The sequence below is a fragment of the Pristiophorus japonicus genome, chromosome 10, assembly GCF_044704955.1.
Source record: "Pristiophorus japonicus isolate sPriJap1 chromosome 10, sPriJap1.hap1, whole genome shotgun sequence".
Classification (NCBI taxonomy): Eukaryota; Metazoa; Chordata; class Chondrichthyes; family Pristiophoridae; genus Pristiophorus; species Pristiophorus japonicus.
The window spans coordinates 280759-800652 of NC_091986.1; the positions used below are offsets into that span (position 1 = coordinate 280759).

General features: G+C 47.0%; 1 protein-coding gene across 1 annotated transcript; it reads left to right on the forward strand.

Moving 5' to 3' along the window:
* Positions 1–8456: 8456 nt before the first annotated feature.
* LOC139274682 (cilium assembly protein DZIP1-like) lies at positions 8457–463649 on the forward strand. The gene is made up of 17 exons (XM_070891361.1): positions 8457–8525; positions 76251–76797; positions 130434–130518; positions 136192–136313; positions 158162–158323; positions 176438–176581; positions 209114–209176; positions 220055–220195; positions 234971–235016; positions 242872–242904; positions 333104–333246; positions 345547–345715; positions 369279–369405; positions 387625–387791; positions 399996–400099; positions 441119–441293; positions 463297–463649. The coding sequence occupies exons 2-16, from the start codon at positions 76258–76260 to the stop codon at positions 441290–441292; spliced, it is 2220 nt and encodes a 739-aa protein (XP_070747462.1). The 5' UTR covers positions 8457–8525; positions 76251–76257; the 3' UTR covers position 441293; positions 463297–463649.
* The last annotated feature ends 56245 nt before the right edge of the window (positions 463650–519894 follow it).

The window sequence follows — 519894 nt, forward strand, 5'->3', positions numbered from 1 at the left end:
TCACCCTTGATGGTGGACTCTGAGACATCTGTGGACGTGTAGCTGCAGGTATGTGTGAACTGCCCTGTACGTCATGATTCGAAAACAACATCACTTGTTCACAGTACTTTTAGCAGCACTTGTGTGCTGAGAGATTTGCTTAGTATTGTCACTGGTGGCAATGAATGCCTGGGCTATCGCTATTGCATTACTCAAGGTTGGGGTCTCTACAGTCAAAAGCTTGTGAAGTATGGATTCGTGGCCAATGCCAAGTACGAAAAAGTCTCTGAGCATGTGCTCCAAATGTCCTTCAAATTCGCAATGTCCTGCAAGGCGTCTCAGCTCGGCAACATAATTCACCACTTCCTGGCCTTCAGACCTTTTGTAGGTGTAGAACCGGTACCTCACCATCAGAACGCTTTCCCTTCAGGTTCAAATGTTCTCGGACCAGTGTGCACAAATCGTCGTACGATTTCTCCGCGGTTTTCGCTGGAGTGAGCAGATTCTTCATGAGGCCATACGTTGGTGCCCCACAGACGGTGAGGAGGATCACTCTACCTTTGGCAGCGCTCTCTTCCCCATCTAGCTCGTTGGCAATGAAGTATTGGTCGAGTCGCTCCACAAAAGTTTCCAAATCATCTCCCTCTGAAAATTTCTCCAGGATACCCCACTGTTCTCTGCATCTTTGGGTTCGCTAAATGCCAGTTGTGTATGGAAAAAGAGTCAGACTGAACACTGTGAGCTCAAAGTAAAGTGTGACTTGTAGTCTTTTATTGTAGGTCTCCAGAGTCCCTCTCCAACCTGTGAAGCCTTCTTAAATACCTGTGCTCCCAAGGGATTATGGGATCCCTTGGGACTCCGGGGAATGAGCCCTCTGGTGGCTGTACAGAGTAAATACAAGTCCACATATATAACAACTATTGCTTTCCCAATTTCCCTCCTCACACCCCCTCTCCTGCACAACTGAGCCACCTGTGGTGCCATGGACTTGGCTCTAGCTGTACTTCCCAGAGGAACCATTGCCCTCACCAGGTTGGAGAGAAAGATGCACTCAGGGGACTCCTGCACTACATGAATGGTCCTCCTTTTCTTTCTGGTGGTCTCACATTCCCTCTCTGCCTGCACACTCTTAAGCTGCGGTGTGACCACCTCCTGAAACATGCTATCCGCGTAGCTTTCAGCCTCACGGATGCACTGCAGTGATGCCAGCTGCTGCTTAAGCTCCGAAACCCTGAGCTCGATCTTCTCCAGCTGACGACACTTTCTGCACATGTGGTTGTCCAGGACAGTGGAAGCGTCCTGGATTTACTACATGGCACAAAAAGTGCATTCCATAGGACTGAGGTGCCCTCCCATGCCTCTTTTAATAGACTATAAATTAACTTAGCAGAAATAAACTTTGAACTTAATAAACTCAACAGGTACTCACCAATCGGCTCCTTCCCTTGTGCTGACATCACTTCAGGTATTTGACTCTGACATCACTCTTTCAAATTCTGCCTGTGTTGAGATGTTCCCAGCTCAGCTCCGCCACCTCTGCACTCTTTATCTTTGCTCTTGCTCCCAACTCCGGTCCCTCTGAGGTCTCTTGCCTCTGCTCTTTGCTTTTGCAATCACCTTGCAACACTGGGCAAGGACCCTTAAGAGATTGATATATATAAGCCTCTATCTCAGGGATTATCTATGTATCTACAAATTATAGTTTGAAGATGTGCTTCATTTCATAAGAAATAGGACCAAGAGTAGGCCCTTTGGCCCAATGAGCCTGCTCCACCATTTAATAAGATCATGGCTGATCTGATCATGGACTCAGCTCCACTTCCTTGCCCGCTCCCCATAACCCTTTATTCCTCTATCGCTCAAAAATCTGTCTATCTCCACCTTAAATATATTCAATGACCCAGCCTCCACAGCTCTCTGGGGCAGAGAATTCCACAGATTTACAACCCTCTGAGAGAAGAAATTCCTCCTCATCTCAGTTTTAATGGGCGACCCCTTATTCTGAGACTATGCCCCCTAATTCTAGTTTCCCCCAATGAGTGGCAATATCCTCTCTACATCCACCTTGTCGAGACCCCTCGTTATCTTATTTGTTTCGATAAGATCACCTCTCATCCTTCTGAGCGGCAGGAAAAAAGAATGATTGATTTATCGATTGTGGCCTTCTTGTGGTGGATCACGGGATCCATGCTGTAATCTTGCAGCCCGGCACTCCGCTTGTGTGCCGGGCTGCTGCCATGGCACCTCACTCTTTGGTGGCTCAGCAATGGCCCCATTTCCTGCCTGCAGAGTCGGCAGGTTAGCTATCCCCTTTAATGAAGGGGAAGGCACTGTCTGCGTGCCAGTGCTATGCGCCCCACCGCATAGCGCTGTGAACTTCGTGTGGCTTTGCGCCCTGCTCCCACCCCCGAGAGGCAATTCAGCGCGATATTTTGCGCTGCGCTTCCTTTTGGGGCGGAAACCCGAATGTAGGTCGCGAGGCGGGACTTCCGCTCCTGGCGCAGGAACTCCTGCCTCGCTGCTGTTACAGGCGGTACCAAATTTCGTAACCATAGAGTTCCCTAGCCTAGTTTCTGTACTAATTTAGCGTAACTTCATTTTTATGTAGAGATCGAACAAATGTTTCAGATCGATGATCTTCAGCAGAACTGGTATCTCCTGATGTGGCACGGTGTCAAATTTTGTTTATCATCATAGGCAGTCCCTTGAAATCAAGGAAGACTTGCTTCCATTCTAAAAGTGACTGTACGGTCCAATACGGGAATTACAGTCTCTGTCACAGGTGGGACAGACAGTGGTTGAAGGAAAGGGTGGGTGTTGGGGAGTCTGGTTTACCGCATGCTCCTTCCGCTGCCTGCGTTTGCTTTCTGCATGCTCTCGACAACGATACTCGAGGTGCTCAGCGCCCTCCCGGATGCTCTTTCTCCACTTAGGGCGGTCTTTGGCCAGGGACTACCAGGTGTCGGTGGGAATGTTGCATTTTATCAAAGAGAATTTTAGGGTTTCCTTGAAATATTTCCTCTGCCCACCTGGGGCTCGCTTGCCGTGTAGGAGTTCCAAGTAGAGCGCTTGCTTTGGGAGTCTTGTGTCAGGCATGCGAACAATGTAGCCTGCCTAACGGAGCTGATCAAGTGTGGTCAGTGCTTCGATGCTGGAGATGTTGGCCTGATCGAGGACACTTACTGTTTTGCTTGTAATTATCATCGAATAACTCCACGAGGCCTTGTACTGTGAGTAAGAGCTGTGTGACTTCAGTCCATTCAATACGACTGTAAAGTGAGGGGCAGCATGGCTGAGCGCCTTTTATATGCCCGTGCACACCTGGGCAGGTAACCCTTGGGGCCTCCAACAGCAGTGCCCTCAGGTGGTACATCATACATAGTTACACAGTGAATACAAAGAGTTTGCATACATGACACTAACGCTGGTGTGTCTGACCTCCCAGGGGATTTGCAGGATCTTGCGGAGACATCGTTGGTGGTATTTCTCCAGCGATCTGAGGTTTCTACTGTATATGGTCCACGTCTCTGAGCCATACAGGAGGGCAGTTTGTTAACACTCCTGTTAAGTACCTTGGGATGTTTTACTATCTTAAAGGCACTATATAAATGCAAGTTGTTGTTGTTGATGCCAGACTCCATGAATATCTTAATCAGAAAGCTTTATATCTTTCGATATCAGGGTACCCAAAATTGCATGTAATAGCTCGACTGCAGCCTAAGGTTGTGTAAAAGTTCAACATTACTACCTTTTGTGTTTTAAAATTCGAGCTAAAAGATGAAGGATTCTGTTTGCCCTTTTTATGGCCTTATCTACCTGTGCTATCTTTAAAGCCCTGTGTATCAGCACATGAAGGTCACTCTGCTTCAATTTAAATTTGACTACCTAAGATATACTTTCTTCCCCTATTTTTACTTATAAAAATGTATTATTTTCTACTTACTCTTCATTGTCCACCTATCGCCCATCCTGTTAGTTTATCCCTGTACCCGTTTTTTTTAAACACATTGTTCTAATTTGCCTCCCAATTTGGTGTTTACTGGAAATATGGATTTTGTTCTGAGTTCCCAGATCCAGATGATTTATAACTAAAGATACCAAATACAATGCATCCATAGAACACTGAACATCACAGAACTTTTTTTCCCACTTTCATCAAAGGGAATGGTCTTCAAGTTTGTTTTTGTTAAGGAAAAATAGGAGTAATACAAGTAACACGGCAAGGTTCCAATATAAACATTTATCTGACACAAGTGAAGTATCTAAATCTTATTTTGTTGAATTTTGCCAAATATCATAGAATCATAGATATTTACTGCATGGAAGGAGGCCATTTCGGCCCATCGTATCCATGCCAGCCTAATCCCACTTTCCAGCTTTAGGTCCATAGCCCAGTACGTTACAGCACTTCAAGTGAACCTCCAAGTACTTTTTAAATGTGGTGAGGGTTTCTGCCTCTACCCCACCCTTTCAGACAGTGAGTTCCAGACCCCCACCACCCTTGGGGTGAAGACATTTCCCTTCAAATCCCCACTAAACCTTCCCCAATTACTTTGAATCTATGTCCCCTGGTTGTTGACCTCTCTGCCAAGGGAAATAGGTCCTTTCTATCCACTATATCTAGGCCCCTCGTAATTGTATACATCTCAATGAGGTCTCCCCTCAGCCTCCTCTGTTCCAAGGAAAACAAACCCAGCCTATCCAATCTATCCTCATAGCTAAGATTTAAGATTCTCCACTCCCAGCAACATCCTCATAAATCTCCTCTGTATCCTCTCCACATCCTTCCTGTAATACGGTGACTAGAACTTCACACAGTACTCTAGCTGTGGCCTAACTAGTGATTTATACAGTTGAAGCACACCCCTGCTCTTGTATTTTATGCCTCGGCTAATAAAGGCAAGCATTCTGTATGCCTTCTTAACCACCTTATCTATCTGGCCTGCTACCTTCGGGGATATGTGGACCTGCATTCCAAGGTTCCTTTGTTTCTCTACACTTCAGTGTCCTACCATTTAATGTGTATTCCCTTTCCTTGTTAGCCCTCCCCAAATGCATTACCTCACACTTCTCCGGATTGAATTCCATCTGCCACTGTTCTGCCCACCTGAGCCGTTCATTGATATCTTCCTACAGTCTACAGCTTTCTTCTTCAGTATCAACCACACAGCCAATTTTATTATCATCTGCAAACTTCTTAATCAGACTCCCTATATTCAAGTTTAGATCATTGATGTATACCACAGAAAACAAGGGAGCTAGTACTGAGCCCTGCGGAACCCCACTGGAAACAGCCTTCCAGTCACAAAAACACCCATAAACCATTACCCTCTGCTTCCTGCGTTTGAACCAATTTTGGGTCCAACTTGCCACTTTGCCCTGGATCCATGGGCTTTTACTTTCGTGACCAGTCTGCCATGTGTGACCTTATCAAAAGCCTTGCTAAAATCCATATGCACTACATCAAATGCACTACCCTCATCGACCCTCCTTATTATCTTCTCATAAAATTCAATTAAGTTAGTCAGACACGATCTTCCCTGAACAAATCCATGCTGACTGTCCTTGATTAATCCGTGTCTTTCTAAATTAAGATTTATCCTGTCCCTCAGAATTTTTCCAATAATTTTCCCACCACTGAGGTTAAGCTGACTGGCCTGTAATTACTCGGTCTATCCCTTTCTCCCTTCTGAAACAAAGGTACCACATTAGCAGTCCTCCAGTGTTCTGGCACCACACCTGAAGCCAGAGAGGTTTGGAAAATGATGCTATTTCCTCTTTTGCTTCACTTAACAGCCTGGGATATATTTTATCTGGGCCTGGGGATTTAACCACTTTCAAAGCTGCTAAACCCCTTAATACCTCCTCTCTCACTATGTTTATTTCATTTAATATTTCACACTCCTCGTCCCTGATAGCAGTGTCTGCATCGCCCCTCTCTTTTGTGAAAACAGACGCAAAATATTCATTAAGTACCATACCCATGTCTCCCGCCTCCACACACACATTACCCTCATGGTCTGTAATAGGCCCTACCCTTTCTTTAGTTATCTTCTTGCTCTTAATATATTTATGAAACATATTGGGGTTTTCCTTGATTTTACTTGCCAAGAATTTTTCATACTCTCTTTGCTTTCCTAATATCCTTTTTAATTTTACCCCTGTACTTTCTATACTCCTCTAGAGATTCTGCTGTATTTAGACCTCAGTATCTGTCATAAACCTCCCTTTTTTTCTTTATCCTACCCTGTGTATCCCTAGACATCCAGAGGGCTCTAGATTTGTTAGTCCCACCCTTTTTCTTTAAGGGCACATATTTGGTCTGAACCCTCTGAATGCCTCCCACTGCTCTGACACTGATTAACCTTCAAGTAGCTGTTTCCAGTCCACTATGGCTAAATCACCTCTCAGCTTAGCAAAATTGGCTTTTCCTCAATTTAGAACTTTCATTCCTGGTCTATCCTTGTCGTTTTCCATAACTATTATCAAAGAGCTAATAAGCATTTACTAAGAATGGAAGAACCTAGACTATATTAGTTTGTGTTGCAGGATTAGCAACTTGCACTTTTTGAAGTTCTTTGCCATCGCAGTTCTACTGCATGGCTCATCCATAGATGCAGGTTAGACGCGTCCAGTAGGGGTGGTCGCTCTGATTGCCTGCCTCTCTTCCGCAGCTTTGGGGCTGGAGTGCATTGTGGACACCCGTAACTACTTATGATTTAATGTGATAAATTTCCTTTGTTTTTATTTTATAATTTGCAATTTTATTGTTAGTGCCCGTTTAAAAAGGAGCCAAAACAAAAGCAAAATACTGCAGATGCTGGAAGTCTGAAATAAAAACAGAAAATGTTGGAAATACTCAGCAGGTCAGGCAGCATCTGTGGAGAGGGAAAGAGTTAGTATCTTAGGTCAATGACCCTCTGTCAGAACTGAAAAAAGTTAGAGATGTAACAGGTTTTTAAGCATGTGTAGGGGCAGGAAAGGGGGGATTGGAGGAAAGAACAAAAGGGAAGGTCTGTGATAGCGTGGAAGGCAGGAGAGATTGAGACACAAGGGATGATGGTGCGAGGATAAAGGAGATGGTAATAGGGAAAATTAAGAAACAAAAGATGAGTCCAGATAGGGTGTAAATGGAGATTGCAGAATCATCAACAGTGGGAGAGAGAGAAAGAAAAAACAGAAAAAAAGAAAAAGATAATAGGGGCAGAGTTTATGGTGTGAAATTGTTGAACTCGATGTTGAGTCCAGAAGGCTGTAAAGGACCCAAACGAAAGATGAGATGCTGCTCCTCGAACTTACGTTACGCTCCATTGGAACAGTGCAGGAGACCGAGGTCAGAGTGCGTGTGGAGCGGGTAATTAAAGTGACAGGCGACCGGAAGCTCGGGTCATGCTTACGGACCGAGGTCACACACTCGACACGCGGTCTCCCCAATGTAGAGGTGTCTGCACCGCCAGCAGCGCAAAGGGGCACTTTTGTTCATGTGATTGGTGAGTCATCTTTCCCTGACCAATCAGAAGAGAGCAGCGGCTGGGTTGCTGGGTAACGGAATGGATGCAGAAGTGAGCAGGGGTTACGGGCGGGAGATGGAGTGAGCCCTGTGCCCCCTGGGGAGCGGCTGCTGCTCCTCCTCCATTCCCGCTCCGAGACATGCACAATGGCGCGGTGCCCGTGTTTTGAAATCTTTGTTATGCTTTAACCTTTTGTTTTCTACCCCGTGCACGTTACCTGCTGTTTGGTTGCAGGACTCCGTTGTATTTGAATTGCGGCGAGAGGTGGCAAGGCGCGCGATGGACGGCGCGGGGCGGTGGCGATTGGTTGTGTGGGCGGGGCGGGGCAGTTAGTGCTGTCCGAGCGCGAGCCCTCCCGCGGGCGGTGGTGATTGGTCGATTGGTTGTGTGGGCGGGACGGGGCAGTTAGTGCTGTCCGAGCGCGAGCCCTCCCGCGGGCGGTGGTGATTGGTCGATTGGTTGTGTGGGCGGGACGGGGCAGGTGTTGTCCGAGCGCGAGCCCCCCCCGCGGGCGGTGATGATTGGTCGATTGGTTGTGTGGGCGGGACGGGGCAGGTGCTGTCCGAGCGCGAGCCCGAGCCCTCCCGCGGGCGGTGGTGATTGGTCGATTGGTTGTGTGGGCAGGACGGGGCAGTTGGTGCTGTCCGAGCGCGAGCCCTCCCGCGGGCGGTGGTGATTGGTCGATTGGTTGTGTGGGCGGGACGGGGCAGGTGCTGTCCGAGCGCGAGCCCGAGCCCCCCCGCGGGCGGTGGTGATTGGTCGATTGGTTGTGTGGGCGGGACGGGGCAGGTGCTGTCCGAGCGCGAGCCCCCCCGCGGGCGGTGGCGATTGGTCAATTGGTTGTGTGGGCGGGACGGGGCAGGTGCTGTCCGAGCGCGAGCCCCCCCGCGGGCGGTGGTGATTGGTCGATTGGTTGTGTGGGCAGGACGGGGCAGTTGGTGCTGTCCGAGCGCGGGCGCCCCGGCAGCGGCTGGTTTGTTGGGCGGGAGGTTCGGCGCCGCTTGGGCGATGCGGGAGTTTGCGCGGACCAAAATGGTGAGAATGGTGAAACGGGTTTTGTTTCTGGCAACGAGCACATTATCAGTCGCCCTTCTGTCTCACTGACTTCACAACTGGGCTCCGGGATAGAAATAAATCTTCCAACATGCCCATTTTGTAAGCTCCGTTAAAAATGTAAAACCCTAATGCGGAGCCACTTTCAAAGTCGGATACTGTGTGTCAAACTGCATGGAATTGCCTTCCAGATATAATGTCTGCTTTGAGAAATAGTGGGACATCTAGATAGGAATAGTGCCATCAAGCAGACGCAACATGGATTCATGAAGGGGAAATCATGTTTAACTAATTTACTGGAATTCTTTGAGGATATAATGAGCATGGTGGATAGAGGTGTACCGATGGATGTGGTGTATTTAGATTTCCAAAAGGCATTCGATAAGGTGCCACACAAAAGGTTACTGCAGAAGATAGAGGTACGCGGAGTCAGAGGAAATGTATTAGCATGGATAGAGAATTGGCTGGCGAACAGAAAGCAGAGAGTCGGGATAAATGGGTCCTTTTCGGGTTGGAAATCAGTGGTTAGTGGTGTGCCACAGGGATCGGTGCTGGGACCACAACTGTTTACAATATACATAGATGACCTGGAAGAGGGGACAGAGTGTAGTGTAACAAAATTTGCAGATGACACAAAGATTAGTGGGAAAGCGGGTTGTGGAGAGGACACGGAGAGGCAGTTGGTGAGGCGCGAGTCCGGGGTCGGAGGCCTATAAAAGGCCCAGTGGCAGCGAGAGACTTGTGCAGCTACAGGGAAAAGGCAAAAAAGAAGTAGAAAGAAACAGAAAGGTGCTGTCACAGCCAAGGGGGTAAGTGATTGGCTGGTGATTGGTGAGTAGTTTTTCTTTTTTCTCTTCTATAACAGTGAGTAAACTTTAACATTGTTGTTGCCTATCTAAGGGTTAAGTCATGGCAGGAGAGCTCGGTCGCGTGTTATGCTCCTCCTGTACCATGTGGGAACTCGGGGACACTTCCGGTGTCTCTGACGACTACGTGTGCGGGAAGTGTATCCGCCTCCAGCTCCTGACGGACCGCGTTGCGGAGTTGGAGCTGAGGGTGGATTCACTCTGGAGCATCCACAATGATGAGAATGACGTGAGTAGCACGTGTAGCGAGTTGGTCTTACCGCAGGTGAAGGGTCCACAGCCAGATAGGGAATGGAAGACCAGCAGGAGGAACAGTGCAAGGAAGGTAGTGCAGGGGTCCCCTGCGGTCATTCACCCTGCAAAACAGACACACTGCTTTGGGTACTGTTGAAGGGGATGACTCATCAGGGGAGGGCAGCAGCAGCTAAGTTCATGGCACCGTGGCTGGCTCTGCTGCACAGGAGGGCAGGAAAAAGAGTGGGAAAGCAATTGTGATAGGGGATTCAATTGTAAGGGGAATAGATAGGCGTTTCTGCGGCCGCAACCGAGACTCCAGGATGGTATGTTGCCTCCCTGGTGCAAGGGTCAAGGATGTCTCGGAGCGGGTGCAGGACATTCTAAAAAAGGAGGGAGAACAGCCAGTTGTGGTGCACATTGGTACCAACGACATAGGTTTAAAAAAAGGGATGAGGTCCTACGAAACAAATTTAAGGAGCTAGGAGCTAAATTTAAAAAGTAGGACCTCAAAAGTAGTAATCTCGGGATTACTACCAGTGCCACGTGCTAGTCAGAGTAGGAACCGCAGGATAGCGCAAATGAATACATGGCTTGAGCAGTGGTGCAGCAGGGAGGGATTCAAATTCCTGGGGCATTGGAACCGGGGAGGTGGGACCAGTACAAAGCGGACGGTCTGCACCTGAGCAGGACCGGAACCAATGTCCTAGGGGGAGTGTTTGCTCGTGCTGTTGGGGAGGAGTTAAACTAATATGGCAGGGGGATGGAAATCAATGCAGGGAGACAGAGGGAAACAAAAAGGAGACAAAAGCAAAAGACAGAAAGGAGATGAGGAAAAGTGGAGGGCAGAGAAACCCAAGACAAAAAACAAAAAGGGCCACTGTACAGCAAAATTCTAAAAGGAAAAAGGGTGTTAAAAAAACAAGCCTGAAGGCTTTGTGTCTTAATGCAAGGAGTATCCGTAATAAGGTGGATGAATTAACTGTGCAAATGGATGTTAACAAATATGATGTGATTGGGATTATGGAGACATGGCTCCAGGATGATGAGGGCTGGGAACTCAAGGGGTATTCAACATTCAGGAAGGATAGAATAAAAGGAAAAGGAGGTGGGGTAGCATTGCTGGTTAAAGAAGAGATTAATGCAATATTTAGAATGGACATTAGCTTGGATGATGTGGAATCTATATGGGTAGAACTGCAGAACACCAAAGGGCAAAAAACGTTAGTGGGAGTTGTGTACAGACCTCCAAACAGTAGTAGTAATGTTGGGGAGGGCATCAAACAGGAAATTAGGGGTGCATGCAATAAGGGTGCAGCAGTTATAATGGGTGACTTTAATATGCACATAGATTGGGCTAACCAAACTGGAAGCAATACGGTGGAGGAGGATTTCCTGGAGTGCATAAGGGATGGTTTTCTAGACCAATATGTCGAGGAACCAACTAGAGGGGAGGCCATCTTAGACTGGGTGTTTGTAATGAGAGAGGATTAATTAGCAATACCGTTGTGCGAGGCCCTTTGGGGAAGAGTGACCATAATATGGTGGAATTCTGCATTAGAATGGAGAATGAAACAGTTAATTCAGAGACCATGGTCCAGAACTTAAAGAAGGGTAACTTTGAAGGTATGAGGCTTGAATTAGCTAGGATTGATTGGCGAATGATACTTAAGGGGTTGACTGTGGATGGGCAATGGCAGACATTTAGAGACCGCATGGATGAACTACAACAATTGTACATTCCTGTCTGTCGTAAAAATAAAAAAGGGAAGGTGGATCAACCATGGCTATCAAGGGAAATCAGGGATAGTATTAAAGCCAAGGAAGTGGCATACAAATTGGCCAGAAATAGCAGTGAACCCGGAGACTGGGAGAAATTTAGAACTCAGCAAAGGAGGACAAAGGGTTTGATTAGGGCAGGGAAAATGGAGTACGAGAAGAAGCTTGCAGGGAACATTAAGACGGATTGCAAAAGTTTCTATAGATATGTAAAAAGAAAAAGGTTAGTAAAGACAAATGTAGGTCCCCTGCATTCAGAATCAGGGGAAGTCATAACGGGGAACAAAGAAATGGCGGACCAATTGAACAAGTACTTTGGTTCGGTATTCACTAAGGAGGACACTAACAACCTTCCGGATATAAGAGGGGTCAGAGGGTCTAGTAAGGAGGAGGAACTGAGGGAAATCCTTATTAGTCGGGAAATTGTGTTGGGGAAATTGATGGGATTGAATGCCAATAAATCCCCAGGGCCTGATGGACTGCATCCCAGAGTACTTAAGGAGGTGGCCTTGGAAATAGCGGATGCATTGACAGTCATTTTTCAACATTCCATTGACTCTGGATCAGTTCCTATTGAGTGGAGGGTAGCCAATGTAACCCCACTTTTTAAAAAAGGAGGGAGAGAGAAAACAGCCTGACATCGGTCGTGGGTAAGATGATGAAATCAATTATTAAGGATGTCATAGCAGCGCATTTGGAAAGAGGTGACATGATAGGTCCAAGTCAACATGGATTTGTGAAAGGGAAATCATGCTTGACAAATCTTCTCGAATATTTTGAGGATGTTTCCAGTCGAGTGGACAAGGGAGAACCAGTTGATGTGGTATATTTGGACTTTCAGAAGGCTTTCGACAAGGTCCCACACAAAAGATTAATGTGCAAAGTTAAAGCACATGGGATTGGGGGTAGTGTGCTGACATGGATTGAGAACTGGTTGTCAGACAGGAAGCAAAGAGTAGGAGTAAATGGGTACTTTTCAGAATGGCAGGCGGTGACTAGTGGGGTACCGCAAGGTTCTGTGCTGGGGCCCCAGCTGTTTACACTGTACATTAATGATTTAGACGAGGGGATTAAATGTAGTATCTCCAAATTTGCGGATGGCACTAAGTTAGGTGGCAGTGTGAGCTGCAAGGAGGATGCTATGAGGCTGCAGAGCGACTTGGATAGGTTAGGCGAGTGGGCAAATGCATAGCAGATGAAGTATAATGTGGATAAATGTGAGGTTATCCACTTTGGTGGTAAAAACAGAGAGACGGACTATTATCTGAATGGTGACAGATTAGGAAAAGGGGAGGTGCAACGAGACCTGGGTGTCATGGTACATCAGTCATTGAAGGTTGGCATGCAGGTACAGCAGGCGGTTAAGAAAGCAAATGGCATGTTGGCCTTCATAGCGAGGGGATTTGAGTACAGGGGCAGGGAGGTGTTGCTACAGTTGTACAGGGCATTGGTGAGGCCACACCTGGAGTATTGTGTACAGTTTTGGTCTCCTAACCTGAGGAAGGACATTCTTGCCATTGAGGGAGTGCAGCGAAGGTTCACCAGACTTGATTCCCGGGATGGCGGGACTGACCTATCAAGAAAGACTGGATCAACTGGGCTTGTATTCACTGGAGTTCAGAAGAATAAGAGGGGACCTCATAGAAACGTTTAAAATTCTGATGGGTTTAGACAGGTTAGATGCAGGAAGAATGTTCCCAATGTTGGGGAAGTCCAGAACCAGGGGTCACAGTCTAAGGATAAGGGGTAAGCCATTTAGGACCGAGATGAGGAGGAACTTCTTCACCCAGAGAGTGGAGAACCTGTGGAATTCTCTACCACAGAAAGTTGTTGAGGCCAATTCACTAAATATATTCAAAAAAGAGTTCGATGAAGTCCTTACGACTAAGGGGATCAAGGGGTATGGTGAGAAAGCAGGAATGGGGTACTGAAGTTGCATGTTCAGTCATGAACTCATTGAATGGCGGTGCAGGCTAGAAGGGCCGAATGGCCTACTCCTGCACCTATTTTCTATGTTTCTATGACACAGAGAGGCTGCAAAGAGATTTAGATAGGTTAAGCGAATGGGCTAAGATTTGGCAGATGGAATACAATGTCGGAAAATGTGAGGTCATCCACCTTGGAAAAAAAACAGTAAAAGGGAATATTATTTGAATGGGGAGAAATTACAACATGCTGCGGTGCAGAGGGACCTGGGGGTCCTTGTGCATGAATCCCAAAAAGTTAGTTTGCAGGTGCAGCAGGTAATCAGGAAGGCGAATGGAATGTTGGCCTTCATTGCAAGAGGGATGGAGTACAAAAGCAGGGTATTGGTGAGGCCACACCTGGAGTACTGTGTGCAGTTTTGGTCACCTTACTTAAGGAAGGATATATAGCTTTGGAGGGGGTACAGAGACGATTCACAAGGCTGATTCCGGAGATGAGGGGGTTACCTTATGATGATAGATTGAGTCGACTGGGTCTTTACTTATTGGAGTTCAAAAGAATGAGGGGGTGATCTTATAGAAACATTTAAAATAATGAAAGGGATAGACAAGATAGAGGCAGAGAGGTTGTTTCCACTGGTCGGGGAGACTAGAACTAGGGGGCACAGCCTCAAAATACGGGGGAGCCAATTTAAAACCGAGTTGAGAAGGAATTTCTTCTCCTCTGCCCAGGGAAGCAGTTGAGGCTAGCTCATTGAATGTATTCAAATCACAAATAGATAGATTTTTAACCAATAAGGGAATTAAGGGTTATGGGGAGCAGGCGGGTAAGTGGAGCTGAGTCCACGGCCAGATCAGCCATGATCTTGTTGAATGGCGGAGCAGGTTTGAGGGGCTAGATGGCCTACTCCTGTTCCTAATTCTTATGTTGTCTGAACTCCATTTGCAATAGATAGATGGCGTGGCTATTCACTTGGAATGGGGACTCTATGTAATTGGCAGTCAATAGTGAATGAAATATTTGCTGTGCAATATAATGGCCTGTAATTTGGTGAAACCAAGGCATTCACCTGACTTGTAAATCGAACTTGCCTAATTTGATCCTCACGTAAAATTTTATCCAAAAGGCTGCATAGTTGAGCACAGCATTTGCTCCCAGGAGCGTTGTTTAACACAAATGCGAACCTTGTAACACTTTTGGTTGGCAGACTGTAACGAGTGGGGTGCCGCAAGGATCGATACTCGGATCCCAGCTATTCACAATTTATATCAATGAATTGGATGAGGGGACAAAATGTAATACAGGTTGAACCTCCCTTCTCCAGAACTCCCTTATCCGGAACCACCCCTCGTCCAGAACTATTCCTGGTCAACGGGTGGCGCATGCATAGAGCTCCGACATGAACAAATTGAAGTCCTTCCTCGCTGCCGACTCCCGCAATCGCTGGCCTGACTCCGCGATCCACATCCCTACCCCCCCTCCCCTCGCCATGATCTCTGCTGCACTCCCAGCCCAAGCAAGCTAGCCAGCCCCGATATCCCCTTGCTCAGTACCTGTACCATCCAATTTATCGTGACCACCCCTCATCCGGAAAAATCGCTTATCCAGAACAGGCCAGATCGCAAAGGTTCCGGATAAGGGAGGTTCAACCTGTATATCCAAGTTTGCTGATGATACAAAGCTAGGTGGGAATGTAAGTTGTGAGGAGGATGCTAAGAGGCTTCAAGGGGATATAGACCGGCTAAGTGAGTGGGCAAGGACATGGCTAATGGAATATAATGTGGAGATATGTGAAGTTATGCACTTTGGTAGAAAAAATAGAGAAACAAGAGTATTTTTTAAATGGTGTGAGATTGGGAGATGTTGGTGTTCAGAGGGACCTGGGCGGCCTTGCACATGAATCACTGAAAGTTAACATGCAGGTACAGCAAGCAATTGGGAAAGCAAATGGTGTGTTGACCTTTATTACAAGAGGATTTGAGTATAAGAGTAAAGATGTCTTACTGCAATTATATAGGGCTCTGGTGAGACCGCACCGGGAGTATTGTGTACAGTTTTGGCCTCTTTGCCTAAGGAAGGATATACTTGCCATTGAGGGAGTGCAATGAAGGTTCACCAGACTGATTCTTGGGATGGGGGGGGAGGGGAGGTGGGTGGAGGGAGGGGGGGCGTTGTCCTATGAGCAGAGCTTGAGTCGACTAGGCCTATATTCTCTGGAGTTTAGAAGAATCAGAAGTGATCTCATTGAAACATACTAAATTCTTACAGGGCTTGACCCCTGTCCCCTAGATGCAGGGAGGATGTTTTCCCTGGCTGGGGAGACTAGAACCAGGAGTCACAGTCTTGGGATAAGGGGTTGGCCATTTAGGACTGAGATGAGAAATGTCTTCACTCACAGGGTGGTGAATCTTTCGAATTCTCTACCCCAGAAGGCTGTGGAGGCTAAGTCGTGAATATATTCAATCAATAGATTTTTGGATATCAAGGCATATAGGAATAGTGCAGGAAAGTGGAGTTGAGGTAGAAGATCTGCCGTGATCTTATTAAATGGCAGAGCAGGCTCGAGCGGCTGAATGGTCTGCTCTTATTTTTTTATGTTCTTATCACGTGGGGCGCCAAACAAGACATACCCACAAAACTGACAAAAGGATAAGCCATGACCACAAAATCAGTTTGGACTTTATAAAGAGGTGAGTGCTCTTGAAATTACCTTTAACTTAATTGTAACTGCAGTGGAAATTTTATAAAAACTTTTAATTTAATGGCAAAGTAAAATGGAAGCTTTGTAAAAAGCTGAGCAATGTAAAATATGAAGGTGTGCACTCACAGAAACTATATGGCAGCACAAAAGATAGATGAAAGGAAGAGATGTCACAACTTCAGTGAAGATGACCTTAATACACATATCAATGAGACAGAGGTAAGGTGTAGATGTCTTATCGGGAACGATAAGTGTAGAGAGTCACAAAAAGTTAGCATGTTGGTGTGGAAGGAGGTTTCACAGGCTGTGAGTGCTAACTTCACTATGCCATGGAGCGTGGAACAGTGTCATAAAAAGCTGAATGATTTAATGCGATCTGCTAAGGTTTGTACAGTTATTTAAAATTTTAAAAGTAAGGTTTCTTAATGTTACTAATGCAAAATGGAGAAGTGCTTGTTTTTGGGTGGGGTGGTCTGCATTCATTGTGAAGTCTACTAGTCGTAAAATGTAATTGACATTGAAGATGCGCCTCGCTAAGTGATTGTAAAGATCTCGGATCTGTAGAGTACAGATAAAAGGTGTGAAATTGCAATTTGTGAATTATACTGTGTCTCCAAAGCACCCACTTTTAACCAACAATGAAGCAAGAACTGAAATTTATTTTCCATGTCTGTGTAGAGTAAGATGGCACATAATGCCAGAGAGTGTTCCTTGACAGGTGGTAGTGTGGCCATTCTTCTGAGCAGGAAGATGGGCATCGGTGTCTAGTGCCCAATCCGACATTGGAGGGAGGAAAGGTGAGTGTTGCTTTGTTGCTTTGTCCTGTGACACGTTTAAAACGTGTTGACTGGCTGTGAGATCTGAAGAGATCAAATGATTGTACGTGCAGCATATGAGCTTCTGTGATGTGCCGGATGAACATGCTTCACCATTGTAAATGTTTTTGTTTGCTCCCACAGGTGGACAGCTGACTTTGGACACATGGGCTCTAAATGGCTGTGAGTCAGCAGCTGCAGAGGATGTTCACATGGGGCCTGGAGAGGGCATACTACTCCAGGGAGCAGCGCAAGCTGGTGCAGGAGGGCGACGGCAGCGAAGAGTGATGTCATCAAGGTCCAGATCGGTGATTGGAACATGGGCAGATACAGCAGGAGCGGCGAGAGACTGGAGGAATGTGATTGGGGCCCAGGGGCAGCATGGGCCAGTCCACACTGCGATATGTGTGCGCACTGGGTCCATTCAGCAGAGTTGGTCTCCAGTCGTCTTGGTTAATCCTTGCCAATGGACCAAGACCTAGCTCTGTCAAGCCCGTTTGGTGGCTAGTGTGCAACGGCCACCACACGTTTAAAAAAAAATCCACGCACAGGCATCTTCCACCCTTGAGGATATAGTTTGGGTCCTTCATTCGAAACACCTGTGAACTCATCCTTTTTTGGCATGGAAGCAAGTCATCCTCGTTTCGAGGGGCCGCCTATGATGGAGAGGGCGTTTAGGAAGGGGTTGCAGAGCCTGTTGAGATGATAAATGAGGCGGAGGAGGCAGATCAGGGGTTGCATCCAGAGAAAAAGGAAGGTGGACCCTGGGTGTGAAGGCAGGTGAAGTGGCATCATCACTCCTGCCACCACATTTCAGCTGCAGATCACCGCCTCTTTATTACCTGGCTTTGTGCAAGACACAGGTGACCGCCCTCTCACAGGCAGTTGCCAAGCCGACGCTGCGGGGCAAGTGGGAAGAAGTGTCTGATCTGTCGGGGGTTGAAAGACCTACAATAGTTGCAGATAATGCACCCCTGTAAGCCAGGAAACACATCAACCTCAACGATACAGAAGTGGAAGAAGACTTAATTATTGAAGGAGTGAGGTAAACATTGTTCACACAGCAGAGCAAGCAACTTGCCTCTCTCCTCCATGAAACAAGAGATGATGTAATTTGGAAATAATCTCTGTGATCAGTTGGCCATAAATACACAAACCATTATTAATCATTCGCCCCTTAATAATAAAATGTGTATTTCACCCTTTTTATAAAGAGCATTTCTGATTAACTGGCCCTTATTCATCAGGCAGGTTTAAATTCTTTTGCCCATATGGAGGTTCATTTATGCCACCTTAGCCAGTCTCGTGTACAACTATCTGAGTGTATACTAGAGGTTCGGCTGTCATACATATGATGCCCATTAAAAAAAACAGGCACAGTATAAGCTCACGAGCCAGCACCTGTGCCGATGATTGATGTACCTTCTAATGTCGCCTTTGAGCAGCAGTAACCCAGCGACGAGTTACCGAGGTTATGCACTTGTCATGAGGGGTTCGGGCATAAGGAGGGGCGAGGCAGTAGGATGGCACCTCCTATTACACACCTTTTGTCACAGCGATCCTCAGGTATGGATGTTAGAGGGCATGGCTATTTTTATGATGTTTTCTATTATATATGTGGATTTGTTATATATTTATATATATATATTTACTCTGTATAGCCACCAGAGGGCTCATTCCCCGGAGTCCCAAGGGATCCCATATATTTAAGAAGGCTTCACAGGTTGGAGAGGCACTCTGGAGATCTGCAATAAAAGACCAAGGTCACACTTTACTTTGAGCTCAGTGTTCAGTCTGACTCTTTCTCCATATACAACATTTTCTATTCTTGAAATGTTGGTGTTATTTATTGAAGTTTTTATTTGATTGTTATTATAACTGATTTTGTTTCTGATGTATAGTCAAGTCAGTTTAAACTGTTCAATTATTTTTATTAACAACAACCATTTTAACATTGCAACTGTTTACACAGTAGCAAATAGCTAGTTAACTATATTTGTATTTTAAGTCTGCACTACGCACCTCAAATAACTAGTTCAAAAGTCTTGCAATAAGTATTTGCTGCTACAATAAAAATTCACTGTTTTACTTTCAATTTTGTCTGTTCTTTTGTGTGTCTTCCTGGGGAGGGGGTGGGGGTGCGGGTAGGGAGGGAAGAGGGATGTTCTCATACTGCTCCAAATGTAATTAGCCACCAGTTGTTCTCTCTGCTCTGCCTGTTGCAGCAGGGGCTTCCTTGGGTGGGCCAAAAAGTATGGTCCCAGTGATGTCCATGTTGGGATCCTCCACTCCATCCATTTCCACAGTAATCTCCACAGTCGTCTGCGGGGTTAAAGGCCAGTCCTTCCCGCAAGGTAAAGTTGTGCAATGCGCAATAGGTCACCACAATCCTCGACACTTTCATCAGAGGTAAGTACTGCAAAGTTGCCCCCTGACCTGTCCTGGCACCTGAAGCATGATTTCAGCACCCCGATTGTTCCTCTCCACCGTTTAGCATATGGACACTTGTGCGCGGTTGTATCTTTCCTGTGCTTCACTATTGGTCCTGTGGTAGGGTGTCATCAACCACTGTTTCAGCAGGTATCCCTTGTCGCTTAGTATCCATCCAAATCCTAAATGCAATCTACAGAGTGTGTCATGTACGTCTGAGTGCTGGAGGACAAAGGCATCATGAGAACTTCTCCAGTGATTTACATTCAGGATCTACAGTTTGGCATCACAGACGATCATCACATTTAATGAATGAAACCCTTTCCTGTTTATGTAACAGGTGTATCATTTAGAGCATTCAATGCCATATGGGTTCTACCAATGCCCCAAGCACTTTGTGGAAGCCAGAAATCCTATGGAATGCGATGGACCTCTCCCACTGCTGTGCTACAGACAGGTCAAAGTTAATGAATATGGCATCTGTGACCTGGTGAATACAAGCCCTTGCAAAAGTGATGTTGCAAATCTCACCGGTGCTTGACTGAAATGACCCGCATGCATAAAATCTGAGCGCTGTGGTTACCTTCCTCCCCACTGTCGAGGCAGTGCGGCTCTGGGAACGTGGCTGAAGGTTCTGCTTTAACATCACAGAGGCAGTCAATTGCCTCTTTACTGAAGCGTAGTCTCCTTACACACAACTCATCCGACAGCATCTCGACAGCCTCTCCCTTTAACATCTCGAGTAGGAAAAAAGTTCCGCCTGATCAGCCTGCGGGCATGGTTTCTGACTTCATTCTTTCCTGCATCGGACTCTTATTATTCACAAAGCATACATCATTGGGTCAAAGAATGGAAAAGGCATGCTTTTCCCTCACAAGCTTTCTCTTTAAGTCGTTGTAGTACATTTGGGGGCGGGGTGAATTGAAAAAGTTGTGAAAGTCATAAAGTGAAGAGAGAATTTTTGCAAAATCATATGGATGTGACCAAAATTTTTCAAAATTAATACAAGCCATTTAAGATTTCAAAAGTGAAATAAAATTGATATCGGTGTCTTGCAGCCATGTCGGGTAGGGGTTTTTTTACCTGCAAGAATATCCTGCAGGTGTATTCACGATGGGCAAACAAGCTACTTGCGCCTATTTACATAAGACTTAAAATTTTACAGCGAGAGAAATTCGTTTCAAGTGGGCAGTTAGACCAAGATCACAACAGTCTGTTGTTTTATGTGTAAATTTGAATGTCGGAGACCTCGTTACTAAAGTCTATGGGGAAAGGTAAAATGCCTGACCGCAGCCTCAGGATTTCCATGTTTCGATGCGCATGCGCTACATCCCTGAAGTTGCGGTCAGTTTCAAAGGGGTAATGATGGCGATCGCTGACCATTCGCCGTCATTACCCACCACTAGTTCCGGGCTCTTGTAAATTACGGCAGCGCGTACAAAACAAATTTGACGAAACAACAAAAGGAGCAAGAAACTTCCGAGGGAGAAAACATTGTCCCATCAAGCCTGCTCCATCCAGAGCCTGTGTATGGTCATTTTGTATCATAGATGTAACTCTAACATTGCCATTGATCCCTGACTTTAGAGAACAGCAGGTTCCCCAGAAAAAGAATCCTCCCAAAACCCCATAGCAACTGATTTTAGAAATCTAACCTCTGACATTCACAAAATTAATGATTTATATTATATGTATGATATTTTAAAATGCTATATTTATATCACTAGCAGTGTTGGGGCATATAAGGATTTATTAGTGTTTTCAAGGTTGAATTATTAGTGAATGCTGCTTTATTTAATTTATAATTGTTACCATCTAGATTTTCATTAGAAGGTATTGTTAATGTTTTGAAGCAAATTCCATCACATATTTGTCTTGTTTTGACAGTGAAATGTTTTGCTTAATGTTGCATATAAACATTACAATTGAGTCTTAACTTGAGGGTTGTTGGCATTCCTGCAATTATCTGTCCATGTGACTCTCTTTTACTTTGTAGATCTTTTGCATATTAACAGCATGATTTTTATTAATACCATTTCAAAAATATACTTTTTCATAGCATTAATTTTCCAAACATAATTTGAAGATTAGTAGTGATGAAAGTTGCATTATAAAATTTTACCCCATTGGTTTCTCTTATTTATTTCCATTATAGATACATATGTCATACAGTGCATTATAATTCAGAAGACAAAAGTTTTCCCTTTCTACCTTACAAAAACCTATGGGGTTTTTAAAACTTGATCTCAGCTGATCTAAATTGTGACTGATGAAAGGCAAAGCTCAGATTCAAAGTGGACAATCAACGGATTTGAAAATTCGTTTGATTTGCCCCTAATAATTTGACTAAATTGATGGGTTTTGATGCTGTGTCATTCAGATGGATATGAAAAGTTGTAATTTAATATATTGCCTTAAATGTAAGAAAACGTCCCAAGGTGCTTCACAGGAGCGTAATAGTGCTAAAATTGACACTGAGCCAAAAAACTAGATTTTAGGACAGATGACTACAAGTTTGGTCAAAGAGGTAAATTTTAAGCAGGTCTTGAAGGAGGAAAGAGAGGTGAAGAGACAGAATTTTAGAGAGTGAAATCTATCAGATAGGGCCTAGATTGCTGAAGGCATGGCTGCCAATGGTGAGGCCAAGGGAGTGGGGGTTACTCAAGAGTCCAGAGTTGGGCCAGGAAGTGGTTAAAGATATGGAGAGATTTGTACATGAAGATGTAAATTTTAAAATTAAGGGATTGTTGGACTGGGTGCCAATGTCGAGCACAGGGGAAATGGATGAGTGAGTTAGAATATGGGCAGCAGAGTTTTGGATGAGCTTAAGTTTATGGAGGGTGGAAGATGTGAGGCCAGCCAACAGAGCATTGAAATAATCGAGTTTGGAGGTAACAAAAGCATGGACGAGGGTTTTGGTAGCAGATGGACTGCAAGAGCAGAGATGGGCGATGTTATTGAAGTGGAAATAGGCGGTCTTTGTGATGAAGAGGATATGGGTCAGAAGCTCAGATCAGGGTCATATAGGAAGTTGAGGTTTTGAGACCAGTGAGAATGGAACTGGTGGCAAAGGAACAGTTTGTAGGGGAGACTGAGGACAATGGCTTCGGTCTTTCCAATGTATAACTGCAGGAAATGGCAGCTCATCCAGTACTGGCTGTCGAACAAGAAGTCTGACAACACAGAAGCAGTAAGGTCGAGCTGGGTGTTGTCATGACTTCAGATGATGTTGCCAAACCTTTCAGAATTTTAAAGACCTTTATTGGGTTTACCCCCTCAGTCTTCTTTTTTCAAAAGAGAACCTGTTCATCCTTTCCTGATGGGTATAACCTCACAGTTCTGGTATTTTCCTTGTAAATCTTTTTTGCACTCTCCATTACCTTTTATCCTTTTTATAATATGGCGAACAGAACGGAACTCCAAGTATGGTCTAACCGAGGTTCGCTACCAGTTTAGCCTAACAACTTTACTTTTCAATTCTATCCCTCTAGAAATAAACCCGAGTGCTTTTTGGTTTGCTTTTTTTAATGGCTTTATTAATCTACATAGCTACTTTTAGGAATGTTGTAGCTTTTACTGGCTGTCCTTGGGATAACCGGGCTTGCTGAACCTCGCCAGTGAAAGTAAGGTGAGAGCACAGCAGCAGATGGCAGTTTAAAAAAAAAGTCATAAATGCTCACATCTCACACCTCCTTTGCCTAAGGGAAAGGCTCTTGCTGACATCACTTGTGCTGAGAGTTTCCTTTCAGGAGTTTGCAGGTGATTTCTACAATTTTGGAAGTCATTTTCACTACATTGGAGGGTTGTGCCTCTGATCTCCACTTTACCTGGCATCTATCAGATCAGTATGCATGCCGCTTATGCTGTTTCACCTTGGACCTCCGAGGAGGATCCAGATGAGTCACAGCAGCAACACCAGCAGCAGCCTTCTCCTCACCAACCAGTTGGTCCACAGGAGCGAGAGGATGAGCACAGGGGTGCACTCACAGGAGGCAATACCTCAACACGGTATATAGGCAGAGGATCAGATTCCTGGACATGACTGAACACCAGTGCCTCAGGAGGCTCAGGCTATTGTGTTAGGTGTGACAAACATTTGTACCCTGCGGGAAGAAAACCTGTGCTAAGTGGACCTGGTGTTACCAGTGGTTGTCAGATTCACCACCACCCTCAACTTCTTCACCTCAGGCTCCTACCTTGATCTGCATGAGACATTTGTAGGATCTCGTAGTTGGCTGCACACATGTGGCCAACAAGGCACACCCAAAATCACCCAGGAGGGTTCGTGAACTCCCATCAATGTGCCGCTCATCTACAACCACAAAAAGATCATCATGCATGTGTATGCCAGATTCTCAGTGAGCTGTCATGATTCATTCATCCTGTGCCAGTCCACCCTCCCTCATCTCTTTGCAAAAGTGGGTGGCCGGTAATATTTTTTCCTGCCGTTAATCACATTGGGAAAATAACGCTCGACGATAAGTCTCCTTAAAAAAAAAAGCTTGTCAGTTTCCATTTTGTGCCAAAACTGGCGATATTTGGGCGTTATACGTCAATTCAGCGATAAAGTGGGCGTTAAGCATGTAAAAAAAAAAGTGGAGGTTCTAGCCCCATGTTCCCTAGTTTTAGTTTCCCCTATGAGTGGAAATATCCTCTGCATCCACCTTGTCGAACCCCCTCATTATCTTATACGTTTCGATAAGATCACCTCTCATTTTTCTGAACTCCAATGTATATAGGTCCAACCTACTCAACCTATCCTCATAATCAACCTCCTCATCTCCGGAATCAACCTAGTGAACCTTCTCTGAACAGCCTCCAATACAAGTATATCCTTCCTTAAATGCGGAGACCAAAACTGTATGCAGTACTCCAGGCGTGGCCTCACCAATACCCTGTACTGTTATAGCATGACTTCTCTGCTTTTATACTCTGTCCCCGTTGCAATAAAGGCCAACATTCCATGTGCCTTCCTGATTACTTGCTCTACCTGCATACTATTTTTTTGTGTTTCATGCACAAGGACCCAGGTCTCTCTATACTGCAGCACTTTGCAATTCTTCTCCATGGAGTGGAGTGAATGGAATTGTTTGAAGGCTGGCATCTGGTGGGATTCTCCAAAGGCCCTACCAGGTCCATGGCATTTCTTTTGATGGGCAAATCGGATTGGTTGAAGACTGGCTTCTGTGACGATGCGGACCTCAGAAGGAATCATAGAATCAATGAAATTTACAGCACGGAAGGAGGCCATTTCGGTCCAGTGTGTCCGCACCGGCCAACAAAGAGCTTTCCAGCCTAATCCCACTATCCAGCACTTGATCCATAGCCGTGTAGCTTACTTCAGTTAAAGTGCACATCTAAATACTTTTAAAATGCGGTGAGGGTTTCTGCCACTACCACCCTGACAGGCAGTGAATTCCAGACCCCACCACCCTCTGAAGAAATTTCTCAAATTTCCTCTAAACCTGCTATAAATCTATGCCTCCTGGTTGTGATCCCTCTGCTAAGGGAAATAGGTCTGTCCTAGCCACTCTATCTAGGCTCCTCATAATGTTATACACCTCAATGTGGTCTCCCCTCCGCCTCCTATGTTCCAAAGAAAACAAACCTAGCCTATCCAATCTATCCTCATAGCTAAAATTCGCCCGAGGAGGCTGATATGGATCATCCACTCGGCACTTATGGCTGAAGATGGTTGCAAACACTTCAGACTTGTCTTTTGCACTTGCGTGCTGGGCACCACCATCATTGAGGATGCAGCTATTCATGGAGCCACCTCCTCCTGTTAGTTGTTTAATTGTCCACTACTGTTCACAACTGGATGTGGCAGGACTGCAGAGCTTTGATCTGATCCGTTGGTTGTGGGATCGCTTAGCTCTGTCTATTGCATGTTGCTTCCGCTGTTTAGCATGCAAGTAGTCCTGTGTTGCAGCTTATGCAGGTTGGCACCTCATTTTTAGGTCATCATCATCATAGGCAGTATCTCAGAATTGAGGAAGACTTGCTTCTACTCTTAAAATGAGTCCTTAGGTGGCTCAACAATCCATGGCGGCAGCCAAGTCCATGGCACCAGGAGTGGCTCTGCTGCACAGGAGGGCATGAAAAAGAATGGGAGAGCTACAGTGATAGGGGATTCTATTGTAAGGGGAATAGATCGACGTTTTGCGGCCGCAAACGAGACTCCACGATGATATGTTGCCTCCCTGGTGCAAGGGTCAAGGATGTCTCTGAGTGGCTGCAGCGTATTCTGGAGGGGGAGGGTGAACAGCCAGCTGTCGTGCATATAGATAACAACGATATAGGTAAAAAATGGGATGAGTTTAGGGAGCTAGGAGTTAAATTAAAAAGTAGGACCTCAAAGGTAGTAATCTCAGGATTGCTACCAGTGCTACGTGCTACTCAGAGTAGGAATGGCAGGATAGCTAAGATAAATAACAGGCTTCAGGAGTGCTGCAGGAGGGCGGGATTCAAATTCCTGGGACATTGGAACCGGTTCTGTGGCAGGTGGGGCCAGTACAAACCGAGCAGTCTGCACCTGGGCAGGACTGGAACCAATGTCCGAGGGAGGAGTGTTTGCTAGTGCTGTTGGGGAGGGGTTAAACTAATATGGCAGGGAGACAGAGGGAAGTAAAATGGTGGCAGAAGCAAAAGATAGAAAGAAGAAAAGTAAAAGTGGAGGGCAGAGAAACCCAAGGCAAAAATCAAAAAGGGCCACATTACAGCAAAATTCTAAAGGGACAAAGTGTATTAAAAAGACAAGCCTGAAGGCTCTGTGCCTCAATGCGAGGAGTATTCATAATAAGTGGATGAATTCATTGTGCAGGCAGCTATTAAGAATATGATATAATTGGGATTACGGAGACATGGCTCCAGGGTGACCAAGGCTGGGAACTCAACACCTAGGGGTATTCAACATTCAGGAAGGATAGACAGAAACGAAAAGAAGGTGGGGTAGCATTGCTGGTTAAAGAGGAAATTAACGCAATAGTAAGGAAGGACATTAGCTTGGATGATGTGGAATCTGTATGGGTAGAAAACGCTAGTGGGAGTTATGTACAGACCACCAAACAGTAGTAATGAGGTTGGGGACAGCATCAAACAAGAAATTAGGGATGCGTGCAATAAAGGTACAGCAGTTATCATGGGCGACTTTAATCTACATATAGATTGGGCTAACCAAACTGGTAGCAATACGGTGGAGGAGGATTTCCTGGAGTGTATTGGGAATGGTTTTCAAGACCAATATGCCAAGGAACCAACTAGAGGGCTGGCCATCCTAGACTGGGTGATGTCAGAAAGGACTAATTAGCAATTTTGTTATGCGAGGCCCCTTGGGGAAGAGTGACCATAATATGGTAGAATTCTTAAGATGGAGAGTGACACAGTTAATTCAGAGTCTAGGGTCCTGTTCTTAAGGAAAGGTAACTTCGATGGTATGAGACGTGAATTGGCTAAATTAGACTGGCGAATGATACTTAAAAGGTTGACGGTGGATAGGCAATGGCAAACATTTAAAGATCACATGGATGAACTTTAACAATTGTACATCACTGTCTGGAGTAAAAACAAAACGGGGAAGGTTGCCGAACCGTGGCTAACAAGGGAAATTAGGGATAGTGTTAAATCCAAGGAAGAGGCATATAAATTGGCCAGAAAAAGCAGCAAACTTGAGGACTGGGAGAAATTTAGAATTCAGCAGAGGTGGACAAAGGGTTTAATTAGGAAGGGGAAAATAGGGTATGAGAGGAAGCTTGCTGGGAACATAAAAACTGACTGCAAAAGCTTCTATAGATATGTGAAGAGAAAAAGATTAGTGAAGACAAACGTAGGTCCCTTGCAGTCAGAATCAGGTGAATTTATAATGGGGAAAGAAAAAATGGCAGACCAATTGAACAAATACTTTGCTTCTGTCTTCACAAAGGAAGTCACATATAACCTTCCGGAAATACTAGGGGACCGAGGGTCTAGCAAGAAGGAGGAACTGAAGGAAATCCTTATTAGTCAGGAAATTGTGTTAGGGAAATTGATGGGATTGAAGGCCGATAAATCCCCAGGGCCTGATAGTCTGTATCCCAGAGTACTTAAGGAAGTGGCCCTAGAAATAGTGGATGCATTGATGATTATTTTCCAACAGTCTATCGACTCTGGATCAGTTCCTATGGACTGGAGGGTAGCTAATGTAACCCCACTGTTTAAAAAAGGAGGGAGAAAGAAAATGAGGGAATTATCGACCGGTTAGCCTGATATCAGTAGTGGGAAAAATGTTGGAATCAGTTATTAAAGATGAAATAGCAGCGCATTTGGAAAGCAGTGACAGGATCGGTCCAAGTCAGCATGGATTTATGAAGGGGAAATCATGCTTGACAAATTTTCGATAATTTTTTGAGGATGTAACTAGTAGAGTGGACAATTTAGGACCAGTGGATGTGGTGTATTTGGACTTTTCAAAGGCTTTTGACAAGGTCCCACACAAGAGATTGCTGTGCAAAATTAAAACGTATGGTATTGGGGGTAATGTATTGACGTGGATAGAGAACTGATTGGCAGACAGGAAGCAGAGAGCAAGGATAAACGGGTCCTTCTCAGAATGGCAGGCAGTGACTATTGGGATGCCACAGGGCTCAGTGCTGGGACCCCAGCTATTTACAATATACATCAATGATTTAGATGAAGGAATTGAGTATAATAGCTCCAAGTTTGCAGACGACACTAAGCTGGGTGGCGGTGTGAGCTGTGAGGAGGATGCTAAGAGGCTGCAGGATGACTTGGACAGGTTAGGTGAGTGGGCAAATGCATGGCAGATGCAGTATAATGTGGATAATTGTGAGGTTATCCACTTTGGTGGCAAAAACATGAAGGCAGAATATTATCTGATGGTGGCAGATTAGGAAAAGGAGAGATGCAACGAGACCTGGGTGTCATGGTACATCAGTCATTGAAAGTTGGCATGCAGGTACAGCAGGCGGTGACGAAGGCAATTGGCATGTTGGCCTTCATAGCTAGGGGATTTGAGTATAGGAGCTGAGAGGTCTTAATGCAGTTGTATAGGGCCTTAGTAAGGCCACACCTGGAATATTGTATTCAGTTTTGGTCTCCTAATCTGAGGAAGGACGTTCTTGCTATTGAGGGAGTACAGCGAAGGTTCCCCAGACTGATTCCCGGTATGGCGGGACTGACATATGAGGAGAGACTGGATCGACTGGGCCGGTATTCACTGGAGTTTAGAAGAATGAGACGGAATCTCATAGAAACATATAAAATTCTGACAGGACTGTACAGGTTAGATGCAGGAAGACTATTCCCGATGTTGGGGAAGTCCAGAACCACGGGTCACAGTCTAAGGATAAGGGGTAAGCCATTTAGGACTGTGATGAGGAGAAACATCTTCACTCAGAGTTGTTAACCTGTGCAATTCTCTACCTCAGAGAGTTGTTGATTCCAGTTCGTTAGATATTTTCAAGAGGGAGTTAGATATGGCGCTTACGGCTAAAGAGATCAAGGGATTTGGAAAGAAAGCAGGAAAGGGGTACTGAGGTGAATGATCAGCCATGATCTTATTGAATGGTGGTGCAGGCTCGAAGTGCCGAATGGCCTACTCCTGCACCTATTCTCTATGTTTCCATGTTTCTAATACGAGAGCCACAGTCCCTGTCACAGGTGGGACAGATAGTCATTGACGGTAAGGGAGGGTGGAACAGATTTGCCGCACGCTCTTTCCGCTGCCTGCGCTTGATTTCTGCATGTTCTCGGTGATGAGACTCGAGGAGCTCAGTGCCCTTCCGGATGCACTTTCTCCACTTAGGGCACTCTTTGGCCAGGAACTCTCAGATGTCGGTGGGGATGTTGCACTTTATCAGGGAGGCTTTGAGGGTGTCCTTGCAACGTTTCCTCTGCCCACCTTTGGCTCGTTTGCCGTGAAGGAGTTCCGAGTAGAGTGCTTGCTTTGGGAGTCTTTGGGCATGCGGCATGCCTGCCCAGCGGAACTGATCAAGTGGTCAGTGCTTCAGTGCAGGGGATGTTGACCTGGTCAAGGACGCTAATGTTGATGCATCTGCCTCCCAGTGGATTTGTCTGATCTTGCGGAGACATCGTTGGTGGTAGTTCTCTCGCGACTTGAGGTGTCCACTGTACATGGTCCATGTCTCTGAGCTCTACAGGAGGGCAGGTATTTCTACTGCCCTGTAGACCGTGAGCTTGGTGGCGGGTTTGTGGGCCTGCTCTTTGAATACTCTTTTCCTCAGGCGGCCGAAGGCTGCACTGATGCACTGGAGGTGGTGTTGAATCTCGTCATCAATGTCTACTCTTGTTGATAATAGACTCCCGATGTATGGGAAATGGTCCACGTTGTCCAGGGTTGCGCAGTGGATCTTTATGACTGGGGGGCATTGCTGTGCAGCGAGGACATGCTGGTGGAGGACCTTTGTCTTACGGATGTTTAGCGTAAGGCAAATGCTTTCGTACGCCTCAGTAAATATGTCGACTATTTCCTGGAGTTCAGCCTCTGTATGTGCGCAGACGCAGGCATCACCCGCGTACTGTGGCTCGACGACAGAGGTTGGGGTGGTCTTGGATCTGGCCTGGAGACAGCGAAGGTTGAACAGGTTCCCACTGGTTCTGTAGTTTAGTTCCACTCCAGCGGGGAGCTTGTTGACCGTGAGGTGGAGCATGGCAGCGAGGAAGATTGAGAAGTGGTTGGGGCGATGACGCAGCCTTGTTTGACCCCGGTCAGGACGTGGATTGGGTCTGTAATGGATCTGTTGGTAAAGATCACAGCCTGCATGTTGTGGAGCAGGCAGAGGTTGTTGACGAACCTTTGGCCAATCCGAAATGGAGGAGGACGCTCCATCGACCCTCGCGGTTTACAGTGTCAAAGAAGGTCATGTATAAGGGCTGGCGTCCGCTGCATTTTTCCTGTCGTGCTGCAAAATCATGTTTATTGTGCCCCGTAGGGGACGAAATCCGCACTGTGACTCCGGGAGGAGCTTCTCGGCCATGGAGAAGATGGTTGAGGAGGACTCTAGTGACAAATTTCCCAGTGGCTGATAGGGAGATTCCTCTGTAGTTCCTGCAGTCGGAATTGTCCTCTTTTTTAAAGATGGTCACGATCACTGCATCTCTGAGATCTCCTGGAATGCTCTCCTCCCTCCAGATGAGAGAGATGAGGTCATGTATTCACGGCAACAGTGCCTCTCCAACATACTTTAGCGCCTCAGCAGGGATTCCATCCGCTCCCGTAGACTTGTTCTTAAGCTATCTCATGGCTTTTTCTACCTCGTGCAGTGTTGGGGTTTTACGGTGGTGGGTTGCATGCTGCGGCATGGAGTCGAGAACATTCGAGTCAAAGTCAGAGTCGATTGAAGAGATCTTCGAACTGCTCCTTCCAGTGGGTCCTGACTGCCTCGGTGTCCTTGATGAGTGTTTCCCCTCTCTTGGCCAGCAGTGGGGTGGGGCCTAGGGACTTTGGACCATAGGTGGCCTTGACCTCGATGAATCCTCGCACATCGTGGCTGTCGGCCAGCTGCTGTATCTCCTGTGCTTTCTCCATACATCACCTGTTCTTTAGGTCCCGGGTTTTTTGTTGGACCTCAGCCTTGAGCCATCTGTAATGCTGCTTTGCTGCTCCCGAATTGGGTTGTTTAAGGCTCAGAAATGCCCTGCGCTTGCGCTCTTGGATCTCCTGATCATTCTTGGTACACTCATAATAAAGGATGAAACTGAGTACTGTGTACAAAGAGCAAGTGCGACCTTAGCTCCTTTAATAAGACTCCAGTGTGCAGGTACCTCGTGGGTGGCCTGTTTATATACTGTACTCCCAAGTGATTTTGGGATCCCTTGGGACTCCCAACAGGTGGGCCGTCTGGTGGTGAGCTGTCATGCAGGTTACACAGGGTTAAATACATTACATCACTCCCCCATGAAGTCAACAGTACACTTATTTACAAGGTGAGACAGTCTGGGGCTTTACGCTCCCTTGTCGATCGTATCAGTACAAATGCGAATGTGGGTGGGTTGACCAGTTCTTCACTGGGCTGTTGGGCGGCCGGCCTTGCCGGGTTGCTGGGGATGATGAGTTCGGCATCGTGGTCAACCATGATGTCAGTTGCCAATTTGTGTGTGTGTGTGTTGGAGGGTCAAAGTTGATGGTGTCCTGTTCGGGTTGTACGTAGCTGTTGGTGAACCGCAATTTGATTTGGTCCAAATGTTTTCTGTGCGTTTGTCCATTGGCCAATATGACCTGAAACACCCTACTCCCCTCTTTGGCTGTGACCGTGCCAGCGAGCCATTTGGGACCATGTCCATAATTGAGCACAAACACGGGATCATTGATCTCAATATCGCGTGACAAATTTGCGCGGTCCTGGTCCTGGTACACACTTTGTTGATGCTGCTTGCTCTCCACGTGATCATGGAGATAAGGGTGGACAAGAGAGAGCCTTGCTTTGAGCGCCCTTTTCATGAGCAGCTCAGCCGGGGGAACCCCGGTGAGTGAGTGGGACCTGGTGCGGTTGCTGAGCAGCACTTGGGACAGCCGGGTCTGCAGGGAGCCTTCCGACACACGTTTCAAGCTTTGCTTGATGGTCTGAACTGCCCGTTCTGCCTGGTTGTTGGATGCGAGCTTGAACAGAGCAGATGTGATGTCTTTGATCCTGTTGTGGGTCATGAATTCCTTGAATTCAGCACTGGTGAAGCACGGCCCATTGTCGCTGACTAGGACATCAGACAAGCCGTGCGTGGCAAACATGGTTCGTAGGCTTTCAATAGTGGCCGTGGACGTGCTTAATGACATTATTGCACATTCAATCCATTTTGAGTAAGCGTCCACGACAACCAAAAACATTTTGCCCAGAAATGGGCCCGCATAGTGCACATGGATCCTCGACCACGGTTTGGAGGGCCACGACGACAAACTTAGCGGTGCCTCTCTGGATGCAGTGCTCAGCTTAGAGCAAGTGTTGCACTGAGTCGATGCTGGGCCACCATACATGGAATCTGGCTATGGCTTTCATCATTAAGGTGCCTGGGTGGGTGCTGTGCAGTTCACATATAAACGTATCTCTGCCTTTCTTGGGCAAGACCACACGATTATCCCACAATAGACAGTCCACCTGCAGGGACAACTCGTCTTTGCGTCTGTGGAACGGCTTAATCACCTCCTGCATCTCCACTGGGATACCGGACCAGCTCCCATGGAGGACACAGGTTTTTTACCAAAAAGAGTAAAGGATCCTGGCTGGTCCAGGTTCTGATCTGGCGGGCCATAATGGGGGAATTCTTGTTCTCGAATGCCTCCATGACCATGAACAAGTCCGCTGGTTGTGCCATTTCCACCCCAGTGGTGGGCAATGGCAGCCGACTGAGAGCATCCGCGCAGTTCTCTGTGCCCGGTCTGTGGCGGATTACATAGTTGTATGCCGACAGCATGAGTGCCCATCTTTGAATGTGGGCAGAGTCATTGGTCTTAATCCTTTTGCTCTCAGAGAACAGCGATATGAGTGGCTTGTGGTCAGTTTCGAGCTCAAATTTGAGGCCAAATAAGTACTGGTGCATTTTTTTCACCCCATAGACGCACGCCAGAGCCTCTTTTTCAATCATGCTGTAGGCCCTTTCGGCCTTGGACAAACTCCTGGATGCATAAGTGACGGTTGCAAAATCCTCGATTCATTAGCCTGTTGTAACACACACCCGACCCCGTATGGCGACGCATCGCAAGCTAGCACTAATCGTTTACAAGGGTTATACAGGACAAGCAGTTTGTTTGAACACAACAGATTTCTGGCTTTCTCAAAGGCAGCCTCTTGTGAATTCCCCCATACCCAGTCGTCTCCCTTGCGCAGTAGCGCATATAGGGTTTCAAGCAGGGTGCTTAACCCAGATAGGACATTTCCGAAATAGTTAAGGAGTCCCAGGAACGACTGCAGTTCCATCACGGTTTGTGGTCGCGGCGCGTTCTTGATCACCCCCGTCTTGACGTCGGTGGGTCTGATGCCGTCCGCTGCGATTCTTCTTCCCAAGAACTCGAAGTCCTGTGCCCCAGGAAACACACACTTCGAGCGTTTCAACCTGAGTTCCACGCGATCCAACCGACTAAGAATCTCCTCAGATTCTTCAAGTGCTCCATGGTGTCCCGACCTGTAACCAATATGTCGTCCTGGAAAACCACTGTTCAAGGAACTGACTTTAGCAGGATCTCCATGTTCCGCTGGAAGATTGCCGCAGCCGACCGAACCCCGAACGGGCACCGGTTGTAGATAAACTGACCTTTGTGCGTGTTGATGCAGGTGAGGCCTTTCGAAGACTCCTCCAGCTCCTGCGTCATGTAGGCCGAGGTCAGGTCCAGCTTGGCGAATGTCTTCCCTCTAGCCAGGGTTGCAAATAGATCGTCTGCCTTGGGTAGCGGGTACTGGTCCTGCAGCGAAAAACTGTTAATCATTACTTTATAGTCCCCGCAAATTCTAACCGTGCCGTCCTCCTTAAGTACTGGGACAATTGGACTGGCCTAGTTGTTGAATTACACCGGCGCGATGATGCCTTCGCGTTGCAGCCTGTCGAGCTCAATTTCCACTTTTTTGCGCATCATGTACGGTACCGCCTGTGCCTTGTGGTGGATGGGTCATTTGCCGGGAACCAAATGGATCTGCACTTTCGCCCCCGAGAAGCTTCCAATGCCTGGCTCGAACAACGATGGGAACTTGCTCAGAACCTGGGTACATGAGGCGTTGTCCCAGCCAGCTTCTGCGAAACAACGTGGGGCCATTCCCCGGCACAATCCACAGCGGGAGTTCATGTACTGCTCCATCATAGGAGACTTTGACTTCAGCACTGCCAATTACAGGGATTAGTTCCTTGGTGTAAGTTCTTAGTTTGGTGTGAATGGGGCTGAGCTTGGGCCTGTGTGCCTTTTTGCCCCACAGCCTGTCGAAGGCCTTTTTACTCATTATGGACTGACTTGCCCCCACGTCCAGTTCCATAGATACTGGAATACCGTTCAGTTCAACTTTCAACATTATTGATGGATATTTCGTAGTGAACGTGTGTACCCCGTACTCTTCTGCCTCCTTGGTATGAGTCTCCAATTCAGCCTGATCCACAGTGGATCGATCTTCCTCTGCAAGGTGGTGGTTTGCAGGGTTTGCAGCTTGTCTGCACATTCGTTGGATGTGTCGCATTGTTCTGCAATCATTGCACGCATAGTGCTTAAAGTGGCATTGATGGGGCCGATGATCACTTCTGTAGCGCCAACAAGGTGTTAACTGCCTCGCATTAATGATTGATGGCGGACTCTGGGTCAATTGAGGTCGGGCCACAGCAGCCAGCATGTACGTTCTGCCATGAATATTTCTGCTCGAGACCGATGTTACTTTATGCACAGTACTGGTCGAAACTTCTTTACTCTGCGAAATCTGTTTAGTGTGTTGTCGCTGGCGGGCTATTGTTATGGCTTTACTTAGATTCGGAGTTTCTACAGTCAACAGTTTGCGAAGGATTGTCTCCTGTCCAATGCCCAGTACAAAAAGTCTCTGAGCATTTGTTCTAGGAATCCCTCAAACTCACAATGTTCTGCGAGGCGCCTTAGTTCGGCGACATACCTCGCCACTTCCTGGCCCTCCGATCGTTGACATGTGTAGTGTTATATATGTGGACTTGTATTTACTCTATACAGCCACCAGAGGGCTCATTCCCTGGAGTCCCAAGGGATCCCATGATCTCTTGGGAGCACAGGTATTTAAGAAGGCTTCACAGGTTGGAGAGACCCGCAATAAAAGACTAAGGTCACACTTTACTTTGAGCTCACAGTGTTCAGTCTGACTCTTTCTCCATACACAACAACTGGTGACGAGATACAGATAGCGAACCCAAAGATGCACAGAACAGTGGGGCATCCTGGAGAAATTTTCGGAGGGAGTTGATTAGGAAATTTTTGTGGAGCGACTCGACCAATACTTCGTGGCCAGTGAGCTAGGTGGGGAAGAGAGTGCTGCCAAACGTAAAGCAATCCTCCTCACCGTCTGTGGGGCACCAACGTATGGCCTCATGAAGAATCTGCTCACTCCATCGAAACCCACAGAGAAATCGTAGGTCGATTTGTGCACACTGGTCTGAGAGCATTTGAACCCAAAGGAAAGTGTTCTGGTGGTGAGGTACCGGTTCTACATCTACAAAAGGTCTGAAGGCCAGGAAGTGACGAGTTATGTCGCCGAGCTAAGACGCCTTGAAGGACATTTGGAGCACATGCTCAGAGACTTTTTCGTACTTGGCATTGGTCACGAAACCATACTTCGCAAGCTTTTGACTGTCGAGACCCCAACCTTGAGTAAGGCTATAAGGATAGCACAGGCATTCATTGCTACCAATGACAATACTAAGCAAATCTCTGAGAACACAAGTGCTGCTACAAGTACTGTGAACAAAATGATGTTGTTTTCGAATCGTAACATGCAGGGCAGGTCACATATACCTGCAGCTACACGTCCGGAGATGTCTGAGTCCACCATCAAGGGTGATGAATGCAAAGCAATTAACACCTTGTTGGCACTGCGGGGGTGATCATCGTTTCCATTCATGCTGATTCAAAGGATACGTTTGCAAGGGCTGTGGAACAATGGGACACCTCCAATGAGTGTGCAGGCGAGCTGCTATGCCTGTTAAGCCTGCAAACCACCACGTTGCAGAGGAGGACAAATCCACAGAGGAGGACAGATCCAAGGAGAATCACTACGAACCAGAGCCTCAGATAGAGGAGGCAGAGGTACATGGGGTGCACACATTCACCACGAGTTGTCCCCCGATAATGCTGAATGTTGAACTAAATGGACTCCTAGTGTCAATTGAGCTGGACACGGGCGCGAGCCAGTCCATCAAGGGCAAAATTGACTTTTGAAAGGTTGTGGTGCAACAAGGCTTCAAGGCAAGTCTTAACTCCAGTTTGCACGAGACTAAGAACTTACACTAAAGAACTGATTCCTGTAATCGGCAGTGCTACCGTAAAGGTCTCCTACGATGGAGCGGTGCAGAAACTACCACTCTGGGTGTTACCGGATGATGGTCCTATGCTGCTCGGCAGGAGCTGGGATGACATCCGAGCGCTATCGCCCGCTGACAACACTTCCTGTGCCCAGGTCTCAAACAGATTTCCTTCGCTGTTTGAACCAGGCATCGGGAAATTCTATGGAGCAAAAGTGCAGATCAACCTAATTCCGGGGCGCGACCCATTCATCACAAGGCGAGAGCAGTACCGTACATGATGAGAGAAAGAGTAGAGATCGAGCTAGACCGGCTGCAACGAGAGTGCATTATTTCACCGATTGAGTTCAGCGAGTGGGTCAGTCCTATTGTCCCAGTCCTCAAGGGAGACGGTACCATCAGAATCTGTGGCGATTACAAAGTAACTATCAATCGTTTCTTCCTGCAGGACCAATACCCACGACCAAAGGCCGATGACCTCTTTGCAACGCTGGCGGGAGCAAAGATGTTCACAAAGCTGGATCTGACTTCAGCCTACATGACGCAGGAACTGGAGGAATCGTCGAAGGCCCCCACCTGCATCAACACACACAAAGGTCTTTTTGTTTATAACAGATGCCCGTTTGGAACCTGATCAGTGGTGGCGATATTCCAGAGAAACATGGAAAGTTTACTGAAGTCGGTCCCACACACCGTGGTCTTCCAGGACGACATCTTGGTCATAGGTTGGAACACAGTCGAGCACCTGCAGAACATGGAGGAGGTTCTTAGTCAACCGAACCGCGTGAGGCTCAGGTTAAAACGTTCGAAGTGTGTTTTCCTGGCACCTGAAGTGGAGTTCCTGGGAAGGAGGATGGCGGCGGACGGCATCAGGCCCACCAACGCGAAGATGGAGGCAATCGAGAAAGCACCGAGACCACAGAACGTGACGGAGCTACGGTAGTTTCTGGGATTCTTGACCTACTTTGCTAACTTCTTACCAGGTCTCAGCACCCTGCTAGAACCACTACATGTCTCACTATGAAAAGTGGGTGAATGGGTTTGGGGCAAAAGCCAAGAAAATGCCTTTGTAAAAGCGAGAAAATTGTTATGCTCAAACAAATTGCTTGTGTTGTATAATCCATGTAAGCGTTTGGTACTAGCATGTGATGCGTTGTCATATGACGTCGGGTGTGTATTGCAACAAGCTAATGATTTCGGGAAAGTGCAACCAGTTGCTTATGCATCCAGGAGTCTGTGTAAGGCTGAGAGGGCCTACAGCATGATTGAAAAAGAAGCATTAGCATGTGTCTATGGGGTAAAGAAAATGCATCAATACCTGTTTGGGCTAAAATTCGAATTGGAAACTGATCATAAGCCACTTATATGCCTGTTTTCCGAGAGTAAAGGGATAAATACCAACGCATCGGCCCGCATCCAGAGATGGGCGCTCACATTGTCCGCATACACATACTCCATCCACCACAGGCCAGGCACAGAAAACTGCGCCGATGCTCTCAGTAGGCTGTCATTGCCCACCACAGGGGTGGAAATGGCGTAGCCCGCAGATCCGGCCATGGTTATGGAAGCATTTGAGAGTGAGCAATCAACCGCCACTGCCCGGCAGATGAAAACCTGGACAAGCCAAGACCCCTTATTATCTCTAGTCAAAAGCTGTGTGCTTCACGAGAGCTGGTCCAGTGTCCCAGTGGAAATGCAGGAAGAGATAAAGCTGTTCCAGCAGCGCAAAGATGAAATGTCTATACAGGCAGACTGCCTTTTGTGGGGCAATCGAGTAATGGTCCCCAAGAAGGGCAGAGACACCTTCATCAATGACCTCCACAGTACCCACTCAGGCATCGTGATGATGAAAGCGATAGCCAGATCCCACGTGTGGTGGCCCGGTATCGATGCGGACTTAAGAGTCCTGCATTCATAGATGTAATACATGCTTGCAGTTAAGCAATGCACCCAAGGAGGCGCCGCTAAGTTTATGGTCTTGGCCCTCCAAACCGTGGGCTAGGGTACACGTCGACTATGCAGGCCCTTTCTTGGGTAAAATGTTCCTTGTGGTTGTCGATGCGCACTCCAAGTGGATTGAATGTGAGATAATGTCGGCTAGCACGTCCGCTGCCACCACTGAAAGCCTGCGGGCCATGTTTGCCACACACGGCTTACATGATGTCCTGGTGAGCAACAACGGGCCATGTTTTACCAGTGCTGAGTTCAAAGAGTTTATGACCCGTAACGGGATCAAACATGTCACATCTGCCCCGTTTAAACCAGTGTCCAATGGTCAGGCAGAGAGAGCAGTGCAAACCATCAAGCAAGGCTTGAAGAGGGCAACTGAAGGCCCACTGCAGACTCGCTTATCCCGAATCCTGCTTAGCTACCGCACGAGATCACATTCTCACTGGGATCCCACCTGCTGAACTGCTCATGAAAAGAGCACTTAAGACAAGGCTCTCGTTAGTTCACCCTGATCTACATGAACAAGTGGAGAGCAGGCGGCTTCAACAAAGTGCATACCACGATAGTGCAAATGTGTCATGCGAGATTGAAGTCAATCATCCTATATTTGTGTTAAATTATGGACAAGGTCCAAGTGGCTTCCCGGCACTGTCATGACCAAAGAGGGGAGCAGGGTGTTTTGGGTCAAACTTTCAAATGGACTCATTCACCAGAAACACTTGGACCAAATCAAACTCAGATTCACGGACTACCCTGAGCAACCCACCTTGGACCCTTCCTTTTTTGATCCCCCAACACACACACCAGTGTCAACAGACACCATGGTTGACCACGAAGCAGAACCCATCATCCACAGCAGCCCTGCAGGGCCCAACACACCAGGCAGCCCAGCAAAGCCAGCTGCACAGCAGCCCAGCGAGGGCCCAAAAAATGATTCAACAACACCAGCTTTCACACCGAGACGATCAACCAGGGCAAGAAGGGCCCCAGATCAACTCACATTGTAAATAGTTACACTATTGACTTTGGGGGGAATGTTGTTATATATGTGGACTTGTATTTACTCTGTACAGCCACTAGAGGGCTCATTCCCCGGAGTCCCAAGGGATCCCATAATCCCTTGCTATCCCTTGGGAGCACAGGTATTTAAGAAGGCTTCACAGGTTGGAGAGGCATTCTGGAGACCTGCAAAAAAAAAACTACGGTCACACTTGACTTTGAGCTGACAGTGTTCAGTCTGACTCTTTCTCCATACACAACATGTAGAATCGATACCTCGCCATCAAAATGCTTTACTTAGGATTGAGGTGCTCCCGGACCAGCGTACTCAATTCTTCATAGGATTTCTCTGTCGGTTTTACCGGGGCCAGGAGATTCTTCACGAGGCCATAGCTTGTTGCCCCACAGACAGGAGGATCTTCCTTCGTTTAATAGCATTCTCGTCCCCTTCTCGCTGGTTGGCCACGAAGTATTGGTCGAGTCTCTCCACAAAGGCCGCCCAATCGGCCCCTTCTGAGAACTTCTCCAGGATACCGACTGTTTTTTGCATTTACGCGTGGTTGTTTGTTACCTCGTCGCCAATTGGTACACTCATAATAAAGGATGAAACTGAGTGCTGTGTACAATGAGCAAGTGTGACCTTAGCTCCTTTAATAAGATTCCAGAGTGCAGGTACCTCGTGGGTGGCCTGCTTATATACTGTGCTCCCAAGGGATGCTGGGATCCCTTGGGACTCCAACAGGTGGGCCTTCTGGTGGTCAGGTGTCATGCAGTTTACACAGGGTTAAATACATTACAATTCTCATCAAACCAGTCCTGGTGTTTCTTGGTTGAGTGACCAAGTGTCTCTTCACAGGTGCTGGTTATGGAGGCCTGGAGGGCAGACCACTGTGGGCATGCTGCATCTCAGAGTCATCAAGCCACGCCACGTTAGATGTGAGGGGCTGACTGTTTAGGGCTCTCTTAGCTTGGTCTTTAAATGCCCTGGTATTTACCTTTTTGCAGCACTGCTTCTGCTGCCCCCTCCGCTTTGGGGCTATGTTTATGTCAATGATGGATCGGATTAGGCAGTGGTCCATCCACCAGTCGTCAGCTCCTGTCATGGCGCGGGTGATGCGTACATCCTTGCAATCTCTGGCTCGGCCGATGACATAGTTGAGTAGGTGCCAGTGTTTGGAGTGAGGGTGTTGCCACCATGTCTTGTATTTGTCCCTCTGGCGGAACAAAGTGTTGGTGATGAAAAGTTCATGTTCTGGACATTTTGTCAGGAGTAGGGTACCACTGGAGTTGACTTTCCCTACCCCTTCTCTGCCAATCATGGCTCCCCTAAGGGCTGTGTCTTTGCCGGCCCTGGCGTTCAAGTCACCGAGGAGGATCAGTATGTCGTCCGTGGAGACGCAGGACAGGGCTTGTTCGAGTCTGGATTAAAAACCCTCTTTGGCCTTTTTATGTATTTAACCCCTTGCAACCTGTATCACACTACCACCAGAGGGCCTTGGGAGTACTGTATATAAGCGGGCCACCCACGAGGTACCTGCACTCTGGAGTCTTATTAAAGGAGCTAAGGTCACACTTGCTCATTGTTCATAGTACTCAGTTTCATCCTTTATTATGAGTGTATCGGGCCTCATCTGTTGCATCAAGTGTTAGGGCATACGCATTGATGACTGTGGTGCATTGATTCCGGGATAGGTGAGTCGAAGAGTCATGAGGCGTTCGTTAACCCTGCAGGGGGAGTATTTGAGGCGGTCGACCAGCTCATTTTTGATGGCGAAGCCGATTCCGTGAAGTCGGCGTTCTTCCTCTGGTTTCCCTTTCCAGAAGGTGTAACCTCCATCTTGTTCAATGAGCTGGCCTTCCCCTGCCCGCTTAGGGCGGCAATGTCGATATCAAAGCGTCTAAGTTCCTGGTCTGTTGCTGTTGGAGTTGTCAATGAGGGTCCTGACGTTCCAGGTCCCGAACTTCATGTCAACGGAGTGGAAGATGCCTGTGCGTGCGTTCTTTTAACATGGGTGGCCGTTGCACCACTCGGGCTTAGCTTAGCAAGGTCCTGGTCCAGTGGCAAGGGGGTCCAAGATGACTTAAGACCAGGCATTGCTGTATGAGCCTAATTGCCTACGGTGAGATGTTGGCTGCAAGCTCAGCGCTAAGCAGCGCCCTTGATGGTAGGTGGTCCAAGGCTTGGTTGGGGGCAGGCATTGGGAGATTCAGTGGCCCACTGGAGTTCTGAGTGGAAGGTCACAGCCATGATGCTCACCAGTCAGAAGAGGCCAGGTCACCAGTGGGGAAGTAGAGGCCTAGCCGTCTCTGAAGGAGGGGGAAAGGCCAGCCGCTGTCGTGGAAGAGAAGGAGGCCCAAACGCCATAGTGGGGGAGATGCACAGCTGTCGCCGCTGGAGTGGATCTAGTCACTGCTGGGGAGAGGCCTGGTCGCCGCTGGGGTCCCGAACGCCTGGTCACCGCTAAGGGCCCGAACGTCTAGTCGCCGCTGGAGGCCCGATCACCTGGTTGGATGATCACCTAGCTCGCCGGGCATCGTTGAGGGTTAGGTATGCCTGGTGCTGCTCCTGGCATGCTCTTCTGCACTCCTCATTGGACCAGGTTTGATTCCCTGGCTTGATGGTAATTGTAGAATGATGAATATGCTGGGCCATGAGGTCGCAGATTGTGGTAGAATACAATTCTGCTATTGCTGATGGGCCACAGTGCCTCATGGATACTCAGTTTTTAGCTGCTAGGTCTGTTCTGAATTAGCATGGTAGTAGTGCCACACAACATGCTGGAAGATGTTCTTAATGTGAAGACAGGATTCCTCTGCACTAGGACTGTGCGGTGATCACTGCTACCAATGCTGTCATGGACAGATGCATTGGCGACAGGTAGATTGGTGAGGATGTGGTCAAGGAGGTTTTGCCACGTGTTGGTTCTCTCACCACCTGCTGCAGTCATAGTCTGGCAGCTACGTCCTTCGGGGCTCGGTCAGTGGTTGTGCTACCGAGCCACTCTTGGTGATGAGCATTGAAGTCCCCCAGCCAGATTATATTCTGTGCCCTTGCTTCCCTCAGTGCTTCTTCTGTTATGTATGCAAACCTCACCAATGTGTAAGACTTGCTACCAGGGGCACACCTGTGGGATATCGAAGGGTCACCTGTCCACCCTGGGCAAGCAGGTATAAAAGGCAATCCACCATGCTGCTTCCTTACTGTGGAGTTACATTAAAGAGACCAAGGTCACAATGGTTTGAGCTTGCAACACAGTCTTGTGGAGTTATTATAAACATAACAATTGGCGATGAGTTACAGTTCACGGACTTTCACGTGGTAATGGTTGCCATTGGTATTCTTGAGAGATTTGTTGAGAAGGTGATGATTGGGAAGCCTTCGTTGAGCGTCTCGACCAGTACTTCGTGGCCAACAAGCTGGACACGGCTGAGACGGCGGTCAAGCGCAGGGCCATTCTCCTCACCATATGTGAGTCTTCAATATATGGCCTCGTCAAAAATCTGCTGGCACCGGTCAAACTAATGGACAAGGCTGGTTCGGGAACACCTCAAGCCAAAGGAAAGCATCCTAATGGCCAGGTATCGCTTCTACATGCATCATCGCTCCGAGAGCCAGAACGTGGTGAGCTTTCTCGCCAACCTAAGACACCTTGTGGGACAATACGAATTTGCCGGATCTTTAGGGGAAATGTTGCAGGACTTTTTCGTGCTTGGAATCGGCCACAAGGTCATTCTTTGCAAACTGCTGTCTGCCGAATCCCTAGATCTGAACAAGGCCATCACGATAGCCCAAGCTTTCATATCCACGAGCGACAATATGAAACAGATATCTTACCGGCATCGAAGCCTGGCAAGTACTGTGCATAAAGTAATGCCTTCAGCAGGCAGAACTGTACACGGCAGGGCCTACACGACCGCAGAGGCCAGGCCTAGGCTGACTCAGAGGCCGCTGTGAGATGTGAATGCGTATCCATTAACACCATGTTGGCGCTGCGGGGGCAGTCATAGAGCCCATCAATGTCGATTCAAGCACTATGTGTGCAAGGACTATGGAACAATGGGGCACTTCCAGCGAATGTGCAAACGACCTCTGACTCGCCATGTGGCAGAGTCAGCAGAAGATGACCGATCCAGCGCGGATCACGCTGAATGAGCAGGAGAGGCTACTCAACCTGAGGATGAAGAGGAAGTGTATGGGGTACAAACCTTCACCACCAAAAGCCCTCCGATAATGTTAAAAGTTAAACTTAACGGCATTCCAGTCTCCATGGAATTGGACACGGGGACGAATCAATCAATCATGAGCCAGAAGGCTTTTGAGAAACTGTGGGGCAACAAGGCACAGAGGCTAAAACTGAGCCTGATACACACAACGCTGCGCACTTACACCAAAGAACTCATATCTGTTATCAGCAGTGCGGCAGTGAAAGTATCGTTCAATGGAATGGTGCATGATTTACCACTATGGATTGTGCCAGGTGATGGTCCAACGCTGTTCGGCAGAAGCTGGCTCGGAAAGATCCGATGGAACTGGGACATCAAAGCCAAGTCTTCGGTGATGATGCCTAATGCGCTCAGGTGCTAAACAAATTCCCGGCGTTATTTGAGCCAGGCATCGGCAACTTAACAGGCGCGAAGGTGCAGATCCATCTTGCTCCGGGGGCACGGCCCGTTCATCACAAGGCCCGAGCAGTCCCATATATGATGCGAGAGAAAGTCGAGATTTCGAGATTGAGCTGGACAGACTTCAACGAGAGGGAATCATATCGCCAGTCAAGTTCAATGAGTGGGCCAGTCCAATCGTGCTGGTGCTAAAGAGCAATGGTACAGTCAGAATCTGCGGGAACTACAAGGTAACGATCAACCGAGTCTTGTTACAGGACCAGTACCCACTACCTAAAGGGGAGGACCTATTCCCAATGCTAGCAGGGGGAAAGTCATTCACCAAGCTAGATCTAACCTCTGCTGACATGACACAGGAAGGAGCTGGCTGAACCGTCAAAGAAATTGATGTCCATCAACACTCACAAAGGACTGTTCGTGTACCACAGATGCCCTTTTGGGATTTGCTCGGCTGCTGCCATCTTCCGGAGGAACATGGAGAGTCTGCTGAAATCGGTTCCATGCACCGTGGTGTTCCAAGACGACATCTTGATCACTGGTCGCAACACTACCGAACACTTGCACAACCTGGACGAGGTTCTAAAGCGACTGGACAAAGTGGGACTCAGGCTGAAACGCTCCAAGTGTGTTTTCCTGGCACCAGAGATAAAATTTCTGGGGAGAAAGATTGCGGCAGACGGCAACAGACCCACGGACTCCAAGACGGAGTCCATCAAGAATGCACCCAGACTATGAATGTGACGGAGCTGCGTTCGTTCCTGGGACTCCTCAACTATTTTGGTAACTTTCTACCGGGGTTGAGCACTTTTCTGGAACGCTTGCATTTATTGCTACACAAGAGTGACGACTGGATTTGGGGTAAATCTCAAGAGACAGCCTTTAATAAGGCCAGAAACCTGCTATGCTCTAAAAAGTTACTTGTATTGTATGACCCATGTAAGCATTTAGTACTAGCTTGTGATGCGTCATCATCCGGGGTCGGTTGTGTGTTACAGCAAGCCAATGTGTCAGGTAAACTGCAACCAGTTGCATATGCGTCCAGAGGTTTATCTAAGACTAAAAGAACCTATAATGTGGTTGAGAAAGAAGTGTTAGCATGTGTATACGGAGTTAAGAAAATGCACCAATACCTATTTGGTCTCCGGTTCGAGCTCGAAACCGATCACAAACCGCTTGCTTCACTACTCACAGAAAGCAAAGATATCAACACTAATGCTTCATCCCGCATCCAAAGATGGGCAGTAACATTGTGTGCGTGTGACTATGTAATCCGCCACAGACCAGGCACTGAGAACTGCGCTGACGCCCTAATCAGCTACCATTGCCCACCACCGGGGTGGAAATGGCACAACCCGCAGACTTGCTTCTGGTAATGAATGCTTTTGAGAGCGAGGGGTCACCTGTCACGGCTTGCCAGATCAGGTCCTGGACTAGCCAAGACTCTGTGCTATCACTAGTAAAAAGCTGCATCCTTAATGGGAGTTGGTCAGTGGTTCCCGGGGGAAATGCAAGATGAAATTAAGCCATTCCACCGACGTAAGGTTGAATTGTCCATCCAATCGGATTGTCTCCTATGGGGGAAATCGCGTGGTTTTGCCCAAAAAAGGCAGGGAAACGTTTATACGCGACCTACACAGTACCCACCCAGGCATAGTCATGATGAAGGCTATCGCCAGGCCGCACATTTGGTGGCCCGGCATTGACTCGGAATTGGAGTCATGCATACACCAATGCAACACTTGCTCACGATTCAGCAACGCACCCAGGGAGGCCCCACTGAGCCTGTGGTCATGGCCCTCCAAACCATGGTCCAGGATCCACATAGATTTTGCTGGCCCCTTTTTAGGAAAGATGTTTCTAGTAGCAGTGGACGCTTACTCTAAATGGATTCAATGTATAATAATGTCATTTTGTATGTCCACTGCCACCATTGAAAGTCTCCGGGCCATGTTCGCCACCCATGGTTTGCCCGACGTACTTGTTAGTGACAATGGACTGTGTTTCACCAGTTCGGAATTCAACGAGTTCATGACCCACAATGGCATTAAGCATGTCAGGTCTGCCCCATTAAACCCCGCATCCAATGGTCAAGCGGAACGGGCAGTCCAAACCATCAAACAGAGCTTGAAATGCGTAACGAACAGCTCCTTGCAGACCTGGTTACCTCGGGTCTTGTTCAGTTACCGGCCTGCCCCCACTCGCTCACCGGGGTTCCCCCTGCAGAATTGTTATAGAGACATAGAAAATGAAGAGAGCACTCAAAACCAGGCTCTCCTTAGTCCACCCGGATCTCAATGATCACGTAGAAACCCAGTGGCACCAGCATAACACATACTACGATCGCGCGGCGGTATCGCGTGACATTGAGGCCAATGATCCTGTGTTTGTTCTCAATTACGGTCATGGTCCCAAATGGGTTGCTGGCACTGTTTTATCCAAGGAGGGGAATAGAGTGTTAAACTGTTGAATGGGCAAGCGTGCAGAAAGCACTTGGATCAGACCAAATTGCGATTCACTGACAACCAAGAACAGTTTGAAGAAGACTTTACCATCTATGATCCACCAACACACATCCAACCAGCAATCGACCTCGCTGTCAACCACGAGGATGAGCCCACCATGCCCGACAGTACAATCAGACCAGCCACATTGCCGCGCAGCAATGATCCGACCATGCCAGGACTTCAACTCAGGCGATCGACCCAGGAATGCAGAGCGCCAGATCGCCTCAACCTGTAAATAACTTGTACATAAGAATTTGGGGGGGGGGAGTGATGTTATGCATGAAAACCTCACCAATGTGTAAGACTTGCCACCAGGGGGCACACCTGTGGGAGACCCAAGGGTCACCTGTGCACCCTGGGGCAAGCAGGTATAAAAGGCAATCTGCCATGCTGTTTCCTCATTTTGGAATTACATTAGAGACCAAGGTCACAATGGTTTGAGCTTACAACACAGTCTTGAGGAGTTATTCTGAACATAACATCTTCCATGTGGTGTTGAACATGGAGGAGTACTGATTCCAAGCCATCGTCAAGTGAGGCATATAAGAGCATGCGCCTAACACTAAACATCCGTAAGATAAAGATCCTCTACCAATCTGTCCCCACCGCACCGCAGCCCCCCCCCCCCCCGGGTTATCAAAATCCACGATGAGTCCTTGGACAACGTGGACCATTTTCCACACTTCTGGAGCCTACTATCTGCAAGGGCAGACATCGCCGACGAAGTCCAACACCGCCTTCAGTATGCTATCACAGCCTTCGGTCGCCTGAGGAAGAGAGTGCCTGAAGACTAGGTCCTCGAACCTGGCACCAAGCTCATGGTCTACAGAGCAGTGGTGATACCCGCCCTCCTATATGGCTGAGACATGGACTATATACAGCAGGTACCTCAAAACACTGGAGAAGTACCACCAACACTGCCTCCGCCAGATCCTGCAAATCCACTTGCATGATAGGCGCACCAGCGTCTGTGTTCTCGCTCAGGCCTACATCCCCAGCATCGAAGTATTGACCACGTTTGATCAGCTCCGCTGGATGGGCCACATCGTCCACGTGACACGAGACTCCCAAAACACCCGCTCCTACTTGAGTTCCGACATGGCAAGCAAGCCCCAGGTGGACAGAGGAATCATTTCAAGGACACCCTCAAAGCCTCCTTGAAAAAATGTAACATCCCCACCGACACCTGGGAATCCCTGGCCCAAGACTGCCAAAAGTGGAGGAAAAGCATCCAGGAAGGCGCTGAACACCTCGAGTCTCTTCGCCGAGAGCAAGCTGAAGCCAAGCGTAGACTGCGGAAGGAGCATGCGGAAACCCAGGCCCCCTACCCACCCGTTCCTTCAACCACCGTGACGGAGACTGTAGGTCCCGCATTGGACTTCAGTCACCTGAGAACTCATTGATTAGTGTGGAAGCAAGTCATCCCCGACTCCGAAGGACTGCCTATGATGAGTACTGATTCATCAGCTGAGGGAGGGCAGTAGGTGGTAATGAGTAGGAGGTTTCGACTCGAGGTAATGACTCAAAGCCATGAGCCTTCATGGGGTTTGGAGTCAATGTTGATGGTGATGGAGGATTCTGGGACATTGGCTGAAAGATATGATTCTGTGAGTTTGACAATATCGGGCTGTTTCTTGATTAGTCTGTGGGGCAGCTCTCCCAATTTTGGCACAAATCCCTAGATGTTAGTGAGGAGGACTTTGCAGGGTCGACTTGGCTGAGTGTGCCATTGTTGTGTCTGAAGCCGGTGCCGAGGTCAATGCCAGGTGGTCTGTCTGGTTTTTATATTCTTACTTTTCGTAGCGGTTTTGTACAACTGAGTGGCTTGCTAGGCCATTTCAGAGGGCAGTTAAGAGTTGACCTCATTGCTGTGGATCAGAGTCACATATAGGCCAGTCCAAGTAAGGATGGCATATTTAATTCCCTAAAGGACATTTGTTAAGAAGATGGGTTTTTACGACAATCCGATAGTTTCATAGTTACCATTACTGATGCTAGCTTTTTATTCCAGATTTATTTAATTAACTGAATTTAAATTTTGTGGGATTTGAACTCACTTCTCTGGATTATTAGTCCAAGCCTCCAATAACATGAGCACTATTCTACCGTTAAGAACATAAGAACTAGGAGCAGGAGTAGGCCATTTGGCCCTCGGGCCTTCTTCGCCATTCAATACGATCATGGCTGATCTGATCTTGAGCTCAGCTCCACTTCCCTGCTTGTTCCCCATAACCCTTCACTTCCTTATTGCTCAAAAATCTGTCTATCTCCACATATCTCCACAAGGATAGACCAGAAATAAAAGTTTTAAATTGTGGAAAAGCCAACTTTGCTAAGCTGAGAAATTATTTGGCCATAGTCAACTGGAAACATTTACTTGAAGGTAAATCAGTGTCAGATCCGTAGAGTTAATGCCAAATATGTGCCCTTAAAGAAAAAGGGAGGGACTAACAAATCTAGAGCCCTCTGGATGTCGAGGGACATACAGGGTAGGATAAAGAAAAAAAAGGAGGCTTATGGCAGATACCGAGGGCTAAATACTGCAGAATCTGTAGAGGAGTATAAAAAGTCCAGGGGTGAAATTATAAAAGATATTAGGAAAGCAAAGAGAGAGCATGAAAACATTTTTGGCAAGTAAAATCAAGGAAAATCCAAAGATGTTTTATAAATATATTAAGAGTAAGAGGATAACTAAAGCAAGGGTAGGGCCTATTGGAGACCATGAAGGTAAGACCATGGAGGTGGAAGATGTGGGTATGAATACTTTGTGTCAGTTTTCACAAAAGAGAGAGGTGATGCAGACACTGCTATCGAGGAGAAGTGTGAAATATTAGATGAAAGAAACATAGTGAGAGAGGAGATATTAAGGGGTTTAGCAGCTTTGAAAATGGATAAATCCCCAGGCCCGGATGAAATGTATCCCATGCTGTTAAGTGAAGCAAAAGAGGAAATAGCAGAGGCTTTGACAATCATTTTCCAATCCACTCTGGCTTCAGGTGCGATGCCAGAGGACTGGAGGACTGCTAATGTGGTATCTTTGTTTCAGAAGGGAGATAGACTGAGTAATTACAGGCCAGTCACACTAACTTCAGTGGTGGGAAAATTATTGGAAAAAATCCTGAATGACAGGATAAATCTTCACTGAGAAAAACACTGATTAATCAAGGACAGTCGGCACGGATTTGTTAAGGGAAGGTCGTGTCTGATTAACTTGATTGAATTTTTTGAGTAGGTACCCAGGATTTTAGCAAAGCTTTTGATAAGGTCCCACATGGCAGATTGGTCACAAAAGTAAAAGCCCATGGGATCCAGGGCAAAGTGGCAAGTTGGATCCAAAATTGGCTCAGAGGCAGGAAGCAAAGGGTAATGGTTGATGGATGTTTTTGTGACTGGAAGGATGTTTCCAGTGGGGTTCCGCAGGGCTCAGTGCTGGGTCCCTTGCTTTTTGTGATATACATCAACGATCTAGACTTGAATATATGGGGTATGATTAAGAAGTTTTCAGATGATATAAAAATTGGCTGTGTGGTTGATAATGAAGAAGAAAGTTGTAGACTGCAGGAAGATATCAATGAACTGGTCAAGTGGGCAGAACAGTGGCAAATGGAATTTAATCCAGAGATGTGTGAGGTAATGCATTTTGGGAGGGCTAACTAGGAAAGAGAATACACATTAAATGGTAGGATACTGAGAAGTGTAGAGGAACAAAGGAACCTTGGAGTGCATGTCCACAATCCCTGAAAGTAGCAGGCCAGGTAGATAAGGTAGTTAAGAAGGCATACGGAATGCTTGCCTTTAGTAGCTGAGGCATAGAATACAAGAGCAGGGATGTTATGCTTGAACTGTATACAACACTGGTTAGACTACAGCTGGAGTACTGGGTGCAGTTCCGATCACCGCATTATAGGAAGGACGTAATTCCACTGGAGAGGGTACAGAGGAGATTTACGAGGATGTTGCCGGGAGTGGAGAATCTAAGCTATGAGGACAGATTAGATAAACTGGATTTGTCTTCATTGGAACAGAGGAGGCTGAGGGAAGACCTCATGAGGTGTATAAAATTATGAGGGGCCTAGATATAGTGGATAGAAAGGGCCTATTTCCCTTAGCAAGAGGGGTCAACAACCAGGGGGCATAAATTTAAAGTAATTGGTAGAAAGTTTAGAGGGGATTTGAGGGGAAATTTCTTCATGCAGAGAGCTGTGGGGGTCTGAAACACTCTGCCTGAAATGGTGGCAGAGGCAGAAACCCTCACCAAATTTAAAAAGTACTTGGATGTGCACCTGAAGTGCCATAACCTGCAGGGTTATGGATCTAGAGCTGGAAAGTGGGATTAGGCTGGATAGTCTCTTGTTGGTCAGCGTCGACACGATGGACTGAATTGGCCTCCTTCCGTGCTGTAAACTTCTATGATTAAATATGTTCAAGCCTTCATAGCTCTCTGGGGCAGAGAATTCCACAGATTTACAACCTTCTGAGAAAAGAAATTCCTCCTCATCTCAGTTTTAAATGGGCGACCCCTTATTCTGAAACTATGCTCCCTAGTTCTAGATTCCCCCACGAGGGGAAACATCCTCTCTGCATCTACCTTGTCAAGCCCCCTCACTATCTATATGTTTCAATAAGATCACCTCTCATTCTTCTGAACTCCAATGAGTATAGGCCCAACCTGCTCAACCTATCTTAATAAGTCAACCCCTTATCTCCGGAATCAACCAGTGAACCATCTCTGAACAGCCTCCAATGCAAGTATATCCTTCCTTAAATACGGAAAGTAAAACTGTACTCATTATTTTAGGTGTGGCCTCACCAATACCCTGAACTGTTGTAGCAGGACTTCCCTGCTTTTATACTCTATCCTCCTTGCAATAAGGGCCAATATTCCATTTGCCTTCCTGATTACTTGCTCTACCTGCATACTACCTTTTTGTGTTTCATGCAGAAGGACCCCCAGGTCCCTCTGTACTGCAGCACTTTGCAATTTGTCTCCATTTAAATTATAATTAGCTTTTCTATTATTTCTGCCAAAGTGGATAACCTCCCAACGACAGATGTTAGGCTAACTGGTCTCTAGTTTCCTGCTTTCTGTCTGCCTCCTTTTTTAAATATGAGCATTACATTTGTGGTTTTCCAATCCGCTGGGACTCCCAGAATCCAGGGAATTTTGGTAGGTTACCACCAATGCATCCACTATCTCTGCAGCCACTTTTAAGAATCTAGGATGTAAGCCATAAGGTCCAGGGGACTTGTCGTCTTTTGTCCCATTTTTTTACCGAGTACTACTTCTTTAGTGATAGTGATTGTATTAAATTCCTCCCTCCGTAGAGTCCCTTGATTATCCATTATTGGGATGTTTTTAGTGTCGTCTACCATGGAGACCGATACAAAATATTTGTTCAAAATCTCTCATTATTAATTCCCCAGTCTCATCCTTCAAGAGACCTACATGTACATTAACCACTCTCTTCCTTTTTATATACCTGTAGAAAATTATTATCTGTTTTTAGAGTTCTTGCTAGCTTGCTCTTATCATATATCTTCCCTCTGGTATTTTTTTAGTCGTCCTTTGCTGTTGTTTAATAGTTTCCCAATCCTCCGGCTTCTCACTAATCTTGGCCACTTTGTATGCCATTGTTTTCAATTTGATATTGTTATGTATGTAATAACTTGATGGACTGAATACTGTAAACTAACACAAGTACAAACCTGGCTCTGCATTATTAGGGACCAAAGTGATTACATTACATGATGGCTTGCCTTTTATACCAGGACCGCGCACACGTGCATACAGCCCAATGACCTTCGACAGTGTTCCGAAAACAAATGAAACGAGTGGCTTGTGATCTGTTTCCAGTTCAAACCGAAGACCAAACAAGTACTGATGCATCTTTTTAACCCCATACACACAGGCTAATGCTTCTTTTTCTACCATGCTGCAGGCTCTTGCCGCCTTTGACAAACTTTTAGAAGCATACGCAACAGGTTGTGGTTTACCCGACTCATTAGCTTGTTGGAGCTTGCAACCAACTCCATATGACGAAGCATCACAGGCCAATACTAGATGCTTACACGGATCATAATGTACCAGCAGCTTGTTAGAGTAAAGCAGATTAGTAGCTTTCTCAAAAGCTCTACCTTGAGAAGCACCCCAAACCCAGTTGTCGCCTTTTCTTAGCAGCATATTCAGTGGTTCTAATAAAGTGCTCAATCTAGGTAGGAAATTACCAAAGTAGTTGAGTAGACCAAGGAACGACCGCAGCTCCGTCACATTCTGAGGCTTGGGTGCATTTCTGATGCCTTGGTTTTTGGGTCCGAAGGCCTCATGCCATCAGTATCAATTTTCCTCCCCAGGAATTCGACTTCCGGTGCGATGAAGATGCACTTCGAACGTTTCAGTCTGAGTCCCACTTTGTCCAGACGATGTAGAACCTCTTCCAGGTTGTTCAGATGTTCGGCGGGGTCACGACCTGTGACCAGAATGTCATCTTGGAATACGATGGTTCTTGGGACGGACTTCAGTAGACTCTCCGTGTTCCTCTGAAATATGGCTGCGGCCGAGTGAATTCCGAAAGGACACCTGTTGTAGATAATCAGTCCTTTGAGTGTTGATGCACGTAAGTTTCTTTGACATCTCGACCAGCTCCTGTGGCATGTAGGCCGACATCAGATCCATTTTAGTGAACAACTTCCTCCCGCCTAGCATTGCAAAAAGGTCATCAGCCTTCAGTAATGGGTATTGATCCTGTTTCGAAACTCTGTTAATCGTAACCTTGTAGTCTCCACAAATCCTGACAGTGCCATCACTCTTCAACACAGGAACAATGGGGCTTGCCCACTAAAGTCGACCGGTGATATGACCCCTTCACGCTGGAGTCTGTCCAGTTCGATTTCGACCATCTCCCTCATCATGTACGGAACCGCCCGAGCTTTATGATAGACGGGTTTTGCATCTGAGTCCACATGGATCTGCACCTTGGCTCCCGTGAAATTGCTGATGCCTGGTTCAAACAGTGAGAGAAACTTGCTCAGTACTTGAGCACATGGAGTATCATCCTCCGACGACAACACTTTGATATCGTTCCAATTCCATTTGATTTTTGCTAGCTAATTCCTGCCGAACAGCATTGGACTATTGCCTGGAACAATCCATAATGGTAAGTCATGAACCGTACCATCATACGACACCTTGACTACTGCACTGCCAATCACCGTTATGAGTTCTTTAGTGTACGTGCGCAACTTGGCATTGACTGGACTCAGCTTAGGCCTCACAGCCTTAGTATCTCACAGTTTATCGAATGTCCTCTGGCTCATTATTGATTGACTCGCACGCGTATCCAATTCCATCGGTACCAGCACACCGTTAAGTTTCACATTAATCATTATCGGTTGGCTCTTTGTTAGGAATGAATACAGTCCATACACTTCCTCCTCTGGTATCTTGGATTGCAATATCCAGATCTGCGCTATACCTGTCATCGTCCTTCACATGGTGTGTCGCAGCACGTTTGCTCAGTTGTGGACACATGTGCTGGAGATGGCCCAGTCTCGAACAGCCTTTACAAACGTACTGTTTAAACCGACACTGATGAGGCCAATGATTGCCCCCACATCGCCAACACTGTGAAATCAGATTCATTCCCGTTGGCAGACTGGGTAGCCACAGGTTTTGCATACGTAGTTGAGTAGGCCCTGCCATATGCAGCTCTGCCAAACGACTATACAATCTTGTTTACAGTACATGCCGAGTTCCGATTTTTCGATGGTATCTGCTTTAAGTTTTTGTCCGTCATCATGCATGCTCAAATCCAGCTGGACGTCTTAGGTCGGCAATGAATTCTGACACATCCTGGCCCTCAGAACGAATGTGCTTGTAGAATCGATATCGTGAGCTGAAGATGCCTTCTTCTGGTTTGAGATGGTCACGTACCAGAGCACACAATTCCTCATAGTCCTTGTCCGTTGGACGTGCAGGCGAGAGAAGAATTTTTGAATCCATAGATTTTTGGATCGCAAACTGTGAGGAAGAACGCCCTGCGCCTAACTGCGTCAGTGGGTTTCTCCATTTTGTTGGCCATGAAGTATTGGTCCAGGCGAGCTACAAAATCTGTTCAGTCCTCTCCCTCCACGAATCTTTCCAGAGTTGCAATTGTGCTCAGTTTTGCACGCGTAGGTTCTTAAGTTACTTCGTCGCCAAATGTTATGTATGTAATAACTCGATAGTCTGAACTGTAAACTAACACAGGTACAAACCTGGCTCTGCTTTATTAGGGCCCAAAGTGATTACATTACATGATGGCTTGCCTTTTATACCTGGGCCGCACACACGTGCATACAGCCCAATGACCTCCGACAGTGGCCCCACCTGGTGGCTAGTAACCCCAAGCATACATACATTACAGATACCATCCTTTATTTCCGTAGTGAGCCATGGATGGTTCTCCCTTCTCTTAAAGCCTTTCCTTCTCACTGGAATATATTTTTGTTGAGTTATGAAATATCTCCTTAAATGTCCATTCCCATACATATAAGTGGAATGCTGACCCCATGTTTTCAGATAATGTTGCCAAGTGGCAGCATATAGATAGAAACATAGAAATATACAGCACAGAAGGAGGTCATTTCGGCCCATCGTGTTTGCGCCGGCCGACAAAGACCCGCACGGCCCTTGGTCAGCAGCCCTAAAGGTTACATATAAACCTATGAACAATAACGGTGAGGAAAAGGAGTGGGCCAAGGATAGATCTTTGAGGGATTTCCGATGGTAACGGTACAGGTGCAGGAAGACAAACCATTGTTGGAGATGAACTGACTATGATTGGTTTGGTACGAGAGGAACCAAGTGAGAGTAGTCCCAATGGGGAGAGCCCTTGAAGGAAGGTGGAATGGTCGACCATGTTAAAGGCTGCAGAGAGGAGGAGGAGGGTGGATGATGTACCATGGTCATAATTCAGAGGATGTAATTTGTGACTTTGGTTAGGGTTGTTTTGATGTTGCAGGGATGTAAACTTGATTAGAGAGATTCAAAAATGGATTCAAAATTTGATAGGTTGAGTGAGTGGGCAAACACATGGCAGATGCAGTATATAATGTGGATAAATGTGAAGTTATCCACTTTGGTAGGAAAAACATAAGGACAAAGTATTATTTAAATGGTGATGGTTTGGGAAGTGTTGATGTACAGAGGGACCGGGTGTCCTTGTATACCAGTCATTCAAAGCAAACATGCAGGTGCAGCAAACAGTTAGGAAGGCAAATGGTATGTTGGCCTTCATTGCAAGAGGATTTGAGTGCAGGAGCAAGGATGTCTTAGTACAGTTATACAGGGCCTTGGTGAGATCGCACCTGGAGTATTGTGTGCAGTTTTGGTCTCCTTACCTAAGAACGGATATACTTGCCATAGAGGGAGTGCAGCGAAGGTTCATCAGACTGATTCTTGGGATGGCAGGACTGTTGTAGGAGGAGAGATTGGGTCGACTAGGCCTGTATTCACTAGAGTTTAGAAGAATGAGAGGGGATCTCATTGAAACGTATAAAATTATGACTGGATTGGATAGACTGGGTGCAGGGAGGATGTTTCCCCTGGCTGAGACATCTAGAACAAGGGGTCACAGTCTCAGGATATGGGGTACGAAATTTAGGACCGAGATGAGGAGAAATATTTTCACTCAGAGGGTGGTGAACCTGCGAAATTCTCGACCACAGAAGGCTGTGGAGGGCAAGTCACTGAATATATTTTAGAGGGAGATAGATAGATTTCTAGAAACAAAAGGCATCAAGGGGTATGGGGAAAAAGCGGGAATATGGTGTTGAGATAGAGGGATTAGCCAGGATCATGTTGAATGGCGGTGCAGACTCGAAGGGCCGAATAGCCTACTACTGCTCCTATTTTCTGTTTCTATGGAGTTGTGGGAAATACAAACATGCATTTTTAGGCGACAGGGCATTCTAGAACTATCGAAGAAAAGGTTGGAGATGGGATTGTAGTTAGCAAGGACAGAGGGAACGAGGGTGGGTTTTAGAGGAAGGGTGATGATGGCGGTCTTGAAAAGGAGGAAGAAAGTACCTGAGGTGAGGGAACCATTTGCAATGTCAGCTAGCATGGGGGCTAGGAAAATAAGTTTTGTGGTATTGGAGCAGGAGTTAGGTTTCATTGATAAGATGAGCTCGGAGAGGGCATGAAGAAAGATAGGAGAGATACTATAGAAAGACTTGGGTTTAGGGCTACAACGGGGGAGGTTTGGATAGGTGTGCGAGGGGCAGTGTGGGGGGGGGGAGCAGTAAGGACAGCTAAGGACAGCCGCACAGATCATCTCAATGTTAGCGATGGAGAAGTCTGAGCTCATTGCACTTATTGTTGAAAATTAAGGTGAAGGGCAGGGTTTAAGGAGATGGTTGATGTTGAAGAAAAACAGAGGTATTATGTTTGGTCTGTCGGATGATCCTGGAGTAATGGGTGTGTCATGTATCTAACCACAATGTAACACCATTGTATTACTGTATACACTCAACCTAGATGCACACCGTGACCACAAGGGGTGAACTTGACCACAAGGGGTGAACTTGTGGGAGACACTCCTTACCTGATCACACAGGTATAAAAAGGGAGGTCCCACGCAGGGTCATCACTTGGAGTCCTGTGAATAAAGAGTTAAGGCCACAGAGTGACCTTGTTCCCAGAATGTGCCTCGTGTGGTTTCATGCTGTAGAGTAAGGACTTTACATTGGCGACGAGAAACGGAAATTGACGACCCACGAGAATGGCCACCGGTAGCACAGAGGAATGGTACTGTGTTGGGGAAGACTGGGCTGATTTTGTCAAGAGGCTTCAGCAAAGTTTCGTTGCAAAAGAATGGCTGGGGGATGCAGCGGCCGACAAGCGAAGGGCTCCTCTTTTGACCAGCTGCGGACCAAAGACTTATGCACTCATGAAGGACTTACTAGCACCCGAAAAGCCGGTGGACAAAACCTTTGAAGAACTTAGCAAATTGATCGGGGAGTACCTCAAACCGGCGAGTAGCAAACATATGGCCCGACACAGATTCTACACCCACCGACGTCGTGAAGGACAGAGCATACCGGACTTCGTAGTGGACCTCCGGCGTTTGGCCAGCCTCTGTAAGTTCACAGACGCCTGCAGGGGGGAGATGCTAAGGGACTTCTTTATCAAGGGCATCGGTCATGCGGGGATTTTCCGCAAGTTAATTGAGACCAAGGATTTGACCTTGGAAGCGGCGGCGTTGCTAGCTCAAACTTTCATGGGTGGGGGGGAAGGAAGAGACGAAAATAATATACGCACGCAATTCTGCTTCTAACACGGCGAGGGATCAGGGAGTCAACATCATCAATGCGGCTCAGAGCCCCGCAGGCAGGCTGGGGCAGTTCGACACCCCCCAGGCAGCAATAGACTCCAGAGTAGGACTTCAACAGAGACAATGGCAGGCTGAACGGACATTCACGCCATCACAGCAGACAATGCGGCCCGGGATGGGGCCATTGACACCCACTAATAGGGTACTTAAGAGCAGACCAAGGAACAGTCAGCGCGGAATGCCTAGCCATAGTCCCTTTGTTCCCAACAATGGAAGCTTTAACTCATGCTGGAGGTGTGGGGGAAAACACCCAGCCAGATCTTGCAGATTTCAACAGTTTGACTGCAGGAACTGCAATCTCAGTGGCCATTTAGCTCGAATGTGCAGGAAGCCTGCAACCAGACTAATATATGAGGCGGATGGACCAGAAGAGGGTCCACTGAGGCAGGATGATTTTTGGGCGAATCGATGTATGCCGAGGTACAGCGGGTCCATGTGGCGAATATTCACAGTTCATACACCAAAACGCCACCCATGATGATGAAGGTTTTGTTAAATGGTATCCCTGTACACATGGAGCTGGACACTGGGGCCAGCCAGTCACTCATGGGTGTTCAGCAACTTGAGAAGCTATGGCCATTTAAAGCCAGGAGACCAAAATTAGCACGTGTTGAGACACAATTGCGGCCTTACACTAAAGAAATCATTCCGGTGCTAGGCAGTGCAATGTTGGCTGTCACACACAATGGGTTAGTGAATCGGCTGCCGCTCTGGATTGTCCCGGGCAATGGTCCCGCACTGTTGGGGAGGAGCTGGTTAGCCGAGATGAACTGGAAATGGGGGGATGTTCACGCAATGTCATCTGTGGAGCGAAGTTCGTGCTCACAAGTTCTGCAACAATTCGATTCATTATTCAAACCTGGCGTCGGGACTTTCAAAGGCACTAAAGTAGTGATACACATCACCCCGGACGCCAAGCCAGTGCACCACAAAGCCAGAGCGGTGCCTTATGTAATGTGGGAAAAGATCGAGAGCGAATTGGACCGGCTGTTGAGAGCAGGCATCATCTCGCCTGTTGAATTCAGTGAATGGGCGAGCCCCATCGTTCCCGTCCTAAAAACGGATGGCTCTGTCAGGATCTGTGACGACTACAAGGCCACCATCAATCGGGTATCCTTACACGATCAATACCCGCTCCGGAGAGCGGAGGACCTTTTCGCCACACTGGCAGGCGGCAAGCTGATCACCAAGTTGGACCTCACTTCAGCCTATATGACCCAGGAACTGGCCGACGAATCCAAATTACTGACCACCATCACCACGCACAAGGGACTGTTAGTTTATAACAAGTGCCCATTTGGCATTCGATCAGCGGCCGCGATTTTTCAACAAAACATGGAAAGCCTGCTTAAATCCATTCCTGGAACGATTGTATTCCAGGACGACATCCTCATCACGGGTCGAGAAACCGAGGAACACCTCCATAACCTGGAGGGGGTGCTACGCCGATTGGACCGGGTAGGCCTGCGACTCAAGAAGTCTAAATGTGTGTTTTTAGCCCCTGAGGTTGAGTTTCTGGGCAGGAGGGTTGCTGCAGATCGGATTCGGCCCACCGAATCCAAAACAGAGGCGATTCGACGAGCGCCCAGGCCCTGCAACACATCGGAGTTGCATTCATTCCTGGGACTGTTGAATTATTTCGGGAACTTTCTGCCGAACTTGAGCATGTTGTTAGAGCCGCAAGACATGCTCCTGCGTAAGGGTTGCGATTGGTTTTGGGGGGACTGTCAGGAACGGGCTTTTGATCGGGCGCGAAACCTACTTTATTCAAACAAGTTGTTGACCCTGTACGACCCTTGTAAAAAATTGTTTCTTACGTGTGATGCATCGTCCTATGGGGTTGGGTGCGTGTTGCAGCAGGGCAATGCTGAGGGTCAACTACAACCTGTGGCTTATGCCTGCAGGTCGCGCTCTCAAGCAGAACGGGGAAGGAAGCACTTGCATGTGTCTATGGTGTAAAAAAAATGCATCAGTACCTCTTTGGTAGGAAGTTTGAGTTATAGACGGATCACAAGCCATTAACATCCCTGTTATCTGACAACAAGGTTATCAATGCCAATGCATCAGCTCACATACAGCGATGGGCCCTCACGCTGGCTGCTTATGATTACTCCATCCGCACCGGCCCGGCACTGAAAATTGCGCTGACGCGCTCAGCAGGCTTTCGCTGGCCACCACTGAGAGGGCAGCAGAGCAAAGCGCCGAGATGGTCATGGCCGTCGATGCCTTTGTTAGCGCAGGCTCCCCCATCACAGCCCACCAGATCAAAATCTGGACAAACAGAGATCCCCTCCTATCCCTGATTAAGAAATGTGTCCTGACTGGAGATTGGGCACCCGCACACGGAGCATGCCCTGAGGAGGTCAGACCGTTCCACAGATGGATGGATGTGCTCTCCGTCCAAGCCGACTGCCTACTATGGGGCAGCCGGGTAGTTATGCCCCAAAAGGGCAGGGAGGCATTCATCCGGGAACTCCACAGCGAGCACCCAGGCATGTGCTGATGAAGGCCTTTGCCCGGTCACATGTTTGGTGGCCTGGAATTGATTCAGACCTGGAACACTGTATTCGCAGGTGCACGACGTGTGCCCAGCTGAGTAATGCCCCCAGGGAGGCCCCGCTCAGCCCATGGCCCTTTCATGTTGACTACGCGGGCCCGTTCATGGGTAATTTGTTCCTTATTGTGGTAGATGCGTACTCTAAATGGATCGAGTGCATCATTCTGAACTCGTGCACGTCATCCACCACTGTGGAAAGCCTCCGTGAGGTCTTTGCAACCCATGGCCGCCGGACATCCTGGTTAGTGATAATGGCCCATGTTTCGCAAGCCACGAATTCCGAGAGTCTATGTTGGGCAATGGCATCAACCATGTCAGGACTGCGCCATTCAAGCCAGCCTCCAATGGCCAGGCGGAACGTGCGGTCCAAATCATTAAGCAAGGCATGCTCAGGATTCAAGAAACCTCCCTACAATGCCACCTATCGTGCCTCCTGCTGGCCTACAGATCCCGACCGCACTCGCTCACGAGGGTCCCACCCGCAGAGCTACTAATGAAACGGAAACTCAAAACTCGGTTGTCCTTCATTCACCTAGTCCTGACCGACATAGTTGAGGGCAAGTGCAAGTCACAAAACAAGTACCATGACCGTAATGCGAGGGGGAGATGTATAGAAATAAATGATCCTGTATTCGTCCTCAATCACGCCATGGGGCCCAAATGGCTTGAGGGTACTGTAATTGACAAAGAGAGGAATAGGGTCATTGTGGTAAAACTCAACAATGGTCAGATATGCCGTAAGCATCTGGACTAAGTAAAAAAAAAAAGGTTCAGCATTGACACGGAGGAACCTGAAGAAGACCATGAGATGGAGCTCACAACACAGCCAGTGAACGAGCAACAAGAGCATTCAGAAGAATGTACAGTCCCTGCGGTCAGCCCGGACAGGCCAGAATCACCACAGGTGACAGACACTCACGTCAGTGTCCAACAACCAGAGCCCCAACTGCGGCGCTCCACGAGGGAGCATAGACCACCTGACAGACTAAACCTATGATCCCAATAAGACTTTGGGGGGGGGGGGGGAAGGTGATGTCATGTATGTAACCACAATGTAATACCACTGTATTACTGTGTACACTCAACCTAGATGCACGCCGTGACCACAAGGGGTGAACTTGTGGGAGACACTCCTTACCTGATCACACAGGTGTAAAAAGGGAGGTCCCACGCAGGGTCATCACTTGGAGTCCTGTGAATAAAGAGTTAAGGTCACAAGTGACCTTGTTCCCAGAATGTGCTTAGTATGGTTTCATGCTGTAGAGTAAGGACTTTACAGGGTGGTTTTGGCAGTAGATACTGAGGACTAATGGTGTATGATGTTGTATTGAAAATTCATCTGATGCAATTAAGACCTGCTACTAAATCGGATCCAGCATGTCTGAAGGCAAAGGACTCTTAAAAAGTCAGATTGTAAAAGACCACACACCAGAGGATAGATCACCATGTCAACAAGAATGAGTCCAGGCCAGCTCGAGGTTACTTTCAACACGTTAGGTTGTGGATACTGAGAAAAGAAGTGAAATGTTAATTAATCGTGGGTTATATTTGTAAGAACCTATTGTTGATAAGCCACCGCCCCAGGCATGTGCTAAATTAAAAATGTATTTTAAAGGTTTGTCAGAATTTGCTTCAATCTTGCTTTTTATTTCCTGGCGGCACCCTACTAAACTCCCTACTTAACGACCCGATCACAGCAAAACTTCAGCGGGGTTGCATTCCTGCACTGACTGGAATACCTCGCAGGAGTACTGCTGGGAAAAATCCAACCTTTTTATCACTGAATTTCGCTGTCCTGGCTGCTTTTCAATGGCCTGCATGGTGCTGTAAACCTTCCTTTACTGCGGCTTCACCCCGCCGTTTTTGGCAGAAATACACACCGCTCCAATCCCCCCCACCCCCCTGAGCTGAATATGACTCGGGGAGAAAAACCCCTAACTGTGCCGGCCAATTGAAGCTGGGGGTGGTGAATTTTGGCCTCATTGTGTATTAATAAATTTATGTTTTCTTTATAAAGGCATGTTGTTTGTACCTGAAGTTTCTTCAGGAAACAGAGCCCATTAAGTTAAAATAAAATTAAATCATTTATAAATAAAAAGGCAATTCCCAGATTAAAGTGTAAAACCTCTTTGTATCTTTTTGCTCCTACAATGTGGTGATTGGCTAAACCAAGTTGTGTGCCAGATACCCTCAAGTTTGAGTCCCTTGTACTGTGGGAGCAAAGATAGAGGCCATTATGGAGGAAAACAACTGGGATGAGAGTGAGTAAAGGAAAGATTGATTATACATGGAGCTGAATCAGCATGAAAGGAGATAATGATCGGGATGCCCCTGGGGTCGGTATTGGGGCTGTTTACAATATACAGAAATTACTTGGAAGTGGAGACAGAAACGAAACTAAATTTGCAGATTATACCAAATTGGGAAGAGCCATAAACAATCGGGAACAGGTTTATCAAATACAGAAGGAACTGGATAGATTGGGAAACTAGTCTCATGAGTGGCAGATACCACTTAATATAGACAAATGTAAAGTCATGAGAATGGGGGAAAAAATAATGAAAAGCATTATTCTACAGGGAATGCACAGGAAAGGGATTTGGGGATACTGGTGGAAAGCACTCAGGTGGCAGTTATATAAACTATGCTAGAATATTATGTCCAATTCTGGGCACCACACTTTAGGAAGAACATGAAGGCTTTGCAGAAGGTACAGAATGGTTTCAGGGATAAGGGAATATAGTTGTTTGGATAGATCAGAGCAGGTTGTTGTTCTCCTTGGAGTAGACAAAGCTAAGAGGAGATTTGATAGAGGTGTTTAAAATCTTAAAGGATTTAGATAGAGTAAATAAAGAGTATAAAAAATTTCAACAGGTTTGCGACCGTTTTTCCGCCAGGGTGAAGTGGAATTTTTTTTTTGCGCTAAACGAGTCGCACAACATTTTTCACCCGGGTGGAAATTTTGGCATTGGTTTTACGCTGGCGCTAAAACTTATCGCCCGCCCGATTTTTTTTTTAAGCATTTTGATGACAACGTGGTGTTGCACTCCGATTGACATCACCCCAGGCGCAAAATTTGCGATATCACCCATTTTAGCATCCGGCCAGAAACCCGCCCGGAAAAACCAGTCAGACCCAGAGCGCACCCGGTGCTAACGGCACCATTTTGAAAGCAGAGCAGTTCAATGCATAAAAGGATTTGGAGAAGGAAGGCTGCGTTTTACACACACAAGTTTTATGTGAGTTTATAGTTTCTTTTAAAGGATATTTAAGGACATTTTTTTTAAAAATGGAGGCTATATTATGTCAGCCATTATTCCTGGCTGCTTTTTCTATGCAGCATCGAGCTGGAAGAAGGGCTTATTGATGAGCATTTTGAGCGTAATCGAATAGCTCGCAGACGTATGGGGAGGAGGCCTTACCCCCCCACGAATTTACAGGCAACAGCACTCATACCTGCAGCTCTCTCAGACACAATGCATTAGAATGCTGCGCTTCCAAAAAGAGGTGGTCACAGAGATATGCCAGCTCATAAAGGCAGACCTACAGCCTACCAGCGCCAACAGGACTGCACTGCCCGTCGAGGTGACGGTGACTGCTGCACTTGCCTTCTATGCCCCCGGCTCCTTTCAGATATCAGCAGGGGACATGTTCCATCTCGCAGTACGCTACACATTGCTGCATTCGCCAGGTGACTACTGCACTGCATGCACGCAGGATGGACTTCATAAAGTTCCCAATGACTAAGGAAGCACAGTATTGTGTTCCTAACACAGATGAGGCTGCACACAGGGAGGTTACAGTAACAGTGACCTCAGTCTTGAATAAGACACTCCAGAGTGAGGAACAGGCCTTAGAGGCCGGCTTATATACAGTGCTCCCAAGGGATGCTGGATCACTTGGGACTTCAGGAGTTGAGCTCCCTGGTGGCGGAACATGGGAGTGCATGCTTTACAGATACACAACATCACTGCCACCGCCCCCCGCCCAAAGTCAAAGTGAAAACTATTTATAAGGTGAGGAAGTCGGGAGCCTTTCTTTCCCTGGTGGACTGCCTTGGTACAAATGTCTGTTCTGGTGTGTTGGCTGTGCCCTCGCTGGGCTGGCGTGTTGTTGGCCCTACAGGGCTGCTAGGTGAGCCTGGCCTTGCTGTGCTGTTGGGCGTGCTGGGTTCGATTTCCTGGTCCGACGTGGAGTCGTTGATCCTTTGGGTGTGTGTTGTGGGCTCGAAAAAGGTGGTGTCCGCTGTGGGTTATTCAGGGCAGTCTGTGAACCGCAGCCTTATTTGGTCCAGGTGCTTTCTGCAAATTTGTCCATTGTCTAGTTTGACGACAAACACCCTATTCCTTTCTTTAGCTATCACCGTGCCCACGATCCACTTGGGACCATGTCCATAGATTAGCACATACACAGGGTCATTCAGGTCAATTTCCCGGGACACAGTGGCGCGACCATCGTTTACATTTTGTTGCTGCCGCCTGCTCTCTACCTGATCATGCAGGTTGGGATGAACCAGCAAGAGTCTGGTTTTAAGTGTCCTTTTCATGTGTAGCTCAGCCGGAGGCACCCCTGTGAGTGAGTGGGGTCTCGTGCGATAGCTGAGCAGTACTCGGGACAGGCGGGTTTGGAGTGAGCCTTCTGTGATCGTTTAAGGCTCTGTTTGATGGTTTGTACTGCCCGCTCTCCCTGCCCATTGGAGGCTGGTTTAAACGGGGCCGAGGTGACATGTTTGATCCCATTGCGGGTCATGAATTCTTTAAATTTGGCAATGGTGAAACATGGCCCGTTGTCACTGACCAGTATGTCAGGCAGGCCGTGGGTGGCAAACATGGCCCTCAGTCTTTCAATGGTGGCAGTGGCATTACTTCACATTCAATCCATTTTGAAAAAGCATCCACCACCACCAGGAACATTTTACTGAGAAACGGGCCTGCATAGTCGACATGGATCCTCAACCATGGTCTGCAGGGCCAGGACCACAAACTTAGTGGTGCCTTTCTGGGCGCGTTGTTCAACTGAGCACATACGCTGCATTGCCTTACACAGGACTCTAAGTGAGAGTCGATACCGGGCCACCACACGTGGCATCTGGCTATTGCTTTCATCATTACTATACCCAGGTGTGTGCTGTGGAGATCCGAGATGAATGTCTCCCTGCCCCTTTTTGGTAGCATTACGTGGATACCCCACAACAGGCAGTCTGCCTGAATGGACAGCTCGTCCTTTCGCCGCTGGAACAGCTTGATTGGCTCTTGCATTTCAACGGGATGCTGGCCCAGCTCCCATGCAGTACACAGTTTTTTACTAGGGACAGCAGAAGATCTTGGCTGGTCTAAGTCCTAATCTGACGGGCCGTGACAGGTGATTTATCATTTTCAAATGCTTCCATGACCATCAACAAGTCTGCGGGCTGCGCCACCATCAACAAGTTTGCAGGCTGCGCCATTTCCACCCTCGTGGTGGGCAATGGTAGCCAACTGAGAGCATCCGCACAGTTCTCGGTGCCTGGCCTGTGGCGGATGACATAGTTATACGCTGATAGTGCGAGTGCCCACCTTTGTATGCGGGCTGAGGCATTAATATTTATCCCCTTGTTTTCAGCGAACAGGGATGTGAGGGGCTTGTGATCGGTTTCCAGCTCAAATTTGAGGCCAAACAGGTACTGATGCATTTTCTTTACCCCGAACACACACGCTAATGCCTCTTAATCATGCTGCAGGCTCTCTCGGCCTTAGACAAGCTCCTGGAAGTATAGGCGACAGGTTGCAAATTCCCCGCAACGTTAGCTTGTTGTAATACACACCCGACTCCGTACGATGACGCGTCACATGCTAGCACAAGTCTTTTACACGGGTTATACATTACAAGCCATAACATTTTTCTGGCTTTCTCAAAAGCAATTACTTGTTTTTTTCCCCATACCCAGTTCTCACCTTTGCACAATAACACATGTAGGGGCTCTAAAAGGGTGCTTAATCCCATTAGAAGTTACCAAAATAGTTGAGGAGTCCCAGGAATGACCGCAGCTCCGTGACATTCTGTGGCCTGGGCGCGATCCTGATAGCCTCTGTCTTGGTGTCTGTGGGCTGAATGCCATCCGCCGTGATCTTTCTCCTCAAAAACTCCACTTCTGTTGCCATGAAGACGCATTTCGACCTCTTCAGCTGCAGCCCTACGTGATTCAGTCGCTGGAGGACCTCCAGGTTTTGTAGGTGCTCGGCGGTGTCCCGACCCGTGACCAATATGTCGTCCTTAAAGACCACCATGTGTGGTAGCGACTTGAGTAGGCTCTCCATGTTTCTCTGGAAGATCGCTGCAGCCGACCGAATTCCAAACCGGCATCTGTTGTAGATGAACAGTCCCTTGTGTGTGTTGATGCAGGTGAGGCCCTTCGAAGACTCCTCCAGCTCCTGCATCATGAACGCAGAAGTCAGGTCGAGCTTCGTGAACATCTTGCCTCCTGCGAGCATCATAAATAGGTCGTCTGCCTTAGGTAGCGGGTATTGGTCCTGTAGCGATAAATGATTAATATTTACTTTATAATCGCCGCAAATCCTGACCGTGCCATCACTTTTTTGAGTACTGGAACAATCGGGCTAGCCCAGTCACTGAATTCCACTGGGGAGATGATGCCCTCGCGTTACAACCTGTCCAGCTCGATTTCCACTCTCTCCCTCATCTTGTGAGGTACCTCTCGCACCTTGTGGTGAATGGGCCATGCCTCTGGGACCAAGTGGATCCGCACCTTCGCCCCGGAAAAGTTTCCAATGCCTGGCTCAAAAAGGGAAGGAAATTTGTTAAGAACCTGGGTACATGAGGCCTCATCGACATGTGACAGCGCTCGGATGTCATCCCAGTTCCAGCGGATTTTGCCCAGTCAGCTCCTTCCAAGCAGTGTGGGGCCATCGCCCGGGACAATCCAGAGTGGCAGTTCATGCACCGTGCCCTCGTAGGTGACCTTGACCAAGCGCTGCCCAGGACAGTGATAAGCTCTTTGGTGTACATTCTCAGTTTCGTTTGGATGGGGCTCAGGGCTGGTCTGAATGTCTTGTTGCACCACAGTCTCTCAAACATCTTTTTACTCATGCTGGATTGGCTACCGCCAGTGTCCGGTTCCATGGCTACGGGTAAGCCATTCAATTTTACGTACCGATCTTCCTCTGCCACGTGGTGGTTAGCAGGTTTTGCAGAGCTTGCAGCTCGTTTGCAAGCTCATTGGAGGTGCCCCATTGTTCCACAGCTCTTGCAGACATACCCTTTGAAGCGACATGAATAGACTGAATGGAAGTCCCCATAACTCCAACAAGATGTGAATTGCCTTGCATTCATCCTTTGTTGGGGACTCTGAGTCATCTGAGTCACCTGAGGCCTGCTGGCAGTTGCAGACTCATGGGTTCTGCCCTGTACATTTCTGCTCACAAACACAGTTCCAGTTAATTTATGAACATTGCTAGCACTTGTGTGCTGAGAGATTTGTTTGGTGTTATCACTGGTGGACATAAACGCCTGTGCTATTGCAATGGCCTACTGAGGGTCGGTGTCTCTACGGTGAAAAGTTTTTGAAGGATGGTCTTGTGCCCAGTACAAAAAAGTCTCTGAGCATTTGCTCCAGGTAGCCATCAAACTCACATTGTCCTGCAAGTCGCCTTAGTTCGGCGACGTAGCTCGCCACTTCCTGACCTTCAGATCGCTGGCACGTGTAGAACCGATACCTCGCCATCAGCACGCTCTCCCTCGGGTTAAGATGCTCCCGAACCAGTATACACAGCTCCTCATATGACTTATCTGTGGGTTTCACTGGAGCCAGAAGATTCCTCGTGGGGCTGTAGGTCGGTGCCCCGCAGATCGTGAATAGGACCGCTCTCTTTTTTGCAGCGCTTCCTTCTCCGTCCAGCTCGTTGGCTACAAAATGCTGGTCTAGCCGTTCGACATAGGCTTCCCAGTCCTCACCCTCCGAGAACTTCTCCAGAATGCCCACAGTTTGCTGCATCTTTGCGTTGGATTTGTATTCTTGTCGCGAGTTATTGTGTTCCTAACACAGATGAGACTGCACACAAAGAGGTTACAGTAACAGTGACCTCAGTCTTTAATAAGAAACTCCAGAGTGAGGAACAGGCCTTAGGAGCTGGCTTATATACAGTGCTCCCAAGGAATGCTGGGATCCCTTGGGACTTCAGGGGATGAACGCCCTGGTGGCGGAACATGGGAGTGCATGCTTTACAGATACACAACACACAGAATGAGAGAGCTGTAGATTTTGGATGAATTGCTGACTTCCCCAAGGTTCAGGGAGCCATTGACTGTATGCACATCGCCATGTGAGCACCTTTACTCAATCCAAAGGTTGACCGAAACTGAAAGGGATTCCACTTGCTGAATGTACAGATAGTGTGCCACCATACTCAGCAGAAAGTTGTTGAGGTCAATTCACTAAATATATTCAAAAAGGAGTTAGATGTAGTCCTTACTACTAGGGGGATCAAGGGGTATGGCGAGAAAGCAGGAATGGGACACTGAAGTTGCATGTTCAGCCATGAACTCATTGAATGGCGGTGCAGGCTCGAAGGGCCGAATGGCCTACTCCTGCACCTATTTTCTATGTTTCACATCAGGTTGTAAATGCCCAATAGCCAGGGAGCATCCTTGATGCTTTCATCTTGCATGAGAGCACTGTCTCATGTCTGTTCGAGCGTCAGCCACAAGGCCAGAGCTAGATGCTGGGGGACAAAGGTTACGGCCTCGCCACCTGGCTCATGACACCCCCCTCCCCCTTATCCCCCTCCACAATCCTCAGACAGAAGCCGAGCATCGCTATAATAAGAGCCATATAGCCACACGCAACATCGCCGAAAAGACAATTGGAGTGCTCCAGCATCACTTCCGATGCTGGACTATGGAGACTGCCTGCAGTACTCCCCTCATCAGAGCTCTGAGTTTATTGTGGTGTGCTGCATGCTAGACAACTTACCCAAGTCTTGGGTAATCCTTGCCACTGGACCAAGACCTAACTCTGTCAAGCCCGTGTGGTGGCTGGTGTGCAACGGCCGCCACACGTTAAAAAAATCCACGCACAGGCATCTTCCACCATTCACGATGTAGTTCTGTATCTGGAATATTCAGTCCTTCATTGAAACACCTGTGAGCTCATCCCTTTTTGGCGTGGAAGCAAGTCATCCTCGCTTCGAGGGACTGCCTATGATGATGATGATGTTGACGACACAACTTAGCCATCATAAGGGCACAGGATTTGCCACTGGAGACTGCAGGACCACCTCAGGAAAGAGGAGGAGAAGCCAATGGGAACCAATGCCACCACAACCACAGGGGAGGCCTCGTGAAGCTTTCGCCACTGCAAAAACCTTACGTTAGCAGCTGATAATTCAACACTTTGCTTGAAGATTGAACGGCACGTTTGATTGTTGCCTGGCCACTCTATCCCACCATGTTGATTATTCCCCCTCTTCTGCAAATGAAACACTACACGGGAATGGTTAAGTTGAACAAAATAACTTATTAAACATACAGTAACTTGAACAACATGTATTAAACATTTCAAAACTGGAATAAAATTTATTAAACATCATTGCGAATTGGGAAACTTTAAAAACTTTTATAAAATAGGAACAGCAACAAAACAACAACCCCTGCACCGAATACCTTTTACCTCCAGCCCCTCTTTCCCCCTCCCCCCCCCACCCCCCCGGCCCCTTTCACTCTAATCCCCCTTCCTCGCATCATGACCCTACCCAAGGCGGCATTAAAATGTCGTGCAGCAAGGCAGCCAGAGTCCTGCTGTATTAGGGGGAGAGACAATGGAGACACCATGTGTGGATCCCCTGGAGAAGCTCGGGTATGGAAGGCTTGGCTTGTGAGTGGTGAGCCTCTTGCTCACCAGGTGATGTCGGTCTGGGTGTGATACTGGGGACTGTAGTGCTATGGGGAGCGGGCAGGGAAGTGGAGCTGAGTCCATGATCAGATCAGCCATTATCTTATTGAATGACAGAGCAGGCTCGAGAGGCCAAATGGCCTTCTCCTGCTCCTATTTGTTACGTTCTTATGCAAGTAAAGGGACACTATACAGATCACTTAATTAAATGCACACAGTATGGTATAAGTGCTTTGATGATTATCTTTGTGATATAAGTGCTTTGATGACTATCGCCACACAGCACTGCCCCCCCGGTTATCAAAATCCACGGCACAGCCTTGGCCAACGTGGATCATTTTCTATACCTCGGGAGCCTACTATCAGCAAGGGCAGACATCGATGACTAGATCCAAACCCGCCTCCAGTGTGCCAGCACAACCTTTGGTCACCTGAGCAAGAGTGTTTGAAGACCAGGACCTCAAATCTGGCACCAAGCTTATGGTCTACAGGGCAGTCGTGATACCCACACTCCTATATGGCTCGGAGACGTGGACTATATACAGCAGACTCCTCAAATTGCTGGAGGAGTACCACTAGCACTGCCTCTGCAAAATTCTGAAAATCCACTGGGAGGATGAAGTCTTCCCAGTTCCAATGAATCTTCCCCATCCATCTTCTTCCAAGTAGCGATGGTCCATCACCTGAAACAATCCACAATGGTAAATTGTGGACCATGTCATCATGGGATACATTTACATCTGCACTACCAACAACTGATAGCAGTTCCTTGGTGTAGGTGCGCAGCTTTGCCTAAATCGGGACCAGCTTGGGTCGTTCAGCTTGATCATTCCATAGCCTCTCAAAGACTTTCTGACTCATTACTGACTGACTCGCCCCCGTGTCCACTTCCATGAAGACTGGAACGCCATTTATCTTGACTTCCATTATCACTGGAGGACAATCTGTGGTGCAGGTATATACTCCATACACTTCATCCTGGGACTGAGCTGCCTCTCTAGTCATCACCTCGTAATCTGCGCTGGATTCACAGCCATCTGCTGACTCCTCTTCCGCGTGGTGAGTCACAGCTCTTTTGCACATTCGCTGGAGGTGGCCCTTTGTGCTGCAGCCTTTGCATACATAGTCTCTGAACCGACACTGATGAGCCCTGTGATTACCTCTGTAACGCCAGCATGGTGCTACTCGACTTCCGTTTGCACCCCATGGCGGATTCTGAGTTAAAGGACTTGGGGGGCCTGTACGCTCTGCCTTGGGCAGATTCACGTTCAACAGTTCTGCCTGTGAAAGGCGCCATTCTATTTAAAGTACTTGCTGGGTTTGAGTCCTGAGAGTGTCATCATCTGCTTGGAGCTGTAGCTTGAGGTCATGAACGCCTGGCCGATGCTGACGGCCTTCTGCAGAGTGACGGTGGTTTCGGCAGACAGTAGCCTGTGAAGAAGGGCCTCATGACTGATGCCAATTACAAAGACGTCTCGCAACGTATCAGCGAGGGATGCACCGAATTCACACGGTCCTGCCAGTCTCCTGAGGTTGGCAGCGTACTTCGCGATTTCCTGGCCCTTAGGGCGACGGTGTGTATAAAATCGATGCCTAGCCGTGAGGATGCTCTCCTTCAGTTTGAGTTGGTCCCGAATTAGCACTTTCAGCTCCTCGTTTGACTTGATCATTGTTTTCTCTGGTGCAAGCAAGTCCCTTACGAGGCCGCAGACCGCGGGCCCTCAACTGGTCAACAGGATAGCTCTGCGCTTATTTGCCAGTGTGGCCGGATCATCGTCTACAATCTCATCTGCTATGAAATATTGGTTGAGCCGCTCCGTAAAGGCTTCCCAATCTTCACCCTCTGAGAAGTTTTCTAATGCACCAACGTTAGTCATTTTTGCGCGAAAGTTCGTAATATCGTCGCCAGTTGTTATGTCTTTAATATTCTTATGAATGACGCCACGAGGTCTAGTATTGTACTTGAGCTGTTGTGACCTTAGTCCCATTTATTGTGACTACAGAGTGAGTCACAAGCATGGTGGACAGCCTTTTATACTGGGCCCTGCACACCTATGCAGGTGGCCCTCAGGTCTCCCATCGCAGTGCCCTCTGGTGGCACACCTTATGTGACTATACAGTTAATATACATGGTCTACATACATGACTCAGTGGACTGTACAGCCACCTGAAAACTCACTTTTAGAGTGGAAACAAGTTTTCCTTGATTTCGAGGGACTGCCTATGATGATGCTATGTGTGCCACGACAGCAGAAGGCCCCTCTCTTAAAAATATCTATTGCCATCTTTGCAGATAAAGTTGTCCGAGAACCTGTGACAGCAACGGAAAACTGGTGGGGGTCCGACAAGACTGCTCCCACTGACAGCCCTGGAAAGTCAGATTGCAGGTCTGATTGGTGCGTTACCCAGATCGACCACCTGTGCGGATGCTGAGCCCACTTTCCAGAGATAGGGCATGTCCTGCAAAATCCACAGTTGGGTTGGTGCAATGTGTGGGCTAGGATTCAGTTTATGCGATGTACTATCATTCATCGTGGTCCTTCAAATGAGCCTGCGCTATCTGAGCCTACTCATTTCACCCTGCCCCCTCCCCTGCTGCTAACCAGTCGTCTGTTCTTTTATATTTTGCGGATGTTTCCGATAGATCCAATGATGGAGAAGACTCCAGCAGCTCCCCAGAAGCGGAAGTGCGTGACACCCAACTCAGCCATCCTGCTAAACCTCTACAAGAGGAGGAGGAGGACGACGATGCTTCAATTGATGTTTTGGGGAGGTGGGGCGGGGGGAGGATGATCAATCAGTGGTATTTAATTTGGAGGAGGTCGACGCCACGGAGGTAGAAAGAGTTTTAGCCTGCCCTACGCAGGAGGAGGACATATGTCGGTTATGCACCATCTGACGTCCCGGGTCCCAGTGGATTGCAGGACTCCACACCCAGGGCAGCAGCAGGCCCATCTGTACGGAGGCGGAGACTTGAAGTGCGCTCTCCCAAGACACAGGGCTCCACGGGAGATGATAGAGCTGATAGGAATAAGTGGGAGAGCATCCAACTCACCAAATCGCTCCTTGAGGCCATGGGCGAGATCTCGGCAAGCATAACAGCACTATCTGCTGACATCAGGGAGGGCAAGTCTGAGATAGTCGCTGCAATGCGGGAAAACACCAAGGCTGCCATTGCCCTGCGGCAATTCAGTCTTCAGTGATGCCACTCCAATCCCCAGATCAACCTCAACAGCCAGTGTGCAGGTTGATCCACAGGCTTAAGAGTCCAAAGCCGGGGCTTCCACAGCCAGAGATTTTCAAGGACTTCTATTGGCTTCTCCTTTGTCTGTCCCCCAACAACCATACCCAAGAAACTGATAAGAAGCTTGGGCTCACCAGGAGTTGGGCTAAGCCTGTGGTAACGGGCAAGGCTGATGGCAAGTGTAAGGGGAGCTTGGGGTGTGGGTTCGAATCCACACTCCCTTGAGGGTCTGTACGATTTATGAGGATGGGTGAGTAACGAGGCACCAGACACAGTGGGTAAGAGTGCAAATGGCTAATGTTGTTTATTTAGAATAGTAAACACAAAGATAGAGGGCATAGGAAGAGGTCGTAAATAGCATTAATGACACAATCTCGCTCAACAACACAAAAAATTCTCACAACAGGGAAGGGGAAGATATGAGGTTGAAACATTCCACCCACACACAACCCCACCTCCCACTTCCACCCTTCTTACCAATTGCTATCCTAAATTGAGTCTGTGAGGGAGTTTGGGCTATACTCACAATCCTATCAACTCTGGCGTTCTGGGGCACTTATTTCAGCTCGGGGTCCCTCTGGGGTGGGTTTTACGTTATTGGTCGGTTCGGTTTTCCTCCTCGATGTTGCGTCGGTTTCTTCTATTTGCCTCTCGGTTGGCTCCTAAGCAAAAAGCTGCTGGAGTTAAACACACCTTCCCCAGAGCGAGGGCCCTGTGAAGAGCTGACTCAACTCCCCTTTAACTCAACTCAACCACAACGAAAACTGACTCCCACCTTCTTAACTCAACTCTACAACTCAATGCAAAAAGCTGACTCCAACCCCCACCCTCCAAAACCTCCAACCTCCAATACCTTGTGTGTTTTTCTGCAGCCTTTTCTTATAGTCCGTTCATCTTCGCACCAAAACTGCATGCCATTGTCTTGGGTCTTCCTTGAATAAAATGGAGTGTGAATGGCAGTTTGATGTGTATTGATCTGTCTGGAATGGGAGATTAGCCATACCTCCTGCATCCTGTCGCTCGCTGATGGTGTGAATTGTTCACTATCTCGACAGAGGTGCCACTCTGTCTGGGCTGGCCAAAATGATTGCATCAGACCTGTGGGTCTTTGTTTAATTATTCAAACTGACACCCTTTGTGTTGCCTTGTGTATTACCTGGACATGTTGCCTCTTCTGTGAGGGTTTTACACGAAAAGCTGAAGAAATGTCCTTTTAAAATATAAAGTTGCCTTGTATTCATTTTCCTGGAAGAACCGAATGTACACTCTTCCCCCTTAGGATAGCTGGCTCATCCCCCGTCCGGTTCCGTGCCCCTGCAACACTGTGTGTTACTGTACAGGGTGGCCAGAGTCCCATCATCCTCCGCGGTTTTCAGGCTTTTGGCTGCAGTTGGTCATTTTAAGCATGGCATCTTCCCATTCTCCCTGCCACATGTCTCCGTGGTTGGTTTTGCAGAGCCTTACACAAGGGTAAGAAGAGCGGGCGGTGCAGCGTGTTTAAATAAGGGGGTTGGGGGGAGAGGGGGCTGCAGCTGAAGTTTGCTGTTGTTTTGCTGTTTTGTTCTTCTATTGTTGTTGTGGTTGGTTGTTTGCATTATTGTTATTTAAGTGATGTTAATTTAAAAGTTTAATATAATACCAAAAGCTTTTATTAAAGTTAAGTACAATTGTATAAATGTTTAATAAAGTTCAAATTATTTTTTCAACTAAACCAAACTTATGCAGTGTCTCATTCGCAGAATAACAGGGTTAAATAGTCAACAAGGTGGGATACAGTGGGCAGTCAATGATGAAACGTTCAGCCTTCATGCAACGCGATTAAGTATCAGCTGCTGATGCAAGGCGCTTGCAATGGTGTAAGGTCCACGAGGCCTCCTCCCGTGTCCTCCGAGGAGTGGTAGTGGTGGCAGGGGTTCCTCGTCCTCGTCCTCCTCCTCCTCCTGTTCCCTGCTGATGCCTGAAAGGAGCCGGAGGCCTAGAAGGCAAGTGCTGCAGCCACCTCGGCCTAGACGTTCAGTGCAGTCCTCCTCACACTTGTAGGCTGTAGGTCTGCCTTTATGAGCTGGCATATCTCTGTGACCACCTCTTTTCAAAAGCGCAGCCTTCTAACGCACTGTGCAGGTATTTCACTATTATTGCAGAGCTGTTATTTATTTTGGTAGTATGCTGGTTTCATTTTGTGCTATGTAGTGTTTCTGCCTTTGTTGAGCTGATTTGATTCAATCTGTACTACTATGATTATAGCACACTTAAATTCTGATCTAATTGAATTTTGTCTCTATTAGTTACTTCAAAGTGATGATTAATATTGGATGCTTTGTTTTCTCCCTTGTTATGATTATTATTTTTGTATTGCTCTGTGTTGTGTCTGGATTGTAATTTTCTTCTATTTAATTGGTACGGTTCCTTTATTGTTGCAATGGTTTGTAACTGATCGTGCCCTTTTTGGTTACCATGACGATGGGAAGGAAGTCTTGCCAGCTCAAAGGAGAGAGAAGAGTATCAGATGAAGATAGCTGCAGCAGCAACAGATCTCAGTAATCTTGGCAGTCTCATCTGTAATTGCCACAAAAGAGGATTTTCATAACAGCATGGGAAGGAAATTCAGATCTGTAAATCACGAGGAAATGTGCCGTTAACTAGGTTGTGTGTGATAAGTGAGTGGTAATTAGCATATTTCAGTTTCATATTACATCTGTTTGATAGGTTTCGGGTTTCATTTTTAGCAGTAATCTTAAAAGTACTTAATTGAATTTATATTCATTGCAAGATCAAAATGTAAAGGTCAAAAACAATGTTGGTTTTATTTTTAATCTATTAATTGTTTAACCATTTCATATATCTTTTTCTCATTTCAAGTTCTAGGATGTGGTTGAATGGGACATCGGCAGTGCATTTTTCTCACAATCCACTTTCAGACAACACTCCATTGCAGTCAGCATTAACAGCAGATGTGTGCAGAGGTCAGGTTCCTCGCTTTAAATTCAAAACTCGTCATGAAAATGTCGACTGGAGGCGAATTAGTGCCATTGATGTGGACAGAGTGGCCAATGAACTGGATTTTGTCACTTTGCAGGAAAATATAATGAATATCACCTTTTGCAACATGGATGCTGAAAAATGTCCTTATTGCCAAAATCCACTGGATCCTGCTCTGCTGAAAATGTTTAGGTTAGCACAGCTCACCATAGAATATCTTCTTCATTCTCAGGAATATCTTGCATCTAATTTGCAGATATATGAAGAAAAATTGCAAGTATCAGAATGTGGAAAAGAGCAAATAAAAAAGGAACTTTGCAAATTAGCTGATGAGATGAAGTGTCAGAAAGAGGAATGTAAACGCAGAAAGCAGATCATTTCTACCCAACAGATGATGATGCAGTCTGGTGCTAATAATTACTACAAGGTATGCATTGTGTAAGAAACTGAATTGAGTTCCTTTAAAATGATGAAGATTTTCATATTTACAAGCTGGGAACAATTATGTTGATGAGGTTCTGAAATTTACAGTGTGATACACAAAAATAGCTTAAAATGCAAAAGATTAATCTTCAGTTTGAAAAATAATCATCTTTTAACATAGCTCTGCAATTGTAACTGCTGCATAAGTATACTAGCATCAATTCTGTTGACCAGATAGATGGTGTCTGAATATCTCCTTACCCCTCCATTATAAATCCAGATTTAAATGATAACAATGACTAGCATTTAGGCCTATGCTAATCCTTTCTGTCTGTTTGCTTTATATACTATTAATTACACTATCTTGTGCATTTTCTTTCTTGTAGTGCAGTGGCTATACAAATACCAGCATTTTTGTACTGGTGGATTTACTGAAATGTGTTATTATTACATTGCATGTACACACACTTCTCACTTAAAAGATGATTTTGTTTTACCATTCAGTAGGATAAATAAAAGTGAATTGAGTAGTAGATACTTTTTTCACCTATGGGATCCAGACAAGGTTAAATAGATGCAAGTCTCTGCTGTCAGATCTGTTCCTAAGTACTGCAGGTCCACAGCATAGAACTTTTCACAATTTGGCCCCTCCCTCACAGGAACAATAGATTGTTGACATGGAACTAGAAATGTTAAAATGATATCTTCTAAGTTTGGCATTATGGCACATTAGTAGTGCAGAATGGAAGGCATCATCTTTCATAACTTGCAATGTGTCGTTAATTAATGAATCGGGATTGAAATCTTCCATTTACTATGGAAGAGTGAATTGTAAACCTGAGAGGAGAATTATCAGAAGGACCCAAGGGAATATAAAGCTATTTTATCCGATATGAATTCCTCCCATATGATTGCTATATAGATGGAGCTGGACATACAACGAGAGCTCTGCAATTGGAATTGATAGAATGCATTCTTGTTCTGTAATTGTTCCAAGTATGACCCTTCGAGGTATGTTGCTGCTCATCAATGGAGTGCATTTGAACTGTTTAGGAATAAGAGTCGAGAAATGAGAAGCTGTACATTCTGTAGGAAATTATAGATGCCCAAACCTAATCCGGGTTAATAACAAGAAAAACTATAAATGCTGTATATCAGAAATTAAAACAGAAAATGCCACAAAAGTATAGTAGATCGATCAATAGTCCCCCAAAAAAGATCTGGGAGTGTTTGCCAAACCACAGAAATTAACATAATCAAGATTTTTAAAAGTAGCCAGTGGTATCCTCATCAGGCTGAGGGATGACAGTCATTTCTAAAATACTGGCTCCTCTCTTGGTCAGTTGAAATACTTTCTCAAACTTATAAATTACAACATGGAAGCTCTTAAATTCCTGATTGATCTCTGTCAGATCAAAAGCACGAGTACTCTGAAGTGCAACACTGAAATAGCCCTCTGTCCCTGTCTCTTCTACAACACATAAGCCACAAAACAGCTGCATTGTCTCCTATGCTCCTAATTCAAATCAGTGTCTATAATTCTGGCAAGAAGACGTTCTGTGATGTATGTGGCACTCAAATCACTGACTCCACACAGTCTGGTGTTGAAGTAACTGCTGTGACCGTAGTCCTTTATTGTGCAACTCCAGAGTGCCTCTCAGGTGTGGTGGGCAGCCTTTTATACTCTGTCTTGCAGGTACTTTCAAGTCTCCCACCACAGCTCCCTCTGTGGCGCACCATTGTACTTATACATTTAATGTACCTGGACAATACATAACATCTCACTGCCCCCCCCCCAGTTCCAAAAGCCATTGCCGGTAACCTCGGCCTTGTTCGTCCTGGTTAGAAACATAGAAACATAGAAAATAGGTGCAGGAGTAGGCCATTTGGCCCTTCTAGCCTGCACCGCCATTCAATGAGTTCATAGCTGAACATGCAACTTCAGTACCCCATTCCTGCTTTCTCGCCATACCCCTTGATCCCCCTAGTAGTAAGGACTTCATCGAACTCCTTTTTGAATATATTTAGTGAATTGGCCTCAACAACTTTCTGTGGTAGAGAATTCCACAGGTTCACCACTCTCTGGGTGAAGAAGTTTCTCCTCATCTCGGTCCTAAATGGCTTACCCCATATGCTTAGGCTGTGACCCCTGGTTCTGGACTTCCCAACATTGGGAACATTCTTCCTGCATCTACCCTGTCCAGTTCCGCCAGAATTGTATATGTTTCTATGAGATCCCCTCTCATCCTTCTAAACTCCAGTGAATAAAGGCCCAGTCGATCCAGTCTCTCCTCATACGTCAGTCCTGCCAACCCGGGAATCAGTCTGGTGAACCTTCGCTGCACTCCCTCAATAGCAAGAACGTCCCTCCTTAGATTAGGAGACCAAAACTGAACACAATATTCCAGGTGAGGCCTCACCAAGGCCCTGTACAACTGCAGTAAGACCTCCCTGCTCCTATACTCAAATCCCCTAGCTATGAAGGCCAATATACTATTTGCTTTCTTCACCACCTGCTGTACCTGCATGCCAACTTTCAATGACTGATGTACCATGACACCCAGGTCTCGTTGCACCTCCCCTTTTCCTAATCTGTCGGCATTCAGATAATCTGCCTTTGTGTTTTTGCCACCAAAGTGGATAACCTCACATTTATCCACATTATACTGCATCTGCCATGCATTTGCCCACTCACCTAACCTGTCCAAGTCACCCTGCAGCCTCTTAGCGTCCTCCTCACAGCTCACACCGCCACCCAGCTTAGTGTTATCTGCAAACTTGGAGATATTACACTCAATTCCTTTTGCTGGGCCTTTTAATTAGATCATGGCTCATCTGTATCTTAACTCCATCGACCCCTCTTGGTTCCATAGTCCTTAAAACCGTTGTCTAACAAAAATAGACAATCTCATAATAGCATAAGAAATAGGAACAGGAGTAGGCCATATGGCCTCTTGATCCTGCTTTCAATCAGATCATGGCTGATCTTCTACCTCAATTCCACTTTCCCGCCCATTCCCAACATCCCTTGATTACCTTAGTGTCCAAAAATCTATCGCTCTCCGGCTTGAATATACTCAACGACTGAACATTTACAGCCCTCAGCGGTAGAGAATTTCAAAGATTCATAACACTCTGAAAAAATGTCTCTTCATCTTACTGGCCAACCCCTCATCCTGAGACTATGGCCCTTAGTTCTAAACTCCCCAGCCAGAGGAAACAACCTCTCAGCATCTACCTTGTCAAGCCCTCTAAGAATTTTATATGTTTCACTGAGATACAGACAGACTTGCACTTATTTAGCGCCTTTCATGACCACTGGATGTCTCAAAGTGCTTTCCAGCCAATGAAGTATTTTTGGAATGTAGTAACTGTTGTAATGTGGGAAACACGGCAACCAATTTGCACACAGCAAGCTCCCACAAACAGCAATGTGATAATGACCAGATAATCTGTTTTAGTGATGTTGATTGAAATCAGCCTTCATTCTTAACTCCAGTGAATATAGGCCCATTCTACTCCTCGTAAGACAAAACTCTCATCCCAGGAATCAATCTAGTGAATCTTTGTTGCACCCCCTCCAAGGCAAGTATATCCTTCCTTAGGTAAGGAGACTAAAACTGCACAGTACTCGAGGTGCGGTCTCACCAAAGTCTCATATAATTGCAGCAAGACCTCCTTTACTCTTGTTCTCCAACCTACTTGCAATAAAGGCCAATATGCCATTTGCCTTCTATTTGTTTGCTTGCGTAACACTGTGCTCCGCTCCCTCCGGGTCCGCCCTGCTAGCGCCCTAGAAAGGAAGTGAAGCGTGTTATTTTGCGCTCCACTTCCTTCTCTGGGAGCGGTATCCCAAAGTTAGCGAGTGAGGCGGCACTTCCGCGCCTGGTGCAAACTGTCCTGCCCTTAAATGGGGCGCAACAGAATTTTCCCCCTATCTATACCTCTGCAATTCTTAACACAAAATTTTTAACTTAAGACTAATAGGGCTTTCACCACTTCCTAGGCAACTGTCTTCTCCAATCCGCTCATATGGAGCTGACCATTGTATCATCACAGCTTTGAAGTTGTCTGGCTAATATGTGGATCCCCCATTAATCTTTTTAATTCCATTTTTATCTATCGAGACATAGGGCTCAAATTTCTTCTTTGTCGATTTTTGGCGCTCAGGAGGATGAAAGGTTGATTTTTTTTTGTGCCCGATTGCAGCAAAATAAAGTTCCAACTTTCACCAAAGTAAAATTTAATTTTGGTGCTGCGGTACCTGAAGTTAAGTCTGGGGATGGAGCTTCAAGTCTGCGCCAAAAAGTCTCTGAGCATGCGCCGGGAAAAAAAATCACTTTTTCCACGTGACTGGTGTGCCCATGCATCCACAATAAACTTCCTGGTCTGGATCAAGAGCTTGTGAGAACTCATTCGGATCGGAGCTGGATCTGGATATTTAAATTTTAGCTGCAAAAGATGGATCAAGGGGAAGGGCCAAGAAATTTCTAGCAGAAGAAAGTGAGCCCCTGGTAGACATAATTGAGAGGAGCTGGGATGTGCTTGAGAACAAAGGAAGAATGGGCCAAAAGAAACTGAAACCCTCTCTACTAGCAAAACTTTGGGAACAAGTTGCAGAAGAGTTCAATGCAGTGGCTATGACATAAGAACATAAGAATTAGGAACAGAAGTAGGCCATTTGCCCCTCGAGCCTGCTCCGCCACTCAACAAGATCAAGGCTGATCTGGCCGTGGACTCAGCTCCACTTACCCGCCCGCTCCCCATGACCCTTAATTCCCTTATTGGTTAAAAATCTATCTATCTGTGATTTGAATACATTCAATGAGCTAGCCTCAACTGCTTCCCTGGGCAGAGAATTCCACAGATTCACAACCCTCTGGGAGAAGAAATTCCTTCTCAACTCGGTTTTAAATTGGCTCCCCCGTATTTTGAGGCTGTGCCCCCTAGTTCTAGTCTCCCCGACCAGTGGAAACAACCTCTCTGCCTCTGTCTTGTCTATCCCTTTCATTATTTTAAATGTTTCTATAAGATCACCCCTCATCCTTCTGAACTCCAACGATTAAAGACCCAGTCTACTCAATCTATCATCATAAGGTAACCCCCTCATCTCCGGAATCAGCCTAGTGAATCGTCTCTGTACCCCCTCCAAAGCTAGTATATCCTTCCTTAAGTAAGGTGACCAAAACTGCACGCAGTACTCCAGGTGCGGCCTCACCAATACCCTGTACAGTTGCAGCAGGACCTCCCTGCTTTTGTACTACATCCCACTCGCAATGAAGGCCAACATTCCGTTCGCCTTCCTGATTACTTGTTGCACCTGCAAACTAACTTTTTGGGATTCATGCACAAGGAGTTTCATGCACAAGGACCCCCAGGTCCCTCTGCACCGCAGCATGTTGTAATTTCTCCCCATTCAAATAATATTCCCTTTTACTGTTTTTTTTCCAAGGTGGATGACCTCACATTTTCCGACATTGTATTCCATCTGCCAAACCTTAGCCCATTCGCTTAACCTATCTAAATCTCTTTGCAGCCTCTCTGTGTCCTCTACACAACCCGCTTTCCCACTAATCTTTGTGTCATCTGCAAATTTTGTTACACTACACTCTGTCCCCTCCTCTAGGTCATCTATGTATATTGTAAACAGTTGTGGTCCCAGCACCGATCCCTGTGACACACCACTAACCACCGATTTCCAACCCGAAAAGGACCCATTTATCCCGACTCTCTGCTTTCTGTTAGCCAGCCAATTCTCTATCCATGCTAATACATTTCCTCTGACTCCGCGTACCTTTACCTTCTGCAGTAACCTTTTGTGTGGCACCTTATCGAATGCCTTTTGGAAATCTAAATACACCATCGGTACACCTCTATCCACCATGCTCATTATATCCTCAAAGAATTCCAGTAAATTAGTTAAACATGATTTCCCCTTCCTGAATCCATGTTGTGTCTGCTTGATTGCACTATTCCTATCTAGATGTCCCGCTATTTCTTCCTTAATGATAGCTTCAAGCATTTTCCCCACTACAGATGTTAAACTAACCGGCCTATAGTTACCTGCCTTTTGTCTGCCCCCTTTTTTAAACAGAAGTGTTACATTAGCTGCTTTCCAATCCGCTGGTACCTCCCCAGAGTCCAGAGAATTTTGGTAGATTATAACGAATGCATCTGCTATAACTTCCGCCATCTCTTTTATTACCCAGGGATGCATTTCATCAGGACCAGGGGACTTGTCTACCTTGAGATCCATTAGCCTGTCCAGCAGTACCCCCCTAGGTGATAGTGATTGTCTTAAGGTCCTCCCTTCCCACATTCCCGTGACCAGCAATTTTTGGCATGGTTTTTGTGTCTTCCACTGTGAAGACCGAAGCAAAATAATTGTTTACGGTCTCAGCCATTTCCACATTTCCCATTATTAAATCCCCCTTCTCATCTTCTAAGGGACCAACATTTACTTTAGTCACTCTTTTCCGTTTTCTATATCGGTAAAAGCTTTTACTATCTGTTTTTATGTTTTGCGCAAGTTTACTTTTGCAATCTATCTTTCCTTTCTTTATTGCTTTCTTAGTCATTCTTTGCTGTTGTTTAAAATTTTCCCAATCTTCTAGTTCCCCACTAACCTTGGCCACCTTATACACATTGGTTTTTAATTTGATACTCTCCTTTATTTCCTTGGTTATCCACGGCTGGTTATCCCTTCTCTTACCGCCCTTCTTTTTCACTGGAATATATTTTTGTTGCGCACTATGAAAGAGCTCCTTAAAAGTCCTCCACTGTTCCTCAATTGTGCCACCGTTTAGTCTGTGTTCCCAGATTACTTTAGCCAACTCTGCCTTCATCCCACTGTAGTCCCCTTTGTTTAAGCATAGTACGCTCGTTTGAGACACTACTTCCTCACCCTGAATCTGTATTACAAATTCAACCATACTGTGATCACTCATTCCGAGGCTGACCCCAAGAAGTGGCACACAAGTCAAAAAGAAGTAGCAAGACCTTGGCCAAGCATTTACTGTAAGTAATATTTTTATTTATGCACTGCAATTACATTCATAAATGTGACTAATATGTGTGTGTGTGTGTGTGTGTGTGTGTGTGTGTGTGCGGCCACCACAGCAGAAGGACCCTCTCTTAAAAATTTCTATTTTCATCTTTGCAGGGGAAGGTGTCACACATCAACCAAGAAAGGTCAAAAACTGGAGGAGGTGCGCCAAGTAGGCTGCAACTAACAGCCGTGGAACAGAGGATCGCTGATATGATTAAATCTCGCAAGAGAAGATCAACCACCAATGTGGACGCTGGGCCCAGGTTACCAAGAGAGGGTAAACCCTGGAAATTGCACAGTCTGGGTTGGCATAATTTGAAAAGAGCCTGCTATGTGTGACCCGCATACTCATGTCACCCTGCCCCCTTCACTGCTGTTAACCAAACATCTGCTCTGTTATGTTTTGCAGATGTTGCGCATCAGGAAGAGACAGAAGCTGAAGCAGAGCATGATCAGGAAACCATCAGTCCAGATATTTTTCATCAACATCAGGATGAGGATGAGCTGGAGAATGTGGGGCAGCAGGAAGATCCCAATACTGAGGTGTTTACATTGGAATTGGAGCTGGTGAACCCCCTGAGGGCGCCAAGCCCTTTGCTGAGCGATACAACCGGCGCAACATTTCATGGTGTACAGTCTGAGGCTGCGGGTTCTAGTGGGTTGCAGCAAGCAACGGCTGAGGAGAGTGGGAAGGAGAGCTCAACCCGAAATGCAAGATGCAGGGGACATAGGACAGCTCATGGGAATGAGTGGGGAGAGCATTGAGCTAACACGATCACTCCTGGATACCTTGGGTGTGGGGTGATGGTAGAATTAGCGGGGCTGTCAGTAGAAGTCGCAACACTGTCTGGAGGAATGGGAGCACTGTTGGGACAGATGAGGAAGGAAATGTCGGAGATGGGTGCTGCAATAAGTGGACACACCCAGGCAGTCATTGCCCAACAGCAATTGGCAGCATCAACTGCTGACACTCACTTTCCAATCCCCAGATCAACCTCAGGCAGTGTGCCGTGGGTTGATCCACAGGCTGAAGAAGAGTCTGAAGAGGAACCAGGGCCTTCCACAATGCTGTCTGCTAGGTCTCTCCCTGTCCAACCCCACCAACAACAAATGCACCTTCGTGCAGAAAACAGAGAAAACTTGGGGTCGGGGAGGAAGCAGAGGTCTGCGACAATGGGCATGGTCGGGGTAGAGGCAACAACAGGGGCAAGAGGGGTGCACAGCTTCTTTGAATAAGGGGGAGGAGAGTTGGCTGCAGCTAGAGTTTGTTTGTTTGTCTGTTTGTTGCTGCTACTTGTTTTCTTCATTGAAAAGTTTGAAGTTTGATAGAAATTTTTAAATTTAAATTACGTACAACTATACAAATATTTAATAAACCTAATTATTTAAAAAATGTAACCAGAATCCTGCACATTTTTTGAATTAAAGCAACATAAACCAACACAACATTACGTACATGATTATGAACTGGTCCTTTTTGGCATACAGTGCAGCAGTCACCTGTTGAATGCAACAATGTGTGATGGGCTGCGAGATGTAGCATATGTCCCCAGTTGCCACTTGAAATGAGCCAGAAGCATAGAAGTCAAGTGCTGCAGTGACCTTCACTTCCACAGGTAGGGCAGTCCTCCTGCCACCACTTGGATGTGTGTCTGCCCTGATTAGCTGGCAGATCTCTGTGATGACCTCCTTTCTAAATTGCAGCCTACGAATGCAGTTTGCCTCAGGTGTAGGTATGAGCACTGTCATGTATCCTACATGGTTACCGCTTGTACTATTACAAGGTGTGCTACCAGAGGGCACTGCAGTAGGTTACCTGTACAGGTGTGCCTAGTATAAAAGGCAGGCCACCATGTGTGATCCTCACTCTGGAGTTACATTAAATGGACTAAGATCACTACAGTTCAAGCACAACACATTGTCTCGTGGAGTCATTATTAGAGCATCTGAAGACATAACAATTGGCGACGAGATTATGGACCTTCACGCGAAAATGGCAAACCTTGGTACGTTGCAGCAGTTCGCCAATGGTGATGATTGGGAAGCCTTTGTGGAGAGGCTCGACCATTTCTTCACAGCAAACGACCAGGCAGGCAACAATCCGGCCACATTGGCTGATAAGCGCAGAGCTATCCTGCTAACCAGTTGTAGGCCCACCGTCTATGGCCTCGTCAGGGACTTGCTGGCACCAGCGAAGACAACGAGAAGCTTGTAACACTTATCCAAGAACAACTCAAACCCAAAGAGAGCATCCTCACAGCCAGACACCGGTTTTATACACACCGTAGGCCCGAAGGCCAGGAGATCGTGAAATATGCTGCAGACCTCAGGAGGCTGGCGGCACCGTGTGATTTCGGCGACCACCTCACTGAACCGCTGTGGGATATCTTTGTCATGGAATTGGTCATGATAGCCTTCTTCATAAGCTACTATCTGAGGATACCACAGACACACTGCAGAAGGTCATCTCAGGAAGCCAAGCATTCATGACCTCGACTTGTGGCTCTAGGCGGAGGACTCAAACCCGGCAAGTGCTGTGCATAGAATGGCACCTTTTCGAGGCTGGACTATAGAACTTGAATCCTCTCTGGAGAGAGAAGAGGCCCCTGAGTCCCTTAACTCTTGAGTCCGCCGACGGGGGCTAATCGAGTAGCACCATGCTGGCATTGCAGAGGGAATCACAGAGCTCATCAGTGCCATTTTAAAGACTGTGTAAAGGTTGCAGCACAAAGGACCACCTCCAGCGAATGTGTAAAAGAAATATGACTCACTGTGTTGATGAAGAGTCTGCAGGTGGCCATGAATCCAGCACGGATTATGAAGCGATAGTCAAGAGAGGCAGCTCAGCCCCACGATGTTTACCTGCACCACCGAATGTTCTCCATTGAGGATGGAAGTCGAGATAAATGGCGTTCCAGTCTTCATGGAAGTGGACACGGGGCAAGTCAGTCAGTAATGAATCAAGAAGCCTTTGAGAGGCTAAGGGACAATCAGGCTGAACGACCCAAGTTGGTCCCGGTTCAGGCAAAGCTGCGCACCTACACCAATAAACTTATCCCAGTCGTTGCTAGTGCGGATGTATAGGTACTCCATGACAGCGTGGTGCACAAGTTACCCCTATGGATTGTTGCAGGTGATGGACCAACGCTACTCAGAAGAAGGTGGATGAAGAAAATTCATTGGAGCTGATAAGATTTCAGCCCTCCAGCGATCGACGTCCCCCACGCTCAGAGGCAAAACAAGCCCTAACCTGAGGTTGGATCCGGCATCAGAGAACAGACCAGCACAGCACCCAAGGCACAGACCGCCCAGCATGACTGCATGGAGATGATCCAGCTGAGACGACCCGAATGCACCTTCCAGGCTCCAGTGGCAGGACTCCGGTGGAAGAAAATCAGATCCAGAGGCGACTTCCCAGCCTCGGTGGCAGAACACGGGGAGAAGAGGATCACAGCAGTCGACATCGTGGATGAAAGAAAGATGGCGCCCAAACCACGAGGTGAGGCGCTGAAGAAAAAGATGGCGGCGGCCAGACCACGATGTGCAGCGCTGATGGAGCAACACGTGGCACCAAGTGAAGAAGAGGATTGGGGTAAAGATAGCAAGGCTCTCTTAAAGGAGATCTGCAACTCACCACACTTAAAGGGACAGTTCCACACCCTCAGTCAATGTAACAGCAACTGTGAGTTAGGTGTAAAATGTGTAATTGATGATCAGAGTTGTGTACATGCAATAAGCAAGGAAAAATCACGTGATTGCGATTGGAGCTACAGGTTATTCACAATGAGTAATGAAACGTTGTGCAATGTAGGATTTCAACTGCTTACAGCCAATGCAACGGGCAAGCACCCATCAGGAGCACACAGGTCCAGCGAGCTACCCAACACTGTAGCCTGCATCCCTGCGACCAGAGTGATGCACCACAGAGTGTGACCACGAGCAGCTAATATATACAAGCTGCGGAGCAAGCGATCTCAGGAGAGCAATGGCAACGGTATCGATACCTTGCGCCCAATCGGCTCCACTTCTCAGGCACCCGATGGCATTAACCGCCACGAGCCTGAAAGAGCAAACTGCACTAAGGCGCAGCCCCCAGACTCTATCGCCACCAAGGCTACACCCGGGAACAAAGGGTCACCCGCAACAGTTCTCCCAAATGGGATTGGAACCAGCCAGGATCCCAAACCAAATGACGCCCAGGCAAGCGAGTCAGCAGTTCCCTGTGCACTGCCAGACGACTGCTCCTCAGGGAGCAGCAGCGACCTGGGGCGCAAGGAGAGGACAGGGAGGTCACAGGCATCTGTGAACCTGCCCGACGCTAGGAGCAACGGCAAAAGCCCTGAGAGCAGGCAACTTGAGCCAACCGGGTTCCCACTGCCAGCACTTGGCAGCGCGCCGCCACAAAGCTATCTGGACACCATCCAGCAGTTCTGGTACTAGTTTGTCCTCATGCACCAGTGCTGACCCCAGCACTGACTCCAACTATGTATCTCACCATTCAAATGTACTTATCTCACCATGGTACCATGAATGCAACACAGTAATGCAAATTTTTTTGGGGACATGAATGTATATGAATGTAATGAGCTAACGGCACAATCTGTATGTGGGGGGTGGGGGGGTGGTGGAGAGAATGGAGTGGTCATGGACGCACAAACAGAAACCACCAGTAACTCTACGGCCAACGAAACACCACCTACTCACCCAAGATGGAAACAACCCTCCAAGGGTCAACCAGATAGAGCTAAGCCCAGAGCACAGTCAATGCAAAGGTGATTTGCACTAAAGATTTGGAAGAGAGTGATGTCATGTATCTTAAATGGTTACTGCTTGTACTATTACAAGGTGTGCCACCTGAGGGCACTGCAGTGGGAGACTTGTAGGTTACCTGTACGGATGTGCCAGGCCTAGTATAAAAGGCAGGCCACCATGTGTGATCCTCACTCTGGAGTTACATTAAATGGACTAAGGGCACTACAGTTCAAGCACAACACATTGACTCTTATAAAGTCATTAGTAGAGCATCTGAAGACATAACAAGCTCCTGTCCCTGTAGATTCGATCAGAGCATGGCCTGCTCCCCATCAATCCCCAAGCGATCTGGTTTCTGCGATGGTGGCATCGTATTATCCGTCGCCTCTGCATGGCATGCATGCAAATTAACCTTATGACATGAGGTATAGTAACAGTTGCACCCATAATTATTATTAATTTTGTTATTCTTGTTATTGTGAGACAGTACTTACTGAAGCACTCACACCTTTGCTGGGTGACGCCCTATAGAACGGACCACACCCTGGGCTGCGCATGCGCAACACTAGACTCTGTCTCTGTGGAGATGCGATGCACAGTGGTGTATATGGCACTATTTATAGCTTTTGCCAAAATGTGTATGTTTGCTGCTGTGCAGTCTCTGATGCATAGTTCGGAGTGCATGCTGGCAGGATTGCTCCCTCGGCCGGCCAGAAATACAGGAGATCGGTGCTCAGCTCGGAAAGAAGCCCGGGGGGAGAGGGGTGTTGGTTGGTGGAATCCAACGCCGAGCTCCTGTGTTATTGGCCTAGAATTTCTGACGTCCCAGGTCCGTACGAAGTTTCTACGGACCCGGGAAGGCATCGGAAATGCCGGTTTTCAGCGTGCAAACTGGAGCTTGACAGATCTGCAGATCGGGTATGAGGACATTTGTACGTGGAAGTTTGGACTATTTACCCATATCTTGCAAATGTCCTCAAAACTTGCGCCTGAAAAAGCAGGTGCATAGCCTACTTTTACAGGTGTAAGAGTTTAAAAACATAGAAAAAAATGATTAAAATAAAAATTAAAAAAACACATTTATGTTAAAACCCTGCCCACTCAGATAATGTTATTTTAAACCCTAACCCTAACTTTTTTTAAAAATCAGGAATTTTTTTCTTTTAAAAAGCATGTGTAACATTTTTAATTTCTATTAATTTATTGTGTGAGGTGTTTTTAAATGTTTTATGTAGCGGTTTAGGGTTTTTCTCATTCATAGTAATAGGAGATTCGTAACTAACAAATCTCCTATTACTATGAATGAGAAAATACTTACCTGTGATTGGGTGTCCAGGCCCATGATTGTGACTCCTGCGGACGTCCCAACGTGCACACGTTGGGAGAGGAGGCCTGTGGATCGGGAGTTCCAGCGTGCAGCAGCTTCAAGTAAGTGCGCATTTTATTTCTATTTTTCTTGATTTGCCCGTGGGAAGCCCTGCTCAGAATTTCTGCTCCTGTGTCCGGCCAAAGGAGCGATCCTGCCGCCGGCTGATCGACACTCTTCCGACCCGTGCCTGGAGCAGAGATTCGTGGTGGGGTGGAGTCGCAATTTGCTCATTCTCAAAAACGTTCTGTGGGAAAAATTAACGTTCAGAGTTCCCTCTGCAAACATCATCATGAATTTGTGTTTAAATTGTCTTCTTCACTCACTCCAAAAACTCAGAAATATACTCAGCGCCGATTTCCTTAAGTTAATGTAGGGTTTTTCTGATCGATACTTAAGGCCACCATGCGCCGTCCTGAAAAAAAATAGGTGTTGCCGAAAATCGGTTAAATGTGCCAAAAGCGGCGTGGAAATCAGTTTTCAACCAGACCTGCAGCAAAAAATCTGGCGTACAAAAAATCTGGCGCTGATGGTCACCGCCGGCGTACAAACTTTGAGGAAAGTTGCAAAATCAAGATTGCTCAAAAAAAATCAGCGGACGCCAAAAAAACAGCGCCCAATGGCGGCCAAAATAAAGCCCATAGCCTCACCTGCAATGGCTTCTTTTCCTGCTCCCGCACTACTACCTCTGGAGTCCCCCAGATCTATCCACACAGGCGTAATAAAGCAAAATGGACATGAGCCAAAGAATATATTGGGAATGGTGACTGAAAACTTGGTTAAAGTGTTGTTTTTTAAGAAGGATCTTAAAGGAGAAGAGGGAAATGGGTGCAGAAACTTTTATGCGGGGGCGTGGTGGGGGGGAGGGGCGGTGGGGAGGAGTGCAGTCTGAGAGGCTGTGTGCCTAGGTGGCTGAAGGCATAGTGGCCAATGGTGGAGTGAAGAAGGGGGGTAACATAAGGGGCCTGAATTTGCTGTCAAAATAACGGTGAGGCTAATCACGTCACCGTTATTTATGTGGAAATGGTACGGCAATGTCAGGTGAGGGGTAGATGCACAGTTAAATGCAAATATCCAAAAGTTACTGTCCGTGTTGTGCTGTTCCAATGTTAACTTTGCGAAAACAGCATCTCCCTGTCTACCTCACCATTGAAATGTATTGAATGGCTTGAAGTTGCTGTATTTGTGTGGTAGATACGAACTAAATCGCCATAGAAAGTTAAGTGTTATCATTTCAAGTCTAAGTAATCTTTTAACAATGTGATAAGTCTTAATTACTGCCAATCAATCTTTCTGGCACTGAAAATTAACTATTACATATGTGGAGCCTCATTGTTCAGGTAGTAATTGTAGGAGATGAAACAAAAGTAAAATTTAATTTTTACTTTTTTTTTACTTGTCCTTTCTGTCTCTTTTTTCTCTTTTAATCAAATTTTTCTTTCTCGTTCCATACTTGATTTAACATTGAATTCACCCATTCTAATTTACACTTCCTTCTCAGTCCGTGTGCTGTTTATTTCACTATACTTCAATCTGATTGGTTAAGGAGATACACAGTTGCTTGTCCTATTCACTCAAGGTCCCAGATGCCCTGTTTCCCTCGTTCTGCTGTTACCAGCTCGTGCTTTCAGCAACTTGCCATGCAAAAAATGTAAAAACTTAAACGTGCAAAGACATGTCTAACTAATGGCAGCCGTTGCTAGATGCCACGCTGCTGCAAATAATGGCACAAGAAGTCAGAGACAGAACAACAGAGAGTTTGGGAGCGGGTTTTAGAACCAGAGGAGGTTACAGAGGTAGAAAGCGACAAGGCTATGAAGGGATTTAAATAAGAGAATGAGAATTTTAAATTGGAAGCGTTGGGAACCGGGAGTCAACATAGATCTGCAACAGGGTCTGTGGCTCTCGTGTTGGACTGTTCAGCCACCAAAGAACTCACTTTAGGAGTGGAAGCAAGTCTTCCTTGATTTTGAGGACTGCCTATGATGATGATGGCAAAGGAAGGGACAATGGGTGAGTGGGACTTGGTGCAGATTAGGCGTATCCAATGTACTAGAGTGTTTGGATGAGTTGAAGTTTACGGATGGTGGAGAATAGGAGACCAGTCCAGATAGCATTCTAATGGTCTAATCTGGAGGTGATGATAGTTTCAGCAACAGGTGGGCTGAGCTGGGAGTGAAGGCAAGTGATGTTACTTCGAATTACTTGATTTGGTGATGGAGAGGATATTGGGTAAGGAGCTCAGCTTGGGGTCAAATAGGACACCGAGGTTATGAGCAGTCTGATTCAGCCTGAGATAATAGTGGCCAGGGAAGGGGATGGAGTCAGTGGCAAGGGTATGTAGTGTGTGGTGGGGGGCAAAAACGATGGTTTTGATCTTAAAGTTTAGCTGGGAGAATTTTTTGCTCATCCAAGACTGAATGTCAAACAACTAGTATGACAACACAGACAGTGGAAGGGTTAAGCGAGGTGGTTAAGAGATACAGCTATGTGTTGTGAGTATACATGTGGAAGCTGACCCTATGATTTCAGGTAATGTTGCCAAGTGGCAACATAAAGATGATGACAAGGAGAGGGCCAAGGATAGATGTTAGGGGGACCTCCCAAAGTGCAGGAGGTGGAAGAGGACCACCCCCTGCACTATCTCCGGGGTTCCCCTAATATCTATGCATGTCTAACTAACTAACAATTGATATGGACTAGCTACAATTAGATAGGTAAAAGTGGAACGAAGCAAAGGCAGTCCAACTGAATGGAAGAGAGGCATTGGAGGAGTATGGGGTGATTGACGATGTCAAAGGTTGCAGAGAGGACAAGGAGTGATAATGTAGTATGGTCATAGTGGTGGTGAGCCATCTTGAATCGCTGCATTCTGTGTAGTAAAGGTACTTCTACAGTGCTATTAGGTAGGGAGTTCTGGGATTTTGACCCAGTGATGATAAAGAAATGGCGATATATTTCCAAGCTTGGTTGGTGTGTGAATTGGAAAGGAGCTTGGACGTGGTGGTGTTCCCAGATGCCTGCTGCCCTTGCACTTCCAGGTGGTACAGGTCATGGGTTTGGGAGGTGCTTTTGAAGAAGACTTGGTGAGTTGCTGCAGTGCATCTTGCAGGTAGTACACACTACAGCCACGTTGTGCCGGTGTGGAGGGAGAGAATGTTTAAGGTAATGGATGAGGTGCCGATTAAGCAGGCTGCTTTGTCCTGAATGGCGTCAAGCTTCTTGAGTTAGAGCTTCACTCATCCATGCAAGTGGAGAGTAATCCATCACAATCCTGACTTGTACCATGTAGGTGGTGGAAAGGCTTTGGGGAGTCAGGAGGTGAGTCTCTTGCTGCAGAATACCCAGCCTCTGACCTGCTTTTATAGCCACAGTATTTATGTGGCTGGTCCGATTAAGTGTCTGATCAATGGTAACCCCAGGATGTTGATGGTGCAAAATTTGATGATGGTAATGCCGTTAAATGTCATGGAGAGGTGGTTAGACTCTCTTGTTGGAGATGGTCTTTGCCTGCCACTTGTGCGGAATGAATATTACTTGGCATTTATCAGCTGAAGCATGGGTGTTGTCCAAGTCTTGCTTCATTATCTGAGGAATTGTGAATGGAACCGAACACTGCAATCATTAGCGAACATCCCCACTTCTGACCTTATGATGAAGGGAATGTCATTGATGAAGCAGCTGAAGATGGTTGGGCCTAAGACACTACCCTGATTAACTCCTACAGCAATGCCTTGGGGCTGAGATGATTGACCTTCCCCTGATTCCCATTGACTTCAATTTTACTAGGGTGCTTTGATGTGCCATACTTGGTCAAATGCTTCCTTGATGTCGAGGGCAGTCACTCTTACCTCATCTCTGGAACTCAGCTCTTTTGTTAATGTTTGGACCAAGGCTGTAATGAAGTCTGGAGCTAGGTTTTCCTGGTGAAACCCAAGCTTGGCATTAGTGAGCAGGTTATTGGCCAATTGATCGCACTGTTGATGACACCTTCCATCACTTTGCCAATGATTCAGAGTAGGTTGAAGGGTCTGTAATTGGCCAGGTTGGATTTGACCTATTTTTTTTTCGACAGGAAATACCTGGGCAGTTTGCCACATTGTTGGATAGATGCAAGTGTTGTAGCTGTACTGGAACAGCTTGGCTAGAAGTGCAGCTAGATCGGGAGCACAAGTCTTTAGCACTACAGCCGGGATTTTGTCGGGGCCTATAGCCTTTGCCGTATTCATTGCGCTCATCTGTTTCTTGATATCATGTGGAATTGGATGAAGACTGGCATCCGTGATGGTGAGGACCTTCGGAAGAGGCCGAGAGAGACCATCCACTTGCCACTTCTGGCTGAAGATGGTTGCGAATACTTCAATCTCGTCTTTTGAACTCGCATGCTGGGCTCCGCCATCGTTGAGAGTGGGGATGTTCATGGAACCGCCTCCTCCTGTTAATTGTTTAATTTAACCACTACCATTCACGACTGGATAGGGCAGGACTGCAGAGTTTTGATCTGATTTGTTAGTTGTGGGATCACTTAGTTCTGTCTCTAGCATGTTGCTTCTGCTGTTCAGTATGCATGTAGTTCTGTGTTGCAGCTTCACCAGATTGGCACCTCATTTTCAGATATTCCTGGTGCAACTCCTGGTATGGTCTTCGACACTCTACACCACAGGGTTTATCACCTGGCTTTGATGGTAATGGTAAAGAGGTAATGTGCCAGGCCATGAGGTTACAGATTGCGGTGGAATACAATTCTGCTGCTGCTCATAGCCCACAGCAATTCATGGATACCCAGTTTTTAGCTGCTAGATCTGTTCTAAGTTGCCACCACATGGTCGTGTAACACAGCTTGATGGAGGGTGTTCTCAGATTGAAGATGGACTTTGTCTCCAAAGGGATTGTGTGTTGCAGCTGCGACAGGTAGATTGGTGAGGATGAAGTCAAATAGGTTTTCCCCTCGTGTTTGGTCTCTCATAATCTGCCCAAGCCCTGTCTGGCAGCTGTGTTCTTCAGTACTTGTCCAACTCGCTTTGCAGTGATGCTATCGAACCACTCTTTGGTGTCATGTATCCTACATGGCTACTGTTGGTACTATCACAAGGTGTGCCACCAGAGGGCACAGCAGTGGGAGACTTGTAGGTTACCTGTACAGGTGTACCTGGCCTAGTATAAAAGGCAGGCCACCAGGTGTGATCCTCACTCTGGAGTTAACTAATAAAGGACTAAGGTCACCACAGTTCAAGTACAACACATTGCCTCGTGGAGTCATTACTAGAGCATCTAAGGACACAACAATTGGTGACGAGATTACGAACTTTCATGCGAAAATAGCTACCCTTGGTACATTGCAGCAGTTCGGCGATAGTGATGTTTGGGACGCCTTTGTGGAGAGGCTTCACAGCAAACAACCTGGCAGGAGACGACCCGGCCACACTGGCTGATAAGCGCCGAGCTATCTTGCTAACCAGTTGTGGGCCCACCATCTATGGCCACGTCACGGACTTGCTGGCACCAGCGAAGACAACGACCAAGATGTACAAGGAGCTCATAACCCTGATCCATGAGCAACTCAAGCCCAAGGAGAGCATCCTGACAGTCAGACACCGGTTCTATACCCACCGATGGCCCGAAGGCCAGGAAGTCCCAAAGTACGCCACAGACCTTAGGAGGCTGGCGGCACCATGCGAGTTCGGCACCCACCTCAACAAAGCACTGCGGGACATTTTTGTCATTGGAATTGGCCATGAGGACCTTTTTCACAAGCTACTGTCGGCGGATACCATAGTCACACTGCAGAAGCCATCTCTGTGAGCCAGTCATTCATGACCTTGACCTGCGGTTCTAGGCCGATGACGCACGCTCAGGACTCAAACCTGGCAAGTACTGTGCACAGAGTAGCACTGTTTAGGGGCTGGACTGTAGAGCGCAAACCCTCTCAGGGAAGAGAGAACAGGTCCCCGAGACCCTTAACTCAAGAGTCCGCCAAGCGGGGCTAACCGAATAGCACCATGCTGGCGTTACGGAGGGAATCACCGAGCTCACCAGTGCCGCTTTAAAGACTATGTATGCAAAGGCTGCAGCACAAAGGGTCACCTCCAGCGAATGTGTAAGAGAAATATGACTCACTGTGTCGATGAAGAGTTTGCAGATGGCCAGGAATCCAGAGTGGATTATGAATCAATAGACAGAGAGGCAGCCCAGCCCTACAGGGAGGTACATAGCATGTTTACCTGCACCACTGAGTGTTCCCCGCTGAAGATGGAAGTCGAGATAGAGGGCATTCCAGTCTTCGTGGAAGTGGACACGGGAGCGAGCCAGTCAGTGATGAATCAAGAAGCCTTTGAGAGGCTATAGGACAATCAAGCTGAATGACCCAAGTTGGTCCCGGTTCAGGCAAAGCTGCGCACCTACACTGTTGAAATCATCCCAGTTGTTGGTAGCGCAAATGTAAAGGCACTCCATGATGGCATGGTGCACAAGTTACCTCGATGGATTGTTGCAGGTGATGGACCAACGCTGCTCAGCAGGTGGATGGAGAAGATCCATTGGAAGTGGGAAGACTTCACCCCTTCAACGATCGACGTCCTCTGCGCTCAGAGGCAAAGCAAGTCCTCACCTGAGGTTGGACCCAGCACCGGGAAAAGAGCATCACCGGTGTCGACATCGTGGATGGTGAAAAGATGGTGCCTAAACCACGAGGTGAAGCGCTGAAGACAAAGATGGCCACGGCCAGACCACAAGGTGCAACGCTGATGGAGCAACACCTGGCACCAAAAGGAGAAGCGGATTGGGGTAAAGAAAGCAAGGCTCTCTTAAAGGAGGCCTGTAAATCATTACAATTAAAGGGACAGTTCCACACACTTATGCAATGTAATACTAATTGTAAGTCAGAGACAAAAGGTGTAATTGATCATGTAAAATGTGCAACTGATCATCTGAATTGTGGACATGCAACCAGCGAGGAAAAGTCGCACGATTATGTAAAATGTGTAATTGATGATCTGAACTGTGCACATGCAACCAGCGAGAAAAAGTCGCACGATCGCAATCGGACCCACAGTGTGTCCATCATAAGTAGTGAACATTTGTGCGATGCAGGGTTTCAACTGCACGCAGCCAATGCAGCGGGCAGATGCCCATCGGGAGCACACAGGTCCAGTGAGCTACCAAATGCTGTAGCCTGCGTCCCGGGGACCAGGTCATGCACCATGGCATGTGGCCACAAGCAGCCGACACACATGAGCTGCAGAGCAAGTGACCTCAGCAAGGCAATGGCACCGGTATCAATACTGTGCCCCTGATCGGCTCCACCTATCAGGCACCCAATGGCACCAACTGCCATGAGCCTGAAGGAGCAGACCGTACTAAGGCGCAGCCCTCAGACCCCATCGCCACCAAGGCCATACCCGTAAACGAAGAGTCACCTGCCACAGTTACCCCAAAGGAAACAGGCACCAGCCAGGATCCCAAACCAAACAACACCCAGGCCAGCGAATCAGCAATTCCCTGTGCACTTTTAGACGACAGCTCCTCAGGGAGTAGCAGCGACCCAGGGTGCAAAGAAAGGACAGGGAGGTCACAGGCATCTGTGAACCAGCCCAACGCTTGGGACCAGGGCAACAGCCCTGAGAGCAGGTAACTCGAGCCAACCGGGTTCCCACTGCCAGCACTGGGTACTGAGCCATCACCAGACTGCAGCGACACAACCCAGCAGCTCTGGAACTAGTTTGTCCTCATGCACTGGTCACTGCATCGATAAGGCATCTCACCAGTTTAACGTACTTGTCTCACAACGGAACCACAAATTTAATGCATTGAATGAACATGAATGGTAAGAGCCTCTGCCATAATCGATGGGGGTGGGGGTAGGTGAGAATGGAGTGATCAGGGACACACACAAACAGCAACTAACAGCACTCTACCGCACCAACCACTCACCCAAGATTGAAACTGTTGTGTATCTGTAAAGCATGCACTCCCATGTTCTGCCATCAGGGAGCGCATCCCCTGAAGTCCCAAGGGATCCCAGCATCCCTTGGGAGCACTGTATATAAGCCGGCCCCTAAGGCCTGTTGCTCACTCTGGAGTGTCTTATTAAAGACTGAGGTCACTGTTACTTTAACCTCCCTGTGCAGTCTCATCTGTGTTAGAAACACAATAGCTGGCGACGAGTATATGAATCCAACGCAAGGATGCAGCAAACTGGGCATCCTGGAGAAGTTCTCAGAGGGTGAAGATTGGGAAGCCTATGTCGACCGGCTAGACCAGTACTTTGTAGCCAGTGAGCTGGACGAAGAAGGAAACGCTGCAAAAAGGAGAGCGGTCCTCCTCACGGCCTGTGGGGCACCGACCTACAGCCTCATGAAGAATCTTCTGGCTCTGGTGAAACCCACAGACAAGTCGTATGAGGAGCTGTGTACACTGGTTCGGGAGCATCTTAACCCGAGGGACAGCATGCTGATGGCGAGGTATCGGTTCTACACGTGCCAGCGATCTGAAGGTCAGGAAGTGGTGAGCTACATCGCCGAGCTAAGGCGACTTGCAGGAGAATGTGAGTTTGATGGCTACCTGGAGCAGATGCTCAGAGACTTTTTTGTACTGCGCATTGGCCATGAGACCATCCTACGAAAACTTTTGACTGTAGAGACACTGACCCTCAGTAAGGCCATTGCGATAGCACAGGCGTTTATGTCCACCAGTGACAACACCAAACAAATCTCTCAGCACACAAGTGCTAGCAATGTTCATAAATTAACTGTAACTGTGTTTGCGAGCAGAAATGTACAGGGCAAAAGCCATGAGTCTGCAACTGCCAGCAGGCCTCAGGTGACCCAGTTGACTCAGAGTCCGTAACAAAGGATGAATGCAAGGCAATTCACACCTTGTTGGCAATGTGGAGGCTTCCATTCAGTCAATTCATGCCGCTTCAAAGGGTATGTTTGCAAGAGCTGTGGAACAATGGGGCACCTCCAATGAGCTTGCAGACGAGCTGCAAGCTCTGCAAAACCTGCTAACCACCACGTGGCAGAGGAAGATCGGTCCATGGTGGATCAAAGCAGTTTTGAGCCTCAGAGAGAGGAGGCAGATGCTGAAGTACACGAGGTGCAAACATTTTTGACGAAATGTCCACCTATAATGCTAAATGTAAAATTGAATGGCTTACCCGTAGCCATGGAGCTGGACACTGGCGCTAGCCAATCCATCATGAGTAAAAAGATGCTTGCGAGACTGTGGTGCAACAAGGCACTCAAACCAGCCCTGAGCCCCATCCACACGAAACCGAGAACGTACACCAAAGAGCTCATCACTGTCCGGGGCAGGACCATGGTCAAGGTCACCTACAGGGGCACGGTGCATGAACTGCCACTCTGGATTGTCCCAGGCGATGGCCCCACACTGCTTGGAAGGAGCTTGTTGGGCAAAATCCACTGGAACTGGGATGACATCCGAGCGCTATCACATGTCGATGAGGCCTCACGTACCCAGGTTCTTAACAAATTTCCTTCCCTTTTTGAGCCAGGCATTGGAAACTTTTGCGGGGCGAAGGTGTGGACCCACTTGGTCCCAGAGGCACGACCCATTCACCACAAGGCATGAGCGGTACCTCACATGATGAGGGAGAAAGTGGAAATCGAGCTGGACAGGCTGCAAAGCGAGGGCATCATCTCCCCAGTAGAATTCAGCGAGTGGGCCAGCCCGATTGTTCCAGTACTCAAAAATGATGGCACGGTCAGGATTTGCGGCGAATATAAAGTAACTATTAATCGTTTCTCGCTACTGGACCAATACCCACTACCTAAGGCAGACGACCTATTTGCGACCCTGGCAGGAGGCAAGACATGTACCAAGCTCGACCTGACTTCGGCCAATATGACGCAGGAGCTGGAGGAGTCTTCAAAGGCCCTCAGCTGCATCAACACGCACAAGGGACTGTTCATCCAGAACTGATGCCCGTTTGGAATTCGGTCGGCTGCAGCGATCTTCCAGAGAAACATGGAGAGCCTACTCAAGTCGGTACCATGCACGGTGGTTTTTCAGGACGACATATCGGTCACGGGTCGGGACACCGTCGAGCACTTACAAAACCTGGAGGGTCCTCCAGCGACTGGATCGCGTAGGGCTGCGGCTGAAGAGGTCGAAATGCGTCTTCATGGTAACAGAAGTGGAATTTTTGTGGAGAAAGATCATGGCATTCGGCCCACAAACGCCAAGACAGAGGCTATCAGGAATGCGCCCAGGCCACAACGTCATGGAGATGCGGTCGTTCCTGGGACTCCTCAACTATTTTGGTAACTCCCTACCGGGGTTAAGCACCCTCTTAGAGCCCTTACATGTGTTATTGCGTAAAGGTGAGAACTGGGTATGGGGGAAAAAAACAAGTAATTGCTTTTGAGAAAGCCAGAAACATTTTATGCTTGTATTGCATAACCCGTGTAAAAGACTTGTGCTAGCATGTGATGCGTCGTCGTAAGGAGTCGGGTGTGTATTACAACAAGCTAACGTTGCAGGGAAGTTGCAACCTGTCGCCTATGCCTCCAGGAGCTTGTCTAAGGCCGAGAGGGATAATAGCATGATTGAGAAAGAGGCATTAGCGTGTGTGTTCGGGGTAAATAAAATGCATCAGTACCTGTTTGGCCTCAAATTTGAGCTGGAAACCGATCACAAGTCCCTCATATCCCTGTTCGCTGAAAACAAGGGGATAAATACTAATGTCTCAGCCTGCATACAAAGGTGGGCACTCGCGCTATCAGCGTATAACTACACCATCCGCCACAGGCCAGGCACCGAAAACTGTGCGGATGCTCTCAATCGGCTACCATTGCCCACCACGGGGGTGGAAATGGCGCAGCCCGCAGACTAGTTGATGGTTATGCAAGCGTTTGAAAATGATAAATCACCTGTCACGGCCCGTCAGATTAGGACTTGAACCAGCCAAGATCCTCTGCTGTCCCTAGTAAAAAAACTGTGTAATGCATGGGAGCTGGACCAGCATCCCCGTTGAAATGCAAGAGCTAATCAAGCCGTTCCAGCGGCGAAAGGACGAACTGTCCATTCAAGCAGACTGCCTGTTGTGAGGTAATGCTACCCAAAAAGGGCAGGGAGACATTCATCTTGGATTTCCACAGCACACACCCAGGTATAGAAATGATGAAAGCGATAGCCAGATCCCACGTGTGGTGGCCCGGTATCGACTCTCACTTAGAGTCCTGTGTACGGCAATGCAGCATGTGTGCTCAGTTGAGCAACGCGCCCAGAGAGGCACCACTAAGTTTGTGGTCCTGGCCCTCCAGACCATGGTCGAGGATCCATGTCGACTATGCGGGCCCGTTGCTCGGTAAAATGATGGTGGTGGTGGTGGTGGTGGATGCTTTTTCAAAATGGATTGAATGTGAAATAATGTCGGGAGGCACCGCCACCACCACCATTGAAAGACTGAGGGCCATGTTTGCCACCCACGGCCTGCCTGACATACTGGTCAGTGACAACGTGCCATGTTTCACCAGTGCCGAATGTAAAGAATTCATGACCTTCAATGGGATCAAACATGTCACCTCGGCCCCGTTTAAACCAGCCTCCAATGGGCAGGCAGAGCGGGCAGTACAAACTATCAAACAGCCTTAAACGAGTCACAGAAGGCTCATTCCAAACCCGCCTGTCCCAAGTACTGCTCAGCTATCGCACGAGACCCCACTCGCTCACAGGGGTGCCCCCGGCTGAGCTACTCATGAAAAGGACACTTAAAACCAGACTCTCGCTGGTTCACCCCAACCTGCATGATCAGGTAGAGAGCAGGCGGCAGCAACAAAATATAAATGATGGTTGCACCACTGTGTCATGGGAAATTGATCTGAATGACCCTGTGTATATGCTAAACTATGGACATGGACCCAAGTGGATCGCAGGCACGGTGATAGCTAAAGAAGGGAATAGGGTGTTTGTCGTCAAACTAGACAATGGACAAATTTGCAGAAAGCACCTGGACCAAATGAGGCTGCGGTTCACAGACTGCCCTGAACAACCCACAGCAGACACCACCTTTTTCGAGCCCACAACACACAACCAAAGGATCAATAACACCACCCCGGACTGGGAAATTGAACTCATCACGCCCAACAGCCGAGCAATGCCAGGCTCACCCAGCAGCCCTGCAGGGCCAACAACACGCCAGCCCAGCGAGGGCACAGCCAACACACCAGAACAGACATTTGTACCGAGGCGGTCCACCAGGGAAAGAAAGGCTCCCGACCGCCTGACCCTGTAAATAGTTTTCACTTTGACTTTGGGGCGGGAGTAATGTTGTGTATCTGTAAAGCATGCACTCCCATGTTCTGCCACCAGGGAGCGCATCCCCTGAAGTCCCAAGCGATCCCAGCATCCCTTGGCAGCACTGTATATAAGCCGGCCCCTAAGGCCTGCTCCTCACTCTGGAGTGTCTTATTAAAGACTGAGGTCACTGTTAGTTTAACCTCCCTGTGTGCAGCCTCATCTGTGTTAGGAACACAATAGAAACGATCTGCCAAGGGTCAACCAGACAGAGCCCTCATCGACCTAAGCCCAGAGCACAATCAATACAGAGACGATTTTCACTAAAGGCTCAGGGGAGAGTGATGTCATGTATCATGCATGGCTACTGTTGGTACTATCACAAGGTGTGCCAGCAGAGGGCATAGCAGTGGGAGACTAGGAGGTTACCTGTACAGGTGTGCCTTGCCTAGTATAAAAGGCAGTCCATCAGGTGTGATCTTCACTCTGGAGTTAACTAATAAAGGAGTAAGGTCACTACAGTTCAAGTACAATACATTACCCCGTGGAGTCATTACTAGAGCATCTAAGGACACAACACTCTTGGTGATGGTCACTGAAGTACCCCACCCAGAGTATATTCTGTGCCATTGCTATCTTCAGTTGTGTTCAACATGTACTGAGTCAAAAAATGAGCGAGGGTGGTAGGTGGTGATCAGCAGGAAGTTTCTTGCCCATGTTTAACCTGATACTATAAGACTTCACGAGGTCCAAAGTCAATGTTGGAGACTCTCAGGTCCACTCTCACTGTATACCACTGTGTCGCCACCTTTGATGGGTCTGTCCTGCTGGTGGGTCAGGTCGTACCCAGGATGGAGGAGTTTGGAACATTGGTTGTTAGGTCCGGCTGTTGCTTGGCTAGTCTATGGGACAAATCCCCAGCTGTTAATAGGATGGATGTGCCTTTGTCGTGTTTGAATCCAATGCCAAAGCAATGTTGGGTGGTCCATCCGGTTTTAGTCATACTTTTTGCAGCAGTTTGATACAACTGAGTTGCTTACTAGGCCATTTCAGAGGGCAGTTAAGAGTCAACCACACTGACTGGAGTCACATATAGGGCAGACTAGGTAACGACAGAGGATTTCCTTCCCTAAAGGATAGTGGTGAACCAGTTGGGTTTTTAGGACAATCCGATAGTTTCTTAAAGGATAGTAGTGAGAAAGGATCTTGGCTCAGATAATCAGGACACAAACTTTGTTAAGAACCATGCCCACATCTTCTGCCTCCACAAACAAGATTCCTTTTTGGTCTCCTATAAGCCCCACTCTTCCTTTAGTTATCCTCTTGCTCTTAATGTATTTATAAAACAGCTTTGGGTTTTCCTTGATTTTACTTGCCAATCTTTTTTCATGCCCTCTCTTTGCTTTCCTAATTTCATTTTTAATTTCACCCCTGCACTTTCTATACTCCTCCAGGCTTTTCTGCTATATTTAGCTCTCGGTATCTGCCATAAGCTTCCTTTTTCCGCCATCCTACTCTGTGTGCCCCTTGATGTCCAGGGGGCTCTAGATTTGGGTATCCCACCATTTTTCTTTGTGGAAACATATTTGGTGGTCCGAATCCTCACTATCTCCTCCTTGAATGTGTCCCACTACTCTGGCACTGATTTACTTTCAAGTAGCTGTTAACAGTCCACTTTTTCTAAATCACACCTCGGCTAAGTAAAATTGACCTTTTCCCAATCAAGAACTTTTATCCCTGATCCACCTTTATCCTTTTCCATAACTACGCTAAATCTAACTGAATTTTGTTCACTACCACCAAAATGGTCTCCCACTGATATCCCTTCCACCTGCCCAGCTTGATTCCCTAAAACTAAGTCCTGAACTGTCTCCTCTCTTGTTGGGCTTGCTATGTACTGGCTAAAAAAGGTAGATGAAGGGACCAAGTTTAATGTATCCAAATTTGCTGACGATATTGCTCAGGACATTCTGAGGGGGGAGGGTGAACAGCCAGAGGTCGTGGTCCGTATCGTCCCCAATGACATAGGAGGAAAGAGGGATGAGGTCCTGCATAAGAACATAAGAAATAGGAGCAGGAGTAGGCCAGCTGGCCCCTCGAGCCTGCTCCGCCATTTAAGAAGATCATGGCTGACCACCCAGCAGCCCTGCGGGGCCAACAACACGCTCCACTTCCCTGCCGCCCCCGATTACCCTTTATTCCCTTATTCCTCAAAAATCTGTCCATCTCTGCCTTAAATATATATAATGACCCAGCTTCCACAGCTCTTTGGGGCAGAGAATTCCATAGATTTACAACCCTCTCAGAGAAGAAATTTCTCCTCATCTCAGTTTTAAATGGGCGACCCCTTTTTCAAAGACTATGGACTAGAACCTCCACTTTTGTGTTTGGGCGATATTTATGGCGTAGGCGTTAAAAAAGGGTTTTCAGATCGCCGGCATTTTCAGCTAGTTTCCATTTTTGAAAATGGGCGTTACCAATATCAAATGGGCGGCAGCGTTAAAATTTTTTGACTTTCTGCCATAAAGTGTGGCCCTCCTTAGCAATGGCATGGCAATGCTCGATTCCCGTGATTCAGGAGATCAAGGGTCATCATGACATGCGCAAAAGAGGAGACAGAGAGAGGGAGCTCAGAGGCACTGAACATAAGAACATAAGAATTGGAACAGGAGTAGGCCATCTAGCCCCTCGAGCCTGCTCCACCATTCAACAAGATCATGGCTGATCTAGCCGTGGACTCAGCTCCACTTACCCGCCCGCTCCCCATAACCCTTAATTCCCTCATTGGTTAAAAATCTATCTATCTGTGACTTGAATACATTCAATGAGCTAGCCTCAACAGCTTCCTTGGGCAGAGAATTCCACAGATTCACAACCCTCTGGGAGAAGAAATTCCTTCTCAACTCGGTTTTAAATTGGCTCCCCTGTATTTTGAGGCTGTGCCCCCTAGTTCTAATCTCCCCGACCAGTGGAAACAACCTCTCTACCTCTATCTTGTCTATCCCTTTCATTATTTTAAATGTTTCTGTAAGATCACCCCTCATCCTTCTGAACTCCAATGAATAAAGACCCAGTCTACTCAATCTATCATCATAAGGTAACCCCCTCATCTCCGGAATCAGCCGAGTGAATCGTCTCTGTACCCCCTCCAAAGCTAGTAAAGTGACCAAAACTGCACGCAGTACTCCAGGTGCGGCCTCACCAATACCCTATACAGTTGCAGCAGGACTTCCCTGCTTTTGTACTCCATCCCTCTCGCAATGAAGGCCAACATTCCTATCGCCTTCCTGATTACCTGTTGCACCTGCAAACTAACAGGCACCGGAGGGACTGGAGTGCATCATCACGCCCGGCAACCAAATTTTAATTTGATTTTATGTTTTTAAGTTAATTTGTTTTAATTGCCAGTGCTTTTAGTGTCCCCCTACCCTTTTATAGGGGGCACTTGGAGAAAAATATGTTTTTGTGCCCAAAAAAACCCCCCAAAAATACCACAAAAAAATAAAAGGGCCTGTAAATGTTTGGTGTTTCCCCCAGATCGGGGGGGCACGGTTTAATGTTTTTTGTTTACTCCCAAAAAGAGTTTCATGCATAAGGACCCCCAGGTCCCTCTGCACCGCAGCATGTTGTAATTTCTCCCCATTCAAATAATATTCCCTTTTACTGTTTTTTTTCCCAAGGTGGATGACCTCACACTTTCCGACATTGTATTCCATCTGCCAAACCTTAGCCCATTCGCTTAACCTATCTAAATCTCTTTGCAGCCTCTCTGTGTCCTCTACACAACCTGCTTTCCCATTAATCTTTGTGTCATAGAAACATAGAAACATAGAAAATAGGTGCAGGAGTAGGCCATTCGGCCCTTCTAGCCTGCACCGCCATTCAATGAGTTCATGGCTGAACATTCAACTTCAGTACCCCATTCCTGCTTTCTCGCCATGCCCCTTGATCCCCCTAGTAGTAAGGACCTCATCTAACTCCTTTTTGAATATATTTAGTGAATTGGCCTCAACAACTTTCTGTGGTAGAGAATTCCACAGGTTCACCACTCTCTGGGTGAAGAAGTTCCTCCGCATCTCGGTCCTAAATGGCTTACCCCTTATCCTTAGACTGTGACCTCTGGTTCTGGACTTCCCCAACATTGGGAACATTCTTCCTGCATCTAACCTGTCTAACCCCGTCAGAATTTTAAATGTTTCTATGAGGTCCCCTCTCATTCTTCTGAACTCCAGTGAATACAAGCCCAGTTGATCCAGTCTTTCTTGATAGGTCAGTCCCGCCATCCCGGGAATCAGTCTGGTGAACCTTCGTTGCACTCCCTCAATAGCAAGAATGTCCTTCCTCAAGTTAGGAGACCAAAACTGTACACAATACTCCAGGTGTGGCCTCACCAAGGCCCTGTACAACTGTAGCAACACCTCCCTGCCCCTGTACTCAAATCGCCTTGCTATGAAGGCCAACATGCCATTTGCTTTCTTAACCGCCTGCTGCACCTGCATGCCAACCTTCAATGACTGATGTACCATGACACCCAGGTCTCGTTGCACCTCCCCTTTTCCTAATCTGTCACCATTCAGATAATAGTCTGTCTCTCTGTTTTTACCACCAAAGTGGATAACCTCACATTTATCCACATTATACTTCATCTGCCATGCATTTGCCCACTCACCTAACCTATCCAAGTCGCTCTGCAGCCTCACAGCATCCTCCTCGCAGCTCACACTGCCACCCAACTTAGTGTCATCCGCAAATTTGGAGATACTACATTTAATCCCCTCATCTAAATCATTAATGTACAGTGTAAACAGCTGGGGCCCCAGCACAGAACCTTGCGGTACCCCACTAGTCACTACCTGCCATTCTGAAAAGTACCCATTTACTCCTACTCTTTGCTTCCTGTCTGACAACCAGTTCTCAATCCATGTCAGTACACTACCCCCAATCCCATGTGCTTTAACTTTGCACATCAATCTCTTGTGTGGGACCTTGTCGAACGCCTTCTGAAAGTCCAAATATACCACATCAACTGATTCTCCCTTATCCACACTACTGGAAACATCCTCAAAAAATTCCAGAAGATTTGTCAAGCATGATTTCCCTTTCACAAATCCATGCTGACTTGGACCTATCATGTCACCTCTTTCCAAATGCACTGCTATGACATCCTTAATAATTGATTCCATCATTTTACCCACTGTCAGGCTGACCGGTCTATAATTCCCTGTTTTCTCTCTCCCTCCTTTTTTAAAAAGTGGGGTTACATTGGCTACCCTCCACTCCATAGGAACTGATCCAGAGTCAATGGAATGTTGGAAAATGACTGTCAACGCATCCACTATTTCCAAGGCCACCTCCTTAAGTACTCTGGGATGCAGTCCATCAGGCCCTGGGGATTTATCGGCCTTCAATCCCATCAATTTCCCCAACACAATTTCCCAGCTAATAAGGATTTCCCTCAGTTCCTCCTCCTTACTAGACCCCCCGACCCCTTTTATAACCGGAAGGTTGTTCGTGTCCTCCTTCGTGAATACCGAACCAAAGTACTTGTTCAATTGGTCCGCCATTTCTTTGTTCCCCGTTATGACTTCCCCTGATTCTGACTGCAGCTGACCTACGTTTGTCTTTACTAACCTTTTTCTCTTTACATATCTATAGAAACTTTTGCAATCCGTCTTAATGTTCCCTGCAAGCTTCTTCTCATACTCCATTTTCCCTGCCCTAATCAAACCCTTTGTCCTCCTCTGCTGAGTTCTAAATTTCTCCCAGTCCCCAGGTTCGCTGCTATTTCTGGCCAATTTGTATGCCACTTCCTTGGCTTTAATACTATCCCTGATTTCCCTTGATAGCCACGGTTGAGCCACCTTCCCTTTTTTATTTTTATGCCAGACAGGAATGTACAATTGTTGTCGTTCATCCATGCGGTCTCTAAATGTCTGCCATTGCCCATCCACAGTCAACCCCTTAAGTATCATTCGCCAATCCATCCCAGCCAATTCACGCCTCATACCTTCAAAGTTAGCCTTCTTTAAGTTCTGGACCATGGTCTCTGAATTAACTGTTTCATTCTCCATCCCAATGCAGAATTCGACCATATTATGGTCACTCTTCCCCAAGGGGCCTCGCACAACGAGATTGCTAATTAATCCTCTCTCATTACATAACACCCAGTCTAAGATGGCCTCCCCCCTAGTTGGTTCCTCGACATATTGGTCTAAAAAACCATCCCTGATGCACTCCAGAAAATCCTCCTCCACCGTATTGCTTCCAGTTTGGTTAGCCCAATCTATGTGCATATTAAAGTCACCCATTATAACTGCTGCACCTTTATTGCACGCACCCCTAATTTCCTGTTTGATGCCCTCCCCAACATCACTACTACTGTTTGGAGGTCTGTACACAACTCCCACTAACGTTTTTTGCCCTTTGGTGTTCTGCAGCTCTACCCATATAGATTCCACATCATCCAAGCTAATGTCCTTCCTAACTATTGCCTTAATCTCCTCCTTAACCAGCAATGCTACCCCACCTCCTTTTCCTTTTATTCTATCCTTCCTGAATGTTGAATACCCCTGGATGTTGAGTTCCCAGCCCTGATCATCCTGGAGCCACGTCTCCGTAATCCCAATCACATCATATTTGTTAACATCTATTTGCACAGTTAATTCATCCACCTTATTGCGGATACTCCTTGCATTAAGACACAAAGCAAATTTTGTTACACTACACTCTGTCCCCTCTTCCAGGTCATCTATGTATATTGTAAACAGTTGTGGTCCCAGCACCGATCCCTGTGGCACACCACTAACCACCGATTTCCAACCCGAAAAGGACCCATTCTCTGCTTTCTGTTAGCCAGCCAATTCTCTATTCATGCTCATACATTTCCTCTGACTCCGCGTACCTTTATCTTCTGCAGTAACCTTTTGTGTGGCACCTTATCGAATGCCTTTTGAAAATCTAAATACACCACATCCATCGGTACACCTCTATCCACCATGCTCGTTATATCCTCAAAGAATTCCAGTAAATTAGTTAAACATGATTTCCCCTTCATAAATCCATGCTGCGTCTGCTTGATTGCACTATTCCTATCTAAATGTCCCGCTATTTCTTCCTATTTCAAGCATTTTCCCCACTACAGATGTTAAACTAACCGGCCTATAGTTACCTGCCTTTTGTCTGCCCCCTTTTTTAAACAGAGGCATTACATTAGCTGCTTTCCAATCCGCTGGTACGCTGGAAAGCGCGTGTGGCTGTGGTGTGTGTTTGTCTGGCTGTTGTGGGAGGCACGATGGAGATTCACCAGTAGCAAAAAGCCTACTAAGCAACAAGAACATAGTTGGCACCGAGTTTTTGTCCAACAAATAAGATATAACAAGGAAGGGATGGGGGAAGCTCTGGAGCTGGTAGCCAGGAACACTGGTGGCAGAGGGCTCCCAGTGGTCCCGGAGCGCCACACTGCACCCAAGGTACCACACCCCCATTGCCAACCACACATGAGAGCGAGCAGCAACATATCGCTTCTGGTTCGGAGCATGTTCCCACCTTGGGAGCGTCCTCTTCCATATCCGTCCAATCAGCGCTTTGGCCGTCACCCCCGCCCCCCCCCCCCCCCAATGAAGCATCGCCTGAGGACCTCCTCAGCCAGGCGGCAAGGAGTGAGGAGGGGAAGGAGAAGGGATAGAGGTGGGGAGGAAAAGTGGGGGGGTGGGGAGGAAGGGTTGGTTTGTACAGACTAATGGTTTGATTTCAGACTAATGTTCAGTTTAAATGTTTTTTATTTAACAAAACCTTGTAGTACATAGGCTCAGATAGCTGCACCATTACATGCTGGTGATTCCTTTACATCAAAGGGTATAATCACACTTAACTTCAATCAACTTAAACTTTAACTGTCACCAAGGTGATGCCCACCATTGATGTATGACCTGCACATCCAGCAGTGTGTCAGTCTTGTAAATAACACCAATGTTCTTTCAGGCAAAGCGATCATTGCTGAGCTCCTGACGTAAGTCTCTTGCAGCTATCATGCCACCACAGGCCCTTTCATACGATCTTCAGTGGGGTGGGGGCATGGCTTCAGCGTCAGCCTGATTGTCTGGGCCGATGTCAGCGTCCGCCTCCTCGTCGTCCTCTTCCCCTCGCTGGTGAGGTGGACTGTCAGATTCATCAGGCAATTCTTGTCCCCTCCTGATAGCTAAGTTGTGCAGCATGGAGCACACCACCACGAGTTTAGCTACCTGCTCAGGGTAGTATTGGAGCTCACCTCCTGAGTGGTCCAGGCATCTAAAGTGCTGCTTCAGCACTCCAATGGTTTTTTCCACGATATTGCGAGTTGCTCTGCGGCTCTCATTTTGTCATGGCTTCGGTGTGGGTGTCACGCTGGGCGGTCATCAGCCAGGTGACAAGGCCATATCCTTTGTCACCCAGCATCCTTGTGACTTTGTGGCTCATTGTTAAACAAGTCAGATACAGTGCTCTCACGCAGGATGTGAGCATCATGGATGCTGCCCGGTAATTGAACATTCACTGCCAGTATAATTTGCTGGTGGTCAACAACCAGTTGGACATTCAGGGAGAGGAATCCCTTGTGGTTCCTGAAAACCTCAGCATCCTGAAAAGGTACTCGCATCGCGATGTGCGTACAGTCTATTGCTCCCTGCACCTTGGGGAAGTTTGCAATTCTGGAGAATCCTAGAGCCCTCTCACTCTGTGCCTCCCTAGTCATAGAGAAGCTGACCGAGTCTCTCCTGCATGCGTACAGGACTTCAGTGACTTGTCTAATGCAGTGATGTGTGGCATGCTGAGAAAGTCCGCACATGTCTCTAGTTGTGGCCTGAAAAGAACCCAAGGCGTAGAACGACAGTACCGCGGTGACGTTGACCTCAACGGACAGTGCAGTACTGATGGTGCTGGCAGGCTGCAAATCTGCCCTTATGAGCTGGCATACCTCAGTGATAACCTCTTTGTGGAAGCGCAGTCTCTGAAGGCAGGTTGTGTCGGGCAAGTCGAGGTAAGAATGCTTCTCCTTATACTTGCGGGGGATGTAACGTCTGGCCCTCCTCATCTGTCTGTCACATCTTACATTGGGCACATAATGCAGTGGAGCGTTGCTTCGGTGATGTCGAATCTGCTGCATGTAGATGGTCAGCAAGAGAGGGTGAGAAAGAACAGGCCCCATTGCGGTAGCTCTCTGTTTTCCACCGATTGGTCACAAACAAGGAATGCCCCGATGAAGACACCTCTTCAATTCCAATCGGTCACTGTATGGTCAAGATGTTTGTAGAGATGTTCACATCAACTCCAATGACCTGCAGAGTACATCTGAACTCCGCCGAGGTTTAAGCACAGCAGCCTTTTAAAGGACGCGACATGTGATCTAGAACATGGCATCCGTAATGCTGTGATTCATTCCGGTTAGTTCGACTTTTTCTGAGCGTTTTTTTGGGTGGGCAATATTGTTGGTGATATGTGTGTGAGTTGATGAAATTGACGCAGGGCGATCTCATGGCCGCTAGTTTCGGTAAATATGCTCTTTACGACAACAAAAGTGGGCGGGCGTTAATATTGAATCTCGGCGTTAAATCCGTGCGGAACTAATGCTGGCCGATATTTTGGGCATTGAATTCGCCCATTCTGCTGATTCCGCCCAAAGAACGTAGAAGGGCGGTAATATTTTTTCCCGGCTTTAAGCACATGGGGAAAGTAACGCTCGGCGATAAGTTTCTGAAAAATGCCCGCCAGTTGCCATTTTGTGCCAAAATGGGTGCTGTATGGGCGTTTTACATCATTTCAGTGGTAAAGTAGGTGTTATGCATGCAAAATAAGTGGGGGTTCTAGCCCCATGTCTCCTAGTTTTAGTTTCCCCTATGTGGAAAAATCCTCTCTGCATCCACCTTGTCGAGCCCCCTCATTATCTTATGTTTTGATAAGATCACCTCTCATTCTTCTGAACTCCAATAAGTATAGGCCCAAACTACTCAACCTTCATAAATCAACCCCCTCATCTCCGGAATCAACCTCGTGAACCTTTTTTGAACAGCCTCCAATGCAAATATATCCTTCCTTAAATATGGAGACCAGAACTGAACTCCAGGTGTGGCCTTACCAATACTCTGTACAGTTGTAGTAGGACTTCTCTGCTTTTATGCTCAATCCCCCTTGCAATAAAAGCCAACATTCCATTTGCCTTCCTGATCACTTGCAGTACCTGCATACTCACTTTTTGTATTTCATACATAAGGACCCCCAGGTCCCTCTGTACTGCAGCACTTTGCAATTTTTCTCCATTTAAATTATAATTTGCTTTTCTATTTTTTTCTGCCAAAGTGGATAACCTCACATTTTCCCACATTATACTCCATCTGCCAAATTTTACCCATTCACTTAGCCTGTCTGTCTATATCCTTTTGCAGATTTTTTGGGTCCTCCTCACAATTTGCTTTTCCATTTTTGTGTCATCAGCAAACTTGGCAACATTGCACTCGGTCCCTTCATCCGAGTCATTAATATAGATTGTAAATAGTTGAGGCCCCAGCACCGATCCCTGCCGCACCCCACTAGTTACTAGTTACTGTTTGCCAACCGGAAAATGCCCCATTTATCCCGACTTTCTGTTTCCTGTTGGTTAGCCAATCCTCTATCCATGCTAATGTATTACCCCCAACCCCATGAACTTTTGTGCAGTAACCTTTTATGTGGCACCTTATCGAATGCCTCCTGGAAATCCAAGTACACCACATCCACTGATTTCCCCTTATCCACCCTGCTTGTTGCATCCTCAAAGAACTCCAGCAAATTTGTCAGACATGATTTCCCTTGCATAAAACCATGTTGATTCTGCTTGATTGAATTATGCTTTTCCAAATGCCCCTTAATATTGGACTCCAGCATTTTCCCAATGACAGATGTTTGGCTAACTGGTCTATAGTTTCCTGCTTTTTGTCTGCCTCCTTTTTTAAATAGTGTCGAGGAAATTTTAGCTTAAATTAACTCAGCGGAGACTTTTAGAGCCGTGCTTCGAGAGAAAGTTTATTTCTAACGAGATATCTCGGAGATCCCGCTTAGTCCACACTAAGGCAGAACTCTGACTTTTACAGGAAAACCCGCGCTATATTTATACAGTAAAAAGAGGAGTTTTATCTTCAAATTCCACACATTAACATTAATCATATTACTCCGAGAATACAAAGGTCATCCCGGAAGGCACACATTATCTGTTCTTGCATAGTTTCTCCCTGTCTGTGTCGATAATCAGTTTCTCCCTGTCTGTGTCGATAATCAGTTTCTCCCTGTCTGTGTCGATAATCAGTTTTAGGAGACTCATGCAAGGAATAGATAATCAGTTTTTGTTTTCTTAAGACAAAGAAGTTTGGGTGTTTTCTCTAGCTCCATTATTTCTACAATATCAGCAAGAAGTGATTTTAACCCTTCCCTTTACCATACTACATAGATCGTTTTCTTCCACAACTCCCTCCTTGTTGATCTTTATAACCGATCAACAGTTTCTTTTTCTTTATTGAAAAGGGGGTTCATATCCTTCGGGGTAGGATCACATCTTGAGGCATTCTTCTTCGTCATATTCATCTAATTTTTCTTCTATGCGGCTTAACCTTCCTTTCACAAACATACTTTTCCCTTCTACTTGGGATACTAGGCCCATTACCTGGTTAATTAGCCTTTTTACTTTTATCCACATCCCACACCATGATTATTAGTAATATAAGCATAACCACACCTACGATTACTATGGGGTGTATAGCAAGCTTCAGTACTGCTGAAGCTTTGGGGGACCATCCAGAAAACACATCCCACCAGTGGTGTACTGTCAGGGAGGTGACTGCATTCACGATTCTTACTAGTTGTCCCTTCTTGTAACTCATTTCTATTTTGAACTGGTGGATGTCTCGGCCCCTTTTGGACAGAGCCTCCTCTATTTGTTTGTCATTTTTTATCAAATTGTGCAATCGGGTCAAGTTAATTACAGGGGGTAAAGGATCAATTTTGTGCACAGACAGATATTTTACTACATTCTGCCACTGCCCAAAAGTATAAGTTCTTCTTTCTTCTGGATCATACAGGGTGTAGACTTCTCTCACACATGTATTAATGGGGGGTTTATACAGAATTCCGTCCAGGTAGACAGGTCTATTTCCCATCAGGCAGACCTCATTCTGTCCTACTTCAGAAATATCGGTGTCATTGGTTGGTTTTAGTTCCCATCTACATATTCCAGTGGGGTGCTGTAGAGAGCATGGTTCGTGTATGGCAGTCTGATAGGATCACACCATTGCGAACGGCCACCTAGCACATCCCCTGTCGTGATGTGTTAGATTCTTTCATCGACCCAGTCTCCTTTAAATTCTGGGTACCAGAAGTTTCGTCCGAACAACTGGGGTATTACTTGGAACTGACACCATATTTCTCCTTTTGTCTTATTTACTATTTCCATAGTGATGTTACATCCTTTTAAATCGCAACCAGTATATTTTTCTTGGGGTTTAATGGTTAAATTTAGAAGTTTATCTTTCTGATTGATTTCCAATAATCTCTCCCATGTGTTAGCATGGAAGGATAGTACTTTCCTTTCTAGCTCGGCTCTCAGTAACTGTCTGATCATCTCCCTGAACATGCAATGGGTGTACTTATTTACTTCCTTTTGTTCCTTCATTAGGTTTTCTATTTCCTTCTCTATCTTTTCATTCTGCCCCCAGGTCATTTCGTCTGTGATATAACCTGATACCTGCAATTGCTGTAATCCTTCATCCCAGGCATTTCTTATTTTTATGCCTTTCCCCACTAGTCCTCCGACGACCTGGATTTTGTTTTGTAGGGTCTCGATATCCATGGAGTTCAATGCTCCCATCCCAGCTCCTACTCCACCTAACAAAGTCCCCAACACATCCCGTCTCCTTCTCCGGGGCCTTTTCAGAGAGACTTCAACACTTGTTATATTGCAGCCATCCTCTTTCTTCGGGGGATATTTAATTTGCATTGTTAAATTAACTACCTCCGGGGACCTTACCACTGGGATACAGGTGGTCAATATTAGTTTCAAATGTCCCGGATCTCGGGGGGAATGTTTAATTTTATTATGGGTCCATTGTTTAATATAAGTTACTCCATTTAGTATTTTCGTGAGGTTCATACATTTTACCCATTCTCTGTTTCCTATTTCAAAGTAGCAATCTTCTTCTGGTCCACAGAATGTGCCATTGGTTTCTTGGTCCTCACCTTGGTCCTTGCTTGTTAGGCAGGTCATATGTACCTTCCAGTTTAGGGTTATGTTGAATCCCTCCTCACTGTTTATTTTCACTTCTCCTGTTCGTGGATCTATCCCCACTCCACAAGCTTTGCACATTACTGTGAAGTTCCCTATTTTACAATTTTTTCCTTCCGGGCACACAAAGTTATCTTGCCGTTCTGACCTATCACTTCTTTCCCACTCCATATCTCCCTTCCATTCTTTTCCTTCTTCCTGTCTGACTCTTCCTACTGCTAAAACGATCAGAATGCCCAATGTCCGCTTACAGCTTTTCCAAGAGTCCCGCCTCATCTTCCCTTTTTTCTCTGTTTCTATAACACTCCTGTATTAATTCGTTAAAATAACAGCACGCAAGCACGAGGGTAACAGTGATCCAAATAATAAAGGCCCAAATTGGCATACAAGCAAGTTCTGACATTCGGCCTGAACTCTGGGTGTATTATTTTAGGTTCAATGTACCCTTGCAAAGGGTCACAAAAGAGGGGTCAGTACAGTTCTTTGGTGAGAAGATGGCCGTCTTCTCGGGTAGGTAACCGTAGCACGTCCTAGTTCTATGTCTCTTCTTTTGGCTGTGATTCGTTGGGGAAGTAATATTTACAACGGGTTGCGTGCACCCAGTTTGGATGCTTTTCCAATTTCAATGCGGTTCTCGTCGTGAGAATTATCTGATACGGTCCTTTCCACCTAGGAGAAAAAGATTCTTTGTTTAATGTTTTCACTAACACTTGGTCTCCTGGCTTGAATGGGTGCATATTTCCTTCCGACAGGGGCACCTGTGTCTGCTTTATCTGGTCATGCAGACTTCTTGCTATTTCACACATGGCCTGAGCATACTTTAGTGATTTTTCATCATTCCAAATTAATGCTACCTTTTCCGCTACCAGTGGTGGTTTTACTCCGGTAGGCATTGGCCTTCCCAATAAGGCTTCATGCGGTGTCAAACCAGTGTTTCGGTTTTTCTGGTTTCTTAATGTATATAGTACCAACGGTAGGGCGTCTGGCCATTTTAATCCTGTCTCCTGATATACCTTGGTAAGGGTAGATTTTATTATCCCATTTACTCTCTCTACTATTCCTGAAGACTGAGGTTGATATGGTATATGTAACTTCCACTGGAAACCTAGTGCTTCTGCAAGATTTTGCACTATTTTTCCTGTGAAGTGTGTTCCCCTGTCACTGTTGATTCCCATAGGTATCCCATATCTTGGTACTATTTCTTTAAATAGAATCTTTACTACTGTTCGGGCATCGTCTCTCCTAGTGGCGTACGCTTCTACCCACCTTGTGAACATATCTACTATGACTAATAGGTACTTAAAACCTGATACTGGAGGCATGTGGACAAAATCAATTTGCAAATTTTCAAAGGGCATACTAGGTTGGGGTAGATGATCATATTCAGCAGGTGTTTTACCTCTGTTATTTTGTTGACAAATTTGGCATGTTCTAGCAACTTTTTCAATTACCACTGTTATTCCTGGTGCATAACACTGTGCATTAATAGCATGTATCATCCCTCCTTTGCCCATGTGAGCCTGACCGTGTGCTAGGCGAGACAGGGGCAAGAATAGAGATCTAGGGCAAACAGTTCGCCCATCAGGGTGATACCAAATGTCATTTTTTAGAAAGCAACCCTGGTTTTCCCAAGTCCTTCTTTCTTGCATAGTAACTTGTTGTTGGGCTATTTTAAGTAGTTGGACGTCAAGTGTCTGTGGAAGGGAGACTGAGACTGCTTGAAGACAGTCTGTCGGTGCCGAAGCGGCCTGTTTGGCTGCTTCATCAGCCCTCCTATTTCCCACTGACACTTCATCCTCACCGATTGTGTGTGCTGCACATTTGATAACAGCTACCTTATTTGGCAACTGAATGGCGTCTAATAGATTAAGCACCAATTGAGAGTGCTTAATATGCTCTCCACCAGAGGTGAAAAAGCCTCTGTTTTTCCATAGTTGTCCAAAATCATGGACCACACCGAATGCATATCTAGAATCAGTATAGATATTGGCAGTTTGATCTTTTGCTATTATACAAGCTCTGGTGAGGGCAAATAATTCAGCAGCCTGAGCCGAGGTTCCGGGAGGCAGGGCAAATGCTTCAACAGTTTCATGGGGGTTTACAATTGCATAGCCTGACAAAAGCAAATTATCTGATGGTCTGTACGATGACCCATCCGTATAGAGAATGAGATCAGGATTGTCCATGGGCTCTGTGAGCAAATCTGGTCTCGGCAAGGTGGCTAATTCCACTGTTAACAGACAGTCGTGCTGGTCTGGATCCTCTATTTCTCTGGTGGGAACAAAAGTGGCGGGGTCTACTATCGGCGCGCGTTGAAAGGTGTAGTTAGAGTGTGATAGCAGCAGTACTTCATAACCTGTTATTCTAGATGCTGTGAAATGCTGGGTGGCGGCGGATTTCGATAGTAATAGCACTGCATGGGCTGTAACGACAGTACACGGATAGTCCAAAACAATAGGTACTGACTTCTCCACCATGACCGCAGTAGCAGCTACAGCGCGTAGACATGCTGGCATTTCCCTCACTACTGGAGGAAGTAAAACCGAATAATAGGCGACTGGTCTATTTCCCCCACCATGTTCTTGGGTTAATACTGCCGTTGCAAATCCTTCTTTCTCATTCACATACATCTGAAAGGGTTTAGAATAGTTCGGAAGTCCCAATGTCGGAGCGTTAGTGATAGCTTTCTTTAACTGCTCAAACGCCTCCTCCCTCTCTGGGGTCCACTCTACCTTGGGTGGGGCATCATTTAGGGCAGCTGATCTTAGGATCGCATCCCATTCTCGATAATCAGGGATCCACTGTCTGCAGTACCCCACCATCCCCAAAAAAAGACAAAATATTCTTTTTTGTCTTTGGTATGGGGATACTCTGAATAGTCTGAATTCTTTCGGGTCCTAGCTGCCTCTGCCCTTGAGATATGTGGAAACCCAGGTACTGGACTTGAGTCTGGCAAAATTGTAGCTTTTGTAATGATACTCGGTGCCCTCTTTCACATAGGTGTTGTAATAATTTCAGGGAATCTTGCATGCATCTGTATCCGTGGCTGGAAGCCACAAGCAAATCGTCCGCATATTGTAACAGTACAGACTGGTCTGATAATAAACAGTCTTCTAGGTCTCTTTTTACTGCTGCTGCATATACTGCGGGGCTTTCGGTGTACCCTTGGGGCAACCGGGTCCATGTGTACTGCTGTTTCTTGTAGGTGAAAGCAAACAGATATTGACTCTCTTGATTTACTGGGATGAAGAAAAAGGCTGAGCACAGATCTATCACAGTAAAGACAGTTGCTGTTGGTGGGAAGGCAGATAGCACAATGTTGGTGTCCGGTACCACAGGGGTGATCGGGACTACTATCTTATTAATAGCTCTTAGATCTTGCACAAATCTCCACTCATTCGGCCTATTAACCTTTAGGGTTAGATGCAGGAAGAATGTTCCCAATGTTGGGGAAGTCCAGAACCAGAGGTCACAGTCTAAGGATAAGGGGTAAGCCATTTAAGACCGAGATGCGGAGGAACTTCTTCACCCAGAGAGTGGTGAACCTGTGGAATTCTCTACCACAGAAAGTTGTTGAGGCCAATTCACTAAATATATTCAAAAAGGAGTTAGATGAGGTCCTTACTACTAGGGGGATCAAGGGGTGTGGCGAGAAAGCAGGAATGGGGTACTGAAGTTGAATGTTCAGCCATGAACTCATTGAATGGCGGTGCAGGCTTTAAGGGCCGAATGGCCTACTCCTGCACCTATTTTCTATGTTTCTATGTTTCTATGTTTGGTATAGAAACATAGAAAATAGGTGCAGGAGCAGGCCATTCAGCCCTTCTAGCCTGCACCGCCATTCAACGAGTTCATGGCTGAACATGAAACTTCAGTACCCACTTCCTGCTTTCACGCCATACCCCTTGATCCCCCGAGTAGTAAGGACTTCATCTAACTCCTTTTTGAATATATTTAGTGAATTGGCCTCAACTACTTCCTGTGGTAGAGAATTCCACAGGTTCACCACTCTCTGGGTGAAGAAGTTTCTCCTTATCTCGGTCCTAAATGGCTTACCCCTTATCCTTAGACTGTGACCCCTGGTTCTGGACTTCCCCAACATTGGGAACATTCTTCCTGCATCCAACCTGTCCAAACCCGTCAGAATTTTAAACGTTTCTATGAGGTCCCCTCTCACTCTTCTGAACTCCAGTGAATACAAGCCCAGTCTTTCTTGATAGGTCAGTCCCACCATCCCGGGAATCAGTCTGGTGAATCTTCGCTGCACTCCCTCAACAGCAAGTATGTCCTTCCTCAAGTTAGGAGACCAAAACTGTACACAATACTCCAGGTGTGGCCTCACCAAGGCCCTGTACAACTGTAGTATGGGCAGTATCGGAGTGTTACACGGGCTCTGTGTCTTTTCTAGAACTCCTTGTTCCAACAATGCAGAAATGACTGGCTCTATCCCATCTTCTGCCTCTGGAGGCAGTCTGTACTGCTTAATGCTTGGTAACACGGCGTTCTTTATCAGTCGTACCCGGTGGGGTGCTGCAGAATGTACCTTCCCAACATGATTCTTATGATTTGCCCAAAGTTCAGAAGACACTTGATTCAATGCTCGGTTGTCCAGGGGGTTGCTGTTTTTTAAAGGTGGAGGCATGACTTTTACCTTTCCACTGGAGAATCCCCCTGGAACGGGTGATAAATTCTATTACTGCCCAAGGTCCAAAGCCTTGATGCTGCTTCTCCTTTTCTATTTCTACAATCATCGGACCCATATCTTTGGGTTTCGCCGGCGGTTTTACAGCCAATGTCAGATGGGGTGTCGAGTTCTCTTCTTTAAACCGCTTCTGCTGTAAGGGTGTCAAATCCATGGCTACCTCTAATCCTTCTGGTCCGAAATAAATACGGGGTGTAGCTTCTATTATCTCTTTATCTAGAAAGGGCTGTATTAAGCACTGGTAAGTTTCAGCTTTTTGTCGAGTGTACCAGGCTGTGCAGTGAAGCTGAACTGCCTCAAAGCTTGTTAAGATGATACACATCAGTTCGTCCGCATTAGAGTCAAATTTAGCTTTTAAGTTTTTTACAATATCCTGTATCAGGGGGGAATAGAAGTTGCCACTCAATTGCCAACAATAGAGGGCAGCCTTTTCTTTGTTATCTTCCCCCTCCTCCCTTTTAATCCCATCAAAGAACTGATGGATTTTATTTGGAGGGAGCTCCATGAACATCCCTTCCTTTGTGCAATATATTGTGGCTCCTAGTTTGCACAAAGTCTGTCTTCCTAATAAAGGGAGAGGGGCTGTTTTAGAGACTATCAAAGTCTCATTATCTACTTGTTGTTCTTCAATTGTCAATTTAGTAGGTTCGGACAAAAATTCTTTCAGGGGGTTACCGGCCACTCCCATGCTCAAGACGGTAGTGTTGCTTACAGGTAATCCCACAGAGGGTGGTACAGAAGACATAGTAGCACCGGTATCCACCAGAAACTTTACATAAGTGTTTCCCACTTTTATTACTGCCAAAGGATTCTCTTCTATGTCTGTAGATAAGCGGAGGGTTGCCGCCTGTACCACTACACCTCCGGGGCATCCCTATGCTGATTGGTGCGGGTTGGGGTTAGAAAAGAAAAATTGAGGGGCCAGTGGAGGTGTAGGTTCGGGGAAATTCCCCTGTAACCCTCCAAACTGTTTAGGTGGGCACCTACAATCTCGAGCCCAGTGGCCCTTCCTTCCGCAATTTCTACACTCATCTTGCGAGCAATCTCGCTGGGACCACTGTCCTCTTCCTCCTCCCCTCCTTCCCCCAAACCCTCCTCTATTCTGTGCTTGTCCTCTTCCTTTCTGCTGATAGTATTGGCCTGCTGTTTTGGCTTTGTTATCTTTGTAGGTAAATAGTCCCTCCCTGTCCATGTTTGCCAGTACTGTAATTGTTTCCTTCCAGTTTTTTCCTTGCCAGTCCAAGACCTTGATCTTGTACGTTCTGGCATGCTGTGGTAACATACAATTCAACAAGGTCTGCACTGCTAAAAGTTTGTTTTGATCCAAGGGTATTCCTGCATGCTCGTCCCAGCTATTTTTCCACCTGCCTGCGAAATCTATCATTGATTCTTCCGCTTTCTGCAGACAGCGGGTGACTTCTCCAATGTCCCCATGTTTTTTAGCTCCCTGCAGAATTGCATTTTTTCCCCTATGTTGCAGCCAGTGAGTTAATGACTCATTGCCGTTGTCCATCAAGGTATCATCAACTCTCCAATCCCCCCTTTCTCCTGGCGGGATAGAGAACATATCTTTTACTCCCTGCCAGGAGGACCCGTAGGCTGCTTGTAATAATAATTTAATATCCCCCGGTAGCGGATTGTAAATCGTACATGTCTGCTCAAGCCAGTTGTGAAATGCTATAGGTTTCTTTACCGGGTTTGGGGCGGCAGAGATCATATCTCTGGCCTCTCCCGGGGACCAGGGTTTTAAAACCGCTGTGTTTCCTATCATTACCCTGGGATTTTGGAGGAGGAGGGTAGAGTCGGCTTCTGCCTGGGCTGGGGTTGTTTGCGACCTTAGTCGAGAACTCATCCCAGATCTCTGATTGACTTCCCCTCCCTCTGCTGCTTCAGCCCCTGCTCCTAATACCTCCGGGTTTCCTCCATCGGCTCCTCCATTAGGTGGTGGGGCCAGGAGGACAGCTAGTTCTCTCCGGGCTTGATCTCTATGGGCAATAACCATTTCTATAATTTCCTGCCAGCTATTTCGCTTTGGGGGTTCTATACGAGGATAAAGTCCCACGGTGGGTGCTGAGGGGATAAGGAGGTTTGGAGGGCTATAAGAGGGAGGTTTTTTATTTTCCCCCTTTTCTTTTCCTCCTGATTTATTCTCCGAATTTTTATTTTTCGGAGGCTGATGTCTCTTAGCAACCTCAATCCATTTATTAAAACAATTTTCCATGTAATCCTTGTCCCAAGTAGGGTCTCCCCCTCCTTCCTTGGTTGTTTTTCTCCATTCCTCAATTAAAGATAGTTTAAAACTTCCTCCATATGGCCAATCCCCATCAGACCAACCGTACAAATTGCTACTAAACGTTACCGCGTATCGGTCATCTCCTGTTTCTTTAATTACAGTGTCCGCCGGCGAGCCGGGCGGCACAATTGGATCTCCTACCTTCTCTCGTTGCTTTACTATCTTACGGATTCTCTTTTCGGTTTTAGAATGTAATTTCATTCCTTTGGTCAAGGGGTCGTCTTTCTTTCCTTTTCTAGGAGCTGGGCGCGAGCGCCCTGCTCGACTAGAGCTGTTTCCCATTCTTCCGGGTGCGACGTCTCGCGATTTTTCTGAAATGAGAATTAAGGACACTCCTACAAAATATACAGTAATATTTTACAAAGCGCTCACCGGTGTTCTCTTTTCCGCTCAGCTCGGGGTCTCCTTATTGCTTTCTTGTTATTTTAGCTTCTTTGTGGTAGCTACCTTAAATGCCTCACCCTTCAAGGGATCTTGGTGGCTCGTCCCCCTTTTAGCTAGGACGGCCTTGGTACCTTCCCCCTTTCAGCTAGGAAGGTCCTTAAAATTCCTCTTTTCTCTTTTCAAAGTTAAATTTGGTTCTTTTGGATCTCGTTTTTAGAGATCCTGCCTGACTACGCCAGAATCTGTCGAGGAAATTTTAGCTTAAATTAACTCAGCGGAGACTTTCAGAGCCGTGCTTCGAGAGAAAGTTTATTTCTAACGAGATATCTCGGAGAGCCCGCTTAGTCCACACTAAGGCAGAACTCTGACTTTTACAGGAAAACCCGCGCTATATTTATACAGTAAAAAGAGGAGTTTTATCTTCAAATTCCACACATTAACATTAATCATATTACTCCGAGAATACAAAGGTCATCCCGGAAGGCACACATTATCTGTTCTTGCATAGTTTCTCCCTGTCTATGTCGATAATCAGTTTCTCCCTGTCTGTGTCGATAATCAGTTTTAGGAGACTCATGCAAGGAACAGATAATCAGTTTTTGTTTTCTTAAGACAAAGAAGTTTGGGTGTTTTCTCTAGCTCCATTATTTCTACAATATCAGCAAGAAGTGATTTTAACCCTTCCCTTTACCATACTACTTAGATCGTTTTCTTCCACAAATAGGGACGTTACATTTGTGATTTTCCAATCCGCTGGGACCGCCCCAGACTCCTGGGCATTTTGATAGATTACAACCAATGCATCCACTATCTCTGCAGCCACCCCTCTCAAGACTCTAGGATGTAAGGCATCAAGTCCAGGGGACTTGTGTGCCTTTAATCCCATTATTTTACTGAGTACTACTTCATTGGTGATGGTGATTGTATTAAGTTCCTTCCTCCCTATAGCCCCTTGATTATCCATTATTGGGATGTTTTTGGTGTCTTCTACTGAGAAGAGCGATACAAAATATTTGTTCAACGTCTCTGCCATTTCCCTGTTCATTATTAATTCCCCAGTATCATCCTCTAGGGGAGCAACATTTTTTTTAGCCACTCTTTTCCTTTTTATGTACCTGTAGAAACTCTTACTATTTGTTTTTATATTTCGTGCTAGTTTACTTTCATAATCTATCTTCCCTCTCTTTATTATTTTTTTAGTTGTTCTTTGCTGGCTTTTAAAATGTTCCCAATCTTCTAGCCTCCCACTAGTCTTGGCCACATTGTATGCCCTTGTTTTCAATTTGATACCATCCCTTATTTCCTTAGTTAGCCACAGATGGTTATCCCTTCTCTCACAGTCTTTCCTTCTCATTGGGATATATTTTTGTTGCGAGTTATGAAATATCTCCATAAATGTCTGTCAGAGCTCATCAACTGTCCCATACTTTAATCTATTTTCCCAGTCCAAATTAGCCAACTCTGCCCTCATACCTTTGTAGTCTCCTTTATTTAAACTTAGGACATTGGTTTGAGAACCAATATTCTCACCCTCCAACTGAATTTGAAATTCAACCATGTTATGGTCACTCATTCCTAGAGGATCCTTTACTAAAAGATCATTTACTAATCCTGTCTCATTGCACAGTACCAGATCTAAGATAGCCTGCTCCCTGGTTGGTTCCGTAATGTACTGTTCAAGGAAACTATCCCGGATACACTCTGACCTCTTCCTCAAGGCTACCCTGGTCAATTTGCTTTGTCCAATCAATATGAAGGTTAAAATTGCCCATGATTATTGCCGTTCCTTTATCACAAGCCTCTATTATTTCTTGATTTATACTCCATCCAACAGTGTAGCTACTGTTAGGGGGCATATAGACTACGCCCACCAGCAACTTTTCCCCCTTATTATTCCTTATCGCCACCCAAACTGATTCAACATCTTGATCTTCTGAGCCAGTATCGTTTCTCACGAACGCACTGATCTCATCCTTTATCAACAGTGCTACCCCACCTCCTTTTCCTTTCAGTCTGTCCTTCCGAATTGTCAAATATTCCTGAATATTCAGTTCCCAGTCTTGGTCACCTTGCAGCCACGTCTCTGTAATGGCCATCAGATCATACCTATTTGTATCTATTTGTGCCGTCAACTCATCTATTTTGTTACGAATGTTACGTGCATTCAGATAAAGAGCTTTTAAATTTGTTTTTTTACCATTTTTTCCTGCTTTGATCCCACTTTCTGATTCACATTTATGTTTATACATTCTGTCCTTTCCTGGTATGCTCCAGTTTTCATTTTGCCCAGTGCTACCCTGATCTAATGTCTTCTCCTTATTTTTTGACTTTTTACATTTTTGCTCACCTGAATTCTCTCCCCCCGCCCCGCCCCCCCCTCCCCGCACCCAGTGCAGAAATCCCATCCCGACTGCAAAATAGGATGAAGTTTAATATTCATAAAACAATATTTGAACTGAACAAACAGACAACATTTGAATCAAGCACTACTAATAAGGAGCTGCTAAGTACATACAAATAACGAATCAAACATTAGTAATCAAACTATGCCAGTAAAAATATAAAGAAAGGGAACCAATATAATTCCTCAAGATATTAAAAAAATCCTTTTACCCATCATTTTGTTTTTTTCTACTAAGTTGAAGGTTTACTACTGATGTATATAATATAAATAAGGACATAAATGTTATAATATTTATGAAAAAAATTATTAAACTTATCTGTACAGTAGCATTTCTGTGTTTTAAAAAGTCTCTGCCAGTGGTTTCCATTGAAGGCTTCACATCTCCAGGAAGTTTAGGGCTTGAATTCACAGAAATTCCCAGAACCATCAATATCTGACAAAAACTCGGGAGCTACAAAGCAACGTTAAGACGGCTCAAGGCTGAGGTCCAATAAAAAACCCGGGACCTAAAGAACAGGTGGTGGATGGAGAAAATGCAGGTGATACAACAACTAGCCGACAGCCACAACATGCGAGGATTCTTCATTGCAGTCAAGGCCACCTACGGTCCAAACTCCCAAGGCCCCACCCCACTCCTAGCCAAGAACGGGGAAACATTCATCAAGGACACCGAGGCTGTCAGGGCCCGCTGGAAGGAGCACTTTTAAGATCTCAATCGAGACTCTTCCTTTGACTCAAGTGTTCTCAACTCCATCCCGCAGCATGCAATCCGCCACCACCTCAGTGAAACCCTAACCCTGCACGAGGTAGGAAAAGCCATAAAACAGCTCAAGAACAACAAGGCTACGGGAGCGGATGGAATCCCTGCTGAGGCGCTAAAATATGGCGGAGAGGTGCTGCTGGCGCAGATACATGACCTCATCTCTCATTTGGAGGGAGGAGAGCATGCCAGGAGATCTCAGATGCAGTGATCGTGTCCATTTTTAAAAAGGGGAACAAATCCAACTGCGGCAACTACAGGGGAATCTTCCCGCTATCAACCACTGGGAAGCTTGTCGCTAGAGTTCTCCTCAACCGTCTTCTCCCTGTGGCTGAGGAGTTCCTCCCGGAGTCACAGTGCGGATTTCGTCACCTACGGGGAACAACGGACATGATCCTTGCAACATGACAACTGCAGGAAAAATGTAGGGAGCAGCGCCAGCCCTTATACATGGCCTTTTTCGATCTTGCAAAGGCCTTTGACACTGTTGACTGAGGGGTTATGGAGTGTCCTCCGTTTTGGATGCTCCCAAAAGTTTGTCAACATCTTTCGCCTGCTCCATAATGACGTGCAGGCCGTGATCCTTACCAGTGGATCCATTACAGACCCATTCCACGTCCGGACTGGGGTCAGACAGGGTTGCGTCCTCGCTCCAACGCTCTTCTCAGTCTTCCTCGCTACCATGCTCCACCTCAAGCTCCCCGCTGGAGTGGAACTAAATTAGAGAACCAGTGGGAAGCTGGTTAACCTACGCTGCCTCCAGGCTAGGTCCAAGACCTGTCGTTGAACTGCAATACGCGGACGACGCCTGCGTCTGTGCACATTCTGAGGCTGAACTCTCCAGGATATAGTCGATGTATTCACCGAGGCATATGAAAGCATGGGCCTCACGCTTAACATTCGTAAGGCAAAGGTCCTCAACCAGCCTGTCCTCGCCGCACAGCACTGCTCCCCAATCATCAAGATTCACGGCGTGGCCCTCGACAATGTGGACCACTTCCCATACCTCGGGAGCCTCTTGTCAACAAAGGCAGACATTGATGCGGAGACTCAACATCGCCTCCACTGCAGCCTTTGGTCGCCTGAGGAAAAGAGTGTTCGAAATCCAGGCCCTCAAACCTACAACCAAGCTCATGGTCTATAGGGCTGTAGTAATACCTGCCCTCCTGTATGGCTCAGAGGCATGGACAATGTACAGAAGACACATCAAGTCGCTGGAGATATATCACCAATGATGTCTCCGCAAGATCCTGCAAATCCCCTGGGAGGACAGACACACCAACATCAGTGTCCTCGCCCAGGCCAACATCCCCAGCATTGAAGCACTGACCACACTCGATCAGCTTCGCTGGGCAGGCCACATAGTTCGCATGCCAGACACGAGACTCCCAGAGCAATTGCTCTTCGCGAAGCTCCTTCATGGCAAACGAGCCAAAGGTGGGCAGCAGAAACATTACAAGGACACCCTCAAAGCCTCCCTGTTAAAGTGCAACATCCCCACTGACACCTGGAAGACTCTGGTCGAAGACCGCCCTAGGTGGAGAAAGTACATCCGGGAGGGCGTTGAGCTCCTTGAATCTCAACGCAGCGGGCATGAAGAGGTCAAGTGCAGGAAACAGAAGGAGTGTGCGGCAAACCAGTCACAACCCCCTCTTTCCCCGACGAATATCTGTCCCACCTGTGACAGAGTCTGTGGCTCTCATGTTGGACTGTTCAGCTATCAAAGAACTCACTTCAGGAGTGGAAGCAAATCTTTCTCGATTCCTAGGGACTGCCAATGAAGCATACATAGGGCTAGATTTTCAGTTTTCAGCAAAAACGGTAGTTTTACTCCAAAGTTACCATTTTCTCTGTGCTACCGTTTTTAGGCCGAACTCGGTGTTGCATGAGGATTCGCAGCGCAAACTGCGAGTTTCGGCAACGTTAGTCCGGAGCCGGGAGTGCTGCGAGAGAGACCTTGGGAGAGGGGAAAGAAATATATAACATTTCACAAAACATTCACAAAACCCTTCGGGGCTGAACTTGGTGCACTTGCTGCCCGCTGCCGTTGAGTTTTCTGGGCAGTCTCCCCTCAGAGCGAGTTTGGTGGAGGCCTCCTGCTGGTGGGGAGGGCAGGCCACTGGGGACCGTCTGCTAGCATGTAATTGACGTAAGTGTCCTCCTGCCCGCCGAGCTGCCAAATTGGTCCAGGTGGGAGTCCGCTGCAGCAGGGGAAAGGACCCGCCATGTGGAGGCAGGTCTAACCTCAATGGTAAGTATGAAGACCTGCAAAAAAAGGTTAGTAAACTTTTCTTAATTTTTTTTCCAGCGATTCGGGTGGATGGGGACCCCTGAAGGTTTTCCAGTTTTGTTTTGTTTTTTTGTTCCAGTCCGCTGCTGACAAGATTCAGGGCGTAAGTCACTTTTTTGCCGCTGGGCAGTCTTTCCAGGACTTTTTCATGAAACTTCCGCCCAAAGTACCATCAGCATCTCAGCGGTCCTTTGGGCGGCACTTGGGCAGAACTTAGCTTCCATCAAATTCGAGACCTTAGCTCCTAAATCGCTGAAAAATAATTTTAAAATAAAAACTTTAACTTACCTGTTTTGCAGGTTTTCATACTTACCACTCTTGCAGTCGGATTCAGGTGAATTTATAATGGGGTAAAAAGAAATGGCAGACCAATTGAACAAATACTTTGGTTCTGTCTTCATGAAGGAAGACACAAATAACCTTCCGAATGTACTAGGGGACAGTGGGTCTGGTGAGAAGGAGGAACTGGAGGATATCCTTATAAAGCGGGAAATTGTGTTAGGGAAATTGATGGGATTGAAGGCCGATAAATCCCCAAGGCCTGATAGTCTGCATCCCAGAGTACTTAAGGAAGTGGCCCTAGAAATAGTGGATGCATTGGTGATCATTTTCCAACAGTCTATCGACTCTGGATCAGTTCCTATGGACTGGAGGGAGCTAATGTAACACCACTTTTTAAAAAAGGAGGGAGAGAGAAAACGGGTAATTATAGACCGGTTAGCCTGACATCAGTAGTGGGGAAAATGTTGGAATCAATCGTCAAGGATGAAATAGCAGCGCATTTGGAAAGCAGTGACAGGATCGGACTGAGTCAGCATGGATTTATGAAAGGGAAATCATGCTTGACGAATCTTCTGGAATTTTTTGAGGATGTAACTAGTAGAGTGGACAAGGGAGAACCAGTGGATGTGGTGTATTTGGACTTTCAAAAGGCTTTTGACAAGGTCCCACACAAGAGATTGGTGTGCAAAATTAAAGCACATGGTATTGGGGGTAATGTACTGACGTGGATCGAGAACTGGTTGGCAGACAGGAAGCAAAGAGTCGGGACAAACGGGTCCTTTCCAGAATGGCAGGCAGTGACTAGTGGAGTGTCGCAGGGCTCAGTGCTGGGACCCCAGCTTTTTACAATATACATTAACGATTTAGATGAAGGAATTGAATGTAATATCTCCAAGTTTGCAGATGACACTAAACTGGGTGGTGGTGTGAGCTGTGAGGAGGACGCTAAGAGGCTGCAGGGTGACTTGGACAGGTTAGGTGAGTGGGCAAATGCATGGCAGATGCCGTATAATGTGGATAAATGTGTAGTTATCCATTTTGGGGGCAAAAACACAAAGGCAGAATATTATCTGAATGGTGGCAGATTAGGAAAAGGGGAGGCGCAACGAGACCTGGGTGTCATGGATGTCAAGAATGTTGACATTTATTAATCTACCAGCCCCATCATAGGCAGTCCCTCGGAATCGGGGAAGACTTGCTTCCACTCCTGAAGTGAGTTCTTTGGTGGCTGAACTGTCCAATACGAGAGCCACAGACTCTCTCACAGGTGGGACAGAAAGTCATTAAGGGAAGGGGTTGGTGAGACTGGTTTGCTGCATGCTCCTTCCGCTGCTTGCGCTTAATTTCTGCACGCTCTCGGCAATGAGACTACCAGCGGGTAAGGAAAACACAATTCTATTTATTTATTTATCTATCCCAGGACCCAATCAGAGAAATACTGCACTGTCTCTGAGGATGTACACACAAACTTCTTTCAAAATTCTATCAATGGTGTTCTGCAGTCTGACCACAGGGGATCTGCTCGTTTGTTGCACCTTTTTATCCCCTCTAATAATCAGCTAGAAGCCACAAGAGGACACACTTTATGCTGCATATTTGCTTATTAGTCTTTGAATATGACTTTTGTATAATTATTCCTTCAATCTTTTTGTTGAGTTTTGCTGTTAAATTATTTATGTAACATACAATATATATATTTTTTAAATAACTCTAAATATCAGTTTACTTGAATAAAAATTTCTGCTCCCTAATGAGAAAAGAAATGCACTGCATCTAAATCTATTTATTGCAAGATGTAGATACATCTTTTTTTCTTTATTTGCAGTGCCAATATTGTGACAAAACTTTTCTGAACTGTCTTTTTATGCAAAGTCACATTCAGCGTCGGCACCCAAATCACATTGATGTTGGTGAGTGATGAACATCTTCAATATCATAGTCCAATTTAATTAATTTTCCATTTACAAAATTAATATAAAATCAGAAGCATCTTTCCAGAGGTTGATACAGCATTAAATGTTTGAACTGTCTTCTACTTCAAATGTTTAAAATAGAGATTTGTATATATCACATTCACATTTATACACCACTCTTCAAGCGCCTCCTGCAGATGCTGGTGTTTTTTCCTGGCGCGGCTTGGGCGGCTGGTCTCTGCCCCAGAGAGATGTGGAGGCTGGGTTATTAAATATATTTAAGGCGGAGATAGACAGATCTTTGAACGATAAGGGAGTCAAGGGTTATGGGGAGCGGGCAGGGAAGTGGAGTTGAGGCCAAGATCAGATCAGCCATGATCTTATTGAATGGCGGAACAGGCTCGAGGGGCAAATGGTCTACTCCTGCTCCTATTTCTTAAGTTATGTTATCACCCCACCAAATATTTTAATATCAAATTAATATACAGCCAAATTAATTAATTAAGAATGAATGTGGTTAAGGCTTGTTGGTGCATTGCCTCTTGTCTCTCGGTCAAACACGATTGTGCATTCTGCAGTGTTACCGTATTTTAAATATTTGATGGTCTTATATTGCTTAAATAAAAACAAAATAATCTGTTTTCAAAAAGGGTCATTAGTAAACAGTCTACTGATTTTTTTTAACAAAAAGAAATGTAATCGATTCATTCAGTTGATTGTAGGAAATGTCCCATGTAATTAAAGGTTAAACTCATAATAGAATGAAATTAATGGAGGTTAAATAGAAATAGATGTATGAATTAGAATGGCCATCAGCGGCAATCTTTGGTCTAATTTGCCTTTGATTTTAAAGAGGGAGTGGAGCTATGAAAATTAGCTGTTTGGTGAGGGAAACGGTGGTGTGGTGCAAAAGTCCCAGGTGTGGCATAAGGAGTGGCGTGAGTCACTTGCACCATAATTTCCTGGATTTTTTTGTGCCATAAAACGAGCCTTAAAATGTAGAGTCTCTCGGTCATTATTATTAACATGCTGCAGAGGGGGACTGACAATTGCAACAGAGCAGGCCATAAAAGTAGGAGTAGGTGATCAGGGAGGCAATTCATTCCAACTAACTCCTTAAGGGACTAAAAATTCGGCAGGTTTGCGCCCGTTTTACTGCCATTTTTGAGTGGTAAAAGTGTGTTTTTTGGCAGAAAAATTTTTTATCGCCATTTTGCAAGTTTCGCCAGTGGTTTAGCGCCGGCGATAAAAATTATCATCTACCTTTGTTTTTTGCCATTTTTATGATGTTAACTGTCTTTTACAAAATTCCCTGATATTGGCATTTTTACCGCCGGCGAAAAACCCCGCCCCAAAAAATCAGGTTTTACCAGGTTGGACACATGACGCTAACGGCGCCATCCTGAAAAACGGAGCAAGAGTTCAGTGCATAAAATGATTTGGAGGGAAGGCTGCATTTTACAGATTAAGCTTTTTGTGAGTTTATACTTTGTTAAGGACATTTAAGGACATTTAAAAGAATGGGGCCTATGCTTTCTCTGTCATTATTACTGGCTGCTTTTTCTATGCAGTATAGAGCTAGAAGAAGGCTTATTCAACAGCATTATGAGCGTAATCAAAGAGCTCACAGATGTATGGGGAGGAGGCCTTACCAACGAGTTTACAGGGAACAGTGCTCATACCTGTCCGAGGCACAGTGCATTAGAATGCTGCGCTTCCAAAAAGAGGTGGTCACAGAGATGTGCCAGCTCATAAAGGCAGACCTACAGCCTGCCAGCGGGAACAGGACTGCACTGCCTGTCAAGGTGAAGGTGACTGCAGCACTTGCCTTCTATGCCTTCGGTTCTTTTCAGGCATCAGCAGGGGACATGTGCTGCATCACCCAGCATGCTACACTTTGCTGCATTCGCCAGGTGACTATTGCACTGTACGCGTGCAGGATGGACTTCATAAAGTTCCCAATGACTAAGGAGGCACAGAATGAGGGAGCTATAGGTTTTGCACAAATTTCTGGCTTCCCCAAGGTACAGACTGCCAATGACTGTATGCACATCACCCTGTGAGCACCTTTAGAGGATCCAGAGGTTTACCGAAACCGAAAGTGATTCCACTCGCTGAATGTACAGATGGTGTGCGACCATACTCAGCACATCATGGCAGTAAATGCCCAATAGCCAGGGAGCATCCATGATGCTTTCATCTTGCGTGAGAGCAGTGTCTCACACCTGTTTGAGCGTCAGCCACAAGGCCAGAGCTGGATGCTGGGGGACAAAGGTTACAGCCTCACCACCTGGCTCATGACCCCCCCCCCACCTCCACAACCCTCAGACAGAAGCCAAGCATCGCTACAATAACGACCATATAGTCACACACAATCTCATCGAAAAGACAATTGGAGTGCTCAAGCAGTGCTTCCAATGCCTAGATCACTCTGGAGGCTGCCTGCAGTACTCCCCTCAGCAGGTCTCTGGGTTCATTGTGGTGTGCTGCATGCTACACAACTTAGCCATCATGAGGGGACAAGATTTGCCACTGGGGACTGCAGAACCACCTCAGGAGACAGGAGGTGGGAGGAGGACAAGGAGGCAGAAGCCGAGGAGCCTGTCAATGAACCATGCCACCACCACCCCCACCATGACAGGGGAGGTCTCGTGGAGCTTTCGTCACTGCAAAAATCTTAACGTCATCAGCTTTACATGAAGGCCCACTCTATCCCACCATGTTGACTATTTCCCCTGTTATTCTGCAAATGAGACACTGCACAAGATTAGTTAAGGTGAATAAAACAATTTAAATTTATTAAACATTTTTACATTAATGAAACTTTGTAAATTTTAATTTAGTAACTTGTATAAAATTTTTCAATGGTAAAACTGTTGTAAACTTTAGTTAAATAACAGCAGCAAAACAGCAACAACAAAAGAACACCCCCTACACCAAACATCCTTCAGCTGCAGCCACCTTTACCCCCCACTAAATTGAACTTCCCCCCCCGCCCCCCCCGCCCCCGGAAATTCTTGCCCTTGTCCCTTCTCCTACCCTTACCCCAAGGGCCCAAGATGTTTTTTAGCAACGTGCCCAGTGCGCCACTGTTATTGGGGGAGAGACATAAGAGACGCCATTGGACCCTCTGGAGAAGCTGGGGCTGTGGAAGGCCCGGCTTGTGAGTGGCAAGCCTGTTGCTTAGCCTCACCATTCACTGGTGCTATCAGTCTGGGTGGCATGACACTGGAGACTGGAGTGCCATGAGTCAAGACTGTCAATTGCCGTTGGGCATCGACAGCCTCGGTATTCTCCCTTGTCGTAACTACAAGCTGCGACATACACTGCCTTATGTCCGCAGATAGTGCTGGAATGTTTCCGGAGATCCCACCCAGGACCTCGAGAAGCTGTCGGCTGAGCTGGATGCTCTCCCTAGACAGTCCCACCAAATCCACGTATGCATCTGTTTGCCTTTCACCAGACCGGCTTTGCCGACTCAGCCTCCGCAGAGACAGCCTATGGGGTTCAACCCTGGGTGTGCTTTGCTGCAACCCACTTGGACCCGGGGCCTCAGATGCTGGATAACCACAAATGTGGTGTCTTCATCCGATGAACTAGTGGCTGCAGTTAAGTCCTTAATGCCTGTGTGGGCTCCCCCCTCCCAATCAAATTAACGCTTTGGTCCTCCTCCTGTTTCTCCGATCGTGGAGGTTACTCAGTGTGGCTGATGCCTTGTGTCCTCCACCAAAGCATCTGGTGAGGTGGGGGCTTCCACTCCTGGATGTGAGGCCTCGGAATCCAACAGACGACTGGTTAGCAGCAGGGGAGGGGGCAGGATGATGTGAGTAGGCTCATTTAAAAGACCGCCACTACTGCATTACATGTCGACGACAGACAATACATCACATTTACTGAACCCTAGCCCACAGACAGTGCATAACATTGACCGAACCCAGACCATAGATTTTGCAGGACTTGCTCTCAAACGAGGGCTCAGTACCCCCAAGGGTAATTGATCTCTGCGAGTCACCCAGCAGACCTGCCACATGACTCTCAAGGTGGGTGAGTGGAAATACTTTGGCTGGACCGCCGCTTGTGCGTCGCTGCTCCCGGCGGCTGTGCGACAACTTTCTCTACAAAGATGACAATACAAATGGTTACCAGAGGGCCCTACTACTCTTGTGGCACACACAGATAGTCATCAGAGCACTTATACCACACTGTGTACATTTAATACAGTCCTGTGTTTAATGGCCCCTGGTAGTTGCACGCGGTTCATGAGGAAGACATCGAAGTGCAGAAACATCTTTTAAGATGTCAAAAAGCAGTCTTTATAATGTGTGATGATCATTCATGGTAAATAAGGTGCAACACTAAGCCTACTGATACCAACATGTGTCACATTTACAATTTAAGTAATTGGAGTGCATCAATAAAAATATTACTTACTCTGACGACCCTGCAGTAGTCATCCCATCTTTTCCGACACTACACGCTCCCTCCTGATGGAGTCGACTGAGGAAACTTCCTCAGCCACACTTTTCCATAGATGTTTTACACCAGCAGGTGGGAGTTTTGCACAACCCTTCTTCGAAATCTCCCCCCATCTGCTTTCTACAGCAGTAATGAGGTTCTCATTTGCGTCAGGAGTGAATTTCCTGGCCATCTTCCTATTGAAATCACCCTGCATTTTTAATTTCTGCTCAACTGTGCTTAGCTCTGCTGTCTTCGATCTGGCTGTTTAAATCAACTCTCAAAAATGGCTGATTCAGCCCTGGGTGTACTGCGCATGTGTAGGCGCACCCTGACACGTGATCAGGATCGTGGGAAAGAATGCACTGAAAAAAATCGGTCGGAAAAAAAGATTGCCGCATGCGCAGGAGGTCTGTTTTTCGACACTACGGCAGTTTCGATTTGGGTGCACAAATGTTGTGCAATGCCGTTTTTTACTGCTATCATCATTTACCATTTGGCGAATTTTGCGAGCTTATTTTATAGCGGTATTTCGGCGATTTAAAAAAAGACGGTAACTGCGAATAGCGCCCAAAAAACGGTGCTAGCACTAATTGGCGAATTTCTAGCCCTAGAATCTCATTGAATAACCAAGCAGATGTTAATTGAAGGGAGTGGGGAAACAGGAAATTGTCTCATTAACTCAATAAAACTTATTTTGCTAAAGATTCAAACCATCAGAAAATACATTACAGATATGGTTCTATGATCTGATTGTTCCTTGTTTACATGGCTTAGGGATTGGCTTAAAGGATAATGGAGTCTAGTTCTGTGATCTGTGGGTAAAGTGTCACGACAGTAATACATTTTACTGTTATACATTCCTACAATATATTATTAAAAATATTGGAAACATTATAATTTCAAAGATATATTTGTGGGACTGTAAAGAAAATAGCATTTAGTTTCCGCATCTTCTAACCAGCCCAATTGTACCTTGTTCTATTGTACTGAGCAAATTATTTCTATTTATCTATTTTTTTATAGATTAATTATCTCTCGATGTTTTCCGATCCTTCCAGATTATTTTGTTCTTATGCTATGTTCTCTATTCTGTGATCATCTGGAACTTTTAGATTTCAGATTTTGGTCTAAAAACATGCTTCAAATATGTCTGTATTCAAACATTTTGACAATTCTTTTGTAGCTTATTTTATATAATTGTTATGTTAACAGAAAAGCAGAAGAACCAATCTGATAAAATCCAAGATGAAATAGATCAACTAAAAAAGCAATTACAACATACTCAGTCCCAGCTGGAAGTTGAGAAACCGATGTACTATGAAAAACATTCTCAGGTATAGTTAATAAAATGCAATTGTTCATACTAGGCCTGCCTAAAATGGATACTTAGCCATTGTAAAGCAAAAAATGTTTTGTTTAAAATGATGCACACACAATTTAATTTGGCACTCCTAAGCCAGATGGGATACAATCTATATTTTTTTCAAGGAATTGAAATGAGGGAATTTATGTTTTTAGGGGCTCTATATATGCAGGAACTGTATTTAGGGAGCTCCTAAAAATAGAGAATAGCAAATGTTATCCCAGTATTCAAGAAAGAAATAGGATATAAACTTTAATTTAATAATTCTTATCTATCTAATCATAGTCAGAGAATCACACGCAACGGCCTCTCTTCCTGCTACCACATTGTTACCTCTGGTGTTCCCTCAAGGATCTATCCTTTCCCCCCCACCCCCCCCGCCATTTCTCATCTACATGCTGCCCCTTGGCGAAATCATCTGAAAACACGGAGACAGTTTCCACATGTATGACAACAACCAACTCTACCTCATCACTACTTCTCTCGACATCTCCACGGTTTCTAAATTGTCAGACTGCTTGTCCGACATCCAGTTCTGGACGAGCAGAAATTTTGTCCAATTAAATGTTGGAAGACTGAAGACGTCGTTTTCGGTCTCCGCCACAAGCTCCATTCCCTAGCCACTGACTCCATCCTTCTCCCTAATATCTGTCTGAGGTTGAACCACACTGTTTGCAACCATGGTGTCATTTTTGAACCTAAAATGAGCTTCCGACCACATATCCGCCACGTAACTAAAACTGCCTATTTCCGACTTGCCTCCGCCCGTCTGCTGCTGAAACATTCATCCATGCCTTTGTTACCTCTAGACTTGACTATTCCAATGCACTCCTGGCTGGCCTCCCACATTCTAGCTTACGTAAACTTGAGGTCATCCAAAACCTGGCTGCCCATGTCCTAACTCGTACCAAGTCCCGCTCAGCCATCACCCCTGTACTCACTGACCTATGTTGGCTCCTTATTAAGCAACGCCTGAATTTCAAATTTCTCATCCTTGTTTCCAAATCCCTCCATGGCCTCCCTATCTCTGTAATCTCCTTTAGCCTCACAATGCCCCCCGCCCCCGATGTTGTGTATCTGTAAAGCATGCACTCCCATGTTCCGCCACCAGGGAGCTCATCCCTAAAGTCCCAAGGGATCCCAGCATCCCTTGGGAGCACTGTATATAAGCTGGCCCCTAAGGCCTGTTCCTCACTCTGGAGTGTCTCATTAAAGACTGAGGGCACTGTTACTTTAACCTCCCTGTGTACAGCCTCATCTGTGTTAGGAACACAACACCCACCCACCTCCGAGATATCTGCGCTCCTCTAATTCTACCCTCTTTAGCATCCCTGATTATAATCCCTCAACCATTGGTGGCCATGCCTTCTGTTGCCTAGGCCCTAAGCTCTGGAATTCCCTGTCTAAACCTCTCTGCCTCTCTACCTCTCTTTCCTCCTTTAAGACGCTCCTTAAAACCTACCTCTACCACTCTTTCCACAGCCTGTGCTTGATTTCTGCATGCTCTTGGCGATGTGACTCGAGGTGCTCAGCGCCCTCCCGGATGCACTTCCTCCACTTAGGGCGGTCTTTGGCCAGGGACTCCCAGGTGTCAGTGGGGATGTTGCACTATATCAGGGAGGCTTTGAGGGTGTCCTTGTAATGTTTCCTCTGCCCACCTTTGGCTCGTTTCTCGTGAAGGAGTTCTGAGTAGAGCACTTGCTTTGGGAATCTCGTGTCTGGCATGCGGACAACGTGACCTGCCCAGCAGAGCTGATCAAGTGTGGTCAGTCCTTCAATGCTGGGGATGTTGGCCTGGTTGAGGACGCTAATGTTGGTGCGTCTGTCCTCCCAGGGGATTTGTAGGATCTTGTGGAGACATCGTTGGTGGTATTTCTTCAGCGACTTGAGGTGTCTACTGAACATGCTCCATGTCTATGAACCAAAGGAGGGCGGGTATTACAACAGCCCTGTAGACCATGAGCTTGGTGGCAGATTTGAGGGCCTGGTCTTCGAACACACTTTTCCTTAGGCGGCCGAAGGCTGCACTGGCACACTGGAGGCGGTGTTGAATCTCATCGTCGGTGTCTGCTCTTGTTGAGAAGAGACTCCTGAGAAATAGTCCATGGTGTCCAGGACTGTGCCATGGATCTTGATGACTGGGGGGCAGTGCTGTGCGGCGAGGACAGGCTGGTGGAGGACCTTTATCTTACGGATGTTTAGCGTAAGGCCCATGATTTCATACGCCTCAGTAAATATGTCGACTATGTCCTGGAGTTCAGCCTCTCTATGTGCGCAGACGCAGGCGTCGTCTGCGTACTGTAGCTCGACGACAGAGGTTGGAGTGGTTTTGGAGATGAGGGGGTTACCTTATGATGATAGATTGAGTAGACTGGGTCTTTACTCATTGGAGTTCAGAAGGATGAGGGGTGATCTTATAGAAACATTTAAAATAATGAAAGGGATAGACAAGATAGAGGCAGAGAAGTTGTTTCCACTGGTCGGGGAGACTAGAACTAGGGGGCACAGCCTCAAAATACGGTGGAGCCAATTTAAAACCGAGCTGAGAAGGAATTTCTTCTCCCAGAGGGTTGTGAATCTGTGGAATTCTCTGCCCAGGGAAGCAGTTGAGGCTAGCTCATTGAATGTATTCAAATCACAGATAGATAGATTTTTAACCAATAAGGGAATTAAGGGTTATGTGGAGCGGGCGGGTAAGTGGAGCTGAGTCCACGGCCAGATCAGCCATGATCTTATTGAATGGTGGAGCAGGCTCGAGGGGCTAGATGGCTGACTCCTGTTCCTAATTCTTATGTTCTTATGTTCTTATGGACCTGGCCTGGAGACGACGAAGTTTGAACAGGTTTCCACTGGTTCTGTAGTTTAGTTCCACTCCAGCGGGGAGCATATTGACTGTGAGGTGGAGCATGGCAGTGTGGAAGATTGAGAAGAGGGTTGATGCAGCCCTGTTTGACCCCGGTCCGGATGTGGATTGGGTCTGTAATGGATCCGTTGGTAAGGATCATGGCCTGCATGTCGTCGTCGAGCAGGCGGAGGATGTTGACGAACTTTTGCGGGTATCCAAAATGGAGGAGGATGCTCCATAGACCCTCACGGTTGACAGTGTCAAAGGCCTTTATAAGGTCGAAGAAGGCCATGTAAAAGGGCTGGCGCTGTTCTCTGCATTTTTTCTGCAGCTATCGCGCTGCAAAAATCATGTCCGTTGTGCCCCGTAGGGGTCGAAATCCGCACTGTGACTCCGGGAAGAGCTCCTCGGCCACAGGAAGAAAACATAAGAACATAAGAAAGAGGAACAGGAGTAGGCCATACGGTCCCTCGAGCCTGCTCCGCCATTCAATAAGATCATGGCTGATCTGATCATGGACTCAGCTCCACTTCCCTGCCCGCTCCCCATAACCCCTTATCGCCTTACCGCTTAAGAAACTGTCTATTTCTGTCCTAAATTTCTTCAATGTCCCAGCTTCCACAGCTCTCTGAGGCAGCAAATTCCACAGATTTACAACCATCTGAAGGAAGAAATTTCTCCTCATCTCAGTATTTACATGGCCGACCCCTTATTCTAAGATCATGCCCTCGAGTTCGAGTCTCCCCCATCAATGGAAACATCCTCTCTGCATCCACCTTGTCAAGCCTCCTCATAATCTTATACGTTTCGATAAGATCACCTCTCATTCTTCTGAATTCCAAAGAGTAGAGACCCAACCTACTGAACCTTTCCTCATAAGTCAACCCCCTCATCGTCAGAATCAACCGAGTGAACCTTCTCTGAAATGCCTCCAAAGCAAGTATATCCTTTCGTAAATATGGAAACCAAAACTGCACGCAGTATTCCAGGTATGGCCTCACCGATACCCTGTATACCTGTAGCAAGACTTTTATACTCCATCCCCTTTGCAATAAAGGCCAAGTTTCCATTGGCCTTCCTGATCACTTGCTGTACCTGCATACTAACCGTTTGTGTTTCATGCACAAGTATCTCCAGGTCCCGTTGTACTGCAGCACTTTGCAATCTTTCTCCATTTAAATAATAACTTGCTCTTTGATTTTTTTCTGCCAAAGTGCATGACCTCACACTTTCCAACATTATACCCCATCTACCAAATTTTTGCCCAATCACTTAGCCTGTCTATGTCCTTTTGCAGATTTTTTGTGTCCTCCTCACACATTGCTTTTTCTCCCATCTTTGTATCATCAGCAAACTTGGCTATGTTACACTCAGACCCTTCTTCCAAGTCGTTAATATAGATTGTAAATAGTTGGGGTCCCACCACGGTTGAGGAGGACTCTAGCGACGACTTTCCCAGTGGCTGATAGCAGGGAGATTCCTCTGTAGTTGCTGCAGTCGGACTTGTCCCCTTTTTCAAAGATGGCCATGATCATTGCATCTCTGAGATCTCCTGGCATGCTTTCCTCCCTCCAGATGAGAGAGATGAGGTCATGTATTCGCGCCAACAGTGCCTCTCCGCCATACGTCAGTGCCTCAGCAGGGATTCCATCCGCTCGCATAGCCTTGTTGTTCTTAAGCTGTCTTATGGCTTTTTCCACCTTGTGCAGTGTTGGGGTTTTACTGAGGTGGTAGCATGCTGCAGGATGGAGTCGAGAACACTTGAGTCAAAGGCAGAGTCTTGATTGAGGAGATCTTCGAAGTGCTCCTTCCAGCGGCCCTGACTGCCTCGGTGTCCTTAATGAGTGGTTCCCCGCTCTTGGCCAGCAGTGGGTGGGGCCTTGGGAGTTTAGACTGTAAGTGGCCTTGACTATGATGAAGAATCCTCCACATCATGGCTGTCGGCCAGCTGCTTATCTCCTGTGCTTTCTCCATCCACTACCTGTTCTTTAGGTACCGGGTTTTTTGTTGGACCTCAGCCTTGAGCCGTATGTAATGCTGCTTTGCTGCTCCAGAGTTGGATTGTTGCTTACGGCTCAGAAATGCCCTGCGCTTGCGATCTATTAGCTCTTGGATCTCCTGATCATTCTCATTAAACCAGTCCTGGTGTTTCCTGGTTGAGTGACTGAGCGTCTCTTTGCAGGCACTGGTTATGGAGGCCTGGAGGGCAGACCAAGCGCTGTGGACATTCAGCGTCTCGGGGTCATCAAGGCACAACAGGTTAGCTGTGAGGCGCTGACTGTATAGGGCTCTCTTAGCTGGGTCTTTAAATGCCCCGGCATTGACTTTTTTGTGGCACTGCTTCTGCTGCCCCCTCCACTTTGGGACTATGTTGATGTCAATGATGGATCGGATTAGGCGGTGGTCCATCCAGCAGTTGTCAGTGTTACACTCATAATAAATGGTAAGACTGAGTACTGTGAGTAATGAGCAAGTGTGACCTTAGCTCCTTTATTAAGATTCCAGAGTGCAGGTACCTCGTGGGTGGCCTGCTTATATACTGTGCTCCCAAGGGATGCTGGGATCCCTTGGGATTCCAACAGGTGGGCCCTCTGATGGTCAGGTGAAATGCAAGTTACAAAGGGTTAAATACATAACATCACTCCCCTGTGAAGTCAACAGTACACTTATTTACAAGGTGACACAATTTGGGGTTTTGCACTCCCTTGTCGATCGTCTCGGTACAAATGCTGGTGTGGGTGGGTTGGTCAGTTCTTCACTGGGCTGTTAGGCAGCCGGCTTTGCCGGGCTGCTGGGGATGATGAGTTTGGTTTTGTGGTCAACTATGATGTCAGTTGCCACTTGTGTGTGTGTTGGAAGGTCAAAGTTGGTGGTGTCCTCTTCGGGTTGTTCGTAACTGTTGGTGAACCGCAATTTGATTTGGTCCAAATGTTTTCTGTGCGTTTGTCCATTGGTCAGTTTGACTTGAAACACTCTACTCCCCTCTTTTGCTGTGACCGTGCAAGCGAGCCATTTGGGACCATGTCCATAATTGAGCACAAACACAGGATCATTGATCTCAATATCGCGTGACAAATTTGCGCGGTGATGGTACATACTTTATTGATGCCGCTTGACCTCCACGTGATCATGGAGATCAGGGTGGACAAGAGAGAGCCTTGTTTTAAGTGCCCTTTTCATGAGCAGTTCAGCTGGGGGAATCTCGGTGCATGAATGGGGTCTGGTGCAGTAGCTGAGCAGCACTCGGGACAACCGGGTCTGCAGGGAGCCTTCCGACACACGTTTCAAGCTTTGCTTGATGGTTTGAACTGCCCGTTCTGCCTGGCCGTTGGATGCGAGCTTGACAAATGTGACATGTTTGATCCCGTTGCAGGTCATGAATTCTTTGAATTCAGCACTGGTGAAGCACGGCCCACTGTCGCTGACTAGTATATCAGGCAAGCCGTGCGTGGCAAACATGGCTCGTAGGCTTTTAATGGTGGCCGTGGATGTGCTTACAGACATTATTATACATTCAATCCATTTTGAGTAAGCGTCCACGACAACCAAAAACATTTTGCCTAGGAATGGGCCCGCACAGTCTACATGGATCCTCGACCACGGTTTGGATGGCCACAACCACAAACTTAGCGGTGACTCTCTGGGTGTGTTGCTCAACTTAGAGCAAGTGTTGCACTGGCACACGCATGACTAAATCTGAGTTGATGCCAGGCCACCACACGTGAGATCTGGCTATGGCTTTCATCATTACGATGCCTGGGTGGGTGTTGTGCAGTTCGCAAATAAATGTGTCTGTCTTTCTTGGACAAGACCACGCGACTGTCCCACAAAAGACAGTCCGCCTGCAGGGACAACTCGTCTTTGCATCTGGAACGGCTTAATCGCTTCCTGCATCTCCACTGGGACACTGGAACAGCTCCCATGGAGCACACAGTTTTTTTTACCAAGGACAGTAAAGGATCCTGGCTGGTCCAGGTCGTGATCTGGCCGGCTGTAACGGGGGACTTCTCGTTCTCAAATGCCTACATGACCATGAGCAAGTCTGCTGGCTGTGCCATTTCCACCCCGGTGGTGGGCAATGGCAGCCGACTGAAGCAGCTGCGCAGTTCTCTATGGCGGATTACATTGTTGTATGCCGACAGCGTGAGCGCCCATCTTTGGATGCGGTCAGAGGCATTGGTATTAATCCCTTTGCTCTCAGAGAACAGCTTGTGGTCAGTTTCAAGCTCGAACTTGAGGCCAGATAAGTACTGGTGCATTTTTTTTACCACGTAAACACACGCCAGAGCCTCTTTTTCAACCATGCTGTAAGTCCTTTCGGCCTTGGACAAACTCCTGGATGCATACGCAACCGGTTGCAAAATCCCCGAATCATTAGCCTGTTGTAACATACACCCGACCCCTTAAGACGACGCATCGCAAACTAACACAAATCGTTTACATGGATTATGCAGAACTAGCAGTTTGTTAGAACACAATAAATTTCTGGCTTTCTTAAAGGCAGCCTCCTATGAATTCCCCCGTACCCAGTCGTCTCCCTTGCACTGTACCGCATGTAGGGGTTCTAGCAGGGTGCTTAACCTCGGTAGGAAATTACCAAAATAGTTAAGGAGTCCCAGGAACGACCGCAACGGGTCGTTCCTGGGACTCCTTAACTATTTTGTGGTCGCTGCGTGTTCTTGATGGCCTCCATCTTGACGTCGGTGGGTCCGATGCCGTCTGCTGCGATTTTTCTTCCTAAGAATTCCTAAGAGCGTTTCAACCTGAGCTCCACGCGATCCAACCGACTAAGAACCTCCTCCAGATTCTTCAAGTGCTCCATGGTGTTCCGACCTGTCACCAATATGTCGTCCAGGAAGACCACTGTGCAAGGAACTGACTTTAGCAGACTCTCCATGTTCCGCTGGAAGATCGCCATGGTTGACCGAATCCCGAACGGGCACTGGTTGTTGATAAACAGACCTTTGTGCAGGTGAGGCCTTTCAAAGACTCCTCCAGTTCCCGCATCATGTAGGCTGAGGTCAGGTCCAGCTTAGTGAATGTCTTCCCTCCAGCCAGGGTCGCAAATAGGTCGTCTGCCTTGGGTAGCGGGTACTGGTCCTGCAGCGAAAAACTGTTAATCGTTACTTTATAGTCCCCGCAAACTCTAACCATACCTTCCTCCTTGAGTACAGGGACAATCAGACTGGCCCAGTCATTGAATTCCACCGGCGCGATGATGCCTTCACGTTGCAACCTGTCGAGCTCAATTTCCACTTTTTCACGCATCATGTACAGTACCGCCCGAGCCTTGTGGTGGATGGGTCGCGTACCAGGAACCAAATGGATCTGCAATTTCACCTCCGAGAAGCTTCCAATGCCTGGCTCGAATAACGATGGGAACTTGCTTAGAACCTGGGTACATGAGACGTCTTTGACGGACGAAAGGGCTTGGATGTCATCCCAGTTCCAGCGGATTTTTCCCAGCCAGCTTTTGCCAAACAACGTGGGGCCATCCCCGGTACAATCCATAGTGGGAGTTCGTGTACTGCTCCATCATAGGAGACTTTGACTTCTGCACTGCCAATTACAGGAATTTGTTCCTTGGTGTAAGTCCTTAGCTTAGTGTGAATGGGACTGAGCTTGGGCCTGTGTGCCTTCTCTCCCCACAGCCTGTCGAAGGCCTTTTTACTCATTATGGACTGACTTGCCCCCGTGTCCAGCTCCATAGATACTGGAATGCCGTTCAGTTCAACTTTCAACATTATTGGTGAGCATTTTGTCGTGAATGTGTGTACCCCGGACACTTCTGCCTCCTCCGTACGAGTTTCCAACTCTGTCTGTTCCACTATGGATCGATCTTCCTCTAACGTGGTGGTTTGCAGGATTTGCAGCTTGTCTGCACATTCGTTGGAGGTGTCCCATTGTTCTGCAACCATTGCACACATAGTGCTTAAAGCGGCATTGATGGGGCTGATGATCACCTCTGCAGTGCCAACAGGGTGTTAACTGCCTCGCATTAACAGATGATGGCGGACTCTGGGTCAGTTGAGGTCGGGCCACAGCAGCCGGTGTGTACGTTCTGCCATGTACATTTCTGCTCAAAACCGACATTACTTTATGCACAGTACTGACCGAAACTTATTTGTTCTGCGAAATCTGCTTGGTGTTGTCGCTGGTGGACATAAATGCCTGGGCTATCATTATGGCTTTACTCAGATTCGGAGTTTCTACAGTCAACAGTTTGCGAAGGATTGTCTCATGTCCGATGCCCAGTACAAAAAAGTCTCTGAGCATTTGTTCTAGGAATCCCTCAAACTCACAATGTCCTGCGAGGCGCCTTAGTTCAGCGACGTAGCTCGCCACTTCCTGGCCCTCCGATCGTTGACACGTGTAGAACCGATATCTCGCTGTAAAGTCCTGTCCCCTCAGTACAGATTCACACGAGGCATGTAGTGAAGTCAAGGTCACTTTGGACCTGCACCTTTATTTCACAGCTCTGGAATGCTGCACTTGCATGAGACCTGTCCTTAAATACCTGTCTCTTGCAAGTGCACCCCTGGTGGTAAGGTATGCTGGTGGTTGCAGGTCATATCTTATTACAGTCATGTTTCGCATGTTGGGATACAGTTATATATAATAATGTAAGATACATGACATCACCCTCCCCCAAGGTCTTATTGTCTTTATAGGTTCAGTCTCTCATGTGGTCTACGCTCTCGCGTGGAGCATCTGAGTTGTGGTTCAGTTGTTTGCCTTGGTGTCTGTTTTTCTTTGGGTGTGGTTGCTGGTATCTCGCCTGGGCTGTCTGTTTCGATTGGTGTGATTGTTGTTGACTCGCCTGGGCTGTCTGTTGAGATTGCCCTTTCCTCAGGTTGTTCCCTCTGTCTGTCCACCAGGTGTGGTGCGAGTTCCACATTGTAGTCTGCCTCTGGTTCCGCAGTGTTGTTGGTAAATCTGCTTTTGACTTGGTCTACATGCCTCCGGCAGGTTTTGCCATTGTCTATTTGTACTACCAGTAGCCTGTTTCCTTCCTTGCCCGTTACTGTCCCTGCAAGCCATTTGGGACCCCTGCCATAGTTTAGCACAAACACTTTGTCCCCTAGCTCATTCCATCTCCCCCTCGAATTTCTGTCATGGTACTCAGTCAGCTTACGGCGCTTTGCCTCAATGATTTCATTCATGTCTGGGAGGATTAATGAGAGCCTTGTTTTTAAAGTCCTTTTCATCAACAGTTGCACGGGGCAGATCCCAGTCAGTGAGTGCAGACGAGATCTGTATGCCAGCAGCAGTCGCGACAGGCGACCCTGCAGCGTGGGACCTTGGATTTTAAGCATGTCTTGTTTAATGATTTGCACTGCTCTCTCCGCCTGGCCGTTGGAGGCCGGCTTGAACGGTGCCGTCTTGACGTGATTTATGCCGTGGTCAATTATAAAGTCTTGGAATTCTGCGCTGGTGAAGCACGGACCATTGTCACTGACCAATATGTCAGGGATTCCGTGCGTTGCAAACATGGTTGCGAGTCTCTCCACAGTGGTGGAGGTTGTACTCGAGTTTAAAATGGTGCATTCGATCCACTTTGAAAATGCATCCACAATACGAGGAACATTTTGCCAATGAATGGGCCCGCATAGTCTACGTGCACCCGCGACCACGGTTTGGTAGGCCAGGGCCAGGGGCTCAGTGGAGCCTCCCTGGGGGCATTGCTGAGTTGGGCACAAATGGTGCACCTTCGGACGCAGAGCTCCAAGTCCGCGTCAATACCAGGCCACCAGACGTGGGATCTGGCTATGGCCTTCATGAGAATGATCCCTGGGTGCTCGCGGTGGAGCTCCTGGACAAATGCCTCTCTGCTTCGCAGAGGCATGACTACTCAGCTGCCCCACATCAGGCAGTCTTCTTGTAGTGATAGCTCATGCATGCGCCTGTGAAAGGGTTTTAATTCCTCGGGGCAGGCATCGCGAGCCTTTGCCCAGTCACCGGTTAGGACGCATCTTTTTACTAAGGATAACGTGGGGTCGCTGGCCGTCCAGGCTCTGATTTGGCGAGCCGTCATGGGCGAACCTGTGGACTCAAAGGCATTGATTGCCATGACTATCTCACAGTCCTGTTCGTCAGACCCTTCCGTAGTCACCAGGGGTAGCCTGCTGAGCGCGTCGGCACAGTTGTCTGTGCCTGGTCTGTGCCTTATGGTATAGTTGTAGGACGCCAGCATGAGTGCCCACCGATGAATTCGCGCCGAGGCGTTAGCGTTTATTGCCTTGCTCTCGGATAGGAGGGACGTGAGGGGCTTGTGGTCGGTTTCTAATGCGAACTTGACCCCGAAAAGGTATTGGTGCATCTTTTTGACACCGTACACGCACGTGAGCACCTCCTTCTCTACCATTCCGTACCTGCGCTCCGCCCGCGAAAGTGACCTGGAGGCATAAGCTATGGGTTGCAATTTGCCCGCACTATTGACATGTTGCAACACGCACCCGACCCCATGCGCTGACGCATCGCATGTGAGAACCAGCTTTTTACCTGGGTCAAAGAAAGTCAAAACACTGTTGGAACACAGAAGGTTGCATGCCTTATTGAAGGCGCGTTCCTGGGCGTCCCCCCAAAACCAATCGCAACCCTTCCTGAGTAGCACGTGGAGAGGCTCCAGCAGTGTGCTTAAGTTCTGCATAAAGTTCCCATTGAGAAGCCTGAGAAAGGCGTGCAGTTCTGAGACATTCCGGGGCCTGGGTGCCAGGCGAATTGCTTCTGTTTTGGACTCTGTTGGGCGGATTCTATCAGCGGCAATCCTTCTGCCCAAAAATTCAACCTCGGGTGCGAGAAACAGGCACTTGGATTTCTTGACTCGTAGGCCAACCCAATCCAGCCGCTTTAGTACTTCCTCCAAATTACGGAGATGGGAGTCGGTGTCCCTGCCCGTGATAAGTATGTCGTCTTGAAATACAACCGTCCCCGGGATGGACTTGAGCAGACTCTCCATGTTGCGCTGGAATATGGCAGCTGCCGACCTGATGCCGAATGAGCATCGATTGTACATGAAAAGGCCTCGATGTGTGTTGATGGTGGTGAGTAGCTTGGATTCCTCGGTCAATTCTTGCGTCATATACGCAGATGTGAGGTCTAATTTTGAGAAAAGTTTGCCTCCAGCCAGTGTGGCAAATAAGTCCTCCACTCTGGGCAGCGGGTACTGGTCCCGTAGGGAGACTCTGTTTATGGTAGATTTGTAGTCCTCACAGATTCGTACGGATCCATCAGGCTTCATGACTAGGACGATGGGACTTGCCCAGTCGCTAAATTCCACAGGTGATATAATGCCTTCCCGCAGAAGCCTGTCTAGTTCGTGTTCAATCTTTTCCCTCATCACATAGGGTACAGCTCTGGCCTTGTGATGGACCGGTCTAGCATCCTGTGTGATGTAGATTTTGACTTTGGCCCCTTTGAAAGTGCCCACACCTGGCTGAAAGAGATGTTCAAATCGCTTTATAACTGTTGAGCAGGAGGTCCGTTCCTCTAATGACATGGCATGGACATCATCCCATTTCCAGTTTAGTTTTGCCAGCCAGCTTCTCCCCAGCAGTGCTGGGGGGTCTCCGGGGACAATCCACAGGGGAAGTCGGTTCACTGTCCCTTTGTGTGTGACAGAGAGCATGGCGTTGCCGAGGACTGGTACGATTTCTTTGGTATAAGTCCTTAGTTTGGTGTCGACCCTTGGAGTTTTGGTCTGTCTCTTTTCTGCGGTCACAGTTATTCAAATTGTTGAGCGCCCATGAGAGATTGACTCTCTCCCGTATCCAGCTCCATGTTGACAGATATCCCGTTGAGTAGGACCCTCATCATTATAGGAGGCGTCCTGTTGTAGGAGCAGTGGCCATTGATCATGTTGACCCGCTGTACATCGGTGTCCCGTGTATTGTCCCCACCATCTTCTGGTCCGCTTTCCGACCCGTCCGATTCGTATACCAGCTGAGCTGCCGTTCTTTTGCACATGCGGGCCAAATGCCCTGTATATTCACAATTTCTGCAAATAGCCTGCTGAAATCGACATCCCCTTGACGAGTGCCCACCCCCACACCTCCAGCACAGACCTGTTCCATTGTTCAAAGAGTTCCCAAAGAATGAGCTGCGTCTGGCTGATCTCTCTTGAGCTTCTCTCAGTTTGTAGTTGATTGCTTGCATTGTGGGTTGATGAGGTGTGAACAGCCGTTCCTGTGGCCCTTGATGGCTTCTACCTGCTGTCGAGAACCTGTTCTCCGGTTTTGCCTGTCTGTGGGGGTAGCAGCTTGTTTAGTGTTGTGAACTTCTTGTTCCAATATTTCGTTAGTTGTTGTAGCTGCATTGTAAATCAACCTCGTTTCTTCTTCCCCTACCAAGAATGTCTGTGCAAGCAGTGCTGCTGCCTCTAAGGTCAGGTTCTTGGTCTCTATGAGCTTTCGGAATATGCCTGCGTGGCCTATACCTTCAATGAAAAAGTCTCTGCATTTCTCTCCTCAGTTCATCGGAGAACTCACATAAACTAGCCAACCTCCGAAGTTCCGCTCTGGCCCACACAGCGTCTATAGTTGTAGAACCTGTGTCTGGCCATGTGTAGGCTGCTCGCTGGCTTCAGGTGGTCTCTTACCAGTGTGCTCAATTCTTCAAACAACTTGCTTGCTGGTTTCTCGGGTGCCAATAGATCCTTCATTGAAGCGTATGTTTTCGAGTCACAGCTGGTCAAGAGATGGGCTCTTCTCTTGTCTGCCTTATCGTTGCCTAACCAGTCTTTGGTTACAAAGCTTTGCTGGAGCCTTTCTATAAAGTCCTCCCAATTGTCTCCCGCATTGTACTTTTCATCTGATCCGTTGTTCGCCATTCTGTGGATTCTGTAATCCCGTAACCCGTCGCCACTGTAAAGTCCTGTCCCCTCAGTACAGATTCACACGAGGCATGTAGTGAAGTCAAGGTCACTCTGGACCTGCACCTTTATTTCACAGCTCTGGAATGCTGCACTTGCCTGAGACCTGTCCTTATATACCTGTCTCTTGCAAGTGCACCCCTGGTGGTAAGGTATGCTGGTGGTTACAGGTCATATCTTATTACAGTCATGTTTCGCATGGTAGGATACAGTTATATATAATAATGTAAGATACATGACACTCGCCACCAAAACGCTTTCCTTAGGATTTATGTGCTCCCGGATCAGCGTACACAATTCTTCGTAGGATTTCTCTGGTTTTGCCGGGGCCAGGAGATTCTTCATGAGGCCACACAGACAGTTAGGAGGATCGCCCTTCATTTGGTGGAGTTCTCATCTCCTTCCAGTTCGTTGGCCATGAAATATTGGTCGAGTCTCTCCACGAAGGCCTCCTAATCGTCCCCTTCTGAGATCTTCTCCAGGTTGCCGACTGTTCTTTGCATTTTCGTGCAGTTGTTCGCTACCTCGTTGCCAATTGTTACACTCATAATAAATGGTAAGACTGAGTACTGTGTGTAATGAGCAAGTGTGACCTTAGCTCCTTTATTAAGGTTCCAGAGTGCAGGTACATCGTGGGTGGCCTGCTTATAAACTGTGCTCCCAACGAATGCTGGGATCCCTTGGGACTCCAACGGGTGGGTCCTTTGGTGGTCAGATGTAATGCAAGTTACAAAGGGTTAAATACATAACAGTCAGCTCCTGTCATGGCGCGGATGATGCGCACATCCTTGTGATCCCTGGCTCGGATGATGACGTAGTCGAGCAGGTGCCAGTGTTTGGAGCGAGGGTGTTGCCATGATGCCTTGTATTTGTCCCTCTGGCGGAACAAGGTGTTGGTGATGAAAAGTTCATGTTCTCGACATTTTGTCAGGAGTAGGGTACCGCTGGAGTTGGCTTTCCCTACCCCCTCTCTGCCAATCACTCCTCTCCAGCGTGCTGTGTCCTTGCCAACCCTTGTGTTGAAGTCACCGAGGACTATCAGTTTGTCGTCCGCGGGGACACGGGACAGGGATTTTTCGGGGTTGGAGTAAAAACCCTCTTTGGACTCATCTGTTGCATCGATTGTTGGGGCGTATGCACTGATGACTGTGGCGCATTGATTTTGGGATAGGTGAGTCGAAGAGTCATAAGGCATTCATTAACCCCACAGGGGGAGCTTTTGAGGCGGTCGACCAGTTCGTTTTTGATGGCAAAGCCGACTCTGTGAAGGCAACATTCTTCCTCTGGTTTCCCTTTCCAGAAGAAGGTGCACCCTCCACCTTGTTCCTTGAGCTGGCCTTCCCCTGCCCGCCGGGTCTCGCTTAGGGTGGCGATATCGATATCAAAGCGTCATAAGTTCCTGGGCAACTATGGTGGTGCGGCGTTCCGGCCTGTCACTCTTGGAGTTGTCCATGAAGGTCCTGACGTTCCAGGTCCTGAACTTCATGTTAACGAGTGGAAGATGCCTGTGGATGAGTTATTTTAACATGGGCTTAGTTGAGCAAGGTCTTGGTCCAGTAGCTAGGGGGTCCAAGACGACTGGGGACCAGGCACTGCTGTATGAGCCTAATTGCCTACCGCGAGATGTTGGCCGCAAGCTCGGCACTGAGTAGCGCCCTTGATTGTAGGTGGTCCGTGTTATATATGCAGACTATAGATATACTCTCTGTGTAGTCACTCTATAGTTGCATAAGATGGAGACTTGTTACCTGATGTACTCAATAGGATTTACACTGTGTATATACTATGCTGGCACCATTAGAGGGGGCAACTGATGGAGATCCAGGTTTCCTGCCCCTGTAGCAGAGGCTGTCTACCAGAGGGCACTGTAGTGGGAGACCTGAGGGTCACCTGCATAGGTGTGCCATGCTTGTGTCTCACTCTGGAGTTATGAATAAATGACCAAGGTCACTACAGTTTGAGTACAACACATTGCCTCGTGGAGTGATTCACAAGTGCATTACAGACATAATAACTGGCGACGAGAATATGGACTTTCACGCAATTATGGCTACCTTTGGCACACTAAAAGACTTCGCAGAGGGTGATGATTGGGATGCTTTGATGGAAAGGCTCGAGCAATATTTCGTGGCAAACGACCTGGCAGGTGAGGCGGACACATTGGCGGAGAAGCGCAAGGCTATACTGCTGACCAGTTGTGGGCCCGAGGTCTACTGCCTCACCAGGGACTTCCTGCACCCACGAAGGCAAGGATAAGACATACGATGAACTGACTGAACTAATTCGCGACCAACTTAAACCAAGAGAGAGCATCCTCACGGCCAGGCACAGATTCTACACTCACCGCAGACCTGAGGGCCAGGAGATTGCAAAATATGCTGCCGACCTCAGGAGACTTGCGGCACCATGTGATTTTGGCATGCACCTCAACGAAGCATTGCGAGACATCTTCGTTATGGGAATTGGCCACGAGGGCCTCCTTCACAAGCTATTATCTGCCGACACCACAGTCAACCTGCAGAAGGCCATCAGCATCAGTCAGGTGTTCATGACTTCGACCTGCAGCACCAAGCAAATTATTCATCCTGAGGACTCAAACCTGGCAAGTACTGTAAACAGAACGGGGCCTTTCACAGGCAAGACTGTAGAACGTGGCTCTGCCCATGGCAGAGAGCACAGACTTCAGGGTTCCAGAACTCGAGTCCGTCGAGGGGTGCTAATCGAGTCGCACCATGCTGGCATTGCGGAGGAAACTATAGGGTTCACCAGTGTCAGTTTGCTGAGTACGTATGCAAAGTCTGTAACACGAAGGGCCACCTCCAGCGCATGTGTAAAAGAAATACAACTCACCATCTAGCAGAGGAGTCGGTAGGTGACTTTGAATCCAGCGGAGGGAGTATGATGATTTGGCCAGAGAGGCAGCTCAGCCCCATGAAGAAGTGTATGGAGTGTATACCTGCACCACTGATTGTCCTCCAGTGAAGGTGGAAGTCGAGATAAATGGCTTTCCAGTCTTCATGGAAGTGGACACGGGAGCGAGCCAGTCAGTGATGAGCCAGGCTGCCTTTGAGAGGCTATGGAACGAAAGATGACCCGAGCTGGTTCCAGTACAGGAAAAGTTGTGCACCTACACCAAGGAGCTGATCCCAGTCCTTGGTAGTGCGGATGTAAGTGTAATCCATAATGGCGTGGTGCACAAGTTACCTCTTGTTGCAGGTGATGGCCCAACGCTAGTCGGAAGAAGGTGGATGGGGAAGATCCAGTGGAAATGGGAAGACCTCTTCACTCCAGCAATCGATGTCCCCCGTGCTCAGAGGCAGAGCAAAACCTCACCTTCGCTTGGGACAGGCACCAGAGAACAGACCAGTGCAGCACCTGAGGCACAGACCGTCCATCATGACTGCGAGGCAATGATCCGATCAGAACGGTCTAAAAGTACCTTCCCGGCTCCAGTGGCAGGACTCCTGGGGAGGAAGATCAAATTCACAGGCACTCTTCCAGCTTTTGTGGCAGAATTGCGGGAGAGAAGGATCAAGGCAGTCGACCTCGAGGACAGAGGCAAGATGGCGCTCCTGCTGCAGTGAGGAGCAGTGTGGCTGGAAAAAAAGATGGCCGTGGCCATATCACGACGTGCAACGCTGAGGGACCAGTACGTGGGGTCCAACAAAGGATCTGATTGGGGTAAAGCCAGCAGGGTTCTCTTAAAGGAGACCTGCAACCAACTGAACTTAGAGACATTGTATGCATGGCAATCAATGTAACGAATCGATTAAGATTGTGAACAAAATGTTGTTGCGAGATGTCGGGAATAGAGTGTCCCCAAAAGTAGCAAACGAGCGAATTCGAGAGGGTAAAGGCGCTGATCCTGATGTCCTGTCCCAGGTGTCTCCAATGTTATAGGCTAGCGACCTCAGGAGGGTGAAGGCACTGATCCTGATACCCTGCCAGAGGTCTATCCCACGCTACAGGCACCCGATGGCACTATTCGCCACGGACCTGAAAACGAAAACGTTGCCAGTACACGCAGTCGGCCGCCGTTGTCCACCACCCGGGTGGAGACGGCGCAATCCCCAGACCCAGTCGCTACCTCGGCCATGTCCGGGAGCAAAAGGTCAGAACTAACGAGTTCCCCAAACGGGACCTGGAACAGCCAGGTTCCCAACACCGTGAGAGAGCAGGCAGAAGATTCTGCAACCCTCAAAGGAGGACAGGGAGGCCACACACATCTGTGGCTCTGCCCACCACTAGGCAACGGCAAAGGCCCTGAGTCCTGGCTAGGTGAGCGAACCAAGCCCACCCTGCTAGCAGGGGGCGCAACGCCGCTATCAGATGACTAGGACCCTGTGCGGTTGCTCTGGAACCTGCGTCCTCGCATACCTGTACTGCCACCTCAGTACTTACCATGGCTGAACCATGTATGCAATCTACCCAATCCTGGCGCACGACCACAAAATGTCACTGAACCAAGGTGTCACGATACAAACTGTAACTTCCTTTCTTTGAAGTTGCATTGTGTCTGATCCTGTATGTTAATATAATGGGCCTGCTGCACGACCTTGCTGTGGGCGGCGGGGGGGACGGGGGGGTTTGGGGAGGTGGAAATGGATGTATGTAGCCATGGACACACATATGGATCACACCCAGAACCCTCTGGAACCTCCACTGCATCATCAAATCATCCAAACTGGTAACCACTACCCAATGTTGTGGCAAAAGCACTTGGGGGTTAACATGGAGAGAGCAAAGCCAAAGCACAGCCAAAGTGCAGGGCTATTGGCACTTAAGTCTGGGGAGAGCTAAGCCAGAGCACATAGTGCAAAGGTAATCGGCACAAAGGACTTGTGGGAGAATGATGTTATATGTGCAGATTATAGATATACTCTCTGTGTTGTCTCTGTATAGTTGCATAAGATGGAGACGTTACCTGATATACTCTCAATAAGGTTTACACTGAGTAAACACAATGCTGGCACCATTAGAGGGGGCAACTGGTGGAGACCCGGGTTTCCTGCCCCTGTGGCAGAGGCTGTCCAAGAGGGCACTGCGGTGGGAGACCTGAGGGTCACCTGCATAGGTGTGCAGGGCCCAGTATAAAAGGCTGCCCATCATGCTTGTCCTCACTCTGGAGTTACGAATAAAGGACCAAGGTCACTACAGGTTGAGTACAATACATTGCCTCGTGGAGTCATTCATAAGTGCATTACAGACATAACAGACCAAGGCTTGGTTGGGGGCAGTTATTGGGAGGGTCAGTGGCCCACTGGAGGAGGAAGGTTCCACCGAGTGGAAGGTTACAGCCATGATGCTCACAAGTCAGAAGAGGCCAGGTCACCAGTGGGGAAGTAGAGGCCCAGGAGGAGAAAAGGCCAACCGCCGTCGTAGAAGAGGAGGAGGCTCAAACGCCGTCGTGGAGGAGAGGCATAGATGTCGCTGCTGGAGAGGCCTGGTCGCCACTGGGGAAAGGCCTGGTCGCCGCTGGGGAGAGACCTGGTCGTCACTGAGGAGGGCCTGGTTGCCACTGGAGAGCCCCGATCGCCTAGTCGGAGGCTCACCTAGCTCGCTGGGCGTCGCTGAGGGTCGGGGATCGGGTGGAGCAGCTGGGATGATGGGGGGACGAGGTCTAGGTCACCGCTGCAAGAGGCTTGGTTGTCGCTTGTAGTGCAGTCGTCGATGCCGATGGGTGGTTTGGAGCAAAGCCTGAGCTAGGCCCGAATTCTGGGATTTGCAGGATTAGGGTTTAAGGTAGGGATTTATGAGAGATGCACCCCCTATTAGGGTCTATTAGGCTAGGGGAAGTTTAGACAGTGGGAGGCGGGTGGTTGAGGGTGAATAGTTGTTGGATGACAAGGGTAAAGTTGATTTGGCAGGGGAGCTCCCTAGGGAGCTGCCACCCCGGCAGCCGTCTGGAGGGACTCTGTTTCCATTAGTAGCATGTTATTGGCTGAGGCATAGAGTACAAGAGCAGGAAGGTTATGCTTAAATTGTATAATACACTGGTTAGGCCACAGCTGGAGTACAGCGTGCAGTTCTGGTCACCGTATTATAGGAAGGATGTGATTGCACTGGAGAGGGTGCAGAAGAGATTTATGAGGATGCTGCCTGGAATGGAGAATCTTAGCTATGAGGACAGATTGGATAGGCTGGGTTTGTTCTTCTTGGAACAGAGGAGGCTGAGAGGAGACCTCATTGATGTGTATAACATTTTGAGGGGCCTAGATATAGTGGATAGAAAGGGCCTGTTTTCCTTGGTGGAGGGGTCAATTACGAGGGGGCATAGGTTTAAGGTGGTTGGTGGAAGATTTAGAGGGGATTTGAGGGGAAGCTTCTTCACGCAGAGGGTTGTGGGGGTCTGGAACTCGCTGCCTGGAAGGGTGATGGAGGTAGAAACCCTCACCACATTTAAAAGGGCTTGGATGTGCACTTGAAGTGCCGTAACCTGCAGGGTTACAGACCTAGAGCTGGTAAGTAAGACAAAATATTGCTCTCCAGTAATATTGCTCTTTGAGTAAGTATGAGAAACAAGATTAAGTACTCTCATGGTCAATGCTGAATTAGCTGATTCTCGCTGAGATGACTGTGAGGTACCAAGATTGACCTCATTTGACCGTAGGTAAGGGAGGTCTCTTTTCTTTTCTGTGTCTGCCATTTCTTGATCTATCTTTCTGCTATTTCTCTTTCTCCTGTTTCTGTAGCAGGACTTGCTGAATTAGGAACATTGGATCAAGAATAGATCATTCACCTCCTCGAGGTGATCAGTTAGATCATGGCTAATCAGTACCTTCACTCCATTTACCTATTTTTGATCCATATCCCTTGATACCCTTACCTAATAAAATATGTCGATCTTAGTCTTTCAATTTTAATTAACCTAACATCCACAGCCCTTGGGCCGGATTTTCGAGAGGTTTGGTACCTGTTTGCGGCGACGCTTCCAAGTACCGCCGGGGAGAAGTGCGCCTACTTGCAACGACTCCGATTGCGTTTGCAATTGAGTTTCGGCATTTTCCAGAACCGTACGCCGCGCCCAGAATAGTGACCGATCAGACCTGTTGATGCAGCCCTGCCAGCAACGGTAAGTACGAAAACCTGCAAAAAAGATAAGTTAAAGTTTTTATTTTTTTATTTTTTTGCAGCGATTACTTAGTTAAGGGTCTTGTAAATGTTTTTGGAATGTTCTTTTTATACCCCTCCCAAGGCTTTTTGCAGCGCAAATGACCCCGGATTAAAGTTGCCGAAACTTGCGTTTTGCTCCGCGAATGTTTCTGCAATGCCTCCCTTACATGTAAAGGCGAAAGTTCAACCTAAAAATGGTAGCTCAGCGACACAGTAATTTTCACGTATCGTTGCCGTTTTGCCGAAAAACCCCGAAAGCCGAAAATCCAGTCCTACTGTATTAAGTAATATAAACAATGAAGCAAAGAGGGAATATTGGTGCTAAAAAGGAGAGGCAAATATTGTAACTAACTACCATTCAGAATTTGAATTCAGGTCTCATTTTTCCCTTAGATATATACACAATCATTCACTTCCGTGCATTTTTCTTACAGAAGATCTTAAGCAAACAAACACGTTATAGTGCCCAATAAACCCTTAACAAGTACTTTTTCCAATAATTTTGCAGCACAAATTTAGGCTGTGGGCAAGACTCAGTAGAAGTAATCATGCACAAAATGCTGTTACTGCTTTCTACCAGTTTTGCTATGTTACTAACTCATATGTAAATTTCTCATTCAGATTAACCCTTAGGAGAAAATTTGTTCCTGTATCTTTAACAAAATGTTAAGAAGTATACCCTTTTAAAACCTTAAACCAGGACTAAGTTTTTAGGTAACAAGACTCCTGGATGAAATTCGGGATGATTTTGAAATATTATAGGTGTTCAGATGATTTAATTTTATTCCGTTTCTGATATCTGATTTAGCGCTGATGTTTATTTGGACATGGCTAGTAGAGAAGAGGAAGAGTGTGAATGCAGTAGTTTTGAAAATGCGGTGTTTCTGTAATGCATTTGTTCTGAGAATTGTCCTATTACTATCTTTGAACAAAATACCTTTACATACCCATTTTGCATTTTGTTGACCAAATGTTGCCTGATTTATTTTAGGAACTTGAAAATAGAACAAGGAAAGAAGAAGAAACAACAAAAAACTTTGAAAGATGGAAGGAGGAAGAAAAAAAGAAGCTGAACAGTGAGATGGAGAAAATGAAAGAAATGTTTGTTGAAGAGTTTAAAGAAATGACCGAAAAGAATGCTGCATTGGAAACAGTAAGTAAACATGTCGGACCATAATAATATACATTTGGTGTTGATATAGAGCTCTATTTTTCCAAGCAGAATTGCTCAGAGCTATTTTTCCCTCTGAATGGTGTGTGATACCAAGCTACAGTATGATTCAAGTCTGCTCATTTCATGCTGCTTTAAGCAGGTGTCATTTTCAAATGGTTACCTTTTGTATCATCATAGGCAGTCCCGCGAATCAAGGATGACTTGCTTCCATGCCAAAAAGGAATGAGTTCACAGGTGTTTCAATGAAGGACTGAATATTCCAGGTCCTGAACTGCATATTGTAGGGTGGAAGATGCCTGTGTGTATTTTTTTTTAACGTGTGGTGATCGTTGCACACCAGCCACCACACGGGCTTGACAGAGCTAGGTCTTGGTCCAGTGGCAAGGATTAACCAAGACGACTGGAGATCTGCTCTGCTGCACGGACCTAATGCGCACACACATCGCAGTGTGGGCTGGCCCGTGCTGCCTCTGGACCGCAAACTCACTCCTCTCCTGGGCCCCGATCACGTCGCTCCACGATCATTCACCGCTCCTGCACCCCAACCTTGCCGCTCCTGCTGTACCTGCCCACGCTCCAATCAGCGACCTGATCCTTTGTATAACTGCATGTTGACAAGAGATTCAGTTTAGATTGATTGGATATAATTTTTTTTTGTACTTATGTAGAACTAGCAACTAAATTTGAATACCAAATATCTGAAATCCCAAATGCAGAGCATGATCCTTGTTCTTTTTTGTTTTACTTGCCTAATAACTACCTAATTAGGTTTGGCTAATACTTTTCCCTCAACTAACACTATCAAAAACAGTTCAAGTAGTCATTTATCTCATTCCTGTTTGGGGGAATCTTGCTTTATGCCAAATAGCTATCTCACTTGCCTACAGCAACATTTCAAAGTAAGTTGTTCATCAAGAAATTGTTTCTCGAACTTGGCGCTGGAAACAATACCTGCACAGAAACAGATAAGCTCGAGCCACATCCATTATTAGGCCTCAGGCCTCATTTAAATTATACCGGTAACCTGCAGGCGCATGCTGGACATTCCCAGACAGCTCGCCAGCAAATTAGAACTGGATTTTGGGCCACTGTCTTGCCACCAGTGGCCATCGGGTAGATCCTGAGAGGGGCGATTGAGAGGAAAGAGCGGGGAGTGGAGCGTGATGCGATTGGGAATGAGAGGGGCGATTGGCAGAGAGGGCAAAGCGATCGGGACAGGGCCCAGTGGGAAATGGCAACAATCTTGGGAACTACAGTGGACAGTGAGTGCTTTTGGATGTATCTGAAACATTCAGGTAAGTATTTTAAAACATATTTCATCATCATAGGCAGTCCCTTGAAATCGAGGAAGACTTGATTCCACTCTAAAAATGAGTTCTTAGGTGACTGAACAGTCCACTACGGGAATTACAGTCCCTGTCACAGGTGGGACAGACAGTCGTTGAAGGAGAGGGTGGGTGGGGAGTCTGGTTTGCCGCATGCTCCTTCCGCTGCCTGCGCTTGGTTTCTGCTTGCTTCGGCGATGAGACTCGAGGTGCTCAGCGCCCTCCCGGTCTTTGGCCAGGGACTCCCAGGTGTTGATGTGGATGTCGCATTTTATCAAGGAGGCTTTGAGGGTGCCCTTGAAACGTTTCCTCTGCCTGAGTAGAGCGCTTGCTTTGGGAGTCTTGTGTCAGGCATGCGAACAATGTGGCCTGCCCAACAGAGTTGGTCGAGTGTGGTCAGTGCTTCGAGGCTAGGGATGTTGGCCTCGTCGAGGACACTAACGCTGGTGCGTCTGTCCTCCCAGGGGATTTGCAAGATCTTGCGGAGATTTGAGATGCCTACCATACATGGTCTACGTCTCTGAGCCATATAGGAGGGCGGGTATCACTGCAGCCCTGTAGACCATAAGCTTGGTGCCAGATTTATACCTTTATGCTCGGGGCCTCCAGTGGCCCCTTTAAGAACTGTTGGTTGGCCACGTGTAGGCTATGTTTTCCATAACGCAGCTAGCAGTTTTGCAAAGGGGGGGCCTGATACAGGCGTTAGGCCCCTTATTTACCTATGCAAAGGGCCTAATGCCTGTTTCAGGCATGAGCTCTGGGCATCTCTTTTTCTGCCTGCCACAATTTGCCGAACAACGCATTTCTGGTGCGAAACGTGCGCACGCATGCCACCTGCCATATTGGAAGCTTCGTGGTGGCAATCAGTGTTTAGACCATTGTATGTAAAGTGCTTTTGAATGTATATGAGACATGATAAACACATTATTTGAATGGAAGTCTTTATACATTATTGACTTAAGAAATTTAGGGGGAGAAATTGAGGAGCGCCCCATTTGGGGCAGTAACTTAAAAGTTTGTAAAAATAGCGGCAAGTGCTAATGTTTTTAAACCTTTAAAAAATTCGACATTTGCACTCCAGGAAGGAAGTGGAGCGCTAAATCAAGTGCTCCATTTCCTTCCTGGAGTACAAGAGGCAGCAGGCGGGGTGGTAGTTGTGCAGCGCTGCACACTGGACCATGCAGCACTGTCGCATTCGGAGGCTCCTTCCCTCCCTTAAAGGGAAGGGCCATCGCTGCAGGCTCTGCAAAAGAAGACTTACCTGGACCTAGTTGGCTGCCGCGATCCGGCCCAATCAGCCCATTGCACTGCCGCAGAGAGCAAGGCTGATTGATCGCGGGCAGGAAACCAGGGAGAAATTCAAAACAGAGATTAGAATTTTTTTTTACTTACCTCGGCCACCTTGCCTTTAAGCATCGTACCCAAAGCACCGGCCTCCCGATGGATGCCTCTTGCAGCTGTCGGTGTTTCCGCGCAGCGATGTTGCAGGGGGCGGAACACAAGTTTGGGTTCGGGGCGATGCGCTGTACCACTGCCACAAAACTCGGTCGCTGATTTTGCCACGCCCGGTGGCAAACCCATTTGCGTCCGTTATCACCACCCGGAGGCACTAGCAGGAGATGCAAAGGAGCTCAGTTTTTCCCCCTTTATGCTGCATGTCATAAAAGAATGGGAATAAAAACTTATTGTTATTTTGCAAATCGAAGATAAGGTAAGTATGGCACCAACTATTTTTTTCTTTCATCAAATAAGGCAAATCTGATAACTTGCAATTGATGGTGTTATTTAAAGTAGTGTCACATATTATTTTTTCTTATGCATGTCACGTAACTAAGATTTTTTTATCATAAACATTTGTATATTAAATTTGCAAAATATTCTCTCTCTTTCTCTCTCCACCTCTCTCTCCCCCTTTCTCTTCCCCTCTCCCCTTCCCACCAGTTAGCCAGATCCACTTGTGGACATGAGGGGCATTACATACAGCCCCAGCACTCTAGGTTAGGTACCAGGAATTGGATCAGACAGGATTCTTGCCTGTGATTGCTGTCCTTGCTTGAAAATCCATGAGTGAGGGCAGGATTTTTCTGAGTTGTGAATTTTATTTGGGTGCACGGCCCCTTTAATGGTCTGCGTGGCCCATTCAAATTCTCGCGAATGCGTGGTTTTTCTCAACTAAAAGCTGGAGAGCGGCTTGCGCGGGACCTCCAGATGGCCGCTGCGCAGCTTAACAGGGACATTGGCTGTGACATCCACCACCAATCAAATAGCCAGCAGCTGCTATCAAGACTCAGTAAAATGGTCATTTGGGTGAAGCACTAAGGGCAACTTGTGGTCAAGGTAATCCGTCAGCATTCATCAGCAACTTCAGCAGAGGAGGTAGAAGTTTAGAAGGGGAGAAGAAAAATGTTGTAAGCTCTCTAAACATAATTTCAGATTTTCACCAAAATAATTCCTTTAAAAGTGAGCATGCTGGGAAATATACATGCATCAGATCATTTGCATAAACATTTTATTCATGACCGCTACCTTATGAACTTAGTCAAATTTTCTAAACTAAAGAAGGATTCTCTTTCTTTTCCTATTACCCAGACTGAAAACTATAACATCATTGTTTATAGAAAATATGATAATGACAGGCAGGAAAAGACCAACTGATCCATCAAGTCTGCCCCACACTCATGATGCCTGGAGCATCACTACTAGACATTTCCTACTCTTCAACAGCCTGGGAGAGGCAAAAAAAAAAAATGGTCAAAAATGGAAAAAAAACATGTAAAATTACTCTCTGGCCCCCTCAGGTAATCAAAACCAGTCTAGGAGATCACATTTATGCATGTGTTAACTGTTAGACCAGTTATGTTTTATATGATGTGATCTCTGCTTCAGCCAGTAACCTTTGAAGGCATGCAGCTCCCTTTTGAAGGCATGCAGAGTCAGCACACACCAACAAGCAGGCGTTGTATTCCAGAGGCTCAGTACTGTAGGAAAGAAAACAACTGCGTAACATATACCCTATTCCTACCCTTGCACAGTTTAAATGCATGACTGCTGTTCCTCCTCAATCTGTCAAACTGCAATTATCTATCAATAGGTGCATAATCCTTTCATTATTTTATAAACTTATATCAGGTCTCCCCTAAGTCGACACTGCTTTAAAATAAATAGACCCAGCTAATATCTTTCAGATGCAACATTAAACCGAGGCCCCGTATGCCCTCTCAGGTGGGCGTAAAAGATCATGGCACTATTTTGAAGAAGAGCAAGAGAATTATCCCCAGCATCCTGGCCAATATTTATCCCTCAATCAACATAACAAAAACAGATTACCTGGTCATTTTCACATTGCTGTTTGTGGGAGCTTGCTGTGTTCACATTAGCTGCTGCGTTTCCTGCATTACAACAGCGACTACATTCCAAAAGTACTTAATTGGCTGTAAAGTGCTCTGAGATGTCCGGTGGTCGTGAAAGGTGCTATATTTTTCTTTTTATTTAAAGTCTTTTTATTTCGAGTCTAACTTTACAAGTCTTTCTTTTTATTTAAGCCTGTCTGAGCAACAAAGGTTCTTTAAGCTGCTAGTCATTCTTGCGGCTCTCTTCTGAACCTTTTCCAGGACCACTATGTTGACCATAGAATCATAGAATGGTTACAACACAGAAGGAGGCCATTCGGCCCGCCGAGCCCGTGCTGGCTCTGTGCAAGAGTAATTCAGCTAGTCCCACTCCCCCACCCTTTCCACGTAGCCCTGCAATTTTTTTTCCTTCAGGTTCCCTTTTGAAAGCCACGATTGAGTCTGCCTTCACCACACTTTCAGTCAGTGCATTCCAGATCCTAACCACTTGCTGGATTAAAAAGGTTTTTCTCATGTTGCCTTTGGTTCTTTTGCCAATCACCTTAAATCTATGTCCTCTGGATTTCGACCCTTCTGCCAATGGGAACAGTTTCTCTCCATCTATTCTGTCTAGATCCCCCATGATTTTGAACACCTCCATCAAATGTCCTCTCAACCTTCTCTGCTCTAAGGAGAACAACCCCAGCTTCTTGGAAGAAGGGACCGAGTGTAACGTAGCCAAGTTTGCTGACGATACAAAGATGGGAGGAAAAGCAATGTGTGAGGAGGACACAAAAAATCTGCAAAAGGACATAGACAGGCTAAGTGAGTGGGCAAAAATTTGACAGATGAAGTATAATGTTGGAAAGTGTGAGGTCATGCACTTTGGCAGAAAAAAAATCAAAGAGCAAGTTATTATTTAAATAGAGAAAGATTGTAAAGTGCTGCAGTTCAGCGGGACCTGGGGGTACTTGTGCATGAAACACAAAAGGTTAGTGTGCAGGTACAGCAAGTGATCAGGAAGGCCAATGGTATCTTGGCCTTTATTGCAAAGGGGATGGAGTATAAAAGCAGGGAAGTCTTGCTACAGTTATACAGGGTATTGGTGAGGCCACACCTGGAATACTGAGGGCAGTTTTGGTTTCCATATTTACGAAAGGATATACTTGCTTTGGAGGCAGTTCAGAGAAGGTTCACTAGGTTGATTCCGGAGATGAGGGGGTTGACTTTTGAGGAAAGGTTGAGTAGATTGGGCCTGTACTCGTTGGAATTCAGAAGAATGAGAGGTGATCTTATCGAAATGTATAAGATTATGAGGGGGCTTGACAAGGTGGATGCAGAGAGGATGTTTCCACTGATAGGAGAGACTAGAATTAGAGGGCATAATCTTAGAATAAGGGGCCGCCCATTTCAAACTGAGATGAGGAGAAATTTCTTCTCTTCGAGGGTTGTGAATCTGTGCAATTTGCTGCCTCAGAGAGCTGTGGAAGCTGGGACATTGAATAAATTTAAGACAGAAATAGACAGTTTCTTAAACGATAAGGGAACATGATCGGATCAGCCATGATTGTATTAAATGGCGGAGCAGGCTCGAGCGGCCGTATGGCCTACTCCTGCTCCTATTTCTTATGTTCTTATGTTCTATAGTCCATCCATGTAACGGAAGTCTCTCATTCCTGGAATCATACTCATAAATCTTTTCTGCACCCTCTCTAAAGCCTTCACATCCTTCCTAACATGTGGTGCCCAGAATTGGACACAAAACTCCAGTTGTGGCCGAACCATTGTTTTATACAGGTTCATCATAATTTCTACAGAGGTGTATTCTATACCTCTATTTATGTAGACCTTTGTGCGAGGCCCCTTGGGGAAGAGTGACCATAATATGGTAGAATTCTTCATTTAGATGGAGAGTGACACAGTTAATTCAGAGACTAGGGTCCTGAACTTAAAGAAAGGTAACTTCAATGGTATGAGACGTGAATTGACTAGGATAGACTGGTTAATGATACTTAAAGGGTTGACGGTGGATAGGCAATGGCAGACATTTAAAGATCACATGGATGAACTTCAACAATTGTACATCCCTGTCTGGCATAAAAATAAAACGGGGAAGGTGGCTCAACCGTGGCTTACAAAGGAAATTAGGGATAGTGTTAAATCCAAGGAAGAGACATATAAATTGGCCAGAAAAAGCAGCAAACCTGAGGACTGGGAGAAATTTAGAATTCAGCAGACGAGGACAAAGGGTTTAATTAGGAGGGGGAAAATAGAGTGTGAGAATAAGCTTGCAGGGAACATAAAAACTGACTGCAAAAGCTTCTATAGATATGTGAAGCGAAAACGATTAGTGAAGATAAATGTAGGTCCCTTGCCATCAGGATCAGGTGAATTTATAATGAGGAACAAAGAAATGGCAGACCAGTTGAACAAATACTTTGGTTCTGTCTTCACTAAGGAAGACACAAATAACCTTCCGGAAATACTAGGGGACCGAGGGTCTAGTGAGAAGGAGGAACTGAAGGAAATTTTTATTAGTCAGGAAATTGTGTTAGGAAAATTGATGGGATCGAAGGCCAATAAATCCCCTGGGCCTGATAGTTTGCATCCCAGAGTACTTAAGGAAGTGGCCCTAGAAATAGTGGATGCATTGGTGATCATTTTCCAACATTCTATAGACTCTGGATCAGTTCCTATGGATTGGAGGGTAGCTAATGTAACCCCACTTTTTAAAAAAGGAGGGAAAGAGAAAACAGGGAATTATAGAACGATTAGCCTGACTTTGGTAATGGGGAAAATATTGGAATCAGTTATTAAAAGTGTAATAGCAGCGCATTTGGAAAGCAGTGACAGGATCGGTCCAAGTCAGCATGGATTTATGAAAGAAAATTCATGCTTGACAAATCTTCCAGAATTTTTTGAGTATGTAGCTAGTAGAATGGAAAAGGGAGAGCCAGTGGATGTGGTGTATTTGGACTTTCAAAAGGCTTTTGACAAGGCCCCACACAAGAGATTAGTGTGCAAAATTAAAGCACATGGTATTGGGGGTAATGAATTGACATGGATAGAGAACTGGTTGACAGACAGGAAGCAAAGAGTAGGAATAAACGGATCCTTTTCAGAATGGCAGGTAGTGACTAGTGGGATACCGCAGGATTCAGTGCTGGGACCCCAGCTCTTTACAATATAAATTAATGATTTAGACGAAGGAATTGAATGTAATATCTCCAAGTTTGTAGATGACACTAAGCTGGGTGGCAGTGTGAGCTGTCAGGAGGATGCTAGGAGGCTGCAGGGGGATATGGACAGGTTAGGTGAGTGGGCAAATGCATGATAGTTGCAGTATAATGTAGATAAATTTGAGGTTATCCACTTTGGTGGCAAAAACAGGAAGGCAGAATATTATCTGAATGGTGACGGATTAGGAAAAAGGGAGGTGCAATGAGACCTGGGTGTCATGGTACACCAGTCATTGAACGTTGGCATACAGGTACAGCAGGCGGTGAAGAAGGCAAACGGCATGTTGCCCTTCATAGTGATAGGAATTGAGTAAAGGAGCAGGGAGATCTTACTGCAGTTGTACAGGGCCTTGGTGAGGCCACACATTGAATATTGTGTACAGTTTTGGTCTCCTAATCTGAGGAAGAACATTCTTGCTATTGAGGGAGTGCAGCAAAAGTTCACCAGACTGATTCCTGGGATGGCAGGACTGACATATGAAAAAAGACTGGATCGACTAGGCTTATATTCACTGGAATTTGGAAGAATGAGAGGGGATCTCATAGAAACATATAAAATTCTGACGGGATTGGGCAGGAAGAATGTTCCCAATGTTGAGGAAGTCCAGAACCAGGGGTCACAGCCTAAGGATAAGGGGTAATTCATTTAGGATCGAGATGAGGAGAAACTTCTTCACTCAGGGAATTGTGAACCTGTGGAATTCTCTACCACAGAAAGTTGTTGAGGCCAGTTCGTTAGGTATATTCAAAAGGGAGTTAGATGTGACCCTTACGGCTAAAGGGATCAAGGGGTATGTAGAGAAAGCAGGAATGGGGTACTGAAGTTGTATGATCAACATGATCGTATTGAATGGTGGTGCAGGCTCGAAGGGCCAAATAGCCTACTCCTGCACCTATTTTCTATGGTTCTATGTTTAGGATTGTATTGGTAGGATAATTCTCTGGCACCACCCCCGTATCTAAGGAGGATTGGATGATTATGACCAGTACCTCCGTGATTTCCTCCTTAACTTCCCTCAGCATCTTAGGATGCATCCCATCCAGTCCTGGTGACTTAGTGCTTTAAGTACAGCCAACCTTTCTAGTACCTCCTCCTTACCAACTTTTATTTCAACCAGTATCACAACTACCTTCTTTCACTGACTTTGGCAGCATCTTTTTTCTTGGTGAAGACAGATATAAAGTACTCATTTAGTGCCTCAGCCATGCCCTCTGCCTCCATGTGTAGGTCTCCTTTTTGTCCCTAATCAGCCCCAACTCTGCTCTTACAACCTGTTTATTATTTATATGCCTATAGAAGACTTTTGAAATACCTTTTATGTTAGCTGCTTATACTCTCTCTTTGCCCCTCTTATTTTCTTTTTCACTTCCCCTCTGAACTTTCTATAATCAGCCTGATTCTCACTTGTATTCTCAACCTGACATCTGTCGTATCTGCTCTTTTACTGCTTCATCTTACTCTTTAACTCTTTCGTCATTCAATCCTTTTGTTGCCCTATCTTTCCCCCTCATGGGAGTGTACCTCGACTGTACCCGAAACATCTTCTCTTTAAAGGTAGCCCATTGTTCAATTACAGTTTTGCCTTCCATTCTTTGACTCCGATTTACCTTGGCCAGATCCATTCTCAACCCACTGAAATTTGTCTTCCTCCAATTAAGTATTTTTGCTCTAGATTGCTCCCTGTCCTTTTCCATAGCTAATCTAAACCTTATGATACTATGATCATTATTCCCTAAATGTTCCCCTACTGACACTTGCTCCACTTGACCCATCTCATTCCCCAGAACCAGACCCAGCAATGCCTCCTTCCTCATTGGGCTATAACTGTACTGATGAAGAAATTCTTCTCCCTCTCTGCCCTTTATACTATTACAATCCCAGTCTACATTAGGATAATTCAGGTCCTTCATTATTACTACTCTATAGTTCTTCCAGTTCTCTGTAATTTCGCTGCAAATTTGCTCCTCTATATGTTTCCCGTTAGTTGGTGGCCTATAGAATATACCTAGTAGTGTAATGGCACCTCTATTATTTCTTAACTCTAGCCATATAAATTCTGTCCTTGACCCCTTCAGGGCATCCTGTCTCTCCAGCACTGTAACATGCTTCTTAACCAATACTGCCACCACACCTCCTATCTTTCCTTCCCTATCTTTCCTGAACACCTTGGGGCCGAAATTTCCCCTTTCTTTAAGAGCCGTGACCGCCTCAAAGAGGCGGCCATGGGTCGGTAAGGACTCTCCGCCTAGTCGGCGCGGAGTCACTGACATTTGTGAAATTGCCCTACCTCGTTTTCCCTGCTGTGTTTGCCAAGGCGCTGCCTGTGTTACCGCCCCGTTGGGCACGCGCGACCCCCTACCGACGGACGGTGACCCCCTTTCCAACCCACGAGGGAAATTGCCCCGCGGGAGCAGAGCGGCCGTCGGTCGGTGCCATTGACTGCTTTCCCCTGTGGGAAGCTCCTTGTGGTTGGGCGCACTGCTGCGGTCACCCCCCTTTTGAGTACCGGGCTGCTGGCCTGGCCGAAATCCTCCCTGGTGGCCCAGTGGGCCAAACTAAACTAAATGCAGAGTTTGCAACTGTCATGTATGTAACCAGCATACTACTGTAACCCTTATACAATTGTAACCCTCAGGTAACCACTACATACTGTACATACTTACTAGAAATGCACACCTTGACCACAGTGGGTGTACTTGTGGCAGACACTCCTTACCTGGAGTATATAAGGGGAGGTCCCTCGCAGGGCCAGCACTCCCTGGTCCAGGTAATAAAGATGAAGGTCACAGAGTGACTGTGTCTGCAGTATGTGCCTCGTGTGATTATGTTTAAGAGTTAAGGACCCAACAGCAACGACTCTCCCCTTTAACTGATGACAGCTCCTGACGTCCGCCCCGCTGCAACACCACTTCTGCCCCTCAACCGCCCGGAAGGACAAAAAAAAATCAAGTGCTGGAAATTGCTCTATTCTCCACCCCATGGATTGGAACGGAGAAAATAACTTCAAAAACAGTGGGGAACCCGCTGTTAAATCGCGCACACTTTCCTTTCCCGATGTCAGCTCTGCCAGCGCTGAGCAGACCTGAACGGCAGCGGCTGGGGACCCAATTTCAATAATTATTGGCTTGTTGAAAACCCCATAAGAGCGAATTTAACCTTACTTTTTGACTTTAACAGCTCACCCATGGCTTCCATGCTCCCGTCGGTTAATCTGAGGCGGAAGCTGAGTGGCCATTGAATCAGCTGATGAATGACAGCTTAAAATGTAGTATAAAAGCTCCCACTTCACACCTGTTAACTTTCCAAGCACAGAGAGGCTGTTGCTTTCTCTCTTTGGAACACAGACTGAGCTTTATTCAGGCTGCAAGTGTTTGGGGTAGCCTGGAGGAGGAATTTATAGAATGCATACGGGATTGTTTCTTAGAACAGTATGTTACAGAACCTACAGGGAGCAAGCTATCTTAGATCTGGTCCTGTGTAATGAGACAGGAAAAATAAACGATCTCCTCGTAAAAGATCCTCTCGGAATGAGTGATCACAGTATGGTTGAATTTGTAATACAGATTGAGGGTGAGGAAGTAGTGTCTCAAACGAGCGTACTATGCTTAAACAAAGGGGACTACAGTGGGATGAGGGCAGAGTTGGCTAAAGTAGACTGGAAACACAGACTAAACGGTGGCACAATTGAGGAACAGTGGAGGACTTTTAAGGAGCTCTTTCATAGTGCTCAATAAAAATATATTCCAGTGAAAAAGAAGGGCGGTAAGAGAAGGGATTACCAGCCGTGGATAACCAAGGAAATAAGGGAGAGTATCAAATTAAAAACCAATGCGTATAAGGTGGCCAAGATCAGTGGGAAACTAGAAGATTGGGAAAATTTTAAACAACAGCAAAGAATGACTAAAAAAGCAATAGAGAAAGGAAAGATAGATTACGAAGGTAAACTTGCGCAAAACATAAAAACAGATAGTAAAAGCTTTTACAGATATATAAAACAGAAAAGAGTGACAAAAGTAAATGTTGGTCCCTCAGAAGATGAGAAGGGGGATTTAATAATGGGAAATGTGGAAATGGCTGAGACCTTAAACAATTATTTTGCTTCGGTCTTCACAGTGGAAGACACAAAAACCATGCCAAAAATTGCTGGTCACAGGAATGTGGGAAGGGAGGACCTTGAGACAATCACTATCACTAGGGGGGGTAGTGCTGGACAGGCTAATGGGACTCAAGGTAGACAAGTCCCCTGGTCCTGATGAAATGCATCCCAGGGTATTAAAAGAGATGGCGGAAGTTATAGCAGATGCATTCGTTATAATCTACCAAAATTCTCTGGAATATGGGGAGGGACCAGCGGATTGGAAAGCAGCTAATGTAACGCCTCTGTTTAAAAAAGGGGACAGACAAAAGGCAGGTAACTATAGGCCGGTTAGTTTAACATCTGTCGTGGGGAAAATGCTTGAAACTATCATTAAGGAAGAAATAGCGGGACATCTAGATAGGAATAGTGCAATCAAGCAGACGCAGCATGGATTCATGAAGGGGAAATCATGTTTAACTAATTTACTGGAATTCTTTAAGGATATAACGAGCATGGTGGATAGAGGTGTACCGATGGATGTGGTGTATTTAGATTTCCAAAAGGCATTCGATAAGGTGCCACACAAAAGGTTACTGCAGAAGATAAAGGTACGCGGAGTCAGAGGAAATATATTAGCATGAATAGAGAATTGGCTGGCTAACAGAAAGCAGAGAGTCGGGATAAATGGGTCCTTTTCGGTTTGGAAATCGGTGGTTAGTGGTGTGCCACAGGGATCGGTGCTGGGACCACAACTGTTTACAATATACACAGGTGACCTGGAAGAGGGGACAGAGTGTAGTGTAACAAAATTTGCAGATGACACAAAGATTAGTGGGAAGGCGGGTTGTGTAGAGGACACAGAGAGGCTGTAAAGAGATTTAGATAGGTTAAGCGAATGGGCTAAGGTTTGGCAGATGGAATACAATGTCGGAAAGTGTGAGGTCATCCACCTTGGGAATAAAAACAGTAAAAGGGAATATTATTTGAATGGGGAGAAATTACAACATGCTGCGGTGCAGAGGGACCTGGAGGTCCTTGTGCATGAATCCCAAAAAGTTAGTTTGCAGATGCAACAGGTAATCAGGAAGGCGAGTGGAATGTTGGCCTTCATTGCGAGAGGGATGGAGTACAAAAGCAGGGAGGTCCTGCTGCAACTGTATAGGTTATTGGTGAGGCCACACCTGGAGTACTGCGTGCAATTTTGGTCACCTTACTTAAGGAAGGATATACTAGCTTTGGACTGGGTACAGAGACAATTCACTAGGCTGATTCCGGAGATGAGGGGGTTACCTGATGATGGTAGATTGAGTAGGCTGGGTCTTTACTCGTTGGAGTTCAGAAGGATGAGCGGTGATCTTATAGAAACATTTAAAATAATGAAAGGGATAGACATGATAGAGGCAGAGAGGTTGTTTCCACTGGTCGGGGAGACTAGAACTAGGGGGCACAGCCTCAAAATACGGGGGAGCCAATTTAAAACCGAGTTGAGAAAGAATTTCTTCTCCCAGAGGGTTATGAATCTGTGGAATTCTCTGCCCAAGGAAGCAGTTGAGGCTAGCTCATTGAATGTATTCAAGTCACAGATAGATAGATTTTTAACCAATAAGGGAATTAAGGGTTACGGGGAGCGGGCGGGTAAGTGGAGCTGAGTCCACGGCCAGATCAGCCATGATCTTGTTGAATGGCGGAGCAGACTCGAGGGGCTAGATGGCCTACTCCTGTTCCTAATTCTCATGTTCTTATGTTCTTATGGAGTAAACTCTTTAGCCAGTGTCACCTCATTGCAGCAACCTTTTTCACCATTGATCGGTTGCTTCTGTCTTCTCAAGTTCAACTGCTATCGACTCCATCAGCATGGGTACCATTTACACTCTCTCACCTTGGTCCTCAGAATCCCACCACGATCAGCCCCAACACCAGCAGTACCAGGCACACTAGCAGCACCAACAACCACATCAACCTTTTCCGCAATCACTTGATGCTGCACAGGACACAGGGCATCAGCACACGACCACATTGCTGCCTGGGAGGCCAGGCATGGCCTCACCATGGCCAGATTTACTTCACTTGACGCTGTACACCCTGGTTGCCACATGATGCGCCAGGTTGGCACCACTCCACACCAGCTCTATAAAGCATCCCTACAGTGCCCAACCCATTCCTTTCACATTTCAGAGGTACCATTATGTCTCACCATTCACTGCAATTTACTAAGCCACTTTCAAAGGTGCACATAAATCAGTCCAAGAACGCAAAGTGTTGTAAATAAAGATTTCAATGTTTGACAGCACATTAACAGAAACTTTACATGAACATTGCATAAAACTCCTCTTTGTGGGCCCAAGTTTCCACATGATTTGCGCCTGATTTTTAGGAGCAACTGGTGGAGAACGGACTATCTTAGAAATCGCAATTCTCCACATTTTTTTTTCTGCAGTTCTAGTCAGGTAGAACAGTTCTACTTTGGAACAGAATTTTTTCTTCAAAAGGGGGCGTGTCCGGCCACTGACGCCTGATTTCAAAGTTTCCACAGTGAAAACGTACTCCAAACTAAAGTAGAATGGAGCAAGTGAAGATTTTGTAGAACTGAAAAAACCTGTTCTACACATTAAAAAATCAGGCGCAGGTTACAAATTAGGCGTCCAGAACGAGGTGGGGGGGGAGGGAGGGGAAGGGAACTCATTAAATTCTACAATAAATCCTTATTTATACTTCTACAAATATTATACAAATAAATCCAACCTGAATAAACATTTATAAGCAAAGAAAAGATTAAATAAACCATCTTCCTACCTGTGTGAAAGTGCTTCAGGCACGGAGAATTCTGCAGTCAGCCTGAGGCGCCCGTTCTTCCCGCGGGTGGGGGGGAGGCGCCCGTTCTGCCGGCGGGGGGAGGGGAGAGGAGGCGCCCGTTCTTTCCCGCGGGGGGGGGGGGGAGGCGCCCGTTCTGCCTGCGGGGGGGGGGAGTGGAGAGGAGGTGCCCATTCTTTCCCGCGGGGGGTTAGGAGGCGCCAGTTCTTCCCGGGGGGGGGGAGGTGGAGGCGCCCGTTCTTTCCCGGGGTGGGGGGAGGCGCCCGTTCTGCCTGCGGGGGTGGGGGGGGAGGGGAGTGGAGGCGCCCGTTCTTCCCGTGGTCGGGGGGGGAGAGGAGGCGCCCGTTCTTTCCCGCGGGGGGGAGAGGAGGCGCCCGTTCTTCCCGCGGCGGGGGGGCGGGGGAAGGAGACAGTGAGATGGCTGCAAGTGCTGATGTGCTGATGGCAATGTGCTTTTATAAAAAAAATTTTCAAAAATTAAACAGCTACAAAAAACTACAAAAATGGCCGAGTGCCAATTTTTTTTTCACACTGAGCATGCGCGAACGCTCCAACGCGCACGCGCAGCGTTGCCGGCAGGAAAAAAACTAATTTAAATAGTACCCGCCCCCTCCCACGTACAAAATCGGCGTGAGTGTAGGCTCCGCCCCCCTGGGCGCTGCGCCAAACAGACAAGGAGCTGCAGAATGCTCCAGAATCGCGAGTTTTTTTTTTAGGTGCCGTTTTAGGCGCGAAAAACGGGCGCCCAGCTCGGAGGGGCGCCCGTTTTTTATCGTGTGGAAACTTGGGCCCTGTGTGTTGTTCGTTGGTATCATTGCACTAGGATGAGGGTGAGTGTGAGGGTTGGCTAGTGAGATGAGGATGTGATAATATAGACAGAGAGGGATGGGTGGAGGTCCAAGGTAAATTGGTGTGAGTAAAGATGTGCAGGAGTAGGGTAGGGAAGTCATAGTGATGAGGATGAGGTTGAGTGTGGTTTTACCAACATTTCATGATCTACTGAGATCATTGAAATGTTTGCGCCACTGCACCCGGGTTTTCCTGCTTGTGCCCTCCTCTGCAATGTTCAACCAGGCTGAGTTACTCTCCTGAGGAGGTGTCTTCCACTCATTGGAAGGGAAGAGAACCTCCCTACATGCTGTGACTCCCCCCATAATGGAGGGAGTCACGGGAGAGCCTGGGTGCAGCCCTGTGCCTCTGCAGTGCTCGTCAGTGTTTGCAGCACCTCAGTGCTGTAGAACTCTGACAGCACAAATGTCAAATTAAAGTTGGCCATGGTACCTTTGAGGAAAATGGCTAATGACATGTCATCAATGACGTCAGCCAAACTGCTTACTCTAATTGGCTGGGAAATGTGCTGGGTGGGCATAACAAGCCCAATCAAGGGAAATTTATTTCACTGAGCATGGTGGAGCCAGCAACGGGTCGGGACCCGCCATCGACGCCGCCCACCACGGACCCACCGAGGTCAACAAAATCGAGGCCCACAACTCTACCCTTGTGCCTTCCTCATTTCAGATACTGATGAAATCTAGCTTGCCCAGCCAATGGTTGGCCAAGAAGAGGGAGAGGAGAGTGAAGAAGTGGAAGAAGAAAAAGAAGTAAAAGTCAATTTGACATTCCCAGCAACCAGCTCCTCGAGGTTATCCTGCACGGCCAGCTGCAGTGTGCCCCATTGTAACTCAGCAGCCTTCCACCAGCCATGCTGTAACCACTGTGTGACATCAGTAGGATAGACAAAGGCACACACAAGACAGTCACTAAGGGAATGCACAAGGGATATTAGTTGATTTCTTGATGTCATATTGGATGCATATATGGATAAAGTTGGACTGGAAAGTTTGCTTTGTGGTTGTAATGTATTTGCTTCATGGGTTCTTTGCTTAAGAATTCACAGCAACACGTTTGCTTTTCTATTAAGAACTAATTAGTTTGTTAGCAATAGGTTTAATAATCACACTACATATTACCAGTTCATCCACCAGGCTCACAAAAACCTGCCTCATCATGGATCCCCCAAACCCAACTGGCTGGGGTTTTATTGAATCTTGTGAACATCACGTGACTGGCTAAACCACTCCTAACTCAACAGCTCTGCAACTATTTTATCTTTGTGCATACTTACAGGTGTATACATTACAGTGGTGGCTTTTATTTCAGCAATGTGGCCAAGAAGACACTGTGATGGTCAGTAACGGAGGAAGAGTAAGGTGTGGGACAAATGTTGAAAGAGGAATTGGGGCTGTGGTCACTGGTAGCGCAGGCAGATGATTCGATCTCGGATGTCCCAGCCAGAAAAGGGCATACTTCCTTCTGCTTCCTTGTCTTCTGCTTCTTTCTCTCTGGTCTTCCTCTTCTGCTTCTTCCTCTTCCCTCTGCGAGTGGACTCTCTTTCTGCACTTTCTGTAATCTGCTTGATTAGCTACTGTATTATGAATCTGATATTAATGGCAGATGTGGGACAGTGAAAACAATAACAAAAAGAAACTTAGTAAGTTATTACATAAACAGAAATGACTGTCAAAATAATCTGTATATAACAATTTAGCTGTAAATTGCTAAGATATTGGCCTGGATTATCGGTAAGAATAATGGTGAGACTAACAGCGCTCACTGTTATTATGGAGCAATCGACAGCAATGACCGCCGTCTCCACATGCGCAGTTAAATGCAGAAATCAGGAGGTTGCTGTCTGAGTTGCCCTGTTCCTCCAAAAGCTACACTATGCCAGGACCTCGCCGAGAGACATGAATAGCGTGAAGTTGTGGTACTTACAAGACTTAGATAGCCACTAAATGTATCAGAAAAAGTTAGGGCTTGTCTGTTCAAGTGTGAGTGAATATATAAGGTGTGAATAGTCTTAATTACTGCCAAACAACCCCTCTGGCACTGAAAATATACTTTCAAAAGTATGAGTCTCTTCTTCAGATTTTAATTATTATTGGAGATTTAAAAAAATGTAGCATTTTTTATTTATGTCTCTTTTATCTCTCTCTCTTACCCTCTTTATTTCACTTCTGGTTTGGACTGCGTGTCTCAGTAAGGAATTTCCAATTTGATTGGTTGAGGAGATACACCATTGGTTGGCCATTCGCACAGGTCCCAGATCCCCTGTGCTGTTTCGGCTCTCCAATTACTGTTAGTTGCAGCGCAAAAGCGCACAGAAAGTCTGTGGGAAAATGTAAGTATAATGGTCAGCGAGCGCTGTTTGTTCACCTCTGACTGCAAAATTTGGGCCAATACAATTTGAAATTAAGTTTATTTATTTTTGTTAAATGTCAATTTTATGTTAATTGTTTGTCCTGATAAGGAGCTTCTGCAGATAAAGAGTACAAGCTTGCAGCTTAAATCCAGCCTTGGCACTTTGAAAAATGAGCATGAACATGACATTCAGGAGGAAAGCCGACGATACCAGCAGGAAGTGAATGATCTTAAGAATTTTTTAGAAAAGCAGGTATGGTTTTTTAATCTTGCGGATTGCTGTATTAATAATTCCACTTTGAAGAACATAATAATATAAAATGCTTTTATGTTGTGTTTCAAAGCATAGTTTTTTAAAAGGAGAATTGCGACAGTGAGTGTTAATATACTATTAGAAGTTATTTTCCCTGTAGACTATAAACAGAAATAATTCATTAGCATATTTCAGTAATTGCTAGAAACACCCGGGTTTAGAAATTTGATTAGGCCCTTAAATGGGCGGTGGCACTGCGGGGCGAGATTTGCTTGCGTCTATTTAGAAAGTGCAGGCAGCATGTTCTTTTGGTGCTGCCTGCTGATTTGAATGATTTTAGTGCACATCCTATCGACGAATGTGCTGCTTGAGACTTCGTCGCTGGAGTGATGCTACATTCTCTTAAAGCAAGACTGTCATTTTTGAAAGCAGTCTCAAGCCCTTAATGGTGAACAGCCTTCTGAAGAAAAATATTAAAATCATTCAACAATAAGCAGCCTCTAGCCCTTAAAGCTCAACTGCCTTCTGAAAAAAAACCCATCAAAATCATTCCAAACTGGGCAGTCTTTAGCTCTTAAAGCTGAACTGCCTTCTGCACGTAAAAAATGGTAAACGTGTTTCAGCACTAACACAATGGGCTCAACAGGCCAGGGAAAGGGCACGTAGGGCCCAGTGCTCAAAGAAGTTTCATGTCCTCAAACAAGTGATCAAGGTCAGTGAATGCATCTTCAAAAGCCATCTTCTGTCAACTGCACCACTAGCCTCACACATTGCTCAATGCATGACCCATGCATCACTCACCTACCAACAATCTCTACCAAACACGAGGCACACCTCACATTCATAGCTTCACCTCACTCCCCTTGGAGGAGACAGTGCTGGCCATTCTTGCTGCCCAGCAAGTGGTTGACCAAGAAGAGGGAAAGGAAAGTGAAGAAGAAGAAGAAGCACCGTCACTCGATTTGACAGTCCGAGCCACCAACTCCTCGAGGTCGTCCTGCAAGGCTATCTGCAGTGTGCCTCAATTAAAGTCAGCAGACACCCCCCACCAGTCATGCCGCAGCCACTAGGGTAGCACTGCATGACATCAGTAGGATAGGCAAAGGCACACACAAGACAGTCACTAAGGGAATGCACAACAGTGATTAGTTTAATTTTGGATGTCATGTTGGATGCATAGATGTATAAAGTTGGACTGGAAAGTTTGCTTTGTGGTGACTTTTATTTCAGCATTGTGGCCAAGAGGATACTGTGATGGTCATTAAAAGAGGGAAGGTAAGGTGTGGGACACATGTTGAAAGGGGAATTGAGGTTGTGCGAGAGGCACGTCTAGTTCTGGAGCACAAGTATTCAGCAAGACAGCCGGGATGTTGTTGGGGCCAATATCCTTTTGCTATATCCAGTGCACTCTGTTGTTTCTGGATACCGCATGGAGTGAATCGAATTGACTGAAGACTGGCTTCTGTGATGGTAAGGATGTCAGGAGGAAGCCGAGATGGATCATCCGCTCGGCACTGCTGGCTGAAGCTGGTTACAATTCTGTGAGCATAGACCATATGTTGCTGCCTTTTCTGCTGTAAACATGTAGCGCTCTCAGTTTATTCTTGCTGCTGGTGGTCCTCTGCCACCTCCTCTTCATCAGTCTACAACACTGCAGCAATGGCAGCACCCAAAGTAGTCTTTCTTGTCAACTCTATAGAGTCACAAAATCACTATCCTTTATGAATGTGACAAAGGTAAACTATCCCTCCTCGTCCTCCTGGACCTGTCTGCAGCCTTTGACACGGTTGACCACTCCATGCTTCTCCAATGTCTCTCCACCGTCGTCCAGCTGGGTGGGACTGCACTTTTCCATTCTTTTCTATCTAATCGTAGCCAGAAAATCTCCTGCAATGGCTTCTCTTCCCACTCCCGCATCGTTACCTCTGGTGTCCCCAAAGGATCTATCCTTGGTCCCCTCCTATTTCTCATTTATATGCTCCCCCTTGGCGACATCATCTGAAACGCAGCATCAGTTTCCACATGTATGCTGATGACACCCAACTCTACCTCACTACTACTTCTCTCAACCCTTCCACGGTCTCTCAATTGTCAGACTGCTTGTTTGACATCCAGTTCTGGATGAGCAGAAATTTTCTCCAATTAAATATTGGGAAGACCGAAGCCATTGTTTTTGGTCCCCACCACAAACTCCATTCCCTAGCCACTGACTCCATCCCTCTCCGTAACATCAGTCTGAATCTGAACCACACTGTTTGCAACCATGGTGTCATATTTGACCCTGAAAGGAGCTTCCGAACACACATCCGCAGCATAACAAAGCGGCAATTTCCACCTCCGTAACATCGCCCATCTCCCCACCCCTGCCTCAGCTCTTCTGCTGCTGAAACCCTCATCCGTGCCTTTGTTACTTCTACACTTGGCTAGCCTCCCACATTCAATCTACGTAAATTTGAGGTCATCCAAAACTCGGCTTCCCGTGTCCTAACTCGCACCATGTCCCGTTCACCCATCACCCCCTGTGCTCGCTGACCTACATTGGCTCCCGGTTAAGCAACGCCTCGATTTCTAAATTCTCATCCTTGTTTTTAAATCCCTCCATGGCCTCGCCCCTCCCTATCTCTGCAATCTCCTTCAGCGACCTCCAACCCCGTCCGAGATATCTGCACTCCTCTAATTCTGCTCTCTTGAACATCCCTGATTATAATCACTCAACCATTGGTGGTGATGCCTTCTGTTGCCTAGGCCCTAACCCTGTAATTCCCTGCCTAAATCTCTCTACCTCTCCTCCTTTAAGACAATCCTTAAAACATAGAAACATAGAAAATAGGTGCAGAAGTAGGCCATTCGGCCCTTCGAGCCTGCACCATCATTCAATAAGATCATAGTTGATCATTCCCTCAGTACCCCTTTCCTGCTTTCTCTCCATACCCCTTGATCCCTTTAGCCATAAGGGCCATATCTAACTCCCTTTTGAATATATCCAATGAACTGGCATCAACAACTCTCTGCGGTAGGGAATTCCACAGGTTAACAACTCTCTGAGTGAAGAAGTTTCTCCTCATCTCAGTCCTAAATGGGCTACCCCTTATTCTAAGACTGTGCACCCTGGTTCTGGACTTCCCCAACATCAGAAACATTCTTCCCGCATCTAACCTGTCCAGTCCCGTCAGAATCTTATATCTTTCTATGAGATCCCCTCTCATCCTTCTAAACTCCAGTGTATAAAGGCCCTGTTGATCCAGTCTCTCCTCATATGTCAGTCCAACCTTCCCAGGAATCAGTCTGATGAACCTTCGCTGCACTCCCTCAATAGCAAGAACGTCCTTCCTCAGATTAGGAGACCAAAACTGAACACAATATTCCAAGTGAGGCCTCACCAAGCCCTGTACAGCTGCAGTAAGACCTCCATGCTCCTATACTCAAATACCCAAGCTATGAAGGCCAACATACCATTTGCCTTCTTCACCACCTGCTGCACCTGCATGACAACTTTCAATGACTGATGAACCATGACACCCAGGAGTCGTTGCACCTCCCCTTTTCCTAATCTGCCGCCATTCAGATAATATTCTGCCTTCGTGTTTTTGCTCCCAAAATTGATAACCTCACATTTATCTACATTATACAGCATCTGCCATGCATTTGCCCACTCACCTAACCTGTCCAAGTCACCCTGCAGCCTCTTAGCATCCTCCTCACAGCTCACACCGCCACCCAATTTAGTGTCATCTGCAAACTTGGAGATATTACACTCAATTCCTTCATCTGAATCATTAATGTAACTAGCTGGGGTCCCAGCACTGAGCCCTGCAGCACTCCACTAGTCACTGCCTGCCATTCTGAAAAGTACCCGTTTATCCCGACTCTCTGCTTCCTGTCTGCCAACCAGTTCTCTATCCCCGTCAGTACATTACCCCCAATACCATGTGCTTTGATTTTGCACACCAATCTCTTCTATGGGACCTTGTTAAAAGCCTTTTGAAAATCTAAATACACCACATTCACTGGTTCTCCCTTGTCTACTCTACGAGTTACACCGTCAAAAAATTCCAGAAGATTTGTCAAGCATGATTTCCCTTTCATAAATCCATGCTGACTTGGACCGATCCTGTCACTGCTTTCCAAATGCGCTGTTATTTCATCTTTAATAATTGATTCCAACAGTTTCCCCACTACTGATGCCAGGCTAAACGGTCTTTAATTCCCTGTTTTCTCTCTCCCTCCTTTTTTGAAAAGTGGTGTTACATTAGCTACCCTCCAGTCCATAGGAACTGATCCAGAGTTGATAGACTGTTGGAAAATGATCACCAATGCATCCACTATTTCTAGGGCCACTTCCTTAAGTACTCTGGGATGCAAACTATCAGGCCCAGGGGATTTATTGGCCTTCAATCCCATCAATTTTCCTAACACAATTTCCTGACTAATAAAAATTTCCTTCAGTTCCTCCTTCTCACTAGACCCTCGGTCCCCTAGTATTTCCGGAAGGTTATTTGTGTCTTCCTTAGTGAAGACAGAACCAAAGTATTTGTTCAACTGGTCTGCCATTTCTTTGTTCCTCATTATAAATTCACCTGATTCTGATGGCAAGGGACCAACGTTTGTCTTCACTAATCTTTTTCTCTTCACATATCTATTGAGGCTTTTGCAGTCAGTTTTTATGTTCCCGGCAAGCTTCCTCTCATACTCTATTTTCCCCCTCCTAATTAAACCCTTTGCCCTCCTCTGCTGAATTCTAAATTTCTCCCAGTCCTCAGGTTTGCTGCTTTTTCTGGCTAATTTATATGCCTCTTCCTTGGATTTAACACCAACCTTAATTCCCTTGTTAGCCACGGTTGAGCCTCTTCCCCGTTTTATTTTTACTCCAGACTGGGATGTACAATTGTTGAAGTTCATTCATGTGATCTTTAAATGTTTGCCATTGCCTATCCACCGTCAACCCTTTAAGTATCATTTGCCAGTCTATTCTAGCCAATTCATGCCTCATACCATCGAAGTTACCTTTCCTTAAGTTCAGGACCCTAGTCTCTGAATTAACTGTGTCATTCTCCATCTTAATAAAGAATTCTACCTTATTATGGTCACTCTTCCCCAAGGGGCCTCGCACAACAAGATTGTTAATTAGTCCTTTATCATTACACATCACCCAGTCTAGGATGGCCAGCCCTCTAGTTGGTTCCTCGACATATTAGTCTAGAAAACCATCCCTAATACATTCCAGGAAATCCTCCTCCACTGTATTGACACCAGTTTGGTTATCCCAACCTATATGTAGATTAAAGTCGCCCATGATAACCTCTGTACCTTTATTGCATGCGTCCCTAATTTCTTGTTTGATGCTGTCCCCAACCTCACTACTACTGTTTGGTGGTCTGTGCACAACTCCCACTGGTATTCCGCAGCTCCACCCATACAAATTCCACATCATGCAAGCTAATGTCCTTCCTTACTATTGCATTAATTTCCTCTTTAACGAGCAACGCTACCCCACCTCCTTTTCCTTTCTGTCTATCCTTCCTGAATGTTGAATACCCCTGGATGTTGAGTTCCCAGCCTTGGTCACCCTGGAGCCATGTCTCCATGATGCCAATTATATCATATTCATTCATTGCTGCCTGTGCAGTTAATTCGTCCACCTTATTATGAATACTCCTCGCATTGAGGCACAGAGCCTTCAGGCTTGTCTTTTTAACACAATTTGCTGTTTTGGAATTTTGCTGTTGTTGTGTTCCTAACACAGATGAGACTGCACACAGGGAGGTTAAAGTAACAATGACCTCAGTCTTTATTAAGACACTCCAGAGTGAGGAACAGGCCTTAGGGGCCGGCTTATATACAGTGCTCCCAAGGGATGCGCTCCCTGGTGGCGGAACATAGGAGTGCATGCTTTACAGATACACAACAGCTGTAATGTGGCCCTATTTGATTTTTGCTCTAGGTTTCTCTGCCCTCCACTCTTACTTTTCTCCTTTCTACCTTTTGCTTCTGCCCCCATTCTAATTCCCTCTGCCTCCCAGCATGGGTTCCCATCCCCTGCCATATTAGTTTAACTCTTCCCCAACAGCTCTCGCAAACACTCCCCCTAGGACATTGGTTCCGGTCCTGCCCTGGTGCAGGCCGTCCCACCTCCCCCAGAACCAGTTCCAATGTCCCAGGAATTTGAATGCACCACTCCTCAAGCCACGTATTCATCTGAGCTATCCTGCGATTCCTACTCTGACTAGCACGTGGCACTGGTAGCAATCCTGAGATTACTACTTTTTGAGGTCCTACTTTTAAATTTAACTCCTAGCTCCCTAAATTCATCTTGTAGGACCTCATCCTGTTTTTTACCAATATCTTTGGTACCTATATGCACCACGACAACTGGCTGTTCACCCTCCTGCTCCAAAATGTCCTGCAACCGCTCCGAGACATCCTTGACCCTTGCACCAGGGAGGCAACATACCATCCTGGAGTCTCGATTGCGGCTGCAGAAACATCTTATCTATTCCCCTTACAATAGAATCCCCTACCACTATAGCTCTCCCACTCTTTTTCCTGCCCTCCTGTGCAGCAGAGCCACCCACGGTGCCATGGACTTGGCTGCTGCTGCCTTCCCCTGATGAGTCATCCCCCCTCAACAATACCGAAAATGGTGTATCTGTTTTGGAGGGGGATGACCGCAGGGGACCTCTGCACTACCTTCCTTCCACTGCTCTTCCTGTTGGTCATCCATTCCCTATTTGTGTAACCCTTACCTGCGGTCTGACCAACTCACTAAACTGCTATTCACGATATCCTCAGCATCGTAGATGCTCCAGAGTGAATCCACCCACAATGCGGTCTGTCAGGAGCTGCAGCAGGACACACTTCCCGCACATGTAGTCGTCAGGGACACTGGAAGCGTCCCTGAGTTTCCACATAGTACAGGAGGAGCATAACATGTTTCTGAGCTCTCCTGCCATGACTTAACCCCTAGATTAACTTAATTTGGCAACAACAATGATAAAGGTTACCTACTGATAAGGAAAAGTTAAGAAAAACTACTCACCAATCACTTACCCTCTTGGCTGTGATGTTACCTTTCGATTTCTTTCTACTTCTTTGTTTACCTTCTGCCCCTGGTGCAGCTGCACCGGCTGGCCTCACCGACTGCCTCACAAACTCCTGCTGGGCCTTTTTATAGGCCTCCGACGCTGACCCGAACTCATGCCTCACGAACTCCTGCTGGGCCTTTTTGACCAAGTTTTTGGTCACCTGCTCTAATGTCTCCTTGTATGGCTCGGTGTCAATTTTGTTTGGTCTTATAACACTCCTATGAAGCGTCTTGGGACATTTTACTACTTTAAAGGCACTATATAAATATAAGTTGTTATTGCTGTTGAAGCCAAGTACTGTAACAAAACAGTAGCTCACAAAGAACTGAGGAAGCACCTGTACATGCAGAAGCTTTCAAATGGGAACTTATATTTAAGCACTTTAATAATCATCCTGCCAATTCATCTCCGTTTCTCTGGTGACCTTGCCGATCCGAAATTAAATTTTGGATCCTTATTGCAGTAAAGGACACCGATTTAAATATATTTGAGTCTCCAGCCTAACCATAGTAAGACACTTGTTGGGCCTGGTGACAGGCGGTGTAAAAACTGCGTCGGACTGGGGGCGGTTTGGCCAATTTTTACATTTTAAACACACGCCCAACCCTCTCCTGCTTATTGGGTAGTGTGAAATTGTAAAAAGAAAATCTCTAATAGCAATTTATTACCTGTAGGAATGAGACTCCACAGTTTAAATGATTCCCTTTCTGGGCTTATGTGGTTGAATGACTTTGCAAGAACATAAATCTCCTTATTAAAAAGGTACTTACGCTGTTAAGTACTAGCCCTAACTTCCTATGGTGAGTTTAATTGTCAATTATTGTGCAAATGCAGCAACTTTATGAAACTCGGAGGTTGAGGGAGTGCTGCTGTTTTCGCGAGGCTTCAACAACTTGTGGTGATTCGCAATTCATGGGGTATCTCTTCCTCACCACAATTTGCTAGACGATTTACATTAATAACGCTTAGCACCATTAAACTCTGTCATTTTGGCAGCAAATTCTGGGCCAATAAACATGCCAACAACAACAACTTGTATTTATATAGTGGCATGGTAAAACATCCCAAGGTGCTTCACAGGAGCGTTATCAAAAAAAAAAAGACTTAGAATGATATAGCGCCTTTCACGACCACTGGACGACTCAAAGCGTTTTACAGCCCAATGAAGTACTTTTGGATTGTAGTCACTGCTGTTAGGTAGGAAACGTGGCAGCCAATTTGTGTACTAACAAGCTCCCACAAACAGCAATGTGATAATGACCAGATAATCTGGGTTTTTTTGTTATGTTGATTGAGGGATAAGTATTGGCAAGGACACGGGCAAAATTTGACACTGAGCCACAGAAAAGAAATATTAGAACAGATGGCCAGAAGCTTGGTTAAATAGGTAGGTTTTAAGGAGCGTCTTAAAGGAGAAAAAGATAGAGAGGCGGAGAATCTTAGGGAGGGAATTCCAGAGCTTAGGGCCTAGGCACAGAATGCAGATACTGAAAACTTCTCATCTCATGATGAAATCTGCTGGATCTTCAAAGGTTTTGGAAAAAATATATTAGTAGGAAAATTAATGGCCCGGAAATTCCGACGTCCTGAGTCCGTATGAAGTTTCTATGGATCCAGGAAGGCATCGGAAAAATCGGTTTTCAGCGCGCAATGTGCATGCGCTGAAAACCGTCTTTTCCGATCTGTCAACTTTCTGGCTTGACAGATCCTCTGTATCTCGGGAGCGAGGACACTTGCAGGGCAAGATTTCCTATATTTACAAATATCTTGCCCTGCAAATGTCCTTTAAAATCTTGCACCTGAAAAAGCAGGTGTATAGCCTACTTTTACAGGTGCAAGTGTTTAAAAATACACAAACATATTAAAATAAAGTTATAAAAACACATTTTATTGATAAAAACCCTCCCCACTGCGGGAAGTTTATTTTAAGGCTTAATTAAAAAAACTTTTTAAAAAGTTGGGAAAATATTTTTTTTGTAACAACTTTAATTTAAATGAATGTTAAATATGCAGTTTATTTTCTATCTTTTATGTATTTTGGGTGTTTGAGGGGGGGTGGGGGTTTCTCATTCATAGTAATAGGAGTTCTGGGGTTACGGAACTTCTATTACTATGAATGAGAATCTATACTGCACCTGATTGGCTGCTGACTCCAGCTCCCAGCCTGCGCATGTCCCCACATGTACATGCTGTGATGCGCAGTCACGAGTGGCCTCAGGCTCGGAAATTCCAACGGGCGCAGCAGCAACAGGTAAGTGCGCATCTTTTTTCTATTTTTCTGTCGTTTGCCCGCGGGAAGAGCTTGACCGGAATTTAAGGGCCAATGTCTTTTGAACATTCGGGGTAATTTTTGACACTGGCCAATCTCAACTCAGTCGCCCGTTATACATGCCAGATTTCACTAACTGTCCTAACAACACTAAGCTTCTTTTTCTTGTGTACTGAATTATATTTGAACATCATGTACTATCTGTATCAGCTTTCCATTTCAAAGTCTGAAAATGTTGTTATCGTATAATGGCATGTGCGCAAAATGTTAAATTGTAAAATCAATTCAGTAGCTTACCCATTTTTCTTGCTACATTTTGCAAGGCTTAGTGGAAGTATTAGACTATGTACAGTATCCCCAAAATTTTTCTTTCAGCTTAATTAAAACTGAACTACCTGCAAATAACAGAATTTGGGGCTGGAATTCAGCCTCCCGATAAGGCCTGATAAGGTGGTGTTGAATTGCCGCCAATTTTTTGTTGAATGGCTGCTGCTTGCGAAATTCACCTCGGTGGTTTTTCTGGTGGTTCCCACTTCTGCCCGCTGTTTCCAAACCCTCCTAACTGCATCATCAAAGCGTGCACTGCCGATCTCCCGCACAATTCACCTAAAAAAATCTTGCGGCAGCCGCGCGGTGCCCCCGACAGTTTTTTCTGTCAGTGCACTGTGTTTGCAGTGTGTGCAAAATAGGGGTGTGGCCTCCATTAAAGGGGAGGGCGCACTGCCTCGGCCGCCATCTTAGTTTTTTTGTCGACCGACTGCAGGTCGGCCCGATAATTATGCCGCCAGGTTCAACTGGGCCGCCAACAGGCAGCCTGGCACCCCCGCCCAGCCAAAACCCTCCCTTGGTGGACTGAACTAAAATAATCGCAGAGCTTGCAGCGGCTCTCCCCTTAAAATGAAAGTGAAGCAATACGCTGATGACTGACAGCGGCGGAGAGTCCGTCCGCTCCACTTCCACCCCTCTTATGACGGATCCACTTCCGCCCCGATTATGACCGACTTCCACCCTGCTCAAAAAAAAAGACAGAGATGAATTTCACACAAGAGGCCACCGCGGCGGTGAAAGCACAGGAAATATGGTAGATGTGACCCGTTTCTGGCGGGGGTGAATTTAGGCCCCTTTACGTGGTGCGCATTGCTCTGTTATATAGGGAAACATTTTATATATTCAAATTTCTCACAGGCCAGTTAAAAAAGTTGAAAACATGTGTAATGACCAAACAAACATCAAATGGGTCACAATAACCTTTGATACCAAATGAGAGGCAGTAAGTTAGATATGTAACTTTCTTTGAAGCACTGGTACAATGATCCTGAAGCTTTTTTCATTTAGCGGGAACACCATTTCAAGTAGGTACTCACTTAAATTCCTCCATTCAGATTTTTGGGACTCAGCTATTAGAAGTCCAAATAAATTGCCCTATAACTTTCTAAATATATGTCTGGAGTGCTTGATGTATCCACTGTTGTCGATTTCCATGTTTATCTGTTGATTTTAATTATTCTTTACCTAGTTGCTATTTCTTTCGATGTTCAGTTTAAATTTGTTTTATTATATGCAGAAAACAATTCAGTTTGATTTGATGACAGCTTGAGATAGTGAAACATCAAGAACGGCCATTTTGAAAGCCAACGGTCAAAAGGAGAGTTACTGCAACTAAATGACTTGTTTATGAAGTTGTTTAGGATTTTGGTAGATTAGCTTCCATAGTAATGAGCCAAAATGTGATTTACTCTTGTCACAATCCCTTGAGATCATTTGACTTGAGTATAGCTGAGCAACAGAAGCCTGCATTTATGTATTTGCTCATGGGCTATGTGATGGAGAAGTGAAGATGGAAAAACTAGTTGGAACTAAATGGTTGTTTCCTCCATGATGTTACCAATATGCATCCTCAAATAGAGTATTTATATTGCCTTTAAATTTAGGCATGCCAATTGAAATCAATATAATTTGCATTTAACGTTGAAAACTATAAATGTTAAAACCAGAGATTTGCTTTCCCTCTCTCCTCACATTCTGAGTCATTTTTAAGATTCATTTGAGCCTTTTTTGTGGGGAGAGAAAGGAAAGTTACAAATATTTATATTTTTATGTCATCTAAGATAACTGCTGGCAAAACTATTTTTAATCTTGGTAATATTAAATTATAGGACATCAACATTGAGGCTATGATTGCAACAATAATTAAGCCCACCAACTTGACTTAGAAAATAACCTTTGGATCCCTTATTATTTTGTTGGTAATTCTCTACATGATAGTTGTTCCTTTTGTCTATAAACTTTCAAAAATCAAATTTCAATGAGAATTTATACTTAATCAAATGTTTACAACTGGATTGTAAAACTCTGTAAACTAAACTCAATAATGATTTGGAAGGCATAGGTTTTAATATGTTAGTGCCTATTGTAGCATTCTGCTCCTTGTATCAAAATGTTAGCTGGCATGGTACAGTGCTTAACCTATGGTTTCTTGTTGATTTTTGACTAATTGTACTGCACAGGAATCATACCACATGATAGATGTAAATTTAGAGAGAAAGCCTAGAATGTGCAGTATAAGCAGTGATTGTTTTTGTACTTTTGTTACGTTTAGTGTGTTGCAGCTTTTGCATTTGGTGATATTTATTTGTTGTCACAGTGACATCAATACAGAATTTAAGGTCCTAATATAATTTAAGGTCACGACTTTAACTCGAGGCCAGTTTTATACAGATGAGCAGAAGTGTGAGTTAGAAACTCACCATTATCCCAGAAATTAGGTCCAGGGTACTTTAATTTCGAGGCCTCTTAATTCCTGTGAGCCGATTTCCCACCTGCTCTGGATGGGACTGCAACGTTAAGTGGCATTAAATCACGCAGACCACAGGCCATCTGCCAACAATAGAGAAGTGACGAATGGCTGCCTGGCCATTGTGCGGGGGTGCTGTAATTGGGGGGGTGGCGGTGGAGATGGGAGATCATGACGGGAGAGGTCTAAGCTTTCCTTCAGCGGCACTTCTGCTCCTCCTGGCCTCACAATAAAAGTAAAACATCAATTTTAAAAAGTTTTTCGGCATCTTCTGGCCCTGATCCTCTTCGCCCATTGTTGTATATGCTGACTATGGATGTACTCTATGTGTAGTCACTGTAAGATTGTATAAGATGGAGACTTGTTTACCTGATGTACCATCAATAAGGTTCACACCGTGCACATACATGCTGGCACCACTAGAGGGTGCAACTGGTGGAGACTGGGCTATCCTGCCCTATTGGCAGGGCCGTGAATAAAAGGCGGCACACCATGCTTGCACAGCACTCTGGAGTTTGGAATAAAGGACCAAGGTCACTTCAAGTCAAGTACAACATATTGCCTTGTGGAGTCATTCATAAGTACACTATAGACATAACAACTGGTGACGAGAATAAGGACTTTCACGCGATCATGGCTATCTTTGGCACACAAAGACTTTGCAGAGGGTGGTGATTGGGATGCCTTCACCGAAAGGCTCAAGCAATATTTTGTGGCAAACAACCTGGCAGGGGAGATGGACATATTGATGGAGAAGTGCAAGGCTATACTGCTGACCAGTTGTGGGCCCGAGGTCTACTGCCTCATCAGGGACTAGCTGGCACCCACGAAGACCAAGGATAAGACATACGATGAGCTGACTGTACTAATTCACGACCAACTTAAACCAAAGGAGAGCATCCTCATGGCCAGGCACAGATTCTACACGCACCACAGACCTGAGGGCCAGGAGATTGCAAAATATGCTGCCGACCTCAGAAGATTTGCGGCACCGTGTGATTTTGGCACGCACCTCAACGAAGCATTGTGAGTCATCGTTATAGGAATTGGCCACGAGGGCCTCCTTCACAAGCTACTATCTGCCGACAGCACAGTCAACCTGCAGAAAGCCATCGGCATCAATCAGGCGTAAGTACTGTACACAGACTGGTACCTTTCACAGGCAAGACTGTAGAACATGGCTCTGCCCAGGACAGAGAGCACAGACCTCAGGGTTCCAGAACTCAGAGGGGTGCTAATCGAGTAGCACCATGCTGGCATTGCGGAGGAAACCATAGGGCTCACCAGTGTCGGTTTGCGGAGTACATATGCAAAGCCTGTAACACGAAGGGCCACCTCCAGCGCATGTGAAAAAGAAATATGACTCACCGTCTAGCAGAGGAGTCAGTAGATTACTTTGAATCCAGCGGGGAATATGATGATTTGACCAGAGAGGCAGCTTAGCCCCAAGAAGAAGTGTATGGAGTGTATACCTGCACCACCGATTGTCCTCCAGTGAAGATGGAAGTCGAGATAAACGGCATTCCAGTCTTCATGGAAGTGGATACGGGAGCGAGCCAGTCAGTGATGAGCCAGGATGCATTTGAGAGACTATGGAACAAAAAATGACCCGAGCTGGTTCTAGTACAGGAAAAGTTGCGCACCTACACCAAGGAGCTGATCCCAGTCCTTGGTAGTGCGGATGTAAGTGTAATCCATAATGGCGTGGTGCACAAGTTACCTCTGTGGATTGTTGCAGATGATGGTCCAACACTACGCGGAAGAAGGTGGATGGGGAAGATCCAGTGGAAATGGGAAGACCTCTTCACTCCAACAATCAAAATCCCCCGTGCTCAGAGGCAGAGCAAAACCTCACCTTCGTTTCGGTCAGGCACCAGAGAACAGACCAGTGCAGCACCTGAGGCACAGACCATCCATCATGACTGCATGGCAATGATCCGACCGGAATAATCTAAAAATACCTTCCCGGCTCCAGTGGCAGGATTCCTGGGGAGGAAGATCGAATTCACAGGCACTCTTCCAGCGTTTGTGGCAGAATCCTGGGAGAGAAGGATCAAGGCAGTCGACCTCGAGGACCGAGGCAAGATGGTGTCCCTGCTGCAGTGAGGAGTAGTGTGGCTGGAAAAAAAATGGCCGCGACAACATCACGAGGTGCAACGCTGAGGGACCAGTACGTGGGGTCCAACAAAGGATCTGATTGGGGTAAAGCCAGCAGGGTTCTCTTAAAGGAGACCTGCAACCAACTGAACTTAGAGACATTGTATGCATGGCAATTAATGTGACGAACCGATTAAGATTGTGAATAGAATGTTGATGCGAGATGTCGGCACTGTAAAGAACTGAATGTTGTTGTGAGATGTCGGTACCAGTCCTAATGCAAAGAACCAAATGTTGTTGAGAGATGTCGGGAATAGAGTCTCCCCTAGAGCAGCAAGTGAGCGAATTCAGGAGGGTAAAGGCACGGAGCCTGATACCCTGCCCCAGGTCTATCCCCCGCTGCAGGCACCCGATGGCACCATTCGCCACGGACTTGGAAACGAAAACGGCGCCAATACACACAGTCGGCCGCCGTTGCCCAGCACCCGGGTGGAGACGGCGCAGCCCCCAGACCCAGTCGCTACCTCGGCCATGTCCGAGAGCGAAAGGTCAGAACCAACGAGTTCCCCAAACAGGACCTGGAACAGCCAGGTTCCCAACACTGTGAGAGAGCAGGCAGAAGACTCTGCAGCCCTCAAAGGAGGACAGGGAGGCCACACACATCTATGGCTTTGCCCACCACTAGACAATGGCAAATGCTCTGAGTCCTGGTTCGGTGAGCAAACCAAGCCCACCCTGCTAGCAGGAGGCGCAGCGCCGCCATCAGACGACTAGGACCCCATCCGTTTGCTCTGGAACTAGCGTCCTTGCATACATGTACTGCTACCTCAGTACTGACCACGACTAAACCATGAATGCAATCTACCCAATCCTGGCACACGACTGTAAAATATAATGAATGTAAGTTACGGAACCAAGGTGCCATAATACAAACTGAAAAAAAAATGTTTTTTTTCTTCCTTCCTTTGTACTTGTACTCTGTCTGATCCTGTATGTTAATGTAATGGGCAAGCTGCATGATCTCGCTGTGGGGGAGGGGCGGGGGGAATGGATGTATGTAGCCATGGACACACACATGGATCACACCCAGAACCCACTGGAACCTCTACTGCATTGTCAAACCATCCAATCTGATAACCATTACCCAACGTTGTGGCAAAAGGACTTGGGGGTTAATAGGGAAAGGACCAAGCCAAAGCACAGCCAAGGTGCAAGGGCTATTGGCACTTAAGTCTGGTGGGGAGAGCTAAGCCAGAGCACTTAGTGCAAAGGTAATTGGCACAAAGGACTTGGAGAGTGATGTTGTATATGCAGACTATGGATGTACTCTATGTGTAGTCACTGTGAGATTGTATAAGATGGAGACTTGTTTACCTGATGGACCATCAATAAGGTTCACACCATGCACATACATGCTGGCACCACTAGAGGGTGCAACCGGTGGAGACCAGGAGTTTCCTGCCCTGGTGGCAGGGGCTGTATAAAAGGCTGTACACTAGAGTTTGGAATAAAGGACCAAGGTCACTAGAGTTTAAGTACCACATATTGCCTCGTGGAGTCATTCATAAGTACACTATAGACACAACAGCCATTAGGTTGGCCGAAGTGGGAAGCCTTCCGCTCAACCTACTATAGATTGATCATTGTGACCGGATGTGCATATGTTAAAAATAAGCCCTTGCTGTCTGCTCAGGACAGCAGATGAAAATCTGATCCTTTTAGCTTCCGATGGCTCCAGGGCAGGCAAGTAACTTGTTTTTTTCTAATTTTAAATGCTGATTTTTGTGGTGTAATATTGTGACAACATAAACATCATTAGGTGATTTGCATTCTTGCACGTGTTGTAGATCCAAAATTACAGACACAAGCATCTAGATATTGGAGCGATGGGGATGCAGCGAGCAGACCCTTTGTCTGAATCCATAGGCCTGAGCTGCATAGGATATTGGGACTTAGGCCTCATTATTATTACGCCGGCAAGCTGCGGGCACATAATAGACATCCCTAGTGAAGAGCACTCGAAAGTGGGGTCATTAGCAACATCACACAGTTTGCCTGCTTCTGGGAGGTCACAAGCTCCCTACACCAGGAGAAACACCTACATTTCCTTCCCGATGGACAGAGCAAATGAGAGATTACAGAGCATTAGGTTATGCAGGCTTTCCTACAGTGAAAGATGCCATTGACTGCATGCAAATTGTCATGCATGCTCCCTGTTTTATATATATAAATATATATATAAAGAGTCTGACTGGATACTGTGAGCTCAAAGTAAAGTGTGACCGTAGTCTTTTATTGCAGGTCTCCAGAGTGTCTCTCAAGCCAGTGAGGCCTCCTTAAGTACTTGTGCTCCCAAGAGATTGTGGGATCCCTTGGGACTCCAAGGGATGAGCCCTCTGGTGGCTGTACAAGGTATATACAAGTTTACATACACAACACTCCCTCCCAAAGTCAACAGTGTAACTATTTACAAGGTGAGTCGATCTGGGGCCCTTCTTTCCCTGGTTGATCGTCTCGGTGCAAATGCTGGTTTTGGTGAATTGTCTGTTGGGCCCTCAGTAGGCTGCTGTGCAGCTGGCCTTGCTGGGCTTCCTGGTGTGGTGAGTCCTGCTGGGCTGCTGCGGTTGATGGGTTCTGCTTCGTGACCAACCGTGGTGTCGGTTGCCACTGGTGTGTATGTTGGGGGGTCAAAGAAGTTGGGTCCAAAGTTGGTTGCTCAGGATAGTCCATGAATCTGAGTTTGATTTGGTTCAAGTGTTTCCGGTGAATGAGTCCATTTGAAAGTTTGACCCGAAACACCCTGCTCCCCTCTTTGGCCACGATAGTGCCAGGAAGCCACTTGGGACCTTGTCCATAATTCAAAACAAATACAGGATCATTGATTTCAATTTTGCGTGAAACATTTGCGCTATCATGATATGTACTTTGTTGAAGCCGCCTGCTCTCTACCTGTTCATGTTGATCAGGGTGAACTAACGAGAGCCTTGTCTTAAGTGCCCTTTTCATGAGCAGTTCAGCAGGCGGAATCCCAGTGAGCGAGTGGGGTCTCGTGCGGTAGCTAAGCAGGACACTGGATAGGCGAGTCTGCAGTGAGCCTTCAGTTACCCTCTTCAAGCCCTGCTTGATAGTTTGCACTGCTCTCTCTGCCTGACCATTGGATGCTGGTTTGAACGGGGCAGATGTAACATGTTTGATCCCGTTACAGGTCATGAACTCTTTGAACTCGGCACTGGTAAAACCTGGCCCGTTGTCGCTCACACGGACATCAGGTAGTCCATGCGTGGCAAACATGGCCTGCAGGCTTTCAGTGGTGGCAGCGGACGTGCTTGCTGACATTATCTTACATTCAATCCATTTGGAGTACGCATCGACAACCACAAGGAGCATTTTACCCAAAAATGGGCCTGCATAATCGACATGGTACCACGATTTGGAGGGCCAAGATCATAAACTTAGTGGCACCTCCCTGGGTGCATTGCTTAACTGTGAGCATGTGTTACATCTGTGCACGCAGGACTCTAAGTCCGCATCGATACCGGGCCACCACACGTGGGATCTGGCTATTGCTTTCATCATTACGATGCTTGAGTGGGTACTGTGGAGCTCACTGATGAAAGTGTCTCTACCCTTCTTGGGGACCACTACCCGATTGCCCCACAGAAGGAAGTCTGCCTGTATAGCCATTTCATCTTTGCGCCGCTGGTATGGCTTTATCTCTTCCTGCATTTCCACTGGGACACTGGACCAGCTCCCGTGAAGCACACAATTTTTTACTAGGGACAGTAAGGGGTCCTGGCTCATCCAGGTTCTAATCTGTCGGGATGTGACGGGTGATTGCTTACTCTCAAATGCTTCCATAACTAAATCTGCGGGCTGCGCCATTTCCACCCCCGTGGTGGGCAATGGCAGCCTACTGAGAGCATCGGCACAGTTTTGGCGTAGTTGTATGCGGACAACGTGAGCGCCCATCTCTGGATACGGGCTGATGCATTCGTATTTATCCCTTTACTCTCAGAACTCAGGGATATTAGTGCCTCATGGCCTGTTTCCAGATCAAATTTTAGCCAAACAGATATTGATGCATTTTCTTTTCCCCATAGACACATGCTAACACTTCTTTTTCAATCATGCTGTAGGCTCTCTCAGCCGTAGACAGACTTCTGGATGCATAAGCAACCGGTTGCAATTTCCCAGATTCATTAGCTTGTTGCAATACACACCCGACATCGTATGTACCAAACGCTTACATGGATCATACAACACAAGCAATTTGTTTGAGCATAACAATTTTCTAGCTTTTACAAAGACGCATTTTCTTGGCTTTTGCCCCATACCCATTCGTCTCCTTTATGCAGTAAGGCGTGCAGTGGTTCTAGCAGTGTGCTGAGACCTGGTAAGATGTTACCAAAGTAGTTCAGGAGTTCTAGAAACGACCGCAGCTCCATCACGTTCTGTGGCCTCGGTGCGTTCTCGATTGCCTCCGTCTTCGAATCGGTGGGCCTGATGCCGTCCGCCGTGATTCTTCTCCCCAGAAACTCCACTTCAGGCGCCAGGAAAACGCATTCGAGCGTTTCAACCGGAACCTCATGTGGTTGAGTCGACTAGGAACCTCCTCCAGGTTCTGCAGATGCTCGACTGTGTCCCGACCTGTAACCAAGATGTCGTCCTGGAAGACCACCGTGCGCGGGACTGACTTCAGTAAGCTTTCCATGTTTCTCTGGAATTCGATCAGCCGCTGGAATCCGATAATCCAAACTGGCATCTGTTATAAATGAAGAGAGCTTTGTGCGTGTTGATGCAGGTGAGGCCCTTCGATGATTCCTCCAGCTCCTGCGTCATGTAGGCCGAGGTCAAGTCCAGCCTCGTGAATGTCTTTCCTCCCGCCAGCGTAGCAAAAAGGTCGTCCACCTTTGGTAGTGGGTATTGATCCTGCAGGGAGAAATGATTGATAGTTACTTTGTAATCACCACAGATTCTGATGGTGCCGTCTCCCTTGAGGACTGGAACAATCGGACTGGCCCACTCATTGAATTCGATCGGCGAAATGATGTGTCTCGTTGCAGCCAGTCCAGCTCGATCTCCACCCTCTCTCTCATCATGTACAGTACTGCTCTCGCCTTGTGATGGATGGGTCGCGCCCCCGGAATTAGGTGGATCTGCACTTTTTCTCCTTGGAACTTCCCGATGCCTGGTTCGAACAGCGAGGGGAACTTGTTTAAGATATGGGCACACGAAGTGTCGTCAGCGGACGAGAGCGCTCGTACGTCGTCCCAGTTCCAGCGCATCTTTCCCAGCCAGCTCCTGCCGAGCAGCGTGGGACCATCATCTGGTACCACCGAGAGTGGTAGCTTGTGCACCGCTCCATCGTAGGAGACCTTTACAGTAGCACTGCCGATTACGGGAATCAGTTCCTTTGTGTAAGTTCTCAGTTTCGTGCGGATGGGAGTCAGGACTGGCCTTGAGGCCTTGCTGCACCACAATTTTTCTAAAGTCTTTTTGCTTATAATGGACTGGCCCACGCCCGTGTCCAGCTCCATTGACACCGGGAGTCCATTTAATTCAACCTTCAGCATTATCAGGGGACACTTTGTGGTAAATGTGTGCACCCCATATACCTCTGCCTCCTCGGTCTGAGGCTCTGGTTTGTCGTGATCCTCTGTGAATCTGTCCTCTGCAACATGGTGGTTTGCAGGATTAACAGGGTTTGCAGCTCGCCTGCACATACATTGGCGGTGTCCCATTGTACCACAGTCCTTGCAAACGTACCCTTTGAAGCGGCATGAATGGAAACGATGATCACCCCCACAGCGCCAACAAGGTGTTAATGGCCTCGCATTCATCACCCTTGATGGTGGACTCTGAGTCATCTGCAGGCAAGTGGGGCCTGCCCTGTACATTGCAATTTGAAAACAACATCACTTTGTTCACAATACTTGTAGCAGCACTCGTGTGCTGAGAGATTTGCTTAGTATTGTCACTGGTGGCAATGAACGCTTGGGCTATCGCTATGGCCTTACTCAAGGTTGGGGTCTCTACAGTCAAAGTTTTGAGAAGTATCACTTCATGGCCAATGCCAAGTGCGAAAAAGTCTCTGAGCATGTGCTCCAAATGTCCTTCAAATTCGCAGTGTCCTGCAAGGCGTCTTAGCTCGGCGACATAACTCGTCACTTCCTGGCCTTCAGACCTTTTGTAGGTGTAGAACCGGTACCTCGCCATCAGAACGTTTTCCTTCGGGTTCAGATGCTCCTGGACCAGTGTGGACAAATCATCGTACAATTTCTCTGTGGTTTTCGCTGGAGTAAGCAGATTTTTCATGAAGCCATACGTTGGTGCCCCGCAGACGGTGAGGAGAATCGCCCTTCGTTTGTCAGCGTTCGCTTCTCCTTCCAGCTCGTTGCCCATGAAGTATTGGCCAAGTTATTCCATGAAGGTTTCCTAATCATCTCCCTCCAAGAATTTCTCCAGGATGCCCACTGTTCTCTTCATCGTGGGTTCGTCATCTGTATGTCGTCGCCAGTTTTATATATATATATTATATATATATATATATAAAGATAAGAGTCTGACTGAATACGGCGAGCTCAAAGTAAAGTGTGACCGTAGTCTTTTATTGCAGGTCTCCAGAGTGTCTCTCCAGCCTGTGAGACCTCCTTAAGTACCTGTGCTCCCAAGGGATTGTGGGATCCCTTGGGACTCCAGACAATGAGCCCTCTGCTGGCTGTACAAGGTATATACAAGTTTACATACCTTGTTTACAAGTTTACATACAAGGTATATACAAGGAAGAGCAGTGCAAGGAAGGTAGTGCAGGGGTCCCCTGCGGTCATCCCCCTGCAAAACAGACACACTGCTTTGAGTACTGTTGAAGGGGATGACTCATCAGGGGAGGGCAGCAGCAGCCAAGTTCATGGCACCGTGGCTGGCCCTGTTGCACAGGAGGGCAGGAAAAAGAGTGGGAGAGCGATAGTGATAGGGGATTCAATTGTAAGGGGAATAGATAGGCGTTTCTGCGGCCGCAACCGAGACTCCAGGATGGTATGTTGCCTTCCTGGTGCAAGGGTCAAGGATGTCTCGGAGCGGGTGCAGGACATTCTAAAAAGGGAGGGAGAACAGCCAGTTGTCGTGGTGCACATTGGTACCAACGACACAGGTAAAAAAAGGGATGGGATCCTACGAGACGAATTTAAGGAACTAGGAGCTAAATTAAAAAGTAGAACCTCAAAAGTAGTAATCTCGGGATTGCTACCAGTGCCACGTGCTAGTCAGAGTAGGAATTGCAGGATAGCGCAGATGAATACGTGGCTTGAGCAGTGGTGCAGCAGGGAGGGATTCAAATTCCTGGGGCATTGGAAAAGGTTCTGGGGGAGGTGGGACCAGTACAAACCGGACGGTCTGCACCTGGGCAGGACCGGAACCAATGTCCTAGGGGGAGTGTTTGCTAGTGCTGTTGGGGAGGAGTTAAATTAATATGGCAGGGGGATGGGAACCAATGCAGGGAGACAGAGGGAAACAAAAAGGAGACAAAAGCAAAAGACAGAAAGGAGATGAGTAAAAGTGGAGGGCAGAGAAACCCAAGGCAAAAAACAAAAAGGGCCACTGAATATAAAGGGGCTGCAGGAGGTGTCAAAACTAAAAATCATGGTTTAAAAACTAGGATTAAAGCACTCTACCTAAATGCACGCAGCATTCGAAATAAAGTAAATGAGTTGACAGCACAAATCATTACAAATGGGTATGATTTGGTGGCCATTACAGAAACATGGTTGCAGGGTGGCCAAGACTGGGAATTAAACATACAGGGGTATCTGATGATTCGGAAAGACAAGAAGGGAAAGGAGGTGGGGTAGCTCTGTTAATAAAGGATGATATCAGGGCAGTTATGAGAGATGATATTGGCTCGAATGAACAAAATGTTGAATTATTGTGGGTGGAGATTAGAGATAGTAAGGGGAAAAAGTCACTGGTGGGCGTAGTTTATAGGCCCCCAAATAATAACTTCACGGTGGGGCGGGCAATAATCAAGGGAATAATGGAGGCATGTGAAAAAGGAACGGCAGTAGTCATGGGGGATTTTAACCTACATATCGATTGGTCAACTCAAATCGCACGGGGTAGCCTGGAGGAGGAATTCATAGAATGCATACGGGATTGTTTCTTGGAACAGTATGTAACAGAACCTACAAGGGAGCAAGCTATCTTAGATCTGGTCCTGTGTAATGAGACAGGAAAAATAAACGATCTCCTAGTAAAAGATCCTCTCGGAATGAGTGATCACAGTATGGTTGAATTTGTAATACAGATTGAGGGTGAGGAAGTAGTGTCTCAAACGAGCATACTATGCTTAAACAAAGGGGACTACAGTGGGATGAGGGCAGAGTTGGCTAAAGTAGACTAGAAACACAGACTAAATGGTGGCACAATTGAGGAACAGTGGAGGACTTTTAAGGAGCTCTTTCATAGTGCGCAACAAAAATATATTCCAGTGAAAAAGAAGGGCGGTAAGAGAAGGGATAACCAGCCGTGGATAATCAAGGAAATAAAGGAGAGTATTAAATCAAAGACCAATGCGTATAAGATGGCCAGGGTTAGTGGGAAACTGGAGGATTGGGAAAATTTTAAACAACAGCAAAGAATGACTAAAAAAACAATAAAGAAAGGAAAGATAGATTTCGAAGGTAAACTTGCGCAAAACATAAAAAAAGATAGTAAAAGCTTTTACAGATATATAAAACGGAAAAGAGTGACTAAAGTAAATGTTGGTCCCTTAGAAGATGAGAAGGGGGATTTAATAATGGGAAATGTGGAAATGGCTGAGACCTTAAACAATTATTTTGCTTCGGTCTTCACAGTGGAAGACACAAAAACCATGCCAAAAATTGCTGGTCACAGGAATGTGGGAAGGGAGGACCTTGAGACAATCACTGTCACTAGGGGGGTAGTGCTGGACAGGCTAATGGGACTCAAGGTAGACAAGTCCCCTGGTCCTGATGAAATGCATCCCAGGGTATTAAAAGAGATGGTGGATGTTATAGCAGATGCATTTGTTATAATCTACCAAAATTATCTGGAATCTGGGGAGGTACCAGCGGATTGGAAAGCAGCTAATGTAACGCCTCTGTTTAAAAAAGGGGGCAAAAGGCAGGTAACTATAGGCCGGTTAGTTTAACATCTGTAGTGGGGAAAATGCTTGAAACTATCATTAAGGAAGAAATAGCGGGACATCTAGATAGGAATAGTGCAATCAAGCAGACGCAGCATGGATTCATGAAGGGGAAATCATGTTTAACTAATTTACTGGAATTCTTTGAGGATATAACGAGCATGGTGGATAGAGGTGTACCGATGGATGTGGTGTATTTGGATTTCCAAAAGGCATTCGATAAGGTGCCACACAAAAGGTTACTGCAGAAGATAGAGGTACGCGGAGTCAGAGGAAATATATTAGCATGGATAGAGAATTGGCTGGCGAACAGAAAGCAGAGAGTCGGGTTAAATGGGTCCTTTTCGGGTTGGAAATCGGTGGTTAGTGGTGTGCCACAGGGATTGGTTCTGGGACCACAACTGTTTACAATATACATAGATGACCTGGAAGAGGGGACAGAGTGTAGTGTAACAAAATTTGCAGATGACACAAAGATTATTGGGAAAGCGGGTTGTGTAGAGGACACAGAGAGGTTGCAAAGAGATTTGGATAGGTTAAGCGAATGGGCTAAGGTTTGGCAGATGGAATACAATGTCGAAAAGTGTGAGGTCATCCACCTTGGGAAAAAAAACAGTAAAAGGGAATATTATTTGAATGGGGAGAAATTACAACATGCTGAGGTGCAGAAGGACCTGGGGGTCCTTGAGCATGAATCCCAAAACGTTAGTTTGCAGGTGCAGCAGGTAATCAGGAAGGTGAATGGAATGTTGGCCTTCATTGCGAGAGGGATGGAGTACAAAAGCAGGGAGGTTCTGCTGCAACTGTATAGGGTATTGGTAAGGCCGCACCTGGAGTACTGCGTGCAGTTTTGTCACCTTACTTAAGGAAGGATATACTGGCTTTGGAGGGGGTACAGAGACTATTCACTAGGCTGATTCCGGAGATGAGGGGGTTACCTTCTGAGGATAGATTGAGTAGACTGGGTCTTTACTCGTTGGAGTTCAGAAGGATGAGGGGTGATCTTATGGAAACATTTAAAATCATGAAAGGGATAGACAAGATAGAGGCAGAGAGGTTGTTTCCACTGGTAGGGGAGACTAGAACTAGGGGGCACAGCCTCAAAATACGGGGGAGCCAATTTAAAACCGAGTTGAGAAGGAATTTCCTCTCCCAGATGGTTGTGAATCTGTGGAATTCTCTGCCCAAGGAAGCAGTTGAGGTTAGCTCATTGAATGTATTCAAGTCAAAGATAGATAGAATTTTAACCAATAAGGGAATTAAGGGTTACGGGGAGCGGGCGGGTAAGTGGAGCTGAGTCCACGGCCAGATCAGCCATGAACTTAATGAATGGCGGAGCAGGCTCGAGGGGCTAGATGGCTTACTCCTGTTCCTAATTCTTATGAGTCCATTTGCGAGTTTGACCACAAACACCCTGCTCCCCTCTTGGGCCAAAACAGTGCCAGCTGAGCCAGTGTGCAATGCCCCTGGTTGCGACACCGGCTCGATTTTTGGCTGCCACCCGATCCGTAGAGCCCCCTGCCGGGACATCCTGTGAAAGCTGGCGGTCTGAGCTATAGCGGCTGCAGTGAGGTAAGTAATGTCGTCAGGTTTTTTTTCCCTAGGTCTCGCTTAGAGCCTTCCAAGGCTGGCTGTTTAGCTCGGGATTTTCACTTGCTCAGACTGCCTAGCATCTTAAAAGAGGTGCGTAATGCCTGCCTTAGCGCTCCACCTACACTCGGGGCCCAGCTGCTGAATTTTGCTGCCTGAGGCGCAAGCTGTTCCCGAGCATTTTGGTAGGAAGAACGAGGAGAGGCAATATAAACTAAAGGGTACAATCCTAAAGTGGGTGCATGACCAAAGACCTGTACGCAAATCGTTGAAGGTGGCAGGGCAGGTTGAGAAAATGGTGGAAAAAAGCATACGGGCTTCATAAATAGAGATCTAGGCCACGATTTCGCCATCAGTGGTAAGACGGGTGCGGCCGGCATTGGAGGCGTGTGAGGAATGCGCTTCCGGCTCCAACTCGCCCTTTCAACACAATCTTACCCTGATTGGGCTTGTTAAGCCCACCCTGCAAGGTTCCCAGTAAATTAACAGGAAGCCGGTCTGATGATGTCGTTTGATGATGCATCATCAGCCGGTTTCCTTAAAGGTCCCATGGTCAACCTTTTTTTGACAGTTCTTCTGACAACGTTCTACAGCATTGAGGTGCTGCAAACATTGACAAACATGGCACAAAGGTGCATGGCTCTCCCATGACTCCCTTCAGATGCTTATTCAGGGAGTCACAGCACGCAGGGAGGTTCTCTTCTCTTCCAATGCGTGGAAGAGACCTCCCCCTCTGTCATGTTTGTAACCTTCACATAACTGTAACCAATATGTAACAACATTGTACACTGTATACAACTGTGAAATCCACACCTTGACCACAGGGGGTGAACTTGTGGGAGACGCTCCCTACCTGGTCAGCCAGGTACTTAAAGGGAGGTTTCACGCAGGCTCAGCACTCCTTGGTCCAGGGAATAAAGGTGCAGGTCATGAGTGACCTTGTCTGCAGTATATGCCTCGTGTGAATATGTTCTAGAGTTGAGAACTCTACACCCTCTACACCAACGCAGCCTGGTTGCACATTGCACAGGAGGGCACAAGCAGGGATGTGGTCAGGTGGACCAGGCTGCAGTGGCGCAAGCCTTTCAATGATCTCAGTAGATTAGGAAACATTACTGCAAAGCCATACTCGACCTCATCCTACTGTGCCACTTATCATATCCCCATCATTCTGTCTTCCCTACCCTACTCCTGTACATCCTTACTCACACCAACTGACCTTGCACCCAGCCCTTTCGCTCTCTCTCTCTCTACATTATCACCCCCCACCTCACTAGCCATCCCTTACACTCACCCTCATCCTTGTCCAATCATACCAACTGCAGGCACTTGGGTTTTTTAGCCAATGTTCATGTAGAGTTTCTGCTAATGTGTTGACAAACATTGAAATCTTTCTTTTGAACACTTTGGGAGTGAAATTGCCCCATGCCCCGTTTAGAGGCGGTAACCATTCGGGGCTGGGACATTTATCGCTCGGCCTGGAAGTTCCGCCCCCAGCTCAGAATTTGGTCCTTCCGCCCCTCAACTGAGGCAGAGAGCGATCGAAGGCACTCCACATCCGTGGAGGGACACTCCTGGAGTGGTAGAGCGGCACTGAGTCCAGTGCAGTGTTCCAGAGCCCACACCCTGCCAACAACATTCCTCCCATTCAATTAAAGGGAAGGGCCACTGCACACTCTGCAGTCCCTTTGGCGGCTGTCACTGGGCCACCAGGGGCACCCTCGACCGGGCCAACAGTTTGGCACCCATAACGGAGTGTCGGGCTGCAGAATGGCGGCCCAGTCGAGGTGAGGGCCGCTATGATAGGTCGACAGTAGATGACAGGTGAGGTTGAGATGACAGAAGCGATCTGTCAATGGTGAGAGACGTTGCCCCAAGGAGATTACAGCTAATAGAGAGTTCACTGCAAACACTTCCAAACTGCATACAGCTCAAACATTTCTTCCAAATCCTGAAAGCTTCAGTAAGTAACATTTAGCATTGTTGTTGCCAATTTAAGTTAATCTAAGGGTTAAGTCATGGCAGGAGAGCTCGGACACGTGTTATGCTCCTCCTGTACCATGTGGGAAGTCAGGGACGCTTCTGGTGTCCCTGACGACTACGTGTGTGGGACGTGTATCTGCCTCTAGCTCCTGACGGACCGCATTGCGGCACTGGAGCTGCGGGTGGATTCACTTTGGAGCATGCACGATGCTGAAAATGACGTGAATAGCACGTTTAGTGAGTTGGTCTCACCGCAGGTAAAGGGTAGACAGCCAGATAGTAAAAGGGTGACCAACAGGAAGAGCAGTGCAATGAAGGTAGTGCAGGGGTCCCCTGCGGTAATCTGCCTGCAAAACAGATACACCGCTTTGGGAACTGTTGAGGGGGATGACTCATCAGGGGAGGGCAGCAGCAGCCAAGTTCATGACACCGTGGGTGGACTGCACAGGAGGGCAGGAAAAAGAGTGGGAGAGCTATAGTGATAGGGGATTCAATTGTAAGGGGAATAGATAGGCGTTTCTGCGACCACAATCGAGACTCCAAGATGGTATGTTGCCTCCCTGGTGCAAGGGTCAAGGATGTCCCGGAGCGGGTGCAGGACATTCTGAAAAGGGAGGGTGAACAGCCAGTTGTCGTGGTGCACATAGGTACCAACGATATAGGTAAAAAACGGGATGAGGTCCTACGAGACAAATTTAGGGAGCTAGGAGCTAAATTAAAAAGTAGGACTTCAAAAGTAGTAATCTCAGGATTGCTACCAGTGCCACATGCTCGTCAGAGTAGGAATCGCAGGATAGCTCAGATGAATACGTGACTTGAGCAGTGGTGCAGAGGGGAGGGATTCAAATTCCTGGGGCATTGGAACCGGTTCTGGGGGAGGTGGGACCAGTACAAACCGGACGGTCTGCACCTGGGCAGGACCGGAACCAATGTCCTAGGGAGAGTGTTTGCTAGTGCTGTTGGGGAGGAGTTAAACTAATATGGCAGGGGGATGGGAACCTATGCAGGGAGGCAGAGGGAAACAAGAGGGAGACGGAGGTAAAAGATAGAAAGGAGAATAGTAAAAGTGGAGGGCAGAGAATTCCAAGGCAAAAAGCAAAAAGGGCCACATTACAGCAAAATTCTAAAGGGGCAAGGTGTGTTAAAAAGACAAGCCTGAAGGCTCTGTGCTTCAATGCGAGGAGTATTCTCCAGAGTGACCAAGGCTGGGAACTCAACATCCAGGGGTATTCAACATTTAGGAAGGATAGACAGAGAGGAAAAGGAGGTGGGGTGGCATTGCTGATTAAAGAGGAAATTAATGCAATAGTAAGGAAAGATGTTGGCTTGGATGATGTGGATTCGGTATGGGTGGAGCTGCGGAATACCAAGGGGCAGAAAATGCTGGTGGGAGTTGCGCACAGGCCATCAAATAGTAGTAGTGAGGTTGGGGACAGCATCAAACAAAAAATAACGGATGTGTGCAATAAAGGTACAGCAGTTATCATGGGCGACTTTAATTTGCATATAGATTGGGCTAACCAAAGGCTAACCAAACTGGTAGCAATGAGGTGGAGGAGGATTTCCTGGAGTGTATTAAGGATAGTTTTCTTGACCAATATGTCGAGGAACCAACTAGAGAGCTGGCCATCCTAGACTGGGTGATGTGTAATGAGAAGGGACTAATTAACAATCTTGTTGTGTGATGCCCCTTGGGGAAGAGTGACCATAATATGGTAGAATTCTTTATTAAGATGGAGAGGCCACACCTGGAGTATTGTGTACAGTTTTGGTCTCCTAACTTGAGGAAGGACATTCTTGCTATTGAGGGAGTGCAGCGAAGGTTCACCAGACTGATTCCCGGGATGGCGGGACTGACCTATCAAGAAAGATTGGATCAACTGGGCTTGTATTCACTGGAGTTCAGAAGAATGAGAGGGGACCTCATAGAAACGTTTAAAATTCTGACGGGTTTAGACAGGTTAGATGCAGAAAGAATGTTCCCAATGTTGGGGAAGTCCAGAACCAGGGGTCACAGTCTGAGGATAAGGGGTAAGCCATTTAGGACCGAGATGAGGAGAAACTTCTTCACCCAGAGAGTGGTGAACCTGTGGAATTCTCTACCACAGAAAGTAGTTGAGGCCAATTCACTAAATATATTCAAAAGGGAGTTAGATGAAGTCCTTACTACTCGGGGGATCAAGGGTTATGGCGAGAAAGCAGGAAGGGGGTACTGAAGTTTCATGTTCAGCCATGAACTCATTGAATGGCGGTGCAGGCTAGAAGGGCTGAATGGCCTGCTCCTGCACCTATTTTCTATGTTTCTATGAGAGTGACACAGTTAATTCAGAAATTAGGGTCCTAAACTTAAGGAAAGCTAACTTTGATGGCATGAGGCGCGAATTGGCTAGAATAGACTGGCAAATGATACTTAAAGGGTTGACAGTGGATAAGCAATGGCAAACATTTATAGATCACATGGATGAACTTCAACAGTTGTACATCCCTGTCTGGAGTAAAAATAAAACAGGGAAGATGGCTCAACCGTGGCTAACAAGGGAAATTAAGGATAGTGTTAGATCCAAGGAAGAGGCATATAAATTGGCCAGAAAAAGCAGCAAACCTGAGGACTGGGAGAAATTTAGAATTCAGCAGAGGTGGACAAAAGGGTTTAATTAGGAGGGGGAAGATAGAGTACGAGAGGAAGCTTGCCGGGAACATAAAAACTGACTGCAAAAGCTTCTATAGATATGTGAAGAGCAAAAGATTAGTGATGACAAAAGTAGGTTCCTTGTAGTCGGACTCAGGTGAATTAATAATGGGGAACAAAGAAATGGCAGACCAATTGAACAAATACTTTGGAAGACACAAATGACCTTCCGGATGTACTAAGGGACCGAGGGTCTAGTGAGAAGGAGGAACTGAAGGATATCCTTATTAGGCGGGAAATTGTGTTGGGGAAATTGATGGGATTGAAGGCCGATAAATCCCCGGGGCCTGATTGTCTGCAACCCAGAGTACTTAAGGAGGTGGCCCTAGAAATAGTGGATGCATTGGTAATCATTTTCCAATAGTCTATCGACTCTGGATCAGTTCCTATGGACACCACTTTTTAAAAAAGGAGGGAGAGAGAAAACGGGTAATTATAGACCGGTTAGTCTGACATCAGTAGTGGAGAAAATGTTGGAATCAATTATTAAGGATGAAATAGCAGCGCATTTGGAAAGCAGTGATAGGATCGGTCCAAATCAGCATGGATTTGTGAAAGGGAAATCATGCTTGACAAATCTTCTGGAATTTTTTGAGGATGTAACTCGTAGAGTGGACAAGGGAGAACCAGTGGATGTGGTACATTTGGACTTTCAAAAGGCTTTTGACAAGGTCCCACATAAGAGATTGGTGTGCAAAATCAAAGCACATGGTATTGGGGGTAATGTACTGGCGTGGATAGAGAATTGGTTGGCAGACAGGAAGCAGAGAGTCGGGATAAACGGGTCCTTTTCAGAATTGGAGGCAGTGACTAGTGGAGTGCCGCAGGGCTCAGTGCTAGGACCCCAGCTCTTTACAATATACATCAATGATTTGGATGAAGGAATTGAGTGTAATATCTCCAAGTTTGCAGATGACACTAAACTAGGTGGTGGTGTGAGCTGTGAGGAGGATGCTAAGAGGCTGCAGGGTGATTTGGACAGGTTAGGTGAGTGGGCAAATGCATGGCAGATGCAATATAATGTGGATAAATGTGAGGTTATCCACTTTGGTGGCAAAAACACGAAGGCAGAATATTATCTGAATAGTAAGGAAAAGGGGAGGTGCAACGAGACCTGGGTGTCACGGTTCATCAGTCAATGAAAGTTGGCATACAGGTACAGCAGGCGGTGAAGGCAAATGGCATGTTGGCTTTCATAGCTTGGGGATTTGAGTATAGGAGCAGGGAGGTCTTACTGCAATTGTACAGGGCCTTGGTGAGACCTCACCTGGAATATTGTGTTCAGTTTTGGTCTCCTAATCTGAGGAAGGATGTTCTTGCTATTGAGTGAGTACAGCGAAGGTTCACCAGACTGATTCCAGGGATGGCTGGACTGACCTATGAGGAGAGACTGGATCAACTGGGCCTTTATACACTGGAGTTTAGAAGGATGAGAGGGGATCTCGTAGAAACGTATAAGATTCTGACGGGACGGGACAGGTTAGATGCGGAAGAATGTTCCCAATGTTGGGGAAGTCCAGAACCAGGGGACACAGTCTTAGGATAAGGGGTAGGCCATTTAGGACTGAGATGAGGAGAAACTTCTTCACTCAGAGAGTTGTTAACCTGTGGAATTCCCTGCCGCAGAGAGTCATTGATGCCAGTTCATTGGATATATTCAAGAGGGAATTAGATATCCCCCTTATGGCTAAAGGGATCAAGGGGTATGGAGAGAAAGCGGGAATGGGGTACTGAGGTGTATGATCAACCATGATCATATTAAATGGTGGTGCAGGCTCGAAGGGCCGAATGGCCTACTCCTGCACCTATTTTCTATGTTTCTGACATTGGAAAGTGAACAGCTGTGAAATGGTAGATTTAATATCACTTCTGCAGCTGTCAACTAGCCAAAGCAATGGAGCGTCACTGAGAACCCGACACCTGCATGAAACCCGAGGGACAGCAAACTCGTCAAAAAGTTGGTAAAATTGTAAGTGTCTGCTTTTAATCCTCTTAAATAATTAAACTACCTGTTAAGTAGCTTAATTAACTGGCCGGCCGCTTAGTGTTGGATATGCGATCCGCACACAGATACGACAGTTGAGAAACTTACAAGGAGGCGGGTTCAGAGCAGGATCCCACCCTGCTGTCAATCATGGCCATTTTAACAGCAGGGCCCGTCTCCAGACCCGCAATCGCAGGGCTGGGAAGATTCCACCCATCGAGTACAAAAGCAAAGAAGTTATGATGAACCTTTATAAAACACTGGTTTGCCCTCAACGGGAGTTCTGTGTCCAATTCTGGGCACCGCACTTTCGGAAGGGTGTGAAGGCCTTGGAGAGGGTGCAGAAAAGATTTACGAGAATGATTCCAGAGCTGAGGGACTTCAGTGCTATTCTGTTGATGTTCCACTTTTTTTAAGCTGCCCTCGTCGCACAAGGGCTGAACCTGATTGCTGCCTTACTGGTCCCTGGTCTTCCTACCCATCTGAAACTCTGCCACCTTCTTTCTCTCTTCCTCTGGGTGCCTTTCCTTACCATTCAATATTTAAATAAATACACAATGCTCCTTTTTCAGTTGACACTTTTTCAGCTCAACTTCCAACTACACTCCAGTACCACTTCAGCCCCTTTTCACCTGCCTCTTTCATCAACAGGCATTCAAGCCTCCACTCCGATGCAGGCCCCTTTCTCTTTCCTTGTCCTGGCCTCAATCTCTACTGCCTTGTTGAACTTGACCTTTGCGCCTGCCTCCACCTACCTTCCCATGCCTTTATTCTGATGTAATTGGGAGAGTTGTTTTTATCATGAAGGTAATTTTATTTACATAGTATCTTGTTGTTAATGTTGAAACAAATTTAGCAGGATTTATTTATCCTTTCATTTATAGGAACAAAAGTGGACTTCAGAAATAAACAGCCTTTTTGAAAGACATGACCATGAGAAACATCAGGTACTTTTCTTTAGATGAATATTCTTAAATATTTAAAAATAATCAAAGTGGCATACATAAGTTAATGTATAAATGTATTAAATGGCATTGGAACTAAATCTGTAAATGTCTTTATTTTTTTTATAACAGGCCAGAATTTGCTGCCAATATAATGACTAATTTATAGGGCTCAAGTTTCGACCTGAGTTGCTCCTATTTTTTGGAGCAACTACCGTATATACTCGCGTATCCTGCGATCTCGCGTATCATGCGACCCCTAAATTTTCGTCCCCAAAACATGATTTTACCATATATCTCATGTATCATGCGAGTCACTTTTTTGAGATCGAATACAGACCTTAACATGAAACATCGAGTGGATTCTGCTCTCTCTCCGTGCTCTCTCTCCGTACTCTCTCTCCGTACTCTCTCCCCGTACTCTCTCTCCGTGCTCTCTCTCCGTGCTCTCTCTCCGTACTCTCCCCCCCCGACCTCCGCGACTCTCTCTCCCCCCCCGACCTCCGCGACTCTCTCTCCCCCCGACCTCCGCGACTCTCTCTCCCCCCCGACCTCCGCGACTCTCTTTCCCCCCCCGACCTCCGCGACTCTCTCTCCCCCCCGACCTCCGCGACTCTCTCTCCCCCCCGACCTCCGCGACTCTCTCTCCCCCCCGACCTCCGCGACTCTCTCTCCCCCCCCGACCTCCGCGACTCTCTCTCCCCCCCCGACCTCCGCGACTCTCTCTCCCCCCCGACCTCCGCGACTCTCTCTCCCCCCCCGACCTCCGCGACTCTCTCTCCCCCCCCCGACCTCCGCGACTCTCTCTCCCCCCCCGACCTCCGCGACTCTCTCCCCCCCGACCTCCGCGACTCCCCCCCCCCCGACCTCCGCGACTCTCTCTCCCCCCCGACCTCCGCGACTCTCTCTCCCCCCCCGACCTCCGCGACTCTCTCTCCCCCCGACCTCCGCGACTCTCTCTCCCCCCCCGACCTCCGCGACTCTCTCTCCCCCCCCCGACCTCCGCGACTCTCTCTCCCCCCCCGACCTCCGCGACTCTCTCTCCCCCCCCGACCTCCGCGACTCTCTCTCCCACCCGACCTCCGCGACTCTCTCTCCCCCCCCGACCTCTGCGACTCTCTCTCCCCCCCCCGACCTCCGCGACTCTCTCTCCCCCTGAAGAGAAGAATTTCAGCAGGAGTCAAATGGATTTTTTTTTGCATTGGGAGGATGTAGTTCGTGGTGTGCTGCAGGAACTTGGCTTGTTTTCCACATAAACTAATGATTTGGTCATGAGTATCGAGGAACTAATATCAACCAGGGATATTCGATTTACAACCATCATGGAGAGTGAGAGGAGAAACCAAGAGAAATGTCTTTACATAGAGGATTGTTGGAGCATGCCGAGATTCAGCGTGGATACGGTCTGCTTAACAGCCTAACAGCCTAATCTTGGCCAGCACTTCACACCCGCAAATTTTGTATCTCGCGTATCATGCGACCCCCCAAATTTAGGTTACAATTTAGATCTTCAAAAGTCGCATGATACGCGAGTATATACGGTAGTTTAAAATGAGCATCTTAGAAATTGCAATTCTCAGCATTTAGTTTGCTCCAGTTCGAGTCAGAATAGTTTCATTTTAGAACAAATTTTTTTTTCAAAAGGGGGCGTGTCCAGCCACTTACGCCTGTTTTGCAAGTTTAGGCAGCGAAAACTTACTCCAAACTAACTTAGAATGGAGTAAGTGTAGATTTTTGTACACTCAGAAAAACCTTGCCTACACTTATAAATCAGGCGTAGGGAACGAAAGATGGGGGTGGAGGGAAGTTTACAAACATTAAACACTTCACTTTTACAAATAAAGAGCGATCATCAATAATAAATGATCAATAAATCAATAAATCAACCAATAAATCAATCAAAAAAAATAAAAAATAAAATATAAAAGAATAAAAAAATCAATCAATAAATAAAAAATAATTCCTACTCACCTACTGCAGCACCGGGAGCCCTCTAACAGCGTGCTGGGACGGCCTCCCCACCCTCGCCCAGTGTCTCTCTCTCTCTCTCTCTTTGTCTTTGTCAGTGTCTCTGTGTTTCTGAAAGCGAGGGGTGGGGGAAGAGAGGGGAGGGGAGGAGGGAGGCAGGGAGAGGAGGGAAAGGGGGAGGGAGAGAGAGAGGAGGGAGGGAGGGAGAGGCTGAACGGGCTTTCGCCGCCGCCGACACTTTGGGAGGAGCCCGCCCCCAGCGAGATGCCAGGTGGGCCCCAACGACGACCAGGGAGGGGGGGGGGAAGAGAAGAGGGGGGGGTGGGGAGGCTGAACGGGAGGGAGGTCCGTGTCCCGATACTCGCCCTATGAGCCCATTCGACCAGGGCTAGGGTCGGGCCCCTCCCACTCAGCCTCGGGGGCCTGGAGCTACTGCACATGCGCGCACACTCTAGCGCGCATGTGCAGAGGCCCCGGCATGATTTTCAGCGCAGGGATCTGGCTCCGTCCCCGACTCCCTGTGCTGTGCCACGCCGAGCACGAAGACGTCCTGAGGCGACCTGAGAATCACAAGGTAAGTTTTCGGTGCCCTTTTCCTTCCAGAAAGTCGGCGCACCTTATTCCAGAGGGCGGAAACTTGGGCCCATAGTGTTAGCTGAGTCAGAAGGTTGGGGGTTCAAGTCCCACTCCAGAGACTTGAGCACAAAAATCTAGGCTGACACTCCAGTGCAATACTGAGGGAGTGTTCCACCATTGGAGTGTGCCATTTTTCAGGTGTGACGTGAAACTGAGGCCCCTTCTGCCCTCTCAGGTGAACATAAAAGATCCTATGGCCCTGAGCAGGGGAGTTATCCTTGGTGTCCTAGCCAATATTTATCCTTCAATCAACATAATTAAAATTTACAGCATTTTCTGTTTTTATTTCAGATTCCAGCATCTGCAGTATTTTGCTTTTATAATTAAAACAGATTGGGGCCGAAATTCAGCTCCCCAAAAAGGCCACTTACCGTTGGTAAGCAGCGGCCAGGAGGCGGAGTTGAGCAGCCGCCGACATCCGGTTCAATGGCCACCACTAACGAAATTCAGCTTGGGCATTTTTGCAGCGGTGCTCACTTCCGTCCCGCTCCCCCCATTTCCGCCACCGTATTGTGGATGCGGCCATAACGACGCAATCAGAGCGCGCACCGCTGCCTCTCCGCCTCGGAAGCCAAATTCACCATTAAAAAAACAACCTGCTGGCTGACGGTGCCCCCGACAGCTTTTTGTATCTGACCGCCAGTGGAGGAGTTTTGATGGAATCGAGATTTTTGTGTAATAAAATTGTTGGGAGTTGCAAAAATTGTTGCGGACTTGTGGAAACTTTTGCGGACTTTTGAACAATTTCTCATTCGCCCTTTTGACATCAGCAGTAATTACAAGTGGCCTGAGAGCCTCATTCTGTACTTCACAGAGGTCTCATAGTGAGGGTTGAGGCTGCAGACGCAATGGGCTCAATGTTAGCAGAGGAACGCCTTGTCCACATTGTGCAAGACAGAGAAGGCGGCGCCGTCAGCAACGGGTCCAGAGACAGCGGGCAAGGAAGGCAGCAGGCATGGCTGCCTAACATGAGTAAGGGCGTGGAGATGGCCACAGACCTCAAGGCAGAGAGGTTGTCCAGGAAGGAGCTGGCATCAGGAGGAGGGTCAGATACGCTGGCCCCCCGCACCAGATAGTCGGCGAGGAGCCAGATGTTTGCCAGCTTCAGCCTGCAGAGGCTGAGGAGCATCAAGAGGATGAGGAAGAAGGCAATTAGCCAGCTGCTATTGGAGGAGCCCAGCACAGACCTGGGGGGAAGGAGGCCCTACTGTGCAAGAGTGTACCGACATCAGTTTTCCTTCATGGAGCTCTCAGAGGAGCAATGTCTGCGAAAGCTCCGATTCAGGAATGACATCCTGAGGAAGCTGTGTACTCTCCTGCAGCCAGACCTGCAGCCTCAGACCAGGCTGAGGACAGCTCTGAGCGTTGAAACATAAGTAACCACTGCACTGAACTTCTACGCAACTGGCTCTTTCTAGTCTGCAACTGCAGACATTTTTAATATCTCTCTGTTCTCCACCATTCGCTCCATCTGTCAAATCACAGATTCTCTCTGCAGGAGAAAAGTGTAATACATTAGTTTCCCGATGAGCAGGGAGAAGCAGGTGGAGCGTCAGGCTGGATTTGTCCTGATTATGGGGTTCCCCAGGGTGTAGGGGGCCATCGACTGCACACATGTCGGACTGAGGGTGCCACAAACCCATGCAGAGATATTTATGAACAGAAAGGGATTCCACTCCTTCAACGTCCAACTGGTGTGCGACCACCAGCGCAAGATCATGGCAGTTGATGCCCGGTATCAACCTTCATCCAGATGCCTTCATCCTGCGCCAAAGCAGTGTGCTCGCCGACTTCTGCTTGGGGACAAGGGATATCCCCCGTCCCCTTCTTCTTAGGCGGTCCCTCGTATTGAGAATGACTTGCTTCCACAAAAGCTCCCTCTACACTGTCCCATCAAACACTTCCATGGGCGAGTCTATGTTTGAAGGCAATGGCGGAGTGACAGGTCTGGGGTCAGGAATGGTGTGATCCTGAGAGAGCACATCATCAGGATCCTGGTCCGAGGAGCCTGTGTCACTCCCCGGGGGCACACCACCACCACCAATCTGAGGGAGCTCAGGTTGGTGCTGTGGTGCCACAACGGAAGGTTCCCCATGGCCCGTGGTGGACCTACCCGCGAAGGCAACACTGAAATGTCGGGTGGCATCGAACTGAGACTGCATGAGAGCAGCCATGGTCTCAAAGCCACCAGCGATGACAGCAGTCAGATGCTCCGTGGCCTGTTGCCCAGAGTGCATAAGAGCATTCTGAACTTCCAGTGCCGCAGCATCCTCTCCAATTCAGCACTGATGCGCTCATTCACCTTGCACCTGTGTAGTAATGGCAGCTGCCACATCACCAAAGAGTTGCGACATCACAGCTGGATCCGCACGGTCTCTCTGGGAGTCCAACATCGCCTACACACTGGCAATGATGGAGTGCGCAGAGCTGTCGACAATGCGGGAGGCGCACTCCTCCACGCTACTCACTATTTCCGACAACTTATCTAGCACCCTTGCCACTGCCCCCAACATCTGCGAATGCATCCTTCTTTCATAAGCCCCAACGATGGGCTCATCTGAGTCCTCCTCAGCAGAACTCCCGTGCGGACTCGCCCCTCCCCACCCCCGGAGAGCTCGCACCCGAGGTTCCTCTGCCTGTCACCATTCTGCAGGCCACTTGGCACCGGTGCAACACCCAGTGCAAACCCCTCTGCTATATCAACTAGATCGGACCGCGTACTCCCGGTATCTGTGCGTGTGATTGGAAGCAGTGACGTGGTGCTGCCAGCAGTGTCCCCCTCTTCCTCTGCCTCATCTGAGTTGGTACCAACGGATGGCGGGGATCCAAGGTCTCATCTAGGCTTGAGTCCCCAATGTCCTCTAGGGTGTCAGGATCCCCATGGCTTTCAATGCCCTCAAAGCTGTTGTCCAGGCCTCGCTTGCCACTCTACATGTCATCCTCTCCCTGGCCTCGGCTGCCACTGCCCTCAAGGCTGTCGTCCAGGCCTCGCCTCCAGGCCTCCCAGTCTCCATGTCATCCTCTCCCTGGTCTCGGCTGCCACTGTCTTCAAGGCAGTCCTCCTGCATTGCCCTCCCACTCGCACCAGTGCTAGGACCCTCTCGTTGGCTGTCACTCGACCTCTCATCCGCAAGCATAAATGGCACAAGGGCTGCCGTGAGGGAGGGGGTAGGTGATTGATGCATGGAGACTGCAACTAGCACACTTTCAGAAGGAAAGGCATAGTAGGCACTGGCGCTTTCAGGAAGAGATAGCATTAAAGGAGGGCTTCACCTACCCATACTGTCCACAGGGAGAGCGTTAGTACCGGAGACCACAGGGAAAGCAGCATGCCTGCCTAATGGCGCCTGGACCCTCTCTTCCAGAGGTACCAGGATCTGAATCTCAGGCTCGCCACCACCAGTCCTCCTTTGCTCCATCCGCTTGTGCGCAACCTTGGCCTGCAAAACAAATGTTTGGTGAGTAGTAGTGTTACGAGCATCAGAAATGAGTGCATTAGTGTGTGTCCCTGACATGCAGCTGTAACTGACATGAAAAGGAGCCTCCATTGCGAGAACACATGGGCCTCAACAATGAAATGCTGCTTCAGTGACTATATGTGAAGGTGGGAAATAAGAGAAGGATGAAGGACTGGCTCGCAGATGGAAGGTCAGCAGTTGGTGCAACGGGTACTCGCTTTCATCAGACGGGTGATATCCATTTTTCTTCGGCACTGGGTGGTGGTCCAGTCATGAATGGAGGTCCCTGACACCTCCACAGCTATTTCTCTGCAGGCATTGGTGAAGACCTCGTGAGTCGGTCTGCCTGTGTTGTGGTACAGCACTCGCCTCTTTCCCTCCACAGCCTGCATCAGTGTCTCGAATTCTGCCTCCTTGCTGCAGCTCCAACAGCCATGGCCTTCAATCAAATGCCTTCCCTCCTCAGGGCCTAGATGCAAATCCTGGCCTTTAAAATGACCAGGAAGCAGCTGGCTCGTTAAGACCAAATCAAGAGCAGGTGACTTTCTCTGCTCCAAGCTCCCCAACCACGCCATTGCAAAGTGCCGATTCCCGTCGGCCAATACCGCTGGGCGCCATTTTTTAAAGAAAATCGCTGAATTTCAGTCGGATGACCGCCGTAACCATTGCGGCAGTAATGGTGGCCAAAGGGCAGTAGGTGCGTCCCATTTCGGCCCCATTATCTTGTCATTATCACATTGCTGTTTGTTTGAGCTTGCTGTGGACAAATTGGCTGCCACTTTTCCTACATGACAACAGAGACTACACTTCAAAAGTACTTTATTGGCTGTAAAGCGCTTTGGGATGTCCTGAGGTCATGAAAGGAGCTATATAAATGCAAGTCTTTCATTCTTAATGGTGTTATTAATGTTTAAATTGTCCAGCAATTTGTGACAAGGAAGAGAAACCCAGTGAATTGCGCATTGTTATACATTGGTGGACAATTTGTGCTGCTCTACCGTTAGCCTCACGAAACTGACAGCTCGCCCTCAACCTCCCTATGGATTTCAAGAAATTGCTGCATTTGCAAGTAAACTCACCGCAGAACATTATGCAACATAGAAACATAGAAACATAGAAAATAGGTGCAGGAGTAGGCCATTCAGCCCTTCTAGCCTGCACCGCCATTCAATGAGTTCATGGCTGAACATGCAACTTCAGTACCCCCTTCCTGCTTTCTCGCCATACCCCTTGTTCCCCCTAGTAGTAAGGACTTCATCTAACTCCCTTTTGAATATATTTAGTGAATTGGCCTCAACTACTTTCTGTGGTAATGAACATAATGAACTTAACAACATAAGTACCATTCAACCTCTCTGCTCATAATGGGAATAATTGAAACTGACATCTCATTCTTGCAGGTAGTAAATTGTTGTTAGAGAATCTTGAATTTTTTTATTGTTTCTCTTGTTTTTCCTTTGTGTCTCTTTTTTCTCCCTTTCTTAATCCAATCTTTCTTTCACTTTATTTCTTATTCTGTTCATGATTTGACACCTAATTACTCTATTTCCTTCTCCATCTTTCTCAATCCTTAAATCTCATGGCTAAGGACTGTTGGTTCCGTCATTCACCAAGGTCCCAGATGCCCAACTGTCCTTGCTGTGCCGTGATCAGCTCGTACTTCCAGCATCCTGCAGTGGAAAATTGTTTCAAGGTTAAGGATGAGGGAAAACGTCTAATGGGGCATGTCGCGTGATGCCCTGCTCCAGCAAATTCTGGGCCATTTTGTAATCTTTTACAAAGATTGAGCTGTTAAAAGTTATGTATAAAAGAGGAAAGGTTGAGGAGGTTGGGCCTCGACTCATTGGAATTCAGAAGAATGAGAGGTGATCTTATCGAAACGTATAAGGTTATGAGGGGGCTTGACAAGGTGGATGCAGAGAGGATGTTTTGACTGATAGGAGAGACTAGAACTAGGGGGCATAATCTTAGAATAAGGAGCCGCCCATTTAAAACTGAGATGAGGAGAAATTTCTTCTCTCAGAGGGTTGTAAATCTCTGGAATTCGCTGCATCAGAGAGCTGTGGAAGCTGGAACATTGAATAAATTTAAGATAGAAATAGACAGTTTCTCAACCGATAAGGGAATACGGGGTTATGGGGAGCGGGCGGGGAAGTGGACCTGAGTCCATGATCGGATCAGCCATGATCGTATTAAATGGCGCAGCAGGCTCGAGGGGCCATATGACCTACTCCTGTTCCTATTTCTCATGTTCTTATGTTATTATTCATGGCTATTATGCTCTTTCCTTGAAAATGTACATCATGATTATTTTAAACGCATGAACGTAGCTATATTCAGACATCCAATTAGAAAAGGGCCGACCATCCTATCAGCACAAAGTTTAAAAAGAATTGAGATGCTAAATTATAAAGCGTAAAAAGAACTCGCTCGCTTCACAATGTCCTAGTGGCTTAAGGCACAGCCTGAGGGAATAAATCACTCAGACCAGAAAATCACTTGCTGAATTTCAAGAACCATCATCATCATAGGCAGTCCCTCTAAATCGAGGAAGACTTGCTTCCACTCCAAAAGTGAGTTCTCATGACTGAACAGTCCAATTCGGGAATTACAGTCTCTGTCACAGATGGGACAGACAGTCGTTGGAGGAAAGGGTGGGTAGGGAGTCTGGTTTGCCGCACACTCCTTACACTGCCTGCACTTGATTTCTGCATGCTCTCGGCGACAAAACTCGAGGTGCTCAGCGCCCTTCCAGATGCAGTTCTTCCAGAACTCCCAGGTGTCAGTGGGGTTGAGCCCAGCAAGCATCAGTACCGTCAGACTGCTGCAATACAAGTTTTGGCTGCACTATGGCGTGCTTAAGCAACATGCTTACAGAAAAGGTTGCTCAAACCAGGAGGGAATAGGGGTTGGCTTGGTTAATACCATTCCTGTCATGGCATCTTATTAATGGCCTGACTGTTACAGAGGCTGGGAGAAGGGGCAGGTTGGAACATACAGTTGATGTTGGTGTTCTCTCTCTCCAGATTGCTCCACGTCCACAGATATCCTTCTGCCCACCACCCCCCACCCTTTCAGGCAAAGCCAACAAGCTGTCCCATGGTAGCAGATAATTTACAGCCTTAAAGCTGGTATCCTAGCTTACAATGATGAGAGGCACCTCAGATCCCTTGGCTGAGACTGGCACACTGCAATCTTCTGTGCTGTAACCATTCTATCGCCGAATCCCACACCATCAATATCCTGGAGGTCATCATTGGCCAGAAACTTAACTGGACCAGCCACATAAATACTGTGGCAACAAGAGCAGGTCAGAGGCTGGGTATTTTGTGGCCAGAGTCTCACCTCCTCATTCCCCAAAGCCTTTCCACCACCTGCAAGGCACAAAACAGGACTGTGATAGAATTCTCTCCACTTGCCTGGATGAGTGCAGCTCCAACATCACTCGAGAAGCTCGACACCATCCAGGACAAAACTGCCTGCTCGATTGGCACCCCATCCACCACTTCACATTCACTCCCTCCACCACTGGCGCACTGTGGCTGCAGAGTGTACCATCTATAAGATGCACTGCAGCAACTCGCCAAGGCTTCTTCGGCAGCACCTCCCAAACCCAAAACCTCTACCACCTAGAAGGACAAGGGCAGCAGTCACATGGGAACATATCACCTCCAAGTTACACACCATCCTGTCTTGGAAATATATCGCCGTTCCTTCATCGTCGCTGGGTCAAAATCCTGGAAATCCCTCCCGAGCAGCACGGTGAGAGTACCTTCACTACTAGGAATGCAGCGGTTCAAGAAGGTGGCTCACCACCTCCTTCTCAAGGGAAATTAGGGATGGGCAATAAATGTTGGCCTTGCCAGCAACGCCCATATCGCGAACGAATAAAAAAAATGCAAGAGAATGTATATATTTTTTTCATAGAATCATAGAATGGTTACAGCATGGAAGAAGGCCATTTGGCCCATCGAGCCCATGCCGACTCTCAGCTAGTTCCACTCCCCTGCTCCTTCCCCCTAGCCCTGCACATATTTTTCCTTCAGATACTTATCCAATTCCCTTTTGAATGATAAGATTGAGTCTGCCTTCACCACCCTTTAAGGCAGTGCATTTCAGATCCTAATCACTCGCTGCGTAAAAAAGCTTTTTCTTACATCGCCTTTGTTTCTTCTGCCAATCACCTTAAAGCTCTGTCCTCTGGTTCTCAACCCTTCTGCCAATGGGAACAATTTCTCTTCATCTACTCGATCTAGACCCCTCATGATTTTGAACACCTCGAACAAATCTCTTCTCAGCCTTCTCTGTTTAAAATTGCAGATGAGCCTGATCTGCATATTTAAAGAAGGGCTCTGCTGGCTTTATGTGGGTGTCCCTCTTGCCTGCTCAAAAGAGCAGGTTAAAATGACGACCCTCGGGAAGGCGGTGGGCTCATAGGGGGTAAATCGCTGTGGGAATTTTAATTGCCCGCCCGATTTCCATGAGGCGGGAAGAATTAAAATCAGCCCTTTTGAGTTCAGAGCAAGGTTAAAGGTTGTAGGACCTGAAAAATTGTGGTATACTTTCTCCAAATTCCTAGCTAATAGATTTTTTCGGATATTTCAAAATATACCCGTATTAATTGGACAAAAATGAATATTATTGACTTGATTTAATAATTTTCTATAATTTGTATAAGGCAGACTAGAATTAAAATGGAATAGCATACTTAACCTTGCATTTTTTTTCTTAAAAACAGAATAATGGTTGATAAATCATTTGTACTATTCAAGCAAGTTAAAAGAATTCTGCGTCAATTTTATTTGTTTGTGCCTTATAGCTCCAGCTTGAAATAGAAAGTTTGATGTCATCAATTACAAAAAATCAGAAGGCAAGCTCCAGCTATTACAAGAAAAAAATTAAAGAACTAGGTCAAAGACGACACGATCAGCATCACCTAATAACTCACCCAAAGGAAGAGGTTAGATCCATTTAGCTTACTCTTACATGTACTGCTACATACAAGTAATAATGATCTGGGAATTTTGTTCAATCTTGAGCTGTGTGCTTAGACGTATGTCTGAGTTGGGTACAAACATTCATAGTTGATTATTGGAGATGTGGCTGACTACTTGACAGTTGGACAGATCTTAGATAATGTCATGAATTTATTTGTTTAAGGAAAGGGGGCTTAATGGTGATCATTCAGAGAGGTTTCAAAAGATCTTGTATTGCAAATAAAAGTTCAGAATTTGTGTTTGAGAGGGTTTAACATTTTCCATCTTAAAATTAGTTTAAGCACAGTAAATAAAATTCCTTCTTCCTCATCTGGTACACTGCACTCATCAGATGAGATACTCAGCTTGTCAATGGGGAGAATTATAATGCATTTTCTTCCCTTTAAGAAACTTCTGATGTTGGTGATATTGTGACACTGGAACAACACCTTATCCCTTCCCAGGCTGAATTGAATTGCCTCCTCTGGGCTAATGTTAAATTAATATGCTAATTAGAACAATGTAGATCATTGTGCTGCTTGATAACTATTTTTTGTTGCCAAAAGTTCTAGTTTTCAGCTTCTTTATCTCTGTAATGTGAGAAGATGCTGTAAGTATATTAAGTGCTCTTGAGCCCTGTGGTCATAAGCAACACGTGTGGCACCTTCCTTTAAACCAAAACATGGTATCCTGCTGAAAAGCCTGGGTTTTCCACCTGAACAAGACAGGCTCACTTGTGGAGCTAGAGGCCACCTTCTAGATGAGTCTCTGCTACAGGATGAGCTCCGGTCAAAGGTAAACCAGTGCCACCAACAACTCGCAAGGGTTTGAGCCACTAAAGAACTTAGGCATCCAGCATCTCCTGAGGTCATTATTCTCATTCTGCGTATTTCACTTATCCTTCCACATTTAGTTAATCTCTACATGCAAATAAATACTGCATCATCTAGCAGATACATTATGTAGGTGACGAGTTTTGAACCATACATTATGATCTTGGAAGTGCGTTGTACAGTATTTTTGGTGCTATGTATGTAAAGCCTGTGGGCCTGAACCTGAATATTTTCCTCCTATTGCTAATAATTTCAGTTCTTCTCTATGTATATAGAACAACATGCAGTTGTGGTTGTTTTGTTTTCAGAAGTTACATGATGTTTTAATTGTATTATTGTCACGGTTTTGATCTTTTGAAGCTATCACTATTGTAAATAACTCTGATGCACTTACTTCTGTGAATTCATTATTAGTTAGAAAAGCCGAGCATTGGTCAGATCTTTCCGTGTTGAATCACTTTGGATCAAAATAACATCTGTACCAGATGTAGATCCTTCCCAGGAACTGGCATCTCAGATACTTGTATCATCTACTAACACTCTATGATTTTATGAAGTATGAAACTTGCTGGTACGTCAGCATATGACTGATAAGAACATAAGAAATAGGAGCAGGAGTAGGCCATATGGCACCTCAAGCCTGCTCCGCCATTCAATACGATCATGGCTGATCCGATCATGGACTTGTTAATTCCTGGATTCTTTTACTTCAATCTGGTTCAGTAAAATTACTGAGTCGAATACCTCTTGTGCTTTGAACAAAGCAGTCTTTATTACCGGCCAGTAAGACCTATCAGACAGAAGATATACTCTCTGGATAGAGCGTACACACTCCCTACGGATAGGTGAAGTTACATCGTAAAGCGTTAACAGTTATACAGTTTTGAAATCAGATAACAAAATACAAATGGATTGGCAGTCTAACTCAGACACTCATTAGTCAATCTATATGAGATGTTCTTCTTGAAAGCTCAAGTATTGCCTCCAAATGTTTCAATCTAATGGTGTGACTATTTACTGAGACCTTGCAATTCTGCAGATGTATTTCATGTTACAATTATATATTATTGGCAGGATTAGTGACTTGAAACCTTGAGACAGATTGTTAGCTATGCTGATGTTGCACTATTTGCAATCTGACATTCTCCCAGCTATTCTTCCATGGCTTATACATTTTCATATATCCCGTTTACTTTACTATCCTTAATTCCATATATTCCGTTCAGATATCCACAGACTCAGGTCCACTTCCCTGCCCACTCTCCATAACCCCTTATCCACTTATCATTTAAGAAACTGTATATTTCTGTCTTAAATTTATTCAATGTCCCAGCTTCCACAGCTCTCTGAGGCAGCGAATTCCACAGATTTACAACCTCTGAGAGAAGAAATTCCTCCTCATCTCAGTTTTAAATGGGTGGTCCCCTATTCTAAGATCATGCCCTCTAGTTCTAGTCTCCTCTATCAGCGGAAACATTCTCTCTGCATCCACCTTGTCAAGCCCCTCATAATCTTATACGTTTCGATAAGATCACCTCTCATTCTTCTGAATTCCAATGAGTAGAGGCCCAACCTACTCAACCTTTTCTCATAAGTCAACCCCCTCATCTCCGGAATCAACCTAGTGAACCTTCTCTGAACTGCCTCCAAAGCAAGTATATCCTTTCGTAAATATGGAAACCAAAACTGCACGCAGTATTCCAGGTGTAGCTTCACCAATACCCTGTATAACTGTCGCAAGACTTCCCTGCTTTTATACTCCATCCCCTTTGCAATAAAGGCCAAGATTCCATTGACCTTCCTGATCACTTGCTGTACCTGCATACTATCCTTTTGTGTTTCATGCACAAGTATCCCCAGGTCCCGCTGTACTGCGGCACTTTGCAATCTTTCTCCATTTAAATAATAACTTGCTCTTTGACTTTTTTCTGCCAAAGTGCATGACCTCACACTTTCCAACATTATACTCCATCTGCCCACTCACTTAGTCTGTCTATATCTCTTTGCAGATTTTTTGTGTCCTCCTCATACATTGCTTTTCCTCCCATCTTTGTATCGTCAGCAAACTTGGCTACATTACACTCAGTCCCTTCTTCCAAGTCGTTAATATCGATTGTAAATAGTTGGGATTCCAGCACTGATCGCTGCGGCACCCCACTAGTTACATAGAAACGTAGAAAGTAGGTGCAGGAGTAGGCCATTCGGCCCTTCTAGCCTGCACCACCATTCAATAAGATCATGGCTGATCATGTAACTTCAGTACCCCATTCCCCTTCTCTCCATACCCCTTGATCCCGTTAGCCGTAAGGGCCACATCGAACTCCCTTTTGAATATATCTAACGAACTGGCCTCAACAACTTTCTGTAGTAGAGAATTCCACAGGTTCACAATTCTCTGAGTAAAGAAGCTTCTCCTCATCTCGGTCCTAAATGACTTCTCCCTTATCCTTAGACTGTGACCCCTGGTTCTGGACTTACCAAACATCAGGAACATTCTTCCGGCATCTAACCTGTCCAATCCCATCAGAATTTTACATGTTTCTATGAGATCCCCTCTCATTCTTCTAAATTCCAGTGAATATAAGCCTAGTCGATCCAGTCTTTCTTCATATGTCAGTCCTGCCATCCTATCTCTATCTCTGTCCTATCTCTATCTCTGTCCTATCTCTAACTCTGTCTCTGTCCTATCTCTATCTCTATATCTGTCCTATCTCTATCTCTATCTCTATCTCTGTCCTATCTCTGTGCCCAAATTTGGCCGGAGAGCAACTTGATTTTTCTGGATTATCTTAAAAATCCCCATTCTGCACATTTAATTTGCGCCAGTGTAAGTGAGTTAGTTGGGATTTTTTTTTTTCAAAAGCAGCCACCTACGCCTGTTTTGGCCATTTAAGCCAGTTTGGACAGCTAATAGTTGCTCCAAACTAACTTAGGCCAACGTATGTGGCCACTTGTGGTCGCACAGAAAACCCTTGCGGAGAGTTAAGAAATCAGCGCAGGTAGCCAGAGATGGGGGTGGGGAAGGGAAGCACAGAGGACCTTGCAAAGCACTAAACACCTTCACAACAACATTAAGGAAGCATAAAAACCATCAATAATAAATAAATAAATAAATAATAAAGCTTAAGTCCTACCTTCCTAACGGTCCCTCGAGGGACTGGACTTCTCTCTGAGGGACTGGACTTCTCTCCAGGGAAAACTTAATCAGTGTTGGGTCATAACAATTTGACATGTGCCCACACAAAATGCAACGTTCTCTTCACACTGCTGCCTGCTGGCCCATGTTTTATTGAGAGGTGCTGTTGATGATTATCGGGTCGTCCCTTCAGCCAGGGATGGAGCGGCGAGCATCAGGTCCAGCTCACAGCCTGCAGGACGTGATGGGAGGGCGAGGAACTACTGTGCATGCGCGTAGACTCCACCACGCATGCGCGCAGCTGCCGGCACTGTTTTCGGCGCAGGCCTAAGCTCCGCCCCCCCACTCCACGAGAAATGCTGCGCTAGGACCCAGGACACACAGCAGAGCGGCCAGAAACGTTAGTAAGTTTTATGGCGCTGTTTTGAGCGCACAAAGTCAGTGCATCTTGGGAGAGTGCGTCGGAAAAAGGGGTTGGGGAAATTTGGGCCCACTATCTCTATCTCTGTCCTATCGCTATCTCTGTACTATTTCTGACTGTACTTTTACTTCTGAACAATCTCTGACATTGTACTATCTCTGTCTCTGCACTAACTCTGTCTCTGTACGATCACTTCTTCCTTGTACTTGGGCTCACTCTCTTCTACCCTGGATATGTGCTATCATTCTCTCTCTCCCTTGCAGTTCGTTGCTTTACACCGCCCCGACCCACGTGATCTTTGCCATCGCCAAACTCGTGACACCAGCCCAATACGGCTGCTGCTGCTGCTGTTACAGCCCCCGCTTGCAGAACAAGCCGCACAAGCAGATGGTTGCATTCAAAGATTAACAGTTCTCTCACTCATCACATAACTGACAGCTTCGATTACATTGGATTTCCCTATTTTTTCTCATGCTTTGCATGTTCGCGCTCAACTGCTGCATTTTTCTTTTTGTTGTAGTTGAACTGAGTTTCTTCCGCATTCATCATTTCTTCTTGTCATATTCATTGGACAGTTTCCCATAATTGCTAACTTGTTCAAACAGTTGAGTTCTCTCTTTGGATTGCTTCATTGCTATGTTCTTCACAGCTGTCTGAAACACCAGAAGATTTCTGCCTTTCAGCAGATTATGTGTTTTACACTAGAGACATTCAAATTCAAATCTTCAGGCTAGTAGAAGCGATCATCGCTAGATTTTGATCAAGTGTTGCCAACGTTTTCCTTGGATTTTGACTGAGAATTTTCAGAAACATGTCTTTTCTATTCTCATTTTGTTGCCTTTATCTTCCTGCAAGTCTTCTTTGACTTTGAGAGCATTCAGACTAATTTCTCTCTCTGCCTTTCTCATGGCCTTGAATTTAATCGACTATGTTTGTGGGAGTTGCTGTGTGGAAATTGGCTGCCGCATTTCCCACATTACAACAGTGACTACACTCCAAAAGTACTTCATTGGCTGTAAAGCGCTTTGAGATGTCCAGTGGATATGAAAGGCGCTATATAAATGTAAGTCTTTTCTTTGAGCCACCAAGACAAACCAGAGGGTGACCACTGGGCAACAAGGGCTATCCGCTGACCACCTAGCTCATGACTCCGCTCTATAACACAACCAGTTGTGTTACGATCATGGATTCTGTTCCCATGGCTGCCTGCTATGTTAAATTATACCCGCTTCGCATTCCTATTATCTCTTTCTATGTCCTGCTACACGTTTTCTTTCCTATCAAAAGATCGCATGCAGCACCAGAAATTGCTGCTGTCTGTTGATTATCATTATTGTAACGTTCAGCCTAGTGCTGAACGCCCTGAGCAGCTGAATGCTCCGCAAGGACTCTAACATATCTCAGGACTCAGGGTCAGCATTGGGCGACGGGGGCGGGGCGGGCAGATTGGGACCAGCAATCGGGCGGTGGGGGGCCGAGGTCAGGGCCATAGGCAGCTGACATAGAATAGAATTCAGACGTTTTCTATATGCATAAATAGTAAACGGGTAGTAAGAGGAAGGCTGGGGCTGATTAGGGACCAAAAAGGAGACCTACTCATGGAGGTAGAGGGCATGTCTGAGGCACTAAACGAGTACTCTGGGGGCGAAATTGTGTAGCGCCCCGTTTGGGGTAGTAACAGCCACCAGGCGCGGAAGTCCTGCCCCGTGACCTAAATTCGGGTTACCGCCCTGTGAGCAAGTGGAGCGCAAATGTGCTCCATTGCACTGTGGAACGCGAGCACGGTGGAAGGGTTCTGTGAAAGGCGCAGAGCTACGTGGGGGAGGTCTATTAAAGGGGAGGGCCAAGCTGCCGACTCTGCAGGGGAGGAACAGGTCCCGATCTGGACCACCAGAGAGCCGGGTGCCTTGGCCTCAGCCTGGCACACAAGCGCAGTGCTGGGTTGGAAAATCGAGGCACGGACCCCGGGATGCAGGCCCCGTGTTCTGGCATTGCCCGATGCAACCTTTAGGGGGCACGCTACCGAATTTTCGCTCCAGGGTGAGAACAGGTCGCTGCGCAAGGTGATGACACGGTAATCACTGGCGCATTGGAGCGGGGTGCCACTGGTTACCTCGGGAGTCGTTAGCGACGCCGCGCCCAGGCGAAAAGTCGTTTGTGCATTAGTGTCCCCCCAGGGGTGCTAACTAGAGGCACAAATGCCCCGAGGTTCTCCCCCCTTTGCATCTGTCTTCACCTTTAAAAGCACCATGCAATGAGATCAACAAGGACTGAAAGACAATCCTGATTAAAATTAAAAGGGGGGATCTTAGTAAGAAAGTTGTACTCATGTTGTGGGATGTCAAACCACAACAAATTATTTGCCCAAGCAATGAAGCATGATTAGGGTGATTTCATTATGGAAACTAATGTTAGTCTGGTTTTATGTGATGGGATGGTGAGGGCAGTTCTAGTCTGATAAACATTAGGTTTACATTTTCTGATGGAAAATTATGGTCTGCTCACGTGATTTTCCAATATACCCTTCCAATTAACAAGACTTCTTGTTGGGATTTAAAAAAAAATAACGCTAATTGACTTAACTCAACGTCAGGATGATTTTGGGAGGGGAACAGAGTAAAGAGAAGCTTTCCATGATAAACAGATAGGCAGCTCACATCCTATCTTAGTCCTCAAGGAAAAAATCGGACAAGGTATCTATTGAGTATGGAGAAAGAGTCAGACTGAACACTGTGAGCTCAAAGTAAAGTATGACCGTAGTCTTTTATTGCAGGTCTCCAGAGTACCTCTCCAACCTGTGAAGCCTTCTTTAAATACCTGTGCTCCCAAGGGATTATGGGATCCGTTGGGACTCCGGGGAATGAGCCCTCTGGTGGCTGTACAGAGTAAATACAAGTCCACATACATAACAACATTCCCCCCCAGTCAATAGTGTAACTATTTACAGGGTGAGTTGATCTGGGGCTCTTCTTGCCCTGGTTGATCGTCTTGGTGTGAAAGCTGGTGTTGTTGAATAATTTTTTGGGCTCTCGCTGGGTTGCTGTGCAGCTGGTCTTGCTGGGCTGTCTGGTGTGTTGGGCCCTGCAGGGCTGCTGTGGATGGTGGATTCTGCTTCGTGGTCAACCGGGGTGTCGGTTGCCACTGGTGTGTGTGTTGGGGGATCAAAAAAGGTAGGGTCCAAGGTGGGTTGCTCAGGGTGGTCCGTGAATCTGAGTTTGATTTGGTCCAAGTGTTTCCGTTCAATGAGTCCATTTGAAAGTTTCAACCGAAACACCCTGCTCCCCTCTTTGGTCACGACAGTGCCGGGAAGCCACTTGGGACCTTGTCCATAATTTAATACAAATACAGGATCATTTACTTCAATCTCGCGTGATACATTTGCGCGATCATGGTATGCACTTTGTTGAAGCCACCTGCTCTCTACTTGTTCATGTAGATCAGGGTGAACTAATGAAAGCCTTGTCTTAAGTGCTCTTTTCATGAGCAGTTCAGCAGGTAGGATCCCAGTGAGTGAGTGTGGTCTCGTGCGGTAACTAAGCAGGACTCGGGATAGGCGAGTTTGCAGTGAGCCTTCAGTTATCCTCTTCAAGCCTTGCTTGATGGTTTGCACTGCTCTCTCTGCCTAACCATTGGTCACTGGTTTAAACGGGGAAGATGTGACATGTTTGATCCCGTTGCGGGTCATGAATTCTTTGAACTCAGCACTGGTAAAACATGGCCCGTTGTCGCTCACCAGAACATCGAGTAAGCCGTGTATGGAAAACATGGCCCACAGGCTTTCAGTGGTGGCAGCAGACGTGCTAGCCGACATTATCTCACATTCAATCCACTTGGAGTACGCGTCGACAACCACAAGGAACATTTTACCCAAGAACGGGCCTGCATAGTCGACGTGTACCCTAGACCACGGTTTGGAGGGCCAAGACCATAAACTTAGCGGCGCCTCCCTGGGTACATTGCTTAATTGCGAGCATGTATTACATCTGTGAATGCAGGACTCTGTCCACATCGATACCGGGCCACCACACGTGGAATCTGGCTATCGCTTTCATCATTACGATGCCTGGGTGGGTACTGTGGAGGTCATTAATGAAGGTGTCTCTGCCCTTCTTGGGGACCACTACCTCGATTGCCCCACAGAAGGCAGTCTGCTTGTATAGACATTTCACCTTTGCACCACTGGAACGGCTTTATCTCTTCCTGCATTTCCACTGGGACACTGGACCAGCTCCCGTGAAGCTCACAGCTTTTGACTCGAGATAATAAGGGGTCCTGACTTGTCCAGGTTTTGATCTGCCGGGTAGTGACGGGTGATTGCTCACTCTCAAATGCTTCCATAACCATGGCTAGATCTGCGGGCAGCGCCATTTCCACCCTCGTGGTGGGCAATAGCAGCCTACTGAGAGCATCGGCGCAGTTTTCTATGCCTGGCCTGCGGCGGATGGTGCAGTTGTATGCAGACAATGTGAGCGCCCATCTCTGGATGCAGGCCGATAAATTGGTATTTATCCCTTTACTCTCGGAAAACAGGGATATAAGTGGCTTATGGTCAGTTTCCAATTCGAATTTTAGCCCAAACAGGTATTGATGCATTTTCTTTACCACATCGACACACGCTAATGCTTCTTTTTCAATCATGCTGTCGACTCTCTCAGCCTTAGACAGACTCCTGGATGCATAAGCAACCGGTTGCAGTTTCCTGAAATCATTAGCTTGCTGCAATACGCACCTGACACCATATGACGACGCATCATATGCTAGTACCTAACGCTTACATGGATCATACAACGCAAGCAATTTGTTTGAGCATAACAATTTTCTCGCTTTTACAAAGGCATTTTCTTGGCTTTTGCCCCAAACCCATTCGCCCCCTTTTCGTAGTAAGATATGTAGTGGTTCTATGTAGGGTGCTGAGACCCGGTAAGAAGTTACCAACGTAGTTCAAGAGTCCCAGAAACGACCACAGGTCCATCACGTTCTGTGGCCTCGGTGCGTTCTCGATTGCCTCCGTCTTCGTGTTGGCGGGCCTGATGCCATCCACCGCAATCCTCCTTCCCAGGATCTCCACTTCAGGCACCAGGAAAACGCACTTCAAGCGTTTTAACCTGAGCCCCACGCGGTTGAGTCGACTAAGAACCTCCTCCAGGTTCTGCAGGTGCTCGACTGTGTTCCGACCTGTGACCAGGATGTCGTCCTGGAAGACCACGGTGTGCAGGACCGACTTCAGTAAACTTTCCATTTTTCTCTGGAATATCGCCACCGCTGATCGGATTCCAAACGGGCATCCGTTATGAACAAAAAGACTGTGCATGTTGATGCAGGTGAGGGCCTTCGATGATTCCTCCAGTTCCTGCGTCATGTAGGCTGAAGTCAGATCCAGCTTCATGAATGTCTTTCCTCCCACCAGCGTTGCAAAGAGGTCGTCAGGTTTTGGTAGTAGGTGTTGGTCCTGCAGGAAGAAATGATTGATAGGTACTTTGTAATCACCACAGACTCTGACGGTGCCATCTCCCTTGAGGACTGGGACCATAGGACTGGCCCACTCGCTGAACTCGATCGGTGAAATGATGCCCTCTCGTTGCAGCCGGTCTAGCTCGATCTCTACCCTTTCTCTCATCATGTACGGTACTGCTCTCGGCTTGTGATGGATGGGTCACGCCCCCGGAATTAGGTGGATCTGCACTTTTGCTCCTTGGAATTTCCTGATGCCTGGTTCGAACAGCGAAGGAAATTTGTTTAAAACCTGGGCATACGAACTGTCGTCAGCGGGCGAAAGCACTCGGATGTCGTCCCAGTTCCAGCGTATCTTTCCCAGCCAGCTCCTGCCAAGCAGTGTGGGACCATCGCCCGGTACCACACAGAGTGGTAGCTTGTACACCGCTCCATCGTAGGAGACCTTTACTGTAGCACTGCTGATTACAGGAATCAGTTCTTTTGTGTAAGTTCTTAGTCTTGTGCGGACTGGAGTTAATACTGGCCTTGAGGCCTTGTTGCACCACAACCTTTCGAAAGTCTTTTTGCCCATGATGGACTGGCTCGCACCCTTGTCCAGCTCCATTGACACCGGGAGTCCATTTAGTCCAACATTCAGCATTATCGGGGGACAAATCGTGGTGAATGTGTGCACCCCATCTACCTCTGCCTCCTCTATCTGAGGCTCTGGTTCGTAGTGATCCTCCATGAATCTGTCCTCCTCTGCAACGTGGTGGTTTGCAGGATTAACAGGCTTAGCAGCTTGCCTGCACACTCGGAGGCGTCCCATTGTTCCACAGCCCTTGCAAACGTATCCTTTGAATCGGCATGAATCAAAACGATGATCACCCCTACAATGCCAACAGGGCGTTAATGGCTTTGCATTCATCACCCTTGATGGTGGACTCTGAGTCATCTGTGAACGTGTAGCTGCAGGTATGTATGACCTGCCCTGCATGTTACGATTCGAAAAAAACATCACTTTGTTCACAGTATTTGTAGCAGCACTTGTGTGCTGAGAGATTTGTTTAGTATTGTCACTGGTGGCAATGAACACCTGGGCTATCGCTATGGCCTTACTCAAGGTTGGGGTTTCTACAATCAAAAGCTTGCAAAGTATGGTTTCGTGGCCAATGCCAAGTACGAAAAAGTCTCTGAGCATGTGCTCCAAATGTCCTTCAAATTCACAATGTCCTGCAAGGCGTCTCAGCTCGGCGACATAACTCGCCACTTCCTAGCCTTCACACCTTTTGTAGGTGTAGAACCGGTACCTTGCCATCAGAACGCTTTCCTTCAGGTTCAAATGCTCTCGGATCAGTGTGCACAAATCGTCGTACGATTTCTCCGTGGGTTTCCCTGGAGTGAGCAGATTCTTCATGAGACCATACGTTGGTGCCCCACAGACGGTGAGGAGGATCGCCCTTTGTTTGGCAGTGCTCTCTTCCTCCTCTAGCTCATTGGCCACGAAGTATTGGTCGAGTCGCTCCACAAAAGTTTCCCAATCATCTCCCTCTGAAAATTTCTACAGGATGCCCATTGTTCTCTGCAACTTCGGGTTCACTATCTGTATCTCGTCGCCAGTTGTTGAGTATGGAGAAAGAGTCAGATTGAACACTGTGAGCTCAAAGTAAAGTATGACCGTAGTCTTTTATTGCAGATCTCCAGAGTACCTCTCCAACCTGTGAAGCCTCCTTAAATACCTGTGCTCCTTGAGACTCTGTGGAATGAGCCCTCTGGTGGCTGTACAGAGTAAATACAAGTCCACATATATAACAGTATCTACATCAACTACAACCGCAGGCATTTAATAAATTTAATGATAGGATGACCACTGTGTAAAAGTGAGTTGATGTTGTCCATTCACCTCTGGGTTCAAATCCAGTTCTTAGTTTAATAGCTGTAATAGTGTTTGGGCGGTTTGAATCCAGTTCCTATAGATTCATAGCACGAAAATGTAGATCACTTTCAATTGGTAATCTCACTAAGAAAAGCTAGAAGATTGTTGATCTGGGTAAAAGAAAGAAAGTCAGACTGGTCCAAAAGTGGGTTTTCTTGGGGTAAGAGATTTACTTGACGTTTATTCCTGTTATTGTCTGACCTAGGAGCAATTAGGAGCAGATAGTAAAGCTTTTACCGATATATAAAACGTAAAATAGTGACTAAAGTAAATGTTGGTCCCTTAGAAGATGGGAAGAGGTCTTTAATAATGGGAAATGTGGAAATGGCTGAGACCTTAAACAATTATTTTGCTTCGGTCTTCACAGTGGAAGACACAAAAACCATGCCAAAAATTGCTGGTCATGGGAAGAGAGGACCTTGAGACAATCACTATCACTAGAGAGGTAGTGTTGGACAGGCTAATGGGACTCAAGGTAGACAAGTCCCCTGGTCCTGATGAAATGCATCCCAGGGTATTAAAAGAGATGGCGGATGTTATAGCAGATGCATTCGTTATAATCTACCAAAATTCTCTGGACTCTGGGGAGGTACCATCGGATTGAAAAGCAGCTAATGTAACGCCTCTGTTTAAAAAGTGGGGCAGACAAAAGGCAGGTAACTATAGGCCGGTTAGTTTAACATCTGTAGTGGGGAAAATGCTTGAAGCTATCATTAAGGAAGAAATAGCGGGACATCTAGATAGGAATAGTGCAATCAAGCAGACGCAACATGGATTCATGAAAGGGAAATCATGTTTAACTAATTTACTGGAATTCTTTGAGGATATAACGAGCATGGTGGATAGAGGTGTACCGATGGATGTGGTGTATTTGGATTTCCAAAAGGCATTCGATAAGTTGCCACACAAAAGGTTACTGCAGAAGATAAAGGTACGCGGAGTCAGAGGAAATGTATTGGCATGGATCGAGAATTGGCTAACTAACAGAAAGCAGAGAGTCGGGATAAATGGGTCCTTTTCGGGTTGGAAATCGGTGGTTAGTGGTTTGCCACAGGGATCGGTGCTGGGACCACAACTGTTTACAATATACATAGATGACCTGGAAGAGGGGACAGAGTGTAGTGTAACAAAATTTGGAGATGACATAAAGATTAGTGGGAAAGCGGGTTGTGTAGAGGACACAGAGAGGCTGCAAAGAAATTTAGATAGGTTAAGCGAATGGGCTAAAGTTTGGCAGATGGAATACAATGTCAGAAAATGTGAGGTCATGCACCTTGGAAAAAAAAAAGTAAAAGGGAATATTATTTGAATGGGGAGAAATTATAACATGCTGCGGTGCAGAGGGACCTGGGGGTCCTTGTGCTTGAATCCCAAAAAGTTAGTTTGCAGGTGCAGCTGGTAATCAGGAAGGCGAATGGAATGTTGGCCTTCATTGCGAGAGGGCTGGAGTACAAAAGCAGGGAGGTCCTGCTGCAACTGTACAGGGTATTGGTGAGGCCGCACGTGGAGTACTGCGTGCAGTTTTTGTCACCTTGCTTAAGGAAGGATATACTAGCTTTGGAGGGGGTACAGAGATGATTTACTAGGCTGATTCCGGAGATGAGGGGGTTACCTTATGATGATAGATTGAGTAGACTGAGTCTTTACTCGTTGGAGTTCAGAAGGATGAGGGGTGATCTTATAGAAACATTTAAAATAATGAAAGGGATAGACAAGATAGAGGGAGAGAGGTTGTTTCCACTGGTCGGGAAGTCTAGAACTAGGGGGCACAGCCTCAAAATACGGGGGAGCCAATTTAAAACCGAGTTGAGATGGAATTTCTTCTCCCAGAGGGTTGTGAATCTGTGGAATTCTCTGCCCAAGGAAGCAGTTGAGGCTAGCTCATTGAATGTATTCAAATCACAGATAGATAGATTTTTAACCAATAAGGGAATTAAGGGTTACGGGGAGCGGGAGGGTAAGTGGAGCTGAGTCCACGGCCAGATCAGCCATGATCTTGTTGAGTGGCGGAGCAGGCTCGAGGAGCTAGATGGTCTACTCCTGTTCCTAATTCTTATGTTCTTATGTTCAATTAATGTGTTTACTGGGTACCCACATTGGAAAGTGTGTTTAATTCTTAGAACAGACATCTCTTACTTTAATGAAGATAAAGGATTGATACTATGACTAATGTTCTCCTAACATGACTTGCCAAGATCAAGCAAGTCTTTGGGATTAAAATTGTACTTTTATAACAACATAAATATAACTTTCTATTTTTCTGATTAAAATTTCATGCATATCTGCAACAATCTAATTATATATTAAAATGCACGATCTATTATTTTTCTATATTTTAGAAACTCAAATGAAACAATAGATCATCTTGGTTTGTATAAAGTTATTAGGACTGATTTTCTGAATTCACACTTACCATTGTTGAGCCTCGCATGGCAGCCATGCATATTGGGAAATCACTGGTTCGCTGCACTTCCCATAATTTTCTATCCATTATATGGCGGTGGTACATATTTGGAAAATTGGCATTATAATGGGCCGTACGATTTCTTTTGACAGATCGCGTAGCTCTCCAGGAAAAGGGCCTGTTTTAAAAGATCGAAAAAATGAATGTTGTTATTTATTTTTTAATTAAAAACCCCACCCATGAAGGAAAGTTTATATTTAACACTATTAAAATATTTTTCTAAAAATTTCAATAAAAATATTTTTTATAAAACATTGAATGTTTTCTATTACTTTATTTTTAAAAAAGTGAAGTGTTCTTTTTATTTATATGTGCATTTTTTTTTCGTTTTTAGGGGTATTCTCATTGATAGTAATGGGAGCTCGGAGCTCAAAGGATGGAACTGGAAGTCAAACATTTGATTTGGTTGTTAGAATTATAGGGTCGATGTTACGAATGTGTACTCCATGCAGACACTGTCATCTGCCAGGAGTATGCATTGGTAAAGTCAGCTCTTGAGTCCAATTTTTAAATCGAGCTGTGCTTTTCTTTTCCAGCTGAAAGCATGTCCAGTCAAATCTCCAAAGATAGTGGAGTCTCCAAGTAAGACACTATTTATATGATATAGCAATGATTTGTTCTTTTTGAACCAGAAAGTAAATTATGGATGAAGTGCAATTATAGATTTTCCAAACAGATGCAGCTAGAGTAAAAGAAAGAGACCCTGAATTCTTAGTTTCCTTCAACTCTGCCAAATTTTGTTATTTAATATCTAAAAATTTAGAATGTCAAATGGGAGCCAATTCTTTGTAGTTTTTATTGACTGCCTGATAACTTTACAGATAGTGCACTTACCCAACTCCTGCTGAGCTGCCTCCAATGCCCTCTACTGATACTGTTTTGCAGATTGTGAAATTTATCAAGTTGTTTACGAAAGAACAACAAATAAATTACTAAGTCCTATGGAGATGAACTGAAATTTAACAAAACACAAGAAGGGTTTGATATGCAGATCGCTTTCTGAGAAGGCAATTCTTGTTCCAGCAACAAACAAATCTCTAACTTTTAACAGAGACCTAACAAAAGAGTACACATTACCTTTCTGAACTAGCTACTGATTCTGAAGTATTCTTTAGAGCTGCGCATACACTGTTGTTCAATTTCATCAAATTGCAGACTGTCTGGCCTTGCTTCAAAGGTTGCATATTTCACAAAAGCTGTTACGTCCACATGTCAAAGGAGATTCCATTTTGCAGTTACTGCTATTCCTAAGTGAAGACTCTGTTCTATAGCCAGGAATCCATGTACATGACTTGAATAATATACTCCCACATTAAAATTGCAGCAATAGGGCAACTTCAAAAGTGAATTTGAAGAAAGAAAGAAAACAGTAGAATAAATACTGTAGCAAGAGTCTCTACAGTCACTCTCCCCTTTTGATTAAAGTTTAGTCTCTGCATATAGTTAGAAATTTGTTCTATCTCATGGTGGAAAATCACTGTCCCTTTGAGAAAAATCATATCCAGAATGTCCATGATTCCCAGTGAGAGCACTTAAATGTATAAACATGTTAATGTTATATAATAGTGGGAACTTGATAATAAAGTGAGATAAATTGCAATCTGCACCAGGTCAGAAGTGAAACATTGGATTGGCAGTTAGGGCATTTGTACAAAGAGATTGACCGACAATCAAAGAATGAGCAAGATTGGTGATACAAAATCTATCGAACTTACTCATTATTTCAATCTCCACACCTAGGGCCCAAGTTTCGGGCCGCGCCTGGAACGGCGCAACCCCGACCTGGATGCCCATTTTTCGCGCCACAAAGTGCGCCTAAAAAAAACTTATAGATTCTCTGGCTCCCTGCTGGTCCTCTGGAGTCGGGCGCGGCACAGCATGAGCTGTAGAGGGCGGAGCCAGGTCCCTGCGCTGAAAACAGTGCCGGGACCTCTGCACATGCGCGCTACAGTGGGCGCCCAAAACTGTGGAAGGGGCCCGAAGCACGCAGCCCCTAGCCCTGGCTGAATGGCTGCCTCCCACGCCCAGCTCCTGCTTCCTCCCGACCCGACTCGACTCCCGCTCCCCCCACCACCCCCCCCCCCCCCCCGCCCCAAACTGTGCTCCCGACCCCGGACCCGACCCAACGCCATCTACCTGTAAATCTGGTGCTGGGGACGGGCCCAGCCCGAAGTCTTGGGCCCGGCCCGTTCAGCCTTCCTCCCCCCTTCTCCTCCCCCCCCCACCTCTCCTTCCCCCCCACTTCTCCTTCCCCCCCCCCTTCTCCTTCTCCTCCCTTCTCCTTTCCCCCCCTTCTCCTTCCCCTTTTCCCCCCTTCTCCTTCCCCTTCTCCTCTCCCCCCTCTTTCCCCTTCTCCCCCCTTCCCCTTCTCCTTCTCCCCTTCCACTTCTCCTCCCCCCTTCCCCTCCTCCCCCCCCTTCTCCCCCCTCCCCCTTCTCCCCCCTCCCCCTTCTCCCCCCTTTCTTCCCCTTCCCTCCCCCTTCTCCCCCATCCCTCCCCCTTCCCTTCCTCCCTCTCTGCCTCCCTCCCCCTCCCCTCTCTCCCTCTACCCCACTCCTTCCCCTCCCCTCGCTGTCAGAAATACAGACACTGACAGACAGAGAGTGAGAGACACACACAGACAGACAGTCAGAGAGATAGAGACACTGACAGAGACACACTGGGAGGGCATCCCAGCACGCTGTTGGAGGGCTCCCGGTGCTGCAGTCGGTAAGCAGAAAAGGTTTTATTTATTGATTTAAAAAAAAACATTATTTCTTATTAATTTTTTTTGATTGATTTATTGGTTGATTTATTGATGTTTTCATCATTTATTATTGATGATGGCTCTTTATTTGTAAAACTGAAGTGTTTAATGTTTGTAAACTTCCCTTTAAACCGCACCCCCCCCATTTCCTATGCCTGATTTGTAACCTACGCCTGATTTTCTAAATTGTAGACAAGGTTTTTTCGAGCGTACAAAAATCTTCACTTGCTCTATTCTAAGTTAGTTTGGAGTAAGTTTTCACTGCCGAAACTTTGAAAACAGGCGTAAGTGGCTGGACACGCCCCTTTTGGAAAAAAAATTCTGTTCCAAAGTGAAACTGTTCTAACTGACTAGAACTGGAGCAAACTAAATGCCGAGAATTTGAATTTCTAAGATACTCCGTTCTACACCAGTTGCTCCAAAAAATCAGGAGCAACTGAGGCCGAAACTTGGGCCCCTAGGATGTACACTATACTGGTATAGAACAGCTTCTGTTCCAACTGGTAAAGAAGATAATGAGGAGAAATAGCTGCAGTATGAACCCTGAGAGAATTTGGAGTGAGGCCTTCATAGAATAGCTTTTGTAATTCTAAAAATATGTGGGCACCTCACAGTGATGCTTCTTAAATTGCTGTAAAGAACTTGCATTTGTATAGTTCCAACGCATTTAACAACCATTTAATTATTTGTCACTGTTATTATGCAAGCAAATATGACAACCAATATGTACATAGTCAGATACCACAACAGCAAATGAATGAATAATTGGTGTTAGATTTTTGGGTTCCTTTACTGTAGACATTTTTGGCTTCTGGGTTATATATTATTTTCGTCGGTCAACGCAATCTCCCTACTCTCGAGAGCGTTTTCACTCACCCTGATATCTCGGTGAGTTTCATAACATGCCATGAATAACAAAAATAATTCAACTACCAGTTCGATGCTTAGACTTCGAGAGTTGGTCGAATAATTCTAACAGAAACACCAAGGCTTATTGTAGTTTTTAAATGTCAAATTTATTAAAACAATAAATGAACAAGAAAATATCATAAATATAACATATAGGGTTAGAAATTCCCCAACCTTGCGCCGGGTTTGTCGGTGGTATTTTGCTGTTTTTGGCGGAAAACGGTGCGGCAGGAAATTCCCTGAAGTCTTGCGCTGGCAGTTTTTAAATACTGCTGGAGAGTGGACCGCTGGCGTGCAAGACTGGAAAAAGCGCTTTCGCCTGATATTTGGCACGTAGCTTACCTGTAGATAGGACAAAAAAAAACCCGTGGAAAAACCTGCATTGCAGCCTTTGGAATGGCAGTAGATATGAAGACCTGCAAACAAGGTAAGTTAAAGTTTTAATTTTTTAATTCTTTTGCAGCGATTCGTTAAAAAAGAGTCTTGGGAATGTTTTGTGATTTTTTGGGGAGATTTTTCTTTGTGTTTTCCCCCCCTCCCTAGGCCCAACTCGCAGCGGTATTGGCCTCAGAGAAAATTTGTGGTTTGCACCACGAATCTTCGTGCAACACCGATTTTTACCACTAGGCATCAAAGTCATAGTGGTATTTTTGGCGGAAAAATACCGTTATAACCAAAAATTGAATTTCTAGCCCATAGTTATTAAACTTTATTAGTACCTCATAAAGTAGAAAATTAATAGTACCCATTCTATTTGCTGTTTGTGGGACCTTGCGCAAATTGGCTGCTGTATTTCCTACATTACAACAGTGACTACACATTAAAAAAAACTTAATTGGCTGTAGAGCGCTTTGGGACATCCTAAAGTCTTCTTTCTTTTTCTCTTTCTCTCTCTTTCACTCACTCACTCACTCACTTTTCCACCAGATCAAATTCTTTGATTTGTAAAGGGTAGGCGAATAAATATCCCTGAAACTACAATTGAAGCCAATGAGTTATTTAAATAACTACACAGAGCATCCCAGATCATAAAACTCACTGACTATTGGGCCAATGGGTCCAAGAATAAGCCTTTCTGTGCCATATGGAATGATTCACGGTTATCTCTTCCTCTTCAGTCTTGAGGCTGTGTCTTGCTATAAGAGAAATTGGAGGGAAGGTGAATAAGAACTACTTCAACTATCAATCAAAATGTCATTTACGGCTACAGCCCTCTGGATTTGAAAGTTGGAACAGAATGTTGGAAGTCTCTTGTTCTGAGAGGTGGCTATGAGGACTCTTTCTGTGTAACCCTATCTCTGTTAAATGATACAGGTTGTTAGAATCATAGAAATTTACAAAACAGAAGGAGGCCATTTCGGCCCATCGTGATCGTGCCGGCCGACAAAGAGCTATCCAGCCTAATCCCACTTTCCAGCTCTTGGTCCGTAGCCCTGTACATTATGGCCCTTCAAGTGCACATCCAAGTACTTTTTAAATGTGCTGAGGGTTTCTACCTCTACCACCCTTTCAGGCAGTGAGTTCCAGACCCCCACCACCATCTGGGTGAACACAAGAAATAGGAGCACGAGTAGGTCATTTGACCCCTTGAGCCTGCTCCGCCAGTTAATAAGATCATGGCTGATCTGATAATGGACTCAGTTCCACTTCCCTGCCTGCTCCCATAACCTTTTATTCCCTTTCGCTCAAAAATCTGTCTATCTCTGCCTTAAATATATTCAATGATCCAGCCTCCACAGCTCTCTGGGGCAGAGAATTCCACTGATTTACAATCCTCTGAGAGAAGAAATTCCTCCTCATCTCAGTTTTAAATGGGCGGTCCCTTATTTTGAGACCATGTCCCCTAGTTTTAATTTCCCCTATGAGTGGAAATATCCTCTCTGCACCACCTTGTCGAGCCCCCTCATTAACTTATATATTTCGATAAGATCACCTCTCATTCTTCTGAACTCCAGTGAGTATAGGCCCAACCTACTCAACCTATCTTCATAAGTCAACTCCCTCATTTCCGGAATCTGAACAGCCTCCAATGCATGTATATCCTTCCTTAAATACGGAGACCAAAACTGTCGCAGTACTCCAGGTGTGGCCTCACCAATACCCTGTACAGTTGTAGCAGGATTTCTCTGCTTTTATACTCTATCCCCTTTGCAATAAAGGCCAACATTCCATTTGTCTTCCTGATTACTTGCTGTACCTGCATACTAACTTTTTGTGTTTCATGCACAAGGACCCTGAGTCCCTCTGTAATGAAGTACTTTGCAATTTTTCTCCATTTAAATTATAATTTGCTTTTCTATTTTTTACGCCAAAGTGGATAACCTCACATTTTCCTACATTATACTCCATCTGCCTAATTTTTGCCCACTCACTTAGCTTGTCTATATCCTTTTGCAGATTTTTTGTGTCCTCAATTTGCTTTCCCACCCATCTTTGTATCATCAGCAAACTTAGTTACATTACACTCGATCCCTTCATCCAAGTCATTCGTATAGATTGTAAATAGTTGAGGCCCCAGCACCAATCCCTGTGGCACCCCACTAGTTAATGTTTGCCAACCGAAAAATGACCTGTTTATCCCGACTCTCTGTTTTCTGTTAGTTAGCCAATCCTCTATCCATGCTAATATATTACTCCCAACCCTGTGAACTTTTATCTTGTGCAGTAACCTTTTATGTAGCACCTTATCGAATGCCTTCTGGAAATCCAAATACATTACATCCACTGGTTCCCCCTTATCCACCCTGTTCGTTACATCCTCGAAAAACTCCAGCAAATTTGTCAAACACGATTTTCCTTTCATAAAACCATGCTGACTCTGCTTGATTGAATTATGCTTTTCCAAATGTCCTACCACTGCTTCCTTAATAATGGACTCTAGCATTTTCCCAATGACAGATGTTAGGCTAACCAGTCTATAGTTAACTGCTTTCTGTCTGCCTCCTTTTTTAAATAGGAGTGTTTCATTTGCAATTTTCCAATCCGCTGGGACCTCCCCAGAATTCAGGGAATTTTGATAGATTACAACCAATGCATACATTATCTCTGCAGCCACTTCTTTTATGACCCTAGGATGCAAGCCATCAGGTCCAGGGGACTTGTCCGCTTTTAGTCCTATTATTTTACTGAGTACTACTTCTTTAGTGATTGTATTAAGTTCCTTCCTCCCTATAGCCCTTTGATTATCCCCTCAAATCCCCTATAAACCTTCTACCAATTACTTTAAATCTATGACCGCTGGTTGTTGACCCCTCTGCTATGGGAAATAGGTCTGTCCGATCCACTCTATCTCGGCCCCTCATAATTTTGTACACCTCAATAAGGTCTTCTCTGTCTCCTCTGTTCCAAAGAAAACAACCACAGCCTGTCCAATCTTTCCTCTAACAACCACAGCCTGTCCAATCTTTCCTCTTAGCTAATATTCTCCAGTCCAGGCAACATCCTCGTAAATCTCCTCTGTACCATCTCTAGTGCAATCACATCTTTCCTGTAATGTGGTGACCAGAACGGCACGCTGTACTCTAGCTGTGTCCTAACTAGTATTTTGTTCCCTTATCAAACTGGATTTCGGAGCCATGCAGCCAAATGATCGATAAGTTCTCCTGATCACGAGACTTCATGCTGCTTGCAAACTTGTAAAATTACCCCTCTTATGTACAGAACAGATGAGCATGAACATCAAATACACCTGGCTTAAAACAAGTTGAAACTCATCACCATGGGCAGAATGGCAATGTTTTGAATTTCAAATCAAGAACCAATTTGTTCAGTGGAATAACAACCCTTCTGCAAATTAAGACAAGTTCTATAATCCATTACAAAAACAAAGTGGCACACAAATCCAGGTTTTTATATATTTGAAGTAGAACACTGGTATGAAAAATACCCGGTTGTATTAACTATCCAATTCCATAATTTCAGAGGAAAAGTAGTGGCCGATCTTCTGAGAGCTATATATTTAATTTCATAAATGGATCCTCATAAGGGAAGTGGACTTCAGTATATTTTAAAGGATGAACATTCCTTTGATCTGCAAGAACATGCACTTATACTTCAACACAAGGGATCCCATATATTAGTATACACTGGACTATTCTTCTCCCGACATAGTGATATCTTTGTACCTTCTTACTTTTCTCACTATTACCAAATTAATCACAAAGCTCAGATGGGAGATATCTGAAAGTTATCATATCCCCTTATTAGCACATAAACCCATAATTTTGGATTTTTGGTCTTTCTGATATGTTACTTTTTTCTCCCAAATATCCAGAATGGATGATGTCAGAAATAAAGGAAGTTATGTACTCCTATTTAAGACAAGTTACAGCTAATAGTACAGTAAGTGAGCGGACTAGCCTGCCCTACCAAGGGTTTCTACTTCCTCACATTTAATCAAAAATTACTTTTACTAAAAATAGAGAAAATTAACAGCGTGGAATTGAGCTCCAAAATTGATTTATTGAGCTTAACTTGGCATTGGAGCCTGTTCTTTTGAGCTGCTGCTATGGAGGTTACATTTAGTATATAGAATCTGCAGACTAAGAATAACCACCACTGGTTTTAAAAATTATTTGGATCCTTTTGCTTATCTTTTCAGAATTAATTGAATATTCCATAAATGAACTTATTAATAGCGTATCACTTAGAAATTAGCTTTTTGGAATGCATGATAGTTTTTTTACTGTAAAACTATTTTATTGAACTTTTGAATATGACTGAACAATGTATTTATAAATAAAAACAAAAATGAAGCACTAATTCTTTTTCTCTTTGTTATAGTAGTTACTGCAACTTTTCCACGAAGAAAACCAGGTAAAGGTAACTTCTGGTCTAAACAATTTCATATAAATTAACAGAAAATGCTGGAATTACTCAGCGGGTCAGGCAGCATCTGTGGAGAGAGAAACAGAGTTAACATTTCAGGTCGATGAACTTTCAGCAGAACCGTCGCACCTCTCCATTAATTTTCGGCCCACGAGTAGCCTGCAGCCCAGTATGCGCCCTGCAAAACTGTTGTGGGCATTGCCTGCAGCAGCTTCACAGGGCGCTATCAGATTTTCGCTCCAGGGCGAAAGTGGGTCGCTGCGCATGATGATGTCGGCACAGTGGCCCGGGTGCTACCGGCAGGAGCGGGGCACTATTGTTTAATATCAAGAATATCCTAAAAAGATGCATAACTGTTAGCTAGTTGACTCTCCTCTGGAAATATGTGGAAGATATTAATTCATAGAAAAACCCTTGGCATTTTGTTCTGCCAGCAATTATGTTATTGTTTTGATGGCTGACTTGGCAAAGAAGGTCAGTGGATTTTTTTCTGATTTGGTAGAAGAACAGCTAAAAGTGCAATTCTGACAGCAACCTGAAGATAGCATTGTACAGCATTGGATTTTCAGAGATGTCACTTACTTGCAAGTCCTTAATGGACTATTTCATTCAAAGTTACCACACGACTAAATATCCCTTACCAGTTGATTTAAGTAGTGCCTTCATCAAGAAAATCTAGCTCTGAAAGGTACTGACATGCATGACTATGTATTTTAAACTTGTGCTCTGTTTTAAATTTAACACCATCAAAAAAGGGCTTTCTCACATATTGAACAACTGGAGGTTTACCATAAAATAATGGAGGTTTACCATTCAAGCACGAGTTCCATCGAAACAAAGGGTTTTAATGACCTACAAATTTTGAGGGCCAGGAAGCTGAGAGAAACTTGAATAAATATGGAAAATGCATAGCAGTGTGCGCCAAAAGATGTGACAAAATAGATATGTCCATTATTTTCTTTAAGCTACATTTATACTCACTGTTCCACTTCAGTTGTTTCTATCAGGGAAGAGATAAGCGAGCTGCAGTGAATCAGAAATTAGGATTAATAAGAAAATGAATGAAGTATTCTAGTCATGTGTAATTTGGCCTTTAGAACATTCATAATGTTTTCATTGATATGATGTTCTTTAACATAAGCTTGCATTTCATGTAGCATATAACAGAACAGCATACCCTTAAATGTAGATACCATAAAGCTGAATCCAAAATCTAGTGATTTCAGTATGTGTGAGATTTCATTTGCAAGGCATACCCTTGGCATCACCTCCTACAAAACCATGAACATAGTTAAAATGGCAAGTTACATCCAACATACAAGTACTAGACAAGCGGCCTAAGTTTAAGTACTTTTTCACTGCACTATTCATTTGATGTGACTGCTCTGAGTCACAGCCTTTCTTCAGTTATGATTAGAGAAACTGAGTCACATCTCCAGGTAACTAAAGAAGCGATGAGACATGAGAAACCCGAAAGTAAGTTCAGTGCGCCTGTCAGTGGCAGTTTAATGCAGCCGGCTAATTATCATTTTACATCTGGATTTGGCATCAATTGCATGGCAGAGAGCTTCCTTGATATACTGCCTTGATATGACGTAATCTGAACTAGAGTATTTAAAAAGCCAATACAAAGATGGAATTAGGAGGAGTAGAGAGTTGGAAGCAAGCGAAGAGGAACTGAGAATGGATTTGGAATCGTCAACAGCTGTACCTTCCTTGATATACTGCTGGGGGCAGTGAAGAGCCATGTAGAGATACTCTTCACCAGCAATGGGAAGAAGAAACCTGCTGCTGCCATAAAGAAGGCGTGGCTGGAGGTAGTCCAGAAGGTGAGCAGCAGGAGCACTGTGCCACACTCCTGGATTCAGTGCAGGAAGCACTTTAATGACTTAAGCAGGTCAGGAAAGGTGAGTACAGTTTCACACTGGTATCCTGGGCAGCAATGTGAGCAGTTAGAGTTGTATTGCCCTCATCACCATCCTCCTCATCTTCCTCCCCTCCTCCTTGGAATCATTCACAGCCAATCTGTGCTCTGTGCCTTGTTCTTCCTGCAGGTCCAGATCTCGCTGCTGCGCAATGTTGTTCAAAGCGCAGTATGCCACAACCATTCTGGAGACCCTGGGGCACCTCAAGATTTGTCCAGGCACCTGAAGAGCATCTTCAGCATGTCGATAGCTTGTTCGATCATATATCTGGTGGTCATATGTAGTGCTGTTGGGCTTCATTGGTCAGATTTCTGATGGGTGTCACCAGCCAAGTTTGAAGTGGGTATGCCTTGTTTCCTAGCAACCATCCCTGAAGTGTGCTTGCAGGTCCAAAGACATCAGGACGAAAGCATCGTGGCAGCCCCCAGGGAATCTTCGCACACCTGCAGAAATATCTTTTTGTGGTTGCATAGCAACTGTACGTTGATGGAGTGGAAGCCCTTACAGTTCTTTTCATGAATACTCCTGCTTAATCTGGGTGTGTGCGAATTGCCATGGTTGTGCAGTCAATAACGCCCTGCACCTGTGAGAAGTCAGCCAGAGACGCAAATCCAAGTGGCTGCTCATTGTGACTGGCATCATCACAGGCAAAGTTCACAGAATTGCCAGCCTTAGAAAACAACCCATCATTCACCTATCTTATGCATTTATGGGCCACTGTCTCGGGCAGAGCCCTGGAAGGATCCGGAGGCAAAATAGTTGAAGGCGGTGGTCAATTTGACAGCCACTGGTAGCACCAGGTTCAGCAGGGAGCAGGTCTTCTTGAAGGCTGCAGATGTCTGCGCAGCACCTGACATGACAACCTGAGCCTCCTGAAGAATGGCTGTACTGACATGTCAAGGAATGTCAGCCTCTGCCTGTACACTGTGTCACGGGTAGTACCTCCTGCAAGCTGCACCCCTCTCCTGCTTTCCTTCTGCTGTCCAGCTGCAGGTCTCTCAACAGCAGGCTGCTGCTGCTGCTGATCATATTGCTCCTCATCTGAAGTCCAGTCTAAGGCAACCAAGGTGCCACCTATCTTGCTGTGATTCAGAGAATCTCCAAAGTGTAGAAATTAAACTCCTAGCAAAAGTACTGTGACCAAACCCATTCCCACTACTAGGTAAGAAAGCAGTTGTGAATACTGAGTATTTATTTCCATGACTTCAGCCATTGTTTTCTCACCTTGCTTTCAATGGCGTGTTTTAGGAAGCCCGGGAAACCCATGGATGCGACATTAAACTTAAAAAGTGTGTTGAGATATCACACCCGAGGGGGTTGCACGTAACCAGCCTAACGTACTGGAGTTAAACGTGGAAATTGACGGGGTGGGACTGATTTCCGGACACACTCGCATTTTTGCCAGATTTAAACCCGCATCCAAATCCAAGTGCTACTCCAGGTTCTCACATCCTGCTTTTAACCAGTTCAAAGAGTCGCCTTCTCTTCATATCCTTGTCTTTTACTATTTTCACCAATTTGTATTTATCCTTTACTAACTCACTATCCTCTCCACTCAGGGGTACCACCTCATTTACAATTCCCTTTTTACTGATATATTTGTAGAATTGTTCTTTTTAATAGTTTTTTCACTTTCTTTCCCCATACTCCCTCTGCTTTCCTTATCGCTCTTTTAACCTCTTTCCTTATTTACTCATTCTCTCATTATATCTTTCCAATCCATATCCCTCTTCAATTTTAGATTGTTTCTAACCTTGTTATTTATTCACAGCAAGCTGAACTTGAAGTAGCCTCCTTTTTTAATGATATAAATTTATTCTGCACCTTTGCAATCTCCATTTTAAAAATATCTAATTGGTGGCAGACATTTAAATATCACATGGATGAACTACAACAATTGTACATCCCTGTGTGGCGTAAGAATAAAAATGGGAAGGTGGCTCAACCGTGGCTAACAAGGGAAATTAGGGATAGTGTTAAATCCAAGGAAGAGACATATAAATTGGCCAGAAAAAGCAGCAAACCTGAGGACTGGGAGAAATTTAGAATTCAGCAGAGGAGGACTAAGGGTTTAATTAGGAGGGGAAAAATAGAGTGTGAGAATAAGCTTGCAGGGAACATAAAAACTGACTGCAAAAGCTTCTATAGATATGTGAAGCGAAAACGATTAGTGAAGACAAATGTAGGTCCCTTGCCATCAGGATCAGGTGAATTTATAATGAGGAACAAAGAAATGGCAGACCAGTTGAACAAATACTTTGGTTCTGTCTTCACTAAGGAAGACACGAATAACCTCCCGAAAATACTAGGGGACTGAGGGTCCAGCGAGAAGGGGGAACTGAGGGAAAACCTTATTAGTCAGGAAATGGTGTTAGGGAAATAGTCTGCATCCCAGAGTACTTAAGGAAGTGGACCTAGAAATAGTGGATGCATTGGTAGTCATTTTCCAACATTCTATAGACTCTGGTTCAGTTCCTATGGATTGGAGGGTAGCTACTGTAACACCACTTTTTAAAAAAGAGGGGAGAGAGAAAACGGAATTATAGACAGGTTAGCCTGACATCGGTAGTGGAGAAAATGTTGGAATCAATTATTAAAGATGTAATAGTAGCGCATTTGGAAAGCAGTGACCGGATCGGTCCAAGTCAGCATGGATTTATGAAAGGGAAATCATGCTTGACAAATCTTCTAGAGTTTTTTGAGGATGTAACTAGTAGAGTGGATAAGGGAGAGCCAGTGGATGTGGTGCATTTGGACTTTCAAAAGGCTTTTGACAAGGTCCCACACAAGAGACTAGTGTGCAAAATGAAGGCACATGGTATTGGGGGTAATGTATTGACGTGGATTGAGAACTGGTTGGCAGACAGGAAGCAAAGAGTAGGAATAAACGGGTCCTTTTTAGAATGGCAGGCAGTGACTAGTGGGGTGCCGCAGGGTTCAGTGCTGGGACCCCAGCTATTTACAATGTACATTCATGATTTAGACGAGTGCTGTTTTGTCTGACTAATGGAGGTAGGTAGGTGCTGTTTAATGGGCTCTGCTGCTAGGATGTCCATACAAATTGCCCTAATTATTTTACCATATTTTTATGTTTCCCCTCAGGTATATATTTAACTCATTTTATAGATGTAGATCCTACCTTTTTGATCCTGGTGCCATTATATATAGGTAAAATGTTTGCTTTTGTCTAATTGATTTATGATGGGATTAATGGGCCCGAAATTGGTGAAACCCAAGTTCTGCCCATTTATCGGCAGTCCCTGGGTGGTGTGTGATTTTTTTACCGCTGGGGCCGAGTGGGCGAGAATTTCATCCCGCTTTTCTCGGCGGGACTGGAGTGCAGTGGGCAGTGAGCGGTGGAGGAGGTCTATCGACTCGGGAATCTCTGACTCCCGAGTTATGCACATGCGCGCGTGGCTGTCAAGCTCCTCCCCCGAGAGGCACCAATGAGAGGCCAGAGATTGCTGGCCTGAGAGCGCTGTGGGGCGGAGGTGGGGGGGGGGAAGAGAGATCGCAGTGGGGTGGGGGGGAATAGAGTGAGATCGCTGTGTGGGGGGGAGGTGAGATCACTGTAGGGGGTGAGACAGACTGGGAGGTGAGATAGACTGCGGGGGGTGGGGGGAGAGACTGGATGGGGGGGGGGGAGAGACTGTGGTGGGGGGAGACTGCGGGGTGAGTGAGACTAAAGGAGTAAATAAGACTTTATTGGACCATTTATATTATTACCTAACACTAGAAAATACTACATTCCATTTACAAATACATCAAACTGTGGAGAACTAAAAATATCAAACAAACCTGTCAGATCTGTGTCCATACCACCCATTTAAGATCCACTTAAGATCCATTAAGAAGTGCTTTGGGGCGATGGGGATCCTCCTTCTCTTCCTCCTCCTGCGCCTCTTCCTCCTCCTCCTCAGATGGTACTGCTGGCTCGACCTCCAGCGGCTGTGCCCTCACGATGGCCAGGTTGTGCAGCATGCAGCAGACCATGACAATTATGGAGACCCATTGAGGAGCCACCAGAACAATCCAGGAACCGGAACCTCTGCTTAAGGATGCCTATGCACTGCTCGATGATACACCTGGTGGCACAATGAGTGTCATTGTATGCATGCTCTGGTGCTGTCCTGGGGTTCCATAGAGGAGTGAGCAGCCAAGTGGACAGGGGATATCCCTTGTCCCCAAGCAGCCAACCACAATCCTGATTTGGGCCGGTCAAGACGGCGGGCACACTGGTTTGGTGCAGAATGAGTGAATCATGGCTGCTGCCTCCCTTGCCCACTGCCTGTCTGCACGGTGCTGATGGCGACACCTTCGCCTGCGTGCCGCTCTGCTTCTGACCAGGTGTCGCCCTCCCAACACTCCTCCCATCCTCAGGGTGAACCCTGCCAAGCAGGTCTCTGCAGCCCACAGGACTCCACTAAGGAGTCAGACCTGAAGTTGTACAAAAGTACAGGGGTATGTACAAACCTCTGAGCAGCACTCAACAAGTTTAATGGAACCAAAACAATGAATAAAACTATATCAAAAGGTAAATACTGCGAATGCATGCTGGAAAATGAAATAAAAACAATAATATGTAGTAAAACTTTTTAGCTACCAAAGGGCCCCAGCTGTGTCGTGTTCGAGCACCGCATCAAAAACCTCACAGGGACACTGCCGGGAAAAGTCCTACCTTTTCCTGGTGAATTTCGCAGTGGTAGACCCTTTCCAGCGGCCCGCGCTCTGCAGAGCTCACCACTGGAAAGCTTTACAGCGGCTTCCGGCGGAAGTGAACACTGTTGAAATCCTCCCGAGCTGAATATGGCTCAGGGAAGGAAAAGTACCCAACCGCGGCGGCTGATTACTTTCCAATTGACCGCCCAAACTCCGCACTGTCCCTTCGGGAATGGTGAATTTTGGGCCCCAGATCTTTCAGGAACAACTTTGATCAGTGCTTTTGCGTATTATGGATTTCACGTAGAGAGAGGTCCTGTGGGAAGGAGGACAGTAGGAGTATGTTTGAGTTTGTGTGTATGTATTGGCACATGCGGCAGAGCCTGGTCTCCAGTCGTCTTGGATCCCCTTGCACACTGGACCAAGACCTTGGTCTGTCAAGCCCATGTGGTGGCTGGTGTGCAACGGCCACCCCACGTTAAAAGAATTTACACACAGGCATCTCCCACCATTTAAAATGAGTTCATCAGTCACCTGAGTACTCATTTTTTGTGTGGAAGCAAGTCATCCTCGACCCCGAGGGACTGCCTATGATGATGATGACATTTCTCTTTCCACTCCACCAGTTAGGTACATAGAATTGCATTGGCTGAGTAATTGGATGTGGCCATGGGCCAGCGCTATTTGCCTGCATCCGTTCAAAGTGGAGCAGCAGAACGCAAAATTTGCGCTGCCTGCTCATTATAATGATTGTGGCGCTGATCTCTGCGCTAAATGCACGGCTGATTGGCTGAGCACTCAATGGTGGGTGGGGGGGGTGGGGTAGGTGGTGGGGGGAATAATATCAGGTCCAGTCTAATGGCTAGCAATGTTTGGCTTAGGCTCTCTGCACCACTTAAAGGGGAGATGTTTTGTTGCAGAAGCACCTCATTGTCTGTTTGGATGAAGGGATGGCTCAGCAACCAAGGGGGAAAGCAAGAAGGTTCACAGATGCTGCACTGGATGCCTTGCTTGTGGCCGTGCAGCGAAGCAGGCTGTCCTGTTCCCGCAGGGTGGCAGGAGACCATTCAAGGCCACTTACAAAAGGCTCCAGTGCCGAAAGAAGTTTAATGACTTCACATTGTGGGTTAAGGTGAGTGAAGGCTTCACCAAATTCCATATTCCACCATCTGCACCACAAGCCTCACATACCTTGACAAATCTTCTGGAATTTTTTGAGGATGTTTCCAGTAAAGTGGACAAAGGAGAACCAGTTGATGTGGTATATTTGGACTTTCAGAAGGCTTTCGACAAGGTCCCACACAAGAGATTAATGTGCAAAGTTAAAGCACATGGGATTGGGGGTAGTGTGCTGACGTGGATTGAGAACTGGTTGTCAGACAGGAAGCAAAGAGTAGGAGTAAACGGGTACTTTTCAGAATGGCAGGCAGTGACTAGTGGAGTGCCGCAAGGTTCTGTGCTGGGGCCCCAGCTGTTTACATTGTACATTAATGATTTAGACGAGGGGATTAAATGCAGTATCTCCAAATTTGCGGATGATACTAAGTTGGGTGGCAGTGTGAGCTGCGAGGAGGATGCTATTAGGCTGCAGAGTGACTTGGATAGGTTAGGTGAGTGGGCAAATGCATGGCAGATGAAGTATAATGTGGATAAATGTGAGGTTATCCACTTTGGTGGTAAAAACAGAGAGACAGACTATTATCTGAATGGTGACAGATTAGGAAAAGGGAAGGTGCAACGAGACCTGGGTGTCATGGTACATCAGTCATTGAAGGTTGGCATGCAGGTACAGCAGGCGGTTAAGAAAGCAAATGGCATGTTGGCCTTCATAGCGAGGGGATTTGAATACAGGGGCAGGGAGGTGTTGCTACAGTTGTACAGGGCCTTGGTGAGGCCACACCTGGAGTATTGTGTACAGTTTTGGTCTCCTAACTTGAGGAAGGACATTCTTGCTATTGAGGGAGTGCAGCGAAGGTTCACCAGACTGATTCCCGGGATGGCGGGACTGACCTATCAAGAAAGATTGGATCAATTGGGCTTGTATTCACTGGAGTTCAGAAGAATGAGAGGGGACCTCATAGAAACGTTTAAAATTCTGACGGGTTTAGACAGGTTAGATGCAGAAAGAATGTTCCCAATGTTGGGGAAGTCCAGAACCAGGGGTCACAGTCTGAGGATAAGGGGTAAGCCATTTAGGACCGAGATGAGGAGAAACTTCTTCACCCAGAGAGTGGTGAACCTGTGGAATTCTCTACCACAGAAAGTAGTTGAGGCCAATTCACTAAATATATTCAAAAGGGAGTTAGATGAAGTCCTTACTACTCGGGGGATCAAGGGTTATGGCGAGAAAGCAGGTAGGGGGTACTGAAGTTTCATGTTCAGCCATGAACTCATTGAATGGCGGTGCAGGCTAGAAGGGCTGAATGGCCTGCTCCTGCACCTATTTTCTATGTTTCTATGTTTCTATACCGCTCACTGCACCTCACCCCCAGCACTCATCTACCAACAATCTCTAGCCATCGCCATGCATACCTCACAATCATAGTTTCACTTCTCCCTCACAATCTTACCACTGTTGCAACACTCACACCCATATCTTACACCTTGCACACACTGACAGCTATTCAACTGTGTCAGGAGCATTACCTGAACACATTGCACCACACTCACTGACACTCTTCCCTTTCTCTTGTAGGCTAAGGTGGCACATAATAGGAGGGTGCAGTGGCAGACGGGAGATGGCCAAGCCACAATGCAGAATCTCACCGACCTGTAGGAATCGGTGCTTGACATAATTAGAGGGGCAGTGACGTAGATCCTGGCCACCGGTGAAGTTGAAACCATTGCTGATAATTATGGTATTGTCCTTTCATTTCACCTCCCTTGGGTACTCTGCCCTCCCAAATCCCTATCCCAGTTCTTTATTACTCTTTGACCTTCCTACTCTCCTACTGCCATCCCAGGCTTGAGTTTTTTCCCACATTGCAACGGTGACTACACTTCAAAACTAATTCATTGAGACGTTCGGTGGTTGTGAAAGGCGCTATATAAATGTAATTCTTTTTTTCTTTCTTTTAGATAAGCCTACAGCTTCCCTCTGTGCCTCTCTTGTCATCCCCCGAAGGGCCCTTCAAGGCACTTGTTGTTGCCTTCTCACAAGCAGCAACTCCAATTGCCCCATACTAATGTCTCACTGACCTTCTCGCCCAGAACCCCCGCTGCGGGTTAATTTTGCCAATCTCCTCTCCATCCAACTCACCTCTCCCAGTGCTGACCCCGTGGACTCTGGCAATGGATCAGCCATCACCGACTGTCTCATCTCCCTCCAGAATGTCCGTTCACTTGTGAACAAGGCCCTTGCCATCCATGAGTTTATTGTGGATGATTGCATCAACATCATGGCCTTGATGTAAACCTGGCTGAGGGGTGATGACACGACACATTATCCCTAAATGAAGCCTCCCCACCTGGCTATATCTTCTACCACTTGCCCCGCCCAGACCACCGTGGTGGTGGTATGGCTCTCATCACCAAATCACACCTTGGTCTACCCCCCTACTCCTCCGGCACTTTTCTTCTCCTTTGAGCATTTCACCTTGTTCCACCCCTCTCTACTCTCATTTAAAATTCTCATTCTCCACCCACCCACCCAAGTACCTTCACTGCTTTCCTTCCTCAGCCTCTGCACCAAATGATGATTTCAACCTCAATCTCAAGTCATTTGAGATCTCCTTTGAGATCACAACCCTCCTATCCTCCCTTAATCTCGCCCCTGGAAAAAAACTCTCTCCCAACTCACTTACAACAGAACTTTCAAAATCCCAACTGTCCAGCATTTTGTCCTCCACCACCACAACATTTCTGCAGCTTCCGATCTGCTCGACCACACCCTTACCACCATTAGTTGATGCCCTAGTCCCTATTAAAACCATTACCTTCTCTCACCCTGGCCATTTCCCTTGGTATGGCCCTTATCTATGCTCCCTTAAGTCCAAGGGGCACAGACTTGAACGGATGTGGCGAACAACTGATTTAGCCATTTACCGCTAGATCTGGCTGGACCACATAAAGCATTATCAGGTCTTGCTCTTGTCTGCCAAAACTACTCACTATTCCACGACCATTATAGAATGTAAAGATAACCCTCAGCATCTTTTCTTTACTGCAAACCATCTTCTTAAACCCCTCTTCCCTGTCTCCTCCACCCTCACATCCAACAACAAGTGCAAGGAGCTCATGGACTTCTTTGTCTCTAAGATTGAGACCATCTGACCAGCTGCCTCTGCCACTTCCCTCCCTTCCCCTAGCTCACAGGGCCATACTAGCTGAAGTACACTTCCTCTAAGGTTCCCCCTGCCCTAGCCCTGAACTTGCATTTTTCTCTAGTTTCTCTCCGATTTCCCCTCGTGACCTCTCCACGCTCATCTTCTCCATGCGACCCACTTCCTGCTCCCTCAACCTTCTAAACTGCTGACCACCCACCTTTTTTTCTGGCCCCCATGTCAGCTGATATTGTCAACGGTTCTCTCTCCTCAGGTACTGTCCCTCTCTGCTTCAACTTTTCTGTCATCATCCCTCTCTTCAAAAAAACTAACCCTTGACCCCTCCGTCCTTGCAAACTACTGCCCTTTCCTCTCCAAATTCCTTCAACGTGTTTTCATCTCCCAAATCCCTGTCCATCATTCCTGGAACTCCATGTTTGAATTCCGCCAATCACCCTGCCACAGTACCGAAACGGCTCCTATCTGTAATATCCTTACTCAATGGCACAAAACCCACACGAGGCACATTCTATGGACAAGGTCACTCTATGACCTGAACCTTTATTCACAGGACCAAGAAGTGATGACCCTGCATGGGACCTCCCTTTATATACCTGGATGACCAGGTAAGGAGCGTCTCCCACAAGTTCACCCCCTGTGGTCAAGGTGTGCATTGCTTAAGTATATACAGTATTGCAGTGGTGTTACATAGAGGTTACATACATGACACTATCAAAGTCATAAAGGACATCCTTTGTGACTGTGACAAAGACAAACTATCCCTCCTCGTCCTTCTCAACCTGTCTGCAGCCTTTGACACGGTTGGCCACTCCATCCTCTTTCAACGCCTCTCCACCGTCGTTCAGCTGGGTGGGATGGTTCCATTCTTATCTATCTAATCGTAGCCAAAGAATCACCTGCAATGGCTTCTTGGCCCACTCCTTTTTCTCATCTACATGTTGCCCCACGTCAGTTTCCACGTGTACGCTGACGACACCCAGCTCTACCTCACCACCACTTCTCTCGACTCCTCCATTGTCTTTAAATTGTCAGACAGTTTGTCTGACTTCCAGTACTGGATGAGCAAAAATTTCCTCCAATTGGGGTTGAAATTTGGTACTGCCATTTTTAGAGGCGTTGTCACCGCATGAGAGAAATTTTTAACGCCTCAGTTCAGGCGCGGTCCCCAAACGCGAAATTCAGTGTTGACGCCTAAAGAATTTATAACAGCTTAAAATCATGGCGTTGTACACTTATCTGGGTGTGCTATGCTGCGCTAAGTGGGCCGTTGAGCGTGGGCTCTGTTATGTCTTTAGATGCTCTGATAATGACTCCACGAGGCAAAGTATTGTACTTGAACTGTAGTGACCTTTGTCCATTTAATATAACTCCAGAGTGAGGACATCCCATGACGGACTCCCTTTTATACCTGGGTACCTGTGGTGTACAGATGACCCCTGGGCCTCCACCAGCTGCACCCTCTGGTGGTGCCAGCATATTATATACAGTGTGAACCTTGTTGATGGTACCTCCGGTAAACAAGTCTCCATCTTATGCAACTATACAGTGACTATACAGAGAGCATCTCTATAGTATACATATATAACATCATTCTCCCCCAACTCTTTTGTGCCAATATCTTTGCACTATGTGCTCTGGCTTAGCTCTCCCCAGACCTAAGTGCCAATAGCCCTTGCACCTTGGCTGTGCTTTGGCTTGGCTCTCTCCCTGTTAACCCCCAAGTCCTTATTGCCACAACGTTGGGAAGTGGTTACCAGTTGGGATGGTTCGATGATTCAATGGGGCTTCAGTGGGTTCTGGATGTGATCCATGTGTGTGTCCATGGCTACATACATCCATCCCCCCCCGCCCCCCCCCACATGTAGATCATGCCAATGGCTCATCACATTCATATAAATTCATATACATTCAAGTTCAGAAAAGGAAATTTGCATTTACATCATTATATTTGTGGTACAGTTGTGAGGCAAGTACATTTGACTGGTGAGATACATTGATGGTAAATCTTTGGGATCAGTGTTGGGGTCAGCACCGGTGCATGAGGACAAGCTAGTTCCAGAGCTGCTGGATGGTGTCCAGGTAGCCTGGTGGTGGCGGGCTGCCCGGTGCTGGCAGTGGGAACCCGGTTGGCTCGAGTTGCCTGCTCTCGGGGCCTTTGCCGTTGCTCCTAGCATCGGGCAGGTTCACAGATGTCTGTGACCTCCCTGTCCTCTCCTTGCGCCCCGGGCCGCTGCTGCTCCCAGAGGAGCAGTCGTCTAGCAGTGCGCAGGGAACTGCTAACTCGCTTGCCTGGGCATTATTTGGTTTGGGATCCTGGCTGGTCCATGTCCCAATTGGGAGAACCGTTGTGGGTGACCCTTTGTTTCTGGGTGTAGCCTTGGTGGTGATGGGATCTGGGGGCTGCGCCTTAGCGCAATTTGCTTTTTCAGGCTCATGGCGGTTGGTGCCATCGGGTGGAGCTGATCAGGGGCAGGGTATAGATACCGGCGCCGTTGCCCTCCTGAGATCACTGGCTCTGCAGCTTGTCTATTTTAGCTGCTTGTGGCCACACTCCGTGGTGCATCATTCTGGTCCCAGGGGCGCAGGCTACAGCATCGGGTAGCCCGCTGGACCTGTGTGCTTCCGATGGGTGTTTGCCCGCTACATTATCAGAATACAGTTGAAATCCTGCATCGCACAATGTTTCATTGCTTATTGTAGATAAACTGCAGGTCCGATCGCAATCGCTCGACTTTTTGCTTATTACAAGTATAAAATGCTGATCATCAATTACAAGCTTTACATTTCGCTTATAGTTGTTATTACATTGAGTGAGAATGTGGGACTGTCCCTTTAAGTGTGGTGGGTTGCTGGCCTCCTTTTAAGAGAGCTTTGCTATCTTTACCCCAATTCTCCTCTTCGCTTGGTATTATGTGTTGCTCCATCAACGCTGCACCTCGTGGTCTGGCTGCCACCATCTTTTCCTTCAGCGCTTCACCTTGTGGTTTGGGCGCCATCTTTCTTCCATCCACGATGTCGGCTGCTGAGATCCTCTTCTCCCTGGGTTCTGCCACTGAAGCTGGGAAGTCACCTTTGGATCCTATTTTCTTCTTCCGGAGTCCCGCCACTGCAGCCTGGAAGGCGTGTTCGGGTTGTCCCAGCTGGATCATCTCCGCGCAGTCGTGCTGAGCGGCCTGTTCCTCGGGTGCTGTGCTGGTCTGCTCTCTGGTGCCGGATCCAACCTCAGGTCGGGGCTTGCATTGCCTCTGAGCACAGGGGACGTCGATCGCTGGAGGGATGAAATCTTCCCAGCTCCGATGGATCTTCTCCATTCACCTTCTTCCAAGCAGCATTGGTCCATCACCTGCAACAATCCTCAATGGTAACTTGTGCACCGTACCATCATGGAGTACCTTTACATCCGCACTACCAACGACTGGAATAAGTTCATTGGTGTGGGTGAACAGCTTTGCTTGAACTGGGACCAACTTAGGTCGTTCAGTTTGATTGTCCCATAGTCTCTCTTGATTCATTACTGACTGGCTCGCCCCCGTGTCCACCTCCATGAAAACTGGAGCGCCGTTTATCTCGACTTCCATTCTTAACGGGGAACATTTTGTGGTGCAGGTAAACATTCTGTACACCACATTGTGGGGCTGAGTTGCCTCTCTGACCACCTCTTCATAATATGCGTTGGATTCATGGCCCTCTGCAGACTCTTCTTCAACACACTGAGTCCTATTTCCTTTACACATTCGCTGGAGGTGGTCCTTTGTGCTGCAGCCTTTGCACACATAGTCCTTAAAATGCCACTGGTGAGCCTGGTGATTTCCTCCGCAACGCCAGCATGGTGCTAACTGATTAGAAACATAGAAACATAGAAAATAGGTGCAGGAGTAGGCCATTCAGCCCTTCCAGCCTGCACCACCATTCAATATGATCATGGCTGATCATTCCCGCTTTCCCTCCATACCCCTTGATCCCTTTAGCCGTAATGGCCATATCTAACTCCCTCTTGAATATATCCAATGAACTGGCATCAACCACTCTCTGCGGCAGGGAATTCCACAGGTTAACAACTCTCTGAGTGAAGAGGTTTCTCCTCATCTCAGTCCTAAATGGCCTACCCTTTATCCTAAGACTGTGTCCCCTGGTTCTGGACTTCCCCAACATCGGGAACATTCTTCCCGCATCTAACCTGTCCCGTCCCGTCAGAATCTTATACGTTTCTGAGATCCCCTCTCATCCTTCTAAACTCCAGTGTATAAAGGCCCAGTTGATCCAGTCTCTCCTCATATGTCAGTCCAGCCATCCCTGGAATCAGTCTGGTGAACCTTCGCTGCACTCCTTCAATAGCAAGAACGTCCTTCCTCAGATTAGGAGACCAAAACTGAACACAATATTCCAGGTGAGGCCTCACCAAGGCCCTGTACAATTGCAGTGAGACCTCCCTGCTCCTATACTCAAATCCCCTAGTTATGAAGGTCAACATACCATTTGCCTCCTTCACCGCCTGCTGTACCTGCATGCCAACTTTCAATGACTGATGAACCATGATACCCAGGTCTCGTTGCACCTCCTCTTTTCCTAATCTGCCGCCATTCAGATAATATTCTGCCTCTGTGTTTTTGCCACCAAAGTGGACAACCTCAAATTTATCCACATTATACTGCATCTACCATGCATTTGCCACTCACCTAACCTGTCCAAGTCACCCTGCAACCTCTTAGCATCCTCCTCACAGCTCACACCGCCACCCAGTTTAGTGTCATCTGCAAACTTGGAGATATTACACTCAATTCCTTCATCCAAATCATTAATGCATATTGTAAAGAGCTGGTGTCCCAGCACTGAGCCCTGCGGCACTCCACTAGTCACTGCCTCCAATTAGCCCCTCTCAGCGGACTCAGAGTTAAGGGACTCAGGGGCCTGTTCTCTCTCCCCTGGAGTGATTCATGTTCTACAGTCCTGCCTCTAAAAGGCGTCAGTCTGTGTACAGTACTTGTCGGGTTTAAGTCCTGACGATGAGTCATCCGCCTAGAGCTGCAGGTCGAGGTCATGAATGCCTGGCTCACGGAGATGGCCTTCTGCAGTGTGACTGTGGTATCCGCAGATAGTAACCTGTGAAGAAGGCCCTCGTGGCCGATTCCGATGACAAAGATATCCCGCAGCACTTCGGTGAGGTGTTCGCTGCAATCACACGGTGCCGCCAGGCCCCTGAGGTCTGCAGCATATTTCGCAATTTCTTGGCCTTCGGGCCATCAGTGGGTGTAAAACCGGTGTCTGGCCATGAGGATGCTCTCTTTGGGCTTGAGTTGTTCTTGGATCAGCGTTACAAGCTCCTCGTACATCTTGGTCGTTGTCATCGCTGATGCCAGCAAGTCCCTGACGAGGCCATAGACGGTGGGCCCACAACTGGTGAGCAGGATAGCTCTGCGCTTTTCAGCCAGCGTGGCCGGATCATCGCCTCCAGGTCGTTTGCTGTGAAGAAATGGTCGAGCCTCTCCACAAAGGCGTCCCAATCATCCCCATCGGCGAACTGCTGCAACGTACCAAGGTTAGCCATTTTCGCGTGAAAGTCAGTAATCTTGTTGCCAGTTGTTATGCCTTTCGATGCTCTGATAATGACTCCACGAGGCAAAGTATTGTACTTGAACTGTAGTGACCTTAGTCCATTTAATATAACTCCAGAGTGAGGATACCACATGGTGGACTCCCTTTTATACCTGGGTACCTGTGGTGTACAGGTGACCCCTGGGCCTCCACCAGTTGCACCCTCTGGTGGTGCCAGCATATTGTATACAGTGTGAACCTTGTTGATGGTATCTCCGGTAAACAAGTCTCCATCTTATGCAACTATACAGTGACTATACAGAGAGTATAGTATACATATATAACAGGCTCAACATCCGGAACTTAGGCAGCATCTGGAGCTGCGCCGTAGACCAAGTGGCCCAACCTGGATTGAATTGACACATGATTGGCCGGCTCAATGCCTCGTGGCTATATTCGCTTCGTATGCACTCACTTAGACTGTGAGGATGGAAGACCTTGCAGCAGCTCGTCAGCGTGCCCATCGCTTCAGGGACGCCGCAGTGGTTACACTCCTTGCTGCCCTGAAGCGACGTCGGCAGGTGAGGACAGAGGCTGGGAGGAGACCCCAACCCCAAACATACCAAATGCTATGGAGAGAAATAGCAGAGCAAGTGTCTGCGAGTGACACAGTGCCAAGGACAGCGATGCAATGCTAGAAAAAGTGAAACAACCTGACACGGATAGTGAGGGTGAGTATCTTTAATTTCAAACTTCAACATTGTATGCTCTGATCTCAATGTGCACTCTCTGCTCAATGTATTGTTTCAGAATCCATGCTCTAAGTGGGTGATGCCACAGTCATGGTTCCCATTTGTAGCCTCTCCCACTGCAAGGGCCTACATGCGCTGTTAACCTTGCTGCTCGGCTCTGCAGATCCATCCCTCGTGTTGTTTACTCCTCAGTCTTCATATGTATCTCGAAGACAGTAGCCTCCCCGTTAATGTGAGGACCTGTCACCCTAATTCAAGCATTGCTGCAGCAAGTTGACACCGCAAATGGCAGTTATATTGAGCTGTGAAGACTACCATAGAGTAAAATGTACTAAACATCGAGCTGGGAAGACTCTCATAGAGTAAATGGTCATAAAGTATGTCAGGCATTTGGGACCACTGATAGAAGGTCTCTAACTCTGACTTTATCTTTAATGTTACAGGTGAAGCTCGCCCACAACTGATGGGAGCAAATGCAGACTGGTGCAGGGGAACTAGACCTCCAAGTGCTCAATCTGTTGGAGGAACAGATAGCTGCCCTGATGGGCATGCAAGTTGATGCAATTACGGTGGATGCGGCCGACCCTCCTCGGGACAGTGACAGTATGTTGAGTTCCTTTGCAGTGACCTGCAGGCCTCTTGGCCCTGACACCATCAATGTGTAGCTATTTCCATCAGTCTAGCATTCACGAATGCCTTTCCCGCTCCTGACCCCCTCCCCTGCAGGTAACTGCTGTTCTGTGTTTGTGCTTTCAGATGACCAGCCAGATCCACCGGGGCCTTTTCGGGCAGATGGTGGCGACGACCCAGAGGACGAGGAGGAGCAGGAGGACGACACCTCCTTCGACCTCACACAGGAGACTGCACCTTTGGAGAGCAGCACCTGCAGCGCCGCTGACCAAGGAGTGATGGGGGGAGGCGGAGGTGGGTGATGCTCCAGGACCCAATGGCCTCCAGCATTGCCACTGGGGAGGATAAGTCCGGGGGCCAGCTCCCCGGAGGGTGAGTGCGCGCATGAGTGATGCTCAGCAGCACGCTGATGATGAGCCTGACCTAGAGGTTGTCACAAGACAATCCCTGCAGTTGCACAGCAATCTGCAGGGTGCACTAGCAAGGGTGCCACAGAATCTTGATGCACTACTAGCTGTGAGGATGGAAGAGTCTGCCTCAACTGTTCCTTATGCCTCTCAGAAGCCCATCGAACCCATCCTTGGTAGATACCAATGGATGCTGGATGCAAACAGTGACCACGGGGTCTCAGACATGGTGGCAAGGACTGTGGCTGACGTTGCAGTATCCATTGAGCACCAGGCCGATGCTATTGGCAGGCCTCCATACTCAAATGTCATCAGGGCATGGTGTCATGGGTCAGCTCTCTGGTGTACTGCAGTCGCAGACACTCTTGATGCAGAGGTAAATTGATTCAACGGACGCACTGACCACTGCCATCCGGTCTGGGGTCCCATCAGTTGAACGGGGACCTAACCTTGCCGACCCAGCGCAGGATTCTGACCTCACCTAGATTTCTGCAGATGATGATGCTCTGCCCAGGGGGAGTATCAGCCTGTTGGGCCAATTGGACCGTGATACCCTTTCTCAGGACGACATCATTCCGCCTTCGCAGCTGCTCTCTCTGCACCCCATCCACAACAGAGTACTTCCAGCCATGCTGAGATAATGCACTCTGCAGCTGGGTCTTCTAGGGCCCAAGCTGGTCATAGACATCCTTCTAGGCCATCATGTGTGGCTGAGGATTGAGTTAACAACCGACCATCAGCCTTGCTGAAGGCCTTGAGACCCTATTGCGGAGGAGCAGTAGGTGTGGGAGGGGGGAGAAGGGAAGGGGTTGTAAAGCCCTCTTTAAGACAAGGTAGAGACCTTTGGGAAGTTGGCCACATGTACTAACCTTGTGAAGATTTGAGCTTTTAACATTAATTGCATTTGTATGACGCACCAAACACTTGGCTGATAGTCAACAGAGATGGCTAACTGGTTGCAATATGAGCTCATGTAAATTGTTGCACTTGGATGAACGATCCCACAATTGTTTGGTACTTGCCAGAGATGGCTACCGTGATACAAAATGAACTGATGTCAACAGGTCCATCTGGATGTCTATGAGAATGTTTGAAGGGGTTTTGTGGGTCTGTTGATATGTTGGGGATGAAGTTGTTATCTTGTGGTTATTTTCACCACACAGGATTTATGTTTGTAATAAAGCAAGTTTGGATTGTTCAAGATGGAGGGCTGCAGGGTGTGTAGCGATGTGTTGAGTTGATGCCCAGGTGTATAGGCTGGTCATTCGGCACACCAAGACTCATTCATTGGAATCGATGAGCGGTGAGTTTCTGACAAGCAGCTGCAGCAGTGTCATGCTGCCTCCTCCTTTGGTGAGGATCCTCGTCTTCCTCATCATTGTCGTCCTCCTCCTGAGGTGGAACATCCATCCCTGGTGGTAATGGCTGGGCCCTCATAATGGCCAGGTTGTGCAGCATGCAGCAGACAATGGTGATCATGGAGACTCGATCATGTGAGTACTGCAATGCCCCTCCAGAATGGTCAAGATAGCGGAAACGCTGCTTCAGAACCCTGATAGTTTTGCTCGATAATGGCCCGGGTTGTGGTATGGCTGGTGTTGTAGCGCTGCTCGGCAGGAGTGGTGGGATTGCAGAGGGGTATCATCAGCCAGGGGGTCACACCATATCATTTGTCACCCAGGAGCCAGCCACGGCTTGAAGTGTCATAGCACACTGGTCTCCCGCATGATGAAGGCATCGTGGCAGCTGCCAGGATAGTGGGCATTGACAGCAAGGATCATCTTCCTGTGATCACAGACCAGCTGTACATTGAGGGAGTGGAATTCCTTGCGATTCCGAAAGATCTCTCCATTGTGGGCGGGGCTCTCAATGCCACTTGCGTACAATCGATGGCTCCTTGAACCCTGGAGAAGCCCACTAGCCTGGCGAAGCAACAGGTGTGCTCATCCTGGTCTTCCCTGGACATGCTGAACTTGATGTAGTCCTGTTGTTGCCGTAGAGCGTGTCGGTCACCTGGCGAATGCAGCAATGTACTGCAAACTGTGAGATATTGCATATATCGTTTGCAGGAGATTGGAAGGTGCCGGTAGCATAGAAGTTCAGTGTTATTGTCACTTTCATTGCCATTGACAGTGAAGTCCTGGTGCCGATTTCAGCTGCCAGATATATTCGCAGAAGGTGGCAAAGCTCCGTGACCACCTCCTTATGGAAACTCAGCCTTCTTAACCACTGCTCCTCAGTCATCTCAAGATAAAAGTAATGTGCATATTGAATCCTGCTTGTGTCCGGCCTCCTGCTCTGCCATCTGGGGCCTCTGGCGAGCATCCATATTTGCCATAAGCTGTCTCTGTAGCCGGTGCCTTTCAAGTTGGCACCGCAGGATGACGTGGTGTGCCATCACTGCCCCCATCACGTGGCACAGGTCACAGCAAGATAGCGATTTCAAAGTTTTCCGAACTGGCAGCCAATGAGTCCCAGGTACTAGTCGTCAATCTGACGAGTCAACAGCAGTGCGACGCCAACATCCGACTGTCTATGCGTGGATCAAACGCAGCACTGACCAAGACCTCTGCGATTCGGCTGCAACTCCGTTTAAATAATGCCCCCGATTTTTTCCTCCACCTTGTGCAGTCTAACTTTTTCAGGCGTCATGAACGCCAGTTGTTAAGTGAGGCGGCAAAAGTGAATGCCATGAGAAGGGCGCCAAGAAGGCGTTGCACGCGTACTGACGTCATGATTTCCATGGCGTTAGCCGGTGTTAAGTTACGTTTTTATGCCCCTAAAAAAATCAAGTGAATTTCGCGCCGGGCATGAACAGCACCGAGTGCCGCTCCCAGACACCTAACTACAGCGTTATCAACATGCGTTATCAACCGAATTTCGACCCCATTGTCTTTGGTATCCTAGCCACCAACTTCATCCCTATCCCTAGCCTCTGTCTGAGGCTGAACCACATTGTTCACTACCTTGGTGTCATATTTGACTTTGAAATGTGCTTCCGACCACATATCCGCACCATAACTAAGACCATCTATCTACTTATTTCCACCTCCGTAACATTGCCCAATTCAGCTCATCTGCTGCTGAAGCTCTCCTTTCCCCCTGCCCAAGTTCCTGACCTTCCTGTTATATATACAGACTATAGATATACTCTGTAATCACTGTATAGTTGCATAAGATGGAGATTTGTTACCTGATGTACTCTCAATAAGGTTTACACTGTGTATATACTATGCTGGCACCACTAGAGGGTACAACTGGTGGAGACCGGGGTTTCCTGCCCCTGTGGCATAGGCTGTCCACCAGAGAGCACTGCGGTGCGAGACCTGAGGATCATCTCAGGTGTGCAGGGCCCAGTATAAAAGGCTACTCACCATGCTTGTGCCTCACTCTGGAGTTACGAATAAACGACCAAGGTCACTACAATTTGAGTACAACACATTGCCTCGTGGAGTCATTCATAGGTACATTACAGACATAACAACTGGCGACGAGAATACAGACTTTCACGCGATTATGGCTACCTTTGGCACACTAAAAGACTTCGCAGAGGGTGATGATTGGGATGCCTTCACGGAAAGGCTCAAGCAATATTTCGTGTCAAACGACCTGGCAGGGGAGATGGACACATTGGCGGAGAAGCGCAAGGCTATACTGCTGACCGGTTGCGGGTCCGAGGTCTACCGCCTCGTCAGGGACTTGCTGGTGCCCACGAAGGCCAAGGATAAGACATACGATGAGCTGACTGAACTAATTTGTGATCAACTAAAACCAAAAGAGAGCATCCTCACGGCCAGGCACAGATTCTACACTCACCGCAGACCTGAGGGCCAGGAGATTGCAAAATATGCTGCCGACCTCAGGAGACTTGCGGCACCGTGTGATTTTGGCATGCACCTCAATGAAGCATTGTGAGACATCTTCGTTACAGGAATTGGCCACGAGGGCCTCCTTCACAAGCTATTATCTGCCGACACCACAGTCAACCTGCAAAAGGCCATCAGCATCAGTCAGGCGTTCATGACCTCGACCTGCAGCATTCAGCAAATTATTCATCCTGTAGACTCAAACCCAGCAAGTACTGTACACAGAATGGTGCCTTTCACAGGCAAGACTGTAGAACATGGCTCTGCCCAGGGCAGAGAGCACAGACCTCAGGGTTCCAGAACTCAGAGTCCGCCGAGGGGTGCTAATTGAGTAGCACCATGCTGGCATTGCGGAGGAAACCATAGGGCTCACCAGTGTCGGTTTGCTGAGTACCTATGGAAAACCTGTAACATGAAGGGCCACCTCCAGCGCATGTGTAAAAGAAATACGACCCACCGTCTAACAGAGGAGTTGGTAGATGATTTTGAATCCAGCGGGGGGAATATGATGATTTGACCAGAGAGGCAGTTCAGCCCCAAGAAGTGTATGGAGTGTATACCTGCACCACCGATTGTCCTCCAGTTAAGATGGAAGTCGAGATAAACGGGGTTCCAGTCTTCATGGAAGTGGATACGGGAGCGAGCCAGTCAGTGATGAGCCAGGATGCCTTTGAGGGGCTATAGAACGAAAGACGACCTGAGCTGGTTCCAGTACAGGAAAAGTTACACACCTATACCAAAGAGCTGATCCCAGTCCTTGGTAGTGCGGATGTAAGTGTAATCCATAATGGCTTGGTGCACAAGTTACCTCTATGGATTGTTGCAGGTGATGGTCCAATGCTACTCGGAAGAAGGTGGATGGGGAAGATCCAGTGGAAATAGGAATACCTCTTCACTCCAGCAATCGATGTCCCACGTGCTCAGAGACAGCAAAACCTCACCTTCGCTCGGGCCAGGCACGAGAGAACAGACCAACACAGCACCTGAGGCACAGGCCATCCATCACGACTGCGAGGCAATGATCCGACCGGAATGATCTAAAAGTACCTTCCCGGCTCCAGTGGCAGGACTCCTGGGGAGGAAGATCGAATTCACAGGCACTCTTCCAGCTTTTGTGACAGAATCGCGGTGGAGAAGGATCAAGGCAGTCGATCTCGAGGTCAGAGGCAAGATGGCGTCCCTGCTGCAGTGAGGTGCAGTGTGGCTGGAAAAAAAGATGGCCGCGGCCATATCAAGAGGTGCAACACTGAGGGACTAACAAAGGATCTGATTAGGGTAAAGCCAGCAGGGTTCTCTTAAAGGAAACCTGCAACCAACTGAACTTAGAGACATTGTATGCATGGCAATCAATGTAACGAACCGATTAAGATTGAGAACAAAATGTTGTTGCGAGATGTCGATACCTGTCCGAATGTAAAGAACAAAATGTTGTTGCGAGACATCGGGAATAGAGTGCCCCGAAAAGTAGTAAGAGAGCGAATTCGGGAGGGTAAAGGCACTGATCCTGATACCCTGCCCCAGGTCTATCCCACACTGCAGGCACCCGATGGCACTATTCGCCACGGACCTGGAAATGAAAACAGCGCCAATATGCGCAGTTGGCCGCTGTTGCCCAGCACCCGGGTGGAGACAGCGCAGCCCCCAGACCCAGTCGCTACCTCGGCCATGTCCGGGAGCGAAAGGTCAGAACCAACGAGTTCCCCAAACGGGACTTGGAACAGCCAGGTTCCCAACACCGTTAGAGAGTAGGCAGAAGATTCTGCAGCCCTCAAAGGAGGATAGGGATGCCACACACATCCGAGGCTCTGCCCACCACTAGGCAATGACAAAGGCCCTGAGTCCTGGCTAGGTGAGCGAACCAAGCCCACCCCGCTAGCATGGGGCGCAGCGCCGCTATCAGATGACTAGGACCCTGTCTGGTTGCTCTGGAACCTGCGTCCTCGCATACATGTACTGCTACCTCAGTACTTACCATGGCTGAACCATGTATGCAATCTACCCAATCCTGGTGCACAACCGCAAAACGTAACGAATGTAAGTCACTGAACCAAGGTGTCACGATACAAACTGTAACTTCCTTTCTTTGTGGGGTGGGGAGGGGGAATGGATGTATGTAGCCATGGACACACACATGGATCACACCCAGAACCCATTGGAACCTCCACTGCATCGTCGAACCATCCAAACTGGTAACCACTACCCAACGTTATGGCAAAAGGACTCGGGGGTTAACAGGGAGAGCGCCAAGCCAAAGCACAGCCAAGGTGCATGGCTATTGGCACTTAAGTCTGGGGAGAGCTAAGCCAGAGCACATAGTGCAAAGGTTATCGGCACAAAGGACTTTGGGGAGAGTGATGTTGTATATGCAGACTATAGATATATTCTCTGTGTAGTCACTGTATAGTTGCATAAGATGGAGACTCGTTACCTGATGTACTCTCAATAAGGTTTACACTGTGTATAAACTATGCTGGCACCACTAGAGGGTGCAACTGGTGAAGACCGGGGTTTCCTGCCCCTGTGGCATAGGCTGTCCACCAGAGGGCACTGTGGTGCGAGACCTGAGGATCATCTGCATATGTGTGCAGGGTCCAGTATAAAAGGCTGCCCATCATGCTTGCGCCTCACTCGGGAGTTACGAATAAAGGACCAAGGTCACTACAGTTTGAGTACAGCACATTGCCTCATAGAGTCATTCATAAGTGCATTACAGACATAACACTTCCCCCACCACACCCCCCCCCCCCGCCAACAGATTCCTAACCTTCTCCCCCTGCCCAAGTTCCTCCCCCACAGATTCAAGACCTTCTCCTCCACAAAAATGCCTCACCTTCCCTCCCCACCTCACCATAGATGGGACATTGTGTCGGGGTCACGGATTGTTAACAGGTTTATTGGGTATGAAGTGAATAGTGACATTGTCGCGACTTCTGGATTTTGATCAACACATTCTCGCTCTCAAGCCCCCCCTTCCGATCTGGATGGCTTTCTTCTGCCATCCCCACTGTGCTCTCCATACTCTTTATCAGCCCCCACCAAGTTCCTGACCTCTCTGCCCCCCCCCTCCGATTCCCCTTCTCTCCCCCATCTAAATCCCCCTCTCTCTCTTCCTCCGATCCCCTGTCCCCCTCTCTCAGCCACCGATTTCCCCTCTCTCTCCCTCTCCTTCTGTCCATCTGCTTCCCTCTACTCTCTCCCCTTTCGATCTTCCCTTCTCCCCACGAATCCCTCGGAGCTGAACAAAGTCTGGCCCATGCTGCACTGCAGCCGCATCTGTGAGGTACTGCGCATGTGTGGCCGGGCCTTGGTGACAGTGCGCATGCATAGAAGGGGATCGGGTGCGCAATGCCAAAAAGGGGTGGTGCTGAATGCACAGAAAGACACACAAATTTACAAGGATGATGCCAGAGATGCGAGGGTATGCCAGTCAGGAAAGGATGAACAGGCTGGATCTCTTTTCTCCTGAAAAGAAATGGCTGAGTGGTGACCTAATAGCAGTCTTTAAAATTTTGCAAGATTTTGACAGAGTAGACTCAGAGAGTGTTTCCACTAATGGGGAAGAGAAAAACTAGGCAACATCAATATAAGATAGTCACCAAGTAATCCAATAGGGAATTCAGAAGAAAAATTATTTACCCAGAGAGTGGTGAGAATGTGGAACTCGCTACCACAGGGAGTGTTTGAAGCGAATAGTATCGATTCATTTAAGGGAAGGCTGGATAAGCATATGAGGGAGAAGGGAACAGAAGGTTATGCTGATAGATTTAAAGGAGGAAAGATGGGAGGAGGCTCGAGTGGAGCATAAATGCCGGCATGGACTGGTTGGGCCAAAAGTTCTGTTTCTGTGCCTATATCCTATATCATCCTATGTAATTCTTTCTTCCCTCACGTACTTATCTATCTGAACCCTAAATATTGAATCATTGTGGGTGGAGATTGGAGATAGTAAGGGGAAAAAGTCACTGGTGGATGTAGTTTATAGGCCCCCAAATAATAACTTCACAGTGGGGAGGGCAATAATCAAGGGAATAATGGAGGCATGTGAAAAAGGAACGGCAGTAATCATGGGGGATTTTAACCGAAATATTGATTGGTCAAATCAAATTGCATGGGGTAGCCTGGAGGAGGAATTCATAGAATGCATATGGAATTGTTTCTTAGAACAGTATGTTACAGAACCTACAAGGATGCAAGCTATCTTAGATCTGGTCCTGTGTAATGAGACAGGAATAATAAACGATCTCCGAGTAAAAGATCCTCTCGGAATGAGTGATCACGGTATGGTTGAATTTGAAATACAGATTGAGGATGAGGAAGTAGTGTCTCAAACGAGCTTCCAAGCTTAAACAAAGGGGACTACAGTGGGATGAGGGTAGAGTTGGCTAAAGTAGACTGGAAACACAGACTAAACGGTGGCACAATTGAGGAACAGTGGAGGACTTTTAAGGAGCTCTTTCATAGTGCTCAACAAAAATATATTCCAGTGAAAAAGAAAGGCGGTAAGAGAAGGGATAACCAGCCATGGATAACCAAGGAAATAAAGGAGAGTATCAAATTAAAAACCAACGCGTATAAGGTGGCCAAGATTAGTGGGAAAATAGAAGATTGGGAACATTATAAACGACAGCAAAGAATGACTAAGAAAGCAATAAAGAAAGGAAAGATAGATTACGAAGGTAAACTTGCGCAAAACATAAAAACGGATAGTAAAAGCTTTTACAGATATATAAAACGGAAAAGAGTGACTAAAGTAAATGTTGGTCCCTTAGAAGATGAGAAGGGGGATTTAATAATGGGAAATGTGGAAATGGCTGAGACCTTAAACAATTATTATGCTTCGGTCTTCTCAGTGGAAGACACAAAAACCATGCCAAAAATTGCTGGTCACAGGAATGTGGGAAGGGAGGACCTTGAGACAATCACTATCACTAGGGGGGTAGTGCTGGACAGGCTAATGGGACTCAAGGTAGACAAGTCCCCTGGTCCTGATGAAATGCATCCCAGGGTATTAAAAGAGATGGTGGAAGTTATAGCAGATGCATTCGTTATAATCTACCAAAATTCTCTGGACTCTGGGGAGGTACCAGCGGATTGGAAAGCAGCTAATGTAACGCCTCTGTTTAAAAAAGGGGGCAGACAAAAGGCAGGTAACTATAGGCCAGTTAGTTTAACATCTGTAGTGGGGAAAATGCTTGAAACTATCATTAAGGAAGAAATAGCGGGACATCTAGATAGGAATAGTGCAATCAAGCAGACGCAGCACGGATTCATGAAGGAGAAATCATGTTTAACTAATTTACTGGAATTCTTTGAGGATATAACGAGCATGGTGGATAGAGGTGTACCGATAGATGTGGTGTATTTAGATTTCCAAAAGGCATTCGATAAGGTGCCACACAAAAGGTTATTGCAGAAGATAAAGGTACGCAGAGTAAGAGGAAACGTATTAGCATGGATAGAGAATTGGCTGGCGAACAGAAAGCAGAGAGTCGGGATAAATGGGTCCTTTTCGGTGGGAAATCAGTGGTTAGTGGTGTGCCACAGGGATCGGTGCTGGGACCACAACTGTTTACAATATACATAGATGACCTGGAAGAGGGGACAGAGTGTAGTGTAACAAAATTTGCAGATGACACAAAGATTAGTGGAAAAGCGGGTTGTGTAGAGGACACAGAAAGGCTGCAAAGAGATTTAGATAGGTTAAGCAAATGGGCTAAGGTGTGGCAGATGGAATACAATGTCGGAAAGTGTGAGGTCATCCACCTTGGGAAAAAAAACAGTAAAAGGGAATATTATTTGAATGGGGAGAAATTACAACATGCTGCGGTGCAGAGGGACCTGGGGGTCCTTGTGCATGAAACTCTTTTGAGTTAACCTGCAAAAACATAAAACATGTATCCGTGCCACCCGACCTGGATGACACACACAAGACATTTACAAGGCCCCTTTTTTATTTATTTTTTTTGTGGTTTTTTTTTTGGGGCACTAAAATCAAATTTTTCCTTTTTCCAGTGCCCCCTATAAAAGGAGAGGGGGACACTAAAAGCACCGGCAATTAAAACAAATTAAACTTTAAAACGTAAAATCAAATTAAAATTTGGTTGCCGGGCGTGATGATGCACTCCAGTCCCTCCGGTGCCCACCTCTCGCGGAAGGCCGCGAGCGTACCGGTGGACACCGCGTGCTCCATCTCCAAGGACACCCTGGACCGGATGTAAGAGCGGAAGAGAGGCAGGCAGTCAGGTTGAACGACCCCCTCGACCGCCCGCTGCCTGGACCGGCTGATGGCACCCTTGGCCGTGCCCAGGAGCAGTCCTACGAGGAGGCCCTCGGACCTACCCGCTCCCCTCCGCACAGGGTGCCCAAAGATCAGGAGAGTGGGACTGAAGTGCAGCCAGAATTTCAGGAGCAGCCCCTTCAAATAGTGGAACAGGGGCTGCAACCTTGTGCATTCAATAAAAACATGGAACACGGACTCCTCCAGACCGCAGAAATTGCAGGCGGCCTGGGAGTCCGTGAACCGGCTTAAAAATTTGTTGCACGGCACTGCTCCGTGCACCACCCTCCAGGCCAAGTCCCCGATGAATAGTGGGAGGACCCCTGCGTAGAGTGCCCTCCATCGGGGACCCCCGCCTCCTCCGGACGGCAAGATGGTACGCCATGGCGTGTCCGGACGGCCGGCGAGGATGGCAAAGTTGAGGGTGTGCAGGAGCAGCCCGTACAGGAAACCCCTCCGCGCGGAACTGAAAGGCACGGAGGGGATTTCCCCGAGGCGGCTCAAGTTGTGAGGCGCCGGCCCCCGAGGGAGGTTCCGGGGTTTGGCGCCGATGAGGAATTCCGTCCGGACGGGGGTCAGTTCGGACGGGATCTCCCCACGTGCTTGAGCCTCCTCGATACACCTAACGGAGTCAGGGCCCAGAGCTGTTTTTAGCGACTCGATGGCATCGGCCGCGTGGCGGACGTTGGCAGAATTTAGGCGCCGCGCCAGCGTGTCTGGCGCCATCCAGCCCGCTCCTCCACCATCGAGCAGGTCCCTGACCCTGGTCACCTCACCAGCCACAGCCCTCTCTTCCGACCGCCACATAAAGCCTCGGCCGTGGAGGTACGGATTCCCGAGCAGCGGTTCCTGCAGGACGGCCGCCACTCCAGCCGGCGGAGAGCTGCGCTTGGTGGAGACTTTGTTCCAGACCCTGATGAGTTCCCTGTAAAAGACAGGCAGCTCCCGGAGGGCGGTCCTGGCACCCCCCAAGTTCACAAACAGGAGCTGCGTGTCATAATTGAGGTCGAGCTGCTGGCGGAAGAAATACCTCGCCAGAGCACACCACCTAGGAGGGGGCTCGACGTAAAGGTATCTCTGCAGGGTCTGAAGACGGAAAGTCGCGAGCTGGGCGCTGACGCACACCAACGACTGACCGCCCTCCTCAAGCGGGAGACTCAAGACCGCAGCAGAGACCCAGTGCTTCCTGTTGTTCCAGAAGAAGTCCACCAGCTTCTTCTGTATCTTCCTTGTGCATGAATCCCAAAAAGTTAGTTTGCAGGTGCAACAGGTAATCAGGAAGGCGAATGGAATGTTGGCCTTCATTGCGAGAGGGATGGATTACAAAAGCAGGGAGATCCTTCTGCAACTGTACAGGGTATTGGTGAGGCCACACCTGGAGTACTGCGTGCAGTTTTGGTCACCTTACTTAAGGAAGGATATACTAGCTTTGGAGGGGGTACAGAGACGATTCACTCGGCTGATTCCGGAGATGAGGGGGTTACCTTATGATGATAGATTGAGTAGACTGGGTCTTTACTCGTTGGAGTTCAGAAGGATGAGGGGTAATCTTATAGAAACATTTAAAATAATGAAAGGGATAGACAAGATAGAGGCAGAGAAGTTGTTTCCACTGGTCGGGGAGACTAGAACTAGGGGGCACAGCCTGAAAATACGGGGGAGCCAATTTAAAACCGAGTTGAGAAGGAATTTCTTCTCCCAGAGGGTTGTGAATCTGTGGAATTCTCTGCCCAAGGAAGCAGTTGATGCTAGCTCATTGAATGCATTCAAGTCACAGATAGATAGATTTTTAACCAATAAGGGAATTAAGGGTTACGGGGAGCGGGCGGGTAAGTGGAGCTGAGTCCACGGCCAGATCAGCCATGATCTTGTTGAATGGCGGAGCAGGCTCGAGGGGCTAGATGGCCTACTCCTGTTCCTTGTTCTTATGTTCTTATGTTCTTCCCTTAAATGCATCTAAGCTACTTGCCTCAACTGCCCCTTGTGGTAATGAGTTCCACATTCTTTCCACTCTTTGGGTGAAGAAGTTTCTCCTGAATTCCCTATTGAATTTATTAGCGACTATCTGATATCTTATATCTTTCATGTTGGAAAGTGTGAGGTCATGCACCTTGGCAGAAAAAATCAAAGAGCAAGTTTTATTTAAATGGAGAAAGATTGCAAAGTGCTGCAGTACAGCGGGACCTGGGGGTACTTGTGCATGAAACACAAAAGGATAGTATGCAGGTACAGCAAGTGATCAGGAAGGCCAATGATATCTTGGTCTTTATTGCAAAGGGGATGGAGTATAAAAGTAGGGAAGTGTTGCTACAGTTATACAAGGTTTTGGTAAGGCCACACCTGAAATACTGCGTGCAGTTTTGGTTTCCATATTTACGAAAGGATATACTTGCTTTGGAGGCAGTTCAGAGAAGGTTCACTAGGTTGATTCCGGGGATGAGGGGGTTGACTTATGAGGAAAGGTTGAGTAGGTTGGGCCTCTACTGATTGGAATTCAGAAGAATGAGAGGTGATCTTATCAAAACATTAAATTATGAGGGGGCTTGACAAGGTGGATGTAGAGAGGATGTTTCCACTGATAGGGGAGACTAGAACTAGAGGGCATGATCTTAGAATGAGGGGCCGCGCATTTAAAACAAATGAGAAATTTCTTCTCTGAGAGGGTTGTAAATCTGTGAATTTTGCTGCCTGAGAGCTGTGGAAGCTGGGACATTGAATATATTTAAGACAGAGATAGACAACTTCTTAAACGATAAAGGGATGCGGGGTTATGGGGAGCGGGCAGGGAGGTGGAGCTGTGTCCATGATCGAATCAGCCATGATCGTATCAAATGGCGGAGCAGGCTCGAGGGGCCGTATGGCCTACTGCTGCTCCTATTTCTTATATTCTTATTTATGGTTTCTAATTTTGGACACACCCACAAGTGGAAACATTTTCGCTACATCTACTCTATCAACCCCTTTCATAATCTTAAAGACCTCTATCAGGTCATCACGAGAGAAAAGATCCCCAGCATGTTCAGCCTATCCTGATAAGTATATCCTCTCAGTTCTGGTATCATCTTTGTGAATCTTTTTCTACCCTCTCCAGTGTCGCTATATCCTTTTCATAATATACTGTGCACGGCACTCCAAGTGTGGTCTAACCAAGATTCTATACAAGTTTAACATCATTTCGCTGCTTTTTAATTCTATCCCTCAAGAAATAAACCCCAGTGCCTGGTTTTCTTTATTTGTGGTCTAATTAACCTGAGTCGCTACTTTTGGTGATGTATGTATCTGTACCTCTAGATCTATTTGCTCCTCTACCCTATTTAGCTCACTTCCCATCTTTCTAAAATCTGCCTTATTCCAATCTGGTCCCTTTTTTGAACAAAAATATTTCATTTCTATTTGGACCTTAAACTTTATCATATTATCCTCACCCACATTTCTCACCAGCCTGATTTCGAGGGACTGCCTATGATGATGATTTACTTTATTACTCACAATGCCTTTGCCCATCTAGGCATATGAATGTACTGCTTGAAGAATGAATTCTATAATCATTTCAGGAATATCCTCTTTTCTGCGTAATTAATGTCTCCGTGGACAATAGAAAGCTCCAAAAACAGTAGTTTTGTTGGCCCCAAGTTTCCACATGATTTGCGCCTGATTTTTAGGAGCAACTGGTGGAGAACGGACTATCTTAGAAATCGCAATTCTCCACATTTTTTTTTCTGCAGTTCCAGTCAGTTAGAACAGTTCTACTTTGGAACAGAATTTTTTCTTCAAAAGGGGGCGTGTCCGGCCACTGACGCCTGATTTGAAAGTTTCCACAGTGAAAACGTACTCCAAACTAAGTTAGAATGGAGCAAGTGAAGATTTTTGTAGAAGTGAAAAAACCTGTTCTACACATTAAACAATCAGGCGCAGGTTACAAATTAGGCGTCCAGAACGAGGTGGGGGGGGGAGGGAAGTCATTAAATTCGACAATAAATCCTTATTTATACTTATACAAATATTATACAAATAAATCCAACCTGAATAAACATTTATAAGCAAAGAAAAGATTAAATAAACCATTTTCCTACCTGTGTGAAAGTGCTTCAGCCAGGGAGAATGCTGCAGGAAGCCTCACAAGTTGAGGCAGCCGTTCGTTCCCGACTGCAGTGGGGGGGGGGAGGCAGCCGTTCCCGACGGCGGGCGGGCGGGCGGCGGGGGGGGGAGGGAGGGAGGGAGTGAGGGCCCGACCGACCGCAGCGGTGGGGGGGAGGCAGCTGTTCCTGACGGTGGGCGGGCGGGCGGCGGGGGGGGGAGGGAGGGAGGGAGTGAGGGCCCGACTGACCGACCGCAGCGGGGGGGGAGGCAGCCGTTCCTGACGGCGGGGGGAGCGGGGGGGAAGGAGACAGTGAGAAGGCTGCAGGAAGCCTCACAAGTTGAGCAGCCATTCCCAACGGCAGGGGGGGAGGCCATCGGGAAACGGCTGCCTCAACTTTCTGAGGCTTCCTGCAGCCTTCTCACTGCTGCAAGAAGCCTCAGTGTTGATCATGGAAGGGCAAGGTGCTTTTATTAAAAAATGTTCAAAAATTAAACAGCTGCAAAGAACTACAAAAATGGCCGAGTGCCAATGTTTCCTTCACACTGAGCATGTGCGAACGCTCCAACGCGCACGCGCAGGGTTGCCGGCAGGAAAAAAACTAATTTAAATGGGACCCGCCCCCTCCCACTTACAAAATCGGTGCGAGTGGTAGGCTCCACCCCCCTGGGCGCCGCGCCAAGCTGCCATGGAGCTGCAGGGCACTCCAGAATCGCGCGGTTTTTTTCCGGCGCCGTATTCGGCGCGAAAAACGGGTGCCCAGCTCGGAGGGGCGCCCGTTTTGTAGCGTGTGGAAACTTGGGGCCGTTATTCCTAGTCATCTTCCTCATCTGTCACAGAATTCTTACAGATTTAGGAATCTGCAGTGCAGCCCCACTAATATAACACTGCCTTGTATCTTTGATCTCTAACCATATTGACTCTGTATGAACCTCTTTTTTGTGTAGCAAGGTCCCCTGGACAGTATGTACTCCCTTCTTCACCAATATTGCAACCTGTTGGTGCTTGGAAGGTTCTTGTGATGTAAAATTTGAGGCCAATGGTAATATTTACTGTCACGGGTAGTGTGTTGTAGGGGGTGGTGAGTTTAGAAACATAGAAAATAGGTGCAGGAGTAGGCCATTCGGCCCTTCGAGCCTGCACCGCCATTCAATTAGTTCATGGCTGAACATGCAACTTCAGTACCCCATTCCTGCTTTCTCGCCATACCCCTTGATCCCCCTAGTAGTAAGGACTACATCCAACTCCTTTTTGAATATTTTTAGTGAATTGGCCTCAACAACTTTCTGTGGTAGAGAATTCCACAGGTTCACCACTCTCTGGGTGAAGAAGTTTCTCCTCATCTCGGTCCTAAATGGCTTACCCCTTATCCTTAGACTCTGACCCCGGTTCTGGACTTGCCCAATATTGGGAACATTCTTCCTGCATCTAACCTGTCTAACCCATCAGAATTTTAAACGTTTCTATGAGATCCCCTCTCATTCTTCTGAACTCCAGTGAATACAAGCCCAGTTGATCCAGTCTTTCTTGATATGTCAGTCCCGACATCCCGGGAATCAGTCTGGTGTACCTTCACTGCACTCCCTCAATAGCAAGAATGTCCTTCCTCAAGTTAGGAGACCAAAACTGTACACGATACTCCAGGTGTGGCCTCACCAAGGCCCTGTACAACTGCGGTAACACCTCCCTGCCCCTGTACTCAAATCCCCTCGCTTTGAAGGCCAAGATGCCATTTGCTTTCTTAACCGCCTGCTGTACCATACATGCCAACCTTCAATGATTGATGTACCATGACACCCAGGTCTCGTTGCACCTCCCCTTTTCCTAATCTGTCACCATTCAGATAATAGTCTGTCTCTCTGTTTTTATCACCAAAGTGGATAATCTCACATTTATCCACATTATACTTCATCTGCCATGCATTTGCCCACTCACCTAACCTATCCAAGTCACTCTACAGCCTCATAGCATCCTCCTCGCAGCTCACACTGCCACCCAACTTAGTGTCATCCGCAAATTTGGAGATTACTACATTTAACCCCCTCGTCTAAATCATTAATGTACAATGTAAACAGCTGGGGCCCCAGCACAGAACCTTGCGGTGCCCCACTAGTCACTGCCTGCCATTCTGAAAAGTACCCATTTACTCCTACTCTATGCTTCCTGTCTGACAACCAGTTCTCAATCCACGTCAGCACACTACCCCCAATCCCATGTGCTTTAACTTTGCACATTAATCTCTTGTGTGGGACCTTGTCGAAAGCCTTCTGAAAGTCCAAATACACCACATCAACTGGTTCTCCCTTGTCCACTCTACTGGAAACATCCTCAAAAAATTCCAGAAGATTTGTCAAGCATGATTTCCCTTTCACAAATCCATGCTGACTTGGACCTATCATGTCACCTCTTTCCAAATGCGCTGCTATGACATCCTTAATAATTGATTCCATCATTTTACTCACTACCGATGTCAGGCTGACCGGTCTATAATTCCCTGTTTTCTCTCTCCCTCCTTTTTTAAAAAGTGGGGTTACATTGGCTACCCTCCACTCCATAGGAACTGATCCAGAGTCTATGGAATGTCGGAAAATGACTGTCAATGCATCCACTATTTCCAAGGCCACCTCCTTAAGTACTCTGGGATGCAGTTCATCAGGCCCTGGGGATTTATCGGCCTTCAATCCCATCAATTTCCCCAACACAATTTCCCGACTAAGAAGGATTTCCCTCCGTTCCTCCTTCTTACTAGACCCTCTGACCCCTTTTATATCCGGAAGGTTGTTTGTGTCCTCCTTAATGAATACCGAACCAAAGTACTTGTTCAATTGGTCAACCATTTCTTTGTTCCCAGTTATGACTTCCCCTGATTCTGACTGCAGGGGACCTACATTTGTCTTTACTAACCTTTTTCTCTTTACATATCTATGGAAGCTTTTGCAGTCTGTCTTAATATTCCCTGCAAGCTTCCTCTCGTACTCTATTTTCCCTGCCCTAATCAAACCCTTTGTCCTCCTCTGCTGAGTTCTAAATTTCTCCCAGTCCCCGGGTTCGCTGCTATTTCTGGCCAATTTGTATGCCACTTCCTTGGCTTTAATACTATCCCTGATTTCCCTGTTAGCCACGGTTGAGCCACCTTCCCTTTTTTATTTTTACGCCAGACAGGGATGTACAATTGTTGTAGTTCATCCATGCAGTCTCTAAATATCTGTCATTGCCCATCCACTGTCAACCCCTTAAGTATCATTCGCCAATCTATTCCTAGCCAATTCACGCCTCATACCTTCAAAGTTACCCTTCTTTAAGTTCTGGACCATGGTCTCTGAATTAACTGTTTCATTCTCCATCCTAATGTAGAATTCCACCATATTATGGTCACTCTTCCCCAAGGGGTCTCGCACAATGAGATTGCTAATTAATCCTCTCTCATTACATAACACCCAGTCTAAGATGGCTTCCCCCCTAGTTGGTTCCTCGACATATTGGTCTAGAAAACCATCCCTTATGCACTCCAGGAAATCCTCCTCCACCGTATTGCTTCCAGTTTGGTTAGCCCAATATATATGCATCTTAAAGTCACCCATGATAACTGCTGCACCTTGATTGCATGCACCCCTAATTTCCTGTTTGATGCCCTTCACAACATCACTAATACTGTTTGGAGGTCTGTACACAACTCTCATTAACCTTTTTTTTGCCCTTTGGTGTTCTGCAGCTCTACCCACATCATCCAAGCTAATGTCCTTCCTAACTATTGCATTAATCTCCTCTTTAACCAGCAATGCTACCCCACCTCCTTTTCCTTTTATTCTATCCTTCCTGAATGTTGAATGTTTGTCAGCCTTTTCTGACCTTGACGGTTCGAATCGTCCCACTCCCTGGTTCCAGCGCTTGGAATTATTTCAGGGATGTAATAGATGTAGACAAATAACTGTTTGGTGCAAGAACAAATATTTTATTTAGAAAACAGCACACCACACTAATTAACTTAATAGCATATAACAAAATGTCCAGAAAAAGGGGGAAAACGTATACGCAACGGGTACAGAGGTTATGCAGTGAAAACAACAAACCAGCTCCTACCACTATACTAACTAAATTAGGCTCTGAAATTGCAGGGACTATGCTCACAAAGCATTTCTCCACAGTTTAGACCAGTTGCACACTGCTTTCTCTCTCCTCAATCTTGGAGATTCTTTGGCTGGTTGCAGTGCCTTCGGTATTAGCATTGGTCGACGTTTTGATGCTAAGTTTTTTTACTTGAGTCATCGCTGGATGATTGTTGGTTTTTCAGTGACTCCGAGGCTTCTTCTTAGGTTCTTCTTGTTGCGTTGCTGTAACCTCATGTGGCAAGTTAGATGTTTCAAAGCCAGAGTCAAAGAGCCCAGAGTCTAAGTGCTTTTCCAGAGTGTTCTCGGGTACGTCTCTTCAAAGGTGTTTCCTTAGCCCAAAAGTTTCCATAGCCCAAAAAGTCACCACCAAGGCCCCCAGTTATACCTGAGTACACGGCTGATTTTTGATGACTGTTTTTGTACGATTTTGGCTGGCTGATCAACTCTAATGTGATCCCTTTGTGAGAATTTTGATGGGCTAATTGAGCATTAACATGATACAAGATTCCCAAAGGTGTTGATGAGGTTTTCAAATTGTGCTGTTAGAATGTAATCAGATCTTGATACTGTCCATTGTGTGTTTTGCTGATGCCACAGTTCTTCTGTTATAGCCGTTTTAAGAACTATTAAAATTTACAGACCCAGCATACAATTTAAAATGTTCAAACTCAAATCTAAAAGGCCCTAATTTAGTCCAAAGGCACTTAATAGTGAGATATTTCTGTCCACATTTCTCCTCCAAAAGTCTTAACACAGTTCCCTTTTAAATTCCAGACACATGTCCATTGAGTAGGGGTCCCAGAATTTTGTGAATCCTACAGTCCCGCCTTTGACACTATTCCCTTATAGTGTCACCGTTGGTGAACAAAATTCCTAACATCCCAGAGCCAAACCTTCCCTCAATTACCTAGTTGAAAAAAAACCTCGAAACATTACATTTCCCTCACGAATACAATACATCAAGTTTGCCTTTTGAGTTACAAGTTCCATTGGCAGAGGGGATCCAAACCCCCCCCCTCTACTCTTACATGTCATACTTCAATACATTTCAAGATTCTTCAAGGTACATTACAAACTTTCAGAGTAGAGTCAAACATTACAAAATTTTAAAGAATACTCCCCTAGGCGTATCTTACAGCCGGGAGGTCAGTTACGCATTAACCAAACATTCAGGTTACACACCACTTCTATACAAAATAAAATACAGCACTTTGTACAGAAAAAACAAAATAATACTTAAACGCCCAATATTTCCCTTTTAACCCAAACCCCTGCGCTTGTACAGCAGGTGGTCTGGGACTTTAAGTTTAAATAGAGATCCCTGCAATTGTACTGCTGTACCTCATATCTCGGTTCCATGTTTTACTCCCTCCCTCCACACACATGTCGCGCAGCCTATTCAGGGCTCATCGAATACCCTCTGGTGCCAGGATCGGCGGCCTTTTTCCCTCTTCCTGCAACTAATCCACAGTAAATACATTACAATGACAAGCTGACACAAAACAAGAGTATGGGAGACAATCCGAATCCATGGAGTGACTTCTATGTTCTCCATCAAATCCCACCAGGGTGGAACTTTTATCTCTGATTTCCCTCCCAACTTGCACTGTTTTCTGTTCTAGCGTGTAGAAATGTTTCTGGGACAATTCCACTGCCTTGAGCAGAGCGGTGAGATGTTCGGGCAGAGGGTGGATTGTATACCCAAAATGTGCAATGTAATTTTGCAGGTTTGTTACATTGCTCCTGACAGTGAGGTGAATGGTAGAGGGTTCAGGAATGGGTAATATTCATTCCTGGGCCACTTGAACTTCTGCCTCGGGTTCTAAAACAGAAAGTGCTTTCTCTCACCGGGCACCAGATGTAGGGTCCGTGTTGATAGTGGGGTGCACTGGTGGTGACACACTATGTCCCACCCCCTATGTATGCTACCTGTGGAGGGACCTGGTCTTGTGCCATCACCTCCATAGTGCAGTTGATAGGCCGTGCGCCAGCAGCTTTAAACCCGCATTGTGATCTTGCATAGGCGTTCAAGTGCTGGGGGCACAGTACTACATGTGCACCCTGGCTCCGGCACCTGGAGAAGTCAGTACCTGTCATAGTGTGCTCCCACTTTACGACATAAGGTGGGACCGCTGTGAAACGAATGTGTGCTCCTCCCTGAAAGACCCCTATATTCTCCACTCTGTAAACGGGTGCTGGTTGGGATGTCTCACTCATGACTGGCATCCTGATCACTACCCCATAAGTGTATGGTTGGACCGTCCGCAGTCTACTAGTACAGGATAGGCTTCAGAGGCTAGACGGAGCTGACACAGACTTAGTGAATGACTATGCGGGTGGAGCGCTGCGAGGTGCTTGTTACTGATCCAGGAGGGGACTTGACCTTGGCTCAAGTCCTCCAAGTTGCTGTGGCCCTCGCCCAGCAACCATGCCTCGTTTTAAGAACTATTAAAATATGTATGTATCTGGGTGTCTGGTAAGTGGGCTTTTGTTAGACTGTTAATGTCTCCCTGGGGCCTGCCTCCCAGGTGGGTTAGCAGCCCTATGCAGACCCAGCATACAATTTAAAATGTCCAAACTCAATCTAAAAGGCCCTAGTCAAGTCCAAAGGTGCCTAATAGTGAGATATTTCTGTCCACATTTCTCCTCCAAAAGTTTAAATTCCCGACACATGTCCATTGAGTAGGGGGTCCCAGAATGTTGTGAATCTTACAGTGTGCAGATTATTGACTTTTTCTGTCGATCTTCATGGAACAGGTGATACACCTCTGTCATAATCTCCCTAGTGAACCCAAGCCTACTCCTATACTGTTCCTCTGCCATGCAAAGACGAAATGTCCATACAGGCGGACTGTCTTTTGTGGGGTAATCACGTGGTTTTGCCTAAGAAAGGCAGGGAAACGTTCATACGCGACCTACACAGTACCCACCTAGGCACAGTAATGATGAAAGCTACAGCCAGATCCCATGTGTGGTGGCCCGGCATCGACTCAGATTTGGAGTCTTGCGTGCGCCAATGCAACACTTGCTCTCAACTGAACAATGCACCCAGGGAGGCACCGCTAAATTTGTGGTCATGGCCCACCAAACCGTGGTCTAGGATCCACTTTGACTTCGCTGGCCCGTTTCTAGGCAAAATGCTTTTGGTTGTTGTGGATGCTTATTCAAAATGGATTGAGTGTGTAATAATGTCTGTAAGCATATCCACTGCCACCATCGAAAGCCTACGAGACATGTTTGCCACGCACGGTCTGCCTGATGCCCTTGTCAACGACAATGGGCTGTGCTTCACTAGCACTGAATTCAAGGAATTCATGACCCGCAGTCACATCTGCCCCGTTCAAGCCCTCATCTAATGGCCAGGCAGTCCAAACCATCAAGCAAAGCTTGAAACGCGTGTCGGAAGGCTCCCTGCAGACCCGCCTGTCCAGAGTCCTGCTCAGCTACCGCACAAGACCCCACTTAACCTTTCAAACGCTCATCCCTCAGGAACCAAATTCAGCTGCAGCCAACTTCCGCATATCAACCAGCATGGTCAAGTGTTTAATGTGCACATTGAGACCTTCTAAGTACCATTATGAAATCTTCATCATTTCTTCTTCCCTCCAGGGTTCTTGCAGGAGGATCACCAGCCTCTGTCCACAGAGAATGAAGAATCCATGGAGGACCTCCTCGCCGTCACACGCCACATGCTTTGCAGGCACTAGCGCAGATACCAGGATATCGAATGGGTGAGATAGTCATATAGATGGGCCTGCACCTAGTGATTCTCAAGCACAAGTGAGGAGGATAAGACAATGATGGGTGGGATAACTGAGGAGAGTACATGCCGGACGGTGCCAAGCTCTGACCAGCAGCACAGAGATGCAGAATCTTGGGCATCTGCAATGAAAGGGAGAATGCTGGAGGCACAGGAACAAATGTGTGAAGTGTTGACAGTCCTGTCAGGCACACTCCATCATCATTATCATCATTATAGGCAGTCCTTGGAATTAAGGAAGACTGGCTTCCGCTCCTGAAGTGAGTTCTTTGCTGGCTGAACAGTCCAATACGAGAGCCGCAGACTGTCACAGGTGGGACAGACATTTGCTGAAGGAAGGGTTAGGTGGGACTGATTTGCGGCACGCTCCTTCCGCTGCCTGCGCTTGACCTCGTCACGCTCTCGGCGTTGAGATTCGAAGAGCTCAATGCCCTCCTGGATGCACTTTCTCCACTTAGAGCGGTCTTCGACCAGGGACTCCCAGGTGTCAGTGGTAATGTCATAGGTGTGAAAGTCGGAGCAATATTTTCATGGTCACAAATTGGAGGATGTCAAGGCAATGGAGTAAGAGTTGCCGAAGTATTTGTGCAAAGGGAGTCTTGTCACTCAAGAGTGGCAGAGTTTACAGATGTTTAAGTGAAACAACGAGCTATGAGAGCATCCCTTATATCTCGGGCTACAAGATATTCTGCATAATGTGTATGCTTTCCTCCATCTTCCTTATCACCATTCTCTTCCTCATCAGACAATGGTTCCTGCAGGCTTTCTTTGTCCTGCACCTCCAGTCCTCTTTGTTGAGTGATGTTGTACAGGACATAATGTGCCACAACTATTATGGAAACTGGCTGGCCAATAATGCTCGGAGCCTGCAGACCTGTTATGACAACTGAATATCAACTTGATTATCCCATTGGCCTGCTCTATGAAGCATCTTGTGATGTGGCTGCTGTTGTACTTACTCTGGTAGTGGGGTTCCGAAGAGTTGTAATGAGCCATTGTAGAAGGAGGTAACCCTTGTCCCCAAACAGCTATCCTTTAAGACTGGTCACAGGACGAAACTTGGTGTGGATATTAGACTGTCGTAAAATGAAAGCATTATGGCAACTCCCTGGGTATCGGGCACACACCTGTATGAACTTCTTGTGATTACAGACAAGCTGAACATTAATTGAGTCGAAACTCTTGCAATCAACAAAGGTTCCTGGCTGGCCAGGGGAATGCCCTGATGATTACGTGTGTGCAGTCTAAGGCAACGTGCGGCGGTCCGGCCCGGAAATCGGTGCGGTCCCGGCTTGCAAGACCATCAGCAGACCGGGGCCATTAGAGGGAGCAGCGTGTGACGGCATACCACTGCAGGGAGCAGTGCATACTGCTGAGGAGGATGACGGCTGATTGCAGTGCGGGTAGGTACAGCAGGAGTGGCGAGGTCCGGGCGAAGGAGCGGCAAGAGTTCATAGAGGGATGTGATCGGAATCCAGGAGAGGCGCGAGTTCAGGGCCCAGATGAAGCGAGGGCCCAGGGGCAGCACGGGCCAGCCCACACTACGATATGTGTGCGCACTGGGTCTGTGCAGCAGAGCTGGTCTCCGGCTATTTTGGTTAATCCTTGATACTGGACCAAGACCTAGCTCTGTCAAGCCCGTGTGGTGGCTGGGGTGCAATGGCCACCACACATTAAAAAAATCCACGCACAATAATCTTCCACCCTTCAAGTTGTAGTTCGGGATCCAGAATATTAGGTCCTTCATTGAAACACCTGTGAACTCATCCTTTTTCGGCGTGGAAGCAAGTCATCCTCGTTTCAAGGGACTGCCTATGATGATGATGATGCACTTACGTAAAGCCAGCCAGAATTGCAAACCTCAATGGATCACTCTGTTTGCCTGTGTCATCAATTGGGAAGTAAATATATCAACTAGCCCACGCAAATAATGTGTCGGTCACCTGCCTAATGCAGTTGTAGATGTCTGACAGCGACACCCTCTGTTATGTCTATAAGCACTCTAGTAATGACTCCACAAGGCAAGGTATTGTACTTGAACTGTGGTGACCTTAGTCCATTTATTACAGCTCCTGAGTTGAGCGTACAGCATGGTGAGCTCCCTTTTATACCTGGTTACTTGTAGTGTACAGGTGACCCCTAGGTCTCCACCAGTTGCACTCTCTGGTGGTACAAACGTAGTGTATACAGTGTGAAGGTACATCCAGTAGTCTTATGTAACTGTACATTGAGTGTACAGGGAGTATACATACACAACATCACTCTCCCCTAAGTCTTCTGCTACTGGCCTTTGCATTGTGTGCTCTGGCCCTAGACTTGAGTGCCCAAAGCCTTTGCACCTCGTCTATGCTTTGGCTTGGCTCTCTTCCTGTTGACTTCCAAGTCCTTATTGCCACAACATTGGGAAATGGTCAGCAGTGGACAGTTTGAGACTGCAGTGGGGGTTGAGTGGGTTCTGGATGCAATCCATGTGTGTCCATGGCTACATACATCCATTCCCCCCCCCCCCCCCCCATACATAAACCATGTGTGTGGCTCAACACATGCATGTGCATACTTGTACAGAAAGAAACAACAAAAAAAAACATAGGATTAATTACATCAATGTTTGGGTTCTGCAGTAGTGGAACAAGTACATTTTACAGGTAAGGTACATATGTGGGATCACAGTCTTGTCCCTGGGGTGTAGGTGCAGGTGGGTGAGGACGCTAGTTTGAGAGTGACCGGACTGTGCCCAGGTTGTCTGATGGCGACGCTGCGCCCCCTGCCAGCTGGGTGGGCTTGGATTGCTCACCTCGCTGAGTCTCAGGGCCTTTGCCGTTGCCTAGTGGTGGACAGAATTGCAGGAGTGCGTGGCCTCCCTGTCCTCCTTTGAGGGCTACAGTGTCTCCCTGCTGCCCTTCAGCGATAGTGAGAGCCTGGTCATCCCAGGTCCCGTTGGGAAAGCTGGAGGGTGCTAGCCTCTTGCTCCCGGTACTGCCCTGGTGGCCAGAGAGGTAGAGCCGATCAGAGGCAGGGTACCGGTCGTGGTGCCTTTGCCGTCCCCTGATTGCTGGCCCTGCAGCTGGTATGCTCCCTCTGTGTGTAGCTACGCTCCCTGGGGCATCACATTGGTCCCGGAGGGGCAGGCTACATGGTCGGGTAGCCCGCTGGACCTGGGTGCTTCCGACGGGAGGTTGCCCTTGGTTCTGTCGGCATGCATGTAAATCCTGGCATTGCACATCATCACTTCGTCTACTCTCACAATACGTTGGTTCCGACTGCAATTGCCCGACTTATCATGGTTAGTTATATTTACAAACTTGAAATTATCAGTTACATCTTTTACATATGTATCACCACCATCGCTGTATAAAGAGTGGAACTGTCTCTTTAATTGTGATGGGTTGCCGGTCTCCTTTAAGAGGGCATTACAATCTTTACCCCAATCCGGTTCGCTGCTCGGCGTCACATGTTGCTCCATCAACGATGCCCCTCGAGGTCTGGCCACCGCCATCTTTACTTCAGGGGCTTCATCTCGCGGTTCGGGCACCATCTTCTTTCTCTCCACAAGGTAGGCTGCGGTGATCCTTTTCTCCCCAGGTTCTGCCATGGAAGCAGGGAAGTTGCCTTCTGCACCGATTTTCTTCCTCCGGAGTCCTGCCACTGGAGCCTGGAAGGTGAGCTAGGGTCGTTTCGGCTGGATCATCTCGCAGTTGAGTTGAGCGGTATGGGCCGTCTCCATGCAGTTGAGTTGGGCGGTTGGTTTTTTAGGTGCTGTGCTGGATCCAACTTCGGGGCCACAGAGGATGTCGATCACTAGGTTGGTGGTTTTCCCAGCTCTAACGGATCCTTTTCATCCATCTTCTTCCTAATAGCGTTGGACCATCACCAGCAACGAGCCACAAAGGTAACTTGTGCATCGCGCCGTCATGGGACACCTGGACATCTACGCTGCCAATGACTGGGATGGTGTCGTTTGTGTAGGTGAGCAGCTTCACTTGGATCGGGATTATTTTAGGTCGTTCGACTGGATTGTCCCAGAGTTTCTCAAAGGCCGCTTGATTCATCAGTGACTGGCTCGCCCCTGTGTCCACCTCCATCATGACTGAAACACTGTTGATTTTAACTTCCATTTTCAACGGGGAACTCTCGGTGGTGCAGGTAAACACTCCGTACACCTCATCATGGGGCTGAGCTGCCTCATGGACTCTCTCTTCATCGTCGCTGGAGTCTGGATGATCGACCAACCCTTCATCAACTCAGTGAGTACGATTTCTCTTGCACATTCGCTGGAGGTGGCCCTTCGTGTTACAGCCTTTGCATGTATAGTCTTTATAGTGGCACTGGTGGGCCCTGTGATTTCCTCTACGGCGCCAGCATGGGGTTAGCTGGTTGGCCCCATGTGGCGGACTTAGGGTTGCGGGACTCGGGGTTCTGTTCTCTCTCCCCTGAGAGAGACTGCGTTCAGCAGCCCTGCCTCTAAAAGGCGCCAGTCAGTTCACAGCATTTGCCGGGTTAGAGTCCTGGGGGTGAGTCATCCACTTGGAACCATAGGCCGTTATGAGCTCCTCATATGTTTAGGTCATTGTCTTCGCTGAGACTAGCAAGACCCTGACGAGGCCATAGACGATGGGCCCACAACTGGTGAGCCGGATAGCTCTGCGCTTATCAGCCAGCAAGGCCGGGTCGTCTCCCGCCAGGTCGTTCGCAATAAAGAAGTGGTCGAGCCTTTCCACAAAGGCCTCCCAATCGTCCCCATCGGCGAATTGTTGAAACGTGCCAAGGTTAGCCATTTTCGTGTGGAAATTCATAATCTCATCGCCAGTTATTATGTCTGTAAGCACTCCAGTAATGACTCCACGAGGCAAGGTATTGTACTTGAACTGTGGTGACCTTAGTCCATTTATTACAGCTCCTGAGTGAGGGTACAGCGTGGTGAGCTCCCTTTGATACCTGGTTACCTGTAGTGTACAGGTCACCCCTAGGTCTCCACCAGTTGCACTCTCTGTTGGTACAAACGTAGTGTATACAGTGTGAAGGTACATCCAGTAGTCTTCTGTAACTGTACATTGAGTGTACAGGGAGTATACTTGTATTATACATACACAACACCCTCAAGGGCAGCCTGGAAGGATCCAGAGGCATAAAAGTTGAGGGCGTTGGTCACTTTGTGTCGCTGGCATGGCATGGCTGCCAGGTCCAGCAGGCATGAGATCTTCCTCGCAGAGGCAACACGGGTCCAAGGCCATCTGCATTGACAGACAGAGCCTCCTGAAGCACTGCTCCTCAGACTCTGTCAGTACACCCTGTTAGGTGGGTAAGGCCTTCTGCAAGCATGCCGCATTTGTTGCTGCTTTCTCTGCTGCCCACCTGCAACTCCTTCAGCACAATCTTGCTGCTACTGCTCCTCTTACTCCTCTTCTTCATTCCAAGAGAGCGCAGCTACAGCAGCTGCATAATCAACTTTTCTTTTTTCCAATATGGAGTATCAAAACCACAATCAGCAAACAGTTTGTTGGACTGCTTTCTTGTTCTTTTTCGTTTTGTTGCTTTAATCATCAGATCACACACTCTCAGTTGTAGTAATGCCGGATCAGGTTTTTATTGAAACTTCATACTTACAAAACCAGTATGTGTTACTGAGACACACACTTCACAAAACCAGTATGTGCTGCTGCTTTTGAGACACACACTAACCATGATTCCAGTATATGCTACTAAAACAGTGTTCACTTACAATTCTTATACTAAATTTGCCTTTGATCACTACATTCCATGCATACTATCAATAAACCATTGTACATCAAAGGAACATACAAATACTAACAGTATGACAACGCAAACTAAACAACCAGCCACTCAACCCTCAAATTACTTTATTGCTGCACACAACTCTTGCCATGCATTTTATTACTATAACACACAGATGACCAAATTGACACATTCGAATATGGCTGAATGATTGTTACACATCGTACCATTTGAACTTTTAACCCAGCATGTACTAATCTCACAGACTGCGCAGAGAGTGAGGTATTCGGGTCATACGGACTTTCACTCCCACACAGCTATCACAGATTCACAGCCCTTAATGTGTTGAGACAGCACCGGTGAGTTCAGCAGCTTTATTCTTTATTTATCTTTTTACTTTCACCAAATTGATCAAGTTGCAACCAATCCTACCAGGGTTCCTCATGCGACCTTACCAACCCACATGAAACCCGTGCTGCACGAGTTAAAATAACTTCAGAGTTCTAATTGCATCATAGCCTTATGTTGTAATATACAATACCATTGAAAATACCACCAAATTTTATTTCCCTATATATGATCTGTATACCTCGCTACTATATTACACCTTAGTGTACTGCCAAATCTAGCGTTGCTTCTATGCACAGCCCCAGTTGCTGGAGGATTGGAGGTAACTGTTTGATGTGCTTCTGTTAATGGTTCCTTAGCTGGTTGTGGTTGTTGACATTTGTGAGCATGGGCCTGAGATGACCTGGCTGCACAACTTCAGCAGCCTACCCCTGCACAGTTTTTGAAACATGCAGATACTGGCTGAGGGTGGTGAAGGGGTACCGTGTATTGTCATCCAGAGAGAACAATACCTCATCCATATCCATTACGCACCTGACCCTGTGACTGGGCTTTGTCTCAACATACCTACTGAGCTTAGTCAGAGCAAATTCAATTAATGTTCAGAGAATGCTCTTCAGATTTGAAACTACGTTAATGTAGGTTTAATTGGTGTCTCCGACATTGTTCACCAACTCTTTATTGCTTCCTGATCAACACGCTGTGAGAAATGGTGACCATCCACAGAGATGCCTCCTCTGCTGCACTTGGTCCAAAAACTATTTCCACTGTCACTCTGCCACTCATTGACATGGTTGCTCACTTACAATCCTGCTTCTGCGCTTTTGTTAATTTTGGACAGAAATGCCCCTTTAAGCTTCTGATTTCACACCCCTAATGGTTAAGCTACTAGTCCCAGGAGTGACACAAGCCTGCAGCTATATGTAAATTAGGCTGAACCTGGAAACTCAGCTGTGTTCAGCAACTGTGGTTGGTACTGTTCTCACTATTATGCCCTCCTCCCACTGGTTTGACCATTGGAGACCAATATCTGCCCTGGTAGATTGGCAGAAGAACCAAAGGCGAATGAGGAAAAACTTTTTTACGCAGCAAGTAGTTAGGATCTGGAATTTACTACCTGAAAGGGTGGTGGAGGCAGATTCAATTGTGACTTTCAAATGGGAATTGGAAAGTACCTGAAGGAAATAAAATGCAGGGCTATGGGGAAAGGGCGGGGGAGTGGGGCTAGCTAAAGTGCTCTTGCAGAGAGCTAGCACAGGCTTGACGGGTCAAATAGCCTGCTTCTGTGCTTTAACCATTCTATGATTCTATGGTATATCTATGAGCTTAGCTGGCAATGTGGATCACAAAACCTTCACATTAGAATTGAGAATTATAGAGAAGATTTCAGGTTCACTGTAGAGGTGGTTTTCCTACCAGCATAAAATGCCTTCATAGTCATCATCATAGTAATAAACGGGACAGGTCTCTCCAGCAGTACTAGGTTTGTACAGATCTTCAGCCTATTGGGTGATGTGGCCCATTTCAAGCGCATGATGGACATCGGCACCTAATACATAAAATCCCTATCAATGTAAGTCTCTCCTTATCGAGATGATAGATGTATTAGTGATTTGCTCCCTAGAATCTGTACAGCCAGCTACCCAACAGATTGTGAGCCTTTTAGAGAAACTAGGCTTCCCTGTATCAAAAAACAAACTACAGTCTATGCAGGATCTCTCTGTTTAAGAAAACAACTTGCCCATTTGGCCCTATTTTATGACTATATAACTTGAATTCTCCTACCTCCAGGAGGAAACCAGATTTATTTTTAATACTACATGTGAATCCTGGGTTTTATGATTGTCATATCTGTGGTACCTGACTCTTCAAGACTCTTCAAGAAACCAGGATATATACAAAGAGTTACCATTTATTTATGTTCCTGCAGTAAAGCTGCCATGTGATGGGAAAAGGAAATTAAGCTAAAAAAGATAATGAGCCAGAAATTGCGGTCGGAGGCTTCCTTCGGACGAACGCCACCAATCTGAAAAAAATGTACGAAAACACCTGGTGGTCACGGAGGAACCTTCGATTGCGGTCGGACCCTTCATTCGATGCACAGCGCACAGAGAGATGACTTCCCCGTACGTACGGACATGCTGGAGTCACATGGGCCTGGTCCACCAATCACTAGGTAGTATTCTCATTGATAAAAATGGTATCTCCGTTTGTACGAGTTCCCATTACTATCAATTTAAAAACCCTGCTAAAACAAGAAACACAGTATAATAAATAAAAATTAATTGAAATTAAATGTTTTAGAAAAAATATATATTTTTGGATTTTTTTAAATGTGATTTAATAGGGTTAAAAATAAATTTACCTTAATGGACAGGATTTTTAATATAAAAATGAATGATTAAATTTAATTTTTATATGTTATAAAAGTGTTACGCTGGTAAAAGTAGACTATATGCCTGCTTTTACCAAGAGTAAAAGTTTGAAGGATATTAGCTGGGCATGGGTTGGGCAAATAGCCCAATCTCTGCCACGCGGATGTCCTTTTCCCGGGGATGCGTAGATTCTGTCAGAAGAAATCTTAACAGATCAGAAAAGCCGATTCTCGGTGCATGCACATCGCGGCCTGAGAACCGGCTTTTGCGAGGCCTCGCGGGTGCGTGCGCACTCCGTACGGACCCAGCAAGGCCGTAATTTTTGGCCCAGTAGTGATGTTGCTGAGGTTCCCTGTCTTCTTCCCCCCTCATTGTGTTAATGTGACAGATCTGTGTTTACAAATAAGTATGAAGTATTTGAGTACAATTTCAAAATATATATATATATATTATATATATTTGATGAAAATGAGAATTTGACAGTCCAAGTTCAGTATATGTAAAACTGGGACACAGAGGTGACCACGAACAACCTGCTCCAATAATTTCTATTTCAGGAAATCTGTGCAGCAATAGATATGTATCTACTGACAATAGATATGTATCTACTGAGGGTAGATGCCCTTTTATATTCTATCCCCCTTGCAATAAAGGTCAACATTCCGTTTGCCTTCCTACTTATTTGCTGCACCTGCATGCTAACTTTATGTGTTTCATGTACGATGATACCCAGATCCCTCTGTACTGCAGCATTCTGTAGTCTCTCTCCATTCAAATAATATTTTGCTTTTCTATTCTTCCGCCCAAAATGGATAACCTCACATTTCCTGCATTATTGCCCACTCACTACACCTATCTATATCACTTTGCAGACTTTTTGGGGCCAAAATTGCCCCCCTCCTTAAGGCCTATTACAAGAGGCGGTAATGGAGCGGACAGGCCTCACCAACCGGGGGACCAACCCATTGGAAATTTCCCCCCGGGCCGGGAGCAGGGAAATTTGGTTTTCATGCCGCCCGTCCTGCTGCTCCGTCGGGCACATGCCGACCCCCTTCCGACCATCAGCGACCCCTTTCCACCCCACGTGGGAAATTGCCCCGCGGGAGCGGCCGTTGGTCGGTGCAACTGACCAGTTTCCCATGCAGGAAATTGTTTATGCCTGAGTAGCGCGTCTGCCCTTAAAGGGGAGGACGCACTGCCATGGACGTCATTTTATTTTACTTACCAGCCTCCGAGTTTGGCCTGATAGTGGTGGCGGTCCGCCAACAGGCAGCCCGGCACCTTATCTTGGGTGCCAGGCCGCTGGCCCAGCCAAAACCCTCCCTGATGGCCCAGTGGGTCAAACTAAACTCAGTGCAGAGTTCGCAGAGGTCCTCCCCTTTAACTGAAGGGGAGCAACGTTGTGACCCGTCACAGCGATGAGGCACGTCTGCATCGTGCTGACGACTCGGAGCGACGGCCAACCCGATCCAACAGCACTTCCACCCCGCAGTTAACAGGAACACCGGCCCGACCCCCCAAAAAACTAACACCTGAATATCACTCGATTCGCCGCCCCATGGACTGGAGTGGAGAAAAATCTTCAAAAATGGTAAGTGTGCCTACTCTTAGTCAGGGGCAATTTTGGCCCCTTTGTGTCCTCCTCACAACTTGCTTTACCACCTTTCATTGTATCGTCAGCAAATTTGGCTATACAGGTTGAGCGTCCGAAATCCGGAGTTCCAAAATTCGGAATGGTCCGGAATCTGGACACTGGGCTGATCCATGGCGGGGTCGTCCGGAAAATGTTCTGAAATCCGGACTCCCCCCGCCTCGGTGACCCGACTTCACCCCGGCCCTTGGCGGCCCGACCTCGCTGCGGCCTGACCTCACCCCGGCCCTCGGCGGCCCGACTTCGTCGTGACTTCGCCCGCCCCGACTTCGCCGCAACTTCGCCCGCCCCAGCTCTCGGCGGCCTGACCTCGCCCCGGCCTGACTTCGCCCCAGGCCCCGGCTCCACCCTTTTTCCCCCTTGCTTCGGTGGGCCAACCTCGCCTCCTTACCTTGTTGCCCGACCCCACCTACCTCGGCCCAGGCAAAGACGTTCCAAAATCCGTAAATACCTGGAATCCGGAACGGCCTCGGTTCCAAGGTTTCCGGATTTCAGGCACTCAATCTGTATTACACTTGGTCCCTTCATCCATGTGATTAATATAGATTGTAAATAGTTGAGGCCCCAGCACCGATCCCTGTGGCACCACACTAGTTAATGTTTGCCAACCAGAAAATGACCCGTTTATCCTGACTCTCTGTTTTCTGTTAGTTAGCCAATCCTCTATCCATACTAATATATTAGCCTCAACCCCGTGAGCTCTTGTCTTGTGCAGTAACCTTGTATGTGGCACCTTATCAAATGCCTTTTGGAAATCCAAATACACGACATCTACTGGTTCCCTATTATCCACCCTGCTCGTTACATCCTCAAAGAACTCTAATAAATTTGTCAAACCCGATTTCCCTTTCATAAAACCATGTTGGCTCTGCTTGATTGAATTATGATTTTCTAAATGTTGTGCTACGACTTCCTTAATAATGGATTGTAGCATTTTCCCAATGACAGATGTTAGGCTAACTGGTCTATAGTTTCCTATTTCTGTCTCTATCCTTTCTTGAATAGGGGTTGTTTGAATTCTTGAATATGTGGTTTTCCAATCTGCTGGGATCTTTCCAGAATTGAGGGAATTTTGGAAGATTATAGAATCATAGAAATTTACAGAACGGAAGGAGGCCATTTCAGCCCATCGTGTCCGCGCCGGCCGACCAAGAGCTATCCAGTCTAATTGCACTTTCCAGCTCTTGGTCTGTAACCCTGTAGGTTACAGGACTTTAAGCGCAGGACAAGTATTTTTTTTAACGTGAGGTTTTCTGCCTCTACCATCCTTTCAGGCAGTGAGTTACAGACCCCCACAATCATCTGGGTGAAGAAATTTCCTTCTCCTCTAAACCTCCCCCCAATTACTTTAAATCTATGCCCTCTGGTTATTGACCCTCTGCCAAGGGAAATAGGTCCTTCTAATCCACTATCCAGGCGCCTCATAATTTTATACTTCTCGGTTCTCCTCTCAGCCTCCTCTGAAAACAGACCCAGTAGCTCCAATCTTTTCTATATCCATAATTCTCCAGTTCAGACAACATTCTTGTAAATCTTCTCTGCATCATTTCCAGTGCAATCACATCTTTCCTGTAATGTGGTGATCAGAACTGCACACAGTACTCCAGCTGCAGCCTAACTAGTGCTTTATACAGTTCAAGCATAACGTCCTTGCTCTTGTATTCCATACCTCGACGAATGAAGGCAGGTATTCCATATGCCTTCTTAACCACCTTAGCTACCTGGCTCTGTGGACCTGGACTCCAAGGTCCCTTTGTTCCTCTGCACTTTTCAGTGTCGTACTATTTAATGTGTATTCCCTTGCCTTGTTAGATCTCCCCAAATGAATTACCTGACACTTATCTGGATAGTATTCCATTTGCCACTGTTCTGCCCACCTGACCAGTACGTTGATATCTTCCTGCAGTCTGCAGCTTTCTTCTTCACTATAAGAACATAAGGAGCAGGAGTAGGCCACATGGCCCCTCGAGCATGCTCCGCCATTTAAAATGATCATGGCTGATCCAATCATGGACTTGGGTCCACTTCCCTGCCTGCTCCCCACAACCCCTTATTCCCATATCGGTTAAGAACTGTCTATCTCTGCCTTACATTTATTCAATGACCCAGCTTCCACAGCTTTCTGAGGCAGCAAATTCCACAGATTTACAACACTCTGAGAGAAGAAATTCCTCCTCATTTCAGTTTTAAATGGGCGGCCCCTTATTCTAAGATTATGCCCCCTAGGTCTAGTCTCCCCTATTAGTGGAAACATCTTCTCTGCATCCACCTTGTCAAGCCCCCTCATAATCTTACACGTGTTGATAAGATTACCTCTCATTCCAATGTGTAGAGGCCCAACCTACTCAACCATTCCTCATAACTCAACCCCCTCATCTCCAGAATCAACCCAGTGAACCTCTGAACTGCCTCCAAAGCAAGTATATCCTTTCTTAAATATGGAAACCAAAGCTGTATGCAGTATTCCAGGTGTGGCCTCGCCAATACCCTGTATAACTGTAGCAAGACTTCAATGCTTTTATACTCCATCCCCTTTGCAATAAAGGCCAAGATTCCATTGTCCTTCCTGATCACTTGTTGTACCTGCATACTAACTGTTGTGTATGGAGAAAGAATCAGACTGAACTGGTCAAATCAAATCGCAGGGGGTAGCCTGGAGGAGGAATTCATAGAATGCATACGGGATTGTTTCTTAGAACAGTATGTAACAGAGCCTACAAGGGAGCAAGCCATTTTGGATCTGGTCCTGTGTAACGAGACAGGAAAAATAAACAATTTCCTCGTAAAAGATCCTCTCGGAATGAGTGATCACAATATGGTTGAATTTGTAATACAGATTGAGGATGAGGAAGTTGTGTCAGAAACGAGCGTACTATGCTTAAACAAAGGGGACTACAGTGGGATGAGGGCAGAGTTGGCTAAAGTAGACTGGAAACAAGGACTAAACGGTGGCACAATTGAGGAACAGTGGAGGACTTTTAAGGAGCTCTTTCATAATGCACAACAAAAATATATTCCAGTGAAAAAGAAGGGCGGCAAGAGAAGAGATAACCACCCGTGGATAACCAAGGAAATAAAGGAAAGTATCAAATCAAAGACCAATGCGTATAAGGTGGCCAAGGTTAGTGGGAAACTAGAGGATTGGGAAAATTTTAAGCAACAGCAAAGAATGACTAAAAAAGCAATAAAGAAAGGGAAGATAGATTATGGAGGTAAACTTGCGCAAAACATAAAAACAGATAGTAAAAGCTTTTACAGATATATAAAACGGAAAAGAGTGTCTAAAGTAAATGTTGGTCCCTTAGAAGATGAAAAGGGGGATTTAATAATGGGAAATGTGGACCTTAAACAATTATTTTGCTTCCGTCTTCACAGTGGAAGACACAAAAACCATGCCAAAAATTGCTGGTCATAGGAATGTGGGAAGGGAGGACCTTGAGATGATCACTATCACTAGGGAGGTAGTGCTGTACAGACTAATGGGACTGAAGGTAGACAAGTCCCCTGGTCCTGATGAAATGCATCCCAGGGTATTAAAAGAGATGGCGGAAGTTATAGCAGATGCATTTCTTATAATCTACCAAAATTCTCTGGACTCTGGGGAGGTACCAGCGGATTGGAGAGCAGCTAATGTAACGCCTCTGTTTAAAAAAGGGGGCAGGCAAAAGGCAGGTAACTATAGGCCGGTTAGTTTAACATCTGTAGTGGGGAAAATGCTTGAAACTATCATTAAGGAAGAAATAGCGGGACATCTGGATAGGAATAGTGCAATCAAGCAGACGCAGCATTGATTCATGAAGGGGAAATCATGTTTAACTAACTTACTGGAATTCTTTGAGGATATAACGAGCATGGTGGATAGAGGTGTACCGATGGATGTGGTGTATTTAGATTTCCAAAAGGCATTCGATAAGGTGCCACACAAAAGGTTACTGCAGAAGATAAAGGTACGCGGAGTTAGAGGAAATGTATTAGCATGGATAGAGAATTGGCTGGCGAACAGAGAGTCAGGATAAATAGGTCCTTTTCCGTTTGGAAATCAGTGGTTAGTGGTGTGCCACAGGGATCAGTACTGGGACCACAACTGTTTACAATATACATAGATGACCTAGAAGAGGGGACAGAGTGTAGTGCAACAAAATTTGCAGATGACACTAAGATTAGTGGGAAAGCGGGTTGTGTAGAGTACTCAGAGAGGCTGCAAGGAGATTTGGATAGGTTAAGCGAATGAGCTAAGGTTTGGCAGATGGAATACAATGTCGGAAAGTGTGAGGTCATCCACCTTGGGAAAAAAAACAGTAAAAGGGAACATTATTTGAATGGGGAGAAATTACAACATGCTGTGGTGCAGAGGGACCTGGGGGTCCTTGTGCATGAAACTCTTTTAGAGTCTACCTGCAAAACATAAAACATTTATCCGTGCCACCCGACCTGGATGACACACCAGACATTTACAAGGCCCCTTTTTTTTTCTTTTTTTGGTTTTTTTTTTGGGGCGCTAAAATCAAATTTTTTCCAGTGCCCCCTATAAAAGGGGAGGGGGACACTAAAAGCACCGGCAATTAAAACAAATTAAACTTTAAAACGTAAAATCAAATTAAAATTTGGTTGCCGGGCGTGATGATGCACTCCAGTCCCTCCGGTGCCCACCTCTCGCGGAAGGCCGCGAGCGTACCGGTGGACACCGCGTGCTCCATCTCCAAGGACACCCTGGACCGGATGTAAGAGCGGAAGAGAGGCAGGCAGTCAGGTTGAACGACCCCCTCGACCGCCCGCTGCCTGGACCGGCTGATGGCACCCTTGGCCGTGCCCAGGAGCAGTCCTACGAGGAGGCCTTCGGACCTACCCGCTCCCCTCCGCACAGGGTGCCCAAAGATCAGGAGAGTGGGACTGAAGTGCAGCCAGAATTTCAGGAGCAGCCCCTTCAAATAATAAAACAGGGGCTGCAATTTTGTGCATTCCATAAAAACATGGAACACGGACTCTTCCAGACCGCAGAAATTGCAGGCGGCCTGGGAGTCCGTGAACCGGCTTAAAAATTTGTTGCACGGCACTGCTCCGTGCACCACCCTCCAGGCCAAGTCCCCGATGAATAGTGGGAGGACCCCTGCGTAGAGTGCCCTCCATCGGGGACCCCCGCCTCCTCCGGACGGCAAGATGGTACGCCATGGCGTGTCCGGACGGCTGGCGAGGATGGCAAAGTTGAGAGTGTGCAGGAGCAGCCCGTACAGGAAACCCCTCCGCGCGGAACTGAAAGGCATGGAGGGGATTTCCCCGAGGCGGCTCAAGTTGTGAGGCGTCGGCTCCTTGTGCATGAAACTCTTTTTGGAGTTTATCTGCAAAAACAAAAAACATTAAACCGTGCCACCCTACCTGGGTGACACACCAGACATTTACAAGGCCCTTTTTTCCTTTTTTTTTTGTGTTTTTCTTTTTTTTTGTTTTTTTTTTTGGGCACTAAAATCACAATTTTTCCCCAGTGCCCCCTATAAAAGGGAAGGGAGACACTAAAAGCACTGGCAATTAAAACAAATTAAACTTTAAAACGTAAAATCAAATTAAAATTTGGTTGCCGGGCGTGATGATGCACTCCAGTCCCTCTGGTGCCCACCTCTCGCGGAAGGCCGCGAGCGTACCGGTGGACACCGCGTGCTCCATCTCCAAGGACACCCTGGACCGGATGTAAGAGCGGAAGAGAGGCAGGCAGTCAGGTTGAACGACCCCCTCGACCGCCCGCTGCCTGGACCGGCTGATGGCACCCTTGGCCGTGCCCAGGAGCAGTCCTACGAGGAGGCCTTCGGACCTACCCGCTCCCCTCCGCACAGGGTGCCCAAAGATCAGGAGAGTGGGACTGAAGTACAGCCAGAATTTCAGGAGCAGCCCCTTCAAATAATAAAACAGGGGCTGCAACCTTGTGCATTCCATAAAAACATGGAACACGGACTCTTCCAGACCGCAGAAATTGCAGGCGGCCTGGGAGTCCATGAACCGGCTTAAAAATTTGTTGCACGGCACTGCTCCGTGCACCACCCTCCAGGCCAAGTCCCCGATGAATAGTGGGAGGACCCCTGCGTAGAGTGCCCTCCATCGGGGACCCCCGCCTCCTCCGGACGGCAAGATGGTACGCCATGGCGTGTCCGGACGGCCGGCGAGGATGGCAAAGTTGAGAGTGTGCAGGAGCAGCCCGTACAGGAAACCCCTCCGCGCGGAACTGAAAGGCACGGAGGGGATTTCCCCGAGGCGGCTCAAGTTGTGAGGCGCCGGCTCCTTGTGCATGAATCCCAAAAGGTTAGTTTGCAGGTGCAGCAGGTAATCAGGAAGGCAAATGGAATGTTGGCCTTCATTGCGAAAGGGATGGAGTACAAAAGCAGGGAGGTGTTGCTGCAACTGTATAAGGTATTGGTAAGGCCGCACCTGGAGTACTGCGTGCAGTTTTGGTCACCTTACTTAAGGATGGATATACTAGCTTTGGAAGGGGTACAGAGACGATTCACTAGGCTGATTCCAGAAATGAGGGGGTTACCTTATGATGATAGATTGAGTAGACTGGGTCTTTACTCCTTGGAGTTCAGAAGGATGAGGGGTGATCTTATAGAAACATTTAAAATCATGAAAGGGATAGACAAGATAGAGGCAGAGAGGTTGTTTCCATTGGTGGGGGAGACTAGAACTAGGGGGCACAGCCTCAAAATGCGGAGGAGCCAATTTAAAACCGAGTTGAGAAAGAATTTCTTCTCCCAGAGGGTTGTGAATCTGTGGAATTCTCTGCCCAAGGAAGCAGTTGAGGCTGGCTCATTGAATGTTTTCAAGTCAAAGATAGATAGATTTTTAAGCAATAAGGGAATTAAGGGTTACGGGGAGAGGGCGGGTAAGTGGAGCTGAGTCCATGACCAGATCAGCCATGATCTTATTGGCTAGATGGCCTACTCCTGTTCCTAATTCTTATGTTCTTATGTTCTTATGAACTCTGTGAGCTCAAAGTAAAGTGTGACCTTAGTCTTTTATTGCAGGTCTCCAGAGTGCCTCTCCAACCTTTGAAGCCTCCTTAAATACCTGTTCTCCCAAGGGATTATGGGATCCCTTGGGACTCCAGGGGATGAGCCCTCTGGTGGCTGTACAGAGTAAATACAAGTCCACATATATAACAACACTCCCCCCACCGAAATCACTAATGTAACTATTTATAACGTGAGTCAATCTGGGGCCCTTCTTGCCCGGGTTGATCGTCTCGGTGTGAAAGCTGGTGTTGTTGAATCATTTGTTGGGCCCTCGCTGGGCTGCTGTGTAGTTGGCCTTGCTGGGCTGCGTGGTGTGTTGGGCCCTGCAGGGCTGCTGTGGATGATAGGTTCTGCTTCGTGGTCAACCGTGGTGCCGGTTGCCACTGGTGTGTGTGTTAGGGGATCAAGAAAAGGTCGGATCCAAGGTGGGTTACTCAGGATAGTCCGCGAATCTGTGTTTGATTTGGTCCAAGTGTTTCCGGTGAATTAGTCCATTTGAAAGATTGACTCGAAACACTCTGCTCCCCTCTTTGACCACGACAGTGCCGGGAAGCCACTTGGCACCTTGTCCATATTTTTATACAAATACAGGATCATTGATTTCAATCTTGTGCACATTTTTGCACTATCATGGTATGTACTTTGTTGAAGCCACCTGCTCTCTCTACCTGTTCATGTAGATCAGGGTGAACTAACGAGAGTCTCGTCTTAAGTGCTCTTTTCATGAGCAGTTCAGCAGGTACGATCCCAGCGAGTGAGTGGGGTCTCATGCGGTAGCTAAGCAGGACTCTGGATAGGCGAGTCCGCAGTGAGCCTTCAGTTACCTTCTTCAAGCTTTGCTTGATGGTTTGCACTGCTCTCTCTGCCTGACCATTGGACGCTGATTTAAACGGGGCAGATGTGACATGTTTGATACCGTTACGGGTCATAAATTCTTTCAACTCAGCACTGGTAAAACATGGTCCGTTGTCGCTCACCAGGACATCGGGTAAGCTGTGTGTGGCAAACATGGCCCGCAGGCTTTCAGTCGTAGCAGCGGACGTGCCAGCTGACATTATCTCACATTCAATCCACTTGGAGTACACGTCTACAACCACAAGAAACATTTCACCCAAAATGGGCCTGCATAGTCAACGTGTACCCGAGACCACGATTTGGAGGGCCAAGACCATAAATTTAGCGCCGCCTCCCTGGGTACATTGCTTAACTGCGAGCATGTATTACATCTGTGAACGCAGGACTCTAAGTCCGCATCGATACCGGGCCATCACACGTGGGATCTGGCTATCGCTTTTATCATTACGATGCCTGGGTGGATGCTGTGGAGGTCATTGATGAAAGTGTCTCTGCCCTTCTTGGGGACCACTACTCGATTGCCCCACAGAAGGCAGTCTGCCTGTATAGACATTTCATCTTTGCGCCGCTGGAACGGCTTTATCTCTTCCTGCATTTCCACTGGGACACTGGACCAGCTCCCGTGAAGCAGACAGCTTTTGACTAGAGATAATAAGGGGTCCTGGCTTGTCCAGGTTTTGATCTGCCGGGCAGTGACGGGTGATTGCTCACTCTCAAATGCTTCCATAACCATGGCTAGATCTGTGGGCTGTGCCATTTCCACCCTCGTGGTGGGCAATGGCAGCCTACTGAGAGCATCGGCGCAGTTTTCTGTGCCTGGCCTGTGGCGGATGGCGTAATTGTATGCGGACAACGTGAGCGCCCATCTCTGGATGCGGGCCGATGTATTGGTATTTATCCCTTTACTCTTGGAAAACAGGGACATAAGTTATGGTCAGTTTCCAATTCGAATTTTTGCCCAACAGTATTGATGCATTTTCTTTACCCCATAGACACACGCTAACGCTTCTTTTTCAATCATGCTGTAGGCTCTCTCAGCCTTAGACAGACTCCTAGATGCATAAGCATCCGCTGCAGTTTCCCAAAATCATTAGCTTGTTGCAATACACGCCCGACGCCTTATGACAACGCATCACATGCTAGTACCAAACGCTTACATGGATCATACAACACAAGCAATTTCTTTGAGCATAACAATTTTCTTGCTTTTACAAAGGCATTTCCTTGGCTTTTGCCCCAAACCCATTCGCCCCCTTTTCGTAATAAGACATGTAGTGGTTCTAGCAGTGTGCTGAGACCCGGTAAGAAGTTACCAAAGTAGTTCAAGAGTCCCAGAAACGACCGCAGCTCCGTCACGTTCTGTGGCTTCGGTGCGTTCTTGATTGCCTCCATCTTCATGTTAGTGGGCCTGATGCCGTCCGCTGCAATCCTCCTTCCCAAGAACTCCACTTCAGGTGCCAGGAAAACGCACTTCGAGCGTTTCAACCTGAGCACCACGCGGTTGAGTCGACTAAAAGACTCCTCCAGGTTCTGCAGGTGCTCGACTGTGTTCCGACCTGTGACCAAGATGTCGTCCTGGAAGACCACGGTTTGCAGGACCAACTTCAGTAAACTTTCCATGTTTCTCTGGAATATCGCCGCCACTGATCGGATTCCAAACGTGTTGATGCAGGTGAGAGCCTTCGATGATTCCTCCAGTTCCTGTGTCATATAGGCTTAAGTCAGATCCAGCTTCGTGAAAGTCTTTCCTCCCGTCAGCGTTGCAAAGAGATCGTCGGCTTTTGGTCGTGGATATTAGCCCTGCAGGGAGAAACGATTGATAGTTCCTTTGTAATCGCCACAGATTCTGATGGTGCAGTCTCCCTTGAGGACTGGGACAATAGGATTGGCCCACTCGCTGAACTCGATCGGTGAAATGTTGCCCTCTCTTTGCAGCCAGTCTAGCTTGATTTCTACCCTTTCTCTCATCATGTACGGTACTGCTTTCGCCTTGTGATGGATAGGTCACGCCCCCGAAATTAGGTTGATCTGCACTTTTGCCCCTTGTAATTTCCGGATGCCTGGTTCGATCAGCGAAGAAATTTGTTTAAGACCTGGGCACCCGAAGTGTCGTCAGCGGGCGATAGCACTCGGATGTCATCCCAGTTCTAGCGTATCTTTCCCAGCCAGCTCCTGCTGAGCAAAGTGGGACCATCGGCCGGTACCACCCAGAGTGGTAGCTTGTGCACCACTCCATCGTAGGAGACCTTTACAGTAACACTGCCGATTACAGGAATTAGTTCTTTTGTGTAAGTTCTTAGTTTCGTGCGAACTGGAGTTAAGACTGGCCTTGAAGCCTTGTTGCACCACAACCTTTCGAAAGTCTTTTTGCCCATGATGGACTGGCTTGCGCCCGTGTCCAGCTCCATTGACATCGGGAGTCCATTTAGTTCAATATTCAGCATTATCGGGGGACAATTGGTGGTGAATGTGTGCACCCCATGTACCTCTGCCTCCTTTATCTGAGGCTCTGGTTCGTCGTGATCCTCGGTGGATCCGTCCTCCTCTGCAACATGCTGGTTTGCAGGTTTAACAGGCTTAGCAGCTCACCTGCGCACTCGTTGGAGGTGTCCCATTGTTCCACAGCCCTTGCAAACGTACCCTTTGAATCAGCATGAATGGAAACGATGATCACAATCACAGCGCCAACAAGGTGTTAATGGCCTTGCATTCATCACCCTTGATGGTGGACTCGGTGAATCATCTGCGGATGTGCAGCTGCAGATATGTGTGACCTGCCCTGTACATTACGATTCGAAAACAACATCACTTTGTTCACAGTACTTGTAGCAGCACTTGTGTGCTGAGAGATTTGCTTCGTATTGTCACTGGTAGCAATGAACGCCTGGCCTTACTCAAGGTTGGGGTCTCTACAGTCAAAAGTTTGCGAAGTATGGTTTCGTGGCCAATGCCAAGTATGAAAAAGTCTCTGAGCATGTGCTCCAAATGTCCTTCAAATTCGCAATGTCCTGCAAGGCGTCTTAGCTCGGCGACATAATTCACCACTTCATGGCCTACAGACATTTTGTAAGTGTAGAACCGGTACCTCATTATCAGCACGCTTTCCTTCGGGTTCAAATGCTCTCGGACCAGTGTTCACAAATCGTCGTACGATTTCTCCGTGGGTTTCGCTGGAGTGAGCAGATTCTTCATGAGGCCGTATGTTGGTGCCCCACAGACGGTGAGGTCGATCGCCCTTCGTTTGGCAGTGCTCTCTTCCCTATCTAGCTCATTGGCCACGAAGTATTGGTCGAGTCGCTCCACAAAGGTTTCCCAATCATCTCCCTCCGAAAATTTCTCCAGGGTGCGCACTGTTCTCTGCATCTTTGAGTTCGCTATCTGTATCTCATCGCCAGTTGTGTATGGAGAAAGAGTCAGACTGAACACTGTGAGCTCATAGTAAAGTGTGACCTTAGTCTTTTATTGCAGGTCTCCAGAATGCCTCTCCAACCTGTGAAGCCTCCTTAAATATCTGTGTTCCCAAGAGATTATGGGATCCCTTGGGATTCTAGGTGCTGAGCCCTCTGGTGGCTGTACAGAGTAAATACAAGTCCACATATATAATACTAACTTTTTGTGTTTCATGCACCAGGATCTCCAGGTCCTGCTGTACTGTAGCACTTTGCAATTTTTCTCCATTTAACTAATAACTTGCTCTTCGATTTTTTTTTCTGCCAAAGTGCATAAGCTCACACTTTCCAACATTATATTCCTTCTGCCAAATTTTTGCCCACTCACTTAGCCTGTCTATGTCCTTTTGCAGGTTTGTTGTGTCCTCCTCACACATTGCTTTTCCTCCCACCTTTGTATCATCAGCAAACTTGGCTACATTACACTCCGTCCTTTCTTCCAAGTCGTTAATATAGATTGTAAATAGTTGGGGTCCTAACACTGATCCCTGTGACACCCCACTGGTTACTGATTGCCAACCCGAGAATGAACCATTTATCCCAACTCTGTTTTCTGTTAGTTCCGGATTTATGAAAGGGAAATCATGCGTGACAAATCTTCTAGAGTTTTTGAGGATGTAACTAGTAGAGTGCATAAGGGAGAACCAGTAGATGTGGTGTATTTGGACTTTCAAAAGGCTTTTGACAAGGTGCCACGCAATAGATTAGTGTGCAAAATTAAAGCACATGGTATTGGGAGTAATATATTGACATGGATAGAGAAATGGTTGGCAGACAAGAAGCAAAGAGTGGGAATAAACGGGTCCTTTTCCGAATGGCAGGCAGTGACTCATGGGGTGCCATAGGGTTCAGTGCTGGGACCCCAGCTATTTACAATATACATTAATGATTTAGACGAAGGAATTGAATGTAATATCTCCAAGTTTGCAGATGACACTAAGCTGGGTGGCAGTGCGAACTGCAAGGAGGATGCTAAGAGGCTGCAGGGGGACTTGGTCAGGTTAGGTGAATGGGCAAATGCATGGCAGATGCAGTATAATATGGCTAAATGTGAAGTTATCCACTTAGGTGGCAAAAACAGGAAGGCAGATTATTATCTGAATGGTGACAGATTAGGAAAAGGGGAGGTGCAACGAGACCTGGGTGTCATGGTACATCAGTCATTAAAGGTAGGCATGCAGGTACAGCAGGCAGTAAAGAATGGCATGCTGGCCTTCATAGCGAGGGGATTTAAATATAGGAGCACGGAGGTCTTACTGCAGTTGTACAGGGCCTTGGTGAGATCACACCTTGAGTATTGTTTTGGTCTCCTAATCTGAGGAAGGATGTGCTTGCTATTGAGGAAGTGCAATGAAGGTTCACCAGACTGATTCCCGGGATGGCAGGACTGACATGAGGAAAGACTGGATTGACTGGGCCTGTATTCACTGGAATTTAGAAGACTGGGAGGAGATCTCATTGAAACGTATAAAATTCTAACGGGACTGGACAGGTTAGATGCAGGAAGAATGTTCCCGATGTTGGGGAAGTCCAGAACCAGGGGACACTATCTAAGGATAAGGAGTAAGCCATATAGGACCGAAATGAGGAGAAACTTTTTCACCCAGAGAGTTGTTAACCTGTGGAATTCTCTGCCACAGAAAGTTATTGAGTCCAGTTCGTTAGACATATTCAAAAGGGAGCTAGATGTGGCCCTTATGGCTAAAGGGATCAGCGGATATGGAGAGAAGGCTGGGGTGGGGTACTGAGGTTGAATGATCAGCCATGATCTTATTGAATGGTGGTGCAGGCTCGAAGGGCCGAACGGCCTACTCCTGCACCTATTTTCTATGTTTCTAGCCAATCCTCTATCCATGCTAATATATTATCTCCAACCCCATGAACTTTTATCTTGTGCAGTAACCTTTTATGTGGCACCTTGTCAAATGCCTTCTGGAAGTCCAAATACACCTCATCCACTGGTTCCCCTTATCCACCCTGTTTGTTACATCCTCAAAGAATTCCAGCAAATTTGTCAAACATGAATTCCCCTTCATAAATCCATGCTGACTCTGCCTGACTGAATTATACTTTTCCAAATGTCCTGCTACTGCTTCTTCAATAATGGATTCCAGCATTTTCCCAATGACAGATGTTATGCTAACTGGTCTATAGTTTCCTGCTTTTTGTCTGCCTCCTTTTTTAAATAGGGGCATTACATTTGTAGTTTTCCAATCTGCTGGGAACTCCCCAGAATCCAGGGAATTTTGATAAATTACAACCACACAGCCTATTTTAGTGTCCTCTGCAAACTTCTTAATCATACCCACAACATTTAAGTCCAAGTCACTGATTATATACCACAATAAGCAAGGGACCCAGCACTGAGCCCTGCTGTACCCCACTGGATACAGCCTTCCAGTCACAAAAACACCCTTCCACCATTACCCTTTGCTTCCTGCCTCTGAACCAATTTTGGATCCAATTTGCCACTTTTCCCTGGATCCCATGGGCTTTTACTTTTGTGGCCAGTCTGCCATGTGGGACCCTATCAAAAGCTTTGCTGAAATCCATACACACTACATCATACGCACTGCCCTCATCGACCCTCCTGGTTACCGCCTCGAAAAATTCAATCAAGTTAGTCAGAGACAACCTTCCCTTCACAAATCCATGCCGACTGTCCTTGATTAATCCATGTCTTTCCAAATGAAGATTTATCCTGTCCCTCAGGACTTTTTCCAATAATTTTCCCACCACTGAGGTTAGGGTGACTGGCTTGTAATTACTTGGTCTAGCCCTTTTTCCCTTTTTAAACAAAGGTACAACATTAGCCAGCAATTTTTTGCCCATCCCTAATTACAACCAATGCATCCACTATCTCTGCAGCCTCTTCTTTTTAGACCTTGGGATGCAGGCCATCAGGCCCAGGAGACTTGTCAGCCTTTAGTCACATTAGTTTGCCTTGTATTTTTTCTCTAGTGATAGTAATTGTTTTGATTTCCTCTCTCTCTTTTACCCCCTGATTGTCAACTATTATTGGGATGCTTTTAATGTCTTCTACCATGAAGACAGATACAAAATATTTGTTCAAAGTCTCTGCCATTGTCTTGTTTCCCATTATTAATTCCCCAGTCTTATCTTCTAAGGGACCAACATTTACTTTAGCTACTCTCTTCCTTTTCATATACCTGTGGATTCAGTCAGGAAGTCAGCCAGTTAATGAGGCCCGGCCTTTAAAATCAGCCTCATACTGCTGCTCTCAGATGAGCTGGCCACTTACTAGGCCGCCTTCTCACCTGGGAATTAAAATGACCAACCAATATAGATATGTGAGTAAAGAAATAGAGTGAAAATAAAACCAATACATTTTGCAAAGTACCATAAAGTGATAATAAATAAAAATAGATTTTAAAATGCTATACAAAATTTATTATTGATTATATTAATACAGATGACTAGAATTTACTGTGATCCGAAGAGTTTTTTTTAATTATTTTTTCTGGGATATGGGTGTCCTTGGCAAGGCCAGCATTTTTTGCCCATCCCTAATTGCCCTTGAGAAGATGGTGGTGAGCCTCCTTCTTGAACACTGCAGTCCTTGTGAAGGTCTTCCTACAGTGCTGTTAGGGAGGGAGTTCCAGTATTTTGACCCAGCAACAATGAAGGAACGGCAATATATTTTCAAGTCAGGATGGTGTATAATTTCGAGAGGATCTTGCAGGCGACAGTGTTCTGATGCGCCTGCTGCCCTTCTCCTTCTAGGTGATAGAGGTCGTGGGTTTGGGAGATGCTGCTGAAGAAGTCTTGTCGAGTTGCAGCAGTGCATCTTGTAGATGGTGCACTGGTGATAGAGGGAGTTGTCATGTATTCAACTGTCATTGGAACCCATGTATAAACTGATCTAAGTTGTACACCATGAGAACACAGACCACTAGGTGGTAAACTTGTGGGAGACACTCCTAACCTGGACTTTCAGGTATAAAAGGGGAAGCTCCACCCACCTTCTTCACTTCAGTGCTGGCTAATAAAGGTTACTGGTCATAGAGTGACCTCTCAAGTATGGGCCTCGTGTGCATTTGTACTGTATAGTAAGGACATATTATTGGCGACGAGAAACTGGGATTTAAACCACGCGAGCATGACCACTAGCAGCACAGATGAGAGGTACTGTGTTGGTGATGATTGGGACGTTTTTATTGAGAGACTACAGCAAAGTTTTGTCACTATGGAATAGCTGGGACAGGATTCAGCCGACAAACGCAGGGCTCATCTCCTGACAGTTTGTGGATCCAGGACGTACTCCCTGATGAAGGACCTTCTAGCGCCAGAGAAGCCGGCGGAAAAGACTTTTGAAGAGCTCAGTAAGTTGATCGAGGAACACTTTAAACCGGCGGGCAGCATGCACATGGCGAGACACCGGTTTTACACGCAACGGCGGCGAGAAGGCAAAGTGTTCCAGACTTCGTGGCAGACCTCCGGCTACTGGCGAGCCGATGTAAGTTCCCAGATGCATGCAGAGCGGAGATGCTGCGAGACCTTTTAATTGAGGGCATCGGGCACGCTGGGGTTTTCAGGAAACTGATAATGGACCTTTTGTTTCCAACAAAGGCTCATGTTGGAGGTGTGGAGGCAAACACACAGCCAGAGCTTGCAGGTATCAGCAATCAGTGGTCACTTAGCGCGTATGTGCAGGAAGCCTGCAGCCAGGTTGATATTCGAGGAGGACGGGCCCGATGTAAGCCCTACGAGGCCAAATGGACACTGGGGGAAATTGCTGGAAGCTAAAGTTCAGTGAGTTCATGTGGAGCACATATACAGTTCATACACCAGGACGCCAGCAATAATGATGAAAGTGCTCCTCAATGGCATCCCAGTATGAATGGAGCTAGACACGGGGGCCAGTCCCTGATGAGTATCAAACAGTTCGACAAGTTGTGGGCGTACAAGGCCTGGAGGCCTAAATTAGTGCCGGTTGACGCACAGCTCCGGACATATACAAAGGAGATCATTCCGGTGCGAGGCATTACCACAGGAGTCGTGACCCACAAAGATTCGGAGAACAGGTTGCAACTCTGGATTGTCCTGAGGGATGGTCCCACACTGCTGAGGAGGAGTTGACTTGCTGTCATGAACTGGAAATGGGGGGATGTCAATGCAATTTCTTCTGTGGAGCAAATATCATGCTCACAGGTCCTGGACAAATTTGACTCACTATTTCAACCCGGCATTGGCACTTTCATGGGGACCAAGGTAGTGATTCACATAAACCCAGATGCCAGGCCAGTACACCACAAGGCCAGAGCAGTGCCGTACGTGATGCGGGAAAAGATAGAAGGCGAAATAGACCGCCTGCTGAGGGAAGGCATCATCTCACCAGTCGAATTCAGTGACTGGGCGAGCCCGATTGTGCCGGTGCTCAAGGCTGGTGGGTCGTTCAGGATATGTGGTGATTACAAGGCCACCATCAATCGGGTGTCACTCCAAGACCAGTACACGCTACCGAGAGCGGAGGACCTCTTTGCGACGCTATCCGGTGGCAAACCTTTTTCAAAATTGGACCTGACCTCAGCTTACATGACCCAGGAGCTGTCGAGTGAGTCGAAGAAGCTGACCACCATCACGACACACAAGGGGTTGTTTGAGTACAACAGATGTCCGTTCGGGATTCGCTCGGCCGCCACGATCTTTCAACGAAACATGGAAAGCCTCTTCAAGTCGATTCCAAGGACGGTGGCTTTTCAAGACGACATCCTCATCACTGGTTGCGATACTGAAGAACACCTCCACAACCTGGAGGAGGTGCTACGCAGACTGGACCGGGTAGGCCTGCAACTGAAAAAGGCGAAGTGCGTCTTCCTAGCTCCAGAAGTAAATTCCTGGGAATGAGGGTAGCAGAAGCAATCCAGAGAGCACCCAGACTCCGTAACACGACAGAGCTGCAGAGAACCCGGGGACTGGGAGAAATTTAGAACTCAGCAGAGGGGGACAAAGGGTTTGATTAGGGCAGGGAAAATGGAGTATGAGAAGAAGCTTGCAGGGAACATTAAGACGGATTGCAAAAGTTTCTATAGATATGTAAAGAGAAAAAGGTTAGTAAAGACAAACATAGGTCCCCTGCAGTCAGAATCAGGGGAAGTCATAACGGGGAACAAAGAAATGGCGGACCAATTGAACAAGTACTTTGGTTCGGTATTCACTGAGGAGGACACAAACAACCTTCCGGATATAAAAGGGGTTGGAGGGTCTAGTAAGGAGGAGGAACTGAGGGAAATCCTTATTAGTCGGGAAATTGTGCTGGGGAAATTGATGGGATTGAAGGCCGATAAATCCCCAGGGCCTGATGGACTGCATCCCAGAGTACTTAAGGAAGTGGCCTTGGAAATAGTGGATGCATTGACAGTCATTTTCCAACATTCCATTGACTCTGGATCAGTTCCTATGGAGTGGAGGGTAGCCAATGTAACCCCACTTTTTAAAAAAGGAGGGAGAGAGAAAACAGGGAATTACAGACCGGTCAGCCTGACATCGGTAGTGGGTAAAATGATGGAATCAATTATTAAGGATGTCATCGCAGTGCATTTGGAAAGAGGTAATATGATAGGTCCAAGTCAGCATGGATTTGTGAAAGGGAAATCATGCTTGACAAATCTTCTGGAATTTTTTGAGGATGTTTCCAGTAGAGTGGACAAGGGAGAACCAGTTGATGTGGTATATTTGGACTTTCAGAAGGCTTTCGACAAGGTCCCACACAAGAGATTAATGTGCAAAGTTAAAGCACATGGGATTGGGGGTAGTGTGCTGACATGGATTGAGAACTGGTTGTCAGACAGGAAGCAAAAAGAGTAGGAGTAAATGGGGACTTTTCAGAATGGCAGGCAGTGACTAGTGGGGTACCGCAAGGTTCTGTGCTGGGGCCCCAGCTGTTTACACTGTACATTAATGATTTAGACGAGGGGATTAAATGTAGTATCTCCAAATTTGCGGATGACACTAAGTTGGGTGGCAGTGTGAGCTGCAAGGAGGATTCTATGAGGCTGCAGAGCGACTTGGATAGGTTAGGTGAGTGGGCAAATGCATGGCAGATGAAGTATAATGTGGATAAATGTGAGGTTATCCACTTTGGTGGTAAAAACAGAGAGACAGACTATTATCTGAATGGTGACAGATTAGGAAAAGGGCAGGTGCAAAGAGACCTGGGTGTCATGGTACATCAGTCATTGAAGGTTGGCATGCAGGTACAGCAGGCGGTTAAGAAAGCAAATGGCATGTTGGCCTTCATAGCGAGGGGATTTGAGTACAAGGGCAGGGAGGTGTTGCTACAATTGTACAGGGCCTTGGTGAGGCCACACCTGGAGTATTGTGTACAGTTTTGGTCTCCTAACTTGAGGAAGGACATTCTTGCTATTGAGGGAGTGCAGCGAAGGTTCACCAGACTGATTCCCGGGATGGCGGGACTGACCTATCAAGAAAGACTGGATCAACTGGGCTTGTATTCACTGGAGTTCAGAAGAATGAGAGGGGACCTCATAGAAACGTTTAAAATTCTGACGGGGTTAGACAGGTTAGATGCAGGAAGAATGTTCCCAATGTTGGGGAAGTCCAGAACCAGGGGACACAGTCTAAGGATAAGGGGGAAGCCATTTAGGACCGAGATGAGGAGGAATTTCTTCACCCAGAGAGTGGTGAACCTGTGGAATTCTCTACCACAGAAAGTTGTTGAGGCCAATTCACTAAATATATTCAAAAAGGAGTTAGATGAAGTCCTTACTACTAGGGGAATCAAGGGGTATGGTGAGAAAGCAGGAATGGGGTACTGAAGTTGCATGTTCAGCCATGAACTCATTGAATGGCGGTGCAGGCTAGAAGGGCCGAATGGCCTACTCCTGCACCTATTTTCTATGTTTCTATGTTTCTATGTTTGTTCCTGGGGCTCCTGAACTATTTTGGTAACTTTCTTCCCAAATTGAGCATGCTGTTAGAGCTGCTATATGTACTCCTACGCAAAGGTCGCGAATGGTTCTGGGGGGACAGCCAGGAAAGGACTTTTGATAGAGCACGCAATTTGTTATGCTCCAACAATCTGTTAACGCTCTATGACCCATGTAAGAAACTTGTGTTAACGTGCGATGCGTCGTCCTATGGGGTCGGGTGTGTGTAGCAGCATGTTAATGCCAAGGGTCAGTTACAGCCGGTAGCTTATGCCTCCAGAAGTCTGTCCCAAGCAGAAAAGGGCTACAGGATGGTAGAAAAGGAAGCTCTTGCATGTGTATATGCAGTAAAAAAAAATGCACCAGTACCTGTTTGGCAGGAAATTTGAGCTGGAGACAGATCACAAACCCCTAATGTCCCTTTTGGCTGACAACAAGACCATAAATGCAAATGCGTCGGCTCGCATACAGAGGTGGGCACTCATGTTAGCCACCTATGACTATACAATTCGGCACAGACCAGGCATTGAAAACTGCGCTAATGCACTCAGCGGGCTCCCACTAGCCACCACCGAGGGGGAAACTGAGCATGCTTCTGAGATGGTCATGGCTGTTGAAGCTTTCGAAAGCGAAGGCTCACCCATGACAGCCTGTCAAATCAAAGTCTGGACAAATAGAGACCCGCTACTGTCTTTAGTCAAGAAATGTGTCCTGAATGAGGACTGGGCAGCCACGTACAGTGCATGCCCTGAGGAATTTAAACCATTTCACAGACGCAAGGATGAACTCTCGATTCAGGTCGATTACTTACTATGGGGAAATCGAGTAGTCATGCCCCAGATGGACAGAGAGGTGTTCATCCGAGAACTCCACAATGAGCACCCGGGCATTGTCATGATGAAGGCAATTGCCAGGTCACAAGTTTGGTGGCCAGGGATAGATGCAGACCTGGAACTTTGTGTTCGCAGGTGCAACACGTGTGCCCAGCTGGGCAATGCGCCCAGGGAAGCCCCACTTAGCCCCTGGTCCTGGCCCGCCAAACCATGGTCACACATCCATGTGGACTACGCAGGTCCTTTCATGGGAAAAATGTTTTTGGTTGTAGTAGACGCCTACTGCAAATGGATCGAGTGTGATATTCTCAATTCAAGCACATCCTCTGCCGCGGTAGAAAGTTTACGGGCAATGTTCACTGCCCATGGTCTACCGGATGTCTTGGTCAGCGACAATGGCCCGTGCTTTACAAGCATTGAATTCCAGGACTTCATGGCAAGCAATGGTATCAACCATGTCAGAACGGCACCGTTCAAGCCAGCCTCAAATGGCCAGGCGGAACGAGCAGTGCAGATAATCAAACAGGGGATGCTCAGAATCCAAGGGGGTTCCTTACAAAGCTGCTTATCACGTCTCCTGTTGGCCTATAGACCCCGACCACACTCGCTCACTGGAGTCCCACCCGCAGAGCTGCTAATGAAAAGGACGCTCAAAACCAGGTTATCCCTTATACACCCCACCATGAAAGAAATTGTTGAGAGCAGGCACCGGTCACAATGTGACTACCATGATGAGAATGCGAGGGCGCGATGTATTGATGTCAATGGCCCTGTCTTTGTCCTCAACTACGCTGCAGGGCCCAAATGGCTCGCAGGCACTGTGATTGCTACAGAGGGGAATAGGATTCTGGTAAATTTACCAATGGACAAATCTGCCGCAAACACGTGGATCAAACAAAAAGGATGTTCAGCAACCCCATAGAAGAAGCAGAGGAAGAACACGATGTAGAGTTCACTCCACCACAGGTGACCGAACACCGGAACCAAGTGGAGGAGAGCCCAGTCACTGTGACACCGCAAACAGCAGACACTCAGGCCAGCGCCCAACAACCGGAGTCCCAACTCAGGCGCTCTACAAGGGAGTGTAAACAACCAGAGAGACTTAACTTGTGATCCCAATAAGACTTTGGGGGGGAGGTGATGTCATGTATTCAACTGTCATTGTAACCCATGCATAAACTGACCTAAGTTGTACACCGTGAGAATACTGACCACTAGGTGGTGAACTTGTGGGAGACACTCCTAACCTGGACTTTCAGGTACTGTATAGTAAGGACATATTAGGAGTGAATGTGTAAGGTGGTGGATGGATTGCCAATCAAGTGGGTTAATTTGATCTGGATGGTGTTGAGCTTCTTGAGTGTTGGTTGGAGCTACACTCATCTAGCCAAGTGGAGAGTATTCCATCACACTCCTGACGTGCCTTGTAGATGACGGAAAGGCCTTGGGGAGTAAGAAGGTGAGACGCTCACTACAGAATACCCAGCCTCTGATCTGCTGTTGTTGCCACAGTATTTATGTGGCTGGTCCAGTTAAGTTTCTGTTTAATGATGACTCCCAGTGTTATGTATGTAACTATGTAATACTTGTCATCAGACGGCATGACTGTTGGAGTCCCAACGGTCACCTGCACACACATGCAGGGCCAGTATAAAAAGTTGTCTGCCAGGTTGCTTAGGCATGCTGTATTTGTAATAAAGAAGACTAAGGTCACACTAAGTTTAGCTCACAATACTCAGCCTCGTGGAGTCCTTCTGTACACAACAAGTGGTGACGAGTAACAGAATACGAACCTTCTCGCAACCATGGTTGCCGTTAGACTATTAGAGAGATTCGTAAAGGGTGATGATTGGGAAGCCTTCGTCGAGTGTCTCGATCAGTACTACTTGGCCAACGAGCTAGAAGGAGACACTTAAGCGTCTAAACGCAGGGCAGTACTCCTCACCGTCTGTGGGCCTAACATATACATAGAAACATAGAAACATAGAAAATAGGTGCAGGAGCAGGCCATTCAGCCCTTCTAGCCTGCACCACCATTCAATGAGTTCATGGCTGAACGTGAAACTTCAGTACCCCCTTCCTGCTTTCTCGCCATGCCCCTTGATCCCCCGAGTAGTAAGGACTTCATCTAACTCCCTTTTGAATATATTTAGTGAATTGGCCTCAACTACTTTCTGTGGTAGAGAATTCCACAGGTTCACCACTCTCTGGGTGAAGAAGTTTCTCCTCATCTCGGTCCTAAATGGCTTACCCCTTATCCTTAGACTGTGTCCCCTGGTTCTGGACTTCCCCAACATTGGGAACATTCTTCCTGCATCTAACCTGTCTAAACCCGTCAGAATTTTAAACGTTTCTATGAGGTCCCCTCTCATTCTTCTGAACTCCAGTGAATACAAGCCCAGTTGATCTAGTCTTTCTTGATAGGTCAGTCCCACCATCCCGGGAATCAGTCTGGTGAACCTTCGCTGCACTCCCTCAATAGCAAGAATGTCCTTCCTCAAGTTAGGAGACCAAAACTGTACACAATACTCCAGGTGTGGCCTCACCAAGGCCCTGTACTACTGTAGCAACACCTCCCTGCCCCTGTACTCAAATCCCCTCGCTATGAAGGCCAACATGCCATTTGCTTTCTTAACCGCCTGCTGTACCTGCATGCCAACCTTCAATGACTGATGTACCATGACACCCAGGTCTCGTTGCACCTTCCCTTTTCCGAATCTGTCACCATTCAGATAATAGTCTGTCTCTCTGTTTTTACCACCAAAGTGGATAACCTCACATTTATCCACATTATACTTCATCTGCCATTCATTTGCCCACTCACCTAACCTATCCAAGTCACTCTGCAGCCTCATAGCATCCTCCTCGCAGCTCACACTGCCACCCAACTTAGTATCATCCGCAAATTTGGAGATACTACATTTAATCCCCTCGTCTAAATCATTAATGTACAATGTAAACAGCTGGGGCCCCAGCACAGAACCTTGCGGTACCCCACTACTTCATCAACAATCTGCTCGCACCGACAAAACCAACGGAGAAGGAATATACAGAGTGCACGCTGCTTCGGGACCACCTCAAGCTGAAGGAGAGTATCCTCATGGCCAGATATCATTTTTACATGCACCATCGCTCCAGGGGCCAGAACGTGGTGGATTATGTCGCCGACCTGAGACGCCTCGTGGAATCTTGCGATTTTGGAGCTGCATTGGGGCAAATGCTGTGGGTCTTTTTCGTGCTGGGCATCAGCTACGAGGTCATTCTTCGAAAGCTGCTGGCTGCCGCAACCCTAGACCTGAGCAGGGCCAGGTGATCGCCCAGGCATGCATGGTCACGGATGATAACACCAAACAGATATCTTCTCAACATCGAAGCTCACCGACAAGTACTGTGCATAAAATAATGTCACTAGCAGGCTGAACTGCATATGGCAAGCCCTATACGTTTGCGGCTGCAAGACCTGTAATGACTCAGAGTTCTCCATCGGGGGTGAATGTGAATCCATTAGCACCGTGTTGGCACTGTGGTGGTAATCATCGGGCCCATCAATGTCGATTTAAGCACTACATGTGCAAAGGCTGCGCAATGATGGGGTACCTCCAGCGAATGTGCAAACGTGCTGCGACAGACCACGTGGCAGAGGATGATCAATCCGGTGTAGATCGTGCAGCACAGGCAACTTAACCCGAGCAAGAAGAGTATAGGGTTCATACCTTCACCACCAAGAGCCCTCCTATAATGCTGAAAGTCAAATTAAATGGAGTTACAGTATCCATGGAGTTGGACACGGGTGCTAGTCAGTCAAAAACTGTGGGGCAATAAAGCACAAAGGCCCAAACTGAGGCCAATTAATGCAAAGCTGCGTACCTACACCAAAGAGCTCATACCAGTCGTTGGAAGTGCAGCAGTGAAGGTATCGTATGATGGAGCTGTACATGACCTATCATTGTGGATTGTTCCAGGCAATGGCCCAACGCTGTTCGGCAGAAGCTGGCTAGAAAAGATTAGATGGAATTGGAACGACATCAAAGCACTATCTTTAGTGGATGAAGCCTCGTGTGCTCAAGTGCTGAGCAAGTTTCCCTCACTATTCGAACCAGGCATCGGCAACTTCACAGGTGCCAAGGTACAGATCCATTTAGGCCCCAATGCACGGCCCGTCCATCACAAGTTCGGGCAGTTCCGTACATGATGAGAGAGAAAGTCGAGATCGAACTGGACAGACTCCAAAGGAAGGAATCAGTCAAGTTCAATGAGTGGGCCAGTCCAATTGTTCCAGTGTTGAAAAGCGATGGAACGGTCAGAATCTGTGGAGACTACAAAGTAACGATTAACCGAGTCTCACTACAGGACCAGTACCCGCTGCCCAAGGCGGATGACCTGTTCGCAACGTTAGCGGGGGTGGAAGTCGTTCAACAAGTTGGACCTAACCTCCACCTGCATGACACAGGAGCTAGCTGAATCTTTGAAAAGACAGACGTGCATCAACATACACAAAGGGCTGTTTATATACCACAAGTGCTCTTTCGGGATTTGCTCGGCTGCAGCCATTTTCCAGAGAAACATGGAGAGTTTGCTGAAATCAGTTCGGCGCACCGTTGTGTTTCAAGACGACATCCTAATCGCTGGTCGTGATATCTACACAACCTGGAAAAGGTTTTAAGTCACCTCGACAGAGTGGGACTTAGGGTGAAACGCTCCGAGTGTGTTTTCCTGGCGCCAGAAATCAAATTTTTGGGGAGAAAGATTGCAGCAGACGGCGTCAGGCCCACAGACTCAAAGACAGAGGCCATCAAGAAAGCACCCAGACCACAGAATGTGACGGAGCTGCATTCGTTCCTGGGACTCCTCAACTATTTCGATAACTTTCTACCCGGGTTGAGCATGTTGTTAGAGTCTTTGCACATGTTGGTACGTAAGGGTGCTGACTGGGTTTGGGGCAAATCTCAAGACACAGTCTTTGAGAAGGCCAGGAATCTGCTATGTTCAAATAAGTTAATGTACACTACGACCCATGTAAACGTTTAGTGCTAGCTTGTGAAGCCTCATCGTACGGGGTCGGCTGTGTGTTATAGCAAGCCAATGTATCGGGCAAACTCCTACCGTTTGCATACGCATCTAGAATTATGTCTAAGGCTGAGAGAGCCTATAGTGTGGTATAGCATGTGTATATGGGGTTAAGAAAATGCACGAATACCTACTTGGACTTCGGTTTAAGTTTGAAACTGATCACAAGCCGTTCATTTCGCTGTTTTCAGAGAGCAAAGGTATAAATACCAATGCTTCGTCCCGCATCCAAAGATGGACACGAACATTATCCGCTTATGACTATGTTATCCACCACAGACCAGGCACTGAAAACTGTGCCGATGCCCTCAGCCGGCTACCATTACCCACCACTGGGGTTGAAATGGCGCAGCCCGCAGACTTGCTACTGGTCATGGATGCTTTTGAGAGCGAGGGGCCACCCGTCACAGCCAGGATCCTGTGCTATCATTGGTAAAGAGTTGCGTCCTAAATGGGAACTGGTCAGCCGTTCCCGGGGGAATGCAAGATGAAATTAAGCCATTTCACCGACGCAAAGATGAAATGTCCATCCAGTCGGATTGTCTCTAATGGGGTAATCACGTGGTTTTGCCAAAAAATGGCAGGGAAACGTTTATACGTGACCTACACTGTACCCACCCAGGCATTGTCATGCTGAAGGCAATTGCCAGGTCGCATGTTTGGTGGCCCGGCATTGACTCGGACTTGGAGTCATGCATGCATTAGTGCAACACTTGCTCGCAACTGAACAATGCACCAAGGGAGGCTCCACTGAGTCTGTGGCCATGGCCCTCCAAACCATGGTCCAGGATCCAAGTAGATTTTGCCGGCCCCTTTCTCGGAAAGATGTTTTTAGTAATTGTGGACGCTTACTCCAAATGTATTGAATGTGTAATCATGTCATCCAGCACGTCCACAGCCACCATTGAAAGCCTCCAGGGCCATATTCACCACGCATGGCTTGCCCGGCGCTCTTGTCAGCGACAATGGACCGTGTTTCACCAGCTCGGAATTCAACGAGTTTATGACCCGCAATGACATCAAGCATGTCAGGTCTGCTCCGTTTAAGCCCACGTCTAACGGTCAAGCGGAGTGGGCAGTCCAAACAATCAAGCAGAGCATGAAACGCGTGACGGACGGCTCCCTGCAGACTCGCTTGTCTCGCATTCTGCTCAGTTACCGGATGCGACCCCACTCGCTCACCGGGGTTCCCCCGGCAGAATTGTTAATGAAGAGAGCCCTCAAAACCAGTCTCTCCCTAGTCCACCCGGATCTTAATGATCACGTGGAAACCCGGCGACACCGGCAGAACATGTAACACATGTAACACGATCGCACAGCTGTTTCACGTGACATTGATAACGACCCTGTGTTTGTCCTGAATTATGGTCATGGTCCCAAGTGGGTTGCTTGCACTGTTTTGGCCAAGGAAGGGAATAGGGTGTTTATAATCAAACTGTTAAATGGCCAAATGTGCAGAAAGCATTTAGATCAGACCAAATTACGATTTACTGAAGAGGACATCACCATTGACGATCTGATCATGGACTCAGTTCCATTTCCCTGCCGCTCCCCATATGAGGAGAGACTGGATCAACTGGGCCTTTATTCACTGGCGTTTAGAAGGATGAGAGGGGATCTCATAGAAACGTATAAGATTCTGACGGGACTGGACAGGTTCGATGCGGGAAGAATGTTCCCGATGTTGGGGGAAGTCCAGAACCAGAGGACATAGTCTTAGGATAAGGGGTAGGCCATTTAGGACTGAGATGAGGAGAAACTTCTTCACTCAGAGAGTTGTTAACCTATGGAATTCCCTGCCGCAGAGAGGTGGTGATGCCCGTTCATTGGATATATTCAAGAGGGAGTTAGATATGGCCCTTATGGCTAAGGGGATCAAGGGGTATGGAGAGAAAATAGGAAAGGGGTACTGAGGGAATGATCAGCCATGATCTTATTGAATGACGGTGCAGGCTCGAATGGCCGACTCCTGCACCTATTTTCTATGTTTCTAACCCCTTATCCCCATATTGATTAAGGAACCGTCAATTTATTCAATGTCCCAGTTTCCACAGCTCTCTCCTCATCTCAGCTTTAAATGGGCGGCCCCTTATTCTAAGATCGTGCTCTCTAGTTCGAGTCACCCCCATCAATGGAAACATCCTCTCTGCATCCACCCTGCCAAGCCCCCTCATAATCTTATACGTCTCAATACGATTTTTTCTGAATTCCAATGAGTAGAGACCCAACCTGCTCAACCTTTCCTCATAAGTCAACCCCCTCATCCCCGGAATCAACCTAGTGAACCTTCTCTGAACTGCCTCCAAAGCAAGTATATCCTTTCGTAAATATGGACACCAAAACTGCACGCAGTTTTCCAGGTGTGGCCTCACCAATACCTTATATAGCTGTAGTAAGACTTCCCTGCTTTTATACTCCATCCCCTTTGCAATAAAGGCCAAGCTACCATTGGCCTTCCTGATCACTTGCTGTACCTGCATACTATCCTATTGTGTTTCATGTACAAGTACCCCCAGGTCCCCCTGTACTGCGGTACTTCGCAATCTTTCACCATTTAAATAATAACTTGCGCTTTGATTTTTTTTCTGCCAAAGTGCATGACCTCACACTTTCCAATATTATATTACATCTAATTTTTGCCCACTCACTATGTCCTTTTGCAATTTTTTTGTCCTCCTCACTATTCACTATACTTTCAAGTTTTGTGTCATATGCAAATTTTGAAATTGTGCCCTGTATATCCACGTCCAAGTCATTAATATATATCACAAAAAGCGGCGGTCCTAGAACCGACCCCTGGGAAAACATCTGCACTCTGTCCATATGATGGAGGGAAGGTCATTGATGAAGCAGCTGAAGATGGTTGGGCCTAGGACACTGCCCTGAGGAACTCCTGAGGCTGAGATAATTGACCTCCAACAACCACAACAATCTTTCTTCGTGCGAGGTATGACTCCAGCCAGTGGAGCGTTTACCCCCTGATTCCCATTCATTTCAATTTTACTTGGCTCTCCTTGATGCTACATTCAGTCAAATGCTACCTTGATGTCAAGGCAGTCACTCACCTCACCTTTGGAATTCAGCTCTTTTGTCCATGGAGCTGAGTTTGGCAGAATCCAAACTGAGCATCAGTGAGCAGACTATTGAGACTATTGGGGCATATGTGTTGCTTGATTGCACTGTCAGCAACACCTTGCATCACTCTGCTGAAGATTGAGAGTAAACTGATACGGTGGTAATTGGTTGGATTGGATTTGTTCAGCTTTTTGAGGACAGGACATACCTAGGCAGTTTTCCACATTGTCGGTGTTGTGGCTTCACTGGAACAGCTTGGCTAGCGGTGCGGCTAGTTTTGGGTTGCAAGTCTTCAGCACAACGGCCGGGATGTTGTCAGGGCCCATAGCCTTTGCTGTATCCAATGATTTCAACCGCTTCTTGATATCATGTGGAGTGAATCAAATTGGCTGAAGTCTGCATACCTGCAGCAGCTGCACATTGATGGAGTGGAAGCCCTTGCAGTTCTTTTCATGAATACTCCTGCTTGATCTGGGGGTTTGCGGATTACCACCTTTGTGCAATTGATGATGGCCTACATCTGTGGGAAACCAGCCAAATACGCAAACCTAAAAGCCCGCTAATTTTGACTGGCATCATCGCAGGCGAAGTTCACATAATTGGTATGTTTGCCAAAGCGAGCAAACAGTCGCCCATCTTATACACTTGTGGGCTGCCGACTGGGAGTTCCTGGATATGTCTTTGGCAGAACCCTGGAAAAATCCAGAGGCTAAAACGTTGAGGGTGGTGTGACTTGACAGCCACTAGTAATGCATGGCCACCACGTCCGGTAGGGAGCAGGTCTTCTAGAAAGCTGCAGATGTCTGTCCACACCTGATGTAACAACCTGTGCCTCCTGAAGCACTGCTGTTCCGATATGTCAAGGAAACTTTGCTTATGCATCCTGTGCCGCAGTAGTGTCTCCTGTGAGCTGCACCCTCTGCCTTCCAGCTGCAGATCTTTGAACAACAGTCTGCTCCTGCTGGTGGCCCCCTCCCTGACGTCCAGCTACAGGCCTCTCAACAGCATACTGGTGTTGGTGTTGGTCATATTGCTCCTCGTCCGAGGTCCAATCTAAGGCAGCCAAAGTGTCACACATCCAGACGTGATTCACACATCATCCAAAATGTAGAAAGTTAACTCCCAACAAAAGTACTTTAAATTAACTTTTCCCACAAGGAGGTGTGAGTTCTGATTATTTATTGCAGTATTTCTATGACTTTGTGTCAGCTCCCTCTGTTATTTATGTGGACTTGTATTTACTCTGTACAGCCACCAGAGGGCTCATTCCCCGGAGTCCTAAGGGATCCTATAATCCCTTGGGAGCATAGGTATTTAAGAAGGCTTCACAGGTTGGAGAGGCACTCTGGAGACCTGCAATAAAAGACTACGGTCACACTTTACTTTGAGCTCAAAGTCTTCAGTCTGACTCTTTCTCCACACACAACAACTGGCGATGAGATACAGATAGCGAACCCAAAGATGCAGAGAACAGTGGGCATCCTGGAGAAATTTTTGGAGGGAGATGATTGGGAAACTTTTGTAGAGCGACTCGACCAATACTTCGTGGCCAACGAGCTAGATGGGGACGAGAGCACTGCCAAATGAAGGGCGATCCTCCTCACTGTCTGTGGGGCACCAACGTATGGCCTCAGGAAGAATCTGCTCACTCCAAGAAAACCGAATGAGAAATCGTACGACGATTTGTGCACACTGATCCGAGAGCATTTGAACCCAAAGGAAAGCGTTCTGATGGTGAGGTACCAGTTCTACACCGACAAAAGGCCTGAAGGCCAGGAAGTGGCGAGTTATGTCGCCGTGCTAAGACGCCTGCAGGATATTGTGAATTTAAAGGACATTTGGAGCACATGCTCAGAGACTTTTTCATACTTGGCATTGGCCATGAAACCATACTTCGCAAACTTTTAACTGTAGAGACCCCAACCTTGAGTAAGGCGATAGCGATAGCCCAGGCATTCATTGCCACCAGTGACAATACGAAGCAAATCTCTCAGCACACGAGTGCTGCTACAAGTATTGTGAACAAAGTGATGTTGTTTTCGAATCGTAACCTACAGGGTAGGTCACACATACCTGCAGCTACACGTCCGCAGATATCTCAGAGTCCACCATCAAGGGTGATGAATTCAAGGCCATTAACACCTTGTTGGCGCTGCAGGGGTGATCATCGTTTCCATTCATGCTGATTCAAAGGATATGTTTGCAAGGGCTGTGGAACAATGGGATACCTCCAACGAGTGTGCAGGCGAGCTGCTAAGCCTGTTAAACCTGCAAACCACCACGTTGCAGAAGAGGATCATGACGAAACAGAGCCGCAGATAGAGGAGGCAGAGGTACATGAGGTACACACATTCACCACGAATTGTCCCCCGATAATGCTGAATGTTGAACTAAATGGACTCCCGATGTCAATGGAGCTGAACACGACTGCAAGCCAGTCCATCATGGGCAAAAAGACTTTCGAAAGATTGTGGTGCATCAAAGCCTCAAGACCAGTCTTAACTCCAATTCGCACGAAACAAAGAACTTACACAAAAGAACTGATTCCTGTAATCGGCAGTGCTACCGTAAAGGTCTCCTATGATGGAGCGGTGCACAAGCTACCACTCTGTGTGGTACCGGGCAATGGTCCCATGCTGCTCGGCAGGAGCTGGCTGGGAAAGATACGCTGGAACTGGGACAACATTCGAGCGCTATCGCCTACTGATGACACTTCGTGTGCCCAGGTGTTAAACAAATTTCCTTCGCTGTTCGAACCAGGCATCGGGAAATTCCAAGGAGCAAAAGTGCAGATCCAGCTAATTCCGGGGGCGCGACCCATCCATCACAAGGCAAGAGCAGTACCGTACATGATGAGAGAAAGGGTAGAGATCGAGCTAGACCGGCTGCAACGAGAGGGCATCATTTCACCAATCGAGTTCAGAGAGTGGGCCAGTCCTATTGTCCCAGTCCTCAAGGGAGAAGGCACCGTCAGAATCTGTGGCGATTACAAAGTAACTATCAATCGTTTCTCCCTGCAGGACCAGTACCCACTACCGACAGCTGACGACCTGTTTGCAATGCTGGCGGGAGGAATGACGTTCACGAAGCTGGATCTGACTTCAGCCTACATGACGCAGGAGCTGGAGGAATCATCGAAGGCCCTCACCTGCATCAACACGCACAAAGGTCTTTTTGTTTATAACAGATGCACGTTTGGAATCCGATCAGCGGCGGCGATATTCCAGAGAAACATGAAAAGTTTACTGAAGTTGGTCCCGCACACACTGGTCTTCCAGGACGACATCTTGGTCATAGGTCGGAACACAGTTGAGCATCTGCAGAACCTGGAGGATGTTCTTAGTCGACTCAACCATGTGGGGCTCAGGTTAAAATGCTCGAAGTGCGTTTTCCTGGCGCCTGAAGTGGAGTTCCTGGGAAAGAGGATTGCGCCGGATGGCATCAGGCCCACCAACGTGAAGATGGAGGCAATCGAGAACGCACCGAGGCCACAGAACGTGACGGAGCTGCGGTCGTTTCTGGGACTCTTGAACTACTTTGGTAACTTCTTACCAGGTCTCAGCACCCTGCTAGAACCACTACATGTCTTACTACGAAAAGGGGGCAAATGGGTTTGGGGCAAAAGCCAAGAAAATGTCTTTGTAAAAGCGAGAAAATTGTTATGCTCAAACAAATTGCTTGTGTTGTATGAGTATGATCCATGTAAGCGTTTGGTACTAGCATGTGATGCGTCGCCATATGGCGTCGGGTGTGTATTGCAACAAGCTAATGATTTCGGGAAACTGCAACCGGTTGCTTATGCATCCAGGAGTCTGTCTAAGGCTGAGAGAGCCGACAGCATGATTGAAAAAGAAGCGTTAGAGTGTGTCTATGACGTAAAGAAAATGCCTCACTACCTGTTTGGGCTAAAATTCGAATTGAAAACTGGCCATAAGCCACTTAGATCCCTGTTTTCCGAGAGTAAAGGGATAAATACCAACGCATCGGCCCGCATCCAGAGATGGGCGCTCACATTGTCCGCATACAACTACACCATCAGCCACAGAAAACTGCGCCGGTGCTCTCAGTAGGCTGCCATTGCCCACCACGCAGGTGGAAATGGCGCAGCCCGCAGATCTAACGATAGTTATGGAGGCATTTAAGAGTGAGCAATCACCCGTCACTGCCCGGCCGATCAAAACCTGGACAAGCCAGGACCCCTTATTGGCCCCAAGTTTCCACATGATTTGCTCCTGATTTTTAGGAGCAACTGGTGGAGAATGGACTATCTTAGAAATCGGAATTCTCCACATTTAAGTTTTCTGCAGTTCTAGTCGGCTAGAACAGTTTCACTTTTGAACAGAATTTTTTTTTCAAAAGGGGGCGTGTCCGGCCATTGACTGATTTGAAAGTTTCCACAGTGAAAACGTACTCCAAACTAACTTAGAATGGAGCAAGTGAAGATTTTTGTAGGCTTGAAAAAACCTTGTCTACACATTAAAAAATCAGGCGCAGGTTACAAATTAGGCGTCGGGAACGAGGTGGGGGGGGGGGGAGGGGTGGAAGGGAAGTCATTAAATTCTACAATAAATCCTTAGTTATACTTATACAAATATTATACAAATAAATCCAACCTGAATAAAAATTTATAAGCAAAGAAAAGATTCAATAAACCATGTTCCTACCTGTGTGAAAGTGCTTCAGGCAGGCCTTTCAGGCAGCGGTTTGCTGTCGGGACCGACCGACGGCAGGGGGAGAAAGCTGGAAGAAGCCTCAATGCTGATCATGGAAGGGCAATGTGGTTTTATTAAAAAAAAAATTAAAAATTGAACAGCTACAAAGAATTTAAATAGTCTCAAACAAGTGCATGTGTCCCATTTATCACAGTCTATCTTTAATTACAGAATGCAATCCCTCACACACAGAAATATCAAGAAAATTAAAATGCAAGCCTTTGCAAGGGTTCAATAAACAAATTTTCACTTTTTCTGCAGCACTTTTTAAAATGGCCGAGTGCCAATGTTTACTTCAGACTGCGCGTGCGCGAACGCTCCAATGCGCACGCGCAGGGTTGCCGGCACCAACAAAACTCATTTAAATTGTACCTGCCCCCTCCTACTTACAAAATCGGCGCGGCAAGGCGCTCGAGAATACCGCGTTTTTTTTCAGGCGCCGTTTTTGGCGCGGAAAACGGGCGCCCAGCTCGGAGGGGCGCCTGTTTTGCCGCGTGTGGAAACTTGGGGCCATTATCTCCAGTCAAAAGCTGTGTGCTTCACGGGAGCTGGTCCAATGTCCCAGTGGAAATGCAGAAAAGAGATAAAGCCGTTACAGCGGCGCAAAGATGAAATGTCTATACAGGCAGACTGCCTTCTGTGGGGCAATCGAGTAGTGGTCCCCAAGAAGGGCAGAGACACATTCATCAATGACCTCCACAGTACCTACCCAGGCAGCGTAATGATGAAAGCGATAGCCAGATCCCATGTGTGGTGGCCCGGTATCGATGCGGACTTAGAGTCCTGCATTCACAGATGTAATAAGTGCTTGCAGTTAAGCAATGTACCAAGGGAGGTGTGCTAAGTTTATGGTCTTGGCCCTCCAAATCGTGGGCTAGGGTACACCTCGACTATGCAGGCCCATTCTTGGGTAAAATGTTCCTTGTGGTTGTAGACGCATACTCCAAGTGGATTGAATGTGAGATAATATCGGCTAACACATCCGCTGCCACTACTGAAAGTCTGCGGGCCATGTTTTCCACACACGGCTTACCCGATGGCTTGGTGAGCGACAATGGGCCATGTTTTACCAGTGCTGAGTTCAAAGATTTCATGACCCGTAACGGGATCAAACATGTCACATCTGCTCTGTTTAAACCAGCATCCAATGGTCAGGCAAAGAGAGCAGTGCAAACCATCAAGCAAGGCTTGAAGAGGGTAACTGAAGACTCACTGCAGACGCACCTATTCCGAGTCCTGCTTAGCTACTGCACGAGACCCCACTCACTCATGGGGATCGCAACTGCTGAACTGCTCATGAAAAGAGCACTCAAGACAAGGCTCTTGCTAGTTCACCCTGATCTACATGAACAGGTAGAGAGCAGGTGGCTTCAACAAAGTACATACCATGATAGCGCAAATATGTACACAAGATTGAAATCAATGATCCTGTATTTGTTTTAAATCATGGACAAGGTCCCAAGTGGCTTCCCGGCACTGTCGTGGCCAAAGAGGGGAGCATGGTGTTTCGGGTCAATCTTTCAAATGGACTCATTCACCGGAAACATTTGGACCAAATCAATCTCAGATTCACGGACTACCCTGAGCAACCCACCTTGGACCCTACCTTTTTTGATCCCCCAACATATGCACCAGTGGCAACCGATACCACGGTTGACCACGAAACAGAACCCATCATCCACAGCAGCCCTGCAGGGCCCAATACACCAGGCAGCCCAGCAAGGCCAGCTGCACAGCAGCCCAGCGAGGGCCCAACAAATGATTCAACAACACCGTTCACACTGAGACAATCAACCAGGGCAAGAAGAGTCCCAGATCGACTCATAAGAACATAAGAATTAGGAACAGGAGTAGGCCATCTAGCCCCTCGAGGCTGCTCCGCCATTCAATAAGATCATGGCTGATCTGGCCGTGGACTCAGCTCCACTTACCCGCCTGCTCCCCATAACCCTTAATTCCCTCATTGGTTAAAAATCTATCTATCTGTGACTTGAATACATTCAATGTGCTAGGCTCAACTGCTTCCTTGGGCAGAGAATACCACAGATTCACAACCCTCTGGGAGAAGAAATTCCTTCTCAACTCGGTTTTAAATTGGCTCCCCCGTATTTTGAGGCTGTGCTCTCTAGTTCTAGTCTCCCCGACCAGTGGAAACAACCTCTCTGCCTCTATCTTGTCTATCCCTTTCATTATTTTAAATGTTTCTATAAGATCACCCATCATCCTTCTGAACTCCAATGAGTAAAGACCCAGTCTACTCAATCTATCATCATAAGGTAACCCCCTCATCTCCGGAATCAGCCTAGTGAATCGTCTCTGTACCCCCTCCAAAGTCAGTATATCCTTCCTTAAGAAAGGTGACCAAACTGCACGCAGTACTCCAGGTGCGGCCTTACCAATACCCTATACAGTTGCAGCAGGACCTCCCTGCTTTTGTACTCCATCCTTTCGCAATGAAGGCCAACATTCCATTCGCCTTCCTGATTACCTGCTGCACCTGCAAACTAACTTTTTGGGATTCATGCACAAGGACCTCCAGGTCCCTCTGCACCGCAGCATGTTGTAATTTCTCCCCATTCAAATAATATTTCCTTTTACTGTATTTTTCCGAAGGTGAATGACCTCACACTTTCCGACATTGTATTCCATCTGCCAAACCTTAGCCCATTCACTTAACCTATCTAAATCTCTTTGCAGCCTCTCTGTGTCCTCGACACAACCCGCTTTCCCACTAATATTTGTGTCATCTGCAAATTTTGTTACACTACACTCTGTCCCCTCTTCCAGGTCATCTATGTCTATTGTAAACAGTTGTGGTCCCAGCACCTATCCCTGTGGCACACCACTAACCACCGATTTCCAACCCGAAAAGGACCCATTTATCCTGACTTTCTACTTTCTGTTCGCCAGCCAATTCTCTATCCATGCTAATACATTTCCTCTGACTCCGCGTACCTCTATCTTCTGCAGTAACCTTTTGTGTGGCACCTTATCGAATGCCTTTTGGAAATCTAAATACACCACATCCATCGGTACACCTCTATCCACCATGCTCATTATATCCTCAAAGAATTCCAGTAAATGAGTTAAACATGATTTCCCCTTCATGAATCCATGCTGCGTCTGCTTGATTGCACTATTCCGATCTAGATGTCCCGCTATTTCTTCCTTAATGATAGTTTCAAGCATTTTCCCCACTACAGATGTTAAACTAACCGGCCTATAGTTACCTGCCTTTTGTCTGCCTACTTTCTTAAACAGAGGCGTTACATTAGCTGCTTTCCAATCCGCTGGTAGCTCCCCAGAGTCCAGAGAATTTTGGTAGATTATAACGAATGCATCTGCTATAACATCCGCCATCTCTTTTAATACCCTGGGATGCATTTCATCAGGACCAGGGGACTTGTCTACCTTGAGTCCCATTAGCCTGTCCAGCACTATCCCCCCTAGTGATAGTGATTGTCTCAAGGTCCTCCCTTCCCACATTCTTGTGATCAGCAATTTTTGGCATGGTTTTTGAGTCTTCCACTGTGCAGACCGAAGCAAAATAATTGTTTAAGGTCTCAGCCATTTCACATTTCCCATTATTAAATCCCCCTTCTCATCTTCTAAGGGACCAACATTTATTTTAGTCACTCTTTTCTGTTTTATATATCTGCAAAAGCTTTTACTATCTGTTTTTATGTTTTGCGCAAGTTTACCTTCGTAATCTATCTTTCCTTTCTTTATTGCTTTTTTAGTCATTCTTTGCTGTTGTTTAAAATTTTCCCAATCTTCTAGTTTCCCACTAACCTTGGCCACCTTATACGCATTAGTTTTTAATTTGATACTCTCCTTTATTTCCTTGGTTATCCACAGCTGGTTATCCCTTCTCTTACCGTCCTTCTTTTTCACTGGAATATATTTTTGTTGCGCACTATGAAATTGCTCCTTAAAAATCCTCCACTGTTCCTCAATTGTGCCACCGTTTAGTCTGTGTTTCCAGTCTACTTTAGCCAACTCTGCCCTCATCCCACTGTAGTCCCCTTTGTTTAAGCATAGTACGCTCGTTTGAGACACTACTTCCTCACCCTCAATCTGTATTACAAATTCAACCATACTGTGATCATTCATTCCGAGAGGATCTTTTACTCGGAGATCGTTTATTTTTCCTGTCTCATTACACAGGACCAGATCTAAGATAGCTTGCTCCCTTGTAGGTTCTGTAACATACTGTTCCAAGAAACAATCCCGTATGCATTCTATGAATTCCTCCTCCAGGCTACCCCGTGCGATTTGAGTTGACCAATCGATATGTAGATTAAAATCCCCCATGACTACTGTCGTTCCTTTTTCACATGCCTCCATTATTCTCTTGATTATTTCCCGCTCCACCGTGAAGTTATTATTTGGGGGCCTATAAACTATGCCCACCAGTGACTTTTTCCCCTTACTATCTCTAATCTCCACCCACAATGATTCAACATTTTGTTCATTAGAGCCAATATCGTCTCTCACAACTGCCCTGATATCATCCTTTATTAACAGAGCTACCCCACCTCCTTTCCCTTCTTGTCTATCTTTCCAAATCGTCAGATACCCCTGTATGTTTAATTCCCAGTCTTGGCCACCCTGCAACCATGTTTCTGTAATGGCCACCAAATCATACCCATTTGTAATGATTTGTGCTGTCAACTCATTTACTTTATTTCGAATGCTGCGTGCATTTAGGTAGAGTGCTTTAATCCTAGTTTTTAAACCATGATTTTTAGTTTTGACCCCTCCTGCAGCCCCTTTATATTCAGTGGCCCTTTTTGTTTTTTGTCTTGGGTTTCTCTGCCCTCCACTTTTACTCATCTCCTTTCTGTCTTTTGCTTTTGTCTCCTTTTTGTTTCCCTCTGTCTCCCTGCATTGGTTCCCATCCCCCTGCCATATTAGTTTAAATCCTCCCCAACAGCACTAGCAAACACTCCCCCTAGGACATTGGTTCCGGTCCTGCCCAGATGCAGACCGTCCGGTTTGTACTGGTCCCACCTCCCCCAGAATCGGTTCCAATGCCCCAGGAATTTGAATCCCTCCCTGCTGCACCACTGCTCAAGCCACGTATTCATCTGCGCTATCCTGCGATTCCTACTCTGACGAGCATGTGGCACTGGTAGCAATCCCGAGATTACTACTTTTGAGGTCCTACTTTTTAATTTAGCTCCGAGCTCCTTAAATTCATCTCATAGGACCTCATCCCTTTTTTTACCTATGTCGTTGGTACCAATGTGCACCACGACAACTGGCTGTTCTCCCTCCCTTTTTAGAATGTCCTGCACCCGCTCCGAGACATCCTTGACCCTTGCACCAGGGAGGCAACATACCATCCTGGAGTCTCGGTTGTGGCCGCAGAAACGCCTATCTATTCCCCTTACAATTGAATCCCCTATCACTATCGCTCTCCCACTCTTTCCTGCCCTCCTGTGCAACAGAGCCAGCCACGGTGCCATGAACTTGGCTGCTGCTGCCCTCCCCTGATGAGTCATCCCCCTCAACAGTACTCAAAGCAGTGTATCTGTTTTGCAGGGGGATGACTGCAGGGAACCCCTGCACTACCTTCCTTGCACTGCTCTTCCTGCTGGTCTTCCATTCCCTAGCTGGCTGTGGACCCTTCACCTGCGGTAAGACCAACTCGCTACACGTGCTACTCACGTCATTCTCAGCATCGTGGATGCTCCAGAGTGAATCCACCCTCAGCTCCAATTCCACAACGCGGTCCGTCAGGAGCTGGAGGCGGATACACTTCCCGCAGATGTAGCCGTCAGGGACATTGGAAGTGTCCCTGAGTTCCCACATGGTATAGGAGGAGCATATCACGTGACCGAGCTCTCCTGCCATGACTTAACCCTTAGATACACTTAAATTGGCAACAACAGTGTTAACAGGTTATTTACTGATAGAAAAAAGAAAAAAGAAAAACTACTCACCAATCACCAGCCAATCACTTACCCCCTTGGCTGTGACGTCACCTTTTGATTTCTTTCTACTTCTTTTTTGCCATCTCTCCCCGCTGTAGCTGCACCACCTTGACCTCTCCACGCACCTGGGCCTTTATAGGCCGCACCGACACCACGCACTCCCGCCTCTCGGACGACCGCCGTCTCTCCACGCACCTGGGCCTTTATAGGCCGCTTCGACACCACGCACTCCCGCCTCTCGGACTGCCACCGCCACTCCACGCACCTGGGCCTTTATAGGCCGCTCCGACCACCACGCACTCTCGCCTCTCGGACTGCCGCCACCTCTTCACGCACCTGGGCCTTTATAGGACGCTCCGACACCACGCACTCCCGCCTCTCACATCGTAAATAGTTACACTATTGACTTTGGGGGGGAATGTTGTTATATATGTGGACTTGTATTTACTCTATGCTGCCACCAGAGGGCACATTACCTGAAGTAGCAAGGGATCCCATAATCCTTTGGGAGCACAGGTATTTAAGGAGGCTTCACAGGTTGGAAAGGCACTTTGGAGACCTGCAATAAAAGACTACGGTCCCACTTTACTTTGAGCTCACAGTGTTCAGTCTGACTCTTTCTCCATACATTACACCCTCAATTACCATTGTGTTCTTGTTTTGATTTCACTGGCAAGTTTCAGGAATCCTGGGAAACCCGTGGATACGCCGTTAAATTCGAAAGTCAGTTGAAATATTGCTCCAATTGAGCGATTGTCACATTACTAGGCAGCCATTGTCGCATGCACGTAGCCTAACGTGGAAATCGGCAGGTTGGAGCCAGCTTCCTGACGCGCTCGTATTTTTGTCAGTTTTAATCTGCACCCAAATTCACGTGCTTCTCCAGGTTAATATTCTTCCTAATGTGGCTATCTGGCAAACTGTAAACAGGATGAGAAATAACTATAAAAATGTTTCTTTTCAGATTTGAAACATCTACCAGAAATATCGACATGCAATGAAGACATTAGAAAAGTTCTGAATAAAAATCCAACTCTAGTGAAAGAATTGCATAAAATAGTGGAACAAAGTTTGGCAGAAAAGTTAGAAACCCTCGGGATAAAATCAGTAAGTATTTATATGTGTATACAAAATAAAAACAGTTGCCTTAACTAGAATGTTTTGCTAAATTATTAGTACAGCTTGTTAAAATTTCAGCATGAACTTTGCATTCTTCCTCTCTGCCTCCGCTAGATTTGTGACTGGGCTTGTCCATACTAGAATATTGGTTTATGTTTGTTGGTTCATTATTCTTCGTGAGCCGCAATGATACAGTCTATAAAAATTTTCAACATTTTCAGGAAGTAACAGGCTCCAGAGACTTTGTCATAAAATTAAAAATAGACAATAAAAATTACAGGTGAGAACAGATCAACAAAACTGTCCTCCAAAGACAATACACCTGAAAGTAAACCATGAGAGGAAATCTTCTAAGGATCGTATTCCATTGGGTAGAAAGTCATGCGGTTCTTGAAGATATAACACTAAAAAAATCAGGTAAATAAACTTCCAAAGCTAAGCAACTTGAGGAAAATACCTTTTCCAGATGATATTTAATATTTAACCAGGAAAAAAACTGACCTGGCTTTTGAAAATTTCTCTTTTTGAAGTGTATATCCAAGTCCCTGTTGAAAGTTACTTTTAATCTGCTTCCACCACCCTTTCAGGTTCCAGATCATAACAACTTGGTGGATTTTTGCCACTTAAAGGGACAACGCACCCAAATAAAAATAACAGGGAACATTGGTCCATGGTAATTCTCAGCATTGTGTTTGAATCCCTCCATGGCCTCTTCCCACCCATGCCATTGTTACATAAGAACGTAAGAAATAGGTGCAGGAGTAGCCCTACAGCCCCACAAGTCTGCTCCACCATTCAGTAAGATCATGGCTGATCTTTGACCTCAACACCACTTTGCCGCCTGATCCCCATATCCCTTGATTGCCCTAGAGTCCAAACATCTGTCTATCTCAGCCTTCAATATACTCAGCGCTCTAGGGTAGAGAATTGCAAAGATTCACAACTCTGTGAAGAAATTTCTCCTCTTCTCAGTCCTAAATGGCCGACCCCTTATCCTGAGACTATGCCCCCTAGTTCTAGACTCTCTAGCCAGGGGAAACAACTTCTCAGCATCTACCCAGTCAAGCCGTCTAAGAATCTTCTATGTTTCAATGAGATCACCTCTCATTCTTCTAAACTCCAGAGTATAGGCCAATTCTACTCATCACTCCTTTTACCTCCAGACTCAAGTATTCTAATGGTCTCCTGGTCAGCCTCCCATCCTCCACCCTTTGGAAATCTTTGCTCATTCAAAACTCTGCTGAGGGTTTCCTATCCCACACCAATTCCTGCTCGCCCATCACCTCTATCCTCGCTGATCTGCATTGGTTCTCGATTCAAATTGCAAAATTTGCTGATGATATCAAACTTGGAGGTGTGGCAAACAGTGAGGATGATCCCAATCGACTGCAACAGGACATAGATAGGCTGGCAGAATGGGCAGACAAATGACAGATGGAATTTAATACAGAAAAGTGTGAGGTGATGCATTTTGGCAGAAGGGATTGGAAGAGGCAATATAGACTTAATGGCACAGTTCTAAAGAGTTTGCAGGGACAGAGGGACATGGGGGTTCATGTGCATAGATCTTTGAAGGTGGCAGGACATATTGAAAGATTAGTTAGCAAAGCATATGGGTTATTGGGCTTCATAAATAGAGGTACTGAGTACAAAAGCAGGGAAGTTATGCTGTACCTTTATAAAGTTCTGGCTAGGACACAACTGGCGTATTGCGTCCAGTTCTGGTCATCACATTTTAGGAAGGATGTGAAGGTCCTTGAGAGGGTGCATTGGAGATTTACTAGAATGGTTCCAGGGATGAGGGATCTTAGGTTGGAGAAGCTGTGATTATTCTCCTTTTGCAAAGGAGGTTGAGGGGAGATTTGATCGAGGTGTACACGATGATTGGAGTGTGGGCAGATACAGCAGGAGCGGCGAGGTCGGGGCAGAGGAGCGGGATATGATCGGGGCCCAGGAGAGGCATGACTTCGGGGTCAGAAGAGGTGAGGGCCCAGGGGCAGCACGAGCCAGCCCACACTGCGATATGTGCGCGCACTAGGCCCGTGCAGTAGAGCTGGTCTCCACTCGTCTTGGGTAATCCTTGACACTGGACCAAGACCTAGCTCTGTCAAGCCCGTGTGGTGGCTGGTGTGCAACGGTCACCACATGTTAAAAAAATCCACGCACAGGCATCTATCCCTTTCATTATTTTAAATGTTTCTAGAAGATCACCCCTCATCCTTCTGAACTCCAACGAGTAAAGACCCAGTCTACTCAATCTATCATCATAAGGTAACCCCCTCATCTCCGGAATCAGCCTAATGAATCGTCTCTGTACCCCCTCCAAAGCTAGTATATCCTTCCTTAAGTAAGGTGACCAAAACTGCACGCAGTACTCCAGGTGCGGCCTCACCAATACCCTGGACAGTTGCAGCAGGACCTCCCTGCTTTTGTACTCCATCCCTCTCGCAATGAAGGCCAACATGCAATTCGCCTTCCTGATTACCTGCTGCACCTGCAAACTAACTTTTTGGGATTCGTGCACAAGGACCCCCAGGTCCACATGCACCGCAGCATGTTGTAATTTCTCCCCATTCAAATAATATTCCCTTTTACTGTTTTTTTTTCCAAGGTGGATGACCTCACATTTTCCGACATTGTATTCCATCTGCCAAACCTTAGCCCATTCGCTTAACCTATCTAAATCTCTTTGCAGCCTCTCTATGTCCTCTACACAACCCGCTTTCCCACTAATCTTTGTGTCATCTGCAAATTTTGTTACACTACACTCTGTCCCCTCTTCCAGGTCATCTATGTATATTGTAAACAGTTGTGGTCCCAGCACCGATCCCTGTGGCATACCACTAACCACCGATTTCAAACCCGAAAAGGACCCATTTATCCCAACTTTCTGCTTTCTGTTAGCCAGCCAATTCTCTATCCATGCTAATACATTTCCTCTGACTCCGCGTACCTTTATCTTCTGCAGTAACCTTTTGTGTGGCACCTTATCGAATGCCTTTTGAAAATCTAAATACACCACATCCATCGGTACATCTCTATCCACCATGCTCGTTATATCCTCAAAGAATTCCAGTAAATTAGTTAAACATGATTTCCCCTTCATGAATCCATGTTGCGTCTGCTTGATTGCACTATTCCTATCTAGATGTCCCACTATTTCTTCCTTAATGATAGCTTCAAGCATCTTCCCCACTACAGATGTTAAACTAACCGGCCTATAGTTACCTGTCTTTTGTCTGCCCCCTTTTTTAAACAGAGGCGTTACATTAGCTGCTTTCCAATCCGCTGGTACCTCCCCAGAGTCCAGAGAACTTTGGTAGATTATAACGAATGCATCCGCTATAACTTCCGTCATCTCTTTTAATACCCTGGGATGCATTTCATCAGGGCCAGGGGACTTGTCTACCTTGAGTCCCATTAGCCTGTCCAGCACTACCTCCCGAGTGATAATGATTGTCTCAAGGTCCTCCCTTCCCACATTCCTGTGACCAGCAATTTTTGGCATGGTTTTTGTGTCTTCCACTGTGAAGACCAGAGCAAAATAATTGTTTTGAAAATCATTGAAAGTTGGCATGCAGGTACAGCAGGCGGTGAAGGTGGCAAATGGTATGTTGGCCTTCATAGTTAGGGGATTTGAGTATAGGAGCAGGGAGGTCTTACTGTAGTTGTACAGGGCCTTAGTGAGGCCTCACCTGGAATATTGTGTTCAGTTTTGGTCCCCTAATCTGAGGAATGACATTCTTGCTATTGAGAGAGTGCAGCGAAGGTTCAGCAGACTGATTCCCGGGATGGCTGGACTGACATATGAGGAGAGACTGGATCAACTGTGCCTTTCTACACTGGAGTTTAGAAGGATGAGAGGGGATCTCATAGAAACATATAAGATTCTGATGGGACTGGACAGGTTAGATGTGGGAAGAATGTTCCCGATATTGGCGAAGCCCAGAACCAGTGTACACAGTCTTAGGATAAGGGGTAGGCCATTTAGGACTGAGATGAGGAGAAACTTCTTCACTCAGAGAGTTGTTAACCTGTGGAATTCCCTACCGCAGAGAGTTGTTGATGGCAGTTCATTGGATATATTCAAGAGGGAGTTAGATATGGCCCTTACGGCTAAGGGGATCAAGGGACATGGAGAGAAAGCAGGAAAGGGGTACTGAGGGAATGATCAGCCATGATCTTATTGAATGGTGGCGCAGGCTCGAAGGGCCGAATGGCCTACTCCTGCACCTATTTTCTATGTTTCTATGTTTCGAACGGACTGGCCTCAACAACTTTCTGTGATCGTGAATTCCACAGATTCACAACTCTCTGAGTGAAGAAGTTTATCCTCATCTCGGTCCTAAATGGCTTACCCCTTATCCTTAGACTGTGACCCCTGGTTCTGGACTTCCCAACATCGGGAACATTCTTAGTGCATCTAACCTGTCCAATCCGGTCAGAATTTTATATGTTTCTATAAGATCCCCTCTCATTCTTCTAAATTCCAGTGAATATAAGCCTAGTCGATCCAGTCTTTCTTCATATGTCAGTTCTGCCATCCTGGGAATCAGCCTGGTGAACCTTCACTGTACTCCCTCAATAGCAAGAATGACCTTCCTCAGATTAGAAGAGCAAAACTGTACACAATATTCAAGGTGTGGCCTCACCAAGGTCCTGTACAACTGTAGTAAGACCTCTCTGCTCCTATACTCAAATCTTCTCACTATGAAGGCCAACATGCCATTTGCCTTCTTCACCACCTGCTGTACAGGCATGCCAACTTTCAATGGCTGATGTACCATGACACCCAGGTCTCGATGCACCTCCCCTTTTCCTAATCTGTCACCATTCAGATAATATTCTGCTTCCCTGTTGTTGCCACTAAAGTGGATAACCTCACAATTATCTACATTATACTGCATCTGCCATGCATTTGCCCACTCACCTAACCTGTCCAAGTCACCCTGCAGCCTCTTAGCATCCAGGGATTTATCGGCCTTCAATCCCATCACAGCTCACACTGCCACCCAGCTTCGTGTCATCTGCAAACTTGGAGATATTACATTCAATTCCTTTGTCCAAATCATTAATGTATATTGTAAATAGCTGGAGGGCCAGAACTGAACTTTACAGTACCCCACTATTCACGGCCTGCCATTCTGAAAAGGGCCTGTTTATTCCTACTCTTTGCTTACTGTCTGCCAACCAGTTCTTCATCCACGTCAATACATTACCCCCAATACCATGTGTTTTAATTTTGCACACTAATCTCTTGTGTGGGACCTTTTCAAAAGCCTTTTGAAAGTCCAAATACACCACATCCACCGGTTCTCCCTTGTCCACTCTACTAGTTACATCCTCAAAAAATTCTATAAGATTTGTCAAGCATGATTTCCCTTTCATAAATCCATGCTGACTTGGACCAATCCTGTCACTGCTTTCCAAATGCGCTGCTATTACGTCTTTAATAATTGATTCCAACATTTTCCCCACTACCGATGTCAGGCTAACTGATCTATAATTCCCTGTTTCCTCTCTCCCTCCTTTTTTAAAAAGTGAGGTTATATTAGCTACCCTCCAATCCATAGGTACTGATCCAGAGTCTATAGAATGTTGGAAAATGACCACCAATGCATCCACCATTTCTAGGGCCACTTCCTTAAGTACTCTGGGATGCAGACTATCAAGCCCTGGGGATTTATCGGCCTTCAATCCCATCACTTTCCCTAACACAATTTCGTGGCTAATAAGGATTTCCCTCAGTTCCCCCTTCTTGCTGGACCCTCGGTCCCCTAGTATTTCCGGGAGGTTATTTGTGTCTTCCTTCGTGAAGACAGAACCAAAGTATTTGTTCAATTGGTCTGTCATTTCTTTGTTCCCCATTATAAATTCACCTGATTCCTACTGCAAGGGACCTACATTTGTCTTCATTAATCTTTTTCTCTTCACATATCTATAGAAGCTTTTGCAGTCAGTTTTTATGTTCCCTGCAAGCTTCCTCTCATACTCTATTTTCCCCTTCCTAATTTAACCCTTTGTCCTCCTCTGCTGAATTCTAAATTTCTCCCAGTCCTCAGGTTTACTGCTTTTCTGGCCAATTTATATGCCTCTTCTTTGGATTTAACACTATCCTTAATTTCCCTTGTTAGCCACGGTTGAGCCACCTTCCCCATTTTATTTTTACGGCAGTCTATCCTATCCAATTCACGTCTCATACCATCGAAGTTACCTTTCCCTAAGTTCAGGACTCTAGTCTCTGAATTAACTGTGTCACTCTCCATCTTAATAAAGAATTCTACCATATTATGGTCACTCTTCCCCAAGGAGCCTCGCACAACAAGATTCCTAATTAATCCTCTCTCTTTACACAAGACGCAGTCTAGGATAGCCTGCTCTCTAGTTGGTTCCTCGACATACTGGTGTAGAAAACCATCCCTTATACACTCCAGGAAATCCTCTTCCACCATATTGCTACCAGTTTGGTTCGCCCAATCTATACGTAGATTAAAGTCACCCATGATAACTGCTGTACTTTTATTGCACATATCCCTAATTTCCTGTTTGATGCCATCCCCAACCTCACTAGAACTGTTTGGTGGTCTGTACACAACTCCCACTCGCATTTGAAACTGATCATTATTGGGATTTGAAACTTAATGCGACTAAGGAAGACACGAATAACCTCCCGAAAATATTAGGCGACCGAGGGGCTAGCAAGAAGGGGGAACTGAGGGAAATCTTTATTAGTCAGGAAATTGTGTTAGGGAAATTGAAGGGACTGAAGGCTGATAAATCTCCAGGGCCTGATAGTCTGCATCCCAGAGTACTTAACAAAGTTGTCCTTGAAATAGTAGATGCATTGGTGGTCATTTTCCAACATTCCATGGATTCTGGTTCAGTTCCTATGAATTGGAGGGTAGCTAATGTAACCCCACTTTTTAAAAAAGGTGGGAGAGAGAAAAAAGGGAATTATAGACCGGTTAGCCTGACATCGGTGGTGGGGAAAATGTTGGAATCAATTTTTAAAGATGTAATAGCAACGCATTTGGAAAGCAGTGACAGGATCGGTCCAAGTCAGCATGGATTTATGAAAGGGAAATCATGCTTGACAAATCTAAAGTTTTTTGAGGATGTAACTAGTAGAGTGGATAAGGGAGAGCCAGTGGATGTGGTTTATTTGGACTTTCAAAAGGCTTTTGCCAAGGTCCCACACAAGAGATTAGTGTGCAAAATTAAGGCACATGGTATTGGGGGTAATGTATTGACGTGGATAAAGAACTGGTTGGCAGACAGGAAGCAAAGATTGGGAATAAATGGGTCCTTTTCAGAATGGCAGGCAGTGACTAGTGGGATGCCGCATGGTTCAGTGCTGGGACCCCAGCTATTTACAATATACATTAATGCTTTAGATGAAGATATTGAATGTAATATCTCAAGTTTGCAGATGACACTAAGCTGGGTGGCGGTGCGAGCTGTGAGGAGGATGCTAGGAGGCTGCAGGGGGACTTGGACAGGTTAGGTGAATGGGCAAATGCATAGCAGATGCAGTATAATGTGGATAAGTGTGAGGTTATCCACTTTGATGGCAAAAACAGGAATGCAGATTATTATCTAAATGGTGACAGATTAGTAAAAGGGCAGTGCAACGAGACCTGGGTGTCATGGTACATCAGTCATTGAAGGTAGGCATGCAGGTACAGCAGGCAGTAAAGAAAGCAAATGGCATGTTGGCCTTCATAGCGAGAGGATTTGAGTATAGGAGCAGTGAGGTCTTACTGCAGTTGTAGAGGGCCTTGGTGAGACCACACCTTGAGTATTGTGTGCAATTTTGGTCTTCTAATTTGAGGAAGGACATTCTTGCTACTGAGGGAGCGCAGTGAAGGTTCACCAGACTGATTCCAGGGATGGCAGGACTGACATATGAAGAAAGACTGGATCGACTCGGCTCATATTCACTGGAATTTAGAAGAATGAGAGGGGATCTCATAGAAACATATAAAATTTTGATAGGACTGAACAGCTTAGATGCAGGAAGAATGTTCCCGATGTTGGGGAAGTCCAGAACCAGGGGTCACAGTCTAAGGATAAGGGGTAAGCCATTTAGGACCGAGATGAGGAGAAACCTCTTCACCCAGAGAGTTATGAACCTGTGGAATTCTCTTTACCACATAGAGTTGTTGAGGCCAGTTTGTTAAATATATTCAAAAGGGAGTTAGATGTCGGCCTTACGGCTAAAGGGATCGGGGGTATGGAGAGAAATCAGGAATGAGGTACTGAAGTTGCATGATCAGCCATGATTATATTGAATGGTGGTGCAGGCTCGAAGGGCCGAATGGCCTACTCCTGTACCTATTTTCTATGTTTCTGTTTTTATTCCTGAGAGATGCTCTAACTGTCTATATGGAAGAGGTATCCCCAGCTGATGCCAATGATGCTGTCTGTAATTTGAAGCCAAACCACAGAACAAAATCAACTTTTGCTTCAAGGTAGTTTGCAGCCGATTAGAATCCACAATTGTAGAAAACCAAGTTTACAGCTTAGATTATAAGATGACTGATGCATCTGTTCATGTTGAAGCAATTTCCTCTGTTTCATAGCTGGCTCAGAAGTCTAAATAATGAATCAACTGAACATGACCCATGGTGATGCTATGCTTCCATCCAATAGCAAACGGCCCTTCACTTCCACTTTCATTTCTGAGAGAGCTAACTCATCCTGCCCTTTCACACCTAAATCATCAAAATCCTTCAGGACTTGAGCACAATCTAGACTGACACTCCAGTTCATTAATTAGGGAGTGCTGCATTGTTAGAGGTGCTTTTATTTACATGATACATTAAACTGAGGCTCAGTCTGCCTGTTTAATTGGACTTAGACGGGTTCATAAAACTATTCGAAGATGAGTAAGGAGTTCTCCTGATGTCCTGACCAACATTTATCCTTTAGCCAACACCATCCAAAACAGATCACCTGGTCATTCATTTGTTTGCTATTTGTGGGATCTTCCAATTTTCAAGTTGACTGCTGCATTTGCTTACATAATAACATTCAAAAGAAAGTTAATTCGCTGTGAACATCTTTGGAACATAAGAAATAGGAGCAGGAGTTGGCCACATGGTCCCTCGGGCCTGCTCCGCCATTTAATATGATCATGGCTGATCTGATCATGGACTCAGCTCCAATTCCCTGCCCACTCCCCATAACCCCTTATCCCCTTATTGTTTAAGAAACTCTCTATTTCTGTCTTAAATTTATTCAATGACCCAGCTTCCACAGCTCTCAGTCAGCGAATTCCACAGATTTACAACCTTCTGAGGGAAGAAATTCCTCCTCATCTCAGTTTTAAGTGGACGGCTCCTCATTCTAAGATTATGCCCTCTAGTTCTCGACTCCCCCATCAGTGGAAACATCCTCTCTGCATCCACCTTGTCAAGCCCCCTCATAATCTTATATATTTCGATAAGATCACCTCTCATTCTTCTGAATTCCAATGAGTAGAGGCCCAACCTACTCAACCTTTCCTCATAAGTCAACCCCCTCATCCCCGGAATCAACCTAGTGAATCTTCTCTGAACTGCCTCAAAAGCAAGTATATCCTTTTGTAAATATGGAAACCAAAATTGCACGCAGTATTCCAGGTGTGACCCTGTATAACTGTAGCAAAACTTCCCTGTCAACATCCTGTGTAGCCTTACAAATCATCATCATCATAGGCAGTCCCTCGAAGCGAGGATGACTTGCTTCTATGCCAAAAAGGAATGAGTTCACAGGTGTTTCAATGAAGGACCTAATATTCCAGATCCCAAACTACAACATGAAGGGGGGAAGATGCCTGTGCTTAGATTTTTTTTAACGTGTGGTGGCCATTGCACACCAGCCACCACACAGGTCTTGGTCCAATGGCAAGGATTACCCAAGACTAACTGGAGATCAGCTCTGCTGCACAGACCGAGCTTGCACACATATCGCAGTGTGGGCTGGCTCGTGGTGCCACTGGGCCCTCATCTCTTCTGGGCCCCAGATTCACGCCTCTCTTGGGCCCCGGTCACTTCCCTCTACGGACCCTTGCCACTCCTTCGCCTCACCAATACCCTGTATAACTGTAGCAAGACTTCCCTGTCAACATCCTGAGGATCTGATAAGTACTTTATAAATACAAGTCAATTTTTTTCTTTCTATTAAAGGGAAGTGGTAGAATAGTTGGACAAAAATCCTTGCACCCTTAGGAAAGATTCAAAAGGGATTTTAGCCCATTGGCAGTCTTTACCAAGGGTGAAAGGGAAGAAGGCTAAGAAGTGTCAGGCAAAAATGAAGTGAAAGTAACCCAATATGTAGGCACATGTCTGCAGCTAAATAAAGCTGTCCCCTTGTTTGCTGGTTGCTAAAAAGGAGGTGGTGCTGCATAAGATGCATGGGGCCCCATGCCTTCTATGGAGGTGGTGCTGCAAGAAGGTGGCCTTCTGTGCCATCCCATAGCATCATTTCCATAGGTCAGCATTGCAGCATGCCTGGAATGAGGTGGTGACAGATTGGAGGCTACAGATGACCATTACTATCACTGGTTGTGCCAACTCTTGAAGCAGAAAGCACAGATTTGCATCTGCCTCTGTGCTAACCCTAATCCCTGTGAATACATCTGCCTTGAAAGAAAGACTTGCATTTATATAACGCCTTTCATGACTACCAGACGTCTCAACTCATTTTACATTCAATGAAATGTTCTTGGAGTGTTGTCACTGTTGTGATGTGGGAAACACGACAGACAATTTGTGCACAGCAACCCCCACAAACAGCAATGTGACAATGACCAGATAATCAATTTTTGTTATGTTGATTGAGGGTTAAATATTGGCCAGGACACTGGGAATAACTCCCCTGCTCTTCGAAATAGTGCCGAGGGATCTTTTACGTCTACCTGAGAGAGCAGATGTCGTGTCTCATCAAAAGAAGGCACCTCCGACAGTGCAGCACTCCTTCAGTACTGCACTGGGGTGTCAGCCTAGAGTTATGTGCTCAAGTCCCTGGAATGAAGCTTGAACTCACAGCCTTCTGACTCAGAGGCGAGTGTGCTGCCCATTGAGCCCCATGGCTTCTAAACAGATATCCTTTGTATCAGCATTGCTATGCACAGGTGTTGAGAAATACATTTGAATAGCATTTAAATACATGCACCCATATTTGGATGGAAGTATTCTACACTTCCTATAGCTTCCAAGGAGAAGTCACAGGGGTGGCAACAACCAGTGTAAATCTAGCCTTGTGGCTCCAGAACACATTCTGGCCATAATCACTGCAGTTGTGCTTGTAGGTGTAACTCCAACAGAAATTCTAACACATTGACTAAGGAACCAAGTAGGTAATGTTAAACTTTTACAAAACTTTAGTTATAAAATTCGAACATTTTATGTTTCAGTTAATGTTTCAGGTCGATGACACTTCGTCAGAACTGGCACAAGGTCATCGAACTGAAACGTTAATCATGTTTCTCGTGCCACAGCAGATATCAGCAGATATTGCATAACTTGCTGAATATTTCCAGCATTTTCTGTTTTTCTTTCAGATTTCCAGCATCCGCGGTATTTTGCTTTTGTATAAGACTTTAATTATGCTGCATTTGAAGTAATATACAGTTTTGGGTGGTGCATTGTGGAACAGATGTAAAACAAGGCTCCATATAAGGCAGGATAAGTTTATTAATGCTCATTTCTCGTCTTGACATTTTACTTGGGTTCTGACACCTTCTGAATATCTTTCCAGCATCTATTATGTAATTCCTATTATCCTTTTGTGTAATGGTCTTCCACAGCTGCTTCAAGCTTTGGTGCCACATTAGTGACATGCCCCTGTATTCAACAGAATATACCCTTTTGCCAGCTATAAAGGTCTTTTGTGCTGTCTTTTTATTTCTCATAGAAATTGTCCACTTCATTGTTAATACCAGTATAATAGTTGTTTAGCTATTTGACCAGCATTCTTTCTGGTGCTTCCAATTGAGCATTCAGTATTTTTAGCAATTCTAATGCACCAATACTTCTAGACAGCAGACACATTAAAATTGGTAGTTCTTGCATGTCCATTTCAAAAAAGGGCAAACAATTTTAGCTCCTATTTGAGCTACCGGTAAATAAATTTTAACTCAGCCTCTGCACTAAGAATAATTTCACCTATAGTGTATCATCCATTACATCACCAGGCTGTAATAGTTCTGGTTTATGCGGTGGGGTAGTGAATACTATTAGTCAGAACATATTCACAGTTCTCAGATTTTTGTCATTAATAATATAGAACACATTCATTTTCTAGGGTGTTCAAGGCCTCTCTAAAGTACAGCTTACGGGAATTCGGGAAACCGTTGGTTCTGACAGAGAAGAGAAATCAAAAGCCTTTCCAAACTTTTATCTCTTTCGCGAAAGTTTGTCACGCAAGATTGAGGATATGATTAAAGGAAAAGACAGTCTTTGTCATTTAAAAAGTAAGACTCGTTGCATCCCTACATCACTAGTTTGTCTACCTGAACAGTTTCTCTAATAATGAGAGTGAAAAAAAATGATTTTGTTACAAAGCAAAGAATATGATAGTTATGCAGCTGAATCTGTTCATAATAAATATTTTGCTTTTAGTAATTTGATTTAACTCCTTCCAAAGATACATAACTCTCTTGAAATTTTTACTAGTTAATTAGATAGATTTCTGCTGTTTTTGATTATTAATATACTGTAAAATATTTGAGAAGAGTGTAGTGCAGTCCAGTAAGACTTTAGGACTGGTTTTAATCTCACTACTGCCTTGTTTACCACTGTAGATGGGGCAGTATAGAGAAAAAAATAGAGTTGGGAAGGGCACACTGGAAGTCTGCCTGTTCCGATTTTTGGGCAAACCTCGATTTGGGGACCAGTGCTCCCACAGAAACAGGTGAGGACCTATTTAAAATATTCAAACGGGTTAGCTGAAATTAGCAAGAACCCAAATTACATTTTCGTGTCAATCAGCACTGTCACTGCTACTTCCTCAACCCACCATAACCCACGTGGCTTGAACAGCGGTGCGGCAGGAAGGGATTCAAATTCCTGGGGCATTGGAACCGGTTCTGGGGGAGGTGGGACCAGTACAAACCGGACGGTCTGCACCTGGGCTGGACCGGAACCAATGTCCTAGAAGGAGTGTTTGCTAGTGCTGTTGGGGAGGAGTTAAACTAATATGGCAGGGGGATGGGAACCAATGCAGCGAGACAGAGGGAAACAAAATGGAGACAGAAGCAAAAGACAGAAAGGAGATGAGTAAAAGTGGAGGGAAGAGAAACCCAAGGCAAAAAACAAAAAGGGCCAGTTTGCAGCAAAATTCTAAAGGGTCAAAGTGTGTTAAAAAGGCAAGCCTGAAGGCTCTGTGCCTCAATGCGAGGAGTATTCGGACGAATTAACTGCGCAGATAGAAGTTAACGGATACGATGTGGTTGGCATCACGGAGACATGGCTCCAGGGTGACCAAGGCTGGGAACTCAACATCCAAGGGTATTCCACATTTAGGAAGGATAGACAGAAAGGAAAAGGAGGCGGGGTGGTGTTGTTGGTTAAAGAGGAAATTAATGCAATTATAAGGAAAGACATTAGCTTGGATGATGTGGAATCGGTATGGGTGGAGCTACGGAATACCAAAGGGCAGAAAACGCTAGTGCGAGTTGTGTACAGACCTCCAAAAAGTAGTAGTGATGTTGGGGAGGGCATCAAACAGGAAATTAGGGGTGCATGCAATAAAGGTGCAGCAGTTATCATGGGTGACTTTAATATGCATATAGATTGGGCTAACCAAACTGGAAACAATACGGTGGAGGAGGATTTCCTGGAGTGCATAAGGGATGGTTTTCTAGACCAATATGTCGAGGAACCAACTAGGGGGGAGGCCATCTTAGACTGGGTGTTGTGTAATGAGAGAGGATTAATTAGCAATCTCGTTGTGCGAGGACCCTTGGGGAAGAGTGACCATAATATGGTGGAATTCTACATTAGGATGGAGAATGAAACAGTTAATTCAGAGATCATGGTCCAGAACTATGAGGCTGCAGAGTGACTTGGATAGGTTAGGTGAGTGGGCAAATGCATGGCAGATGAAGTAGAATGTGGATAAATGTGAGGTTATCCACTTTGGTGGTAAAAACAGAGAGACAGATTATTATCTGAATGGTGACAGATTAGGAAAAGGGGAGGTGCAATGAGACCTGGGTGTCATGGTACATCAGTCATTGAAGGTTGGCATGCAGGTACAGCAGGCGGTTAAGAAAGCAAATGGCCTTCATAGCGAGGGGATTTGAGTACATGGGCAGGGAGGTGTTACTACATTTGTACAGGGCCTTGGTGAGGCCACACCTGGAGTATTGTGTACTGTTTTGGTCTCCTAACTTGAGGAAGGACATTCTTGCTATTGAGGGAGTGCAGCGAAGGTTCACCAGACTGATTCCCGGGATGGTGGGACTGACCTATCAAGAAAGACTGGATCAACTGGGCTTGAATTCACTGGAGTTCAGAAGAATGAGAGGGGATCTCATAGAAACGTTTAAAATTCTGACGGGTTTAGACAGGTCAGATGCAGGAAGAATGTTCCCAATGTTGGGGAAGTCCAGAACCAGGGGTAATAGTCTAAGGATAAGGGGTAAGCCATTTAGGACCGAGATGAGGAGAAGCTTCTTCACCCAAAGAGTGGTGAACCTGTGGAATTCTCTACCACAGAAAGTTGTTGAGGCCAATTCACTAAATATGTTCAAAAAGGAGTTAGATGTAGTCCTTACTACTAAGGGGATCAAGGGGTATGGCGAGAAAGCAGGAATGGGGTACTGAAGTTGCATGTTCAGTCATGAACTCATTGAATGGCGGTGCAGGCTCGAGGGACCGAATGGCCTACTCCTATTGTTTATGTTTCTATAAACCCTGAATGACGCAGCTCAGGAGGCAGCCACATCAGCACTTTTTAAAGGGACCTTAGCTACACTCATGGAAAAGTAGAAACAGGCTCATTTTCCTACAGTCTCTTGAGATGTTTGATCCTTAAAAGCTTCAATGATCTTATCTCCCTGGAACTATGTGAGTCCCTGTTGCTGAAATCTGTTAGCCCCCGGTGCTTCCTGCTGGATCATTTAAGATGCTGTTGCAGGCCTATGATGAATGTCTACCCTCAATCAGGCCTCCCACTGACGTAGTTGTGCAGGTGGAGCAGATGTCCTGCCCACCACTTGCCTGATCTGCAACCCATGTTGTCTCAGGTGTCCAGTTGCTTAATTGATAAATGAACTTAATATGAGAAATGTTAAAACAGAAGAGAGGCCATTTGTTTCACCTTGACTGGGGAATGAGGTATGTCAAGTGGAGCAAGTGTCAGTAGGTGAACATTTAGGGAACAATGATCATAATATTACATGGTTTAGATTATCTATGGAAAAGGACAGGGAACAATCTAGAGTAAAAATGTTTAACTGGGGAAGGCCAATTTCAGTGAGCTGAGAACAGATCTGGCCTGGGTAAACTGGAATCAAAGATTGGCAGGCAAAACTGTAATGGAACAATGGACCACACTTAAAGAAGAAATAGTTCAGGTAAGTTGAGGTACATCCCCACTAGGGGGAAAGGCAGGGCAACTAAAGTCAGGGTTCCCTGGATGACAAAACAGATAGAGAATATGAAGAAGCAGAAAAAGACATATGACAGATGTCAGATTGCAAATACATCTGACAATCAGGCTATATTTAGAAATGCTACTGCCATAAGGGAACTGCCGATAATCTTGGTTGTCTTTTTCTTCTGGAGTCGGTCGAGGGCTCTCTCTCGCTCGTTTGCTCACTGTGCAACTTGCCCCTCAGGGGGGCTCCATTCTATATTTTTTTCCTTCCTCTCCTTCTCTCTCTGTGCCATGTAAGCCGGGTCTTCAATGTCTTCCTATTATCCTCCCTCAGTTGAGTGGAGCTGGGCTCTGGGATGCCAGGTTCCGACTGCCCTGCCCATCCAGCCGCCACACCGAGGTGGCAACCGCCGCCTCGCGCCTCGCCTCGCAACACTATTCTAGTAGGTGAGCCTCCGACCAGGCGTCCGGGCCATCGACAGCGGGCCTTCACTCCTCCAGCGGCGATGGACCTTCACTCCTCCATCGACAGCGGGCCTTCACTCCTCCAGTGGCGATGGGCCTTCACTCCTCCATCGACAGCGGGCCTTCACTCCTCCAGTGGCGATGGGCCTTCACTCCTCCAGCGGTGGCGGGCCTTCACTCCTCCAGCGGCGATGGACCTTCACTCCTCCAGAGGTGACAGGCCTTCACTCCTCCAGCGGCGACGGGCCTTCACTCATCCAGCGGTGGGCTTTCATCCTTCCAGCAGCGATTGGGCCTCTCCTCGACGACAGCTGGACCTCTTCCCCACAGGTGACCTCCTCCTTCTGCGACGACTGGAGTTCTTCTCCTCCAGCATGTGGTGAGTACCATGGCTGTGATCTCCCATTCTGAACCACAGTGAGCCACTGACCCTCCCAATGCCTGCCCCAACCAAGCCTCGGACCACCTTCCATCAAGGGTGCTACTCAGCGCCAAGCTTGTGGCCAACATCTCGTCGTAGGCAACTAGGCTCATACAGCAGTGCCTGGTCTCCAGTCATCTTGGACCCCATTGCTACTGGATCAAGACCTTGCTCAGCTAAGCCCGTGTGGTAGCCGGTGTGCAACAGCCACCCCACGTTAAAAGAACTCACGCACAGGCATCTTCCACTCCTCTAACATGAAGTTCGGGACCTGGAAAATCAGGACCCTCATGGAGAACCCCAACAGCGACAGGTCAGAATGCCGCATCACCATAGTTGCCCGGGAACTTAAACGCTTTGATATCGACATCGCTGCCCTAAGCGAGACCCGGTGGGCAGGGGAAGGCCAGCTCAAGGAACAAGGTGGAGGTTACACCTTTTCTGGAAAGGGAAACCAGAGGAAGAACACCGGCTTCACGGAGTCGGCGTCGCCATCAAAAATGAACTGGTCGACCGCCTTAAAGACTCCCCCTGCAGGGTTAACGAACACCTCATGACTCTTCAACTCACCCTATCCTGGAACCCTATCCTGGAATCAATGCGCCACAGTCATCAGTGCGTACGCTCCAACACTCGATGCAACAGATGAGACCAAAGAGGGTTTCTACTCCAACATTGAAAAATCCCTGTCCTGCGTCCTCGCGGATGATAAACTGATCCTCCTCGGTGACTTCAACGCCAAGGTCGGCAAGGACACAGCCCTCTGGGTATGCGTGATTGGCAGAGAGGGGGTAGGGAAAGCTAACTCCTACTCCTGACAAAATGTCGAGAACATGAACTTTTCATCACCAACACCTTGTTCCACCAGAGGGACAAATACAAGGCATCATGGCAACAACCTCGCTCTAAACACTGGCACCTGCTCGACTATGTCATCGTCTGAGCCAGGGATCGCAATGATGTGTGCATCACCCGCGCCATGACAGGAGCTGACTATTGTTGGACGGACCACTGATGCGTCATTGATATCAACATAGCCCCAAAGTGGAGGGGGCAGCAGAAGCAGTGTTGCAAAAAAGTCAATGCTGGGGCACTTAAAGACCCAGCTAAGAGAGCCCTATACAGTCAGCACCTCACAGCTAACCTGGCATGCCTTGTCGACCCCGAGACGCAGAATGTCCACAGTGCTTGGTCTGCTCTCCAGGCCTCCATAACCAGTGCCTGCGAAGAGACACTCGGTTACTCAACCAGGAAATACCAGGATTGGTTTGATGAGAATGATCAGGAGATCCAAGAGCTAATGGATCGCAAACGCAGAGCATTTCTGAGCCTTAAGCAACAACCCAACTCCGGAGCAGCAAAGCAGCATTACAGACACCTCAAGGCTGAGATCCAACAAAAAACCCGGGACCTAAAGAATAGGTGGTGGATGAAGAAAGCACAGGAGATACAGCAGGTGGCCGACAGCCACGATATGCAAGGATTCTTCAGCACAGTCAAGGCCACCTACGGTCCAAACATCCAAGGCCCCATCCCACTGCTGGCCAAGAACGGGGAAACAGTCATCAAAGACACCGAACAAGTCAGGGCCCGCTGGAAGGAGCACTTCGAAGAGTTCCTGAACCGAGACTCTGGCTTTGACTCGAGTGTTCTCGACTCCATCCCGCAGCATGCTACCCGCCACCACCTCAGTAAAACCCCAACACTGCATGAGGTATAAAAAGCCATAAGACAGCTTAAGAACAACAAAGCTTCGGGAGCGGATGGAATCCCTGCTGAGGCACTGAAATATGGCGGAGAGGCACTACTGGCGCGAAGACATGACCTCATCTGGAGGGAGGAGAGCATGTCGGGAGATTTCAGAGATGCTTTTATTGTGACCATCTTTAAAAAAGGGGACAAATCCGACTGCGGCAACTACAGAGTAATCTCCCTGTTATCAGCCACTGGGAAAGTTGTCGCGAGAGTCCTCCTCAACCGTCTTCTCCCTGTGGCCGAGGAGCTCCTCCTGGAGTCACAGTGCAGATTTTGTCCCCTACGGGGCACAACGAACATGATTTTTGCAGCGCGACAGCTGCAAGAAAAATGCAGGGAACAGCACCAACCCTTATACATGGCCTTCTTCAACCTTACAATGGCCTTTGACACTGTCAACCTCCGTTTCGGATGCCCCCAAAAGTTTGTCACCATCCTCCGCCAGTTCCACGACGATATGCATGTCGTGATTCTTACCAACAGGTCCATTAAAGACCCAATCCACGTCCGGGGTTGTTGTGTCTTTAATACTCTTATGAATGACTCCACGAGATCTAGTATTGTACTTGAGCTGTTGTGACCTTAGTCCCATTTATTGTAACTCCAGAGTGATGCACAAGCATAGTGGGCAGCCTTTTATACTGGGCCCTGCACACCTATGCAGGGGGCCCTCAGGTCTCCCACCGCAGTGCCCTCTGCTGGCACACCTTATGTGACTATACAGTTAGTATGCATGGTCTACATACATGATGGGTTAAACAGGGCTGCGTCATTGCCCCAACCCTCTTCTCAATCATCCTCGCTGCCATGCTCCACCTCACAGTCAACAAGCTCCCCGCTGGATTGGAACTAAACTACAGAACCAGTGGGAACCTGTCTCCAGGCCAGGTCCAAGATCACCCCAACCTCTGTCGTCGAGCTACAGTACGCGGACGATGCCTGCGTCTGCGCACATACAGAAGCTGAACCCCAGGACATAGTCGACATATTTACTGAGGCGTACGAAAGCATGGGTCTTATGCTAAACATCAGCAAGACAAAGGTCCTCCACCACCCTGTTCTTAACGCACAGCACTGTCCCCCAGTCATAAAGATCCATGGTGCGGCCCTGGACAACGTGGACCATTTCCTATATCTCGGGAGCCTCTTATCAACAAGAGCAGGCATTGACGACGAGATCCAAAACCACCTCCAGTGCGACAGTGCAGCCTTCGGCCGCCTGAGGAAAAGAATGTTTGAAGACCAGGCTCTCAAAACTGCCACCAAGCTCATGGACTACAGGGCTGTAGTAATCCTGTCCTCCTGTATAGCTCAGAAACATGGACCATGTACAGTAGACACCTCAAGTCGCTGGAGAAATACCACCAACGATGTCTCTGAAAGATCCTACAAATCCCCTGGGAGGACAGACGCACCAACATTAGCATCCTCGACCAGGCCAACATTCCCAGCATCGAAGCACTTGACTACACTTGATCAGCTCCGCTGGGCAGGCCACATAGTTCGCATGCCAGGCACGAGACTCCCAAAGCAAGTGCTCTACTCGGAACTCCTTCACGGCAAACGAGCCAAAGGTGGGCAGGGGAAACATTACAAGGATACCCTCAAAGCCTCCCTGATAAACATCCCCACTGACGCCTGGGAGTCCCTGGCCAAAGACTGCCTTAAGTGGAGGAAACGCATCCGGGAGAGTGCTGAGCACCTCGAGTCTCATCGCCGAGAGCATGCAGAAGCCAAACGCAGGCAGCAGAAAGAGCATGCGGCAAACCAGTCCCACCCACCCTTTCCCTCAACGACTATCTGTCCCACCTGTGACAGGGACTGTGGTTCTCATATTGGACTGTACAGCCACCTAAGAACTCATGTTAAGAGTGGAAGCAAGTCTTTCTCGATTCCGAGGGACTGCCTATGATGATGAGATAGAAATGCAAGAGGAGAAGTGAAAAAGAAAATAAGAGCGGCAAAGAGAGGGTATGAATTAGAATGGCAGCCATCATAAAAGGTAATCCAAAAGTCTTCTATAGATGTATAAATAGTAAATGGATAGTGAGAAGCGGGTTGGGGCCAATTAGGGACCAAAAAGGAGACCTATGCATGGAGGCAGAGGATATGGCGAGGTACCAAATGAGCACTTTGCATCTGTCTTCACAATGAAAGAGAATGCTGCCATAGACATAGTGAACGAGGAGGTAGTGGAGACAGTTGATAGCATAAACATTGATAAAGAAGAGGTATTAGAAAGGCGAGCTGTACTTAAAGTAGATAAATCACCAGAAGTGGATGGGATGCATCCTAGAATGCCGAGGGAATTTGAGGGCAAAAATCGCAGTGGTACTGGCCATAATATTCCAATCCTCCATTGATACAAGGCTGGTGCCAGAGGACTGGAAAATTGCAAATGTTACAACATTGTTCAAAAAAGGGTATAAGGATAAACCCAGGAACTACAGGCCAGTCAGTTTAACCTCGGTAGTGGGAAAGCTTTTAGAAACAGTAATTAGACAAAATTAAAAGGCATTTGGATTAATTAAGGAAAGCCAATACGGATTTGTTAAAGACAATCATGTTTAACAACTTGATCAAGTTTTTTGATGAGGTAACAGCGATGGTTGATGCTGGTAATGCGGTTGGCGTAGTGTATATGGATTTCCAAAAGGCATTCCACAAAGTGCCACATAATAAACTTGCCAGCAAAGTTCAAACCCATGGAATAAAAGGGACAGTGGCAGCATGGATAAGAAATTGACTAAGTGATAGGAAACAGAGAGTAGTGGTGAACGGTTGTTTTTCGGACTGGAGGAAGGTATACAGTGGTGTTCCCTAAGGTCGGTACTGGGACCACTGCTTTTCATGATATATATTAATGACTTGGACATGGGTGTACAGGGCACAATTTCAGAATTTGCAGATGACACAAAACTTGGAAGTATAGTGAGGAGGATAGTGATAGATTTCAGGAAAATAAAGACAGGCTGGTGAAATGGGCGGACACGTGGTAGATGAAATTTAATGCAGAGAAGTGTGAAGTGATGCATTTTGGTAGAGAGAATGAGGAGAGGACATATAAACTAAATGGTACAATCCTAAAGGGGTGCATGAACAGAGAGACCTGGAGGTATGTGTGCACAAATCGTTGAGGGCAGGCTGAGAAAGTGGTTAAAAAGGCTTATGTGGTCCTGGGCTTCATAAATAGAGGCATCGAGTACAAAAGTGTGGAAATTATGATGAACCTGTATAAAATACTGGTTCAGCCTCAACTGGAGTATTGTGTCCAATTCTGGGCCCCGCACTCTAGGAAGGATGTGAAAGCATTAGTGAAGGTGCAGAAAAGATTTATGAGAATGGTTCCAGGGATGAGGGACTTCGGTTACGTGGATAGACTGGAGAAGCTGGGGTTGTTCTCCTTGGAGCAGAGAAGGTTGAGAGGAGATTTGATAGAGATGTTCAAAATCATGAGGCGTCTGGACAGAGTAGATACCTTTTTACGCAGCGAGTGTTGGGATCTGGAATGCACTGTCTGAAAGGGTGGTGGAGGCAGACTCAATCTTATCTTTCAAAAGGGAGTTAGATAAGTATCTGAAGGAAAAAAATTGCAGGGCTACGAGGAAAGGGTGGGGGAGTGGGACTAGCTGAGAGTCCGCACGGGTGCGATGGGCCGAATGGCCTCCTTTCATGCTGTTATCATTCTATGACTGTTCTAGCTCAGTGGGACTGCCCTCGCTTGGTTCCACTTTTAGCTGTCCAATCTTAGCCAGAGCATCTCCAACAAAGCCTCCTAGTCCTCTTCCCGCCTTGTCACCTCTGCAGCCCCCCAAGGATGTATCCTTGGAACCCTCCTCTTCTATATACTGCTCCTTGAAAACATTATCCGATACATGGGGTCATGTCCCTCTGTACTCTGACAACACCCATGTTTAAAATTCTACCACCTCCTGACTTTTCTCCATTCCCTCTATGTAGTCACATTTTTTGACCAGCATTCAGTCCTGGATAAGCCACAACTTTCTCCATTGAAATATTGGAAATACCAAATGCATTGTTTGGGGGCCGCGTTGTAAACTCTGTACCCTTGCCACTGATTCCACATCACCCCCCGGCCACATCTTTGTGAATGATGGTGTCAAGTTGTGTCACTGAGCATCTTTTCCGTCCAATTTATGAGTACTATTCAAGCCAAACATAAAGTCACATAAATCAGCTTCTGACTGGCTGAACACCAGTTTCAGAGTCTTGTTTTAGGCCTGGTTTTAATTTGACCTGGTCCCATCTTTTGTCTGAGATATAGGGCTAGATTTTCCACTTTTTTGCATGCATAACGTCCACTTAACATCCATTTTAACACTGAAATGACGTATAATGCCCAGATAGCACCCATTTAGCCACAAAATGGAAACTGACGCCCATTTTCCGGACACTTATCGCCAAGTGTTACTTTCTCCATGTGTGTAATGCCAGGAAAAAAATAATACCGCCCGCCCACTTTTTTGGGGCGGAATCATCAGAATGGGCGAAACCAACGCCCATAATAACGGCGAGCATTACTTTCCACGCATAATTAACGCCGAGATTCAATAATACCGGCCGCCCACTTTATTTTGTCATAAAGATCACATTTGCCGAAACTAACGCCCAGGAGATCGCCCAGTGTCACTATCCCCACCTCGCACACATCTCGCCCACAATATCGCTCGCCCACAAAAACAGAAATAATGGAACTAACTGGAACGAATCACAGCATTATGGGCGCCATGTTCTAAATCACGTGTCACATCATTAAAAGGCTGCTCTGCTTCAACCTCGGGCGAGTTTGGATGTACCCTTGAGGTCTTTGGAGGTGATGTGAACATCTGAATAAACATCTTTATCATACTGTGAACGATTGGAATGTAATAGGTGTCTTCATCGGGACATTCATTCTTTGTGCCCAATCGGTGGAAAACAGATAGCTATTAGAATGGGGCCTGTCCTTTCTCACTCTCTCTTGATGACCAGTTACATACTGCAAACTCGAGATGGCAGAAGGTACGATCCACAGCATTATGTGCCCAATGTAAGACATGCCAGACTGATGAGGAGGACCAAACGTTACACCCCCCCCGCAAGTACAGGGAGAAGCAGTCTTACCTCAACTTGCCCGACACCACCTGCCTTCGGAGACTCTGCTTCCACAAAGAGTTTATCACTGAGGTATGCCAGCTCATAAGGGGAGATCTGCAGCTTGCCGGCACCATCAGTACTGCACTGTCCATCGAGGTCAAAGTCACCGTGGCACTGTCGTTCTACACATCGAGTTCTTTTCAGGCCTCAGCTGGCGATATTTGCAGTCTGTCTCAGCATGCCACACATTGCTGCATTAGACAGGTCACTGAAGCCCTGTACGCACGCAGGATGGACTTTTATCAGCTTCCCTGTGACCAGGGAGGCTCAGACTGAGAGGGCTTTAGGATTCTACTGAATTGCTAACTTCCCCAAGGTGCAGGGAGCAATAGACTTGTCATGTATCCTACATGGCTACTGTTGGTACTATCACAAGGTGTGCCACCAGAGGGCACAGCAGTGGGAGACTTGTAGGTTACCTGTAGAGGTGTGCCTGGCCGAGTATAAAAGGCAGGCCAACAGGTGTGATCCTCACTCTGGAGTTAACTAATAAAGGACTAAGGTCGCTACAGTTCAAGTACAACACATTGCCTCATGGAGTCATTGCGACAGCATCTAAGGACACAACAATTGGCGACGAGATACGAACTTTCACGCGGAAATGGCTACCCTTGGTACGTTGCACAGTTCGCCGATGGTGATGATTGGGATGCCATTGTGGAGAGGGTAGAAAATTTCTTCACAGCAAACGACCTGGCAGGAGACGACCCGGCCACACTGGCTGATAAGCGGCAAGCTATCTTGCTAACCAGTTGTGGGCCCACCGTCTATGGCCTCGTCAGGGACTTGCTGGCACCAGCGAAGACAATGACCAAGTCGTACAAGGAGCTCATAACCCTGATCCATGAGCAACTCAAGCCCAAGGAGAGCATCCTCACAGCCAGACACCGGTGCTACACCCACCGACGTCCCGAAGGCCAGGAAGTCACGAAGTACGCCACAGACCTCAGGAGGCTGGCGGCACCATGCGAGTTTGGCACCCACCTCAACGAAGCGCTGCAGGATATTTTTGTCATTGGAATTGGCCACGAGGGCCTTCTTCACAAGCTACTGTTGGCGGATACCACAGTCACACTGCAGAAAGCCATCTCTGTGAGCCAGTCATTCATGACTTCGACCTGCGGCTCTAGGCAGATGACTCACCCTCAGGACTCAAACCCGGCAAGTACTGTGCACAGAGTGGCGCCGTTTAGAGGCTGGACTATAGAGCGCGAACCCTCTCAGGGAAGAGAGAACAGGCCCCCGAGTCCCTTAAATCAGAGTCCACCGAGGGGGGCTAATCGAGTAGCACCATGCTGGCGTTGCGGAGGGAATCACAGGGCTCACCAGTGCCGCTTTAAAGACTATGTATGCAAAGGCTGCAGCACAAAGGGCCACCTCCAGTGAATGTGTAAGAGAAACATGACTCACTGTGTCGATGAAGAGCCTGCAAATGGCCAGGAATCCAGCGTGGATTATGAATCGATAGGCAGAGAGGCAGCCCAGTCCCATGGGGAGGTACATAACATGTTTACCTGCACCACCGAGTGTTCCTCGCTGAAGATGGAAGTCGAGATAGAGGGCGTTCCAGTCTTCATGGAAGTGGACACGGGGGCGAGCCAGTCAGTGATGAATCAAGGAGTCTTTGAGAGGCTATGAAACAATCAAGCTGAATGACCTAAGTTGGTCCCAGTTCAGGCAAAGCTGCAAACCTACATCGATTAACTTATCCCAGTCGTTGGTAGTGCGGATGTAAAGGTACTCCACGATGGCGCGGTGCACAAATTACCTCTGTGGATTGTTGCAGGTGATGGACCAATGCTGCTCGGCAGACGGTGGATGGAGAAGATCCATTGGAAATGGGAAGACTTCACCCCTCCAGCGATCGAAGCTCTCTGCGCTCAGAGGCAAAGCAAGCCCTCACCTGAGCGTGGACCCGGCACTGGAGAGCAGACCAGCACAGCACCCGAGATGCAGACCGCTCAGCACGACTACATGGAGATGATCCAGCTGAGACGACCTGAACGCACCTTCCAGGCTCCAGTGGCAGGACTCCGGAGGAAGAAAATCGGATCCAAAGGCGACTTCCCAGCTTCAGAGGCAGAACCCAGGGAGAAGAGGATCACCGCAGTCAACATCATGGATGGAGGAAAGATGGCGTCCAAACCATGAGGTGAGGCGCTAAAGACAAAGATGGGCGCGGCCAGACCACGAGGTGCAGCGCTGATGGAGCAACATGTGGCACCAAACAGAGAAGCGGATTGGGATAAAGAAAGCAAGGCTCTCTTAAAGGAGGCCGGCAACCCACCACAATTAAAGGGACAGTTCCAAACACTGAAGCAATGCAACAGTAATTGTAAGTCAGAGGAAAAAAGTGTAATTGATCATGTAAAATGTGTAACTGATAATCTAAATTGTATATACGCAACCAGCGAGGAAAAGTCGTGCGATTATATAAAATGTGTAATTGATGAATTCAACTGTGCGCGTACAACCAGCGAGAAAAAGTCGTACGATCGCAATCGGACCCACAGTGTGTCCAGCATAAGTAATGAAAAGTTGTGCGATGCAGGATTTCAACTGCACGCAGCCAATGCAGTGGGCAGACACCCATCGGGAGCACACAGGTCCAGCGAGATACCTAATGCTGTAGCCTGTGTCCCGGGGACCAGGTCATGCACCATGGAGTGTGGCCACAAGCACCAACACACATGAGCTGTAGAACAAGCGGCCTTGGCATGGTATCGATACCATGCCCCTGATCTGTTCCACCTCTCAGGCACTCGATGGCACTAACTGCCATGAGCCTGAAGGAGCAGACTGTACTAAGGCACAGTCCCCAGACCCCAGCGCCACCAAGGTCATACCCGTAAACGAAGAGTCATCCACCACAGTTCCCCCAAAGGAAACAGGCATCAGCCAGGATCCCAAACCAAACAACGCTCAGGCCAGCGCATCAGCAATTCCCTGTGCACTGCTAGACGACAGCTCCTCAGGGAGCAACAGTGACCCAGGGGCAAAGAAAGATCAGGGAGGTAACAGGCATCTGTGAACCGGCCTGATGCTAAGGACCATGGCAACAGCCCTGAGAGCCGGCTACGTGAGCTAACCGGGTTCCCACTGTTATGTATCTGGACTTGTATATACTCTGTACAGTCACCAGAGGGCTCATTCTCCGGAGTCCCAAGGGATCTCATAATCTCTTGGGAGCACAGGTATTTAAGAGTGCTTCACAGGTTGGAGAGGCACTCTGGAGACCCGCAATAAAAGGCTAAGGTCACACATTACTTTGAGCTCACAGTGTTCAGTCTGACTCTTTCTCCATACACTACAACTGGCGACGAGACACAGATAGAGAACCAAAATATGCAAGAGAACAGTGGGCATCCTGGAGAAATTCTCGGAGGGAGATGATTGGGAAACTTTTGTGGAGCCACTCGACCAATACTTCGTGGCCAATGAGCTAGATGGGGAAGAGAGCGCTGACAAACGTAGAGCGATCCTCCTCACCATCTGTGGGGCCCCAACATATGGCCTCATGAAGAATCTGCTCACTCCAGTGAAACTCACGGAGAAATCGTACGACGATTTGTATACACTGGTCCGAGAGCATTTGAACCGAAGGAAAGCGTTCTGATGGCGAGGCACCTACAAAAGGTCTGAAGGCCAGGAAGTGGCGATTTATGTCGCCAAGCTAAGACGCCTTGCAGGACATTGCGAATTTGAAGGACATTTGGAGCACATGCTCAGAGACTTTTTCGTACTTGGCATTGGCCATGAAACCATACTTCGCAAACTTTTGACTGTAGAGACCCCAACCTTGAGTAAGGCCATAGCGATAGCCCAGGCGTTCATTGCCACCTGTGACAATACTAAGCAAATCTCTCAGCACACAAGTGCTGTTACAAGTACTGTGAAGAAAGTGATGTTGTTTTCGAATCGTAATGGACAGGGCAGGTCACAAATATCTGCAGCTACACGTCTGCAGATGTCTCAGAGTCCACCATCAAGGGTGATGAATTCAAGGCCATTGACACCTTGTTGGCGCTGCGAGGGGATCATCGTTTCCATTCAAGCCGATTCAAAGGATACATTTGCAAGGGCTGTGGAACAATGGGACACCTCCAATGAGTGTGCAGGCGAGCTGCTAGGCCTGCTAAACCTGCAAACCACCACGTTGCAGAGGAGGACAGATCCACGGAGGATCATGACGAAACAGAACTTCTCTTAGAGGAGGCAGAGGTACATGGGGTGCACACATTCACCATGAATTGTCCCCCGATAATGTTGAATGTTGGACTAAATGGACTCCCGGTGTCAATGGAGCTGGACACAGGCGCGGGCCAGTCCATCATGAGCAAAAAGACTTTCGAAAGGTTGTGATGCATCAAGGCCTCAAGGCCAATCTTAACTCCAATTCGCACGAAACTAAGAACTTACACAAAAGAACTGATTCCTGTAATCGGCAGTGCTACCGTAAAGGTCTCCTACAATGGAGCGGTGCACAAGCTACCACTCTGGGTGGTACCAGGCGATGGTCCCACGCTGCTCAGCAGGAGCTAGCTGGGAAGGATACGCTGGAACTGCGACGACATCCGAGCGCTATTGCCCGCTGACGATACTTTGTGTGCACAGGTCTTAAACAAATTTCCTTCGCTGTTCGAACCAGGCATCGGGAAATTCCAAATTCAAAAGTGCAGATCCACCGAATTCCAGGGGCGCGACCCATCCATCACAAGGTGAGAGCAGTACCGTACATGATGAGAGAAAGGGTAGAAATCGAGCTCGACCGGCTACAAAGAGAGGGCATCATCTCACCGATCGAGTTCAGCGAGTGGGTCAGTCCTATTGCCCAGTCCTCAAGAGAGACGGCACCGTCAGAATCTGTGGCGATTACAAAGTAACTATCAATCGTTTCTCCCTGCAGGACCAATACCCACTTCCAAAAGCCGACGACCTCTTTGCAACGTTGGCGGGAGGAAAGGTGTTCACGAAGCTGGATCTGACTTCAGCCTACATGACGCAGGAACTGGAGGAATCATCGAAGGCCTTCACCTGCATCAACACGCACAAAGGTCTTTTTATTCATAACAGATGCCCTTTTGGAATCCGATCAGCGGTGGCGATATTCCTGAGAAACATGGAAAGTTTACTGAAGTCGATCCCGCACACCGTGGTCTTCCAGGACGACATCTTGGTCACAGGTCGGAACACAGTCGAGCATCTGCAGAACCTGGAGGAGGTTCTTAGTCGGCTCAAGCGCGTGGGGCTCAGGTTAAAATGTTTGAAGTGTGTTTTCCTGGCGCCTGAAGTGGAGTTCTTGGGAAGGAGGATTGCGGGGGGCGGCATCAGGCCCACCAACACGAAGACGGAGGCAATCGAGAACGCACTGAGGCCACAGAACGTGACGGAGCTGCGGTCATTCCTGGGACTCTTGTACTACTTTGGTAACTTCTTACCGGGTCTCAGCACCCTGCTAGAACCACTGCGTGTCTTACTATGAAAGGGGGCGAATGAGTTTGGGACAAAAGCCAAGAAAATGCCTTTGTAGAAGCGCGAAAATTGTTATGCTCAAACAAATTGCTTGTGTTGTATGATCCATGTAAGCTTTCGGCATGTGATGCGTCGTCATATGGCGTCGAGTGCAACAAGCCAATGATTTCGGGAAACTGCAACTGGTTGCTTATGCATCCAGGAGTCTGTCTAAGGCCGAGAGAGCCTACAGCATGATTGAAAAAGAAGCGTTAGCGTGTGTCTATGGGGTAAAGAAAATGCCTCACTACCTGTTTGGGCTAAAATTTGAATTGGAAACTGACCATAAGCCACTTATATTCCTGTTTTCTGAGAGTAAAGGGATAAATACAAACACATCGGCCCGCATCCAGAGATGGGCGCTCATGTTGTCCGCATACAACTACGCCATCCACCACAGGCTAGGCACAGAAAACTGCGCCGATGCTCTCAGTAGGCTGCCATTGCTCACCACGGGGTTGGAAATGGTGCAGCCCACAGATCTAGCCATGGTTATGGAAGCATTTGAGAGTGAGCAATCACCCATCACTGCCCGGCAGATCAAAACCTGGATAAGCCAGGACCCCTTATTATCTTTAGTCAAAAGCTGTGAGCTTCACGGGAGCTGGTCCAGTGTCCCAGTGGAAATGCAGGAAGAGATAAAGCTGTTCCAGCGGCACAAAGATGAAATGTCTATACAGGCAGACTGCCTTCTGTGGGGCAATTGAGTAGTGGTCCCCAAGAAGGGCAGAGACACCTTCACTAATGACCTCCACAGTACCCACCCAGGATTCATAATGATGAAGGTGATAGCCAGCTCCCATGTGTGGTGGCCCGGCATCGATGCTGACTTAGAGTCCTGCGTTCACAGATGTAATACATGCTCGCAGTTAAGCAATGTACCCAGGAAGGCGTGCTAAGTTTATAGTCTTGGCCCTCCAAACCATGGTCTAGGGTACACGTTGACTATGCAGACCCGTTCTTAGGTAAAATGTTCCTTGTGGTTGTAGACGCGTACAAGTGGGTTGAATGTGAGATAATGTCAGCCAACACGTCCGCTGCCACCACTGAAAGCCTGTGGGCCATGTTTGACACACATGGCTTACCCAATGTCCTGGTGAGCGACAACGGGCCATGTTTTACCAGTGCTGAGTTCAAAGAATTTATGACCTGTAACGGGATCAAACATGTCACATCTGCCCCGTTTAAACCAGCGTCCAATGGTCAGGCAGAGAGAGCAGTGCAAACCATCAAGTATGGCTTGAAGGGGGTAACTGAAGGCTCACTGCAGACTCGCCTATCCCGAGTACTGCTTAGCCACCGCACAAGACCACACTCACTCACTGGGATCCCACCTGCTGAACTGCTCATGAACAGGGCACTTCAGACAAGGCTCTTGTTAGTTCACCCTGATCTACATGAACAGGTCGAGAGCAGGCGGCTTCAACAAAGTGCATACCATGATAGCGCAAATGTGTCACGCGAGATTGAAGTCAATGATCCTGTATTTGTATTAAATTATGAGCAAAGTCCCAAGTGGCTTCCCGGTACTGTCGTGGCCAAAGAGAGGAGCAGAGTGTTTCGGGTCAAACTTTCAAATGGACTCATTCACCGGAAACACTTGGACCAAATGAAACTCAGATTCACAGACCACCCTGAGCAACCCACCTTGGACCCTACCTTTTTTGATCCCCCAACACACACACCAGTGGCAACCGACACCACGGTTGACCACGAAGCAGAACCCATCATCCACAGCAGCCCTGCAGGGCCCAACGCACCAGGCAGCCCAGCAAGGTCAGCTGCACAGCAGCCCAGCGAGGGCTCAACAGCGCCAGCCTTCACACCGAGACGATCAACCGGGGCAAGAAGGGCCCCAGATCGACTCACATTGTAAATAGTTACACTATTGACTTTAGCGGGGAATGTTGTTATGTATCTGGACTTGTGTATACTTTGTACAGCCACCAGAGGGCTCATTCCCCAGAGTCCCAAGTGATTGAAGGTTGGCATGCAGGTACAGCAGGCGGTTAAGAAAGCAAATGGCATGTTGGCCTTCATAGCGAGGGGATTTGAGTACAGGGGCAGGGAGGTGTTGCTACAGTTGTACAGGGCCTTGGTGAGGCCACACCTGGAGTATTGTGTACAGTTTTGGTCTCCTAACTTGAGGAAGGACATTCTTGCTATTGAGGGAGTGCAGCGAAGGTTCACCAGACTGATTACCGGGATGGTGGGACTGACCTATCAAGAAAGACTGGATCAACTGGGCTTGTATTCACTGGAGTTCAGAAGAATAAGAGGGGACCTCATAGAAACGTTTAAAATTCTGACGGGTTTAGATAGGTTAGATGCAGGAAGAATGTTCCCAATGTTGGGGAAGTCCAGAACCAGGGGTCACAGTCGAAGGATAAGGGGGTAAGCCATTTAGGACTGAGATGAGGAGAAACTTCTTCACCCAGAGAGTGGTGAACCTATGGAATTCTCTACCACAGAAAGTTGTTGAGGCCAATTCACTAAATATATTCAAAAGGGAGTTAGATGAAGTCCTTACTACTCGGGGGATCAAGGGGTATGGCGAGAAAGCAGGAAGGGGATACTGAAGTTGCATGTTCAGCCATGAACTCATTGAATGGCGGTGCAGGCTAGAAGGGCCGAATGGCCTACTCCTGCACCTATTTTTTATGTTTCTATGTTTCTATCTCATAATCCCTTGGGAGCACAGGTATTTAAGGGTGCTTCATAGGTTGGAGAGGCACTCTGCAGATCTGCAATAAAAGACGAAGGTCACACATTACTTTGAGCTCACAGTGTTCAGTCTGACTCTTTCTCCATGCACTACACCCACTGCCAGCACTAAGCACTGAGCTATCACCAGACTGCAGGGACACAACCCAGCAGCTCCGGAACTAGCTTGTCCTCACGCACCGGTCACTGCATCGATAAGGCATCTAACGTACTTGTCGCACCACAAAAATAATGCAAAACCCACTTTCCTGAACTTGAATGTACATGAATGCTAGGAGCTCCCGCCATAATCAAGTTGGGGGGGGTGAGATGGTGGGAAGAATGGAGTGGTCAGAGACACACACACACAAACAGCAACCACCAGGACGCTACTGCACCAACCATTCACCCAAGATTGAAATGTCCTGCCAAGGGTCAACCAGACAGAGCCCACATAGAGCTAAGCCCAGAGCACAGTCAATGCAGAGGTGATTTGCACTAAAGGCTCACGGTGGAGTGATATCATGTATCCTACATGGCTACTGTTGGTACTATCACAAGGTGTGCCACCAGAGGGCACAGCAGTGGGAGACTTGTAGGTTACCTGTACAGGTGTGCCTGGCCGAGTATAAAAGGCAGGCCACCAGGTACGATCCTCACTCTGGAGTTAATTAATAAAGGACTAAGGTCGCTACAGTTCAAGTACAACACATTGCCTCGTGGAGTCATTGCGACAGCATCTAAGGACACAACAAGACTGTACACCCATCACGATGCGGGCACCCTTTCAGGATGCAGAGGTTTTCAGGAACCACAAGGGATTCCACCCACTGAATGTGCAACTCGTTGTCGATCACCAGCAAATTATTATGGCAGTGAATGCTAAATTTCCGGGCAACATCCATGATGCTCACATCCCACATGAGAGCACTGTATCTGACTTGTTTAACAATCAGCCACTAGGTCAATGCTGGATGCTTGGTGACAAAGGAAATGGCCTCGTCACCTGGCTGTGACGCCCACACCGAAGCCGAGAAGCGATACAACGAGAGCCACAGAGCCACTCGCAATATCGTGCAGAAAACCATTGGAGTGCTTAAGCAGCGCTTTAGACGCCTGGACCACACAGGAGGTGAGCTCCAATACCACCCTGAGCAAGTAGCTTAATTTGTGGTGGTCTGCTCCATGCTGCACAACTTGGCTATCAGGAGGGGACAAGAATTGCCAGAAGAGTCTGACAGTCCACCTCACCAGAGAGAGGAAGAGGAGGACGAGGAGATGGACGCTGACATCGGCCCAGACAATTAGGGTAATGCCGAAGCCATGCCCCCGCCCCCCTGTAGACCGCATGAAAGGGCTTGTGGTGGCATGATAGCTCCAAGACTCTTATGTCAGGAGCTCATAAATGAGCGCTTTGCCTGAAAGAACATTGGTGTTATTTATAAGGCTGACACACTGCTGGGTGTGCAGGTCATACATCAATGGTGGGCGTCACCTTGGTGACAGTTAAAGTTTAAGTTGATTGAAGTTAATTGTAATTATACCCTTTGATGTTAAGGAATCACCAGCGTGTAACGGTGCAGCTATCTGAGCCAATGCTCAACAAGGTTTTGTTAAATAAAAAACATTTAAACTGAACATTTGTCTGAAATCATAAGTATTTCTGTAAAACCAACCCTCCCCACTCCCTCCGCCCCCCCCCCCCCCCCCCCGCTACTCCTCCCCACCTCTACCCCTTCCTCTTTCCCTCTTGATTCCAAGCTGTCTGGCCAAGGAGCTCCTCAGGCGATGCTTCATTGGGGTGGGGGATGACGGCCGAACCACTGCTTGGACGGATACGGGAGAGGACGGTCTCAAGGTGGGAGCGTGCTCCCGAGCCAAAAGCAAGATGTTGCTCCTGGCTCTCATGTGTGGTTGGCAATAGGGATGCAGCACCTTGGGGTGCAGTGCGGCACTCCGGGACCACTGGGAGCCCTCTGCCACCAGTGTTCCTGGCTACCAGCTCCGGGGCCTCCTCCATCCCTTCCATGTTATATATTATTTGTTGGACAAAAACTCGGTGCCAACTATGTTCTTGGTGCTTAGTTGGTTTTTTGCTGCTGGTAAATCTCCCTCATGCCTCCCACAACAGCCAAACAAGCACACACCACAGCCACACACGCTTTCAGTTCTTCTCAGCTCCCTCTATCTCTGTCTCCTCTTCTGCACATGTCATGATGACCCTTGACCTCCTGAATCGCAGGAATCAAGCGTTGCCATGCCGTTGCTAAGAATGGTGACACTTTACGACAGAAGGTCAGAGAGATTTAACGCTAACGCCCATTTCATATCGCTCGCGGTAATGGCCAATTTGAAAAATGGAGACTCAGGGCTTTGAGAATGGGCGGCAAGCCGGCGATCTGAAAACCCATTTTTGCCGCCCACGCGATCTGCACAAAAGTGTAAAATCTAGCGCATAGAAACTAAAACCCGTCAAGATTAAGGAGCTGTGCACCACTGAGATGCGTTATCTAAACTATGGCATTTAAACGGTTAACATGCACTTGCTGCTTGTTAATAGATTCTGACATTATCATTGCTTGTTTCCTTTTCAGTACTTTTATCCTTATCTTTTTAGACAGTCCCCCAGAGTCGAGGATGATTTGCTTCCACACTAAAATGAGTTCTAAGGTGACTGATGGGACCAATGCGGGATCTACAGTCTTTGTCACAGGTGGGGCAGATGGTGGTTGGAGGGGCGGCTGGGTGGGGTGCTTGATTTGTCGTACTTGGCTTCCGCAAGCTCCCGGCGAAGTGACTCAAAGTGTTCGGTGCCTTCTCAGATGCTTCTCCTATACTTTGAGCAGTCTTGGGCCAGAGATTCCCAAGAGTTGGTAGGGATGTTACATTTTTTCAAGGAGGCTGTTAAGGTGTCCTTGAAGTACTTTCTCTACCCTCCTGGGACTCGCCTGCCATGACATAGCTCGAGTAGAGTGCTTGTTTCGGGGGTCTAGTATTGGGCATGCGGACAATGTGGCCCACCCATCGAAGCTGATTGAGCGGGTTAATGTCTCGATTATGGGGATTGTTGGCCTGAGAGAGAGCACTGATGGTGGTGCTCCTATCCTTCCAATGAATTTGCAGGATTTTGCAGAGGAAGCATTGGTGATACTTCTCCAGTGCTTTGGGGTGCCTACTGTACATAGTCCATGTCTCTGAAGCATATAGGAGGGCTGGTATCACTACTGCTCTGTAGACCATGAGCTTGGTGCCGGGTTTGAGATCCTGGTCTTCGAAAATTCTTTTCCTCAGGCGGCCGAAGACTGCACTGGTACACTGAAGGTGGTGTTGGACTTCGTCATCGATGTCTGTCCTTGCTGATAGTAGTCTCCCAAGATATGGGACGTGGTCTACATTGTCCAAGGTCTTGTCATGGATCTTGATAATTGCAGAGCCCCCTAATCTTTAATGTTGTCAGTGATTATACACTTTTGCTCTTTGGTATCAGAAAGTATGTTTCCAGGATCTGATATTACTTGCTTTAAAATTTAAGGAGATCATTGAATAACCAGGCTGGATAGACTTGATGATCTTATCCTGGCCCAAATATATTGCTCTGGTATTATTTTTAAACCCATAACCAAATCTAATTCCATAACCCAAGTGAGTCCTTTGGAGGCTGAACAATCCAATACGAGAGCAACAGACCCTGTAACAAGTGGGACAGACATTTGTTGGGGGAAGGCGGGGTGGGACTGATTTGCCACACGCTCCTTCCACTGCCTGTGCCTGATCTATTCACGCTCGCAGCGTTGAACTTCGAAGAGCCCAACGCCCTCCCGGATGCACTTTCTCCACCTAAGGCTTCAGCCAGGGACTCCCAGGTGTCAGTGGTGATGTCGCACTTTATCAGGGAGGCTTTGAGGGTATCCTTGTAACGTTTCCGCTGCCCACCTTTGGCTCGTTTGCTGTGAAGGAGCTTCGCATAGAGCAATTGCTTAGGGAGTTTCGTGTCTGGCATGCGAATTATGTGGCATGCCCGCGAAGCTGATCGAGTGTGGTCAGTGCTTCAATGCTGGGGATGTTGGGCTGGATACATTGCACAGCATATGTGAATCTAAAAACTGTGATACATAAAAGTGATGAGAAAAGTAATCATCTGTTAGAATTCTCTTAATCTATCTGGGTCAATCCCAGATCACCAGCCCCTAACTCCTATGATCCAAGAAACCTGACGGCTTTATAGTGCTGTTTGGCTTCAGTTACAGGTGAGTCAGAATCCTCCCATATAATTTGCAAAATGCATCACATGTATGTCAGCTGTGTCTCAAGTTCTGAGTCAGAAGGTTGTGGGATCAGCCTTTGTTAAAGTTTGTGCTTATCCAGAGACTTGAGTAACATTGCTTCATTTATACTGGTATGTTTATGTTAATATCCACAGCTAAAACCATAAAGAGTACATCAAACAAGATCTTGAGTAAACCTGATCTGCCTTCACAGCCAGTCTGCTCCAAGACTTGTAAAAAAGTAGAAGTTCTTTCTCCAAAGCTATCATCAACAACGCTGAGGTATTCTTCAAAGCTCCTTTTTTGTATTAAATATTATTACAGTATTATAATATACATTTCAAATAGCCTTCACAAAGGATTAGGAATTCCTTCCATTGCCGGGAAGGAAATTACCACGTAATATTATGGCTGATCACAATCCTGGCTGAAATGGTTCTGGAACTGCATCCGTCCCATGGGAATTTGTGCTACTTACAATAATATGAATTACCGGAGAATTCACATGTTATCGTTATTGAACTCGAGTCGATCGGCTGGCTAAGGCTTTTCAAATTCTGAAGTATCTATTCTAAGATCCTTCTTTTTATATCTTTCTTTCACTATGTCTATGTGAGAATCCATATGCTTCAAAGTATTACCTCATCCAATTAACCTCATCCAGAACTCCACAGTTTTAACAGAAAACACTTGTCATACTCTAATTTAATCATGGTGTCCTTGGAGGAGTTAATCCCCAGGAGGTTAGCTGAGATATCTATGAGGTTGGGACAAAGAAAGCTTACAGCTGAATGCTTATCAGCTAAAATCTCTAGCCGTGATATTTGGCAACTTAGCGACGATAGTTTTGGCCGTTTTTTGTAAAGAAATGCTATTCACCTCGCTTCTGCCCACTTCTGGCATGGCCTGTGCTATTCGACATCTTGGTGAGGGCGATAATGCGGCTGTACGTGCGTGTGCCGGCAGTATGCAGAGTAGGCAGATTGTGACTTCGTACACTGACTTGACGCACGACGTGCAATTTTTGATGTCGCTGCTCTATTCAATGCCCGCTCCTAAATACACGCAGCTGAACATATGGGACCTCTCCCACCAGCACCACTTAAAAGAGCTACATCTAACTTGCATATAAGTTGATTATTGCTTTTGTATTGGCTCTTGCAGAGTTTGTAGGAGTACTGGGTTGTAGGAAGAGATTTAAAATGTTGTTAAAGCTTGCAGGGAGTGCTGCTGGACGATGGAAGGCGTTGGCTGCTACTGGAAGACCTCTGACTACATCACTTGCTCCTAGTCATGGGACTCTAGTTGCAGTCCCCCTCGCACTGCAGCATGTCAGGAAGTTGGAGCATAGGCCACAAAAAAGACAAGCTGCTCGCAGAGTGAGGAAGAGGGTGGCTCTCAGCGAGAGGCCTTACCCACCTGAGGTCTTCAGGGAGCACTTCTCCTACCTGCACCTAAGCCAGGTACAGTGTGTTCGGTGGCTCCACTTCACCAAGGAGGTATTCACAAAGCGCTGCCACCTCTTGGAATCAGACCTGCAGGGCAGGGCGAAGACATAAATGCCAATGGCCCTCAAGGTGACCGTAGCCCTGAATTTTTTCACCCAACAAATCCTTCCAGGCTGGAACAGACGACATAGGTCATTGTCCTGCTTATGTCATTCTCAATTATTATCCTACACCATATTATAGTATGGTCACTATTGCCTAGATGTTTCCCTACTTTTACTTCTCTTATCTGCTCTGATTCATTTCCCATTACTAGATCCAATCACAAATCCTCCCTTGTTAGGCATCTTGTATACTCGGTTAGAAAGGAGACATGTACACATTGCAAGAACAGCATTCCCTTATCCCCTTCACCTACCTCTTTTGACCAATTAATTTTGGGGTAATTGAAATCCCCCATGATTATTATTCGATGTTTGTTACTCATTTCCCTAATTTATTTGCATATTTCTTTCTACATCTCCCTTCCACTATTAGGTGTTCTGTATACTACACTTTTTGGTGAGATTGATCCTTTATTATCTTTTAACTCTATCCATATGGATTCTATTTCTATCTTCCCGATGGCTGTGTCACTTTTTTTCATGCCGTTATGTAATCTCTAATAAGTACAGCTACTCCACTCCCTTTTTTCCCTCTCTATCTTTTCTAAATATATTGCACCCTGCAATGTTTAATTCCTATCCTGATTTTTCTGTAGCCATGTCTCAGTAATCCCAATGTCTGGTTCCTCACAATGCCTGATTGCCTCCAGCTCCCCTGTTTTATTATGGGCACTGTGTGCATTGCTCTACAGACAGTTCAACTTATTTTGCACAGCAGTTGCTCTCAATTAATTTCGTACCATTTATTTACACTCCTGTTCTATAACTCTATTTATTCCCTGGTCATTTATGTCTTAGTTAAGTCTGTCCTACACTCTCTTTTCCTGTTTCGTTTATATTTTGGCTTGTTTCATTTCTTGTACAAGAACATAATAGGAACAGAAGTAGGCCATTGACCCCTCGAGCCTGCTCCGTCATTTAATACGATCATGGCTGATCTGATCATGGACTCAGGTCCACTTCCCTCCTTGCTCCCCATAACCCTTTATTCCCTTATCACTCAAAAATCTGTCTATCTCTGCCTTAAATATATTCAATAACCCAGCCTCCACAGCTCTCTGGGGCAGAGAATTCCATAGATTTACAACCTTCTGAGAGAAGAAATTCCTCCTCATCTCAGTTTCAAATGGGCGGCCCCTTATTCTGAGACTATGCCCCCCTAGTTTTAGTTTCCCCTATGAGTGGAAATATCCTCTCTGCATCTATTTTGTCCAGCCCTCTCATTATCTTATATATTTTGATAAGATCACCTCTCATTCTTCTGAACTCCAACCTACTCAACCTATCTACACGAGTCAACCCCCTCATCTCCGGAATCTACCTAGTGAACCTTCTCCGAACAGCTTCCAATGCAAGTATATCCTTTCTTAAATACAGAGACCAAAACTGCACGGAGTACTCCAGGTGTGGCCTCACCAATACCCGGTACAGTTGTATCAGGACTTCTCTGCTTTTATACTCTATCCCCCTTGCAATAAAGGCCAACATTCCATTTGCCTTCCTGATTACTTGCTGTACCTGCATACTAACTTTTTTTATTTCATGCACAAGGACCCCTAGATCCCTCTGTACTGCAGCACTTTGCAATTTTTCTCCATTTAAATTATAATCTGCGTTTCTGTTTTTTCTGTCAAAGTGGATAACCTCACATTTTTCTACATTATACACCATCTGCCAAATTTTTGCCCATTCACTTAACCTGTCTATATCCCTTTGCAGATTTTGTGTGCTCCTCACAATTTGCTATCCCACCCATCTTTGTATCATCAGCAAACTTGGCTACATTACACTCGGTCCCTTCATCCAAATCATTAATATAGATTATAAATAGTTGAGGACCCAGCATCGATCCCTGCGGCACCCCATTAGTTAATGTTTGCCAACCAGAAAATGACCTGTTTATCCCGACTCTCTGTTTTCTGTTAGTTAGCCAATCCTCAATCCATGTTAATATATTACCCCGAACACCGTGAACCTTTATCTTGTGCAGTAAACTTTTATGTGGCACCTTATCGAATGCCTTCTGGAAATCCAAATACACCACATCCACTGGTTCCTCCTTATCCACCCTGTTTGTTACATCCTTGAAGAACTTCAGCAAATTTGTCAAACATTGTCGGGCATTTGTTGGAAAGTGTGAGGCACTTTGGCAGAAAAAAAATCAAAGAGCAATTATTATTTAAATGGAGAAAGATTGCAAAGTGCTGCAGTACAGCGGGACCTAAGGGTACTTGTGCAGTATGCAGGTACAGCAAGTGATCAGGAAGGCCAATGGAATCTTGGCCTTTATTGCAAAGGGGATGGAGTACAAAAGCAGGGAAGTCTTGCTACAGTTATGCAAGGTATTGGTGAGGCCACACCTGGAATACTGCGTGCAGTTTTGGTTTCCATATTTACGAAAGGATATACTTGCTTTGGAGGCAGTTCAGAGAAGGTTCACTAGGTTGATTCCGGAGATGAGGGGTTGACTTATTAGGAAAGGTTAAGTAGGTTGGGCCTCTACTCATTGGAATTCAGAAGAATGAGAGGTGATCTTATCGAAACGTATAAGGTGATGCAGAGAGGATGTTTCCACTGATGGGTGAGACTAGAACTAGAGGGTATGATCTTAGAATAAGGGGCCGCCCATTTAAAACTTAGATGAGGAGGAATTTCTTCTCTCAGAGGGTTGTAAATCTGTGCAATTCGCTGTCTCAGAAAGCTGTGGGACATTGAATAAATTTAAGACAGAAACATAGAAAACATAGAAACATAGAAAATAGGTGCAGGAGTAGGCCATTCGGCCCTTCGAGCCTGTACCGCCATTCAATGAGTTCATGGCTGAACATGCAACTTCAGTACCCCATTCCTGCTTTCTCGATAGAAACATAGACAGCTTCTTAAACAATAAGGGGATAAGGGGTTATGGGGAGCGGGCAGGGAAGTGGAGGAGCTGAGTCCATGATCAGATCAGCCATGATCTTATTGAATGGTAGAGCAGGCTTGAGGGGCCGCATGACCTACTCCTGCTCCTAATTCTTATGTTCTTATGATTTCTCTTTCATAAAACCATGCTGACTCTGCGTCATTGAATTATGCTTTACCAAACGTCCTGCTACTGCTTCCTTAATAATGGACTCCAGCATTTTCCCAATGACACATGTTAGGCTAACCGGTCTATAGTTTCCTGCTTTCTGTCTGTCTCCTATTTTAAATAGGGGCATTTGCGGTTTTCCAATCCGCTGGGACCTCCCCAGAATCCAGGGAACTTTTGGAGATTACAACCAATGCATCCACTATTTCTGCAGCCAGTTATTTTAGGATCCTAAGATGCATGCCATCAGGTCAAGGGGACTTATCTGGTTTTAGTCCTATTATTTTACTGAGTACTACTTCTTTAGTGATAGTGATTGTATTAAGTTTCTCCCTCCCTATAGCCCCTTAATTCTCCCTTATTGGGATGTTTTTAGTAGATCCCTGCCCCCGACCCCCACATCTTACTAGTTTAAAGCCTTTGCCATCTCCCTATTACCCTTTCTGCTAAGAGACTAGACTCATTCCCGTTCAGGTGGAGCCCATCCTATTAGCTCCTTCTTGTCCAAGTACAAGTAGTGTCCCATGAAAAGGAACCCCTCGTTCCCACATCAGCCCTTTAGCCACGTCTTAACTCTCCTGATCTGTCTTTCTCTGTGCCTAACTGCACGTGCCTCAGGCAATAATCTAGAGATTATTACCCTTAAGCTCCTGCTTTTAATTTAATTCCTAACTCATGATACTCCCTCAGCAAATCCTTCTCCCAGTTCCTACCTATGTTGTTTGTTCCAACATGGTCTCCATATTACAAAAATCATATACAGGCACTGGAAAAGGTGCAAAATAGATTTACGAACGTACGAACCATCTGGTCCATCGAGCCTGTCCCAAGAAGCAGAACTGAGAGGTTAATAACAATCAGGAAAGGGTGATCAGGCTGAGCTCTTTTCTCCAGAAAGAAAAGATCTAATAGAGGTATTTAAAGTTATGTAGGGGTTTGATAGGGTATGTGCAGACTTGTGGGAGAGTCCAAAACTTGGGGTCACAAATATAAGACAGTCACTAATAAATCTTTTAAGGAATTCAGGAGAAACTTCTTTACCCAGAGTCTGAATGTTGCTACCACATGGAGTAGTTCAGGTGAATAGCTTACATTAATTTAAGAGGAAGCTAGATATAAATTGAACAACAATGCATAAAGTAAATGTGATGTTGGGATATATTAAAAGGTCAATATTGGGCTGGAATAGTGAGGTAATCCTGCCAATGTATAAATCATTGGTGTGACCACACTTAGAATACTGTGTAGAGTTTTGGTTGGCACAGTACAAAAAGAATATTGCAGCTATCGAAAAGATACAAAAGAGGGCAACCAGAATGATTGAAGTGATAAAGGGATTGATTTATGAGAAGTGATTATGTAAATTGGATATGTTCTCATGGAAAAGAGAAGGTTGAGAGGTGATATGATTCCTGTTTTTAAGATTATAAAGGAACTAGGTAATGTAGACCATGTCAAGCTATTTCACCTTGTCTAGAACATTAGAACAAGAGGACATGGCCTGTGCTTGAAGGGGGTTCAATTCAAAACGAATCTCCGGAAACAATGGCCCCGATAATAACTACAAGGTGTGTTCCGAACGCAGGGGGTATGCAATATCAATTACAAAACTCGGAAAAAGTTTTGGTGCGACGGTTTGTGGAATTTCAATGTGGCCACCACATTATAATATTACTTCCAGGTTTGCCGTTGAATGCGCAACACCAGCCATGGTGCAGACCCGCATGATGCGATCTCAACTGGAGCATTTAAAGGGCCAATCCAAGGATGGAATTTAGAGGAATTAGGAGTTGAAGCACAATGAGGGAGAAGTGCTATAATGGTTTTAGGATGGACACTGGCTGTACCAAGAGCTAAGGTGGAGTGAGGAGTAGTAGAGTGATACTCTTCCCCAGCAATGGGAAGAAGAAACCTGCTGCTGCAACGAAGAAGGCGTGGCTGGAGGTGGCTGAGGAGGTGAGCAGCAGGAACATTGTGGCAAGCTCCTGGCTTCAGTGCAGGAAGCGCTTTAATGACCTAACCAGGTCAGGAAAGGTGAGTATAGTTGCACATCCACCTACATCCTGCTTGCACATCACTCCCACCATCCCTACCCTGCCTCTCCTCCCCACTCTTACCTTGTCAAGCCTATTTTATCGGGAGAGATGGCAACATGTTGGGTTCTGGTTCCTCACACCTACTTGCCTGCAAGTGCACCCATTGTTTTCTTTCAATGTACTTCCTCACATTCCCATCTATCCATACACCACTGTCACTCACCCTGATCCTTATGCAATTTCATGCCTCTCCCTGATAGTCACCCTCACCAAATGCACTGTATCCGTCAGGTGAACACATAGCTCTGCAGTCACTCATAGGTCTGCCCTTTCCTCCTTTGCAGGAGAACAGAGCGCAGAACACTAAGGAGAGGGGGAGGACCGGAGTTGGTTCACAGATTGTACAGTTGACATCTGCAGATGAGGAAGTGATGGAGATTAATGGCATTTTGGCGTCTCTGACCATCGGAGATGGAGAGATTAGGACCTCACAGCTAGCTGGTAACGGAATTAAATAACAGCAACTCAACTGTCATACAATGGTCAGTCCCATTGATTTGATTTCAGCAGCGAGTGAAATATGATCATCTTCATAATGCTAAGTTGCAACATTCTTATCTTGTTAGTGCTAATTCATGTCTTTTCTCTCAACCAAGGCTTTCACGTGGACCTCTGGGGAGCTGCTTCCTTTTGAGGGTGCACCATCACAGGACGCCAACTTACCATGCACCAGCGCAGATACTCGCACGTCGGTGGGAAGTTAATTGGGATTTCACTTTGTAACTCTCACTTCACAAGTGAGCACAAGCTGACAGTGATGGCAGGGACAGCTGTGGAGAGTCTGCGCTGGAGGGCACAGCCCTTTCCAAGCTCTGCTCGACTGGACACAAATGCTGTACCCCAGGGGCTACAGATGATAAGGATAATCATTGAGCGGCAGCGGAAAATCTGCAAAATGCTGGAAAGCTTTCTGTCATGTATGTACATTCTGTTTGTAGCCACCAGATGGCGTCATTGTTGAAGGCCACTGAGCAGCACGCACATGGTGTTGCTTGGGTATAAAAGGCCAGCCATTTTGAGAGCCAGGCACTTTGGGCCTAAATAAAGCAGAGCAAGATTGTACCTTGCTTAGTTAAACAGTACTCAGCTTGAACCTTTATTGCATACATTTGGCGATGAGAATACCTTTGTTTGCAAAATGAGCATGATTGGATTTTTAGAGCGATTCGTGGAGGGAGAAGATTGGGCAGACTTTGTGAGCCGTTTGAACCAGTACTTCGTGGCCAACAAAATGAAGGGGGTCGACGATGCAGATCGGCGCTGGACCGTGTTCCTCACTGTGTGCAAAGATCGATGGTCTGATAAAGAATCTACTCATGCCCAGTGATCCAACAGAGAAAACGTATGAGGAGTTGTGTACATTGGTACGGGAGCACCTCAAGCCAAACGACGGCATCATCATCTCGAGATACAGGTTTTATACACACGTTCGATCGGAGGGCCAGAGCGCTGCGGAATTCGTTGCTGACCTGAGATGTCTAGCGGGACCGTGCAAGTTCAGGACGGTGTTGGCAGACATGCTGTGGGACTTATTTGTTATCGATATCAACCACGAGGTGATCCTGCGCATACTTCTGGCGGTTGAGGAGTTGGATTTAAAAAGAGCCATCCAGATCGCTGAATCATGTATGACAATGGACAGGAGTCTAAAGCATATAACGGTGAGGAACTGAACCTCGGCAAGTACTGTAAATGCGATTGATTCGACGTTCAGCAGAGCAGCACATGGCAGGACCTATACGGCTGCGTTCGTGAAACCTGTGGCTGCCCAAAGTCTGCCAGCGGGAATGTATCCAACTTCTCCGTGTTGGCGTTGTGGGGGAAATCATTGGCACCAGCAGTGCCGATTTAAGCAATATAGTTGCAAAGGCTGTCTGAGAGTGGGGCATCTCCAGCGCAAGTGTCCACAGATGAGCAAGCGAGCTGCGACACACCACGTGCAGGATGAGAGTCAGACTAGCGCGGATCCGGATACGCAGTCCGAGATGCCAGAGGAGGAAGTGTATGGACTGTACTCCTTCATAACCAAGAGTAAACCAATTTTGATTAATCTGAAGTTTAACGGGATACCGGTATCGATGGAACTGGACACAGGGGCGAGTCAATCAATCATGAACGAGGGGGCATTTAATAAGCTGTGCGATACTAAGACTGTGAGGCCCAGGCTGAGCCCTGTTAATGCCAAGCTGCGCATGTACACCAAAGAACTGATTGGCAGTGCACAAATTAATGTGCCATATAATAGTATGGTTCATGAGTTACCGCTGTGGATTGTTCCAGGCAATGGCCACGCTGCTCGGCAGAGGCTGGTTGGAGAAAATCAGATGCAACTGGAACAACATAAAGACATTGTCAACGGAAGAAGATACATGTGCCCAAGTATTGAGCAAGTACCCCTCACTGCTCGAACTGGGTATCGGCAACTTCACGGGAGCCAAGGTGCAGATTCACGTGGACTCAAATGCAAGACCCGTCCATCATAAAGCTCGGGCAGTGCCGTATATGATGACGGAGGAGGTCGAAATTGAACTGGACAGATACCAACGTGAAGGGATCATATTGTTATGTCTTGAATAAAGAGTCAGACTAGATACTGCAAGCTCAAAGTAAGTGGGACCGTAGTCCTTTATTACAGATCTCAGAGTGCCTCTCCAGCCTGTGAGGCCTCCTTATATACTGGTGCTCCCAAGGGATTGTGGGATCCCTTGGGACTCCAGGGGATAAGCCCTCTGGTGGTTAGACATGGTAATTACAGGTTTACATACATAACAACACCCCTCCCCCAAAGTCAATAGTGTAACTATTCACAATGTGAGTTGATCTGGGGCCTTCCTTTCCCGGGTTGATCATTTCGGTGCAAATATTGCTGTTGGTGAGTCGTTTGTTGGGCCTTCGCTAGGCTGCTGCACAGCTGGCCTTGCTGGACTGCTGAGGGTGATGGGTTCTGCTTTGTGGTCAACCGCTGGGTCGGTTGCCACTTTTGTGTATGCTGGAGGGTCGAAAAAGGTAGAGTCTGTTGTAGGTTGTTCTGGATAGTCCGTAAATTTGAGTTTGGTTTGGTCCAAGTGTTTTCTGCAGGTTTTAAATACAGGACTCTTTCAAGGCCCTGTATTTAAAACCGAGTTGAGAAGGAATTTTTTCTCCCAGAGGGTTGTGAATCTGTGGAATTCTCTGCCCAAGGAAGCAGTTGAGGCTAGCTCATTGAATGTATTCAAGTCACAGATAGATAGATTTTTAATCAATAAAGGAATTAAGGGTTACGGGGAGGGGGCGGGTAAGAGGAGCTGAGTCCACGGCCAGATCAGCCATGATCTTAATGAATGGCGGAGCAGACTCGAGGGGCTAGATGGCCTACTCCTGTTCCTAATTCTTATGAGTCCATTTGCGAGTTTGACCACAAACACCCTACTCCCCTCTTTGGCCAAAACAGTGCAATCCACTTGGGATCTTGTCCATAGTTCAACACAAATACAGGATCATTCACTTCAATTTCTCGTGACACATTTGCGCGATCATGATATATATTCTGTTGAAGCCGCCTGCTCTCTAGCTGTTCGTTTAGATCAGGGTGGACTAACGAGAGCCTTGTCTTAAGTGCCCTTTTCATGAGCAGTTCAGCAGGAGGGACCCCAGTGAGCAAGTGGGGTCTTGTGCGGTAACGAAGTAGGACTCGGGATAAGCGAGTCTGCAGTGAGCCTTCAGTTACCCTTTTCAAGCTGTGCTTGATTGTTTGAAATGCTCGTTCTGCCTGACCATTGGACGCTGGCTTAAACGGGGCAGATGTGACATGTTTGACCCCATTGCGGGTCATGAATTCCTTGAAGTCGGCACTGGTAAAGCACGGCCCATTGTCACTTACAAGGACATCAGGCAGGACGTGCGTGGCAAACAAGGCCCGTAGGCTTTCAATGGTGGCAGCGGACGTGCTTGCCGACATTATCACACATTCAATCCACTTGGAGTACGCATCGACAACCACTAAAAACATTTTTCCCAAGAATGGGCCTGCATAGTCGACATGAACCCTAGACCACGGTTTGGAGGGCCAAAACTATAAACTTAATGGCGCCTCCCTGGGTGCATTGCTTAACTGGGAACACGTATTACATTTGTGCACACAAGACTCTAAGTCTACATCAATACCGGGCCACACGTGGGATCTGGTTATCGCTTTCATCATTACAATACCTGGGTGGGTACTGTGGAGATCACTAATGAAAGTGTCTCTGCCCTTTTTTGGCACAACTACCCGATTACCCCATAGGAGGCAGTCTGCCTGTCTAGACATTTCATCTTTGCGCCGCTGATACGGCTTTATTTCTTCCTGCATCTCTAACGAGACACTAGACCAACTCCCGTGGAGCACACAGTTTTTTACTAAGAACAGTAAGGGGTCCTGGCTCATCCAGGTTCTAATCTGTCGGGCGGTAAAAGGTGATTGCTCAATCTCGAATGCTTCCCTTACCATAACTAGATCTGCAGGCTGTGCCATCTCCACCCGGTGGTGGGCAATGGTAACCTACTGAGAGCATCGGCACAGTTTTCTGTGCCTGGCCTGTGGCGGATGGCATAGTTGTATGCAGACAATGTGAGCTCCCATCTCTGGATGCAGGCCGATGCATTCGTATTTATTCCCTTATTTTCAGAAAAGAGGGATATAAGCGGCGTATGGTTGGTTTCCAATTCAAATTTGAGCTTGAACAGATATTGATGCATTTTCTTTACCCCGTAAACACATGCTAACGCTTCTTTTTCGATCGTACTGTAGGCCTCTCGGCCTTGGACAGACTCCTGGATGCAGAAGCAACTGGTTGCAACTTCCCAAATTCATTAGCTTGTTGCAATACACACCCAACCCCGTATGACAACGCATCACATGCTAGTACCAAATGTTTACATGGATCGTACAACACAAGCAATTTGTTTGAACATAACAGCTTCCTAGCTTTCTCAAAGGCATTTTCTTGGCTTTTACCCCATACCCATTCATCTCCTTTACGCAGTAAAGAGTGCAGGCATTCTAACAATGTGCTAAGACCCGGTAAGAAGTTACCAAAGTAGTTCAGGAGTCCTAGAAACGACTGCAGCTCCGTCATGTTCTGTGGTCTTGGTGCATTTTTGATTGCCTCCGTCTTCGAATCGGTGGCCCTGATGCCATCCGCCGCGATTCTTCTCCCCAGGAACTCCACTTCAGGCGCCAGGAAAACGCACTTCGAGCATTTTAACCTGAGCCCCACGCGGTTGAGTCGACTAAGAACATCCTCCAGGTTCTGCAGATGCTCGACTGTCCCAACCTGCAACCAAGATGTCGTCCTGGAAGACCACCATGCATGGGACTGACTTCAGTAAGTTTTCCATGTTTCTCTGGAATACCACCGCGGCTGATCGAATTCCAAACGGGCATCTCTTATAAATGAAGAGACCTTTGTGTGCGTTGATGCAGGTAAGGCCCTTCGATGATTCCTCTAGCTGCTGCGTCATGTAGGCTGAGGTCAAGTCCAGCTTCGTGAACGTCTTTCCTCCCGCCAGTGTAGCAAAAAGGTCATCAGCCTTTGGTAGTGGGTATTGATCCTGCAGGGAGAAACGATTGATAGTTACTTTGTAATCACCACAGATTCTTATGGTGCCGTCTCCCTTGAGGACTGGAACAATCGGACTGGCCCATTCATTGAATTCGATCAGTGAAATGATGCCTTCTCTTTGCAGCCGGTCTAGCTCAATCTCTACCCTTTCTCTCATCATGTACGGTACTGCTCTTGCCTTGTGATGGATGGATCGCGTCCCCGGAATTAGGTGGATCTGCTCCTTGGAACTTCCCGATGCCTGGTTTGAACAACGAAGGGAACTTGTTTAAGACCTGGGCACACGAAGTGTCGTCAGTGGACGAGAGCGCTCAGACGTCATCCCAATTCCAGCGTATCTTTCCCAGTCAGCTCCTGCCAAGCAGCGTGGGACCATCGCCTGGTACCACTCAGAGTGGTAGCTTGTGCACCGCTCCATCATAGGAGACCTTTACAGTAGCACTGGTGATTATGGGAATCAGTTCCTTTGTGTAAGTTCTCAGTTTCGTGCGAATGGAAGTCAAGACTGGCCTTGAGGCCTTGCTGCACCACAATTTTTCGAAAGTCTTTTTGCTCATAAAGGACTGGCTCCCACCCGTGTCCAGCTCCATTGATACCGGGAATCCATTTAATTCAACCTTCAGCATTATTGGGGACACTTTGTGGTAAATGTGTTCACCCCATATACCTCTGCCTCCTCGGTCTGAGGCTCTGGTCTGTCGTGATCCGCCGTGGATCTGTCCTCCTCTGCAACATGGTTTGCAGGATTAACAGGGTTTGCAGCTCGCCTGCACATACATTGGAGGTGTCCCATTGTTCCACAGCCCTTGCAAACATACCCTTTGAAACGGCATGAATGGAAATGATGATCAGCCCTGCAGCGCCAACAAAGTGTTAATGGCCTTGAATTCATCACCCTTGATGGTGGACTCTGAGACATCTGCGGGCATGCAGCTGCAGGCATGTGGGGCCTGCCCTGTACGCTGCGATTCGAAAACAACATCACTTTGTTCACAGTACTTGTAGCAGCACTCGTGTGCTGAGAGATTTGCTTAGTATTGTCACTGGTGGCAATGAATGCCTGGGCTACCGCTATGGCCTTACTCAAGGTTGGGGTCTCTACAGTCAAAAGTTTGCGAAGTATCACTTCATGGCCAATGCCAAGTATGAAAAAGTCTCTGAGCATGTGCTCCAAATGTCCTTCAAATTCGCAATGTCCTGCAAGGCGTCTTAGCTCAGCGACATAACGCGCCACTTCCTGGGCTTCAGATCTTTTGTAGGTGTCGAACCGGTATCTCTTCATCAGAAAACTTTCGGGTTTAGATGCTCCCACACCAGTGTGCACAAATCATTGTACGATTTCTCTGTGGGTTTTGCTGGAGCAAGCAGATTTTTCATGAGGACATACGTTGGTGCCCCGCAGAAGGTGAGGAGAATAGCCCTTCTTTTGGCAGCGTTCGCTTCTCCTTCCAGCTCATTGGCCACGAAGTATTGGTCGAGTCGCTCCACAAAGGCTTCCCAATCATCTCCCTCCGAGAATTTCTCCAGAATGCCCACTGTTCTCCGCATCATTGGGTTCATCATCTGTATCTTGTTGCCAGTTGTTATGTATGAATAAAAAGTCTGACTGCACACTGTGAGCTCAAAGTAAAGTGTGAACTTAGTCTTTTATTGCAGGTCTCCAGAGTGCCTCTCTAGTCTGTGAGGCCTCCTTAAGTACCTGTGCTCCCAAGGGATTGTAGGATCCCTTGGGACTCCAGGGGACGAGCTCTCTGGTGGCTGTACAAGGTATATACAAGTTGACATATATAACACCAAGGAACATCTGAACAACCCGGAAGAGGTTCTACTGCGTTTGGATAGAGTGACTCAGACTGAAACGCTCGAAGTGCCTCTTCATGGCACCGGAGGTCGAATTTCTCTGGAGGAAAATCGCAGCTGATGGCATCAGACCTATTGATGTGAAAACCAAGGCCATCAAGAATGCACCCAAGCCGCAGAATGTGATGGAGCTGCATTCGTTCCTGGGTCTATTCAACTACTTTTGTAACTTCCTACCTAAATTGAGCAGCTTACTAGAACCACTGCACATGCTATTGCGAAAAGGCGACAACTGGGTGTGGGGCACATCGCAAGACAGAAAAAGCCACCAATCTGCTTTGCTCAAACAAGCTGCTGGTACATTATGACCCATGTAAACGTTTAGTTTTGGCCTGTGAAACATCGTCATATGGAATTGGTTGCGTACTCCAACAAGCCAATGAGTCGGGGAAACTTCAACCTGTCGCGTATGCATCCAAAGGTTTGTCTAAAGCAGAAAGAGCCTACAGCATGGTAGAAAAAGAAGCTTTAGCGTGAGTGTACGGTGTTAAAAAGATGCATCAATACCTGTTCGGTCTGAGGTTCGAATTGGAGACTGATCACAAGCCGCTCATTTTGTTGTTTTCCGAGAGCAAAGGTATCAATACCAACGCTTCGTCCCGCATCCAAAGGTGGGCGCTGACATTATCTGCCTATGATTATGTCATTCGCCATAGACCTGGCACAGAGAATTGTGCCGATGTTTTGAGCCGATTGCCGTTGCCCGCACCGGAGGTGGAAATGCCACAACCGGCGGATCTAATGTTAATCATGGATGCTTTAGAGAGTGAAGGAACCCCTGTCACGGCTCAACAAGTTAAGACCGGGACCAGCCACTGCCTGATTTTATCGGTGGTAAAGGGTTGCATCCTCAAAGGGGATTGGTCTATAATACCTAAGCAAATGTCTGAGGACCAAACCGTACATTCGTCGCAAGGACGAACTGTCTATTCAAGCAGATTGCATATTGTGGGGCAATCGCGTTGTAATGTCCAAGAAAGGAAGAGAGAAGTTTGTGCGTGAGTTACACAGCACACATCCTGGTATAGTGATGATGAAGGCCATCGCCAGGTCCCATATATGATGGCCAGGAATTGATTCTGAGCTGGAAGCATGCATGCATCAGTGCAACACTTGCAAGCAGCTCAGCAAAACACCAGCAGAATCGTCGCTGAGTCTGTGATCATGGTCCAGGATCCATGTCGATTTTGCAGGTCCCTTCCTGGGCAAGATGTTTTTAGTGGTGGTGGACGCTTATTCGAAGTGGATAGAATGCATAATCATGTCATCCAGTACGTCCACGGCAACTGTAGAGAATCTCAATGTCATGTTCGCGACACATGGGTCTGCCTGACATAGTGGTGAGCGACAATGGGTCGTGCTTCACCAGTCGGGAGTTTCAGGAGTTTGAAACTTAATGGCATAAAACATGTAAAGTCAGCACCGTTCAAGACTGCGTCCAATGGGCAAGTTGAATGTGCAGTACAAATTATCAAGCAAAGCATGAGGAGAGTAACCCAAGGATCACTGCAGACCTGCTTGTCCTGCATACTGCTGAGTTACAGGACAGGACCCCACACACCCACACGGGTCTTGCCTGCCGAATTCATGATGAAAAGCGGTTTTAAGACCAAGCTATATCTGGTACATCCGGATTTAAATAATCATGTTGACTACAGAAGACAAAGTCAACAAGAGTACCACGATCGCGCAACTGTGTCACGTGAGATTTCTGTTAATGATCCTGTGTATGTGTTGAACTATGGTCAGGGTCCCAAATGGATCGCTAGTATGGTCATGGCCAAGGAGGGCAACAGAGTATTCGTTATTAAGCTCAAAAATGGGCAAACTTGCAGGAAACACATGGATCAGACAAAGCTGAGGCACACAAATGAGCAAGAACAGTCGGACGAAGAAACCATTGATGACCAACCAACCTACCATCAGTCTTCAGAGAACTCAAGGGTCATCAGTGAACCCGGAATTTCCATCACGGACCTGTTCAATAAAAATGGACTTGCAATTCCTGACATGGCCACTGCCACCCCCAACAAGTCAGTCATCCAGCCATCAGCCACAACAGACCCCGCAAACTCACCCAAGGCTGGAATTAAACTGAGACGGTCAACCCGGGAGCGCAAAGTACCGGACCATCTCAACCTGTGAAAGACTGTGATAAGATCTCAGAGGAGGGTATTGTCATGTATGTACATTCTGTTTGTAGCCACCAGATGGCGTCATTGTTGGAGGCCACTGAGCAGCACACACATGGTACTGCTCAGGTATAAAAGGCCAGCCATTTTGAGAGTCAGGCACTTTGGGCCTAAATAAAGCAGAGCAAGGCTGTACCTTGCTTAGTTAAACAGTACTCAGCTTGAACCTTTATTGCATACTTAACACCTTCCACGCACATTGTCCACAATTGCAGAAATAATGGAGGAGACCAGCTCAAGCATGAGTGGGTAGATGTCATAAGGCATTGTGAGGATGTCTTCTTCCATGGATAGATTGGCCAACTCCATTGAGCTTCAGTCACGGCAATCGAATGAGTCCATGCAGCCCTTGACCACAAACTTGCAGACTGGATGCCAACCATGTTGAACGAAAGGGGGACCAGCGGCGGGGATAAAAGGAGCGCTGTCCTGAGGCCTGTGAACACAGCGAGAGCGGGACCAGCGGCGGAGATAAAAGGAAAACCATAACAACAAAAGCAACAACTGCAAAACAATTAAAGTGATGTCACAACCAGGGAAGGAGCTGATTGCAAGAGCAGCGAGTGTGGCGCGGGGATAAGGAGCAGCAGAGGCCTGAGAGCGGGGACAGTGGCATGGGGATAAGGAGCAACGGAGGCCTGAGAGCGGGGGGAGAGAGCAAGAAAACCCAACAAAAACTCAAGGAGGGACACCACAGGACAGCAGGTTGGTGGTTGGTTGGTGAGTATCACTGTCATCTTTTCTCTCTGAATTAGGGCAAAGAGGTATACTTTAGTTAATAATCTAATAAATAGAGGCATGGCAGGGCAACTCAGTCTCCTGGAATGCACATCCTGTGCCCTGTGAGAAGTCTTGTTCACTTCTCGTGGTCTGGACGACAACATGTGTGGAAAGTGTTGCCAGCTGGAGTAACTCGAGATCTGGGTGTTGGAGCTTGAGCGGTGGCTGGCATCACTGCAGTGCATCCACGAGATTGAGAACTTCCTTGGTTTCAGAAGGTGGTCACCCCGCAGCTTAAGAGTGCAGGCAGAGAGAGAATGGGTGACCACCAGACAGACAAGGAGGACCAAGCAGGTAAGGCAGGAGTCCCCTGTTTTTTAGGCCTACATAGCTTCTTTTCTTTTGCATTGCTTCAATGCATTTTTTTCCTTGCCTTTCAATTTAGATTTTTTTTTCTTTGTTCCAGTCAAGGGAATTTTACTTCAATATGCAATGTTGTTCCCAGATTCTTCAGACAGTATGCACAGTTTTGAGCCTGCTTACCATCTGCTCCCAGAATGTCACTCTGGTGAGGGCACCCTGAAGTGCCAAATTGGACAGTCCTTCTCACATTCACTTCATGCAGATTTGTGTCCATTTAGCCAAAATCAAATCAAGGGTAAGACTCTGTACCACTTCATCACTTGCTCCCAAGAATCTGTTTTGTTCTTCCACACTGGGATCCCTTTCACTTCATTTATCCCCACAACTTGCCCCCCACCCCCCGCCACACACACACACACACACAGACCTGCCCCCTGATGACTTGGCCAAGTTTGACAGATATCTAACATTGATTTTGAAGCTTGCTAAAGGCTAAAATAAATATTTGTCCTTGCATGCGGGCACTTATCTTTCAGTCCTTTAATTTGTACCTGTTTGTCAGAATGTCTCCTTGGTCCATCAGCCTTGCTTTCTGCACAAGGGTAAAGCTATACAGGCAGCTATTAACAATTATTCAAATGAATTGCAGTGGAAAATTTAGGGCAGTTAGTTCACTGCTCTAGCCATGTGGCACAAAAGCCTCCATTGTGCCAATAGTGGAACAGGTTCACTGTGCGACAGTGCTTTCAATTTGAAAAGCACTTCAACTAAACCAAATGTTAAATACCTGTATCACCATCTAGGTTATCATATTATTTGTTGCATTTTTTGTTCCTGCATACTCTTATAAAAAATAATTTATGGTACAGTTTAATGTGTGGTGAGAAATGATACAAGGAAATATAAAATGTGTTATTGGAAGCAATATTGGGAAAAAAAACTAAGTAGCTTATTTATGTGTTAAAATTGAAAAACAACTGAATTTTGCTTTCTTTTTATAAAGCACATCGTCTGGTTCAGATGAATTTGTAGGCACTCTAACTTCAGAGATTACATCAAGTGAAAGCAGTGAAAATGAATTGTCTGAAACTTGTGAACTGGAGGAAGTCTGTACCTTCGTGGAACAGAAATCAACGAATAGCACCGATGCTGGACCCAAGTCTATTGAGAGTATGTCAGTAATTTTTACAGTATCAAATTCATAATTTTTTTCATCACAATATTTTGACAAATGCAAAGTAATTGCACACACAGGCTTGACAAGATCTTTTGCCCTTTATAGTCTTCTGTGTATGCCAGGTAGGGGCATCAGAAGCTGCATTGAATGTAAAAAGAACAATCCCGATTTTGCTGGTAAGCCATAGTGCCATAGGAAGTTTATATGCTTAACCGCAACTTTAGAAGATCACCCGTTGCTTCAATACTACATTTCCAATACCCCATATTTCAAGTGGAGCTTCTCTATTAATGCCAATTAGTGCTGATATATGGAAAGTTCGAGTCTCTGAACTCTCATTTAAAAAGCTTGAGACTGTCCAAATTCATTTCACTTAGAACCCATAATTATAGGGCCCAGGGGCCCCTCTGAAAGATTTAGCACTCCCTGCACACTTTAACAACTTTATAAATGTGTTCCAGCAAGCCATTATCAATATAAGCTCTGCAAGAGCAAGAGCAAAAAACCAACTTCCCTGCAAGTTGCAAGTATTCCTTTCATCATCATCATAGGCAGTCCCTCGGAATCGAGGAAGACTTGCTTCCACTCTTAAAATAAGTCCTTAGGTGACTGAACAGTCCAATACGAGAATCACAGTCCCTGTCACAGGTGGGACAGATAGTCATTGAGGGAAGGGGAGAGTGGGACAGGTTTGCCACACGCTCTTTCCGCTGCCTGCGCTTGATTACTGCATGCTCTCGGCGACAAGACTCGAGGTACTCAGCGTCCTCCCTGATACACATCCTCCACTTAGGGCGATCTTTGGCCAGGGACTCACAGGTGTCAGTGGAGATGTTGCACTTTTTCAGGGAGGCTTTGAGGGTGTCCCTGTAACGTTTCCTCTGCCCACCTTTGGCTCGTTTTCCGTGAAGGAGTTTCAAGTAGAGTGCTTGCTTTGGGAGTCTTGTGTCTGGCATGAGAACGATGTGGCCTACTCAGCGGGGCTGATCAAGTGTGGTCAGTGCTCCAAAGCTGGGGATGTTGGCCTGGTCGAGGACGCCAATGTTGGTGTGTCTGTCCTCCCAGGAGATTTGTAGCATCTTGCGGAGGCATCGTTGGTGATATTTCTCCAGCGACTTGAGGTGTCTACTGTACATGGTCGATGTCTGTGAGCCATACAGGAGGGCGGGTATTACTACAGCCCTGTAGACCATGAGCTTGGTGGCAGTTTTGAGGGCCTGGTCTTCAAACACTCTTTTCCTCAGGTGACTGAAGGCTGCACTGGCGCATTGGAGGCGGCGTTGAATCTCGTCGTCAATGCCTGCTCTAGAAACATAGAAAATAGGTGCAGGAGTAGGCCATTCGGCCCTTTGAGCCTGCACCGCTGTTCAATAAGATCATGGCTGATCATTCCCTCAGTACACCTTTCCTGCTTTCTCTCCATACCCCTTGATCCCCTTAGCCATAAGGGCCATATCTAACTCCCTCTTGAATATATCCAATGAACTGGCATCAACAACTCTCTGCGGCAGGGAATTCCATAGGTTAGCAACGCTCTGAGTGGAGAAGTTTCTCCTCATCTCAGTCCTAAATAGCCTACCCCTTATCCTAAGACTATATCCCCTGGATCTGGACATCCCCAACATCGGGAACATTCTTTCCACATTGAACCTGTCCAGTCCCGTAAGAATCTTATACGTTTCTATGAGAACCCCTCTCATCCTTCTAAACTCCAGTGAATAAAGACCCAGTTGATCCAGTCTCTCCTCATATGACAGCCCAGTCATCCCTGAACCTTTGTTGCACTCCCTCAATAGCAAGAACGTCCTTCCTCAGATTAGGAGACCAAAACTGAACACAATATTCCAGGTGAGGCCTCACTAAGGCCCTGTACAACTGCAGTAAGACCTCCCTGCTCCTATACTCAAATCCCCTAGCTATGAAAGCCAGCATACCATTTGCCTTCTTCACCGCCTGCTCTACCTGCATGCCCACTTTCATTGACTGATGAACCATGACACCCAGGTCTCATTGCACCTCCCCTTTCCCTAATCTGTCACCATTCAGATAATATTCTGCCTTCGTGTTTTTGCCCCCAAAGTGGATAACCTCACATTTATCCACATTATACTGCATCTGCCATGCATTTGCCCACTCACCTAACCTGTCCAAGTCACCCTGTAGCCTCTTAGCGCCTCCTCACAGCTCACACCGCCACCTAGTTTAGTGCAATCCACAAACTTGGAGATATTACACTCAATTCCTTCATCTAAATCGTTAATGTATATTGTAAAGAGCTGAGGTCCCAGCACTGAGCCCTGCTGCACTCCACTAGTCACTGCCTGCCATTCTGAAAAGGACCCGTTTATCCCGACTCTCTGCTTCCTGTCTGCCAACCAGTTCTCTATCCACTTCAGTACAGTACCCCCAGTACCATGCGCCTTGATTTTGCACACCAATCTCATGTGCAGGACCTTGTCAAAAGCCTTTCGAAAGTCCAAATACACCACATCCACTAGTTCTCCCTTGTCCACTCTGCTAGTTACATCCTCAAAAAATTCCAGAAGATTCATCAAGCATGATTTCCCTTTCATAAATCCATGCTGACTGGGTCCAATCCTGTCACTGCTGTCCAAATGCGCTGCTATTTCACCCTTAATGATTGATTCCAACATTTTCCCCACTACTGATGTCAGGCTAACCGGTCTATAATTACCCGTTTTCTCTCTCCCTCCTTTTTTAAAAAGTGGTGTTACATTAGCTACCCTCCAGTCCATAGGAACTGATCCAGGGTCAATATACTGTTGTAAAATGATCACCAATGCATCCTCTATTTCTAGGGCCCCTTCCTTAAGTACTCTGGGATGCAGACTATCAGGCCCTGGGGATTTATCGGCCTTCAATCCCATCAAATTCCCAAACACAATTTCCCGCCTGATAAGGAAATCCTTCAGTTCCTCCTTCTCACTAGACCTACTGTCCTCTAGTACATTCGGTATGTTATTTGTGTCTTCCTTCGTGAAGACAGAACCAAAGTATTTGTTCAATTGGTCTGCCATTTCTTTGTTCCCCATTATAAATTCACCTGAATCCGACAGCAAGGGACCTACATTTGCATTCACTAGTCTTTTTCTCTTCACATATTTATAGAAGCTTTTGCAGTCAGTTTTTATGTTCCCTGCAAGCTTCCTTTCGTATTCTATTTTCCCCCTCTAAATTAAACCCTTAGTCTTCCTCTGTTGAATTCTAAATTTCTCCCAGTCCTCAGGTTTGTTGCTTTTTCTAGCCAAATTATATGCCTCTTCCTTGGCTTTAACACTAGCCTTGATTTCCCTTGTTAGCCATGGTTGAGCCACCTTCCCCGTTTTATTTTTACTCCAGACAGGGATGTACAATTGCTGAAGTTCATCCATGTGATCTTTAAATGTTTGCCATTGCTTATCCACCGTCAACCCTTTAAGTATCCTTTGCCAGTCTATTCTAGCCATTTCACGCCTTATACCGTCAAAGTTACCTTTCCTTAAGTTCAGGACCCTAGTTTCCGAATTAACTGTGTCACTCTCCATCTTAATAAAGAATTCTACCATATTATGGTCACTCTTCCCCAAGGGGCCTCGCACAAAAAGATTGCTAATTAGTCCTTTTTCATTACACATCACCCAGTCTAGGATGGCCAGCTCTCTAGTTGGTCTAGAAAACCATCCCTAATACACTCCAGGAAATCCTCCTCCACCGCATTATTACCAGTTTGGTTAGCCCAATCTATATGTAGATTAAAGTCGCCCATGATAGCTGCTGTACCTTTATTGCACACATCCCTTATATCTTGTTTGATGCTATCCACAACCTCACTACTACTGTTTGGAGGTCTGTACACAACTCCCACTAGCGTTTTCTGCCCTTTGGAATTCCACAGCTCCACCCATACCGATTCCACATCATCCAGGCTAATGTCCCTCCATATTATTGCATTAATTTTCTCTTTAACCAGCATCGCCACTCCACCTCCTTTTCCTTTCTGTCTATCCTTCCTAAATGTTGAATACCCTCGGATGTTAAGTTCCCAGCCTTGGTCACCCTGGAGCAATGTCTCCGTGATGCCAATTATATCATACCTGTTAACTGCTATCGGCGCAGTTAATTCGTCAACCTTATTCCGAATACTCCTCGCATTGAGGCACAGAGCCTTCAGGCTTGTCTTTTTAACACACTTTTCCCCTTTAGAATTTTGCTGTAATGTGGCCCTTATTTTTTTTGCCTTAGGTTTCTCTGCCCTCCACTTTTACTATTCTCCTTTCTATCCTTTGCTTCTGACTCCATTTTATTTCCCTCTGTATCCCTGCATAGGTTCCCATCCCCCGCCACATTAGTTTAACTCCTCCCCAACAGCACGAGCAAACACTCCCCCTATGACATTGGTTCCGGTCCTGCCCAGGTGCAGACCGTCCGGTTTGTTGATAAGATGCTCCCGAGATATGGGAAATGGTCCATGTTGTCCAGGGCCGTGCCGTGGATCTTGATGACTGGGGGCAGTGCTGTGCGGCGAGGACAGGCTGGTGGAGGACCTTTGTTTTACGGATGTTTAGCGTAAGGCCCATGCAGGCGTTGTCCGCGTACTGTAGTTCGACGACAGAGGTTGGGGTGGTCTTGGACCTGACCTGGAGATGGCGAAGGTTGAACAGGTTCCCACTGGTTCTGTAGTTTAGTTCCACTCCAGCGGGGAGCTTGTTGACTGTGAGGTGGAGAATGGCAGCGAGGAAGATTGAGAAGAGGGTTGGGGCGATGACGCAGCCTTGTTTGACTCCAGTCCGGACGTGGATTGGGTCTGTAATGGATTTGTTGGTAAGAAGTGAATGCACGTTCAGCTGTGCATGTATAGGAGAGCATTAATTGAAATGGCAGGTTGTGCATGAAATCAGCGTTGAATGCTGATTGAAGTCACAATCTGTCTCATTTGAATTTTTCCACCACACACATGCAATGACTGCATTACCGACCTGTGCAAAATGGCGGTTGACATTGCACGCACTGGAAGTGAGTGGAAGTGTGGCAGCTGCCGATTTTCCCCCCAAAACTGGCCTTAACTGCTGGCGCTAAGCTGGGGATTTTTAGCAGCCAAGATGTTGAGATACAAAAGGGGCGAAATTGCCCCTTTCTATAGCCCCGTTAGTGCCTCTATGGGGTGCTAACGGGGCGCAAACCACTTTTCGCCCGGTGAAGGGGGCACTTTCACCTCCCGGAGGTTAGTGCCCTGGGCCGTCGCACAGCTGCCGATGATGTCATCGTTGTGTGCGGCATCCCCACACCATCCCGCGCCAAGCGTTTAGCGCCCCGTGGGGGAAATCGCGAGGCTGGTGCGAACGGATATCAACGGCAACTTCGCAGGTTACAAAGCTGATGGACATTCACTCACGGGGTGCTCCTTCAAGGGGAGGGCGCCTGCGCCCCGGACTACCATCTTCCTTTGTCGGCTGACTCTCGGGTCGGCTGAACAATGGCGGCCTTAGCGTGGTCCAGGCCGCCATCATGCAGCCCGGCACTCCGTCTCGGGTTCCGGCTGCTGGCCCGGGCCCTCGCTGCCCTGGTGACCCAATGGAGGTAATCAGAGGCCTTGCAGAGTGCACAGCGGCCCTTACCGCTACATTGAGGGGCGGTAAGAGAAATTCCACGACGGGGGCAGGACTTCTGCAACAGGCACTAAAAGTCCCGACTCCACAAGGTTCGCGCCCCCAATCAGGACGCAGTGCAATTTCTCTCCCCAAGGATTATAATCGTAACATCGGAAATAAGACGTTGTGGTGCAACCTGATTAACATCAACAAAGTTCCGCGGTCATCAAACTTGATGTGCCTTGCAATCCAGTTCTGCTCCAGGAAATGTTCTAACATTCTATGCCGTAAGTCCACCTTCTATACATTAATCATGCATTATGTTATGGGACCTTGACGCCCGGCTTTATACCCGTATGCCAATCAATTTTCTATGTTTTCAAGCCAAGCAGTCATCTGCCAACTTCTACACATTCCACACTAGGCAGAAACAGTCAACTCACGGTTTTACCATGCCATGATCCCATAAACATAAGTTAACCAATGGAGACAATGCGGCTTTCTATGTCGGTCTATCAAGGACAGTTCCAGAATTGCTGTAGTAACAATCTTAAATCTAATGGCCTATTCTACAGAAAACCTGCAAAAAGCACTTTCCTCGTAAAATGACCTTGCAATGTCTCAGAGCATCACAGTGACTATCTGTAAGCTTTATAGTGAATGAAAGGATTCCTTGTACAATTAAGCTGACCTATTTGCCAAAGTAGTTCTTAAAGCACTTTTAGGTAGATACATTGGCAGGAATCTTTTACCCTGGAGTCGGGTCGGATGCATACAGGCCGCATAGCAGGTCAGGAACCCGAAGATTTGAACAGTACGTTCTGCACTATGCATTTAACTTAATGGCCCCAATTAAAACAGTCATCTGCATTTCCGGACCAATTAAATGGAGTGGGTCTGATAATGTCACAGCTGACTCTTTTTCAGCACGGATATTTAAAGCAGCCATGCACACATCTCATTTGAAGGTTGATGTTGGTGTGCAGAAAGTGCTTTCCAGAGCTCTAAATAATGGAATAAAACTGATAAAACTGTGGGTCATGAAGACTGTGGGACAAAGGGCAGCACCAAGATTCACATGTGCCTCCCTGAAAGTGCTGGTGTAGGCAGTAAGAGCACGCAGGGAGATCCGCTTCCCTGGCAACGACAAAAACGGCCACCCAAAGAGACAAAGAGGGCCTCACTGGAGATCGCAGATAAGATCAGCAGCAGGGATGTCGTGCGGAGGACGTGGATCTAGTGCCAGAAAAGATTTAATGATCTCATGAATTCAGGAAAGATGTGTGTAATGTTACACTCACCTACATCCTGATGTAAGTGTCACCCCAATCCCTCAGTCTGCCTTCTCAAGCCCACTCCTGCACATCAGTCCTCACACTAACCTACCTTGCAGGTCCACCTATCCCTCTCTGTCTATGCACCCACTCACATTCCCACTGAAACTCACCCTCATTCTAATGCAATCATAGCAAGTAACACCACAGACGTACGTGATTTGGCAATGTCATACCACTCCCTCATAGTCACCCTCTGCAGATGTACACCATCCATTCCTTACACTCATTCCATCACTCTCACTCAAAGTTCTATGTTTCCCTCCTTGCAGGAGAAGAAAACGCACAACAATAGTCTTCAGCAATTTGACACCAGCAGAGGAGCACACCCTCAAAATCTCTGGAGTTGCAGAGTTGCTGGCAGGAGATGGAAAGAGGGGGACCTTCCATCAACCTGGTGACAAAATTATATCTCATACAGCCACGTGACATACAGCAGTCACTCATATGGTCAGCAGCCAGTGAAATGTCATCATGTGCATAATGGTAACATTATCCATTCTTATAACACTTGTAATTCATCTCTTTACTCTCCCACGGGTCTATCAAGTGCCTCCCACTCCCCCCACCAGTGTCCAACCACAGGAGGAAGACAACTCCTCAGAGGAAGCTCCAGTCTCTGAGCGTGCACTCTCTCCAGACCCATGCGCACTCAACACCAGCGCAGATAAGCACACCTCTGTGGGTCCTGTGCAAGATAGAGTAGTGTTGTCAGCTGGTGTCTCACAGATCACAAGTGAGCAAGAACAGATGGTGGAGACAGGGGCAGCAGTGGCATCTCCTCACTGGAGGGCGCAGGATGCTCCCAGCTCTGCTGAGCTGCATGCAGATGCTGAACTTCGGAGGCCAGCGAGAAAGAGTGTGATCTTGGAGGGGTGACAACTATTGCAGGAGGCTCTGGCAGCTTTTGCAGCTGTGATGTATGCAAATGTACAGAGAATGGAGGAGTCCATCTCCAACATGAGCACCACCATCTCGCAGGCACTGCTAATGACGTACTGTTCCATGGAAAGGATGGCCACCTGCATGGAGCAGCTAATGCATCAGTTCAATGAGAACATGCTTGCGGTGAACAACAAATGGCAGACGCTCATTCACCTCATTTTGAGGAGGGATTTAAACTTTGACTTGGGCATGCATCATCCCATTGTTTTGCAGCAAGCTGCTTTCCAGCTCCTCGTTAACAGGGAAGTGTGAGTGGTCCATGAGAGGGATGATGTTGAGAGGGGAAATGGAAGTGGGGGCTCTTCTCAAAGTGCTCCCACTTCCCCTCCATTGCCTACTCCTCGGACCCTGATGGCCAATTCTGCCCCTGTACAGTTGCAGGAGGAGCAGTTTTTTGCGGGGTCCTCACAGGCTCCAAAACCCAGAGGACGTCAGTCAAAAGTGTCAAAGCAGTCGCAGCAGTGAAGTGATCTGCTTGCCTCTATCTCTGCTGAAGCCACAGGGGTTGCACTTTGTGGAAGCATGCAGAAAAGAAAAAAGACACAATCCTAGATGCACAAGGATAGGTACATGGTTTATGAAAAAATCTTAATGTTAAGTTTCAGTTCTATTTATGATGCACATACATTTTTTTCTTTGCACCACTTTCCTTTCTTGTCTATTTTTGCCTGCTACCTAGGAAGTGGCCTTATCACTTGGAGTGAATGGTGAGACATTACTTAACCTTGAGCTATGGGGCTTTCGGTGACAGGAATGGCTGCTTTGTGGTTTTGTTGTTGGGGAGTTACTGCAGCTGGTTACAGCCATCTGGGTGCACTGGAGCAAGTTAAATACATCTGGCCATTATGAGGACCTCCCGGGCAGCAATGTGCACCACTGCTGGTGACACCACCACCCACCTCAGGTTCGTACTCCACCTCCTTGTCTTCCACTTGTTTGTCCTTCTCCTCTGAAAAGGCTCTGCGCCTTGCTCCTTCTGCAACTCTAATCCTCATTGCTTGCACTATGTTGTGCAGCATGCAACAAATGACAATGATTCTGGAGACCTTGGCTGATGCGTACTGAAGGGCTCCTTCAGATCTGGCAAGGCATCTGAAGCATATCTTCAGCATGCCGATTGCTGCTCTATGACACATCTGGTGGACATGTGTCTGTCATTATAACATTCTTCGGCCTCATTACTTGGCCTCCTTAAGGGTGTGATTAGTCATGTCTTCAGAGAATAGCACTTGTCTCCAAGCAGCCAGCTGGTAAGTCTGTTTGGAGGTGCAAAGAGCTGAGAGAGAGTGGACTGGCGCAGCACGAAAGAGTCTTGACAGCTGCCAGGGAATCTGGCACACACATGCAAGATATGGTTGCAAACAAGCTGTACATTGAGGGAGTGGTAGCTCTTGTGGTTCACAAATACTCCTGGATGATGTGAGGGTGCCTTGATGGCCACATGTGTGCAGTGGATGACGCCCGGCACCCGTGGGAAGGCAGCCAGAGCTGAAAAGCCGAGCACCAACTCAGTAACACTCGCTTTATCAGTGACAAAGTTGACAAAATTAGCTGCTTTGTTAAACATGGTATCAGTCATCTGTGGGCAGTCGACTGCGATATCCTGCTAATGTCTGCTGCAGATCCCTGGAAGGAGCCTGAGGTGAAGAAGTTGAGGGCGTAGGTGAATTTGACAGCCACTGGTAAGGCATGTCCACCAGGTCCTTCTGATAGCAGGTTTTGCTCCAGCAGGCTACAAATGACTGTGGCAACCTGGCGAAATAGCTTGAGCTCCTGAAGCACTGCTGTTCAGTCATTTCTAGTAAGCTCATCCTCTGCCTGTATATCCTGTGTTGGGTATATCGACTCCGGTGCAGTTCAACCCTGCACTGACACCCTCTCTCCTGTGGAGCATCAGGTTATTGAGGAGCTGTTGTGGTTGCTGCTGGTGTTGTGGCTGCTGCTGCTGGGGTTGTTGGTGCTGGGGCTCATCAGTCCTATTCTGAGGTCTAAGGTGAGACAGCATAAGCGGCACCCATGCTGATCTAATAGATAGCAGGTAAAGTGGAGATCAGAGGGCCAACCCCTCAATATTCTGGTAGTGTGACTAGCAATGTGCAAGAGTGGCTGCCGAGGTTGCAGAATTGACCTGCAAACTGCTGACAGCTAAATCCCTGCACAAAATGGAGTCAGCAAGCATCTTTCTAGTAGGCAAGAAAGCAGGTGTAGTGTTTCTCCCAGATTTCAATGAATGGACTTGCACAATGGCCACTGAGCTTCCGTCTCTCCTTCACAGGTGAGATTCCGGAGGTGTGTGAATCCTGTGCCCAAGAAGTTAAAACCAAAGCCTGATGTTAAAAAGCTCTCGTCAGGGTCTCTCAGCAAGCCTTTAAATACTTCAATGAGGTCGCCCACCTCTCCTGAGCATGTCCGTGGCACGCTGGGAATTGCGTCCGTGTTAAATGCAGAAGTCGACAGGGTGACGATGGGTTCCCGACACTCTGACAATTTCCGCGATTTTTACTGCTGACCCGCCCCCAAACCCACACAGGTGGCACTGGGAAAATTCCACCCATTTAAACAGGTTGAACTATGATTCGGGTAAGTATTTCGGTTTAAGGATTCACAGCTAGTTGAAACCTACTGGAAAGCTAAAGTGTCATTCCAATAGATCCACATCTTTTTCATGGCATGCTTAAAAAGGTCCTTTGCTTTACTGTTGGGGTAGTTATTGTTAGAACAAAGGGAAATACGGGGTAATTTGATAGAGGTTTTTAGATGGACACAAACTTCAATGGTTGAAGGGTCCAGAACGAGATTAAATTTAAGATGTTTAGGACAGAGAGCAGCAGAAGCCTTTTGACTCGGAGAGTGTTAGTGATTGGAGTAGTAACCATGGCTGGAAATTTCCTCAGCCACTCCTGCTCTGCTGCTGTAATTTTGTGGAAATGCAGCAGAAACCCCGTTTACACATGTAAATTGGATTTCTGCCACACTTCTAGTGAAGTTACAGTCGCAGAGCAGGAGCAGCTCCAAAGAAAATCCTAACCTATGTCAACATTTATGAATAGGTTAATTCGGTGGTTGAAGGAAAGCGGAATAAAGGGACAACATCCAGACCTGATTAGTAACAGTCACAACACACAAGTACCAACTAATGACTATCTCCAACAAGGGAGAGCCTAACCACTTTCTATTGATATCGTTGTGTACCCCACCATCAAGATCCTGCAGGTCACCATTGACTAGAAGGCACATATACTACAGTAGATCCGAGGCTGGGTATTCTGTGGCAATTGGCTTACTTCTTGGTTCCTTAAAGCCGCTCTACCACCTGCAAAGCACAAGGCAGGAGTGTGATGGAATGTTCTCCACTTGTCTGTATGGTTGCATCTGCAAGAGGTTCAATGCCATCCAGGACAAAGCAGTATACTTGATTGTCTAATTAGTAAAGAAATAAGGGACAAGATTGCCCGTGGGGGTGGTAGCCTTCTGGAGCCGGGACTTTCTGTGCCCGGTGCAAAAGCCCCACCCCGCCGCGGAATTGCCTTTACCACCACTCAAACGAAGCGGTCTGCACTCTGATGCGCTCCACTTCCTTTGGGGGCAGTGCTGATGGAACAACTATGCTCCGTGTAGTGCTGATGTGTTTCAATGCCCCTCCCCTTCGCTTAAAGGGGAGGGCCGCTGTGCACTCTGCAAGGTCTCTGATGGCCTCCACTAGTTTACCAGGGCAGCGTGCGACCCGTCCAGCAGCCTGGCACCCAAAACGGTGGGCCGGGCTGCACAATGGCGGCCCAGACCACACAAGAGCCGTCATTGTTGAGCTGACCCGAGAGTCGGCAAGCAAAAAAAGATGCCGGCCTGGGGCGCCTTGCGAAGGGATGTTGACCAGCTTTGTGACCCACTGACATCCGCTCGCCCCAATCCGCGGGGCAATTTCCATGGCGAAGCGTTAAGGGGTTGGCACGGGGCGGTGAGGAGCCGTCGTGCACGACGATGACATCATCACTGGTTGCACGGCGGCCCGGGGCGCTAACCGTTGGGCGCGCATAAACTTCTGGGCAATTTCCCGGGAGGCAGTAACGTCTCCTCCCCCGGATGAAAAGGCTTCTCCATCCCATCAGCAGCCCCCGGAGGTGCTAACGGGGCTATAAAAAGGGTCAATTTCGCCCCCTAAAGATTTAAATAGTAGCACATACCTTGATGCATTTTTAAGTGAGCTGCAGTTGTATATCTATTTATATTATAAATGCATAAACTAATGTACGCTGTACTTTGTTTCAATATCAACTTGATTTTTAAGTCTTGTATATATTTTCTGAACTGTTTTCTTATGGTTCTATTATAGAAGGCTTGACACAAAGCATAGAAGAGGAACTGAGGCAACGTATAATGTCTAGAGCTTCTAAGTCTCAAATGCCACGTATGAAGAACGTAGCTAGAGAACTGAAGGTATTGCATTAAAATCTTCTCAGAAGATGGCAACTTGTGTTTACATACTAGAAGAAAACATTTAGCAAATGCATCTGTCTGAACAATTTTGGTCATTATTTAACCAGCTTGCTGGCATTTTTTGTAATAACATGTTGCACTTATATAGTGCTAGAACCTCCATTTTTGTGTTTATCGCCCAAAAATAGGCGTTATTTTCGGCGGAAAAAAAGGGTTTTCAGATCGCCGGCTTCTCGCCTATTCTCAAAGCACCTAGTCTCCATTTTTAAAAATGGGCGTTACTGCGAGCGATATGAAATGGGCGGTAGCGTTAAATTTTTTTGACCTTCTGCCGTAAAGTATGGCTGTCCTTAGCAACAGCATGGCAACGCTCGATTCCCGCGATTCAGGAAGTCAAGCGTCATTATGACATGCGCACAAGAGGACACAGAGAGAGAGGGAGCTCAGAGGGACTGATGGCGTGTCTGGGTGTGGTGTGGCTGCTTTGGGAGGAAGGAGGGAGACTTTAGAGCTTCACAGCAAGTAGGCAAACAAAAATTAGCTGTTACCAGCCACATATTTGCCCGAATTTGGCCTATAATGGAGGCATCACAGCACGCTGTGGGGACTGATGCTGGCGAGAGCAGTGAGGTGGGAGAGGAGCACATTGGAGGGCGCAAAAGAGCCAGGAAGTTCTCGGACGAGGCAAATGCCTCCTTCCTGCTGGAGGTCGAGTCACGCTGAGGTGATTTGACCCAGGGAGGACGTGGGAAGCCCATCCCAAAGGCCTACCAAAGGATATGGACCAAGATAGCAGAGGTGGTCTCGTCGGCCACCAATGAAGTTCGTGAGGGCAACCAATGCCGCAAACGATGGAACGACCTTCTGGGATCCGCAAGAGTAAGTATTACATTGATTTACATGTACTTATGTATTTATGTAATTTGATTTGTAACAGTCATGAGTGACTATCATCAGATGTGAGGTCTTGCACTTTTACCGGGAATGTTTTACTCAAAGCCTGCAGTCACGGTTTACGTCTTTAGGTAAAGAATGATAATAGTCACAATAATCATGATTACATCTGTTATATCAGTCTCTGTGATAGTACCTAGCAATAATATCACGAAATGATCTCATGCCATGTCGTCCAGAAGAAGCTATCAATGGTGAGGTCCATGTAGAGGCGAATGGGTGGGGGCCACCAGTTCTCAGCGACATCACTGAGATGGAGGAGTGGGTGCTAGCACTCATGGGGAAGTACCCCCGGATGGCCATGCAGGCATCTGCAGACCCTGAAGTGATGCCACGTAAGTAAAGCTTACACCATTGCGTGATGTGAAGTCAATAGATGCCACATCCACTCATATTCGAGCAATCATATATGATAGATGATTGATAAATGTTTCATAGAAATAATGCTGGCCTAATGAAAATCATTGCAATGCACAATGTGTTGATAATCATGAAATGTGATGTCTGCGATGATTTTGAGAGCGGTGGTGCTTTTGTCGTGCATATGCTGTGTGTAGCGCTGAACTCACCTTGTCACCCTAGCACCCCCTCCTCCTCTAATAACCTCATTTGCATTTTGCAGCTCAGCCAGCAGCGCGTCCCAAGGCAAGACCACAAAGGCCAGGTGGTGGGGACGCGGGGCCCGACTCTCCGGACAATCCTACATCTGGTGCTGAGGAGCTCCGATTCTCGCTTGTCAATCCACTGGGTCTGTTCTTCATGGATGAGAGCACGGATTTCGAGGAACCCGCATCACGACGCTCCAGAAGCCATTCCACCCCAAGGCCATCTAATGGTCCTCCGATCATTCCCGCCTCCACTCTGGAGGTACTGGCCCCAAGCACCTCGCCATAGGGCACTCCATTTGTCCCCAGGATGGCGCCGACCCCACGGAGGTCTCATGGACGTGGCAGGTCTGTTCCATGAATGCCACATGATAGCGGAGAAATGGTACAGTTGTCCAGGAGGACTTTAGACTGTAGACATTGGTGACCAGCTCATCGAAGCCTTGGAGGGCATATCCCGACAGCTGGCCACCATGACCGAGTACATTCCACGGATGGCGGAGGCCCTGGATGCGATAGCCAGGAACACTGTTGGCACAGACCTCCCAATGGGCCCCGAACGTGGCACTCCACCCCTAGGTTCCGCACCACCACTGCGAACAACAGATGAGAGGAAGGACCAAGATCCTGCTTCTGCATCAGAGAATGTTGCCCCTTGGCATCCCTCACTCCCATACCCATGCAACGACCGTATCTGCCTTCATCCTCCCCCCAATGAGGCACCACCTGAGAAGCTCCTCGGCCAGGCGCCGTGGAGCGAGGAGGGGAACGGTGAGACGTGGGGAGAAGAAGGGGAGGGGAATTGTTGTAATGTATGGGGAGAGAGGACCACCCTCCTGCTTTGCCGTTGTATTCTGTGTTGCTCGACATGTTGAACATTTGATTGATGTTAATGTTGGAAAAAGTGGGGTGTGGGCGGGGGTTGGGTGTTATTGCCTGTGATACTTATGATTTCAGACTAATGTTGGTATAACATTTTTGTTATTGAACGTAACCTTGTTGCGCATTGTCTCAAATAGTTGCACCGTTACATACTGATGATTCCTTAACATGAAAGGGTTAAACACAACTTAACATCAATCAATGTAAACATTAACGGACACCAAGGTGATGGGCACCATTGATGTCTGAGCTGCACACACAGCAGCTTTCAGGCAAATCGTTCAGCTATCAGCTCCTCACGTAAGAGTCTTGCAGCTATGTAGCCACCACGGGCTCTTTCCTGCGGTCTGTAGGGGGTCATGGGCATGATTGCATAGCCAGCCTGATTCTCTGGCCCTAGGTCAGCGTCCAGCCCCTCATCGTCCTGTTCCTCTCTCTCATGTGGTGGAACATCAGTGCCTTCTGGCAATTCTTGGCCCCTCCTGATAGCCAGGTTGTGCAGCATGGAGCACACGACCACGAATTTACCTACTTGCTCAGGGTTGTATTGTAGCTCCCCTCCTGAGTGGTCAAGACATCTGAAGCACTACTTAAGCACAGTTATTGTTTGGTGGCCCCATTGCATTGAAAGCATAATAGCGATTGATTTCCTCACTAAAATACACCTAGAGTAAACCCCCAATAATCCAGAGTCTGAAAATATGTCTATTGAGATGTTCACTTCACCTCCAGAGTCGATGCAAATTCCCCCGAAGTTGAGGCAGCCTTTTGAATGAAGTGACCTGCGATTTTAAAAATGCCAGCCACACCGCTGGCGTTCGTTCAGAACAGTTCCACTTTGTCTGGCTGTTTTTTTTGACGAGCGATATTGTGGCCGATATGTGTGCGAGGTGGTGAAAGTGACGGTGGGCATTTGTTTCGCCAAATGTGCTCTTTACGACAAAAAAAATGGGCGGGCGGTATTATTGAATCTTGCCGTTAATTCCGTGCTGAAAGAAACGCTGGGCGATATTATGGGTATTGATTTCGCCCAATCTGATGATTCCGCCCAAAAAAGTGGGCGGACGGTAATATTTTTTCCCGGCGTTAAGCGCATGGGGAAAGTAACGCTCGGCGATAAGTTTCCTAAAAATGCCCGTCAGTTTCCATTTTGTGCCAAACTGGGCGATATCTGGGCGTTACCCATCATTTCAGCGGTAAAATGGGCCTTAAGTAGGCGTTAAGCATGCAAAAAAGTGGAGGTTCTAGCCCATAGTGCCTTTAAAGTATAAAAATATCCCAAGTAGCTTCACAGCGGTATAATCAAAAAATGGTTGTTCATCCACAGAAGGCGATATTAGGAAAGGTGGCGAATAGCTTCCTCAAAGAGGTGGGTTTTAAGGAAGATCTTATGGAGGTGGCGAGATGGTGGAGTGTAGGGAGGAAACTCCAGTAAGGTTCTACTGATGAATGATTTTTCTTATAAACATCTCAGTTTGCTGCTTCTTGGGTAATCTTTAAATGGCCATGCTGGCAATGCATGACACACTGGGAGTATGCAGGGGTTGGCATGAAATAATCAGCTTAAGCAACTCTTAAAGGTTGCAAGTTGCTTAGAAGGAACAAAACTGCCTTCAAATTTACATAGTGGCAGGAGCAAGGCATAGAGACAGAACAACGCCATTCAAAGATGCTGCTTTGGAGGTGTTTCAGAGAAGGGTGCACCATTCTGGAGCAGAACCAGCCCAGCGCGTTTCCCAGCCCAATTGGATGGAGCGGATGTGGTGACATCATTCATGGCACATCTTGAGCCGGTTTCCTTAAAGGGACTATGACCACCTTACTTCAGACGTTTATGCTGTCAGTGGTCTACAGCATTCAGATGCTGCAAACACTGACAATCACTGCACAGAGGTGCTGTGCTGCACCCAGGTTCTCCCATGACTCCCTCCATATGCTTATGGAGGGAGTCAGAGCATGCAGGCAGGTCCTCTTGCCTTCCGCTGGGTGGCAGAGACCTCTCCAGGAGACCAAGACAGCTTGGTTGCACATTACAGAGGAGGTCACAAGGAGGTATGTCGTCAGGAGGACCTGGGTGCAGTGATGCAAACCTTTCAATTATCTCATTAGATCAGTAAACATAAGTACAAAACCACACTCGCCTTCATCCTGCTGTGCCTCTCATCAGATACCTATCACCCAGCCTTCCCTACCCTACCCCTCCACATCCTTACTCACACCAACTTATCCTGCACGTCTGTCCAGCCCTCTCTTTCTCTATCTATGTTATCACATTCCCATCTCACTAACCACCCCTCACACTCACCCTCATCCTAGTGCAATTATACCAACTAACAACACACAAGGGTAGCCACTTGGGTGTTTTATCCAATATTCATTTAAAGTTTCTGTTAATGTGCTGTCAAACATTGAAATCTTTATTTTCAACACTTTGCATTCTTGGACAGATTTGTGTACACCTATGGAAGTGGCTTAGTGAGTATTAGTGAATGGTAAAACATAAAAGTGCTCCCCCCCTCCCCCACAATGGTGATGAGTGTCAAAGGAATGGCTTGGGCATTGTAGTGGTGTTTTATGCTGTTGGTATGGGGTAGTGCCAACCTGGCACAGTATGTGGCAGCCAGAGTGTACAGCGTCAAGTGAAGTAAATGTGGCCATGGTGAGACCATCCCTGGCCTCCCGGGCAGCAATGTGCTCAGGTGCTGATGCCCTGTGTCCTGTGCAGCATCAGGGCATCAGCACCTGAGAAGGTTAGTATTGGTGTTGGTGTTGCTGGGGTGCCTGGTGCTGCTGGTGTTGGGGCTGATCATGGTCTGTTTCTGAGGAACAAGGTGAAACAGTATGAACGGTACCCATGCCGATGGAATAGATGGCAGGTGAAGTTGAGATGACAGAAGCAATCTGTCAATGGTGAGAGATTTGTTCCAATGAGGTGACACTGGATGGAGAGTATGCTCTAAACACTTGCATCCTGCATAAAGCTCAATCTGTGTTCAAAATGGAGTAAACAACAGCTTCTCTGCTTGGAAAGTGAACAGCTCCAAGGTAGGAGCTTTTATAGTACATTTCAAGCTGTCAAATAATCAGTTGATTCAATGGCCACTCAACCTCTGCCTCAGGTGTGATCCACGATCAGTGTGGGCCCTGTGGGTGAGCAGTTAAAGTTAAACGGTAAGGTTGAAACTATTATTAAGGGTCTGTTAACAAGCCAATAATTGCTTGAATTGGGTTGCCCGCCTCTGCGGATCAGGTCCAATCCGAGATCACAGACGCACCATTGGGACCGGTGCATTGTGGCAGGATGACGGCGGGTTCCTGACCCGCTATCCAAAAAATTACATTTCCCACCCAAATCACCACCAATCCTGCCCAGTGACCCCCTGGAAAATTCCTGCCTATATGTTTCAATGAGATCACCTCTGATTCTTCTGAATTGCAGAGAATGTAGGCCCATTCTACTCAATCCCTCCTCATGGGACAGCCCTCTTATCCCAGGAATCAATGTAGTCAATCTTCAGTGCATCCTCTCTTAGCCAAGTATATCCTTCCTTTAGATAAATAGACCCAAAACTGTACACAGTAGGCCAGGTCTCACCAAAGCCCTATATAATTGAAGCAGAACTTGCTTACTCTTATATTGCAATAAAGACTAATATAATTGCCTTCCTAATTGCTTGCTGTACCTGCATGTTAACTTTCTGTGAATTTTGTACAGGGACACTTAAATCCCTCTGAACACCAACATTACCCAATCTCTCACCATTTTAAAAACATTCTGCTTTTCTATTTTTCCGACAAAGTGGATAACTTCACACTTCTCCACATTATATTCCATCTGCCATGTTTGTTGCCTACTCACTTAACCTGTCTATATCCCATTGCAGTCTCTTTACGTCCTCCTCGCAGCTTACTTTCCCATGTAGCTTTGTATTGTCAGTAAACTGGGATATATTATACTCTGTAAACCTCAACTAAGTCATTAATAAATAGCTGATCCTTGCAGCACTCCACTAGCTTTCATTCCTACTCTCTGCTTTCTGTCTGTTAACCAATCCTCAATCTATACTAATATGTTAGTCCTAATCCCATGAGTTCTAATCTTGTGCAACAACTTTTTATGTCAGCATCTTAGGCAGTCCCTCGAATAGAGGATGACTTGCTTCCACGTCAAAAAGTTCATAGGTGTTTCAATGAAGGACCTAAAATTCCGGTCCCGAACTACATGTTGAAAGGTGGAAGATGCCTGTGCGTGGATTTTTTTAATGTGTGGTGATCGTTGCACACCAGCCACCACACGGGCTTGACAGAGCTAGGTCTTGGTCCAGTGGCAAGGATTAACCAAGATGACTGGAGAGCTGCTCTGCTGCACACATATCGCAGTGTGGACTGGCCTGTGCTGCTCCTAGGCCCTCGCCTCTTCTGGGCCCCGAACTCACGGCTCTCCTGGGCCACGATCACATCCTCTACAATCTCTTGCCGTTCCTTCGCCCTGACCTCGCCGCTCCTGCTGTACCTGACTACGCTCCAATCACCGACCTGGACCTTGGTGATGTCCCTTTTCACTGCCGTTGCTCTCCTGCTCCAGCACGTGCTGCTCCCTGGAGTGGTACGCCGCCACGCTGCTCTTTTGCTCCCCGGCCTGCTCCGATGGTGCTCGCAGGCCAGGGGCCGCGCAGACTACTGGGTCACTCAAACATCCATAGTAGCAAATTCTATATTTTATTTCTCTCGCCACAAAAGTTAGAAGCTTAAGTGTCAGTTTTATTATGTTTGTAACACAGATGAGACTGCACACAGGGAGGTTAAAGTAACAGTGACCTCAGTCTTTATTAAGACACTCCAGAGTGAGGAACAGGCCTTAGGGGCCGGCTTATACACAGTGTTCCCAATGGATGCTGGGATCCCTTGGAACTGCAGGGGATGTGCTCCCTGGTGGCGGAACATGGGAGTGCATGCTTTACAGATACACAACATCACTCCCCCCTCCAAAGTCAAAGTGAAAGCTATTTACAAGGTGAGGCGGTCGGGAGCCTTTCTTTCCCTGGTGGACCACCTCGGTACAAATGTCTGTTCTGGTGTGTTGGCTGTGCCCTCGCTGGGCTGGTATGTTGTTGGCCCTGCAGGGCTTCTGAGTGAGCCTGGCCTTGCTGGGCTGTTGGGCGTGATGGGTTCAATTTCCTGGTCCGGGGTGCTGTCGTTGATCCTTCGGGTGTGTGTTGTGGGCTCGAAAAAGGTGGTGTCTGCTGTGGGTTGTTCAGGGCAGTCTGTGAACCGCAGCCTCGTTTGGTCCAGGTGCTTTCTGCAAATTTGTCCATTGTCTAGTTTGACGACAGACACCCTACTCCCTTCTTTAGCTATCACCGTGCCCGCGATCCACTTGGGACTATGTCCATAGTTTAGCACATACACAGCGTCATTCAGATCAATTTCCCGTGACATAGTGGCGTGACCATAGTTTACATTTTGTTGCTGCCGCCTGTTCTCTACCTGATCATGCAAGTTGGGGTGAACCAGCGAGAGTCTGGTTTTAAGTATTCTTTTCATGAGTAGCTCAGCTGGGGGCACCTCTGTGAGCGAGTGGGGTCTCGTGCCGTAGCTGAGCAGTACTCGGGACAGGCTGGTTTGGAGTGAGCCTTCTGTGACTCATTTAAGGCTCTGTTTGATTTTTTTATACTGCCCGCTCTGCCTGCCCATTGGAGGCTGGTTTAAACGGGGCCGAGGTGACATGTTTGATCCCATTGCAAGTCATAAATTCTTTAAATTCGGCACTGGTGAAACATGGCCCGTTGTCACTGACCAGTATGTCACGCAGGCCGTGGGTGGCAAACATGACCCTCAGGCTTTCAATGGTGGCGGTGGCAGTGCTTCCCGACATTATTTCACATTCAATCTATTTTGAAAAAGCATCCACCACCACCAGGAATATTTTACTGAGAAACGGGCCTGCATAATCGACATGGATCCTCGACCATGGTCTGGAGGGCCAGGACCACAAATTTAGTGGTGCCTCTCTGAGCGGGTTGCTCAACTGGGCACATATGCGGCATTGCCGTACACAGGACTCTAAGTCAGAGTCGATACCGGGCCACCACACGTGGGATCTGGCTATCGCTTTCATCAATACTATACCCGGGTGTGTGCTGTGGAGATCTGAGATGAACGTCTCCCTGCCCTTTTTGGGTAGCACTACGCGGTTACCCCACAACAGGCAGTCTGCCTTAATGGACAGCTCATCCTTTCGCCGCTGGAACGGCTTGATTAGCTTTTGCATTTCAACGGGGATGCTGGCCTAGCTCCCATGCAGTACACAGTTTTTTACTAGGGACAGCAGAGGATCTTGGCTGGTCCAGGTCCTAACCTGGCGGGCTGTGACAGGTGATTTATCATTTTCAAACGCTTCCATGACCATCAACAAGTCTGCGGGCTGCGCCACCATCAACAAGTTTGCAGGCTGCACCATTCCCACCCCCTGAGAGCATCCGCGCAGTTCTCGGTGCCTGGCCTGTGGCGGATGGTATAGTTATACGCTGATAGCGCGAGTGCCCACCTTTGTATGCGGGCTGAGGCATTTGTATTTATCCCTTTGTTTTCAGCGAACAGGGATATGAGGGGCCTGTGATCAGTTTCAAGCTCAAATTTGAGGCCCAACAGGTACTGATGCATTTTCTTTACCCCGAACACACACGCTAATGCCTCTTTCTCAATCATGCTGTAGGCCCCCTCGGCCTTAGACAAGCTCCTGGAGGCATAGGCGACAGGTTGCAATGTCCCCGCAACGTTAGCTTGTTGTAATACATACCCGACTCCGTACGACGATGCATCACATGCTAGCACAAGTCTTTTTCACGGGTTATACAATACAAACAGCTTGTTGGAGCATAAAATGTTTCTGGCTTTCTCAAAAGCAATTACTTGTTTTTTTCCCCATACCCAGTTCTCATCTTTATGCAATAACACATGCAGGGGCTCTAAGAGGGTGCTTAACCCCGGTAGGAAGTTACCAAAATAGTTGAGGAGTCCCAGGAACGACCGCAGCTCCGTGGCGTTCTGTGGCCTGGGCGCATTCCTGATAGCCTCTGTCTTGGTGTTTGTGGGCCGAATGCCATCTGTCGTGATCTTTCTCCCCAAAAACTCCACTTCTATTGCCATGAAGACGCATTTTGACCTCTTTAGCCGCAGCTCCACGCAATCCAGTCGCTGGAGGACCTCCTCCAGGTTTTGTAGGTGCTCGACGGTGTCCTGACCCGTGACCAATATGTCGTCCTGAAAAACCACCGTGCGTGGTACCGACTTGAATAGGCTCTCCATGTTTCTCTGGAAGATCGCTGCAGCCGACCGAATTCCAAACGGCCATCTGTTGTAGATGAACAGTCCCTTGTGCGTGTTGATGCAGGTGAGGCCCTTCGAAGACTCCTCCAGCTCCTGCGTCATGTAGGCCGAAGTCAGGATGAGCTTGGGGAACGTCTTGCCTCCTGCCAGGGTCGCAAATAGGTCGTCTGCCTTAGTTAGCGGGTATTGGTCTTGTAGCGAGAAACGATTAATAGTTACTTTATAATCACCGCAAATCCTGACCGTGCCATCACTTTTGAGTACTGGAACAATTGGGCTGGCCCACTCGCTGAATTCCACTGGGGAGATGATGTCCTCGCGTTGCAGCCTGTCCAGCTCGATTTCCACTCTCCCCCTCATCATGTGGGGTACCGCTCGCGCCTTGTGGTGAATGGGTCATGCCTCTGGGACCAAGTGGATCCGCACCTTCGCCCCAGAAAAATTTCCAATGCCTGGCTCAAAAAAGGAAGGAAATTGGTGAAGAACCTGTGTACATGAGGTCTCATCGACATGTGATAGTGATCGGATCTCATCCCAGTTCCAGTGGACTTTGCCCAGCCAGCTCCTTCCAAGTAGTGTGGGGCCATCGCACGGGACAACCCAGAGTGGCAGTTCATGCACCGTGCCCTCGTAGATGACCTTGACCATGGCGCTGCCCAGGACAGTGATGAGCTCTTTGGTGTACGTTCTCAGTTTCGTGTGGATGGGGCTCAGGGCTGGTCTGAGTGCTTTGTTGCACCACAGTCTCTCAAACATCTTTTTACTCATGATGGATTGGCTCGCGCCAGCGTCCAGTTCCATGGCTACGGGTAAGCCATTCAATTTTACATTTATCATTATAGGTGGTTCGTTTGCCATGAAGGAGTTCCGAGTTGAGCGCTTGCTTTGGGAGTCTCGTGAATGGTATGCGAACGATATGACCTGCCCAGCGGAGCTGATCAAGTGTGGTCAGTGCTTCAATGCTGGGGATGTTGGCCTGGTCGAGGACGCTAATGTTGGTGCGTCTGTCCTCCCAGGGGATTTGTCGGATCTTGCGGAGGCATCATTGGTGATATTTCTCCAGTGACTAGAGGTGTCTACTGTACATAGTCCATGTCTCTGAGCCATACAGGAGGCCGGGTATTACGACAGCCCTGTAGACCATGAGTTTGGTGGCAGTTTTGAGGGCCTGGTCTTCAAACACTCTTTTCCTCAGGTGGCTGAAGGCTGCACTGGTGCACTGGAGGCGGTGTTGAATCTCGTTGTCAATATCTGCTCTTGTTGATAAGAGGCTCCCAAGGTATGGGAAATGGTCCACATTGTCCAGGGCCGCGCCGTGGATCGTGATGAATGGGAGGCAGTGCTATGCGGCAAGGACAGGCTGGTGGAGGACCGTTTAGCATAAGGCCTATGCTTTCATATGCCTCTGTAAATACGTCGACCATGTCCTGGAATTCACCCTCTGTATGTGCGCAGATACAGGCGTCGTCCGCGTACTGTAGCTCGACAACAGAGGTTGGGGTGGTCTTGGACTTGGCCTGGAGATGGCGAAGGTTGAACAGGTTCCCACTGGTTCTGTAGTTTAGTTCCACTCCAGTGGGGAGCTTGTTGACTGTGAGGTTGGGCAAGCGGCGATGAAGATTGAGAAGCGGGTTGGAGCGATGACGCAGCACTGTTTGACCCCAGCCCGGATATGGATTGGATCTGTAATGGATCCGTTGGTAAGGATCATGGCTTGCATGTCGTCATGGAGCAGGCGGAGGATGGTGACGAACTTTTGGGGGCATCCAAAACTGTTATATATGCAGTCTATAGATATACTCTCTGTGTAGTCACTGTATAGTTGCATAAGATGGAGACTTGTTTACCTGATGTACTGTCAATAAGGTTTACACTGTGTATATACATGCTGGCACCACTAGATGGTGCAACTGGTGAAGACTGGGGTTTCCTGCCCCGATGGCAGGGCTGTATAAAAGGGGAACCACCATGTGGCTGCCTCACTCTGGAGTTACGAATAAAGGACCAAGGTCACTACAGTTTGAGTACAACACATTGCCTCGTGGAGTCATTCATAAGTACACTACAGACATAATAAAAACGGAGGAGGACGCTCCATAGACCCTCGTGGTTGACAGTGTCAAAAGCCATTGTAAGGTTGAAGAAGGCCATGTATAAGGGCTGGTGGTGTTCCCTGCAATTTTCCTGCAGCTGACGCGCTACAAAAATTATGCGCAGGCAGCTATTAACGAATATGATATAATTGGGATTACGGAGACCAAGGCTGGGAACTCAAGATCCAGGGGTATTCAACATTCAGGAAGGATAGACAGAAAGGAAAAGGAGGTGGGGTAGCATTGCTGGTTAAAGAGGAAATTAACGCAATAGTAAGGAAGGACATTAGCTTGGATGATGTGGAATCTGTATGGGTGGAGCTACGGAATACCAAGGGCAGAAAACGCTGGTGGGAGTTGTGGACAGACCACCGAACAGTAGTAGTGAGGTTGGGGACAGCATCAAACAAGAAATAAGGGATGCGTACAATAAAGGTACAGCAGTTATCATGGGCGACTTTAATCTATATATTGATTGGGCTAACCAAACTGGTAGCAATGCGGTGGAGGAGGATTTCCTGGAGTGTATTAGGGATGGTTTTCTAGACCAATATGTCGAGGAACAAACTAGAGGGCTGGCTATCTTAGACTGGGTGATGTGTAATGAGAAAGGACTAATTAGCAATCTTGTTGTGCGAGGCCCCTTGGGAAAAAGTGACCATAATATGGTAGAATTCTTTATTACGATAGAGAGTGACACAGTTAAATCAGAAACTAGGGTCCTGAACTTAAGGAAAGGTAATTTCGATGGTATGAGGCGTGAATTGGCTAGAATAGACTGGCAAATGATACTTAAAGTGTTGACGGTAGATCACATGGATGAACTTCAGCAATTCTACATCCCTGTCGGAGTAAAAATAAAATGGGGAAGGTGGCTCAACCGTGGCTAACAAGGGAAATTAGGGATAGTGTTAAATCCAAGGAAGAGGCATATAAATTGGCCAGAAAAAGCAGCAAACCTGAGGACTGGGAGAAATTTAGAATCCAGCAGAGAAGGACAAAGTATTTAATTAGGAGAGGGAAAATAGAATATGAGAGGAAGCTTACTGGGAAAATAAAAACTGACTGCAAAAGCTTCTGTAGATATGTGAAGAGAAAAAGATTAGTGAAGACAAACGTAGTCAGAATCAGGTGAATTTATAATGGGGAACAGAGAAATGGCAGACCAATTGAACAAATACTTTGGTTCTGTCTTCACGAAGGAAGACACAAATAACCTTCCGGAAGTACTAGGGGACCGAGGATCTAGCGAGAAGGAGAAACTGAAGGAAATCTTTATTAGTCAGGAAATTGATGGGATTGAAGGCCGATAAATCCCCAGGGCCTGATAGTCTGCATCCTAGAGTACTTAGGAAGTGGCCCTAGAAATAGTGGATGCATTGGTGATCAATTTCCAACAGTCTATCAACTCTGGATCAGTTCCTATGGACTGGAGGGTAGCTAATGTAACACCACTTTTTAAAAAAGGAGGGAGAGAGAAAGTAGGGAATTATAGACCGGTTAGCCTGACATCGGTAGTGGGGAAAATGTTAGAATCAATTATTAAAGATGAAATAGCAGCGCATTTGGAAAGCAGTGACAGGATTGGTCCAAGTCAGCATGGATTTATGAAAGGGAAATCATGCTCGACAAATCTTCTAGAATTTTTTGAGGAAGTAACAAGTAGAGTGGACAAGGGAGAACCAGTGGATGTGGTGTATTTGGACTTTCAAAAAGTTTTTGACAAGGTCCCACATAAGAGATTGTTGTGCAAAGTTAAAGCACATGGTATTGGGGTAATGTATTGACGTGGATAGAGAACTCGGTGGCAGACAGGAAGCAGAGAATCGGGATTAATGTGTCCTTTTCAGAATGGCATGCAGTGACCAGTGGGGTGCCGCAGGGCTCAGTGCCCAGCTATTTACAATATACATCAATGATTTAGATGAAGGAATTGAATGTAATATCTCCAAGTTTGCAGATGACACTAAGCTGGGTGGCGGTGTGAGCTGTGAGGAGGATGCTAAGAGGCTGCAGGGTGACTTGGACAGGTTAGGTGAGTGGGCAAATGCATGGCAGATGCAGTATAATGTGGATAAATGTGAGGTTATCCACTTTAGTGGCAAAAACACAAAGGCAGAATATTATCTGAATGGCGGCAGATTAGGAAAAAATTAGGTGCAACGAGACCTGGGTGTCATGGTACATCAGTCATTGAAAGTTGGCATGCAGGTACAGCAAGCGGTGAAGTGGCAAATGGTATGTTGGCCTACATAGCTAGGGGATTTGAGTATCGGAGCAGGGAGGTTTTACTGCAGTTGTGCAGGGCTTTGATGAGGCTACACCTGGAATATTGTGTTCAGTTTTGGTCTCCTAATCTGAGGAAGGACGTTCTTGCTCTTGAGGGAGTGCAGCGAAGGTTCACCAGACTGATTCCCAGGATGGCAGGACTGACAAATGAGGAGAGACTGGATCGACTGGGCCTTTATTCACTGGAGTTTAGAAGGATGAGAGGGGATCTCATAGAAACGTATAAAATTCTGACGGGACTGGACAGGTTAGATGCAGGAACAATGTTTCCGATGGTGGGGAAGTCCAGAAAAAGGGGTCACAGTCTACGGATAAGGAGTAAGCCATTTAGAACCGAGACAAGGAAAAACTTCTTCACTCAGAGAATTGTGAACCTGTGGAATTCTCTACCTCAGAGAGTTGTTGATGCCAGCTCGTTAGATATATTCAAGAGAGAGTTAGATTTTGCCCTTATGGCTAAAGGGATCAAGGGGTATGGAGAGAAAGCAGGAAAGGGGTACTGAGGGAATGATCAGCCATGATCTTATTGAATGGTGGTGCAGGCTCGAAGGGCCAAATGGCCTATTCCTGCACCTATTTTCTATGTTTCTATTCTATAAAATGAAGGATTAAACCTCGAGTTCTCCACTGAAACTCAAACAAAATACCTCTACATCCTAGTGTTTCTAGAAGATCAGTGGAAACGGATTCTGTTCAGCTGGTGTGAACCTCTCAAGGTTATGAAAAGGCAACTGAATAATGTTCCAAAATTTTGCAACGAAAAGACATATGAGCAGGAAAAGCCTTGGAATGGAGGTTAATGTTCCAATATTGCATTGAGCACTGAATAAAAATGTGTTATGTCTTACAAGAGGAAGACTAAGCATAAGGAAGACCGCTGGAAGTAATTGGGGTTACAGTTTTAATGTACTGGGATTTTGCCAAACTAATTAACATCTGGCAATCACAGTTTCTGACACATCCATGTCTAGTAGAATAACAACTTCAAAAGGGCCATATGACTGAGCTAATCTTCTTGATTTGGTACCGTCAGTGTGCTCACCTTATTAAGAATTTGTAATATAAAGCCTTACTGCTAGATTTTCAGTCTTATACCGATCCTGTTAGCACCCCAAAGGGGTGGCAATGGCGGCGGTAAGCATTTCTGGGCTGGCGACCAGCTTCCAGCGCTCCGCCGGGAATTTCGGTGCCGGTATCAAAGGGGCGTGGAGCATTACCCCCCGGAAGAGGCGAGCTGGTGTGCAACGTCCCTGGTTGCAACACCAGCTCGATTTGTGGCTGCTACCCGATCCGTAGCACTCCGTAGAGGGCCGTGCAGGGACCGCCTGTGAAAGCGGTCCATGCTGTAGCGGCTGCAACGAGGTAAGTAATGTCGGCTTCAGGTAAGTGTGATTGTTTTTTATTTTATTTTTTATGAGATTTATGTTGTGGTGGAGTGAGTTATTAATTGGGAATATTTTCGATGTTTCTTTTTCAGGTTCCCCCCCACCCCCAGGCCTCTTTTAGAGCGCTCAGAGGCCAGATGTTTAGTTTGGGATTTTCGCTTGCTCAGCCGGCCTTGTGCCCTAATAGAGGTCCCTCCCTTAGAATTGTAGAAAATTTGTCAAGCATGATTTCCCTTTCATAAATCCAGGCTGACTTGGACCGATCTTGTCACTGCTTTCCAAATGCGCTGCTATTTCATCTTTAATAATTGATTCCAATATTTTCCCCACTATTGATGTCAGGCTAACTGGTCTATAATTACCCGTTTTCTCTCTCCCTCCTTTTTTAAGAAGTGGTGTTACATTAGCTACCCTCCAGTCCATAGGAACTGATCCAGAGTCGATAAACTGTAGGAAAATGATCACCAATGCATCCACTATTTCTAGGGCCACTTCCTTAAGTACTCTAGGATGCAGACTATCAGGCCCTGGGGATTTATTGGCCTTCAATCCCATCAATTTCCCTAACACAATTTCCTGACCAATAAGGATTTCCTTCAGTTCCTCCTTCTCACTAGACCCTCGGTCCCCTAGTATTTCCGGGAGGTTATTTGTGTCTTCCTTCATGAAGACAGAACCAAAGTATTTGTTCAATTGGTCTGCCATTTCTTTGTTCCCCATTATAAATTCACCTGCTTCTGACTGCAAGGGACCTACGTTTGTCTTCACTAATCTTTTTCTCTTCACATATCTATCGAAGCTTTTTCAGTCAGTTTTTATGTTCCCAGCAAGCTTCCTCATACCCTGTTTTCCCTTTCCTAATTAAACCCTTTGTCCTCCTCTGCTGAATTCTAAATTTCTCACAGTCCTCAGGTTTGCTGCTTTTTCTGGCCAATTTATATGCCTCTTCCTTGGATTTAACACTATCCCTAATTTCCCTTGTTATCCACAGTTGGGCCACCTTCCCCATTTTGTTTTTACTCCAGACAAGGATGTACAATTGCTGAAGTTCATCCATGTGATCTTTAAATGTTTGCCATTGCCTATCCACCGTCAACCCTTTAAGTATCATTCGCCAGTCTATTCTAGCCAATTCGTGTCTCATACCATCGAAGTTACCTTTCCTTAAGAACAGGACCCTAGTCTCTGAATTAACTGTCACTCTCCATCTTAATAAAGAATTCTACCATATTATGGTCACTCTTCCCCAAGGGGCCTCGCACAACAAGTTTGTTAATTAGTCCTTTCTCAATGCACATCACTCAGTCTAGGATGGCCAGCTCTCTAGTTGATTCCTCGACATATTGGTCTAGAAAACCATCCCTAATACGCTCCAGGAAATCCTCCTCCACCGTATTGCTACCAGTTTAGTTAGCCCAATCTATATGTAGATTAAAGTCGTCCATGATAACTGCTGTACCTTTATTGCACGCATCCCTAATTTCTTGTTTGATGCTGTCCCCAACCTCACTACTGCTGTTTGGTAGTCTGTACACAACTCCCACTAGCGTTTCTGTCCTTTGGTATTCTGCAGCTCTACCCATACAGATTCCACCTCATCCACGCTAATGTCCCTGTTACAATTGCGTTAAATTTACTCTTTAACCGCAACGCTATCCCACCTCCTTTTCGTTTCTGTCTATCCTTCCTGAATGTTGAATTCCTCTGGATGTTGAGTTCCCAGCCTTGGTCACCCTCGAGCCATGTCTCCGTAATCCCAATTATATCATATTCATTAATAGCTGCCTGCGCAGTTAATTCGTCCACGTTATTACGAATACTCCTCGCATTGAGGCACAGAGCCTTCAGTTTTGTCTTTTTAACACACTTTATCCCTTTAGAATTTTGCTGTAATGTGGCCCTTTTTGATTTTTGCCTTGGGTTTCTCTGCCCTCCACTTTTACTTTTCCTCTTTCTATCTTTTGCTTCTGCCCCCATTTTACTTCCCTCTGTCTCCCTGCATAGGTTCCCATCCCCCTGCCATATTAGTTTAACCCCTCCCCCTAGGACATTGGTTCCAGTTCTGCCTCGGTGCAGACCGTCCGGTTTGTACTGGTCCCACCTCCCCCAGAACCGGTTCCAATGTCCCAGGAATTTGAATCCCTCCCTTCTGCACCACTCCTCAAGCCATGTATTCATCTGAGCTATCCTGCAATTCCTACGCTGACTAGCACATGGCACTGGTAGCAATCCTGAGATTACTACCTTTCAGGTCCTGCTTTTTAATTTAACTCCTAGCTCCCTAAATTCAGAATATATGGTGTGTGTTCTGGAATGGCCAGCAATCCTATAATATTGTGGATCAGGTATGAATGAAGATTCAACATCGGTCCAACTTTAAGATCCCAGAAAATTTGATGCCACGCACAGCCTTGCATGGCAATGGGTCACCCAAATGATGGAATATAAGACCCGTCTCTTCATTTGCCTGGACGCCCTGTAAATCAAAAAGGTGCACAGGGAGTCAGGCCTGCAAACTGACTGACAATCACAACATCTAACCTGCCAACAGTTTTTGAAAGGATAATGCTCCTTGTTAAAGGAGAGTAACAATTTGTTTTCGACCAAAATACCATTAGTTATTTGAAAGAATGGCTGTAAAGAGCAACTTGGACAAATCTACCAATTTCAGTATTCAAGCCCTGGAGGTCCTGCTGCATAAGGTGCAACAAAAGAAGGTGATTATTTTGGGGACAGAGGCCCACCTTCCAGCAAATACAGCAGTGTAAGCTGCCTAGGAGGATGTAGCTGACTAGCTTGATGCAGTCGCCCACGTCCAGTAGACCTGAGAGTAAAGACACAAGTAGTTTTCAGGCATCTGCAAAAATGCCAACAGAAGTAATCTTTTCACACATTGCGATTTTCTGCATGGCAAGTATAGCAGGATTTATTGCTCCCTTCCCTCAGGATCAGAACATGTTTCCTTTTCCACATCACTGATGCAAGCTATTCAATGTGCAAAGCACATATGCAGTGAGACATTGTAGCACCTTTCACTTAGTATGCAAGTTCTGCTCCAACTCAGTACTGTTCCTACAAAAACATGATGTTCCCTTTACACAGTGTTAGCTCTGAGAGAGTGGCATTGTGGTCACAGGGATGCTGTTGGATTATTGTATGAATTCCTGTACTGTGTTCTGTTTACAGGCAAAGAATGCTGGAGAGGTCCTGAACAGACCGGGGTCTTATGACTCTGAAGCAGCTTATTAAACAAGGCGATGGCTCTAACTCTGTTCCCAAAGGAAATATTTGAAGACATTGGCGAGGCTAAATTTGGAGGCAAGGTGCCAACTCCCAGCAAGCATCTTCCATTGTTTGAGAACCTGCCCACACTCCTTCCTATCTTTCTCCTCCTATGGGTTGCTCTTGCTCAGCAGCTGTTTCACATGGAAAATGTCTTGTGTACTTACCTCGCTAACATTTTCTGGAGGATGCATTGTAACTAGCTGTTCTTTTCACTTCTTTCCAAGATGACGGACCATGATCTAGTTGCACCATAGTCTTTTGCACATCACAGCAAGTTGTTTCAATCACCAGCCCAACTAATAGCACTCTGGAGAAAGCAGTTGGGGTGTTTGAGGAAGGTGCACTGCGTAAAGCATCATTCACAAGTAAGGAGGAGCAATTGAAAGGGGCAGGAGATGAAGAAGACAAATCTGAACAGGTTACTTGCCATGCCGTGTCCCCAGTGCATGATAAATAAATTGTTTCCCTGCTGGGTGTTTCTTTAGACATTAGTTGATGCAGAAACACAAGGTATTAGCTTCATCCTTTATGTCCATCATCCTTTGTGTCCAGCATTCAGCTGCTGTCCGAGAATTGTAGAGTGACTGGTATCTTCATGGTCATCTGAAGAAGAACCCCACAGCAGTGACAAACTAATTGAAAAACTCTTGTTTCTCATAAACATTTTGACTGGAACTACTCAGATCATGGGCACCGAGTTGCATGAGTCTTTTTCTGCTAGATTCTTAAGACCAGGAGATCATTTGGAAAGAATAGCTTTTGCGGCCTTCACCCTTATTAGTCACTCTATGGGCCGCTCTCATGCAGCCCGCTGGGCCTCCAGCTGAAAGGTCAAGCAGCATTGATGTAGCTGCATAAGGGTTCTATGAGGTGGCTGTAAAGTCCTTACTCTACAGCAAGAAACCACACGAGGCACATTCTGGGGACCTTAACTCTTTATTCACAGGACTCCAAAGACGATGACTCTGCGTGGGACCTCCCTTTTTATACCTGTGTGATCAGGTAAGGAGTGTCTCCACAAGTTCACCCCTAGTGGTCAAGGTGTGCATCTAGGTTGAGAGTATACAGTAATACAATGGTGTTACATTGTGGTTACATACATGACATCACCTTCCCCCCCAAAGTCTTATTGGGATCATAGGTTTAGCCTTTCAGGTGGTCTACGCTCCCTCATGGAGCACTGCAGTTGAGGCTCTGGTTGTTGGACACTGACGTGAGTGTCTGTCACCTGTGGTGATTCCGGGCTGACCGCAGGGACTGTGCATTCTTCTGATTGCTCTTGTTGCTCATTCACTGGCGGTGTTGTGAGCGCCATCTCATGGTCTTCTTCAGGTTCCTCCATGTTGATGCTGAACCTTTTTTTTACTTGGTCCAGATGCTTACGGCATATCTGACCATTGTTGAGTTTTATCACGATGACCCTATTCCCCTCTTTGTCAATTACAGTGCCCTCAAGCCATTTGGGCCCCATGGCGTGATTGAGGACGAATACAGGATCATTTATTTCTATACATCTCCCTCTCGAATTACGGTCATAGTACTCGTTTTGTGACTTGTGCTTGCCCTCAACTATGTCGGTCAGGACTGGGTGAATGAGGGACAACTGAGTTTTGAGTGTCCATTTCATTAGTAGCTCTGCGAGCGGGACACCCCTGATCTATAGGCCAGCAGGAGACACGATAGGCTGCATTGTAGGGAGGGTCCTTGAATCTTGAGCATACCTTGCTTAATGATTTGGACCGCACGTTCTGCCTGGCCATTGGAGGCCGGCTTGAACGGCGCAGTCCTGACGTGGTTGATGCCATTGCCCGACATAAACTCTCGGAATTCGTAGCTTGTGAAACATGGGCCATTATCACTAACCAGGATGTCCAGCAAGCCATTGGTTGCAAAGATCGCACGTAGGCTTTCCACGGTGGTGGATGACATGCATGAATTCAGAATGATGCACTCGATCCATTTCGAGAACGCATCTACCACAATAAGGAACATGTTACCCATGAACGGGCCCATGTAGTCAACATGAATGCGTGACCGTAGCCTGGTGGGCCAGGACCACGGGCTGAGCGGGCCTCCCTGGGGGCATTACCCAGCTGGGCACACGTCGTGCACCTGCGAACACAGTGTTCCAGGTCTGAATCAATTCCAGGCCACCAAACGTGTGACCGGGCAATGGCCTTCATCAGCACAATGTTTGGGTGCTTGCTGTGGAGTTCCCTGATGAATGCCTCCCTGCCCCTCTGGGGCATAACTACCCGGCTGCCCCATAGTAGGAAGTCGGCTTGGATGGAGAGCTCATCCATCTGTCTGTGGAACGGTCTGACCTCCTCAGGGCATGCTCCGTGTGCGGGCGCCCAATCCCCAGTCAGGAACACATTTCTTAATCAGGGATAGGAGGGGATCTCTGTTTGACCAGATTTTGATCTAGCGGGCTGTGATGGGGGAGCCTGCGCTGTCAAAGGCATCGACAGCCATGAGCATCTCGGCGCTTTGCTCCGCTGCCCCCTCAGTGGTGGCCAGTGGAAGCCTGCTGAGCGCGTCAGCGCAATTTTCAGTGCCAGGCCGGTGCTGGATGGAGTAGTCATAAGCAGCCAGCATGAGAGCCCATCGCTATATGCGAGCTGATGCGTTGGCATTGATAGCATTGCTGTCTGACAACAGGGGTGTTAATGGCTTGTGGTCCATCTCTAATTCAAACTTCCTACCAAAGAGGTACTGATGCATTTTTTTTACACCATAGACACACGCAAGCGCTTCCTTCTCGACCATCCCATATCCCTATTCTGCTTGAGAGAGCGACCTGGAGGCATAAGCTACAGGTTGTAGTTGACCCTCAGCATTGCCCTGCTGCAACACGCACCCAACCCCATAGGACGATGCATCACATGTCAGAACCAATTTTTTACAGGGGTCATACAGGGTCAACAACTTGTTTGAACAAAGTAGGTTTTGCGCCCGATCAAAAGCCCGTTCCTGACAGTCCCCCCAAAACCAATCGCAACCCTTACGCAGGAGCACATGTAGCAGCTCCAACAACGTGCTCAAGTTCGGCAAAAAGTTCCCGAAATAGTTCAACAGTCCCAGGAATGAACGGAACTCCGATGTTTTGCAGGGCCTGGGTGCTCGTCGAATCGCCTCTGTTTTGGATTCGGTGGGCCAAATCTGCAGCAACCTTCCTGCCCAGAAACTCAACCTCAGGAGCGAAGAACACACATTTAGACTTCTTGAGTCGCAGGTATACCCAGTCCAGTCGGCGTATCACCTCCTCCAGGTTGTGGAAGTGTTCCACGGTGTCTCGACCCGTGATGAGGATGTCGTCCTGGAATACGATCGTTCCAGGAATGGATTTAAGCAGGCTTTCCATGTTTCGTTGAAAAATCGCGGCCGCTGATCGAATGCCAAACGGGCACCTGTTATAAACGAACAGTCCCTTATGCGTGGTAATGGTGGTCAGTAGTTTAGATTCGTCGGCCAGTTCCTTGGTCATATAGGCTGAAGTGAGGTCTAACTTGGTGAACAGCTTGCCGCCTGCCAGCGTGGTGAAGAAGTCCTCCGCTTTCGGGAGCGGGTATTGATCTTGTAGGGACACCCGATTGATGGTGGCCTTGTAGTTGTCACAGATCCTGACAGAGCCATCCGCTTTTAGGACGGGAACGATGGGGCTCGCCCAGTCGCTGAATTCAACAGTGAGATGATGCCCTCTCTCAACAGCCGACCCAACTCGCTCTCGATCTTTTCCCGCATCACATACAGCACCGCTCTGGCTTTGTGGTGCACTGGCCTGGTGTCCGGTGTGATGTGTATCACTACTTTAGTGCCTTTAAAAGTCCCGACGCCAGGTTGGAATAGTGAATCGAATTGTTGTAGAACTTGTGAGCACGAACTTCGCTCCATAGATGACATTGCGTGAACATCCCCCCATTTCCAGTTCATCTCGGCTAACTAGCTCCTCCCCAACAGTGCGGGACCATTGCCCGGGACAATCCAGAGCAGCAGCCGATTCACTAACCCATTGTGTGTGACAGCCAACATTGCACTGCCTAGCACCGGAATGATTTTGTTAGTGTAAGTCCGTAATTGTGTCTCAAAACGTGCTAATTTGGGTCTCCTGGCTTTAAGTGGCCATAGCTTCTCAAATTGCTGAACGCCCATGAGTGACTGGTTGGCCCCAGTGTCCAGCTCCATGCGTACAGGGATACCATTTAATATAACCCTCATCATCATTGGTGGCGTTCTGGTGTATGAACTGTGAATATTCGTAACATGGACCCGCTGAACCTCGGTGTCCATCGCTTTGCTCCAAAAATCATCCTGCCTCAAAGAACCCTCTTCTGGTCCATCTGCCTCATATATTAGTCTGGTAGCAGACTTCCTGCACATTCAAGGTAAGTGGCCATTGAGAGTTCAGTTCCTGCAGACAAACTGTTGAAATCTGCAAGATCTAGCTGAGTTTTTTCCCCCTCACCTCCAGCATGAGTTAAAGTTTCCATTGTTGGGAACAAAAGGACTATGGTCAGGCACTCCGCGCTGACTGTCCCATTGACTGCTCTTAAGTACCTTGTTTCTCGTCGCCAATGTAAAGTCCTTACTCTACAGCATGAAACCACACGAGGCACATTCTGGTGACAAGGTCACTCTGTGACCTTAACTCTTCATTCACAGGACTCCAAAGACGATGACCCTGCGTGGGACCTCCCTGTGTGATCAGGTAAGGAGTGTCTCCCACAAGTTCACCCTTTGTGGTCAAGGTGTGCATCCAGGTTGAGAGTATACAGTAATACAGTGGTGTTACATTGTGGTTACATACATGACAGTGGCCACAAATCCATCCATTGCAGCCAGGTCATTCAAATGTTTAAGAAAGTGCTTGACAGCAGGCAGGTACTGGCAGCTTCAGTGTTGGCACACAACACCCTGAGCTATGTAGCACCACCACTGGTCCTCCCATTTGGGAAGCAGTTCAACATTGGTAAAGGTTAAGAAGTCGATTGAACATACCTTCCAAGGAGAAACACTGGTGCAGGAAATAGATCACTTCACTGTTGCATAAATGCTGTGATAAATTATGAAACCTTATTTTCTATTTCATTTGGTGTTTCAGTGCTGATTGGCAGGGGGCACTATAAGTGATGCTACATGAGTACCATAGTAGCATATGCGCACATACTGCCAGAAGTGATTTTGCATTTACAAATGATGTAGTTCTCCTCATCCAGAAAGGGTGACAAAAGTTTGGGAGTTAATAAAGTACTGCTAATACAAAAGAGCTTCCAAGAAATGGGTGCAAAGCAGAGAAAAAGTGGACAATCCTGTTGTTATATATGTAAACCTGTAAATACCTTGTTTAACCACCAGAGGGCTCATTTCCTGGAGTCCCAAGGGATCCCACAATCCCTTGGGAGCACCTGTACATAAGGCGGCCTCACAGGCTGGAGAGGCACTCTGGAGACCTGAAGAGCTCACAGTATCTGGTTAAATTCTTTATGCAAGACATAACAACTGGTGACGAGTTACAGATAATGAACCCCACCGTAACAATACAGAGAACTGTGGGCATCCTGGAGAAATTTTCAGAGGGAGATGATTGGGAAACTTTCGTGGAGCGACTCGACCAATACTTCGTGGCCAACGAGCTGGAAAGGAGAAGCGAATGCTGCCAAACGAAGGGCGATTCTCCTCACCGTTTGCGGGGCACAAATGTTTGGCCTCATGAAAAATCTGCTTGCTCCAGTGAAACTCATAGAGAACTCGTACGATGATTTGTGCACACTGGGCTGGGAGCATCGTAACCCAAAGGAAAGCGTTCTGATGGCGAGGTACCGATTCTACACGTACAAGAGGTCTGAAGGCCAGGAAGTAGCGAGCTACGTTACCAAGCTAAGACGCCTTGCAGGACATTGCGAATTTGAAGGACACTGGAGCACATGCTCAGGGACTTCTTTGTACTTGGCATTGGCCATGAAGTAATACTTCGCAAACTTTTGACAAGAGACCCCAACCTTGAGTAAATCCATAATGATAGCCCAGGCGTTCATCGTTATCAGTGACAATACCAAACAAATCTCTCAGCAAACGATTGCTGTTGCAAGTACTGTGAACAAAGTAATGTTGTCTTTGAATCGTAACGTACAGGGCAGGACTCACATGCCTGCAGCTGCATGTCCGCAGATGTCTCAGAGTCCACCATCAAAGGTGGTGAATGCAAGGCCACTGTTGGCGCTGTGGAGGTGATCATCGCTTCCATTCATGCTGCTTCAAAGGATACGTTTGCAAGGGCTGTGGAACAATGGGACACCTCCAACATATGTACAGGCGAGCTGCAAACCCTGATAATCCTGCAAACCACCATGTTGCAGAGGAGGACAGATCCACGGGGGTCACGATGAACCAGAGCCTCAGACTGAGGAGGCAGAGGTATATGGGGTGCACACATTTACCACAAAGTGTCCCCCGATAATGCTGAAGAATGAATTAAATGGACTCCCAGTGTCAATGGAGCCAGTCTATAATGAGCAAAAAGACTTTTGATAAATTGTGGTGCAGCAAGGCCTCAAGGCCAGTCCTAAACTGAGAACATATGCAAAGGAACTAATTCTCGTAATCGACAGTGCTACTGTAAAGGTCTCCTACGATGGAGCAGTGCACAAATTACCACTCTGGCTGGTACCGAGCGATGGCCACACGCTGTTCGGCAGGAGCTGGCTGGGAAAGATACGCTGGAACTGGGACAACATCCGAGTGCTCTCGTCCGTCAACGACACTTCATGTGCCCAGGTCTTAAACAAGTTCCCCTCACTGTTTGAACCGGGTATCGGGAAGTTCCAAGGAGCAAAAGTGCAGATCCATTTGATTCCGGCGGCGCGACCCATCCATCACAAGGCAAGAGTGTTACCGTACATAATGAGAGAAAGGGTAGAGATCGAGCTGGACAGGGTGCAACAAGAGGGCATCATTTCGCCGATCGAATTCAATGAGTGGGCCAGTCCAATTGTTCCAGTCCTCAAGGAAGACGACATCATCAGAATCTGTGGTGATTACAAAGTAACTATCAATCGTTTCTCCCTGCTGGATCAATATCCGTTACCAAAGGCAGATGATCTATTTGTGAAGCTGGCGGGAGGAAAAACGTTAACGAAGCTGGACTTGACCTCGGCCTACATGATGCAGGAGCTAGAGGAATCATCTAAGGGCCTCACCTTCAACAACACGCATGATGGTCTCTTCATTTACAACAGATGTCTGTTTGGGATTCAATCAGCCACGGCGATATTCCAGAGGAACATGGAAAGCTTGCTGAAGTCGGTCCCGTGCACCGTGGTCTTCCAGGACGACATTTTGATTACAGGTCGGGATACCGTCAAGCATCTGCAGAACCTGGAGGAAGTTCTTAGTCGACTTAATCATGTGGGCCTCAGGTTAAAATGCTCAAAGTGCGTTTTCCTGGCGCCTGAAGTGGAGTTCGTGGGGAGAAGAATCGCGGCGGACGGCATCAGGACCACCCATTCGAAGACGGAGGCAATCAAGAATGCACTGAGACCACAGAACATGACGGAGCTACGGTCATTTCTAGGAGTCCTGAACTACTTTGGCAACTTCTTACCGGGTCTTAGCACACTGTTAGAATCACTGCACTCTTTACTGCGTAAAGGAGATGAATGGGTATGGGGTAAAAGCCAAGAAAATGCCTTTGAGAAAGCTGGAAAACTGTTATGCTCAAACAAATTGCTTGTGTTGTATGATCCATGTAAGCGTTTGGTACTAGCATGTGATGCGTCATCATACGATGTCGGGTGTGTATTGCAACAAGCTAATGAATCTGGGAAATTGCAACCGGTTGCTTATGCATCCAGAAGCCTGTCAAAGGCTGAGAGGGCCTACAGCATGATTGAAAAAGAAGCATTAGCGTGTGTTGATGGGGTAAAGAAAATGCATCAATATTTGTTTGGGCTCAAATTTGAATTGGAAACTGACCATAAGCCACCGATATCCCTCTTTTCTGAAAGTAAGGGGATAAATACGAATGCATCGGCCCTCATCCAGAGATGGGCGCTCACGTTGTCCGCATTCAACTATGCCATTCGCCACAGACAAGGCACAGAAAACTGTGCCGATGCTCTCAGTAGGCTGCCATTGCCCACCACAGGGGTGGAGATGGCACAGCCTGTAGATTTAGTTATGGTAATGGGAGCATTTGAGAGTGAGCAATCACCTGTTACCGCCCGACAGATTAGAACCTGGATGAGCCAGGACCCCTTACTGTCCTTCGTAAAAATCTGTGTGCTCCACGGGAATTGGTCTAGTGTCCCGTTAGAGATGCAGGAAGAAATAAAGCTGTACCAGCGGCGCAGAGATGAAATGTCCATACAGGCAGACTGCTTCCTATGGGGTAATCGGATAGTGGTGACAAAAAAGGGCAGGGACACTTTCATTAGTGACCTCCACAGCACCCACCCAGGCATTGTAATGATGAAAGCGATAGCCAGATCCACGTGTGGTGGCCCGGTATCGATGCGGACTTAGAGTCCTGCGTGCACAAATGTAACACATGTTCACAGTTAAGCAATGCACCCAGGGAGGCGCCACTAAGTTTATGGTCCTGGCCCTCCAAACCATGGTCCAGGGTCCATGTTGACTATGCAGGCCCATTCTTGGGAAAAATATTCCTTGTGGTTGTAGATGCGTACTCCAAATGGATTGAATGTGAGATAATGTCGGCAAGCACGTCTGCTGCCACCATTGAAAGCCTGCAGGCCATATTTGCCACGCATGGCCTGCCCGATGTCCTTGTGAGTGACAATGGGCTGTGCTTCACCAGTGCCGAGTTCAAAGAGTTCATGATCCACAATGGGATCAAACATGTTACTTCTGCCCAGCATCCAATGGTCAGGCAGAGCGAGCAATGCAAACAATCAAGCAGAGCTTGAAGAGGGTAACTGAAGGCTCACTGCAGACTCGCCTATCCCGAGTCCTGCTTAGTTACCGCACAAGTCCCCACTCGCTCACTGGGGTTTCCCCCGCTGAACTGCTCATGAAAAGAGCACTTAAGACAAGGCTCTCGTTAGTTCACGCTGATCTACACGAACAGGTAGAGAGCAGGTGGCTTCAACAGAATACATATCATGAGCGCAATTGTGTCACACGAAATCGAGATTAATGATTCTGTATTTGTGTTAAACTATGGACAAGGTCCCAAGTGGCTTCCCGGCACTGTCGTGGCCAAAGAGGGGAGTAGGGTGTTTCAGGTCAAACTTTCAAATGGACTTACCTGCAGGAAATACTTGGACCATACCAAACTCAGATTCATGGACTATCCAGAACAACCCACAATTGACTTCCTTTTTCGACCCTCCAACACACACACAAGTAGCAACCGACCCAGCGGTTGACCACGAAGCAGAACTCATCACCTGCAACAACCCAGCAGGACTCACCATACCCAGCAGCCTGGCAAGGCCAGCTGTGCAGCAGCCTAGCGAGGGCCCAACAAATGACTCACCAAAACCAGCATTTGCACCGAGACGATAACCAGGGAAAGGAAGGCCCCAGATCGACTCACATTGTAAATAGTTACACTATTGACTTTTGGGTGGGGGGGGGGAGGAGTGTTGTTATATATGTAAACCTGGAAATATCTTGTTTAACCACCAGAGGGCTCATCCCCTGGAGTCCCAAGGGATTTCACAATCCCTTGGGAGCACCTGTACATAAGGAGGCCTCATAGGCTGGAGAGGCACTCTAGTGACCTGCATAAAGGACTACGGTCACACGTTACTTTGAGCTCATAGTATCTGGTCAGATTCTTTATGCAAGACATAACATTGTTCCCATTATTAGCGCAACACTGTAAATTATAAATGACTCAGAGGCTTTTTCACCCAGAGTTCCTCTAAAAGCACTAAGTGCAGATCAGGGGAAAAATGCCCCCATAAACACCTGCCATCAGTGATTTCAAGGCTGATGTTTGTGTGCTCTTAAGTGACAGACTGTTATTATCAATGTTATGTATGTAATAACTCAATAGACTGAACACTATAAACTAACACAGGTACAAAGCTGGCTCTGCATTATTAGGGCCCAAAGTGATTACATTACATGATGTCTTGCCTTTTATACCTGGACCGTGCACATGTGCGTACAGCCCAATGACCTCCGACAGTGGTGCTACCTGGTGGCTAGTAACCCCAAGCATACATACATGACAATATCCCCCTTTAAGATATTAGTAACAGTCTTTTTACAAATTGAGACTGTCCGGGGCTTTCCGCTCCCGAGTTGATCATCTCAGTTCAACTCCAGCCTTGGGCGAGCGTTCTGAATCTGTTATGACTGGGGGCTGGGTAGCCAATCTGATGGGAGTTGCAATGACCATGTCAGGGATTGAAAGTCCAGATTCATTGATGACAGCAGAGTCCTTTGATGACTGAGGGTAGGTTGGTTAGTCACTGATTGTGTCTTCCTCAGACTGTTCCGGTTCATCCGTGTGCCGCAGCTTTATCTGATCAACATGTTTCCTGCATGTTTGCCCATTCTTGAGCTTGATGATAAACACTCTCTTACCCTCCTTGGCCGTAACAGTACCAGCAATCCACTTGGGACCTTGACCATAATTTAGTACATACACAGGATCATTAACAGAAATGTCGCGTGACACAGCAGCGCGATCATGATACCACTGCTGACTTTGACATTTGTATTCAACATGATTGTTCAAGTCAGGGTGGACAAGAGAGAGCTTGGTCTTGAGACCTCTCCATCAATAGTTCAGCAGGGGAATCCCAGTAAGCGTGTGGGGTCTTGTCCTGTAACTAAGCAGTATGCATAACAAGCGAGTCTGCAGTGAACCTTGAGTTACACGTTTCATACTCTGCTTGATAGTTTGGACCACACGCTCTGCTTGATCATTAGATGCGGGTTTGAATGGCGCTGACCTCACATGTTTGATACCATTGAGTTTCATGAACTCTTGAAGCTCCAGACTAGTGAAGCAAGATCCGTTGTCGCTTACAACGATGTCAGGCAGACCATGAATGGCAAACATGACACGAAGGCTCTCAATGGTAGCTGTGGATGTACTGGATTTCATGATTATACACTCTATCCACTTGGAATATGCATCCACCACAACTAAAAACATCTTTCCCAGGAAGGGACCTGCAAAGTCCATGTGGATCCTGGACCTTGGTTTAGATGGCCACGAGCACAGACTCAACGGCGATTCCGCTGGTGCTTTACTTAGCTGCGTGCAAGTGTTGCACTGATGCACACATGATTCCAGATCAGATTCAATTCCAGGCCAGCATACATGAGACCTGGCAATGGCTTTCATTATGGCAATACCGGGATGAGTGCTATGTAGATCATGTACAAATTTCTCTCTGCCTTTCTTAGGCATAACAACACAATTACCCCACAGTAAACAATCTGACTGAATGGATAGTTCGTCTTTGCGACGGTTGTAAGGTTTGGCCTCATCTCCCATTTGCTTGGGTATGGCAAACCAATCACCACTAAGGACACAACGTTTCACAACCGATAATATCGGGTCCTGGTTGAGCCGTGACAGGGATTCCTTCACTTTCAAAAGCATCCATAACTAACAGTAGGTCTGCAGGTTGTGGCGTCTCCACCTCCGGTGGGGGCAACGGCAGATGGCTCAGTGCATTGGCGCAATTCTCGGTGCCAGGTCTATGGCGAATGACATAATCATAGGCAGATAATGTCAGCGCCCACCTCTGGACGTGGGATGATGCATTGGTATTGATACCTTTGTTTTCCGAAAACAATGAAATGAGTGGCTTGTGATCTGTTTCCAGTTCAAACCGAAGACCAAACAGGTACTGATGCATCTTTTTAACCCCATACACACAGGGTAATGCTTCTTTTTCTACCATGCTGTAGGCTCTTTCCGCCTTTGACAAACTTTTAGAAGCATACGTAACAGATTGTAGTTTACCCGACTCATTAGCTTGTTGGAGCATGCAACCAACTCCATATGACGAAGCATCACAGGCCAATACTAGACGCTTACACGGATCATGATGCCCCAGCAACTTGTTGGAGCAAAGCAGATTAGTAGCTTTCTCAAAAGCTCTATCTTGAGACGCACCTCAAACCCAGTTGTCGCCTTTTCTTAGCAGCATGTGCAGTGGCTCTAATGAAGTGCTCGATCTGGGTAGGAAATTACTGAAGTAATTGAGTAGACCGAGGAATGAACGCAGCTCCATCACATTCTGAGGCTTGGGTGCATTTTTGATGGTCTTGGTTTTCGAGTCTGTATGCCTGATGCCATCCACAGCAATTTTACTCTCCAGGAATTCGACTTCCGGTGCCATGAAGACGCACTTCGAACATTTCAATCTGAGTTCCACTTTGTCGAGATGATGTAGAACCTCTTCCAGGTGTTCAGATGTTCGGCAGTGTCACGACCTGTGACCAGGATGTCATCTTGGAACACGATGGTTCTAGGGACGAACTTCAGTAGACACATGTTCCTCTGCAATATGGCTGCAGCCAAACAAATTCCGAAAGGGCACCTGTTGTAGATAACCAGTCCTTTATGAGTGTTGATGCACGTAAGTTTCTTCGATGTCTCAACCAGCGAATTCCGAAAGGTCACCTGTTGTAGATAACCAGTCCTTTATGAGTGTTGATGCACGTAAGTTTCTTCGACATCTCAACCAGCTCCAGTGTCATGTAGGCTAACGTCAGATCCAGTTTAGTGAACGACTTCCCTCCGGCTAGCGTTGCAAACAGGTCATCAGCCTTCGGTAATGGGTATTGATCCTGTTTCGAAACTTGGTTGATCGTAACCTTGTAGTCTACACAAATCCTGATAGTGCCATCACTCTTCAACACAGAAACAATGGGGCTGGCCCATTCGTTAAATTCGACTGGTGATATGACCTCTTCACGCTGGAGTCTGTCCAGTTCGATTTCGACCTTCTCCCTTAGCATGTACAGAACCGCCCGAGCTTTATGATGGATGGGTCTTGCATCCGAGTCCGCGTGGATCTGCATCTTGGCTCCCGTGAAATTGCCAATGCCTGGTTCAAACAGCGAGGGGAACTTGCTGAGCACATAGAATACCATCCTCCTCCGACAGCTTCGGTATCGTTCCAATTCCATTTGATTTTTTCTAGCCAATTCCTGCCGATCAGTGTTGGACCATTGCCTGGAACATAGAAACATAGAAAATAGGTGCAGGAGTAGGCCATTCGGCTCTTCGAGCCTGCACCACCATTCAATATGATCTTGGCTGATCATGCAACTTCCAGTACCCCATTCCTGCTTTCGCTCCACACCCCTTGATCCCTTTAGCCATAAGGGTCACATCTAACTCCCTTTTGAATATATCTAATGAACTTACCTCAACAACTTTCTGTGGTATAGAATTCCACAGATTCACAATTCTCTGAGTGAAGAAGTTTCTCCTCATCTCGGTCCTAAATGGCTTACCCCTTATTCTTAGACTGTGACCCCTGGTTCTGGACTTCCCCAACATCAGGAACATTCTTCCTGCATCTAACCTGTCCAATCCCATCAGAATTTTATGTGTTTCTATGAGATTCTCTCTCAATTCTTCTAAATTCCAGTGAATATAAGCCTAGTTGATCCAGTCTTTCTTCTTATGTCAGTCCTGCCATCCCTGGAATCAGTCTGGTGAACCTTCGCTGCACTCCCTCAATAACAAGAATGTCCTTCCTCAGATTAGGAGACCAAAACTGTACACAATATTCAAGATATGGCCTCACCAAGGCCCCGTACAAATGCATTAAGACCTCCCTGCTCCTATACTCAAATCCTCTCGCTATGAAGGCTAACATGCCATTTGCCTTCTTCACCGCCTGCTGCACCTGCATGCCAACTTTCAATGACTGATGTACCATGACACCCAGCTCTTGTTGCACCGCCCCTTTTGCTTATCTGTCACCATTCAGATAATATTCTGCTTTCTTGTTTTTGCCACCAAAGTGGATAACCTCACATTTATCTACATTATACTGCATCTGCCATGCATTTACCCACTCATCTAACCAGTCAAAGTCACCCTTCAGCCTTTTAGCATCCTCCTCTTAGCTCACACTACCACCCAGCTTAGTGCCATCTGCAAACTTGGAGATATTACATTCAATTCCTTTGTCTAAATCATTAATGTATATTGTAAATAGCTGGGCTCCCAGCAATGAACCTTGCGGTAGCCCACTAGTCACTGCCTGCCATTCTGAAAAGGACCTGTCTATTCCTACTCTTTGCTTCCTATCTGCCAACCACATCTCTATCCACGTCAATACATTACTCCCAATACCATGTGCTTTAATTTTGCACACTAATCTCTTGTGTGGGACCTTGTGAAAAGCCTTTTGAAAGTCCAAATACACCACATCCACTGGTTCTCCCTTGTCCACTCTACTAGTTACATCTCAAAAAATTCTAGAAGATTTGTCAAGCATGATTTCCCTTTCATAAATCCATGCTGACTTGGACCGATCCTGTCACTGCTTTGCAAATGCGCTGCTATTTCATCTTTAATAATTGATTCCAATATTTTCCCACTACCGATGTCGCTAACCGGTCTATAATTCCCTGTTTTCTCTCTCCCTCCTTTTTTAAAAATTGGGGTTACATTACCTACCCTGTTGGAAAATGACCACAAATGCATCCACTATTTCTAGGGCCACTTCATTAAGTACTCTGGGATGCAGACTATAAGGCCCAGTGGATTTATAGGCCTTCAATCCCTTCAATTTCCCTAACACAATTTCCTGACTAATAAGGATTTCCTTCAGTTCCTCCTTCTTGTGAGACCTTCGGTCCCCTATTATTTTCGAGAGGTTATTTGTGTCTTCCTTAGTGAAGACAGAACCAAAGTATTTGTTCAATTGGTCTGCCATTTCCTTGTTCCCCATTATGAATTCATTTGATTCTGACTGCAGGGGACCTATGTTAGTCTTCGCTCCATAACGGTAAATCATGAACCGCACCATCATACGGCACCTTGACTACTGCACTGCCAATCCCCGGTATGAGTTCTTTAGTGTACATATGCAACTTGGCATTGACTGGACTCAGCTTTGGCCTCACAGCCTTAGTATCCCACAGCTTGTCGAATGTCCTCGGGCTCATTATTGTTTGACTCGCACCCGTGTCCAATTCCATTGGTACCGGCACACCGTTAAGTTTCATATTAATCATTATTGGTTGACTCTTTGTTAGGAATGAATACAGTCCATACACTTCCTCCTCTGGTAACTCGGATTGCATATCCGGATCTACGCAATACTGGTCATCATCCTCCATGTGCTGTGTCGCAACACGTTTGGTCAGTTGCGGACACATGCGCTGGAGATGCCCCAGTCTCGAACAGCCTTTACAAATGTACTGTTTAAACCGACACTGATGAGGCTGATGATTGCCCCCACAACGGCAACATGGTGAAATTGGATTAATTCCCGTTGGCGGACTTTGGGCAGCCACAGGTTTCGCATACGCAGTCGAGTAGGTCCTGCCATATGCAGATCTGCCAAATGACAATACAATCTTGTTTACAGTATTTGCCAAGTTCCGATTTTTCGATGATAGTCCATCGTCATGCATGCTTGGGCAATCGTGATGGCCTTGCTCAAATTCAGCATTGCCATCGCCAGTAGCTTACGCAGGATCACCTCTTGGTTGATGCCATTTACAAAGAAGTCCTGCAGCATGTCTCCCAACACGTTTTCGAACTTACACGGTCCAACTAGAAGTCTTAGGTCAGCAACGAATTCCGACACATCCTGGCCCTCAGAACGAATGTGCGTGTAGAATCGATATCGTGAGATGATGATGCCTTCTTCTGGTTTGAGATGGTCATGTACTAGAGCACATAATTCCTCATAATTCTTGTCCATTGGACTTGCAGGCGAGAGAAGATTCTTTATGAGTCCATAGATTTTCGGACCACAAACCGTGAGGAAGACCTCCCTGCGCCTAACTGCTTCAGTGGGTTCCTCCATTTTGTTGGCCACGAAGTACTGGTCCAGGCGAGCTACAAAATCTACCCAGTCCTTTCCCTCCACGGATCACTCCAGAATTCCAATTGTGCTCATTTTTGCATGTGAAGGCTCTTAAGTTACCTCGTCGCCAAATGTTACGTATGTAATAACTCGATACACTGAATACTGTAAACTAACACAGGTACAAATCTGGCTCTGCTTTATTAGGCATTACACGATGGCTTGCCTTTTATACGTGTGTATAGCCCAATGACCTCCGACAATGGTGCCACCTGGTGGCTAGTAACCCCAAGCATACATACATGACAATCAATGTATGTTATTTTTGATGTTTTGAATAAAAATAGTTTTTTCACTGCTGTATTCACCATTTCAGGCCATATTCAGCACTGTGCCACATGCACCCCTCTCCCTTTTGCAGCATGTCTTTTGTGGAGGCAGACAAGAGGAAACAACAAGTCCCATTGACAACTGCTGAAGTCATTTGCCTGACTCTCACCTGAGCCAACAACAACTATTAAACTACTACAGAGTAAGAATCTTCCTCCCTCTGACTGTATCACTGCTCCATGGCATCTTCAACAAAAAGATATTTCACAGTCAAACCGGCACTCTCCCATATGGGAGACTTGCACTGGAGTCACAGTAGGAAGTTTACACAACATTGAGATCAGCCTAGAATTAGGAATAATGTATTGTACCTGTGGCAAATGCAGGTAGCCTAAGAAAGCTGAAGGCCAGCACTGAAGTCTGCAAGGCTTCAATATTAAGCCTTGGGGGAGGGGGAAGTGCCATGCTAAAATATCAAATTTGCACCTTTCTCTTTCTATCCCTTCAATTTCTATGTGGTGCTACCACTGTGGCTTCAGCAGAGGTAGTGGCAGGCTGCTCTGTACCTTGCTCAATCTAATGAAGTGAACCCAGCAACTGCTGAGTGTTGGAGCCTTTGAGGGCCCTGGCACTGACTGGTCCACGCGCACTTGTGCAGGGGAAGACTGAGACAGCATATCAGGTACTGGTTAGGGTGGGGGTTGGCAATGTATGTGACTCTGAGAAGCATGTGCACTTTCCTCTCCCTTATCACCATCCCTCAGCCAGAAACGCATCACTCCTGTCACTCTGCAGGAGAGCAGCTTTGAAGAGATCAGTGAGGCCTTGAAAGTCCATGTCCAATCTATCAGCTTGTTGAAGCCGATAGAAATATTGGTGGGGGCTGCAGGGACTCATTTATGCCCAAATACAACTTCCATAGAGGTGGCCACTCAGTAGAAGATTGCATGGTTGAACAACCCTGCGACAAATGGTTGAGTTGGATTCACCCATCCTCTGTGCCTCCTTTCAAAGTCCCTGGCAGGACTCACACCGTTGCTGTTGAACCTCCAGCATTCTCCTTTTAATTAATGACTTCCCAGGTTCTGCATCTCTGCCCAGCTGAGCAGAGCATGGGGAGGACAGTGCCCACCGACCCGGACTCACCTCAGCTGTCCCTGCCACCACTCTCTGCTCGTCCTCACTTGTGCTGTGACAATCACCAGATAGCATTCCATCTAACTGTCTTACAGGCTCTATCAATGTGCTAGTAGCTGTGCTAGTGCCTGCAACACATGTCTCCTATGATGGGCCCTCAGCAGAATGAGCTTCTCTGAGGAGTCTTCATCCTTTCGGGCAGGGGCTTGTGTTCTTCGCATGGTGGCCCTAAAGGAGTGAAGACATGAATAAGATTTAGTAATAGAACTATAAAAATGTTGAAATGCACATCATTAAATTGATTATATTTCATGATGTGCTGAAGTCAACTGAAGATGACTTTGTCTTGTAGGGGATGTGGGTCTGAGAGATTAATGCTGTTACCCTGCTCCATGCACTGCAAATCTCGCCATCTCTGATGTTGAGAGAGGCAAAAATGTTTATCTCCAGAGCCGCCTCCTCTAGCAGGTAATGTTCCACAACCTCGAGGGTCCACCGCCGGTCCTTGCCCTCTCCCTGGCATTCTGCACTCTCTTCTACTGTAAGGGTGGCACAACAGACCTACGAGTGGTTCTGAGGCATGTGTGCATCCGATGGACACGATGCATGCTGTGAGGGTGGCAATAAGGCAGATGCATTACAAGTGGGACTGGGATGCATTTGAGGAACGTGTTGATGATGCCATTTCAGGAGGTGTGCTGAGAATTGGGGGAGCTGCATGAGGTGGTGTCAGATTACATGAGGATTGGAGTGACTGGCAGTGGTAGAGGGAGGAAGCAGGGGGATGATGGTGACAGGATGTGCATGTAAGCGGTACCAAGCTCATGTCTACAGGGCCGTAGTAACACCCGCCCTCCTGTATGGCTCAGAGATGTGGACCATGTACAGTAGACACCTCAAGTCGCTGGAGAAATACCACCAACAATGTCTCCGCAAGATCCTACAAATCCCCTGGGAGGACAGACGCATCAACATTAGCGTCCTCGTCCAGGCCAACATCCCCGTATTGAAGCACTGACCACACTTGATCAGCTCCGCTGGACAGGCCACATAGTTCACATGCCAGACACGAGACTCCCAAAGCAAGCGCTCTACTTGGAACTCGTCCATGGCAAACAAACCAAAGGTGGGCAGCGGAAACATTACAAGGACACCCTCAAAGCTTCGCTGATAAAGCGCGACATCCCCACTGACACCTGGGAGTTCCTGGCCAAAGACCGCCCTAAGTGGAGGAAGTGCATCCGGAAGGGCGCTGAGCTCCTTGAGTATTGTCGGCGAGAGCATGCGGAAATCAAGCACAGGCAGCGGAAGGAGCATGCGGCAAACCAGACTCCCCACCCACCCTTCCCTTCAACCACTGTCTGTCCCACCTGTGACAGAGACTGTGATTCTCGTATTGGACTGTACAGCCACCTAAGAACTCATGTTAAGAGTGGAAGCAAGTTTTCCTCGATCCCGAGGGACTGCCTGTGATGATGATGAGGTGCTGATGAAAGTGAAATGGGTCTAAGGAGTGCTGTGAATGGAGTACAAGGGGTTGGTGCTGTTCCCTGTATTTCGCTTGCAGATGTTGTGCCGTAAAGATCATGCCGGTTGTACCCTATAGTGGACGGAATCCGCACTGTGACTCCGGGAGGAGCTCCTCAGCCACAGGGAGAAGACGGTTGAGGAGGATTCTAGCGATGACTTTCCCAGTGGCTGACAACAGGGAGATTCCTCTAGTTGCTGCAATTGGACTTGTCCCCTTTTTTAAAGATGGTCACGATTACTGCATCTCTGAGACTTTGACACTGTTAACTGCGAGGGACTATGAAGCGTCCTCCGTTTCGGATGACCCCAAAAGTTTGTCGCCACCCTCCGCCTGCTCCACGACGACATGCAAGCCGTGATCCTGACCAACAGATCCACCACAGACCCAATCAACGTCCGAACCGGGGTCAAGCAGGGCTGCGTCATCGCGCCAACCCTCTTCTCGATCTTCCTCGCTGCAATGCTCCATCTCACACTCAACAAGCTCCCCGCTGGAGTGGAACTAAACTACAGAACCTGTTCAACCTTCATCACCTGCAGGCCAGATCCAAGACCGTCCACAAGATTCTGCAAATCCCCTGGGAGGACAGACGCATCAACTGGGAGATAATGTAGGTCAGCAAGCACAGGGGTGAAAGGTGAACGGGACTTAGTGCAAGTTAGGACACGGGCAGTCGAGTTTTGAATGACCTTAAGTTTACATAGAATGTGGGAGGCCAGCCAGGAATGCATTGGAATGGTTAAGTCTAGATATAACAAGGTATGTATGTGGGTTTCAGCAGTGGATGAGTTGAGGCAAGGGCGGAGACGGGCGATGTTACGAAGGTAGAAATAGGCGGTCTTAGTTATGCCATGGATATGTTGGCGGAAGCTCATTTCAGCGTCAAATATGACACCAAGGTTGCGAATAGTGTGATTCAGCCTCAGACAAATGTTAGGGAGAGGCATGGAGTCAATGGCTAGAGAACAGAGTTTGTGGTAGGGACCGAAAACAATGGCTTCGGTCTTCACAATATTTAATTGGAGAAAATTTCTGCTCATCCAGAACCGACGGACAACCAGTCTGACAATTTAGAGCCTATGGAGGAGTCGAAAAAAGTAGTAGTGAGATAGAGCTCAGTGTCAGCAGCGTATATGTGGAAGCTCTTGCTATCTGTTTTTATATTTCGTAGTCTATCTTCACTTAATCATTTTTTTAGTCATTCTTAGCTGGCTTTTAAAATCTTCCCAATCTTCTGTCCTCCCACTAGTTTTGGCTACTTTGTATGCCCTTGTTTTTAATTGGATACCGTCCTTTATTTCTTTAGTTAGCCACGGATGGCTATCTTTTCTCTTACACCCTTTTCTCCTCATTGGAATATGTTTTTCTTGAGAGTTGTGAAATATTTCCTTAAATGTTCGCCATTGTTCATCAACCATCCTACACTTTAATCTATTTTCCCAGTCCACTTTATCCAACTCTGCCCTCATATCTTCATAGTCTCCTTTATTTAAGCTTAGTACACTGGTTTGAGATCCAACTTTCTCACCCTCCATATGAATTTGAAATTCAACCATGCTACGATCACTCATTCCAAGGGGATACTTTACTAGGAGATTGTTTATTAATCCTGTCTCATTACACAGGACCAGATCCAAGATAGCCTGCCCACTGGTTGGTTCCGTTACATACGGCTCAAGGAACCCATCCCTTACGCACTCTATGAACTCTTCCTCAAGGCTACCCTGACCAATTTGATTTGTCCAATCAATATGGAGGTTAAAATCACTCATGATTATTGCCGTTCCCTTTTTACAAGCCCCCACTATTTCCTGGTTTATGCTCCGACCAACAGAGTTGCTACTGTTAGGGAGCCTATAGACTATTCCCACCAATGACTTTTTCCCCTTATTGTTCCTTATCTCCACCCAAATTGTTTCAACATCCTGATCATTTGAGCCAATATCGTTTCTCACTATTGCAGTGATTCCATCCTTTATCAATAGAGCTACCCCACCTCCTTTTCCTTTCTGTCTGTCCTTCCGGATTGTCAAATACCCCTGAATATTTAATTCCCAGTCCTGGTCACCTTGCAACCACATCTCTGTGATGGCTATCAGATCATACCCATTTGTCTCAATTTGTGCTGTCATCTCATCTATTTTGTTACAAATGCTATGTGCATTTAGACAAAGTGCCTTTAAATTTGTTTTTTAACCCTTTTTTCCTGCTTTTTTCCTCTCTCCTTCAAACTCACTTTCTTTAATTTTTGTTTTTTAATTCCAGCTTTACTCCCCTCTCTATTGAATCTATTTTCAGGTTCCCATCCCCCTGCCAAGCTGGTTTAAACCCTCCCCAACAGCACTAGCAACACCACCCCCCCCCTCCACAAGAATATTGATCCCGCCTCTGTTGAGGTGCAACCCGTCCGGCTTGTACAGGTTCTACCTCCCCCAGAAGCGGTCCCAATGCCTCAGGAAACTAAAGCTCTCCCGCCTGCACCATCTCTCCAGCCACATATTCATCTGCTCTATCCTCCTATTTCTGTACTCACTAGCTCGTGGCACCAAGGGTAATCTGGAGATTACTACCTTTGAGGTCCTGCTTTTTAATCTCTCTCCTAGCTCTCTACAATCTGCCTGCAGGACCTCATCCCTCTTTCTACCTATGTCATTGGTCCTGATATGGAGCAAGACCTCTGGCTGTTCATCCTCTCCCCAGAATGCCCTGCAGCCGATCAATTACATCCTTGACCCAGGCACCAGGGAGGCAACTTTTTATTGCTTTTTATAAACTCTGTACCAAAATGGCCAGCTTTGTAGAATGATGTTGAATATAATGATTTTTGTTACCGTAAATTGTATCAAATTGGTATTGCACGTCAATTTTGTATTTTTTGTTTTAAAATCGGAGGGAAAATTACAATATGCAAAATGTAGTGATAAAAGTAAAAAAATTTAGGGGGACATTTTAACTCCCTCCATCCAGCGTAACTATTTGGCACCCGCTGAATGTATGTTAATGTTTGGCACAGACTTTATTCAGTATTGAAAGGGGAGGTGCATTGAGGCCCGGCCTCCAAAAGGTAGTGGGCCTCCCACTGGTAATGTCAGCCACCACAGTCTACCAGCTGGCTGCCCGACAATTTTAAATCCACCCCTTAGTATATGAAAGTGACTGCTTGCATTTTTCAACTGTCTTCAGTGTTGGATTGAAATCTGTTTACAGTTCATAAAAAAAGAAAAAGATGATGTCTGGGAAATCTCTTCTGTAGAAGGCGATAAATGTCTCGTGAAGACTGGAAAAGGAAGAGACAGCTCTGCCGTGGCTAAGACTGGCAAATCAAAAGCAACACATGGTATCAATAACTTGCCTACATCTTCAGAAAAAGCCACAAAATGAGGTTGGTGATATACTAAAAAGGCTTACGTAATCTGGTTTGGGCATGCATTATAGGATTTTATCTATATAACAATGGGAAGTAAGTTCCTCTATTAAATGCTATATTTGATTCAAATAAAACTTCTATTCATGCTTCCCCCCTCCCCCACTGATTCAGCTGGTTAAGACAATGGCGTCGAAATTGGAAATGTAGCGCCAGGTGATAATGGTCTAGAGAGTGCGCAAACTTCGTTCTCAATCCTCATTAACATGATTATAAGTACATAAGAATTAAGAGCAGGCCATGCAGCCCTTTGAGCCTGCTTCATCATTCAGTAAGATCATGGCTGATCTTCTATCTTGATCTCAACACTAAAACTGCTGTTCATTTGCTTACTTCTCAACAGATTTGCTAATATCGGGTCCAGTCTAAGTCACATTTGGCACAGACTTTATTCAGTATTGAAAGGGGAGGTGCATTGATGCTACAGCACTTCTTTGTCAATCCAGTTCTAACTTCATCTAGAAGCAGACGGCAATGGAAGCAAATGGCTGAACCTCAGCACAGGGAGAGAGCCTGCAGATTCTCAAACTCGGCTCTGGAGACATGTGTGGTAGCAATGGAAGGGAGGCGGGCTGTCTTCTTCCTGCAGACTGGCAGGAAGTCCCCGCCACATTCATCTCGAAGGCTCTGGCAGGAGGTAGCCAGGTCAATGATCCACCGCAAAAATTTTAATCAAAAGCCTTGCTAAAATCCATTTATATGACATCAAATGCACTGCCCTCATTGACCCTCCTTGTTACCTCCTCAAAAAATTCAATCAAGTTATTCAGACACGAACTTCCCTTAACAAATCCATGCTATCTGTCCTTGATTAATCCGTGTCTTACTAAATGAAGATTTATCCTTTCTCTCAGAATTTTTTCCAATATTTTTCCCACCACTGAGGTTAGGCTGACTGGCCTGTAATTATTCTGTCATCAAACTACAGTATGCGGACGACACTTGCGTCTGCGCACATACAGAGACTGAACTCCAAGTCATAGTCAACATCTTCACTGAGGCATACGAAAGCATGGGCCTTACACTAAACATCCGTAAGACAAAGGTCCTCCACCAACCTGACCCCACCACACAGCATTGCCCCCCCCCAGTCATCAGGATCCATGGCTTGGCCCTGGACAACGTGGACCATTTTCCATACCTCGGGAGCCTATTATCAACAAGGGCAGACATTGACGATGAGGTTCAACAGTGCCTCCTGTGCACCAGGGCAGCCTTCGGCCACCTGATGAAAAGACTGTTCGAAGATCAGGCCCCCAAATCAGCCACCAAGTTCATGGTCTACAGGACTGTAGTGATACTCGCCCTCCTGTATGGCTCAGAGACGTGGACCATATACAGTAGACACCTCAAATCGCTGGAGAAATACCACCAACGATGTCTCCGCAAGATCCTGCAAATCCCCTGGGAGGACAGACGCACCAACATTAGCGTCCTCGATCAGGCCAACATCCCCAGCATCAAAGCACTGACCACACTCGACCAGCTCTGTTGGGCGGGCCACATTATTCGCATGCCTGACACAAGACTCCTAAAGCAAGCGCTCTACTCGGAACTCCTACACGGCAATCGAGCCTCAGGTGGGCAGAGGAAACATTTCAAGGACACCCTCAAAACTTCCTTGATAAAATGCAACATCCCCACTGACACCTGGGAGTCCCTGGCCAAAGACCACCCTAAGTGGAGGAAGTGCAACCGGGAGGGCACTGAGCATCTCGAGTTTCGTCGCCGAGAGCATGCAGAAAACAAGCGCAGGCAGCGGAAGGAGCATGTGGCAAACCAGTCCCACCCACACCTTCCTTCAACGACTGTCTGTCCCACATGTGACAGACTGTAATTCTAGTATTGGACTGTTCAGTCACCTAAGAACTCACGTTTAGAGTAGAAGCAAGTCTTCCTCGATTTTGAGGGACTTCCTATGATGATGAATTATTCGGTCTATCCCTTTCTCCCTTTTTAAACAGGACGGCATTGCATTGAAGGTGAGTGCTGCGTCACTTATCTCCATGCCCCCAGACCAATTTCACTCCATTAGCATTGCGGCCATTTACAGTGGTCATTAACTGCAGTGACACCGGCAACTTTGCTGGTGAGCACAAATTTTTCCCCGCGTTTTATGGTTACCGCCATAATCGGGCAATAAAATGGGGCCGCTGCTCTTCCGCCAGCTGGTGGCAGCTCCCTTGGCAGCCGCCATTTTGGGTTGGCCAGAAGCACTGCCAGTAGAATCGATCACTGAAGGCATTGAAATTAACCAGATCGTGATGTCAGTGAGTGTGCAACGCTCACATGATGCTTGATCTGCAACATTGGATTTCGCCGCTGCACTTACTAACATGCCTCAGAAATGACAGGCAGAGCAAGTGTTCAAAAGCAGGAAGGAGGGTCCAGCAATGTTATTTAAAGGGATCATTAGAAATCAGTTATGCCTGACATGTTTATGCAGATTGACTGGCTCTGTGTTACTTTCTGCAACTCCACCACCTTTATTAACTTCTTTCAAAGTCCCAAGGTAACAGGGAATTTTTTTGCAAGTGCAGAACATCTTCATTACTTTTTTAAAGCCTTCTGCTCACACTTGCTCACAGTCATGGGGGCTGTAGTGGCAGTCAACATCATGCTTCAGGATCTTCAGTAAAAGGAGCGGAGGCAGCGAGGAAGACGTGAACATGTATACAGAAGGAGGAGGAGAAGGCCTTTCCCACCTAGGGTCTCCCGAGATCACTTCTCTGACCTCCACTTAAGTGAGGAAAAGTGTATTAGGAGGCTGTGCTTCACCAAGGAGGTGATCACATAACTCTGCCATCTCCTGCAGCCAGAGAGCAGGGCGACCATGGCTCTCCCAGTAGCAATCAAGATCAACGTGCCCTCAATTTCTTCACCAGCGGATCCTGCCAGTCTGCAGCTGGAAACTGTAATGACTCAAGAGTCTTGTTACTGTAAACCTGATCCAACTTTATTCGTGCCCAAAGTTCCCGCGCGACATGGTACCCGCGCTTATATACCAGTGAATGCACACACGTGCGTACAGCCCGATGACCTCCGACAGTGGCGCCCCCTGGTGTCTGGTGACCCCAAGCATCAATACATAACAACATCCCCTTTCAAAATCTTAATATCAGTCTCTTTGTAAACAAGACGGTCTGGGACTTTCCTCTCATGAGTTGATCGTCTCAGTTCAACCGAGAGTAACCGATCTGATGGGAGTGGTAATGATCACATCAGAGACTGAAGGTCCAGGTTCAGTAATGACAGCAAAGTCCTCTGATGAATGAACATTGGTTGATTGGTCACTTACTGGATCTTCCTCAAACGGTTCCAGTTCATCCGTGTGTCATAGTTTTACCTGATCAACATGTTTCCTGCATGTTTGCTCATTCTTGAGCACGACAATAAACACTCTATTCCCCTCCTTGACTGTAACAGTACCGGTGATCCACTTTGGACCTTGACCATAGTTCATTACATAAACCAGATCGTTGACACAGATGTCACGTGACACGACTCAGCAGCACGATCATGATACCATTGCTGATTTTGACGTCTGTTTTCAACACGATCATTCAGATCAGGGATGAACAAGAGAAAGCTTCGTCTTGAGATTTTGCTTCATCAGTAGTTCAGCAGGGGAGACCCCAGTAAGCGTATGAGGTCTTGTCCTGTAACTGAGCAATATACACGACAAACGAGTCTGCAGTGAACCCTGAGTTATACATTTCATACTCTGCTTGACCATTTGAACAGCATGCTCTGCTTGACCATTAGAAGCAGGTTTGAATGGAGCTGACCTCACATGTCTAATACCATTGAGTTTCATGAACTCCTGAAACTCAAGACTTGTGAAGCAGAGTCCGTTGTCGCTCACAACAATGTCAGGCAAACCGTGAGTAACAAACATGACACAAAGGCTCTCAATAGTAGCTGTAGATGTACTGAATGACATAATAATACACTCTATATGTTATGTATTTAACCCCTTGTAACCTGTATTATACAACCACCAGAGGGCCTACCTGTTGGAATCCAATCCCTTGGGAGCATGGTATATAAGCAGGCAACCCATGAGGTACCGACACTCTGGAGTCGTATTAAAGGAGCTAAGGTCACACTTGCTCATTGTATTCAGTTTCATCCTTTATTGTGAACGTATCAATTGGCGACGAGGTAACGAACAACCACGCGAAAATGCAAAGAACAGTTGGTATCCTGGAGAAGTTCTCAGAAGGGGACGATTGTGAGGCCTTCATGGAGAGATTCAATCAATACTTTGTGGCCAACGAGCTGGAAGGGGACGAGAACACTGCCAAACGAAGAGCAATCCTCCTATCTGTCTATGGGGCAACAACCTATGGCCCCATGAAGAATCTCCTAGCTCCGGCAAAACCAACAACTAAATCCTATGAAGAATTGTGTACGCTGGTCCGGGAGCACCTAAATCCTAAGGAAAGCATTTTGATAGCGAGATATCGGTTCTACACATGTCAATGGTCGGAGGGCCAGGAAGTGGCGAGCTATGTCGCCGAACTAAGGCGCCTCACAGGACATAACGAATTTGAGGGATTCCTAGAACAAATGCAGGCGAGCTGCAAACCCTGCAAACCCTGCAAACCACCACGTTGCAGAGAAAGATCAATCTACTGTGGATCAGGCTGAATTGGAGACTCGTACTGAGGAGGCAGAAGTGTCCGGGGTACGCACATTCACCACAAAATGTCCACCAATAATGTTAAAAATTGAGCTGAACGGAATTCTAGTCTCTATGGAACTGGACATGGGTGCGAGTCAGTCTATAATGAGTAAAAAGGCCTTCAACAGGCTGTGGGGCAAAAAGGCACACAGGCCCAAGCTCAGCCCCATTCACACCAAACCATGCACTTACACCAAGGAACTAATCCCTGTAATTGGCAGTGCAGAAGTCAAAGTCTCCTATGATGGAGCAGTACACGAACTCCCGCTGTGGATTGTGCCAGGGGATGGCTCCACATTGTTTGGCAGAAGCTGGCTGGGAAAAATCCGTTGGAACTGGGACGACATCTGAGCACTTTCGTCCATCGACGATGCCTCATGTGCCCAGGTTCTGAGCAGGTTTCTCGGGGGTGAAAGTGCAGATCCATATGGTTCCCGGTACGCGACCCATCCACCACAAGGCACGGGTGGTACCATATATGATGCATGAGAAAGTTGAAATTGATCTGGACAGGCTGCAGTGAGAAGGCATCATTGCACCGGTGGAATTCAACAAGTGGGCTAGTCCGATTGTCCCGGTACTTAAAGAGGACAACACAGTGAGAATTTGTGGGGACTATAAAGTATTAAATGTTTTTCGCTACAGGTCCAGTACCCACTACCCAAGGCAGATGACCTATTTGCGACCCTGGCTGGAGGGAAGATGTTCACCAAGCTGGACCTGACCTCGGCCTACATGATGCAGGAGCTGGAGGAGTCTTTGAAAGGCCTCACCTGCATCAACACACACAAAGGTCTGATCATCTATAACAGATGCCCATTTGGGATTCGGTCGGCCGCGGCAATCTTCCAATGGAACATGGAAAGCCTGAGAGCAAAGGGATCAACGCTAATGCCTCTGCCCGCATCCAAAGATGAGCGCTCATGTTGTCGGCATACAACTATGTGATCCACAGACCGGGCACAGAGAACTGCACAGATGCGCTCAGTTGGCTGCCATTGCCCACTACCGGGGTGGAAATGGCACAGCCAGCGGACTCGCTCATAGTAATGGAATCATTCGAAAACGAAAAGTCCCCTGTTACGGCCCGCCAGATCAGGACCTGGACCAGCCAGGATCCTTTACTGTCCTTGGGAGCTGGTCCACCGTCCCAGTGGAGATGCAGGAGGCAATTAAGCCATTCCACAGGCGCAAAGATGAAATGTCCCTGCAGGCGGACTGTCTGTTGTGGGGCAGTCGTGTGGTCTTACCCAAGAAAGGCAGAGATACGTTAATTTGTGAACTGCACAGCACCCACCCAGGCATTTTAATGATGAAAGCCATAGCCAGATCCCATGTGTGGTGGCCTGGCATCGACTCAGATTTAAAGTCATGCGTGCGCCAGTGCATCCAGAGAGGCACCACTAAGTTTGTGGTCGTGGCCCTCCAAACTGTGGTCGAGGATCCACGTGCACTATGCGGGTCCATTTCTAGGCAAAATGTTTTTGGTTGTCGTGGACGCTTACTCAAAATGGATTGAATGTGCAATAATGTTTGTAAGCACGTCCACAGCCACTATTGAAAGCCTACGAGCCATGTTTGCCATGCCCCGCCTGCCTGATGTCCTAGTCAGCGACAATAGGCTGCGTTTCACCAGTGCTGAATTCAAGGAATTCATGACCTGCAATGGGATCATGCACGTCACATCTGCCCTGTTCAAGCCTGCATCCAACGGCCAGGCAGAACGGGCAGTTCAGACCATCAAGCAAAGTCTGAAACGCGTGTCGGAAGGCTCCCTGCAGACCCGACTATCCAGTGTGCTGCTCAGCTACCGCACCAGACCCCACTCACTCACTGGAGTTCCCCCAGCTGAGCTGCTCATGAAAAGGGTGCTCAAAACAAGGCTCTCTCTTGTCCACCCTGCTCTCCATGATCCCGTGGAGGGCAGGCAGCATCAACAAAGTGTGTACCATGACCGTGCAAATTTGTCACGTGATATTGAGGTCAATGATCCTGTGTTTGTACTCAATTATGGACATGGTCCCAAATGGCTTGCTGGCACAGTCATAGCCAAAGAAGGGAATAGTGTGTTTCAGGTCAAATTGGCCAATGGACTAACATGCAGAAAACATTTGGACCAAATCAAATTGCGGTTCACCAACAGCTACGAACAACCCGAAGAAGACACCACCAACTTTGACCCTCCAACACACACACAAGTGGCAACTGACATCATAGTTGACCACAAAGCCGAACTCATCATCCCCTGCAGCCCGGCAAGGCCAGCTGCCCAGCAGTCCAGTGAAGAACTAACCAACTCACCCACACCCGCATTTGTACTGAGACGATCGACAAGGGAGCGAAAAGCCCCAGATCATCTCACCTTGTAAATAAGCGTACTATTGACTTCACGGGGAAGTGATGTTATGTATTTAACCCCTTGTAACCTGTATTACACTACCACCAGAGGGCCTACCTGTTGGAGTCCCAAGGGATCCCAGCATCCCTTGGGAGCACGGTATATAAGCAGGCCATCCACGAGGTACCTGCACTCTGGAATCTTATTAAAGGAGCTAAGGTCACACTTGCTCATTGTACACAGTACTCAGCTTCATCCTTTATTGTGAACATATCACTATCCACTTTGAATATGCATCCACCACAACAAAAAACATCTTTCCCATGAAAGGCCCCGCAAAATCGATGTGAATCCTCGACCATGGTTTAGATGGCCATGACCAAAGACTCAGCGGAGATTCCGCTGGTACTTTACTTAGCTGCATGCAAGTATTACACTGATGCACACATGATTCCAGATCAGAGTCAATTCCAGGCCACCATACATGAGACCTAGCAATGGCTTTCATCATGACAATATCGGGATGAGTGCTGTGTAGTTCACGTACAAATTTTTCTCTACCTTTCTTAGGCATAATGACACGATTACCCCACTGAATGGACAGCTCATCTTTGCGACGGTTGTAAGGTTTGGTCTCATCACACATCTCCATATGTATTGCAGACCAATCACCACTAAGGGCACAATGGTTCACAACTGATAAAATAGGATCATGGCTGGTCCAGATCCTAACTTGTTCAGCAGTGACAGGAGTTCCTTCACTCTCAAAAGCATCCATTACTAACAGTAGATCTGCAGGTTCAGGCGTCTCCACATCAGGTGTGTGCAAATGCAGATGACTCAGTGCATCGGCACAATTCTCAGTGTCCGGTCTATGACGAATAACATAATCATAGGCAGACAATGTCAATGCCCACCTCTGGATATGGGACGATTCATTGGTATTAATACCTTTGTTTTCCGAAAACAGTGAAATGAGTGGCTTGTGACCTGTTTCGAGCTCAAAACAAAGACCAAACAGGTACTGATGCATCTTTTTCACACCATACACACAGGCCAAAGCTTCTTTTTCTACCATGCTTTAAGCTCTTTCCGCCTTTGACAAACTTCTCGAAGCACACGCACAGGTTGTAGCTTACCCGACTCATTTGCTTGTTGGAGTACACAGCCAGCCCCATATGGTGAAGCATCACAGGCCAATACCAGACGCTTACACGGATCATAATGAACAAGCAACTTGCAGCTTTTCAAAGGCTCTATCTTGAGACACACCCCAGACCCAGTTGTCGCCTTTTCTGTGTAGCATGTGCAGTGGCTCCAATAAAGTGTTCAATCTGGGTAAGAAATTACCAAAGTAGTTGAGTAGCCCAAGGAATGAACGCAGCTCCGTCACATAGTGAGGCCTGGGTGCATTTTTGATGGCCTTGGTTTTCGAATCAGTAGGCCTGATGCTATCAGCAGCAATGTTCCTCCCCAAGAATTCAACTTCAGATGCCATGAAGACACACTTCGAACGTTTCAGCCTGAGTCCTACTTTGTCCAGACGATGTAGGACTTCTTCAAGATTTTTCAGATGTTCAGCAGTGTCACGACCTGTGACCAGAATGTCATCTTGAAACACGACAGCTCTAGGAACGGATTTCAGTAGACTCTCCACATTCCTCTGAAATATGGCTGCAGCTGAACGAATTCCAAAAGGACACCTGTTGTAGACAAACAGTCCTTTATGGGTGTTGATGCAGGTGAGTTTCTTCAAAGTGCCGACAAGCTCCTGTGTCATATAGATCTAATTTAGTGAACAACTTTCCACCAGCTAGCTCGGCGCACAGGTCATCAGCATTCAGTAACGGATACTGATCCTGTTTCGAAAATCGGTTAATCGTAACCTTGTAGTCTCCACAGATCCTGACAGTGCCATCATTCTTCAATACAGGAACAATGGGACTGGCCCACGTTAAACTCGACTGGTGATATGATCCCTTCACGTTGGAGTCTGTCAAGCTCAATTTCAACTTTCTCCCTCATCATGTAAGGAACAAACAGAGCTTTATGATAGACAGGCTTTGCATCAGAATCCAGGTGAATCTGCACCTTGGCTCCAGTAAAATTACCAATGCCTGGTTCAAACTAAGAAGGAAATTTTTTCAACACTTGAGCACACGAAGTGTCACCCACCGAGGACAATGCTTTGACATCATTCCAGTTCCACTTGATTTTCTCGAGCCAATTCTTACTGAACAGCATTGGACCATTACCTGGGACGATCTATAATGGTAGATCATGAACCACACCATCATATGACACCTTGACTACTGCACTGCCAATCACCGGTATGAGTTTCTTAGTGTAAGTACGCAACTTGGCACTGACTGGACTCAGCTTATACTTCACAGCATCAGTGTCCCACAGCTTGTCGAATGTCTTTTGGCTCATTGTCGAATGACTTGCACCCATGTCCAGCTCCATTGATACAGCTCCATTCAGCTTCACATTAACGATTATCAGCTGGCTCTTTCCCAAGAACAGACGATACACTTCCTCCCCGGGTTGTGCATCCGGGCCAGCATCAACAATGTGATGAGCAGCAGCACGCTTGATCAGTTGTGGGCACATCCCCTGAAGATGCCCCACTTTCGAACAGCCATTACAGGCGTATTGTTTAACTTGACACTGATGAGGCCGATGATTGCCCCCACAACGGCAACAGGGTGAAATCAGATTCGTACCAGTTGACGGACTCTGAGCAGCTACCGGTTTCACATAAGCTGTCGAGTAGGCACTGCCGTAAGCAGCTCTGCCAGAAGACGACGCAATCTTGTTTACAGTACCTGCCGTGGAGCTCCAACTTTTCGATGATATCTGCTTCAAATTATCATCAGTTGTCATGCATGCCTGGGCAGTCGCGATGGCCTTTCTCAAATCCAGCTTCTCTTCGGCCAATAACTTCCAAAGAATCACATCATGGTTGATGCCTATCACGAAGAAATCTCGCAATATGTCTTTCAACACGTTCCCGAACTTACACAGCTCAACAAGACGTCGTAGGTCGACGACGAATTCCGACACATCCTGGCCCTCAGCACGAACATGCATATAAAAACGATAGCGTGAGATGATGATCCCCTCTTTTGGCTTAAGATGGTCACGCACCAAAGCACATAAATCCTCGTATTCTTTGTCCGTTGGATGTAAAGGCGAGAGAAGGTTCTTCATAAGGCCGTAAATTTTCGGACCACAAACGATGAGAAAAATTGCCCTACGCCAAACTGCATCAGGCTCTCCCTCCATTTTGTTGGCCACAAAATACTGATCCAGGCGGTCGATAAAATCCACCCAATCCTCGCCCTCCATGAATCTCTCCAGAATTCCAATAATGTCCATTGTACATGCGAAAGTTCTTAAGTTACTTCGTTGCCAAATGTAATGACTCAAGAGTCCTGTTACTGTTAGCAGCCTCAGGTGTAAACCTGATCCAATTTATTTGCGTCCAAAGTACCCATGTGACATGGTACCCGCGCTTATATACCAGTGACCGCGCAGACGCGCGTACAGCCCGATGACCTCCGACAGTGGTGCCCCCTGGTGTCTGGTGACCCCAAGCATCAATACATAACAGAAACACAGCTATCATCTTACAGTTCACTGTCCATCACTGCATCCAGGAAGTCACTGAATTTCGCTACAACAGGAGAAGGGACTACGTTGTCTTTGCAGAGAGATGCAGGATGAACTCATGTTGGAACAGAGATTGCTGGCCTGCTGCCACCTGCTGCTGTAAACCTAGTCATGGTAGCAGCAATCTGAGCTTGGGTGGCTTCAAGCTGAGACTGCATGAGATCAGTCTGTTTCAATTGCACCAAGCTGAGACTATGAGAGCAGTCTGCACTTCCGCTGCAGCACTAAGACGTTGGGTCGCTTCCGCCTGTGCTGCAGTAAAAGCTGCGACATCACCCATCATGCACACCATTACATCTGGGTTAACACATTCTCTTTGGGATTGTACCATAATTTCCAGGCTGGCAATCCTGGGCTCTGTGCTCTGGGCAGAACCCCGTGCAATGATATAGGTGGATTCCTCCACGCTCCTTGACATTGCCGAGATACTCTCTCACCGGCCATTGTGGCCATCGATTCGGTGTGCATGTGAATCACCCTTTTTCTGAAGGCCTCCCCTTTGAGGTCCCTGAGCTATCCTTTTCCCCTGGCGTTGCTACTGCCCACTTGTGCCCGGTGCCTCACTTTGATCAGATCCTGCTTCTACACTTGCCTCTAAAGTAGGCATAGTGCCAGTTTCTGAGCTGGTGTCTGCAAGTGATAGATGCATTGCCGCAGTGTCCTCTTCCTCGTCATCTTCTCCCCCCTTGTTCTCTTCGATGACATCAGGGACAGGTTGCTTGAGTGCTTGATGATTATCTAAAAGCAGAAAGGCACAACAGTCAGGTTATGCTGAGGGGAATGGTGGTGGGGTGATGAAGGGGAAAGCCAGAAATGCATGCATACAGCATGAGTAGCTTGAAAGTGAGAAAAGATGGTGGGCAAGGGTGAAATGGGATATGAGAAGAAGGATTAGGAATGAACATACCATGTTGTCTCCAACGAGTTGAACCTTGCCAGTTGATTCAGCTTCTACCACATGCCGCCCAATTAGCTGGAGAATTCCCTCCTCGGGTTTGCTGAAGTCCTGCGTTCAAGCCTGGCCCCCGCCTGTCTCTGCTGCTCCCTCTGATTATGTGCCAGTTTGGCCTGCAAGAGAAAGAGAAATGTGTGAGTGAGTGTTGTGCAATGTGTTTCGGTGATGTGCCTGCCATAGTTTAATAGCTATCAGTGAGTGTTAGGTGTGAGATGTGGGGGTGAGTGTCACAGCAGTGGTATGGTTTTGAGGGTGAGGAGAAGCCATGATTGTGAGGTGTGAGTGGTGATAGGTAGAGATTGCTGGTAGGTAACTGCTGGGGGTCTGGTGCATTGAGCAACGTGTGAGGCTTGTGGCGCAGATGGTAGTATGTAGCATTTTCTGAAGTCTTCTCTCACCTTGACCAGCCATGTGAGGTCATTAAACTTCTTCCTGCATGGAATGGTGGACTGTAGCACCACAGTACTCACCGTCATGTGGCCCGCTATCTCCTGCCACATGGTATGCAATGTATAGGGTGAGGGCTTCCTGCCACCTTGCGAGTGCCGGACTAAAGCGGCAGCCACTGCGCGAATTCAGTGCTGGGACTTAACCAGGCTGGCAGTCTGCACCTGGAATCATAGAATGGTTACAGCATGGAAGAAGGTCATTCAGCTTGTCGAGTCCGTGCTGACTCTCATCGAGTCTCCCTCCCCTGCCCTTTCTATGTATGTCATGTATCTCACATTACTGTATATAACTGTATCTTACCATGCTATACATGACTGTAACTGGATATGACCTGTAACAATAAGCATACCTTACCACCAGGGGTGCACTTGCAGGAGACACTCTATACCTGTCCCACTGAGGTATATAAAGGGAGGTCTCAGGTAAGTGCAGCACTGGAGAGCTGGAATTAAAGGTGCAGGTCCTGAGTAACCTTGACTTCAGCATGTGTCTCGTGTAAGTCAGTACATTAGAGTCAGGACTTAACAGTGGCGACGAGTTACGGGATCACAGAATCCACAGAATGGCTACCAACAGCTCAGATGAGAAATACAATGCTGAAGACAATTGGGATGACTTTATAGAAAGGTTCCAGCAAAGCTTTGTGACCAAAGACTGGCTGGGCGACGATAAGGCAGACAAGAGAAGAGCCCATCTCTTGACCAGCTGTGGCTCGAAAACATGCGCTTTAATGAAAGACCGGCTGGCTCCCGAGAAACCAGCAAGCAATTCGTTTGAGGAGTTGAGCACACTGGTGAGAGACCACCTGAAGCCAGCGAGCAGCCTATACATAGCCAGACACTGGTTCTACAACTACAGAAGCTGTGTGGGCCAAAGCATACCTGACTTTGTGGTGGAACTTCGGAGGCTGGCTAGTTCATGTGAGTTCCCGATGAACTAAGGAGAGAAGTACTGAGAGACTTTTTTATTGAAGGAATAGGCCACGCAGGCATATTCCGAAAGCTTATAGAGACTAAGAATTTGACTCTAGAGGCAGCAGCACTGGTCGCACAGACATTCTTGGCAGGCGAAGAAGAAACAAGGCTGATCTATACTTCGGGTATGACAACCAACGAGGCATCGGAACAAGGGGTTCACATTGTGAAACAAACTGCTACCCCCACACACAGACAAAGGCAGGAGAGCAGGCCTTCAACAGCAGACAGTGGCGCCAGAAGCCATCAAAATCAAGGGCCACATGAACGGCCGATCACACCTCATCAACCCACAATGCGAGCAATCAACAACAGATTGAGAGAAGCTCAAGGGAGATCAGCCAGACGCAGATCATCCTTCGGAAACAATGGAAACGGTCTGTGTTGGAGATGTGGGGGAAGGCACTCAACCAGGGTGTGTCGATTTCAGCATGCCGAGGTACAGCGGGTTAATACGATCAATGTCCACTGTTCTTACACCAAGACGCCTCCAATTATGCTGAGGGTTCTACTCAACGGGATACCCGTCAACATGGAACTGGACACGGGAGCCAGTCAATCCCTCATGAGCGTTCAACAATTTGAACAGCTGTGGCCGCACAAAAGCAACAGACCAAAACTCACAAAGGTCGACACCAAACTAAGGACCTATACTAAAGAAATCGTCCCAGTCCTTGGCAGCGCCATGCTCTCAGTCACACACAAAGGGATGGTGCACTGACTTTCCCTGTGGATTGTCCCCAGGGATCTCCCAGCCCTGTTGGGGAGAAGCTGGCTAGCAGAACTTAATTGGAAATGGGATGATGTTCACGCCATGTCGTCAGAGGAACTGCTCAACAGTTCTAAGCCGTTTTGAACATCTCTTTCAGCCAGGTGTGGGCACCTTCAAAGGGGCTAAAGTTAGAATCTACATCACACAGAATGCCAGACCGGTCCATCACAAGGCTAGAGCTGTGCCTTATGTGATGAGGGAAAAGATTGAAAACGAACTGGACCGGCTTCTACGGGAAGGCATAATTTCTCCCATGGAATTTACCGACTGGGCAAGCCCCATCGTCCCCGTTTTGAAGCCTGATGGATCCATGCGAATCTGTGGGGATTACAAGTCTACCATAAACAGAGTCTCCCTACAGGACCAATACCCGCTGCCCAGAGTGGAGGACCTATTTGCCATGTTGGCTGGAGGAAAACTTTTCTCGAAACTTGACCTCACATCTGCGTATATGACGCAAGAACTGACCGAAGAGTCTAAGCTACTCATCACCATCAACACACATCGAGGCCTTTTTGTGTACAATCGATGCCCATTCGGCATCAGGTCAGCAGCTGCTATATTCCAGCGCAACATGGAAAGTCTGCTCAAGTCCATCCCAGGGACGGTTGTGTTTCAAGATGACAGACTCATCACCGGCAGGGACACCGACTCTCATCTCCGCAATCTTGAGGAAGTACTAAGTCGATTGGATCAAGTGTCTGTTTCTCGCGCCTGAGGTTGAACTTTTGGGCAGAAGGATTACCTCTGATGGAATCCGCCCAACCGAATCCAAAACCGAAGCGATTCGCCTGGCACCCATGCCCCCGGAATGTCACGGAACTGCGCGTCTTTCTCGGGCTACTCAATTACTTTGGGAACTTTATGCAGAACTTGAGCACGCTGCTGGAGCCTCTCCACGTGCTACTCAGAAAGGGATACGATTGGTTTTGGGGGGACGCTCAAGAACGCGCCTTCAATAAGGCACGCAACCTTCTATGTTCCAAGAGTGTTTTAGCCTTTTTTGACCCAAGTAAAAAGTTAGTCCTTACGTGTGATACGTCAGCGTACGGGGTCGGGTGCGTTTTACAGCACGTCAATGGTGCGGGTAAATTGCAGCCCATTGCTTATGCCTCCAGGTCATTTTTGCGGGCAGAGCGCAGGTACGGTATGGTTGAGAAGGAGGCGCTCGCGTGCGTGTACGATGTCAAAAAGATGCACCAATACCTTTTCGGGGCCAAGTTTGCGTTAGAAACCGACCACAAACCCCTCACGTCCCTACTATCCGAGTGCAAGGCAATCAATGCTAACACCTCAGCGCGCATTCAGCGGTGGGCACTCATACTGGCGGCTTCCGACTACACAATAAGGCACAGACCAGGCACAGACAACTGTGCCGATGCGCTTAGCAGGCTACCCCTGGCGACCACAGAAGGGTCCGATGAACAGGACTGTGAGATGGTCATGGCAATCAACGTCTTTGAATCCACAGGTTCGCCCATGACGGCTCGCCAAATCAGAGCCTGGACGACCAGCGACCCCACGTTATCTCTAGTTAAAAGATGCGTTTTAACTGGTGACAGGGCAGAGGCTCGCGATGCCTGCCCCGAGGAGGTAAAACCCTTCCATGGGCGCATGCATGAATTCTCACTACAGGCAAACTGCCTGATGTGGGGCAGCCGTGTAGTTATGCCCTTACGAGGCAGGGAGGCGTTTGTCCGGGAGCTCCATCGCGAGCACCCGGGGATCGTCCTTATGAAGGCCATAACCAGATCTCATGTCTGGTGGCCTGGCATTGACGTGGACTTGGAGCTCTGCGTTCGGCGGTGCACCATTTGTGCCCAACTCAATAATGCCTCCAGGGAGGCCCCCCCTAAGCCCCTGGCCCTGGCCCACCAAACCGTGGTCGCGGGTGCATGTAGACTGTGCGGGCCCATTCATGGGCAAAATGTTCCTCGTAGTCGTTGATGCATTTTCAAAATGGATCGAGTGCACCATTTTAAACTCGAGCACCACCTCCACCACTGTGGAGAGCCTTAGAACCATGTTTGCAACGCACAGCATTCCTGACATATTGGTCAGTGATAATGGTCCGTGCTTCACCAGCACAGAATTTCACGATTTTATAGTTGACCACAGTATAAATCACGTTAAGACGGCACCTTTCAAGCCGGCCTCCAATGGCCAGGCGGAGCGAGCAGTGCAGATCATTAAACAAAGCAATGTCCCACGCTGCAGAGCCGCCTGTCGCGACTGCTGCTGGCATACAGATCTCGTCCGCATTCGTTGACTGGGGTTCCCCCCGCGCAATTATTGATGAAACGAACCTTAAAAACCAGGCTCTCATTAATCCTCCCAGACATGCATGAAATTGTTGAGGCTAAGCGTCAAAAGCTAACTGAGTACCATGACCAAAATTCGAGGGGGTGGTGGAATGAGATAGGGGACAAAGTGTTTGTGCTAAACTATGGCTGGGGTCCCAAATGGCTTGCAGGGACAGTAACAGATAAAGAGGGAAACAGGCGACTGGTTGTACAAATGGGCAATGGCCAAACCTGCCGGAGGCATGTAGACCAAGTAAAAAGTAGATTCACTGATAACACTGAAGAACCAGAGGCAGACTACAATGTGGAACTCACACCACACCTGGTGGACAGAGAGGTGGAACAACCTAAGGAAAGGGCAGTCTCAACAGACAGCCCAGGCGAGATACCAGCAATCACACTGAACGAAAAACAGGCACCAAGGCAAACAACTGAACCACAACTAAGACGCTCCACGCGAGAGCGCAGACCACCTGAGAGACTGAATCTAAAAAGGCAATAAGACCTTGGGGGAGGGTGATGTCATATATCTCACATTACTGTATATAACTGTATCTTACCATGCTATACATGACTGTAACTGGATATGACCTGTAACAATAAGCATACCTTACCACCAGGGGTGCACTTTCAGGAGACACTCCATACCTGTCCCACTGAGGTATATAAAGGGAGGTCTCAGGCAAGTGCAGCACTGGAGAGCTGGAATTAAAGGTGCAGGTCCTGAGTGACCTTGACTTCAGCATGTGTCTCATGTAAGTCAGTACATTAGAGTCAGGACTTAACAGTGTAGCCCTGCAATTTTTTTCCTTCAGATGCTTATCCAACTCCCTTTTGAAAGATAAAATTCAGTCTGCCTCCACCACCCTTTCCGGCAGTGCATTCCAGATCCTAACCACTTACTGCGTAAAAAAGTTTTTTCTTGCATCGGCTTTGGTTCTTTTGCCAATCACCTGAAATCTGTGTCCTTTGGTTCTTGAACCTTCGGCCAATGTGAACTGTTTCTCTCTATCTACTCTGTCCAGACACCACATGATTTTGAATGCCTCTATCAAATCTCCTCTCAATCTTCCCTGCCCCAATGAGAACAACCCAAGCTTCTCCAGTCTATCCACGTACTGAAGTCCCTCATTCCTGGAATAATTCTCGTAAATCTGTTCTGCACCTTCAGTAAGGTCTTCACATCCTACCTAAAGTGCGGTGTCCAGAATTGGTCACAGTACTCTAGTTGAGGACGAACCACTGTTTTATAAAGGTTCATCATAATTTCCACACTTTTGTACTCTATGGGCTAGAACTTGTGCCCGGCCCGGAAGTCCCGCCCCTGATGCAGATTTGGGCCGTACGCCCCTCAAAAGAAGCGAAGCACTGTCTTTGGCACTCCGCTTCCTTTGCAGGGACCTCCCGGGACTGATGCTCCGCCTAGCGGTAACACGCTACATCGCCCCTCCCCTTTGGTGGCCGCCACTGGGCCACCAGGGTCGTGATCGATCGACCCAAAACAGAGTGCCGGGCTGCATGATGGCGGCCCAGTCAACCCAAGAGTCGACCGACAAATAAAGATGATATCCTAGGGCGTTAAAGGCCTCCCCTTTAAGGGGCGCCCCGGCGTTGACAGCCTCCCGCACCAGCCTCGTGGCCCGCGGGGCAATTTCCCCCATGGGGCATTAAGGGGTCGGCGCCCACGCCGATGACGTATTGCTGGTTGCGCACCGGCCCGGGGTGCTAATCATGGGGTAGGTGCTGCCGGGACAGTGCCCCCCCCCCCAAACCTCCAGGGCAATTTTCCAGGAGGCAGTGGAGTCCCCCAGGCGAAAATGCCATTATGTCCCGTTATCGCCTCCTCCCGGAGGCATTAACGGGGGCTATAAAAAAGAACAATTTCATAAGAAATATTAACAGGAGTAGGCCATACTGCCCCTCGAGCCTGCTCCGCTATTCAATAAGATCATGGCTGATCCGATCATGGACTCAGCTCCACTTCCCTGCCCGCTCCCCATAACCCCTTATCCCCTTATCATTTAAGAAATTGTCTATTTATGTCTTAAATTTATTCAATGTCCCAGCTTCCACAGCTCTCTGAGGCAGCGAATTCCACAGATTCACAACCTTCTGGGGGAAGAAATTTCTCTTCATCTCTGTTTTAAATGGGCGGCTCCTTATTCTAAGATCATGCCCTCTAGTTCTAGTCTCCCCCATCAGTGGAAACATCCTCTCTGCATCCACCTTGTCAAGCTCCCTCATAATCTTATACGTTTCGATAAGATCGCCTCTCATTCTTCTGAATTCCAATGAGTGGAGGCCCAACCTACTCAACCTTTCCTCATAAGTCAACCCCCTCATCCCCTGAATCAACCTAGTGAATCTTCTCTGAACTGCCTCCAAAGCAAATATATCCTTTCGTAAATATGGAAACCAAAACTGCACGCAGTATTCCAGGTTTGGCCTCACCAATACCTTATATAGCTGTAGCAGGGCTTCCCTGCTTTTATATTCCATCCCCTTTGCAATAAAGGCCAAGATACCATTTTGCCCCTATACCTCTATTTATGAAGCCCAGGATCCCGTGAGCCATTTTTACTTCTTTCTTACACCTGCACTGCCACCTTCAACGATTTATGCAGACACACCCTGTCTCTCTGTTCGTGCACCCACTTAAGGATTGTATCATTTAGTTTATATCTCCTATCCTCATTCTTTCTACCAAAATGCATCACTTGACATTTTTCTGCAATAAATTTCATCTGCCAATGTTGCCCATTTCACCAGCCTGTCTGTCTTCCTGAAGTCTATCACTCTCCTCCTGTTCACTGTACTTACAAGTTTTGTGTCATCTGCAAAGGGACGAACACATCGTTCAGGGAAGTTTGGATTTAAGGTTTTGGACTGTTTTTTAAAATGTTATTGAAGTGGCGACTTGCTGCAATTGATGTGGCTGTAACCTGGTTACTTAATTTTAGAAGTGAACCACCTCATCACATATGTGACAAATGCATTTGGTTATCAGCCATTCATGACTTTTTTACTTTTGCAATCACAAGGCTACATATCAGCCTAATTATGTTATTCTTTTTCAATTTTCCAGCACAATAATATTTGATCTTTGTTTAAACTTTGTAAAGATGCTGCATCAGAAATGAATTTTAAAGTAAGACAGCAGCTACTTGGGTCAGGTAATATTGCATTGTGAGGAGGGATGATATGTTAGAGGGATCATCAAATTGGGCCATATGGGTCAAATTGAAAAATAAAAAAGGGGCGATCACACTACTTATAGACCCCCAAACAGTGGGAGGGAGACATAGGAGCAAATATGTAGGCAAATTGCTGTGAAGTCCAAAAGCCATAGGGTAGTAATAGTAGGGGATTTTAACTATCCAAATATTGATTGAGACAAATTTAGTGTGAAGGGTACAGAGGGTGCGGAATTCTTGAAATGCATTCAAGAAAACTTTTTTGGTCAGTATGTAGCAAGCCCAACACGAGAGGGGGTGGTCTTGGATTTATTTTTGGGGAATGAAGTTGGGCAGGTTGAAGGAGTATTAGTGGGAGAGCACTTGGGTGCCAGTGACCATAATTCAGTCAGATTCAAGTTGGTTATGGATAAGGACAAGAATAGGCCTGGTATAAAAGTTCTGAATTGGGAAAAAGCTAATTTTGCTAAGTTAAGGAGTGATTTGGACATAGTGGACTGGAAACACTATGTTTCTTGTGGGTAAATCAGTGTCGGAACAGTGGGAGGCATTCAAGAAGGAGATCCGGAAGGCTCAGGCCAAACATGTGCCCTAAAAAAAAAGGCTGGGAAAAATAATTCTAGAGCCCCCTGGATGTCTAGGGACTTACAGGGGAGGATTAAGATAAAAGAGGGACGCTTATGTCATATACCAATGGTTAAATACTATAGAATCTTTAGAGGAATATAGAAAGTTAAGAGGCAAAATTAAAAAGGATATTAGGAATGCTGAGAGAGAGCACGAGAAATTCTTGGCCAGTAAAGTTAAGGAAAACCCTAAGATGTTCTATAAATATATTATGAGTAAGAGAGTAACTAAAGAAAGGGTAGGGCCTATTAGAGACCATGTGGGTAATCTTTGTATGGAGGCGGAAGATGTTGGTAGGGTTCTTAATGAATACTTTGCATCTGTTTTCACTAAGGAAAGGGGCAATGCAGATACTGCTATTGAGGAGGAGTGTGATATTCTGGATGAAGTAAATATAGTGAGAGAGGAAGTATTAAGGGGTTTAGCAGCTTTGAAAGTAGATCAGTCCCCAGGCCCGGATGAAATGCATCCCAGGCTGTTGAGCAAAGTAAAAGAGGAAATAGCAGAGGCCTTGACCATCTTTTTTCCAGCCCTCTTTAGATTTAGGCATTGTCATGTATGTATGCTTGGGGTTACTAGCCACCAGGTGGCACGACTGTCGGAGGTCATTGGGCTGTATGCACATGTGTGCAGCCCAGGTATAAAAGGCAAGCCATCTCGTAATGTAATCACTTTACACCTTAATAAAGCAGAGCCAGGTTTGTACCTGTGTTAGTTTACAGTATTCAGTCTATCGAGATATTACATACATAACAGGCATGGTGCCGGAGGATTGGAGGACTGCTAATGTCGTACCCTTGTTTAAGAAGAGAGAAAGGGATATGCCAAGTAATTACAGACCTGTCAGCCTAACCTCAGTGGGTATACACATTAAGCGGTAGGCCACTAAATAGTGTAGATGAACAAAGGGACCTTGGAGTGCTTGTCCACAGATCCCTGAAAGTAGCAGGCCAGGTGGATAAGGTGAATAAGGTGGCATACGGAATGCTTGCCTTTATTGGCCGAGGCATAGAATATAAGAGCAGGGAGGTTATGCTTAAATTGTATAATACTTTGGTTAGGCCACAGCTGGAGTACTGCGTGCAGTTCTGGTTGCCGTATTATAGGAAGGACGTGATTGCACTAGAGAGGGTGCAGAGGAGATTTACTAGAATGCTGCCTGGAATGGAGAATCTTAGTTATGAGGACAGATTGGATAGGCTGGGTTTGTTCTCATTGGAACAGAGGAGGTTGAGAGGAGACCTCATTGAGGTGTACAAAATATTGAGGGGCTTGGACATAGTGGATAGTAAGGGTCTATTTCCATTGGTGGATGAGTCTATTATGAGGGGGTATAGTTTTAAGGTGGTAGGTGGAAGGTTTAGAGGGGATTTGAGGGGGGGCTTCTTTACACAGTGGGTTGTGGGGATCTGGAACTCGCTGCCTGGAAGAGTGGTGGATACAGAAACCCTCACCACTTTTAAGAGATGGTTGAATGGGCACTTAAAGTGCCGTAACCTGCAGGGTTACGGACCTAGAGCTGGTAATTGGGATTAGACTGGTTGACCTTTTGTTGGATGGCGCAGATATAATGGTAAGTACTTGAGGGAATAGAATATGGCCAGGGTGATCTCCTGGACTAGTTTTGATCGCCTGGATGGGTCGGAGAGGAATTTTCCCATATTTTTTCTCCCTAACTTGGCCTGGGTTTTTATCTGGTTTTTGCCTTTCCCAGGAGATCACATGGCTCCGGTTGGGGTGGAGTGTAGAATGTTTCAGTATAAGGGGTGTCGCAGTTGTGTGAGGCGGACTGGTTGGGCTGTGTGCTCTTTGCCTTTCCGTCATTGTTCATAGGTTTATATGTAATCTTTAGGGTTGCTGACCAAGGGCCGTGCGGCTCTTTGTCGGCCGGGGCAGACACGATGGGCCGAAATGGCCTCCTTCTGCGCTGTAAATTTCTACGTTTCCATCTAATGGATGTTTTTCTTATTTTTCTCTGAATGACAGAAGTATCTCATGCTGATGTGACGATTCCTCTAAAGGGAAATCCAGTGATTGGAACAGACTGGATTAACTTGTCTGAAGGTATCGATCTACGATTATAAAAACTAACTGTGGAGAAGATTGGAAAAGAAAAAGACCAATGCCTTAAAATAAGTCCTTTACACCAACTATGGTTACTACTTTCGGCCAAGTTTTCCTTTTCCCTTGCTTCTGTTTCTGACTGTTCATTTTTGGTTTTGTAAGGAGCAAATACATGCTTTCAGTTGATTGTTTTGGTATGTATTTTCCAGGTTCAGAGCAACTTCCATAATTTTCACATAATCTTGAACAAATATTTCCATGAGACACATAAGTAGAAAACATTATAAAATTTCCTTTTTCTCACCTTTCACAATAAGTGTTTAAGATATAGTGTAGTCTATTTCATTTTTGAATAAAAATATATTGCATTGCCCTTTTATAAGCCGAGTTATTGGTTCAGCTGTAGATCTGGTCAACCTCCGGTTGCAACTTTATTTTGTTATGAAAGGACAGCTATGCTGCTCAGGAAATGCAGTTCAGTTTTCCAATTTCAAATTCCAAAATTTCCGAGTCATTTTTTGAGCTCCTCGTCATGTATTCAGAAAAAAGATCTGAAGATGTGTTTAATTACTCACAGACTTACAAGCCTTTCTTGTGAGCACAATTCTAGACAATAGCATAAGTCTGACAACAATCTACAAAAAAAATGCTATTATATCTAACTTAAGCATTAATCATTTAACTGATTGTCTTATTGAACCAGAATTGTAGCAGTGTCTACAAACTCTGGGGCCGAAATTCAGGGTCCCTCTAAGGCCCACTAACACCAGTTTTTGGCAGATTCCAATCGCCGCCACGACCAAAATGGTGCAGAAGGGAGGGATTCAAATTCCTGGGACATTGGAACCGGTTCTGGGGGAGGTGGGACCAGTACAAACCGTACGGTCTGCACCTGGGCAGGATCGGAACCAATGTCCTAGGGAGAGTGTTTGCTCGTGCTGTTGGGGAGGAGTTAAACTAATATGGCAGGGGGATGGGAACCTATGCAGGGAGACAGAGGGAAATAGAAGGGGGGCAGAAGCAAAAGATAGAAAGGAGAATAGTAAAAGTGGAGGGCAGAGAAACCCAAGGCAAAAAGCAAAAAGGGCCACATTACAGCAAGATTCAAAAGGGGCAAAGTGTGTTAAAAGGACAAGCCTGAAGGCTCTGTGCCTCAATGCGAGGAGTATTCGGAATAGGGTGGATGAATTAACTGCGCAGATAGCAGTTAACGGCTATGATGTGATTGGCATCACAGAGACATGGCTCCAGGGTGACCAAGGCTGGGAACTCAACACCCAGGGGTATTCAGCATTTTGGAAGGATAGACAGAAAGGAAAAGGAAGCGGGGTGGCGTTGCTGGTTAAAGAGGAAATCAATGCAATTGCAAAGAAGGACATTAACCTGGATGATGGGGAATCGGTATGAGTGGAGCTGCGGAATTCCAAAGGGCAAAAAATGCTAGTGGGAGTTGTGTATAGACCACCAAATAGTAGTAGTGAGGTTGGGGACAGCATCAAACAAGAAATAAGGGATGTGTGCAATAAAGGTACAGCAGTAATCATGGGCGACTTTAATCTACATATAGATTGGGCTAACCTAACTGGTAGCAATGCGGTGGAGGAGGATTTCCTGGAGTGTATTAGGGATGGTTTTCGAGACCAATATGTCGAGGAACCAACCATGGAGCTGGCCATCCTAGACTGGGTGATGTGTAATGAGAAGGGACTAATTAGCAATCTTGTTGTGCGAGGCCCTTTGGGGAAAAGTGACGATAATATGGTAGAATTCCTTATTAAGGTGGAGAGTGACAAAGTTAATTCGGAAACTAGGGTCCTGAATTTAAGGAAAGGTAACTTCGACGATATGAGGTGTGAATTGGCTAGAATAGACTGGCAAATGATACTTAAAGGGTTGACGGTGGATAAGCAATGGCAAACATTTAAAGATCACATGGATGAACTTCAGCAACTGTACATCCCTGTCTGGAGTAAAAATAAAACTGGGAAGGTGGCTCAACTATGGCTAACAAGGGAAATTAAGGATAGTGTTAAAACCAAGGAAGAGGCATATAAATTGGCTAGAAAAGGCAACAAACCTGAGGACTAGAAGAAATTTAGAATTCAGCAGAGGAAGACTAAGGGTTTAATTAAGAAGGGGAAAATAGAGTATGAGAGGAAGCTTGCAGGGAACATAAAAACTGACTGCAAAAGCTTCTATAAATATGTGAAGAGAAAAAGATTAGTAAAGACAAACGTAGGTCCCTTGCAGTCGGATTCAGGTAAATTTATAATGGGGAACAAAGAAATGGCAGACCAATTGAACCAATACTTCGGTTCTGACTTCACAAAGGAAGATACAAATAACCTTACGAATGTACTAGGGGACAGTGGGTCTAGTGAGAATGAGGAACTGAAAGATATCCTTATTAGGCGGGAAATTGTGTTCGGGAAATTGATGGGATTAAAGGCCGATAAATCTCTAGGTCCTGATAGTCTGCATCCCAGAGTACTTAAGGAAGTGGCCTTAGAAATAGTGGATGCATTGGTGATCATTTTCCAACAATCTATCGACTCTGGATCATTTCCTATGGTCTGGAGGGTAGCTAATGTAACGCCACTTTTTTAAAAAGGAGGGAGAGAGAAAGCGGGTGGTACCGGGCAATGGTCCTACACTGCTCGGCAGGAGCTGGCTGGGAAAGATACGCTGGAACTGGGACGACATCCGAGCGCTCTCGTCCGTTGACGACACTTCGTGTGCCCAGGTCTTAAACAAGTTCCCCTCGCTGTTCGAACCAGGCATCGGGAAGTTCCAAGGAACAAAAATGCAGATCCACCTAATTCTGGGGGCGCGACCCATCCATCACAAGGTGAGAGCAGTACCGTACATAATGAGAGAGAGGGTGGAGATCGAGCTGGACCGGCTGCAATGAGAGGGCATAATTTAGCCGATTGAATTCAACGAGTGGGCCAGTCCGATTGTCCCAATCCTCAAGGGAGATGGCACCGTCAGAATATGTGGTGATTACAAAGTAACTACCAATCGTTTCTTCCTACAGGATCAATACCCACTACCAAAAGCAGATGACCTTTTTGCAACACTGGCGGGAGGAAAGATGTTCACGAAGCTGGACTTGACCTCGGCCTACATGACGCAGGAGCTGGAGGAATCATCGAAGGGCCTCACCTGCATCAACACACACAAAGGTCTCTTCATTTACAACAGATGCCCGTTTGGGATTCGATCAGCCGAGGCAATATTCCAGAGAAACATGGAAAGCTTACTGAAGTTGGTTCCACGCATGGTGGTCTTCCAGGACGACATCTTGGTTACAGGTCGGGACACAGTCGAGCATCTGCAGAACCTGGAGGAGGTTCTTAGTCGACTCAATCGCGTGGGGCACAGGTTAAAACACTCGAAGTGCATTTTCCTGGCGCCTGAAGTGGAGTTCCTGGGGAAAAGAATCGCATCAGGCCCACCGATTTGAAGACGGAGGCAAGCGAGAACGCACCATGACCACAGAACGTGACGGAGCTGCGGTCATTTCTAGGGCTCCTGAACTACTTTGGTAACTTCTTACCGGGTCTCAGCACACTGCGAGAACTACTGCATGCCTTACTGCGTAAAGGAGACGAATGGGTATGGGGTAAAAGCCAAGAAAATGCCTTTGTAAAAGCTAGAAAATTGTTATGCTCAAACAAATTGCTTGTGTTGTATGATCCATGAAAGCGTTTGGTACGAGCATGTGATGCGTCATCGTACGGGGTCGGGTGTGTATTGCAACAAGCTAATGAATCTGGGAAATTGCAACCAGTCGCTTATGCGTTCAGAAGTCTGTCTAAGGCTGAGAGAGCCTACAGCATGATTGAAAAAGAAGCGTTAAGAGTGTATCTATGGGGTAAAGAAAATGCATCAATATCTATTTGGGCTCAAATTTGAATTGGAAACTGACCATAAGTCACTGATATCCCTCTTTTCCGAAAGTAAGGGGATAAATACGAATGCATCAGCCCGCATCCAGAGATGGGTGCTCACGTTGTCCGCATACAACTACGCCATCCGCCACAGGCCAGGCACAGAAAACTGCGCTGATGCTCTCAGTAGGCTGCCATTGCCCACCACGGGGGTGGAAATAGCACAGCCCGCAGATTTAATCATGGTAATGGAAGCATTTGAGAGTAAGCGATCACCGGTCACAGCCCGACAGATTAGAACCTGGACAAGCTAGGACCCCTTACTGTCCCTAGTAAGAAATTGTGTGCTTCACGGGAGCTGGTCCAGTGTCCCATTGGAAATGCAGGAAGCGATAAAGCTGTACCAGTGGCGCAAAGATGAAATGTCTATACAGGCAGACTGCCTTCTGTGGGGTAATCGGGTAGTGGTCCCCAAGAAGGGCAGGGATACTTTCATCAGTGACCTCCACAGTACTCACCCAGGCATTGTAATGATGAAAGCGATAGCCAGATCCCACGTGTGATGGCCCGGTATCGATGCGGACTTAGAGTCCTGCGTGCACAAATGTAACACATGCTTGCAGTTAAGCAATGCGCCACTAAGTTTATGGTCTTGGCCCTCCAAACCATGGTCCAGGGTCCATGTCGACTATGCAGGCCCATTTTTGGGTAAAATGTTCCTCGTGGTTGTAGATGCGTACTCCAAATGGATTGAATGTGAAATAATGTCGGCAAACACGTCTGCTGCCACCACTGAAAACCTGCGGGCCATATTTGCCACGTATGGCCTGCCTGATGTCCTTGTGAGCGACAATGGGCCATGTTTCACCAGTGCCGAGTTCAAAGAGTTCATGACCCGTAATGGGATCAAACATGTTACATCTGCCCCATTCAAACTAGCATCCAATGGTCAGGCAGAGAGATCAGTGCAAACCATCAAGCAGAGCTTGAAGAAGGTAACTGAAGGCTCACTGCAGACTCGCCTATCCCGAGTCCTGCTTAGCTACCACACGAGACCCCACTCGCTGACTGGGATTCCATCCACTGAACTGCTCATGAAAAGAGCACTTAAGACAAGGCTCTCGTTAGTTCACCCTGATCTACATGAACAGGTAGAGAGCAGGCGGCTTCAACAAAGTACATATCATGATAGCGCAAATGTGTCACGCGAAATTGAAATCAATGATTCTGCATTTGTATTGAACTATGGACAAGGTCCCAAGTGGCTTCCTGGCACTGTTGTGGCCAAAGAGGGGAGCAGGGTGTTTCGGGTCAAACTTTCAAATGGACTCATCAACCGGAAACACTTGGACCAAATCAAAATCAGATTCACGGACTATCCTGAGCAACCCACTTTGGACCCTACCTTCTTTGAACCTCCAACATACACACCAGTGGCAACTGACACCGCGGTTGACCACGAAGCAGAACCCATCACCCGCAGCAGCCCAGCAGGACTCACCACACCAGGCAGCCCAGCAAGGCCAGCTGCACAGCAGCCCAGCGAGGGCCCAACAAACGACTCACCAACACCAGCATTTGCACCGAGACGATCAACCAAGGAAAGGAAGGCTCCAGATCGACTCACCTTGTAAATAGTTACACTATTGACTTTGGTGGTGGGGGCGGGTGGGGAGTGTTGTTATTTTTGTCAACCTGTAAATACCTTGTGTAGCCACAATCCCTTGGGAGCACCTGTACTTAAGGAAGCCTCACATGCTGGAGAGACACTCTGGAGACCTGCAATAAAAGACTACGGTCACACTTTACTTTGAGCTCAAAGTATCTAGTCAGACTCTTTATTCATACACTACAGTGCAGATCAGATTTGCCAAAACTAACGCCCAAAATATCACCGACGTTACTTTCGGCACCTCGCACACATATCGCCGAAAATACTTATCGTCGAAAAAACCGCTGTGAAAAAGTTGCTCTCACTAACTACAGCGGTATGGACTCCATTTTCTCAATCGCAGGTCGCTTCATTTAAAAGGCTGCTTCAACTTCTCGGGAGTTTTGAGGTACTGTGGAGTTCTTTCAAGGTGATTTGAACATCTGAACAAACATCTTATCATACTGTGAACGTATGGAATTTAGTTTAGGTGTCTTAGTGGAAAAAATTGTTTGTGAACAATAGGTTATTGAAATGGGGCCTATCATTTCTCAGCCTGTCTTTGATGACCATGCAAATGCTGCAGACTAGAGATGGCAGAAGGTATATTCAACAGCATTATGTGCCCAGCCTAAGACGTGCCAGACTGCTGAGGAGGACGAGACCTTTCACCCCACGCACCTACAGGGAGAAGCGGTCTTACCTGAACTTGTCCAATAACACATGACTTAGGAGACTGCCCTTCCACAAAGAGGTTATCAGTGAGATATGCCAGCTCATCAGGGCATATCTGCAGCCTGCCAGCACCATTGGGACCGCACTGTCCGTTGAGGTCAAGGTCACTGAGGTATTTTCGTTTTATGCATCGGGTTCCTTTCAGGCCTCAGCTGGCGACATTTGTGGTTAATCTCAGCATGCCAACACATTGCTGTATTCGACAGGTAACTGAAGCCCTTTATGCACGCAGGATGGTCTTTATCAGCTTCCCTATGACCAGGGAGGCACAGACTGAAAGGGCTCTAGGATTTTACCAAATTGTTAACTTCCCCAAGGTGCAGCGAACAATAGACTGTACGCACATCGCCATGCGGGCACCTTTTCAGGATGCAGAGGTTTTTCGGGACCGAAAGGGATTCCACTCCCTGAATGTGCACCTCGTTGTTGACCACCAGCAAATTATAATGGCAGTGAATGCAAAATTTCCGGACAGCATCCATGATGCTCATATCCTGCGTGAGAGTGCTGTATATGACATGTTTATCAGTCAGCTACAAGGTCAATGCTTAGTGACAAAGAATATGGCCTCGCCACCTGGCTGATGACCCCCCCCCCCCCCCCGGCGTAACACCCAGACAGAAGTCGAGAAGCGATACAACAAGAGCCACAGAGCCACACACAATATCGTCGAGAAAACCATTGGAGTGCTTAAGCAGCGCTTTAGATGCCTGGACTACTCAGGAGGCGAGCTACAATACCACCCTGAGCAGGTAGCTCAATTAATGGTGGTGTGCTCCATGCTGCACAATTTGGCTATCAGGAGAGGACAAAAATTACCAGAAGTGACTGATGGTCGACCTCAGCAGAGAGAGGAAGAGGAGGACGAGGAGGTGGACGCTGACCTCGGGCCAGACAATTAGGCTGACGCTGAAACCATGCTCCCGCTCCCCCTCTAGACTGCAGGAAATGGCCTGTGGTGGCTACATAGCTGCAAGACTCTTACGTCAGCAGCTCATAAATGAGCGCTTTGCTTGAAATAACGTTGCTAGTATTTACAAAGCTGCATCACTGCTGTGTCTGTAGCTCATACATCAATGGTGGGCATCACCTTAGTAACAGTTAAAGTTTAAGTTGATTCAAGTTAAGTTTAATTATCCCCTTTCATGTTAAGGAATCACCAGTGCGTAACAGTGCAGCTATCTGAGACAATGCGCAACAAGGTTATGTTTAATAAAAAACATTTAATAAGAAGATTTGTATGAAACCATAATTCTAACTGTAATAAACACCCCACCCCACAACAAATTTATAACATTTAGATCAATCAAATGGTCAACATTTCCAACAACACAGAACACAAATGCAAATCAACAAGGTAGCCCCCTCCCCCCTTCCCCAAAATGTCCCAACAAAATAGCACCAACAACATAAAAATATGACCAAGGCAACACCTGTGGCCATGCACCTTGCTTTCCTTTCCCACCCGCTTCTCCTCCCCACCTCTACCCCTTGCCCTTCCCCTCCTGACTCCAAGCCTCCTGGCCGAGGAGCTCCTCAGGCGCTGCTTAATTGGGGGGGATGACGGCAGAACCGCTGGTTGGACGGATACGAGAGAGGACGGTCCCGAGGTGGGAATATGCTCCAAGCCAGAAGCAAGATCTTCCTCCTGACTATCGTGTCGTTGGCAATGGGGGTGTGGCTCCTTGGGGTACAGTGCCGCGCTCGGACCACTGGGAGGCCTCTGCCACCAGTGTTCCTGGCTATCACCTCCAGGGCCTCTGCCATCCGCGGCACGTACTCCGTCATGGTGGCAGACATGCTGGCCAGCTGGTGGGATATACCCCCCATTGTCTGGAGGATCTGCTGACCTATGTTAACAGTCCTCCTGGACAAGTACCATGCCCCCTCTCAGATCTGCCGCTCGTGGAGCAGACCTGCCACGTCGAACCAACCGCTTGGTCGATGCCGTCCTGGAGACACGTCGGGTACCCTGTGGCAAGGTGCTTGGGCCCGGTATCTCCACGGTGGAGGTGGGAATGGCCGCAGAAGCACCAGATGTCTTTGGTGTGGACTGCATTATGGAGCTTGACGATGCAGGCTCCTCAAAGTCGGCACTGTTATCCATGGAGAAGGGACCCAGCAGATCCACGGGCGAGATTCTAGGCTCCTCAGCACCAGATGGAGGATTGTCTGGCGAGTCCATCCCCACGCCCCCACCTTCTGGGCTCGGTGGTCTTGCATGAGGCCGCGCTGCTGGCTGAGCTGCAAAACATAAATGAGGTTATTAGAGGAGAAGGGGTGCTAGTGTCACAAGGTGAGTCCAGCGCTACACACAGCATATGCATGACAAAAGCACCACCACTATCAAAATCATCACAGACACATTTCATGACCGTCACGAAATTCTGCATTGCAATGATTCTCATGAGGCTGTCATTATTTAGAGAACACTTTTATCAATCATCTATCGTATATTATTGTTCGGATATGAGTCGGTGTGACATCTATTGACTTTACATCACACAATGGTGTATACTTTATTCACGTGGCATCACTTCAGGTTCTGCAGCTGTTTGTGTGGCCAACTGGGGGTGGCTCCCCTCTAGTGCCAGCACCCGTTCCTCCTGGTCGGTGAGGTCGCTGATGACTGCTGACCTGCCACCCGTTCGCCACTGCTCGGCCTTATTCCTCGAAAGTTTCTTCTGTAAATCATAATCATCATCATAGGCAGCCCCTCGGAATCCACTCCTGAAGTGAGTTCTGTGGTGGCTGAACAGTCCAATTTGAGAGCCACAGACTCTGTCACAGGTGGGACAGACATTCGCCGAGGGAGGGGTTGGATGGGACTGGTTTGCCACACGCTCCTTCCGCTGGCTGCGCTTGATTTCTTCATGCTCTCGGCGTTGAGATTCGAAGAGCTCAACGCCCTCCCGGATGCACTTTCTCCACTTGGGGCAGTCTTCGGCCAGGGACTCCCAGATGTCAGTGGTGATGTTGCACTTTACCAGGGAGGCTTTGAGGGTGTCCTTGTAAGGTTTCCGCTGCCCACCTTTGACTCGTTTGCCGTGAAGGAGCTCCGCATAAAGCATTTGCTTATGGAGTCTTGTGTCAGGCATGCGAACAATGTGGCCTGCCCAGCGAAGATGATCGAGTGTGGTCAGTGCTTCAATGCTAGGGATGTTAGCCTGGACGAGGACACTAATGTTGGTGTGCCTGTCCTCCCAGGGGATTTACAGGATCTTGCAGAGACATCGTTGGTGATATATCTCCAGCGACTTGAAGTATCTTCTGTACATCATCCATGCCTTTGATCCATACAGGAGGGCGGGTATTACTACAGCCCTGTAGACCATGAGCTTGGTGGTAGTTTTGAGGGCCTGGTCTTCGAACACTCTTTTCCTCAGGCGGCCGAAGACTGCACTGGTGTTGAATCTCCGCATCAATGTCTGCTTTTGTTGAGGTATGGGAAATGGTCCACGTTGTCGAGGGCCGCGCTGTGAATCTTGATGACTGGGGAGCAGTGCTGTGCGGTGAGGACAAGCTGGTGGAGGACCTTTGTCTTACGGATGTTAAGCGTTAGGCCCATGCTTTCATATGCCTCGGTGAATACGGAAGATGCCTGTGCGTGAGTTCTTTTAACGTGGGGTGGCCACTGCACACTCACAACCACACGGGCTTAGCTGAGCAAGGTCTTGGTCCAGTGGCAATGGGATCCAAGACGACTGGAGACCAGGCACTGTGTGTATAAGCCTAAATGGTAACACCAGCACGACATGGCATGAGATCATTGCATGAGATCATTGCTAGGTACTGTCACAGAGACTGATACAACACATAACCGACAGATGTAATCACGATTATTATGAAAATGATCATTCTTTACCTAAAGACGTACACTGTGAACGCAGGCTTTGAGTAAAACATTCCCGGTATAAGTGCAAGACATCACATCTGATTTTAATCACTCATTACACTTACAATTCAAATTATATAAATATATAAGTAAATGTAAATAAATGTAATACTTACTCTGGCGGATCCGACAAGGTCGTTCCAGCGCTTGCGGCATTGGTTGCCCTCACGCACCTCGTTGGTCGCTGACGAGACCACCCTGGGTCAATTGACCACAGTGTGACTCCACCTAATTTGCAGGAGGGAGGCATTTGCCTCGTCCGAGAATCTCTTCACTACTTTTCGTCCTCCCAATTGTTCCTCTCCCACCTCACTGCATTCACTAGCATCAGTCTCCACAGCATGCTGTGTCACCTCCTCCATCCTTTCCATTGCAACAATAAATTTTCTGCAAAATACTCGGTGGAAACAACGTTATTTGTCCTCTGAATTCTTTTTGCTGTTGGAAAATCTCCCTCCTACCTCCCAAAGCAGCAAAACAAGCACACAGCACACCCACACACACTTTCAGTTTCTCTCTGCTCCCTCTCTCTCTCTCTCTCTCTCTCTCTCTCTCCTCTTCTGCGCATGTAATGATGACTTCTGTGACCTCCTGAAACGTGGAAACGACTGTTGCCATGCCGTTGCTATAGACGTTGACACTTTACGGCAGAAGGTCAAAAAAATTTATCGCGAACGCCCATTTCAGATTGCTCGCGGTAACGCCTATTTTATAAAATGGAAAGTTGGTGATTTGAAAATGGGCGATAATCCAGCGATCTCAAAATCCATATTTACCATCCATGCTGGAAATAACACCCATTTTTGGCCGATCTGCATAAAAGTGGAAAGTCTAGCCCTATGTCCCCTAGTTTTAGTTTCCCCTATGAATGGAAATATCCTCTCTGCATCCACCTTGTCGAGCCCCCTCATTATCTTATGTTTCAATAAGATTACTTCTCATTCTTCTGAACTCCAATGTGTACAGGCCCAACCTACGCAACCTATCCTCATAAGTCAACCCCCCTCATTTCTGGAATCAACCGAGTGAACCTTCTCTGAACTGCCTCCAAAGCAAGTATATCCTTCCTTAAATAAGGAGACCAAAACTGTATGCAGTACTTGAGGTGTGGCCTCACCAATACCCCATACAGTGGTAGCAGGACTTCTTTGCTTTTATACTCTATCCCCCTTGCAATAAAGGCCAACATTCCATTTGCCTTCCTGATTACTTGCTGTACCTACATACTAACTTTTTGTGTTTCATGCACAAGGACCCCCAATCCCTCTGTACTGCAGCAGTTTTCAATTTTTCTCCATTTAAATTATAATTTGCTTTTCTATTATTTCTGCCAAAGTGGATAACCTCACATTTTCCCACATTATATTCCATCTGCCAAATTTTTGCCCACTCACTTAGCCTGTCTATATCCCTTTGCAGATTTTTTGTGTCCTCATCGCAATTTGCTTTCCCACCCATCTTTGGATCATCATAAAACTTGGCTACATTACACTCGGTCCCTTCATCAGAACATAAGAACATAAGAATTAGGAACAGGAGTAGGCCATCTAGCCCCTCGAACCTGCTCCGTCATTCAACAAGATCATGGCTGATCTGGCCGTGGACTCAGCTCCACTTACCCGCCCGCTCCCCATAACCCTTAATTCCCTTATTGGTTAAAAATCTATCTATCTGTGATTTGAATACATTCAATGAGCTAGCCTCAACTGCTTCCTTGGGCAGAGAATTCCACAGATTCACAACCCTCTGGGAGAAGAAATTCCTTCACAACTCGGTTTTAAATTGGCTCACCCGTATTTTGAGACTGTGCCCCCTAGTTCTAGTCTCCCCGACCAGTGGAAACAACCTCTCTGCCTCTATCTTGTCTATCCCTTTCATTATTTTAAATGTTTCTATAAGATCACCCCTCATCCTTCTGAACTCCAACGAGTAAAGACCCAGTCTACTCAATCTATCATCATAAGGTAACCCCCTCATCTCCGGAATCAGCCTAGTGAATCGTCTCTGTGCCCCCTCCAAAGCTAGTATATCCTTCCTTAAGTAAGGTGACCAAAACTGCACGCAGTACTCCAGGTGCGGCCTCACCAATACCCTGTACAGTTGCAGCAGGACCTTCCTGCTTTTGTACTCCATCCCTCTCGCAATGAAGGCCAACATTCCATTCGCCTTCCTGATTACCTGCTGCACCTGCAAACTAACTTTTTGGGATTCATGCACAAGGACCCCCAGGTCCCTCTGCACCGCAGCATGTTGTAATTTCTCCCCATTCAAATAATATTCCCTTTTTCTGTTTTTTTTTCCAAGGTGGATGACCTCACATTTTCCGACATTGTATTCCATCTGCCAAACCTTAGCCCATTTGCTTAACCACTCTAAATCTCTTTGCAGCCTCTCTGTGTCCTCTACACAACCCGCTTTCCCACTAATCTTTGTGTCATCTGCAAATTTTGTCACACTACACTCTGTCCCCTCTTCCAGGTCATCTATGTATATTGTAAACAGTTGTGGTCCCAGCACCGATCTCTGTGGCACACCACTAACCACCGATTGCCAACCTGAAAAGGATCCATTTATCCCGACTCTCTGCTTTCTGTTAGCCAGCCAATTCTCTATCCATGCTAATACATTTCCCCTGACTCCGCGTACCTTTATCTTCTGCAGTAACCTTTTGTGTGGCCACCTTATCGAATGCCTTTTGGAACTCTAAATACACCACATCCATCGGTACACCTCTATCCACCATGCTCGTTATATCCTCAAAGAATTCCAGTAAATTAGTTAAACATGATTTCCCCTTCATGAATCCATGTTGCGTCTGCTTGATTGCACTATTCCTATCCAGATGTCCCGCTATTTCTTCCTTAATGATAGCTTCAAGCAATATCCCCACTACAGATGTTAAACTAACCGGCCTATTGTTACCTGCCTTTTGTCTGCCCCCCTTTTTAAACAGAGACATTACATTAGCTGCTTTCCAATCCGCTGGTACCTCCCCAGAGTCCAGAGAATTTTGGTAGATTATAATGAATGCATCTGCTATAACTTCCGCCATCTCTTTTAATACCCTGGGATGCATTTTATCAGGACCAGGGGACTTGTCTACCTTGAGTCCCATTAGCCTGTCCAGCACTATCCCCCTAGTGATAGTGATTATCTCAAGGTCCTCCCTTCCCACATTCCCGTGACCAGCAATGGCATGGTTTTTGTGTCTTCCACTGTGAAGACCGAAGCAAAATAATTGTTTAAGGTCTCAGCCATTTCCACATTTCCCATTATTAAATCCCCCTTCTCATCTTCTAAGGGACCAACATTTACTTTAGTCACTCTTTTCCATTTTATATATCTGTAAAAGCTTTTATTATCTGTTTTTATGTTTTGCGCAAGTTTACTTTCGTAATCTATCTTTCCTTTCTTTATTGCTTTCTTAGTCATTCTTTGCTGTCGTTTAAAATTTTCCCAATCTTCTAGTTTCCCACTAACCTTGGCCACCTTATACGCATTGGTTTTTAATTTGATACTCTCCTTTATTTCCTTGGTTATCCACGGCTGGTTATCCCTTCTCTTACCGCCCTTTTTCACTGGAATATATTTTTGTTGAGCACTATGAAAGAGCTCCTTAAAAGTCCTCCACTGTTCCTCAATTGAACCACCGTTTAGTCTGTGTTCCCAGTCTACTTTAGCCAACTCTGCCCTCATCCCACTGTAGTCCCCTTTGTTTAAGCATAGTACGCTCGTTTGAGACACTACTTCCTCACCTTCAATCTGTATTACAAATTCAACCATACTGTGATCACTCATTCCAAGAGGATCTTTTACTAGGAGATCGTTTATTATTCCTGTCTCATTACACAGGACCAGATCTAAGATAGCTTGTAGGTTCTGTAACATGCTGTTCTAAGAAACAATCCCGTATGCATTCTATGAATTCTTCCTCAAGGCTACCCCATGCGATTTGATTTGACCAATCGATATGTAGGTTAAAATCCCCCATGATTACTCCCGTTCCTTTTTCACATGCCTCCATTATTCCCTTGATTATTGTCCGCCGCATCGTGAAGTTATTATCTGGGGGCCTATAAACTACGCCCACCAGTGACTTTTTCCCTTTACTATCTCTAATCTCCACCCACAATGATTCAACATTTTGTTCATTGGAGCCACAGCTGCCCTGATATCATCCTTTATTAACAGAGCTACCCCACCTCCTTTCCCTTCTTGTCTATCTTTCCGAATTGTCAGATACCCCTGTATGTTTAATTCCCAGTCTTGGCCACCCTGCAACCACGTTTCTGTAATGGCCACCAAATCATACCCATTTGTAATGATTTGTGCCGTCAACTCATTTACTTTATTTCGAATGCTGCGTGCATTTAGGTAGAGTGTTTTAAAACTAGTTTTTAAACCATGATTTTTAGTTTTGACCCCTCCTGCTGCCCCTTTATATTCATACATATTGTCCCTTACACTTACCCCAGTGCTACTCTGCTCTGTTGCCTCCTGCCTTTTGCATTCTTTCTTGCGGTCTTGTTCATCTGAGCTCTCACCCACTCTAACTAGCTCAGAGCCCTCTCCTGGGTTCCGAATAGTCCTCGCATTGAGGCACGAGCTTTCAGGCTTGCCTTTTTATTACACTTTGACCCTGTAGAATTTTGCTATGCAGTGGCCTTTTTTGTTTTTTGCTTTGCGTTTCTCTGCCCTCCACTTTTACTCATCTCCATTCTGTCTCCATTTTGTTTCCCTCTGTCTCCCTGCATTGGTTCCCATCCCCCTGCCATATTAGTTTAACTCCTCCCCAACAGCACTGGCAAATACTCCCCCTAGGACATTGGTTCTGGTCGTTAATATAGATTGTAAATAGTTGAGGACCCAGCACCGATTCCTGCGGCACCCCACTATTTGCCAATCAGAAAATGACCCGTTTATCCTGACTCTCTTTTCTGTTAGTTAGTCAATCCTCTATCCATGCTAATTTATTACCCCCAATCCCGTGAACTTTTACCTTGTGCAGTAACCTTTTATGTGGCACCTTTTTGAATGCCTTCTGCAAATCCAAATACACCACATCCACTGGTGCCCCCTTATCCACCCTGCTCGTTACATCCTCAAAGAACTCCAGCTAATTTGTCAAACATGATTTCCCTTTCATAAAACCATGCTGACTCTGCCTAATTGAATCATGCTTTTCCAAATCTTCCGCTACTGCTTCCTTAATAATGGATTCCAGCTCCGCATCTGAGAATCGCCTTGCCCGCCTACCCACATCAGCACGAGGACCACCACCAGCACCAGCCATGACCTTTACTGAAAGGCTTTCCCTCCTCAGGGCCTAGCTTCAAACCCTGGCCTTTAAGAAAGCTATGGAGCAGCTGGCTCATTGCCTACAAATCACCATAAGTGTGAATTTCCCTACGTCAAACGCGCCCCAATCAACCCACCCACACCGCTGCAAAGTGCCAATTCTGAAGGGCAATTCGCGCTGGAATACATTTTTTGTAAAAAAAAATCTGGATGTCGCTCCATTGGCTGTCGCAATGGTAATCGCGGGAAAAAGGCGCTAAGTGCGCCAGCTTTCTGGAGGCACTGAATTTTGGCCCCTGTCTCTCTCCCTCCCATCCAGACTTTACTACCGATCTTCTCACCTGTGCTACTGCTATTCTAGAGCCGACTAAAGTACCACCTAAAGTTGTCTCCTCAATATTTTCAGTGCAAATGGATGCTGTAGTGCACCAGTACTTATATTGTAGTGACATCACAGATGTTTTTCTGCTTTACACCTACAGTCTCTAGAATGCAAACCTAAACTAGAATAATTAAAAACTAAAACAAAATTGCAATAGCTACCCTGAGAAAAAGCATGAGACCCATGGTATAAACAGAAAGTATTTGAGGGCCTTATTAAATTATACAATACCCCCATTTTTCTGAGATAAGGGCAATGCTCTGCGCACTGCACATTCACTTAAATATCCTCTTGGAAGTCCTGGGATTTGGCTAGCTCAAGCAGACTACTTAAAGGCAAATGGTAATTTTAGTAGTTACTTTTGAAGCACAGGCACAAATGGGCAGTATGCTATGGAAATACACACTACCTTAACAATGGACCTGAACCTAACTGTATTGTTTTCTGGTCACCTCCAACCACAAATGCTCCCTTCCCAACATAGGAATGGCCAACATCAGGGGAAGCAAATTAGCCACTGCTGTGAAACTTAGAGGCCTACAGCAGTGGTAATGCCTCTAACTTCCAGGATTTCTGGCTGTTATCCAAAACTTGCAACTATAAGGGGGCCGAAATTCAGGTGGCCAGAAAGCTGGCCCACCTCCCAACTTTTTGGAGCCATCACCGCCGATATTTTTGCAGCGAGCCCCCGATTGAAATTCAGCAATAAAAATAGTGTCCTGCGCTAAGGAGCGGCTGCAAATGCCAGTTGCAGTGGTGTGGGTGTCTTGATTGAAGCGGGATCACTACGGAGAAATTCAGCATGTTGCTAATGTGGAGATAATGAGCCAGCTGCTCCCTGGCCTTCTTAAAGGCCAGGGTTTGCAGCTAGGCCCTGAGGAGGGAAGGAGTTGAGTTGCAGGATGGCTGGTGCTAGTGGACCAAGGAGGGCAAGCTATTTTGCTGACGCTGAGCTGGAGACCCTCATGCAGTGTGTCGAGGGCAGGAGGAGACTGCTTTATCCCGACATGGGGAGACCAAGTCGTGAGGTGTTAAGCAACACATGGCGGGATATTACAGGGGAGGTTTCAGGGACCTCCATTCATAACAGGACTCCGACGCAGTGCAGAAAATGTTTGAATGATATCATCCATCTTATGATAGCGAGTACCTGTTCCACCAACTGCTGTCCTTGCATCTGTGAGCCTCTCCTTCAACATTCTCCTATTTCCCATCCTCACTGTTTAGTCACTGAAGCAGCATTTCATTGTTGACAACTCATAGATATATATATATATAATATATATGTGTGTGTGTTCTCGCAATGGAGGCTGCCTTTCATCTCACACTTACAGCTGCATGTCAGGGACAATCACTTGTGCACTTATTTCTGATGCGTCATCACAGTGATACTCGCCAACCTTTCTTTTTTTTGCAGGCCAAACTGGCTCACAATAGAATGGAGCAAAGGACTGGTGGTGGCAAGGCAGACATCCAGGTCCCTAGTGCCTACTGTGCCTTTCCTTCTGGAAGTCTGCTATTTTCAGGACTCGTGCATCAATCCCTCCCTCTCACGACAGCCCTTCTCCCAGTTATGCTTGCAGATGAGAGACGGAGTAGCAACAAACCCAGACCAGCTGGAGGCCTGCATGAGACCCTTCTCCACATCATAGCAGACATCTCAAGTCGCAGCAGTGACAACATTGAGGGGTCAAGCGCTGCTGACAGTATCGAGAGCACTCCATCGTTTGGGGATGTGACTGAGGAGGAAGAGGAGAACACTGATGGCACCAACGCGTCACTGCTTCCACCCACACGCGCCAGTTCAGATACTGGGAGTGCGTAGTCCGATATAATTGATGTAGTACAGGGGTCTGCACTGTGTGTTGCACCGGGGCCTAGCGGGATGCATCATGGTGATGGGGCTAGGCAACCTCAGGTGCCATTTCTCCGGCGGGGGAGGGGTAGTCCGCATCGGAGTTCTGCTGAGGAGGACTCAGATGATGTCATCGATGTTGCAGCTTACGAAAGAAGGGTGGAGGCCATGCATTCGCGGATGTTGGGGGCACTGATAAGGGTGTCAGAGAGGCTGTCAGAAGTGATGAGGAGCATTATCGACAGCTCATCATTCCCAGTGCAGGCGATGGTGGACTCCCAGAGTGACCATGTGGATCCAGCTGTGAGGCCGCAACCTGCTCGTGATGTGGCAGCTGCCATTACTACACAGCGCAAGGGTGTCGGTGCTGGATTAGAGAGGATGGCCGCGGCCCTGGAAGCTCGGAATGCTCTTATGCCCTCTGGGCAACAGGCCATGGAGCGTCTTACTGCTGCCATGTCTTCTGGCTTTGAGACTGGCTGCTCTCATGCAGTCTGAGCTCGATGCCACCCGACACCTCAGTGTTGCGTTCGCGGCTGGGTCCAATACAGGCCACGGGGGACCTTCCAGTGTGGCATCTCACCACCGATCTGACCTCCCTCAGCTTGGTGGTGGTGGTAATGTGCCGCTCCCGGTGAGCGACTCAGGCTCCTCGGACCAGGATCCTGAGATGTGCTCTCTCAGGATCACAACATTCCTGGCCCCAGACCTGTCACTCCACCAGTGCCTCCACGCATGGCCTCGCCCGAGCCTAGCCAGACTGAACCCTCCCAGGGGGGTGCTGCCCAGTCTGCACCCGGCCCTTCCAGGCCCAAAGGTGGTTGAGGGTGCCCGGCAAGGACATCTGTAGCTCTGATACAAGAACAACAGCAGCCTTCCCAGACCCATGAGGCACCCACATGGGAGATACTTAATCGTAGTATTAGGATAGGTACGCGTAAGAAGTGTTAGAAGGAGATGCACAAGAGTAAAAAATGATGTTTTTGTGTTAGTTACTGGTACTGTTTTTTGTTCTGTTGTCATTTTACACTGACTTGCAACAAGTCATAAATCTTTATTTTTTGCACATATATCTGGGCAGGTGCTTCATTTGGGAGTGGGCAATTCTGTGTGAAGGCATTCATTGGGATGGCCATGGAAAAAAGGAGCTGAAGGGTCACATGGAGATGAGATTATGTTAATCAAGCAGCAATCAGACATGTCTGCACCTCCCTTGTAGGGTTGCGATAGCGACCTGGCTTGCCTCCTCCTCCTGTGCCTCCTCTTCATCAGGTAGTACTGCTGGCTCAACTTCCAGTAGCTGGCCCCTCTTGAGAGCCAGGTTGTGCAGCATGCAGCAGACTACCACGAATATTGAGACCCGTTCAGGAGAGTACTGCAAGGCGCCACCAGACCGGTCCAGGCAACAGAACCTCTGCTTGAGGATCTCAATTCAGTGCTCAATGATGCACCTGGTGCCAAAATGAGCGTCGTTGTAGACATGCTTGGCCCTTGTCCTGGGGTTCTGAAGTGGAGTCAGCAGCTAGGTGGACAGGGGATATCCCTTGTCCCCAAGCAGCCATCCACAATCCTGATTTGAGCCGGTGAAGAGAGTGGGAACATTGGTCTGGCGCAGAATGAAGGAATCATGGCTGCTGCCTGGATACCTTGCATCAAATGCCAGGATCCTCATCATCATCATAGGCGGTCCCTCGAATAAGGATGACTTGCTTCCACATGAGTTCACAGATTTTTTAACGAAGGATCTGATATTCCAGTCCTGAACTCCAATTGAAGGGATGGAAGATGCCTGTGTGGTGACCATTGAACATCAGCCACCATATGCGTTTGATAGAGCTAGGCCTTTATCCAGTGGCAAGGGTTAACCAGGATGACTGGAGACCTGCTCTGCTGCACAGACCTAGCGCATACACATATCGCAGTGTGGGCTGGCCCCTGCTGCCCTGGGCCCTCGGCTCTTCTGGGCCCGTATCCTCATTTGCCGCACCTCCGCCATTATCTCTCGCCGCTCCTCTGCCACAAACATTCGCAGCACCTCCGTCACGGTCTCGCGCCGTTCCTCCGCCACAAAAACATTTTACGTATCTCCATCACGATCTCTCACCGCTCCTCCGCCACAATCTCTCGCCGCTCCTCCGCCACAAACATTCGCCGAACCTCCGCCATGATCTCTCGCCATTCCTCCGCCACAAAAACATTTTCTGTACCACCTCCACAATATCTCACTGCTCCTCCCACAATCTCTCACCACTCCTCCGCCACAAACATTCGCCGCATCTCCGCCATGATCTCTCGCCACTCCTCGACTACAAAAACATTCACTGCACCACCGCCACAATCTCTCACCGCACCTCCACATCAAACATTTGTCACACCTCCGCCACGATCACTCGCCGAATCTCAGCCACGATCGCTCATCGCTCCTCCGCCTCAATCACTCGCCTCACCTCCGCCACAATCTCTTGCTGCTCATCCGCCCCAACCTTCCCGCTCCTCCGCTGTACCAGGGCCCTGCTGATGTTCCCGCCCATGCTCCAAACGGCGACCTGGGTTTTGATCACATCACCCAATCGCCCACCTCGAAATCATCGCACACTTGTAGCAGTTCGTTCCTGGCAACCTGGAAATAGTGGTATGCCCCTCCAGTTCTTTTATGTCCCCGATCTGCGGAGGTGTTCTCTCACAGGTCGGGGGGCCACAATGTTCCAGGACCTGCCGCTCCAGCTCTTTTATAACCCGACCTGTGGAGGTGTTCTCTCCAAAATGCCAGGATCCTACACTGGTGGTCACACACCAGTTGCACATTAAGGGAATGGAATCCTTTCCGGTTGATAAAGATCTCGGGATGGTGTTGTGGTACCCTCAGGCCATCGTGTGTGTAGCCGATGGCACCCTGCGGAACCCTGCAATCTAGACTGATCCAGCCTGCCGCTCCACCTGCTTGTTGCTGGTCATCGGGAAGGAAAAATAGTCCACTCTTCTCCTATACAGAGCATCGGTGACCTGCCGGATAAGCAGAGAATTGGGAGATGTTGAATATATCTGCAATCACAGACTGGAAAGACCCTGTAGCATAAAGGTTCAGAGCTGTGGTGACCTTGGTCTCAACGGTCAGAGCGATTCTGAGCCTAGTGTGAGGCTGGAAATCTTGGCACAGGACATTGCAGAGCTCCCTCAGTATGTCCTTTCCAAATCTGAGCCTTCGCAAGCATTGCTCATCACTGAGCTCCAGGAAGAAGAACGGATGTTGGTAGACCCTTTGACGGTGCGGCAACCTTCCCCCAGGTCTGTGCTGGGCTCCTCCCATGGCAGCTGGCTGATCACTTTCTCCCTGTTCCTCCTTATGTTCATGAGTTGCTGGCAAGACTCCTGGCCCAGTATGTGATGTGGGGGGTCGGCGTACCTGACCCTCCTCCTCACGCCATCTCCCTCCTGGCCATCCTCGCTACGTGGAGGTCTGCGCCCATCTGCAGGCCCTTCTTGATGTTGGGCATCCATGGCTGCTGCCTCCCTTGCCCGCTGCCTCTTTACCCGTTGCTGATGGCGCTGCCTTCTCCTGTGCCGCCCTGCGTCTCACAAGGTGCACAAGGCGTTCCCTTGCCAACACTGAGCCCATTCTGTGTGAAGGCTGGACCCTCATAAGCAGGCCTCTGTGGAGCACAGAATGAGGCCTACAGACCTCCACTAATCAGTGAGAGCTAAATGTCTTCAAAAATCTCCCAAAAGTGATTAACACGACTCTGTAGGTTAACGAAATACACAAATGGAACAGAAAAAGTTGCGACCAAAAATACCCGATTGCGGGAATCATCCGTTCTCCTCCACCAGCAGTGTTGAGTAGCACGGCATAGTGTACCGACCCAAAAAGCTGGCGGGGCACTGTCCAACAAAAAGCTCACTCTTTAAAGCTAAATTTGGGTGGCATGGCCGCGTAGCAACGGAGTGCACCCTGATGATGTCAGTACGGCCACAAGCCCCATACTGTGGCGGACATCGGTGGTTTATAAGAACATAAGAAATAGGAATAGGAGTAGGCCATACGGCCCCTTGAGCCTGCTCCGCCATTCAATAATGTTGTGTATCTGTAAAGCATGCACTCCCATGTTCTGCCACCAGGGAGCGCATCCCCTGAAGTCCGAAGGGATCCCAGCATCCCTAGGGAGCACTGTATATAAGCCGGCTCCGAAGGCCTGTTCCTCACTCTGGAGTGTCTTAATAAAGACTGAGGTCACTGTTACTTTAACCTCCCTGTGTGCAGTTTCATCTGTGTTAGGAACACAATAACTGGCAACGAATATACGAATCCAACGCAAAGATGCAGCAAACTGTGGGCATCCTGGAGAAGTTCTCAGAGGGTGAGGACTGGGAAGCCTATGTCGAACGGCTAGACCAGTACTTTGTAGCCAACGAGCTGGACAGAGGAGGAAGCGCTGCAAAAAGGAGAGCGGTCCTCCTCACGGTCTGCGGGGCACCAACCTACAGCCTCACGAAGAATCTTCTGGCTCCAGTGAAACCCACAGATAAGTTGTATGAGGAGCTGTGTACACTGGTTCGGGAGCATCTTAACCCGAGGGAGAGCGTGCTGATGGCGAGGTATCGGTTCTACACGTGCCAGCGATCTGAAGGTCAGGAAGTGGCGAGCTACGTCGCCAAGCTAAGGTGACTTGCAGGACAATGTGAGTTTGATGGCTACCTGGAACAGATGCTCAGAGACTTTTTTGTACTGGACATTGGCCACGAGACCATCCTACGAAAACTGTTGACTGTAGAGACACCGAACTTCAGACATTTATGTCCACCAGTGATAACACCAAACAAATCTCTCAGCACACAAGTGCTAGCAATGTTCATAAATTAACTGGAACTGTGTTTGTGAGCAGAAATGTACAGAGCAGAATCCATGAGTCTGCACTGCCAGCAGGCCTCGGGTGACCCAGATGACTCAGAATCCGCAACAAAGGATGAATGCAAGGCACTTCACACCTTGTTGGCATTGTGGAGGCTTCCATTCAGCCTATTCATGCTGCTTCAAAGGGTATGTTTGCAAAAGCTGTCGAACAATGGGGTACTTCCAACGAGCTGCAAGCTCTGCAAAACCTGCTAACCACCACGTGGAAGAGGAAGATCGGTCCATGGTGGATCAAAGCAATTTCGATCCTCATAGAGAGGAGTCAGGTGCTGAAGTACATGGGGTGCACATATTTTTGACGAAATGTCCACCTATAATGCTAAATGTAAAATTGAATGGCTTACCCGCAGCCATGGAACTGGGCATTGGCGCGAGCCAATCCATCATGAGTAAAAAGATGTTTGCGAGACTGTGGTGCAACAAGGCACTCAGACCAGCCCTGAGCCCCATCCACACGAAACTGAGAACGTACACCGGGCGCTGGCCCCACACTGCTTGGAAGGAGCTGGCTGGGCAAAATCCGCTGGAACTGGGATGACATCCGAGCGCTATCACATGTCGATGAGGCCTCATGTACCCAGGTCCTAAACAAATTTCCTTCCTTTTTTGAGTCAGGCATTGGAAACTTTTCCGGGGCGAAGGTGCAGATCCACTTGGTCCCAAAGGCATGACCCATTCACCACAAGGCGCGAGCGGAACCTCACATGATGAGGGAGAGAGTGGAAATCGAGCTGGACAGGCTGCAACGTGAGGGCATCATCTCCCCAGTGGAATTCAGCGAGTGGGCCAGCCCGATTGTTCCAGTACTCAAAAGTGATGACATGGTCAGGATTTGCGGCGATTATAAAGTAACTATTAATCGTTTCTCGCTACAGGACCAATACCCGCTACCTAAGACAGACGACCTATTTGCAACGCTGGCAGGAGGCAAGATGTTCACCAAGTTCGACCTGACTTCGGCCTACATGACGCAGGAGGTGGAGGAGCCTTCGAAGGGCCTCACCTGCATCAACACGCACAAGGGACTGTTCATCTACAACAGATGCCCCTTTGGAATTCGGTCGGCTGCAGCGATCTTCCAGAGAAACATGGAGAGCCTACTCAAGTCGGTACCATGCACGGTGGTTTTTCAGGACGACATATCGATCACAGGTCAGGACACCGTCGAGCACCTACAAAACCTGGAGGAGGTCCTCCAGCGACTGGATCACGTAGGGCTGCGGCTGAAGAGGTCAAAATGCGTCTTCATGGCAACAGAAGTGGAGTTCTTGGGGAGAAAGATCGCGGTGGACGGCATTCGGCCCACAAACGCCAAGACAGAGGCTATCAGGAACGCGCCCAGGCCACAGAACGTCACGGAGCTGCGGTCGTTCCTGGGACTCCTCAACTATTTTGGTAACTTCCTACCGGGATTAAGCACCCTCTTAGAGCCCCTACATGTGTTATTGCGTAAAGGTGAGAACTGGGTATGGGGGAAAAAAAACAAGTAATTGCTTTTGAGAAAGCCAGAAACATTTTATGCTCCAACAAGTTGCTTGTATTGTATAACCCGTGTAAAAGACTTGTGCTAGCATGTGATGCATCGTCGTACGGAGTCGGGTGTGAATTACAACAAGCTAACATTGCGGGGAAGTTGCAACCTGTCACCTATGCCTCCAGGAGCTTGTCTAAGGCCAAGAGAGCCTACAGCATGATTGAGAAAGAGGCATTAGCGTGTGTGTTCGGGGTAAAGAAAATGCATCAGTACCTGTTTGGCCTCAAATTTGAGCTGGAAACTGATCACAAGCCCTTCATATCCCTGTTCGCTGAAAACAAGGGGATAAATACTAATGCCTCAGCCCGCATACAAAGGTGGGCACTCGCGCTATCAGCGTATAACTATACCATCCGCCACAGGCCAGGCACCGAGAACTGTGTGGATGCTCTCAGTCGGCTACCATTGCCCACCACGGGGGTGGAAATGGCGCAGCCTGCAAACTTATTGATGGTGGCGCAGCCCGCAGACTTGTTGATAGTCATGGAAGTGTTTGAAAATGATAAATCACCTGTCAGGGCCCGCCAGATTAGGACTTGGACCTGCCAAGATCCTCTGCTGTCCCTAGTAAAAAATCTGTGTACTGCATGGGCGCTGGGCCAGCATCCCTGTTGAAATGCAAGAGCTAATCAAGCCGTTCCAGCGGCGAAAGGACGAGCTGTCCATTCAGGCAGACTGCCTGTTGTGGGGTAACCGCGTAGTGCTACCAAAAAAGGGCAGGAAGACGTTCATCTTGGATCTCCACAGCACACACCCGGGTATAGTAATGATGAAAACGATAGCCAGATCCCACGTGTGGTGGCCCGGTATTGACTCTGACTTAGAGTCCTGTGTACGGCAATGCAGCATGTGTGCTCAGTTGAGCAACGCGCCCAGAGAGGCACCACTACGTTTGTGGTCCTGGCCCTCCAGACCATGGTCGAGGATCCATGTCGACTGTGCGGGCCCGTTTCTTGGTAAAATGTTCCTGGTGGTGGTGGATGCTTTTTCAAAATGGATTGAATGTGAAATAACGTCGGGAAGCACTGCCACCGCCACCATTGAAAGCCTGAGGGCCATGTTTGCCACCCATGGCCTGCCTGACATACTGGTCAGTGACAACAGGCCATGTTTCACCAATGCCGAATTTAAAGGATTCATGACCCGCAATGGAATGAAACATGTCACCTCGGCCCCGTTTAAACCAGTCTCCAATGGGCAGGCAGAGCAGGCAGTACAAACAATCAAACAGAGCCTTAAACAGAAGGTTCACTCCAAACCCGCCTCAGTACTGCTCAGCTACCGCACGAGACCCCACTCGCTCACAGGGGTGCCCCCGGCTGAGCTACTCGTGAAAAGGACACTTCAAACCAGACTCTCGCTGGTTCACCCCAACCTGCATGATCAGGTAGAGAGCAGGCGGCAGCAACAAAATGTAAACGATGGTCGCGCCACTGTGTCACGGGAAATTGATCTGAATGACTCTGTGTAAGTGCTAAACTATGGACATGGTCCCAAGTGGATCGCGGGCACGGTGATAGCTAAAGAAGGGGGTAGGGTATTGGTAGTCAAACTAGACAATGGACAAATTTGCAGAAAGCACCTGGACCAAACGAGGCTGCGGTTCACAGACTGCCCTGAACAACCCACAGCAGACACCACCTTTTTCAAGCCCACAACACACACTCAAAGGATCAACGATACCACCCCGGACCAGGAAATCGAACCCATCACGCGAAACAGCCCAGCAAGGCCAGGCTCACCCAGTAGCCCTGCAGGGCCAACAACATGCCAGCCCAGTGAGGGCACAGCCAACACACCAGAACAGACATATGTACTGAGGCAGTCCACCAGGGAAAGAAAGGCTCCCGACCGCCTCACCTTGTAAGTAGTTTTCACTTTGACTTTGGGGGGGAGTGATGTTGTGTATCTGTAAAGCATGCACTCCCATGTTCCGCCACCATGGAGCTCCTCCCCTGAAGTCCCAAGGGATCCCAGCACCCCTTGGGAGCACTGTATATAAGCCGGCCCCTAAGGCCTGTTCCTCACTCTGGAGTCTTAATAAAGACTGAGGTCACTATTACTTTAACCTCCCTGTGTGCAGTCTCATCTGTGTCAGGAACACAATAAATACAGTCATGGCTGATCTGATCATGGACTCAGCTCCATTTCCCTGCGCACTCCCCATAACCTCTTATCCCCTTATCGTTCAAGAAACCGTCTATTTTCCTCTTAAATTTATTCAATGTCCCAGCTTCCACAGCTCTCTGAGGCAGTGAATTCCACAGATTTACAACCCTCTGAGAGAAGAAATTTCTCCTCATCTCTGTTTTAAACGGTGGCCCCTTATTCTAAGATCATGACCTCTAGTTCTAGTCTCCTCTATCAGTGGAAACATCCTCTCTGCATCCACCTTGTCAAGCCCCCTCATAATCTTATACGTTTCGATAAGATCACCTCTCATTCTTCTGAATTCCAATGAGTAGAGACCCAACCTACTCAACCTTTCCTCATAATTCAATCCCTTCATCCCCGGAATCAACCTAGTGAACCTTCTCTGAATTGCCTCCAAAGTAAGTATATCCTTTCGTAAATATGGAAACCAAAACTGCACGCAGTATTCCAGGTGTGGCCTCACCAATACCTTATATAGCTGCAGCAAGACTTCCCTGCTTTTATACTCCATCCCCTTTGCAATAAAGGCCAAGAATCCATTGGCCTTCCTGATCACTTGCTGTACCTGCATACTATCTTTTTGTGTTTCATGCAGAAGTACACCCAGGTACTTGCGGCGGAAGTCCACACCGCTGAAAAACTCTTGTGCTGAAAATGTGCCGCGGGTGCCAATCGACTGGAATGCGGCGGCTACTCGATTTTGCCGAATGGCCGCCGAAAATCCACGGCAACGGTCCTTCCCAGGACCCTGAATTTTGGCCCCAATATCTCTAACTCCACCGATCCCCCCTTCTGACACTGGGATAAGTAACACCAAGCAGGATATGGGTACAACCTCATACGTTCATTTTCAATGAATAAGCTGGTTTCTGTTGGTACCCAACCCTTCTGCTTTGGGTGGGAGTCTCCCAGAATGGCCAATTGGTCTCCCAAGCGCTGCTGCAGGCAACTCGGGAGAAATGGTCCTTGTACGTGCAGTTCAAGCATGCACAGTACCCTGGCCGTCGTGGCTTGCAACCAAACAGCATTATCTGGGCTCTCCAGGTCTTCCCGCTATTCGGAAACACACATTGCCAATAGTGACAATGACTGCATCGGAACCAACAAAAATTGCTGGAAACTCCATAGGGGCGAAATTCCCCAGTGCCCTGTTTGGTAACCGACTCTGGGCTGGACTTCCTGCGACTGACAGAGAAGTGATGCCTCTGCCATGAAATTGCGGTTCTTGCTCCTCACGAGAAGTGGAGCACAATGTCGCACGCTCCACTTCCTCTTGGGGTGGGTTTGGGGACGTTACTCGGGCGCGATTGTCAGCGCTGCGCAGCTGCTCCGTGTAGCGCTGCCACATTTCAACGCCCCTCCTCTTCCGTTAAAGTGGAGGGCCGCTGCGCACTCTGCCAGGCCTCTGATGGCCTCCACTGAGCCACTAGGGCGGCGTGGTGCCGAGGCCGCAGCCTGGTACCCAAACGGAGTGCCAGGCTGCATGATGGCGGCCTGGACCATGCCAAAGAATCACGGAAGGAGCCAACCGATGAGTCATCCAGAAAAAAATATGGAGGCACGCAGCGTTCCCGACCTCCCCTTTAACTTCCGCCCCGTGAGCGGATGTTGGCCCGGTTCGTAACCCACGGGGCAGACACTGCTCGCAGCTGGACAATTTCCACCACGGGGCGGAAAGGGATCGCCATGCGGCGCTATGGGGTTGCCGTGCACAACGATGAAATTATAGCCGGTTGTGTGGCAGCCCAGGGCGCTATGGGTGGGGCGCTATGGGTGGGGCGCTACGGGTGGGGCGCTACGGGTGGGGCGCTACGGCTGGGGCGCTACGGGTGGGGCGCTACGGGTGGGGCGCTACGGGTGGGGCGCTACGGGTGGGGCGCTACGGGTGGGGAGCTATGGGTGGGGCGCTACGGGTGGGGCGCTACGGGTGGGGCGCTACGGGTGGGGCGCTACGGGTGGGGCGCTACGGGTGGGGCGCTACGGGTGGGGCGCTACGGGTGGGGCGCTACGGGTGGGGCGCTACGGGTGGGGCGCTATGGGTGGGGCGCTACGGGTGGGGTGCGCTGCTACCGTGTCAGCAACTCAGCTAACTCCCTAACTTCCGCGCAATTTTGCGGAAACCGGTCGTGCCGCCCCCCCCCCCCCCCACCCACCCCCGCAGAAGAAAACAGTTTTGGGTCCCCTAAACGTTCCCCGGAGCCGCTAACAGAATGCGCAAAGCAGGGCAATTTCGGCCCACATGAGTCCTGAGAGAGCAATGGGGGAGGAAGAGAGAGAGAAACACAAACTGGGGAAGGGAGAGAGAGAGAGAATCACAACTGGGGAAGAATATGTAGGGAGTCATCTGAAAAACTCAGTGCAGCCCTCTGTCTTTGTGAAGTCATGTTTTGAAGTTGAGCAATAAGAAGATCTTGCAATATCCTCCCTGCACTCTCCAAGATGAACCTTTAAATGTGTTGTGGCCAAGGCTGCTTTAAATATGGACGTGTTCATTTGCAACACCTAAAGCTCCGATTGCGCCCCCTTGATGACAAATCCTGTTGTCGATTGGTCCCCTTGGAGGATAAGATACACCCAGCAGCTTCTCTTTGCAAAGTGCAATTCGAGCCAGTCTGACTGCCAACTCCAGACAGAACAGAGCTCACTTGGAACAGACAGGGCTCACTCTCATGGGTTAAGACCTTCTCCCACCCCAAAGAAGTTCCTGCCCCCAACACCCAAGTTCCTGACCTCCTCCCCACTCCCAAGTTCCTGATCTTCTCCCCCTGCCCAAGTTCCTGACCTTCTTCATCGTGTTCTGGACCTTTGCCCCCTGCCCAAGATCCTACCCCACCATCCCGCCATAGATGAGGCATTGTGTGGGGGTTATGGATTGTTAACGGGCTTATTGGATATGAAGTGAATAGTGACAGTGTCGTGACGTCTAGATTTCGTCCAGTCGAATGAAGTTACTTGTCAGACAAATCAACCTTTCAGAGAAATCAACCAAGTCTAGGGGGAAGAGAGGGAGAACGTGGTGTGGGTGTAAAGTGGGTGGGGTTGGAAGAACGTGATCCATCTTACCATCTGGACCATGTTCTTTCCCATCCCCACTGTGCTCTCTGTGCTCATTACGCACCCCCCACCACTGAGTTCCCGACCCTTTCTCCCCTCCCCTCTCTCTCTCTCCCCGTCCCCTCTCTCTCTGCCTCCCCTAACTGCCCCAGTCTCTCCCTCTCTCCCCCACACTCTCTCTCTCCCACACTCTCTCTCTCCCCCACTCTCTCGCTCTCTCTTTCCCCCACCCACTCTCTCTCTGCCTCTCGCTCTCTCTCTGCCCCCTCTCTCTCTGCCCCACTCTCTCTCTCTCCCCCCACTCCCTCTCTCCCCCACACTCTCTCTCTCCCACACTCTCTCTCTCCCCCACTCTCTCGCTCTCTCGTTCCCCCACCCACTCTCTCTCTCTGCCTCTCGCTCTCTCTCTGCCCCCCTCTCTTTCTGCCCCACTCTCTCTCTCTGCCCCTCTCTCTCATTCCCCCACTCTCTCTCTCCCCCACTCTCTCTCTCCCTCACTCTTTCTCCCCCCACTCTCTCTCTCTCTCCCCCACTCTATCTCTCCCCCACTCTATCTCTCCCCCACACTTTCTCTCTCCCCACTTTCTCTCCCCCCCACTCTCTCGCTCTCTCTGTCCCCCACTCTCTCTCCCCCCACTCTCTCTCTCACCCCCACACTCTCTCTCCCTCACTCTATCTCTCCCCCACTCTCTCTCCCCCCCCACTCGCTCTCTCTCTCTGCCCCTCTCTCCCCCCACTCTCTCTCTCTCTCTGCCCCTCCCTCCTCCCACTCTCTCTCCCTCTCACTTTCTCTCGCCCCGCTCTCTCTTCCCCCCCCACCACTCTCTCTCTCTCCCCCCCCCCACTCACTCTCTCTCTCTGCCCCTCTCTCTCCTCTCTGCCCCACTGTTTCTCTCTCCCACCTCCGATTCCCTCTCTCTCAGAAGGCCGCGAAAATGTTCATGTAGATAATCACAGCGATATTCTTGGCAAAAGTCCTGGAAGTTCCTTTAGTATAGTCCTTGATTTGCAAAAGATAATGCAAAAACCCCAGTATCAGACTTAGGCTCGAGCGGCTGCTCCAGGCTCAGCAATGTGGTTCGGCCCCCACTTTCGGCTTCCTCAAATATCGTACTGCGCATGTGTGACCGGATCGAGTGTGCAGGCGTCAAAGGGGGCGGGTCCACCGCATGCATGCACAGAAGGACACAAAAATGTTCGTGCAGATAATCACTTCATTTAAATATCCCCGCTGGAAATGAGTCATCGATGATGTCATCAGACCAATACCGGGAAATGCACATGTCTGCCTTTCATAGGCTCCATTAACTGAAAGTCGCTCTGAGGAGCGGGATCATTGGAACAATGAGTTCAAACCTACCACACGGCCTGCACGGACCAGACTCGAATTGGTAAGGAAATCCGGCCTTGGAGAGGGAGAGTGAAGCACAAGCTAGAAGAAGGAAGGAGAGAGAATCAAAGTGAGGTGGGAAGGAGAGGGAAATGCAAACTGGGAGGGAGAGAGTGAGCAACAAACTGGGAGGGAGAGAGAAAAACACAAACTTGTGGAGGGAGGGAGAAACAAACGGGAATGAGAGAAAGAAACAAACTTGGAAGAAGGGAGAGAAGCACAAATTAGGAGGGAGAGCGAGAGAGAGCAATACAAACTGGGGCCAAAATTTTCCTTCTCTTGGCGGTCCGATGCGGGCAGTAGCCATGTCAGGTCCGATCCCGCTGCTGGTCCACCCCACTGCTGGTCCACCCCACTGCTGGTCTACCCCACTGTTGGTCTACCCCGCTGCTGGTCTACCCCACTGCTGGTCTACCCCACTTGGTCTACCCCACTGCTGGTCTATCCCGCTGCTGGTCTACCCCTCTGCTGGTCTACCCCACTGCTGGTCCACCCCGCTGCTGGTCCACCCCACTGCTGGTCTACCCCGCTGCTGGTCTACCCCACTGCTGGTCTACCCCGCTGCTGGTCCACCCCACTGCTGGTCTACCCCACTGCTGGTCTACCCCGCTGCTGGTCCACCCCACTGCTGCTCTACCCCGCTGCTGGTCTACTCCGCTGCTGGTCTACCCCACTGCTGGTCTACCCCACTGCTGGTCTACCCCACTGCTGGTCCACCCCGCTGCTGGTCCACCCCACTGCTGGTCTACCCCGCTGCTGGTCTACCCCACTGCTGGTCTACCCCGCTGCTGGTCCACCCCACTGCTGGTCTACCCTGCTGCTGGTCTACCCCGCTGCTGGTCTACCCCACTGCTGGTCTACCCCGCTGCTGGTCCACCCAACTGCTGGTCCACCCCACTACCCCACTGCTGGTCTACCCCGCTGCTGGTCCACCCCACTGCTGGTCTACCCCGCTGCTGGTCTACCCCGCTGCTGGTCTACCCCGCTGCTGGTCCACCCCGCTGCTGGTCTACCCCACTGCTGGTCTACCCCGTTGCTGGGCCCACCCCGCTGCTCATGTCATCTTTCGTTTCAGCACTTTACAGCTTTCTGAACTCAACATTGAGTTCAGCAATTTCAGACCATAACTCCTGCCCCTATTCTTTTCTCTCTTTTTTTCCATTGCAGCTATTGATGATTCTGCCATTTACACCCTATCTAGACTCTTGTTTCTTAACTTGCCCCATTACCACTGGGGATTTTAACCTACATGTCGATTGGTCAAATCAAATCGCACGAGGTAGCCTTGAGGAGGAATTCATAGAATGCATACGGAATTGTTTCTTAGAATAGTATGTTACAAAACCTACAAGGGAGCAAGCTATCTTAGATCTGGTCCTGTGTAATGAGACAGGAATAATAAACGATCTCCAAGTAAAAGATCCTCTCGGAATGAGTGATCACAGTATGGTTGAATTTGTAATACAGGTTGAGGGTGAGGAAGTAGTGTCTCAAACGAGCGTACTATGCTTAAACAAAGGGGACTACAGTGGGATGAGGGCAGAGTTGGCTAAAGTAGACTGGGAACACAGACTAAACGGTGGCACAATTGAGGAACAGTGGAGGACTTTTAAGGAGCTCTTTCATAGTGCTCAACAAAAATATATTCCAGTGAAAAAGAAGGGCGGTAAGAGAAGGGATAACTAGCCATGGATAACCAAGGAAATAAAGGAGAGTATCAAATTAAAAACCAATGCGTATAAGGTGGCCAAGGTTAGTGGGAAACTAGAAGATTGGGAAAATTTTAAACGACTGCAAAGAATGAATAAGAAAGCAATAAAGAAAAGAAAGATAGATTACGAAAGTAAACTTGCGCAAAACATAAAAACAGATAGTAAAAGCTTTTACAGATATATAAAATGGAAAAGAGTGACTAAAGTAAATATTGGTCCCTTAGAAGATGAGGAGGGGGATTTAATAATGGGAAATGTGGAAATGGCTGAGACCTTAAACAATTATTTTGCTTCGGTCTTCACAGTGGAAGACACAAAAATCATGCCAAAAATTGCTGGTCACAGGAATGTGGGAAGGGAGGACCTGGAGACAATCACTATCACTAGGGGGATAGTGCTGGACAGGCTAATGGGACTCAAGGTAGACAAGTCCCCTGGTCCTGATAAAATGTATCCCAGGGTATTAAAAGAGATGGCGGAAGTTATAGCAGATGCATTCGTTATAATCTACCAAAGTTCTCTGGACTCTGGGGAGGTACCAGCGGTTTGTAAAGCAGTTAATGTAACACCTCTGTTTAGAAAAGGGGGAAGACAAAAGGGAGGTAACTATAGGCCAGTTAGTTTAACATCTTTAGTGGGGAAAATGCTTGAAGCTATCATTAAGGAAGAAATAGCGGGACATCTGGATAGGAATAGTGCAATCAAGCAAATGCAGCATGGATTCATGAAGGGGAAATCATGTTTAACTAATTTACTGGAATTCTTTGAGGATATAACGAGCATGGTGGATAGAGGTGTACTGATGGATGTGGTGTATTTAGATTTCCAAAGGGCATTCGATAAGGTGCCACACAAAAGGTTACTGCAGAAGATAAAGGTACGTGGAGTCAGAAGAAATGTATTAGCATGGATAGAGAATTGGCTGGCTAACAGAAAGCAGAGAGTCGGGATAAATGGGTCCTTTTCGGGTTGGAAATCGGTGGTTAGTGGTGTGCCACAGGGATCGGTGCTGGGACCACAACTGTTTACAATATACATAGATGACCTGGAAGAGGGGACAGAGTGTAGTGTAACAACATTTGCAGATGACACAAAGATTAGTGGGAAAGCGTGTTGTGTAGAGGACACAGAGAGGCTGCAAAGAGATTTAGATAGGTTAAGCGAATGGGCTAAGGTTTGGCAGATGGAATACAATGTTGGAAAATGTGAGGTCATCCACCTTGGAAAAAAAAACAGTAAAGGGGAATATTATTTGAATGGGGAGAAATTACAACATGCTGCGGCGCAGAGGAACCGGGGGGTCCTTGTGCATGAATCCTAAAAAGTTAGTTTGCAGGTGTAGCAGGTAATCAGGAAGGCGAATGGAATGTTGGCCTTCATTGCGAGAGGGATGGAGTACAAAAGCAGGGAGGTCCTGCTGAAACTGTATAGGGTATTGGTGAGGCCGCACCTGGAGTACTGCGTGCAGTTTTGATCACCTTACTTAAGGAAGGATATACTAGCTTTGGACGGGGTACAGAGACGATTCACTAGGCTGATTCCGGAGATGAGGGGGTTACCTTATGATGATAGATTGAGTAGACTGGGTCGTTACTCGTTGAAGTTCAGAAGGATGAGGGGTGATCTTATAGAAACATTTAAAATAATGAAAGGGATAGACGAGATAGAGGCAGAGAGGTTGTTTCCAATGGTCGGGGAGACTAGAACTAGGGGGCACAGCCTCAAAATACAGGGGAGCCAATTTAGAACCGAGTTGAGAAGGAATTTCTTCCCCCAGAGGGTTGTGAATCTGTGGAATTCTCTGCCCAAGGAAGCAGTTGAGGCTAGCTCATTGAATGTATTCAAATCACAGATAGATAGATTTTTAACCAATTAGGGAATTAAGGGTTATGCGGAGCGGGCGTGTAATTGGAGCTGAGTCCACAGCCAGATCAGCCATGATCTTGTTGAGTGGCGGAGCAGGCTCGAGGGGCTAGATGGCCTACTCCTGTTCCTAATTCTTATGTTCTTATGTTCACTCCTTTATCCTTGCACCATCATCGTTTTTGTCTCTTAATCTGTTCTGCCTTCCACCCGAACACAGACCTTCCCTTTTGTTCTTTTCTCCCCTCCCGCCTTTCCATGCCCCTACACGCACTGAAAATTACATCTCTAACATTTTCCAGTTGTGATAAAGGATCATCGACCTGAAACATTAACTCTGTTTCTCTCTCCAGAGATGGTATCTGATGTGCTGAGTAATTCCAGCATTTTCTGTTTTTATTTCAATGGTTTTTTGTGCGTTTCACATACAGTTTCATTCAGTAATATCAAGGTTCTTTTGTATCAGGAGTGCTGTGGCAACTAAAAAGTAGCTGCATTTATTCGTCAAAGAATCAAATTGCTACACTTTGAGTGTAACGCCAATGAGCTTGGGCTTTAAGACTTGAATTAGGATTCCAATTATTTTTTTGAGCAGTGAGCACGAATTTTGCGTGTAGTCAAAAGCATTAGCGCCCAGTGCTAATTCTCCAACTTTACTACTGACACCGCCCATTCCTTGGCTGTAATGAATTTCTAGCCCAATCAAGCTCTACATGAGCATATGATCTATATGAGCATATAGTATTAGATCCAAAGAGGAGTTATACAAAGTTGCCAGAAAAAGTAGCAAGCCTGAGGATTGGGAGCAGTTTAGAATGCAGCAAAAAAGGACCAAGACATGGATTAAGAGGGGAAAAATAGAGTATGAGAGTAAACTTGCAAGGAACATAAAAAACGACTGCAAAAGTTTCTACAAATATATAAGAAGAAAACGATTAGTGAAGACAAATGTAGGTCCTTTACAGACAGAAATGGGAGAATTTGTAATGGGGAACAAGGAAATGACAGAACAATTAAATAAATACTTTGGTTATGTCTTCGCAGAAGAGGACACAAATAACATCCCAGAAATGCTAGGGAACCAAGGGTCTAATGAGCAAGAGGAATTAAAGGAAATGATTATTAGTAAGAAAATAGTGTTGGAGAAACTAATGGGACTGAAGGCCAATAAATCCCCAGGGCCTGATGATCTTCATCCCAGGGTACTAAAAGTGGTAGATGCATGGAAATAGTAGATGCATTGGTTGTCATCTTCCAAAATTCTATAGATTATGGAACAGATTGGAGGGTGGCAAATGTAACCCCACTATTTAAAAAAGGGGGGAAGAGAGAAAACAGGGAACTACAGACCGGTTAGCCTGGCATCAGTAGTAGGGAAAATGCTGGAGTCCATTATAAAGGATGTGATAACGACACACTTAGATAATATCAACGTGATTAAATAAAGTAATATTTCCAAGTTTGCTGACGACACAAAACTAGGTAGGATTGTGAGTTGTGAGGAGGATGCAAAGACGCTGCAAGGTGATTTAGATAGGTTGAGTGAGTGGGCAAACACATGGCAGATGCAGTATAACATGCATAAATGTGAAATTATCCACTTTGGTCGGAAAAACATAAGGACAAAGTATTACTTAACTGGTGATGGCTTGGGAAGTGTCGATGTACAGAGGGACCCGGGTGCCCTTGTACACCAGTCATTGAAAGCAAACATGCAGGTGCAGCAAGTAGTTAGGAAGGCCAATGGTATGTTGGCCTTCATTGCAAGAGGATTTGAGTACAGGAGCAAAGATGTCTTACTACAGTTATACAGGGCCTTGGTGAGACCACACCTGGAGTATTGTGTGCAGTTTTTGTCTCCTTACCTAAGAAAGGATATATTTGCCACAGAAGGAGTGCAGCGAAAGTTCACCAGACTGATTCCTGGGATGGTAGGACTGTCGTATGATGAGAGATTGGGCCGACTAGGCCTGTATTCACTAGAGTTTAGAAGAATGAGAGGGGATCTCATTGAAACGTATAAAATTCTGACTGGGTTGGATAGACTGGATGCGAGGAGGATGTTTCCCCTGGCTGGGGAGTCTAGAACAAGGGGTCACAGTCTCAGGATACGGGGTAGGAAATTTAGGACTGAGATGAGGAAAAAAATTTTCACTCAGGTGGTGAACCTGTGGAATTCTCGACCACAGAAGGCTGTGGAGGGCAAGTCACTGAATATATTTAAGAGGGAGATAGATAGATTTCTAGAAACAAAAGGCATTAAGGGGTACGGGGAAAAAGCAGGAATATGGTGTTAAGATAGAGGATCAGCCATGATCATATTGAATGGAGGTGCAGACTCGAAGGGCCAAATGGCCTACTACTGCTCCTATTTTCTATGTTTCTATGATCTAGGCTGACACTTCAGTACAGTACTTAGGGAATGCTGCATTGTTGGAGCTGCCATCTTTCAGATGAGACAATAAACTAAGGCCCTATCATGCTGTACAAGTGACCATTAAAGATCATATGGCACTTTTGAGCAAAAGCAAGAGGAAGTCTTGGCTAGTATTTAAGCCTCAACCAATACCACCAAAACAAATTTTGGTTGAATTTTCTATGGTGGTAGCGGGCACGATTGGGGGTGGGTCGGGTGGGAAAGTTGTATTTTTTTTATGTCAACTCGATCCCACGTGTATTTTCCACAGGCGCATCTGTCATCGTGGAGCCGACCCGACCTGCAGCGGCTGGGGACCGACTTGAGATCATTTTGAGACACTTTACAGGCACTTAAGGGTCTTTCTGCTCCCCCCCCGCCCCCCGCACTTAAAAAGTTTTCCTGCATGGCCACTGGATTCATGTCTATAAACCTGAGGTGTGAGTTCAGTGGCCATTGCTCCAGCTGATTACGTTAATTTTTTATTGGCCATTCTTGGCTGTTGCCTTCCAACTCAACAGTAATTGCAGTGAATTGATTTGCACTATAAAAATTGACATAAAAAATTTAAATACATTTTTGTGTTGTTTCTGATCAGGTTTTTCTCACAGTATACTGTCATTGTCCAATTACACATTAAATCAAGTCATCAACCATAACAATTCCATTCTCATCACTCATTCCACTGGTTCAATTTGCTTTCTGTCCCTGGATATGACGAATGTAATTTTTTAGTCTGAAACTTTCGGGTGAATTTCTGCGGAGGTTCTCTCACTTGTCCATTGTTAACTTCAATGGAAGAGCTGCAGAAATCCCAGAAACACATTGTAAGCTCCACTTACACTGTTTGTCAGGGATTCTGCAACTCTTCCACTGAACTTGCATAAGATTGTAACTTCATGCCTTTACACTTACATTTAAAATCTGTTTAATTATATATATTACCTATACACACACATCTATTATTTGTACCAGTTACTGATACAGAAGTGTATAGATTTGTGACTAAAGCACCAATAACTCACAATTATGTTCTTGATCGTATTTGTAGATGGAGTCATATTACTTAATGATAATTTTATTTAAATATTTCTTTGTCACTCATATATAACTTTTATTATATGATTGTACAGTAAAGATTCAACACCCACTATGTTAGATTAAACTTAAAATCTAATGTGGCCAGGGTCCCTGTAAGGATCGTATCTTAAAACACGTGATGAATGGCGTCACCAGACCCGCTCTATCTCATTGGGCTGGGTAACATGCTGAGCAGGCTTAATAGGTCCCAATAAGGTAAGTTCGTTTTGTACAGCGGGATGGAGCCAGCAGCGGGGTCCCGACCCCCCACAGACATTGGTCGCACCGGACCTCCCAAGGTAATGAAAATTTCAGCCGAACTGTTTACCATGTTGTCCCAAAATTTATTATGGAAATAAAAGCATTGCAACTTTAATTAAAATGTGGTGCATTACAATTATATGAAATATATAAAATAAATAAATTAAGTATACTTAGACAAATATGTAATGAAATAAAAAGAGAGTATTATTTAATTATGGATGTGCCAGGAATGGGTTGGCCTTGGGACATTTCATTACGTTAAAGGCACTATATAAATACAAGTTGTTGTTGTTGTAGTTGGGAGTGGAATGTATGAAGTGGAACTAAATATTTTAAAATTAATTTTTATTGCAGCCAGGAGCAGAGTTGAGGAGCGGATATTGAGAAACAGGGCTGCGCTAACAGGATTTTGTAGATGGCACTGAGTTTAAAAAGTAGGCTTGGACTTGGGTCTATTTTTAACCTTTCATTCTGCTGCCATAATATGCCCCTCTGGTGCCCTTAATATCCTGGTAGCTCTGAATGCCCAAAATCATTTTTGCTCTGACTCCATGTTACCCTCTCCCTTTTACTGGTCTTTCTATTCCCTATTGCTTTTCTCCCAAATATCACCTTCAATTTTGTAATATGGCCCTTTGATCTCCTGATATTGCTGTCTTTCTGCACAAAACACTGTGTGCTTCGAACACACCCTTGTGTTCCTCTAATATTCCCTTGTGAGGTGTCAACAGCTCCCTCTATCAAATGCTCCATAAAATTTCTCTCTTCCTTACTCACTATTCTCCTTCACCATGTCTCTAACATGATGCCATATACCTTCTGATGTGTATCCACAAGCCGAGGAAATGTTATTGGGGAAGCTGCACAGCAGGTAGCAGGCTCAGGGAGCAATTGAGGAAGGGTATGAATTCGAAAAACGGGAGTCAGTTTCAACAGATGGGGAGCACACTGATTGCTGCAATGAAAGGTGCTGAGTGAGAGATAGGCCTGAACACTAAAAATGAGAAGCGGCCACTGGATTCAGGCCAAAGAGATTGGAATGGGGGCCAATGTGGAAAAAATGATGTTTTGTGGAGATGGTTGGGAATGGCTGGGCAATCAAGTGAGCGGTACGTGATAAAACTGGAGGCACTCGGGAGGTGAGAAGGGATGGAGTCCTTAGCACTTAGCGGATGTAAGTGGGGGTGGAAATATGACAAACTTGAGGAGTGAATCTGAGCTGGAGGCACCACTTGAGGCCTGAATAGTCACTCTGGAGCCTTAAACTAAGTGGGTGGGTTAGAAAAGTGTTGTCTTAAGGTTCAAGGCTGCTGACAGCTGTGGCGGCAACATCAACAGATCAACATTAACAGAATTCCAGCCCAACAGGGGAAGACATATAAAAGAATATTTTTAAGGAGTAAAATAAAGGATTGTTTTATATCTCCTGGAGTGAAGCCAGGTAGTCAGGTTATCTGGAAACATTCTTACCACAAAGGAGGAATCCAGTATGGTGACAAACATAGAGAAACAACTCAGAGATTTGGTTCACAGAGCCATCAAGTTGCCAAATTGTCTAATTACAGATGGTGACAAACAAAATCCATTAAAATGAGGACATATGAGGGCCAATTTACATATTCAGCTCCAGGAGATATCAAACCTTTATTCTGCCCCTTCAGAGTATATATATGCATCAGGCAGGCAGTGGGTGGAGCAATCACATCGCCACTTGATGACATTAGTGAAAGGTACGAATCATTGTGTTCGGGCCACATTTGAATGGAATTAGCAAGCTGCTGATCGGGATGGAGGGAACAGAATTTTGGTGGCTCCTTCACACAACTAAGTCGGGAGTCAACGCTTGAAGGAGTGGGGGGGGGGGGCGAGGGTAGGCAAATCTGATTATAAAGCAGCCGCTAGTGGATGAAAGGGTTTTGTGCCAAAAATCAGTGCCAAAGATCTTGTTTTGAGTATTTAGGAGTGGCCTTGTGTGTGTAGGACGTGTATTTGTTTTACACTCTACCCTGACTCTTTGTCCTCGGAACTTATAGGGGAGAAGGACAACATGTGGCACAAAATTTAGGCTTAACCCAATGTCAGTTTTATTATGCAGAAAAACTAACCAAAACTACAGAACTAGACTTCTGAGAGAAATTGACTAGCGACATACAATCACCCATCCTGGTTGTAGCTTGTAAGTTTGTGGTCGTTGGTTCTGTGACTGGATGGTTATTCTTCTGGCCGTTCTCTGCAGTGCTGTTCCTTCCATGTACGTTCTGTACCTCGCTTCGGTACCACGCTTCCATTACCCTGCCAAACACTGATGGACAACTGGTGGTGGGTGTATGTATACCTGTACGGGTACCCTTCTTCTGTGTCTATCTGTTCCTTCCATCTGTTCTTCTTGCAAGTCCTTCTGTGTCTTGAGCTGCTTCTAGCTCGCATATTTATATCCATGTTTTGACTGATCTCCCACCACTGCGGTTTCTGATAAAGTGTTTGTATCGATACGTTGTGGTGATCCTGGTTGATTGAGTGCAATAATTGACTCTTGTGTTCCCAGTTTGCACATGGAGTCTGCGAGATTCAAAATGACTCCCCATCTTAACACCTCATTCCTCAAAAATGTGCACCTGTGCTGATTCCTTTGTTGTCCGGTCTTTTTGTAGACTTGGCGTCTCCAGTGAGCTTGTTTGTCCCCACCCTTGGCCAATCAAGTCCAGGGCCTCACGTAATAACTCTATTGTTGTTATGCATAAAGTCAGTTTTGGTTCCTGACCACAGAGTGTCCTTAATTGGGGTGACCCAAAAGCTTGTATTCCAAAAGCTTGTATTAATCAATTATTAGTTCTTGGTCTCCTTCTGTGCTTTTCTGAAGATTAGTAATCTTACACTCCCTCCTTTACTGTCTCATAAATATAAAACCAGAGACATTACTCGTGAGTTTCATCTTTTTTTCAATGAGCCCTTTTTGGGTGTATTGCAATTTCAGTCAAAAACTCCAGATTACATTCTTTTTTTACAACTAAAACAGTACCTTTTCCCGGTAAACCAACGCTTTTTCACATAAAAAATGTTCAGCCTTGATCTGACTTCAGTTTTATTACAAACACTTTGGCCTTGGTTTATCTTAATAACCCTTCAAGATTCCCTTCCTTCGTTTTCTGTTTTAACTTGCAGGATACGATAAATAGGTACAACACTATCACCAACTGTGTAATGACTAGTGCGTGTGACACGATTCGAACCCAGAGGGAAATCTCAATATTGAATCCAAAATCCCATTGTGGAGGGGCCATCATTTCCTTGATTTCCTTTCTTACTTTCTCATTCATTTGGTGTAATGTGTAATAATGTTTGTGGGATAGCTTGATGTCCTTTAATAACTTGGTCAAATATTCGGGTAATGGCGGGATATCGTATCCAAAACGCGATATGTATTCCTGGAGGTTCGGTATAGTACCATTGACTGTGATACTTATGTGTTTGAAATAGGAATGATCCTTTCTTGTGCTATGAGTGTCTCTACCTGAGGTGTGAAACAAAAGGTGGAATCTGTCACTGGTGTACTCTGTACCGACTTTCACTGGTGGTGATACAATATATCCCGTTTCCCTTGTACTCAACCTGTGGCGGGACATGGTCGTGAGCCGTCACTTCCATGGTTATAGACTGCCAGTCCTCGTACTTGAACCCACATACCGGCCAGTCGAAACGATTCAGATGATAGGGGCACAATATCATGTGTGTACCTCCTCTCTGGCATCCCTCCAGACTAGCACCGGTTATTGAGTCTCCCAATTTTACCACATACTGCGGGGTTTTATGATGCCGCACATGTACCCCGTTCTGAATTACTCCAATGCTTTCCACCCGGTATACGGGTCGTTGTGACCGATTCATCACCGGTATTCGAAGCACTATCCCCATTATGGATTGTTTGCTCTGACCACAGTTGAACGGGACTGGATACGCTTCGGAGGCTGACCGTAGCTGGCACAAATTCAGGAGGTTGTTATAGACATTCAATGCTTTAAGATGCTTGTTACTGACCCACGACAGTCCGTGGACTTGTTTTAAATCCTCTAAATTACTGTGTCCTTCATTTAACAACCAAGCTCCGTACATGACACACACGTCATTCTGAGCAGCTTGATCTGACGCGTTTCTACCCTCCTTGATTAAAGCATTGATGGTCTGAGCGTGTGTTTCCACCTCAGCTACCATCTCTTTCAAATGAATTGTCATTGTCTGGTCCTCCTGTAGTTCGCTACCCTCTATGTCACTACCTGTCTCCAGTGTCTTCTTTAACTGGTCCCTTAAGGTATTCACTTGGACTTACAACTGCATGTTGTCCACACTATTTACCAGTGATGGCCCAGTATTAAATGCTGTAGCTACATCATTCATTAGCCCCCTTTTCCGTCTCGGTCTGTACACTTCCCCTTGACTCTTGTCCCCGTAATTCCTTTGATAGAATTGTTTAAACATTTTTCATATAACTTTTCCGTTTCTGGCTGGCACCACCGGGGTAATTGTAACTCTGTTAAATTTAAAATAACCAACGCTACTTCATAATATACAGAATGATACAACATTTTCCCTGTTGGGATTACTACAAACCCGTTTTTAGGTCCAGGTGTTAGGACAGAACATGGAATTTCATGGAATCTCCAACATTTTAGGGAGCGGTTTTAATTTGCTCGTGATCAGTTCAGTTGCATTGACTGTTTTTGGAGGGTTCAAGGTCACACAAGAATCAAAATCTTGCGTCCAATTCATGTGGTGCAGGCTCGAAGGGCTGAATGGCCTGCTCCTGCACCTATTTTCTATGTTTTCTATTCCTGACCCAGAATCCTGCCATTGCCGTTTAAAGACAATCCCCACACCTCCCCTGCACTTGTGGCTAGATCGAACCATACAGACATAAATCCCTTGTTCTTCCTTCCACCACTTTTCCCAACACAATTTCGCCCCTTCTTTTGTTCCTGTGGTCCGCCTGTTTGAGCTATTACCCAGTTTCTCCCATTCTGTGGATGCATTAACATTTCCCCTGTCTGCTTTCTGTAACCACCACCATCCTCCCATGGGGGTAATCCCTTTTCCATTCCATACAAACTCATCTACCCTCTTTCACCCGCACCTTCCTGGTCGTGATGTTTAGCCTGGAGCAGGACACTGACATCTCCCCAAATTTATTCTCGATTTGGCTGGAGTACTTGGTTGAATTTGATCCTAACCACCCTGGCCAACTCCCGGTGTGAGCATAGGTGTTTGTGCCCTTGTTGCTCCGTATGGCTCCCCCTTGAGTTACAGTGGGGCTGGTTCCTCCCGTATGTAAGGAATGTCTCGGTGTCTCCCCGATCTCCCAATCCCTTAATAATAAGGGCCATCCACGGGCCTATCCACAGTGTCCACCTCATCTCGTATCCCTGGCTTGATTCGCTCCTATGAAGACAAAAATGGAAGAAATACTTTTTCTCTGTGGAGCCTCCCCCTCACAGGTCCTCCTTCAGTTATTCACATATCTACATAACACCTTTTTATGATCACTGCTTCTCTCTCCTTTTATCCCGATGCTTGGGCTTACGGAGGCTCGGGAGTGGAGATGGAGGAGGCGTCCAGGGCACCCTAGGTCACAGTACCCACCCACTCCACCTTACTGTTCTGTCTCTTACTTCTCCATCATCATCATCCCACAGCATTGGTGGAAGGCTTACACTGATCAAATTCATTATAGTTCCTTGGGCCTTGGCTTGCTTTTTACTTTTCTCTCCGGGCTTGTACAACTTATACTGGTTTATATGGAACCATTTTATACATTTTGGCAACTGGATCGCGTACACCATACGGCTTGCCTTGTCTACAATGCTTTATGGTCCTTTGTACAATGGTTCAAATGCCCCTATTCTGGCATAATTCCTGACCATTACCTAATCCCCTACCTTCCATCCTGTGTAACTCGGGGTTCCAGCAGCAGTTTATTCTGCTGGTGCTGTCTGCCCATATTGTTAGTATCATACAGATCTCTGACAAACCTATCCCGTGTGACCTCTTTAACCTGCTTTTCGGTCAGGACTGGTGCTAGGATATGGGTTAGGGTCCTCATAAGTCTCCTTGTCATCAGTGCATGTGGGGAGTGTCCCATACTCTTAGAGAGTCTGGCTCGGTGGCTCATCAGTATTAGGGTAGGATCGCATCCCATTTCTTCGGGGTATTTCCTATCTCCTTTCTAAGTCTCACTTTTAAGATTCGGTCTGTCCTTTTTACGGAACCTGATGATTGGGGGGTTATACGCCACATGCCATTTCCCCTGTGTCATGTATGCATGCTTGGAGTTACTAGCCACCAGGGGGCACCACTGTCGGAGGTCATTGGGCTGTACGCACGTGTGTGCGGGCCAGGTATATAAAGCAAGCCACCATGTAATGTGGGCACTTTGGGCCCAAATAAAGTTGAGCCAGGTTTGCACCTGAGTGAGTTTACAGAATTCAGTCTATCGAGTTAATACATACATAACATTTGTTGCTGAGGTAACTCAAGAACTTTCGTGTGCAAAATGAGCACCATTGAAATTCTGGAGAGATTCATGGAGGGAGAGGACTGGTCAGATTTTATCGATCGCCTGGACCAGTACTTCGTGGTCTACAAAATGGAGGAATCTACTGACGCGTTAGACGCAGAGCAGTTTTCCTCACTGTTTGCGGTCTGAAAATCTATGGCCTCATAAAGAATCTCCTTTTGCCTGCACGTCCAATGGACAAGAACTATGAGGAATTGTGTGCTCTGGTACATGACCATCTCAAACCAAAAGAAGGCATCATCATCTCACGCTATCGCTTCTACACATATGTTCATTCTGAGGGCCAGGATGTGTCGGAATTCGTCGCCGACCAAAGACGTCTTGCTGGCCATGTAAGTTCGAAGACGCGTTGGGAGACATGCTGCGAGATTTCTTCGTAATAGGAATCAACCACGAGGTGATCCTCCGGAAGTTATTGGCTGCAGAGATGCTGGATTTGACCAAGGTCATCGCGATTGCCCAGGCGTGCATGACGCCAGATGATAATTTAAGGCAGATATCATTGAAGAGTCGGAGATCCACGGCAAGTACTGTAAACAAGATTGTGTCATTGTTTGGCAGAGCTACTTATGGCAGGGCCTACTCAACTGTGTATGTGAGACCTGTAGCTGCTCAAAGTCCCCCAATGGGCACAAATCCGATTTCACCCTGTTGGCATTGTGGGGACAATCATTGGCATCATCAGTGTCATTTTAAACAGTACATCTGTAAAGGCTGTTCGAAAGTGGGGCATCTTCAGCGAATGTGTCCACAACTGAGCAAGGGTGCTGTGACTCACCACGTGGATGATGATGACCAGTCCAGCACGGACCTGGATATGCAACCTGAGTTACCCGAGGAGCAAATGTATGGATTGTATTCGTTCCTGACAAAGGGCCAACTGATAATGGTTAATGTGAAACTAAATGGCGTGCCAATATCGATGCAATTGGACAAGGGTGTGAGTCAGTCGATAATGAGCCAAAGGACATTCGGCAAGCTGTGGGACACTAAGGCTGTGAAGCCTAAGCTGAGTCCAGTCAATGCCAAGTTGCGTACTTACACCAAAGAACTCAGACCGGTGATTGGCAGTGCCGTAGTCAAGATGTTGTATGATGATGTGGCTCATGATCTACCATTATGGATCATTTCAGGAAATGGTCCAACACTGTTCAGCAGGAATTGGCTCGAAAAAGTCAAATGGAATTGGAACGATATCAAAGCGTTGTCATCGGTGGATGATACTTCGCATGCTCAAGTGCTGACCAAGTTTCCCTCGCTGTTTGAACAGGCATCGGCAATTTCACGGGAGCCGAGGTGCAAATTCACCTGGACTCGGGTGCAAGACCCGTCCATCACAAAGCTCGGGCTGTTCCGTACATGATGAGGGAGAAGGTCAAAATTGAGCTGGACAGACTCTAACGTGAAGGGGTCATATCACCGGTCGAATTTAACGAATGGGCCAGTCCCATTGTTCCTGTGTTGAAGAGTGATGGCACTGTCAGGATTTGTGGAGACTACAAGGTCACGATCAACCGATTTTCGAAACGGGATCAGTACCCATTACCCGAAGGCTGATGACCTATTTGCAACGCTAGCCGGTGGGAAGTTGTTCACTAAACTGGATCTGACATTGGCCTATATGACACAGGAGCTCGTCAACACGTCGAAGAAACTTACGTGCATCAACACTCATAAAGGACTGTTTATCTACAATAGGTGTCCTTTTGGAATTTGCGCGGCTGCAGCCATATTTCAGAGGAACGTGGAGAGTCTACTGAAGTCCGTCCCTAGAACCGTCGTGTTTCAAGATGACATTCTGGTCACAGGTCATGACACTGCCGAACACCTGAACAACCTTGAAGAGGTTCTACATTGTCTGGACAAAGTGGGACTCAGGCTGAAACATTCGAAGTGCGTCTTCATGGCATCAGAAGTCGAATTTCTGGGGAGGGAGATTGCTGCTGATGGCATCAGGCCTATGGACTCGAAAACCATCAAAAATGCACCCAGGCCTCAGAATGTGATGGAGCTGCATTCGTTCCTTAGTGTACTCAACTACTTTGGTAATTTCTTACCTAGATTGAGCACTTTAATAGAGCCACTGCACATGCTGTTCAGAAAAGGCGACAACTGGGTTTGGGGTGTGTCTCAAGATAGAGATTTCGAGAAAGCTACAAATCTGCTTTGCACTAACAAGTTGCTGGTACATTATGATCCATGTGTCTAGTATTGGCCTGTAATGCTTCGTCATATGGGGTTGGCTGCATGCTCCAACAAGCTATTGAGTCGGGTAAACTACAATCTGTTTCGTATGCTTCAAAAGTTTGTCAAAGGTGGAAAGAGCCTACTGCATGGTAGAAAAAGAAGCTTTAGCCTGCGTATATTGGGTTAAAAAGCTGTATCAGTACCTGTTGGTCTTCATTTTGAACTCGAAACAGATCACAAGCCACGCATTTCATTGTTTTCGGAAAACAAAGGCATCAATACCAATGCATCATCCCGCATCCAGAGCTGGGCGCTGACATTATCTGCCTATGATTATGTCATTCACAAAAGACCTGGCACCGAGAATTGTGCCGATGCACTGAGCCATCTGCCTTTGCCCACACCGGAGGTGGGGACGCCACAACCTGCAGATCTACTGTTAGTTAAGGATGCTTTTGAGAGTGAAGGAACCCCTGTCACTGCTCAACAAGTTAGGACCCGGACCAGACAGGACCCGATTTTATCGGTTGTAAAACGTTGTGTCCTTAGTGGTGATTGGTCTGCTATACCTATGGAAATGTATGATGAGACCAAACCTTATATCCGTCGCAAAGACGAACTATCCATTCAGTCAGATTGTTGACTGTGGGGTAATCATGTTGTTATGCCTAAGAAAGGCAGAGAGAAATTTGTACGTGATCTACACAGCAGTCATCCCGGTATTGTCATGATGAAAGCCATCGGCAGGTCTCAAATATGGTAGCCTGGGATTGACTCTGATCTGGAATCATGTGTGCATCATTGCAACACTTGCATGCAGCTAAGCAAAGTACCTGCGGAATCTCCGCTGAGTCTGTGGTCGTGGCCATCCAAACCATGGTTGAGGATGCACATCAACTTTGTGGGTCCTTTCCTGGGTAAGATATTTTTTGTTATGGTGGATGCATATTCCAAGTGGATAGAGTGTGTAATTATGTCATCCAGTACATCCACAGCTACCATTGAGAGCCTTCATGTCATATTTGCTCCTCATGGTCTGCTTGACATCATTCTGAGCGACAACGGATCTTGCTTCACAAGTCTGGAGTTTCGAGAGTTCATGAAACTCAATGGTATTAAACATGTGAGGTCAGCACCATTCAAACCACCTTCTAATGGTCAAGCAGAGTGTGCTGTCCAAACAATCAAGCAGAGTATGAAACGTGTAACTCAGGGTTCACTGCAGACTCGCTTGTCATGCATATTGCTTAGTTATAGGACAAGACCCCACACGCTTACCGGGGTCTCCCCTGCTGAACTATTGATGAAGCGAGGTCTCAAGACCAAGCTCTCTCTCGTCCATCCTGACTTGAATGATTGTGTTGAAAACAGACATCAAAATCAGCAGTGGTATCATGATCGCGCTGCTGTGTCACACGACATCTCTGTTAACGATCCTGTGTATGTGTTAAATTATGGTCAAGGTCCCAAGTGGGTCACCGGTACTGTTACAGCTAAGGAGGGTAACAGAGTGTTTATTGTCATTCTCAAGAATGGGCAAACATGCAGGAAACATGTTGATCAGATAAAGCTGCGGCATACGGATGAATTGGAACAAGTTGAGGAAAATACGATCAGTGACCAACCAAACTATGTTCATTCATCAGAGGACTCCGCCGTCATCAATGAATCTGGACTTTCAATCTCTGACATAGTCATTGCCATTCCCATCAGATCGGCTATCCAGCCTCCAGTCATAACTGACTCAGAACGGTTGCCCAGATCTGGAGTTGAACTGAGACGATCAATTCGAGAGCGGAAAGCCCCGGACCGTCTTAACTTGTAAAAAGACTGATACTAAGATCTTGAAGGGGGATGTTGTCATGTATTTATGCTTGCGGTTACTAGCCACCAGAGGGCGCCACTGTCAGAGGTCATTGGGCTGTACGCACATGTGTGTGGGCCAGGTATATAAAATAAGCCACCATGTAATGTGGGCACTTTGGGCCCGAATAAAGTTGAGCCAGGTTTGCACTTGAGTGAGTTTACAGTATTCAGTCTATTGAGTTATCACATACATAACACCCTGTATCCCAGCAGCTTTAGGGTGGCCTGCATTATTGCTCCAGTGAAATGACTCCCTTGATCTGATTCCATTATCAGGGGCAGTCCCCATTGGAAAATACTTCTCGCACCAAAATCTTTGCAGTGACTACTGCGGTGGCCGCCCTACAAGGAAAAGCTCCTACCCATTTTGTAAAGAGATCTATTGGGCCCAAGTTTCGGCATCTGGTGAAAACGGCACACCTCCGAGACTTACGTGACCTGCCTGGGCTCGAAGGTGCGCCGGAATATTCTGCAGCAATTCTTCGGTCCTCCTGGACCATGGCGTGGCGTGGCGCAGCGTAGTCTCCCTGGGGAGGAGCCTGCCTGCAGGGGGGCGGGGCTAGGGGTCTTGCCTTCTTCTCAGTGCCGGCAGCGTTGCGCAGGCGTGTTGGAGCATGTGCACCTGCGCAATGGCTCGGGGGAACGTGGGTACCGGGAGGAGGAGGGACGTGGGTACCGGGGCCGGGGGGGGAAGCGTGGGTACCGGGAGGGGGGGGGGAGTGGGTACCGGGGTGGGGACGGGGGGGAAGTGGGTACCGGGGTGGGGAGGGGGGGAGCGTGGCAACAGGGATGGAGGGGGGAGCGTGGCAACAGGGATGGAGGGGGGAGCGTGGCAACAGGGTTGGAGGGAGCGTGGGTTGGGGGGCTCTCAATGATCGAAGGGCCGGAGGAGAGAGCAGGGGTGCCTCCTTCCAGCCTCTCCCCCACCTCACACACACCCACCCCCCCACATCCTCCCCCCACACACACACCCCACCCCCCCCACACCCCCACACCCACCCCCACACCCCCCCCCACACACACCCCCACACACACACCCCCACACACACACCCTCCCCCCATCCCCCCACACACACACCCCCATCCCACCCCCCCACACACACACCCCCACACCCCACACACCGCCCCCCCACACAAACCCCCCCCCATCCACCCACACACACACACCCCTCCCACCCCCCCACAGCCCCCCCACACACACACCCCTCTCCCAACCCCCCACACACACATACCCCCTCCCACCCCCCACACACACATACACCCCACCCCTCCCACACCACCCCCCCCCCATTCCCACACATACACACACACAGACACACACCACACACACACACTATCCCGCACCCCTCACTGTCAGATACAGAGAGAGAGAGACACTACAGTGAGAGATACTGACAGAGACACCTTTCCTTCACATAAAGGTAGGACTTCTATTTTTTATTGATTGATTACTTATTACTTTGGTCTTGGTGCTTTAGGTACAGGGTTCCTTCTATTTTTTATTAATTAATTGCTTATTACTTTTTGTGCTTCGTTTAGTGCTTGGTGCTTTAAATGTACTGTTTTGTTTAGTGCTTAGCGCTTTAAATGTACTTTGCTTCTTTAATGTTGTTGTGAAGGTGTTTATGGAAAATCCTCTAACTTTCCTTATCCCCCCGCTGTTGTGATGTTGATGTGTCCTTTGTGTTTAATGCTTCCCACTGGCCGTCTCTGGCTGTGCCTGCACTAAACTTAACTCTAGGTAAGGTTTTTCAGAACTTACAAAAGTGGACACTTACTCCATCCTAAGTTAGTTTGTAGTAAGTTTTCACTGCCGAAACTTGCAAAACAGGCCTGAGTGGCTGGACACACCCCCTTTTGAAAAAAAAGTACCTTACCTAAAGCCAACCTAAACTAACTCACTAGAACTGGAGCAAACTAATATCCGAGAATTGCAATTTCTAACATACTCCAAACTAAACTAGTTGCTCCAAAAAACTAGGAGCAACTCCACTCGAAACTTGGGCCCATTAACACTAAGCAATATGTATTGCCTCTGCCTGAGGTGGGCAGTGGTCCTATGAAATCTATCTGTATAGACTGCCATGGCCTCTCTACCCTCCTTGTGTGTTTCAACGGAGCCTTTCTCCGGTGGGGGTCTGGATTGTTTGCGGCACATAGCAGACAATTCTGGCAATAATCTTTACATCACTTCTAAGCCCGGGCCACCATCCCACGGCTTCTACTTTATTCCACGTTGTTTCTGGCCCTGGATGTCCAGCTCCTAGACCTCCATGCGCTAGCTGCAAGAATTCTTCCCTGCACTGCCCCGGCACGATCCAACTATCTCCCTTAAACAACATTCCCTGCTTTACTACTATGTCTGCAGCTCCCAAAGGTCCCGCTCCAGACTTCCCGTCTATCGCTGCTATAAGATCTGCATCCTGTAGCTGAGCCTGTTTTAAATCAGGTGGCAATGGTACTTCTTTGGGTCCCTCTCTGCCTGTTACAGCCATAATCTGTCCGCAGTGATATGGATTCCAAGGTATCCCTTCTCCTGCTCTTGTTTTGGCCAGTGTGTCTGCTCTTTCATTTCCTTTCCACTTGGGCTCTGTCTTAGAGTGTGCTTTGACCTTTTGGATGTAGTAATCCTTCTGGTCCCTACCCGTGACGTCCAAAATGACTTTTAACATCCACTAAATCTAATCTTTTCTATCCAGCTTCTGCCGAACAGCGTTGGGTCATTGCCTGGAACAATCCATAATGATAGGTCACGCACAGCTCCATCATACGATACCTTCACTGCCGCACTTCCAATAACTGGTTTGTAGGTAGCAGCTTTGCATTAATCGGGCTCAGTTTGGGCCTTTGTGCTTTATTGCTCCATGGTTTCTCGAAAGCTTTCTGGCTCATTATTGATTGACTCGCACCCGTGTTCAACTCCATGGATACTGGAACTCCATTTAATTTGACTTTCAGCATTATAGGAGGCTCTTGGTGGTGAAGGTATGAACCCCATGCACTTCTTCCTTGGGCTGAGTTGCCTGTGCTGCGTGATTCGCGCCGGATCGATCATCCTCTGCCACGTGGTATGTCGCAGCATGTTTGCACATTTGCTGGAGGTGCCCCATCGTTGCACAGCCTTTCCACACTTAATGCTTGAATCGACATTGATGGCCTGATGATTAGCCCTGCAGCGCCAACACGGTGCTAATGGATTCACATTCACCCCCGATGGCAGATTCTGAGTCATCACAGGTCTTGCAACCGCGACATATGGGCCCTGTCTTATGCAGTTCGGCCTGCTAGCGGCGTCATTTTATGCACAGTACTTGCCGGTGAGCTTCAATGTTGAGAAGATATCTGTTTGGTGTTATCGTGCGTGGCCATACATGCCTGGGCCATCGCGATAGCCCTGCTCAGGTCTAGGGTTTCGGCAGCCAGCAGCTTTCGAAGAATGACCTCGTGGCTGATGCCCAGCACGAAAAAGACCCACAGCATTTGCCCCAACGCAGCTCCAAAATCACAAGGTCCCGCGAGGCGTCTCAGGTCGGCGACATAATGCGCCACGTCCTGGCCCCTGGAGCGATGGTGCGTGTAAAAACGATATCTGGCCATGAGGATACTCTCCTTCAGCTTGAGGTGGTCCCGAACCAGCGTGCACAACTCTGTATATTCCTTCTCCATTGGTTTTGTCGGTGTGAGCAGATTGTTGATGAGGCCGTATATTTTAGGCCCACAGACGGTGAGGAGAACCGCCCTGCGCTTGGCCGGGTTAGTGTCTCCCTCCAGCTCGTTGGCCACGAAGTACTGGTCGAGATGCACGATGAAGGCTTCCCAATCATCACCCTCTTCGAATGTCTCTAATATTCCAACGGCAGCCATGGTTGTGTGAAGGTTCATATTCTGTTACTCGTTGCCAATTGTGTATTGAAGATCTCCACGAGGCTGAGTACTGTGAGCTAAACTTAGTGTGACCTTCGTCTTCTTTATTACGACTCCAAAGTGCCTAAACAACATGGCAGCCAACCTTTTATACTGGCCCTGCACATGTGTGCAGGTGACCATTTGGACTCCAACAGTCATGCCCTCTGGTGGCAAGTATTACATAGTTACATACATAACACTTAAGTGATTCCATGCCCTTTCTTCCTTCCTACCCTGGTCCTGCCTTTCCTTCTCGAAGATGTTTATCTCGCCTTTTAACTTTTTATTCTCCTCCTCCAGCTTTCCTACCCTTTCCCTTAACAGATGTGCCTGCATGATCCAAATCGCCTTCTCTTTTGACCCTTTGTGGTTACTACTGACTGTCCACTCTGCCGCTTCTCAGAATGCTGCATTTCCCGTGCCCATAGCTCTGAAATGTCCAATTTGTTGCATATATATGCAGCTATCTTAGCCTCCATGGACTTCCTACGAGTGTTTTGCTGCAGTGAGTCCATTTCCAGTGCCCCTGGCTTAGAAATTTTTCCCGACTACCTTGGTCTCCCCTGAGACCACCTCGCAGTGACCTGCAGTTCCTGTTACTCAGGCTTCTCTCTTGGCTACCCTAGTCGACCCGAGACTACTCTGGCCTGTCAGAAACTGTTTCTCTCCTGGTCCCTTAGTCGCCCTTGATATCACCCTTGGCTTCCCTGAGACCCGTTTCGCAGACTACCCGCGACTACTTTTTGGCTTCTCTCGGTGACTACCCAGTCAACCGGGATTACTCTAGCCTATACAAGGCTGTTTACTTCCTCTGCGCTGCCCTGGCCATCCGTGAGATTACCCTTGGCCTCCCTGAGACCCCTTTTTCGCAGACTACCCACGACTACTTCTCCCAGTGACTGACCTAGTCAGCCAGAATTCTTCGGCTACCCTCGACTGTTTCCTTCCTCTGCTGGTTGCCCTAGCTGCCCTTGAGGGTACTATGGTCTCCCTGAGACCCCTGCGCAGACTGCCTGCGACGACTTTTCTCTATGGCTACCCTAGTCAACCTGAGACTACTCCTGCCTGTCAGAGATTGTTTCTCTCCTGGTCCCCTAGCCACCCTTGAGAAGATCCTTTTGGTCTTCCTCAGCTGACCTTAGACTTAACCAAGCCTCCCTCGGGGTTTTGGCCCTGGTTTTGTGTCCGTGATCCTATTCGCAATGCTGATGTCCTGCCGCCGGTCGCCAATTCTGTAGGGTGTGTATTTGTTACACTGTACCCTGATTCTTTGACCTCGGAACTTATAGGGGAAAAGGACAACATGTGGCACAAAATTTAGGCTTAACCCAATGTCAGTTTTATTTCGCAGAAAAACTAACTAAACATAGAAACATAAAAAATAGGTGCAGGAGTAGGCCATTCGGCCCTTCGAGCCTGCACCACCATTCAATAAGATCATGGCTGATTAAACTACAGAATTAGACTTCTGAGAGAAATTGACGAGAGACATGCAATCACCCTTCCTTGTTGTGGCTTATAAGTTTGTGGTCGATGGTTCCGTGACCGGTTGGTTATTCTGGTTATACTCTGCAATGCTGTTCCTTCCGTGTATGTTCTGTACCTCGCTTCAGTACCACGCTTCCGTTACCCCGCCAAACGGTGATGGACGACTGGTGGTGGTGTATGTATACCTGAACGGGTGCTCTTCTTCTGTGTCCATCTGTTCCTTCCGTCTGTTCTTCTTGCAAGTCCTTCTGTGTCTTGAGCTGCTTCTAGCTCACATATTTATATCCATATTTTAACTGATCTCCCGCCACTGTGGTTTCCGATAAAGCGTTTGTATTGATACATTGCTTTGTGGTGATCCTGGTTGATTGAGTGGAATAATTGACTCTTGTGTTCCCAGTTTGCACATGGAGTCTGCAAGACTCAAAATGACTCCCCATCTTAACACCTCATTCCTCAAAAATGTGCACCTGTTCTGATTCCTTTGTTGTCCGGTCTTTTTGCAGACTTGGCATCTCCAGTGAGCTTGTTTGTCCCCACCCTTGGCCAATCAAGTCCAGGGCCTCATGTAATAACTCTATTGTAGTTATGCATAAAGTCAGTTTTGCTTCCTGACCACAGAGTGTCCTTAATTGGGGTGGGTCACCACCTGCCCTAAGGCTGGCACCTTTTTGCTCCCATTGTCCAGTTTCATTCCAAAAGCTTGCAATCCAAAAGCTTGTATTACTCAATTATTAGTTCATGGTCTCCTTCTGTGCTTTTCTGAAGGTTAGTAACCTTACATGTGGTAGGACCACCCATACGTACTCGAAATCTGCATCGAAGTCCTATGACCGGTGCAGGTGCCTAATTTTGATATTGAAATAAGGCTTCTGCCTCTTTTGGATGGGAGCATTGGTCACCCATTTTAAGGCCCGCTCGAAAATTTGAGGGGTCATCTTAACCTAACCCGCCCAGTGGGAAAGTCAGTGGAGAGTAAAATCGGGCAGGCTGTCAAACCGCCCACTTAGTTTAAGATGACGTCCAAAAAGTATAACAAAAACATGACCACAGAGTCAGGAAATTTGTGCAGATGTAAGATTTTTAATAAGATATAGATACATAGAATATATATATGGTAAACTCTAAAACTCAGGAATAAAAAGGATACATCTCCATTAGGTTTTATTGAACACTTGACAATGATTGTATTTGTTTTGAAAGTTCCAGTGCAACAAGTTTTGTGCTATGCTAAATAATAATAATTGGAGACACCAGCAGTGGCAGAGCATAAAACAGCGGGAAACAGGGCCGACCTGATTGGAGACACCAGCAGTTCTGGTCACCACACTTTAGGAAGGATGTGAAGGTCGTTGAGAGAGTGAAGAGGAGATTTACCAGAATGGTTCCAGGGATGAGGGATTTTAGCTACAAGGTTAGGTTTGAGAAACTGGGTTGTACTCCTTGGAGCAAAGGACGTTAGGGAAGATTTGATAGAGGTGTACAAGATTATGACAGGTTTAGATAAGGTAGACGAAGAAAAGCTGTTCCCATTAGCTGATGGTAAAAGGACTAGGGGACACAGATTTAAGGTTTTGGGCAAGAGATACAGAGGGGATGTGAGGAAGTCCTTTTTTACGCAGTGAGTGGTAATGACCTGGAACTCGCTGCCTATGAGGGTGGTGGAAGCGGAGACGTTCAATGATTTTAAAAGGAAATTGGATAGGCACTTGGGGGACATAAACTTGCAGGGCTACGGGGCTAGAGTGGGTGAATGGGTCTGACTGGATTGCTCTACAGAGAGCTGACATGGACTCGATGGTCCAAATAGACTCCTTCTGTGCTGTAATGACTATATGGGGTACAAATTGCCCTCTGCAGGAAACGGGGCGACCTAACCTTTTTGAAGTGTTCTGGCCGCTGCAATGGATGCGTCAGCCTATCTGCCGAAATTCAGCTCCTCAGGGGTTTTTTTCCCAGTGGGACGGAAGTGGATTATCATGGGGGCTGGAAGTGGGTGCGGAGCACAGTGACCGTCACTATCGGGCAGAAGTGGAGGCGTGTTGGAGTGTCCGCAGCTGTCAGTCATCGTGCTAGCGCATCGCAATCTTCAGTTAAAGGGGAGAGCCGCTGCGAACTCTGCATTCAATTTAGTTAGGTCCACTGGGCCACCAGGGAGGGTTTCGACCGGGCCAGCATCCTGGCACCTAAGAGGGGATGCCAGGCTGAATGTTGGCAGCCCGGCCGAACCCGGGGGCATAATTGTTGGGCCGACGTGGCAGTCAGCCGACAAAAAATAATAACGTGGCAGTGCGCCCTCCCCTTTAAGGGCGGTATGCTACCACTTCACAATGAGTGCACCTAGAGCAAAAGCTGTCGGGGGCACCGGCCAGGAATGGGGGCGCACCCATGGGGTAATTTCAGGTAAGGGACAATTTCGCGAG

Coding starts and splice junctions, on each gene's coding strand:
- LOC139274682 (XM_070891361.1), top strand. CDS start 76,258: ATGTGGTTGAATGGGACATCGGCAGTGCATTTTTCTCACAATCCACTT. Junction 235,017..242,871: donor AAAGATAGTGGAGTCTCCAA/GTAAGACACTAT, acceptor TCTTTGTTATAG/TAGTTACTGCAACTTTTCCA. Junction 369,406..387,624: donor CTATCATCAACAACGCTGAG/GTATTCTTCAAA, acceptor CTTTTTATAAAG/CACATCGTCTGGTTCAGATG.